Genomic DNA, 487,587 nt, shown 5'->3' on the forward strand with positions numbered 1-487,587 from the left:
TAAGTTTGTATAATTAGGACCCTCCAGTGCACCCTAACCCAGTCTCAGACTTCATAACTTCCTAGTACCAGATACAAGTTACATTCTATGTTGATTCCCAAGAATAATATGTAAACAGCCCTAAGGTACTGGCAAATGTCACTGTGACATTTAATCACTATTTACCTACAATCATTCTCCATATTGCTGAAAACTATGAGTACAGCACACGTGATGTTTAATTCCATGCCAAAGCTTCGGTTCCGATGTTCTGCTACACAGAGCCTGGAGGACGCTCGGTTGGACTTTGTCAGCTTTTCACCCTACTATGTTGTAAAGGGATTCAGCACATTTGATGAATGCTCAGTCTGGCTGTGAAGTGAAGTGTGAGTAGACCATCTTGGTTTCATATCCTGAGATTACTACCAGCTGTTCCACCCCTGGCCTCTATATGCAAGCAGGATTGGGGACCAGGTGATTGTCACAACTATTTCCCTCCTGTCTGCGCAATACTGTTTCCAGCTATTCCTTAACAATAATTTTCTGGAGGGGCCAATAATTGTACTCCTGAAGCTCGAGGGGTGGTATTGGCGTCTTCAACTTCACCCCTCATGTGGTAAACCTTGTCTCGCGCCTTTCAGCTTCTTGCATCAAAGAAGGTAATTCAAGTTTATGACTTTAAATTGGGTGTTGAATTATGCCTGTATATTTAGGTCAAAAGGTGCCGGTTTCACATCACTTCTGAACAAAACTCACTTCTCACTCACTGTACAAATCATGCACCTTTAACAAGGGCATAAATTAGGCAATATTCAGCCTTCCACCTGTCATAAGCTCCTTTTTTAAAAACTTGTGATGCAGTTGGAATATAAATCAGAAGACCGGCTAAAAATCTAAGAAACATAGAAAACCTACATCACAATACAGGCCGGCCCACAAAGTTGTGCCAAACATGTCCCTACCTTAGAAATTACTAGGCTTACCTATAGCCCTCTATTTTTCTAAGCTCCATGTACCTATTCAAAAGTCTCTTAAAAGACCCTATCGTATCCACCTCCACCACCGTTGCCAGAAGCCCATTCCACACACTCACCACTCTCTGCGTAAAAAACCCCTGACATCTCCTCTGTACCTGCTCCCCAGCACCTTAAACCTGTGTCCTCTTGTGGCAACCATTTCAGCCCTGGGAAAAAGCCTCTGACTATCCACACAATCAATGCCTCTCATTATCTTGTACACCTCTATCAGGTCACCCCTCATCCTAGGTCACTCCAAGGAGAAAGGGCAGAGTTCACTCAACCTATTTTCATAAGGCATGCTGCCCAATTCAGGCAGCATCCTTGTAAATCTCCTCTGCACCGTTTCTATGGTTTCCACATCCTTCCTGTAGTGAGGTGACCAGAACTGAACACAGTATTCCAAGTGGGGTCTGACCAGGGTCCTATATAGCTGCAAAATTACCTCTCAGCTCCTAAATTCAATTCCATGATTTATGAAGGCCAATACACCGTACGCCTTCTTAACCACAGAGTCAAACTGCACAGCTGCTTTGAGCATCCTATGGACTCGGATCCCAAGATCCCTCTGATCCTCCACACTGCCAAGAGTTTTACCATTAATACTATATTCTGCCATCATATTTGACCCACCTAAATGAACCACTTCACGCTTATCTGGGTTGAACTCCATCTGCCACTTCTCAGCCCAGTTTTGCATTGTATTAATGTCCTGCTGTAACCTTTGACAGCCCTCCCCACTATCCACAACACCTCCAACCTTTGTGTCATCAGCAAACTTACTAACCCATCCCTCCACTTCCTCATCCAGGTCATTTATAAAAATCACAAAGAGAAGGGGTCCCAGAACAGATCCCTGAGGCACTCCACTGGTGACCAACCTCCATGCAGAATATGACCCATCTACAACCACTCTTTACCTTCTGTGGGCAAGCCAGTTCTGGATCCACAAAGCAATGTCCCATTGGATTCCATGCCTCCTTACTTTCTCAATAAGCCTTGCATGAGGTACCTTATCAAATGCCTTCCTGAAATCCATACACACTACATCTACTGCTCTTCCTTCATCAATGTGTTTAGTCACATCCTCAAAAAAATCAATCAGGCTCGTAAGGCACGACCTGCCCTTGACAAAGCCATGCGGACTATTCCCAATCATATGTTCAAATGTTCATAAATCCTGCCTCTCAGGATCTTCTCCATCAACTTACCAACCACTGAGGTAAGTCTCACTGGTCTATAACTTCCTGGCTAACTCTACTCCCTTTCTTGAATAAAGGAACAACATCCGCAACCCTCCAATCCTCCGAAGCCTCTCCGGTCCCCATTGATGATGCAAAGATCATCGTCAGAGGCTCATCAATCTCCTCCCTCGCCTCCCACAGTAGCCTGGGGTACATCTCATCCGGTCCCCGTGACTTATCCAACTTGATGCTTTCCAAAAGCTCCAGCACATACCCTTTCTTAATATCTACATGCTCAAGCTTTTCAGTCTGCTGCAAGTCATCACTACAATCACCAAGATCCTTTTCCATAGTAAATACTGAAGTAAAGTATTCATTAAGTACCTCTGCTATTTCCTCTGGTTCCAAACACACTTTCCCACTGTCACAATTGATAAGTCCTATTCATTCACGTCTTATCCTCTTGTTCTTCACATACTTGTAGAATGCCTTGGGGTTTTCCTTAATCCTGCCCTCCAAGGCCTTCTCATGGCCCCTTCCAGCTCTCCTAATTTACCTTCTTAAGCTCCTTCCTATTAGTCTTATAATCTTCTAGATCTGTAACATTACCTAGCTCTCTGAACCTTTTGTAAGTTTTTCTTTTCTTCTTGACTAGATTTATTACAGCCTTTGTACACTATGGTTCCTGTACCCTACCATGACTTCCCAGTCTCATTGGAACGTACCTCTGCAGATCTCCACACAAATATCCCCTGAACATTTGCCACATTTCTTCCGTACTTTTCCCTGAGAATATCTTTTTCCAATTTAAGCTTCCAATTTCCTGCCTGATAGCCTCAGAATTCCCCTTACTCCAATTAAATGCTTTTCTCTCTTGTCTGTTCCTATCTCTCTCCAATGCTATTGTAAAGGATATAGAATTATGATCACTATCTCCAAAATGCTCTTCCACTGAGAGATCTGACATCTGACCAGGTTCATTTCCCAAGACCAAATCAGGTACAATCTCTCCTCTTGTGGGCTTATCTACATATTGTGTCAAGAAACCTTCCTGAACACACCTAACAAACTCCACCCTATCTAAACCCCTTGCTCTAGGGAGATGCCATGGATATTTGGGAAATTAAAATCTCCCAGCACAACAACTCTGTTATTATTACACCTTTCCAGGATCTGTTTCCCTATCTGCTCCTCGATATCCCTGTTACTATTGGGCAGCCTATAAAAAACACCCAGTAAAGTTATTGACCCCTTCCTGTTCCTAACCTCCACACACAGAGACTCTGTAGACAATCCCTCCATGGCGTCCACCTTTTCTGCAGCCGTGACACTATCTCTGATCAACAGTGCCATGCCCCTACCTCTTTTGCCTCCCTCCCTGTCCTTTCTGAAACATCTAAAATCTTGCACCAATACGAACATCTTTCCACCTTTTCCATTCCAGCTGTGTAAAGAAATCTACCCCAATAATATCACAAACCTGGACTGAACTATATTTGTATGCCCTGATATAATTATTCCCTGCTCTCGTATCCTGTTTTTAAGAAATGTAACACTCATTTTAATTCCTCATGTACAGTATTGTGTGGATTCACTAGGATCAAGGAGAAAAGGTATAGTGTGTAGCATAGGATACAGGAGGAAAGAGAAAGAACAGTGTCCTAAATCTTCAACCTATTATTGCCTGTCATTATTTGCAAAATGAATTGAAAGAATTTTCCCAGGTTAGGTGATGTGCTGGCAATTCTCTCTCAGTGAAATTTTACCCGTCAGGAAATTACCTGGCTTTATTCATGCACGATTCACCTTAGTACTCTTGTCATTTTCCTGGCAATATTCATGCACCAATTGATGTCATAAGTTGCACAACATATGCTTCCTCCTTTACTGACATAAACTGGATCTTTTCGTGTAGTTGAACTGCAGTTATCATATGACTAAGAATTTACCATGCTAATAAATTGGATTTGTGTCTATTAAAAGAGATATTGTTGACATCAGGACATTTAATTGGGCAGTTGTAGAACTGACTGTGGACGGCTCTGCCCCCTCCCAATGAACAAGTAGCTGCAGAGATACTCAGTACATGGAAGCCTCAATGTGGCATCACTGGCAGCAATGGCTGGGCTCACAGGGTTGGTGAGGTTCCTCAGGTCAGGAGGCAACAATGCGCCAATCTCCAGTGCGTCCTCAGAAACTCCACCCCCTACCTACATCTCCTTGGTAAACAGCATATTCACGTGACTGGGTTTCAAAAGCTGGCATGAATAAGATGAGTGGCATTCTATGAGATTAATTTCAGCCACGTTCTCACACTGGGTCATATCTCCCTGCGGCGGTCAAGGTGACATTGACTTTCAATTTCCTTGTCAGCAACTGCAGCTTACTCTATCATGTCCTTCAGCATCTCCTGCTTTGATGAAGACATTGGGAGTTGCTGACTTCACACATGTGCAGGCAGTCATTGACTACACTTATCTGCCCATAATGATTGCCACTGAAACATCAGAAACTGTTTCTACTATCCAAAGCGACACATATTGCTGGAACTCCAAACAACACATGCAAAATGCTGGAGGAACTCAGCAGGTCAGGCAGCACCATGGAAATGAAAAAAACAAAACGAATAAAATTCCTGAAGAAGGGGTTCAGCACAAAGCGTTGACTGGTTTATTGTTGCTTCTACTATCTATGATCAGGCTTTTGTAGACCATCAGATAATTTCCCAGCAGGTAATGTCATATTTTCAGGAAGCATACGTGATACATTCATCCTCAAGGAAATCAAATTGTCTGGCCTTTTCACTCCCAGCCAGGTCTGGAGGGATGGATAAGGACTACCTTCTGTGCTTCTGAATCCTCACACCAATCCTTAGTCTTATCACAGCCACAATATTGTGTCAGGAAGCCATTGACACAATAAATGCCATATGAATACGATCATTGTGTAAAATGTCTTTGGTCTTCAAAACTGATATCCAGTTGCTTGCATTAGACTCAGTTCTGGGAGGTTGTACCACTGACCAATCTGAAAGTGGCAACCAGTGCTGGATGAGGAACAGCACAAAGAATAGAGCCCAATAAAAATGAGGTAAAGGCTGAAGAGAAGCAGGAGAAAGAGGAGCAAGAGGACAAAGTGGGTTGCCAGTTTAAATCCAGATTAAATGTCATCAGCCACGTCTCTCAGCAGAGAAAATCAGAGCATTGACTGCATGGATGGGAAGGGAATCCCTGATACAGTGATACATCCCATGAGAAGTCTACTAAATTAAAGTCTATAATATAGACAAAGTGCCTGTTTCCAATCTTTAACACCCAACACAGTTCAGTTAGAAACAGAGTGTCCAGATGACATACAATAAATTCCTCACATCTTCTAGTGCAGGGTCCCCCATAGTGATTGTAATGAATCATTGAGTGAATCTCTGATTCATTTGGTCGCAGTAACTATTTTCCATGGTGCCCAGGTCAGGCAACATCTGTGAAGAGGAAAATGAAGTTAATATTTATCCCCCCTCCCCCTTTCCTTTCTCCCTAGGCCTCCTATCCCATGATCCTCTCATATCCCTTTTGCCAATCACCTGTCCAGCTCTTGGCTCCATCCCTCCCCCTCCTGTCTTCTCCTATCATTTTGGATCTCCCCCTCCCCCTTCCCTTTTCAAATCTCTTACTAGCTCTTCTTTCAGTTAGTCCTGACGAAGGGTCTCGGCCCGAAATGTCGACTGTACCTCTTCCTAGAGATGCTGCCTAGCCTGCTGCGTTCACCAGCAACTTTTATGTGTGTTAATATTTTGGATTCAGTTCTAGTGAAGGGTCATCGATCTAAAGTATAATGCTACAACTCTCTCCACAAACGTTCCCTGACCTCTGAACACATCCGCATTTTCTGTTGAAATATACTTATGCCTTATTGGGGTGGGGTGGAAGGGGGATAGAGGTGGCGTTGAGGGTGGAGGGCATCTCATTGAAACCTACTGGATACTGAAAAGCCTGGATAGAGTGAACACAGAGAGAATTTTCCATTAGTAAGAGAGTCTAGGATCCAAGTGCATTGTCTCAGAATAAAGGATCTCCCTTAAAACTGAGATGATGTGGAATTTCTTCAGACAGCACATCTGTGGAATTCATTGCCACTAATAGCTATGGGGCTAAATCCCTGGATATACTTAAGGCAGTGATCGATTGGTAAGGGGATTAAAGGTTTACATGGAGAAGATGGGAAGATGGGGTTTAAAAAATAACAGCCATGATTGAATGGTGGAGCAGATTCAATGAGCTGAATGGCCTAATTCTGTTCCTGTATCTTTTGGTCTTACTTGAATTAGAGGGGATTTTGTCACCTAGACCAACCCAACGCTCAGCACCTCCCAAGAAGACCTCCTCGTCCCCTGATGCACAGGACGTTCTTCCTGGTGTACATCTCATGTCAGACTTCTTTCACAAATCGTGGTGCTCTTATCCTCTTTCCTGCAGCCTCCATCTCCATCATCACCGCTAATGTGTTTAGAGCTGGAATGTGTTTGCTGCAAGCAGTGTGCATTTAAAGTTTCTTCCCATCTTTAAGTGCAGCAAATCATCAGCTGCTGGTTCAATTGAATCCGGACTAGTCAGGAACCATGTCAGTCCATTGTCCGTGCATGGATCCAAAATAATAATGTTTCAGGAATATACCTAGTCAATTTAATGATCTTTTTGTAGAGAAACCAATCATGGACTGATTCAGAACCGGAAAACGCCATTTGGTCCTATATTGACTATTAAACATCAATTTAGACTATTCCGACACGAATCATATTTTATTTTTCCCACATCTGGACTCTACTACTCACCAGCACACTGCGGACAATTTACAGCCGCCATTTAATTTACCATTTGGAGTGTCTTTGGGATATGGAAAGAAGCAAGTTCACCCAGAGGAAACACACACAATCACAGAGAGAATGGTAAAGTCAGTGTATCCAGCATCATGGGCTACTGTACTGCCCTTGTTAACACTTTATGTAACGTACCAACAAAAAAAAAGCCCAATTTCCAGAAAAAAAAGATCTTCATTACAATATCAATGTACTGTATGAATGAAATTTCCCAATGAGAAAATACTTCAAAATTCTGCGTAAAACAAGTATTATATTTATTAGTTTTAAACTGAACTGCATGACATTCTTTTTTTTTGCTCCAGAATACAACATTTTGTGTCTACAATATTTGATTCATCCAGTAACAAGAAATATGTTAATACATTAGGCATTGAACCTGTCTCATCATTGGAAACATCACAGTAAACTTGTTGTGTTACAATTTTTGGAGCAAATTTTGGGATTATCCTTTGTGAACTATTGTCTTGAAAAGGGGCAAAGACGTCACTTTCCTCCTGACTGTTTCTTGCAACAACCACCATGCTGCCAGCTAGTTATCAACTCAACAGTGTCCGATTTCATGAGCAGCAACACACGCGTGTGTCTGCACCCCTGAAAGAGGAGATGTGCGAGAGCAATAGCAGGTCCTAGCAGATGTTCTACAACTGGAGCTGATAGGGAACATTCCAGAAAGGCACAAGATATTTTATCTAACAGTGGGAAAAGCTTGTTAGCTTGTCAGTGTCAGGAGTCACATCAGAAGAACTTTGATGCATTGTCACAGAAGTTCAATAACCTCAGAAATAACTTTAAGATCACAAAATCCATCTTCAAATACAATGTATGTACCATTAACTGTATCATTAACTTTATTCAACACCCACCCAGAGAAACTCAGCAGGTCATGCAGTATCTATGGAGTAGAATAATCTTGTTCCTGATTTCTAGCATCAGCAGACTCTCTGGTATCTCACTAGCTTTATTGTCATTTATTTCACCACACCCTACCTATTACCTACCTTTGAAAAAAAAAATCACTTTAGGCTATGATTTATACAGAACATTCATATGCCATCCCTCACCTGCACGCACGTAGCAGTACTGAAAGCCCCACTTTGAAATTTGAACTTTGTCCACCTCATAAATCTGCTGTTTAACTCGGTTAGTATCATCTCCAAGTGTGAGGTGGACCCTGACACACATATTAAGTTCAAATTTAAGTTCAAGTTCGAGTTTAAGTTTGTGTTCAAGATTGTCATTCAACCATATGCAGGAATACAGCCAAAAAAAATAGTGTTCCTCAGTGGCCAAGGTGCAAACCACAGTACCAACAGTCATGCACAGCACAAGGCACATACAGCATATATAATTACAATAGCAGAAAAATATACAGTCATCAAAGTAATAATAATAAGTCCCAAGTCCCTGAGGGTCACGGTTTGTAGATAGATGGTGTTTGGGTCCTTGTCCTGAGGCCACATTTCTGCAAGAACAAGCATGCAACAGTTCTCATTATGCGCTAATGTAGTCAGAGGTGAATGCATTCCAGCTTGTCTTCAACAGATTGAACAATAGAGAGCAGCACCGATGGGAGGGGCCAACCCGAGCCCAGCAAGGACTCCAACATGTCCTCTGAGCCTCTGCTCTCTTCCGCACCACCTCCAACATCTCCTTCCTGGATGGCTGCAACAGGCGACCAGGTGGCATGAGGGCCTGGTCCTCAGAACAACCAAGGCCAAGCAGCTCCCCTTCACCAATGAACCAGTGAACTGGAATTGCAGTGCTCTACATTACCAGCGTCCAACAGGGTCTTACTCACACAAAAAAATGTCTAAAGCAATCATTTGCACTGTTTGTTACACCACGCATTGCCTCTAACATGGTGTAGCAGGCTGCAACACGGTATGCAACTAGTCTTGTTCCACCGCTATAAAGCAAATTGCTAGTGGGGTAAACCTGCAGTAATTGATATTATTAACATCCATTAGTGACTTGCAACTGTAAAAAATAGGTAAAGGGCAAACACTTGCACCTTTGATTGAGCCCAGACTGAGTGTGCTGCCATCTTAAAGAAGTCTCCCTCATGATATCAATATCAACACATCCAAACATGCATTTACATCTCACACACACACACACACACACACACACACCAATCTGCCAGATCTGGTGGCTAGTTACAGCAACATGCAGTAGAAAAGTGGTTTAGTTACTGAGCCAGCACCTTTAACCTTAAGGTTGATTCAAAAGTATCTTTACATCCTATTATGGAAGCTGGAGGATTTAAACTGAGAAAACTAAAACTTCTAAATGAATAGTTTGTCCCAGTAATGGCAGCCATGAAAATGCTGGACCAACGTACCATATAAAGACATCTGGCTCAGGGACATCCTTTAGAGAAGGAATACCATCAGCCTTACCTGATCTGGACCAGATGTAGCTCGAGACCTAGCAACGAAGGTGACCCTTAACACTCCTCTGAAATGGAAGCCACTTAGTTCAGAGTTCAACTTGGAATGGAGAATAAATGCCAGTGACATCCACATTCAGTGAATGATCAGGAATAAAAAAAAGCACAGTAACAAACCGCAAATTAGACAGTGATAGGAGGAGGAACATGCAGGGACACTGAAGCTATTTGCTGTTTTCCTGTTACCCTGGTTGGGGTCAGCTCATGCGAGTTAAATTCTCTTCACTGAACAAAATACTCTGTGTAAAATCACATTACTTAATGTTTATAGAACTCCAGCAAGAATATTTTTATTATAGCTTTAGGTTTATGGTAACCTTAAACCTAGTGGTAAGACCACAACGGCAATTACAAGTAGGTCAGATTTCACTGATATTTTTGCACCTGTGAGATATTTGAATGTCACATAAATTGTTTCACCTCTACACTTTTGAGTTCAAATATAATTAATCTAAAGCACTCAAATTTTGCATTGATATCCAAGTTAGTATATATTGTAATTTCTTCTATTTTTTAATGCTCTGAATTTTTTCAGACAAGATATAACATGCTTAAAAAATTTCCACTTGAGGTGACCCTGGGTTGCATCATAACTTGCAACACTAGGAATTAATATAAACATGAAGTGTATGAAAATTAAAGACAGCTGAACTCCTGAGCCAGACCCTGCAGCAATGTCTCATTAGTAATCTGACAAGTAATCTACCTTCATACAGGATATTACCCCAGCAATTCCTCCAGTACAATTTAGTAAGTCACTGTGTTAGCTCCTTTCTCAGCCTAAAATGGTACAAGTAGTGGTCTTTGTAGAAGGAAGTGGAAATACGATGAGCCGAATTCTCTTTGGACGATGGGGCTGTAGGCTGACTGTACTCACTTCCTGTATGTTCACCTCCATGGAATTCAGAGTCAGGAAGCAAGTACAACAGGTGACCAAAGCTCTCACAAAACTGCCAGCAATCAAATAGATTTCACCCTTGAACGTGATGCCGAGGGTAGGACATTGACATTTCCTTTCCAACTGTTCTCTGCTGAAAGCATATTGAGTTCTATGGGGCTGGAACCCAAGCATCCTGTCTGGGAGGGCCCAATGAACTTTGTAGGTTGGGATCTAATGCAGTTGTAAAGGCATTACAGTTCCAGCAAAGAGCAGTGGATCCCAGCAGAGATCAGTGGATGGTGATCAGTGATTCCATCAGACACCACCAGATGGATTTGAGGATTGCATTTGTTGGGCAGTTGTGACATCCTGCCCTCTCTGCTAACATGTGTAGCAGCATAGTAGCAGTCAATGTGGAAATTGAGAGTCACTAGAGTCACAGAACACTACAGCAGAGAAACAGGCTCTTTGCCCCATCCAGTCTGTGACAAATCATTAATCTGTCTTGTAATATCAACCTGCATCTGGAGCATAACCTTCTTACCACTTTCATCCTTGTACCTACCCAAATTTCTCTTAAATGTTGAAATCAACTCCACATCCACCACTTGACTGGCAGCTCGTTCCACACTCTCATTCTCCCTTTCCACCCTTAACGCATGACCTCTAGTTGTATTCTTACCCAGCCTCAATGGAAAAAGTTTGCTTGCATTTACTCTCTCTATACCCCTCATAATGTTATGTACCTCTATCAAATCTCCCCTCAATCTTTTATGTTCTAGGGAATAAAGTTGGAACCTATTCAACCTCTCCTTATAACTCAAGTCCTCAAATTCCAGCAGCATCTTTGTAAGTTTTCTCTGGACTTTTTCAATCTTACTTGCATCCTTCCCATAGGTAGGCGACCCAAACTGCACACAATATTCCAAATTAGGTCTCATCAATGTCTTATACAATTTCAGCATAACATTCCAACTCCTGCACTCAATACAATGAAGGCCATTGTGCCAAAAGCTATCTTTACAACCCTATCTACCTGTGACGCCGCGTTCAAGGAATTATGGATCTGTATTTACAGATTCCTCTGTTCTGCCACACTCCTCAGTCCTCTTTTGGTCACAGTTGAAGATGACCCTGGTTGGTCCTCCCAAAGTACAACTTTTCTGCGTTAAGTTCCATCTGCCATTTTTCAGCTGGTCCAGATCTCACTGCAAGCTTTGATAATCTTCCTTGCTATCCACTACACCCCCACTCTCGGTGTTATCTGCAAATATGTTGATCCAGTTAACCACATTATCATCCAGATCATTGATATAGATGACAGACAACAATGGACCCAGCACTGATCCCTGCGGCACTCCACTAGTCACAGGCCTCCAGTCAGAGAGGTAACCATCTATTACCACTCTCTGGCTTCTCCCACAAAGCCAATGTCTAATCCAATTTACTACCTCATCTTGGAGTCAAGTGACTGAATATTCTTGACCAACCTCCCATGGGGGACCTGCTAAAGTCCACATAGATAACATCCACTGTCTTGCCTTCATCATCTTTCCAGGTAACATCCTTGAAAGACTCTATAAGATTGGTTAGATATGACTCACCACACACAAAGCCATGTTGACTATTGTTAATTAGCCCCTGTCTATCCAAATACTTACATATCTGGTTCCTTAGAATACCTTTCAATAACCTTCCCACTACTGATGTCAATCTCACCAGTTTATAATTTCCTGACTTATTCTTAGAGCCTTTCTTAGACAATGGAACATCATCAGCTATTCTACACCCCTCCGGCATCTCACCTGTGGCTAAGGATGTTTTAAGTATTTCTACTTGGGCCACTGCAATTTCTGCACTACCCTCCCACATCCCCTTGTCAGGCCACGGGGATTTATCCACCCTAACTTGCCTCAAGTCAGCGAACACCTCCTCCTCTGTAATCTGTATAGGGTCAATAAACTCATTGCTGCATTTCCTCACATCTATAGTCTTTGCATCCATCTCCAGAGTAAATAGAGATACAAAAAACAAATCCATTTATTATCTCTCCCATCACTTTCAGCTCCATGCATACGGTGGATTACCACTCTGATCTTCCATGGAACCAATTTTGTCACTTGTTATCCCTTTGTTCTTAACATATTTGTAGAAGCCCTTAGGATTCTCCTTCACCTTGTCTGCTAGAGCAACCTCATGCCTTCTTTTAGCCCTCCTGATTTCTTTCATCCGTGTTCTCTTGCATTTTATACTTCCCAGGTCCTCATTTGTTCTTGCCTGCCAATACCTGCTATGCACCTCCTGCTTTTTCTTAACCAGGGCCTCAATATCTCTTGAACACCAAGGTATCGTAAACCTGCTATCCTTGCCTCTTATTCTGACAGGAACATACAGATTTTGTACTTTCAAAATTTCACTTTTGAAGGTTTCCCATATACTAAGTGTACATTTGCCAGAAAAAAAACCTATCCAAATCCACACTTGCTAGATCTTTTCAGATATCATGAGCATTGGCCTTTCTCCAACTTAGAATCTCAACCCAAGAACCTGACCTATCCTTCTTCATAATTACCTTGAAATTAATGACATTATGATCACTAGATGCAAAGTGTTCCCCTACACAAACTTCTGTCACCTGCCCTGCCACATTTAGTAATTGGAGATCTACTATCACACTTTCTCTAGAAGGGACTTCTCTGTATTGATTAAGGAAACTTTCCTGACCACTTTTGACAAACCCTTTTCCATCTAGCCCTTTTACAGTATGGACGTACTAGTCACTATGTGGTGGTAAGTTAAAAACACCTACTATAACAATCTTATGTTTCTTGCAACTGTTTGTGATCTCTCTACAAATTTGCTCCTCTAAATCCTACAGTCTATAATATAATCCTATTAACCTGTTCATACCCTTGTTATTCCTCAGTTCTACCCATAAAACCTGACTAGTGGAGCTCTCCTGTCTGTCCTGACTGGGCACTGCCATGATATTTTGCCTGACTAGTAATAGCACCCCTCCTCTTTTAATCCCTCCCACTCCATCAACAATGGAACCACAGAACATTGAGCTGCCAGTCCTGTTGCTCCTGCAACCAAGTCTCACTAATGGCTACAATATCATAATTCCATGTGCCGATCCATCCCCTAAGTTCATCTGCCAATCCTACAATACTTCTTGCCTTGAAATATATGCAGCTCAGAACGTTAGTCAAGCCATGCTCAACCTTTTGACAACATCTTTCTCCACAACCACTCCACAATGTGTTCTGACGTTCTGGTTCCCATCCCCTTGCAACCCTAGTTTAAATAACCTCCTCACCACCCCCTCCCCACCCCAAAACCCCGTGCAGCACTAGCAACTTTCCTGCTAGGTGATGAGACATGGGAACACTTCATATGTAGTGCTCTGAGCATTATCAATCAATCTCATCAATCGATCAATCTCTTTGACCCCCTACCATGGATGTATCGTGGTATTAGGAAAATGTTGGGAAACTACTTCTTCCCCCAGGCCATGCAACTACTCAGCTCCCGGCCACTACCCAGTTCTCACCATGTCTGAAGCACCATTAGCGTTATACTGTTCACTTTTTTAACGAGTGACATAAATGCACCTTATTATTTGTGGTAATATTACTTTATGTGTTATGTGTGAGTTATAAGTACTATGTTGTACACCTTGGTCCAGAGGAACATTGTTTCGTTTGGCGGTATACATGTATTTGCTTGAGTTGGCAATAAACCTGTTGAATTAGATCATTTCTAAAAAGACACTGAACCAGGCTTCTCATCATTAGAGGAAATTTCAGAACGACAGAGGCTGCTTTACCTCAAATTTCACTTTGAAGAATGGGTTGTTTTCAGTCTGTCCCAAGAGGAACAGTATAGCTAAATTTGACATCCCTAAGGAGATTTTAACTTATTTTGTACTGCAGAATGTTAACCTCTAATCTATTGCTCTGCACAAATTATTCTACCATCTCAAGACCCAGCAGTGCAGAGATCTTAATGTATCACCTAATAACATTAATCAATGTTACCTGAAAGGTTTCATCCTTCGTTTTCTTTGTTGGAAGAATGAAAAATCATAATCATGGAACTTCCTTGAAGACATACTTCAAGATGGCGTCAGCGAACAATGCGACCGATGGCAACGTTCTGTAGACAGTTTACAAAGCTACTTCTTCTGCTTCCTCTTCTTTCATCTATGGTTCTACTACCAAGCCACATGTGATTGGAACCTGTGATTTACATTTTAGTGGCGTGCTTTTGAGCCGATTGAGCAATCTGGTGCTTTGCTGGCTCCAAGGGAGTTCAGCGAGGTTTGGAGCGGAGTGTGCAGCCTGGAGGAGTGGAAGCCTGAAGACGGGGAAAGAGCCAGCAATCGGCTGCATTGCTTCTCTCTGAGTGAGGCATCGAGCAAGGCTGAAGCCAGCGAGGATGAGAGCAGAGGACGGGTGGGTATTCAGTGCCGTCTGCCTACTGTCTACTAGTCTTCCTCTCCCTTTCACTGGCTGCTGTCGGAGGAAAGTGCAGGAGTCTTGGGATCCACATTGCAAGGATTGATCTGGAAGACTGCAGACTCTATTTGAGAGACTTTGAGGTTCACGTTGCATGTGTTTTTTAGATTCTGATGATTCTTCTTTTTGCTGCTTTTGGGCGGTTTGATCGGGGCAATCGATGTGGGCTAGGGCACTTTGGCAAAGAGTGGCTGTGTGGCCTGCAGTGAGCTACTGTGTACATACATCTATTGATGCTTCTGAACACATCTTCAGTGATGTTCCTGGAATCATCGGGTGTTTCGGGTCTTTCAACATCATACAACCACCTCCAGGTGACCCAGCCGGGGCTGATCAGACCCCAGCTTGTGTCCAGATGGCTAGCTACTTATGACTCCATGGCTCCCCTCTTTTGAGCCACAGCCATCTTGAGGCCCTCTCTGCCGCATCAGTAGTACTGCGGATGGCTCTCCTCTTCCTCTCTCCCTTGATGCCCAAAATGCTGAAGGCCCTAACTAAAGAACGGGCTATGAATCCCCTACAACCAACCTCCACTGGGAGACACCTCGCTCTCCATCCAGCCTGCTGACAGTTGCTGACCAGTCCTGCCTACTTGGAGAGCTTCCTTTCTAAGGCCTCCTCCAAGCTATCTTCCCATGGGACTGTCAGCTCCAGCAGCACCACTTGCTTAGTAGACTTAGACACTAGGACAATGTCTGGTCGCAGGGGGGTAGCTGCGATATGGTTGGGGAACTTCAGCTGCCCTTCGAGGTCAACCAACAGCTGCCAGTCCCTTGCAGAGGTCAGAATGCCTGCAGATGTTCTTTTGGCAGGTATTGGCTGCTCCCCAGCTCTGACAAAGGCAATGGTCTGCTTGGAGGGTTGGGACCGCTTCGCCCACTCAACTCCTGCACTGACGGCTTCAGCGATGGTCTTCAGGACCTGATCATGCCTCCACCTGTACCGTCCCTCACCAAGTGCCCTTGCACAGCCACTGAGGACGTGCTCCAGGGTCACTCGCTTGGAGCACAGTGGGCATGCAGATGACTCTGCCTTGCCCCATGTGTGCAGGTTTGATGGGCTTGGAAGCACATCGTACACTGCCTGGATGAGAAATTGGATGCGGTGTGGTTCGGTTTTCCAAAGATCAGCCCAGGTCACTTTCCTCTCAGCTGCATTCTCCCATCTTGTCCAAGCTCCCTGTTGCTTCATTCCCACCGCCTTGCAGGCTCTCATCTCCTCCACTACTGTTCTCACCTCCCCCTGAACTAGACGACGCCTTTCCTTCCCTCTGGTGTCCATTTGGGGAGTTGAAAAGGATCCTAGCCCAGCTCGGCCTTGTGTGACCACTCCCACCAGCCTCCTGTGACGCAGCCTCGCCTCTGCCTCCTGAACAGCTTCCTCTGCCCTCCACTTCCTGCCAGTACTTACTGCTCTAGCCACCCTCCGGTCACTTGAGTTCCTATACTGTAGCACTTCTCTGGCTAGATACGTGGCACTGAAATGAATTAAACTGAATACAACTGGGCTCCTGGTTTGATGCTTAATATTCTATGTGTTGCTTTTTGCCATTTGAGCAATTTGTTCTTTTTCATGCATGGGGTGTTTGATAGTTTCTTGAATGGGTTCCATGGTGTTTCTTTATTTTGTGGTTGCCTGTGGGAGGACGAGTCTCATAGTTGTATCCTGTATGCATACTTCAATAGTAAATGTACTTTGAATCCTGGAGTCTTGACTCAATAGACTAAGAAGTGGTGCTGTAGAATTCAGTCCAGCCAAGACTGTGGACCCCAATGCAAGATACAGTGACAGCATCATTAACAAAGACAGTGGACACAAGGATGCAACAGCTTTGCCCACTCTGATTAAGACAATTCGCTCAAGGCATAAAATAATTAAATGGCGTAAAAGTTAACTGAAAACTTGAGCTTCCTTCTTACATTTTAGACTGGCATCAGAAGTAAGGAATTGCAAGAATCCATTATTAGGTAAGTAGTTAAAGGGATCCTGGGAAATAGCAACAAAATTGGATAAATTTATGAAAACATCCTTTGGAAATTTTGATGTTGCAGCTAGAGAATAGGAGTGAACTAACTGATGTGATGTATTGTACTTAGGAAGCCTATAATACGTTCCGGTGCTGTCATCGTTCAGAATGGTAGTTTAAATCAATAGCTCCTCCAGAAAAACACATATTTTGCCCCGTTAATCCATCAAATATAAGATCTTTCGAAAATATCTGAATTGATAAGGGGGGCAAGAATGGGAAGAAAGAATGGAGATAAAAAAGGCATCACTGCGGAGCCTATGGAAGAGAGAGGTGCAGCGTGCGGCTCTCCTACACGTGCGCGTAGTGGCGACGCTGGAGGCTGATTTATACTTGTGCATCAAGCTTGCGCTTTAGCCTACGCAAGTTGGCCACGTGCGTTGTGAGCATTTATACTTGTGCGTTGGTGTGTCTGCATCACTCTGCAATTTGGGCACGTCGCGCATGCGCACACACCTGCCCGTGCAAGGCTTCATGGTCATGGTAGTCTTTCTCGGGGTAAACAAGTTTAAAGCGAGCGTCTTTTTTCATAAAAGCGAAATGTGTCCTCCATAATTCCGGAGGTCTGTAAAGCTTTATGGAAAGCATTGCAGCCAGAGTTCCTTCCCTGACCTTCAGTCGCCCAATGGGAAGCTATTGCAGCATAGGAGAAAATGCGATGTTACCAAGCGGACCAATCACAGTTGTTGCGGTCTGCATTGTCGTGACGCGTAGTTACATTATGGGAGAGGTGCGCGTCAGGCTACGGCGTAGGGGTCCGTATAGGCACTGCGTAAAGTTCGCGGCTACGCCGTACCTGCGGCGTCAATTTGACGAAGAAGTATAAACCAGCCTTGATGCGGGGCCTCGTGAAGGCCAAGCGGCAAATATGATAAGGATTCTGGAAGAGATAAGGGAAGTTCTAAAAGATATAAAACAGCAACTCAATAATATAAAGTCAGAGCTTGCCAATGTCAATCAGAAAATAGCGGTGGCAGAGACTCGAATTGAGAAGGTGGAAGATCACGTGCAAAACGTGGAACAGATACCAAGTAAGACGATAAAAATATTAAATCAACAGGAAAGTAAATTGCTTGACCAGGAGGGAAGATCGCGATGGAAAAATATCAGGATTTATAATGTTCCCGAAGGAGTGGAGGGATTGTTGATGATAGACTTTGTAGACAAGCTGCTGCGGGACGCGCTGGAGATTCCCCCGACTATGGAGATTGAAATTGAGAGGACGCATTGTCCGCTCGTCCCGCGGCCCTCCGGAGACAGAGAAAGTAAGCCGTGCTCAGTAGTACTTAAATTCCTTCGATTCAAGAGCAAGGCAGAGATTCTACGAAGGGCCTGGGGTAAGAAGAGGGTTTTTTAGAACAGGAAGTTAATATACTTGGATCATGATTACCCCCAGCGGTCCTACAGAAACAGAAGGAATACTCCGAAGTGAAACGAATATTAAAGCAAGAAAAGATTAAATTCCAAACCCCGTACCCCGCTAAACTGAGGGTATTTTACCAAGAAGGGATACGACTATTTCAGACGGTGGAAGAGGCAACTACAGACATGAACAACAGAGGACTGCCCATTAGCGTGGTCAAACCAAAGGAAAGTCTGGCTGAGCAGTTAACCCGAATAGAAAGAGAACTGAGAAAGCAGGGACGGGACCAGGACAAGAGAAGGTTATTAGGAAGAGACTGTGAGTTCTCTGAAGACAGCCCTCACTTCCACCAGAAGACCCATAAGGTTTGGCTAACTTTAAAAGTGCTGATAAACTAAATGGAAGCAAAAATAGACGGTAATATACCTATCTTGAGAAATATGTATTATAATGTGGATTTTATATTACCCAATTTTTTAAAAATTATTCATTCATTCCTTTTTCCCCACCTAAATGAGAAGATATACATGGGAGGAATACACAAGGAAATCATTTCTGTTTAATGGGCATAGTTTTTTTTACTTACTTTTATAGGTACTGCTGCGGGGGCCACCAACTCACAGGTAGGAGGGGCTATCCCCCCGGCTAGAAGTTTTTTCTAGCACAACCCAGGGTCGTCTAGAGACCCTAGCCTTGGAATCACACCTTCGTTAGCTTTTTTAAAATTATTCGTTTTTATTGGTTCTTATTTGTTCAGGGAGTAGATCGATTAAGTAATCTTCTGAAAATTTCAATGATATACTAACAGATAAATACACATGGCTAATGACTAAGTAAAATTCATTTCTTTTAATGTCAATGGGCTGTTAAATCCAGTCAAGCACAGTAAAATTCTATCAAAAATGAAAAAGAACAAGCCCATGTAGTATATTTACAGGAAATTCACTTAAGTGATAATGAATATGGAAAATTAAAGAGAATGGGCTTCACTAATTTGTTTTTCTGCTCATATAAATCAGGACATAGAAGAGGAGTTGCTATTCTTATCTCAAGCAAGCTAAACTTTGAAAAAGTATTCGAAATAGGAGATAAGGAGGGCAGATATATTCTGGTAAGGGGGAATATAGATGGAGATCCAGTTACTTTATTGAATATATACGCACACACAGGAAGTGATATTAGTTTCTTGCAGAAAATTACTAATATTATAGTAACGAAAACAGAAGGTCTCTTGATATGTGGGAGAGTCTTAAATTTACAACTACAACCAAAGTTAGACTCTTCCAATAGAAAAACTGTCATGGTCCAGTCCGGTCCATCGACCCTTGCTCCAGGTTTTCCTGTCTACCCTGTGTCTGTTCTTATTGAGCTCTAGTTAAGGAAGCTGATGCTCGTTGGGGCTGGCTGCATAAATACCTTCAGAAACCAGGGCGTGGCTGCTGGATTGTTCTTGTCCTTACTCCTTGTATCCCTTCCTCTGCCTTCTGTTTCCTTGCCTGAAGCCTTGCCTTGTCTTGCCGGTAACTCTTGCCTCGCCTGAAGTTCTCGTTTCACCTTGCATTGACTGAAGCCTTGCCTGGTCTTGCTGGTAACTCTCACCTCGTCTCGCCTTCAGTCTTGTCCTGGAGCCACCCCGTACCTAGCTCCCTTCCTGTCCCTTGCCTCCGTCGGGTAAGTCAGGCTGTTTTGCCATTACCCTGTGGTTGGTTCTGTCCCTTCCTGTCCCTTGCCTCCGTTGGGTAAGCCAGGCTGTATTGCCGTTACCTACGGTTGGTTCTGTCCCTTCCCAACCCTTGCCTCCATCGGGTAAGCCAGGCTGTCTTGTCGTTACCTGTGGTTGGTTCTGTCCCTTCCTGTCCCTTGCCTCCATCGGGTGGTGAACCGTGCCCTGCCCAGAAGTAGCCTCCAGCCTCCAGTCTCCAGCCAAGCCTCTAGCCTCAAGCCTGAAGATTCCAGCCTCCTACCTCCTGCCAAGCCTTGCCTCTAGTCTCTGGCCTCTAGCCTCAAGCTTGAAGACTCCAGCCTCCTGCCTCCTTTCAAGCCTCGCCTCAAGTCTCTGGCCTCTAGCCTCAAGCCTCAAGTCTCCAGCCCCCTGCCTCCTGCCAAGCCTCGCCTCAAGTCTGTAGCCTCAAGCCTGAAGACTCCAGTCTCCTGCTTCCTGCCAAGCCTCGCCTCAAGTCTCTAAGACTCCAGCCTCATCCTGCCTGCCAGCCAAGCCTCGTCCTTGCCTAGTTCTGGGGTCCGAGCCAGAGGCAAGACCCAAGTACTGGGTCCTTGTCCAGTCTCTGGCTCGGAGTCCAAGCTCGGGCTCCTAGCTCTCTTGTCCAGTCCTGTTCCGGGTTCCCAGTTTTCATGTCCATGTCCTTGCCCTCACCCTGTATCCTAGTCCTGTCCCTAGTACTTCAGTGTCTGTGTCTTGCACTTGAGTCCGTTCCCAGCCACCGCCTTATGACAAAAACTTATGAAACAAAGTCCTTACATAAGAAAGTTAACACTCTTTTTGAGGATGTTGGTCTAATTGATACATGGAGGGATCTTTTCCCTGAGAGAAGATTACACCCATTATTCTGCTCTCCATTCCGTATATACAAGAATAGACTATTTCATAACATTTGGAAAAGATAGAGACAAAATAAACACCTGTGGGAGTGAGACAATAGATGTAAGTGACCAGCACCTATATATTTTTCTGTTGATTTTGACCTACAACCAAAGAATACTATTTGGAAACTACAGTTTATAAATTCCAGTCAACTCAATGATCCCTATTTTAAGGAATAAATTAAAAAAGAAATTAGTCTTTACTTAGGATTCAATGATAATGGAGCAGTTTCATCTCCCATTCTATGGGATACTCTGAAGGCTGTCTTAAGAGGGAAATTTATAGCGATATCTTCATATAAGAAAAAAAATAAGGAATAAAACATCAGAGGAATTACAAAATAAGCTGAAGGAACTAGAAAAAAACACAAATTGAGTTTGGCACAGGATACACTAGAGGAAATTTAAAAAATTAGGAACTAAATTAATAGTTCAGCTACACAAAAAATTAGAAAAACTTTAATGTTTCTGAAACAGAGACACTGTGAAAGTGGATCTAAATCTATGAAAATACTAGCGTGGAAACTGAAAAAAGAAAGATAGCAGAAAATACGATTCATAGAATTGGTATCCAAGAACAAAAGTGATAAAAAAAAATAAGCTAAGTGAAATTCAAGAAGCTTTTTAAATGTTTTACAAAACTCTGTATTCCAAAGTTCCAGGGGGAAGCATAACCCACATTGACACCTTCCTGAATTCTTTAGAGTTACCTACTTTAAGCAAAGAACAAAATAGAACCATGACTGCTGACATAACTGATGCTGAACTAAAAACTGCAATTAGTAGGCTTAAATTAAGCACGTCACCAGAATCAGATGGATATACGGCAGAGTGGTATAAGGAATTTAGAAATGAGTTAATTCCTGTTTTACTCCCCACACTGAACTGGGCTCTAAGAAAGGCGCAAATGCCACCCAACTGGAAGGAGGCGATAATCTCAGCTATACCGAAAGAAGGCAAGGATAAAATGGAATGCGGGTCATTTAGACCAATATCTGTTCTTAATGTGGATTATAGAATATTTACCTCCATCATGGCCAAACGATTAGAAGAGTTTCTACCCACACTGATACATAATGATCAGACAGGTTTCATACAAAACACCAAACACAAGACAATATACGAAGGACACTTCACATTATTGATCATATAGAAGAATGAAATTGAAGCAATAGTGATAAGCGTGGACACTGAAAAGGCATTTGATTTGGTTAATTGGAATTTTCTTTACAGAGTTTTATATAGATTATTGACACAATTATTAAAACTAACGGGCACTATACGACAAGCCTACTGCCAGGAATAAAATCAATGTATATTTATCTAATAGTTTTACCCTAGAAAGGGGCACGAGACAGGGTTGTGCATGGTTACCGCTACTCTTCGCATTATATCTGGAACCATTAGCTCAATACATCAGACAAAATGAAGATATCAGGGGAATTACTATTAAAGGGACAGAGCATAAATTGGCCTGTTATGCGGATGACATTTTGATCTATCTAGGGCAACCAACATACTCTTTACCTAAATTGATACAAATCCTTTGAACAATATGGCCAATTATCAGGATACAAGATCAACACAGATAAAACCCAACTACTTTCATATAACCAAAGCCCACCAAGAGAAATTGAAAGTAGATATCCTTGGGCATGGCAAACAGATTCCGTCAAATATTTGGGCATCATTATGCCAAAAGATTTGGCAAAATTAACAGAATGTAATTATCAGCCTATGTATATAAAAAAATTAGGGAAGATATAACAAGATGGAACCTAATTCCTTTTCTTGGTCTCAGTTCAAGGATTGAATCTACTAAAATGAATATACTGTCCAGACTACTCTATCTCTTTCAAAACCTACCAATAGAAATTAACCAAAATTAATTCAATGAATGGAACAAGATGCTATCAAGATACATATAGCAAGGTAAAAGGCCTAGGGTTTGTCTCAAAACCTTGCAATTAGCCAAGGAAAAGGGGGGATGGGGCCTACCTTCTCTTAGAGATTATTATTTTGCAGCACGGTTGAGAGCTGTTATATGCTGGTGCAACCCATCATATGGCGCTCAATGGAAAAACATTGAGGAGAGGATACTTTCCATCCCCATACAGGCAATTTTGGCTGATAACAACCTACAAAGTTACATAAATAATATTGACAACCCATGGGTAAAATGGACTCTTAAAATATGGAAAACTATTATAAAAGAATATAAACTAGAGAAAGATATTGCAATTCTTAGATGGTGTGCATATGACTCGGATTTTACGCCGAATAAACTGGATGCTAGATTTAAGGACTGGACAGCTAAAGGAATAACAGCTATTTGCAATATAATGAAAGAAGGAACATTGTTCAGTTTTGAAATGCTCAAAGAGAAACACTTATTAGAAAAACAAGACTTTTACCGGTATTTACAGATGTGACAGTATGTTGATAGACGGCTAAAAATGTAACCAAGGCAAGTACATGTCTGATAGAGCTATTTAGAAAAGCATATAATTCAGGCAATGGTAGCAGAATAGTTCCAAGCATGTATAAGGGTCTGTCAAATTTTAAAAAACATTCGACTTCATACATTAAAACAAAATGGGAGAAGGAAGGAGGGATAATAACATCTGAGGAAGACTGGACAATAATATGGAGGTATCAATGGAAGTGTACCAGTTCACAGAAATGGAGAGAGTTCGGGTGGAAAAACTTGATAAGATATTTTATTACACCCTCTCAGAAATCCCATTGAGATAGTAACCCCGCTGTTTGCTGGAGAAATTGTGGAAATCAAAATGCAAACCATTATCATATTTTCTGGGAATGCCCCATTATCAAAGACTATTGGAGTGGGATACATAATGCCCTGCAAGACATCTTTAAATGTGAAATACCCTTAGAGAGTAAGACAATATATTTTGGGTATATACCTCAAGAATGGTTGAAAAGAGATAAATATTTAATGAATGTACTGCTGGTGGCCAGTAAAAAAACCCTTAGCAGGAAATGGTAATCACAGGAGAGCCCAACTTTAAATGTATGGATGGAAATTACAATGGACATTTACAAAATGGAGAAGATAACAGCATCTGGTTAATCGTAAGTTGGAACAATTTTATCCATATTGGAAAAAATGGTTTAACTACATAACACCTCATAGGCCTGATTTTATTCTCACAAGTCAATGAATATGTTGTAAAAAAAAATCATTCCCTACTCTGTACATAGTTTTCTTCTTTCGATTGTTCTTTCTTACCTCTCCTTTCTATAAGTGTATACCTTATAAATATTATGTGGAGATTTGGGACAAATATGATTCTATGATATATCTGTACAGTATCTGAAATACATCTTATGGAAACGTTTGTTTGATGATGAAATTCAATAAAAAATAAATAACAAAAAAGGAAGCCTATAATAAGATACTGTACATTTGGATATTGTGCACTGTGCACTGTACTAGGGTTAATACACTGGAGATGAATGTGGATAGAAACTGAAAAACAAATAATTGAAAGGTCGTGACTAATAGGGTGCTACTGGGATTGGTAAGGGCTTCCCCCTTAAGCCATGAACACTAGTTCTAGTATCACCCAACCTCAGTGGAAAAGCCTGCCTGCATTTAGCCTGTCTATACCACTAATAATTTTGTATGTCTCTATCGAATCTCCCCTCATTCCCCTATGCTCTAAGGATTAAAATCTTAATGTATTCAACTTCTCCCTATAACTCAGGTTCTCCAGTCCTGGCAACATCCTTATAATTTTTTTTCTTCACTCTTTCAGTCTTATTTACATTTGTCCTGTAGGTACTGTAGGTGACCAGAACTGCACACAATACTCCAAATTAGGCTTTACAAATGTCTTATACAACTTCTACATAACTTCCCAACTCCTGTACTGAGTACTTTGATTTAATGAAGGCTAATGTTGTAAACACCCTCTTTACAATGCTATCTACCTGTAACATCACTTTCAGGAAATTAAAGAACTGTATTCCCAGATCAGTCTTTTCTACCACAGTCTACAGTGGCCTACCACCCACCGTGTACGCCCTACCCTGGTTTGCCCTCCCAAAGTGTAACACCCCCAACTTTGCTGACTATTTCTGTTTTTTATAATAATAATAATAATAATAGATTTATAGAGGACTTTTCATACGTACATACGTACATACATTATGGTCTTTTGTTCACAGATAGAGAATTGTTGCTAGTCCTCTTTCCAAAATTCTTCCGGCCATGGTTCTGGTCAGAAATGTAGATGCACATCATGGTGGCATCTCATTTAACCTGCTTGAGAAATTGACAGAAAACTCAACTGACAGGATAACCAGCCTCACACTCTCTGAAAACCAGATCCTCTCTGATTGCACAGTAATTGCAATTCTTGAGGGTGTGAAGCCTGTCACCCCATCAATGCGATTTCTGACCAATTCTCAGGTTGAATTAGAAGATCTTAACAAGGTGTTATTCACTTTGTTATTGCATTGGGTGGAACAAACTGTAACCTGATACCAGGTAGAGCTGCTTAAGATTGCAAAGAAACCTTAACGAGGTGTGTGAACTGCAGAAGAAACCTGCCTCTGCCCAAAATCCACAGAGCACTCACACCCTGTAAATGGCAACTATGAAGCAAGTTATAATAAAAAGTAAAATAAGTAGCACTTTTTTGATGATTTAAACATCAGCTGAAATCACAAGGACTATAATCCTTTTTCATCCTCCACCAGCTTTATGCCTTCCTGTCAGCAGTGGCAGCTCTGGTACGATCCAAAAAGTTTTACTACCTTGGATACCTCATCAGTAATGCTGGTTCAGTTTTTCGCCGTTAGCAACATCTGGCCTGCTAGGCTCTCACTCTATCCTCCAACCGCTTCAGAAGTCCTTACCTACCACCAAACAAGCCTCCATATCCAACACATCATTCTCTGTAAGTTCCGACATCTATAATAGGACCCTAACACGAAGGAGATCTTTCCCTCACATACCGTCCATCCCATTGGGATCACTCTCTACATGATTTCCTTGTACACTTGTCCCCCGCCACTGATCTCCCTCCTGAAGCAGTGGAGGCTACCTTAGTAAGTATAATTAAGACAAGGTTGGATAAATTTTTGCATAGTAGGGGAACTAAGGGTTATGGGGAAAAGGCAGGTAGGTGGAGATGAGTCCATGGCCAGACCAGCCATGATCTTATCGAAAGGCGGAGCAGTCTTATGGGCCAGATCGCCTACTCCTGCTCCTATTGCCTTTGTTCTTATGTTGACACTTATCCCTGAAAGTATGACAGGTGCTATCCCTACCCTTGCACCTCCCCTTTCAGCATCATCTGGGCTCCAAACAGTCCTTCCAGGTGAGGCAACACTTCACCTGCAAGTCTGTTGGGGTTGTCTATTGTAGCCAGTGCTTTCAGTGCACTCTCCTCCGCATTGATGAGGCCCAACGTAGACTGGGTGACCACCTTGTCAAGCACCTTTGCTCTGTCTGCCACAAAAGGTAGTGGCCAACCATTTCAATTTAACTTCACATTCCCATTCTACGGTGAGTTGGTGGTGAGGAAGAAATGCAATATTAGCATTCATTTCAAGAGGACTAGAATGTAAAAGCAAGGATGTAATGTCGAAACTTTATAAAGCACTGTTGAAGCCTCACTTGGAGTATAGTGAGCAGTTTAGGGCCGCTTATCTTAGAAAGGATGAGCTAAAACTGGAGAGGGTTCACAGGAGGTTCACAAAAATGATTCTAGGAGTGAACGGCTTGTCATATGAAGGACGTTTGATAGCTCTGGACCTGTTTTCACTGGAATTCAGAATGAGGGGTAACCTAACTGAAACCTATCAAGTGTTGAAAGGCCTCAATAGAGTGCAGATGGAGGGGATGTTTCCTATGATGAGAGAGACTAAGACCAGAGGACACAGCCTCAGAATAGAGAGGCATACTTTTAGAATAGAGATGAGGAGGAATTTATTTAGCCAGAGAGTGGTGATTCTATGGAGTTTATTGCCACAGGCAGCCATGGAGGCCAAGTTTTGATGAATATTTAAGGTAGAGATTAATAGCAAGAATCAGAAGACCTGGATGAACAATAAAATCTGGAACCTGCTGAGAGCCAGTTCAGAGGCATTTGGGTCAGGAGATGAAGAATGCTACAAGAGATGCAGTTATGATCTCTGGAAAGCTATCACGAGGGTGAAATGGAGATTCAGGATTAGACTGGAATCAACGAGTGATGCTCAGAAAATACTCTGCAGATGCTGGAGTCAAAGCAACGTGCACAACACACTGGAGGAACTCACCATGGAAACGAACAGTCAACGTTTTGGGCTGAGACCCTTCGTCAGGACTGAAGAGGGAAGGGGCAGAGGCCCTATAAAGAAGGTGGGGGAGGGTGGGAAGGAGAAGGCTGGAAGGTTCCAGGTGAAAAACCAGTAAGGGGAAAGATAAAGGGGTGGGGGAGGGGAAGCAGGGAGGGGATAGGCAGGAAAGGTGAAGAAGGAATAGGGGAAAGCACAATGGGTAGTAGAAGGAGGTGGAACCATCAGGGAGGTGATAGGCAGCTGGGGGAGGGGGCAGAGTGAAACTGGGATGCGGGAAGGGAGGGGGAGGGAATTACCGGAAGTTGCAGAATTCAATATTCATGCCAAGAGGCTGGAGACTACCCAGACGGTATATGAGGTGTTGCTCTTCTAACCTGAGTTTGGCCTCATCATGGCAGTAGAGGAGGCCATGTATGGACATATCCAAATGGGAATGTGAAGCAGAGTTGAAGTGGGTGGCAGCCGGGAGATCCTGTCTGTTGTGGCAGATGGAGCCGAGGTGCTTGACGAAGCGGTCCCCCAATCTGCATCGGGTCTCGCCGATGTAGAGGAGGCCGCATCGGGAGCACCGGATGCAATAGATGACCCCAACAGACTCACAAGTGAAGTGTTGCCTCACCTGGAAGGACTGTTTGGGGCCCTGAATGGTGGTGAGAGAGGAGGTGTAGCACTTACGCTTGCAGGGATAAGTGCCAGGCGGGAGATCCATGGGGAGGGACATGTGGACCAGGGAGTCGCGGAGGGAATGATTCCTGTGAAAAGTGAGAGGGGTAGAGAGAGAAAGATGTGCTTAGTGGTGGGTTCTGTTGGAGGTGGCGGAAGTTGCGGAGGATAATGTGCAGGATAACGAGTGATGCTCGACAGCTGTGGCAGGGTTTGAATGCCATAATCTCCAACAAAGCTAAATCTTGTGTCATAGGAAACAGCAGAGCTTCGCTTCCAGATGAGCTCAATGCCTTCTATGCTCACTTTGACCACCAGAACAGGAAGGAACCATCGCATACACCGATGTCTCCTGATAATCCTTTGGTCTCAGTATCTGAAGATAGTGTGCAGGCTGCCTTCAAGAGAGTGATTCCAAGGAATGTATCCATTCTGGATGGAGTACTTGGCCAAGTACTGAAGACCAGTGCCAGCCAGCTGACTGATGCAGTCACGGATATCTTCAACCTCTCGCTCCAGCAGTGTGTGGTACCCATCTGCTTCGAGTAGGCTTCAATTATACCAGTGCCCAAGAAGAGCGTGGTCATCTGTCTGAATGAATATGGCCCAGTGGCCCTTATATCCACAGTGAAGAGGTGTTTTAAGAGGCTGGTGTTGAAGCCTGTCTGGTGAGTTAGATTCATTCCAATTCACCTATCAAAACAACAGGCCTACAGCAGGTGCCATCTCGTTGGCTCTTCACACAACCCTGGAACATCTGGACAGCAAAGATGCATATGTCAGGATGCTCTTTATTGATTACAGCTTGGCATTTAACACAATCATTCTGTCAAAAGTAATCAGTAAATTCCATGTCCTGGGCTTCAATACCCCTTTGTGCAAATGGATCATGGACTTCCTCACTTGTAGAACCCAGTCAGTTCAGATTGGCTAAAACATCTCCTCCACAATCTCCATCAGCACAGGAGCACCCTGCTCTATTTAGCCCCCTGCTTTACTCACTTTACACCTATGACTGTGTGGCTAAGTACAGCTCCAACACTATATACAAGTTTGCTTACGACACCACTGTTGTGGACTGTATCAAAGCGGGTGATGAATCAGCATACAGGAGGGAGATTGTAAACTTGGCTGAGTGGTGTAATAACAACAACCTCTCACTCAATTTCATTAAGATCAATTTCATTAAGATCAAGGAACTGATTGTAGATTTCAGGAGAGGGAAACCAGAGGTCCATAAGCCTATAATCATCGGAGAATCAGAGGTGGAGAGAGTCAGTAACTTTAAATTCCTGGGTGTCACCGTCTCAGAGGACTTGTCCTGGACCCATCATATTAACATAATTGCAAAGAAAGTACAACAGTGCCTCAACTTCCTCAGGAGTCTGCGAAGATTTGTCATATCATCAAAAACCTTGGCAAACATATACAGATGTGTGGTGGAAAATGTGTGACTGGCTGCATTACGACCTGATACGAGAGCACCAATGCCTTTGAGTGAAAAATACTCCAAAATGCAGTGAATTCGGCCCAGAACATGACGGGTAAAACCTCCCAACCATTGAGCACATCTACACGAAATGTTGCCAGAGAAAAGCAGCATCCATCATCACAAGTCCTGACCGCCCAGGCCCTGCTGCCATCAGGTAGAAGGTACACAGGACTCGCACCACCAGCTTCAAGAACAGTTACTACCCCTCAACCATCAGGCTTTTGAACAAAAGGAGACAGCTACACTCATTTAAGGACTCTATTGCTATTGATTTATGTTTACACTTGCACAGCTTGTTTACAAATTACAGTTACTGTTCTATAGATTTTGTTAAGAATGCCTGCAGAAAAAGAATCTCAGGGTTATATGTGGTGACATGTATGTACTCTGATAATAAATTTGAATTGGAACTTTGATAGATTCTTGATGCTTTGATGTGGGGAGAAGGCAGGAGATTGGGGCTGAGAGAAATGACATAGCAGACTCAATGGACGAAATGGCCCAATTTTGCTCCTATATCTTATGGTCTTGTGATAAGGCCAGACTCAGGGTGGAGGACCAACACCTCAAATTCCATCTGAGTATCCTCAATCTGATGGCATGAGGTTCAATTTCACTAACTTCTGGTTAAGAAACTGAAGAGAATCGTGGGTACAGGCCAGCACATCAGAGGAACCAGACTCCCCTCCATGGACTCTGTCTATACTTCACACTTCCTCAAAGCAGCCAGCATAATCAAAGACCTGACAAAGGGACTCGGCCCAAGACATCAGCTCTTTCCTATAGATGTTTCCTGATTTGCTGAGTTCCTCCAGCATTTTGGGTGTGTTGCTCTGGATTTCCAACATCCACATATTTTCTTGTGTTTGTAATCAAAGACCCTCCTTGAACATACTGTCTTTCAGCACAAGAAGTTCTCCAGGTGCTGGAAATCTTCAGCAGCACACACACAAAATGCTGAAGGAACTCAGCATGCCAGGCAGCATTTATGGAAGGGAATAAACAGTCAACATATCTGGCCAAGGCCCTTCATCAGGACTGGAAAGGAAGGGGACAGAAACCAGAATGACGTGGGGGGAGGGGGTGGAGGAAGAGTGTGTGCATATGGTCAAAAAGTTTGAGAGCAGCAGAGATCGTGGGGGGAAGGGGCGGGGTGGAGAAGTGGAGCTGCTCCAGCATTTTGGATGTGTTGCACCCTTCTATTCTCCCTCTCCAATCGGGCAGAATATACAGAGGCCTGAAAGCATATACAACCAGGCTCAAGGACAGCTTCTATCCCACTGTTTTCAGAATCCTGAACAGTTCTGTTGTACAATAAAATGGACTCTTGGCCTCAATTTACCTTGTTATGATCTTGCACCTTATTGTTTACCTACACTGCTCTCTTTCGGTAGCTCTTACACTTTATTCTGCATTGTTATTATTTTACCTTGTTCTAGTGCAATATCTGTGGGCACGTGGCCAAGTGGTTAAGGCATTGGACTAGCAACCTGAAGGTCGTGAGTTCGAGCCCCAGCTGAGGCAATGTGGTGTGTCCTTGAGCAAGGCACTTAATCACACATTGCTCTGCGATGGCACTGGTACCAAGCTGTATGGGTCCTAATGCCCTTCCCTTGGACAACATCGGTGTCGTGGAGAGGGGAGATTTGCAGCATGGGCAACTGCTGGTCTTCCATACAACCTTGCCCAGGCCTGCACCCTCGAGAGTGAAGACTTTCCAGGCGCAGATCCATGGTCTCGCAAGACTAACGGATGCCTTTAAAGTGCAATGCACTGTGTAATTGTTCAACAGGCTTTTCACTCTATCTTGGTATATGTGACAATAATAAACCAATACCAATTACTCCCCACCACTTACCTTTTCAATTTCTTATTCTGGTTATCCACTTGCTCCTTCCCTACCCATCACCTCCCTCTAGTTACCCTTCTCCTTCCCTTTCTCCCATTGCCCATGGTCCTCTCCTATCAGATTCCTTCTTTTTCAGCCATTTACCTTTGCTACCCATCGCCTTTCATCTCCCAGTTTACTTCCTCCTCCACCTTCCCTCATACCTGGTCTGATCTATCACCTGCCATCTTGTACTCCTTACACTCTCTTTCCATTCCTGATGAAGGGTCTCAGCCCAAAAGGTCAGCTGTTTATTCTCCTTTATAGATGCTGCCTGACATGCTGAGTTTCTCCAGCATTGTGTGTATGTTCTTCATGTATTTCCTACAGGTGTGCATTTCATAGTTTTTACATTCCTTTGCTTTCTTCCTCTTCGCTTACTTGCTTTCCTGGAATTTATCATCCATTATTTATGTTCTCTCCCTAAGAAAATTTATAAATTGGTCAAATATAATCGCCCTTTTAAAAAATATGTTCACTGATTATACCTTGATTTTTTTCTAAGTGCCTTGCCATAACATTTTAAGAATACCTTGCAACATTTTCCCTATTCCCTGTTGGGTGCCATGGTACTATTACAGCCTTGGGTGTTCTGGAGTTCAGAGTTCAATTCCAGCACTGCCCTGTAAGGAGCCTCTGTACCTCCTCCTTGTGGAATGTGCGGGTTTTCCCCATGTGTTCTGGTTTCCTCCCACAGTCCAAAGGTGTAGCAGGTAGGTTAATTGGTCATTACAGATTATTCCATGATTAGATTATGGTTCATCAGGGTTGTGAGGGGTTACTGGGACAGTGCGGCTCGAAGGGCCCACTCTTCAGAATCAGGTTTATTATCGCCAGCATGTGGCGTGAAATTTGTTAACTTAGCAGCAGCAGTTCAATGCAATACATAATCTAACAAAGAGAGGAAAAAATATAATAATAATAAATAAAATAATGTTCAAAAACAGAAATACTGCATATTAAAAAAAAGTGAGGTAGTGTCCAAAGCTTCAAAGTCCATTTAGGAATTTGATGGCAGAGGGGAAGAAGCTGTTCTTGAATCGCTGAGCGTGTGCCTTCAGGCTTCTGTATCTCCTGCCTGATGCTAACAGTGAGAAAAGGGCATGCCCTGGGTGCTGGAGATCTTTAATAATGGACGCTGCCTTTCTGAGACACCGCTCCCTGAAGATGTCCTGGGTACTTTGTAGGCTAGTGCCCAAGATGGAGCTGACTAGATTTACATCATATTCTAGTCATTGACTCTTCATTGTATTGCTAAATGAAATAAAATAAAAATAAATATTACAGATGTTATTCCCTAACCCCTAATTTCCTATTTTCTGTCTACCTCTCTTCTTGAATAAATGAGTTCTATTTGCTATTTTCATTCTAACAGAACCTTCCCTGAATTTGGAGAATTTGGGAGCATTAAAAACAAAGGATGCTCCTTTTTTGCATGTCAGAATAAACTCAACCTGACCTGAATTATCTCACAAGCCACTTCTTTTGGGACCCTAGAACAAAGCCTAGTAAGACCCAAAGATTTAGCTAAACAGCTCCAATTATGATAACTTTTTCTGAATTACTCTCACCCCTTTAGTTCGTTTTCTGGGAAATCATTTGTATTCCTTATAGTAAAGACTGATGCAACATACCTGTTTAATTCATCTGCCATATCATTGTCATCTATTATTAACTTCACTGACTCATTTTCTGTGGAAACATGTTGCTAACTCCTTTCTCCATTTTCATTAATCATTAGTCATACAGTGTTGTTTGTTCTAACTTGTACCAAAACATTCTCCGAAATCTGATAGCAGCCACGTTATTGTCGTGTTATCATGACATTCTGACAATATGTTGCTTCTGATGTTTACCAGCCAACCTAGAGATCCAGAAAGTTCTTGAACCACAAACACAAATCACAATTTCATGCCGTTTGCTAGGATCTAAAGAACAATCCTCCATTTTATGTAATTTGTGTCAAAGATGGAAAAATATAAACAGGCTAATTAAACTTTGTTTAATGCACAAAATATCTATAAATAATTGAAATTTTAAAAAACTATTAAATCAGTGTTATTCACCTTAATTAACTGAGCCAAGATTTTACAAGTATACTGATTTCCTGCAGCATCAACTGAAGTTAATGTACAGCTGGGAAGGCTTCTCATCTTTTTAGCTAAAGTTGAGATTAATAAATTAATTCAGCATTATAGTTTTGAGTGATGTCAAAATGCTTTTGCCAAAAGTAACTTAAATAGGCATGGTAGAGGGAAAAAAAACATAATCTTAAATACCACTCACCTCTCCTGTTAGATTCCTTCTTCTTCAACCCAAGTCTACTTTTTACTCCATCCGCCCTACCCCAACTACCCACCTTCCCCCTCTCCTGGTTTCACCTATTACTTGCCATGTTGTGGTCCTTCCCCTGCTCCCACCTTCTTATTCTGGCTTCCTTCCTGCTTCCTTCCCAGTCCTGATGAAAGATCTCGGCCCAAAATGTTGATTGTTTATTCCACTCCATAGTTGCTGGGGACCCACTGAGTTCCTCCAGCATTTTGTGTGTGGTACACTGGATTTCCAGGACCTGCAGAATCTCCTGAGTTTATCAACAAGATTACCCATTTTTGCCCTGTGAAATGGATGGTGGTCCCCACCACTGAAAAGTATATGCTTAGAGATGATTAGCAAGGACAAGACTGGATTTTGATATCTTCTGTAGTTGAATAACTCTCAGCTCGAGATAAATTATCGTGGTGTAGTGACCCACTTTCTAGCACACACAAACCGGCTCACGAAACAGCGCGCACAGGCAGAAGGCCGGCCCCAAAAAAGGCGCCAGGCCATCTTCACCAGCAGGGGGAAAATCCCACGCACGGAAAGGGTCTGGGAATATGCATTCCCCACAGCAGTCCCGCCCCAGGGAGGGTGGGAACGGGAAGGCTTTAAAGCAGGCCGCGAAGTTTGAATAAATCTCTTTATCGCAACTCCAACTCACTGACTCCGTGTGGTTATTCTAGCGCTGTGTGTAGCACACCGCTACAGTGGCAGAATGCTCATCCATGTGCTTTGCAGCCCCTTCAAGAGGATAGAGTCAATAAAGGACTAAATGCAGTTGTGACACTTCTGCAACACATATTGAGAGAGAATCACTAATGGACTCAACAACACTCCATTTCCTCAGGAGGCTAAAGAAATTTGGCATGTTGCCATCAATTCTTACCAATTTTTATTGATGCAGCATAGAAAGCACTCTATCCAAATGATTCACAGCTTAGTATAGCAACAGGTTTGCCTATTATCACAAGAAACTGCAGAGAGTTATAGACATAACTCAGCCCATCACAGAAACCAGTCTCCCTTACATGGAGTCTACCTACAATTTTTGATGTACCAAGAATGAAAGTATTGAAGTGTTTCTTCAACAATTACTCCTATATATTTTCGGCCAATTATTCTTTGGGATCTGGACAGCACCGGTAAGGTCAGCATTTGTTTCCCATCCTTAAATGGCCTGGAGAAGTTGGTGGTAAGACACCTTCCTGAAACCCCTGCAATCTTCTGGTTAAGGCATTCTCAGAGTGCTGTTGAGGAGGGAATTCCAGGATTTAGACCCAATGACAATAGACAAAGACTGCAACAGATTTCCAAGTCAAGATGGTATACATCTTGGAGGTAAATCTGAAAGTGGTGAGATACCCACCCATTGATGCCTTTGTCTTTTGTGGCATTAGAATAGTTATCAGAGTAACCCGGAGTGGGCAATGACACATGCTGCAGTCACCGTGGACTGGTGGTGAAGGGAATGAATTTTAAGATGCTGGATTGAATGTTGATGAGTAGACTTATAACATGGATCCAGGGAATACCTGTTACTGTAGTACAAGGAAGTGAAAAGGTTCAAAAATGTTAGGGGTCAAATGTTGATACAGGTTTCTAAAGTTTTGCCATCTGCAATAGTTTACATATTATTAAAATCTTACATTTGGAATTCCATACAACCTCTTTCAACTTCGTGAAAATGCAATATTTTCCTATCCATCTTCTTCTATAATAATATAAATTAAAAATAGCATGTTATGGATCCTCATAGAGGGAGCAGATGTGGAGAAAATAAGTAATTTCAAGTTCCTGGGTGTCAAGATCTCTGAGGACCTAACCTGGTCCCAACTTATCAATGCAGTTATAAAGCGGCAAGACAGCGACTATACTTCAGTAGGAGTTTGAAGAGATCAGCATGTCAACAAAAACACTCAAAATCTTCTATTGTTGTACTGTGGAGAGCACTCTGACAGGCTGCATCACTGTCTGGTACGGAGGGGCTACTGCACAGGACTGAAAGAAGCTGAAGGTTGGAAATCTAGTCAGCTCCATCTTGGGCACTAGCCTACAAAGTACCCAGGGCATCTTTAGGGAGCGGTGTCTCAGAAAGGTAGCGTCCATTATTAAGGACCTCCAGCACCCAGGGCAAGCCCTTTTCTCACTGTTACCATCAGGTAAGAGATATAGAAGCCTGAAGGCACACACTCAGCGAATCAGGAACAGCTTCTTCCACTCTGCCATCCGATTCCTAAATGGATATTGAATCCTTGGACACCACCTCACATTTTTTAATATACAGTATTTCTGATTTTTGCACATTTTAAAAAATGTATTCAATATACATATACTGTAATTTATTTATTTATTATTATTTTTATTGATTTTATTTTCTCTTCTATATTATGTGTTGCATTGAACTGCTAGGGCTAACAAACTTCCAAGTCACTGAATATCCCTTGGAATACAGTTGTCAATCATCAAGAAATGGAAAGAATATGACACAGCTGTAAATCAGCTTAGAGCAGGCCGTCGTCAAAAACTGAGTAAACGTGCAAGAAGGCGACTAGTGAAGGAGACCTATCACAGTCTGGAGGAGTTACAAGCTTCAGTGGCTGAGATGGGAGAGACTGATCAACACTGGTGTACCTCAGGGGTGTGTGCTTAGCCCACTGCTCTACTCTCTGTATACACATGTCTGTGTGGTTAGGCATTGCTCAAGCACCTTCTACAAATTTCCTGATGATACAACCATTGTTGGCAGAATTTCAGGTGGTGACAAGAGGGCATACAGGAGTGAGATATGCCAACTAGTGGAGTGGTGCCGCAGCAACAACCTGGCACTCAACGTCAGTGAGACGAAAGAGCTGATTGTGGACTTCAGGAAGGGTAAGACAAAGGAACACATACCATTCCTCATAGAGGGATCAGAAGTGGAGAGAGTGAGCAGTTTCAAGTTCCTGGGTGTCAAGATCTCTGAGGATCTAACCTGGTCCCACCACATCAATGTAGTAATAAAGAAAGCAAGACAGCAGCTATATTTCATTAGGAGTTTAAAGAGATTTGGCATGTCTGAATGACTATCGACCTATGGCTCTGACATCAATTGCTATGAAGTGCTTCGAGAGATTGGTTATGGCACACATCAACCACAGCCTACCGGTCAACCTCGACGTTTTGCAATTCGCCCACCGGAGCAACAGGTCAACGTCAGATGCCATCTCTCTGGCCCTACATTCCTCCTTAGAACACCTGGAGAATAAAGACGCATACGTAAGCCTCCTTTTCATTGACTACAGCTCTGCCTTTAATACCATCATTCCAAATAAACTGATTTCTAAGCTCCGGAACCTGGGCCTTAGCATTCAGATCTGCAGCTGGATCTTCAACTTCCTCACAGACAGTACCCAGGCTGTAAAAATAGGGGACAAGCTCTCCTCTACAATCACTTTGAGCACCGGTGCCCCACAAGGCTGTGTACTCAGCCCCCTGGTGTACTCACTGTACACCCATGACTGTGTAGCAAAGTTTCCATCAAACTCAATATACAAGTTTACTGATGACACAACAATTGTAGGCCGTATCTCAGGTAATGATGAGTTTGAGTACAGAGGGGAAATTAAGAACCTGGTGGCATGGTGCGAAGACAATAACTTATCCCTCAACGTCAGTAAGACGAAGGAATTGGTTGTTGACTTCAGAACAAGTAGCGGACCGCACGACCCAATTTACATCAGTGATGCACAAGTGGAACAGGTCAAAAGCTCTAAGTTCCTCGAGGTCAATATCACAAATGACCTGACTTGGTCCAACCAAGCAGAGTTCACTGTCAAGAAGGCCCACTCGCGTCTTTACTTCCTGAGAAAACTATAGAAATTTGGCCTGTCCCCTAAAACCCTCACTAATTTTTATAGATGCACCGTAGAAAGCATTCTTCTCCGGTGCATCACAACCTGGTATGGAAGTTATCCTGTCCAAGACCGAAAGAAGCTGCAGAGGATCATGAACACAGCGCAGCACATCACACAAACCAATCTTCCGTCTGTGGACTCACTTTACACCGCACGCTGTCGGAGCAGTGCTGCCAGGATAATCAAGGACACGACCCACCCAGCCAACACACTCTTCGTCCCTCTTCCCTCCGGGAGAAGGCTCAGGAGCTTGAAGACTCGTACAGCCAGATTTGGGAACAGCTTCTTTCCAACTGTGATAAGACTGCTGAACGGATCCTGACCCGGATCTGGGCCGGACCTGCCTCTCGGTTTTTTTGCACTTACCTTACTTTCCATTTCTTTATTTTCTATTTATGAGTTATAATTTAAATTTTTAATATTTACTGATTTTTACTATTTTTAATATTTAATATTTGTAATCCAGGGAGTGGGAAGCGCAGAATCAAATATTGCTGTGATGATTTTACGTTCTACTACCAATTGTTTGGTGACAATAATGTATAAAGTATGAAGTGTCAACAAATACGTTCAAAAACTTCTCTTTCTGTACCGTGGAAAGCATTCTGACTGGCTGCATCACTGTCTGGTATGGGGTGGGGAGGGGTGGGGGAACGGGGCTACTGCACAGGACTGGAAGAAGCTGCAGAAGGCTGTAAATCTAGTCAGTTCCATATTGGGTACTAGCCTACAAAGTACCCAGGACATCTTCAGGGAGCAGTGTCTCAGAAAGGCAGCATCCATTATTAAGGACCTCCAACACCCAGGGCATGCCCTTTTCTCACTGTTACCATCAGGTAGGAGGTACAGAAGCCTGAAGGCACACACTCAGTGATTCAGAAACAGCTTCTTCCCCTCTGCCATCTGATTCCTAAATGGACAATGAACACAACCTCACTTTCTTAATATATATTATTTCTGTTTATGCATGATTTTTAATCTATTCAGTATACGTATACTGTAATTGATTTACTTATTTGTTTGTTTTTTATTTATTTATTCTAGATTGTTTATTGCATTGAACCACTGCTGCTAAGTTAACAAATTTCATGGCACATGCCGGTGATAATAAAGCTGATTCTGATTCTGATTATGGGTGTGTTTCTGATACAATTTTCTGATTATTTATTACCTTTCCTGTTACAAGGACGTGGCTGGGGATGAACCCACGTGAAGAACACGGGCACGGAGACAGGATAGTGAGGCGCTCATATAGCCGCAAACGTGGAACAGGTATCCAGGAGAGTCTTTACATGGAGACAAGGTTTACGCAGTTGATCCAGGGAATGGTGTGGATCTTAGAACTGACAGTCCTAAGGAATAAGGAAATGAGGTTTACACACACTAGAATTGACCAACGAACTGGCAAAGCATGGCTGTGATGCCAGAGTTCTTATCCTATGTTCGCTAATGGGAATCAGGTGTGCTGTAATTAATGAAACTAGCGATAATTGGGAATCAGCCGACAGGAATTAAGACACATCAATGAGATAATAGCAAGATGGGGAATTGCCAGACGGGACCATGACATTTCCCGAACAAACAAAACGTTTTGATCTGGTTTGGTTTTTACACTCTCCTCAAACTGCAATCACTTCCTACACTTACAACTTGGCCTCAGTCTTGTTTATAACATCAGAAACAGGGGTCAAGAAATAACACTCCATTTGCAAATCAATGCTTTCTGCAGAGGTGTGGACAAAATTAGCAAGGACAGAAAGCCACATATACAGTCCCTGGGAACTACAGAGGCAACACACACAAAATGCTGGAGGAACTCAGCAGGCCAGGCAGCATTTAGGAAAAGAGTACAGTCAACATCTCAGGCCAAAACCCTTCGGCAGGATTTTTAGCATCTGCAGATTTTCTCTTGTTTGAGTCTACAGTAGTATTTGTTCTGCATTTGAAAACATTATTTTCTCACTCTCATAAACAAAAGTGGTTCCCCAACTGTTACTACAAGTACACTAGTTTCAGTGAAATAATTCTCCGTTGGGCCTTTCATTTCATCTGTAGACTTGAGGATTTACATCTCCATGTTCTTTATCTATTTCCCATGAAATGCCAAGTGGAACAAACAGATGGGTATTGTAGATGGTGCTTCACATTTAAAGCAGATTTATATTTCTGTATCAAATCGATGCCGTGGGTACGGCGTCGCCGTGAGCCCTACGCGGATCCCTACGCATAGCCTGATGCACACCTCTCCCAAAATGTAACTACGCGTCGTGGCAACGTAGACCGCAACAACTGTGATTGGTCTGCTTGATAGCATCGCACTTCCTCGTACGCTGCAATAGCTTCCCATTGGGCGACTGAAGAGCAGGGAAGGAACTCTGGCTGCAATGCTTTCCATAAAGCTTTACAGACCTCCGAAATTATGGAGGACACATTTCACTTTTATGAAAAAAGACGCATGCTTTAAACTTGTTTACCCCGAGAAAGACTACCATGACCATGAAGCCTTGCTCGGGCAGGTGTGTGAGCATGCACAACGTGCCCAAATTGCAGACACACCAATGCGCAGGTATAAATGCTCGCCACTTGCGTAGGTTACAGCGTCCATTTGACGCAGAAGTATAAATCAGCCTTTAGTGTAAGTATCAGACATAATTACCGCCCTGCTGATTATTGCAGTGGGACTATTCATTATAAATAGTGTCAAGGGATCTGTCTATCAGTCTGCTGCTGCAAAACTTCTTCAAATTTAACTTTAAGTAGATTTTCTGACAGGCTGTGGGGGATTACAGTTTACTTTTGGTTCCTGTTCTTCACAGGTAGATAAGGTCGCAGAAAAAACTTTTGGCACATTGGTCTTCATAAATCAAAGTATTGAGAACAGGAGACGAGTGTTACGACATGTACCCAACTGCACCAGCTTCCAGCGTTAAGACGCCCTGACTCTCCGGGATACGGATAGTTGGCGCGGTCCCTTTAAGCGTTCCGGACCATTCCGGTACTTGGCTAATCATGTTCTGGGCGCTACGAATTGAGTAAAGGACATCTGAGCTGCTCAATCATAAGCCTAACTAGAAATATCATCTAGCGTTTTGTTTTTGCTCAGTTCTTGTTCCAACTTTATACCGTATTTCAATTCCAGCCTCGGATACGCCAGCACTGAGGTCCTAACCATTCTCGTCAAGGTCGCTCGTCACAGTACGATTGAGACAACATGGATGCCGCGGGGTATCAGAGTCTCTCGGCTGCTGTCACTACCCACAGCGAGAGGATTTCCAGACAGAACCTGGAGCTGCACGCCCTCCAGACCGCCAACCCCCAGCTGTCACAAGGAGGGTGCCGGAGTCGCTTGGGTGCGGCTGTCAGTCACTCTGTGGAGCCAGTACATCTTCCGACCCCGGAGAGATTCGATGGAGACCCAGATTTTTGCCGCGGCGTCCTCTCTCAAAGCTGATTGGCGTTCGAACGCCAGCCATCCCGGATCTCTTCGGAGCACAGAAAAGTGGCCTTCATGATCTCCCCTGACCTGGAGAGCTCTCGCCTGGGCCGCCACATATAGGCAATGAAGGTCAGAGACTTGCACCGATTCAGAGGAGTTCATGGACACCATGAGAATAGTATTTTATCATCCCACCGGTGCAAACAGAGCCTTAGACGTTATGATGAAGCTGCATCAGGGAGGACAGACACCAGCTGACAATGCTATTGAGTTCCAAACGTTGGCACAAGACAGTGGTTGGAATGGGGAAGCCTTGGCCACTAGGTACTGCCACGAACTCCGGGAAGAACTAAAGGATGCCTTTGCCTTCGGAGAGCAACAGGTCCTCCTCAACTAGTCCATCTGCCATAACAATCAAATCGTCTGGCAAAGCATAAGAGGGACTACATTATGAGGCCAAGGAGGGCTATCCTAAGCAATTCCACCCCCTGATCTCATATCAACACCAGCCCGTCTCTTGCTCAGGACTCTATTGAGCCCATGTAGCCAAGTTACACGAAGCTCGACACCAATGAGAGGTCTCTGCATCTGAATCAAGGCTGCTGCTATTTCCGCAGGGATGCAGGTCATCTGTGGGCCGAATGTCTGAAGCTGCAGCCACCTGGAGATCTGCTAAGACTGTCCAGTATCGGGAGGACTGTGACGGTATCAGCCACTACTCTCAATCCCACGTATTCTGGTTTCATGCTGAAGGCAGAGTTCACCGGGGGTAAAAACTTGTGGTAGGTGATGGCTTTTGTGGCAACAGGCAATTTTCTGGACTTGGGAACCACCTGCCTGCTGGACATACTGCTGCAAGAGTGGAGCCAGTCAATGCCCACAAACATCTAGGACAGCTGCCCGCTAGGTTCTGAGCAGATCCAGCAACAGACTGGTTTTGCAGATGAGGATAGGGGATCATGTGGAAGACTTTAGTTTCTAACATTATTGATTCTCCATTCATACTCCTGATCCTTGGGCACCCTTGGCTGTCCCAGCACAACCCATCAACGGACTGGAGGGAGGGGTGACCCATTGCTTGGTCCAGTTATGTTTGCTGCATGGCGTTCCGACCCCAGACTCTCCTGACATCAATGGCCAGCAAGGGGACAGACTACATTGAGTCACAATCAGAATCGGGTTTATTATCACCAGCATGTGTCATGAAATTTGTTAACTTAGCAGCAGCAGTACAATGCAATACATAATATAGAAAGAATAAATTGATTACAGTAAGTATGTATATAAAATAGATTACAAATAGTGCAAAACAGAAGTAGTGTGATTATATATATGTATGTTCATAGGTTCAATGTTCATTTTGGAATTGTATGGCAGAGGGGAAGAAGCTGTTCCTGAATCGTTGAGTATGTGCCTTCAGGCTTCTGTACCTCCTTCCCGATGGTAACAATGAGAAGAGGGCATGCCCTGGGTGATGGAGGTCTTTAATAATGGAAGGTGCTTTTCTGAGACACCGCTCCCTGAAGATGCCTTGGATACTATGGAGGCTAGTACCCAAGATGGAGCTGACTAATTTTACAGCCTTCTGTAGCTTCTTTTGGTCCTGGGTAGTAGCCCCCACCCCCAGGACCTCATACCAGATAGTGACATAGCCTGTCAGAATGCTCTCCAAGGTACATCTATAGAAGTTTTTGAGTGTTTTAGGTGACAAACCAAATCTCTCCAAACTCTTAATGAAATAAAGCCACCGTCTTGCCTTCTTTTAGCTGCATCAATATGTTGGGACCAGGTTAGATCCTCTGAGGTCTTACACTCAGGAAATTGCTCACTCTCCACTTCTGATCCCTCAAGGAGGATTGGTTTGTGTTCCCTCATCTTACCCTTCCTGAAGTCCACAGTCAACTCTTTTGTATTACTGACATTGAATGCAAGGTGGTTGCTGCGACACAACTCAACTAGCTGGTATATCTTGCTCCTGTACACCCTCTCATCTCCATCTGAGATTCTGCCAACAATGGTTGTCATCAGCATTTGAGTTGTACCTAGCCACACAGTCATGGGTATAGAGTAGTGGGCTAGTGGTGCGCCAGTGATGATCGTCAGCAAGGAGGTGTTATTTCATGAATGTGCACAGACTGTGATCTTCCAGTTAGGAGGTCGAGGATCCAAATGCAGAGAGAGGTACAGAGGCCCAGGTTCTATAGCTTTTCAATCAGGAATGTGGGAATGATGGTGTTAACTGATGAGCTATAGTCAATGAACAACATCTTGACATAGGTGTTTGTATATTCAGGTGGTCTAAGGTCATGTGAAGAGGCATTGAGATTGCATCTACTGCCGGCCTATTGTGGTGATAAGCAAATTGTTCCTTGCTGAGGCAGAAGTTGATTCTAGCCATGCCCGACCTCTCACATCACTGTAGATGTGAGTGCTACTGGGTGATAGTCATTAAGGCAGCTCACACTGCTCTTCTTAGCCGATGGTATAATTGTTGCCTTTTTGAATGAGGTGGGAACTTCCAACCATAGCAGTGAGAGATTGAAAATGTCCTTGAATACTCCTGCCAGTTGGTTGGCACAAGTTTTCAGAGACTTGCCAGGTACACCTACTTACGAGGGTTCACTCTCCTAAAAAAAAAGAAAGAAGCATCACGTCAGCCTTCAAGACAGAGACCACAGGGTCACTGGGAAGCAGGGATCTTCACAGAAGATCCCTTCCATAGAAGACATTGAGCTTATCTGGTAGTGAAGCATCATTGCCATTCATGATGTTGGGTTTCACTTTGTAGGAAATAATGTCCTGCAAATCCTGCTGGAGTTGACGTGCATCCACTGTTGCCTTCGACCTTGCCCATAATTGTCTTCACTTTTTTTAAATATAATTTTTATTGAGTTTTCAAAATGATTACATAGAATGATAATATCTACCCTCCCCCCTCCCCTTAACCCTTCCCCCCGATATATACCCCTACTTGAAAAAAAAAGAAAAAGAAAGAACTGCCTGGATATTGGAAAGTTTCCACCTGCTCCATGGGATTCAAAATAAATTTAGTATATTTATTTATTACTTTCCCCAAGGGACCAACATCTTTATCATCGGAGCAACTAAATATGCCATCCTATCTTTTGTAAATATGGGCGCCAAATGTTCAAAAATGTATCATATTTATCTCTTAAATTATAAGTAATTTTTTCGAGTGGAATACAACTAGAAATTTCATGATTCCAATGATCCATACTTAAATACGAATCCGATTTCCAGGTAACTGCTATAGCCTTCTTGGCTACTGCCAATGCAATTTTTATAAATTCTTTTTGATACTTATTCAGTTTAAGTTTTGGTTTTATCCCTTCAATATCACCTAATAGAGATAATATAGGGTTATGTGGAAGTTGAGTTCCAGTAATTTGTTTCAATAAAACTCTTAAATTTATCCAAAAAGGTTGAATTTTGGAACAAGACCAGATAGAATTTAAGAAAGTACCAATTTCTCGACTACACCAAAAGCATTGATCAGATAAGTTTGAATTTAATCTATTTATTTTTTGCGGTGTAATATATAATTGGTGTAAAGAATTATGTTGTACTAATCTAAGTCGAACGTTTATTGTATTTGTCATACTGTCAAGACACAGTCTTGACCAATTTGTTTCATCAATATTAATATTCAGATCTGTTTCCCATTTTTGTTTTGACTTGTGGATTCCTTGTTTAATTGTCTGTTTTTGAATCAAATTATACATAAAAGAAATAAATTTTTTAATTTTTCTTTTTTGAATTAAAATTTCAATTTCATTGAGTTTTGGCAAAAAATTTGTTTGACCCAGTTTGTCTTTTAAATAAGCCCTTAATTGAAGGTAACAAAAGAAAGTGTTATTTGATATTTTATATTTATTCATTAATTGTTCAAATGACATCAATATACCTCGTTCATAACAGTCTCCTATAGATCTAATCCCTTTTTGGGACCAATTATATAAAAGTTGATTATCCATTGTAAAAGGAATAAGTCAATTGCAATTTCAATTGGAAGAAGAGATTACAAAATTAGAAAAAGAATCTCAAAGACATACAACTGAAGAAAAACGAAGACAACTTGTCAATGAGAAGTTACAATATAATACGCTTCAGACATATAGAATGGAAAAAGCAATCATGAGAACTAAGCAAAGGTATTATGAGTTAGGTGAGAGAGCACACAAAATTCTTGCTTGGCAGTTGAAAATAGAACAGGCTTCCAAAACGATAAATGCAATTAGAACAAGTGCAAATAAAATTACTTATAAACCTTTAGAAATTAATGAAACCTTCAAAAGTTTCTATTCTGAATTATATCAATCAGAATCACAAAATGATGTTAATGAGATAGAAAGGTTTTTATCACAAGTAACTCTTCCAAAATTGAAATCGGAAGAACAGAAGGGATTAGATATGCCTTTTACATTAAAAGAGGTTGAAGAGGCTTTAGGATCACTTCAAAGTAATAAATCTTCAGGAGAGGATGGTTTTCCACCTGAATTTTATAAAAAGTTTAAAGATTTATTATTTCCTCCTTTTATGGAGTTAATACATCAAGCGGAATAAATACATAAACTCCCAGAATCTTTCTCAACAGCGATTGTAATAGTATTGCCAAAAAAAGATAGAAATCCTTTAAAACCAGCATCATATAGGCCTATTTCTTTGTTGAACACGGATTATAAAATAATAGCAAAAATTTTATCGAATAGATAATCTAAATATTTACCAAAATTAATACATATGGATCAAACAGGATTTATTAAAAATAGACAATTGTCAGATAATGTAACTCGGCTACTCAATATAATTCATTTGGCACAAAAAAGGGAGGAGATGAGTATAGTAGTAGCCTTGGATGCAGAAAAAGCATTTGATAGATTGGAATGGGATTTTTTATTTAAAGTATTAGAAAAATATGGGTTAGGAACACCTTTTATAAACTGGATTAAAACTTTAAATACTAACCCTAATGCTAAAGTAGTGACAAATAGTCAAATTTCAACACCATTCCAGCTAAAAAGGTCAACTGGACAAGGTTGTCCATTATCTTCCTAGAGATGCTGCCTGTCCTGCTGCCTTCACCAGCAACTTTTATGTGTGTTGCTTGAATTTCCTGCATCTGCAGAATTCCTGTTGTTTGCGTTGTCCATTATCACCTGCTTTATTTGTATTGGCGATAGAACCATTAGCAGAACTAATTAAAATTGATTCAGATATTAAGAGTTAATCAGGAGGAATATAAAATTAATCTGTTTGCTGATGATGTTTTGATTTACTTAACAAATCCACAGCATTTGTTATGTAAATTATCTTCTAGATTGGATGAATATGGGAAAGTATCAGGGTATAAAATAAATTGGGATAAAAGTTAGATTTTACCTCTTACTAAAGGAGACTATAGCCAATGTCAATTAGTAACCCAATTTAGATGGCCGGTAAATGGTATGAAGTATTTAAGTATAAGACTTGATAATGTTGTAAAGAATTTATATAAATTTAATTATTTACCACTATTGAAAAAAATTCAAGAAGATCTTGACAAATGGATGATACTACCAATAACAATAGTGGGTAGAGTCAATGTTGTAAAAATGAATATATTTCCTAGAATACCGTATTTGTTTCAAACATTACCAACACAATTGCCACAGAAATTTTTTCAGGAGTTAAATAAATGTGTGAGAAAATTTCTTTGGAAAGGTAAGATGTCAAGAATATCATTGGAAATATTGACATGGAAATTTGAGTTAGGAGGGTTACAACTTCCAAACTTTAAGAATTATTATAAAGCAAATCAACTTAGATTTATTGCATCTTTCTTTGACGAACGAAAACCAGCATGGATTAGAATAGAATTAGATAAGATAGGAGAAAATACACCTGAAGATTTTATATATAAATGGGAATCTAAATGGATACGGGAAAAGAAAGAACCTCCTATATTAAAACATTTGATTGATCTATGGAATAAGATAATGAAATAAAGAAATCTTTATTAGCAAGGAGAACTTTGATTCAAAATTGTCTTTTCACTCTTGAAATAGTCCTCCACAAGTCATACCTGGTTCCTTGTACAGAACTGAGTTGTCAAACCTGAATGTCACAGATCTAGCTCTCAGCAGACAATGACACTGCTGGTTCCTCCATGGCTTTTGGTTTGGGAATGTACAGTAAGTTTTCATCAGCACTCACTCATCCACACAGGTTTTAATGAAATCGGTAACAACTGCAGCATACTCACCCAGATTTCAAGCCGAATCCCTGAAATACAGTCCAGTCCATCAATTCAAAGCAGACCTGTTAAGAGTTCCTGTGTTTCCCTTGTCCATACCTTCTTGGTCCTCACTACTGGTGCTGCAGTCTTCAGCCTCGGCCTTTGCTCAGGGAGTAGAAGTTCAGCCAAGTGATCAGACTTTCTGAAGTGTGGGCATGGTTGATGATGGTGTAACAGTGGTCCAGTGTGTTGTTTCCTCTGGTACTACAAGTGATTTGTTGACATTAATTATTCAGTAACTTTTTCAAGGTGCCCTGGTTAAAATCCCCAAAAAATGATGGTGAAGGTGTCAGGGTGTGCTGTTTTTGGGCATGTTGATCCCGTTGCTCAGATCATCCAGAGCCTGTTTGACATTGGCCTGAGATGGAAGGTACACTGCTACCAAAATGATTGCAGAAATCTACTGCAGCAGGTAAACTGGACTGCACTTAATTGCGAGATATCCTGGTCTGGTGAGCAGAATTGAGACAACACTGATATATTTGTGCACTGAGAGGTGTTGATCATGAGGCATACACCTCCACCTCTGCCTTTGAGAGACTTGGCAGTGCTATCCTGACAGTGTATCGTGAACCTATCAATCTGAATCACTGTCCAGTAGGGAAAGCGTTAACCAAGACTTTGTGAAACAAAGAATGCAAGCAGTCTTAATGCCCCTCTGATATAGCAACCTAGCTCTGAAATCTTCGATTTTATTTACTAGAGACTGTAGTTTGCCAGCAAGACAGACAGTATTGAGAGTTGAAAACCCTGTTTTCTTAAACATACCTGGATCCCTAATCAGCAGCCATGTTTCCTACGAGGATGTTTCTTCCAACAAGAAGTTTGCCACAATTGGCATTTTTTTGGTCAGTTTTAAGCAGCAATAGTTTATTCAATCGCATCAAGACATCTTTATTAACTGTACAGACCTTGGAAGCAGCTGTGATTCTCAGCTATATCAGGCAGAAAAGGGAATATTTAATGGTATCCATCAATCTGTGCTGCACGAGATCGCTGTCTTCTAGGCACTCTGGTAGCCTGAGGTAACCTGAAGCATAAGGGATCTAGCCACCAAGTCCCGAATAAAGGGAAGAGTCCTAAACACAGAGCCTTGGAGCCTGTTCACGGGAGCGCATGGGCCATCTCTAACACCTCGTCATTGACGCCTGAGTTTAGTGAACCTAGGGAGGAGACTCAGAGGTCGCTGGAACCATCTAAGAAGCCTCAGGACTCCTCCTTGAAGGAGGGTTCAGACTGGTCGAAGATCCTTCCTGATGCAAGGATTTAGAAGAGGTATTCTGCAAGGGAAAGGCCATGACTCTTCTACCACACCGACCCTACGACTGTGCTATAGATCTTTTGTCTGGTGCTTGTCACCTGTGTGGTCGCTCTCAGGTCCAGAGTGAAGCGCAATGGAAGAATATATAAAGGAAGCTCTGGCTATGGGATTCATTCAGCCCTTCACCTCACCAGTTGGCGCAGGCTTCTTCTTCGTACAAAACAAGGATGGGAACATACCATTATGTATTGATTATAGAGGAATAAACCACAAATAATCAAGATTATCCCCTTCCACTCATGAATATTGCTTTTGAGATTCTCCAAGGGGCAAGAGTATTCACTAGGCTAGACCTAACAGAGAGCGTTCAATCTGATCCGTATAAAGGAGGGCGATGAGTGGAAAACTGCATTCACCACACTGACGGGGCACCACGAGTAGCTGGTTATTCCCTTCGGCCTTGCAAAGGCTCTGGCAGTTTTTCAGGCTTTTAGAAAGGACATGCCCTGGACATTCTCCATAAGTATGCCTTTCTCTACTTGGATGATGTCCTAATCTTCTCAAAGTCCATGGAGGAGCACATTGCTTATGTCAGAGACATTTCAAAGAGGCTTCTTGACCAAGGAGAAAACAGAATTTCACATGACAACCATTTCATTTTTTGGCTTTCATCATCTCCAATAGCAATCTCAAGATGAACTCTACAAAGACCCAGGCAGTCAGAGATTGGCTATAACCATTCAGTGACAAACAAATCCAGTGATTCCTAGGGTTTGCTATCTTCTACCAGAAGTTCATCAGGAACTTCAGCTTGGTGGCAACTCTGCTGTCGGCTCTAACCAAAAGGTCCACAGACCCCTTCATCTGGACTACCAAAGCAGAAGCTGCTTTTGCAGAGCTTAAACAGTGGTTCACATCCGCTCCCATCTTGGTTTCACCTAACCCGGACCTTCCCTTCAACATGGAGATGGATGCCTCGGAGACTGGAGTGCATACACTGCTGTCTCAACGGTCAACTTCAGACAGTAAACTGCACCTGCGTGCATTCTCAGGAGAGAGAAACTATGCGATCAGGAATCTGGAACTATTAACAGTTAAGTTGGTATTGGAGGAATGGCATCACTGGCTTGAGAAGGCCAAGAGACTGAATTCCAGACAGGCCTGATGGTCTCCTTTCTTCAACCATTTTAACTTTGTCCTGACCTATCAACTGGGGTCAAAGAATCAAAAACCAGATGTCTTGTCTCGTCGGTTTGACAAATCTGAAGGAGAGAGCAACTTACCACCATTTTGCCCCAAGCGAGGGTGATAGCGCCAATCCATTGGTGCTTCGAGCTTGTTCGCAAGGCCCAGGGACAAGGGGAGACTCCTAAAGATGGTCCTCTGGCTCGACTGTTTGTCCCAAGCTCCGTCAGGTCACAGATATTCAGGTGGGGATATTCATCGAGAATGACCACTCACCCAGGGATTGCCAGGATCCTCAAGTTCATCAAAAGAAGGCATTGGTGGCTGGATAGGCAAAAGAGATTTGACAATACATGTGAGGTGTTCAGCCGAAACAAGAAGCTCCACACCCAACCTCAAGGGCTTCTTCGTCCTCTATCTATTCCAGAGAGAACATGGGCACACATCTCCATGGACTTTGTCACATCTTCCACCTTCCAGGCGAAAGACCATCATGGTAATTGTCAATTGATTTTTCAAAGGCCTGCAGATTCATTGCCTTGAACAAGTTACCATCTGCGGGGGAAATGGTCGAAACTGTCCTAGACTAGGTCTTCAGAATCCATGGTTTTCAGAATGCTGGTGGACATAGTCACAGATCGCAGTCCTCAATTCGCATCACTGTTTTGACTATAAAAAGAATTCTGGATTCAGGAACTTTTTGGGGTGTTCAGCAGTTCGTCGTGGACTGGAAGGGATTTGGACATGAGGAATGGTGCCAGGTTCCTGAAATAGACACCTTTGATCCGGCTCTCATCCATGACTACTATCACCGTCTCTTTGGGAAGCCAGGCCCATCAGGAATTGTCCATAGGGGAGAGAGTCCTGTTTCAAAAGCACCCAACAGCATCAGCTTCTGGCTTTTAGATGCACCAACTCTCCGGAAAATGGATCGCAGGCGTGGCCCCTTTAAGGGTTCAGGCAGTCCCACTAATTGACATTCATGTTTTGAGCGCCAAGAATCAAGTATTTAAAGAGCACCTGAACTGAGGTTCTGTGCTCAATTCTAAGCCTCACTAGAGATATCACCTAGCATTTTGTTTTTCTCAGTTCTCATTCCAGCTTTATACCGTGTCTCAATTTCAGCCTCGGATATTCCAGCACTTGGGTCCAAAGCATCCTTGTCAAGGTCTCTCGTCACAATGGGATGTAATGTTGAAGTTGTATAAGACGTTGGTGAGGCCTAATTTGGAGTATTGTGTGCAGTTTTGGTCACCTACCTACATCATCATCATCAGGTGCTGTGCCCAGTTTGAGCTTTGACTGCTGTGGCCCACACACTCCTGTTTCGGGTCAAGTGGATCAACTCATTGGTATTCATTTCCAGTTCTCTGGCTGCTGTCTCCATCATTATTTGTCTTGTCTTCCTCTTGCTTTTTTCTCTTCAATCTTTCCCATAATTACTGTGCATTCTAACTCCTCTTTCCTAATCACATGTCCAATGAAGTTACGTTGCCTTTTCATCATGTCATATATTATTTCTCTTTTTGTTTGCTCTGTTCATGACATCCCCATTAGATATTCATTTCATCCATGATATTCTTTGCATTCTCCTCAAAAACCACATCTCTACTGCTTCAAGTCATTACCTCATGTTACTAGATACTGTCCAACATTCTGAGCCATATAACATAACTGGATAAACGTAACATTTCAGTAATCTGAGGCAGGTTGTCATGTCTTGTTTAGTGTTGGTCAGTATATTCTTCATTCTCAGAAAGGTGTCTTTTGCCATCCCTATTCTTCTTTTGATGTCCATGTTGCGCCTGCCATCTGATGTCACCCAGCTTCCTAAGTAGCAAAAGTTCTGTACTTGTTTTATGTCTTCCCCGTTTATCCTCAGCCTGCAGATAGGATTCTCCTACTTTTTGGATATCACCATACATTCTGTCTTTTTGCAATTGATAGAAAGACCCATTTTTGCATCTTTCTTCAACAACTATATCTATTAATTTTGTAGTTCTTCCTCCGTACTTGCAATTGACACAGTATCATCTACATATCTGAAATTATTGATGTTTTCACCGTCAACTTTGATTCCCAAGATGTCTCTTATTTTTTTTGTAATATTGTTTCACTGTACACATTAAATAAATCAGGGGAGAAAGCACCCTTGTCTAATGCCTCTCTTGATTTTCATAAACTAACTCACTTCTCCATCTATTCTTACAGCAGCAGTTTATTCCCAGTACAGATTTCTGATTAGGTGGAGGTCTTTTGGATCTAGATCTAGAGTTTTCTGTAATATTTCAAATAACTTATTGTGTTTCACTTTATCAAATGCTTTTATGTAGTCGATAAAACAAACAAATCTTTTTGCACTTGAATAGCTCATTCTGATAGTATCCTTAACATCAATATTGTGTTTCTTGTACCTTTGTCTTTCACAAAACCACTCTGTCTTCACCTGTTTCAGTTTGTATCTTACTTTTAGCTCTTGTCATCAAAATTCTTAGAAGTATCTTGGTGATGTGACTCATTAAACTTATGGTCCTATGTAATTCACATTCTATTGCTCCAGCTTTCTTAGGAAGAGTGATAAATACTGATTTTTTTTTCATCTCTTCTGGTATTATTCCAGGCTCTCATAAATATCATTGATTAAATCAGTAAGTTTTTCAATTCCATAATCTTCAAGGGTGATAATTTATTCCATTACTAATTCATCAGGACCTGCTGCCTTTCCTTTCTTCATCTTATTTATTGCATTACGAACTTCAGATTTTGTAAAAATTGTAAATTTTTGTCTTTAATTTTTTTTCTTTAATTAATTGCGGGTAGTCAAGGGATTGTTCAGGTTCTTGCTTCTTTAGTTTTTCAAGTTTTACTTTTACATGACATACTACTGAGTTATGGTCACTATTACAGTCTGCACCTGGATATGTTTTGCATTGAGTCACTGAGTTTCTAAATCTTTGGTTTATAGTAATAAAGTCAATTTGATTTCTGGTGTTATCACCTGGACTTTTCCAGATCCACAAGCATCTTGAATGGTTTTTAAAGTAGGTATTCATAATGACCTGATTATTCATCTGCACCATTCTACCCATTTCTCACCTCTTTCATTTCTTTCCCCTAGTCCAAATTTTCCTATGGTATTTCCATCAGCACCTTGCCCTACTTTAGCATTTAGATCTCCCATGACAATAACAATATCTTGAGATTTGCATCCATGCTTTGCTTGTTCAAGCTCTTCATAGAATTTATTTATATCCTCATTTGTTCCATCTGTTGTTGGTGCATATACCTGTATAATTGCTAAATCAAATGGTTGTCCTCTGAATCTAACAAGGAGCGCTCTTTCTGATATTGCCCAATGTCCTAAAACATTTTTTGCCATGTTTTCATCCTTAAGAATTCCTATTCCATTAGTATGGGATGTTCCACAAGGATAAATTAGTACTTTATTTCTATTCTGACATGTTCCAGCACCCATTCAATGAACTTCGCTAATTCCCATGATTTTAATCTTTAGTCTTTCCATTTCATTTATCACATTGTCCAATCTTCCTGCTTGATATAGGGTTCTTACATTCCAAGTGGCAATAATTTTCTTTTGTGTTACTTGAATTTTATGAGCAGTAGCTTGACGACGGTCGGGGATCCCCTGCTGCCCAGAATCAACCCTGCCGAGCAAAGCATCTTCAGAATTGTCTCGAAGATCCTCTTGACGCTGTTGTTGTGTGATACATTTTGTGAGTTTGGCCATGGTTTTCTTAGCAAATAGATTCTAGGAAACCTACTATCTAGCAACGGTGGTTTACTATTGTCTTCCGTTGGGCGAACTAAAGAAATCGCCAATTCTCTTCCCAAATGTTCATACTCCTATACTATAGCCATTGACATTTGAGGTCCTAGCTCATCCGCCTTCTCCGTCATAAGTTCAGTTTCTGAACCCGCCGGATCTGCCCTTGGCCTTCGCTCGTATCCTGAGCAGGAACCCTTGCAGGTGCTACCGTTCCGGGTCAGAGCGGCCCTGGGAGCAATGGATGACCAAGGGGTAACTCCACTTTCCCCAAAGCTCTGAAAGTCCCAAATCAGAGCCTCATCACCGGTTGCAGTTTAGAGTCATACCCAGGACACCACCTACCTACAGGAAAGATGTAAATAACATTGAAAGAGTACAGAGAAAATTTAAAAGGATATTGCTGGATCTGGAGGACCTGAGTTATAAGGAAAGATGTGAATAGGTTTGGACTTTACTCCTTGGAACATAGGAGATTGAGGTGAGATTTGATTGAGGTATACAAAATTATGAGGGGTATAGACAGAGTAAATGTAAGGAGGCTTTTTCCACTGAGGTTGTGTGGGACTACCACTAGAGCTCATCGGTTAAGGGTGAAAGGTGAAAAGTTTAAGGGGAGCATGATGAGAAACTTCTTCACTCAGAGGGCTATGAGAGTATGGAATGAGCTTTCAGCACAAGTGGTGCATGCAAGCATGATTTCAGCATTTAAGAGAAGTTTGGATAGGTACTTGGGTGGAAGGGGTCTGGAGAGCTATGGTCCCAGTGTAGATCGATGGGACCAGGCAGCTTAAATGGACAGAAGGGCCTGTTTCTGTGCTGTACTCTTCTATGACTATGGCTGTTGTTGTAAGGAATGTTGGCTGAGCAATATTTAAAGCAAAATTTCAAACTTTAAGGATAATTTAAAACTGGCCAACACCCTATAGGAAATGGATATATACAGCGGCATGCAAAAGTTTGGGCATCCCAGTCAAAATTTCTGTTACTGTGAATAGCTAAGCGAGTAAAAGATGACCTGATTTCCAAAAGGCATAAAGTTAAAGATGGCACATTTCTTCAATATTTTAAGCAAGATCACTTTTTTATTTCCATCTTTTACAGTTTCAAAATAACAAAAAAGGAAAAGGGCCCAAAGCAAAAGATTGGGCACCCTGCATGGTCAGTACTTAGGAACACCCCCTTTGGCAAGTATCGCAGCTTGTAAACGCTTTCTGTAGCCAGCTAAGAGTCTTTCAGTTCTTGTTTGGGGGATTTTTGCCCATTCTTCCTTGCAAAAGGCTTTTAGTTCTGTGAGATGCTTGGGCCATCTTGCATGCACTGCTCTTTTGAGGTCTATCCACAGATTCTCGATGATGTTTAGGTCAGGGGATTGTGAGGGCCATGGCAAAACCTTCAGCTAGCGCCTCTTGAGGTCGTCCATTGTGGATTTTGAGGTGTGTTTAGGATCATTATCCTGTTGTAGAAGCCATCCTCTTTTCATCTTTTCATCTTCAGCTTTTTTTTTTACAGACAGCGTGATGTTTGCTTCCAGAATTTGCTTGTATTTAATTGAACTCATTCTTCCCTCTACCAGTGAAATGTTCCCCGTGCCACTGGCTGCAACACAAGCCCAAAGCATGATCGATCCACCCCCGTGCTTAACAGTTGGAGAGGTGGTCTTTTCATGAAATTCTGCACCCTTTTTTCTCCAAATATACCTTTGCTCATTGCGGCCAAAAAGTTCTATTTTAACTTCATTAGTCCACAGGACTTGTTTCCAAAATGCATTAGGCTTGTTTAGATGTTCCTTTGAACTTTTTGAATAGAAGCATTTTGCAGGGATGAATGGGCAAAAATCCCCCAAACAAGAACTGAAAGACTCTTAGCTGGCTACAGAAAGCGTTTGCAAGCTGTGATACTTGCCAAAGGGAGTAATACTAAGTACTGAACATGCAGGGTGCCCAAACTTTTGCTTTGGGCCCTTTTCCTTTTTTGTTATTTTGAAACTGTAAAAGATGAAAATTTAAAAAAAAAGCAATCTTGCTTAAAATATTAAAGAAATGTGTCGTCTTTAACTTTATGCCTTTTGGAAATCAAGTTATCTTTTACTCGCGTAGTTATTCACAGTAACAGAAATTTTGACCAGGAGTGCCCAAGCTTTTGCATGCCACTGTATCTTACACTGGGAGAAGAATCTTTTTGTGTTCCATACAATAATTACATAAAAAAGTAGAAAATGCTGGAAATACTCAATGGGTCAGGCAGCATTTGAAACATAGAAATATAGAAAATAGGTGCAGGAGTAGGCCATTCGGCCCTTCAAGCCTGCACCGCCATTTATTATGATCATGGCTGATCATCCAACTCAGAACCCCGACCCAGCCTTCCCTCCATACCCCCTGATCCCCGTAGCCACAAGGGCCATATCTAACTCCCTCTTAAATATAGCCAATGAACTGGCCTCAACTGTTTCCTGTGGCAGAGAATTCCACAGATTCACCACTCTCTGTGTGAAGAAGTTTTTCCTAATCTTGGTCCTAAAAGACTTCCCCTTTATCCTCAAACTGTGACCCCTTGTTCTGGACTTCCCCAACATCGGGAACAATCTTCCTGCATCTAGCCTGTCCAATCCCTTTAGGATTTTATATGTTTCAATCAGATCCCCCCTCAATCTTCTAAATTCCAATGAGTACAAGCCCAGTTCATCCAGTCTTTCTTCATATGAAAGTTCTGCCATCCCAGGAATCAATCTGGTGAACCTTCTTTGTACTCCCTCTATGGCAAGGATGTCTTTCCTCAGATTAGGGGACCAAAACTGCACACAATACTCCAGGTGTGGTCTCACCAAGGCCTTGTACAACTGCAGTAGTACCTAAACAACAGGAATTCTGCAGATGCTGGAAATTCAAGCAACACACATCAAAGTTGCTGGTGAACGCAGCAGGCCAAGCAGCATCTATAGGAAGAGGCGCAGTCGACGTTTCAGGCCGAGACCCTCTCGGCCTGAAACGTCGACTGCGCCTCTTCCTATAGATGCTGCTTGGCCTGCTGCGTTCACCAGCAACTTTGATGTGTGTTGCAGTAGTACCTCCCTGCTCCTGTACTCGAATCCTCTCGCTATAAATGCCAGCATACCATTCGCCTTTTTCACCGCCTGCTGTACCTGCATGCCCACTTTCAATGACTGGTGTATAATGACACCCAGGTCTCATTGCACCTCCCCTTTTCCTAATCGGCCACCATTCAGATAATAATCTGTTTTCCTATTTTTGCCACCAAAGTGGATAACTTCACATTTATCCACATTAAATTGCATCTGCCATGAATTTGCCCACTCACCCAACCTATCCAAGTCACTCTGCATCCTCTTAGCATCCTCCTCACAGCTAACACTGCCACCCAGCTTCGTGTCATCCGCAAACTTGGAGATGCTGCATTTAATTCCCTCATCCAAGTCATTAATATATATTGTAAACAACTGGGGTCCCAGCACTGAGCCTTGCGGTACCCCACTAGTCACCGCAGGCCATTCTGAAAAGGTTCCGTTTATTCCCACTCTTTGCTTCCTGTCTGCTAACCAATTCTCCATCCACATCAATACCTTACCCCCAATACCGTGTGCTTTAAGTTTGCACACTAATCTCCTGTGTGGGACCTTGTCAAAAGCCTTTTGAAAATCCAAATATACCACATCCACTGGTTCTCCCCTATCCACTCTACTAGTTACATCCTCAAAAAATTCTATGAGATTCATCAGACATGATTTTCCTTTCACAAATCCATGCTGACTTTGTCCGATCATTTCACCGCTTTCCAAATGTGCTGTTATCACATCTTTGATAACTGACTCCAGCAGTTTCCCTACCACCAATGTTAGGCTAACCGGTCTATAATTCCCCGGTTTCTCTCTCCCTCCTTTTTTAAAAAGTGGGGTTACATTAGCCACCCTCCAATCCTCAGGAACTAGTCCAGAATCTAACGAGTTTTGAAAAATTATCACTAATGCATCCACTATTTCTTGGGCTACTTCCTTAAGCACTCTAGGATGCAGACCATCTGGCCCTGGGGATTTATCTGCCTTCAATCCCTTCAATTTACCTAACACCACTTCCCTACTAACATGTATTTCGCTCAGTTCCTCCATCTCACTGGACCCTCTGTCCCCTACTATTTCTGGAAGATTATTTATGTCCTCCTTAGTGAAGACAGGACCAAAGTAATTATTCAATTGGTCTGCCATGTCCTTACTCCCCATAATCAATTCACCTGTTTCTGTCTGTAGGGGACCTACATTTGTCTTTACCAGTCTTTTCCTTTTTACATATCTATAAAAGCTTTTACAGTCAGTTTTTATGTTCCCTGCCAGTTTTCTCTCATAATCTTTTTTCCCCTTCCTAATTAAGCCCTTTGTCCTCCTCTGCTGAACTCTGAATTTCTCCCAGTCCTCAGGTGAGCCACTTTCTTTGGCTAATTTGTATGCTTCTTCTTTGGAATTGACACTATCCCCAATTTCTCTTGTCAGCCACGGGTGCACTACCTTCCTTGATTTATTCTTTTGCCAAACTGGGATGAACAATTGTTGTAGTTCATCCATGCAACCTTTAAATGCTTGCCATTGCATATCCACCGTCAATCCTTTAAGTGTCATTTGCCAGTTTATCTTAGCTAATTCACGTCTCATACCTTCAAAGTTACCCCTCTTTAAGTTCAGAACCTTTGTTTCTGAATTAACTATGTCACTCTCCATCTTAATGAAGAATTCCACCATATTATGGTCACTCTTACCCAAGGGGCCTCTCACGACAAGATTGCTAATTAACCCTTCCTCATTGCTCAAAACCCAGTCCAGAATAGCCTGCTCTCTAGTTGGTTCCTCGACATGTGCTGAGAGAAACTAAATTACTGTTCTGTCCAGTGAACTTTCACCAGAAATAGGCACAGTTTAAAAAAAAACAAGTGTGCTTAGTCTTGCAGAAGAAAGAAAGGTGGAGGAAGCAAAAGGGTTATATGTGATGAGGTGAAGACCATATGAGAGTGAGTGCACAAGTGCTGGTGTGGATGGGTGAGGGAAGATGGTGAAGATTTGTTAGAAGGAGGGACAGAGGGAAAAATTAAATCTAGCTAGAACTGTGAGATATAGATGTTGTAAACCTGATGTTAAAGAGAATGCTGTAAATACACAGCAAGTCAGGCAGCATCTGTGGAGAATGATGGGAGAACTTTCAATAGCTAATTCTATAACAAACTAGAAGGGATGATTACATGAAACTGTTGCATTCAGTAATAACTCATGTAGGCTTTAATAAGCATGTATAGAAAATAAGATTGTCTCTCAAGTTTATGAGCAAAGGAATAAAGAAAAGAAAACAGGGTGTTCAGAATAAGGGGGAGGGAAATTAAAAGTAGCAGGTAATTGGAAACCCAATACCTCCGTTAAGTCTTGTGGAGTTAATAGTGTTAATGGAGTTGAGGTTTCCATGACATTGTGGGCTAAAGGGCCTATACTGTGCTGTACTGTTCAATATTCTATAGTCTCTGCTCTGTAAAGCACTCCCTCAGTGTAGAGGAAAGCATGTGATGTGCACCAGATGCAGGATAATATATTGGAAGAGATACAAGCGAAAACCTATTTCATCCAGATTGACTGTTGGGATCTCTGGATGGAGAGAGAGAGAGAGAGAGAGAGAGGAGGAGGTACATTATAGGGGGTAGTGTATTGAGTGTGAAAGCAAAGAGAAAAAAAAAGTAAGCCTATCCTTGCTTGTGTTGAATAAAGATGGGTCAGAGCAAAAATTTGCAAAATGTTAAATGTTTGAGAGTATTGTCTGCAATGGTAGAGGTGAAACCATGGTTAATAAAAAAGAAACCAAACTCAGAAGTGCTGGTAGAAGATGTTGTCATCATCAAAACAGATATGTTGGAGACAGAGTAACAGGGACAATAGAATACAGTTCTTATAGGAAGCAAGGTGGGTGTCTGCAATGAATGTTGGTAGCTAACCTGTTCCACAGATGGACAGAGAAAAGTTGGGAAAGCGAAGGGAAGAGTCAGAGATGCATCTTATGAAGGCAAGAGCAAGGTGGAACTTGGCAGCAAAAGTTGAGGCCCCACAGCAATTGCAGCTTGGGGAGTTCTGGATTTTACAGTTCAATCCCAGCGCCGTTCACCCAGTAATTCAACACACCACAGGCTCTCTCTCTCTCCATAATAAGAGGAAAAAGAGGTGTCCCCATTTCACAGTGAGAGGGGAGACATAACAAATAACTCGCTGATTTACGATGATAAAAGTCTGATGCGTCACTTTTACCAAGCTCTGCACCCAGAGAGCTGGCACCAAAGAGGCACAGCTCTCCGGACACACAACTCCTGGCAGCCAATCCGCTGCTCCCAATGTTCTCTGTTCTCCCACGACGCTTCAGTCAGGGCACCAGCCTGTGGTGTTTTGAATTACCAGGTGAACGGCGCTGGGATTGAACTGCAAACTCCAGAACTCCCCAAGCTGCAATTGCTGTGGGGCCTCAACTTTCGCTGCCAAGTCCCACTTTGCTCTTGCCTTCACAAGATTCATCTCTGACTCTTCCCTTCGCTTTCCCAACTTCTCTCTGTCCATCTCTGGAACAGGTTAGCTACCAACATTCATTGCACGTCCCAGAGCCATGAAATTCTGGAACCCTGAAGGTGCGTTAGTCTTCTAGGCTGCACCCTTGGGATATCAAAAAGCAGCCGGTCGTGAGGCCCTGAGAGCGGGTCCCATTCCCGCAAGGAACCGAAGACAGAGTGTAACTCCACGTCAGGGTCTTCAAAAGAAACTTGAAAAAGAAAAACAGAAATATCAAAGATAGGAATAGAGCTGTTTCCGAAGGTGCAAGCAAAGGAATCCCCATTTAGCAGCATCTTCACTTCGCTCCGCCTCCAATTTGTAAATCAAATGTTGAACTCATCTTTGAAAAATTGATAGGATCAAAATGAGCACTTCCCTTCTATGTTTAGCCTCAATATTTGCCAAATGGACTTTATCTGCTGTCAATAATTCACGGTACAGTGCAAATTCCCATTTGCTTCTGTCACCTATTAAAGAATATTGCTGTATATCAATACTAAGAACACATCATTTTATTAATTTACTTAATCAATATGCAGCTGAAAAGACCAGTATATACTCATCCATGTCCTTGGTAACATGGCAGTGAGCGACTTTCTTAAAACACTGCACCTCTTGGTGAAAACATTCCAACTGTCCCTACATTGTTCAGTGTAAGGCTAATGGCTGAAAACCCAATCGCAACAAAGGAATGGGAATTATTTTCTCAGTCCGGACGCTTCATGACTTGGACAGGAACTTGCTGACTGTGGCCCTTGTCCTTCTTTGTTGCAGAGGTTGTAGGGTTGAGAAGTGTTGCTGAGGAAGCCTGGATAAGTAACTGGATTTTGAGATGGCATGTAGCTGTCGTACTCTCATGATGTGGTGGTGATGGAGGGAATGAATGTTCAGGGTGCGGATGGGCATCTAATGAAATGGGCTGCTTTGCCTGCTTCATCAGCTGCAAATGTCTTTTTCAATATAGTCTCAAATCAAACACTTGAATAATTAGCATGCCGCTCACGGGCATAATGTAATATTAAAAATATCAGAACAATTGTACTGCTGAACAATAATGCATTTCATAATCTACTTTTGGCATTTAGATTTATTACATCCAGATATCATTAACTTACCTGCAATATTTATCAAAAATTACAGTTTCATGATCCAACAATATGTCTATGGGTTTATGAAGTAATATTATTCCACTTGCATTTTACTAACCTAACTACAAATTTAAATCAATATAAATTCTATAAACATAGAATAATTCATGTCACTCATTGCTTGGTGTACTACCATTGCTTCATTTCTACAGGATATAGTGCTATTCTGCAAACTTGTCAAATTATAAGTGAATGATTTTAGCTATCTTTGTTACCTTCATTATGGAGTATTTATAAATTAAGATTAAACCCTTCAGGGTTTTAAAATTCCTTATATATCTTAGATTACAGTTGTTTAAAATCCTCATTGACTTCTGTCCTCGGAGACAGATCATACATTACAATAAAATTTGTAGTTCGAAAATGCAATGTGTTAGTAATGAATAAAAGCCAAATGTCATTAAAATATATAGAATGATTTAAAACAGATTTAATGCAGAAATAAATTAGAAATAATGAAACTGAAGTGAAAAAGGAAAGCGGGTCAAGGTTACTTGACCCATTCAATAAAGGCAGTGCGATAACTAATTAAGGGGGAGCTGGGGTTGGATGTCTGGCAATACGGGTATTAAAGTATAAAAGAAAACTTGGCTCGATTTAGTAATATAGATTAATTCAGTTTTTTAGTGTTACAGGAAATAGATTCACTTTGGAAACACTCCAAGATCTGGCATAACCAAAGGAAATAAGAAAAATGAATTGAAATTTCTTGTAGAGTAGAAAAGAGCAGTTTACTGAAATGATCACTACAAGGAAATAAAATCAAAGGTCATATGGTTTCATATAAACACAGTAAGGGCAGAGAGCAAAACTATGGTAAAATACAGAGTATATATTTTTCTGAGTAGGTTATTTTATGAAGTCTATGACATTTACAAAATGTGGAACAAATATCAATTTCTATAGCGTCTGGTGATAAGGAGATCCCTAATCTCATTTTATATGAGCAGGATGTGTGATAGGAGTTGCATTTGTAATGTTATACTTACAGTTGGCAGCACTTGGTTTTAAACAATTGCCAGTAATAATCACTATCCATGTTTGATCGATAGCAATCTGCCTCAATTGGATGTCATTAACTGAGTAAGTCAGAAATGCCTTTAAGCAATAATTTTTTTGCCAGATCCTTAAAGTTACATTGTGGAGATAATTTTTATTTGAATTGCAGTTTGCAAATTGTACATAAAATATTATTACAATTTTGGTCATTGGGTTTGAAGATGAGTTTTCAGGATCAGCAACCTTTAAAGCACACACAAGAATCTAAAAATACTTGCCTCATTGGAACATTCCCTTATTTATTCCTCTTGTTATTTGTGATTCATTTTGTTTTAACTGAATATTGATGACACCATCAGGATCTAATTTTTGAAGAAACTAATTAGCTTGTTACATAAACAAGCTTAATGAGGGCGGAGGCATAATTAGTACATTCTAAAGGAAAGAGAACCTCAATTTTTGAAACTGTTTGCTTCATTCCATCCCACAGAAAATTTACTAATCTTTCCTTAAAGTTTCTTTATGCTAAGTGCTTCATTGACAGAGTATTATTCACATCTTCAAGTCATCACAAAATGCCTTAACAGGTGATGAATAACTGGTCACTGTTGTTACTTAGCACACAATGCATTTCCATATTCTTCAGCAAAAAGAATCTGCACTCTCATGTCCCTAGGTTCTTCAGACAGGATAGGACAATTTTTAATGGAAATCGTATCTGCCTACCTGGACTCCATTTTGTCACCCATAGTTCAGTCCTTCCCCACCTACATCCGGGATACATCCCATGCCCTCCACCTCTTCAATAACTTCCAGTTCCCCAGTCCCGACCGCTTCATTTTCACTATGGATGTCCAATCCTTATACACCTCCATTCCCCATCAAGAAGGCCTCAAAGCCCTCCACTACTTTCTGGACAATAGACCTCACCAGTTCCCCACCACCACTACCCTCCTCCAGTTGGCAGAACTGGTACTCACATTTAATAACTTCTCATTTGGCTCTTCCCACTTTCTTCAGACCAAGGGTGTAGCTATGGGAACCCGCATGGGCCCCAGCTATGCCTGCCTCTTCGCTGGCTATGTGGAACAGTCTATGCCCCAAACCTATTCTGGTACTGCTCCCCAACTTTTCCTTCACTACATTGGTGCTGCTTCCTGCACCCATGCTGAGCTCATCAATTTCATCGACTTTACTTCAAACTTCCACCCAGCCCTCAAATTCACTTGGTCTATCTCGGACACTTCTCTCCCCTTTCTCAATCTCTCGGTCTCCATCTCTGGAGACAGACTGTCCACTGACATCTTCTACAAGCCCACTGACTCTCATAACTACCTCGACTATACCTCTTCCCACCCCGCCACCTGCAAAAATGCCATTCCCTAGTCCCAGTTCCTCTGTCTCCGCCACATCTGCTCCCAGGATGAGGCTTTCCGTTCCAGGACATCTCAGATGTCTTCTTTCTTTAACAATTGTGGTTTACCTTCTGCTGTCATCAATGATGCCCTCACCTGCATCTCCTCCATTTCCTGCACTTTGGCCCTCACCCCATCCTCCCGCCACTACAACAAGGACAGAGTTCCCCTTGTCCTCACCTACCACCCCACCAGCCTCCGGATCCAGCACATTATCCTCCTCAACTTCCGCCACCTTCAATAGGACCCCACCATTAAGCACATCTTTCCCTCTCCACCCCTCTCCACTTTCCGCAGGGATCGGTCCCTCCTCGACTCCTTGATCCACATGTCCCTCCCCACAGATCTCCCACCCGGCACTTATCCCTGTAAGTGTAAGTGCTACACCTGTCCCTACACCTCCTCTCTTGCCACCATTCAGGGCCCCAAGCAGTCCTTCCAGGTGAGACAACAGTTCACTTGTGAGTCTGTTGGGGTCATCTATTGCATCTAGTGCTCCTGGTGCGGCCTCCTCTACATCGGTGAAACCCGACGCAGTGTGCGACCGCTTGGTCGAGCACCTCAGCTCCGTCCACCAAAACAGACAGGATCTCCCAGTAGCCACCCACTTCAACTCTGCTTCACATTCCCATTCGGATATGTCCATACATGGCCTCCTCTACTGCCATGATGAGGCTAAACTCAGGTTGGAGGAGCAACACCTCATATACCGTCTAGGTAGTCTCCAGCCCCTTGGTATGAACATAGAATTCTCCAACTTCTGGTAATTCCCTCCCCCTCCCTTCCCCTATCCCTATTTCACTCTGCCCCCTCCCCCAGCTGCCTATCACCTACCTCATGGTTCCACCTCCTTCTACTACCCATTGTGTTTTCCCCTATTCCTTCTTCACCTTTCCTGCCTATCACTTCCCTGCTTCCCCTTTTCCTCCCCCACCCCTTTATCTTTCCCCGTACTGGTATTTCACCTGGTACCTACCAGCCTTCTTCTTCCCACCCTCCACCACCTTCTTTATAGGGCCTCTGCCCCTTCCCTCTTCAGTCCTGACGAAGGGTTCTGGCCCGAAATGTTGACTGATCGTTTCCACGGATGCTGCCCGACCTGCTGAGTTTCTCCAGCGTGTTGCGAGTGTTGCTTTGACCCCAGCATCTGCAGAGTATTTTGTGTTTTTGATAGAAATTGATGTTCACTGTTAATCCAGGGTTCAGTAATACCTGCCTATCAGGGTAAGAGGAAAATATCCTTACAATACCTGGAGGATCTTATTTTCCTACCTTTGATAGAGCCTGGAGAAATGCCCATTGATGGATTCCAGCACTTGCAAGAAGCTATGTACATTTTGCAGTTTTTCAGGATCCATTACCTCCCTTTGCAAGGGTATCCAGCCACAGAAATGACATGAAATTGATTCATTAAGTCTATCTCAAGATGAAAAGCTTTAACCGAGAAGACAGATTAGAGTGACTACAGTTACTTTCATCTGATCAAAGGTGAAGATTTCGTAGAAGTACTTAAAATGACAAAAGAATTTTCTAATAAGAGTGAAAAGAGAGATTAGACTGACAGCAGTTACTTTCATTAGATCACTAGTGGAGATTTCATAGAAGTACTTAATATGACAAAATAATTTTCTAATAGGAAAAGTTAAGTTCTGCTCTGAGTCCACAATGTAATATCATTCCTAGAAAAGAGGAAGATCAAAGAGAAGTTTGTTAAGAAGGTGCAGGGTGTGCTTGTCTCCTGTAGTTGAGGGACAGAGTTATAGAGATGCAAGGTAGAGTTGCAGCTCTATAAAACTCTAGTCAGACAGCATGTTCAGAATTGTGTTCAGTTCTGGTTGCTTCATTACAGGAAGAATGTGGAAGCTTTGGAGAGGGTGCAGAAGAGAATTACCAGAATGCTGTTTGGATTAGAGAACATGTCTTGAGAGAAAGGGTTGAGTGAGCTAGGGCTTTGGAATGACAGAGGATGAGAGGCGCTTGGTAGAGTTGAATAAGATTATGAGAGGGAGAGATAAAGTGGACAGCCAGTGCCTTTTTCTCAGAATGGCAATGGCCAATACCAAAGGACATCTGTTCAAGGTGAGTGGAGGATAGTTTGGAGGAGCTGTCAGAGGTAGGTTTTTTACACAGGGACTGGTAGGTGCCTGAAACACACTTGGGGGGGGGTTGAAGTGGGTAGAAGATATTACTGTAAAGATATTTAAGAGATCCTTTGATAGGCACATAGATGTAAGAGAAATGGAGGGTGACAGTCTGCGTAGGAGGGAAAGGTTAGATTGATATTAGAGAAAGCTTATATAGCTCAGCACAACACTAGATGAGGAAGAACTGCAAAGGCTTTTAAATGAGAAATCTGAATGAGTATGTTTGACACAAACGAAAGGTAGGAAAGAAGGAACAGGTGAACAGCTCTTGCACAAATTCAGTACAGTATGAAGATCCCAAGAGACTCACCTCTGCTATAAAATTCAGTGCTCCCATGTCAATTCATTTTGTTCCCCTTCCCAGTTTAGCTTACCCCTTTCCTGAAAGTGGTTATGAATATTTAGCTATCATTCAGTATGTGCCTATCTTGTCTTACAGAGTGCTTAAATCAGCAATCTTCGTAAATGAGCATCACAGGCTACTGACTACAGCCATCCAAACAATTCAGGATCTATTCCTTAACTTTCCATGTAACATACTGTATTCAAAGCAACACACACAAAATGCTGAAGGATCTCAGCTGATCAGGCAGCATCTATGAAAATGAAAAAAACAGTTGACATTTCAGGCCAAGACCTTTCTTCAGAACAGAAAAGTAAGGGGGAAGATACTGGAATAACAAGGTTGAGGTAAGGAGTAGGGGACTAGCTGGTAGGTGATAGGTGAGGGCAGATGGGTGGGAAAGGTAAAGGGCTGGAGAAGAGGGATTTTGATAGGAGAGGAGAGTGGACCGCGGGAGAAGGGGAAAGGAGAAGAGGACCCAGGGGAAGTAATAGGCAATTGAGAAGAGATGAAAGGACAGTGTGAGGAATAGAAGAGGGGAGAAGGAGGAAAAAAAATTACCTGAACATATTCAAAACCTGCACCAGTGAAAGAACTGTGTTCAGGAATAAATCCCTTGACACATTTAACTGAGGAATTTACTTATGTACCTTCTTAAATGAAAATCATCCAAGTATGGAGCAATCTCTGATACAAAAACACATTGTTTGTTTATTGATTGGTAATAAAAGGCTTCAAATTTCCCAGTGTTGATACAGCCATTAGATTGAGCTAATCAATGGTGCTAAATGATGGCTCAGGAGGTTGGCTGTATACCTGTGGGCTCCCTTCCTGGTTTATTTAATCTATGTTTTCTTTCTGAGTCAGTTCTAGTCCACATGTTGTTGTTTACAGCATCATTACTTTTGGCAGCCTCTTTAATAATGAACTCTGAAACACCTGCCTCTGCTGCATTGTTCATTCTCATCAATCCACATCTCTTTGTATTAAGGACATTTACAATTTAATTGGGAGGTTCTGGCAGCTGTCATCAAGTAACAAGCAACTGCTGCTGCCTCTAATGAGTTCCAATATTATACAGATAATCAGTATTTGGGTACATTTGTATATATTCAATTAAATCCCAAAAGATAACAGATCATTTAACTGTGATTGACTTAAAATTTAGTATTGTAAGCATCTACAAATATTAGAGAAGACAAATTTAATTTCAGGCACCAAAAGGGAAATTAATAGATAAGCAGCTTTTCTCTCTCCAATAGTTCAAACATTATTTATTTCCATTTATACTATAATACCAGAAGGGATACAGATTAGGGAGTTGGTAGGGAACACAAATGCCTTTATTGTGTGCTATGGCTTACACTAATGGAGAATTTTAAAGGTGCCCATTTTTGGCCATTCCAGCTGGAACCTAATACATGAGATTGCATACAGAGAAAACAGTTGTCCAATGACTCCCACCCTTCCTCTACACCCTTAATATCTGTATCACTCTACCCCCACAATCCTGTGGTAACAACATCATCATATTATCCTGGATTAAGCCTAGAAGTGGTTTTGTAGAAGATGCAAGGTTATCCCACCAACTGCATACCAGTTTAGGGAAGGTTTAGAAGTTATTGAGCAAGAAATTATGGAGGAAGCTTTGAAACTGCAAGGATGATTGAATCTTGCAGTTGCAGTCTCATCGTCATCATCAGGTGCCATGCCCAGATTGAGCTTTGACTGCCATGGCCCACACACTCCTGTTACGGGTCAAGTGGATCAATTCATTGGTACTCATTTCAGTTCTCTGGCTGCTGTCTCCATCATCATTTGTCTTTGCCTTCCTCTTGCTTTCTTCCCTTCAATCTTTCCCATAATTACCATGCATTCTAACTCCTCTTTCCTAATCACATGTCCAATGAAGTTACATTGCCTTTTCATGATCTCATACATTATTTCTCTTTTTGTGCTTGCTCTGTTCATGACACCCTCGTTAGATATACGTTTTGTCCGTGATATTCTTTGCATCCTCCTCAAAAACCACATCTCTGCTGCTTCAATTTGTTTCCTCATGTTGCTAGATATTGTCCAACATTCTGATCCATATAACATAACTGGATAAACGTAACATTTCAATACTTTGCGGTGGGTTGTCATGCCTAGTTTAGTGTTGGTTATTATACTCTTCAATCTCGTAAAGGTGTCTTTTGTCATCCCTATTCTTCTTTTGATGTCCATGTCGCACCTGCCACCTGATGTCACCCAGCTTCCTAAGTAGCAAAGGTTTTGTACTTGTTTTATGTCTTTCCCGTTTATTTTCAGCCTGCAGATAGGATTCTCCTTCTAATGTTTTTTAAAAGGGCGTGAAAGCATTAGAGAGAGCCCAGAAAAGACATGAAATTTTTCCTGGAGTAAAGGTCGATGGTTACGAGGGCTGGAGAATTGTGGACTGTTTCCATTTGTGGAATAAAAGGCTGAGGGGAGATTAGACAGAAATATATGAAATGCCACTCCAATTGGTGGAAGGGTCCAGCTCCAGAGGTCACTGGTATAAAGTAAAAAGCAAGTGAATTCAGAGGAGAAAGTTTTCCTCACCCTAGAGACCCTAGAGAGGCTAGTCCTGTGCTCACCTCCGATCCCTGTTCAGATCAGCCCTCAGTCCCCTGCAGTTTGCCTACTAGGAGCACATTGGAGTTGATGATGCTGTCATCTATCTGCTAAATAGAGCCTACTCCCATTTGGATAAGCAGGGCAGCACTGTGAGGATCATGTTTTTTGATTTCTCAAGTGCCTTCAATACCATACAGTCCTTATTGCTGGGGGAAAGGTTCTATTCAATGCAGGTTGGCACTTTCATTTTATCCTAGATAATGGACTAACTGACTGGCAGACCACAGTTTGTGCAGCTTCAGAGCTGTGTGGGCTGGCTTCCCACTGTACATCCAAGTCATGTTCAGTTAAAACATTTATCAACATTCTTTCCAGTTGTAATACTCTGCATGCTCCTCTGACCATCAAATCTAATGTGAAAACAAGAAACAAACTGCAGATGCTGAAATAATGACTTAGTTTCACACTCCCCCTCTACCACCACTCTGCTCCGTCTAGCGGAATTAGTCCTTACTCTTAATAATTTCTCCTTTTGCTCCTCCCATTTCCTCCAAACTAAAGGTGTAGCTATGGGCACCCATATGGGTCCTAGCTATGCCTGCCTTTTTGTTGGGTTTGTGGAACAATCTATGTTCCGTGCCTATTCTGGTATCTGTCCCCCACTTTTCCTTCGCTATATCAACGACTGCATTGGTGCTGCTTCCTGCACGCATGCAGAACTCGTTGACTTTATTAACTTTGCCTCCAACTTTCACCCTGCCCTCAAGTTTACCTGGTCTATTTCCGACACCTCCCTCCCCTTTCTAGATCTTTCTGTCTCTGTCTCTGGAGACAGCTTATCCACTGATATCTACTATAAGCCTACTGACTCTCACAGCTATCTGGACTATTCCTCTTCTCACCCTGTCTCTTGCAAAAACGCCATCCCCTTCTCGCAATTCCTCCGTCTCCGCCGCATCTGCTCTCAGGATGAGGCTTTTCATTCTAGGACGAGGGAGATGTCTTCATTTTTTAAAGAAAGGGGCTTCCCTTCCTCCACTATCAACTCTGCTCTTAAACGCATCTCCTCCATTTCACGTACATCTGCTCTCACTCCATCCTCCCACCACCCCACTAGGAATAGGGTTCCCCTGGTCCTCACCTACCACCCCACCAGCCTCCGGGTCCAACATATTATTCTCCGTAACTTCCGCCACCTCCAACGGGATCCCACAACTAAGCACATCTTTCCCTCCCCCCTCTCTCTGCATTCCGCAGGGATCGCTCCCTACACAACTCCCTTGTCCATTCGTCCCCCCCATCCCTCCGCAATGATCTCCCTCCTGGCACTTATCCGTGTAAGCGGAACAAGTGCTACACATGCCCTTACACTTCCTCCCTTACCACCATTCAGGGCCCCAAACAGTCCTTCCAGGTGAGGCATCACTTCACCTGTGAGTCGACTGGGGTGATATACTGCGTCCGGTGCTCCCGATGTGGCCTTTTATATATTGGTGAGACCCGACGCAGACTGGGAGACCGCTTTGCTGAACATCTACGCTCTGTCCGCCAGAGAAAGCAGGATCTCCCAGTGGCCACACATTTTAATTCCACATCCCATTCCCATTCTGACATGTCTATCCACGGCCTCCTCTACTGTAAAGATGAAGCCACACTCAGGTTGGAGGAACAACACCTTATATTCCGTCTGGGTAGCCTCCAACCTGATGGCATGAACATTGACTTCTCTAACTTCCGCTAGGCCCCACCTCCCCCTCGTACCCCAGCTGTTACTGATTTTTATGCACACATTCTTTCTCTCACTCTCCTTTTTCTCCCTCTGTCCCTCGGAATATACCTCTTGCCCATCCTCTGGGTCACCCCCCCCCGTCTTTCTCCCTAGGCCTCCTGTCCCATGATCCTCTCGTATCCCCTTTTGCCTATCACCTGTCCAGCTCTTGGCTCTATCCCTCCCCCTCCTGTCTTCTCCTATCATTTTGCATCTCCCCCTCCCCCTCCAGCTTTCAAATCCCTTACTCACTCTTCCTTCAGTTAGTCCTGACGAAGGGTCTCGGCCTGAAACGTCGACTGCGCCTCTTCCTATAGATGCTGCTTGGCCTGCTGCGTTCACCAGCAACTTTGATGTATGTTGCTTGAATTTCCAGCATCTGCAGAATTCCTGTTGTTTTAGTTTCACACTATTCCTTTTGTTTGACAGCTCACACAACAAGCAATCTAAAAGTGTGTGAATGTTATTCCTTTTAGCCAATGCCTTTATACTGATGGTTATTCACTATTCTGGTCCCTGACTATATATACCAAATAAGTAATTCATGAAAATTGCTGAAGACATTGGATTAAACTGTCGAAGACATTGGATCAAACTGTCCCTTCAAAGTTCTTAAAATATTCCCTTGTGTCTCCTTAATATATTTTTGATCTAAGAGACTAAAAAAAGCACTGGTCTATTGTATGTTTCCAGCAGTAATACTAGTATTAGTACTTTCTTAATGCAGCTTGTGATGAAGTGTCTTCGACCCAAAATATTAGCTCTTTCTCTTCCCATAGATGCAATGTGACGAGCTAAGTATTTCCAGAATCTTCGGCTTTTATTTCAGTTTTCCAGCCACACCAGCTTCGTAATTCTCAAGATGTTTTGCCTTTCCCTTTTCAGGTACAGCCACATTGCTCCTTTCCCTGTTTTTCCTCATGTCTTTGATGAATTCATTTGGTCTCCAGGGTAAGTCATAGTTGACTCTATGACTTACCCTTGAGACCAAATGAATTCATAAGAACCATAGGGTGCCACACCACAGAGACAGGCCTTTCAGACCATTCAATCCAAGCTGACATAATCTTCTGCCTCGACCCATCCACCTGCACCCGGAATATATCTCTCCGAACCCCTCTCGTCCATGTACCTATCCAAACTTTTCTTCCGTGTGACAACTGAACCCGCATCTATGACTTCCACTGGCAGCTCGTTCCACACTCGCACTACCTTCTGAGTGAAGAAATTTCTCAGGTTCCCCTTGAATATTTTACCTTTCACCCTAAAATATGACTTCTAGTTCTAGTCTCACCCAACCTGAGGGAAAAAAGCCTGCATGCATTCACACTATCTATACCCCTCATAATTTTATATACCTCTATAACATCACTCCTCATTCTCTTTCATTCCAGGGATTAAAGTCCTAACCTATTTAACTTTTTCCGTGTAACTCTGGTCCTCAGTCACCCACAACATCCTTGTAAATTTTCTCTGCACTCTTTCAAGCTTATTGGTATCTTTGCTGTAGGTAGATGACCAGAACTGCACTCTATACTCCAAATTAGGCCTCACCAATGTCTTGTATAACTTCAAAATAAAACTCCAACACCTGTACTCAGTGCCCGGATTTATGAAAAACAATGTGATAAAAAGTTTCTTTACGACACTATCTAAATGTGACATCACTTTCAAGGAATTATGGAATGTATTCCCAGATCCCTTTGTTCTACCATGCATCTTAGTGCCCGACCATTCATTGTGTAAGTCTTACCCTGGCTGATCCTCCCAAAGTACAACACCTTATACCTGTCTGCATTAAATCCCATATGCCGTTTTCTTAGCTGTCAAAATCATGCTGCAAGCTTTCATAGCCTTCATTACAGTCCACTGTGACAAAATCTTGGTATCATCTGCATATCTGTTGATCCAGTCTATTACATTGTCATCTGAATCATTAATATAGATGATAATTAACAACAGACCCTACACCAGTCCCTGTGGCTCACCACTAGTCACAGGCCCCCGGTCTGAGTCTGAGAGACAAATATCTAGTACCACTCTCTGGATTCTCTCACAAACTCCATTGCACCTTTTAAATCCACCCCTCATCTTTTTTTCTCCAGTCCTGCTGAAGGGTCTCGGCCCGAAACATCGACTGTACGCTTTTCCATGGATGATGCCTGACCTGCTGAGTTCCTCCAGCATTTTATGTGTGTTGCTCAGCATTACATCCTTGCTTTTATATTCTAGTCCTCTCAAAATGAAAGCAAGCATTGCACTTGCTTTCCTTACCACTGACTCAACCTGCAAGATAACCTTGCGGGAATCCTGCACAAGGTCTCCCAAATCACTTTGCCCTTCTAATTTTTGAAATTTTTCTACATTTGAAAAGTATTCTACACCTTTATTCCTTCTACCAAAGTGTATGATCATGCACTTCACTACACTATCTGCAGATTCCCTGCATCCTAAACACTACCTGCCCCCCACCTATCTTTGGATCATCCACAACTTGGCCATAAACCGTCAATCCCTTCATCCAAATCATTGACATATAACATGAAAAGAAGGGGTCCCAATAATGACCCCTGTGGAAGACCGCTTGTCATGGGCAGCCAACCAAAATAGGCCCCCTTTATTCCAACTCTTAGGCTCCTGCCAGTCAGCTGATCTTTCATTCATGCTAGTATCTTTCCCATAATACCATGGGTTCTGTTCTTGTTAAGCAGCCTCATGTGCAGCACCTTGTCAAAGGCCTTCTGGATTTCCAAGTAAACAAAATCCAGTCACTCTCTTTTGTTAATCCTGTCTGTTACTTCCTCAAAGTGTTCCAGCAGCTTTGTCAAGCAAGATTTCACCTGAAGGAAATCATGCAGACTTTGGCTTATTTTATCATGTGCCTCCAAGTACCCTAAAACCACATCCTTAATAATGGACTCCAACATCTTCCCAACCACAGAAGTCAGGCTAGTTGGTCTATCATTTCCTTTCTTTTGCCTCCTTCCCTTCTTAAAGAGTAGAGTGAGAATTACAAACTTCCACTCCTCTAGAACCTTACCAATTTTTCAAAGATCATTACCAATGCCTTCACAATCTCTCCAGCCACCTCTTTCAACCCTGGGATGTAGTCCATCTGGTCCAGGTGACTTAACTACCCTCAATCTTTCTGCTTTCCAAACACCTTCTCCTTAGTAATAGCGACTATATTCGCTTCTGCCGCCTGACACTTGGATTTCTGCTATACTGCTAGTGTCTTCCACAGTTAAGACTCCATTATTTCCTTGTCCCCGATTACTACTTCTCCAGCATCATTTCCCATTGGTCTGATATCCTCTCTTTTGCTCTTTATATATCTGAAAATGTTTTGGTATCCACTTTGATATTACTAGCTAGCTTATCTTTATACTTCATCTTTTTGCTCCTTATTGCTTTTTTTTCATTGCCTTCTGTTGGTTTTTAAAAGCTTCCCAATCCTCTAACTTCCCACTAATTTTGCTGTGCCCTCTCTTGCTTTTATGCAGTCTTTGGCTTCCTTGCAGGCCTCAGTTGCCTTATCCTCCCTTTATGATACTTGTTCATCTTTGGGATGTATCTATACTGTGCCTTCTGAATTGCCCCCCAGAAACTCCAGCCACTGATTTACCATCATCCTGCTATTGAACTCTTCCCTTTCCAGTCAACTCTCCTCTCTCATGCCTCTGTAATTCCCTTTACTCCACTGTAATACTGATACATTTGAATTTCCTGATAAAGGCATGAAATGTTAACTGCTTTTTCCCTCCATAGATGCTGTCTGACCTGGTGAGTTCCTCCAGCATTTTGTGTACATTGCAAGGGAGAGAGGCTGAGTACAGGGCTACGGTAGGAAACTTTGTCACATGGTGCGAGCAGAATTACCTGCAGCTTAATGTGAAAAAGACTAAGGAGCTGGTGGTAGACCTGAGGAGAGCTAAGGTACTGGTGACCCCTGTTTCCATCCAGGGGGTCAGTGTGGACATGGTGGAGGATTACAGATACCTGGGGATATGAATTGACAATAAAATGGACTGGTCAAAGAACGCTGAGGCTGGCTACAAGAAGGGTCAGAGCCGTCTCTATTTCCTGAGGAGACTGAGGTCCTTTAACATCTGCGGGATGATGCTGAGGATGTTCTACGAGTCTGTGGTGGCCAGTGCGATCATGTTTGCTGTTGTGTGCTGGGGCAGCAGGCTGAGGGTAGCAGACACCAACAGAATCAACAAACTCATTCATAAGGCCAGTGATGTTGTGGGGATGGAACTGGACTCTCTGACGATGGCATCTGAAAAGAGGATGCTGTCCAAGTTGCATGCCATCTTGGACAATGTCTCCCATCCACTACATAATGTACTGGTTGGGCACAGGAGTACATTCAGCCAGAGACTCATTCCACCAAGATGCAACACAGAGTGTCATAGGAAGTCATTCTTGCCTGTGGCCATCAAACTTTATAACTCTTCCCTTGGAGGGTCAGACACTCTGAGCCAATAGGCTGGTCCTGGACTTATTTCCTGGCAATAATTTACATATTACTATTTAACTATTTATGGTCTTATTACTATTTATTATTTATGGTGCAACTGTAACGAAAACCAATTTCCCCCGGGATCAGTAAAGTATGACTATGACTATTATCATTTATCAAAGGCAATCAACATTCAATTAATAGTGGCTGATACAGCATGTCAGGTGCCTACCACATGATATACATTGTTGTTAAAAGATATCCAATAAACGGTGGGATAAAGATCAAAAATGCAAGGAATATTCTGCATGTTTTGCAGCATGTTTGGAGATAGAAACATAGTTTCTGATCAACAACTTCCTTCAATTTATACTGGAGATCTGCTAACTGCGGTCAGGAAATCGTCCAAAAATATTAGCAGTAATTCTCTCTAAATTTTTCCCATAAGTTTTCTGAGGAAAGAATCAGCACAACTGCTGTGAATAAAAACTTTCAGGAAGCTGCTGGAGGAGAGCAGGTGTGAAGTTGCAGGAATTGTTGTGAGATTACACCGACAGCTCCTTAGCCCCTTTGTAATACCATTCGCTTTCATCAGGCTTTCATAGGTGAGTTTCAAAGAAAGCAGCAAACCTGTATGCCGTGGGCTAAATCCCAAAACTTCTTCTCAATGAACAAATAATTTATTTAGATTACAAACCCATCTCTCCCACTGGAACTCCTCCATCATTGCCTGATGCGCTCAGTTAAATCTGGAAGTCATTCGGTTCGTGTTGCGTTTTCACCCCACCAATTGCTTTTTGTAGATTTATACCCCACACGCAGTAAAACCCACCAGCGTTCAGGTATTAACATTCCTCACAAAGTTCCAGCTGTGACCCAGCTATGTGACTGAAAGTTTGAGGATCTTTGCTTTTGTAATATATACCATTATTAATAAAGCCAAGAATTCCACATGCTTTTTTAGCCGTCTTTTCTATATGTCCTGCTGTTTTCAAAGATTTCTGTGCATATACCCCTAGGACTTTTTATTCCTTTGCCTTGTACTTTTAGCTGATATTTTTTCCTCTCATTTTTCTCATCAAGTACTGAATTATAGCACAAAAGGTAGTGCTGTTGCCCCACAGTAATCTAGTTTCAACCTTGACCTCCGTTGCTGCGTACACATGGTTTACATGTTTCCTTGTAACCATATAGGTTTCCTCTTGGTGCTCTGATTTCACCCCATAAAATGTACTGGTTGGTATTACTCAATGATAAATGGGCAGTCGGAGAAATAGGGGCAGTTAATGGCTATGCAAGAGAGACTTTCTCATTTGGAGACTTTCTTCCTTTGGAGATTGAGGAGGTTCATCTTGTTACCAAACACTCTATCTTCTACAGATGTACAAAGGATCCCCATTGGCTGCTTCATGGTCTGGTACAGCAGCTCAAATGCAGAGGGACATTGGACGCTATAGTGAGTGGTGGAACCTGCCCAAAACATTGTGGGCACGTCCCTCCCCACCATTGACAGTACCTACATGGCTTTAGTAAGATCTGTATTGGATTATGGAAATATAGTATATGGATCAGCAGCTAGGTCTCTTATAAGGAAACTGGATGTGATTCAGGCTCAGGCCTTGAGAGTGTGCAGTGGGGCTTTTAAAACGTCACCAGTGTCAGCACTACAGGTAGAAATGGGAATAATGCCTTTGGAACTAAGAAGGATGCAACTGATGGCAAACTACTGGGCTAACTTGCAGGGGCACAATGATTCTCACCCTACTAAAGGAGTGTTGCAGGAGTGCTGGGAAAATGGGAGGTTTCAGAGGGATACCATTAGTCGGGTAGGGAATGATATCGCGAAAGAATGTAGAGTGTTTGATCTGAGGATAAGTCCTTCAGTAGTTTATCCGGTTGTAGCTCCATGGAAGCTTGTATGGCCTGACATAGACTAGCATTTGTTAGAGGTAAAAAGGAAAGAAAGATATGAAACAGATTTGGTAAATGCATTTAACTGTCATGTGATGGAAAAGTATAGTGATTATACTCACATTTATACGGATGGTGCGAAGGAACCTGAAACAGGAGTGACAGGGTTTGGGGTGGTAATACCAGCAAAAGAAATTGGAATCAGCAGAAGAACATCTAATAAGTTAGGGGTGTTTACAGTGGAGATGCTGGCAGTGTTGGTTGCGTTGCAATGAGTGCAGAAAACCAGACAAGCCAAAGCATTGATATGTTTAGATTCATCCTCAGTTCTAGCAAGTTTAAGGTCTTTTCACACAAACAGTCGGCAAGATGTACTTTATGAAGTCCTTCAGTTAGTTATAAGAATTGCAAATCAGGGAGGTCAGGTAAAATTTCTATGGGTTCCAGCACATGTAGGGGTGAAGGGGAATGAGAGTGTGGATGAGTTGGCAAAGAGGGCGTTAAAGAAAGAAAATGTGGAAATGCACATTAATATCAGTAAAGCAGAGGTTAAGTGTGTAATCTGGGAAAAAGTCAACCGAATGTGGCAAGAAAGATGGGACATGGAGGGGAAAGGGAGGCATTTATATCAAATACAAAACAGTGTTGCAGTTACTAGGGTAGGCAATGGAAGCAGAAGAAAGGAAATTGTGTGGACTAGGTTAAGGCTGGGGCATTGTGCATTAAACAAAACATTGAAAATGATAGGGAAACACCAGACAGGATTGTGTGAGGAATGTCAGGAAGAGGAGTCAGTAGAACATGTAGTTCTGAGTTGCAGGAAGTATGGGATACAGAGAGAGATGATGAGAAATAAATTAAGGGAGTTGGGGATGCAGGAATTCACATTAAAAGGGTTGCTGGGCATGGGTGAGAGAGCACAAGTCCGGGTATTTTTAGCGTTTTTAAGGGGTACAGGGGTTTTTTTATAGAATATGACGAATAAACAGGAATAGGATACTAGGATGGTCAAAGATGGGAGGGTGAAGTGTAGGTTTGTAGATATGTGTGTGTGTGTGTGTGTGTGTGTGTGTGTGTGTGTGTGTGTGTGTGTGTGTGTGTGCGCACGCGCGCGCGATTGGGTGAAAGGATTTAGAATGTATGTCTAGTGCACATTCTGGAGCAGAGGGTGGCGGTAATGCACCATTAAGCTGGATGCCAACCGCCGTAAAACAAGATACAGACAGACAGACAGTACCTACACAAATTGTTGCTTCAAGAATGAAATCTATCACTAAAGTTCAAAGTAAATTCATTATCAAAGTACGTATATGTCACCATGAGGTTCATTTTCTTGCAGGTGTTGACAGAGGAAATAAATTAAGTACAACAGAATTTACTTAAAAAACTATACAAAAACAAAGACTGGCAAAAGAAGATGAACTGTGCAAATAAAATAAATAATGCTGAGAACCTGAGTTGTAAGGAGTCTGTCAGACGAGGAATCCATTCGGAGATGTGGTGCATGAAATCCACACCACTTCAAAAGCCTGATGGTTCGAGGGCAATAACGGTTTATGAACCTGATGGTGTGGGATGGAAAGCTTCTGTACCTCTGGTATTAGTGAGAAGATGACGTGGTCTGGATAGTGGACATCTTTGATGATAGGTGCTTCGCTCCGGTGGCAGTACTCCATATACTGTAAATGTATTCAATAGTGGTGAGGACTTTGCTTGGGGTGAACTGAGCTGTGTTTACCGCCTTCTGCTGCCCCTCTATTCCTGGGCATTGGTGTTTAACTAATTAAGGGCATGTCATCTTTTCACAGCCATCATCGGGCTGGAGGCACAGAAACCTGAAGTCCCACACCACCAGGTTCAAAAACGACTACTTTGGTTCTTGAACTAACTGGCAAACCCTAATCACTACGGTTTAGAAACACTATGAGCACTTTGATCATTTTTTACTGAAAGGAGCTTGTATTTTTTTTTGTTCTAATTGTTTTCTTTCTTGTAAAAATTGTGCATAATTTATGTTAATATCTTTCTTGTGAATATTGCTTATGACAACCTACAGGAATGGAAATTATGATAACACAGATGTGCATTGTTATAATCAATGAAGTCTGGGAGACAGCCCTCTTGTTATTTCCTTACTTACTTCAGTAACCTTGGTGTACCCCAGTCCATCTCACTCCATTTTGAAGCAAGAAAAATATTTTGCACCAATGAGAGGCAGTTCCAGCAAGCTGCTTAAGGACCGTTGCTTTAGCTGGTGTGCACCTGAAAAAACTGACTACACATGCATAGTGCGCCCCATAATCACAAACACATCTTATAAACGAGCCTGAAAGAGGCGTGAGGCCCCCAGCTTTCTTAAGCAATGGACTTAATGCTGGTTGCAGGCGGGCGCCCTGGATAATGGAATGCTATCTAGAGGGCCTGCACCCAACATAAACAGTGGTTTGTGCCGGTGAAAGGACAGACTTGTGTGCTTTGGCCAGCCAGACTACAAGTGGTTGATATTTCAGGCAGAATCCTTCCTGTAGCCCTTTCCATGTCAAAAATACATATTTTATAACAACAGAGTTAATTTTGGCCCATGAAATGCTTTTTGTTTCTCTAATGCCTTTCTGAAGGTTTTAAACAATCTTGAAAATGCTAGCATTGACTGGATATTTTTATGATAAGGTTCAGTTAAGTTTCCTCATTCTGACCAAAAGTGGTTTGTAAACCTTCTCTTGAATGATGTTCATCAGAATCAATTGGTTCTTAAGCAATTGCAGTTCTCTCCTGCTTTTCCAAAAGTACTTTAAACGATCCAACAGTGATTTTTTTTGTTTCAAACACTTTGTTTCAGGCAAGTGATGCTACTTAATTAACAACTGGCACAGTTATGCTCTGCATTCCTCAGAATATGATCAACAGTGTAGATGATCATAAATTTGTTTGCTGATATTTGACAAAGACCAAGTGTCTCGGCCTGAAACGTCGACTGCGCCTCTTCCTATAGATGCTGCCTGGCCTGCTGCGTTCACCAGCAACTTTGATGTGTGTTGCTAAAAAAATTACCTGTTGTTTTGCGTTTTTAAAAAAAATACCAATCTAGTTTTCATTTCTGGAAATCCTGCTGAAGAATCATTTTTGAATTTAAAGCATTTTTTAAAATTTAAAACCTGTTTATGAAAATCATACTATGGAGTAACTTGATTGTTTATGATAATGTTTATTGATGACTGAATAAATTGGAAAAGCAAAGTAATTTTTATTATTGCTATATTTGATATGTGTCTGGGATACATAATGGAACTGCATTTTATTTGATGGAAAATCCTGAGCTGCATAATTTATTCGTAGCATCAACAGAAGGACAGAAGCAGATGACAAGACAGGAACGTCAAGGCAGTAGAGAAAGCACTGAGAATGTACCTGAAGGTACAAAAAGGGTCCTTGGACTGTCAAAAGGAGGCAGTTAATCCCTGAAGAGTGGATGGGAGCTTTGTAAGTAGAGTGCTAGTCTCTCCCATATTCCACTTCTCTACAAGGCTTCCCTCCATTACGCAAACATCAGGAAATCTGCCCATGCTGGAAATTCAAGCAACACACATCAAAGTTGCTGGTGGAACGCAGCAGGCCAGGCAGCATCTATAGGAAGAGGTACAGTCAACATTTGGGCCGAGACCCTTTGTCAGGACTAACTGAAAGAAGAGATAGTAAGGCATCTGAACTTAGGAGGGGGAGGGAGAGATCCGAAATGATAGGAAAAGACAGGAGGGGGAGGGATGGAGCTAGGAGCTGGAAAGTTGATTGGCAAGAAGATACAAGGCTGGAGAAGGGAGAAGATCATGGGATGGGAGGCCTAGGGGGAGAAAAAGGGGAGGGGAGCATCAAAGGAAGATATAGTGAGAGAGACACGGGGAGAAAAAAGAGAGAGAAAGGAGAGAGAAAGAAAGGGGGGAAAATAAAGAATAATAAATAAATAAGGGATGGGTAAGAAGGGGAGGAGGGGCATTAACGGAAGTTTGAGAAGTCAATGTTCATGCCATTAGGTTGGAGGCTACCCAGGCGAAATATAAGGTGTTGTTCCTCCAACCTGAGTGTGGCTTCATCTTGACAGTAGAGGAGGCCATGGATGGACATATCAGAATGGGAATGGGACGTGGAATTGAAATGTGTGGCCACTGAGAGATCCCGCTTTCTCTGCTGGACAGAGCGTAGGTGTTCAGCGAAACGGTCTCCCAGTCTGCGTCGGGTCTCACCAATATATAGAAGGCCACACCAGGAGCACCGGACACAGTATATCACACCAGCTGACTCACAGGTGAAATGTCGCCTCACCTGGAAGGACTGTCTGGGACCCTGAATGGTGGTGAGGGAGGAAGTGTAAGGGCATGTGTAGCACTTGTTCCGCTTACAAGGATAAGTGCCAGGAGGGAGATCGGTGGGAAGGGTTTTCATTCCAGGACAAAAGAGATGTCTTCCTTCTTTAAAGAAAGGGGTTTCCCTTCCTCCACCATCAACTCTGCTCTCAAATACATTTCCCTCACATCTGCTCTCACCCCACTAGGGAAATGGTTCCCCTTGTCCTCACCTACCACCCCACCAGCCTTCGGGTCCAACTCCGTAACTTCCACTACCTCCAATGGGATCCCACCACCAAGCACATCTTTCCCTCCCCCACTCTTTCTGCTTTCTGCAGGGATCGCTCCCTACGCGACTCCCTTGTCCATTCATCATCCCCACCCCATCTCTACCCACCAATCTCCCTCCCGGTACTTATCCTTGTAAGCAGAACAAGTGCTACACATGCCCTTACACTTCCTCCCTCACCACCATTCAGGACCCCAGACAGTCCTTCCAGGTGAGGCGACACTTCACCTGTGAGTCAGCTGGTGTGAAATACTGCGTCCGGTGCTCTCGATGTGGCCTTCTATATATTGGTGAGACCCGACGCAGACTGGGAGACCGTTTCGCTGAACACCTATACTCTGTCTGCCAGAGAAAGCAGGATCTCCCAGTGGCCACACTTTCTAATTCCATGTCCCATTCCCATTCTGATATGTCTATCCACGGTCTCCTCTACTGTCAAGATGTAGCCACACTCAGGTTGGAGGAACAACACCTTATATTCCGTCTGGGTAGCTTCCAACCTGATGGCATGAACATTGACTTCTCTAACTTCCATTAATGCCCCCTCCTCCCCTTCTTACCCCATCCCTTATTTATTTATTTATTATTTTCCCCCCCCCCCTTCTTTCTCTCCCTTTTTTCTCCCTCTGTCCCTCTAACTATATCTTCCTCTGATGCTCCCCTCCCCCTTTCTTTCTCCCTAGGCCTCCCTAGGTGTCAGTACCAGGGTGCTCAAAGCCTATGCCCCTCAGCTATGTCGAGTACTTCGCCATGTATTCAACCTGAGCCAGAGGCTCTGGAGGGTTCCTGTGCTGTGGAAGACGTCCTGCCTCGTCCCTGTGCCGAAGATGCCGCACCCCAGCGGCCTCAATGACTACAGACTGGTGGCATTGACCTCCCACATCATGAAGACCCTGGAGAGACTTGTTCTGGAGCTGCTCCGGTCTATGGTCAGGCCAGACTTAGATCCCCTCCAGTTCACCGACCAGCCCCGACTAGGAGTTGAGGATGCCATCGTCTACCTGCTGAACCGTGTCTACGCCCACCTGGATAAGCCAGTGTGCACTGTGAGGGTCATGTTTTTTGACTTCTCCAGTGCGTTCAACACCATCCGCCCTGCTCTGCTGGGGGAGAAGCTGACAGCGATGCAGGTGGATGCTTCCCTGGTATCATGAATTCTTGATTACCTGACTGGCAGACCACAGTAGGTGTGCTTGCAACACTGTGTGTCCGACAGAGTGATCAGCAGCACTGGGGCTCCACAGGGGACTGTCTTGTCTCCCTTTCTCTTCACCATTTACACCTCGGACTTCAACTACTGCACAGAGTCTTGTCATCTTCAGAAGTTTTCGGATGACTCTGCCATAGTTGGATGCATCAGCAAGGGAGATGAGGCTGAGTACAGGGCTACGGTAGGAAACTTTGTCACATGGTGTGAGCAGTATTATCTGCAGCTTAATGTGAAAAAGACTAAGGAGCTGGTGGTAGACCTGAGGAGAGCTAAGGCACCGGTGACCCCTGTTTTCATCCAGGGGGTCAGTGTGGACATGGTGGAGGATTACAGATATCTGGGGATACGAATTGACAATAAACTGGACTGGTCAAAGAACACTGAGGCTGTCTACAAGAAGGGTCAGAGCCGTCTCTATTTCCTGAGGAGACTGAGGTCCTTTAACATCTGCCGGACGATGCTGAGGATGTTCTACGAGTCTGTGGTGGCCAGTGCGATCATGTTTGCTGTTGTGTGCTGGGGCAGCAGGCTGAGGGTAGCAGACACCAACGGAATCAACAAACTCATTCATAAGGCCAGTGATGTTGTGGGGATGGAACTGGACTCTCTGACGATGGCATCTGAAAAGAGGATGCTGTCCAAGTTGCATGCCATCTTGGACAATGTCTCCCATCCACTACATAATGTACTGGTTGGGCACAGGAGTACATTCAGCCAGAGACTCATTCCACCGAGATGCAACACAGAGTGTCATAGGAAGTCATTCCTGCCTGTGGCCATCAAACTTTACAACTCCTCCCTTGGAGGGTCAGACACCTTGAGCCAATAGGCTGGTCCTGGACTTATTTCTGGCATAATTTACATATTACTATTTAATTATTTATGGTTTTATTACTATTTATTATTTATGGTGCAACTGTAACAAAAACCAATTTCCCCCGGGATCAATAAAGTATGACTATGACTATGACTATCCCATGATCCTCTCCCTTCTCCAGCCTCATATCCCCTTTGCCAATCAACTTTCCAGCTCTTAGCTCCATCCCTCCCCCTCCTGTCTTTTCCCACCATTTCGGATCTCCCCCTCCCCCTCCCACTTCCAATTCTCTTACTATCTCTTCTCTCAGTTAGTCCTGATGAAGGGTCTCGGCCCAAAACGTCGACTGTACCTCTTCCTATAGATGCTGCCTGGCCTGCTGCGTTCCACCAGCATTTTGTGTGTGTTCCCTCCATTACTGGCAAATTCTGTTCTCCCAGTGCTCTGGCCAGTTCTGCCTCTTTTCTAGACCTACCTGACCATTTGATTACATTAGCTGACCTCATGGTACACATAAAAACCTGGATCACATTTCCCAATATCTGAGCACTCTTAATCAGATATCTATTTTTTCCAGGATCTAGGACTTGTTGTTTTTCTTCCAGAAAACCCTTGTTCAGAAATACAGTGCCTATAAAAGTATTTACCATCCCCCCCCCAGAAGTTTTCATGTTTTATTGTTTTACAGCATTGAATCACAGTGGATTTAATTTAGCTTTTTTGACACTGATCAACAGAAAAAGACTCTTTCGTGTCAAAGTGAAAACAGATCTCTGTGAAGTGATCTAAATTAATTAGAAATATAAAACACAAAGTAATCAATTCCATAAGTATTCACCCCCTTTAATATGATGCATCAAATCATCTCTTGTGCAGATGATTTTAGAAGTCACATAATTAGTTAAATAGAGACCTGTCCTTGGGGATCTGTGTGCAGTCAAGGTGTTTCAATTGATTGTAGTAAAAATACACCTGTATCTGGAAGGTCTAACCGCCAGTGAGTCAGTATCCTGGCAAAAATTGCACCATGAAGACAAAAGAGCACTCCAAGCAACTCCGCAAAAAGGTTATTGAAAAACACAAGTCAGGAGATGGCTACAAGAAAATTTCCAAGTCACTGAATATCCCTTGGAGTACAGTTAAGTCAATCATCAAAAAATGGAAAGAATATGAGGCAGCTGTAAATCAGCTTAGAGCAGGCCGTCATCAAAAACTGAGTAACCATGCAAGAAGGGGACGAGTGAGGGAAGTCACCAGGAGACGTATGACAACTCTGGAGGAGTTACAAGCTTCAGTGGCTGAGATGGGAGAGACTGAGCATATAACAACTGTTGCCTGAGTGCTTCACCAGTTGCAGCTTTTTGGGTGAATGGCAAAGAGAAAGCCACTGTTGAACAAAACTCACATGAAATCTCAGCTAGAGTTTGCCAGAAGGCATGTGGGAGACTCTGAAATCAGCTGGAAGAAGGTTCTATGGTTTGATGAAACCAAAATTGAGCTTTTTGGCCATCAGACTCAATGCTATGTTTGGCGTAAGCCGAACACCGCACATCATCAAAAACTTACCATCCTTACTGTGAATCATGGTGGTGAATGCATCATGCTGTGGGGATGCTTCACTGTAGCAGGCCCCAGAAGGTTTGTGATTTGGGAGAAGATTTGTTTTCCAGCAAGATAATAACCCAAGCATAAAGCCAAAGCTACATAGAAATTACTTCAAATTAACAAAGTTAATGTCCTGAAGTGGCCAAGTCAGAGTCCAGACCTCAATCCAATTGAGAATTTGAGAATGGACTTGAAAAGGCTATTCACTCATGATCCCCATGCATTCTGACAGAGCTTGAGAAGTTTTGTAAAGAGGAATGGGGAAAATTTGCAGTGTTTTGATGTGCAAAGCTGATACAGCCCTAACCACACAGACTCAGGCTGCAATTGCAGCCAAAAGTGCATCTACTGAATACCGACTTGAAGGGGTAAATACTTATGCAAATCAATTATCTTGTATTTTATATTTGTGATTAATTTAGACCACTTTGTAGAGGTCTGTTTTCACTTTGACATAAAAGAGTCTTTTTCTGTTGATCAGTGTCAAAAAAGCCAAATTAAATCCATTGTGATTCAATGTTGTAAAACAATAAAACACGAACACTTCCAAGAGGGGTGAATACTTTTTATAAGCACTGAAAAAGATTTTCCAGTCTTGATCAACACATACAAAATGCTGAAGGAACTCTGCAGATCAGGTAGCATCTATGGTGGGATCAAGCAGTCACATTTCAGGCTGAAACCCTTCATCAGGACTGGAAAGGAGGGTGGAAGAAGCCTGAATAAAAAGGTGGGGGAGGGGAAGGAGCACAAGCAGTCAGGAGGTAGGTGGGTAGGGGAGGGAAGATGAAGTGAGAAGCTGGGTGGTGACAGGTGAAAAAGGTAAAGGGCTGATAAAGAAGGAATCTGATAGGAGAGAGAGAAAAAGAGAGAAGGAGGAGGGGCACCAGAGGGAGGTGATTGGCATGTGAGGAAGAGGGCAGGGGGGAGTCAGAATGGGAAATGTAAAAAAGAGAAAAGTGGGAGGCAGGAGAAATGACCAAAGTTAGGGAAATCAATGTTCATGCCATCAGCCCGCAGGCTAGCTAGATGGAATATGAGGTGTTGCTTCAACCACAGAGTGGCCTGATCATGGCAGTAGAGGAGGCTGCGGACTGACACGTCAGAATAGGAATACTAAATGGGTGGCCAGCAGGGAATCCCACCTGTTGAGCAGGTATTTACCAAAGTGCCCAATGGCAGTCAACTCCAAAGAAATGGCAACAGCTAGGACAAAAAAGTATCAAAAGGCATTACTTAGGGTACAATCAGTTCTGAAAGGTGCAATCACCTTCATAAATGTTGCACTTGTGGAGAATGAGGCATCTGAGGACATCTCTTGCAGACACCAGCTATCACTGTGCCAGAGTCCTGGAGTCATCGAGTTATGGAGCAGACAAACAGGACCTTCAGCCTAACCGACCAAGAAGTCTTCCTCAGCTAGTCCCATTTTCTTGCTTTGTCCATATCCCTCTCAATCTTTCCTATCCAGGTACCTGTCCAAATTCATTGCAATTGTACTCACACTGACCATTTCCTCTAGCAGTTCACTAACGTCTGTATGAAAAATATGCTTCTCAGGTTTCCTTAAAATCTTTCACTTCTCAACTTAGTTATTTTTCTTCTAGTTTTAGAATCCACTATCCTAGAAAACTGATGGCAACAATTCACATTATCTATGCCCCCAACCTCCACAACGTCATCTCCCAGCTTTCTCTGCTTGAAGAGTAACTGCCTCAGCCTAACCAGTCACTCCTTATAACTCAAACCAAAATCAGCAAGACCCTTGAGAATCTTTTCTGCACCCTTCTTGGTGACCAGAAACGCACGTAAATTCCATGACATCTCACCATGTCTTGTACAGCTGTATCATGTCATCTCAACTCCTGTAATCAATGTCCCACCCAATGATAACAAGCATGCGAATACTTTTTCACCATCTTGTGTACCTGTATCACCATTTTCAGGGAACTATGTACTTGTACCCCCTAGGTCTCTCTGATCTACAACACTCCACAGGGTCTTGTTATTTACAACGTATTGTATGTCTTGCCCTGGTTTAACTCACCAAAATGTATCACTTTACACTTACCCAAGTAAAATTACATCTGGCATTCCTTGGCAACTGGTTACCAGCTGATCAAAGCTGATCTGTGGATAGTTGAACCGAATCTCCAGGCGTTTGTGAGATAATGACTGTAAGCGGGGCCTCTCCACTGGTTGTGTTAGATTTGAACACTAAGTGCTCAGGCAGCTTTATTGCATTCTAGTTCTCAAGTAAAATAGGGGGACAAAGTTTAACAGAGGGCTTGGGAAAACCAGTTTATTATGTTCATCTGCTGTTGTCTTGCTGTCAACATGAATGTGTTGCATTAGAACTGGAGTTCTTTGCTTCAAAACTATACTTGGCAATTATAATCTGCATGTCTATATGACATCGAACAAAGTCGTTTTGGCCACTCAAACCTATGCCAACTCAAGGAGAATTCCATTCCTCATTAATTTTCCCAGTAAACTATCAGGGTGTACCTTTAAATAAAAATTTTTTAAAAATCACATTCTCATCTGCAGATTTCCTCATGTTCTCATTAATTTCTCCCGGATTCAACCCCATACACCTGAATATTGGGGGTTATTAATAGTGACCAGTGTTTTTGGGGTGTAGAATGAAACAGAGCACTGGGAAGAAACCCACGTGGTCACAGGAAAAACATGCAAAACTCACACAGGCAACACCTGAGGTCTGGACTGAATCTGAGTTGCTGGACTGCTGTGGAGCAGCAGTTCTATCCTCCTCATCACTGTGCTGCACAATCTACCACGGTTTCAATTCCCATAATGTGTGTCTTCCCGTATAAAGCAGTCACATAAACTTGATGATGGTCTTCAAATAAATCTTTGTACATTCAATTACTGGAAACAGGAGGCTGCTCTCAAGGCAATGGATCAATGCACAGCCAAGCGTAGAACTGAACTGTACAAATCAGGATTGGATCAAATCCCTGGTCTGTAATGAGTAACCTGATAACTTGACCTCAAATCACATTAAAGAAAAGGGTATTACAGTTGGCCTCTTTATCTTCGGACCACAGAATGATTGAGAGAGAGAGAGAGAGAGAGAGAGAATGTGAGAGAGGGAAGAGAGAGATGGAGAGAGGGAAGAGAGAGATGGAGAGAGAAAGATTTTGCTTTGATGTCTGTAAAAAAGATCTGCAAGGAATATATAATTTTACTTGCAAAACATATTTACTTAGAGAGAAGATGATTATGAATTTCTAGGGTATTCTCCCCTTCTTCATTTGTTCTACAGACAGAATCCCAAGAAAAGCAGAACGAACAACCTGTTTTCAGACATTTTCACAGTCCCTCACAGGATGCTGCTGACTTGGCACCAGACAACATCTGTGAAAAACGAGTCCATTCAACAAGCATTGAGTTTTCTATCAATTCTTTCCTGTTTTTCTTCAATTAAGCTTATGTTGAAACACCGATGCAATGAATGGATTATAATACATCTCAACAAAATTTGTAAAAACAACTTATCAGAGTTGCAGTTTCTTAACTTCCAGTGAATCAATCTTAATAATTGATCTTGTTTGACTTCTTTTGCTAACGTAATCCATTTACTGCCCAATTTTCTTTAAGTAACTGTTCAGGACGAGTGAGACGTAAAATCCCCTTCCTACTAACAGCCAAGCATTTGGAAATTCAAATCTACAATAGCTTGGTTTTGAATCCGAAAATATAAGTAGATTGGAGAAGTAATATATTACTACATCCAAAGAGAAATTTTTGCAACAAATTCTTTAAAACCAATATATAAATCAAAATTCAGTTAAGTAAAATTGTTTTCTCAGCGTAATGCGTGGAAAAGTTAATCTGGCCCTCCATGCCAGGGGCTGTTGCAACCATTTAGAATGCTCTCCACGACACATCTGTAGAAATTTGCTGGAGTCTCTGGTGGCATGAGATCCTGGTTAAGGGGAAGAAGAAGGTGAATAGCAGGTATAGACAGGAAGGAGCAAATGAGGTACTTGTGGAGTAAAAGAAATATATGAGAACACTGAAGAAGGAAATTAGGAGGGCTAAAATAAGGCATGAGGTTGCTCTAGCAGACAAGGTGAAGAATAATCCCAACATCTTCTATAGTGGTGAATCTGTGGAACTCTTCGCCACACGCAAGTGTGGAGGCCAAGTCTTTATGTATATTTAAGGCAGAAGTTGATAGATTCTTGACTGACCAGGGCATGAAGGGATACAGGGAGAAAGCAGGAGATTGGGGCTGAGAGGAAAATTGCATCTGCCATGATGAAATGGTGGAGCTGACGCAATGGGCCAAAAGGCCTAATTCTGCTCCTACATTTTAGGCTGTTATGGTATATTAAAAGAAAAAGACTAGCAAGGGTTAAAATTTGCCCTCTTGATGATCAGTGTGACCATCTATGCAATGAGCCAAAAGAGATGGCGGAGATATTAAATGGATTTTTTACATCCACATTTATTCGGGTGATGGACACAGAGTGTAGAGAAGTGAGGCAAAACACCAGTGAGATCATGGTCTGTATACAGATTATAGAGGAGCAGATGTTTGCTGTCTTGATGCAAATTAGAGTGGGTAAATTCCAGGGCCTGACAAGGTGTTTCCTTAGAGCATGTGGGAGGTTAGTGCAGAAAGTGCAGGGGCCCTAGCTGAGATATTTAAAATGTTTTTAGCCACATGTCAGGTGGCAGAGAATTGGAGGATAGCTAATGTTCTTCCATTGTTTAAGAAAGGCTCTAAGAATAAGCCGGAAAATTATAGGCCGGTGAGCTTGACATCAGTAGTGGGCAAGTTATTGGTCAATGGGACTGGATATGTAAGTATTTACATAGACAGGGAATGATTAGGGATAGCTCCATAGCTTTGTGCATGTTAAGTTGTGTCTATACATTCTTATATAATTTTTTGTGGAAGTTACAAGGTAAGTTGATGAAGGCAAGACAGTGGTTATTGCCTACATAGACTTTAGCAAGGCCTTTGAGAAGGTCTTGCATGGGAGGTTGGTTAAGAAGGTTCAGTCGCTTGGCATTCAAGATGAGGTAAATTGGATTAGATATTGGCTATGTGGGACTAGCCAGAGGGTGGAAGTACAAACGTAGATGATTGCCTTTCTGACTGGAGGCCTGTGACTAGTGATGTTCCGCAGGGATTGGTGCTGAGTCCATTGTTATTGTCATCTGTATCAACAACCTGGATGATAATATAGTAAACTGAATCAGCAAATTTGCCAATGACATCAAGATATCACCAATATCTTGATAGGGGGCAGAGTGGACAAAGATGAAGACTATCAAAGCTTGCAACAGGATCGGGACCAGCTTGAAAAATTGGCTGAAAAATGGCAGATGGAATTTAAGAAAAACAAGTGTGAAGTGTTGCACTTTGGGAGACAAGCCAGAGTAGGACTTATACAGTGAGTGGTAGGCCTCCATGAAGTGCGGTAGAATAGAGGGATATAGAACAGATCCATAAATCCTTGAGAGTGGTGTCATCAGTAGTCAGGGTAATAAAAAGAGCTTTTGCACATTGGCCTTCATAAGTTAACTATTGAGTACAGAAGTTGGGATGTTATGTCGTATAAATTGGATAAGACATTGGTGAGGCCTAATTTGGAGTATTGTGTCCATTTCTGGTCACTTACCTACAGGACAGATGTTAATAAATTTGTAAGTCTTCTGAGAAAATTTACAAGGATGTTGCCAGGACGTGGGGACTTGAGTTATAGGAAAGGTTGAATAGGTTAGGATTTTATTCTCTGGAGTGTTTGAGAATGAGGGGAGATTTGGCAGAGATATACAAAATTAAGAGGGGTATAGATAGGGTAAATGCAAGCAGACTTTTTCCATGAGGTTGGGTGAGACTAGAGGTCATGGGTTAGGGGTGAAAGATGAAATGTTTAAGGGGAACGTGAGGGGGATCTTCTTCAGACAGATGGTAGTAGGAGTGTAGAATGAGCAGCCAGCGGAAGTGGAGGATGCAGGTTCGATTTCAGCAATTAAGAGAAATTTGGATAGGTACATGGATAGGAGGAGTATGGAGGTCTATGGTTTGGGTGCAGGAAAATAGGTCCAGGCAAATTATTAGACAATAGACAGTAGACAATAGACAATAGGTGCAGGAGTAGGCCATTCGGCCCTTCGAGCCAGCACCGCCATTCACTGTGATCATGGCTGATCATCCACAGTCAGTATCCAGTTCCTGCCTTATCCCCATAACCTTTGATTCCGCTATCTTTAAGAGATCTATCCATCTCTTTCTTGAAAGCATCCAGAGACTTGGCCTCCACAGCCTTCTGGGGGCAGAGCATTCCATATATCCACCACTCTCTGGGTGAAAAAGTTTTTTCTCAACTCCGTTCTAAATGTCCTACTCCTTATTCTTAAACTGTGGCCTTTGGTTCTGGACTCACCCATCAGCGGGAACATGCTTCCTGCCTCCAGCGTGTCCAATCCCATAATAATCTTATATGTTTCAATAAGATCCCCTCTCAGCCTTCTAAATTCCAGAGTATACAAGCCCAGTCGCTCCAATCTTTCGACATATGACAGTCCCGCCATCCCGGGAATTAACCTTGTGAACCTATGCTGCACTTCCCTCAACAGCAAGAATGTCCTTCCTCAAATTTGGAGACCAAAACTGCACACAGTACTCCAGGTGTGGTCTCACCAGGGCCCTGTACAGCTGCAGAAGGACCTCTTTGCTCTTATACTCAATCCCCCTTGTTATGAAGGCCAGCGTGCCATTAGCTTTCTTCACAGCCTACTGTACTTGCATGCTTGCTTTCAGTGACTGATGTACAAGAACACCTAGATCTCGTTGTACTTTCCCTTTTCCTAACTTGACTCCATTTAGATAATAATCTGCTTTCCTGTTCTTACCATCAAAGTGGATAACCTCACATTTATCCATATTAAACTGCATCTGCCATGCGTCTGCCCACTCACCCAGCCTGTCCAAGTCACCCTGCATTCTCATAACATTCTCCTCACATTTCACACTGCCACCCAGCTTTGTGTCATCGTTTGTGTGTCAAACCCAGCTTAGTTCAGCACCGACTAGATGGGCCAAAAGGCCTGCTTCTGTACTATGTTTTTCTATGACTCCATGACTCTACATACCAATTCTCCTCAACTTCTTCATGGCATGCCTTCTTCGTAATTGCTAATATATGTTGGGCCCAGGATGGACCTTCAGAGATGTTGACACTTAGAAATTCGAAACTACTCACCATTTACACTGCTGTCCCCTCAAAGAGGACTGGTGTTTGTTACCTCAACTTCCCCTTCCTGATGTCCACAATCAATTCCTTGATCTTACTGACATTTTGTGTGCAAGGTTATTATTGTGACACAACAACCTACCATCTCACTCCTGTATGCCTTCATGTCACCAGCTGATATTCTGCTGACAACTGTTGTGCCAACAGTGGATTTATAAAGTGTGTTTAAGCTGTGCCTTGCCACATAGTCATGGGTGTATAGACAGTAGAGCAGTGGGCTAAGCAGGCATTCTTCAGCTGTGCCTGTGTTGATTGTCAAACAAGGAGGAGATGTCATTTCCAATCTGCACTGATTGTGGTTTCAAGCGTCCAGTTGCAGAGGGAGGGAGGTATTGAGGGATGTACAACCAGGTACTTCTAGTCAGAAATTGAGCCTGACTAGATGGACTGCAATGGACTGCCATGCCATCGTGTCATTGCTATTGCATGTGGTACAATGGAAATGCCTCTCCTTCAGGCACTGCAAGACAGCAGCTCTACTAGCTGCACCATTCTTCTACCTTAATGACTATAGGTGTTCACATTCACCTAAGGAGCCACTAGGGACCACAGTTTAAGACCTCATTCACCTTCTATGGTGCAAAGCTCACTCAAAACTCAGCTTATTTGTGAGAATGGACTGAAAGGAGTCTTTGAAAAGGCCCTCAAACACAATTTTCTTTCTATCTTATTATCATAGAGTAATACAACACAGTATCAGACCCTTTGTTCTAAACCGACCTTATTGACCAAGATGCCCAAAAGACCAAGCCCAAATTGCTCAAATTTTGGCCCATATTCCCCTAAATCTTTCCTATCCACATACCTGTCCAAGTATCATTTTAATGTTGTTATGGTACTTGCCTCAACCTCTTCTACATATGCATCTCTCTCTAACTGAAGAAGCCGCCTCTGAGATCCCTTTTACATCTTTCTACTTTCACCTTAAACCTCTAGTCTTTGATTCCCTCATGCTGGGAAAACAAACTGTGAGCGTTCACTAAGGTGGCCATGCTTAGATGGCCTTTAAGGATCCCATTACCTTATTTAACGGGAGAGCTCACTGGCCAATGTTCCTTTGGAAACCAAATCTTTATTCACGACTGGTAGTTTAATTTATACATAATTACCCAGTGGTGTCAACGACTACTGTATCTCCTCCTGTCAATGGCCTCCAATATAATTCATTGTACATACAGCAAACAATAACTGATAACAGCTGGACAAAAGTAGAGCATTTTGGGTTTTGTTGTCATGCAAGGAATTGTAACCATATATGTCATGAAGTGAAGAAGCTGTGGTAGAAAGTAAAGCCATTAACATTCCTGAAAAAGGTATATGCATTTTTATACATCTGTGAAGTGACCGGTTTCCTTACATTTAGATAACTGTGTGTTAAAAAAGAGAACCTTTCAGCTGTCTGTTTCTCTGCCTGCCCCTGCATACTTTTGTTGCTTCATGTTTTATATACTTTTGCTGAGTACTATGCAAAAGGTCACTTCCAAAGCAAATGATCTGTAACAAAGGTTACTTACCAAGTTCATATGGATGACAGAACCACTTAATATTATTTACCTGGCTGCAGGAGACAGAGATAAGCTATTTTTGAGTGTTTTCTACATTAGAGCTCCAGCTAACAAGGCCCTTACAGCTTGGATTTGCCCTGCTAATCGATGAAAGACTGGAGACACACTTCTGAAGGAAAAGCACTTGAAGATGAATTATGCTGCAAACTGTAGCCAAGAATTTGCAGTTCTAAGGATAAGCATGACCTTTTCCCAGTTCTTCTCACTCTACTGAGGTGAAGGGAGATTATATGGTCTACTTATTTTAATATATAAGTTAAATGGTTTAGCATGAAGAGAATGCTGAAAGTGCCAAATATGGTATATAGGTTTCCAACAAACCACTTAGCAAAGCTTTGTTTAACTAACCTTCAATTGGCTACAGGCAGATATTACTGCTCTCTCTAGAGCCGCAAGGGATGTTGGTATCCATGTGATCTGCTGGCCTTGACTCAATAATGTAAGTGTATACAAGTCTGACAATTGTGTTGAATTATGGAAACAAGTTAGCTGTGTGTGAGTTTATGAAGGTAGTGGCCTTAAATTTTATCTAAGCCATGGAATTACAATTTTTCCCATGTCGGATGTCTTACAGGCATCCCATTTATTTGTTCTTTCAATTCAGGTTGTGCTTTGGACAATGTTCAGAATAGGGAAGGTGTATTCTGGTTTTGTGTCAGTCAGAAGTACTCACTCAAACAACAGAATTACAAAGGTATTAATGGATCCTTTATTTCATTACTCTGTGGGATCTTCTGCAAAATATCTACTACCCCGCCAACATTGTTAACATCAAGTTGCATTTGAACATCTTTGTTATGCTATTGACAGATGATAAAGACCCAGGAATTGATTGTGGGCTTCTGGAAGGAGAGGTTGAGGGAATGCACACCAGTCCTCATCGAGGGATCAGCAGTGGAAAGAGTGAGCAGCTTCAAGTTCTTGTGTGTCATCATCTCTGAGGATCTATCCTGAGCCTAACTTATTAACGCAATACGAAAAGGGCATGCCAGTGACTATATTTCATCAGGAATTTAAGGATATTTGGTATGTTCTACAGATGTACTATGGAGGCATCACTGTATGGTATGGAGGGGCCACTGCACCGGATTGGAAAAAACTGCAGATAGTGGTAAATTCAGCCAGCTCCATCATGGGAACTAGCTTCCCCACCATCGAGGACATCTTCAAAAAGTGATGCTTCAAAAACTTGGCATCCTTCATTAAGGATCCCCACCACCCAGGATGTGCCCTTTTCTCATTGCTACCAACAGAGAGGAGGTATAGGAGCCTGAAGACACACACTCAATATTTTAGGCTTGCACTTGCATGGCCACTAAGTTCTACTCCATGCTTAGTGTGATCAGTTTTTGAATATAGTCAGTTGCGTGTGTTTGTGTTCAAAAGACAATGATTTTTGTCACTGATATTTGGCAGGAAATAAGCAGAAAGATCATTCCGGACTATTTCACTCTCTGAAATGCCTGAAATGCCAGGGAGTTAAAGTGAATGATTTCACTACTTCAACAAGTTAGGAATTATGAAAGTATTGGCAATCGTCCTGAATTTTACAATGACAATGAAGATTTGTAGGATGTAATCATCTAAAACATTGCATGAAGGCAGTTCCTATCTGCACTGATTTTGTTCATTTACAAAAGAACATGGCAGATGAATACCTCCATCAACAAGTATTAGGAACTAATACGCAGTTTTACGGTGCTCTAATTTGTGTTCTAATTTCTTCTGCATTTTATTTAAATACATGCACTGCTACTCAGTTAAAAGGTAACTTGTCTTTTCTTTCATTTTAACTATTTCCATGAAACTTTGACTAATTGGGGCAGCAGCTTAACTGGGTCAAGGTGTACTTAATTGGTTGATGTCCCAATTAACTGGAATATACAGTATATATATATTTCTCATTATAATTCATATATCTTTTAATATATTGCATTGTACTGCTGCAGCAAAACAATAAATTTAATGACATATGCTGGTGGTAATAAACCTGATTCTGAACTAATCTTGCACAGAGTCAACATTCTACATCATCAAAGTGGCCAAGATAATCAAGGTCTCCCACCCTGGTCATTCTCTATTTCTCCCACTCCCACTGGCAGAAAATACAAAAGCTTAAGACAGCTTCTATCCCCTTGCAATAACATTTTTGAATGGATATGGTCTATGATAATATACTCTTGACCTGTCAGACTAACTCATCATGGACCTTGTGCCTTATTTGTCTATCTGTGCTGCACTTTCTCTACTCCTGTAACATTAAATTCTACATTCTTTTTTTATTTTGCACAACTTCAACGAGCCTATGTAGGAAATGGAAATGTGGGGACAAATCAGCATATAGGAGGAAAATTTAAAATCTGGTTGAGTACTGCCTCAGCAACAACTTCTCACTCAATGTCAGCAAAAGCAAAGAGCTGATTATTGACTACGGGAAGAAGTCGGAGGGCCATGATCCGACCCTCATTAGGGAACAGAGATGGAGAAGGTCAGCAGCTGTAAATTCCTTTGTGCTAACGTATCAGAGGTTCAGCCCTGGGACCAGCACAGTACAAAGAAGATGGCGCCCCTAATTTCTTAGAAGTTTGTATAGATTTGGCACATCACCAATTTTTTTTTAAAACCTTCTATAGATGCACTGTGGAGAATATCCTAACGGGATGCATCACAGCCTGGTACGGAAACACCAATGCCCAGGAATGGAATAGGCTGCAGAGGCTAATGGATACAACCCAATCCACCACAGGCAAAGCACTCCCCACTATTGAGTACATTTACTGGTACATGGAATGCCGCCACAGAAAGTAGCATCCATGATCAAAGACCTCTGTTATCAAGGCCATGCCCTCTTATCAATACCACCACCGGGCAGGAGGTACAGAAGTCTAAGGTCCCATGCCACCAGGTTCAAAAACAGTTACTGCCCTACAGCTCATTTAGGCTCCCGAACTGCCATGGATAACTTCATTCACCATTATTCTGAACTGATTCTACGACTTACAGACTCTTTACAACTCAGGTTCTCGGTATTTTTTATTAAAAGTTTGTTTTCTTTTGCACATTGGTTGTTTATAAGCCTTTGTTTATTTGTTTATGCATACGGTAGTTTTTCATAGAATTCTATTGCATTTCTTTTTCCTGTAAATGCCTGTAGAAAAGTGAATCTCAAGTTAGTGTATGGTAATATAAACATACTTTGATAATAAATTTACCTTGAACTTTGATTTGTCTGGATGCCATGAAAAGCTTTTCACTGTATCTCGGTATGTGACAATAATAAACCAAATAATCAAATCAAAATTTCACTGAAAAACTCTCAAGTTAAAATCGAAAGTTAAAACCTCTAAGGAAACTTTCTCAAGCCATTGCATACAATCTTGGATAAATAGATTGTCACTTATATGTCTCTGATGTTTGAAGTTCCTTGGGCCTTTACCAATCAAAATTGCGGACCGCATGGAATGGCACTGAGAGCCTTGAAATCTCTTTATTTGGAGTGTGCAGAAGCTCAAAATAAATATTGGAAGGAGTACACTAATTCACATGCCGCCCACTTGCCTGACTCATCAAACGTTTTCTTCCCCACACGCAGAAGATCCTTCATTTCCTCATCGGCTGCCTCAGAACCAGCGTAGAACGAAGTTACCTTCAGTCCAAGAGACTGCTCCAAAAGGTGAAATACTAAACCTTCAAAAATCAAGAAAATTATTTTGTCAAGTTAAAAATCCAGTAGAAAATTGAAAGATATATTTTATTGCCCTTTGAAATAATTTCTGCAAACACTACTTTTGTCAGACATCTGTAACTGATACTACACTTAGCTACACTATGCAAGCAACAACAACTATTAAGATCTGTACGGCTATATCCTGTTTAGAAAAAATCAAGTAACAATAATAGTCTTAGTCCTTCCCTTCACCTTCAGAGCCATGAATTTGAATTTGCCTCCGGGAACTAAGCAGCTCTCCTTACACTAATGGGTTTGTAAGGGTCAGAAGTGAAGTGATATCCTATTCATCCTGCCAAGTGCCAGACAGGATTCGCACTGGACTGTTTGCTAGCAGTGTTAGCTGTGCCAAGTTGCACATTCCAGTCTCAAAGATGTTCAATGATGTATAATTTATCTTCTTTGCTGTGGTTCGGGAGGAATAAGGGAGAGGACCAAACGGCATCTCAGTACAGTCTCTCATCCCTTTTGATTTCTATATAAACAGCTCTTTGAAATATGAAAATAAGGAGTTGATTGCAGTAACAAATCAAAATACTTTAAACACAGACAATGTTTGTGCTTCAAAACAAATGAGTTCATACACCAATGAGAAAAAAATTAGTCCACATCTAGAATACATTTAACAGCACAAAGTATTATGCCACAGCATGGGTAATTATTCTTTGCCCATCAAAGAACTTCTCTTGATGGGCAAAAACCATCAATAATTGGAATAACTGTGGAAGAGTATAACCAGGCAGAATTCAAGATCAGTATAGGATTATTAAAAAATACCTGTAAATCAAAAATGAATGTTGATATCAGCCTTTTCATCAGTGAATATAATCATGTCTTCCTCATGTGGCATTGACAATGGTAATCACTGAGAACCCACCATGGCAAGATTTACATTCAAATTCAAAATGAGCAGGTTTACACAACCTGTATGCAACTCTAAGCTAATTTGTACAACAAGAATATATCAGGTTTTGTTTGGATCCTTTGTTTTAGGCTTTATCTAAGTGAACCCTCTGTTAAAATTTAGGGAAGTAGCAGTAGGCAGAATATAATATTCTCAGATTTGTATCTTTCAGGTTTTATAATTCAGCAACAGACACAGCAGGCAGGAATAGCACATTACCAACAAATTTGTTACAACAGAGACTGGGAGAAAAAATTATAGTGGACAAGAGGTGTGGAATATTTAGTCAAGAGCAAGAAGGAAGCACGCTTAAGGTTTATGAAGCACAAATCAGAAAGGGCTCTTGGTAAAGTAGTCAGGATAGAGTTTACAATGGGATTTAGGAATGCTAACAAGCAGGATTAAGGAAAATCCCAAGATGTTCTATATGTGAAGAACAGGATGATGACTAGAGTGAAGGGAGCACAGAGATAAAGGGGGAAGCATGTGCCTGGATGCAAAGGAGGTACAGACATCCTTAATGAATACTTTTCTTTAGTGTTTACGAGGAAGAGGGACTTTGATAAATATAAACTTAGGGTAGAACAGGCTAATATGCAGGAGCATGTCAAAGTTAAGAAAAGTACAGTGTTGGAACTTCTGAAAAGCATCAGGATAGACAAATCACCAGGGCCAGATAGATATTCCCAAGGTTACTACAGAAATTGAGAGAAAAAACTGCTGGGGCATTAATAATGATCTTTGAATTTTCCCTTTTCACGGGAGTGGAGTAGTACCAAAGGTAACATAAATAAACCTGGGACTTATAGGTTACAACAAGATATAGACAGGATGCAGAACTGGACTGAGAAGTGGCAGATGGAGTTCAGTCCAGGAAAGTGTAAGATCAAACTTGAAGGTGGAGGTCAAGGTTAATTGCAGGATTCCTAGCAGTGCGGAGGAACAGAGGAAACGTGGGATCCATGACCATAGATCCCTCAACGATGGCATATGATGTACTGGCCCTCATTTGTTGGGGATTGAGTTCAAGAGTCATAAGGTAATGTCATAGCTCTAGTAAACTTTACTTAGTCCATGCTTGGAGTATTGTGTTCTGTTCTGGTCACCTCATTATCAGAAAGATGTGGAGGCTTTAGAGAAGGTGCAGCGGAGAGTTCTCAGGATGTTACCTGGATTAGATAATTTACCTTGTGAGAAAAGATTGAGCAAGCTAAGGAATTTCTCTTTGGAATGATGGAGAGTGAGAGGTGACTTTAAAAAGGTGCATAGGATATTGAAAAGCATATGGATTCAACAGCAGCACCTCGCATGGTGGAAATCACTTATACCAGAAGTCACCTGTTTAAGGTAAGTCTCTTTGATCTACTATCATTAGGAAGAAGGTACATGTGGTAAATCATATATATATATGTTGTAACTGGGTTACCTGTCTGGACACGCCCCTCTGCTGACTGCTCCTGTGGCTCCTCCCACAGACCCCTGAATAAAGGCGATTGTGCCATTGCTCCTCCCTCAGTCCAGGGCAGATACTCAGCATGGTCGAGGTCACATTTTACTGCTAATAAAAGCCTTTCAGTATTTACTCTACTTCTAGTCTTTTGGAGTAATTGATAGTGCATCAGTATAGAAGCATCGGGACTAGGACTGCCAAACTGGGGAACATCTCCTTCCCTCAAGCTGTGAGACCATATACTCTGCCACTACTGATGTCCCGTCACAACGACAGAGAGTTGTTTACCTGTGCTGCGCACGATATGCATTTTGAATTATATTTTATCAATTTATTTAGCGTAATATTTTGGTTTGTGTGCTGAGTGTGATATATGTTTTGTGGTTGCACCATGGTCCAGAGGAACATTGTTTCATTTGGTTGCACACATGTACAGTCAGATGACAATAAGTTGAACTTGAATTTGAGTGGAAGAATGTCCAGGGGAGACATCAGAGGTTGGTCTTCTAACACAGGGAATGTAGGTGTTTGGAGCATACAGCCAGGGCTGGTGGTAGAGGCTAATATAACAGGGATATTTAAGAGACTCAGGTAGGCGCGTGGACATAAGTGAAATGCAGGGTTATGGGCTGTGTGGGTGAGAAGTGTTATACAGTAGGTTTATATAGCACAACACAACTTTGTGAGCTGAAGGGTTCTTTGTGTGTGTGGTCCTATTCTTTGTTCAATATTCTATGTATCTTCTATTCCAACTATGCTGCTAGGCAGAGAAGATCTTATTTTTACCTAGGCAGAAGTTTGAGCATCTTTTTCTTCAAGTTTATTCCTCCCCACCCATCATTACCCAATCCCCTTACCTCACTCCTAACCTCCTCTATGAAAACTGCTGCTGGAAGTTCTCGAAAAGCTACATATGAATCAACAATAAATAAATCGATTTTCTTTCCAAATTACTATTCGGCATTGGCTAAACTCATTTTATCTCTAATGCCATTCTACCTGAGGCCAGCTGATATACCAGATTAGGGGCTTATTCGGTCTGAAGATCTGTATACTTCAACATCTGGCTAGAAACATTATACAATGCAGGCTAAGCACAGTTTTTACAGAACTTGAAGTGTGCAGGAAAATTCAGTAGTGCAAACTCAGAAACTCTTAAATCCAAACTGAATGCAGGAGAATAATGATGTCGTGAAACTTAGAGGTCCAAGTGAAGTTCATAATGATTGTGATATATTTGAAAGATCACGGTCAGATATATTATTATTAGAAGTTCCAGTAGATAATTACGTTTCGATGCACTGTACCTCAGGGTATGACACAATCTGGTTTTAATTATTAGAATATGACTAACTTAGGCAGGCACAGGTCAATCACACCAATGTCAGCATGTATTCTAAAGCCATTACTAGCTTCTTCTCTTCCGAACCAATATCCAGTGTGTTTCCTTGTCATATCATAGAGTGTAAAGGTAAAGCAAACAAGCCTTCAAAGAGCATGCATAGCTGTCAATCAGAACTTGCTGACTACTTTAAATTACGCTTAACTGATTCAGAGGAACAAAAGTGCCTGAGGTGCAGAAAAAGCTTTCAGTTACTGTATTTATTTAAATATGCTGGTAATCTCCGGTCTACCCTATACTATTTTCCTTTCATTCACTTGGAACATGATTGGGCAAATCATATGACCCGGTGTCAGAGGCTTCAGGTTTCAATCTGACTGCTGAGATTCTGCTTCCATGAGCTACAATGTCACCACAGCCCCTCACCCCTTATTCCTTTTTTGCTAAAAACAAAACTTCCAAATCACATGAATAATTTCCAAAATGGTATTCTTACAATACAAGTGTCCAGGGTAACCACATCATCAGTCAAAATCAACTTCAGTCATCACCCACTTGCACCAGTCTGACAATTTTAAATAAACCATTAAATGCAGAGAACTAATTTTTAAATTCGTAATCCACACAGAATCAACGTTGGCTTATTTAATAAAATCTAGGATTTATTTTTCATTTTATGTGTAGAGTTCCCAAATTAATTTGAAATTCTGAAGCCTGGTGGGTAATAATAAAAAGACAGAAAAGCCAAATTAAAAGGTCATATCAAAATATGAGCATCTCTATTTCTTTATGGCACTGATACTAATGTTTTCTTGCTATTTATCAAAAACATCAACAACTTTTGACTGTATACTTACTACTTTTCCATCCAATGTTTAAAAATTTGCTTAATAGGTTATTAGTTGTATAGGGCTAGTAATTATGTAGTATTTAAAGCTGAACGGGTGTGAAATAACAGCAAGTATAAATGGACGTGTTCATGTGACTTAATAGTTCATAATAAGTAGCACTGAATGGGAATAAATCTAAATACTTTTATGCAGAATACCAGAAGTTGCACTATAATAGGCAAAAGCTCTGCAATTTAATAACAAAACATTATGCCCACTGAGAAAATCCTCAAAGAATATTTTGTTCCTTTTTTCATCAATTTCACAGCTAATTATATTTGTTTCATTTAGAAACCCCCAGATTACTTACTAAAACTCAGCTTGAGGCATTGAAATTCTGTTTACATAACAAATAAAAGATAAAATATGGTCACTGACTTCTTTCATGTTCTCATGGGAAACACTTCTACAAATTATTGCAATGAAGGATAGAGTTTAATGCTTGTATTTGCTCGAAGGAGCTTCACCTGACCTTCCCATGCCTTTGGGGCAGGATCCTTTCATTTATTTACTGTATGATGGACTTCAACAAACCACTACAACCACCTCAGATCAATTCCCTGAAATGTACTTTAATTATTTAAAAGGAAGTGAAGTGAGCTTCTTCTTTGTATTAAAGAACCAATTCCTACCCCAAAGGAACCACATCAAATCATTGTTTAATCCTTATTACAGCCTTAGGCATCCCTTGGTACTACAGTGTTGTTTTAACTTCATTTTAATATTTACCAGCCAGTTAGATTACCAAAGCTTGTCTGCTTTAATAACATGTGATGTATGGGATACTTATATTAATCTCAACTAAATAAAAATGAACAAAACCTATCTTGGATTTGACTGAGTATTCCTTCCAAAATCAAAAAGCAACTAATAATGTTTTCTTAGCTTATTCAACTTACTGAAATCAGTCAGTAAGATGAATATTAAACCAGGGATTTAAACTATTCAGTTAAACATTTTGCACCTTAATGAAATGCTTTTAATTGTTTAAAGCAATTGTTTAGAATAATGAATCACTTTGAATTCATATGGGGAAAGAGGCCAATAGAAAGTATATTCATAATATAGTCAGGAACAAAGGAACCAATCAATACAATTAAAATGTTGAGATCTCTGCTTAATGTAAGCATCCTCACTTTCCACAAGTTCAGATGAATTCCCAAAGATGGACATTAGTGACAAGCTGAAAGTTGTATCTTCTCTACATTTCTTCCACACACTGATTTAAAGTGGTGGTGCAGTGTACCAGCAAGCTTCCTTCAAAATGGCAGCGGTGATTCATGGGCAGAACCTCAGGGATTAGAGAAAACAATACTTTTAATCACAATTTTGAAGAACAAAAACGAGGTAATAGTAAAAGTGTGACATATGTAACCACAAAATATCAAACGTCTGGAACAAGTCAATATCCTTCGTAAGAACATCTTTATATTGAGTTACTTGTCTCTGCAAAAATGTTCACTTGCTGAATGGTGAACTCAGTTGGTTTCATCTTCTCATAAATCTATGTGTTAACTTGCCATATCCCTCAAGCAAGGAGGGAAATTGAGACTTTCATTTGGATCAAGGCCAGATGGGTTTTCCTGTTTCACATTTAACATTTAACTATTAGATGTCAAATCAACAGTTGTGTTAGGTTCTTTGACATATTAGTGTTCAGACATATTAGGAACTAAGAGTGAAACAAATGCAATTATAAAAGAATAATTGTGATAAAACAATAGTCAAAAACCTCTTTTACATCAAGCATACAAAATGGACAAGTGAAAGAAAAACATGTTCTATTTAAATAACTTTTTCTAATAAAATCAAATGAAGAGCAATTCCAATTCAACCACACTCTTCCACACTTTTAGATTATTTTTTTTTTGTTGACAATGTTCCTACAATTTAAGAAAAAAAATACTTGCATCCATCTAGCATCTTAGTCAAATAAGTAGCTTTTGAATGGGTCAGAGTAACCATCAAACTCTAAAGCTATTGTTGTTTCGTGCATCCTATTTTTTTAACCATTTACCCTCCGATGCAAAACGATATTAACTATCAGAGTGATTTGGCATTAAGCTTATGCTTGGGCCTCTGATGGCGATGCTCTATCATTGGCAAAATAAAATTACATTTTCTTTTGATATTGATAATGTCTTTGCTTTAAATGTGGAAGACCCATTCTTTTGTCCAGAAGATCACCTGGAACTTGCCAAATGAAGATACACACACTGTATAACTTCATGTTTTTACATGACCTTCAAAGGCCATCCAGAATTACAACTGGAGTTTCAAAGCATAAACTGGAAATTATGAAAACATCCAAGAAAATGCAACAGTGATATCAAACAGAAGTCAACAGGAATGCAAAAATATGACTATCACAGATGTGCACCATTTATAAAAAGAAACAAAAGATCAAGATACCATATATCCTGCTCAGAAGCTCTTCGCAAATGAAAATTTTGAATGAAATCAGGCTACATTATTTTGAAAAAACTTGACATTATTGATATTCTTTGCCTCAAAAAGTCGACAAGGTAGTAGCAAAGACATTTTACAGCACACAACTTTGTTTAAATTATGTTAGCTTTCCATATTTTAACTAAATGAAATGTTACATAATGCAGGGATATATCCACATCTCAGATCCCTAATGGAAATAAATGTTTTCTCAGAAACTTTTATAACGAAATAAATCTACAAGAATTCAATTTTTTCTCCAAAAACTTTAATATCAAAACAATATTACTAGGCCCAGATCCCAGTTTCTCTCCTTTTTAATTTGTGAATTGTATTGAATTCTGTGAATAGGGCAAATTGAGGTTCATCTCGAATGTGTAACATGCCTTTTCTTTGAATATCTGCGATTGACCCCAGTCAGAGCTTGGGGAATATACAAACAAAAGGGCAGAGTAAATCAGGACTGTGACCGCAGCTGAACTGGACCAACGTCCTGAAACTCATCATGAATTCACCTAACTCTCATCCTTTTTTCAAATATATATTTAGTTTTGAGCTACAGTAATTGAAAGATTTTGAATAGTTACAAAACAAACTGAAGTGTCCCCAACATTTGATGAACTCCAAGATCCAAGCATGAAAATGTTCAAAACACAGCATTTAGTCAGCTCGATTATCGGCAATCATATAAAATATATGAACAACGCTTTAAAGCCCCTTCCAAACAAAATAAAATCCATCAAACAAAACATGCATGAAAGAACATAACTAGAGGAGAAAATTCTAATTTATTCTTTTTTCAATTGTTTAGTTGTATTATTGAAGTGTTGAATGCTGCAGGGGTAATTTCTAACGTGAGCCTTCTTAGTTATTTGCCTTATCTTTATTCTTAATTTTTGTGTGCCTTTTTTGTTGTTTCTTCCAAAAGGGTAATATGCAGGCTGAGTCAGTGGTGAGGAAGGCAATGCGATGTTAGTATTTATTTCAACAGGACTAGATTACAACAAGGATGTAATGTTGAGGCCTTATAAGGCACTGGTGAGGCCTCACTTGGAGTATTGTGTGCAGTTTTGGGCCCCTTATCTCAGAAAGGATGTGCTGACATTGGAGAGGGTTCAAAGGAGGTTCATGAAGATGATTTCAGGATAGAAAGGCTTATCATATGAGGAGTGTTTGTGGCTGTGGGGCCTGTGCTCACTGGAAATCAGAAGAATGAGGGTGACCTCATTGAAACCTATCAAATGTTGAAAGATCTTGATAGAGTGTATGTGGAGAGAATTTTTCCTTTCGTCGGGGAGTGTAAGATCAGAGGACACTGACTCAGAATAGAGGGGCACCCTCTTAGAAAGGAGATGGGGAGGAATTTCTTTAGCCAGAAGGTGGTGAATCTGTGTAATTCATTGCCACACGTGGCTGTGGAGGCCAAGTTATTGGATATATTTAAGGCAGAGGTTGATAGATTCTTATTAGTCAGGGCATGAAGGGATACGGGGAGATGGATAATGGATGATTCTTCAAAGATCTAATTATTTCAAAGGCTGTTTGGTGCCAAACAAGAGTTTGGGGCTGAGAGTGAAATGGATCATCCATGATGAAATGGTGGAGCAGATTCAATGGGCCGAGTGGCCTAATTCTACTCCTATATCCTATCATCTTAGATCACGTTCCCCCACATTATTCTCCAGCTGTTAACTTCTGTTCTACTGACTTAACATATATAAACCCTCTGTAGGCTTTTTGTATTCCCCTAATCTTCCGGCTTCATAACATCAGCAAATTTTGCAATGTACTTTGTCCCTTCATCCAAGTAATTTGTAGAGATAGTAGATGGTCGAAGCATCAGCATTAACCCCCATGACCTCCCACTAGTTACTGCGTCACAACCACGGATTTGGCAGTGCAACAGATACAACAATTGCACTCGTGAACATGCACATGTCAGCTAATTATTTCGTTGTGATAGTATTTAACTCCATTCATTCTGTCGTAGTATTTGTCAAGACTTGGACACAGCAATGCTTCGCTACTTGTTTTGCATTCTGCCTTGCCTGAGAAATCGGACTGTCGAGTCAACTGACTCTGAAGGATAGTGGTATTCGTTTTATTCTTAGTTGTTCTTTTCAGCCGCAGTGTAGGCTTTGTTTTCCATTTGAGAGTTTTAGCTAACGGTGCTGTTTGGCCTAGTGTTTATTGTTTTCTTTTCCCTTTAACACTGTTCACATTAAAGTCTGTGAACTGTCGACCCATTTCAGTGTCTCTCACTCCGCACTTGGGCCAGATCTGAACCCGGTGACGTACTGATCCACTTAAACCAAGTCTCTGCATTCTCAGTTGGATAATGGATGATTATTCAAAGATCTAAATGTTTCAAAGACTGTCTGGTGCCAAACAAATTGAATGGGGTTTGTCTGGGCATACTGACTGGTCAGTACACAGTGGGCAATAGACAGGTTATTTGAGGGTCACTGCTGGTGAATGCAGAGGTCCATGAAACCACTGTAGAGCAATGTCTTGGGCTAGAGGATAAGGTGAGGAGGGTTGTGGAGGACAGAGCGACACTATGAAAAATTGGTGGAGAACAGCTGGGTTTATCCTTCATGGATCACAGGAAAATGGATCAATAGGAGTAGGAATCGGGTGAAAAAGGAAAAGATGGGGTTAGATTTGGGAATTGGTGTGCAAAAGGCCCACACTGAAATGAACTGGACTGAGATCAGAAGAGAGATTAAGTTGGGATCAAGAAAAGAAGGGCCAAGCTAATCAGAATGATAGTGCAAACTGTGCAGATACTTCAATGCAGGTATTAAAGTTTTAAGCTCAAAGTATCTCTTCTGTGGTGAATTGGAAAGCTCTAAATTAATTAAGAAACACAATAAAAGACAAGAACCAGTTATGCATCATTCTTAAATGTTCATGATAGAATAAAAATAATTCTCACAGTTCTTAAACAAATGTAGCACGATGCAAAACTCCACAACAAACTTAGTAAGTGCTCACACTTTACCATGGGCCTATACTTCTCAATTTTCTCTGAAATGTCGATCCCAGCAAATTTGAAACTCAAAATTACCATGGCAGCTTTTGAATTCATAAGATCTTCATATTTTTTAATGATGGCTAATGGAATTTGAATTTGGAATTTGGGAATTGGCAATTTGAAGTACATATCATTTGAAATATCTGGAGTATATAAATAAAATATAATGTCATTGCAACTAGAGGAGAGGTGTAACATTTCCTTCAGAAGGCCCTGAACTTGGAGAGAACTTTCTGGGATGCCCCATGGAGGATTAAAGAATAATAAAGTTGAGAGATGGTGTATATTTTAAGAATTTCCAGCTTTTGGGGTTTTAACCAGTGAGGTTTCACCAGCCAGTCTCATGGTTAAGTCTGGGCTGCAAGTACATTTGAAATCATATGACACATTACTGTACTTGGGGCAGGGGATGGGGAGTCGGTTGATTTCTAGAAGTGAGATAAACAGATATTTTTAAGATCTTATCATTTCTAGAGAGGTAATTGAGGAAATACACTACTTGAGTTCATGCTGGAGAGGTCAGACATAACTCGACAGAACAGCTCCTCTAACTTTAGTTACATAAGAATACATTATCACATATTCACTTAAGGGTAGCTGTGCTTATTACTGCTAAAGCCTTTGTAACTTTGCAACTGGAAAGCCTCAGATCAAATATTAGAGATAAATGGTAAAACTGCAAAACTTGTCTTCATTCACACACATTTTCCTGTTGCTTTTGCTCACTCAGATTCTTCTGTACTCATTATAATTGACTCATGATCATGCGTTAGAGTTAAGATATAACGGATGATATATTTTGTCATTCTTGGATCTTGTGAGGTAATCCTTGTGCAGCGAACCAGCTGTGTAGAAACTTCATGAAGGAGGTTTTCAAAAATCTACGAAGTGTAAGGTAACAATCAACTGCCGAATAAAACTGTATAAGTTCTTGCAATTTGGAAGGAATTTAAATATTCAATTTTGGAATTGAAATGCTGATGATATGAAAATTGTAACTCAGCAAGAAATTAGCAAGTTGCACATTGTGGCCAAAATAGGTAAGTGCTCAAAGGTCATGACAGTATAACTTCCAGAAGCCAATATTTAGGAGAGAATGGATCAGCTCACACTGGCTTCAGTGAAGGTGCTCAGCAAAGACTTGGAGAAACTCATGTTAGTGTCTATAAAACAATAACGATCAATAAAAGTACATAGAATCACCAAAGTGGAGTTACTAAAGGGCAGCTGTCAATGTTGTGGTAATGACAAGGCTGCCCTCTTTTATTGTAAAATTGTTGCAGTTACTTTAAGCCTGCAGATTCTGGAAGTGAGGGTGAAAATAATTATTTTGTAATAGGTTCATCAGAAGTGAAACTTTTCAGAGCTTAAATAGAATGAATCTACAGTCATTAGTGTTGGAAAATAAGTTCATTATCTCTGTACCATGTTGGAAATCACCAAAACATCCCCACTCTGAGAGAGATAGATAGAGAAAGAGGGAAAGACAGACAGACAGACAGACAGAGAGAGAGACAAAGAAAAAGAGAAACAAACTGAGAGAGAGAGGGAGAAAGAGAAAGGGGCAGAGAGAGAGCAAGAAAAATACAGATGGGGGGGTGGGAGGGAGAGAGGACAGTAGGGAGAGAGGGAGAGAGGCAGGGAGGGAGGGAGAGGGAGGAAGGGAGAGAGAGGACGAGAAGGAGGGAAAGAAGATGAGCGAGGGAGGGAGGGAGAAAGTGGGAGAGAAGGAAAGAGGGAGACAGAGAGATCGATCACAAACAAGAAGCTATTTCCTAGACTTGAAACAGAGTGAGAGTTCTTCGATTTAAGAATAAACTGTGGGTTAGGAAAACGAACCATTCCCATCCACGGTACATAGGAGGATAAATAGAATGGACAAATAGGTAGTTCAGATAGATCATTCAACTTTCAAATTCCTGGGTGTCAAGATCTCTGAGGATCTAACCTGGACCCAACATACTGATGTAACTATAAATACGACAAGACAGCAGCTCCATTTCATTAGGAGTTTGAAGAGATTCAGTTTGTCAACTAAAACAGTCAAAACTTCTATAGATGGACCGTGGAGAGCAATCTGACAGGCTGTGTCACTGTCTGGTATTGGGGGGGGGGGGGTGGTGTGGAGTGGAAGGGGCGGCTGCTGCACAGGACTGAAAGAAGCTACAGAAAGTTGTAAAATTAGTCAGCTCCATCTTGGGTACTAGCCTATCCAAGATATCTTCAAGGAGCAGTGCCTCTGAAGGGTACAGAGGCCTGAAGGCATGTACTCAACGATTCAGGAACAGCCTTTTCCCCTCTGCCATATGATTCTTAAATGGGCATTGAACCCATGAACATTACCTCACTTTTAAAAAAATATATTTGTATATTAATTCTGTTTTTGCACTGTTTTAATCTATCCAATATACAATATATATACATATGACATTTATTTATTTATTTATTCTTTCTATGTTATTGTGTATTGCATTGTACTGCTGCTGCTAAGTTAGCAAATTTCATGACACATGCTGGTGATAATAAATCTGATTCTGATATTATAAATGACAGGAGAACAATAATGAGAAAGGATCTTGACTCATAAAATCAGTAGATAAACCCAGGTTGGATGAGGTAAGAAATAACAAAGAGATGACCTTGGTGAGTAGAATGACATATAAGGACTCCCCAAAAGACAGATTATTAATTGAGCATGAGAAATATACCAAATTTGATGGAAAAGTCCTGGGAAACTGATCAATATATAGACTGATCAAATCAAAGACACAAAGAATAAGTTCATGGAATACATCTGGCAAAGATACATTCAGGATAAATTCATGGAATACATTATATGTGATCACATGGAATGTAACCAGATTCATTAGCAATCTCATTGAAATTTAATTGTGTCGAAGAATGATGATAATATGCTAGAATGTTATGTTCAATTTCATAATGAACACTTTCAGTACCAAACAATGAAAATAAGACAACTAGAAATGAAGGATGAGTTTGCTAAACGTATGACAATAAAGAAGCAAAAGTTAATATTTTTTTAAATCTCACAATTCTCAGTGAATATATAACAATTAAGAATTTTATTCTATAGGAAAGGTGATGCGCCCATTTTGAAGCAAACAAGTTATAATAGCACTATACTGAAAGAAAAGACTTTATGAATTTGCAAAGAATGCTCAATAGGTCTTGAGATTGAGAAAATACAGTGGTAGAAACCAGGAAGGAACATAGAAAAGTAAAGCAGAGGAACAAGCCTTCTGGCCCACCATGATGCCCATTTAAACTGTGCATTGGCCTGCACATGCCCAATATCTTTCTACTCCCTTCCTACTCATGTGTCTATATAAATTCCTCCTGAATGTTGCTTGTGCACCTGCTTCTGCCACCTTCCTTTACAGTGCATTCCAAGCATCCACCGCTCTCTGTGCAGAAATCTTGCCATGTAAATCTCCTTTAAACCTTCAGCCTCTTGGCTTAAAGCTACGTCCTCTGTTATTTGACATTTCCATCCTGGGGAAATGACTCTGACTATCCACCAGTCTTGCTTCTCAGAATTTTATGTATCTCTATCAGGTCATCCATTAGCCTCCAATGCTCAGAGAAAACCTACCAAGTTTCTTCGATCTCTCCTTGGAACTAACCCATGTCCAGTTGGATCTCTTCTGTACCCTCCCCAAAGACAATGAGTTCTAGGACAGAAATGAGAGTGGATTTCTACACTTAAAATAGTCTGAAGGATTGGAATTTTCTATCCCAGCGCGTTGCAATGCTCATAAGTACGTATATTTAAGATGCTTTGAATAATGGAATCAGAATAAGAATCAGGTATATTATCACTGACGTATGTCATGAAACTTCCTCACATAAAAATGCAGTGTAAAAATAGAGCAAAATGTGAGAAGGTGTTCATGTGTTCATGGTCCATTCAGAATTCTGATGGCAGAGAGAAAGAGCTGGTTCTAAAACATTGAGTGTGCGCCTTCAGGCTCCTGTACTTCCTCCCTGATGCTAGCAATGAGGAAAGGGCACGTCCTGGATGGTGGGGGTCCTTAATGATGGATGCTGCCTTCTTGCAGCACTGCCCATTGAAAATGTCCTCCGTGGTGGGGAGACTAGTACCCAGGATGGAGATGGCTGAGGTTACAACTTTCTGCAGCATTTTTTGATCCTGTGCATTGGCACACCCTGTCAGACAATGATACAACCAGTCAGAATGCTCTCCAGAGTACTTCTATAGAAATTTTCTAGGGTCTTTGGTAACATACCAAATCCCCTAAAACTCCAAATAAAACATTGCCACTGGTGTGCCTTCTTAGTAATTGCATCATTATGTGGTGAATAAAGGGCTATGAAAACTTAGCAAGATATTGGAATTATAGTCAAAGAGAAAATCAGCCATTATATTATTGGATGTCTTATTCCTCCATCTATTCCTAATATCTTAAGCATTATGAATATTTATATAGTACAAGAGTTTGCTGGAAAACTTGTGACACTTATCTGTTGATCCACTTGTCGCTTTGAATGCCGATTGCTTCATAACATTCGTTATGTTTTATAATGATAAAACCAAAAAGGAATTAGTAGAAAAAGCTGAAAATTCAGGGAATATTAATTACAGGACCAATGTGCATGCAGAAGTCTGTGTCCTCAACAGTGAAGAGAATGTTCCAGAATGAGGTTCAGAGTAGAAGCATGTTGTACTCCAGCTGTACGTGGGCTGGAAAACAGCATGCAGCAGCTCTGTGATTGTCTACTGTATTTGCATCAGTAACTGCAGGGAAATCTCGGATAAGTTGAAAAGTCAGAAAGCAAAATATTGTATATGTTTGATTCTGAAAGATTAACTGCAGCCAGAGGGGACAAACCAGCGACTGCTCTGAACTGAAGAATATGAGGCCATTGAATAGCTTCAAGGGGTATTCCACTATAATTTCACTTACACAATAGTTCTGACATCTGGGAACAAATTTCTGCTGATGTTGGATGATTTTTGTCTGGTTTAGTACATCGAATAGCTTCAAGGAGTATTCTGCTTCGTGACTCTTCATGCCATAATTACCCAATTGTGTCCATCAAGTAAGATTCAAATACTGGGACAAACCAATTTTTTGAATAGGCCCTATGTTAAAAGTAAATCTTAATATAATCATGATTTTTAAAAAAAATTTGAACTATATGATCACGATGCCTACAAAACAATTCGATGTAATTTGGTCTTTCTCCATGAAAAATGCAAAGGAGCCCAATTTGCATTCTTACGCAAAAATTTTATGTCTATAAAACGTGTAGACTAGCTGAATTTCTAGCACATCTCTTTTTTAAACTGGTCATAGGTTAAGATGAATAAATTTTGACTCGCTCAGGGATCTAGTCTTTGCTCATTGCCAACAATGCAAAATACTTTCCACCCACCAATCAGCTTGCCCCTGTGTAGAAGAAGGCTTTCTTAAAGTCTGACCCCCTCCAGAGACGAGCAGTTGTTTGACTTGGTGATGAACTTATTTCAGTCCGCACACAGCTTCAAACAATGGACTCAATGTTCTACTTCTAAAGCATATGGAATTAAATGAAATGAAGATATTTTACCTTCTGTGCAATGGGTAAATGGACACAATTGGCACAAAAGCAGTTAATGCATTTTGAATAATCCCTTAAAAAGAACAACACAAGACAACATTAAGATTGGAATTAAAACTTTCAAGTTTAAGAAACAGAAATCTTGAACTCGGATTGATATGATTATGGATACGCCACCTGAGAATTGAAATGGCTCAGAGTAGGACTGTAAAACTGTACTAATATGGCAGTTGTTTGACTATTATTGAGGATATGATGATCAGCAAAGAAAATCTGAATCCTATCTTCTTGGAGGTTTACCAATAATTGGCTGAGTGCTTTGTGTAGAGTTCATGATGAGGACTGTTGCATGTGGTCTATGCAAAAATTGAGTTTAATTGACCAAATAGGCATGCCTTGTTCTACAAGTTCAGATGTTCTACAATTACTGAGCAGAGCATTTTGAAGTAAGGGACGTGTACAGCGAAGAATTTAAAGTCATTCCCTGGACTATACTTCATTTCAAATGTGTCCAGACTGCTCAGTATAAGTAACTCAAACTGTAGAAAATATGATTAGCATCGTTGATCAAATAGTAGTTATCTTTGTGAAAGAATGTAGCCGTATTCTAATTGAAGTTGTGCCAGAAAATCACATCTGTTTCTATAAAAGAAACAGGAACAAAATTAGACCTGTCTGCATCACAAGCCTGCTGCACCATTCATTGGGATCATAGTTGATCCAAACTTGGCCTCAACTCCACTTCCCCCAATCATTTTCCATCAAATATTATTAGTTTCTACCTTGAATATCTTCATTGTCTCTATCTCCACAGTTCTGCTGCATACACAATTTCAAAAACTGATAACTTTCTGAGAGAAGAAATTCTTTTGCATTTGTGTCTAAAATATGCAACTTGGTTGTTGCATCAATTTTAGGTTTAGTTGCTGAACATCATCATTTGAATTTTCCTGGAGATTTTTGCCAGTTTTGCACTAAGGCATTCAGTACACCTAGTTATTTTGAAGGAGTTTAAATGGACTCCACTCTGTCACTGACAGTGTTGCATGCCAGAAGATACATAAAGGTCCATTTCTGGATGCTGCAAGGACCAGCAGGAAGAGCCCATAAGTTCTGTTCTGCAGCAACTGGTGTTGTCCTTCCTGGTATGTCCTGTGCACATTCCCCTCAGCAACACCTGACAAGGTGCCCAGGATGCTAGTCCAATAGCGGACTTCATCTCCACATCATGTTTTGGACCCTAATCCATCAGTGTCAGCATTTATCTGGGTAGACATCAATGAGTTAGGTACACTCTTATTCAAATAAGGAAGTCCCAAAGTTTCTGACAGACTTTTGCCAGCAAGTTCACTGCTTTAATCCTCAGCTGGAATCTTCTAACAGAGAGTGTGAATGTGCTGGAACCCTTTAATATTTCCAGTGGTGAAACTGCTTACGGTTTGGCCTGACTGAGTTCTCTCATTCTGTACTCATTTGGAGAATACAAGAATAAGATACAAGTATAATTTTGTTAATTGCGATTTCCATAATATTTTTAATTTCTCAGAAAATGTTCTTAAATGAATTTAAGAACATTTCAAGGTCGAAGAGACAATTTTGAACAAGGTTGGAGGAGACATCAGATGCATGTCAACTCTGGCAGGGTTTGCAAGACATTACTTCCTACAAAGCGAAACCCAATAGCATGACTGGCAGTGATGCTTCACTACCAGATGAACTCAATGCTTTCTATGCCTGCTTTGAAAGGGAAAACACAACTACAGCTGTGAACATCCCTGCTGCACCTGATGACCCTGTGATCTCTGTCTCAGAGGCTGATGTTAGGCTCTTTAAAGAGAGTGAACCCTCGCAAGGCGCAAGGTCCAGATGGAGTACATGGTAAGGCTCTGAAAACCTGTGCCAACCAACTAGCGGGAGTATTCAAGGACACTTTCAACCTCTCACTGCTACGGGCGGAAGTTCCCACTTACTTCAAAAAGGCAACAAGTATAACAGTGCAAGATAATCCGGAGTCCTTGTGCCGGGTTCCCTAAAAGGTTAAATTGCAGGCTGAGTTAGAGATGAGGAAGGCAAATGCAATGTTAGCATTCGTTTCAAGAGGACGAGAATATAAAGGCAAGGATGTAATGTTGGAACTTCATAAAGCACTGATGAGGCCACACCTGGAGAATTATGAACAGTTTTGGGTCCCTTATCTTAGAAAGGATGTTCTGACACTGGAGAGGGCTTATGAAAATTCTGTGAGGATTGAATGGCTTGTCATATGAAGAGTGTTTGATGACTCTGGATTTGTACTCGCTGGAACTCAGAAGAATGAGCAGTGACCTAAATGAAACCTATTGATTGCTGAAAGGCCTTGATATAGTGAATGTGGAGAGGACATTTCCTATGGTGGGAGAGTCTAGGACCAGAGGACTTAGCCTCAGAATAGAAGGGTGCCCTTTTAGAACAGAGATGTGGAGGAATTTCTTTAGCCACAGAGTGATAAATCTGTGGAATTCGCTGCCACAGGCAGCTGTAGAGGCCAAGTTTATGTATATTTAAGGTAGAGGTTGATAGATTCTTGATTGGTCAGGGCATGAAGGATACAGGCAGATGGCAAGAAGCTGGGGCTGACAGGAAAAGTAGATCAGCCATGATGAAATGGCAGAGCAGACTTGATGGGCCAAATGGCCTAATTCTGTTCCTATACCTTCATAGCTTTATCATCTATTCCTCAGGAATCTTACCAACCTGTAAACCTAAATTTTACCTTTACAAGTTCAACAACAGTATTTTTTATAATTATTTTCCTTTGTGGAATGTAAATGTCAGCTTCTGAAGACAGCAGGGGTATTGAATTATTGGCAGACCTTTGCATTTATATGGGAAAGGAGTTAAGTTGTAATATTGAGTGACATTCTTGTTGAAACTTTCCATCTATAATATTCAATTATTCCACAGTGGAATGGGGACCAAAAGTGAAGAAAAATTGGAATGATTCTGCACTAGTGAAGTAAAATAATTGTAAGTTACACTTCAAAAATAAGTTGTGTTAAAGAGAGCACACTCCTGAGATGTACCATAAAGTTATTCTGAGGGAAAAATACTTTTCTACCATATAGAGAGATTGGAATCAGTCATGACCTGAAAGATGCTGCAGAGTGTGTTGAAGTCCTTAAAATGAACAAACTCAATAAATATATACCGTATATATATATTTAATTGTTTTGGGTTCTGTTGATTGCTTCTGGGAAATCCACTGGCAAGTAATTGGTACAAAGATCAAATTTTGAGTACTTTTAAGTCCAAACTAAATAAAATGAATCATGTCAGAAAAATAAAATTGTAAAAGAGAAATGATTGCTAGTTAGTCTTGCAAGACCATGGATCTGCGTCTGGAAAGTCTTCACTCTCTAGGGCACGGGCCTGGGCAGGGTTGTATGGAAGACAGGCCATTGCCATGCTGCAAATCTCCCCTCTCCACGACACCCATGTTGTCCAAGGGAAGGGCAAAGGCCGATACAGCTTGGCACCAGTGTCGTCGCAGAGCACTGTGTGGTTAAGTGCCTTGCTCAAGGACACAACACGCTGCCTTGTCTGGGGCTCAAACTCACAACCTTCAGGTCGCTAGTCCAATGCCTTAACCACTTGGCCACATGTTAGGACCAGGATAAAGAATAACTGGAGTTGCCTTTATACACACTCAGCTCTTATTTTATTTATTTACACACTTTTTTTTGTGATTTAGACCTAGTGGCAATGAAACAACTGCCATTCATTTCCAAGTTAGGATGGTGTGTAATTTGGAAGGGAACCTGCAGGTTGTGGTGTTTCCATCTGCATCCTATCCTTGTCCAGGTTGAGGTGCCACCAGAGCTGTCTTGGGACGTAACTGCAGCGCACTTTGGAGATGGCGTGGCTGCAACCACCATGTGACAGTCATGGAAAGAATGAGTGAACTATCGAGCTTCTTGAAAATAGGAGGAGCTGCTCTCAGCCAGGTAATTTCAGGATACAGTCACTGCCTGATGTACAAGTGCCTGACATAGGAAGGAGCTGCCTGTGTAGTTCTGGATTCTTTACTGGCACCACAAACATGAGAAAACCTGCAGATGCTGGAAACCCAAAGCAACACACACAAAATACTGAATGACGTCAGCAGGCCAGGTAGCATCTATGGAAAAGAGTAAATTGTTGACACTTTGGGCAAAGACCCTTCAGGGTCTCGGCCTGAAACATCGACTGTATACTCTTTTCCATCGATGCTGGATTCCATACTGGGTTGTGGGTCAGCCTCTGGCATCCATGCTGCTCTCCAGTGTTCGCTCCCGGAAAGACACGTGTTAGGTAACAGCTGCACTTGCACAAGATGGAGATCTCCTGTGGCTTGTTCTGGCAGAAATGTGGCTCCAGTACAACAGCCCATGCACCATCAATCTACAAGCCATTACACTCAAGGACTTGGGCAATTATATTATTATTACTTTATATTTTTCTTTTGCAACTGTATATTTTGATGTTATCATAATTATATGTGCTGTGTGTGACTGTTGTACCTTAGCTCTGGAGGAATACTGTTTTGTTTGGCTGTATTCCTGTGTATGATTGAATGACAATTAAACTTAAACTTGAACTAGAACTTGACTGATTTAGAAATAGTTGGAGAGATGCACCTTTTTGGCTTTAGTCATTCATAGACATTCAAACTGAAGTTTCAATAAATTGCGATTTTTAAAAAAAATTTAAAAAAACATTTTAACAGCTGAGTAAAGGCCAAGTTGTATCATGGTACACTTTGCTCTTCGATTTAACTGAAGGCACAGGTTAGTGATTTTGTGTGCTGATAGCAGGTAACTAAGCCCAGTCTTTGATGGCAGACCAACGATCCTAGGCACTAAAGGCAGATTCTCAGTGGGCACTGAGGATGAATAAGTATCCAGGAACTGAGGGTGGGTAGGTGACCCTGGGTTTGAGAGAACAGGTCAGTGAGGTGGGGCAATGATATATCAGAGACACCAGGTGAGAATACTGGGTCACTGACACCAGGAGTGGACATTAAGAACGTGAACCAACTTGCAAACAAATTGATTCTGAATGGGTTTCAGACACATAACTCATACATATATCAGGGTGTTTATGTATTCCATCACACTCCGAGATGTAGTGGCAGAAAGTCTTTGACATGTTCGGGGGTGAATCACTCATTGCTTGATACCCAGGCTGGGATGATTGATTTCCTTCTCTTATTCCAACTGTGATCCAAGCATAGCAGTGATTTCATTACCAGCAGTAGCATTCAATACCCCAAGTGCTATATGTGACATTCAAAAGCAGCAAATGGTTGCACAAAGAGAAGATGTAAAGAATAATTGCAAATATTATTGGTGGTTCTGCCTCCTTTCAAGCTGCCAAGCATTTTTTAAATCCCTGAGGCTGTGAAACCTGCTACATAAATACAGATTTTTCTATTCTTTCTTCCTTCCTTTTTAATACACTGACATTTTCATTACATTTACAGAAATGTTTCCTACAAATTTCAAGTTCTGATCTGCTTGTACAGAAATCAGATTTTGTGCAAGAGGAAAACTTTGAGCATGATTTATTATGCCCTTGATAGTGAAGCATATTTGATTGGACTTGTCTGAACATTCAACTTAAATTGAAAACTAGTAAAAGTATTGAAAATAATCCATCCCGATTAAATTCACCTTTCATAAAACCATGCACAAAATACATAAAGAAATTATGCTTTTCAGGAAATACACACTGTCTGGGTTACATTTGTATGCATCTTACACAAATAGTTCGAATTTTTTTCTTAGTTTATCTTCAAGTAGATACACGGTTGCTCAAAGGGACATAGACTGTTTTAAGTCTGCAGTAAGTATTATGCCAGTTTGGCAGAGGTGAGTGCTAAATCACAAATAGCAATGAATAGCACCCTTAATTCCCAGGGATCACCTGTACCCATCTACTTATCTAGTACAACACATACAAAATGCTGAAGGAACTCAGCAGGTCAGGCAGCATCTATGGAGACAGTCGATGTTTCAGGCTGAGATCCGTGACAAATAAGCTGCCTCCACTCCTGCAGCAAGTGGAAGTGGCATTGTGGCAACAAAAGTTAGGATTTCTTTCTTTCTTTTTAAATCTTTTTATTGAATAAGTATACAAAAAGGTAAGCCATATAGGCACTAATACACTGTTAGAATATAATAAAATTACAGGAGATATTAATACAGAAAAAAAAGTGATACAAACAATGTAATTTAAACATAACATACTAAGGTAACATAATAGTATACTAATTTTTATATATATATATCAATAGAGAAAAGGAAAAAACCCCCCCAAAAAAACCCACCGTGCAACTAACTAAAAGCAAAGCAAAGCAATGGGCTAACTTGGAACCAAGTAGAGTTAAAGAACTTAAAATCACGTCCTCAAACCCGACCTCCATTAAAAACAGTAAAAAAAAACAAGAAGGGTATATAAATATGGAGCAAAAAAGAGAAGAAAAGTTAGGATTAAAAGGAACAGATGTCACCACTTAGAAACCAAGGTGAGAAGGTTATGGAAGTGATGGCTTTAAGAAGTGAATATTCCAGAAAAGGAGAGCCAAAACTTTCTTGTACTCCTGGGCAGGGTTGGAAGGAATTAATCAAACTTTTGGAATCCACTTTTCCATGCTTTCAATTGACAGGAAAGGCACAAATGCTTTGCTGCTCAGGTCCTCAATTAAGATTGCAGATAGACCCAATGAGGCCATTCATTTCTAATTTGCATACTTAGTGGTGGATCCCACTGACCAGACATGTTGCTGACTAGTCAGCAGAGCAAATTCAAATTGAGGACAGTGGAACGGTGCCGGATAGAAATAGATAAATGCTTCAGATTTGACTTGAGTAAAAGCAACTCCTATAGTGTTAAAGGAATGAAGGATGAATACAAGATCATAGAAGTGGAGTTCATCTTGGCGATAGGAATGTATGAAACTGGGAACCAACTGACTCAGACAAATATCATGGATTCTTATGACAATGAGAAACCAGTAAGTTACAAACTCTTTCCTTGAAAATATTTGTTCAGATCTCTTATGACTACTACAATTAAATCTGTAGTATTCATAAGAGATGCAACTCTAATCCTTTACAGCATTTTTTCAATCATAATCACTTTTGGTTATGTTCCCAATCACCTTCTTTCTATGTGGATTCAATGTCAATTGACTAGTGGGAACTGTTTCCCACTATCTAACTCTGTCAATATCTTTCCCAATTTTAATTTGCCCTTATCAGATCATCCTCTTGTTTTTAAGGGGAACAACTTCAACTCCAACTGTTTGCACCTTCCATAAAGTGTGTGTATGGAACTGGACACATACTCCAGTTGTGACTGAAGCAATGCATTATTATGACTCTTTTCAAAGCACTGATAACCAAATAATACTCTTGCCTTTGAATTTTTTGATTACTTACAGATATGATCATTGAAGCTTAACAGATGTATTTTTCCAGATAAGGGTGTTTAATTATCGTATAAAAGCAGAGGAAATCATAGATGTCCACAGAGCCACATCTAAGCAATATTGTCATTCAGACTTTGGATCTATTTGCGTTGTTGGGTGACAGTGTCCATCAAAGCCATTAAAAATGTTTTGATTGGCTAGCCTCATCTGACAATTGATCCAATGGTTTCTTGGAATACTGTGGTTATTCAGACTTACTTATCTCATTGAAGGTGGGAAAGAATAGGATTTGTATTTTTTTGACAACGCACGAGAAAAATGAATTAAGTTTGATGCTCAGAATGAAATGATAATCTCATTTCCTCCTACCATAATTGTACAGTAAAATTAACAGCTGCATCAGTGTAGTTACAGCACTGTTTTGTCCATCTTAACCTGAATTTGTTTATAGTTCAGCATGCCTTCTGGAATGTCTAAGTTAGCAAAAGATGGAAAGACAGGGCACTAATGTGCCATGCAATTCCATCAAATTGTCTGGGAACTGTTCCAGAAATTTATAATTCATGTATAATAAGCAGACTGTTAATACAGAATTAAATTTGATAAAGCATATTTCGTTGGGGCCCATCTCATCTCACAATAATCTACAGAATGAAATCCATGGGGTCTAAGTTAAAATGCTACACCAGCATGTGTAGCAATTGAATAGAAACATTAACTCATTCAGAGTAAATGAGCTGAAAGGCTCCACACCAGCACATAACTCAATAGCCATTTCTATTTTCTTTTGAGTGATGCATTTGGACAAAGGTAATGACAGTGTAATTGTCCATAATTTTGGAGTAGGGAATATTTACATTTATTTGCTGTGCAGAAGGCTCTTCAACAGAAATTGCACTCGAAAGAAATTCAATTGCATATGAAATAGAAGAGAAAATGCAGGAAGTGCTGATCAGGTATCCTCCATGGAGAGAAACTGTTAATGTTTCTAGTTGATGACCTTTCATCAGAATTGGGGAAAATTAGGGGTAAAAATCGTTTTAAGTTGCAAAAAAAAAGCAGAGAGCAGAGAAGCAAAGGGAAAGCATGAGGTAGGGAGGCCTTAAACTAGAAGAAAGAAGGGGTGAAATTTATTGATTAACCAAAGACAGGTCCAGAAGTGGGACTGGTGTAAATTGTTGGAGACAGTGAAATCTGAAGTTACCAGACAAGAGAAAATAACCGTCGGTTGAAATATGAGATACATGGCTGGAAAGGCTGGTCAATTCAACAAACTGTTGAATTCAACAATTAATCCTCAAGGCTGCAATGTGCCAAGTCAGAGGATCAGATCTGATCCTTGTAGAGCTTCACTGGATCAGTGTAAGAGGCCAAAAACAGAGCAGAGAAGGCGGACACAGAATGAAAAATAACTTCCCTTAGGCCCTCTCTGCCCCTTCTCGTTTTCTTTCTAACTTTAATCTTTTTTTATAATCTCTAGCCTTTTAATCTGGTAAAAATGTTACTGAACTAAAATATTAAACCTGATTCTCTCTTTACAGATGCCGATGAGCACTTCTAGTAGTTCATGTTTTAGTTAGACTTCCAGCTTTGAAGTACTTTCCTTCTGATAGTGCAGAGTACAGTACAGACCAGGAACAGGCCCTTTGGCCCACAATGTTAAATTAGTAATCACATGCCCAATTAAACTAATCCCAATTGTCTGGATAAGGTCTACAGTCTTCAATTTCCTGCACATTCATGCACCAATCTAAAAGCCTCATGAGCACCACAATTATATTTGTCTCCACACCACTCCCAGCAGCGGATCACAGATACTCACCAATCTGTGTAAGAAAAACCTGTCCCACGCATCTCTCTTGAATTTATGCCCTCTCACCTTAAATTCATTCCTCTGGTACCAGACATTTAAACCCTGGGAAGAAAGCTACCAGCTATCTTGGCTATCTTTACCTCTCATAATCTAATAAACCTCTATCAGATCTTCCCTCAGCCTCTCCCACTTGAGAGAAAACAGTCCAAGTTTGTCCAAATCCTCCTCATAGCATATGCCCTCTAATCCAGGCAGCATCCTGGTAAACCTCTTCTGCACACTCTCCAAAACTTTTACATACTTCCCATAACAGAGTGACTAGAGCTGAATGCTATACTCTATATGTGGCCTAACTGGAGTTTTATATCGCCTCAGCAAAACATCCTGACTCTTTCCTTGCCCGATAAAGGAAAGCATGCATTCTTTACCATACTATCTACCCATATAGCCACTTTCAGCAAGCTGGGGGCTTGGACCCCAAAATTCTTATGCTCATCAACACTGTAAAGAATTCTAACTTTAACAGTGGGCTGTCTCTTTACATTTGATCTCCCAAAGTGCAATACATTTGGCTGGATTAAACTGCATCTGCCATTTCTCTCCTCATACTGCATCTGCTCAAGTCATGAATACTACAGAAGAAACACAGTCAGCTGGGTAGGTCTACTGGCAGAGATGTTTAAAAAGCTAACACTATTTGTATGAAATTAGATTACACAATGATTGAGTTTGGGAAATGCCTCAGTGAGTTGCTCCTCTTTATCTTTTAGGTGGTACACAATAAGAACTTGATGCAGCATTCTTGATGGGAAGGAATATTCATGGTGGGAGACTGGGTTCCAATCAAGCAAACTACTTCTTTCTGGATGATGTTAAGCTTTCTGACAATTGTTAGATCTACACTTTCCATAGTATAGTTTGCAGTCCTTTGCTATAGGGAAGTACAGTGCTCTGACCTACTATTACAAAAGGTACTTGTAGACAGTAGCTGACCCAATTACATTGGATGGTGCTCAAAGTCATTGGTAAAGAAATGCCAGACAGAAGCAGTGTTGACAATCCTTTCATCAATCTTGTGATAATTTTGAATAAATTGTTGGAAGTAGGCCAGAATGGAATCTTTTCCTCCATTTTATTATCCCTAGCAATTTTGTACTCTGAGTGGTAAATATGTCATAACTGCACAGAAGAATGTGATTATGCATGAAAAGGTGTAAAAATTGTTCAAAATGACGTTGCCTGGGTTGGAGAGCTTGATTATTCAGGAGACATAATTCGCTAGAGAGAAGGAGATCAAGAAGTGACACGAATGAGATAGATAAAATAATGTGAGACACAGATAAGATTGATTGTCAATGCCTGTGCACTATAATACAGGAGTCTAAAACAAAGTGGCATAAGAGGAAGGAGATTTAAAGGGGATCTGATGGATATAATTTTTACACAAAGAGTAGTTGGTAACTGCAGTGAGCTGCCAAAGGAGGAGGTGGAGGCAGGGACAGTAGGAACATTTAAGAGGCCTTGGACAGGTACTTGAATGAGTAGGACACAAAGAATATAGAATCAATAGGCAACTGCTGACAATAGCATAATGGTCAGCACAAATGTGATGGGCCAAAGGTCCTGTTTCAATGCTGTATAACTTTGTGACTTTATGCAGTAAGACTTCCTGAGCTGAAGCTTGCCTGTTCTAAAGCGGTTATCTTCAGCAGTACACCTGCTGGGTTCTACAGATGTCGCCAAATCCATTGCCCTCAGGCAGGGAGTTGAGATGCTGAACTGGACAGTACATTGGTGATAACTTCTGGAGCACAGCATCGTTCATGGCATTAAAACTTTTTCTTTTAATGCCATGAACCAATACCATTAAGCAAGGAGTCTGTGAACCCCAGATTGTCATCCCCTGCTCCAGAGGAAACGGAGTTGGTTCATTCACTCATCACTTCTTACTGAAGATATCTGTGAACATTTCACTCAAGTATTTCCTGAGAATGAGAGTGTTCAAGGATCTGCCCCCTCTCCTGTCGATTGAGCTTTTCACCATGTTCTACGTTTTGCAAGACTTTGATTGTGAGGCAGCAGCATATAGTCATCTATACTTATTACTGAAAAGGGGTTGGCTCCATAGTTTGTGAGTGTTGATGCAGTGAGGAATAGTCAGGCTATGAGGCTGCAGATTGTGGTGCCTCAGTCATGACCAATTCAATCCCAAAATGGTAATTGGGACTTTATATACCTATTGGAATGCAATTTGTACATTACAAAGACTCCCTCAAGAAGGATACTGGGGTCGGTTGTAACATAAATTACACACAAAGCAATTTTCAGTTGTTGTCACCCTATTTTTCCCCATTATAAATGCTGTCAACATTTTTACAAGGAATATGAATTAACGTATACGTACAATAAATGTGCATCACACACAAGCTTTCTACATATTAGCTTGGAATCAGTATTTAAATACCGATATATCCCTGTGTAACTGCCACCAAATTTCAAATTACTAAGGGCAGAATGGCCCACAGCTCACTAGGAGCTTATTAGCCAACTTTTTCCCAACTATGCTCTTAGGTGCAATTCTCAACAGGGATCCACGTGTGATATGCAAAACCATCGAACTTCTCCAGCAAAATCTGAACCATTTTAATTATTATACACCAACATACTCTGGAATTTTAAAATTGCAGCAGTAAAATTAAATATATATTTAGTCCTGTAAATATTTCCTTATCAGTTAAACTATACTTTCAGGTAATATTATGTTGAATAATTAGAATAGAAGAGAATACATTGAAATTAATAGAAAGCACTTGAAGTAAATTGATGTAAATGTAAGTCTGATTGCATATAAAAACCCAGATTTTGAGATAAACCACAAAAAGTAAAATAATCCAGAATAATATTGCATTCAAAAATCAGTTCATAATCAAGTATTATAAATTACTTCAGATAAACAAAAATACTAAGATATATCTAAAGACCAAGATTTTCATTTCACATCCCTTTCAGAACATCCCAAAGCACCTTATGGTCAATGAAGCATTTGTGAAGTAAATACATTTGCTGCTTTGTGGCAAACACAGCAGCCATTTTGTGCATCACAAGCTCAAACAAACAGCAACATGGAAAAGGTCAGATTATGCTTTGGAAGAGTTGATTTGGAGATAAACATGGGCTCTACCCCAATCTCTCCTCTGGGAATGACTTATGGACCTTCTATCAGTCTTATATAATGGGCAAGTTAGACAGTTCAGCTGAGAGATAGCCCCGCCATCAGCTATTCTTCAGTATTAAACGGAAGTCAGATCACAATATACCAACAACATTGCATTACACTGTAATTACAGTACAGGAACTTACACATATGTTTTAAAACATGATATGCAATTGAGTATTTTATAACATATTGTAAAAAAAATAATTTTTGTGTCCTTTATTTTCATATGATTTCTTATGTAGTTATCTGAAACTTATGAATTTGAAAGCATTTCTTTCTGTTTATGAGCAAATATCAGGTGCTTGGTTTTATCACCTTAAGAACAGTAACGTTGAATGCCAACTATTTTTGCATATTTAATTGTCCAATTCAAATGTTCATTTTTGAGCTATCATATTTTTATCATGTTCCCCAGGAACTCATTAGTATTTTTTTAAAGCACAGAAACTAATTGTAAGCCATTTCCAACATTATTCCTTGGAACAAATGCCCTTCGAGAGTAGAATGGGCTGGAGGCAAAGAATTTTGATTCAAGCTTTGGGTTACTGAATAAATAACAGAAAAAAAAACAAGAGATATAATACAGTAGGGGAATATGGGATTAATTTTGAAAATGCCTGATTAGTGCATTGCTACCCTCCAATAATTGCCTTTTGTTTTCCCTAGGCTTTTGGTTTATTAGAGTTTGGCATCTGTATTGGTCTGCAGACTCTGTCACTCAACACAAGCAGCTGGGTGGTGCTTGGAGAGAGCATTACTGGAATTCTTCCGGGATGCACTGTTAGACAAAGCAATATAGCAGGCATGCAAATCGCTTCTTCTTCTCGACCACTTACTTTTATTTAAATTCCCGATGAACTTTTTAATTTTGCGGCTCATACTATTAAAATTGGAGCGGCTGAATGAATTAACCTGCTTCTTTAAACACTGCAATTTTACAATAATACCTCTACACGTATCTGCAAGAATACAAAAAAAAATTATAGTATAACCACTATTTTTAGGAGAATACCTGCACATCTTGTGCATCTGCACAAAAGAGAAAAATGCATTGCAGTTAACTGTAAGCACAAGAGATTCTGCAGATGCTGGAAATCCAGAGCAACACACACACATTCCTGGTGGAACTTGGCAAGCCAGGCAGCATCTACAGAGGGGAATAAGTAGTCGATGTTTTGGGCTGAGACCCTTTGTCAAGACTGGAAAGGAAGGAAGGAAGAAACCGGACTAAGGAGGTGAGGCAAGTGATAGGTAAAATCAGGTGAAAATGGATGGGTAGTGGGAAGGGCTGAAGTAATTGGGAGGTGATAGGCAGAAGAGCTAAAGGGCTGAAGAAAGAGGAACCTGATAAGAGACGAGTGTGAACCACGGGAGAAGGGGCAAGAGGAGGTGATGGGCAGGTGAGGAGGAGAGAAGGGGTAAGTAGGAAGCCAGAATGGGGAATGGAAAAGGTGAGAAGAAGGAGGGGCAGATATTACCATAAGTTAGATAAATCAATGAATTAGATTGATTTCATTACTTCATGTACATGAAGAATAAAAATCTTTACATTACGTCTCTGTCTAAATGTGCAATGTGCAACTTATAGTAATTTATAATAAATAATATGTACAACAGAACAGTTAATATAACATAGAAATACAATGCATCAGCATGAATTAATCAGTCTGATGGCCTGGTGGAAGAAGCTGTCCTGGAGCCTGTTGGTCCCGGCTTTTATGCTGAGGTACTGTTTCCTGGATGGTAGCAGCTGAAACAGTTTGAGGTTGGGGTGACTCGGGTCCCCAATGATCCTACGGGCCCTTTTTACGCATCTGCCTCTGTAAATGTCCTGAATAGCGGGAAGTTCACATTTACAGATGCACTGGGCTGTCCGCACTACTCTCTGCAGAGTCCTGCGATCGAGGAGAGTACAGTTCCCATACCAGGCAGTGATGCAGCCAGTCAGGATGCTCTCAATTATGCCCCTGTGGAAAGTTCTTAGGATCTGAGGGCTCATACCAAACTTCTTCAACCGTCTGAGGTGAAAGAGGCACTGTTGTGCTTTGTTCACCACACAGCCGGTATGTACAGACCAGGTGAGATTCTTGGTGATGTGTATGCTGAGGCACTTAAAGCTGTTCACCCTTTCAACCCCAGATCCTTTGACGTCAATAGGGGTTAGCCTGTCTCCATTCCTCCTGTAGTCCACAACCAGCTCCTTTGTTTTTGCGACATTGAGGAAGAGGTTGTTTTCTTGACACGACTGTGTCAGGGTGATGACTTATTCTCTGTAGGCTGCCTGATTATTATTTGAGATTAGGCCCATCAATGTAGTAGTCCAGGATCCAGCAGGGTGAATGTTCATGCTTTCAGGTTGCAGGCCACCCAGAAAAATCACTAAGTATTGCTACACCGATCTGCGAGTGGCTTTATTGTGGCAGTAGAGGAGGCCATAGGCCGACATTAGAATGGGAATGGGAAGTAGAATTACATGCATGGCCGCAAGGAAATTCCACTTCTTGTGATAGATAGAGCAAAGGTGCTCGATGAAATAGTCCCCCAATTTACGAATGTTCTCATCGATGTAGAGGAGGCTGCACGAGGAACACCAAATACAGTAGATGATCTCAACAGACTTGCAGGTGAAGTGTCATCTCACCTGGAAGTACTAGTTAGGGACCTGGATGGTGGTGGTGGTGTTGGGGTGGGGGGGGGTGCAGGTGTAACACTTATTCCACGAGCAAGGTTAAGTGCCAGGAGGGAGATCAGTGGGGACTAACAAACGGATAAAGGAGTCGTGCAGACCAGAAGACACTGGAGCAGAATTAGGCCATTCAGTCCATTGAGTCTGCTCTGCCTTTCCATCTTGGCTGATCTATTACCCCTCTCATCCCCAATCTACTGCCTTCTCCCTGTAACCCTTGACGCCTGACTAATGAAGAATCTATTGATCTCCACTATAAATATACTCAATGGCTTGGCCTCCACAGCCATCTATGGTAATGAATTCCACAGATTCATTACCCTCTAACTAAGGAAATTCCTCCTCACCTCCGTTCTAAATGGACATCCCTCTATTCTGAGGCTGTGCTTTCTGGTCTTAGATTCACCCACTATAGGAAAAATCCTCTCCACATCCACTCTTTCTTGGCCTTTCAATATTCAATGGGTTTCAATGAGATTCCCCCCTCATTCTTTTAAACTCCAGTGAGTACAGACTCAGAGCCATCAAATGCTCCTCATACGATAACCTTTTCATTCTTAAAATTACTCATGTGAATCTCTTCTGGATCCTCTCCAATGCTAGCACATCTTTTCTTCACTAAGGGGCCCAAAACTGCTCACAATATTCCAAGTGCCATCTGACCATTGCCTTAGCATTACATCAATGTTCTTACATTCTTGTCCTCTTGAAATGGATTTACCTTCCTTACCATTGACTCAACCTGCAAGTTAACCCTTAGAGAATCCTGCACAAAAAAAATTCAATGTTCAAAATTCGAAGTACATTGATTATAAAAGTATGTGTACATTGTGCAGCCTTGATGGTTGTTTCCTTACAGGTAGCCATAAAACAAAGTAACCTCAAATAAACCAATTAAAAAAAAAGATCTCCAAACACTCAATGTGCAGAGAGAGAGAGAAAAAAACAAATTGTGCAAAAATGAAAGTAACCAAATAGCTTCAGAAATGAAATTTTACAAATGACACAAAGACTGGCAACATTGCAGCCACAGCAGGCCACAGCCTCAGTTCAGTGCAGAGCTGGGTAAACGTCACGGAGCAGTGAGAAGAGCCGGCTCTCTCCTTGCCTCCGATTCCAACACCCTGAACTTTACAATCTGGCCTAGCAGTTCAGTCAACCAGACATCAGGTCGTTCCTCATTCTCAGACCGCCCTGGGGCCTGAACACAGCTGCTACGATTTGGCCTGTCCTCAATCTTTCCAATTCGGCCCAGCACTCAAATTGGGACGTTCCTCACACTCAATGATGCCACGACTCTGCCTTGAGTCTGCTTTGACCCCACCTCCACCTTTGCTTGCTTTGTCCATGCCTCGCCTGCGCATCTGCCTCTGCCTTTGCTCATCTCTCCATTGTTTGTGTTGATCGTTATAAATAAACTGTTATAATAAGGTATTAAGAAGTTTTCTCTGTTTTGATTTTTACTGCCAATAAGCAGTCGCTGGGCATCACCATCTTAAACCAGAGTCCCTTTTCACCTCCGATTTTTGAACTTTCTCCCCGTTTAAAAACTAGTCTATGCCTTTATACCTTCTACCAAAGTGCATGTACCTCCCTACACTATATTCTATCTTCTTTGTCCATTTTCCCAACCTGTCCAAGTCGTTCTGCAGATTTTCTGCTTCATAAACACCACCTGTCCTCTGCCTACCTTTGTATTGTCTGCAAACTTGGGCACAATGCCATCAGTTCCATCATCCAAATCATTGACATGTAATGTGAAAAGAAGCATTCTCAATGCTGACACTGTCGAACATCACTAGTTACTGGCAGCCAACCAGAAAAGGCTCCCTTTATTCCTGCTCTTAGCCTCCTCCCAGTCAGCCAATCTTCTGTCCAGATTAGTATCTTTCCTGTAATACCATGAGCTCTTATATTGTTAAGCAGCTTCATGTGTGCCAGTGTGGAGTAGCATTTGCAATTTTCCAGTCCTCCAAAATGATTGCAGAATCTAGTTATTCCTGGAAGATCATTACTAATGTCTCCAGAATCTACTCAGCAATCTTTTTCAGAACCCTGGGGTGTAGTCCATTAGGTCCAAGCGGCATATCTACCTCCAGACCTTTCAGTTTCCAAACACCCTCTCCCTAGTAATAGCAACTGCACTCACTTCTGCCTCTTGACGCTCTCAAACTTTCAGCACACTACAAGTGTCTTTCATAGTAACAACTGATGCAAAACACTTTGTAACTTTGTCCCTCATTTCTTTGTCCCCCCCCCCCCATTACTACCTCCCCAGCATCATTTTCCAGTGGTCATCCTCACTTCTCTTCTACACTTTATATATCCAAAAAAAACTTTTGGTATCCTCTTTTATGTGATTGGCTAGCTTGCCTTAATATTTCATCTTTTCTCTACTTATGGTTTTTTCAGTTGCCTTCTGTTGGTTTTTAGAAAGCTTCCAAATCCTCAAACTTCCCACTAATTTTTGCTCTATGCTATCTCTGACTTCCCTTGTTAGCCATGGTTGCCCCATCACCCTTTCGAATGCTTCTTAATCTTTAGGATATATCTGTCTTGCATCTAACGAATTGTCTCCAGAAATTCCAGGAATTGCTGTTCTGCCGTCATCACTGCTGTAGAGCCCTTCCAATCAACTTTGGCCAGCTCCTCTCACATACCTCTGTAATTCCCTTCACTCCACTGTAACACTAATACTTCAGATTTTTATCTTCTCCCTCTCAAACTGCCGGGGGAATCCTATCATATTTTGATCACTGCATCCTAAGGATTCCTTTACCTTAAGCTCCCTAATCAAATCTGGTTCATTATGATGCACTAATGGGGGACAAGTAATTGAAGCATGAACTGAATAAGTATTTTGCATCAGTCTTCACTGTGAAAGACACTAGCAGTATGCCGGAAGTTCAAGAGTGTCAGTGGGCAGAAGTGAGTCAAGTTTCATTAGTAGGGAGAAAGTGCTTGCGAAACTGGAAGGACCGAAGATGGATATGTGACCTGAACCAAATGGTCTATACCCCAGGGTACTGAAAGAGCAGGTTGAAAAGGTAGTGGAGGCATTGGTTATGATCTTTCAATAATCAATAGATTCTGGCACATTTACAGAGGACTGGAAAATTGAAAATGTCATTCCACTCTTCAAGAATGGATGGGAGCAGAAGAAAGGAAATTATAGGCCATTTTAGTCAGACCTCAGTGGTTGGGAAGATATTGGAATCAATTGTTAAGGATATGGTTTCAGAGTAGTTGGAGGCACATGATAAAATAAGCTAAAATCAGCATGTGGCCAAGTTTGTGGATGATAAGGTGGAGAGGCAGGTAGTTTTGAGAAAGTAGTAAGGCTACAGAAGGACTTAGACAGATTAGGAGAATTAGCAAAAAAGCGGCAGATGGAATACAGTATCAGGAAGTATACAGTCAGGCACTTTGGTAGAAGAAATGAAAGCATATACTATTTTCTAAATAGTCAGGGCATGAAGGGATGCAGAGAGAAGGCAGGAGATTGGGGTTGAAAGGGAAATGGATCAGACACGATGAAATGGCAGAATAGACTCAATGGGTTAAATGTCCTAATTCTACTCCCATTTCTTGTGGTCTTATTACACCACACCCAAAAATTGCCTTTCCCCAAGTGAGCTCAACCACAAGCTGCTCTAAAAAGCCATCTCTTAGGCATTCTACAAATTCCCTCTCTAGGGATCCAGCACCAACCTAGTTTTCATAATCAATCTACATATTGAAATACCACATGACGATTGTAACATTACTCTTTTTTACATGCCTTTCTTAATGCCCATTGTAATTTGTATCCCACCTCCTGGCCACAGTTCGAGGGCCTGTATATACAGTAACACCCATCAGGTTCTTTTTACCCATGCAGTTTCTTAATTCTATCTACAAGAATTCTACATCTTCTGATCCTATGTCACCTCTTTCTAAGGACTTTTACTTCACTTTTTACCAACAGAGCAACCCAACCCTCTCTGCCTATGTGCCTGTCCTTTCAATACGAAGTGTGTCCTTGGATGTTATGCTCTCAACTATGATCATCTTTGAGCCACGACTCAGTGATGCCCCTGACATCATACCAGTCAAACTCTAACTGAGCTAGAAGATAATCTACCTTATTCCATATACTTGATGCATTCAGATATAACACCTTTGGTTCTATATTCATCATCCTTATTGATTTTGACCCCGGTTTCACTTCAACTCCTCCAACTGCAATATTGCCTTTTCATCTGCCTGTCCTTCCTCACAGTCTCTACTAGTATAGCAAATGCTCCATCCTCAGCCCTATCACTCCAGTTTCCATCCTCCTGCCAAATTAGTTTAAATCCTTTTCAATAGCTCGAGCAAACCTGTCTGCAAGGATATTGGTCCCCCTTGGGTTCAGGTGTAACCTATCCTTTTTGTACAGGTCACACTTTCCCAATGATCCAGAAATATGAGACACTGCCCCTGCCAACAATTCCTCAGCCACACATTCACCTGCAAAATCATTCTATTCTTACTCTCACTGATGCATGGCACAGGCAGCAATCTGGAGATTACTACCCTGAAAGTCCAGCTTTTCAGCTTTCTACCTAACTCCCAATAGTCTTTCTTTGGGACCTCCTCCCTTTTCCTACCTATGTTATCAGTACAGATATGTACCTCATCTTCCAGTTGCTCACCCTCCCCCTTAGGAATGTTGTGGACCTGATATGAGACAACCCTGACTTTGGCACATAGGAGGTAACATACCATCTGGGTGTCTTTATCAGATTCACAGAATTTCCTGTCTGGTCCTCTAACTATGGAACCCCCTATCACTATTGCACTCCTCTTCTCCCTCTGCCCTTCTGAGCCGCAGAGCCAGAGACCTGACTGCTGTGGCATTCCGCTGGTAGGCCGTCCTCGCCAATAGTATCCAAAGAGGAATGACCACAGGGGTACTTTGCACTGGCTGCCTATTCCCTTTCCTTCTGCAGCTCCTATCTATAACCTCCTCATTCTCACATATGAGCTGAAAGCCAACGAGCTGCAGTTATAATTTCTTAACACAGTCTCTAAGGAGATGCAGGTTGATGCACTATGCAGATGTAGTTATCAGGGAGACCAGAAGTCTCCCAGAGTTCACACACCTTACACAAAGAACATACCACTAACTGTGGACTCATTCTCAGTGCACTAGCCATGTACTAATGGAGAAAGAAAGAGAAAAAAATTCTAGAAACTTACTTAGAACGCTTTGTCCTGATTGCACAGGCCTCTTCTTGCTCTAGTCTGTTGAACCAAAAACTCCCACTAACCCTGGTCAGTTCTGACAATGGCTACTCTAATTACTCCTCTCTCCTTTTTATTGGCTGAAGTAAATCTCCCCCACCTTCTTACACTAACCCCTCATCTTTTTTTCTCCAGTCCTGATGAAGGGTCTCGGCCGAAAACGTCGACTGTAATCTTTTCCATAGATGCTGCCTGGCCTGCTGAGTTCCTCCAGCATTTTGTGCGTGTTGCTTGGATTTCCAGTGTCTGCAGATTTCCTCTTGTTCCCAACGAGATTTTTTCTCTTCAAGTGGCTCCCACTCTGCAACAATGTCCCTTGTTCACCCACTATTTCAAATCATAGAGCAGAAAGAGGAGACTGTGTGTGTGTGTGTGTGTGTGTGGCGGGGGTGGGGATGTGGAGTGAAAGATGCACTTAGTGGTAGGATCCTGTTGAAAATGGCTGACATTATGGAGAAGAATGAGTAGGATACGGAGACTCATGGGGTGGAGGTAAGGAGAAAGGGATGTTAATGAGGCATAAAGATGGATGAGGATGCATGTCAGGGAAATGGAGGAGACATTGATCGCAGAGGATGGGGAAACCCCATTATCTGAAGGAGGACATCTCAGATATTCTGGAATAGAAAGTCTCATTCTGAGAACAGATGTAGCTGAGATGGAGGAACAGAGAGAATGGAATAACATTTTTACAAGTGTCAAGGAGGGAAGGGATATAGTCAAGATAGCTGTGAGAGTCAGTAGGTTTGTAAAAGTTGTCAGTAGACAGTCTGCATTCAGAGATGGAGACAGTGAGATTGATAAAGTGGTGAGAGGTATCAGAGATGGACCAAGTAAATTTGAGGGCAGGGTGGAAGTACAGGCAATGTTGATGAAATTGATAAGCTCAGCATGGGTGCATAAAGCAGCACACATTCAGTCATCAATGTACTGCAGGAAGAGTTAGGGAGCATTACCAGAGTATGCTTGGAACATGGACAACAAAAAGGCAAGCATAGCTTGGGCCCATGTGAGTGCCCATGGCCACACCTGGGGTTTGGAGAAAGTGAAAGGAGCCAAAAGAGATATGTTGAGAGTGAGAACCAGTTCTGCCAGGAGGAGGAGGGTGGGAGTGAAGGGGAACTGGTTAGGTTCTCAGTGGTTATGGTTAACTGCATGACAATTTTTATTCCTTGTTTGCAGGCAGTAAATTTTGAAGGTTAATATAAAGTACTCATGTAGTAGCCCAACCATGAATTGTATCAACTTACTGTATAGTAATGCAGCAAGGTGTCCTAAGATACTTCTCAGGAATATTATCAAAGGGAACTTGATGCAAGGTTATTGGAGCAGATGACCAAAAGCTTGGTGAAGGAGTTTGGTTTTGGGATCTGATTACGGACTGAATTCCACAAAACCTACCAAAGATGGCAGCAGAGGAGTAGACTGTTAGCTGGGCATGTCTATGAGGGGTCTCACTGGTTCAAAGTCTCATGACTTCACTTCAAATATGAGAAAGAGAACAGTCTGAAAAATAGGGCTTGTACATGCAATCGGTGGGAAGTTTCATGAGAAAAGACTGGAATGGTTATGTTTGCATTTGTTAGAATTTAAAATAGTATGTGGGGATGTTTGAAACATGTAAAATAAGTCAAATCTTATGAATTATACAGGAGGAGTAGGATACAGACTGCCTCCTCTTGTAGGAGATTCTTCCTTCTCCATTTCTTTATCACTTTCACCAATCAACTTCCCAGCTCTTTACTTCATTCCTCCCCCTCTCCCAGTTTCACATATCACCTACCACTTTGTACTTCCTGAGGAGACTGAGGTCCTTTGGAGTATGCAGGCTTACTCCTTCATGTTCTGCCAGTCTGTTGACGCAGGAACAATCTCCTATGTGCTGGTGTGCTGGAGCAATGGCATCAACACCGGTGATGCCAATAGGCTCTATAAACAGATTAGAAAAGCTGGCTGTGTAACAGGAGTCAAACTGGACACACTGGAGGCTGTGGGAGAACAAAGGACTCTTCAGAATATCCAGGCAAGTCTGGACAATATTTCTCACCCTCTGTTGGCTGAACAGAAGAGCACTTTTAGTAATAGACAAAGGCAACTGCGCAGCTCCAAAGAGCGCTACATGAGGTCATTCTTACCCTCGGCCATTAGGCTCTACCAGAAGTCAACCTATAGCTGGGGAAGTGATGACCCCCTCCTGTTAGACTTTATTAATGTCTGTTTAGCTCTGTTTATTGCAGACTGTTTATCACCGTGCGCAATACTGCCTTCACATCTTATCTGGCCAATGTGAGTGAATGTGCACCGTTATTGTATAACATTACAGTAATTTTTGCACTACTATCTTATCAATGTGAACTTATAAATCTTGCACATCTTATTTTTAAGGTAACTTATTTTTTATTCTTCTTACTTATTTTCTAATATTTGATTATCTGTGCACTTGTAATGCTACTGGTTCACTGTAATTTCCTTCTGGATCAATAAAGTATATGTCTATCGATCTATCTTCTTCTTCCTCCCCTTCCCCCACCTTCTTACACTGACTTCTCTTCCTTTCAAATCCTGACGAAGGGTCTCAGCCCAAAATGTCAACTGTTTATTCCTTTTCAGCACTTGGTGTGTATTGCTTTAATTTCCAGCATCTGCAAATTTTATTTTGTATCTGATTCCTTTTTCTCAGTTCCTTCATCTCCATCACATCTATTCCCAGGATGAGGATTTCCTTTCTAGGACATCAGAGATGTCTTCCTTTTTCAAAGAATGGGGTTTCCCTTCCTCCACCATTGATGCTGCCCTGACTCGCATCTCCTCCGTTTCCCAGACATCTGCGCTCAGCATATCTCCCCGCCACCTTAAAGCGGATAGATTTCTCCTGTTCTCACCAAGCACCCCATGAGCCGGTTACATACAACACATTATTCTCTGCAATCTCCGCCATCTTCAGTGGAATCCCACCACCTCCACTCTCCACTTTCTGCCGGGGTCACTCCCTCCTTGATTTCTTTGTCCATTTGTCCCTCCCCACTAATCTCCCTCCTGGCAGATATCCCTGAAAGAGACGGAGATGCCACGCCTGCCCATTTACCTCCTCCCAAACGTCCATTCAGGGCCCCAAACAGTCCTTCCAGGTGAGCCAACACTTCAGCTGCGAATCTTTTGGGGTCATCTATTGTATCCAGTGCTCCTGACGTGGCCTCCTCTACATTGGTGAAACCTGACATAAATTTGGGGACCGCTTTGTTGAGCACCTCCACTCTACCCACCAAAAGCGAAATTTACCAGTGAGCAGCCATTTTAGTTCCTATTCCTGCCCCCATTTGACATGTCATTGCATGGCCTCCTCTTCTGCCATGAAGAGGCCACTCTCAGCGTGGAAGAGAAACACCTCATATTCTGTCTAGATAGCCTCCAATCTGATCGCATCAACATCGACTTCTCTTTCCAGTATTTTTTTTTCTTTTCTCCTCCCCCTTCCATCTTCTTCTATTCCCCACTCTGGCCTCTTACCTCTTCTCCTCACCTGCTTATCATCTATCCCTGGTGCCACTCTCTCTTCCCTTTCTCCCATGATCCACTCTTCTCTCCTATCAGGTTCTTTATTCTCCCGCCCTTTACCTCAACCTCCCACCTGGCTTTACCTGTCAACCGTTTAGCTTGTTGTCCTTCCCCCACCCTGCATCATTTATTCTGGCGTCTTCCCCCACTCTTTCCAGTCCTAATGAAGGGTGTCATCTCAAAATGTCAACTATTTATTCATTTCTGTAGATGCCAATTGACCTGCTGAGTTCCTCCAGCATTTTACGTGTGTTGGACTGGATTTCCAGCATCTGCAGAATCACTTGTGTGTATGGCTTACTTGCCTTCATTAGGTGGCGTGTCAGGAGAAGTCATGTTGCAGTTGTATATAAAAAAAATGATTAGGTCACAACAGAATAGAAGAGGCTTATCAGGATGTTGCCTGTATTCAAAGTATTAGCTATGAGAGGAGACGGGACAAATTTGGATTGTTTTCTCCAAACTGCTGGAAGTGAAGGGGAGACCTCCAAGAAGAAGAAAAAATCATGAGAGGCATAGATAGGATAGGTAGTCAGAGTCCTTTTCCCAGAGTAGAAATATTAAATACTAGAGGACATAGATTTGAGGTGATGGGGGGGGGGGGGAAGTTTCAAGAATTAGAAGGCTAATTGTTTTTATACACAGAGTGGTAGACACCTGGAATGTTCTGCAAAGGGAAATCATGGAAGCTGTACAACTAGTAAAGTTTAAGAGGCATTTAGAGAGGAGCATGAATGGGCAGGGAATGAGGGAATACCAACCATGTGCAGGTAAATGGGATTAGTTTGGATTGGCATTACAGACAGCATGGCTTAAAGGCCTATTCCTCTGCTGTACTCTCCTATGTTCTATGTCTTCTGTCTTGTATAGTCCTTCTTATACCTGACTTTACCTTAGTACCTTCAGTTCTTCACTGCCTGTGTTGGTGATGCCTCCCTCCCAGATGTGTTGAACAACGTCTATGCTCGTTTTGAGGCGGAAAATGACATGCTGACGAGGAAGACCACTCCTCCTCCCAATGACCAAGTGTTGTGTCTTACCTTGGCTGATGTGAGGAAAACTCTATGCAGGGTCAACCCACAGAAGGCTGCTGGACCAGACAATATTTGTGGCAGAGTGCTCAGAGGATGTGCAGACCAGCTGGCAGATGTTCTCACTGACATCTTCAACATCTCTCTGAGCAGCGCCGTCGTTCCTACGTGCTTCAAGGCCGCCACCATCGTCCCTGTGCCAAAGAAGTTTTCACTGTCCTGCCTCAACGACTACCGTCCCGTTGCACTCACATCCATCATCATGAAGTGTTTAGAGAGGCTCATCAAGAGAAACATCAAGACCCTGCTGCCCCCCTCACTGGACCCCCTGCAGTTCACGTACCGTCCCAACCGTTCAACAGACGACACCATTGCCATCACCCTCCACCTGGCCCTAACCCACCTGGACAAGAAAGACACGTACGTTTGAATGCTGTTCATAGACTTCAGTTCAGCATTCAACACAACCATTCCTCAGAAACTGATTGGAAAGCTGAGCCTACTGGGCCTGAACACCTCCCTCTGCAACTGGATCCTAGACTTCCTGACTGGGAGACCTCAGTCAGTCCAGATTTGAAGCAGCATCTCCAACACCATCACACTGAGCACGGGGGTACCCCAGGGCTGTGTGCTCAGTCCACTGCTGCTCACTCTGCTGACGCACGACTGTGCTGCAACACACAGCTCGAATCACATCATCAAGTTCGCCGATGACACGACCGTGGTGGGTCTCATTAGCAAGAATGATGAGTCAGCCTACAGAGAGGAGGTGCAGCGGCTAACCAACTGGTGCAGAGCCAACAACCTGTCTCTGAATGTGAACAAAACAAAAAAGATGGTTGTTGACTTCAGGAGAGCACAGAGCGACCACTCTCCGCTGAACATCGATGGCTGCTCCGTAGAGATCGTTAAGAGCACCAAATTTCTTGGTGTTCACCTGGCGGAGAATCTCACCTGGTCCCTCAACACCAGCTCCATTGCAAAGAAAGCCCAGCAGCATATCTACTTTCTGCAAAGGCTGAGAAAAGTCCATCTCCCAACCCCCATCCTCACCACATTCTACAGAGGTTGTATTGAGAGCATCCTGAGCAGCTGCATCACTGCCTGGATCAGAAATTGCACCATCTCGGACCGCAAGACCCCGCAGCGGATAGTGAAGTCAGCTGAAGGGATCATCGGGGTCTCTCTTCCTGCCATTGCAGACCACACCACACGCTGCATCTGCAAAGCAAACAGCATTGTGAAGGGCCCCACGCACCCCTCATACAAACTCTTCTCCCTCCTGCCATCCGGCAAAAGGTACCATTTGGGCTCTCACGACCAGACTGTGTAACAGTTTCTTCCCCCAAGCCATTAGACTCCTCAATTCCCAGAGTCTAGTCTGACACCAACCTACACACACACACACACACTCAACTGAACACCACTCCACTCCCTTTGCAATTTTTTGCTCATTTTTCTCAGTTCCTGCTAAAACATTGTTTACATTTACATCATTTATTATTATATTGTAATTTGTCCTTTACTGTGCTTATTGTCTTGTTTATTAATTATTGTACTGTCTTGCGCTGTTTTGTGCACTTTATGTAGTCCCGTATAGGTCTGAAGTCTAATGTAGTTTTGTGTTGTTTCATGTAGCACCAGGGTCCAGGAGGAACGTTGTCTCGTTTTTACTGTGTACTGTACCAGCAGTTATGGTTGAAATGACAATAAAGACGACTTGACTTGACTTGAATATATATCAAAACTAAAAGTACTTGCTGTTGAAGGTCGATTACTGGGTTTCCTACAATAGATAAACTAACAATATTTTTGACCAGCAGCCAATCCAGGTATCAGAAGTTTGGAGAGGAGAGGACTTCAATCAGGTCCACTGCCTAAGGATAAAAGGCAGGAGTGGGTTGTGGCAGCTTAACAGAGCTCTGACCAGCAACCAATCGGTGTTTGGGATTAATTAGTAAAAGCAAATTAAAGGACAGCAGAGGCAATCACAGCGGTCTTCATCTGAGTGGACATAATCGGATTGGTGGTCCTAAAGCTTTAGGTCTTTGAGGCTTCAGCGAAGCAAGGCTTCATTCAGAGAAAGCAAAGCTTAAGTTTTTTCATTCTCTTTTTTTACATCTGCTCAACTAGGACAGCAGAGATAACAGCAGGATAGTGCAATGCTCCATCTTGCAGGATGTGGGAAGACAGGGAGACCGCCAATGTCCCTGACAACTACAACAGTGAAAAGTGCATCCAGCTGCAGCTTCTACCAAACCACGTTAAGGAGTTGGAGCTGGAATTGGATGATCTCTGGAGCATTCAGGAGGCTGACAGGGTGGTAGACAGGACACATAGAGGGGTAGGACACATGGTGCAGGACACAGGAAACTGAGTGACAGCCAGGAAGGGGTTAAGGAGCCAGTGTGGAGTACTCCTGTGACCATTTCCCTCAACAACTGATAGATCACTTTGGATACTGTCAGGGGTGATGACCGAACCGAGGGAAGTCACAGTGATCGGCTCTCTGGCACAGTGTCTGTCTCTGTAATGCAGAGGGAAGGGAGTGGGGGAGAAGAGGCACGATGTGGTGATAGGGGATTCGTTAGTGAGGGGAACAGACAGTTAGCTCTGTAGGCGAGAAAGAGTTCTCGGACATCTTCAGAAGAATGAGGGGTGACCTCATTGAAACCTGTCGAATGGTGAGAGGCCTTGATAGAGTGGATGTGGAGAGGATGTTTTCCATGGTGGGAGAGTCTAAGACCAGAGGACACGGCCTCAGAAATGAGGGGCATCTTTTTAGAATGGAGATGAGGAGGAATTTCTTTAGCCGGAGAGTGATGAATATGCGGAATTCATTGCCACAGGCAGTTGTGGAGGCCAAGTCTTTATGTATATTTACAGCAGAGGTTGATAGATTCTTGGTTGATCATGAAAGGATACGGGGAGAAGGCAGGAGATTGGGGCTGAGAGGAAAATTGAATCAGCCATGATGAAAAGGTGGAGCAGACTCAATGGGCCAAATGGCCGAATTCTGCTCTGGTATCTTATGGTCTTAAGGTTGTTTTGATAGTCAGTTCCACAGCCTGCTCTGTTGCTTGCATTTCTCATAATTTACCAGGAGAATAGATGCTATGCACATCTCATTCTTTTCTAATTGGATTAGCTCTAATATTAAGCAGACTTCATTGTTTTTCCTATTGTTCCATTTTTCTTTTCTGTGAAAGACATCATTTTGTAGCTCAGCTGTGCTTTGTTGTTCTGACTGAGAATACTTGGCCTCCTTAGAGGAACAAAACTGTGATAAATGACTACTATTGCATCTGTAACAAGAATTTACCTCATATGTAGTCAGAATTGATGAACTTGTTGCAGGCAAAGAGCTTTTGCTGCTCCCTGTAACACAGGCCACTCATATTTGATTGCACTTCTAGGAATTCCTTGGCAAATTTGTTGGCATTTTTCCCTGGCACTTCCTTCAAGACTGCAATCTTCTGAAGCAGGTCAGATGTGAGATTGCCCACTTAACAATTTAGACAGAATCCATTGACATTTACGCCTCACACAAATACAACCCAAATTCAATAAAGGTACGATGTTTGGATAACCTTTCTATATAACAATGTACAAAGTAGTTGTTGCCCATTTCTTCTTTGCTTTCATTCCTTGTGCCAGACCTGTAATGGTCTGCTATTTGAAATTGTTGTGGATTTAAGCTATTTCCAATCTCTGCCTTACTTATGTAAATGGAATATCTTTGCCAATCTGTGGAACTACCAGATTTGTAAGTGTGTGAAAGGTTTCAAAGTAAATCTTCATCAATAAAAAATAAACTCTTTCACCAGCTTGGAGCAGTATTCACACCTTGAACATAATTGTCTGCATCAAGTGTACTGCTAGCTATTAAGAGCATTTACGAACCTCTCTCTGTCCACTATGAAATATATGCATACCGTTAGGCTGCCTGTCTTCACTTGTGGAATAAATTATCCCTATGAAACAATGTAAACTTAAATATTACATCAAGGAAAATTAAAGACCAAGATAATTTATCATTCCAATGTATACTAAGGAAGCAACAGTCAGAGTTTGTAGTCTGCAGCAGGCAAATACCAGATATTCTTTGCACTTCCACTTGTTTGTAGAGATTCAATGGGACTTTGCATTGATCATCACCTTTGACTTCCAATCTCTCACAATATTCCATTATTGTTTTGGCATCCATGCAGTTGCTTTTGGTAAGATGTATCCATTGGTCTCACAATTTGGTGTACAGGTGGCCAACATGTTTCCATCACTGTGTTTAACGTGCAAATTTGCACACGCTATATTGGAACCATATTGGATCTAATAATGACTGTACCGCTAGACTGGATAACAATGGTGCCACTAATGCCTAGTGTTCAAAATGAATACAGGATCAGTCATTTAGCACTGGAAAAGATCCAAGCACCTACCCTAGTTAAATGGATAAATATAGCAGCATGTTAGCTGATGCATGATTTCTACTGATCAAGAAGCAAAATACAAAACAGTAGATACAAATTTAATACGTTGGAGAACTCAACTGGTAAGGTAGCTGGCTATTGTAAAGATGCAACACAACCTTTGCCAGAACTTTAAATTCAAATTAACCATGAATTGTACTTGCTGTAACCCTTCAACTTTGGAGCTGAAAATATCTGGAACATTTCAGTGAATGTCGTGCATTTTTATTTAAGGGATGTCATGGAGAATGGAAGACAGACAGGGTGCATGGTTTCTCATAGTGAGCAGGGTGAAATTTATAAATGTCACCTACAGGTGCCATATGTCAGCCTAGATATGTACATGGGTTTGTAGGTGTGAGGGAGGAACGGGACATGTTTTGCTGTTGTCGTTTTGTTGCTTGTTGTGTCCTGTGTTGTTCTGCTGAGCATTGTGGGTACGAATATGTGGCAACACTTGCAGGCTGGTCCCCATGAAATCCTGGATGTGTTAGCTGTTAACGTAAGTTAGCAGCGTATTTCACTGTATGTTTCAATGTACATGTGATAAATAAATCTAAATCTGAATCTTGAATCTAGATATGCCATGGCCAGAAAATCTTCCACACGCTTTATGTCCAATCATTATGTGACCCTACACTATACCAGCAGCTGTCACATGCGTCATATACAGATCAGTGTCCACACCACATAGGAAGCATTACTGTGTGCCTGGGGCTATCTGATAACAACACAGGCCTGTCTTTGAACTGCACTTGCTTGACAGGACTGGCTGTCTAATAGGCAACAGTGAGGACACTGACAGAGTTGGATTTGTCCAGAGATAACATTAAGTTTATCTTCAACAGAGCCATAATTACTTCACAAGGAATTTGGAGAAGAGATGAGGATCCCTCGTTTGCAAGCCTTGCAAATGAGGACAATGCAGATAAAAGAAATGTCATGAAATCTGATACTAACATTGCCGCAGTTCTCCCTCTTTCTGCTGATACCGATAGCCTCAAGTTGCTGCTGACCAATACAACTTTGCTTACTTACAATGACACAATGAAGCCCTGCTAAACGTCAATATTCCCAAACAAATTTATCACAACCAGTCAAGCATCACAAATCAAATGCTCCTGTGCATTCCTTTAGTGTCTGTCTTTTGTATCCCTGTGCTGTGGTGCAGTATTTTCCCCATGGCTGTGTTATGGATATTGGATAACTGTTGAATCTCTGTGGAGGAGGGTACAGATAGCCTTGTTTCTCCTTACATAGACCTGGTTTCTGAGTGCACCCCCTCAGCATGAGTGGCAGCTGTCTGGCAAGGAAGACAAAGTAAGGAAACCCACAGAATGACAATCGTGGAGTAACACTTGTTGTCATTCCAAGAAAGGAAAGCAGATGTGTGTTCCATGGAGCCAGAAGAACATAAGAAACAGAAACAAGAATTGGTCATTCAGCTGCTTGGGCCTGCTTCACAATCCAATGACATCTGGTTGAGCAGATACTGGCTCATTGGTCTGTTTCTCATAACTACTGACAGCTGATAGACCAAAAATCCCTCCAACTTGGTCTTAAATATACTTGATAATTCAGCCTTTACAACTGAAGGAGCAGCAGAGAAACCTAAAGACTCATGACCCAGCAGACAGAAATACATCTTTGTTTCCTTTTGTGGACACACAAAACCAAATTCTGAATCTATGCCCTCAAATTGGAATCTCGCCCATTGAGGTGTCCTCAAATTGGAAACTCCTCCAATAAGGGAAAGATCCTCTCGGTATTTACATTGCCAAACCTGTTGGAATTTTACATCTCTCTCATACTTGAAAATCCAACGAGCAGAGGCCCATCCTGCTTGAACTTTCTTTTGAAGTCAGTCATTACAGGAATTACCTAATAAACTTTCTCTGAGCTGCCTCCAATCAAAGATTATACCTTCTTAATGAAGAAGACCAAACTGCATGCAGTACACTGGGTGTGGTCTCACTGATGCCCTGTACAGCTGTAGCAAAGGCCTTCCTAATTACTGCACCTGCAGTTTAACCTTTTGTGTTTCATGTACAGTGCAAGGAATGTAGAGCCCATTGTACAGGAGACAAGTCTCTTCAATCTTTTCTATTCTTTCAAACAAAGGAGATACTATCACATTTTCCTATATTACACTCCCAATGCTTGCCCACGTAATAAACCTATTTACATTTCTTCCACTGTTTCTTGCAAATTAGTTTGCAACCTATTTTTATTCAATAGGATCAGACCCTTTACCTAAGTTATGAACTTAGATTGCAATTATTTGAAGTTTTAGCACAGACCTTGTGGCTCCATAGTCAAGCTGAAAATGAACCATCAATCCTATCTCTCTTTTACAACACAGGCAAAATGCTGGAGGTACTCAGCACCTCAGGTATAATCAATGGAAAGGAGCAAACAGTTGACCTTTTTGGCCGAGACCCTTCATCAGGCGTCCTGGTAAAGTGTCTTGCCCCGAAACATCAACTGTCCTATTTTCAATAGACGCTGCCTGGCCTGCAGGGTTCCTCCAGCATTTTGTGTGTGTTGCTTGGATTTCCAGCAACTGCAGTCTTTCTCTTGTTTGTGTTTCTATCTCTGTTAATTAAGCAAGCTTCCATCAAATCATTGAGGGATATAGCACTGAAACAAGCCATAAGACCATAAGACAAAGGAGTAGAAGTCGGCCATTCAGCCCATCGAGTCTGCTCTGCCATTTTATCATGAGTTGATCCATTCTCCCATTTAGTCCCTCTCCCCCGCCTTCTCACCATAACCTTTGATGCCCTGGCTACTCAGTTACCTATCAATCTCTGCCTTAAATACACCCAATGACTTGGCCTCCACTGGTGCCCATGGCAACCAATTCCATAGATTCACCACCCTCTGGGTAAAAAAAATTTCTTCACATCTCTGTTCTGAATGGGTGCCCTTCAATCCTTAAGTCATCCCCTCTCGTACTAGCCTCCTCCATCATGGGAAACAACTTTGCCACATCCAGTCAGTCCATGCCTTTCAACATTCGAAATGTTTCTATGAGGTCCCCCCTCATTCCTCTAAACTCCAAGGAATACAGTCCAAGAGTGGACAAACGTTCTTCATACGTTACTCTCACTCCTAGAATCATTCTAGTGAATCTTCTCTGCACCCTCTCCAACGTCAGCACATCCTTTCTTAAATAAGGAGACCAAAATTGCCCACAGTGCTCCAAGTGAGGTCTCACCAGCGCCTTATAGAGCCTCAACATCACATCCCTGCTCCTATACTCTATTCCTCTAGAAATGAATACCAACATTGCATTCGCCTTCTTCACCACCGACTCAATCTGGAGGTTAACCCTAAGGGTATCCTGCACAAGGACTCCCAAGTCCCGTTGCATCTCAGAACTTTGAATTCTGTCCCCATTTAAATAATTGTCTGCCCGTTTATTTCTTCTGCCAAAGTGCATAACCATACACTTTCCAACATTGTATTTCATTTGCCATTTCTTTGCCTATTCTTCCAATCTATCCAAGTCTCTCTGCAGACTCTCTGTTTCCTCAGCACTACCAGCCCCTCCACCTACCTTCGTATCAGTCAGCAAACTTAGCCACAAAGCCATCTATTCCATAATCCAAATCGTTGATGTACAACATAAAAAGAAGCGGCCCCAACATGGACCCCTGTGGAACACCACTGGTAACCGGCAGCCAACCAGAATGGGATCCCTTTATTCCCACTCTCTGTTTCCTGCCAATCAGCCAACGCTCTATCCACGTATGCAACTTTCCCATAATTCCATGGGCTCTCATCTTGTTAAGTAGCCTCGTGTGTCACCTTGTCAAAGGCCTTCTGAAAATCCAAATGTACAACATCCACTGCATCTCCCTTGTCTAACCTACTTGTAATTTCCTCAAAAAATTGTAATAGGTTTGTCAGGCAGGATTTTCCTTTAAGGAATCCATGCTGAGTTCTGCCTATCTTGTCATATGCCTCCAGGTACTCCATAACCTCATCATTGACAATCGACTCCAATAACTTCCAACCACCGATGTCAAGCTAACAGGTCTATAATGTCCTTTTTGCTTCCTTGCCCCCTTCTTAAATAGCAGAGTGACACTTGCAATCATCCAGTCCTCCAGAACATCGCTAATGCCTCTGCAATCTCCACAGCTACTTCCTTCAAAACAGGAGGGTGCATTTCATCTGGTCCGGGAGATTTATTTACCTTTAGACTATTCAGCTTCCTGAGTATTTTCTCTGTCGTAATTGTGACCATGCACACTTCTCTTCCCTGCCACCCTCGAGTGTCCGGTATACTGCTGATGTCGTCCTCAGTGAACACCGATGCAAAATACTCGTTCAGTTCCTCCGCCATCTCCTTATCTCCCATTACAATTTCTCCAGCATCATTTTCTATCAGTCCCAAATCTACTCTCACCTGTCTTTTACTATTCATATACTTGAAAAAGCTTTTAGTATCCTCTTTGATATTATTTGCTAGCTTCTTTTCATAGTTCATCTTTTCCCTCTTAATGACCTTCTTAGTTTCCTTTTGTAAGCTTTTAAAAACTTCCCAATCCTCTGTCTTCCCACCAATTTTTGCTTCCTTGTATGCCCTCTCCTTTACTTTAACTTTGGCTTTGACTTCTCTTGTCAGCCACGGCTGCATCCTTTTTCCATTCAAAAATTTCTTCTTTTTTGAAATATACCCGTCTTGCACCTTCCTCACTTCTCGCATAAACTCCAGCCACTGCTGCTCTGCCGTCCTTCCCACCAGTGTCCCTTTCCGGTCAACTTTGGCCAGTCTGCCCCCTGAACCCACACAAACTTTTAACAACCCATTTACACTAATTCCATATTAAAAAATGACTCTCCATATTTGCAGCTCCTACTGATTCTACTACTCACTTGTACTCTATGGGCAATCCACAATGGCCAATTAATCTTCCAAATTGCATGCCTTTGGGATATGTATGGAAACCGAAGCAGCTAACGGAAATGCACACAGTCACTGGGAAAAAGTGTAAATTCCACTGAGGCAGCACCCAAGATCATAGTTGAACCTGGGGCTCCTGCACCATCTGACAGCTGTGCCACACTCTTCACATTAAAATATTACCTATCTCCATACCTTGTATGGTGATTTTCCAATGCACTGCTGACTTTCCAAGTCCAGTGACCTTTGAAAGATCAAGATTACTTCAGATACTTCTTTTAAGAGCTGAAGATGCATGCCGTCAGATCCAGTCACATCAACTCAAGAGAGTGACATCTCTGCAATCCTAGGTAACCAGTGCAGAGGTTAACTGATACAATGACACCCAAAGACTCTTTTCGGTATTGAAATCCAGAACCACAAAGGCAGAATGCTGAAACTGCAAAAAGTTTCAGCACATGTTATAGTATCCAAATGTTGTGTGAAAAGTCAATGCCACAATGGAAGCTGATACACAGCCATCAGATGCTGCATGACCTTTAAGTCTTTGTGTTCTAAAGGACTTGCTCATGTTTTGCCTGTCGGGGTTGATGGGTTGCAGTGTCTTCACAAGGACTGAAGCAAAGATGAAGCAGATGTTTGTATACCTCTTGGTCATGCATGAATCTATCCTCCTCCTACTGTTGACTGATGCAGGAAGTCCTCTGTAGCACTACCTTTACTTCCCAGGTATTGGCTGTGTTCAGAGTCTGGAGATTCTGAATAACAAAGGAAAATGCCGTTGCCCCTTTATTTACATCCTTTTCTCAGTCGTTTGGGAATGTGCAATAGAAATAATGTGGGAATGAGCATTAAGTTTAAATGTTATCTTCTCTATGGTCTCAGCTCCATCATTGGTTACAGTCTCTGCAATGCCCAGCCCAATGGTAGTGAATATTTTATCCTTCAAAGGGTTAAGGCACTGCAGCTAAACCTTTCATCAAATGTTTTGTTGCTGCCCCTGAATCACTTACTTATGCAAGGGGAATGGACATTGGTGATAAAGGGCAGTGTGGTCAAGTTATGTGCTTAGCACACTAGAAGAGACAGAAATGCATGTATGCTAACACAGATGTGGTACAGATCTCTGGGGAACTCCAAATGCCATGTGCGATCAGAGGATGCTCCCTTTACTCCATCTCTGTGCCTCATACTTCCCAACCCATATTATAAAGTTGTCTCCAATTCAATATCCTCTTATTATTTCTGATAATAACCTGTTACATGGACCATTATTAACAGAAACCATCCAAGCACACATCAGTCCAACATGTCAGTTACATCCAGTGTACTGCAAAAGAATAGGGCTATATGAACAGAAGGAAAGATCAATTAAGTTATGTGAAAAAGTAGCAGAAAGCACTAGAGGCAGATGATTGCAATTGAAAGCCACACAGAATGACAGACTGAAGAAGAAAATAAACAAAGCATGGAATAAAGGGGTGGAGTAAAAGGAAACAAAGAAATTATTAGAGATTTATTGTAGATGTTTCAATGAGCGATCCTAAAAGAAAAATCATCTATGAATCCCAAAGACTGTCCAGCCAATTTGGTGTCAGTACAAAAAAACGGTTCATTCTACAAATATTTCACTGAGGAATTGGAATTAAAAGGTGAAGATAGGCAATAGGTGTGCTTGACCTGTGGATTTCTTGCAATATTATTATGGGTAAAACAGGAAGGGAAGGTATGTAGGATCATGTGATTTGGCCATAATTATTCTTTTGAGAGAAGGATAAATCATTCTGGCAGTAGCAACAACCTGTAGCTGAGGTGGGTGGAGCCCTGATCTGAGGCACATCTGCTTCATTTCCTTCATCTTGGATTAGGACCCTGATAATTTATCTTCAAAGGATATTCATCAAACAGTCACTATGACCCCTCTAATTTAACCTCTTCTGAGCCGCTTGCCTTGTGGGGGTTGGGTATATGTTATTTTTATTCAATAATTTTCTACACCCTCCAAATTAAAATCAAGTCTTGTTTGTGGATTAAGAGAGGACGATTGCATTTCCTTTCTTCAATCTTCTTTCTGTACAGTTAGCTAATCTCCCTACACATCTGCTTCTTTAATTATTACATTGGAAGTTTACATTTATTTTATGATGTTACCTCTAACTTCACTTTCAAAGGAGAAAGTGTCATGTAATGTTAGACGAAGAATTTAATCATCTTTTGGAACCTGTACAGTATTGGCAGGGTCAGAACGTGTTGCCTACCCCTAATTGCTGATGAGAAGGTGGTGGAGAGATGCCTTCCTGAATCCCTGTAGTATTGGTGATGCTACTCCAAACGACTATTGCAGAGGATCTTTCAGAAGGTTGAATGAGCTGGATACTCTGAACTACTACAGTATGTTCCCGTAGGACTGCGAGCCTTGACCTACTTGCTGGGAGAGGAAATGTGTTTCAGAGATGAATATGGAGAATTCTTAGCAAGTGGCTTCAAAGCAATTTGTCAGTAATATTTACAGTGGACATATGTCAGTGATGGAAGAAATATATGTATACTGAGGTAGGTAAGTGGCCATTGGACTAGATAATGTGGCACTTCTCAAGTGTGGTTTAGTGTTGCATATGTCCAGATAAGTGGAGAGTATTGCATCATACTCCCAAAGTGCATTGTAGATGATGGAAGGCTTTGAAGACGATGGAGTCACTCTCTGCAGGACAGCTATCTTCCAATCTCTTCCTGTAGTAATGTCATTGTATTTGCTTCTTAATGGTGATCGAAGAATACTAATGCTGAGCGACTCAGTGGAAATGTCATTGAATACCAAAAGCAAGTGTCTATTACTAGAGATAGTGATTGTCTGGTACTTATATGAATGTTACTAGCCACTTACCATCTCCCATTCAAGTGCTGACTCATCTAAGAGGCGTTCGAGCCTGGACTGCTTTATTTACTGAGGAGTGGTGAATTGAGAGTAAAAATTGTGCAATTATCAATGAAAATCCCTATGTTTGATCCAATGATGGAAGGAAGTAAGTGAAGATGGTTAGGCCCAGGGCAATGCCCAGAAGAAATTCTGCAGTGATATACTGAGGCTGGGGTGTTTTGACCACATGAATTTCCTTTGTAAAAGGTAGCACTCCAGCCAATGGAGCATTTACATCTTTAATTTCCTCTAACTTCAGTTCCATCAAGACTTCTTGATGCATGTGCACTTAATCAAAGGCTGGCTTTTGACAGTGTAGTCACTTTCATCTCACCTCTGGTATTGAATTCTCTGGTCCATGTTAGGACTAAAGCTGTGAAGATGTCGGAAAGCAAGTTATTCTGGTGAAATCTAAGTTGAGCATCGGTGAGCAATTTTTTGGAGAACAATTGCCACTTGATAACATCTTCCAACACTTGCTGATGACTGAGAAAAGATTAATTGAGAAATAATTAGGCAGTTTGAATTTTTCATGCTTTTTGAGAACAGGACATACCTGATACCAGTGTTGAAACTATACAGGAACAATATGTATAGTTCTGTTTTCAGTACTACATTTAGGATGTAGTCCAGTCCTACAGTTACTTTCTGCATCCAGCACTCTCAGAAGCTTTCAATGTCATGTGGAGTGAATTGAATTGACTGTAAGCTTGTTTTTGTGATAGAAGGGATCTCAGGTGGAAGCTTAAATGTACCATGCACTCACTACTCCTCGCAGAACATGGCTGCAAATTCTTCAGCCTTATCATGAGAACTCACAGCCTGGGCTATACCATTGTTGAGGCCGGTGATTTTTTTGCAACTACCCTCTAATTCCTGAATTATCCACATTGAAGTCAATAATGCTGTCATCTATCTATTGAACAGCACCTCCTCCCATTTGGATAAGCAGGGCAGCACTGTGAGGATCATGTTTTTTGATTTCTCATGTGCCTTCAATACCATACAGTCCTCACTGCAGGGAGAAAGCTCCGTTCAATGCAGGTTGACACTTACTTTGTATCCTGGAATATGGACTACCTGACTAGCAGACCACAGTTTGTGGCTTCAGAGCTGTGTGGCAGACATGGCTATAAGCAGCACTGGGCCCCACAGGGGACTGCATTGGCTCCCTTCCTATTACATGGTATACCTCTGACTTTAGATACAACACTGAGTCATGTCATCTGCAGAAATTCTCTGATGACTCAGTAATAGTTGGGTGTATAAAGGGAGGATGGGAGGATGAATACAGGGCCCTGGTGGAGGACTTAGTCAAATGCTGGGAGCTGAATCATCTGCAGTTCAACATCACTAAGCCAAAGGAGATGATGATTGACTTTAGGAAGACTATGCCTGCACTGCTCCATTACTATTGGTGGTGAGGACGTGGATGTAATGAGTACCTACAAGTACCTGGGGATGCACTTGGATGACAGACTTGAGCTGAGCACCAACACAGAGGCTGTGTACAAGGAGGGCCAGAGTCGCCTCTATTTCCTGAGGAGACTGACGTCCTTTGGAGTATACAAGCCTCACCTTCACATGTTCTACCAGCCTATTGTTGCCAGAACAATCACCTATGCGGTGGTGTGCTGGGGCAATGGCATCAACATGGGTGATGCCAACAGGCTCAATAAACTGATTAGAAAGGCTGGCTCCATTATAGGAGTCAAACTGGACACTCTAGAGGCTGTAGTAGAACAAAGAACCCTACAGAAAATCCTGGCAATTCTGGGCAATGTTTCTCACCCTCTGCATGCCACTTTGGCTGAACAGAGGAGCACTTTTAGTAATACACTAAGACATCTGTGCTTCTCCAAAGAGCGCTATATGAAGTCATTTTTATCCTTGGCCATTAGGCTCTATAATGAGTCAACTTATAGCCAGGGAACTGAAGATCCCCTTCTGTTAGGCTGTTTGAGGTAACTTATTTTTTATTCTTTCTTACTCCTCTTCTAATATTTGTATACTCGTATATCTGTACACTTGTAATGCCACTGTGACTCTGTAAGTTCCTTAGGAATCAATAAAGTATCTATCTCTTTCTCTTTCAATCATTCACAATCAGAGGTGATTGAAATGCATGGATTCCTTAGCTGTCTACTCCATACAGTTTTGCTGTTTAGCTTCACCAAATTACTTCCACAATTAGGGTTCCTCTTCTGCACTCATCACAGCAGCAGTACTGATTGCTTGATTGTCATAATGGAATGCAAGATGTGCTGGGGCCAGAGGTTAGAGGCAGCAGTACCATGTATTTCTACTGCTGTTGATGGTCACAGCATCTCAAGGCTATTACTTCTGAGCTGCAACATGCTTTGAAACTATCCTATTTATCACAATTAGGACCTCAAAACACAACGGAAGATGCCATCAATGTGATGATGCACTTATTCCAGGCTAGGACCACAAAGTGTCACTTTGAGCAATATTACAGCAGGTCATGAAGTGCTGTAAATTTATTCTTTGTGTTGTTTTTTCCCACAGCCCCAACCTGGCAGCAATGTCCATAGTGATTTGGCCATCTTTTATCTCTATTGTTGCCACTAAGTCATCCTCAGGGACTGACATTAAAGTTCCCCACATCAAGTTCATTCTGTCATGGTGACCCTATGTGCCTCTTTCAAATGTTGTTCAACATGGCAAAGCATTGATTCATCAGTTGAGGTGGTTTGGCGTTTAATGATTAGGAGGTCTCTTTGCCCACGAGACAGCAGGGTGCCTAAATCCAAAAACTGAGAGATCAAACCCTACTAAAAGAGGCTGAATGAGCTCTGACAAATTTCTAGAAGGAGAAAACTGAAGGGAGACCTGATCATGTTTAAGATTATGAAAGACTTGGTTTGGGTGGATTTGGAGAGATGGGAGAGGATAGTGCAGGAGACAGTAAGAAAGATGATTACAAATATCAAATAGTGATATTGTTGAGTATAGAGGTGATCAAGAGGAAGCTTAATACGCAGGAAAAGGAAAAGGAAGTGGATATGTTGAGAATTAGATAAAGAGAGATAGATGTCTTCTGTGGAACTTAAGCAATATTAATGGGTCTGTTAAGCCTATTTTTGTGTCAATATTATACCTCAAATTATGAGAACTCTATTTTTATTGAAAATATAACTAATGAGTTGTCATATTAAAACTGTTACTATTTTTGTTCACTCTTAACACTTTAGCATCTGCTGTATCATCAAATACCAACCACCCTGGCATTGGATTGTAGTTTATCATCTTAGGCATTCCCTTGTGTTCAAAAATGACATTTTAATTTTGGTCATGTGGATTCTGAGGTAGGTATAAATGTCATAGTGTAAGTAGAAGACCTTTCCATGAGGGATGTGATGGCCAATTGGGTGTGACGATTGGTTAAATAGTGAAATGGTCCTCCCCTGACTAATGGTATTGAGATTCTTCACACACTTCTGAATGCAGTTTTTCTACTTGAAGTGGCCATGAGTTCCGAGAAACATTTCTTCTATCTGTCTGGTAATCACATCCCATGACAGAGATGGTATAGTGTCTGTTCCATGTCTGAGATTTCATGAAACAAATGCTGTGACCAACCCAGTGTAGCTGAAAGAGTGTGTAGACTAGGGCCTCAACATTGTTGATTTTCGACTGGGAGAAGTGAGAATCAGAAGCAGGGTTATTAATTACCGACATATGTCATGAAATTTGTTATTTTTGTGGCAGTGATATAGTGCAAGACAAAAAATACTATAAGTTATAATAAGCAAACAGTGTAAAAGAGGAATGTCATGGTAGTGTTCATGGACAGTGAACACCATGATGGTGGAGTGGAAGAAGTTGTTCTTAAAATATTGAGTGTGGGTTTTCTGGCTCCTATACCTCCTTATCCATAGTAGTAATGAGAACAAGGCATTGTCCCATATGGGGAGGGTCCTTAATGATGGATGCCACTTTCTTGAGGCATCTCCTTTTGAAGCTGTCGCTGATCATGAGGAGAGTTGTGCCTGCGATGGAGCTATCTGAGTTTATAACCCACTGCTGCCTCTTTCGATCCAGTGCACTACAGTCCTTTGAATTTATTCCTGGAAAAAAAATAGTTGGGAGTGTCAGGGACGGTATTTTGAACTGGCCAATTTCTGGAGATCATTTGATCTGAAAGCAGCAACTCTGTTACAGTGAGCCGAAACAACCAACACCTATTGATAGCTGACAACCAATCTCAGCCTGACGCTCACTGATTGACCATTGTTCCCATCAATGTCACAAATGTTCTTGGGTAAACCATTTAAACAGTCATGCTTGGGACATACTGTTGAGTTTTGAGATTGCTGTAGTTGTGTGGTTTGACTGAAAAAAGGTTCATTTTGTGTCCCGGCTTTGTTTTATCGCTTGGCTTCGGGTCTCATTAGTAGTTATTGGTGAGTGAACACAACAAGCTCCCACACCTGAACCTTGCTCAGCAGTAATCAGGTAGATTTACTTTTGTAGGAAACAGTGGCACAGAGAAGAGGCATTGCTTTTGCATGTAAAGGATAAAACTTTTCAAGACAAGGTACTGGGAACAACAAATGACCTGAGAAATCAATCATTACAAAAATAAGAACACACAAACATAAAAAATAGGGTCAGGAACTGTGTATTTGCCCCCGCAACCTGCTCTGCTATTCAACGAGATTGTGATAAGTCTTCTACTTCAACACTATTTACTGCCCCATTCCATATTTCTTTAATATCCAAAATCTATGTTAATTTTGATTTTGAATGCAATCAATGGCTGAGCTTTCACAACCCTCCAAAGAATTTATAAGTTCACAACTTTATAAAATAATATATTTCTTTGTATTTATTATAATCCCTAGTTCTGGACTCCTTGTCTATAATATCCTCCTTGTATTTACCATGTTGAACCAATCAGGAATTTTGTATGTGTCAATAAATTTAGTGTTATTTCTTCTATTCATAATCTACTCAATCTCTCCTTAAGGGACAAACACAGCATCACAGGAACTATTTTAGTGAATCTTTTCTTGCCACTACATTCACACTTGTAACGAACCTCTGTCTTACAGCAAATGCATGCTTCTTTCAAATAAGGAGACCAAAGTTGTTCATCATAATTTAGTTGTTCTCTCATCACAATCCTATATAATTGTCATAAGGAATCTTTATTCTTGCACTTAGATCCTCTTTCAATAAAGGTCTACATTCCTATAAGCCTGTTTCATATGTGTTCTGGCAGTATGATATTTTGGATTAAAGCCGACAAAATTGCTGGAATGGATCACTGATCTATTAATTCTACAATGGTGGTCCAGAAGTATTTTTACTTTCCCCACAAACAAATAAACAAAGTTATGGTTTGGAGTTCATCTGTATTTAAAAGTATTCATCCTTAACAGTTAAATCCTGCAGCAATATTTTACTCCAGGTACTACCTTGTGGATAAACTTGTTTTTTTTTTATAAGGTGTGTTATTCATTGATTTTAGAATAACTAAGATCTAAATGAAATTAGATTTCAAATAAATCAAATGATAAAAATTTCATATAAATCAAAGATTTAGATTCTAAAAAACTATTTTGGCAGTTATTGTATTGAAACGTGTTTACCTTAGAAAATGATCAGAATGCTGACTCTGAGTACTAAAGTTATATTTCTTTTTCAGTACAGCAAAGAAAGAAGATAAACTTCCTTGTAACTACTTCCCATTAGAAATAGGGCACATAATGAAAATTATGGACACAATTTTAACTAAAAATTTTCAAGAAATCTTTGCTATGTATTTAATCTATAACTGAACGTGATGTAGGTGATGCTTAGGCGCTGAAATAAGTTATAATTTTACAATCAGACGTGTTTAATAAGATAAAAATCTCTTGCTCTAAATTGATATGATGCAAAGAAATGTAAAATGTGATTCAAATCATAGCTGGGCAAGTTTTTTTCATGAAATAAACTTAAGTTTGAAAGAATGACTCCATGAATCTGTAAAGCACTGAACATCTACCAATTACATATCTCATCCATTGAGTGTGAAGAAAGAAAAAAAACTGCTAGAGCTACAAAAACTTGCACACAGTTGTCAATAAACTGGGAAACATCTTGAATCTGAAAAGCCCGTGAATAAGCAAACATTACACCTGGAGTCATGGAACTGATTTTGGTTACGTCAAAATAATTGTGATGTGCATAACAAACCAATCCAAGATATTCAGGAGAATACTGTTTCTTGAAACAGTTCAGTTTGCATTTAGCACACAGAACACCACAGAACAGTACAGGCCCTTCAGCCAGCAATTTTGTGCTGACCTTTTAACCTACTCTAAAATCACTCCTTCCATCTTACATACCCCTCCATTTTACCATCATCCATATGCCTATCTAAAAAAGCCCCTAATGTGTCTGTCTCTACACCACCCCTAGTAAAGCACCTCCACACATTCATCACACTCTGTGTGAAAAAACGTACCTTTCACATTCCCCATATACTTTCCTTCAATCACCTTAAAATTATGCTCTTTGTATTTACCAACTCCGCTCTGGGAATAAATTCTCTGGCTATCCACTTGAAATATGCCCCACTTATCATCTTGTACTCCTCTATCAAGTCACCTATTATCTTCCTTTGCTCCAAAGAGAAAAGCCCTAGTTTGCTCAACTTATCTTAATAATACATGCTCTCTAAACCAAGTTGCATCCAAGTAAATCCCCTCTACTCTGTCTCTACATCGCTCCTATATAGATAGATAGATAGATAGATATATAGTTTATTAATCCTGAGGGAAATTTGGTTTCGTTACAGCTGCACCAACCAAGAATAGAGCGTAAATATAGCAATACAAAAAACCCCAACAATCAAACAACAAAATGCAAAACTATGCCAGATGGAAAATAAGTCCCGGACCAGTCAACTGGCTCAGGGTGTCTGACCCTCCACAGGAGGAGCTGCACGTTCGATGGCCACAGGTAGGAACGACCTCCCGTGCCGCCAAGTGTTGTATCAACACCCTTCCTATAATGAGCCAACCAGAACTGAGCACAAATTTATAAATGTGGTCTGACCAGGTTTTTATAGAGCTGGAGCATTATCTCAGTGTTCTTGAACTCTATCCCCTGATTAATGAAGACCAGCACATCAAACATCATTAACCACCCTATCATTTGCATGGCAACTCTGATGGATCAATGCATGTACATACCAAAAGTTCTCTGTTCCTCCAGACTGCTAAAAATCCTGCCATTAGCCCTATATTCTGCCTTCAAATTTGACCTTGCAAAGGAAATCACCTCACACTTCTCTGGGTTGAATTGCATCTGCCATTTCTCAACCTGTCTCTGCATCCTGCATCCTGTCAATGTCCCGTTATAACCTACAGCTACCTTCTGCACCATCTACAACTCCACCCACCTTTGTATCATCTGCAAACCAACTAACCCACACTTCCTCTTCCTCATCCAAGACACTTATAAAAATCACAAACAGCAGGGGTCCCGTATCAGATCTCTGTGGGATCACTCCAGGAAGAATACGCTCCATTCACAACCACCCTCTGCCTTCTGTAGGCAAGCCAATTCTGAATCGACAGAGCCAAATTAATTGATTCTTGATCCAGCTTGGAGCAGCAGCAACAATTGGGTTGCATCTAAAAGTCTTTTATTGCCAAGCATCAATAAAGCAATAAGGATCTGGATGATTTATTTTGAGTGATTTTGAAATGTACCAAATTTCAGAAAAAAATTAGACAACAGCATCCCTTTGAAGTATCATAAATCACAAAGTTAGGTTCATAGATATGACTTTGTTAAGTTTGAACTTCTTTAAAAAAATAAATTCTAAATTTGGCAATAAAAATTCCCATGCAGAAGATTAGATGCATTTCTTAAGAGTGTACCGCTATCAATTTGGAATTGCTCAGAATCAATCCTGGAACTTACTAATTGGTAAATCCCAAAATAATTCAGTGGATGCTGCAGGCTTGTTCCAACCGGCAAATCATCATCATCATCAGGTGCCGTGCCCAGTTTGAGCTTTGACTGCCATGGCCCACAAACTCCTGTTTCAGGTCAAGTGATCAATTCATTGGCATTCATTTCCAGTTCTCTGGCTGCTGTCTCCATCATCATTTGTCTTTGCCTTCTTCTTGCTTTCTTCCCTTCAATCTTTCCCATAATTACTGTGCATTCTAACTCCTCTTTCCTAATCACACGCCCAATGAAGTTATGTTGCCTTTTCATGATCTCATACAGTGGCATGCAAAAGTTTGGGCACTCCTGGTCAAAATTTCTGTTACTGTGAATAGCTAAGCGAGTAAAAGATGAACTGATTTCCAAAAGGCATAAAGTTAAAGACAACGCATTTCTTTAATATTTTAAGCAAGAAAACTGTTTTATTTCCATCTTTAAAAACGCAAACAACAGGAATTCTGCAGATGCTGGAAATTTAAGCAACACACATCAAAGTTGCTGGTGAACGCAGCAGGCCAGGCAGCATCTCTAGGAAGAGGTACAGTCGACGTTTCAGGCCGAGACCTTCAGCTTGTGCCTCTTGAAGTAGTCCATTGTGGATTTTGAGGTATGTTTAGGATCATTATCCTGTTGGCTTTTTTTTTAAACAGACGGTGTGATGTTTGCTTCCAGAATTTGCTGGTATTTAATTGAATTCATTCTTCCCTCTACCAGTCAATGTTCCCAGTGCCACAGTCTGCAACACAAGCCCAAAGCATGATCGATCCACCCCCGTGCTTAACAGTTGGAGAGGTGCTCTTTTCATGAAATTCTGCACCCTTTTTTCTCCAAACATACCTTTGCTCATTGCGGCCAAACAGTTCTATTTTAACTTCATCAGTCCACAGGGCTTGCTTCCAAAATACATCAGGCTTGTTTAGATGTTCCTTTGAACCTTTTGAATGGAAATTTTGAATGACCATGCAGGGTGCCCAAATTTTTGCTTTAGACCCTTTTCCTTTTTTGTTATTTTGAAACTGTAAAAGATGGAAATAAAGAAGTTTTCTTGCTTAAAATATTAAAGAAATGTGTCGTCTTTAGCTTTATGCCTTTTCGAAATCAGTTTATCTTTTACTCGTGGAAGGGGGTTTTGACTTTTATGTTACTGCGGAGGCTAATTAAAATGGCGTCTTTGTTATGTTAATCTGGGGAATGCGGCTTTGTTGTGTTAAACGCTGAGAAAGTTTGCGCTAGCAGCTTGTTTTGGTATAGAGTGTGATAAGAAATATGTTATTAACCAATTGGGATAGTTGTTACGTTTTTGGTTTATTTGAAGATACTGTATGCGCGGGGTTTTGGGGCAGAAGGCGGGAGAGCAAGACAGAGGATGAACGAGGTGCTGTGATGTCCGCTAACGGGGTCGGACCCCGAGGAGGGCGTTCGGCGAGGAGAGGAGACGGAGACGGACTCGTGTGGAGCGTCTGGTCAACCACCGTTGTTGGTCCCAGGTGGCCGGTCGAGGTGGTCCGAGGGGTCGCAGGGTGAAGAAAGTGGTCCTTGAGCTCCAACTGTTTTGTGCACAAAGAGATTGAACTTTGATAAGTGTGGCGCCTTTTATTTTCCTTTTACATTTTATTCTCTCTTAATTATATAGTTCCAGTAATATCTATAAACTGTAAATCGTTTAATCGTATCTGGTGTATTGTCTGTTATTTGGGCGGGGTGGGGTACATCACACAGCATCCACACAAACAAATTACCCAGTTTGGCGGGGCTGAGGGCTGTTTCCCTAGACGACAGCGAGCCGAGCGACCCTGAGGGTGGCCAAGGGGGGGCTACACTCGCTTAGATATTCACAGTAACAGAAATTTTGACCGGGGTGCCCAAACTTTTGCATGCCACTGTACATTATTTCTCTTTTTGTGCTTGCTCTATTCATGACATCCTCGTTAGATATTCGTTTCGTCCATAATATTCTTTGCATCCTCCTCAAAAAGCACATCTCTGCTGCTTCAATTCGTTTCATGTTACTAGATATTGCCCAACATCCTAAGCCATATAACATAACTGGAAAAATGTAACATTTCAGTACTCTGAGGCGGGTTGTCATGCCTAGTTTAGTGTTGGTCAGTATATTCTTCATTCTCGTAAAGGTGTCTTTTGCCATCCCTATTCTATAACTGGCAAATAGGCAGTGTGCGGGCTGACACTTTACTATGACTAATTCCTCTTCAGTTGCCAAAAGCAAAGGGTACATTCTGCTTCTGAAATTCTGCAAAGTGTAAGAAAAATAAACACACTCAGTGAGGTGATGATACAATGTGAAATATAGTATAAAATATGCAATACATCCCACATCAAAAGGGAACAATTTTGAATTTCAGATGCTGCCATGAAAGTTGTGAGAAAAAGACACATCTAAGAAGTTGATCAAAGTCTTCCCTTTTTTTTTTACAAAACACGTATAAGATCCAAAGAGATACGGTTTCGTTCACGGTCAACCTCCATTACTTTAACTTCTACCCTTTCCCCGGGGCCAAGGCCTAGGCTTCGACGTCTTTTAGATGCAGGTAACTTAGCTGCTGTAATGTAGCGAATAGGGATCAGACCAGATCTACCGACACCAATGTCCACAAAGACCCCAAAAAGAGTAGCATTTTCCACTCTTCCAGTCAGAACAGTTCCATTTTTCAAGTCATCAATGGAGACAATGTTTCTTTTAAAATCATGTTGATCAAATCCTGTGCAGGAACATAAAGTAAGGCACATTAGCAACAATTTCAATACTTGCTCAATGTGTATATTGAGTTCACTATAAAAACAGAAAAGGAAAGGCTTGTCAAAATGGAATTTTTTTTTATAGGTTGATGGTTTTCTTGGCCAGTTTGCTCTTTAGGTGGTTACTATGTAAAAAAATGCAGTTTGTAAATCTCCATCTCCCTCAATACATACCCTGACACTGAATATTTAAACATTATGTACAAGCAAAGGGAAAAGGAAAGCACTCTGTAAATATATTTTACTGAGTTCTGATGTGTCACGAGTTGTCATTATATCACCGTGGTAAGTGAAATAGGTAAACTGGTAAATTGCTCTATTACTTCTACTGAGATTCGGTGAAAGACTTACCCTGCATCCTGTCCATACAGATTAATTCATTACAATGGTGCATTGAGGTAGTACAAGGGAAACCAATAATAGAATGCAGTATAAAGTGTACCAGTACAGAACGTGCACAGCAGGCAGACAGTAAGGTGTCAGGCACCATTCTACGTAGGTGTGCGGCCATGCAGAAACTTAAATGCTCCCGCGCACATAGCCTTTGTTCCCATGCAGCTGAAATTTTCTTAAACCCCTACACAGTTTTCAGGCCATATAAAGATTTCCTGCTCAGGTTGTTTCATGCAGCTGTGTGTAAAAAAAAAGAGTGAACATTGGAGCCAGTTTGTGATGTAGATTACGAGGTCAAGAGTCCATCTTATCATTCAGTAGTCTTGTTTAGAAGCTGTTCTTGAGTCTGGTGGTATAAGCCCACAGGTTTTTGAACCTTCTGCCTGTTGGGAAGGGGAGATGGGAGAATGTGTGGGGTGGATGGGATCTTTGATTACGCTGGCTGCTTTACCGAAGCAGCAAGAAGTGTAGACAGAGTCCATGGAGGAGAGGCTGAGCTTTGTCCACAACACTGCAGTTTCAAATTGTGATACATCCAGATAGGATGCATTCTATGCTGCACTGGTGAGGATCAAAGGGCACACGCCAAATTTCTATAGCATCCTGAGGAAGTGGAGGTGCTACTGAGCCTTCCTGGCCATGGAATCAATGTAGTCAGTGAAAGCATGAAATCATTTATATGGCAGAATGTGACATTTGTCCAGCTCAAGGGTAACGGACATACTACTATATCCACAAAATGCTGCAGGAACTCTGCAAGTCAGGCAGCATCTATGGAAAGGAGTAAACGGTTGATGTTTCGGACTGAGACCCTTCATGAGGAATGGGAAAAAAAAGATGAGAAGTCAGAGTAAGAAGGTGGGAGGATGGTGGGAAGAAGTACAAGATGGTAGGAGATAGGTGAAACTGGGAGAGGGGGAGGGGTGAAGTAAAGAGCTGGGAAGTTGATTGGTGAAAGACACAAAGGGCTGGAGGAAAGGGAATCTGAAAGTAGAATACCATGGATGAAAGGGAAGGAGGAAGAGCACAAGAGGGAGGTGATGGGCAGGGGTAAGGAGATCAGGTGAGAGAGTGAAACAGGAATGGAGATTGGTGAAGGGGGCAATTACCAGAATTTCTAGAATTCAATGTTCACGCCATCAGGTTGGAGACTACCCAGATGGAATAAAAGGTGTTGTTCCTCCAACCTGAGTGTGATCTCATTGCAGCAGTAGAGGAGACCACGGACTGACATGTTGGAATGGGAATGAAAAGCAGAATTGAAATGGATGGCTACAAGGACATGGGTTAAGGGTGAGGGGGGAAAAGTTTAAAGGGAACATTGGGGGGGCTTCTTCACACAGAGAGTGGTGGGAGTATGGAATGAGCTGCCAGACAAGGTGGTAAATGCAGTTTCTTTTTTAACATTTAAGAATAAATTGGACAGATACATGGATGGGAGGTGTATGTAGGGATATGGTCCGTGTGCAGGTCAGTGGGACTAGGCAGAAAATGGTTTGGCACAGCCAAGAAGGACCAAAGGGCCTGTTTCTGTGCTGTAGTTTCTATGGTTTCTATGGTAAGGAGATCCCACTTTTGTTGGGGGTGGAGCAAGGGTGCTTCGTGAAGTTGTCTCCCAATCTGCGTTGAGTATCACCAGACAAAACTGTTAGGTTACACTACACTGTACGTAAGCTCAAGAGATTCTGTAGATGTCGGAAATCCAGAGTGACAAACTCAAAGTGTTGGAGGAACTCAGCAAGTCAGGCAGGATCTCTGGAAAGGAATAAAGAGTCAACGTTTCAGGCCGAGGCCCTTCATCAGGACTAGAAAGGAAGGGGGCGGTAGAAGTCAGATTCAGAAAGTGGGAGGAGAGGAAGGACTACAAGCTGGAAAATGATAGATTAAAGAGGTAGAGGGCGGAAGAAAAAGGAATCTGAGGAGAGTGGACCATGGAAGAAAAGGGAGGAGGGGCCTGGTCAGGTGAGAAGGGGTAAAAGAGGAGCCCAAATGGGGAATGGAAGAAGTGAGGAGTAGAAATTATCTGAAGTTAGAGAAATCAGGATGGAGGCTAGCCAGAAGGAATATGAGATGTTGCTCCTCTTTCCCAAGAGTGGCCTCAGCATGGAAGTAGAGGTGGTCATGGACTGACATGTCAGAATGGGGATGAGAAGCAGGGTTAAAATAGGTGGATACGGGGAAAACTTGCCCTTTGTGGCAGACGAAATGAAGGTGCTTGTCGAAGTGGTCCCCTTCTCTACGTCACTTCTCACCAATGTAGAAGAGGCCACACCAGGATTACTGGATATAGTTGATCCCGACAGACCCACAGGTGAAGTGTTGTCTTACCTGAGAGGACAGTATTGGGCCCTGAATAGTGGTGAGGGAGAAAGTGCAGGGGCTGGACAGAAGTTATAGGTGTCTGTTAAACTGAAAGATCTGCTGCAGCAAAGAAGCAAAACATTCCTTGCATTATTCTTTGAGGAAAGGACACCACAGCTGTGAACTTATAGTACAGAGCAAATGGATAGAGTATCAGGCAGTTTGTTTTAATTATGCTGGCTGATGAACACATGTAGGTGAAGACCCCAGTGGCATGAACCCCCCCATATTTTGGATTTAGTTGTGCTATTTTAATTATTTGATTATATTTACTCAAGCCAGCAGATTTTGTTTAACATTTCGTTCCAAAGGTGGAGTTGCTTTAACACTCAAATATCATCCCACACAATATATTGAATCTACTCTTATGGCCTTTCAGTTAACAGTAGGAGCACTGCCAAAGAGATGAAGCAAAATATCAACTTGTTAAAAATTAATGTACAAGTATTCTTGCAGAAATTAGATATGGGAAGGAAGCACAAACGAAAGCAACTCACCAGCAATAGCTTAAAGATAACATGTTGCCCTCTGCAATCCAACCTGTGCTTCTTCTCATATCCTTGCATGAAATTACTCCACAATTAGTACTGATGTGCACTCAAAAAGAGATTGCCAAATAGCTTTGTTTCTGCTTTTGCAGAGCGTGAAAATATAGAGAATGGGAAAATACACATAATCATAGCACTTCAATTAATAAACTTTTGAAGATAGCACACAGTAATTTGGTGAGGTAAGGGAAGCTGGATTTAAAATCAAAGTAGCATTTGACTTAAGTCTAGCCTCCAGCAGCTCTGTTAAAACATCAATCGAAAACATACCAACACTTGGAGTAATATCTTGCATGAAGAACCATGGGTGTGATTGTTGGAGGGCAATCAACCCAACATCAGCACTTTATTGCAGGATTTCCTCAGGGCAGACTCCTAGTCCCAATCTACTATTTCACCACACATTCTCTGTCTATCATAAGATCAGAAGTGGGGTTGCTTGCCAATAATCACACATTTTATAATTTCGCAGAATATGATGTAGCCCATACATGCATGCAGCGAGCTCCAGACAACAGTCAAGCATGGGCTGACATTATTTTCATATCGCCACTGTGTCAGGCGATGATGATCTCAAGTAGGGGAGATCCTAGTCACTCCTTTGGGGCATTATACCAAATTATCCTCAGTGTCTTTGCTTTTACTTATGTGAATGAGTTAAAAGAATGAAAGCTGATTAATAATTTACAACTGGAAAAGCGCTTATACAAGACTGAACTTGGACAACCAGCTTTCTACTATCCAACCTGATAAGGTTCTCAGCAGTTAACTCTTTAAGAGTTGGTTTAGTGGACTGGTGGCTGAAGTCTATAGGCTTACAGTTTACAGATATGGATGAAAACTTAGATTTAGACACTCAGATATACATTCAGAGTCAGCAGACATAACTTTAAAATGCTGTAAACAACAAGGAACACAAGTTTTGGAAGGAAAACTGGACAGACAATGCAGGAACAAAGTGACTGCGATTTCTATATAGATCTCAATAATAAAAATAATAACTATTTATAGAGCACCTTCCATACATTAAGATGCAGGCTTAAATAGATTGTAAAGATAAATCAATATAGTAAAAAAAAGAGACAAATATTAAAAATAGTAAGACAAACATTATATAGAGCAAAATGCAATCAAATATACCAAATTATATAAATGTAATCAACCTCAACAGGTATTAAGTAATCCTACAATAAGGCCAAATTTAAAAAGTGGGTTTTCAGAAGTGTTTTGAAACTTTCCACAGTACTAGCCTGGCGTATATCAGTCGGAAGAGTATATGGTGCATAAGAGCAAAAGGCCACATCACCAGCTTTTATATGCTAGGTTCTAAGAACACTGAGCAAACCAGTATTTGCAGACTAAACATTACAATTAGGGATGTAAGGGGATAGACACTCCAAAATAAATGTCGGAGCTACATATTTTATATATATAAAATTAACAATATTTTAAATTTGATCCTAAAGGACACATGCAGCCAGTGTAATGATGCCAAAACCAGTGAGATGTGCTCAGATATTCTTTTTATTTGGTTAAGATTCTTGCTGCTGCATCTTGAACAAGCTGCAGCTGATTTATACCTTTCTTAAGCAGTCCTGAAATGACATAACAGTAGTCTAATCGGCTAAACACAAAAGTGTGTATCAATGTGACTGGACAAGCAGATGAAGCTTTTAGAAAAGTATGAATTGTTATAATTTGAGACAGTGACCACAAAAGCAAAGAAATAACGCAATAATTATGAACAGTTGGTTCGACCTCAGTGAAGAGTATTGTGCATTGCATTTCCAGAAGGCATTCAATAAGGTGCTGCACAAAAGATATCCATGAGATAAGGATGCATGGAGTTGAGGGTAATGTATTAGCATGGATAGAAGATTGATTGATTGAAGGCAGAAAGTTGGAATTAATGGGTGTTTCTCTGAATGGCAATCAGCTGTGAGTGGAGAGCTACAGGGGTCTGTGTTGGACTCACAACTGATCACGATAAACATTAATGTTTTCAGAACTAAGAGTAGCATATTAGAAACTTCTATGACACCAAACTGAATTGAAAAGCAAATTGTGCAGCAGATGCAGGGAGTCTGCAGAGAGATATTGATAGGTTAAGTTAGAGGGCAATGTTCTGGCAGATGGAGCATAATGCGGGTAAATGTGAAGTCACTCTGTAAGGAAAAATAGAAGATCAGATCATTATTTAAATAGTGAAAGACTGTAGCATGCTGTCATGCAAAGGGACTTGGGAGTGCTTGTGCATGAATTGCAGAAGGTTAGTTTGCAAGTGTAACAGGTTGTCATGAAGCCAAATAGAATGCAGGCCTTCATTACTAGAGAGATTGAATTTAACAGCAGGGAGCTTATGCTGCAACTGAACAGTGTACTGGTGAGGACACACCTGGAGTACTGCATGCAGTTTGAGAAAATATATTCTGGCTTTGGAAATGGTGCAGAGGAGGTTCACCAAATTGATTCTGGAGATGAGCGGGCTGGTTAGTCTTTGAGGAGAGATTAAGTTCCCTGGGACTGTAGTCACTGGAATTCAGAAAAATGCAAGCGGATCTTATTAAATCATAAAAATGATCAAAGAGGTAGATAAAATAGAGACAGGAAAGTTGCTTCAATTGGTAGTTGAGACTAGAACTAGGGGTCATAGCCTTCAGATTTGGGGGAGCAGATTTAGACAGAGATGGGAAGGAAATGCTTTTTCCAGAGAGTAATACTCTACCCAGCAAGCCAGTAAAAGCTATTTAATACATAGTTTGCATATTAGGGGAATTAAGAGTTATGGGGTAAAGGAAAGTTGGTGGAGTTGAGTCCACAGCCAGATCAGCGGTGACCTTATTGAAGAGTGGAGCAGACTCGAAAGGCCAGATGGCTTCCAGCTGCTCCTATTTCTTAAGTTCTGATGTTAGTCCTGGAAGCCGCATTTCATGAAAGATGTCAAGGCTTCAGAAAGAGTGTACTAGAATGGGGCCAGGGAAGATGAACTCGTTTCCTGGAAAACTAGAGAAGTAAGAATATATCGCTTACAATTACAGAAGGTTGAGAATATTTGAGTTTAAGAAGAGAAGAGTGAAGAGAAGATTGAAGCAAGGTTTTGAAGGTAAAACAGTCAGTAATCTAGATAATACAAATTTTAAAATGGCAAAAAGGTCAGGCAATTGTTGGGATGGCTGGGGAGAGGATGTAAATAAGTGGGAGAAGGACTTTTTTTTTAATTCATTTTTTAATATTTGGAATCTATAGACTCATAATAAAAGTGGTGTAAACAATTTCATAAATATCCTTCAAAAATTAAAATGTGCAGAGCATTTGAAGAATAGAGACATATGACGCTGAGAACATAGTTTAATTCCATTAAGGTCATTTCTCTTTCTCTTCGAAAAAGACCTTTAAATAAATCTAACAGCCTCTAAATGCAAAGAAATCAGCCGCAAAAGAAACACTATTACATTTTAAGATCCTGTCTCAGTTATTCCCGCAGATCAAGCATAAGGAAGAAAGTAGATGTTTAGGGGCAAATGTTGGAATTCAACAGAAATAGCATCAAATTGGTTTAAATCTCAAAATTAAACACAGTGTAATTATTACATTCATTCAGTGGCATTTAGAACCAAACTTAAGGATGGTGTAAAAATAATGTATCCTTTCCAGACAAAATTAAAACCTGATGAAGATATACAGAAGCCACACTCCAAAAGATCGTCAGAATTTCAGACAGGAAGTAATTTTTCTAAATAAAGGTGTATATTTAGCAAAGTATTTTTGCTACTTGTAATGAAAGAAATAAGGAATCCTTTCCCAAGATTAATTTGTTCCATTGTCTTCCTTGTACCTTTTTGCATTAAGCCACAGAGTAAGCCTTGTTCATTCTGACACAAGGTTAATACTGCTTGAGATGGATAAAAGGGGGAAACATACCTAGCAGATTGAGATTTAAAACCAAGAAACATTGTGTGACTATTAGCATCCATTATTAGCGATGCAAGCAGGCAATAGTGGTAAATTTGTGATTACAGCTTTTTCAAAAGATATCTTGATAATAATAAAGTAGGCGAATGAAATTTCCATGTCCTCCTTTGATCCTCACCAATTCTTATTTATGCACCATACAAAACATGTTAGCTAGATGAACCACAACATGGTATGGGAACTACCTATGACCACAAGAAACTACAGAGAGTTGTAGACACAGCTTAGAACATCACGGAAACCAGTCTCCTTCCATGGACTCTATCTATACTTTGCCAGCATAATCAAAAACCCTACTCACTCCGGATATGCTCTCTTCTCCTCCTTCCCATTGGACAGAGGACATAAGACTGAATCTTGTATCACCAGGCTCAATGACAGTTTCTCCGTGCTGTTATAAGGCTACTGGATGTTTCTCCAGTGTGATAAGATGAACTCCTGACCTTACAGTCCACCTTGTTACAACCTTGTGCCTTATTATCTACCTGAAATATACTTTGTGATTGTAAGACTTTATCATGCACTCTGTTATTGTTTTGCCTTGTATGACCCCAGTGCACCATTGTAATGAATTATCTGTATGGTTAGTATGCAAGACAATCTTGTTACTGTACCTTAGCACACTTGACAATAGTAAACCAAGTTACAAATTTAAATTTCCCAATTATTCTGCACCTCTATAAAAATTCAGATATTTACAAGTAGAAATAATTGCCATATTATTGGCTAACCCAAGACTGTTGCTGGAAGTCATTACCTGCTCTGATGTCATAGTCACGAGGCTGTTTCAATCCATCAATAATCATCTGGAGTGTTGGCACTGTTGTATCAAATTGTTGAGCTAAAGTATCGATTGAATTGCTTTTCAATGCTGTGTTCACACCGCTCTGCATAGCATGGCTTCCAATGTCAGATAAGTTCCCACCAATGAAGGACAAGAAGCTGGAATTGTCAAAAGGAAAGTAAGTAAACCATAATAAAATTGAATACCGATGTTGTAGAAAACCTGATGAAAGTGCTCAGCAATTTAGCAAAATGTATCCTTTCCAGTACAATTAAAGTTTTATGACAGCCAATCTGAGGATAAAAATGTCATATGATAGTCACCAAAAGAATTCTAAGTTAATATCTCACCTCACAAAATCAACTGTGAAAATAATCACTTACCTGAAAGAATTTAATAACACAATATACTTTATTTTAAAAATAGTCAATGATTATGAAATCAATGCAAGAAATAGTTAGCTGGATTAAAAGGCTGGACATAGAAACAGAAAATAACACTAAGTACAAATGCTCAGATCCATGACTATAAGATCTGAACCTTAACTTCCTAGTCTTCAAATATATTGTCTTATAGAGGTTTTTTTCCCCCCCTCTACGTACCCTCATTGTTGAATAATTTCTTTAGGTCTTGTGTTCTTTCCGTACAACCTACTGAATTTACATATGCACACCTATGTCTGTAATGTAAATGTACCTGACGGCACTCCTTTTCATTAACTTTTCAAACCTGATGTTCTGCACACTAAATCTTGCCTTGCTATTTGACTGCTACACCTGCATGTTGGTCTTTAGTGACAACAGGGATACCAGGGAACTTTGAACATCAACATATTCCAAATATCTCATCTTTTAAAAAGGTAAGCAGTAATTATCATTTTATTACCAGACAGCCTCATAATTTTCTAACATTATACTCTTTCTAGCATGCTGTTGTCCTTTCATTTAGCTGGTCTGTATCTCCATAACGCCTGAGCATTGTTCATATCCCACTTTGTTCTATGTTATAAGAAAATTTTGAAATGTGATTTTACTCATATAGACTATCAGTCCCAATTGCTGTAGAACATCATTAACCATAAATGGTTAAATATGAGAAGGAACCCACTATATTTTAACATATTAACTAACTCCCAACCCAAAGTACGATATGTATGTGCTCTAATTTATAAATTATGTCATGGGCTTGACTGACAGCCTTCAGAAAATCCAGAAGTACCACATCCTCTGGTTCTCCTCAACCATGTGTCTATATAAAATCTCAAGAAAATCCATTTAGTTAATCACTGACACTGCTCAGTCATTTCATTAATTTCTAATTTGATACAGCATCATGATTTCATTAATCTGATACAACATCAATTATTGCACATTCCAGTATTTTCCAAAAGTTATCATCAGGTTTACATGCAACTTTTCTCTTTCTCCATTTAAGAAACACATTTGGTAAACTTCCACCACAGGATCCATTGAGTATTTGTGGGATTTTGGGAGACTACAACCAAAACATCTATATTCCCCCATAGCTATTTCTTTCAAATTTGGAACGTGGATCAGATCCTTGAGATTTATCAGTTTACAAACTCATTAGCTTTTTGATTATTATTTCTTTACCTAATTTATTTTTACTGGACTTTTGGTTCTATAGCACACCACATAAACAGCAGTACCCTCATCAATCCTAGCTGCTACCTCTTCTGTACTTTTAAATAGATCTGTGCTCAGTTGCCTTAATTAATCAATTTTCTTCCAAGTGATTATTAATCAAATCACAGATCGATGTTTCTAAAAGCTTTCCCACAACTGAGGTTGTACACTAATCAAGTTTGCATGTTGATTTTATTATTAAAAATACCTAATATCATATATTTTCAAAGTTCAAAGCAAATTTATTGTCAAGGTACATATATGTCACTTTCGACAACCCTGAGATTCATTTTCTTGCAGGCATACTTAATAAGTATATAATCAAATAACAACCATAGCAGAATCAATGAAAGACCACCTGACTTTGGCATTCAACCAGACTGCAGAAGACAACAAACTGTGCACATAGAAAAGAAAGAAATAATAATAATAAATAAATAAGCAGTAAATATCAAGAACCTCAATTTCTCCACTTTGCAACCACAGTCAGTCCAGGATCTCCATCAGTGCAGGTGCATGACAAGGCTGTGTGCTTAGTCTCCTGCTCTACTCAGTTTACACTCAAGACCATGTGGCTATGCACAGCCCTAATGCCATATTCAAGTTTGCTGATGACACCACTGTTGTAGGCTGAATCAAAGGTGGTGATGAAACAGCATATAGGAGGGAGTTTGAAAATCTGGCTGAGATGTGCCGTAACAATAACCTCTTACTCAACGACAACAAGACCAAGGAACTGATTATTGACTTCAGGAGAAGGAAACCAGCGGTCCATGAGCCAGTCCTCATCGTAGGCTCAGAGGTGGAGAGGGTCAGTACCTTTAAATTCCTTGGTGTTATTATTTTGAAGGACCTTATGAAGAGAGCACGGCAGTGCCTCTACTTCTTTAGGAGTTTGCAAGGATTCCGCATGACATCTAAAACTTTAACAAACTTCTACAGATACGCAGCGGAGAGTACATTGACTGGCTGCATCACAGCTTGGTATGGAAACACCAATGCCCGTGATTGGGAAATTCTACAAAAAGTAGTGGATACGGCCCAGTCCATCACGGGTAAAGCCCTCCCCACCATCGAGCACATCTACATGTTATCACAGGAAAGCAGCATCCGACATCAGGGATCCCCAACACCCAGGACGTGCTCTCTTCTCACTGTTGCCATCAGAAGGGTGGTACAGGAGCCCCAGGACTCACACCACCAGGTTTATCAGCTGTTCTTACCCTTCAACCATCAGGCCCTTGACGCAAAGGCATAACTGTAATGTTCCCACAACCTAAGGGTTCATTTTCATGTTCATTTTCTAGTTATTGCTTATTTATTTATTACTATTATTTCTTTCTTTTTCTATTTGTACAGTTTGTTGTCTTTTGCACACTGGATGAATGCCCAAGTTGGTGCAGTCTTCAATTATTCTATTATGGTTATTATTCTACTATAGATTTATTGAGTATGCCTGCAGAAAAAGAATCTCAGAGTTATAAATGGTGACATAAATGTACTTTGATAATAATTTTACTTTTGAGTAACTGCAGGCACTGATTGACCCCACTAGCGTGATCCCTGTGACAGGTCAAAGCTGTCTGAACGATGAAGCACAAATAAACTGAAAAGCTATGAAACAAGTAATTTCTGAAAGAAAGAAATACTTAGCCAAAGATTATTTTGTAGTGCACTGTCTTCAATTCAATTAAATAAAAGCAAATTGATGAATATCTTAAGTGGTACAAGTTTACATTCTTTCTTTTCTGATAGCTTCACCACACATACAATGCTCAGATTCAAAGCTATCAAAAAAACAGCTTCAAGGGTCAGCTGGTCACCAGGAAAAGTATGAATAGCAATTAATTACTCTTCCTCTCCTTGTAAAGTGAATAGGAAAATGCTTCCCTACAAACATTTTGTTCCAAGTCAAATAAAAAATTCATTCATAAGCTAAAATCATAAAAAACATACATACTTGTGTTCTTCTGAACCACATTTCCATTAAACAAACAACTTTTTAGTCAATTGGAAGAGCTCTGCAGTGTAGTTGATTAACATTTTCACATTCAATGTCACCTGTCTTACCACAATAAATTTGCAGTCTTAGTGGACCAATGTCAACTACAAAAGCCTGAAACTCTAATGCCTTTACACCACTATTTTCCAATTCTTTTCAATGATTATTTAACTAAAATTTAGAAAAAAAACCTTCTCTAGAATGTTTTATGATATTTCTGTATCTGATTCCACCACATCAATTGAACAAGTAAAATATAATCTTAGCATATTAACTTATTTTACATGTTTCTCACAAAGGATAGCCTAATCTTAGATTGTTGCAAAAACAGCATTTCAGTCTTAAATGTTATCCATATAGCATACCCATTTTTCCAAGAAGGGCACATTCATGTTATTATCTCTTTAATTCAGAGGTTCCCAACCTGAGGTCCATAGACCCCCTCAGTTAATAATAGAAGTCCATGGTATAAGAAAGGTAAGGAGCCCCTGTTTTAATTAATCAATGTACTGAACAAATTGGAGACTTGTTATTTTAAAGTATTATTTCACCTAGACAACACAAACACCAATGTCAGGATGCTGTTCATCAACTATAGCTCAGCATTTAATACCATCATTCCCACAATCCTGATTGAGAATTTGCAGAACCTGGGCCTCTGAACCTCCCTCTGTAACTGGATCCTCGACTTCCTAACCGGAAGACCACATATGATAACACATATCTTCGATGATGATCAACACTGGTGCACCTCAGGGTGTGTGCTTAGCCCACTGCTCTACTCTCTGTATACATATGACTGTGTGGCCAGGCATAGCTCAAATACCATCTACAAATTTGCTGACAATACAACCATTGTTAGTAGAATCTCAGGTGGTGACGAGAGGGCGTACAGGAGTGAGATATGCCAACTAGTGGAATGGTGCCACAGCAACAACCTGGCACTCAACGTCAGTAAGACGAAAGAGCTGATTGTGGACTTCAGGAAGGGTAAGACGAAGGAACACATACCAATCCTCATAGAGGGATCAGAAGTAGAGAGTGAGCAGCTTCAAGTTCCTGGGTGTCAAATCTCTGGGGATCTAACCTAGTCCCAACATACTGATGTAGTCATAAAGAAGACAAGACAGTGGCTATACTATATTAGGAGTTTGAAGAGATTTGGCATGTCAACAAATACACTCAAAAACTTCTATAGTTGTACTGGGAGAGCATTCTGACAGACTGCATCACTGTCTGGTATGGAGGGGCTACTTCACAGGACTGAAAGAAGCTACAGATGGTTGTAAATCTTGTCAGCTCCATCTTGGGCACTGGCCTGCAAAGTACCCAGGACATCTTTAGGGAGCAGTGTCTCAGAAAGGCAGCATTCATTATTAAAGACCTCCAGCACCCAGGGCATGCCCTTTTCTCACTGTTACCATCAGGTAGGAGATACAGAAGCCTGAAGGCACACACTCAGCGATTCAGGAACAGCTTCTTCTCCTCTGCCATCCGATTTCTAAATGGAATTTTTTTAATACACAGTATTTCTGTTTTTGCACATTTTTAAATAATCTATTCAACATACGTAATTGATTTATTTGTTTATTATGTTTTATTTTATTTATTATTATTTTCTCTCTCTGCTAGATTATATATTGCATTGAACTGCTGCTGCTAAGTTAAAAAATTTCACGTTACATGCCGGTGATAATAAACTTGATTCTGATTATTTACAATGAAGACAATAATGACGTTTATTGTAATTGTTTAAAAGACTGTTTCAATGTGCAATTGAAAACAATACTCAAGCTGAAGACCAGATACCTCAGAAATGAGCATAAACCAGACATTTTAACTTCAGAAACAGTACGGTCACAGTTTGGAATGTCGTTATGATGTTTGTTTTTAAATTGCATTACCTAACTTCATACATCAAAGAGGCACCTATTGGTTAAGATTGCATTTAACTTTTAAATGTATACAATGTAATCCTCATGATTTAAAAATGACTTTAAATTCAAAAGAGTAAATTTAATAAAGATAACCCATCTAACAAAAATGCTTCAAAGATTTTCAACTGTAAAACTCAATCATCACATTTTGTTCTTTAAAATCAATCTTGATTCATGCCCAAGCTTCCTGGAAGCAAAAAGCAACAGAATAAATCTGATTACATGCTTAATGTACCACCTTCATTCAAATGAATGTGGGCAGAGGACACTCAGTACAAAAATCAATGGCTATCAACTTTCATCTGGGCTCCATGGAGCAACACTGTATCGATCCCTGGCTGAGGTCAATGTGCAGCGCAAGGCTGAATACACCACTTCATATATTTTCTGATTTTCTAAATTTTCTTCAAGGGTACAATTGAGTCATTGTAAAGATGCTGAAACTGATTAGAAAATAATGGATATAGAGCAGTGATTACATAAAGAATAATGTCATTGGGTGGTTCAAATTACATCTGAAATAGTAAAACCAGAGCTCTTGAATTATAACCATTATTTAAAACCCTGACAGCAGACTTTAGTCTGCATATTAGAGTCATACACTATGATTTTTACTTTTGTCCTTGCTAAGGCTTGACCATGCTGATAACTGGAACATATTTAAACCTTGGTGCAACCTATAGTTCTAATGGAAGAACTTCATTGTCAATTGTAACATGGGCAGATGAAGGTCAAAGCTCGCCGTGTTCTGCTTCAGTAATGTCAATTAACGGTCAAACCAAGAAGACAATGGCCATTACCTTAGGATTAAAACATATCTCATGAAGATTTCAGCTTAGCGTTCAAACTGGGTTGAAAATCTTTGAACATATATGACAATGATTCAATTTGATCCCAGGTTACTCAGAGGAAGTTACCATGATGATATAATCCACTGACATTTTTCTTTAAGGATGCAACTGAAAACCATTAAACCATTTTTTAAAATATTGTATTATGGATTTTAGCTGACAGATGAGCAAATAAAGAAAATGTTCTTCAGTTGCTCAGTGATGACATGCGTATTAAATGTAAGTCTGAAAGGTCTGAAAGTGATGTTTTCCGATGATCAACTATGAATTATTAGGGGGAAAAATCTAGGCAAAAGAAGTTCCAAGATACTTGTGTGACGGGGTCCTGAATTACCCCTATGAACTGTGCTTTCAAAAGAGAGTGAGTGAGTTGTGGAACACAGACACCTTGTTAAAAAGAGAGAGGCAAAGACTGCTCACAGTTTGTTTATACTTTCTACAAGGATGCTAACTGCTTGAAAATTCTTACAGAGAGAGAAGGGAGGAGCTACTTGAGAGACAGTTGGTGTTCAGCACGGTGAGATAAGTAGAAGATCAGATGATAGACCTGCAAACACATGGTTTTGGACTCTGAATGAGCTTTGTTGTGCCCACAGAAAAGATGGGTTTTGGAGGATCGATCAGTGGCTCTTGCAGTGTGAAAAGGGTGTGACTGGTGGGGAGTTATCTGTGTGCCCAACCCTCGCTTGTTTTGATAATTCCACCACAGAATGGTCCCCTTTGTTGTGTCAGTTGGTGACTTCCGTAGGAATTCAGAGGACAACAGGAAGATCGACGGCGTCAGCCACTTGAAGACTCAAATCTCTCCCTCTCTTTCTCTCTTCATCACTACTCAACTCAATACCACGAACTGAACTGAACTTTACTCATCGTAAGACTATCTATTTACCTCTAGACTTGAAGAAGCTTGGTTTTCATATATTTCCACACTTACATACATATATATATATAAAATCATTGCTAACCTATTTGATATATCTGCACTTATATTACTGTATTGTGTAGTTACTAATAAATACCATTAGTTAATAGCAATACTGGACTCCAAAGTGTTTTCCATTTCTGCTGGTTCTTTAACCCATCACTGGGTACATGACACTTAGCTGAATAATGCTCAAAGTTAAATCTTAACTTTTATTATTAATATAGTCTTAATATCAAAGATTTAACCTGCTATCTTTACTTCTGTGTCACGGAGAGTCACTGCTAACTGGCACAAAACTTTAAAACTCTAAAGAAGGTAATAACGGTACTTCATTAAGCACTGGTCAAAGGCTGCAAAATTATATCCGAACTTTTATGATTCAGATTGTAAAAGTGCAGAAGAGGTTTAACCTACTACATTTTTTTTTATATGCATTGCAAGGCTAACCTTGAACAGAGAGATCAGAAAGTCAGTTTGTCGTGATGCTATATGCTATTTTTTGAGAAATGCAAATGCAGAACCAGTTCCCAACGATCAAAAATGTATGAACTATGCCATATAGAAGTACTTTTTTTTTTTTACCTTTAATGACAACAGTATCATCATCCTAACAGGAAAATGATTTTGTTAACAGAATAATACTAATATACTAGCAACACACATCAAAATTGCTGGTGAACGCAGCAGGCCAGGCAGCATCTCTAGGAAGAGGTGCAGTCGACGTTTCAGGCCGAGACCCTTCGTCAGGACTAACTGAAGGAAGAGTGAGAGTTTGTTGTTTGTTGTTTGTGTTTTTAAATACTGATATACTGTCCAGCCATGAATTTCATTAAGTCTCAGGAGAAGTTAAATAGCTAAAGATTGAACAATTAAATTAAGTATTCCAAGAAACAGGACACTGACAATTAAGGAGGTAATCAAACTTTCAATGAGAATACATTACCACTGCAATCCCAATGATGAGTATCATCCCATAGTGCTATAAATTGAGGGATATCTGGGACATCATACTTCCCAGGATGCCTTTCCACCCAACAATTCCATTGCCTGCAATCCCATTCTTCCACTTACTTCATTGTAGCCTGCTTCCTTCTCAAAGGCCCATTAACTCCTCTCTGATTATTATCTAGAGTATATAGAGTATAGATAATTTAAAGTATCCAATTAAGCAACTGACCAGCAGATTGGGATATGGGAAGACAGCAGTACCTGGAAGAAACCCAAGAGGTTACATGGAGAACGGATGAATTTCACTAGCCACATCAGAGGTCAAGATTTGTCTTGGATCACTGGAGATGCGAGGCAACAGTATTACCTGTTGGACCACACATTTCCTTCAGAAATGTTGAAGGAAGTACAATATCTTCTAGATTGGGACGGTGCATGTTTGGGAGAGCAATATAAAGGTAATGGTCTTCACCATACATCCACTCTTGCACTTTACTTTCTGATACACTGCTGAAAAATTCATGAAGAATTACTATATTGTACCTGTGAAAAGAAGAAATTAAGCGCTGATGGTAGTAACTCGCACCAGTGGATGAGATGCCAAGGGAACTGCTTTTTCCGAGCTGATTACTTTGACTATCCAAGTCTTTTGGAGAATTACCCATCAAAGCAGATGAATAATCCACAAACATTGTTTATCAGACCATACGACAAAGAAGCAGAATTAGGCCTTTTGGCTCATTGAGTCTGGCTGATTTATTTTTCCTCTCAATCCCATCCTCTTGCCTCCACTCTATAACCTTTGCCACCATACTAATAAAGAACTTACCAACTTCTGTTTTAAATATACCCAATGACTTGGCCTTCACAACTGTCTGTGGCATTACATTCTACAGATTCACCACCCACTGGCTAAAGAAATTCCTACTCACCTCTAGTCGAAAGGGACATCTTATCCTGAAGCAGTGCCCTCTGGTCCTAGACTCTGCCATTACCGGAAACATCCTCTCCATTGGTAGGTTTCAATGAGATTCCTCTCCAGCACCCCCCGCCCCCCGACCATTTTCTAAACTCTAGTGAGTACAGGCCAAGAGGCATCAAACATTCGTCATGTGTTAACCCTTTCATTCCCAGGACCATTCTTTTGACCCTCCCCAATGCTAGTACATCTTTTCAGAGACATGGAGCCCTAAGATTCCCAGGAATCAATGAGAAACTGGGAGTCAGCCAGCCACGTCTTGCAAGTGCTGCAGCCATTTTGGGAATTCAGTACGGAACCTTTTGTTTAACCCAAACACAGCCTCTCGTATCCCTCTTGGGAGTCAGTGCAGGTATGCAGGAGGTCCACATGGATTCTTGGTCAGTAAGGGTCCCAGTACATTGATGGTGATGACATAGAAACATAGAAACATAGAAAATAGGTGCAGGAGTAGGCCATTCGGCCCTTCGAGCCTGCACCGCCATTTATTATGATCATGGCTGATCATCCAACTCAGAACCCAGCCTTCCCTCCATACCCCCTGACCCCTGTAGCCACAAGGGCCATATCTAACTTCCTTTTAAACATAGCTAATGAACTGGCCTCAACAGTTTGCTGTGGCAGAGAATTCCACAGATTCACCACTCTCTGTGTGAAGAAGTTTTTCCTAACCTCGGTCCTAAAAGGCTTCCCCTCTATCCTCAAACTGTGACCCCTCGTTCTAGACCTCCCCAACATCGGGAACAATCTTCCTGCATCTAGCCTGTCCAATCCCTTTAGGATCTTATACGTTTCAATCAGATCCCCCCTCAATCTTCTAAATTCCAACGAGTACAAGCCCAGTTCATCCAGTCTTTCTTCATATGAAAGACCTGCCATCCCAGGAATCAATCTGGTGAACCTTCTTTGTACTCCCTCTATGGCAAAGATGTCTTTCCTCAGATTAGGGGACCAAAACTGCACACAATACTCCAGGTGTGGTCTCACCAAGGCCTTGTACAACTGCAGTAGTACCTCCCTGCTCCTGTATTCGAATCCTCTCGCTATAAATGCCAGCATACCGTTCGCCTTTTTCACCGCCTGCTGTACCTGCATGCCCACTTTCAATGACTGGTGTATAATGACACCCAGGTCTCGTTGCACCTCCCCTTTTCCTAATCGGCCACCATTCAGATAATAATCTGTTTTCCTATTTTTGCCACCAAAGTGGATAACTTCACATTTATCCACATTAAATTGCATCTGCCATGAGTTTGCCCACTCACCCAACCTATCCAAGTCACCCTGCATCCTCTTAGCATCCTCCTCACTGCTAACACTGCCACCCAGCTTCGTGTCATCCGCAAACTTGGAGATGCTGCATTTAATTCCCTCATCCAAGTCATTAATATATATTGTAAACAACTGGGGTCCCAGCACTGAGCCTTGCGGTACCCCACTAGTCACCGCAGGCCATTCTGAAAAGGTCCCGTTTATTCCCACTCTTTGCTTCCTGTCTGCTAACCAATTCTCCACCCACACCAATACCTTACCCCCAATACCGTGTGCTTTAAGTTTGCACACTAATCTCCTATGTGGGACCTTGTCAAAAGCCTTTTGAAAATCCAAATATACCACATCCACTGGTTCTCCCCTATCCACTCTACTAGTTACATCCTCAAAAAATTCTATGATACAAATATCATAGAATGCCAGAAGTTGTTGGTGAAACTTTTAAGTAGCTCTTGTGTGATTGGTATTTGCCAATTATTAGGAAATATCTGGATCTTGGCACTTCCAGACATTAAATATTTGAACTTGAATTGCTAACAGCAATAAATAGATTCACTTTTGCACTTTAGAGTGAAGGACACTGATCAAACAGCTGAAGCCAAATGAGTTTATTTGCAGTGATACCTTGGGGGTCTGGGATAACTGGGTCCCAGCGAGCAAAACCAGTTTCCTGTATGTCATGCATGACGCTAGCCAATAGAGACCTTTACCCTTTTGTTTGTTCCCTCTTGTTCAAAATGCTTCCAATCCCATTATGCTGTATTATCAGACAACTAGCAGTATGCAGGGGGTTCCTCATTATCTGAAACACATGTTTGAAGATTGTGAATTTCTCACTCTCCCTTGTGTAGCATACTTAATATGCTTCCTGGATAACACTGGGCGGGCTGTATTAAGTAGTGATTTAGTGCACTTGTATAGTCACCAGACAATGTGAAGAATTTTTTACAACTTGAATTACTGCTTCATCTTTTCCAGTTTCAAAGATCAAGAGGTTGATTACGTATGAAATGTCAAATGCTCTGGTTCCAATGCCACATAAAATATTCCTTAGAAATTGGAATATGGCTACAGGCTGAGAAGTGGGAATCCACTGATCTGCTTCATTTCCTAGTTTCCCACCACAGAACTGTATTAATGTTCCTGAAAATAGCTATAAAGCTGATAAGTCACTTGAGAAGTACAAAATGAAAAATGACTTCAGGCAGTTCCTGACTGGTTCACATCAGCAGAAAATTGGGCAATTAAATGCCACAGAACAAATTCACAAGTGAGAAAATGAAACTAATAAAATTCTATTTGCTTTTATTAATTTTAAAAAGAGATATTAATATCCTGATTCCAAAACCATGCCTTAAGGTAGTAACATATACTTGGAAAATAAATGAGTGTTTTTCAAGAAAATTTTAAAAAAGTTTTTCTTAAATAACCCAGGAACTCCACTGTCACTTGTCATATTCACCAAGACTTTGCTCCTTCCTGGGCAGCACACAACAGAAATTGCCCCTAGCATCAACACAGTACATAATCACGCCTGCATTCCTGATCTATTCCCTATTTCACACAATGCTTAGAGAGATCTGCAAGTCTATCAATAACAGATATATCTTCATAACTTCTCTAATGAGGCTGGTAATCAGAATCCAAAATGAAATATGACGAACTGGCAGTGGTTTGTCTGATTTATGTCTACCATTTAACTACCAAGATGAAAATCTGTTGAAGTGTTTTGTTCTTCCTAGCATAAGATGCTACATATGGTAATTGCTTACAGTTAATAGCACTAGTGGAGATCAACTTTGGGGCTATAAACTTATTACTTCATACCATTCCCTCTCCAATTCCTATCACAAGCCAAATTTTCATGCTTGCATAAAACAAGTATTCCAAACACAACTCAGGTTTGAGTTGTAGAGACATTTATTAGACTGAACCTAACTGGAAAACATTGGTGATTCTGAAGCAAATGACAGGCATTTTCCCACATAAATATCCACAGCTTTGGGAGCTTCAGACGTGTATATCCTACTGCAGTCTCAGACTTGCAAACAGATACCAGTGTGTTGCCCTTAAGGCATTTATTTGACTTTGTTGGGTCTACGCTTTAAATGATTTGTTTGTAACTATTTTCTAGTTAAAGTTAAAGGTTGATGATTATGTTACAGTCTAACAAAGGTAAATTCATTGTCTACGGTATATCGCAGCATGCGATGACGTCACCTCTGGTTTCGCCGTCTCTTATGTGTAACCTCCAGTTCGGAGAAGGTGTGAAGGTGGGTGCCATGCGTGCAGCATCATCATGAAGAGCTCCGTGTCTACCCACAAAGAAACATTATAGAAGCAACACCTTTTCACCATACGATGTTAATGTGGAAGAGTGCACAGTAAATGGTCAACCTTACTACGAACGACTCTGTCTTCATTGGCTCTGGTTTAACTTGGTGTTTAGTCAGAGTTTCAACACACTGCACGAGAACACTACAACCAGCTTTCAAATCTGTTAACAAGCTCTTTCAGTGGACTCTTCCAATGGACTTCAGTGGTGGAGTATGATTTTGCTTAGTTTTCCAAACACTAGCCTGAGGAACTTGGTCAAGGATGCCCATGGCAAATTTTGGGCCAAAGTTTTGTTTCACATGTACGAGGGACATGAGACAAATATTTTACATGTCAATCGTTTTATACTGGAATCTTGGTGACAACTACAAACAATTCTCACAGGCAGTGTGGGGTACAGGAACGATGAGTTTGGTGGCAGTGGATGGGAGATCTCCTGAGTTAACGAGGTTGCTGGCAATGCTAGAGACAATGGCCTGGTTCTGTGCAAGTGGTAAGTAAGAGGAGGTGTTTCAGAGCTGCTATCTGGCCTCAACAAGATAGAGGTCAGTCTGGGAGACTACAATAGCACCACCCTTGTCAGCAGGTTTGATGAGGTTGGCATTGGTGCAGAGACTGTGGAAAGCAGTGCTTTCAGAGGGGTGAGATTAGAATAGGCGCGAGGAAAAGTAACGTCTTGCAGGCAGGTAAGAGATGAAAAGATGCAGAATGAGGAAGAAGGCCAGAGCAGGATGCACAAGAAGAAGAAGAAGAAGAAGAAGAAGAAGAAGAAGAAGGGTGGAATCGGGAAAATGGGTCAATGGTGGGGGGGTGGGGAATCCTTGTCAAAGAAGTAGTCTCGGTGACAGAAGAAGACCTTGGCATCATGGCATGCATGGAACTCAGTGAAGTATGGGTATAGGGAGTCAAATATAAGGCCCGTGCTGAGGAGAGATATTCTGCCTCAGAGAAGGGGAGGTCAGAAGGGATGGTGAAGGGATGGTGAAGACATGGTAAAGGGTGGAGTTGAGGGGCCAGAAGAGAGAGGGAGTTTGGAATGTTCAGAGAAATTGAGGTGGGAGGAAAATGGGGGCTCAGGAGAATGAAAGAGGGATGAGGGTTAGAAGAGATCCTGAGAGACTGGGGTGAGTAGAATAATAGAACACTACAGCACAGAAACAGGCTCTTCAACATATCTAGTCCATGCAGAACTATTAATTTATTGAGACCCATTGACCTGCACCCAGGCCATAGTCCTTCATACCCCTCCCAGCCAAATTTCTCTTAAGTGTTGAAATCGAACCCGCAACCACTTCACTGACAGCTCATTCCACAATTCCATCTTCAAATTCACACTCTGAGTGAAGAAGTTCCCATTCATATTCCACTTAAACACTTCATCTTTCACACTTAACCTATGACCTCCAGTTCCGGTCTACCCAGCCGAAGTGGAAAAAGCCTGTTTACATTTAGCCTTTTTCTACCCCTCATTATTTTGTATACCTCTATCAAATCTCTCCTCATTCTCCTATACTCCGGGAATAAAGCCCTAACATCACACAGATTCTCAGGTCCGGGCAACATCCTTGTAAATTTTCTCCATACTTTTCAATCTTATTGATATCTTGCCTGTAGGGAGGTGACCAGAACTATACACAATACTCCAAATTATTCCTCTGCAATGACTTGTACAAATTCAACATAACAACCCAACTCCTGTACTCAGTATTTTGATTTATGAGTGCAAATGTGTGTAAAGCTCTCTTCATGACCCTTTCTACATGTGACGCTACTTTCAAGGAGTTACAGATCTGTATTCACACATCCCTCTGTTCTACTGCACTCCTTGGTGCCCCACTGTTCACCATGTAAATCCTATTCTGAGTTGTCTCCCCAAAGCGCAACCCCTCACACTTGTCTGCTTTAAATTCCATCCACCACTTTTCAGCTCATTTTTCCCCACTGGTCCAGAACGGAGTGCAATCCTTGATAGCTTTCCTTGCTGTTAACTACAGCCCAAGCCCTAGTGTCATCTGTAAATTTTCTTATCCCATTTATGTTATCATCCAGATTGTTGATATAGATGACAAACAACAATGGACCAAGTACTGATCCCTGTGTAGCATGACTCTAGTCACAGGTCTCCAGCCAGACAGGCAACCATCTGCTAAAACTCACTGGCTTCTCCTGTGAAGCCAATATCTAATCCAAGCAACTGAACACTCTTGATTAACCTCCAATGCGGAACCTTGTCATTGGTTTTGCTAAAGTCCATGTAGACAACATCCACAGCCTTGGCCTCATCAATGTTCTAGGCAACTTCCTCGAAAAACTCTATAAGATTTGTTAGACACAACCTAACATGCACAAAGCCATGTTGACTATCCCTAATTAGTCCTTACCTATACAAATACTTATATATCTTGCCCCATTGAATACTTTCCAATAACTTAGCTACAACTGATGTCAGGCTCAGTGGCCTATTAAGTTCATCGCTTATTCTTACAGCCTTTTCTTAAACAAGGGGGTACAGAGAAGTCATGGAAGAAGAGAAGCAATTGGACCCAGCGGTAGAGAGAGAGGTCTCGCCCTGGAGGTGGCTGGGGTCGAGGCTAGAAAATGTCACTCAAAGCTGGTAAAAAAATGCTGCAACCAATTATTTGAAAAGCAATTGGGAAATTCGCTTTTCATATGAGAGAATTCAAATACTGTAGACAATACATCTTGGAAGGGTCTCAGCCCATAAAGTTAACTCTTTTAATCTTTTCCGTCGATGCTACCTGACCCACTGAGATCCCCCAACACTTTGTGTGTGTTTCTATGGATCTGCAGAATCTCTTATGTAAATACATCTTATATGGAGCCTTTGTCCAACTGCAATGGAGAACTGTGCACAGTTTTGGTTTGTAATTTGCCATCAGGAAGCAAGGCATTGGAGCAGTCCCTGGAACAATGGTCTTGATGTCTGAAGAAAGAGAGAGGAACTAGGCCTGCAGTTTATTCTCCAAAGTTTAGAACAGAAGAATGAGAGGTAATCTTTTTGAAACTTACAAATCCTGGAGTGCATTTTCCCTGGCTGAAGAGTTTTGGAATCAGGGCTGACAGTCTCAGAATAGGGAGCAGGCCCATTGAGACTGAATTAAAGATTATTTTCCATTCAGATAGTGGTAATTCTTTGGAATTGTGTAATCTGGATTGCTGTAGGTTGACAGTTATTGAGTTTTTACAAATGACATTTGAATATTGGAACGATGTAAAAAAATTGAGCATGAGGTAGGAGATCAGTCATGATATTGCTGAATGGTAGTGCAGGATAGATGAGCCAGATGGCCTACTCTTGCTCCTAATTCCAACATTCTTACAATAAACCATAAGACAGAGGAGCAGAATTAGGCCATTCAGCCCATTGAGTCTTCTCTGCCATTCCATCATGATTGATTTCTTATCTCTCTCAACCCCATTACTAATGCCTCTGCAATCCCTCAGTTATCACTTTTAGAACCTCTTTCAATTCTTGCAGCATTGACACATGATGGCAAATAACATGACCTCCTAACACTAGGACAAAGTTCTATTGGTTATGCTTGAAGTAATAAATTGGAATAGTGTGAGCTATTCTAGTTTAGTACTGCAATAATAAGCCAAGCAAAAACAAGTTGGTATCCTTTACTACTGTAGACTCCACTTGCAAAACGGAACCACTTTCATTTTTTGTATGTTGTAAGAGTTACAAATGATGGCTTATATTTTACTAGATTATTGGTGTGAACTTCATGAACCTGATCAAACCAAAGTTACCCTGGAGTTCAGAGCAAGATAGCTTCAGAATATACCTTTTCAATGATCCACATCTGACCTTTTCAAATGTGGAATTTAAATTGTTGGTTGTTTTCAAGCTGTCTTCTCTTTCAGCTGAATCTCTGGTTACTATTGCTGCAATTTAAGACAGAGAGGCTAAAATCAGATGTATCAGTATTACAGAGGAGTAAAGGGAATTATAGAGGCATGAGAGAGGAGCTGGCCGAAGTTTATTCAATAAACTTTATTGGAAGGGAACACTAGCTGGGATGATGGCAGGACAACAGTGGCTGGAGTTTCTGAGAACCATTCGAAAGCGCAGGATAGATCCCAAAGAAGTAGTAGTATTCTAAATGGAACATGAAGCAACGGTGACTGACAAGAAGAATCAAAGTCACAATAAAAGCTAAAAAAAAAGAGGGCATACAATATAGCTAAAATTCACGAGAAGACAGAATTATGAAGCTTTTAAAAACCAACAGAAGGCAACTAAAGAAGCAATAAGGAGAAAAAAGATGAAAGATGAAGGTAAGAGAGCTAACAACAAGCTAGCTCTGATCAGATGTATGCTATGTAAGGAGTTGGGATCAACATAAAGTACAGATAAACTTTTACATGCGACAGTATTGAGATTGGTTGGGAGAGAAAAGTATCTACTGGTAATGCTCTAAAGGATTTTGACTAATGCTATGAAATCGTAACAAAAGTAAAACGATGTATTTGATATGAAACAAAGCACGTTGTTTTGACCCTGCACAAGACCTGATTTGGATCATATTTAGAATACTGTATGCAGTTCCTTTCACCTCATACAGTGGATGATATTATGTTGTTGTTAAAAGTTCTGAAAATCAGTTTATCAGTCTAGTGGGATTAAAAAGCTGTCTATAATTGTGGAAGTGCCAGATCTTAGGGTGATATCATATATGCTGTTCATAATTTCTCAATTACAGCCAGTACTCCCTTACAGCTATTTGATGATGCAAGACTTCAACCTGAAATGTCCACAATTCCAACCACCCCACCCCCTCCCCAACCTACAGATGGTGCTTGACCTACCAAGTTCCTCCAGTAAATTGTTATTGATTCAGATTCCAATGTGTGCAGTCCCTAATGAAATGTATGCAGTAAAAAAAAAGAGCATACTTAACTAGATGTGATGTGCTTTAGTGTATGACAGCAGCCATACAAATGCAAGTTTTTAAACTTTCTTTTATTTGAAAATACCTTCCTAAGACAGTCGACTCACTATGAAAGCTACTACAAATATGAAACAGGGCCTTTCTGTAAATGGCACAGCATATATTCAAGGAAGAGAATATGCCATGAAGGTGCACATGAAAGGACAAAAACGTAGAAAAATTATATGAATCAAAAACCAATGTTTTTGATTCATTTACCAGGATTTTTACCACCATGCTTGTATTATTTAGCATAAATTGCATGCTCTTAAATTGCTTTTTCAAAATATTAGGAGTTGTCTTACTCCAGTCCCAGTGCGTCATTCTCTCTTACTGCATAATCATTCCCAGCAAAGCTATTTAAAAACTGAGGATATCAAGTTCATCACATTATTGCAATCTGATATGCCATTACATCTATACCCATTGCACCAAGAGAATTCATAATGATGCAACACAATCACTTTAAAAACAAAACATTTAAACCATAGCTTATGCTTTGTTTCATAGAATTTGTGATTGATCCATGCACAATACCAAGCCACAAAGTCAAACCAATAGCACGAACAAGCAGCATTTAAAAAGGTTATACTGAGTGCTCATCTTCCATTGTATTAAATTGTTCATTTTGACTGTGTGACTGAACCCTATTTGTACAAAATACATTACACAATTAGAATAATGCAGTGACCAAATTATATATGATCAGTTACATGACTTAAAAACTTAAAAATGTGTGGTGAAGAAAATGTAACAGCCATAAAGACTGTACTGTTATTAGGGTTGTTTATTACTTAATAAAAGTAGCTCCTTATTCACAGCACAGTATTTGTGAATAAATGTTCTAAATTTCTAAACTTTTCTAAATTTGTAACTAGTCTTGATTAGAAAACATATTAACACATGATAAAATACACCTTAAAGCATACAAAATCAATTTAGTCAGCAATAAACAATAACCAGTAATAGGGAGTCTCAATTTATAATACAATTTATAAGTAGCAATGAACCAACCATAAGTTCATATGACAATATGGGAGAAAATTCACTTAGTTACAAAAGATTGCGTAAATGTAATTAATTGTAGTCAAGTATGTGGTAACAAATTCACCATGATAATATTTCTACAGTATACCAGACACTTCACTGACTAAATCAGAATTTCCCTTATCATAGAGTACATTCTTTGAACAGTGGTTAAAAATAATTTGGTTAAAAACAAGCATGTTCAGTCACCCGATATCCTATAATTTCAGATCTTCTCTGTCCTAAAGAATTCACTGGAACCTTTTTTTTGAGATGCAGCACGGAATAGGCTCTTCCAGCTTTTTGAGCTGCACCGCCCAGCAACCCCCGACTTAACGCCAGCCGAATGACGGGACAATGTACAATGACCCATTCACCTACTAACCGGTACGTCTTTGGACTGTAGGAGGAAAGCAGAGCACCCAGAAAAAGCCCACACATTCCATGGGGAGGACATACAGACTCCTTACAGACGACGTCGGAACTGAATTCCGAACACCGACAACCTGAGCTGCAATAGCATGAGCTAACCGCTACACTACTGTGGCACCTGGGAATTAGCTGTTGCTAAAACTTCCATTATTAGGTGCAGGGTCTTTAGGCACCTGCACCTCCTCCCTGATATTGGTAACATGTCCCACATGAGGAGGATCTTTCATGATGGATACCGCCTTCTTGAAGCACTCTCTCCTGAAGGTGCCCTCTCTGGCTGGGAGGGTTGTGGCACTGACTGAGTCTACAACCATTTACAGCCTCTTTTGATCCTGTGCATTGTAGTGTACTTTCTGTGCTGTGTTGCAACCAATCAGAATGCTCTCCACTGTACATCTGTAGAAGTTTGCAAGAGACTTTGGTGACATACCAAATCTCCTTAAATTCCTAATGAAGCAGAGCTGCTGGCATGATTTCTTCATGATTGTATCAATATGTTGGGTCCAGGATAACAACAATAATTTAAAGTCCATTCATTCAACATCCTGGCTTTGTTATTTTAAACAGAATATTATGCTAATGGATTTCTTTAACATTTAATTGGCTCTCTATTAAATACATGCTATGAAAATTGTGATAACAAAGGAGATTTACAACTGTTATTTATCAACAAATCATTTGAACCTGATGTTATGCCTTAAAAGATACATATCTCATAACCAATTAAGTAGCAATATTTAATCTATATTATCCTATAAAAGCAGTATATTAAAATGTTAGCTGCAACATTTTGAAAACAAATTTTCACATTTATGAAATATGGAATAATTCTGCTTACAACTGAATTAAGTTTAATCAAGCGCTAAGCTCAGGGAGAGAAGCCTTCGTCCACTATTCCTTCAGTTGATAAGCAATCGGATTTAATAGAGAGAAAGTATTCATACCTCACATCTATGTAAACATTACCCTACTGGCAACCTATTACCTGGAATGCCTAACTGGAGTCTGAACTCTATGACCCTAATGCACAAAGAATATATCTCAAGCAAGTATGGTTTTCTACAATTTGTGCACAGCATCTTCCCAGCATTGTAGCAATGATTCTATATCCACCAGCACCCTCCAATAAGGAGTATTCTGACTTGATCTTTAAAAGCTGGGTGCCAAAATCATAGATGCTCCACTAAGAGCCAGCAGTTGCAAGATCTTGTATTACATCAGTGAAACAGGTTGCAAAGAAGCAAACTTTACAACATTGTTCTGGCAATTTTGCAGTTGAAAGTACAACAATGTTAAATTGACCAAGATGTTTCAAAATACAAATTAGGTATATTTTTCAATTACCTACTGAATATTGAATGTACTGGATGGAGTGAACGTGGAGAGAATGTTTCTAATAGTGGGAAACTCTAGGACCAGAGGGCACAGCCTGACAACAAAAGGACATCGCTTTAGAGCAAAAATGGGGAGGAATTTCTTTAGCCAGGGAGTGGTGAATCTGGGTAATTCATTACCACAGATGGCTGTGGAGACCAAGTTATATGGTATATTTGGAGCAGAATTTGATAGGTTCTTGATTAATCAGGAAACACATTCATGTTTATTATCACTGACATATGTCATGAAATTTGTTGTTTTGCTGCAGCAGTACACTGCCTGGCATAGGAACAACTGTAAGTTTAAAAAAATAATTCAGGCAAAAAAAGATGAATAATGAGGTGGTGTTCATGGACGAGCAAGGGGAATAACTTTTCTGAAAATGTGTGGGTCTTCAGGGCCCTGCACTTCCACACTGATGTTAGTAACACGAAGAGAGCATGTCCCGCATGGGGAAGATCTTTCATGATGGATATTGCCTTCATGAGGCACTCTCTCCTGAAGATGCGCTCAACAGTGGGAAGGATCATGCGTCTGCTGGAACTGGCTGAGTCTACAACCCTCTATAGCCTCTTTATTCAATATGTGCATTGGAGCATCCATACTGTGCTGTGATGGAACAAAGCACAATAGGTACAAAAGGTCAGCACGATGTTCTGAGTCAAAGGGCCTGCACTGTGCTGTACTGTTCTATATTCACTGCATTTTGGTCAGAGATTGACAGGTTCTTGATTGGCAAGAGGGTGAAGAGTCATGGAGAGAATGGAATTTCAGCTGCAACACACACAAAAAATGCTGGTGAATGCAGCAGGCCAGGCAGCATCTATAGGAAGAGGTACAGTCGATGTTTCGGGCCGGGACCCTTTGTCAGGATTAACTGAAAGAAGAGATTTGAAAGTGGGAGGGGGAGATCCGAAATGATAGGGGAAGACAGGAGGGGAGGGGCGGATCTAAGAGCTGGAAAGTAGATTGGCAAAAGGGATACTAGACTGGAGAAGGGAGAGGATCATGGGACGGGAAGCCTGGGGAAAGAGAGAAGTGGGGAGGGGAGCCTGGAGGGTGGAGAGCAGGCAAGGAGTTATAGTGAGAGGGACAGAGGGAGAAAAAAGAGAAAGAAAAAAAGGGGGAAAAATAAAAAATATATTAAATAAATAAGGGATGGGGTGTGAAGGGGAGGAGGGGCATTAACGGAAGATAGAGAAGTCAATATTCATGCCATCAGGTTGGAAGCTACCCAGACGGAATATAAGGTGTGCTCCCTCCAACCTGAGTGTGGCTTCATCTTTACAGTAGAGGAAACCGAAGCCTCTTTCAGCTGCAAGATTGGATTGAAGAAGTGATGGTGTTCTCCTTGGAATGAAAGAGGTTGACTGGGAAGTATAAGATGATGATGGTTATAATTAAGTTTAAGCTTACTGCCGCACCTCGCTATCAGTTGTGGGTAAGCGTGCCTGACGAGGGTCACCAGATGAAAAAAAATAGATGGTAAACCGTAACAGCACATTAGCGCAAGGGGTCTTATTTAGTGCCAGGTGGGAAAAAAAAGAGCAAAAGCTGCCGAAATGTTGTGAAGAAAAGAAGTATTTACAGACAGGCAGAGGCTTTTTCCACGATGCACTTTGTCTTTAACTTTCCAATATAACTATTCACCAATCGTCAAATCCAACCTTCACGCCTCTCTAGCAAAGCCAGAGTAAGCATTTAAATCTGCCTCCGACTAACCTAGAGGGGGAAGTTCTACTGTCAATTGGGGGCGGGGTGTGCACTAATCACGTGACCAGAGCATAATAATTAATTCAGATGAAAAATTGGAACATTTTAAACAGGAATTTTGACATCCTACAGTTTTATTCCATATCAAGGGCCTTAGTTAAATCCATAGACCAGTGTCCACATGTTCAGGTGAATATAAAAGAATTATGTCTCCCCACTAGTTGCTTGCTTAGGGTGTGGTGTGCCTGCTCCCACTAACCCAGGCATTACTTTAGGATGCCCCAAACTATCTCTCTGGTCTTTTGGGGACCATTCTGCTGTCTACAAACCGATGTAACAGTGTGAGTAAAAATAAATTGAACTGTTTGGAATGCCTGGGTCTAGAATCCTAATTTTTATGAGTTATAAACCAGTAGAGTACGTTAACTGAAGGGATTGTTTTCATTAGCCAAGCTAGTGATTGCTTTACTGTTGGGGTATGTAAATGGTGAACTCCCAAGAACTGCAGAATAGGGGGGCCAAGTGTGTGAACTACTAGGGAAACTAGACCAGGGACAGTACGAGGAGAAGTGACTAACCAGGCAAAGGGGCAAGGTTAGCGGGAGAATGAGCATTGCCAACCTGTTCTGTCACAATTACACACCCTTCGGTTAATGGTAGGACTCCAAGGCATAAAAAAGGTTGGGAACCCCTGGTTTTACATAATAAAAGGAAGGAAAGCAGATTATCTTAGCAGGTGTTTCAAAGTTTTGCAGAAACAGATTTAACATGAAGGACAAAAGATACTTGTAAATTGGGGAAAAATTCAATCACACAGATGGATACAGCCAAACGAAACATTGTAACCCTGGGGCCAAAGTGCAAAGCGCAATACCAACAGTTACTCACAGCACAAGGCACTCATAAGATAGCCGTAAAATACAGTCACACACAAAAAAATGCATTGTCCATCTCCCTGAATCCATGAATGCTATAGTAGTCTGCAGTCGAACACAATACATCACATCTTTTCCCAAGCAAACACTAGAGGGCAGCAACAACTCCAGCATGGAGAGCGCCACACTGCCTCTGGCACTCCAGCGGTGTGCACCCACTCTGATGTCTCTCTCCTTGATGGCTGCAAACAGGTGACACCAGGGTTTGACACCATGTCCTCACAATGACAGAGGACACAAGTCCATAAAATCAAAAGACCAGAAGACAAAGGAGCAGGATTAGACGATCTGGCCCATCAAGTCTGCTCCGCCATTCAATCATGGCTGCTCCAGATCTCTAACACAGTCTTCAAGGAGCTGCAGCCGGATGCACTTCATAACAAGTGTCACCAGCATGCGAACAACAGGAACTCTGCAGATGCTGGAAATTCAAGCAACACACATCAAAGTTGCTGGTAAAAGCAGCAGGCCAGGCAGCATCTGTAGGAAGAGGTGCAGTCGACGTTTCAGGCCGAGACCCTTCGTCAGGACTAACTGAAGGAAGAGTGAATAAGGGATTTGAAAGTTGGAGGGGGAGGGGGAGATCCAAAATGATAGGAGAAGACAGGAGGGGGAGGGATAGAGCCAAGAGCTGGACAGGTGATAGGCAAAAGGGGATACGAGAGGATCATGGGACAGGAGGTCTGGGAAGAAAGACAAGGGGGGGGGGACCCAGAGGATAGGCAAGAGGTATATTCAGAGGGACAGAGGGAGAAAAAGGAGAGTGAGAGAAAGAATGTGTGCATAAAAATAAGTAACAGATGGGGTACGAGGGGGAGGTGGAGCCTTAGCGGAAGTTAGAGAAGTCGATGTTCATGCCATCAGGTTATGCACACATTCTTTCTCTCACTCTCCTTTTTCTCCCTCTGTCCCTCTGAATATACCTCTTGCCCATCCTCTGGGTCCCCCCCCCCCCGTCTTTCTTCCCGGACCTCCTGTCCCATGATCCTCTCGTATCCCCTTTTGCCTATCACCTGTCCAGCTCTTGGCTCTATCCCTCCCCCTCCTGTCTTCTCCTATCAGTTTGGATCTCCCCCTCCCCCTCCAACTTTCAAATCCCTTACTCACTCTTCCTTCAGTTAGTCCTGACGAAGGGTCTCGGCCTGAAACGTCGACTGCACCTCTTCCTACAGATGCTGCCTGGCCTGCTGCGTTCACCAGCAACTTTGATGTGTGTCACCAGCATGCAGCTCCCTTGCCGTTCACCAATAAAACAGCGAATCAAGCTTACAGTTTCCTACATTACCAATATCCAATAGGTCTTGCAATCACAAGAAAAGTGACTAAGACAATTCCCTGCTATTGGATTTCACACCACTTTCGTGCACCAACACTTCTCTGATGCAGGCAGCAGTATGAACCGTATCAAGCCCAGCTCCCTTAGTTTCTTCGCCAAAGAGCAACTCTCTAATGGGGTAGATCTACAGTACTTTAGACCATAAGACACAGGAGCAGAATTAGGTCATTTGGCTCATCGAGTCTGTTCTGCCATTCAATCACGATTGATCCTTTTCTTTTCCTTCCTCAGTCCTCCCACTCTCTGCCCTTCTCCCTGTAACCGTTGATGCCCTGGCCAATCAAGAAACTATCAATCTTCGCCTTAAATACACCCAATGACATGGCCTCCACAGCTGCCTGTGGTAACAAATTCCACAAATTCACCACCCTCTGGCTAAAGAAATCTCTCCGCATCTCTGTTTTAAATGGACGCCCTTCTATCCTGAGGCTGTGCCCTCTTGCCATAGACTCCCGTACCATGGGAAACATCCTTTCCACATCTACTCTATTTATTTCTTCTACCAAAGTGCATCCCCATGCATTTTCCAACATTGTATTTCACTTGCCACTTTCTTGCCCATTCTCCTAATCTGTCTAAGTCCTTCTGCAGTCTTCCTGTTTTCTCAGCACTACCTGCTCCTCCATCAAACTTCGTAACATCTGCAAACCTGGCAATAAAACCATCTATTCCATCATCCACATCAACCTAAAAGAAGCGCCCCCAACACTGACCCCTGGAGAACACCACTAGTCACTGGCAACTAATCAGAAAATGATCCTTTTATTTCTACTCGCTGCCTCCTACCAATCAGCCAATGCTCGAAACATGCCAGTTAACTTTCTGGTAATACCATGGGCTCTTAACTTCGTAAGCACTTTGCCAAAGGCCTTCTGAAAATCCAAATATACAACATTCACTGCATCCCCTTTATCTATCCTATCTATAATCTCCTCAAAGAATTCTGACAGGTTTGCCAGGCAAGATTTTCCTTTAGGGAAACCATGCTGACTTTGTCCTATCTTGTCCCGTGTCACCAAGTACTCCAGAACCTCATCCTTAACAACTGACTCCAACATCTTCCCAACCACTGGTCAATAATTTCCTTTCTGTGGTCTCCCTCCTTTCGTAAAGAGTGGAGTGACAATTGCAATTTTTCAGTCCTCTGGAACCATGCCAATGAATCTGTTATTTAAATTATCAATATCCAGCAGGGTCTTGAGATTGTAATAATTACATTTAAAAGGACAATAACACCTTTGATTGGCCTTGCAGAAGTTGCTGTGTCTGAGTGTGCTGCCATCTTACAGGAAAGAGTTAAAGGGACATAGACCCACACAACAGGAATAAAGATTCTTTAACCCAATTAATCTATGCTGACAGTTTTGTTCACCCAGCCAATCTCAATTTAATGGTTCAGCCAATATTCCTCCAAGCTCCACCTGTCCAGGTACCTGTCCAAATACTTCTTAAATGCATGGACTTAACTCTCAGCTGAACAAAATTTGCCTCAGATTTTGTTTTTGTGCAATGTTTTCTTAACATGAATTTAGTTTCAATCTGTGAAATAGAGATATGGAGTAACATTTAATCAAATGCATGACGATGACAATTGCATTTTTGAACTATTAGCCGTTTGAAGTGAACTGCAAAAATCTGTAACAAGATTAACTTGAATTTATATAGCAACTTTTGCATCATAAAAACAAAATCTGAGACTAATTTTTTTTAGTTACGAGTTCATTCCACATCTGAATGGAATAACTTCAACAACAAAAAATTACTTCTTGTAATTCTCCCTAACTACTGCCTTTTCTGTTGCTGCTCCCTTAAGAATAGAAATACAAGAACCTTACAGATGACATAATAACAGCAATAAACACAAAATTTCCTGTTCTATTCAGGAGAGCAATTGATTTGATTTGCACTGTAACTACATTTATACCAAACAGATTTTGAAATATGTATCCAACAACTAAAAGCATTTATGTCATCGACATCATCTCACAAAACTCCCATAGACAACTGCATTTCCATGTGGTCATGCCACTGGGATAAAAGGAAGTACAAATATTATGTAATAAAAACAGAAAATACTATTAAATATTCAGCAGACCAGCAGCAAACTATGGGAAGAAAATATTAATCAACATTTCAAGTTATTGATCTTTCATCAGAATAGGGAAATAAAACTTCAACTTTTAAGAACCAGAAATGGGAACTTGGAATGAAAGATAAAGTTTGTGAATGGGGTCAAGATTAAGTGACAAAGGTTAATGGTGGAAGGCAGCATCCAAATATAGGCTGATGGGAAATTTAGATGGGAACAAATGAATCATTGAGTCCAGAAGGTTGTAATGGTTATAAGTGTAGCTTATTATTATGTGGAATTTCAGTGCAGCGTTGGAAGCTAAGCACTAAGAGTGGCAGTAGACAGAGGGTGTCGAGACATGAAGCTGTTACTACTAAATACAAGAGATTCTGCAGACGCTGGAAATCCACAGCAACACACACAAAATGCTAGAGGAGCTCAGCAATTCAGGCAACATTTATGGAAATGAATAAACAATCAACGTTTTAGGCTGAGACTCTTCAATAGGACTGGATAGGACAAGGGAAGATGCCAGAACATAAAGATGGGGGAGGAAAAACTGAATGGTGATAGGTGAAGCCTGGTGGGTGGGGGACGAGGGATGAAGCTGATTGGTGGAAATGGCAAAGGGCTGGAGAAGAAGGAATCTGATAGGAGAGGAGAGTGGATCATGGGAGAAAGAGAACGAAGGGGGGCATTAAGGGAAGGTGACAGGCAGGTAAGGAGAAGTGGGAAGAGGCCAGAGTGGTGAATAGAAAGAGAGAGAAGAGGGTGGGGAAAATTATCCGAAAGAGAAATTGATGTTCATAGCATCAGGTTGGAGGCTATTTGGGCGGTATATGAGGTCTTACTCCTCCACTCTGAGAGTGGCCACATCGTGGCAGAAAAGTTGACCATGGACTGATATGTCAGAACGGGAATGGGGATGCTACTAAACCTTTATTTTTACTCATTTGTAGAGCACACCTTCATCACAAGCAATGAATTTAATGTAGGAAACTAAAGTAGATACAAGTACGATGGAAATTATATTTTGAGGATTCGAAAAGGCTGGAAGCAGAGAAGGAAGGGGTGCCTGGTGTAACTGGAGGAGGTGCAAAGGTTGTCATGGTGAAATGGAAGAGCAAACATACAGAGAGGAAATGGCTTCAGACACACATGGGAATCCTTCCATTTGCACCTTCTCTCACAAGGTGCCCACCATCCAGCCTTGGAACTATTCTGTGCTCAGTGGAACTGTCTGTCCAGCTCCCATCAAGGAGGAGGCTACGCAGGATTCATGCCAGGAGACCAGACTGAAAAACAGTTACTTTCCCCAAGCAGTAAGTGTGATCAAAACCTCCATCCACTAATCCACTACTACTGCATCATTTCGTGTCAGTCACCTGATGTACAGACACTCCAGTGCCTAGTGTCACTTTAGGGACATACAATCAATCTATGGATATAAGCTATCTCACATATTTATATTTATTGATTTTTTTATTATTATGGTGTTCTTATTGTATTTATTCTTCTTTTTCTGCTGTATCAGATTTGGAGTAAAAATAATTTTGTTTTCCTTTACACTTATTGGCCAGAAATTACATTAAACAATCTTGAATCTTCATTGTTATTTGGTATAAATTCTGGAACTCCTTTCCAGCAGTGTGGAGGAACTTCACCTGAAGGCCAATAACAACTCAAGGTGGCTTTCTGGACTTCCTCAACACATACTCAAGGCTTATTAAGGTTGGGTTTGCTAGAACACCCACATTGTGAAAGGCAAAAATGTATTTGGTGATAACATCATGCTGCAGATGGAGGAATCGACAAGGAAAAATTGAGGAGAATGAGGGGAGATCTTAGAGAGATATATAAAATTATGACAGGTACAGAGAGAGTGAATACAAGCAGGCTTTTCTCCGGGTTGGGTGAGACTAGAACTAGAGGTTATAGTTTTAGGGTGAATGGTGAAATATTCAAGGGGAATCCGAGGGGGAACTACTTCACTGAGAGGTACTGAGAGTGTGGAATGAGCTGCCAGCAGAAATGGTAGATGCAGATTTAATTGCAATGTTAATGAGAAGTACCCTGAGACCTCATCCTTAATAATCGACTCCAATGTCTTCCCAGCCACTGAGGTCAGACTAACCGGCCTATAGTTTCCTTTCTTCTGCCTCTCTCCCTTCTTGAAGAGTGCAGGGACATGTGCAATTTTCCAGTCTTCAGGAACTAGTGATTGTTGAAAGATAATTTCTAATGCCCCTATGATCTCTTCAGCCATCTCTTTCAGAACTCCGAGGTGTACACCATCTAGTCCCGGTGACTTATCTACCTTCAGACTCTTCAGTTTCCCCACGAACCTTCTCCCTGGTGATGGTAATTTTCCTCACTTCATGCCCCCTGATAACTGAAACTTCCACCATACTGCTAGTGTCTTCCACAGTGAAGACTGATGCAAAGTACTTATTCAGTTCGTGCACTATTTGCTTGTCCTCTATTACTACCTCTCCTGCATCATTTTCCAGCGGTCTGATATCCACCCCACCCTCTCTTTACCACTTTATGTATCTTAAGATACTTTCAGCATCTTCTTTAATATTACTGGCCAGCTTACTTTTGTATTCCATCTTTACCTTCTTAATGACTTTTTTAGTTGTCTTCTGTTGTTTTTAAAAGCTTCCCAATCCTCTAACTTCCCAGTAATTTTCTCTATTATATGCCCTTTCTCTGGCTTCCCTTGTTAGCCACAGTCGTGTCATCATTCCTTTAGAATACCTTTTACTCTTTGGGATGTATTTCGCTGGACACATTTCTTGCAGTTGTGGTGGTCCGGGACACTGGAGCTGTTGCAACCCGCTTCTGCCTTTTATTCTTGGGACCTGCAAGAGGAACATTACTCTATCCTGCCTGACATCTCTACCGTCCTACCTAAGCAGATATAAAGAAAAAAAAAGCTTGAGCTTTTTTTTCCTTTGCTTTCTCTGAGTGAAGCTCCTCTTCGCTGAAGCCACGAAGAACTAAAGCCTTAAGATCACCACTCTGACTACATCCACTCAGATGACGACCTGTGCTTGCTCCTACCTTCCTTTAATTTGCTCTTATTAATCAATCCCAAACACCGAATGGCACTAGTCAACGTTCTATCATGCTGTTGCAACCCACTTCTGCCTTTTATCCTTGGGTGGTGGACATGATTGAAGTCTCCCCTCCTCTTAAAACTTCCAAACTTCTGAGAGAGAACTTCCGAGGCAAATGAGATGGAGAAATCAGGGAATACTTAATTGCTCCAGGGTATCCTGGATCAATTAAATCCTTGACCCCTGAGCCTTTTCATCACTTTTTAGCAAAGCACACCACTGGAATACAGTATATTGGAATATCTGTGAACCCTCCAGAACGAGGGGTCACAGTTTGAGGATAAAGAGGAAGCCCTTTAGGACCGAGATTAGGAAAAACTTCTTCACACAGAGAGCGGTGAATTTGTGGAATTCTCTGCCACAGGAAACAGTTGAGGCCAGTTCATTGGATATATTTTAAGAGAGAGTTAGATATGGCCCTCATGGCTAAAGGGATCAGGGGGTATGGAGGGAAGGCTGGTACAGGGTTCTGTGTTGGATGATCAGCCATGATCATACTGAATGGCGGTGCAGGCTCGAAGGGCCGAATGGCCTACTCCTGCACCTATTTTCTACATTTCTATCTGAATGAGTGTTGCCCACTCAACAATCCAGAAACTCATTAGCATCTTGAACAAAGTATCCTGCTCGATTGGCACATTAGTTACTTCTATAAACCTATATTCTCTCCATCCTTACACAGCACTTATCTTCTACAATGTACTGTTGAGTTACTTGGCTCAACTTTTCCAGCAGAATGTCCAACAACCTTGACTTACAAATGTTTTAGTGTTACATCAAACCAAATTTCTTGGTGTTCACCTGGCAGAGAATCTCACCTGCTCCCTCAACACCAGCTCCACAGCAAAGAAGGCCCAGCAGCGTCTCTACTTTCTGTGAAGGCTGATAAAAGTCCATCTCCCACCCCCCCCCATCCTCACCAAATTCTAGAGGTTGTATTGAGAGCATTCTGCGCAGCTGCATCACTGCCTGGTTCAGAAATTGCACCATCTCAGATCGCAAGACCCTGTAGCGGATAGCAAGGTCAGCTGAGAAGATCATCGGGATCTCTCTTCCTGCCATTACAGACATTTACACCACACACTGCATCCGTAAAGCAAACAGCATTATGAAGGACCCCACACACCCCTCATGCAAACTCTTCTCCCTCCTACCATCTGATAAAAGGTACCGAAGCATTTGGGCTCTCATGACCAGACTATGTAACAGTTTCTTCCCCCAAGTCAACAGACTCCTCAATACCCAGAGCCTGGACTGACACCAACCTACTGCCCTCTACTGTGCCTACTGTCTTGTTTATTATCTATTGTAATGCCTCCTCTGTTTTGTGCACTTTATGCAGTCCTGGGTAGGTCTGTATTCTTGAGTAGTTTTGTGTTGTATTTTTACGTAGTTCAGTGTAGTTTTTGTATTGTTCATGTAGCACCTGGTCCTGAAAAACGTCATCTCGTTTTTACTGCATACTGTACCAGCAGTTATGGTCGAAATGACAATAAAAGTGACTAGACTTGAGAACATAGAAGAGTACCTCAAAGGAACAGGCCATTTTGCCCTCAATATTGTGCTGAACAAGCTAAAAAGCAAATCAAAAACACCCGACCACTAATCCGTACTAACTACATCATGTCCTTATACCACCATCTTCCTTACATCTCTTAAAAGCCTCTAATGTATTTGCCTGTACCACCATACTAGGCAGTGCATTCCAAAGGTCCACATCTCTTTAAGTAAAAACCTTACCCCTCACATCCCCATTGAACCTCCCCCTCCCCCCCCCCCGTCATCTTCGACGCATGCCCTCTGGAATTTGACATTCCAACCCTGGGAAACAGATAGTCTCTGTCCACTCTACCTATGCCTCGCATAATCTTGTAAAACTCTATCAGATCTCCCCTCAGTCTCCAATGCTCCAGAGAAAACAACCCAAGTTTATCCAAGCAACACAAACAAAATGCTGGAGGAACTCAGGAGCCCAGGCAGCATCTATGGAAAACATGAGTCCTGATGAAGGGTCTTAGCCTGAAACATCGATAGATGCTGCAAGGCCTGCTGAGTTCCTCTGGCACTGTGTGTGTGTTGCTTGGATTTACAGCATTTCAATATATATTTATTTATTATTAAAGAATGTATAAATTATACACCTCGAAATATGTCTGCTTTTCTGCAACCACAAGGCAAGAAACTCAAATAACCCAAAAAAGACCAAAAACCAATGCTCAGAGAAAGAGAAGAGGGAAAAAAAACAGATCGTGCAAACAATAGAAGCAAGCCAACTGCATCCCAAACAAGACGAGTCTCAGATCCACACCCAGAGTAGCCAGAGTAGGCCCAAGCCAAGCCTCGATCCCCAATTTTCACATCAGCGGGACAGAAACACACAGCAGCCAGCTCAGTTCACAGCATTGACACCATGGAATAAAGAATGAATATTCACGGGAAAGCGAGCGAAAATCAGCCCCACTCTCGCCTCTGTATCCGACACTTGGGCTTCCAGCCTATCTGAGCCACCAGTTAAATAGTCCAAGCACCGAGTAGTGCCATGTTCCATGGTCCAGGTATGACCGGGTTGTCCCACTTGAAGCTGTTCTCAATCTCAACAAATCGGCTCGGCGCTTGGAGCCATCCAAGCTCGCACCCGGGTTAGGTGGATGAGCATCGAAACCCTTCCACATCGACTCTTCTCAAAATCGCTCACTCCATCTCCGGCAGCGATACCACCAACTCCGTCTGTAATCCCGGCTCAAACACAAAGACATTGCACCTTGGAATGCCCCAGCACATCAGCTCACCCCTGGAGCCAGCCCCATCTCTGCCTGCCTCCACACTCTCTGCAGCAATAGTTCACCACAATTTGTTTCATGAAAGATGTTATAAGTTTTTAGTTGATTCTCTTGTCTTAAGATTTACCAGCAAGCTGTTGCACATCTTTAGTAGTGTCATCTTAAACCGGAAACCTATAGATTTTCCCAAGTTTATCAAGCCCTTCCTAATGGTACATGCCCTCTAAAGCTGGTAAACCTCGTCTGCACCCTCTCCAAAGCCTCAACATCCTTTCTATAGTGGGGTGGCCAGAAATGGATGAAGAACCCAGACGTGGTCTAACTAGAGTTTTATTAAGGTGCAACATAATCTCCTGAGATTGATAAAAGCAAGTCTTTTTAGCCACTTTATCGACCTGTGTAGCCACTTTCAAGAAGCTATGAACTTGGATCCCAAGATCTCTCTGCTCAGCCACACTGTTAAGGAACTGCCTCCTTTTAATTGCCTTACCAAAGTGCAACACCTCACATTTATCTGAGTTAAACTCCATCTGCCATTTCTCAGCCCATATCTGCAACTGATCTATATTGTACACACTTTTCACAAGTCTACCAATCTTAGTATCATCTGCAAATTTACTAATCCACCCATCTACATTTTCACCAAGGTCATTTATATACATTATGAGCAACAGAAGTCCAAGCACAGATCCCTGCAGAATTCCAATAACTGCAGACCTCCGGCTCAGATGTCCCTTCAATCACTGCTCTGCCTTCTATGCACAATCCAGTTCTGAACCCGGACAGCAAATTCACCACAGATCCCATGAAACTAAATCTTCTGGATTAGCCTCACATGAAGGACTTTATCAAACACCTTAGTAAAATCCATGTAGATAATATCCACTGCCCTACCCTCATCAATCTCTCTCATCACCTCATCAAAAAAGTCAATCAAGTTGGTAAGGTACAACCTGCCACACACAAAGCCACGCTTTCTCTCCAAGACTATGGGTTTCAACATCGTCATATACCCTATCCCTAAGAATTTTCTCCAACAATTTCCCTACAACTGGTCTGTAGTTCCCAGGATTTCTCCTTGTTCCCTTTGGCTTTGTATCTAAAACATAGAATCATTTACCCTGAAGTGCAAAATTAAGGGTTTACTTGCATCTTCAGTCAAAATGGCGCATTCTAATTAATAGCCTAGATTTCCCAGTCAGCAAAGGACCACTTTTGCTCTCTCTTGATCCAAAAAACAAATTTACACATAGTTTGAAGCAGCTGCTCAAAGGTGTCTAAATGCTTGGTGGCAAAGTCAGAAGAAATAAAGTACTCAAGTACATAAGTACAACATTATATCTTGGAGTGAGACATACAGCAAAGGCCTTTGATGGCTGGCCAAGCCAATCTCATGGCTTTTCCAGCTGTCACATGGAACACAATTTTATTATCTATCAAAGAAAGCAATTTAAAAACAAAAATTAGCAGAGACGTTAAAAATATAAGCAAAAGGTTATAACAATTAAAATTAGATAAGAACAATAAAAATAAGTAAATTGCATTAAAATAATATGCAAGTGACAATGACATCAGGCAACATAATTAATTTATATTACTTATATCACCTCATTCAGTGATTAAAAATTCAGAGCTGGCAAATAACATTTGCAAGATGTCACCGTGCTACTAAATTATACCAAATTGCTCTTGGATCCTTATAATATTAACATAATTTAATTTAGTAATGGAAGGTTCTGCAAGATTTAAAAAATGTTTTTAAGGAACTCTCTTTTGTAGGAAAAATTGTCTGTGTGCTCTGATATTAAAAATGCAAAACAGTTTTAAAGGTATAATGCTGCTATGCAGGAAGGAAATTAATGCTCTTTAGCAGAAAGAGTAGAACCGAATCACAGTATAAAAATACAACATGAGTTCATGAGTAACATTTTCTAAAGGTTGTTGAGATTCTCCATCTGTTGTAATCCTTTGACTACCAGCCCAGGAATATTGTCTTTGTTTGTCTCATTATGTGGTTAAAGAGCTATATTTTAAAGAAAATAACATATGTGCAGCACCTGGACACTCAGGCATTTGCACTGAGTGTCTGAGTTGGAGTAAAAAAACCCTATTTCTCAGACTGTGTTCACATTACTGGTTGCATCATGGCCCGATATGGAAAAGCCTAACAAGAGAAAAATTTAATGCCATGCCCTTTCTTAAATTTCTGCAACAGGCCTGAATATTCACAATTACCTTCAATTTTCAGTTTGTCGTGAAGGATCTTTTGTTTCATGATCAGCATACCATTAAGTGGCATATGGTCACTCCAACACTGATGAATTCACTCTTTCAATACACCATCGAATCTTCATTTTTCACTTTATGCAGTGTTTTTCTGTTTTTCATTAATTTCTGTTCTGTTCATTACATATGAGCAGGGAGGTACTACTGCAGTTGTACAAGGCCTTGGTGAGACCACACCTGGAGTATTGTGTGCAGTTTTGGTCCCCTAATCTGAGGAAAGATATCCTTGCCATAGAGGGAGTACAAAGAAGGTTCACCAGATTGATTCCTGGGATGGCAGGACTTTCATATGAAGAAAGACTGGATGAACTGGGCTTGTACTCGTTGGAATTTAGAAGATTGAGGGGGGATCTGATTGAAACGTATAAAATCCTAAAGGGATTAGACAGGCTAGATGCAGGAAGATTGTTCCCGATGTTGGGGAAGTCCAGAACAAGGGGACACAGTTTGAGGATAAAGGGGAAGCGTTTTAGGACCGAGATTAGGAAAAACTTCTTCACACAGAGAGTGGTGAATCTGTGGAATTCTCTGCCAAAGGAAACAGTTGAGGCCAGTTCATTGGCTATATTTAAGAGGGAGTTAGAGATGGCCCTTGTGGCTACGGGGATCAGGGGGTATGGAGGGAAGGCTGGGGCGGGGTTCTGAGTTGGATGATCAGCCATGATCATAATAAATGGCGGTGCAGGCTCGAAGGGCCGAATGGCCTACTCCTGCACCTATTTTCTATGTTTCTATGTAAGAAGTGGTGGATATGGCCCTGTACATCACAGATAAAGCACTCCCCACCATTGAGCCCATCCACAAGAAGGGCTGTCTCAGAAAAGCAGCATCCTTCAACAGTCTCCACCACCCAGGCCATCCTCTCTTCTCACTGCCTTCCAGGAGGTGGTACAGGAGCCTCAGGACCCACACCACCAGGTTCAGGAACAGTTATTACTCCTCAACCATCAGGCTCCTGAACCAGAGGGGATAACTTAACTCAACCAAATACTAAACTGTTCCCACAACATAATGACTCAATTTTAAAGACTCTTCATCTTATGTTTCTGATATTCATTGCTTACTTATTTAGTTTGCTATTTGTTTTCCTTATTATATTTGCACAGTTATTTGTCTTTTCATTTTTTGTTAGTCATAGTCATACTTTATTGATCCCGAGGGAAATTGGTTTTCGTTACAGTTGCACCAACCAAGAATAGAGTATAAATATAGCAATATAAAACCATAAATAATTAAATAATAATATGTAAATTATGCCAGGAAATAAGTCCAGGACCAGCCTATTGGCTCAGGGTGTCTAACCCTCCAAGGGAGGAGTTGTAAAGTTTGATGGCCACAGGCAGGATTGACTTCCTATGACACTCAGTGTTGCATCTTGGTGGAATGAGTCTCTGGCTGAATGTACTCCTGTGCCCACCCAGTACATTATGTAGTGGATGGGAGACATTATCCAAGATGGCATTCAACTTGGACAGCACCCTCTTTTCAGACACCACCGTGAGAGAGTCCAGTTCCATCCCCACAACATCACTGGCCTTACAAATGAGTTTGTTGATTCTGGGGTGTCTGCTACCCTCAGCCTGCTGCCCCAGCACACAACAGCAAACATGATAGCACTGGACACCACAGACTTGTAGAACATCCTCAGCATCGTCCGACAGATGTTAAAGGACCTCAGTCTCCTCAGGAAATAGAGACGGCTTTGACCCTTCTTGTAGACAGCCCCAGTGTTCTTTGACCAGTCCAGTTTATTGTCAATTTGTATCCCCAGGTATTTGTAATCCTCCACCATGTCCACACTGACACCCTGGATGGAAACAGGGGTCACCGGTGCCTTAGCCCTTCTCAGGTCCACCACCAGCTCCTTAGTCTTTTTCACATTAAGCTGCAGATAATTCTGCTCACACCATGTGACAAAGTTTCCTACCGTTTCACAATGTAGCCGCTGTGTGTGATTTTGCATTGACCCTATTGCCTAAGACCATAAGACATAAGTGCAGAATTAGGTCATTCAGCCCATTAAGTCTGCTCTGCCATTCCAATATGGCTGATTTATATTCCTTCTCAACTCATTTCTTCTGTCTTCTCCTCGTAACTTCGGTCACTCTGGCGAATCCAGAACCTATTAACCTCTGCTTTAAACGTACCCAATGACTTGGCCTCTGCAGCCACTTGTGACAATCCACCACCCTCTGGCTAAAGAAATTCTTCATCTCTGTTCAAAATGGACATCCCTCTATTCTGAGGCTGTTCCCACATGTTCTAGACTCACCCACTACAGGAAACATCCTCTGCACATCAACACTATCTCGGCCTTTCAATGAAATCCCTCTGCATTCTCCTAAACTCTATCCAGTCAGTTCAGGTGCAAAGCCATCAAACGTGCCTCATGTGTTAACCCTTTCATTTCCTGAAATCATTCTCATGCATCTCCTCTGGACCCTCTCCAATGCCAGTACATTTTTCTTAGAGCACAGGCCCTAAACTACTCATGACACGCCTAGTGTACTCTGATCAATGCCTTATAAACCATCAGCATCCACATCCTTGCTTTTATATTCTAGTCCTCTTGAAATGAATGCTACTGTTGCATTTGTCTTCCTTACCACCGACTCAATCTGTAAGTTAATCTTTAAGTAATTCTGCACAAGACCTCCTAAATCCCTTTGCACCTCTAATTTCTGAATTTTCTCCCTGCTTAGAAAATACTCTATGCCTTTATTCCTTCTACCAAAGTGCATGCCCATACATTTCCCTGTACTGTATTCTATCTGCCACTTCTTTGCCCATTTTCTTCATCTGTTTAGGCCCTTCTGTGGACTGCCAACTCCTCAAAACTCCCTTCCTCTCCAGTTATCTTTGTATCATCCACAAACTTGGCCACAAAGCCATCAATTCCATCATCTAAATTAGTGACATACAGTGGTATGCAAAAGTTTGGGCACCCTGGTCAAAATTTCTGTTACTGTGAATAGCTAAGCGAGTAAAAGACGACCTGATCTCCAAAAGGCATGAAGTTAAAAATGACACATCTCTTTAATATTTTAAGCAAGAAAACTTTTTTATTTCCATCTTTTAGTTTCAAAATAACAAAAAAGGAAAAAGGGCCCGAAGCAAAAGTTTGGGCACCTTGCATGGTCAGTACATAGTAACACCCCCTTTGGCAAGTCTCACAGCTTGTAAACGCTTTCTGTAGCCAGCTAAGAGTCTTTCAATTCTTGTTTGGGGGATTTTCACTCATTCTTCCTTGCAAAAGGCTTCTAGTTCTGAGATTCTTGGGCCGTCTTGCATGAACTGCTCTTTTGAGGTCTATCCACAGATTCCTGATGATGTTTAGGTCAGGGGACTGTGAGAGCCATGGCAAAACCTTCAGCTTGCATCTCTTGAGGTAGTCCATTGTGGATTTTGAGGTGTGTTTAGGTTCATTATCCTGTTGTAGAAGCCATCCTCTTTTCATCTCAGTTTTTTTTTACAGACGGTGTGATGTTTGCTTCCAGAATTTGCTGGTATGAATTCATTCTTCCCTCTACCAGTGAAATGTTCCCCGTGCACTGGCTGCAACACTAGGCCAAAGCATGATTGATCCACCCCCGTGCTTAACAGTTGGAGAGGTGTTCTTATGAAATTCTGCACCCTTTTTTCTCCAAACATACCTTTGCACATTGCGGCCAAAAATTTCTATTCGAAAGGTTCAAAGGAACAGCTAAGCAACCCTGATGCATTTTGGAAATAAGTCCTGTGGACTGAAGTTAAAATAGAACTTTTTCGCCACAATGAGCAAAGGTATGTTTGGAGAAAAAAGGGTGCAGAATTTATGAAAAGAACCCCTCTCCAACTGTTAAGCAGGGGGCTGGATTGATCATGCTTTGGGCTTGTGTTGCAGCCAGTGGCACAGGGAACATTTACTGGTAGAGGGAAGAATGGATTCAATTAAATACCCGCAAATTCTGGAAGCAAACATCACACCGTCTATAAAAAAGCCGAAGATGAAAAAAGGTTGGCTTCTACAACAGGATAATGATCCTAAACACACCTCAAAATCCACAATGGACTACCTCAAGAGGCACAAGCTGAAGGTTTTGCCATGGCCCTCACAGTCCCCCGACCTAAACATCATCGAGAATCTGTGGATAGACCTCAAAAGAGCAGAGCATGCAAGACCACCCAAGAATCTCATAGAACTAGAAGCCTCTTGCGAGGAAATTGGGCAAAAATCCCCTAAACAAGAATTGAAAGACTCTTAGCTGGCTACAAAAAGTGTTTACAAGCTGTGATGCTGTGATGCTACGAGCTGGTGGTAGACCTGAGGAGAGCTAAGGTACCGGTGACCCCTGTTTCCATCCAGGGGGTCAGTGTGGACATGGTGCAGGATTACAAATACCTGGAGATACGAATTCACAATAAACTGGACTGGTCTAAGAACACTGAGGATGTCTACAAGAAAGGTCAGAGCCGTCTCTGTTTCCTGAGGAGACTGAGGTCCTTTAACATCTGCCGGACGATGCTGAGGATGTTCTACGAGTCTGTGGTGGCCAGTGCTATCATGTTTGCTGTTGTGTGCTGGGGCAGCATGCTGAGGGTAGCAGACACCAACAGAATCAACAAACTCATTCGTAAGGCCAGTGATGTTGTGGGGATGGAACTGGACTCTCTCACGGTGGTGTCTGAAAAGAGGATGCTGTCTAAGTTGCATGCCATCTTGGTCAATGTCTCCCATCCACTACATAATGTACTGGGTGGGCACAGGAGTACATTCAGCCAGAGACTCATTCCTCCGAGATGCAGCACTGAGCATCATAGGAAGTCATTCCTGCCTGTGGCCATCAAACTTTACAACTCCTCCCTTGGAGGGTCAGACACCCTGAGCAGATAGGCTGGTCCTGGACTTATTTCATAATCTACTGGCATAATTTACATATTACTATTTAACTATTTATGGTTCTATTACTATTTATTATTTATGGTGCAACTGTAATGAAAACCAATTTCCCCCAGGATCAATAAAGTATGACTATGACTATGATACTTGCCAAAGGGGGTGTTACTAAGTACTGCCATGGACGGTGCTCAAACTTTTGCTTCGGGATTTTTCCTTTTTTATTTTGAAACTGTAAAAGATGGAAATAAAGAAGTTTTCTTGCTTAAACTATTAAAGAAATGTGTCATCTCGGCCCGAAATGTCGACTGTACCTCTTCATAGAGATGCTGCCTGGCCTGCTGCGTTCACCAGCAACTTTGATGTGTATTGCTTGAATTTCCAGCATCTGCAGAATTCCTCGTGTTCATCTTTAACTTTATGCCTTTTGGAAATCAGTTCATCTTTTCCTCTCTTAGCTATTCGCAGTAACAGAAATTTTGACCAGGGGTGCCCAAACTTTTGCATGCCACTGTATAATGTGAAAAGAGTCGGTCCTAACACTGACCCCTGTAGAACACAAGTAGTCTTTGCCTCCTGCCAATCAGACAATCTTCTATTCATGCTAGTATCTTTCCTGTAGTACCACGAGCTCATAACTTGTTTAGCCATCTCGTGTGCGGTACCTTGACAAAGGTCTTCTGAAAATCCAAGTAAACACCATGCATTGACTCTCCTGTCTATGCTGCCTGTTACTTCCTCAAAGAATTTCAGGCATAATTTTTCCTTGTGTGCCTCCAAGTACCCTGAAATCTCATCCTTAATAATTGATTCCAACATCTTCCCTACCACTAAAGTCAGACTTACTGGCCTACATAATTTCCTTTCTTGTGCCTCCCTCCCTTCTTAAAGAGTGGAGTGACATTTATATTTGGTGACATATACAGAATGTACTTATATTTCCCTATGGACATATATGCCTGTAGTTTCCCTTTTAAGAATGTATTTTTGGGCTGACTGAATGATCTGGCATTGATCCTGAGTGATTCAGTGTGGAGCGCAACTATAGCCATCGCTGGGGTTGCACGCTGCGCCCATTCCTAAGGGTAGAACACAAACCTGTGGATGGCTCCATTTCTCCATGCCGATTAAAGCATTGAGCAAGACTTAAATTGACAAGAGCGGAAATTGTACTGGTGCTCAGTGCCATGTGCCTATATTTGACAGGTTTCTTTCCCGCTGCTGCTGATAGAAGGTACAGAAGCCTTGGGTCCCATGCTGCAAAGTTCGATCGCCTTGGTGGGTCACGGGTTGTGGCAGTGGAATCACTTTTGGCAGCGATTTGACGTTTAATGTCCACAGCACCGAATGCACTTTACTATTTGTGGGATTTGATCGAGTCACCTCGATTCACGAAAATGATTCCAGGGTTGAATGTCTTGTCGTATGAAGAATGTCTGATGGCTCTGGACTTGTATTCACTAAAATTCAGAAGAATGAGGGGTAACATCATTGAAATCTATTGAATGGTGAAAGGCCTTGATAGAGTGGATGTGGAGAGGATGTTTCCTATGGTGGGAGAGTCTAAGACCAGAGGACACAGCCTCAGAATAGAGGGGTATCCTTTTAGAACAGAGATGAGGAAGAAGTTCTTTAGCAAAAGACTGGTGACTCGGTGGAGTTCTTTGCCACAAACAGCTGTGGAGGCCAAGACTTTATGTATATTTAAGGTAGAAGTTGATAGATTCTTGATTGTTCAGGGCATGAAGGGATGCAGGAAAAGGCAGAAGGTTGGGGCTGAGAGGAAAATTGGATTAGCCATAAATGAATTGAGGACCAGACTCGATGAGCTAAATGGCCTAATTCTGCTCCAATATCTTTTGGTCTTCTCGCTTTATTGCACACAACTGGATCTGTAGCTGAGGCCTGCAGCTATCAACATACCGCTGAACTAACTGACTTGGCTCCTGGACTAGCTTCACTCACCTCGGCGGCTCATGGTTGTGGACTCACTTTTGGGGACTCTGCAGCTTGAAGTTTAATGTTCTGTGTGTTATCTGTTTGTTTTTTGTTATTTACACAATTTGTTCTTTATTTTTGCATGTTTGACGGCTGCACAAAGATGAATCTCAAGGTTGTGTACTGTGTACATACTTTGATACTAAATGCACTTTGAACTTTGATAAAAAATTTACTTTGAACTTTGAGGTGTTAACTCAATTGATTGATAGCCAATTAACATCTGTTGTCCTGCTCTGTTGGTGGCTTCAATTCACTTTAATTTCATTTACACACACACGTATGTAGATAATTTCTAGATAAACCATGATAACTATTGTTAGGATCCATAAATACTCGTATAATCTGATAAAGAGTGTTGCCTATTATCTCAAAATGTTTGCTACTACTACCAATGAGAATAGTAGATACTTTGGTCTCATTCAATAATGCTCTGAATGGATTTAAAACAACAAGCCTTATTTTTTTCTCATTATGTCATGCTCTTTACCATTTCATTCACAGATTGTGGACATCACTGGAAATGGCAGCATTTATTTTATACCCCCAATTACACTGAACCAAAGAGACAGCTAAGAGTCAGCCACATTAATAAGTTGAGAATGAGGTCAGAGCAGGCAAGGAGGACAGATTTTCTTCTATAAAAGACATTATTGAACTAAATACATTTTTACAATAATTTGGTATTTTCATGGTTAGCATTACTGAGAAAAGCTTTTATTTTCAATTTCAACCTTTTCTCATTGCTTGCATTTAAATCAGCCAGCTCCCATTTGGGGTATGAATTTATGTCTTTGGATAAATGCTTCAGAGCTCCTGCTATAAGCCCACTAAGTTAACTAGAACACTATTGTGTGCCATTAATATTTATATAAAATGGCAGGATGTTCTAAATAATCAGCGTTTTTGTACCGAGGATGGAAAAGAAAGAGTGCTTTCCTCCACAACTGCATCCAAGTCATGACACCAACCAGTGATCCTATATCAGAACTAGTATTAGTGAAGACCAGTGTTAAATAAAACTGTCTTCAGCCCAACACTTTTTCCAAAGCTTTCTCATAACAAAGTTGCTATCACCATAAATACACCTCTTGTGCGAATGGAGTTGATCCAGACTCAGAATCAGTTTTAATATAAATTACAACAAGAAATTACAAAGAGATTAAAAAAAAATAACGAGGTAGTGTATATGGGTTCATTGACCATTCAGAAATCTGATGGCGGTGGGAAAGATGCTCTTCCTAAAATGTTCAGCATGTGTCTACAGGCTCCTGTACCTCTTCCTTGATGGTAGCAATGAGAAGAGGGCATGTGCTGGGTGAAGAGGGTTCTTACTGATGAATGCCACTTTTTGAAGGCATCTTAGATGCTGGTGAGGTTAGTGCCCATGGAGCTGGCAGAGTTTGCAACTTCTTGCAGCTTTTCCTGGCCCTGTAGAAAACTGCTGGGAAACTGTTCAACCAATGTAGATTATACTCCAGAATCAATGTTATTCAAATGTCAGCAGTCAAGCTGCAATTTGCAGATGATGCTTGAACGCTTGCAATGATTGCTTATATGCCAAGCTCTCAGATATTGTCAACCTATTCATGCAAGCATATACGATGGGCCATATATTCAACATCTGCGACGCCTAGGCTCTCTCCCAATCTGATCCTTACATCCCCATCCACAATTTCCACACCGTCACCTGCCTCCAAACCCTGCGCATGCACACAAAACTGACTCTCCGACAATAAAAGTACACAGCAAGATAATGGGAAAGGGGATCACTACCCATAACCCAAACTTCCTCTCAGTGAAGGAAAACACTTGATAATAAAATTTACTATTGCCTTCAAAGTATCAGCACAGTCAATGGTCAAAAGGAGAAAAAAGAAAAGGGTATTTGAAAATTAAAACCACAGAGCCGGCACAAAAGTTCATGGTCCACTTGACAGCAGTGATTACAGCCCACCCATATGTTTGACAGACCTGGACTGTGTACAACTGGTGTCACAAGGTACTGGAAAAATTCCACTAATTGCAGAAGCCCCCAAATTCACTAGAAGGATAAGCAAACCAACATCAATAAGCTTTACTAGGTAAAAATCCCAGCACTGCGGTCCTGGTCACTATTTGGTTGCCGACAGTAGACAAGTCTCATTGTTTACACACCTAATGCTAGCCTTCTGCAAGAGATGCTCTATTCTGAGCTGTGTTGTTTGAGGACATTACCTGGCAGAATGAGACATGCGTGTTCAAACTGTCCTTTCTCGTTGACATCTGAAACTCTAGCCCAAAACTGGGATGGGTTTGAGAAATTCATGCCCACGCACCGGGAGCCCTATGTAAACAGTGTAAGGAGTATACTACCTCGTAACTACCTGCCCACCTGCCCCAAGTCTGGGAAACTGTGATCCCCTGACTGGCATTTGCTACCTCAAAACTGCATTTGAATAATTCACCTTCAATTTAAATCATAAAATATAACTAGGATAATCAGTAAGCTCCAAAATGCGGAATTTTAGGAGTTGCATGTGGGGGAGATAGGCTCATCAAAAGTTCAAGCAAAATCATCTGCACTATTATGAGGTATCAGTATGTAGCCAAATATTATTTTGCAACTTCTAAAAATATAAAATAGCTAACTTTTTTATTTATTACTTTGGCTTAAGTGAGAGAATGAAATGGAGAAATATTTCAATTGACATTTATGTGAGGAATCAGTCTAAGGTGCTGAGGTAGTTCACACGCACTGCTTGTGCTCTTACCTCATTGCTGTGTTATATGATTCAGGGTGGATACACGTCTGATCTAATGGATTTGGCTGTGCAGAGGAGCACTCTGTTTTCCCCTTCTTTTTGATAGATTTACCAACTGTTACTGCTTGACGTTCTGCAGTGCCATCAAACCGCTGCTGATTACTGCTGTAAACAAAGTAGAGGCAGTTTATGATTACACCTGCAAACTACGGCTCATAGTCATGCATTACTCCACCATTATATGACGCATCTATTTCAAAAATCAACATTTAAAATGAAGACAATTACAATGTTTATTTTCTGACATAGTCCTACTGCATTTCTGGTACAATCTATTTAATGGAAATGGATTTTAAACATTTTAACGTTACAGGACTTCTACATATCTTTACTTTTGGCTTTTTCTATATATTAAAAAACAAATCAAAAGAACTGCATTTACTTGGTAAAGTTCTTTATGTTTTCTGGATTAATTCGGATGAAACCAGCACATTGTTGAAAGGTTTTTGGGCCCAAGCCTTTGACATTTTTCAGCTGTTCTCGATTGATGAATGGTCCATTCTTCTCTCGCCACTCAATTATACTTTTTGCTTTACTGGCATTGAGTCCTGCAACATGCCTGGGAGAGAGAAGTTAATTATTCGATGTAATTGACTCAAGAGTATTTTGATCGATGTATTTTTCTTTCAATCACAAATGTTTTAAAGACAGCAATGTAACAATTGTTAGAAATGGAAGTACCTTTTTAGTTTCGTACCCTTGTACTGCTTAGAGGGGCAATGTTACCAAGATCAGCTGCTTGAAACCTAGCCAAATTAATTCATTCAACTGTAGAGTTTTCTAGCTTGGTGTGTGAAAATATGTGAAAGAATTTGAACTGAGATTAGATCAACCTTTGTGCTTCTTGTATTCATGTAACTGAGCTAGTTAAATGCTCAATGTTAGCTCCCATGAGATAAACACACAGCAATGCGGCCCAAGTTGTACTGCGGCAAACAGAAGGAAGTGTTGAGTATAAACTATTTAGAAGCTGCATTCTTCTAACATAGCAATTGAAATAAAATTTAATCTTGCTCATGCAGTGGGTGTTATTTAAATCTGTCAGTGGGAAGACAGGATTCAGTTCTGTTTTTAGAGAGTAAGGCAAATTGGGATTAGAGGTAACAATTTGATTTCAAACTAGTAGCACAACCATTTGATTTGAGTAAGATGTTCTCCTATGGAGATTCCTATTGGTGGGTCCTCAGGTGGCTGTAGAGGCTGATCTGGGAGCCATATATTCTGATGGAGCACGAACACGAGTAAGTGGTGGCTGTGGTTAATGGTTCGGTCCTTTGGTTGTGCGGTCTCTCCTTTCACAGCCAACACTTGTTCTCTGCAGCACAGCTAAGGTGCAGCGCAGCTCCCTCTTGAATCATTTCCTCCAGAGTACATTCTCTTCCCAGTTTTCAGATTTAATGTTGATGTTATCTTTGAAGCATTTTCTTTGCCCACAAAGGGCTTGCTGACCTTCCTTCAACTGGGAGGAAAGAATGTTTAGAGAGATGCGAGTTAGACATCCGAATGACGTGACCTATCCATCGGAATTGGTGTTGCTTTATCGTGGTGGAGATGCTGTTCATGTTGGCCTCCTCCAGTATGCTGGTGTTAGTGTGTCTGTCCTTCCAGCTGATCCTCAAAATCTTTTGTAAGGTTCTTTGGTGGTATTGTTGCAGGGCTTTCAGGTGTCTACTGTAGGTGGTCCATGACTTTAGCTCCATACAGTAATGTAGGAAGAACAACTGTTCTTTAGAGTAAAAGTTTTGTTTGGACTTACAGGCCATAGTCTTCAAAGACTTTTTCTTAATCTTGCTTAGGGTCCACTAACACTACCCAGGTGGTGGTTCATCTCTGAGCCGATGTCTGCTTTTGAGAAGAGAATGCTTCATAGGTAGGAAAAATGGTCTCCATATTGAAGGGCAGTATCAGCAACTTTTAATGGAGGACTGGATAAATGGCTGGTTGTGTGGTGGCTGATATAGGATCTAAGTCTTTTTTTATATTCAAAACAAGACCCATGTCCCTATATGCTTTGGAAGGACCTTCAGGATACATTGGAGGTCTTCTTCAGTGTGAGCTGTGATAGCGTTGTCATTCACATACTGAAGCACCATGATAGTGTTGGTGTTGACCCTGATCTTGGCCTTGGACAGGTTGAAGTTGAAAATCCTGTTGACTATTCGATACATGATTTGGAACCCAGGTGGCAGGTCTTGGCCAGTGAGGTGAAGGATGTCAGCAATAAAGATGACAAATAGAGAGTGGGTGCAACGATGCAGCCTGTTTGACTCCTGTCTTCAAAGTGAAGGGATCAGATTCGGAGCCACTATTGCTGAGTACTGTGGCTGACATGTCACCAGCCTGGCAGTATGTGGGTTTCCAAGGCTTTCTCAGTCCACCAAGAAATCTTTTGCTCCCTTACCCTTCATTGGACATTTGCTTTGGCTCTGGAGTAAGCTTCTCTTTTGGCCTTGCTGCCAATGTCACAATGCCAGGCATGAAAGACTTTCCTTTTCCTGGAGATGAGTTGTTCCCTCTTCATGTTATCATCATCAAGCCAATCCTGATGTTTTCAAGTCCTAATGGACTTGTACCCAAGGGTGTTTTTGCAGACATTGAGGATGATGAATTTAAGCAGACCCCAGAATTCTTCAATATCCTCCATATGTTCCTGTTGGAATTTTCCCCAAACTAGGGCAGAAGGTGCTGTTGCGTGGCAGTGTCAAGCAGGTTCTCAAGTTTTAGTCTTGGTCTCATACGTTTCTTATAAACCGTCTTCTTTTTCATTAATCTGATGGACATGGTGAAGTGGATAAGGTGATGATCTGTCCAGCAGTCATCTGTGCCAATTATGGCCCTTGTGGTATTCACATCATGGTGGTCCCTATCTCAGACAACGACATAGTCAATGAAACACCACTATTTAGATCAGGGATATCACCTTGAATTTGTTTTACTGGAGGAAGAGAATGTTAGCGATAAGATTGTGCTCAGCAGATATGATGAGAAACAGTATTTCATTTGAGTTGATGTTGCCAATGCCTTCCTTTCCTATGGTACTCTTGCAAAGTTTAAAGCCTCGACCGACCTTGGTATTTAAATCTCCTAAGACAGTGGTTCCCAACCACCGGTCCGTGGACTGGTACTGGGCCGCAAAGCATGTGCTACCGGGCACTGAGAAAACAATATGATTTGGCGATGTGAAACTATATGAGTCAGCTGCACCTTTCCTCATTCCCTGTCACGCAGTGTTGAACTTGAACACCACCACCCCTCCCCCCCACATCCCACCTGTCGGCCGGTCTGCAAGAATATTGTCAATATTAAACCGGTCCGCGGTGCAAAAAAGGTTGGGGACCCCTGTCCTAAGAGAATTAACTTATCTTCCCTTGGGGATGCTCCACAATGTTGCATCTCAGCAAGCACAGAAGGCCTTTCTTTCATATTCATGAGTCCAGAGTTGGTGCATAAGCACTTACAACAGTTGCCATCTGATTGTTAGCAAGCACCAAACAGATGTTGAGGTGTCCACTGATCCCCATGGGAAGTTTAGAGAGTTCACTGACAAGCAGTTCTTTATTGCAAACCGAACACCACAGATCTTGTGCTCGTTAGCTGCTTTCCCTTTCCAGAAGAAGGGTTAACCATCCTTCTCTTCCTTCTGTTGCCCTTTGTCGGCCAGGCATGTTGTTTCAGAAAGAGCAGCTAGTTCACTCTGGCATCTCCTCAGTTCTCTGGTGATGATCGCTGTTTTCCTCTTTGGTCCATTACTGGTTGCACTATCTATCAGAGTGCACACATTCCCGGCTCAAAAGGTCATGTTTCTTTTTTCTGACCACCCATGGTGATCCCTCTGGGCGTGGTAATACAGTCAGGAGGTTTTGAGGCAGGTTATTTTTAGGGCACCTTTTCGAGCCTCTTCCCCAAATGGGGTGAGCAGAGTGGGACCTAAATATGGCTGCTCAGTCGTGGGTGCAGCTGCCAAAGGGTTCCTTCTGCCTCAGTCCAAGAACCCAGAGACTGAATCAAACACCCACCACCCAATATGCCAGCTTGCGAATGGTAGCTTCCAGACCTCACTATCCTGCCCCCCAGCAAAACTAGTGGGTGTTTGTTAAGTCAAATTTATTTCACAGCAAGAATGATCAAAGTATCATTGAATTTCATGTTATTTTCAAAAGGGAGAACTGTGGAAGAGCTATAAAGGTTTAATTTTACATCAGATAGAGTCCTATCAATAAACTGACCATTCTGCAAATAAGTAACATCACAATTGGGCAGTAGGGGATGTTTGCTCAGGTAACAACCCAAGGGACATGAGGTATTTTTGTCAAACAAGGACAACTAAACATGAAAAAGAAAATGTACTTAAGTTCCCAAACTGGATACTTAGGGCACAATTATACCAAGTACAGTAAAAACTGGCAGATCAGGCAGTAAAATCTACAGAAAGAGGTGAATACAAACTTACAAGTAGTATCACAATTACATTAGGGTAAAACTGGTGCTGAGGATCAGTTTGATTCTCTTAAAAACGCAGATAATAGGCATATTGTAAAATTGCATTTCAAACACCGCAAAACTAAAAACTTGCATATGTCAAATAACAATAAAGAAAATAATGGCAATAAAGATAATCCTTCAGGACTATATTTGGAGTTAGTGAGTCATAGGCATTCTATGTTGGTGCCAGAAGTATGGCGACACTCAGCAGTTGCCCCGGCTTTGGACTGTGTTGGCCCTTGACGCAAAATGACACATTTTATTGAACATTTCAATTCTTCGATGTATATGTGACAAATAAGGCTAACCTTTAAATCTTTAAAAATCTTTCTCTAGCCCTCACACTTTATTTTGCATTGCTATTGTTTTACTTTGTTGTAACTCAATGCACTGTGTATGATTGGATCTGTATGAACAGCATACAAGACAATTTTTTCACTGTACCTCAGTACATGTGACAATTATAAACCAACACCAATGAATTCAATCAATCTACACTGTTGAGAAATTATATTAACTATTTATAATGAAGGACAAATAGTTCAAAAGTAATTGTGAATAGTTTTGTGATTTCATTATCTGATTCCTTGTTTTTAAATCATTTAGTTTCTATTGGTCTTGACCATTTTCTCCCAGCACTCAACATTTTGGGCAGAGACGCTTCATCAGGATGACATCTCAGCCTGAAATGTTGACCATTTACTCCTTTCCATAGATGCCACCTGGCCCGCTGAGCTCCTCCAGATAACTGTGTGTGTTGCTTAGATTTCCAGCATCTGCAGATTTTCTCTTGTTTGTTTCTCCCGGCACTAATGGATATACTCTATTCAATGCCAAGACCTTTTCTAGTATTCCTTCAGCTCAATATATTTTTGGCTATTCGTGTCATTCTTTTTTTAAAAAAACATAAAAACTTAACAGTAATCATAGTCACAACGAGTTTACAGATCCTTTAAAAGATCTGCATATTTAGCTAAAATTATCAATGATCTTTTAACAAAAAGTATCAACTAGTTATTATAACTATATAAATCATTTATCTAAAATTGGTTAATATAGGAAACACGTCACTTGACTGTTTTACATATTCTGTGGTGTGACTGATATAAATTCAGCACAAACTTTATTCGTCAGTTGAGGTTTGGCGATCTCACTCTATCAGTTTATTCTTGGTTTGACAAGAACTGAAAACACCGCCAATACAAACATAAGAAAGAAGAGATCATTTAGCCTACAAGACTCCTCCACAACACAATTTTATACTTTATACTTTATTCTCACGAAACAATTGATACTAGAACGTACAATCATCACAGCGATATTTGATTCTGCGCTTCCCACTCTCTGGACTACAAATATTAAATACAAAAAATATTAAAAATAGTAAAAATTAGTAAATATTAAAAAATTAAATTATAAGTCATAAATAGAAAATAGAAAAATGGGAAGTAAAGTAGTGCAAAAAAACTGAGAGGCAGGTCTGGATATTTGGAGGGTACGGCCCAGATCCGGGTCAGGATCCCTTCAGCAGTCTTATCACAGTTGGAAAGAAGCTGTTCCCAAATCTGGCCATACGAGTCTTCAAGCTCCTGGGCCTTCTCCCAGAGGGAAGAGGGACGAAAAGTGTATTGGCTGGGTGGGTCGCGTCCTTGATTATCCTGGCAGCACTGCTCCGACAGCGTGCGGTGTAAAGTGAGTCCACGGACGGAAGATTGGTTTGTATGATGTGCTGCACCATGTTCACGATCTTCTGTAGCTTCTTTTGGTCTTGGACAGAACAACTTCCATACCAGGTTGCGATGCACCCTAGAAGAATGCTTTCTATGGTGCATCTATAAAAATTAGTGATGGTCTTAGGGTACAGGCCAAATTTCTTTAGTTTTCTCAGGAAGTAAAGGTGCTGGTGGGCCTTCTTGGCAGTGAACTCTGCTTGGTTGGACCAAGTCAGGTCATTTAGTCCTTGCTGATGTTCTAGCATGTACATCTTCCCACCATATTCTCGTAGATTCCCATATTTAGAAAGCTACAGATCTCTGATGTAATATGTTCACAGATACTTTTCAAATATTTGCAATGTTTGAATGAAGTAATTTCTTTTCTTCTCTGACTGAGAAGGCCAAACACTTATTCTGAGACAAAGAGCCCCAATTCTTTTCTCCCCAGCAAAAGGAACTATATTCTAGACATCCAGCTTGCCAAGTCTCTGAACAATGCCATATGTTTCACTGAGAAAATTTTATTCATCTAACCTCACCAATCTCTCCTCATAAGACAATTATCCCATCCTAAGAATCAAATTAATGAACCATCTTTTGGATGCAAATACACTTTATTTTACATGCAGCTCTTAGCAGGGAGTTGCAGTGGAAAACTGAGAATAGCTTTCATTCTTGAGCTTGAGCCATGAACTACCTAAATACTCCAGAATCAGCAGTCTCTTGTGACTATAGTCAAATTATGATGTGATTACTTATGAAACATTATTCAAACTTCTAATATTTCTTAGTTTATGTCTGATGTTATAAATTTTCATATAAATTTAATATATTCTCACATTAATATATTCTCGCATTTTACTTTTTTTTTCAGCAAGCAACACCTGACAAAATTATGCAAATTTAGATTGAAGTCCTGAATATATTCAGTCAGATTTATATTGCATTGTAATTGCAAGAAATCACTGTGCTTAGTCAATTTAATTCCTTTTTATACTTTACATTTTACATCTATATGACCAAAAAATGTATTTATCTAAATAAAAGGCAAGAAACAGCAAAATAAAACAGCTTTAAAAAATACAAAAGCAAACTCCCAAAATATACGAAGTAGCTGCCTAGGCATTTAAGTTTGGTAAGAACAACATAATGAAAAAAAATGCAGGCAGCAGTCTGTTACTTTATCATTGTTCTAAATTAGAGGAGAAGATGGCAGCGCAACGCAGCATGCGCCGCCTCTCCGGTGATGAATATCTGTAATTTGTCAAGTAGCAGGCCGTGCACAATCCTGATTTGATGGAGGCAGACATAACAGCACGGAGGAACATCTGGTGAACCTTCTGAAATGCCTGCTTCGCTGCCACTGCTAGCTACTGTGTGATCCGAAATCTCCGGAGGGGAAGGCCCTGAATCCTCAGCTTTGCCTGTTGCTTGGCGGCCGGGACCGGGGTCGAAGCACTTGGCAGAGATGGTGCTTGGTGTCGGAGGGCTGGTCGGAGGCTCGAAGTTTTCGGACGGACTCAGAGTCGGACTGTGGTCGGGTTCTTCCAGGATGCTGCATCGGCAAGTTTGCGGCGCTGGAAGCTCATGGCAGGGAGAGTTTTTTCCTTCTACTGTCTGCGTGAGATGATGGACTATCGGGACTTTGAGACTTTTTTTTACCGTGCCCATGGTCTGCTCTTATCAAATTAAGGTATTGCTTTGCACTGTTGTAACTATATGTTATAATTATGTGGTTTTTGTCAGCTTTAGCCTTGGTCTGACTTGTGTTTCTGTGATATCATACTGGAGGAACATTGTATCATTTCTTAATGCATGCATTTCTAAATGAAAATAAATGAGTACTGAGTGTCCTCATAATCTTAAAAAAAAATTATACCCTTATAGGCACCCCTGCCCGTCTACATCTGCTCCTTTTTTCTTCCTAACCAGGGCTTCAATATCGCTTGAAAACCAAGGGTCCCTAAACATGTTTATCTTTACCTCTTTATCAGGCACATACAAGCTTTGTCCTCTCAAAGTTTCACTTCTGAAGGCCTCCCACTTACCAAATTACATCTTTGCCAGAAAACAGCCTGCCCCAATCCAGACCTGCAGATCATTTCTGATACCATCAAAGTTGGCCTTTCTCCAATTTAGAATCTCAAGCCGAGGACCAAGTCTATCCTTTTCCATAATTACCTTGAAACTAATGGCATTATGATCACCAGATGCAAAGTGTTCCTCTGCACAAACTTTTGTCACCTGCCTTGTCTCATTCCCTAATAGGGGATCAAATATTGCACACTCTCTCGTTGGGACTTACCGTCTTAAGTGTATAGAAAAGTACAGGACAGAAACAGGCCTTTCAGCCCATCTAATCTGTACTGGACCATTTAAACTGCCTACTCCCATCGACCTGCACCAGGTGTATAGCTCTCCACACCCCTACCATCCATGTATCTATCCAAACTTCTCTTAAACGGTGAAATCAGCCTTGCATACACCACTTGTGCGGCAACTTGTTCCACAATCTCACGACCTTCTGAGTGAAAAAGTTACCCCTCGTGTTTCTCTTAAACTTTCATTATAACTCAGTTCCTCCAGAGCAGGCAACATCCTTGTAAATTTTTTCTGTACTCTTTCAACCTTTTTTACATCCTTTCTGTAGTTAGGTGACTTAAACTGCACACAATACTCCAGATTAGGCCTCACCAATGTCTTCAACATAATAGCCCATCTCCTGTACTTTGACTTGTGAAGGCCAACATGCCAAAAGCTTTCTTTATGATCCTATCTACCTGAGATGCCACTTTCGCGACTTCCGGTAGCGCTCATGGAGTGAAGTCGCGTTCTTGACTCGCTCCATTACCTCTGAGTTTTTTTTCTTCTGATCAGCTATATTTTAAGTAACCATTAAGGCATCAACTTTTACAATACTTTGAATTAAATTGGGCTCTTCGATAACTGGATGCGTTTAAGATCTGCTATGTCTAAGAATGGGAAAAACGGGAAGGATGGCAAACCTCCGGTTAAACTGAAAGGTACCGATTTCCCTCCGACTGAACCACCAGTGACTTTGAAAGCTATATCGGAGCTAATTCGGGAGGAAATTTCAACTAGTTTCCAGAAAATTGCCGATTCAATTGAGAAGATACAAATATCTATTACGGAACATCGGTCGGCTATATCTGATCTTCAAAAATCCACGCAACAAAGTGAGCTCAAGATGGAGAAAATCGAAAAAACAATTAATGTAATGAAGAAGAAACTCGACTTTCTGACCTTTAAAAACTCTGACTTAGAATCTAGAATGTGACGGCAGAATCTTCGAATGATTGGGGTGCGTGAAGCTGTTGAATCCGATAACCCTACGAAGTATTTTTCTCAACTTTTAAAAGATGCATTTCCTACTGTATTTCCTGACCAACCACCGTTATTGGATCGTGTTCACAGAGTTCCATCATACTCACCTAGGTCAGATAGACCTCGACATGTTATTTTACGGTTTCATTACTTTCAAGACAAGGAGAAACTGTTTCGATTCGTTCGATCTAAGGGTTTCATTGATTTTCTGGATCTTAAATTCCGATTCGTGGAAGATTTCAGTAAACCAATCCGGGATCAACGGGTTCGTTACAGATCTGTGATGTCGGAACTCTACAAGATGGATTTAAGACCTGCACTTCTTTACCCTGCACGTCTAAGGATTCGTACGCCGGATGGAGCCCTCCGTTTTTTTGACTCTCCATCGGATGCCCAGAGTTATTTGGATCAATTTTCACCATCGACATCTTAATTGTAATTTTTTAACTATCTCCGCTGATCGGAGGCTGTGAATTTGTTGGTCTTAATTTTTTTTTGCCTTATATGGGCAGAAAAGTTTATTTTTGATTACTTAATATGGTTGCTAAACTTTCTTTTTAACTGCGTCATTTCTTTCTTTTTCCCAGGGGATTCTGGGTGGTTACTTCCTTATTGTCATCTTACGTATTTCCTTTGTGGCCTTAAATTTTGTAGTTTTTTTAAAATCTATTTTGTTTTGTAGGTTTTTATAACTAGTTTAGGTTAATAATCTTATTTCTTTTTTGTTGTTCTGCTTATTCATGGGTCTGGTGTTTATTGCGGTTTTATTTCATATATTTTCTGGCTTTTATTTTGGTATGTGTTTATTTTAATTGAGTTATCTTTTTTTATTCTTTTACTGTTTTATAATCAGCTGATCTTTTTTATATTTACACTTTTTTAGGGAGCGTATACCGGAAGTCATGGGGGTAGTTTTAGTGCTTGCTTCTTTCGGGCTGGTCTGCGTTAGACTTAGCTTTTGGGACATGGGTGCGGGGTGGTGGGAGGGGCTTCACTTTTTAGTTTCTTTCTTCTTGGGCTATATACATTATTGAAGTATGGGTTGCCTTCTTCTTCCCGGTGTCTCTTGTATGTTCTGTTCCCTTTCCAGGTTCGTGGGTCGAGCCTATCGTCAATCCTCCTTGTTGTGGGTTGACCTTAGGGTTTATGGAGTCTATTATTAATTTTGTCTCCTGGAATACTAATAGTCTTAATCATCCTATTAAAAGGAAAAAAGTTTTTAAAGTGTTCCGGAGACTTAAAGCACAAATTTTATTTTTACAAGAGACCCATGTGCGGAGGGGGGACAGACTACGTTTTTTTAAATTCTGGAAGGGACAACAGTTTCATTCGAACTCCAATGCTAAGATTCGAGGCGTCTCTATTTTTATAGACTCCTCGGTTACTTTTATACAACATGATATTATTTCTGATCCGAATGGTAGATTTCTATTGGTTAGTGGTTTACTATTTAATAAAAAAGTAGTTTTGGTTAATGTTTATGCTCCTAATATGGATTGTCCGGAATTTTATAAATCATTATTTAATCAGTTTCCGAATTTGAATGAGTTTTCATTGATCTGGGGCGGAGATCTTAATACCTGTTTGTCTCCAGCTTTGGACCGTTCGGCTCCTTTACGGACCTTACCTAATAAATCTGCAACTTTGATTAACTCATTTCTTTCTGATTCTGGGTCGACGGACATTTGGCGCTTTTTGCATCCTCAGGAAAAAGATTTTTCTTTTTTTTTCACATGTTCATCATTCTTATTCAAGAACTGATTATTTCTTTATTGATTCTCGTCTTATTCCCTCAGTGAGTAAATGTGATTATGATTCTATAACCATTTCGGATCATGCTCCACTTAAGCTTTCTATTAAAATTCTGGCCAATATACAAAATAATAGACAATGGCGTTTTAATTCGCTGTTGCTTCAGGACTCGGACTTTGTTAACTTTATGAATGAACAGATTGATCTTTTTTTTTACAATTAACTATACAGAGGATATTTCTGTTAACATTCTTTGGGATACTTTTAAAGCTTATATTCGTGGTCAGATTATCTCGTATTCTGCTGCTTTGAGGAAGAAGCAGAAGCAGCAGGAGTTGGTAATTGTGGACAAGATTAAGGAAATTGATAAGAAATATGTTATAGCTCCTTCTGAGGAGTTATATAAACAAAGAACTGAACTTCAAATGGAACACAGTTTATTACTCTCGTCCTCGATTGTAAACCAATTAAAGAAAACAAGACGTGAATTTTATGTACACAGTGACAAAATTGGTAAACTGTTGGCTAATCAATTGAAGTCTAATTATGCTAAATCTCAAATTAATCAGATTTATAACCAAAATGATCGACTAATATTTGACCATGTGGGGATTAATCAAACCTTCTGTGATTTTTACTCTTCCTTATATCAATCAGAGTCTCCTCGAGATTCTAAATATATGAATGATTTTTTAGATAATTTAGACTTCCCTGAGATTTCACAGGATATGGCTTCTATGTTAGATACTCCTATTACCATGGATGAGATTAAGAATGTTATTTTCTCTATGAATTTGGGGAAAGCTCCTGGCCCTGATGGGTTTACCGTAGAATTTTATAAATGTTTTGCTCCTTCATTAATCCCTTGGCTTTGTAGGGTTTTTAAGGCTTCATCGAAACTTGGTAAACTTCCTGAATCTTTTAATAGAGCGTCAATTTCTTTAATATTAAAGAAGGATAAAGATCCTGCTCAATGTACATCTTATAGACCAATATCTTTATTAAATGTTGATTCTAAAGTTTTTTCTAAGTTATTAGCAAATAGATTAGAAAAAGTACTTCCCTCTATTATTTCGGAAGACCAAACGGGTTTTATTAAAGGTTGTTACTCTTTTTATAATATTCGTACACTGTTAGATATCGTTTATACTCCCTCACAAAATGTTCCTGAGTGTGTTATCTCTCTAGATGCCGAGAAAGCTTTTGATAGAGTAGAATGGCCTTATTTATTTAAGGTGCTTGAAAGGTTTAATTTCAGCTTGAAATTTATATCCTGGATTAAACTCTTACATTATTCTCCTGTGGCCTCGGTCCGTACTAACTCTTTAAGTTCACCTTTTTTCTCTCTTTTTCGAGGTACTCGACAAGGCTGTCCTCTTAGTCCCTTATTATTTGATATTGCATTAGAACCTCTTGCAATTGCCATTCGGGAATCTCCAAATATTACTGGGATAACTCGGGGCTTAAAGTCCCATAAATTATCACTCTATGCTGATAATTTACTTTTATATATTTCTAATCCTCAAAAATCCATCCCGGCTGTTTTAGAGTTATTAGCACAATTTGGTCTTTTTTCAGGTTATAAATTAAATCTTAGTAAGAGTGAACTCTTTCCGATTAATAAACAACTTCCCTTATATTATAAATTTCCATTTAAATTGATTAATAATTATTTTTCATATCTTGGGATTAAAATTACTTGTAAATACAAAGATTTATTTAAGACTAACTTTTTACCATTAATAGACCATATTACTCAACTTTCATCTAAATGGCTTCCTTTATATTTAACTTTGATTGGTCGTATTAACGCAGTTAAGATGTTTTTTTGGCCAAAATTTTTATATATATTTCAGGCATTACCAATCTTTGTTCCAAAATCTTTTTTTGACAAAGTTGACTCTAAAATTTCTTCATTTATTTGGCAGAATAAAAACCCGAGACTGGGTAAAATACATCTACAGAAAGCTAAGAGAGATGGAGGTTTAGCATTACCTAACTTTAGATTTTATTATTGGGCAATTAATATTCGACATATGAAATTCTGGTTACTGGACCAGGATATACTATCTATTCCTAAATGGGTAGCATTGGAATTACAATCTGTTCAGGGTTTTACACTTGGCTCTATTTTAGGTTCCTCTCTTCCTTTTGATTGGAAACGCCCTAAACAGGTGTCTAACCCGATAGTTAAATATACCTTGCGTATTTGGTTTCAATTCAGAAAATTTTTTGATCTTAATCAATTTGGGTTAGCGATTCCTATTTTAGGTAACATATTTTTTCCTCCCTCTTTTACGGATCGTGCTTTTCAAATTTGGAAGACTAAGGGTATTTCACGGTTTTGGGATTTATTTTTAGATGGTTCCCTTATGTCTTTTGAACAATTATCTAATAAATATAATTTATCAAGAATACATTTTTTTAGATATTTACAAGTTAGAAATTTTCTAAGTACTATACTTTCTTCCTTTCCAATGCTCCCTCCTGCATACATTTTAGATACTATAATCAACCTTAATCCATGTCAGAAAGGTGCATTGGCTATGATTTATAATATTATTATGAAACTTAGGAAAGCTCCATTTGATAAGATTAGGGTAGATTGGGAACAGGAATTGGGGTTTACCATTTCTGTGGATGACTGGGGGCAGATTTTACAATTAGTCAATACTTCCTCTATCTGTGCTAAACATTCCCTAATTCAATTTAAAGTTGTTCATAGAGCACATATGTCCAAAGATAAGTTAGCGCGCTTTTATTCTCATATTAATCCTTTTTGTGATAGATGTCCGGGGCAGATAGCCTCTTTAACTCATATGTTTTGGTCTTGCCCTACTTTGGAAACTTTTTGGAGAGACATTTTTAATATTATCTCCAAGGTATTGAATATAGATATCTCTCCTCACCCTATTACTGCTATCTTTGGACTACCTAAAATTTCCAGTAATCTCTCCCCTTCAGCCCGTAGAATGATTGCATTTCTTACTTTAATGGCGAAAAGATGTATCTTACAACATTGGAAAGAGCTTAATGCTCCAACCACCTTTTTTTGGTTTTCTCAGACGATGTTATGCTTGAACTTGGAGAAAATTAGAAGCAATCTTTATGACTCCTCATTTAAATTTGAACAGACTTGGAGATCTTTTATTCAATATTTTCATTTAATGTAATATATACCCTTCTTGTTTTTTTCACTGTTTTTAATGGAGGTCGGGATTGAGGACGTGATTTTAAGTTTAACTCTGTTTGGTTTCAAGTTAGCCCATTGCTTTGCTTTGCTTTTAGTTAGTTGCACGGTGGGTTTTTTTTTGGGAGTTTTTTTTTTCTTTTTCTCCATTGATATATATATAAAATTAGTATACTATTATGTTACCTTGGTATGTTATGTTTAAATTACATTGTTTGTAGTATTTTTTTTGTATTGATATCTTCTGTAATTTTATTATATTCTAACAATGTATTAGTGTCTATATGGCTTACTTTTTTGTATACTTATTTAATAAAAAGATTTAAAAAGAAAGAGATGCCACTTTCAATGAGTTATGGACCTGTATCCCAGAACCCTTTGTTCTACTACACTCTTCAGTGCCCTAGTGTTCACTGTGTAAGACCTACCCTGGTTAGTCCTACCGAAATGCAACACTTCGCACTTGACTGCATTGAATTCCATCTGCCATTTTTCCAGATCCTATTGCAAGTCACAATAGCCTTCCTCACTTTCTACTATGCTCCCACTCTTTGCGTCAACCACAGATTTCCTGATCTAGTTAACCACATTATCATCCAGATTATTAGATGACAAACAATGATGGACTCAACACTGATCCCTGTGGCACACCAGTAGTCACAGGCCTCCAATCAGAGATGCAACCATCTACTACCACTCTCTGGTTTCTCCCACAAAGCTAATGCCTAATTCAATTTACTTCCTCACCTTGAATGCCAGGTGAATGCATTATCTACTGCCTTGTCATCATCAACTTTCCTGGTAACTTTGGGGTTCTAACGTTTTTTTTTACTTTCATCCATTCTTTGTGGTACTCCTGCTTTCGTGGACGTCTGAGAAGACCAAGAATTTCAGGTTGTATTTTGTATATTAAGTGGAACTATTGAACTTCCTCGAAAAACTATATGTAATTGGTTGGACATCACCTACCACGCACAAAGCTACGCCGACTATCCTTAATCAATCCATGTCAATCCACATACTTATATATCCGGTCGCTCAGAAGACCTTCCAATAACTTTCCCACTACTGATGTCAGGCTCACTTTGTGATCTAAAGTTGACATCTAAAGGCTGACATCTAAAGTTTTCTCTTTAATTTTTGAGCCTTTCTTGTCACCTGTCGCTAAGGATGATTTAAGGACTCCTATGTACTCATTAAGGAAGCTTTCTTGAACAAATTTGACAAACTCTATCCCATTTAGTTCATTTTCAGAATGGAAGTCCCAGTCAATATGTAGAAAGTTAAAATCACCTACTATAACAACATTTGTTTCTTGCAACAATCTGTGATCTCTCTATAAATTTTTTCCTCTAAATCTCATGGACTGTTGCGTGGTCTATAATATAGCCTCATTAACCTTTCTTATTCCTCATTTCCATCCATAAAGACTCAGTAGACAAGTTCTCCAGTCTGTTCTGAGCACTGTCATGACATTATACATGACTAGTAACACTATCCACCCCTATAATCTCTCCAGCTCTGTTGCAGCTACAACAGAACCCCAGAATATTCAGTTGCCAGTCCTGCCCCTCCTGCAATCAAGTCTCACTAACAGCTACAATATCATAATTCCATTTGTTGATCCATGCCCTAAGCTCATCTGCCTTTCCTACGATACGCAGATCAGATCTTTTTGATTCCTGATTTTGTATGAGTTTTGAATAACATCTGTCCCCAAAACCTCTCCACTACCTGTTCTGGCACTCTGGTATCCATCCCTTGCAACTCTATTTTAATCCCCCTCTCTGCAGCTCTAGCAAACATTCCTGCTACGATATTAGTCCCCCTCCAGTTGAGGAGCAAACTGTCTCTTCCATACAAGTCTCACTTTCCTTGGAAGAGAGCCCAAAGATCCAAAAACTTGACGCCTTCCCTCCTACACTAACCCTTTAGCCATGTATGACCTTCCTATTTCTGGCCTATCACGTGGCAGGGGTGGCAATCCTGAGATCACAACCCTGGCCATCCTGTCCTTTAACTTAGCACCTAAATCCCTGAACTCACTTTGCAGAGCCCCGTCACTCTTTCTACCTATGTCATATGGACCATAACTTCTGGCTGCTCACCCTCCTACTTAAGAATGCTATGAATTCAAGCTGTGATGTCACAGACCCTGGCACCCAGGAGGCAACACACCATCCGGGAATCTTATTCTCTTTGTGTTCCCTTAACACCACAGCTTGCCTGTTCTCTTCCACCACCCCGCACTTCCCCTTCTGAGTCACGGAGCCAGATTCAGTGCCAGAGACCTGACCACTGTGACTTTCACTGCTAGGTCATACCCTACCCTCCTCCCATAGTCATAGTCATACTTTATTGATCCCTGGGGAAATTGGTTTTCATTACAGTTGCACCATAAATAATTAAATAGTAATAAGACAATAAATAGTTAAATAGTAATATGTAAATTATGCCAGGAAATAAGTCCAGGACCAGCCTATTGGCTCAGGGTGTCTGACCCTCCAAGGGAGGAGTTGTAAAGTTTGATGGCCACAGGCAGGAATGACTTCCTATGACGCTCTGTGTTGTATCTCGGTGGAATGAGTCTCTGGCTGAATGTACTCCTGTGCCCAACCAGTACATTATGTAGTGGAAGGGAGGCATTGTCCAAGATGGCATGCAACTTGGACAGCATCTTCTTTTCAGACACCACCGTCAGAGAGTCCAGTTCCATCCCCAGTATCCAGTATCCAAAGTGATGTACCTGTTATAGAGGCGGATGGGCACAGGGGTATTCTGCACTGGCTCCTTAATCCCTTTCCCCTTCCAGACTGTCACCCAGTTTCCTGTGTCCTGCACCTTGGGTGTAACTACCTCTATATGTCCCACCTTTCACCCCCGCAACCTCCCGAATGATCCAGAGTTCAACCAGTTCCAGCTCCAACTCCTGAACACAGAGTGTCAGAAACTGCAGCTGGATGCACCTCTTGCAGATGAAGTCGTCAGGGACACTGGAGGTCTCCCTGCCTTCCCACATCCCGCAAGGAACATTTAACTATCCTTACTGACATCCCTATTGTTCTAACTGTTTCATAATATAAAGAAGGAAAACAATAAATAAATTGGAGAAAAATATCTACCTACAGGTTTCTCGACCTCTCTCACATAAGCCTCTCTGTGCTGAAGCCCTAAAGAGCTAAAGCATGAAATAACCACTCTAATATTACAACATTAAAAATGAAAAAAAGTACTTCTTCCCAAGCTAGTTCTACAATCAATAACCCAATACAGCTAATGATAAGTGTAAAAACATCCTTGATGGTGAAAATAAAGCTTTTAAATCAATGAATGCATGTTGACCTATGTAAACTTACTTAACAACTGAAAGGGACATAGGGAACAGAGAAAATTTGTAGAAAAGGAAACTGAAAATATTTTGTTCTTGTACACATATTTTTAATACCTTAATGGAGCTAAATAAATCATAGCATGTTTAAGTTGCAGTAACTTACTTTAATGACCCAAATTACAAATATTAAAAATACATTTACACATATGTATGTTTTAGTTCAAAGGCTGTGTGTTTAACAAAGTCTGTAATTCATAACTTGATAACATTTTGTTTAATGCTCTTCATCCAAGCTTTTCAAAGAAAGATTCTTAATACTATGTAGGTAAAGTGTTGCCTTAACTTGCCATTACCTTAAAGATGACAATCTGAAACAAGACCACAATGCACCAGCTGGGATTAAGTTAAGACACAGACTAAACAAGAGACACTGTGATCCATTGCCATGTTATTATTGCACTGGAAAAATAATCTCCCTACCTCATAAGGGTTTCTGAGGTGATGTTGATATCCACTCCCACAAAACTGACACATTCTTCAACCACACTGTCCAAGGTAGCTTTAAGCAAAGTTTGGGACACATCGTGCTGAAACCAAAGACCAGTCACTGCTTAGAACATTCGTGAAAAATATTTTAAATTATTCAAGTTTTACAATATACTACAACCAGATAAGATCACAGAATTATAATATTACCTTTCATTCACAGTCTTTCATTTCTAAGCCAGTATATTCTAATGAAGGCCCTGTGCCATTGGATATGCATAAAATCACCAATATAGAGTTTAGCTGTTCATTCACATTAACATATCAAAGTGAAGGATTACTGGCCGATCTCCAACATTTACAAATACCGTTGATGGTTTAGTTCTGATGACCATAATTCACAACATCTATTGTAAATATACTTCAAAGTGAGTTAGTTGCTTCAAAACATATATTATGAAATATCTGTAATTAGGCTTCCAATTCATATCTCTCCCAGCCATCTTACTGGTTCATTCATCGGTCTTGCCACACAGAAATTTAAATGATAGTATGGAAACTGTGTGATCCACACAACTCCGTTATTTTAGCAAACAGCTCCACTGATCCACATAATCCTTGATTGAATCTCCAGTTTCCTGCTTCATATCCTATCATAAGCCTTTTAGCCTTTCTTTTTACAATCATAGATTCCTCTCTTGTTTAGGTTTGTGTCCAACAAGACAGAAATATGCTTATCCAATTCCCCCTGTCCAATTACTCAACTCAGCATGCCATTCATTTCATCTGTCCTCACAAAACAGCTACTCACTTGGGTACAACTGCTACCGGTTATCTTTTGAGCCAAAATTTTCTCATTGGATATTTACAGAAATATATAGAATATATTAAATGCATTGGGCCACAAACGTGTGCATGTGTGTGGAGAAGGAAAGCACACATATGTTTTCAGAAACTCATTTAAATAATTAGATGTCAAAGCCTTGACTCATGTCCAGCAACAGAAAGTCCCTGAAAACCAGCATCTAATTCCCACAAAACCTGGCTGGTGGCGCGGCGGTGCAGTAACATCAGCACCGAACTCCAGAGCGAAGGTTCCCGAGTTCGAATCCAGTCGGGCCGCTCCCGGGCACGCTGTCCATCCATGCTGGGTTGAGTGTCGAGCTCGCAACTTGGCCTCATAAAAAAAAACACGGTGCTGTGAGAAGGACGTGGGGGACCACTCACAGAATCTTTCCTCCAAGACAACCACTTGAAAAGTGGTCGGCGAGGCTCTGGCAGAGTATGGCCCACACACACACAAAAAAAATTAATTCCCACAAAAATGAGAAAACAGGAAACAGTGGGATGGTTTGCACCAAACATACTGCTTAAACAGTGGAGCTTTTCTTTATGTTCTGCATCTATGAGACTGAGGTCCTTTGGAGAATGAAGGACTCTCCGTCACATGTTCTACCAGTCTGTTGCCACCAATAGAACCTTCTATGTGCTGGGGCAACGGCATCAACACGGGTGACGGCAACAGGCTCAATAAACTGATTAGAAAGGCTGGCTCTGTTATCGAAGTCAAACTGGACACAATGGAAGCTGTAGGAGAACAAAGGACCCTAGAAAATCCAAGCAATTCTGGATAATGTTTCTCACCCTCTGCATGTCACCTTGGCTGAACTGAGGAGCTCTTTTAGAAATAGACTAAGACAACTATGCTGCTCCAAAGAGCGCGCTATGAAGTCATTCTTACCCTCGGCCATTAGGCTCTATAATGAGTTAACCTATAGCTAGGGAAGTGATGACCTCCCTCCTGTTAGGTTGTTTGAGGTAACTTTTTTAAAATTATTTCTTACTTCTCTTCTCCGTGGCCAAGTGGTTAAGGCATTGGACTAGTGACCTGAAGGTCGTGAGTTCGAGCCCCAGCCAAGGCAACATGTTGTGTCCTTGAGCAAGGCACTTAATCACACATTGCTCTGCGATGACACTGGTGCCAAGCTGTATGGGTCCTAATGCCCTTCCCTTGGACAACACTGGTGTCGTGGAGAGGGGAAACTTGCAGCATGGGCAACTGCTGGTCTTCCATACAACCTTGCCCAGGCCTGTGCCCTGGAGAGTGAAGACTTTCGAGGCGCAGATCTATGGTCTCGTAAGACTAACAGATGCCTTTACTTTACTTCTCTTCTAATATTTGCATATCTCTGCACTTGTAATGCTACTGTGACACTGTAATTTCCTTTGGGATCAAAAAATTATCTATCCAATGCAGTAAGTGGTACGAGAAAGCACAATACTTTAATGAAAATACAAATTTTGTTCTGAAATGTAACTTAAAGGGATAGTTAGAGTTATAAGAATGGCCTTAAAAATTTCTGATCTCTGGGGTTTCATCCCAATGTACACCAAGGATCCGTCAAGGCAAACTGTTTCTGTAATAGTAATAACTGGATAAATTATAAACCCATAACATAATATCGAAAATGTTAGAAAATTGGTGTAATTGCATAGGTCTCATAGAGTAAAACTGCATTAATCTGGCATGCTTTGGGCACTAGAGATACTGGACTACCCAAATTTCTAGACTACTGTATGCTATTCCCATTAATCCTTGAACACACTATCAATGATAGTATAATAAATTTTCCAGTGAACACATTAAGCTTCAGGGAAGCAATGAAATGGACTTCACTGCGTTTCAAGCAAACACAGGAAAGAGGGCTCCAGTAAATTATAGGGAATGTGGGAAGAAAAACAGGTGTGTAAAAGGGAGCAAAGAAATAAGCAGCCATTGTACCAGTTGTTGAACTATTTGGATTTTCAAATAGATAGCAGATTAATGGAATTCTATTGTAGTAAAGAGCATACAGCTGATAAAATAGACCAAGCAAAAAGTGAAAGACATTCTTCCATAATCTCCTCAATTTCTTTTTAATCAAAATGAAATTTACTGTACAGTAAAGTTCACCATTTAAACAATTTTTAAAGTTATTTATTCATCTGTACATTTATACATTCACCTGTCAATTTAGAAAATCCCTCCAAAATTAGAGGTTTCCACAAAAAATCTTCAGGCACTGATGAAAGACCATTTTATTTCATGTTTATTCTTTTGATGATCATGTGGTTTCTTTAACTCTGGTTTTTATGTTGTTTAATCACATTTTATTTTAAATCAAAAGTTTGCTTGTTTTGTAACACAACGCCCTGTGAGAAATTATACACAATGGTTCTAGCTTTTACTTAAAAATCAGAATGGTTAAGTTAGATTTTTATTCTTTCACAACTTTCTGCTCAACTCATTTGAAAGCCATGACTCAAACTACAATACATTGGCGCAATAATAATAGCACTCTGTTAGTCATCCAAATTACCACAGTGGTTTGTACTAATGTAGTGAATAATACCGGGCAATTTAACATGAAGACATAATAACAAAGTCTAACTGTATTCCCACTCACAATTAACAACCAGAAACAGGAGTAATGTAGTGGAATACAAGATATTGCAATCAATATCTATAGTGAGCTGACTCTGTCCCATAGTAACCTTTTCTCCTGCTACTTTGGAGACTCTTGTTTCATTCTTCCAGTTTCTCTGTGACATCTGTTCTGATGATGCCATCATCAATATCAGTGCTTCTGATATATTTCTCTTTTCCTCAAATCTGTAATTTTCAGCATTTCTGTCCTCATCCCATTTCCTCCATCCCAGAGAGTTAAAAAAAGGTTCCTTTGCCTGCAGCTTACATCCAAAACTCCATCATAAACTAATGATCTACTGCTCTTTCTGTAACTTCTAGCAGAATGCCAACATCACGTGCATCCTCTTTTCCCTGCCAGACATTATGAAAGGACTCTAAAAATTCTTGAATCGCAGCTCACTTACTAGCCCTCTTTGGCCTTTTAGTTCTTTTCCTCACCTAAATAAATTTCAGTTGTGAAATATTTGCAATTTTTCAATTTATTACACAATGACGTAACATTTTTGAACAATCAAATGCATATTGAACAAGTTATTGAGAGAAACTTCTTGTGATTCTTCAGCTCGATTCTCCATCCCATTGCCTGTTCCAATGAGGCCCACGTTCAGCTCAGGGAACAAAGAGGAAAAAAGGCATTCTCAGTCAAGATCTTACTATTCCCACATACACTTCCTCTCGGACCATCTTGTTTGGCTATCAGCCTATTGTTCACACTACCATTAGCCTTTTTGTTTTTCCAGTCTTCTATCCAAACGGAGATTGATTTTAGTTCAGAGTAACACATGCTGAATTCTGGGGGATCTCAGCAGGTCAGGCCGCATCTATGAAGGGAATAAAAGTTGGTGTTTTGAGCTGAGAATCTTCATCACTCTTTTTCCACTCCATAGATGCTGCATGACCTGCTGAGTTCCTCCAGCATTTTGTGTGTATTACTTTGGATTTCCAGCATCTGCAGAATCTCTTCTGTTTATGATTTCTCGCTTTCAGTTCCCTCTTTTTTAGGTTTCTTAAAATTTGCAGGATTGCCAACTTTCCCAGTCTGAATGAAAGATCGCTGACTGGTAATATTAACCTTATTTTCCTCTCCCCCACAAATGCTGCACTATTTGCTGTGTAGTTCCAGCATTTTCTGTTTTTAAGACAAAAATACAAACAAAAGAACATAAGAAAAGAGGTTGAGCGAGATCTACCAGCAAGAAGGATGGTGGAAGGAAGGAATTGTAATGTTGAGCTGAAGAAGTCAACTATTCCTTTCACCCCACATATGTAGCTTGACCTTCTGAGATCCACTGTGTTCCAGCACCTGCAGTTCCTTGTCTCTCCATAAGAAAACAAGAGCAGGAGCCAACCACTTAGTCCCTTAAGCTGCTGGCCTCTCAATATGATCAGCATGATCTGCCCCAAAGTTCACTTGCTTTTCTCTGCCAGTTTCCCACAGGCCTCAATTCCCTTATCTTTCAAAAAATATATCTTTTCTTTTAAATATCCCAACAATCTTGTCTCCACAACCTCTGTGTTAGAGGATTCAGGGATTCACCGCCTCCTGCATAAAGAACTTGCTTCTTAATCATCTCAATGATTTGATTTTAGTTATTCATCTTATAATAGTATTTCTAGGAAGGCCAGTACTTTTTGTTCAACTTTGAAAAGTTGGTGAGCCATCTACTTGAACTGCTTCATGTGAAGATTATTCATCCGTGAGCCAGTCCTGATTAAGGGATCAGAGATGGGGAGGGTCAGTAACTTTAACTTCACTGCTGTTATCATTATAGAGGATCTGCTCTGGGAACAGCACGAAAGTGCCATTACAAAAAAGACACGGCAGAAGATTTGACATGACATCTAAAACTTTGACAAACTTCTATAGACGCACAGTGGAGAGCATCCTCACTGATGGCATCATGGCCTGATATGGAAACACCAATAGCCATGAATGAAAAAGCCTACAAAAAAAAGTAGTGGGTACAGCCCAGTGCATCACTGGAAAATCCCTCTCCACCACTGAGCACATCTAAAGGGAGTACTGCTACAAGAAAGCAGTATCCATCAAGGAGCGCGCCATCCAGGCCATGTTCTCTTCTCGCTGCGGCCATCAGGCAGGAGGTATAGGAACTGTAGGTCTCACAACACCAGGTTCAGGAACAGTTATTACCCTTTAACCATCATTTTCCTCAGCCAGCGTGGATAACATTATCCACTTCAACACTGAACTGATTCTACAACCTATGGACTCCCTTTCAAAGACTCTACAACTCAGGTTCTCAGTATTATTTATTTCCTTACCTATTTATTTATTTATTTGCATTTGCACATTTTTTTTGCACATTGGTCACTTATCAGTGTTTGTGTGTAATTTTTCATTGATTCTATAGTATTTCTTTGTTGTATAGAACATAGAATAGTACAGCACAGTACAGGCCCTTCAGCCCAAAACGTTGTGCTGACCCTCAAACCCTGCCTCCCATATAACCACCACCCCCACCATAAATTCCTCCATATACCTGTTTAGTAGTCTCTTAAATTTCACTAGTGTATCTGCCTCCACCACTGACTCAGGCAGTGCATTCCACGCACCAACCACTCTCTGAGTAAAAAACCTTCCTCTAACATCCCCTTTGAACTTCCCACCCCTTCCCTTAAAGCCATGACCTCTTGTATTGAGCAGTGGTGCCCTGGGGAAGAGGCGCTGGCTATCCACTCTATCTATTCCTCTTAATATCTTGTATACCTCTATCATGTCTCCTCTCATCCTCCTCCTCTCCAAAGAGTAAAGCCCAAGCTCCCTTAATCTCTGATTATAATCCATACTCTCTAAACCAGGCAGCATCCTGGTAAATCTTCTCTGTACCCTTTCCAATGCTTCCACATCTTTCCTATAGTGAGGCAACCAGAACTGGACACAGTACTCCAAGTGTGGCCTAACCAGAGTTTTATAGAGCTGCATCATTACCTCGCGACTCTTAAACTCTATAACTCAACTTATGAAAGCTAACACCCCATAAGCTTTCTTAACTACCCTCTCTACCTGTGAGGCAACTTTCAGGGATCTGCAGACATGTACCCCGAGATCCCTCTGCTCCCCCACACTACCAAGTATCCTGCCATTTACTTTGTACTCTGCCTTGGAGTTTGTCCTTCCAAAATGTACCACCTCACACTTTTCCAGGTTGAACTCCATCTGCCACTTCTCAGCCCAATTCTGCATCCTATCAATGTCTCTCTGCAATCTTTGACAATCCTCTACACTATCTACAACACCACCAACCTTTGTGTCATCTGCAAACTTGCCAACCCATCCTTCTACCCCCACATCCAGGTCGTTAATAAAAATCATGAAAAGTAGAGGTCCCAGAACTGATCCTTATAGGGACACCACTAGTTAAAACCCTCCAATCCAAATGTACTCCCTCCACCACGACCCACTGCCTTCTGCAGGCAAGCCAATTCTGAATCCACCTGGCCGAACTTCCCTGGATCCCATGCCTTCTGACTTTCTGAATAAGCCTACCGTGTGGAACCTTGTCAAATGCCTTACTAAAATCCATGTAGATCACATCCACTGACTACCCTCATCAATATGCCTGGTCACCTCCTCAAAGAACTCTATCAGGCTTGTTAGACACGATCTGCCCTTCACAAAGCCATGCTGACTGTCCCTGATCAGACCATGATTCTCTAAATGCCCAGAGATCCTATCTCTAAGAATCTTTTCCAACAGCTTTCCCACCACAGACGTAAGGCTCACTGGTCTATAATTACCCGGACTATCCTTATTACCTTTTTTGAACAAGGGGACAACATTCGCTTCCCTCCAGCCCTCCGGTATCATTCCCGTGGACAATGAGGACATAAAGATCCTAGCCAGAGGCTCAGCAATCTCTTCTCTCGCCTCGTGGAACAGCCTGGGGACTATTCCGTCAGGCTCCGGGGACTTATCCGTCCTAATGTATTTTAACAACTCCAACACCTCCTCTCCCTTAATATCAACATGCTCCAGAACATCAACCTCACTCATGTTGTCCTCACCGTCAAGTTCCCTCTCATTGGTGAATACCGAAGAGAAGTATTCATTGAGGATCTCTCAAGAAAATGAAATAGAATGCCTGCATGAAAATGAATCTCAGGGAGGTATATGGCAGCATATATGTACTTTGAATTAGTCCACAGTGTTATCAAACTGGATGTTCCAGGGTTTAAAACAAGTGATGATGAAAGAACAGCAACTATATCCAAGTCAAAACAGGAGCCTGCAAGTGCTGTTGTCTCTGGACACCTGCTAATCTTCTTCTCAGTGTTTGAGGCCACTGATTTGGGAGTTGTTTTCATAGTTTTTGAGACAAGTAACATTTGTATGCAGTGCACACTGCACTCACTGTGCTCAGGTGGTGAATGGAATGAATGCTTATGGAACTGATCGTTGGGCAATCTATTACAGCATTCCACTGAAAATGAATTTCCCCAGATACTCTCTTGTATTGCTTTCTCAGACATTACAAGGCTCTTGAAGTAATGGCAGGCAAAATGGAAAAAGCTACATTATGACAGACCATTGATTACACCTAGGCCCAAAATAATGGAAAAATTGTTGTAACCAGTAGGTCTGGCAGTATCTGTGTGAAAGGAAGAGACCTAGCGTTTTAAGTCCCTGAGTTTTTTCCACACATGGGACATCACTAATTAGTTGCAATCCAGGAAATATTTTAACTTCTCAGTGTTTCACATTTTCAAGAGTAAAAAGCCAGTAAGTGGGTGGATACTTTTCACACATTTTTAATGTTTGTTCTCTCTATTTGAAGACACCTCCCTGTAAAACACAGTTATTGCTTTTTAAGTTTACAATACATTCACTGATATCACTATTTTCTTCGAAAGGCTGTGTTGAACAAGGTTTTCCTAAAAAGGTTTCTAACTGCAATAGTGCATTGTTTTGACGGCATTCTTGCAAGAACCCTCTTTTTTTTAACTGTAACCTAGCTTTATTTTGGAAACATTACTTCATGAAGAAACAGATCCTATACAACAAAATGAAAGTGAACTGTTCACATTTTTTCTCCACACATTATAGTGCACGACTGATCTGCAGTATGTTTGTTTCCTGTCCAGCCTTTCAAGAGAAAGGGTGGAAAAATTACTTTGCTGTATATTCTCACTACAGCTGAACCAGATAAACAATGGGAGAAGTTTGGATCTAACACTACCACTATTTTTTCCCCATATTCATTAGTGGGGTGAGCCAAGTAATTTCACATCACCATCTTACAAGTAATTTTCTTAAACTCAAAATAATCTGCAGATGCTGGGATCAAAGCAACACTCACAACACGCTGGAGGAACTCAGCAGTTTGGGCAGCATTTCCGCAGATGCTACCCGACCTGCTAAGTAATTTTCTTTCCAGGAACTACCCAGGAACCGGCAATGTCTCCTTATACACCAGACCTATGGTTCTACCGATCATCTGTGTAGCTGAACTATCTTTTAGACTTCTTTGTTTTGCGATTTCTCTGTTGGTTTTCCCTGCAAAACCGACCACTTCAATGAATTCTGTGTTTGAATTGAATTTCCAGCTACCACAGAGCTAAGCAGCAGCAGTGTGAATTAACGCAATACTTTGCTGTCATTAACAACCTGATTAAGTTAACCTTTCCTCAAGGTTAGAGGAAATTTTGAACGAAGATTGAGTGACTCAGAGAAAATTTGGAATCAAGTTAACTCACCCCACCACCACTACCACCTCCACCACATAAAAAGCATTTAGTGTCACTTCTTGTCAATACAATCAGTCTATGTCAGTAACTGTTACTTGTACATTGTGTTTTATAGACCATAAGACAAAGGAGCAGAAGTCGACCATTCGGCCCATCGAGTCTGCTCCGTCATTTTATCATGAGCTGATCCATTCTCCCATTTAGTCCCACTCCCCTGCCTTCTCATCATAACCTTTGATGCCCTGGCTATTCAGATACCTATCAATCTCTGCCTTAAATACACCCAATGACTTGACCTCCACTGCCGCCCGTGGCACAAATTCCACAGATTCACCACCCTCTGGCTAAAAAAATTTCTTCGCATCTCTGTTCTGAATGGCCACCCTTCAATCCTTAAGTCATGCCCTCTTGTACTAGACTCCCCCGCCATGGGAAACAACTTTGCCACATCCACTCTGTCCATGCCTTTCAACATTCAAAATGTTTCTATGAGGTCCCCCCTCATTCTTCTAAACGCCAAAGAGTACAGCCTAAGAACGGTCAAACGTTCCTCATATGTTAACCCTCTCATTCCCAGAATCATTCTAGTGAATCTTCTCTGTACCCTCTCCAACATCAGCACATCTCTTCTTAAATAAGGAGACCAAAACTGCACACAGTACTCCAAGTGAGGTCTTACCAGTGCCTTATAGAGCCTCAACATCACATCCCTGCTCCTATACTCTATTCCTCTAGAAATGAATGCCAACATTGCATTCACCTTCTTCACCACCGACTCAACCTGGAGGTCAACCTTAAGGGTATCTTGCACGAAGACTCCCAAGTCCCGTTGCATCTCAGAACTTTGAATTCTCTCCCCATTTAAATAGTAGTCTGCCCGTTTATTTCTTCTACCAAAGTGCATAACCATACACTTTCCAACACTGTATTTCATTTGCCACTTCTTTGCCCATTCTCCCATCTATCCAAGTCTCGCTACAGACTCTCTGTTTCCTCAGCACTACCGGCCCCTCCACCTATCTTCGTATCATCAGCAAACTTAGCCACAAAGCTATCTATTCCATAATCCAAATCGTTGATGTACAATGTAAAAAGAAGCGGCCCCAACACGGACCCCTGTGGAACACCACTGGTAGCCGCAGCCAACCAGAATGGGATCCCTTTATTCACACTCTCTGTTTCCTGCCGATCAGCCAATGCTCTATCCACGTATGTAACTTTCCCGTAATTCCATGGGCTCTTATCTTGTTAAGTAGCCTCATGTGCAGCACCTTGTCAAAGGCCTTCTGAAAATCCAAATACACAACATCCACTGCATCTCCCTTGTCTAACCTACTTGTAATTTCCTCAAAAAATTGCAATAGGTTTGGCAGGCAGGATTTTCCTTTAAGGAAACCATGCTGAGTTCTGCCTATCTTGTCATATGCCTCCAGGTACTCCCTAACCTCATCCTTGACGATCGGCTCAAACTTCCTAACCACCGATGTCAAGCTAACAGGTCTATAATTTCCTTTTTGCTTCCTTGCCCCCTTCTTAAATAGCGGAGTGACATTTGTAATCTTCCAGTCCTCCAGAACCATGTCAGAATCTATAGGATTGCTTTTATATTTATATTTATTGTGGGTTTTTTTTTGGTTTTTACTATGTTCTTTATGTTTCTTCCTCCAAGAGGACCACAACCTTGTTGCAGGGCTTGGAGGTGCGCATGCCTCAATGAAATGGAGAGCTATGTTGGCTGGAGTCAGGCCTTGTGCTTTGACTCTTGGTAGCAACACCCATGCTGAACAGGTCAAAGGGTAGAGACCAGACAAGAGTGGTTGACCAGTCCTCCAGGTGCAGGGGTTCAGCTCAGGGCTAACAACCCTAAATGGTCAAGATAAATTGTTACGGAAACAGCAATAAAGAATCCTATATCTGTGTGCGACGGTATTCCTGAGTCTCCACCTTGGACTTGCACGGCTGACAGTGGTGAAAACCGAAAAGAAGCTACTGGCACGATGAAAGAAGCTCTGAACACCACCAAGACCAAGACCAAAATTGGTTTACAACTTGGCTCCGTACTGTCGAGGCAGAGATGAAGCATATATGGGGCACAATAGAGAAGATGGTCAAGGAGAAACAGAGATGGAGGGCCGTCGTTGCTGCCCTAAATGCCAGTGGTGTAACGGAGAGTAGTTATGTTTATTGTGTTTTGATCCAGAATAACAATCATTTCGTTCTCCTTTCAACTCGTGTATTGAAGAATGACAATAAACAATCTTGAATAAATTACGATTATTACCAAAACAATTGCACACAAGAATCATTTCAATATCACGGGCTTCATATTACATGACCCATTTTCCTCAGTCACCTCTATAATAAACCCTTAAGAATAATATGGTGTTCTCAGTGAGAAAGTTTTGGAGGGGTGGTCTTTCAGGCTGATATCATCATAAGTGCAAAGACAGGTCACGCAGTCTCCCACACATAAAGGATTTGCAGATTTTAAAAAACTGTTAAACTCTATGTGGAGTTCAGTATTAAGGATGAGCAGAGTTGACGGCAAGCATCAAAGCTGGATGCGCTGCGAAAAAAATAATTGAGCAATGGTTCGAATGATCAAGCCCATGGTCCAAACAGCCTGAGTAATGTACTCTCCTTCAACTTTAGTACATATTTCTTTGATACTATTACCATAAAAACTAAAACATTAATGTATTTGGGTTTAGTAATCTCACATTTAATATCAAAATAATAAGGAACTAGATGAAAACTTTCTTATGCCTGTGGGAGTTGTAAATTCAGTCTTTTTCTCACAAGCAACAGCACACTAACAAAAGTTTACAAGTGAGCTTAATTATATTTTAAACCTCTGACATATATTAGGGTGTTTCTATTAAATATCAAATTTTACATTTACTTTGCTGTGCAGATGCAAATTGTAATTTTACAACCTCATGTTATGACTGCATGGATTTAATGAATACTTTCCCTTGGGGATTCCAGGTACATTTATATGAGCTATGTAAACAGACGTTTCCATGCAACGTGGGTAGTGTTTATGACCCATTCTGTAATGAACACTGGCTGTTTACAAATTTTCAACAAAGTCTACAGATTAAACCATTGAGAATATATCTCCAAATATAAAGAAATAAATTGAAATGTTGCAGCTTAAATTTTCATTTGAGTTAAATCTAATATGCCATATTTTCATAAAATAACAATTTATGTTGGGTTCTTTATGGAATTCATTTTAGGGAACAGTACAAGTTGTGTTCTTTTATTGTGGGCTCAGTCAATCATCACCAACACTATGCAGAAATCTTGTGATTTTCTATGAATACTAAATCTTACTAGTATTCAAAGATTTCTGATTACCCATTGTAGTGCATAGTGGGAACTACAGTGTGCAACCTTCATTCTTCATGCTAACAGTTTTGGCCCTAAAACATTGCATGGTCAAGTCTCAGTTATTTCGGTAAGGTGTAAAATCAATGAATCACAAGTAGTGCACAGATAACTTCAGGCATTTTCTCATGTAATTTCTATTACACTGGAAGCGTTGTTCCAATCACACAAGAGGATACTGTGGTGATTAATTCTGAGTTTACAGCATTCTTTGTGAAGGAAGTGCTTTGGATCTGTTTTGCATCTCCCCTGAAGGTTGAGCCAAGATTAGAAACATGCCAAGCAAGAAATATTTAGAAGTCTCAAGTGAATGCAACTGATTGCCACTACATAGTTCTGCTCCCATCAAGAGCATTCCTACCAATAAGCAACCGGATGCCGATGGTTAAAAGTTCACACGGATAGTAGTTTTTGTACCTGCTCCTGAATTTAACATAGTGCACGAAGCAAATTCACCTGAGCGTGCTTACAGAAAAATGCAAAATATGATGACAAAGCACAGGTCACCTAAGAAACATCTTTACCAGTTCCCTTACAAAGTACTTCAGGAAATGATATAAAATTATTACACAGATAAAAGATAATATGACCCAACTAATCCACATTCCGCATGAGCTGCCTTCCACTCAATTTCAGCTAATCCTCTGCAATATCCTCCTGTTCCTCATTATACCCTTTACTCATATATAGTAATATACTAAATTATCTATATAAAACTTTGAGAGCATTCCTTTCATGTTACAATATTTCAAATATAAAATTAGTCATGTCAAACAACAGAAAGTCTGCAGATGCTAGAAATCGAAGCAACACACACAAAATGCTGGAGGAACTCAGCAAGCCATGCAGCATCTATGGAAAAGAGTAGAGTTGATGTTTTGGGCTGAAACCCTTAATCAGGACTGAAGAAAAAAAGATGAAGAGTCAAAGTTAGAAGGTGGGGGAAGGGGGAGGAAGAAACACAAGGTGATAGGTGAAACCAAGGGGGCGGAGGTGAGGTAAAGACCTGGTAAATTTATTGGTGAAAGAGATACAGGGCTGGAGGAGGGGGAATCTGATAGGAGAGGACTGAAAGCCATGGAAGATTGGGGAAGGAGTGCCAGAGGGAGGTGATGGGCAGGTAAGGAGGTAAGGAGGGAGAAGGATAAGGGGATGGGGAATGCTGAAGTGGGGAAGGGTTCATTACCAGAAGTTGGAGAAATCAATATTCTTGCCATCAAGTTGGAGGCTACCAGATGGAATATAACATGTTGCTCTTCCAACCTGTTTGTGGCCTCATTGCGACAGTAGAGACCACGGACTGCCATGTTGGAATGGGAATGGGAAATGGAATTAAAATGGATGGCCACTGGGAGATCTCAGTTTTTCTGGCGGATGGAGCGTAGGTGCTCAGAGAAGCTGTCTTCTATTCTACGTTCGGTCTCACTGATATACAGGAGGCCACACCGGAAGCACCAGATACAGTAGATGACCCCAACAGACTCACAGGTGAAGTGTCGCCTCATCTGGAAGGACTGTGTGGGGCCCTGAATAGTAGTGAGGAAGGTGGTGTAGAGGCAGGTGTAGCACTTGTTCCACTTGCAAGGATAGGAGGGAGATCAGTGGGGGGCGGGGGGGGCGGGAATGGACAACTGAGTCACATAGGGAGCAATCCCTGCGGACCTGCAAAATTTGCATTTCGTAAGTGTGAGGACTTTTGGAATCATGAGCACAACTGAACTTAGATTCAATAGTTCATTCACTCATGATTTTCTTTGTATTCGCTCACTGATCTCCATTATCCACTTAGTGGTACAAGTATTTCAGCCTGTCATCAGCAATTTGCTCAAAACAGCGACACATTGTCATTGTGCAGATTGGTGGAAACTGCTTTGAGACCATATAGCAGTGCAGATTTTAGAAATTTAGCATCTAATCTCAACTAATGGAAAAGCTACATTTTGGTACATAACCATTCTCTTGCATATACAGTGGCATGCAAAAGTTTGGGCACCCCGGTCAAAATTTCTGTTACTGTGAATAGTCAAGCGAGTAAAAGACGACCTGATCTCCAAAAGGCATAAAGTTAAAGATGGCACATTTCTTCAATATTTTAAGCAAGATCACTTTTTTATTTCCATCTTTTACAGTTTTAAAATAACAAAAAAGGAAAAGGGTCCGAAGCAAAAGTTTGGGCACCCTGCATGGTTAGTACTTAGTAACACCCCCTTTGGCAAGTATCACAGCTTGTAAACGCTTTCTGTAGCCAGCTAAGAGTCTTTCAATTCTTGTTTGGGGGATTTTCGCCCATTCTTCCTTGCAAAAGGCTTCTCGTTCTGTGAGATTCTTGGGCCGTCTTGCATGCACTGCTCTCTTGAGGTCTATCCACAGATTCTCGATGATGTTTAGGTCAGGGGACCGTGAGGGCCATGGCAAAACCTGCAGCTTGCGCCTCTTGAGGTAGTTCATTGTGGATTTTGAGGTGTGTTTAGGATCATTATCCTATTGTAGAAGCCATCGTCTTTTCATCTTCAGCTTTTTTACAGATGGTGCGATGTTTGCTTCCAGAATTTGCTGGTATTTAATTGAATTCATTCTTCCCTCTACCAGTGAAATGTTCCCCTTGCCACTGGCTGCAACACAAGCCCAAAGCATGATCGATCCACCTCCGTGCTTAACAGTTGGAGAGGTGTTCTTTTCATGAAATTCTGCACCCTTTTTCCTCCAAACATACATTTGCTCATTGCGGCCAAAAAGTTCTATTTTAACTTCATCAGTCCACTGGACTTGTTTCCAAAATGCATCAGGCTTGTTTAGAAGTTCCATTGCAAACCTCTGACAATGAATTTTGTGGTGAGGGCACAGGAAAGGTTTTCTTCTCATGACTCTTCCATGACAGTCATAATTGTGCAGGTGTTGCTGCACAGTAGAACAGTGCACCACCACTCCAGAGTCTGCTAAATCTTCCTGAAGGTCTTTTGCAGTCTAACAGGGGTTTTGATTTGCCTTTCTAGAAATCCAATGAGCTGTTCTCTCAGAAAGTTTTTTCGGTCTTCCAGACCTCAACTTGATCTCCATCGTTCCTGTTAACTGTCTTTTATTAATTACATTACGAACTGAAGAAATGGCTACCTGAAAACGCTTTGCTACCTTCTTATAGCCTTCTCCTGCTTAGTGGGCATCATTTATTTTAATTTTCAGAGTGCTAGGCAGCTGCTTAGAGGAGCCCATAGCTGCTGATTGTTGGGACAAGGTTTGAGGAGTCAGGGTATTTATAAAACTTTGAAATTTGCATCACCTGGCCTTTCCGAATGATGACTGTGAACAAGCCATAGCCCTCACAAACTAATTAAGGTCTGAGACCCTGGTAAAAGTTATCTCAGAGCTCAAAACTCTTGGGGTGCCCAAACTTTTGCATGGTGCTCCTTTCCTTTTTTTTTCACTCTAAAATTGTACAAAACAAAAATAATACACTAATCTTGCTTAAAATGTTGAAAAGAATATTTCATCTTTAACTTTATGACTTTTGTACATCAGTTCATCTTCTACTCACTTAACTATTCACAGTAACAGAAATTTTGACCATGGGTGCACAAACTTGCATGCCACTGTAATTATGTAATATGATAATGCAAATACAATGTCACAATTCTTCACAATGTTTCCCTCAACAATCAAGGCATATACATTTTAGTAGAAGTGCAAACATGCAGTTAGTAGCCACTTTATTATGTATATCTGCTCTTTAATGGAAATATCTTATCAGCCAATCATATGGCAGCAACTCAATGCATAAATGCATGTACACTTAGCCAAAATGTTAAATTGTTGATACCAAAAATCAGAATGGGGAAGAAATGTGATCTAAGTGACGTTGACCGTGGAATGATTGCTGGTGCTAGATGGGGTGGCTCGAGTATCTCAGAAACCGCCACTCTCCTGGGATCTTCAGACACAGCAGTTTCTAGAGTCTACAGAGAATGGTGCGTAAAGCAAAATAAAAATCCAGTTAGCGGCAGCTCTGTGGGCGAAAGTGTCTTGTTAATGAGAGGTCAGGGGACCATGGCGAGACTGGTTCAAGATGACTGGAAGGCAACAATAACTTAAATAACCACGCAATACAACAGTGGTGTGCTGAAGAGCATCTCTGCATGCACAACATGTCGAACCTTCAAGTGGGTGGGCTACAGCAGCAGAAGACCACACGGAGTTCCACTCCTGCACCTAATAAAGTGGCCACTGAGTGCATATGGAATAACAAATAGGTGTCTATATTTAAAATAAAATTAATTACAGACACATTATTGAAATTTACTTTCTTCTAGTGTCACCTTCTATCTTGCTTCAGGCAAAATGTTAAAAAGAAATCACTCAAATGACATCTTCACGCAAAACTAATGATTTAAAGAAAAGAATGCTTACTTTCCCATTCACTTGAGAACGTTCATCAAAGTTTGATTGGCATGCAACAGCACAAAAAGTCATTAAGGTTAGCAAGTGTTGAATGACCCATGAAAGACTAACGGCTGTGCGAAGAGGAAACCTTTGAAAAATACTGCACTCTACGCTTAGTGCCAGAACATGTCTAATTCTAAGATACACAAATAGCCATTTCTTTTACATTCACAACATTGAGTAAATACATATTTTTTGAATTTTGAACGCTGCATAATACTTACATATTTTAGGAGAAACAAAACTGAAAGAAAATAAACTACTGCCATCCCCTACCACACTAAATCCTAGGAGATTAGCCCTTCAAAAAATGAAAACACAGCACCATTGAAACCATGCATAGATTTTATGACATATTTCTATAAATGCACCTTTATTTCTGTCCATAAGCAGGATCGACCGTTTTATATGCCGTGTCGATTGCCTTTACTTATTTGGTTAATTCAATGCAATAACTACAATTTTGACAGAAATATTTTACCTCCTAAGTTCCTTTATATATTACCTTCCCATTGCTCACTCATTGAAGGCAATGAGCCCCTGAACTATATAAGCTAGGGTAACCATGTGCTTAATAGCTTTTGCATAGTTAACCTGACTAAGTAGCAAATGGAAATATACATTAGAACCTGGGAACAATTTTAATCCAAGTCAATGCAAGCATCACAATTAACTTCAATATCTCTTGACTGGGCAGGGAAACATCAAACAGAATTTTTGTTATAGAGTCTTACCGTATGGTTACCAAAATTCCTATTTGCCTATGTTTGGCCTAAGCATTTCCTATCCATGTACCTGATCAAGTACCTTTTGAATATTGCTAATGTACCTGTCTCAACCATGATCATAATCCACTTTTTCCTTCCACTAAGCTAACTTGCTAGAAGAGAATCAGTCATTGGTCACAGACTTGCCTAGTCCCAATCCTTCAACTTTCTGAGCACACGATGGAAATTTAAAGTGTTAAACAACTTAGCCTTTTTCACAATTGTATAGCAAAAGCAGTGAAACAGAAGATATTTGTGTGTTTCATTATTCATTTGCACAACAAATATAGGACCAGATTGACAATCCAAAAAAAGATCATTGATGTAAATGCTGTTTTAATTACACATAACTAGATAACAATATTTTACTCACAATTCTGAAAGCATAAGAGTAAAATTTATTTATAACCTTGTACTGTTCACAGTAGTACCAACAATAGCTATCCAAAAATACTTGCTTTTTAAAAATTCAGGAAATCATTACATTTAGTTTTATGTCCTATCTTGAAATCACATTAAGCCATCATCCCACAGTCGGGAAAAGGTCAGGTGTATATCAGAACATCACCCCATTGTTTATTTTAAAGTATTCAGTACTCTACAGATCTATTTAAGGCATAAGTATTGAAACAGTATAAATTTTCCACTGTCACCCTATCCCATGCATAGCTTTAACTTGTGTTATTTTGTTGTCTATGTTGGTAAAAGAAACATCACTGGTTCCAAACTAAACTGGTGAATGATCCATTTCATACATCTCTCCCTCATGTAACAACCACCACTGCCAATTTACAGATTATATTCTCTGAACATAGAGCATGAGAGGTTTAGAAGTAAATTCACGGAAAAGTCAGAGACCAAAAAATAAGCTTCCAAACAAACTACAAAACCTCAACACCTTACTCCAGTGGTGCACTCATAAACTTCTAAGTCTAAAAGGCAGCTGGGACATTCACTTTGGAAACTGATAGGACCCCTTTTCACAAAAAAACAGGACAGAGATCTCTCATTCTGCCCTGGTTACACCACGCACCCTTTATATTCCTCCCTTCGCATGCAGGACGTGTAACCAAAATGAGAGCACTAAAAGGGGTCATTACAACATAGAGAGAGAGACTGAGTGACACCCAGTGAGAGATGCAAGTCTGACAGTACTGTTGTGCCAGGAACCTGGCATGAATCCCTGACCTTTCAACAGCTGGAATGACAATACGATGCAAACCCCTGCCCTACTAGTTGATTCATGCTGCTGGGAAGACGGCTTGAATCGCTGCAGTCCATAGTAATTGTGCTTGGCTTGCTGTGGGGAAACTGTGAGCTGGGACAAAGAATGCGGCTGCTCAGTGCTAAGAGATGGGACTCTCTCTGAGAGAAGTGTTGGCAAGCCAACAGTCTCTCGTCTCAATTCCTGTTGGAAGTGATGGAAGCTCACGTCACCCCCGTGGTTGTACAGATCTCCCAGCCTGAGATTCTTTTCTTGGAACAATCTCAAAGGCCAGTGATTACCTACAGAGAACGTGCCTTCGAGAAGTGGGAAGTAACCAAACCCATGTGCTCTATCAAAACAAATCTGTTACCCCCGATTTTTTTTTTTGTAGATTGAGTGGAAGAAGTTGAAGAGTTATGTTGTATTTATCCAGTGGTACTCTGCTTTGCCCCCCATCTTTGAATGACGATCAACATCAAGGTGCTACAAATTACCTTTCTACTTCTTTAAGAGCCCAACACTACCGCAAAGCTCACACACCAGAGAACATGTACCTAATGCTACTGCAACTATGTGACTGGGGCCAATCATTCCTGTGCTTTGAGGCATACTGCAGAGCAGGTCTCTAACTTTCTATTGTGTTCTGCATCCTACATAATGTAGCAATAATGCAGGCTCAACACTCATCAAAATGCTGGAGGAGCTCAGCAGGTCAGGCAGCATCGATGGAAGGTAAAGGACAGTTCATGTTTTGGGTTTAGGGTCTTCACTTTCAGATGAAGGATCTTGAACTGAGATGAAAATTATCTATTTCCCTCCACAGATGCTGCTTGACCAGCTGATTTGTGCTTTGTTCTTGCGTTCCAGAGTCTGCTGTCTCCTGTGTCTTTAACTTTAGTTTAATTTTAATTTCACTATTGTAATTAATGGGGATATTCTGGAGCATAGGAAAATGAGGCGAGATTTGGTAGAGGTGTACAAAATTGTGAGGGTATAGATAGGATAAATGCAAACAGGTTTTTCAACTGAGATTGGGTGAGACTACAATGAGAGGTCAGAGGTTAAGTGTGAAAGCCGAAATTTTTCAGGGGAACATGAGGGGGAGCTTCTTCACTCAGAAGGTGGTGAGAGCACGGAACGAGTTGGCAGGGAAGTGGGTGCAGGTTTGATTTCAACATTTAAGAGACGTTTGGATAAGTATATAGATGGGAGTGGTACGAACGGCTACGGTGCTTCAGTTTCAATCAACAGTAACCCAATTCTTCTGCTCTGTATATCCACTGAATAAGGTGGTAAAGTAATCTACATGTATCATTATTATTCCACTCAACATCAGAGACAGCAGATTCCTTTCTCAATATTAATATTGCTGTTGCAATTGGCCATCCATTCATTAAATCAATATTTTGGTTTTAACTTAGCTGAGAAAAATATTTTGCTTTCTAATTTTTATCCTGTTGGTAATGTGATGATTAGTGACATACAGTCAAGCAGAACATATCCAAAAAAATTATGGGAAAACCTCAGAAAACGTTGAGAATTTCATTTTGACTTCTTAGGCATCATTTTTGTTAACCTTTTGCCTGGTTAACCTAACAGCATAGCAAATAAAAATATGCAATAGACATTGGGAATAGTGTTATGTAATCCATAGTCAAAGTTTACAGCTCCAGAAATTTGAAAACCTAGTTTGAACACTTCTCCACACCCAAAATAAAAAGATCAATCATTGGAATCAGTTCTAAAAAGATGCAATCCTGACTAATTCTAAAAATAATCATTTCTGAATAAAGTTAAAATATTTTATAAAGTTAAAATTAAAAAATACAAAGTGCACTTTGTCAAGAAGTAATCTGTAGTGCTAACACATAAAGCCCAGCTTTTGTTTTAGTACAGGAAGGAACTGATTATAACTATTCTTCCATGAGGAGACCTACAAATACTGGTAATCCATTTTAAATCTAGGCCACCTGCATGCTTTCAATTTTAGATGTAATGAAATCAAGCTAACTCAAGGCATGCCTCAAGATCTTCTTAATGTTACTTAAGTTCATAGGCAGATTACACACAATGCTGTCCTTTTATGAATTCATATTTGAAGGACTAAGTACCATAAGGTATCCTGAAATTGGTCTGAAATGACAGAAACAAATCTCAGTAAATAACTGATCCACATATCCAAAACACACACACACTCGAGGGGTGATTGATAAATTTGTGGCCTCAGGTAGAAGGAGTCAATTTTATAAAACCTAGCACATTTATTTTTCAACATAGCCCCCTCCTATATTTACACACTTAGTCCAGCGGTCGTGGAGCATACGGATCTTAGACCTCCAGAAAGTGTCCACAGCAGGGGTGATTGATAAGCTTGTGGTCTACGGTAGAAGGAGATGAGTTATACAGCTCTCGTTATATGCACATGCAGTTCAACTCTTTGAGTGATTATGCAGAAAGTTTGAAGTTAATAACATCTCTTTCTACCTTAGGCCACGAACTTATCAATCACCCCTGCCATGGACACTTTCTGGAGGTCCAAGATCCCTATGCTCTACGACCGCTGGACTAAGTGTGTAAATGTAGGAGGGGACTATGTTAAAAAATAAATGTGCTAGGTTTTATAAAATTGACTCCTTCTACCTTAAGCCACGAACTTATCAATCACCGTGTGTGTGTGTGTGTGTGTGTGTGTAATATATACATACATACACACACACACACACACACACACACATAATTTGTCATAGTAGCAGGTAAGAATATTTTAATATGGAATCCCATCTAGAGGTGCACAAATATGTAGAACATATAAGCCTCATCGTCCTGATTTACAACAGCATTCCAAGTGCCTTCAACTTTAATATACAGTGAGACTCATAAGTGTATTTCCTATAAACATACTTTCGCTTGTATAATCCTTTGCTTTTAAGGACAGCTAGCATTAAGGAATTTACATAAAGGCAGAAAGAGGCCGTAGGTATGGTTAAAAACATTTCGTTTCAGGATTTAGAAGAACGAACGAATGCAAAAAAAAAAAAAAAAGATGCTCTTGAAATTTAAAGGCTGCTATCTTAACTATTGGTGCAGAAGAGTGGGAGAAAGGACCAAGAGGAGCTTGGATAAAGTGGTGGGGTGGGGTGTCAACTGAGACTCCTAATATAAAGTGATGTGGCATAAAGATCTGTGGGACTCACATTTAACACCTCAAAACCCACAGAATTCAGAGCAGAAGGTCAGTTATCCCTGATCCTGAGGGAATAGCTAGGAGGAGGAATGAAAAAAAAAACTCAATAAAATGTGAGTGGAGAGATTAAAGCATTGACAAGGCTCTTGAAGGTGATAATGGAATTGGGAGGGCAAAGTATTTCATATTGCACAGAAATCAGAAGTAGCTGAAGACTGTTGTGGGTTACTCCAAAAAGAACACAAGGTGCGTAATAAATAAATGCGTTATTCGAGGGTTTTATAAGATAATGGAATAAACATTGATGTAATGTGATGTAACATGATGATGGACCAGGATTGAACTGGATAGCTCCATTCAGAGTATTTTGTTGTTTAAGGAAATGTGGTTATAACTGGGAATGCCACCATTTATTGCCCATCTCCATTTGCTGAGTTTATTACATTGGAGTCATATGTATAGCACACTGAGTGAGGATGCCAGATTTCAATGAGAAAGCTTTAGTGTTAACTCAGAAATTTAAGGACAATGTCAGATTGAAAGAAACAACATACAATAATAAAGGTTAATGACAGTGTCAGAGAATGGGAACATTTTACAAACTAACAAAAGATGACAGAGAGGGAGAAGATAGATGAGAGAAAGCTACAAAGGAGAATAAAAACAGACAAGAGGAAATCTGAAAATGTTGGAAACCCAGAGCAACTCACACAAAATGCTGGAGGAATTCAGCAGACTAGGCAGCATCTGTGGAAAAGAGTAAACCATCAACGTTTTGGGTCAAAAAGAACAGGCAAAAGGAGCTCCTAAAATCAAGAAGGATGAGTGCCACTAAACACAGGTTCCTCAGAGGATAAAATTGAGGAAATAAAGAAATGGAATAGATTTTGAACAAAGGTTTTGTACCTGCATTTGTGATAGAAGATAGCAACAGTACCCCAGTAAAGCATGTAAAAAAAAGGTAAAGGGTAACTCAAAACAATCACTATTGCTGGAAACAAGGTACCACTCAACTCAAGAGATTAAAGGCTGACAGGCTCCTTGGTTCTAAAAGCTGACCTCCGTGGTCTTAAAGTGGCTGTTGTGAAAATAGATACATTGCTCAAAAAATTTCAAAGTTTTATAAATTATGAAAAGATTCCAGTTGATTGGAAACTGTAAATATAATGCTGTTCATGAAGCCATAAGTTTATAAGCCACTTTGCCTATCATTGGTCATTTGGAAAATGCAAGAATCCAATCTTAGGGAAATCTTAGGAACATTTAGAAAATGTTAACGTGTTTTAGGTTTGGTTGAAATGGTTAAATTTCTTTGCCCTGGTTTCTACCTGGCAACTCTTGCTATGAATTAACGTTCTAACAAGGTTAGAAATAGACTCAGCTTTGGCAATACGTTCATTTGCATCACCTATCATGCTTTATACATGATTGGTGCTCAGCATCCTTGAAACTATACAAAAGTAACACAAACACAAAAAAATCTGCAGATGCTGGAAATCCAAAGCAATATACGCAAAATGCTGGAGGAACTCAGCAGCCCAGGCAGCATCTATGGAAAAGAGTAAACAGTCAATGTTTTGGGCTGAGACCCTTTATCAGCGCTGGAAAGAAAGGGGAGAAATCAGAGTAAGAATGTGGGGGAGGGGAGGAAGAAGTACAAGGTGGTAGGTGATAGGTGAAAATGGGAGGGGGAGGGGATGAAGTAAAGAACTGGGAAGTTGATTGGTGAACAAGATAAAGGTCTGGAGAAGGACAAATCTGATAGGAGAGGAGAGAAGACCAGGGAAGAAAGGGAAGGAGGAAGAGTACCAGAAGGAAGTGAGAAAGAGATAAGGTGAGAGGGTGAAATGGGAATGAGAAATTGTGAAAGAGAGGGGGAGGGGCATTTCCAGAAGTTTGAGAAACTGATGTTCATGCCATCAGGCTGGAGGCTACCCAGACGGAATATAAGGTGCTGTTCCTCCAACCTGAGTGTGGCTTCATTGCGACAATAGAGGAGGTCATGGATTGACATATCGGAATGGGAATGGGAAGTGGAATTAAAATGGGAGATCCCGCTTCTTCTGGCAGACAGAGCATAGGTGCTTGGCAAAGGTGTCTCCCAATCTACGTTGGGTCTCACCGATATAAAGGAGGCCACACCGGAGCACCGGATACAGTAAATGACCCCAACAGACTCGCAGGTGAAGTGTCGCCTCACCTGTGAGGACTCTTTGGGCCCTGAACGGTAGTGAGGGAGGAGGTTTAGGGGCAGGTATGGCACTTGTTCCGTTTACAAGGATAAGTAGAAGGAGGGAGATCAGTGAGGAGGGACAAATGGCCAAGGGAATCAAATAGGGAGTGATCCCTGAGGAAAGCAGAAGGTGGGGAAGAGGGAGAGATGTGTTTGGTGATGGGATCCTGCTGGAGATAGTGGGTTACAGAGAATTATGTGCTGGACGTGGAGGCTAGTGGGGTGGTAGGTGAGGACAAGAGGAACCCAATCTCTGGTGTGATGGCGGGGCGTGGGGAGGGGGATGAGGTATAGTCCAGGTAGATGTATGAATCTGTGGGTTTATAAAAGATATCGATATATATATATGTCTCTAGAGATGGAGACAGAAAGATCGCAAAGCGGGAGGAAGGTGTTGGAAATGAACCAAGTGGACCACAAGTAAAACAAAGTCTAATAGTTTAATCTGTTCACTAATGTCAAAACCTTTATTCAAAAGTAAAACAAAGTCTAATAGTTTAATCTGTTCACTAATGTCAAAACCTTTATTCAGTTTAATGGAAATTTGAGAGAAATATATAGAAAACAATCGAAACAATAAGTCACAAGTCATAATTCATTATCTGAATAAAATTAGGCTAACACCAGTGAGCATTGTTTATCTGTAAATGGAACATGCAACTTCAGGTCACAGGTCTAAATACCAATATTTATTGGTGAAGGCAAGTGAGGCAAATAACATGAGTCCTAAATCATTATTTAAAAAGGAAAATTGTGAATATGAAACACACTGACTAGAAATATAAAGCAAGTTAGCAGCATTCGGTACTTATGGTACAGTTAATATCTACGCTGAGTAATACTATTAAGTGACAATTTCTACCTGTCTTAAATTAATATCACTTTATTTTTATACAGTGATTTGTCATGTAGATTCACCTACGTGTAAACATCCCTTCCACATCCACTCTTGTCAAGATTGCATACAATCCTCTGTGTTTCCCCTCTCACTGATTTAAACTCAAGCAGATGCAAAGTCAGCCAGTCAACTTTTCCACACAAGACAGCCTGTCCAATGTAGGTACTAGACAAAAAACCTGCACTGAACTGCTTCCAGTGCACTTCTATCCTCCAGAAAAAGAAAGTAAACTGAACTTCCAGACATGAAAGAATTTGCATTAATATAACATCTTTCATGTCCAATGCAATATTTCTGAGCTGTGCTCATCATTATACAATGCATCTCTACCAGTCACAAAGAGATATACAGCACTGAAAGAGGTCCTTCAGCCCTTGGGTTCTATGCTGTCTCTCAAGCAACCTTGATTGCATTAACCCTACCCTAACTCATCTTATTTTCTGCATGTTCTCATCAGAACCCTCCCCCCCCCCACCCTGGACACTGACACACTGGGGTCGACTTACAGTGGTAAATTAACTAACTTGCACAATATTGGGATGTGGGAGGAGTACCTGAAGGAAACTCATGCAATCACGGGGAAAATGTGCAAACTCCTAACAACCAATTCCAGCAAACAGGATTAAAGGAAGGTTGATGGACTCATTAGGATACAGCAGCACTAACTGTGCCGCTGTGCCTTCTGAATAATTTGTTTCAATTATATTGATTAAGAGACACTAAAAATTGTTCTCTCTGATTCTTAAATCATGTCACTCCAGGAAAAATGCCAGCTACGAGGGTCAGCTTAGAATCCTGCAGCAGTGTATTAGGATTCGTTCTTCAATCAGCACGTAAGACCTCTTGTCTGGCACTTGTTACACCAAATGTCAGACGTTGCTGTGTAAAAATTAGATAATAACCAAGATTTCTCAGTGTGCACAATTTGCCCATTAATTTCCAACCAACCACATTATATAGTGACACACAGAAAATGCCGAAGGAACTCAACAAGTCAGGCAGCATCAAAGCAGGGGAATGTTTCAGGCAGAGACACATCATAGCGACTGGAAAGGAAAGGGTCAGAAGGCAGAATAAGAAAAGTGGGGGGAATACAGGCTTGCAGATGATCGCTGAAACCAGGTGAGAGAGAAAGTCGGGATGGGGGGAGGGAGGGTTGGGGCAGAAGGGAATGAAGTAAGAAGCTGGTGGGGACAGGTGACAGGGAGGTAATACACACTATACAGTATTGTTAACAAGCAGAATGCATCCATCATGCCACTTTATAATCCAAGTGTACAAATCAGGAGAATGTCAGCAACAGCCTTTTTGTAAATGTGCAAACTGTAATTGGGCAGATCTTCCAAAGAATAGCTCAGTATTTTACAAATTATAGACAAGCTCCACATTTGGTTTAGTATTGAGGGGGCACTGTATAGGAGTAGAAAGGAAAAGGGAAAATTGAGATATCTTTTAAAAATACTGCTTAGTGTTCCAATGCATATAAAGGATTGGAAAAGGACAAGAAATACAAGCATGGTGCAAACTGATCCTATAAGCAGAGCACTCTAATGAGAAAGACACTATGGTTGGCACACAAACACTTATTGCTCACAATGAAGCATGAAACACAGCAAACAAAAACAATTCAAATTCTTCATGGAGAGATAGATGTATAAACTTTATTTGTCACAGGTATATTGAAACGTATTGTGAAATCCATCATTGGCATCAACGACCAACTCAATCCGAGCTTGTGCTGGTGGCAGCCCGTTAAGTGTCACTATGCTTCCGGCAGCAGCACAGCATATCCACGTTAAATCCACAGTTTACTAACCTGTAACATCTTTGGAATGAGGGAGGAAACACATCCGATCACGGGGAGAAGGTACAGACAGCGGTGGGAATTTGACTCCAGTCGCTGGCTCTGTAAAGCACTACACTAGCTGCTATGCTATTGTGCCATCCTGAACCCTTTATTAGTAGCTAGGTCGATTTATTTGCCCACATTTTATACATACTGTATTTCAAAAAAATTGATTAGTTCATGTTTGCAGGAGTAATATACCATGATGCACAATGGTATTTTTATCTCAACCAAAAAATAGATGTTCATTTGTTGTTCACACAGCGAAACACTAAAAGCATTATTCAGATTGCAACTGCTATGCATTAGAAATGCCTCAAGCAATTTTCCTTATTGCTGACTTGCACCTTGTTTGTCTGTTGCATGGTGCTTTAAGTACTGGCAAGAATACTTGAAGCCCTGAATGTAAGCTCATGTGCCTTTACTGTTAGTTTCCACTTCCCTTTCCCAACTCCAGTAAAGTCTTCTAACCACATGAATAATGAATATTCAGAATTTTATTAGAGCTACCCAAGAACAATTTTCATGAGCTATGTCTTACACAGTTGGCGAACTCAAATATAATCAATTTTGTTATTTTTTTTCGGCAATCCTTTCACAAACAATCCTTCTGTTTAGTTTACATAAATGGTATAAGACACTTAAATATTGCAGAATATTCTTGCAGATGTTAAGTGATGAAAAACGTGTGCGCTCTGCAAAGGACATTGGAAACTCTGAACCAAAAAACCTTCTGAAATGATTTGCTTATCATAAATTCTGACTCATTCTTCTGGCATTGGAACATTTCAAAAACATGGTTTCTGATTTTTCTGTGATTACTGCTGTTTTAGTCATACTAGCACCAGGCAGTCCAACACTACAGCTTTCCTCTCACCTAATCAGTCAAAGCCTTCAATCGTTTTCATTTTGACCTGATCACAGGATACCACAATGTGCAGTATGTTCTTAACAGAGATCTCTTTATTCAAATTGTGCTTGAAGTGAACTCTGCACCTTCCAGTTTGGCAAGAAAAGTAAAGCTGTGTATAAAATAGAGTACATTTAAACCTTCTAATCAGGTTGCAGGAGTAATATACCATGAAGCCTTATGGCATTTCTATCTCAACCAAAAAATAGCTGACAAAAATGTTTAGATATATTAAAAGGCCGCACAAAGTCAGCAGGGATTCTAATTTGTAGGTAATTTGGCAGCCTATCCATGTGACAGGCCAACATGTGAAATTCTCATGCCAATAGTGTGTGTCTTGGCAACTGTGCACTTCATTTCTGATGCCTCTTGATTTATTTTTTCTTTAATTTCTACTCTATATGTTGTTTTTAAAACTAATACTCAACATGCTTGACGCAGAATTTGGAGCATACACACAAAATGCTCCCCTCTCTCAAGATTCTTACCCTTACACCTACTACACTTTGTACGTACTGCTTTTTTTGTTAAACAGCCTTGCTAATTATGAACTTTAAATTAATTGGCTTGTCCTGCATAATAAACTTGCATTTATATCTACATCAAATATATTTTCTGGAATTACTTATAGGAATTTCAAATGAAAAATAAAGTACAAGTAGGTAATACCAACAATTAGTGCAGTTCTGAATTCAGAGGCAGTGCAACAGGTCAGGATTATTTCAGGCATTAATCTGAAATAGATTTGTACATGGAAGGCAAAATCACCAGACACCAAAACAATTTCAAATATTCAAATTATATAAGTTTACAACAAGTTCCAATTTTATACAGTTTAAAAGAATCATGATACTTGGAAAGGATCATTCATGTTTTCATGAACAGGACTTAGTTACGTTGCAAATTAGAAACATGTTATATACAGTTTAACAAAAAGTTAAAAAAAACATGCAAAATATGCATAAAAAGATCAAGCTTTCTTTCAAATATATATATTTCGAACATTTACTTTTACTCCAATATTTTTTGAAGAAATGTGGTCAAGTCAAAGTAACAAAGTGGAGGCTCTGCAGCACCACCTGCTGTATGTTTGGGCTAAATGGCAAGGTCAGAACCCTTGGTTTGTTGAACTGTGGACCTACGTTTAAAAAAAAATGAGCCACTTAGGCTCTCACTTCTCAACCATCACTACTTTATAATTATTCATGTGTTCACCCAGGAATCTCTTAAATGTGATGAAGATTTCATCCTTCAACCCCATTCAGAAATTCCAGACCAGACAAACGCAAAATGCTGGAGGAACTCAGCAGGCCAGGCAGCATCTATGGAACAGTTGACGTTTCAAGCCGAGACCCTTCAGCAGGACAAATACAGAGACGATTTATTTTTTCCTCTTATAAATTAATCAGAGTCAGGTTTAATATCACCAGTATATGTTGCAAAATTTAATTTTGTGGCAGTACAATGCAATACATGATAAATATAGGACAAAAAACTGAATTACAGTAAGTATATAAATGTATATTAAATAATTGAGTTAAAATAAGTCGTGGAAAAACAGAAATAAATAAAAGAAATGTAGTTAGGTGTGTTCATGGGCTCAATGTCCACTTAGTAATCAGATGGCAGAGGGGAAGAAGCTGTTCCTGAATCACTGAGTATATGTGCCTTTTGTACTTCTTCCTGATGGTAACAATGAGAAGAGGGCAATTCCTGGATGGTGGGGGTCCTTAATGATGGACGCAGCTTTCCTGAGGCACCGCTCCTCAAAGGTGTCTTGGATACTACCATTCCACCAAATAGTCCACCATTAAGCAAAATCTATGCATCCATGTTATTTTTAAAAACGCAAACACCAGGAATTCTGCAGATGCTGGAAATTCAAGCAACACACTTCAAAGTTGCTGGTGAACGCAGCAGGCCAGGCAGCATCTCTAGGAAAAGGTACAGTCGACGTTTCGGGCCGAGACCCTTCGTCAGGACTACTTGGGTTAGTCCTGACGAGGGGTCTCGGCCCGAAACATCGACTGTACCTCTTCCTAGAGATGCTGCCTGGCCTGCTGCGTTCACCAGCAACTTTGATGTGTATTGCATCCATGTTATAATTGTTTCTTCTTTTGCACCTTCTCATCGTCTCATATTTAGTACAATTTTTAAATCTCCCTTCAGTCTCCTTTATTCCAAAGAAAACAACCAGAGCATCACAGTGTCTCCTAGTAACTCAACCTAACAATGTCCTTCCTCTTAATTCTCCTCTACATTCAGTATGGTGCTATCATATTCTTCATACAGCATGATAATTGTAACTGTATTTTAGAGCTGTGGCGTAACTTGTGTTTCATACAGTCATAGTATGAACTCACTACTCCTATATTTTATCTTAAAATTAAAACCACAAATCACATATCTTCTTAATTATCTGAGCTGCTAACTTCAGGGATATGTGGTCAGATACTCCAAGATCTCTCTGTTCTGCTATATGTTTTAGTATGCTACTGGGATAGATCGGCTGGCTGACCGGTGGCACAACAACAAGCTCACACTCAACATCAGCAAGACCAAGGAATTTATCATGGACTGCAGGAAAGGGAAGTCAAGAGAACACACTCCAGTCCTCATTTACGTGTCAGCAGCGGAAAGGATGAGCAGCTTCAAGTTAACTGGACATCAACATCTCAGAAGATCTATCCCGACCCTAACACACTGAAGCACCCATGAAGAAGAGTTGTCAGTGGCTCTACTTCATCAGGAGTTTGAGGATGCCAGGCATGTCACTAAAAGCTCTTGCAAATTTCTACATATATACAATAGAGAGCATTCTGACTAGTTGTATCACAACCTGGTAGAGAGGCCCTAACAGAGGCTCAAAGAGTTGAAGACTCAGCCAGCATCATCACTGACAAAACCCTCCCCCTCATTGAGGACATTTTCAAAAGGCAATGCTTCAAGATGGTAGCATCCATTATTAAGTACCCTCACAATCTAGAGCTGGGGTTCACAACCTTTCTTATGCCATGAACCAATACCATTAAGCAAGGGTCCATGGACCCCAGGTTGGGAACCCCTGATAAAGCAAGTCCTCTTCTCATTACTACCATTGTGGAGGAAGTACAGGAGCATGAAGAACACTGTTTGAGCAACAGTTTCTTCCCCTCTACCATCAGATTTCTGAATTGTTCATGAACACCACTGAGTTATTCTCCTTTTGCAGTACTTTTTTTGTAATTTATAGTAATTTTTATGTCTTTCACTGTACAGCAACCACAAAATAACAAATTTCTCAATGTGCATCAGTGATAATAGCACTGGTGAGTAATTTTCCATTTTCTGGTAAATTCTGTCACAGCCATTTTGAGATACGAGGCATTATTGTCCTAATTTATAACCCATTATGCTTTCACACTCGCAAACATTTAATCTTTTATAACTCAACAATTAATTTTAAAATTCAACATTAAAAGAAAATATGAAGTAATAACAGGAAGAAACAGCAGAGTGACTAGAATATATAAGCATGTCCCCACACAAATTTACTTGCATTGAAGTAAATGCTTGGAGAGAACAGGTAAAAATTTCAGTCCTATTGTCTCTCACATTCCAAAACTGCTTACTCCCGTCGACCTGCACCAGGATCACAGACTTCCATACCCCTACCATTCGTGTAGCTATCCAAACTTCTCTTAAATGTTGAAATCAGGTCTGCATGCACCAGTTGCTCTCACAACCCTCTTAGTGAAGCTTCCCCCTCATGTTCCCCTTGAACCTTTCACCTTTCATACTTACGCTATGGCCTCTGGCTGTAGTACCACCCTCCCTCAGTGGAAAAAGCCTGCTTGCATTTACTCTATCCATACCCCTCATAATAGCTCTATCAAATCTCTCCTCATTCTCCTACGTTCCAGAGAATAAAGTACTAACACATCCAACCTTTCCCTATAACTCAGATTCTCAGGACCCAGAAACATCCTTATAAATGTTCTCTGTACTCTTTCAACCTTATTTACATCTTTCCTGTAGGTAGGTGACCAAAACTGCACACAGTACTCCAAATTAGGCCTCACCAATGTCTAATACAACTTCAACATAATGTCCCATCTCCTGTACTCAATACAACAACGGACCCGGCACTGATCCCTGTGGAACTCCACTAATCACAGGCCTCCAGTCAAAGATGTAACTATCTACTACCACTCTCTGGCATTTCCCACAAAGGCAATAATTAATCCAATTTACTAACTCATCTTGAATGTCGACTAACTGTACCTTCTTGACCAACCTCCCATCTAGGACCTTGTCAAATGCCTTGACAACATCTACTACCTTGCCTTCGTCAACATTTCTTGTAACTTCCTCGAAAAACTCTACAAAATTGGTTACATATTTGGTGCAACACACATAAAAGTTGCTGCCTGGCCTGCTGCATTCACCAGCAACTTTTATGTGTGTTGCTCGAAATTCCAGCATCTGCAGAATTCCTCATGTTTACATTTTTGGTTACAGATTTGGGACAACTCCAAAAGAATAAAAAGTAACCGAGAAAATAGCTGGGATTCCCTTCATTTTCTTGGGACACTACACCACTTAACCGGGACAGGAAACTGCAACTGAGCAGTTTCCAACCAGCATCAGTCATGTGCACTCGTGCGGCTGTTAGACACCACAATGTGCTTAGTTTTTAAAAAGAGTTTGTTGGATGTGTTTGTACTCTAAGAGCAGTGACTTTTGTCATTGACAGTTGGTGAGAAGTAAGCAGTAAGACAAAACAGAACTGTTTCCCCCACTGTGGTTTCAAGCATTCAGGCTAGGAGATGCCAGAATGGCCAGGAATGAAAACGAAATTATCTCACTACTTCAGCAATTTAGGCACTACAAAGAATTTGAAGGTATTGACAACTGCCTTGAATGTTACAATGAAAACAAAGGTTTGGAGGATGCAATCATCATAAGGATTGTATGAAGGCAGTCTATTATCTACACTAGGTGTTTGTGCTAATTTTGCTCATTTACAGTCAATCAAAAGAACACAGCAGCATACACTGGATGAATTCCTCCATCAATAACTATTAGGAGATGGATACACAGTTTTATAGTGCTGTATTAATATGGGTAGAGTTTTAATTTATTCTGCACTTCATATAAATACACAATTTGTTACTCAGTTAAATGGTTCTTGTTTTTTTTCATACTTCTTAAACTATTTCCATGAAACTTCAGCTATTTGGGGCAGCCACTTAATTGGGCCAAAACGTACTGGTCCTGATGTGTCCCAATTAACTGGAATTCACTGTATATACTAGCTTCCTTAACACATTAACAAGGCAGCAATGAGACCATTAACTGGTCTCAACACCCAATTATTTACACATTCATCACTTACTACAGGTATCAATTGCAATGTGATGCTTCTAACATTTTTAGATGTTTTTTATCATGAAATCTTAAGTTCCTACCTTTAGCGATTGGGTTTAATGCCCTAAGCTGTTTCTCACTTCCTGTGGTTCGCCTTTGTCTCCATCTCTGATTTCCTATTCAACTTCTCCTCAACTACTGAGTCAGTATTACAGTTCCAGGAAGGTCACATAGTTACTTCCCTTCTTACTATATTTTAGCATCAACCATCCATACCAGGTACATTACATAACACCACATGTGCCCCTTTAAAGGAACTCAGATGACTCAAAAGCCAAACCAAATTTTAAATTTTAAAGCAATCCTTACACCTATCAAAACTGCAGAAAATGACTTGGATTTAAAAAAAAACATTCACATGCAACTTTTATTTGGATAGAACTTTAGAAATTTCTGCTTTCAAATATAATTGAAAGGCAATTTAGCAGAACCATGGCTTAGGAGATAAAGAATTGGAATTAGAGCACCATGAGCAATTTTGTGCACTGGTTCTATACAATCTGAATTCAAAACAAGGTATCAAAACTCCAGAAAGAAATATAAATCCTAGCACATATCACTGACTAAATTAGTTCGGCACAACACCGTGGACTGTATGACCTATGCTGCACTGTTCCACGTTTTATGTTCAATTAAATTCAAAGACTCAAAGTACAATTATTATCGAAGAATGTATAAATTATACAACCTTGAGATTTATTTGCTCACAGGTAGCAACAAAGCAAGAAATCCGAAAGAACCCAATTAAAGAAGAAAATAAAATGAAAGACCAACTCCTGATACACAAGAGAAAGGGGAAAGAAAAACACAAATCATACACACAATTGAAGTGCACAAACAACATTCCGTTCAGTTGAGTCCCCAGACCCGAACCCCAGAGTAGGCCCAAAGCCTCGCATTCAGTTCATCATCTTAGTGGGCATGCAGCATAGCAGTCAGGGCAATCTTAATAGCCTCAGCACCATGGAGACAGGAGTGACCATCGCGGACAGTGAGTGAAATTGGGGCTCGTCTCAGATTCTGACACCCTGCCTTTTCAGTCGATCTGTGCCAGCGTTTAAATTGACCACAGAACAGAACAGCGAAAGGCTCTGGCACCCTAGAGAGAAAAGTGAACATCATGGAGAGGGAGAAAAATCAGCTCTTGCCTCCAATCTTAGCCCGTGTTTAAATAGGGGATTGCACCTCGCACTAGGACCCGACTACCGCAAAGGGTTCAGGGCCTACACCACGCCGCCCAGCAACTCGGTCTGGGCCCAGATTTTGTCACCCAGAGCAATCCAACCAAATAAATATACTTTTACAAGCAGAGTGGAAACTGATGATGCTTAAACTTCCGATCTTGCAAACCCACATCATATCTAACATCAGGAGCAATGTAATGGAATATGGCCAACATTATCATTCCCACTCTGTGTTGCTGAACATACAATTAACAAAATGAACAACTTACACTTCACTACACTGTATTCACTTCAAGATCCTGTACTTTTTAACAATCTTAATTGTCACTAGGATCTTCATGTATATTTTTGTTTCTTTGGTAAAATTAAATCCATAATAGTACATTCTTACTTGTTCATAATTTTGGTATAGATTTCACTTTGTACTGTTACTATTTAATAGAATTAATGAATTTCACAAAATAAACTCAAATAATTAATGACAAACATTCTGATAACTTAATATCAAAACTTTGATGTTCATTTCCTAGGGTGATCATTACTCCTTTATCTGAGTCAGATCTTCCATTTCAATTTAATTTTAGTTCTTTATTTATGATGTGCAATTGTAATATAAAGTATCGTTGGTTCCAATGGTATTTTCCTTCGGTATTTTCCTTCAAGAGCCTAACCAAGTTACATTATCTTGCAAATCTTCTGCTGCATCTGTTTTACTTGATTACTCTTCCAATTTTCATGTCAATATTTTTGTGTCTATAGTTTTTCTTCCACAAGAACCACTCTGCTCGAGACTTTGCAAGGAAAATGAATAATAAGCAGGAAGTATAGGAAAGTGAAGGGTGAAGAAGAAACCCATGGGAGAAATGTGAAGTTTCCAAGAATATAATCTGATGCCTCTCTTGAAATCTGAACTCTGGACATCTGCTCTGCTTTACAGCAGGCTGTACATCAGCTCACACCTTCACGGCTGTGGTACACAAATGAGGTGGGCATGAAGAATCCTCAGTCTTTGGCTGCCGCAACAAAAAATAACTTGAACAGCTTTGTCAGTATTAGAGGGGTAGTCAGAGACATGTATCCAAAACCATTAAATGGATCTATATTGCATTCGCCATTGCATTTATTGCATTTTCAACCTAAAAGGCAGTAGTTTCAAAAACAACGGCAATCTCAAAAATTCTCCTTGAATTGAAAATATTAAAATTTAAAAACGTACTATACATTAATATTTACCGGGAAGCCCATGTGTTCATGGGCACTTATCTAAGGAAGTAAGCAGTATTACAAAGTCCATGGAGGTGAGGCTAGTTTCTATGATGTGCTGAGCTGTGTCTACAAGTCTGCAGTTTATTGAAGTGATGTACAGAGCAATTGTCACAACAAGCCGTTATGGATTGAGATAGATGCTCTTTATGGTGCATCAGTAAAAACTGGTCAGCATCGACAGGGACATGCCAAATTTCTTTAGCTTGCTGAGGGAGTATCGATTTTTTTTCAAGTATATAATTTTCCAAGTATCGATTGGCACCTCCCTAAAGCAAGGGGTTTAGATGGAGTGGAGTTTGTTAGGTATATTCAGGAAGGTTTCTTGACACAATATGTAGATAAGCCTACAAGAGGAGAGGCTGTACTTGATCTGGTATTGGGAAATGAACCTGGTCAGGTGTCAGATCTCTCAGTGGGAGAGCATTTTGGAGATAGTGATCGTAATTCTATATCCTTTACAATAGCATTAGAGAGAGATAGGAACAGACAAGTTAGGAAAGTGTTTAATTAGAGTAAGGGGAATTAGGCTATCAGGCAGGAAATTGGAAACAGATGTTCTCAGGGAACAATACGGAAGAAATGTGGTAAATGTTCAGGGAATATTTGTGTGGAGTTCTGTATAAGTACGTTCCAATGAGACAGGGAAGTTATGGTAGGGTACAGGAACCGTGGTGTACAAGGGCTGTAATAAATCTAGTCAAGAAGAAAAGAAAAGCTTACCAAAGGTTCAGAGAGCTAGGTAATGTTAGAGATCTAGAAGGTTATAAGGCTAATAGGAAGGAGCTTAAGAAGGAAATTAGGAGAGCCAGAAGGGGCCATGAGAAAGCCTTGGTGGGCAGGATTAAGGAAAACTCCAAGGCATTCTACAAGTATGTGAAGAGCAGGAGGATATGACGTAAAACAATAGGGCCTATCAAGTGTGACAGTGGGAAAGTGTGTATGGAACCGGAGGAAATAGCAGAGGTACTTAATAAATACTTTACTTCAGTATTCACTATGGAAAAGGATCTTGGTGATTGTAGTGATGACTTGCAGCAGACTGAAAAGCTTGATATTAAGAAAGAGGATGTGCTGGAGCTTTTGGAAAGCATCAAGTTGGATAAGTTGTCTGGACCGGATGAGATGTACCCCAGGCTACTGTGGAAGGCGAGGGAGGAGATTGCTGAGCCTCTGGTGATAATTCTTGCATCATCAATGGGGATGGGAGAGGTTCTGGAGGATTGGAGGGTTGCAGATGTTGTTCCTTTATTCAAGAAAGGGAGTAGAGATAGCCCAGGAAATTATAGGCCAATAAGTCTTACTTCAGTGGTTGTTAAGTTGATGGAGAAGATCCTGAGAGGCAGGATTTATGAACATTTGGAGAGGTATAATATGATTAGGAATAGTCAGCATGGCTTTGTCAAGGGCAGGTGATGCCTTACGAGCCTGATTGAATTTTTTGAGGATGTGACTAAATACATTGATGAAGGAAGTAGATGTAGTGTATATGGATTTCAGCAAGGCATTTGATAAGGTACCCCATGCAAGGATTATTGAGACAGTAAGGAGGCATGGGATCCAAAGGGACATTGCTTTGTGGATCCAGAACTGGCTTGCCCACAGAAGGCAAAGAGTGGTTGTAGACAGGTCATATTCTGCATGGAGGTTGGTCACCGGTGGAGTGCCTCAGGGATCTGTTCTGGGACCCTTACTCTTCGTGATTCTTACAAATGACCTGGATGAGGAAGTGGAGGGATGGGTTAGTAAGTTTGCTGATGACACAAAGGTTGGAGATGTTGTGAATAGTGTGGAGGGCTGTCAGAGGTTACAGCGGGACATTGATAGGATGCAAAACTGGGCTGAGAAGTGGCAGATGGAGTTCAACCCAGATCAGTGTGAGGTGGTTCATTTTGGTAGGTCAAATATGATGGCAGAATATAGTATTAATGGCAAGACTGTTGGCAGTGTGGAGGATCAGAGGGATCTTGGGGTCCAAGTCCATAGGACGCCCAAAGCAGCTGCGCAGGTTGACTCTATGGTTAAGAAGGCGTACAGTGTATTGGCCTTAAGCAATTGTGGAATTGAATTTAGGAGCGAAGAGGTAATGTTGCAGCTATATAGGACCCTGGTCAGACCCCACTTGGAGTACTGTGCTCAGTTCTGGTCACCTCACTACAGAAAAGATGTGGAAGCCATAGAAAGGGTGCAGAGGAGATTTACAAGGAAGTTGCCTGGATTGGGAAGCATGCCTTCTGAGAATAGGTTGAGTGAACTTGGCCTTTTTCTCCTTAGATTGACGGAGGATAGAGGTGTATAAGATGATGAGAGGCATTGATTGTGTGGATAGTCAGAAGTTTTTTCCCAGGGCTGAAATGGTTGCCACAAGAGGACACAGGTTTAAGGTGCTGGGAAGTAGGTACAGAGGAGATGTCAGGGGTAAGTTTTTTTTACTCAGAGTGGTGAGTGTGTGGAATGGGCTGCCGGCAACTGTGGTGGAGGCGGAAACAATAGGGTCTTTTAAGAGACTTTTGGATAGGTGCATGGAACTTAGAAAAAAAGAGAGCTATAGGTAAGCCTAATAATTTCTAAGGTAGGAACGTGTTCGGCACAACTTTGTGGGCTGAAGGGCCTGTATTGTGCTATAGGTTTTCTATGTTTCTATGTTTCTAAACTTGAAGCTCTCAACCCTCCCAACATTAACACCACTGATATGGACAGCAGCATGTTCACCACCCCCCTTCCTGAAGTCATTGACTAGCTCTTTTTATCTGCTGATATTGGAGGAAAGGTTGTTGTCTTGACAACATGTTACTAAGCTCTCTATCTCCTTCCTGTACTCTGACTTAACCTTATTTGAGATATGGCCCAAGTACATCTGGTTCACTCCTATTCGTTATGAAAGAAAATTTGTGACCCCAAACCAACTACATACAAAGATAACGTTATTGAGCGCTGAATACAGAAAAGGCTATGGGCTCGGGAAGCATTCTGACTGTGGTGGCGAGGCTGTAGATGGCAGGTATTAGCAGATGAAAAGTGGATGGTGGGCAAATAGAACTCGGTGGGAGAGGAAAATGGGACAAACACATCTTCCAAGGAGAATTAAAATGACACACAATCAGAAGACAATTCTGCTTGCATGTAATTTTAGTTCGAAGTTCAAAAAGTCAATTTATTATCAAAGTTTTTCTTTTTTTCTTTTTCTTCTCTGCGCCTTTTGGTGCGTCTATAAGCAACCTTGCCATTTCTTTTGCATATGCCTATTATTGACAAGGCCGAGTTGCTAGCTCGACGTTCAGCACAGCACGGATGTAAATGTGAAAGGAGCAGTTGGATTCGAAACCATGACCACACACCTCAAAGTCCGGTGCAGATACCACTACACCACCGGCTGATTACCAAAGTACATATATGTTAATATGTACTACCTTGAAATTCATTTTCTTGGAGACATTCACAGTAAAAAAAGAAATACAACAGAATCAATGAAAAACTACACGGATAAGTTGACAAACAGCTAATGTACAATAGAAAACACATTGCACAAATAAAAGAAATAAATAGGTAAATAGATAATATCGAGAACATGAGTTGTAACATCCTTGAGAGTGAGTCCAGAGATTGGGGAATCAGTTGAAGTGAGTGAAGTTATCTATTCTGGTTCAGAAGCTTGATGATTGAAGGGTCAAAAACTGTTCCTGAACCTGGCGGTGTGGGACCTGAGGTTCCTCTGCCTCTTCCTCCTTCTTTTTCCCGTAGTGGTCTGTGTGTCATCAGCCTCCTCCAGTAATACAGAGAAGTCAATGAATATTGAAACTTTGAAACATCTAATTTTCAACTGGCATAGATTACAAAGTAACGCTATCAACAGTAAATTTTCCTATTACAGGTAATCCAATCCCGCCACCCCCCCGGTCTTCAAACACTCACCTGTCTACCAAGTTTTTTTTCCTACCATTTCACCTTTCCCATCCCCTCATCCAACTTGCTTCCATCCGAACCTCATCTCACCCCCATCCAGTACCATACATCATTTATCAGTCCCTATCCCACGCCCCTTGTATTCCAATACACTGGCACACTTTCTATTTTTCTTCCAAAGGGAACAACATAATGTGACAAGGTTGATGAGTGGAATGTAAAATCTTTAAGCAGTACAAAATAACTTATGAACTTTAGTTATGTTGGAGGAACTCAGTGTTTCAGGCAGCATCGGTGGAGGGAAAAGAATAGGCAACATTTTTGGACTGAGTCCTGATTTTTACTAGTTTCTGGCAACTGCACTCTTGTGTCTTCAGGATATTTTGAAATTTGTTTTCTTTGTTATTGTCTGCAGTATGACTTTGTTACAATAATTGAAGTGTTTTTTTTACGAATATTTACTGGTTCAATGATAACAATTCTGAGTTCTTTTGAAAGTGAGCCAGAAATAGGAAGTAATCACTGCTTGGCAACAAGTTGCAATGAATTAATAAGTGACCTCCTATGCTTTTATCTCTATGTAGTTACTATTTTTATCCCATAATGATAAGTGATTCTTGAGAACAGAGATCAATCACAGTTAAAATGCAGGTCACAATTCCAAGTAAATAATCGTCAATGTTCATATAACACCAATCAAAACTGAAACTATTCAATTATTGCTTCCCCATTGGCCATTGTGGCTTTTGACAAGCAACCACAACTACACGAACGGATAGCCTAAAGTGGAATTCTGCAGGATACCTATACAAGATGGCTAACTGTCATATTTAACACCATGAAAATTATTTCAGTTTTCTTAACTCGGCAAGCGTCAGCTTCTGTACATCGTACAATGATAGAGATATCAGGGAAACATAATGTAAAATGTACATTTATTAATTATTCCCATATCTACAGAAATTCAACCGAAGACGTGGTTAAATTATTGAATCTGCGTTCCCAAATAAGTATTAATTTTTCCAAAGGTAAACAGCAATTAATATTATCTAGCCTACCTTGAATTATTTGTGGGTTTAGTGATTAACTACTGTTTCATAATTTCTGGTCAGTGAAGGACTATTTTGTTACCATCTGCCAATTTTGAGCAAATGGTACTTCAACTGCATGAAAGTTTGCTCCTTTGCGTGAAGATGATTTTTAAGAAATTAGTGTACATAAATAATCAAGACTGATTACTTCCATATCTGCAGTAGCTGAAGCATTTACTTAAAAATTCTTTGAGGGTCAAATTAATGTTAAAATTGTAACTTACTATAGATAGTATAGGAAAAAAGTGTTTACCTTACTACCTTCTGCAGGAATGTTTAGAATCCACAAAGCAGTTCTCTTTTTGTTTGTTTATTGAGATACAGCGCAGAATTGGCCATTCTAGCGATCTGAGCCATGCTGCCCAGCAATTCCCTGGTTTAACCCTACTCTAATCACAGGACAATTTACACTGACCAATTAACCTCCCAACCGCTACATCTTTGGACAATGGAAGGAAACTGGAGCACTCAGAGGAAATCCAAGAGTCACAGGGAGAATGTACAAACTCATCACAAGCAGCAGCAGGAATTGAACCCTGTACTGTAAAGTGTTGTGCTAACTACACTACCATGTCATTTTTTAAAAAAAAGTCTGTCCCGAGCCTTGTGGCCCATCAGGCTGGTGCTTATGCCGGTTTCTGTGGCGTGAAGTGACTGAGAGTACGAGACTCCACACCCCCGCCCCCCCCACTCAGGATAAGACGCCAGTCTATCACAAGGTTAACCCCCAGCATTTGCCGGTACCCATTTTCAACTGGGTGGACTGGAGCAGTGTGTGGTTAAGTGCCTTGCTCAAAGACACAACAAGCTGCCTTGGCCGAGACTCGAACCCACGACCTTCAGATCGTAAGCCCAACGCCCTATCCACTTGGTCACACATCATGCCATACTATACGGAAAATTCAAAAACTACTGAGTGGCAATTGGACGTAGGATAATTCATTCACTCCCAAGGAGGTCATCTCTACTTGTCGTCGGTCAGCACCATTCATCTCACATGACTACAGAGCACTGAAACACCCAAACGATCCCCAAACTGCAAATCACAGGCTCCAAAATTTCCTGAACCACATTCAAGATGAAAAACAAATGTAAAAAAGACACAAAAGAAGTCAAATATATGGTTTCATGGTCTATCTCAAAGATATCGACCATGGGAGCACTGTACGCAGGCACCACCTTGATGATTCACCTCAGCTTCCTCCTGCAATCCAGCATTCCCCAGTCAATTTGAATCAAACCACATTATTGCAAGGAATGACTGAGAGCACTAGATATAGAAAAGGTCACAGCACCAGACCTCCATCCAGCTGTAGAACTAAAGATCTGCACACCAAAGTAGTTGTACCTCAAGCAAAGATGTTTCAGTACGATTACAACATTGGTGTCCACACGACAATATGTATAATTGCCAAGATATGTGTTCACAAGAGGCAGAAAAAAATCCAAGCTAGAGAATTTTGGCCAACACGTACAAAATGCTGGAGGAACTCAGCAGGTCAGTCAGTTTCTATGGAAATGAATAAACAGTTGATATTTCAGGTCGAGATCCTTCATCAATTATATTTCAATCATCACCCAAATGATGGAAACATTGTCAAATATTATCAAGTGGCACTTACTCTTCAAAATCTTGCTCACCATTGCTCACTTTAAGTCTCACCAGGACTACGTGGCTTTAGACCTCATCACAGTCTTAATTTTCAAATGTATTAAATACTGACTTCTATTTAGTCTGGTGAGAGTAACTGCTCTTGACACCAACGTCAATAAGCATGAAGAGGAAAAACACTTTAAAGGATCAAGTCTTATTTCACACAAATGAAGATGGCTGCAGATGTTGGAAGCAATCATTCCTGCCCTTGGATATAACTGCAGGTATTTCTCAAAACAGTGTGCTTTAGAACCAACCATTTCCAACTGCTACAACAATTACTTTTCTTCCACCATAAGGCTAAAACAGGGTTTGTGCACTGATAGCTGTGCAACATCACACTCCTTTTTCAGTTTCTCAGTCAACGTAGCATCCTACACCTGCTTGTAGAAAGACTAGAGGACATTCAGGTATAGAGTAGTAAGTAGCATGTAATATTTGTGCCACATCAGTGTCATCAAATGGCCATCTCTGACAAGAAAGTCTATCCTTGATACTCAATAACATTACCATTATTGAGTCATCCACCTACTGGTCACCATTGAAAAGAAATGCAACTTGACTAACCACTTAAATTCACTGAATACAAGAGCAACTCGAGGACTAGGCAACCTCCTAAATGACACAGCTTACCAAGTCAGGAACATAATGGAATATTCTCCACAGCCCCAGCTAGTGCAACTCCAAATATTCTGTAGGAAATTAATAACATCAACTCAGCCTATGTGATTGGCACCTCATCCATCATGTTAAACAGCCATTCACTCCATCACCAGTGGACGATGTCTACAAAATGTGCTGTCCTCACAATGGTTGTATACCATAGAAACGTTGGAAGGATACTGGTCCTTCAGTATTGCTTGGTTTCCTGAATAGTGCTGTGTGAAGACTTTAATCAGATGGACTGCAGTAATTCAAGGCTCATCTTTACTTTATCCAGGACAACAGAGATGGGCATAAATGCCTGTCTGCTGAAGATGCCCAGATCCACAAAATAAATGAGCAGAAGGTACCTCCTCAAAATTACAAACATAACCACTGTTTTATCCAACTTAAGAATGCTTTCATTGATCAGGTATCCAAAGATATACTAAAATATTCTATAATAATGGTCTAGACTTTTCTCTTGAAAATACATCAGAAGTTAAGGCTAGTTAAAGTTTAGAATTTTCTAGAACTGTGACCTGATAACATTATAATGTAAAAATGAGGGAAGATGACAAGCAACCTCACAGCTTGTATAAATCACACTGAAGAATTCTGAATTTAGCAATGTGAGGAGTAAAGAGAAAGTGTATTTTAGAATGGGTGAATTCAATGACAAAGCAGAACTATAAAGGGAAAGAAATTGGATTACGAGAGAAAAGAACCAGTGCATCAAATTTACGAACTCTAATTAATGTGGACATGAGACTTCAAAGTTTCTAGAGTAACATTTTTGTGCTTGAAATATCTAGGTTTCATTTTGTGACAAGTTTAATTTGTGTAACTGCAAAGATTTCACAATGTTTAGTACATTTTCATTGTTAGCTAGACAATTTATACAAAGCAAAAAGTGAAATGTCGTACTTTTAACAAGTTATGTAGATATTGTGTGGACGGTACCATTATCATGGAAAAAGATGAGATTATGAACAGATGGACTGAGTATATTCAGGAATTGTTTGAAGACAATCGAGGCGACAAACCAGAAATTAAGAAAAACATTGAAGGTCCAAGTTTTCAAATCTGAAGTTCGTAATGCAATAAATAAGATGAAGAAAGGAAAGGCAGCAGGTCCTGATGAATTAGTAATAGAACAAATTATTGCCCTTGAAGATCATGGAATTGAAAAACTTGCTGATTTAATCAGTGACATTTATGAGACTGGAATAATACCAGAAGAGATGAAAAAAAAAATCAGCATTTATCACTCTTTCTAAGAAACCTGGAGCAATAGAATGTGAATTAAATAAGACCATAAGTTTAATGAGTCATATCACCAAAATACTTCTAAGAATTCTGATGACAAGAGCTGAAAGTAAGATACAAGCTGAAATAGGTAAAGGACAATGTGGTTTTGTGAAAGACAAAGGTACAAGAAACGCAATATTGATGTTAAGGATACTATCAGAACGAGCTAGTCAAGTGCAAAAAGATTTGTTTGTTTGTTTTATCGACTACACAAAAGCACTTGATAAAGTGAAGCACAATAAGCTATTTGAAATATTACAGAAAACTCTAGATCTAGATTCGAAAGACCTCCACCTAATCAGAAATCTGTTCTGGGAACAAACTGCCACTGTAAGAATAGATGGAGAAGTGAGTCAGTTTACAAAAATCAAGGGAGGTGTTAGACAAGGGTGTGTTTTCTCCCCTGATTTATTTAATGTGTACAGTGAAACAATATTACAAAAAATAAGAAACATCTTGGGAATCAAAGTTAGCGGTGAAAACATCGATAATTTCAGATATGCAGATGACACTGTGTTAATTGCAAGTACGGAGGAAGAACTACAAAACTTAATTGATATAGTTGTTGAAGAAAGTGCAAAAATGGGTTTATCTATCAATTGCAAAAAGACAGAATGTATGGTGATATCCGAAAAGAAGGAGAATCCTATCTGCCGGCTGAAAATAAACGGGAAAGACATAAAACAAATACAGAACTTTTGCTACTCAGGAAGCTGGGTGACATCAGATGGCCGGTGTGACTTGGACATCAAAAGAAGAATAGGGATGGCAAAAGACACCTTTACGAGAATGAAGAGTATACTAACCAATACTAAACTAGACATGACAACCCGGTTCAGAGTACTGAAATGTTACGTTTATCCAGTTATGTGGCTCAGAATGTTGGACAATACCTAGTAACACGAGGAAACGAATTGAAGCAGCAGAGATGTGGTTTTTGAGGAGGATGCAAAGAATATCATGGATGAAACGAATATCTAACGAGGATGTCATGAACACAGCAAACACAAAAAGAGAAATAATGTATGAGATCATGAAAAGGCAGCGTAACTTCATTGGACATGTGATTAGAAAAGAGGAGTTCGAATGCATGGTGATTATGGGAGAGATTGAAGGGAAGAAAGCAAGAGGAAGACAAAGACAAATGATGATGGAGACAGCAGCCAGAGAACTGGAAATGAATACCAATGAATTGATCCACTTGACCCAAAACAGGAGTATATGAGCCATGGCAGTCAAAGATCAAACTGGGCATGGCACCTGATGATGATGATGATGATAATGATGTAGATATTGGTAATTAGACAAGCAAACAACTTTCTAAATTAATGTATTGAAACTTATTTGCATAAACAATGAAAAGCAGTGAATAATCTTAATGTTATTTTAAAAGGGAAATTTGATTTGCAAAAATTTGCAAATTACTCACATGTAAAACAAGTGTTGTGTTTTCTCAGTGGTTTACAGGTGCATTACAAATGGTACCATGAGAAAGCTCTTAAAAAGTATGTTTGTTAATTATCTGTAAAAATTCGATTTGAACACATTTTGTAAATATAGAAATATTAATTAATTTAATTTGGCTTAACCTGTGGCAAAAGACATGCAGGTTTGTGCACTGTGAAAGTATGGACAGAATGGAGCTTTTATTCTTGACCATAGTACAATAGTTCAGACTCAGAATAATACAATAGCAAAGGCCATTCAGGGCATTTTACCTGAAATGGCTTTTCTTTTTTCATTCTACACTCCTGCTCCGTAGGTCTCATACTTTTCCCTTTCAAGGAAATATCGCATTTCAACTTTTGAAAGTGATTGAATCGATTACTTCATTGCAGATTCTAGCTGATAACCCAGGGTGTAATTTCTGCTGTGCTGATGTCTTTTAGCAATTGACTTAATTCTTATGCCTTGCCTCCCACACCTTCCTTTGCAATAAACTTTTAATATAGTCTCCATCAAAGCTTGTCTTTACGTTCTCTGTATGAAAATCACATTTTGTTTAATTCATCTGCACAAGCAATCTTTTGAAGAAAGAAAGATTAGCTTTATTTGTCACATGTATATTGAAACATACAATGAAACGACTTATTTACGTCAACGACCAATACAAATGGAGAATATACTGAGGGGAGCCTGCAAGCGTCACCATGCTTCCAGTGCCAACACAGCATGCCCCTAACCTGTAGATCTTTGGAATGCAGGAAAAAACCGGGGGCAGTTGGAGGAAATTCCTGGGGAGAATGTACAAACTTCTTATAGAAATTGAAACTTTATTCACCATATATATTTACACATATTAGGAATTTAGTGTGCCGTGGTGTGGTGACATGACATGCAACAAAAAACAACAATATTTAACAATTATAAAGAATAAAAAATAGTATAAAATAAGTTTAGAGATTAAAGTACAGATATGGAATGAAATGTGCAAAAATACATAATAATTAGCATATATTTAGCATTATAAAAAGGTATATAGTCAAGCTTATCTTGTAATTTAAACAAAAAGTATGATATATTTACATCTTTTAACATGGTGAAATGTTCCTAAAGAACTTAACAGGTATTGTCAAACAGAAAAAAAAATCACACCGAGCCATATAAAGAAGAATGAGTCCACGTGAAGGAGTCAAGAAAATAGTTCAAGCACTAGATTTTAAAAAGTTCTTAATAAGAAATATATGGATGGTGAAATGGAATGGAGAGAATTCCAGAATTTGGGGTGTAAACATCTGAAAGTTAAAATCGATTACAACCCATTTGTGGTTGAAAGTAGAGTAGTGTGTAGATCACAAGGATTGAGAGGCTGACAGAGGCTAAAGAGAAAAAGATGTGGGAGAACTTGTAGAGTTTTGTAAAACTGAGAATTTTAATGAGCATGGAGGTTATGAGTGCAAGGATTTGATGACAACTAAAATGCAACACAATAGGTAGATGTTGGCAGACAAGAGTTTCAACTAAGCAATGACAATACAGTACAAGACTCGGAAGGCAAACAGTATATTTGTCCTTCCTGCCAAGGGGTTGGAGTAAAAAATCTAGGCAGACTTGCCGAGATTATATAAGGCATTGCCAAGACAATATTCAGCGTATTACATACAGTTTTCATCTTCATACCTGAAGAAATAAGTATTGGTTTTGCAGTCAGCGTAGTGTTGATTCAAAGCTGCACCATTCCTACCATCTTCAAATTAAACATGTTGAAGTTCACAAGAGAGCTAAAAATGTGCTTGCTGATAAAGTGGCTTGGGAATTGTTCCATTTCTCCCATTCAGAAATTACTTTCATTATCTACAATCTTTGATCCTATATTTTGAGGTTACATCTGCAGGGAATTTTGGGGTAAAGATCAAATATCAGTAATGACAGTACACATTTTCTGATTTTAAATTACTGACCAAGCAAAAGCATAGGAAGAAAACATCATTTAAGTGGCAAATATCCTATTTCCTATTGTTAAAGACAGAAAGTTTCAATTATAGGGAATTGCAGCTTTGATTTCTCAAGTTTCAAGTATTCACAAGAGAACCCACATTAATTAGGATAATTGATTCAAACACAATTATTAAATATACAATTAACTAGTGCCTGATTTGGAAAACCTTTAATTGTCAGGTATGGCATTTAACATAAGTCAATAACATCAATGGGAGAAAAAATGCAGCTTGATCAAGAAACTGATTAATAAATTGTAAAATGTTCTATGGATTAAATTGCATAAAATAGTAAGATCTTCAGACATGAAAGAATTAGTGTTCAGAACATACAGTCAACAGTAATCCATGCATGTTTTAACTCCAAGTGGGAAACATGCATTTTCCCAGCAGCTAGTTTTAAAACATTTATTATATTTTCAGGAGAAAAACAAAGTGTCTAATCAATTAAAACATTATTGCGTGATTGCAAAGGTCATTTTCACATCATGGAACAGTGGGTGGTAATTTAGTAAACTGGAATTTTGTTTTGCTATTTGATAAGGGAACAAGATGAGAAGCACCAGAAGTAGGATTCTGCACAGCTGACTCGGATTATCATAGCATGTGCACAGTCATGCCAGAAGGGTAGCATTGCCAGGAAATTTAGCACTAACATGGAACTAAACCATCAATGATCAGTCCCTCTCTGTTTAAAGAGACAGGATTAAGGTTGTGGATTTAAAACAGAGTTGAAAGGATCTGTTCTCGAAGGTACTTCCTCAGAATAATATATAATTGATGAAATTTACAACAAGGTGTAAATACAACCACATCTGAAGCACAATCAATGATTAAAGACCTAGACTTAATGATTCAGGGACAGGTTCTTCCTCCTCACCATCAAAATTCTGAATGATCCATGAAACCATGTACACTACCTCATTTTTCCTTTTTTTTTTGCACTGATTATTTATTTATTATGTAATTGTAGGTTTTGTGTCTTTGCACTGTACTGCTGCTGCAAAAACATGTCAGATGAGAGTGATAATAATTCCAGTTCTGATTCAATGCGATCAAGTATATTGAATGAACCGAACACAGTCAAAAGTAGATATCTAGATACCATTCGACATCAGTTGTGCAGTTTAGCATATGTAATCTTGGGAAGAGTCTAATAGAACAATCCAGGATCATAAAGAGCTAAATATTACCCAGCCTGCTGGTAATATAATCTCTAAAATTTAAAACCAAAGATGTTATTTTATACTCACCATGAAGCATTAATTACATACTATGTTTTTGACTGGTTCAGTTTCATGATACAGCTGAAAAAAATTTGCACCTGGGTTCTATAGCTGTCATCAAAAGGAGAAAAACAAACTCTTCAGCAAAGACTGACAACTAACGTGTTTTTCTAATTCAAAATGGCAAGAGGAAGACAAAACACAAAAAAAGCAATTAAAGCAATCCAACCAAAGAGGAGATTCAGAGCATAACTTTCTTCTGCAGTACATTTGGAAACACATCAGAACTAGCCATGCAAAAAAATGCTGCCCGGCTACACTGTGTAGCTGTATTAAATTCAGGTGCAGGGTCCTGTTTAGGTTGGACAGATCCCAGCAACAGAACAAAGTCAGTCTGTCTCTGCTCCAAAACCAGATTCTACAAGTTAACAGCTTTTCATGAAAAGCTGCCATCAAAAAATGTCAATCAGGTCTTGCTGTAAGTAAGAACTTCTGCAGAAATAACTAGATGCAGGTTTGCAAAACACATTTCTTTTGGTAGTGCAAACACAGAAGGTGTTTGACAGGGACCTCTTTTGAGACTCAGCAATTAAATGAGAAACTTCTGTGATTCAGAGAAACGCAAAGCCTGTCAAGCTATTTTCTGATAGACAATACTTGTTTCACATCTTGCCTCTGGCCCCTTGTTATGTGTCACAACCTAACTTGTACCTCTCTATTTTATCAACATTTCTATAATTGTTATTTGGACCTTTCCTTCATTCATTCAAACTGCCAAGTATATTATCCAATCAAATGGTTACTCTTCCATCTAGCTCTATTTGTTGAAGTCAGAAATTACCACAATTACTCCTTACACTAATTTGTACTTTCCCAGGATGTCAAAACTCCCCTCAACATTCCTTTCCACTTGACAGTCTTCAAATTTAAAAATCCAAATAAATGTCAAAAAATCTCTATTTCCCATCTTTACCTTTTTATTTTTTAACTCCGGTGGGCAAGTTGTTCTGAATTCCTTGAACCATGCCTTCTTAGTAAGCTTTACTCCCATCTGCTCAGTATCACTATCTACGATGTGGAATAGGAGACTGAAGATGCTCACTCAACATTTGACGAACAGCTTCTTCCGCACCACCATCAGATTTCTGAACGTTACATGAACACTACCACATTATTTTGCTCTCTTTTAGCTCTAGTTATTTTTTAATAAATGTCTTACTGTAATTTATAGCAATTTTACATATTGCGACATACCGCTGCTACAAAGCAATAGATTTCACGACGAACAGTAGTGTCAGTGATAACAAATCTGATTCCTTCTTCTTAACCAAGCATGAAAAAACCTGACTTGGTTTCTGTAATTAATGACTGAACAAAACTGTAGCAATACATGAATTTAAAATGTTAATTATACAGAAAACAGATATTCTTTCAGAATTTTTTGCCTAAAAGGCGGATTTTACTCATGTCTTAAAAATGCACACCAGACACTGAGTAGATCTACAAATGTAAAGTACTCCAAATGCTGGTAAAATTAAGTAAAATCATGGCCTCAGACGGTCATTTTGTCCTTTCAATCATATCTGCCCTCAGCACCAACATATACACATTTGGCTCTTATGTTCCTGCACCCTCCGCTTTAGAACTTGTATCAAAAACTGTTTAACCCCATAGATCTTCTGGTTGTAATGAAATATATTCATTCAAAATGTTAACAGTGTCAATGCAAACACAAAAGACTGGGATCTAAAGCAAAGGAATTGCTGGGGGAACTCCATAGGTCAGGCAAGATCTGTGGAAGGAAGTACAGGTTAACATCTTGACCTAAAACATCAGACATTCTTTTGACTCCACAGATGCTGCTTGAATCACTGAGTTCCTCCAGCAGTTTAATTTCATTTTAATTAATTAATACTGTTTTATCTCCAAGCCAAGCGTTCCCAGCATCTTCAGCTTTAATTCCTGTAATAATTGATTATTTCTCCTATAATATTTCCAGAACTATTTTAAAGAATAATATGCCCCAAACCATATCACAAAACTAAGGAAACTAACTTGTATCTTTGTTCACATCTAAAAGCAATAGGACTATCAAGTGCTATCATCAAAAGCTGATAGAAGGCAATTCTTTCTCCTTTAACAGTGCAATAAGGTGGGTGTTTTTAGCATTAGCAACTTCAGAAAAAGATATTAATCCCGTATTTTTTACAAAATTATTAAATGAGAAACTCTTATTTATAGGCTGGTAAGATTGTAATTCTAGGCAATCACCAAGGTGTTAAATCCAGAAAGTTGTAAAGTATTCACTATTCTTTCGTAAGTAACTCACCTCTGAATTACAAAGCATACAATAAACTGCCTGCATTTACTATGTACACAAAGACAAGGAAAATTCATACATTCAACATTGAGTTAACATTACGTAGATTTAGATTTGTTGTACTCTATATGCATCTCTAATATATCCATAAATAAAGCCACAGATGCTGAAATTTGTAGTGATCTCTAAGGAGCAAGGAGTAAGCTAATTTATCTTTCCTCCTCCCACAGTGCAACTGCAGGTTTGATCATGGCCATGACCCTTGCTTCACTGACCAAAGTAAGGTCAACATCACATTCCCCATCCTCCTGGGAATAACAAACAAAGGGCAATGCTTCAAAATTCTATTATGGAGAGCAACATTTAAGGGTGTTACACAACTATATTTCTTAAGGCAAACAACTGATAGTGAAATCAATTTTCCTGCTGCATTAGGGAACAGAGGCACACAACATGATCAGTGGTATCCAATTATGCGGAAATCTGTACACTGCTTTGTAATTTTCATTGATGTATGATTGAGAGTGTGGATGACGTGGTCTGTTACCATCCACATTCCCCTCCACCCCAGGTCTATGATCACTCGACTTGATCATAACTAAGCACCCCAGTAGAGATGCATCCCCAATAGCTGTTTATCATGAGCCCATCCAGTCAATTCCCGGACCAGTCACAAAGTCTCAATTACTTCCCTAACCTTAATGCTCTGACCTTCCCTCTCCACTCCATCTTTTGGGAGCCTCCTTTTAAATGACTCCAATCTTACCCTAGGAACGCACATTCATAACCATCCTGCTCTGCTCATTCAGACAGCAGCAGATCGGCCTTTGTTTACGGTTAACATGCAAAGCCACCTCTATATACACACAACAGATAAGGCCTCACTTCAATAGGATATTTCACGGGCATGATACCCTTTGAAAGGATTATTTGCACTGCATCTATCACATTTAACATTGCTTGCCAGGTGTCAAAGGATTTCGAACTTCACTCTACCAGATGGATTTTTAATAGTGATTAGCTATCAATGGTGTCTTGTGCAAGAATGTATGCCAAAGGGAGCTTTCTGACAAATTCACAGGCCACACATTTAGTTCTAGTTTGAATGATTTATAATAATTATGTGCTTCATCCATCTACTTTATCTTGTTTAATATAAAGCAATCTATCCTACCATCTTACTAAATATCTCTTTAAAAAGATACTATATACTAGGAAGTTATTAAAATAAACGTACATTTTACAGACACATATTATTCTTTCCACAAAGGTTAAATCCTCTACGAATTACAGTTTATGGAAGAATCTTTCCTTAACCTACAGCTCAGAACTATGACCTCTTATGATAAGTTTGGCAGAAGCAAACTATAGGGCTAGGCGTAACATCTGGTTTGAGTTAGACCTCTTTTTAAAAAAATAGCCCGTTACTTGGGAAGCTGGTATTGAAACAGCTAAGTCTGTATGATTCCACTGGTTTCAACAGCGCACATAGAAAAAGCCAGAAAGAATGTCAATCACCAGAGAATTCTTGGTGGCCTCCACAGAACTGTAGATTGTGTGTGTATATGTGTGTTTTCTTTGCCAGAGATTATGCAGTTGTTTTTGTTCCCATTTCACAACTTCATTGTACAGCTGTTGTAGTTCTTTGAGAACTAGTGACAACGCCAATCTTCTCAAGATCACATTATTTTACCATAATTAAATAATGCCTCTGAAACTGCAATCTTATACTTACAACTGTTTGAGGCAGATAGATATTGTTTTGCAGCCAAAACACTAGCTGTATGATGTGTGTCCAAAACTATGTGTGATATTATATATAATACAGCGTATTAGAAATTCCACTTAAAAAACTGCAATACTATTATATTAATATAAAACATTTTGATAATAAATTGTTCAATTTAACATAAGTGTTTCAATAAAAACAATGTACTATCTCAAAAAATAAAAACAATTTTATTACTTTCAGAATATGATGCTTTTAAGAAGAATTTTCCCACTTTTTCAACAAATAAGTTTTGCAAAGGAGAACTTTCCCACTGCAGAGGAAAACAAACCATCTTTTAAAATTCAACTGTATTTCTTAGACATTATTACTGTACTGCCATCATTGTGAAATCCTTTTTATTACAGCACACACCATCTCAAAAACAAATATAGCCTATACTATCTCTAAAATAAATTAGATCCCCATTTTTCAAATAATAACTCCACAGGGAGATAAAGCTACACATTCCTAAAATCTGATTGAGGTTAATCCCGAATAAACTTGTGTGGTAATGAGAAAAAAATTTAAAAGACCAGGTCAGTCAAAGTGAGGTTATTTTAATTATCATGAAACTAATCAGAAAAAAAATGCAAGTTAAAATTTGATAAAAATTAAGAACCAATTCCTCAATAACGTTAGATATACTTAATTGAATGTAAACCCATACTTATAAGCATGAATCAGGTCTACAAAGTACAAAATTGATGTACTAGATGTAAGAGACACTGCAACTACACATGGTCAAAGTAAAATAATTCTCAGAGGCCAGGGCAATTTGCTTCAAGTTTCCTGATCACATATTTAAATGCAAGATCCCAAGGAATCAGTCACAAAGGCAAGGGTGATGAAGGAGAGTGAAGGGTAGTATAACAGCAGCAGTGTTTTTTTGAAGTGGTGGATGGATGAATGAGAAGAGTCGAACTGTTCTAAAACAATAAAATGAGTTTCAGCACAGGAAACTTAAGGACAGGAAAACATAATTAATGAATAATTAGAATTAATAATAGGCTGCCTCTGTGTTGGGGAGTACATACAACAGTATCAGAAGGACAGCAAACTCTAGTTCAGGCGCAGTCAGTGGTAAAGGGAGCATAAAAGATAATCGAAAGGCCAAAATCAAGCAAATTTTGAGTTTAAAATTGCAACCATGGCTTGGAAAAAATAAAGTACATACAGAAGAAATGAAGGTAGAAGTGGATGAGAGAATGTAAGTATTGCATGATATAGATTGTGAATAATTTCTAGATTGTTTCTTGTCCTTCTTGTATTCAAATTGCGAATACTTGGTATGGTGTTTCTCCATGCCTTCACCAGTTTAAATTCTTAGGAGTGTATCTATTCACCTCATGATCTACATTTGATTTGCTCAATTAATTTACGTGAAAATAAATTGATATTAAAGCTAGAAACCATCCAAAGGGCCAAGGATATTTTCTTCCACTTTGGAGGCAAATTCAGTGAAATACAGAGTTGCCTTATAGAACAAATTGCAGTACAGGCCCTTTGGTCCACAGACCTGTTCACTCATTCCAAGAGTAGTCTAACTGTTCCCCCCACATAGCCGTTCATCTTTTCTTTCATCCATATGCCCATCTGAGAGTCTTTTAAATGCCTCTAACGTACCTACCTCTATCACCACCCTTAGCAGTGCATTCCATGCACATCCTCTCTGTAAAAAAAACCTACCTCTGATTCCCCTCCCCTACACATTCCTCCAACCACATTAAAATTATGCCCTCTTATATTAGTCATTGCTGCCCTTGGAAAAAGGTATGATCTGTCCACTCTACCCATGCCTCTTATTATCTTATACATCTCTATCAAGTCACTTCTCATCCACCTTCGCTACAAAAAGAAAAGCTCTAGCTCGCAAAACCTTTCCACATATGATATGCTCTCTGATACAGGCAGCATCCTCGTAAATCTTCTATTCGCCCTCATTTAAAGCTTCCACATCCTTCCTATAATGAGGTGACCAGAAATGAACACAGTGATCTAACCAGTTTCATAAAGCTGCATCATTACCTTGTGGCTCTTAAACTCCACCACCCCACCCCCGATTAAAGAAGGCCAACACACCATACACCCTAACAACTTGCATGGTAACCTTGAGGGATCTATGATGTGGACCAGCAGATCCCTCTGTTGCTTGTTACACTGCTACGAGTCCTGCCATTAACCTTGTGCTGTGCCTTAAAGTTCATTCTTTCGAAGTGTATCACTTCACAGTTCTCCAGATTGAATGCCATCCTCCACTTCTCTCCCACAATATTTTCCTTTTCTTGCCTACATTTGCAAATGGCTTGGCCTTCTGCAATCATATTCAGTGTGACTACAGTGTGAAACCTGTGACAGATTTCCAGCAACAATGGGTCAAGTGGAAAAAAAAATTCACATCTTTCAAAATTTATCAGAACAGCCACTTGTTTTATTCCTATTTCTATAGTGGTCTCGCTATGACCATCAGGTAGGAGGTACAGAAGCCTTGGGTCCCAAGCCACAAGGGTCAGGAACAGCTATTACCATACAACCATCATGCTGGCCTGGAGAACTTAAATCATCACTACTCTCAATTGATTCTACGATCCACAGACTCACTTTTATGGAATCTTTACAACTCACGCTTTCAGTTTCTTGGTGTTTTTTTTACCTGCAAACTTTGGCATCTTTTGCTCATTAGTTGTTTATCAATCTTTGTCTATGTATAGTTTATGTATAAATTCTATTGTATTTGTTTCTTTTCTGTATATATCTGCAAGAAAAGGAATCTCAAGATATATAACATATGTATTTTTATAATTAACTTATTTTGAACATTTGAGATAAGAATTTGCACATTTCTAGTATTCTTGAATAATAGAATGTTGTTCATCTTTGCAGCAATAGTATGAAATATTAACCTATCCTCAACATATTTTGAATATATGGAACAAAAAAATGGAATATAAATGATGTCAAGCTCTTGTTAAAGTGATTAAGTTTAACAGGTGTAGATTCAGGGCTAAGCTTTTCCACGCCGTTTCTGCAGCACTTGCTTCAAAAATGCAGGAAACAGCACACATCCCAGTTTAATATCTGCCAATCAAGCATGACATTTGCCAACAAATGTTGCATTGCAGAACTCTACTTAAACCCTCTGGACCCACATCCTTTTACACAATTTTTATGATGCTGTTATTACAACCAGCAAATATGAAAACGAGAGCGTCAGAGCACAGTTTTAACATCAAAAAACACAGATTTAATATTATTCCTGTATAAATCACTGCTATTGGCCTTTCACTTCACCTAAGGTGGAAAGAGTATGCCAAAGGTTAACAGACAGGAAAATAGTATTCTCAATATTTCCACTCCGTACATCATTGCATTGCCATAACAAACCCATTTATATTCCAAACTATTGTAAGATTGATCAGTTGGCTGTACACCTTCTATAATTTGTTTTAAATTTTTAATTACTGGTTGTCCTTTTTCTACATGGATTGATTTATGACTGTGTACCAATACAGCAGATTCCAGTTAATTGGGCCATCGGTTACTCAGGGCAGCCACATATTTGCGACAACTCTTAAAGAATAAAAACTAATCAAGAAAGTGGAATTTGTTGCCAGATGCAGCTGTGGAAGCCAAGTCACTGGAAATATTTAAGGCAGAGATTGATAGATTCTTGATTAATCAGGGCATGAAGGGATACGGGGAGAAGGCAGGAGACTGGGGCTTAGAGCAAAAATGGGTCAGCCATGATAAAATTGAGCAGACTTAATGGCCAAAAGGCCTAATTCTATTCTTGGTTCTTATGGTCTTATTCCCTTTTGTGTATTTGAGACACAATGTCATTTAATTAGGATACGAAACTATTGCCGATCGATTTTTAACTAGCGTCTGTAATGTACACTTGTACGACCAAAAGACACTCATCGTCCTTTGAGCAAACAGTATTTAAACAGCGTTAGTTGCGTATGTTTGTCTTCAAAAAGCAGCAATTTTTGTCATTGGTAGTTGGCGAGAAATAAGCAGTAAGACAATTCAGAACTGTTTGGTTCAATGTGGTTTCAAGAATTCACGCTTGGTGATACCATAAATAGCCAGGAATAGAAATGAAATGATTTCACTACTTCAACAATTAGTTGAACTATGAAGAATTAAGGTATTTACAATCAACTTGACTGTTACAACTAAAATGAAGATTTGGTGGGGTGCAATCATCGACAGCATTGTATGAAGGCAGTCCATTATCAGAACTAGGTATCTGCACTGATTTTGTTCATTTATCGTCAAAAGAACATGATGTGGATGAATTCCTCCATCAATAAGTACAAGGAACTAATACACAGTTTTGTAGTACTGTAGTAATATTGGTGGTGTTCTAATTTGTTCTGTATATCATACAAGTACAAATTTGTTATTGAGCTTGCCTTTGTTTTAAACCTTTTAAACTAATTCCATGAAACTTCAGCTAATTGGGACACCTGCTTAATTGGGCCAAAATGTACTGGCCCTGATGTGTCCCATTAAATGGAATCCACTGTATTTTGAATCAAGGTAGTCTATATTTTTCTGATCACATTACTTTGTTAGTTGCAACTACTCACCACTGCTGCAAATAAAGTATTCCTTCCTACCAGTTGACATCATGTTCAAGGTGCTGAGTGTGGTTGTGTTCAATCTCACATGTAGAAGCATGGTAAAATTCCAACAATACGCTATCTGACTCATGGAAATCCCGGCGACTTTGTATCTGGCCCACCAGGTAATATTTGCCATGCTGCCTTTTAACTTTTCAAGATCCTGGTTCCAATGCTCCTTTCAGACTTTTCCGGACCTTGGCTCCTGCACTCACCTTCCCACTTGCCAGTGCCTCAATTCTAATTCACTGGGATCTAGGTTCTTGTGCTCCCAGGCAACTTGCAGATGCCCTACTTCCTACATTCCCTTTAAACTTACTGGGTTCACTAGGAATGCAGTGGAATAATTATTCATAATTGGCATATATATAATTATCTATAATTGAAATATACATAGAGACATCTGATTGGATTACTGCAAGCTCACTGGTATTACTCAACACCATTCAAGAAAAAGCAGTCCAATGTGCAAGACAGGGCTCTCTTCCATTAAGTACAACTCTACAGCAACAATTTCTACTTCTGTAGCACCTTTAACAAATAGCAAAGAGCACTAGCAGATATGTTTATTTAACATATTGAATCACTTATGATGATATTAAGGCAATAAACCAAAAGGCAATATCGGCATGTTTTGACCTGTGTGATACATTGGAATAACACACGAAGCTTAGTTCAAGACCATCTCCCTCCCTTATAACCAAAAACAAACTAGCAGCATCATGGACAAATTTATCATTGCAAAACTAACACAACAGATTTGATATTCTTATAGATTCATCCAGTCAAGTGAAAATCCTGCAATTCACTACTTACAAAAATTGCAATAAGACTAGCAAGTTTGGGGTAAGCACAGATAGGGAGCTTTGGATGCATTTAAAAACTAAAAATGTAAATTAACTCTATATCTTACTAATGTGAATATCAATGCAATATGAATAACTTCTACCAGTCCAACTTCAAAATTTATCAATGCTCGCAAATGTTCCATGACGTACAGAATGGCAAGGGTAGAAGCATTGATCTTGTATTTGAGAAATAAGTATTTTGCCTGTCGAAGCAACCCTGGCAAACTTCAGACAGTACCGAGGTGCACTGACAAGAGCATCGTATAAACAATTCAGATGCCAATGTTCAAATGCCAATGGATCTGGTGGGTATAAAGACAAATACAGTAAGTTCCCGGGTTAAGAATGTCCGGCTTACGGACAACTCGTACTTACGAATGGACTGCCATAAAGCCTATTATATTAAAACTGTGTGACGTTCATGAAAACATTGCGCAGCTTCAGCAGGTCGTCAGCTCGAGGAAGGAGAATACCGTCCGCCATTTTAAGTTGGATCACGTTGCCATTGACACTGTGTTGAGTGTGTAACTTTGTATTTGGCTTAAATTTTTCTCTTATTTACCCTTGTAACCATGCCTCCAAAGCGTAAATCCGACGCAAGTGCTGGTGATGCTTCAAAGAAAAGGAAAACGATCACGAATGAAAATAAAGTGAAAATAATAAAGCGATCAGAAAGAGGTGAAACGCCATTGGTCATTGGAAAAGCGTTAGGCTACAGTCGGTCAACGATCAGAACAATTTTAAAGGATAAAGTGAGAATAATTGAGCATGTGAAAGGCTCTGCACCGATGAAAGCTAGAATTATTACTAAGCAACGCAGTGGTTTAACTATTGACATGGAAAGGCTATTGATAATTTGGTCAGGCAATCAAAATCAGCAAAATATGCCTATTAGCCTTACTTTAGTGCAAGAAAAGGCTCGAAGCCTTTTCAATGATTTAAAAGCTGCATATACAGCAAGTGAAGGTGATGGTGATGAAGAATTTGTTGCGAATAGGGTTGGTTCAATCATTTTAACTGACGCTAAATAAGAACCGTATGTACCTGTTCCAACTTACCTACAAATTCGACTTAAAGACAGACTATTAAAGTTCTAATCAAAAAGGCGATTATAATTCCTTGTTACTATAATACCAAGATAAGTAATACAATTGTTTACTACTTTAAAAGGGAGATTTTGAAATTCTAATGCTTGTGCTTCTTAATTTATCGGAAAAAGCTCACTCTTATGTAGAGTAAGTTTGTATCCAGATAACTGACTAATTTTATTAAGAAGTGAAAACATCAAAGGTAAGGAGGTGGTCGGGTCTGATATATTAAAAAAAAGTAACAAATCATCGACGTATAGAGAGACTTTATGCTCAAGGCCGCCCCTCCAGATCCCAGTCAATTCAGTACAACTGCAAAACGCAATTGCCAATAGCTCAATAGCCAGATCAAATAGCAGAGGACTTAAAGGGCGTCCTTGCTGGGTGCCACGTTTAAGGTCAAACAGTTGGGATTGCTGAGAATTAGTCAAAAAAAACTTTAATAATTTTAATAATCTTTAAATTTTACAAAACAGAGTCTAGCACAGTGGTCACCTCTATGTCTCCAATTGGGCAAATTAATGTAATTAAAATGTACATTCTTCCTAAATTTTTATACTTATTTCAATCTTTACCTATATTTATTCCTAAAGTTTTTTTTGATTCTTTAGATTCTATTATCTCATCATACCCATGGAAGGGTAAACAGTCGAGACTTAATAAAGCTCATCTTCAAAAGCCTAAAAGAGAAGGTGGCTTGGCATTGCCTAGTTTTCATTCATATTATTGGGCAGCCAATATTCACAATATTATCTTTTGGTCCTACTTTTATAATCAGTCTATTTGTCCAACATGGGTGGCAATGAAATTGAATGCTTATCTATTCCAGCTTTACTTGGATTTATACTTCCTTGCCACTTGCCAAAATTTATTATTAATCCTGTAATCAGGCATACTCTGAGAATATGGGCTCAATTTAGAAAATATCATGGCCTTTATAGTTTTTCCCTTTCTAGTCCTATTCTATACAATCATGTATTTCAACCTTCTATGTAGGATTCCACATTCCAAGACTGGTGTAGGAGAGGTATTAGACGTTTTGAAGATCTTTTTACAGACAATCAGTTTGCAACTTTTGAGCAGTTGTCTACAAAGTTTAATTTACTGAATACTCATTTTTTTTTAGATATCTTCAAATTAGACATTTCATTAGCCCTTTAATACCACATTTTCCTGAACAACCTGATAAAAATGTTGTAGACTTGTTTCTTCAAATGAACCCCTTGGGTAAAGGTTTGATTTCTACTATTCATGTCAAATTTATGACTCTCAGACGAGCCCCTTGTGATAAAATTAAAACTGCTTGGGAGCTTGACTTAGGTTTTTCTTTGTCCAACAAGGTTTGGGATTCAATTCTTAAGTCAGTCAATTCAACTTCCTTATGTGCTCGTCATTGTCTTTTGTAGTTTAAAGTTGTCCACAGGGCTCATATGTCCAAAACCAAATTGGCGAAGTTTTACCTTGATATTAGTCCCTGGTGTGACAAATGCAAAGGAGGTGAGGCTTCCCTCATTCATATGTATTGGGCCTGTCCTTCTCTGGAAAAATTTTGGAAAGATGTTTTTTTAACTTTATCTTCCATATTAAATTGTCATTTGGAACCTGATCCTTTGATCGCTCTTTTCGGTATTTCTCAAGACTCTGACAAGCATTTGATCCCTGCTAAATGGTGAACATTGTCTTTTGCCTCTCTTTTAGCTAGACGCACAGTACTCCTTAAGTGGAGAGATGTTGTTCCCCCTACCCATGCTCAATGGCTTAGGGATATTATGTCTTGTTTAGATCTTGAAAAGATTTATTATTCACTTTTTAATTCAGACATAAAGTTCCATAAGGTGTGGGGACCTTCTCTTGAATATTTTCATAATTCTCACCTAGATTGACAGGTATTTTTTTTTCCTTCCCTTGATAGTCAGATCCTGCATTTCCAGCTTTCTTTGATTCTTTGATTAGGTAGCAGGCTGCTTTTTATTATTATTATTATTCATTTCTTTTTTTAATACAATATATAGCTCTGGGGTGATAAAAGTTTATCTCAAATGTCCTTTCAAATATTTATACTTACAATATAATGGTTGGCTCGGATCTGGATAGTGGGTGGGTTGGGTGCTTTCCTTTCTATTTTTCATTTTTAAAAAGGGTGACTTGCTCATTTGTCAAGATACGTATTATTGTTATTTTTGTCTGTATTGCAATCCTTCTATTTATACTATTGATTTTTTTTCTTCTATGCTGCAGTTTGTAGAAAATCATAAGTAAAATATTTAAAATAAATAAATAAAGACAGACTTAGGAACTGATCTCATTCATAACCCGGGGACTGCCTGCAAAGTTTTTTTTTACCTTGGGGGCTGGCACCAGAGAAATAAAAGACTACAAACGACAGTCTATAGTTAAAAACTCATTAATTCAAAGCAATATTCTTCAGAGCAAGGAGCCTGCCACTCTGATCTAGTCTTCAATCCAAAACATTCAAGCTATCTATACCTTCTGAAATAGCTCTATGAAGGCAGTTATTAAAAGAAACTACAAAAGTCAGCAATAATATTTTTTAAAAATGTTTTTCAAATCAAAAGGAGAGAAAATCATGATAAGTATCATCTCATGCTGACAATCTCCAATCCTGCTGCTTCCCAACGAAGCGCTAGATTTTGAAGTAAATTACCAGTCTGCTGACTTCACTATTTTACTTCCTTTGTTTAGCCTGAGGTAGGGAATACAGCACCAGATCCAGTTCTAAATTCCCTACCTGAGGCATATGGCAAAAGAGTTTAGAACATTATGTCTTTGACACTTAAACTAAAATCTCGACAACTACTTTCAGTTTGGTTGCAATATGTGACCAGAAAATCCTCCTGGAGTTTATACAGATTTATAATCTTTCAACAGAGAAAGAAAAAAAAACAAATCCTTGTGAATTTGAACAAACGCTTGTGAAAACACAAAAAAAGACTTAAGCTCCTGGGTCAAAGATCAAGATATTATTACGAGAGGAACTCCCACTCACAGGATCAGTGCAAGGTGACAGCTGCAGTTGATGATTGGAGCAAAATTAGAAATGTGAGATTGAAGGTCTACTATCAGGAAAAAAATATGTGATGTGAGACATTGGAATTTGCTAGGATCTTCTTAGTTCACTCATAAATGCCAACATTTCACACACCTCTTCAAATGCAGAAGTTACAATAAGCGCCACCATTTATTTCCCAGCTGCACTCTGCCACTGAGTCCTTTGTCCTCAGTGACCTGGGTTCGATTCTGACCTCCGGTGCTGCTTGTGTTGAATTTGCACCTGTTTCCACGTGGGTTTCATCTGAGAGATCCAGTTTCCTCCCACATCCCAAAGATTATCCCTAGGATGTAAGCTGCGATAGCTCATGAGAAAGTGAGAGAATAACAAACTTGCACTCAACATGAAAAAGACCAAGGAATTGATCGTGGGCTTCAGGAAGGGGCATTCAAGGGAACATATACCAGGCCTCATAAAGGGGTCAGCAGTAGAAAGTGTGAGCAGTTTCAGGTTCTGGGTGTCAACATCTCTGAAGATCTATCCTTGGCGCAACATATCCATGCAATTCTAAAGAAGGCATGCCAGCCGCTAAATTTCACGAAGAGTTTGAGATTTGGTATGTTACTAAAGACTACTGCATATTTCAACAGAAGGGAGAGAGCCCTCTGACTGGTTACATCACAACCTGCTATGGAGGTTCTAATGTATAGTATTGTAAGAGGCTGCAGAGGGATGTAGACTTAGCAAGTTCCATCACAGGCACAATCTTACCTGAGGATATCTTCAAAAGGTGGTGTTTCACAAAAGCAGCATCCATCATGAAGGACGCCTGCCACCCAGAACATATCCTCTGCTCATTGCTAAGCAGGAGGTACAGGAGCCTGAAGACACCCATTCACTGTTTTAGGAACAGTCTCTTCCCCTCCACCACCAGGAGGTGGCACGGTAGAATAGTTGTTAACACAACGCTTTACATTTCCAACCACTCAAGTTCAATTCCTGCCGCAGTCTGTAAAGAGTTTGTATATTCTCTCTGGGACTGCGTGGGTTTCTCCTGGGTGCTTCAATTTCCTTCTTTCCACTGTCCAAAGACGTACCAGTTGGCACATTAATTGGTCATTGTAAATTGTCCCTGATTTGACAAGGGTTAAGTGAGAGGCTGCTGGACAGTGCAGCTCAAATGGCCAGAAGCATCTATTCTGTGCAGTAACTCAATAAAGTTTGTGATTCTGAACAAAAAGAGGGATTAACATCGGATTAGTGTAAATAGTTGCTTGATTGTCAGTTGAGGCTCAGTAGCCTGAAGGGCTCTATCTCCCTATGACTAAAACCCAGCAGAAACGTGATGGTCTGAGATGTGTCTATTTTAATCCAAGGACTATTAGGAACAAAGTGGAAGAGCTCAGAGCGTGGATCAGTACTTGGAGCTCTGATGTTGTGGCCATTACAGAGACTTGGATGGCTCAGGGGCAGAAATGGTTACTTCAAGTGCCAGGCTTTAGATGTTTCAGAAAGGACAGGGAGGGAGGCAAAAGCGGTGGGGGCATGGCACTGTGATCAGAGATAGTGTCACGACTGCAGAAAAGGAGGAAGACATGGAGGGATTGTCTACGGAGTCTCTGTGGGTGGAAGTTAGGAACAGGAAGGGGTCAATAACCCTACTGGGTGTCTTTTTTATAGACAACCCAATAGCAACTGGTCATCGAGGAGAGATAGGGAGACAGATTCTGGAAAGGTGTAATTAATAACAGGGTTGTTGAGCATTTTGGAGATAGCGATCACAATTCTATCTCCTTTACCACAGCTTTGGAGAGGGATAGGGGCAGATAAGTTAGGAAAGTGTTTAATTGGAATAAGGGGAAATATGAGGCTATCAGGCAGGAACTTGGAAGCATAAATTGTAAACAGATTTTCTCAGGGAAACGTACGGAAGAAATGTGGCAAATGTTCAGGGGATATTTGCGTGGGGTTCTGCATAGCGTGGGGTTCTGCATAGCTACGTTCCAATGAGACAGGGAAAGGATGGTAGGGTACAGGAACTGTGATGTACAAAGGCTGTTGTAAATCCAGTCAAGAAGAAAAGAAAAGCTTACAAAAGGTTCAAAAAACTAGGTATGATAGAGATCTAGAAGATTATAAGGCTAGCAGGAAGGAGCTTAAGAATGAAATTAGGAGAGCCAGAAGGGGCCATGAGAAGGACTTGCCGGACAGGATTAAGGAAAACCCCAAGGCATTCTAGAAGTATGTGAAGAGCAAAGGATAAGAAGTGAGAGAATAAGACCAATCAAGTGTGACAGTGGAAAAGTGTGAATGGAACCGGAGGAGATAGCAGAGGTACTTAATGAACATGTTGCATCAGTATTCGCTACGGAAAAGGATCTTGGCGATTACAGGGATGACTTACAGCTGACCGAAAAGCTTGAGCATGTAGATATTAAGGAAGAGGATGTTCTGGAGCTTTTGGAAAGCATCAAGTTGGATATGTCACCAGGACCAGACGAGATGTACCGCAGGCTACTGTGGAAGGGGAGGGAGGAGATAGCTGAGCCTCTGGCGATGATCTTTGCATCATTAATGGGGATGGAAGAGGTTCCAGAGGATTCGATGTTTGTGGATGTTGTTCCCTTATTCAAGAAAGGGAGTAGAGATAGCCCAGGAAACAATAGACCAGTGAGTCTTACTTCAGTGGTTGGTAAGCGGATGGAGAAGATCCTGAGAGGCAGGATTTATGAACATTTGGAGAGGGATAAAATGATTAAGAATAGTCAGCATGGCTTTGCCAAAGGCAGGTCATGCCTTATGAGCTTGATTGAATTTTTTGACAATGTGACTTAACACATTGATGAAAGTACAGCAGTAGATGTAGTGTATATAGATTTCAGCAAGGCATTTGATAAGGCACCCCATGCACACCTTATTGAGAAAGTAAGGAGGCATGGGATCCAAGGGAACATTGCTTTGTGGATCCAGAACTGACTTGCTCACAGAAGACAGAGTGATTATAGACGGGTCATATTCTGCATGGAGGTCGGTGACCAGTGGTGTGCCTCAGGGATTTGTTCTGGGACCCCAACTCTTCATGAGTTTTATAAATGACCTGGTTGAGGAAGTGGAGGGATGGGTGAGTAAATTTGCTGATGACACAAATGCTGGGGGTATTGTAGATAGTGTGTAGGGCTGTCAGAGGTTACAGCAGGACACTGATAGGATGCAAAACTGGACTGAGAAGTGGCAGATGGAGTTCAAACCAGATAGGCGTTAGGTGGTTCATTTTGGTAGGTCAAAATATGATGGCAGAATATAGTATTAATGGTAAGACTCTTGGCAGTATGGAGGATCAGAGGGATCTTGGGGTCTGAGCCCATAGGACACTCAAAGCTGCTGCGCAGGTTGGCTCTGTAGTTAAGAAGGCATATGGTGCATTGACCTTCATCAATCGTGGGATTGAGTTTAGGAGCATAGAGGTAATGTTGCAACTATATAGGACGCTGGTCAGACCCCACTTGGAGTACTGTGCTCAGTTCTGGTCGCATCACTCCAGAAAGGATGTGGAAACCATAGAAAGGGTGCAGAGGAGATTTACAAGGATGTTGCCTGGATTGGGGAACATGCCTTATGAGAATACATTGAGTGAACACTGCCTTTTCTCCTTGGAGTGACGGAGGATGAGAGGTGACCTGATAGAGGTGTATAAGATGATGAGAGGCATTGATCATGTAGATAGTCAGAGGCTTTTTCCCAGGGCTGAAATGGTTAGCATGAAAGGGCACAGTTTTAAGGTGCTTGGAAACAGGTATAGAGGAGATGTCAGGGGTAAGTTTTTTTACGCAGAGAGTGGTGAATGCGTGGAATGGGCTGCTGGCGACGGTCGTGGAGGCGGAAACGATCTTTTAAGAGACTCCTGGATAGGTACATGGAGCTTGGAAAAATAGACGGCTATGGGTATCCCAAGGTAATTTCTAAGGTAAGGATATGTTCCACACAGCCTTGTTTGCCGAAGGGCTTGTATTGTGCTGTAGGTTTTCTATATCTCTATATTTTCACGCAAAGCTCTACAGTGGTTAATGGCTGCAGTTCACCATCACCTTCTCAAGGGCAACTGAGGTGGGCAATAAATGTCGGCCCTGCTAGTCACATCCAGATCTGAAAAATAATCAAGCTCTGGAGGCTTATACCTTAAATATGTTCAACAGATTGAAATATTTAACCATGAAGGAAATCAAGGACTTTGGGTCAGGGCAGGAGTTTACCGATGTTATTCTGACACGGGGGTGGCCATCTGCCCCACTGAGACCATACTTGCTCTCAGATAAATCCCATTTCAGTGTAGTCCTGGTTTACTCACCCTCACTTGCCCAACAACTCTCATTTGATTCTTTTGCCACGTGGCTACATTAAGGGATAACATACACTTGCTAATTAGCCTACCAGCTGCTCTTTACAATATAGAACATTACAGGACAGGAAGCAGGCCAGTTAACCCATAATGTAGCGCAGAACTAATTAAATTAGGAAGCAAATGCCCAACTAATCACTCCTACCTACACAATTTCCATGTCCTTCCATTTTGTGCACATTCATATGCCTATCCAAGAGTCTGTTGTATGTTTCCATCATATTTGCCTCCCCCACCAACCAAGAAACGCACTGCAAAAACCCAAAACTCTCCATGTGAAAACCTTGTCCCTTACATCTCCTTTGAACTTACACACTCTTATTTTAAATGCATGCCCTCTGGTATTAGATCTTTCAAACCTGGGAAAAGGATACTGGCTGTCTACGCCAATTATAAACTTGTAAGCCTCTATCAGAGCTCCCCTCAACCTCCACCACTCCAAAGGATGCAACCCAATTTTGTCCAACCTCCCCTTATCAATCATGCCCTCTGATCCAAGCTGGACCCTGATAAAGTTCTTCTGCAGCCTTACCAAAGCCCCTACATCTTTCCTATAATGGGGTGAGCAGAATTGAATACAATACTTCAGATGTCTCACTGAAGTTTCATAAAGATGCAACATGACTTTCCAACTCAAACTCATTTCCTCAACTAATAAAGACAAGTATGTCATACATCTTCTTTCTCACCCTATTAACCGCTTCAGGAACCCTAAGATCCCTCTAAGCATCAACACTGTCTCTTTGCATTTAATTTTCCAAAGTACAGCACTTCCCATTTGGCTGAGTTAAACATCATCTGCCATTACTCCACCTCTATCTGTAACCAATCTATATTCAGCTGTGTTCTTTGCCAATCTTCTATGCTATCCACATCATCATTAATTTATTATCATCTGCAAATTCACCAACCCAGCCATCTGTGCTTTCATCCAGTTTATACATATCAAAAACAGCAAATGTCCCAGTACAGATCCCAGCAGAGTATCATCAGCCAGAATAAGTCCCATTAACCACTACCTTCTTTTATGGGCAAGCCAATTCATCATGTATCCCATGCATCTTAATCTTTTGGTTAAGCCTCCCATGACAGACCTTGTCAAGTGCCTCTGTAAAATTCATGCAGACAATATTCACAGCTCTACCTTCAACAACTATTTGAAAAGCTCAATCCAGTTCGTAAAACGTGAGCTGGCCTGCACAAAGCCATGTTGTCCCTAATCAGGCCATGGTTTAGCAATTGCTCTTAAATGCTATCCCTAAGCATCTTCTCCAGCAACTCCCCTACCACTAACCAGTCTATAGTTTCCAGGATTTTCCTCATTTCGCTTTTTGAATAATGGAACAACATTAGCTACTCACCAGTACTCTGGGATCTCACCCGTGTCTGGACGAGGCATAAAAAAAATTGGTTAGGGTCCAGCAACAGCAATCTGGGCATTTGTCCACCTTAATGGTCTTTAGGTGACCCAACATTGCCTCTTTATGTTAAAAAGCCAAAGCAAATTCACATTTCCCTTCCTGTCCTCAGTGTCCTTTTCTTTGGTAAATACTTATGCAAAGTACACTTTCAGGTCCTCACCCACATCTTCAACCTCCAAGCACATGTTCCCTCTGTTATCCTTAAGTGGTCCTATCTGCTCCTGACTCATTTTCTTGCTCTTGCTTTTTTGTATAGCATGTCTTGAGATTCTCTTTAATCCAATTTACCAACAACTTTTCATGGCTCATCCTGGGCTTCCTAATTCCCTTCTTGGTCTTCTACAGTCTTGCTTGATTTTACCTTCCTAAATCTTTATAGTGTTTCTTTCTTCCTTCTTGACTAAGCTTACCACCTCTCTCCTTACCTTGCCATCATCACCCTTCCTTCTTACGGGAACAGTCTGAACTCTATAGCCGTGGAAGGAAACCAGTGCAACAAGCAAAACCAATGCAGACTGAGGAGAATGTGCAAACACCCCAGAGAAAACATCTGACATCAAGATCAAATCCAGATCCTTAACGCCGCACCACCATGCCACAGGTGCCAGGAAAATGGATTTGGGGAAAGTTGGATTGTGATATGAGGCAAACTCAAAGGGTTTCCTAAATCTATTCTTGTTAAAACAAAATTTAATCTTTAAAATTTCTTTCCCAGAACTGAAGCAGTTCAAGACGGTAACTAACTCATGATCACTGCCTTAGGAGCAATCTAAGATAGCTAATAAATGCCGGGCGGCTGGTGATGCCTGCATCTTATAAACTTATAATTGTGAAAAGGTTATTTTATTGCAATTTACACTTATGTAAGTTTGGCATGAAGCAGTATATCATCTTTGAATCCAAGATTTTCACTTCACAATCTTAATTTAGTTCAGTGATAAATGGACTTAAGATGCACGTTGTGGGTGATGGAGAAATGGAAGTAAATTTTCCAGATGGTTCAAACAAAAACCATCATGACTTGTCACGACGCAAGCAAATGGATATTTGAACAGCCTGCAGGAATTGAAACTTCAAAAGCCAGCAATACAAAAGCATGGCAATTCTGAATCTCAAGTTTCCAGAATTCTGAAAAGAAAAACAGGTGTCTTGAAGGTCTGGAAAAGAAATGAGAACCAGAATAGAAAACAAAGCCTGAAAGGCAAGATAGCCAAACTGGAGAAAGCACTGGATAGAAGGGCATTAAAATGGAACAACTTCCATGTTTATAGCACCTATCATAACTTCAAAACATCCCAATGAGATTTTACATCCAACTTACTGTAGTCCCTGCTGTAATATATGGAAACTATAAACACAAATGGATAATGACAAGATAAAATGTTTATTAGTAATACTGCTCAACTGCTAAACATTGGCCAGGATTGTGCTATTTGAAGAGAAGGGAAGTAGTAAAGGTCAGATCTTTCATGACATCTGAAATGATTAAACATCCTTTTTGAAAGAGGGTTCACCGAGTGGCACCTCAATATCTAACTGAGGTAGCAATTGAGATTAAGTACTCAATTTTCTGACAGCGGCAAGGGTGACACTTGGAGCAAGGCTTAAGAACTAAGACGCAAAAGAATTCAGGAAGTCCCAATCCAGCAGCCTGATGAAAGTTGAGGTATATACCTCCAAAGTACTTGATCTGGAACCTTTGGGACATTTAATGATATTTTACTCCATTGTAAAGTGACACTTAAAGCTATTTAAAGGAAAGGAAGGAAAAGGTTTATCATTTAAGTATCTATTCAAAGCCATTAACAATTTCGATGACAACAGACACCCCTTTCGTAGTGCTTTATCAAGCCTATACAAAGAGGAAGCACTGGGGAAATAAGATGAAAATGCAAGGCACTGTTATATTCTATGTTACTGGTGGTGAATAAGACGGGGCTCCGACCCAAAAATTAATGACTGCATTGGGTTGAGGTAGGGTGAGATGATAGTTTCCGGACAAGAGGTGTCTGGAAACATGAGTTAAAAGAGCAAAAGACATGACAGTAGATCAGTAATGTCAGACATTAAATTAAATACTTTATAAATCTCAGTGATATTATCAATAGCAAAACAAGTTTCAAAGGGATGGAGATACCACAGTGGTTAAAGAAATTAAGGATAGATTTAAACTGAAAGAAAAAGCACAAAAATTGTGAAGATAGACAACTGGAAAACACACTATAAGAGCTAAGAGCAAATACATTTTAGAACTCCTAGAGAGTACTTAAAACAAATACTTTAGAGGATGAGATGTGGGAATTAAAACTGGGAAATAGAGAAATGGCAGAGATTCTAAATAATTATTTTGAACTGGTAATGGGATTGTTCTGGTCACATAGACTGAAATACATCAAAAATCTTTTGCTTGCATGCCATCCAGAGACATTTCATGCACAAGTACTTTGAAGTAGCACATAGAGGAAAACAAAGCACAGGATGCAGAATTATAGTGCTAGTTACAGAGCAAGTAAAGTTCAGGTAGAAAAATAAAGTTCAAGGGATATGATGAGATAGATTAAAAGATCAGGAGTTCGTATACATGGTATAAGATGTCTATTCAAGAGTCCTATAACTCTGTCCTTGAGCCTGGTGGTACGTGCTCTCGAGGTTTTGTATCTTCTGTTCAATGGGAGAGGGAAGAAGAGAGAATAAACAGGGTGAGAGGGGTCCTTAACTATGTTGACTGCTTTCCTGAGGCAGCAAGCAGTGTAGACACCATCATGGAGGAAAGGCTATATTTCGTTGATCAAATTCAGTTCTGGTCACCTCCTTACACGAACGAACTGAAAGTATTTGTTATTGTGAGTAAAAAAAAATCTCCATGGGTTCGCAAGTCCCATTTGTTGGTATTGAAAGCTAATACATTGATCTATTTTCTCGCACCTTAAAAGATGTAGTAGCAAGAGAATGGATGCATTGTTTGTAATCTATGAAAATTCTTCAGATTCTGGAGAGCTCCCAAAGGATTAGAAAAACATAAATGTAAAGCCACAAATCCAGAAAGAAGGGAAATAGAAAGTAGGAAACCTTTAGTCACCTAGCCTAACATTTGTAAATGGAAAAATGCTGGCGTCCACTATAAAGGTAGTAACAGCAAGAGAATTTTAAAAAAAATCAAAATAATTTAGATTACAGTTTCATTAAAGAGAAATGACATTTTTGCTAGGATTCTTTAAGGATGTAACAATTATTGGGAACAAAAGGCTATCAGTAAGTGTAATGTAGCTGAAATTCTAAAAGGCATTTTGATAAGGTACCACACAAAAGTTACTGAACAAGATAAAAATGTATGATATATTCACATAGATGGGAAACTGCTTTACTAACAGAAAAGTGTTTGCGATAAATGGATCTTTTTCAGATAGATGAACTTTATTGATAACAAGAATGGTGCCACAGTGATTAGACCTGGGCCCTCACTATTTATTATCTACAATGATTACTTGGAGAAGGGACAAACTGTGGTACAAGCAAATTTGCTCAATTTAGAAAGATAGGTGCGTTAGTAAGTTGTGAATCAGGATAGCTTAGGTAAATGGTCAATCAACGCAACTTAATTCCTTGCCTCTGAAGTGCGTTTAAGGTACTTTTCACTAGGAAATCTCAATTCTATATTCTTAAATTGGGAGTGCTTCGTACTGAAAAACCAGCTCAAGAACTCGGCTGTATACCACTTGCTGACACTGAAAGCTTGAAATGAAACAGATTCACATGCAGACCACTGCAGATACTGAAAACCCAAAATAAAGACAGAAAGTACTTGACCAGTGCTGGCATTTTGTTTTTAGTTAAGTTCACAATTTTGATGTCATGAGATCACTTTTCCCCTTTGCACCCCTATCCAACCATGACAAAGAGATATCCTCTTCCTCCTCACATCACATCTTCATTTTTATTTTGCGTGCATGACTTTAACCACATAAAAGTTTTGCAAGTATGCCCCTACATTCACACTTTTTTTTAAAACAAATTATGCTGTTATTAAGCAAGCTTAAGAAGCCTCTAACCAAGGTTATATACTTACAACAAAACTTCAGGTGGGACACATTATCTAAAGAACATGACCATCTCTTGATGAAGAGAATGGGAGAAGCTGGGCAATGCATCTATTGAGTACAGCCATGGACTAGTTTCCCCAGTGAGAAATTAATATTAAGCTCAAACTCTAAATGCCAAATATACTGGGACCATAATAGATTGAGAGTGAGATCCAGTGGGTGCAATTTCTAATAAAGTAATGTAATCTCTACAACCATTGCAGACATCAGGAAAAATAAATAATTGACTAGCTTCTGAGATACCCTGCAGCTCCAAAATGCACATCAGAATCAGAATCGCTTTATTGCCCATATATGAAACAAACCAGAATTAACTGTGGTTCAGTGCCAAGCATAAAGCATAGGACATTTCCATAACAGACAACACAATAGGAACCAGCAACTTACAAGACAGTAATGCAAACAGCCATGAGCAATCAACCATGAGCTGAATAGTCAAATGAGCTAACTTTTATTTCTACAACAGCTTTTCCATATAATCTTCAAAGAAGCAGGAAAGCAAATAATTTGTGTAATGCAAAATGTACGCAATATAAAATACTGTACAAGTCATCGAGAACCTATTTTATGCTCTTCCCATTCCAATAAACTTCCCCCCCACCCCAAATTATACTCTTATCCACCCACTAGAGACAAATTACAGCTGCTCATTAACCTACCAACACTCATAACTTCGGATGCATAAGAAACAGAAGAATTGAGGAAAACATGAAATGCCTTGATGGAACTTGGATTGAACCTCGGTATGCTGGTACTGTGAGGAAGTAGGTCTAATGCTTACACCACCATAACATCCACTAAGTTCGTTATTCATGAGTACGGGCACCACTGATTAAATTACCATTTCCTGCCCATTCTTAATTACTTGGGAACAGAAAGGCTTGTGAGGCTAATTGAGAGGACTGTTAAGTATCAATCACGTTTCTAGAGCCCTGGGCAGGTAAGTAGGATATAGAGTGGATTCTGTTTAATTGGCACACATCAGGACTAAGACATTTTGGCCCAATTAGCCGAAGTTTCATGGAAATAGTTTAAAAACGTATAAAAAAGAAACTACTGGTTAACTGAGTAATAAATTATGCATTTCAAATGAAATACAGAACAAATTAGAACACTACCAATACTTCTACAGTGTTATAAAACTGTGTCTTAGTTCCTTATGGTTATCAATGGAAGAATTTATCACAGCAATGTTCCTTTGAATGACTGTAAGTGAACAAAATTAGTGCAGACACCCAGTGTAGTCAGACAAGGAACTGCATTCATTGCCTTCCTGCATGGTCAAAATAATAAAAAACAAAATGATCAAAAATCACTGCTTTTTGAATCAGAGTCCTTTGGCCCAAATGGATAACATAACACAAGCACACGCAAAAGACGCTACTTAAAATTTAATTGTTCTGTAATGTTTAACAGCCGTTTCTTGCATCTGCAAGCCTGAATGCTTCAAACCACAGCGAGCCAAACAGTTCTGAATTATCTTACTGCTTACTTCTTGTCAATTAAAGTGCCAAAAATTACAGCTTTTTGAAGACCAACACACACAACTGATACTATTTAAATCTGTTCAGCAACAGAAACATAGGAATCCTGACTATTTTGTCAATTAGTTTTTCCACTTTAAAAGTTGTCCTGAATAAGCCATGATTAACCGATGGCCCAATGAACCAGAAACTGCTGTATTTTCTTCTCTGAAAGTTGTTAGTGAATCAGCTGTTTTTTTAAACAACAATTCTGTTGCTTCATGATTACCCATTATATAAACTATTTCTAAAAAATCTAGTTTTATTCCTGAGTCATGATGAAGCGTCTTGGCCAGAAACATTTAACTGTTTATTCATTTCCACAGATGCTGCCTGACCTGCTGAGTTCTTCCAGCATTTAGTGTGTGTTGCTCTAGTTCTATTTAATCATCTGAATTAATTTTCTCACGACTGAACAAAGGATTCAGATTTAAATGCAAACTGCAGAAATGGATTACATTTTATATAAACAGCTACACCTACAAACCAGTCATTAAAATTGGCCCAAAATATCTCGGAAGCATCAGCTTGCCACTCCCTTACTCAATCTGAACTAATAATCTGCACTGTGACTATAAATAGCTGCCAACTATGTTTGCAAAGCCTCTGAAATGGACAACTTTCAAAACCCATTAAAATTAATCATTAATACGTCAATCATTAAAACTTGGGGAAAACTTAAGTTTAAAACACTTAAACGGCTACATTTAACTCAATTGAAATGTAATTAATGTTACATTTTATCCTCTTTCAAAATGAATAGTTGTATTTGGTAGAGATAAGTGAACAGAGCTATTGTTTGAGGTCAAAGATTTGGGTCTGCTGGACAGTCTTCAGCTTGAAAGGTTAAACCCTCGTTCCACAAATGCTGCCTGATCTGTTTGTGTTTCCAGAATTGTCTCTGTTAATTTTAGATTTCCAACACTATAGCGAGCAGAGATTCAACAGACAGATTTCCTATCACAATTCAAAGTTGCTGGTGAACGCAGCAGGCCAAGCAGCATCTATAGGAAGAGGCGCAGTCGACGTTTCAGGCCGAGACCCTTCGTCAGGACTAACTGAAGGAAGAGTGAGTAAGGGATTTGAAAGCTGGAGGGGGAGGGGGAGATGCAAAATGATAGGAGAAGACAGGAGGGGGAGGGATAGAGCCGAGAGCTGGACAGGTGACAGGCAGAAGGGGATACGAGAGGATCATGGGACAGGAGGTCCGGGAAGAAAGACGGGGGGGGGGGGGTGACCCAGAGGATGGGCAAGAGGTATATTCAGAGGGACAGAGAGAGAAAAAGGAGAGTGAGAGAAAGAATATGTGCATAAAAAAGAGTAACAGATGGGGTACGAGGGGGAGGTGGGGCCTAGCGGAAGTTAGAGAAGTCAATGTTCATGCCATCAGGTTGGAGGCTACCCATACGGAATATAAGGTGTTGTTCCTCCAACCTGAGTGTGGCTTCATCTTTACAGTAGAGGAGGCCGTGGATAGACATGTCAGAATGGGAATGGGATGTGGAATTAAAATGTGTGGCCACTGGGAGATCCTGCTTTCTCTGGCGGACAGAGCGTAGATGTTCAGCAAAGCGGTCTCCCAGTCTGCGTCGGGTCTCACCAATATATAAAAGGCCACATCGGGAGCACCGGACGCAGTATATCACCCCAGTCGACTCACAGGTGAAGTGATGCCTCACCTGGAAGGACTGTTTGGGGCCCTGAATGGTGGTAAGGGAGGAAGTGTAAGGGCATGTGTAGCACTTGTTCCGCTTACACGGATAAGTGCCAGGAGGGAGATCAGTGGGGAGGGATGGGGGGGACGAATGGACAAGGGAGTTGTGTAGGGAGCGATCCCTGCGGAATGCAGAGAGAGGCGGGGAGGGAAAGATATGCTTAGTGGTGGGATCCCGTTGGAGGTGGCGGAAGTTACGGAGAATAATATGTTGGACCCGGAGGCTGGTGGGGTGGTAGGTGAGGACCAGGGGAACCCTATTCCTAGTGGGGTGGTGGGAGGATGGAGTGAGAGCAGATGTACGTGAAATGGGGGAGATGCGTTTAAGAGCAGAGTTGATAGTGGAGGAAGGGAAGCCCCTTTCTTTAAAAAATGAAGACATCTCCCTCGTCCTAGAATGAAAAGCCTCATCCTGAGAGCAGATGCGGCGGAGACGGAGGAATTGCGAGAAGGGGATGGCGTTTTTGCAGGAGACAGGGTGAGAAGAGGAATAGTCCAGATAGCTGTGAGAGTCAGTAGGCTTATAGTAGACATCAGTGGATAAGCTGTCTCCAGAGACAGAGACAGAAAGATCTAGAAAGGGGAGGGAGGTGTCGGAAATGGACCAGGTAAACTTGAGGGCAGGGTGAAAGTTGGAGGCAAAGTTAATAAAGTCAACGAGTTCTGCATGCGTGCAGGAAGCAGCGCCAATGCAGTCGTCGATGTAGCGAAGGAAAAGTGGGGGACAGATACCAGAATAGGCACGGAACATAGATTGTTCCACAAACCCAACAAAAAGGCAGGCATAGCTAGGACCCATACGGGTGCCCATAGCTACACCTTTAGTTTGGAGGAAATGGGAGGAGCAAAAGGAGAAATTATTAAGAGTAAGGACTAATTCTGCTAGACGGAGCAGAGTGGTGGTAGAGGGGAACTGATTAGGTCTGGAATCCAAAAAGAAGCGTAGAGCTTTGGGACCGTCCTGATGGGGGATGGAAGTATATAGGGACTGGACATCCATGGTGAAAATAAAGCGGTGGGGGGCCAGGGAACTTAAAATCATCGAAAAGTTTAAGACATGACATAAATGTCACGAACATTTATGTTACGCTCTTAAACTTTTCGATGATTTTAAGTTCCCTGGCCCCCACCGCTTTATTTTCACCTTGGATGTCCAGTCCCTATATACTTCCATCCCCCATCAGGAAGGTCTCAAAGCTCTACGCTTCTTTTTGGATTCCAGACCTAATCAGTTCCCCTCTACCACCACTCTGCTCCGTCTAGCAGAATTAGTCCTTACTCTTAATAATTTCTCCTTTTGCTCCTCCCATTTCCTCCAAACTAAAGGTGTAGCTATGGGCACCCGTATGGGTCCTAGCTATGCCTGCCTTTTTGTTGGGTTTGTGGAACAATCTATGTTCCGTGCCTATTCTGGTATCTGTCCCCCACTTTTCCTTCGCTACATCGACGACTGCATTGGCGCTGCTTCCTGCACGCATGCAGAACTCGTTGACTTTATTAACTTTGCCTCCAACTTTCACCCTGCCCTCAAGTTTACCTGGTCCATTTCCGACACCTCCCTCCCCTTTCTAGATCTTTCTGTCTCTGTCTCTGGAGACAGCTTATCCACTGATGTCTACTATAAGCCTACTGACTCTCACAGCTATCTGGACTATTCCTCTTCTCACCCTGTCTCCTGCAAAAACGCCATCCCCTTCTCGCAATTCCTCCGTCTCCGCCGCATCTGCTCTCAGGATGAGGCTTTTCATTCTAGGACGAGGGAGATGTCTTCATTTTTTAAAGAAAGGGGCTTCCCTTCCTCCACTATCAACTCTGCTCTTAAACGCATCTCCCCCATTTCACGTACATCTGCTCTCACTCCATCCTCCCACCACCCCACTAGGAATAGGGTTCCCCTGGTCCTCACCTACCACCCCACCAGCCTCCGGGTCCAACATATTATTCTCCGTAACTTCCGCCACCTCCAACGGGATCCCACCACTAAGCATATCTTTCCCTCCCCGCCTCTCTCTGCATTCCGCAGGGATCGCTCCCTACACAACTCCCTTGTCCATTCGTCCCCCCCATCCCTCCCCACTGATCTCCCTCCTGGCACTTATCCGTGTAAGCGGAACAAGTGCTACACATGCCCTTACACTTCCTCCCTTACCACCATTCAGGGCCCCAAACAGTCCTTCCAGGTGAGGCATCACTTCACCTGTGAGTCGACTGGGGTGATATACTGCGTCCGGTGCTCCCGATGTGGCCTTTTATATATTGGTGAGACCCGACGCAGACTGGGAGACCGCTTTGCTGAACATCTACGCTCTGTCCGCCAGAGAAAGCAGGATCTCCCAGTGGCCACACATTTTAATTCCACATCCCATTCCCATTCTGACATGTCTATCCACGGCCTCCTCTACTGTAAAGATGAAGCCACACTCAGGTTGGAGGAACAACACCTTATATTCCGTATGGGTAGCCTCCAACCTGATGGCATGAACATTGACTTCTCTAACTTCCGCTAGGCCCCACCTCCCCCTCGTACCCCATCTGTTACTCTTTTTTATGCACACATTCTTTCTCTCACTCTCCTTTTTCTCCCTCTGTCCCTCTGAATATACCTCTTGCCCATCCTCTGGGTCACCCCCCCCCCGTCTTTCTTCCCGGACCTCCTGTCCCATGATCCTCTCGTATCCCCTTCTGCCGATCACCTGTCCAGCTCTCGGCTCCATCCCTCCCCCTCCTGTCTTCTCCTATCATTTTGCATCTCCCCCTCCCCCTCCAGCTTTCAAATCCCTTACTCACTCTTCCTTCAGTTAGTCCTGACGAAGGGTCTCGGCCTGAAACGTCGACTGCGCCTCTTCCTATAGATGCTGCTTGGCCTGCTGCGTTCACCAGCAACTTTGATGTATGTTGCTTGAATTTCCAGCATCTGCAGAATTCCTGTTGTTTCCTATCACAATTGTCAGGATACTGCAGGAAATTGGCACTCCACTGCGGGATATTGAGAAGTCCAATATCAAAATGCAGGGAGAATGGCAGCAATAAGAACTCCTCAGAATCTGGTGCTTTCACTTTTGTGCCTACATGCAGGGGCATCTGAACTTTTTGAGAGTTATATGGGGAAATGTCACTGAAGCAACTCAGGTAAACATGGGGCTTCACATATAATACTATTGTTTCATCCAAAAGGAGTGTCTAACCAATGATAGAAACCAATACACTATTCATTCTACTCGTTGGTCCTTAAAATAAATGAGATTATCTTAGACATCCTACAGCATTCGTTCAACATTTTACAAAATCAGATCAATGACAATATTAAAAGCTAGAACACACATGAACACAAATAGCAATAGAAATATCACCAAAAATAAAACAAATTAAATATAGTGATAATGACAGAAGCCCAGGACGTTTTTTTTATATGCACGGGATCAATATCCGGTACCAGTTTACACAAAGCACTGAAATATATCACTTAATAATGTGAAAAGGAACGGGCTACGAGGATCGTGTTACAGGTCCAATCTGATGGCTTTTAATAGACTGTAAAATCTAGCTGCAGCTATCCCTGAGAGTCTGGATCATTTATGATAAAACCTACTGAGCGGGACGAAAAAAAGCTTCAGAACATTTATTGGTCATTTGGTTGGCTGTGCAATTCTTATATAAAAAACTTGAAAACTGGCCGATGTTTAACTGCAATGCTATGTTTCAAAGTGCCCATTTCAGAACTGCAGTTGATGGTGAAGCACATTACCTTCACAAAATAAATCATACATGTCTTACCTGATACATTCCAACTCCTATGTGTTTTGGCTCAATTTTTACTAACTCAGCCAATGGATCCTGAACACGTCTTGCTATGGATACTAGAGAGGGAAAACAGACAAGAAACACAAGGCCATTGAAACATGCAACTTACTTAAGTCACAATTCACAATAAAATTTTTTTCTTCACTCTCTTCACATTTTTGTATTCATGGCAAAGTTAATGTTCATGAGTGCATTTGTAGAATGGAATTTTATGAAAATACTCTTTAATTAAGGATGCAGGAAGGAGATAAATTATGTTCTAATTTCAACAGCTAGCTTACTAAAATCACACTCTTAAGAGATAAATGCAGTCCGTTAAGTTACATTTTCCTGTTCTATTAATTTTTAGATACATATTCCAGTTAAATACAAATACCAATTATTCTTGCCCTGCCAGACCCCACGTGAAAATAAAGTCATTCCATTTCAGCAATTCCTTGTGGGAATAGATCCCAGCAGAACTTGGCAATACTGGAATGATGTGGAAGCGGGGGTACCAATAGAACACAGATGAAGACCATGAGAGGGAAAAAAACGATAAGACTCATAGAATCATACAAGACAATGGCACATAGATTTTATTCCGCTCACTGAACCTATGCTGGCAAAAAGATTGTAGGCTTATCCCATTGCCAGTTTTTGGTGTACGTCTAGGCAAGGTATGCTCATTCAGGTATCTGCTAAGTGTGGTGAAAGCTTCATCCTAGACATTCTTTCTATCAATTTCTTTGTTATCAAGGTCGTCTCTTTGGACAGAGATGAGGAGGTATTTCTTCAGCCAGAGGGTGGTGAATCTGTAGATTCATTGCTACTGACAGCCCTGGAAGCCAAGTCAGTGGTATATTTAAAGCGGAGATTGATATGTTCTTGATTAATAAGGGCATCTAAGGTTTCAGGGAGAAGTCAAATGGATGGGTTGAAATCAGCTGAGATCAGAGGGCGGAGCAGTCTTGATGGGCCAAATAGCATAATCCTGCGTTGATGCCTTATGATCTAATACACCCCCCCATAACCCTTCTACAAGTTAACTTGAATGTTGCTACTTTCTACTCGGAGAAATACATCCTATTTATTTTGTCTCACAAACAAGAGAAAATCTGCAAAAGCTGTAAATGCAAGCAACACACACAAAATGTTGGAGGAACTCAGCAGGCCAGGCAGTTTGTTTTTTTGGAAAAGAGTACAGTTAACGTTTCGAGCTGAGACCCTTCAGCAGGACTGTAGCAAAAAAAGATGAGGAGTAGGGTTAAAAGGTGGGGTGAGGGGGATAGAGAAACACAAAGTGATAGGTGAAACCAGGGAGGGGGAGGGGTGAAGTAAAGAGCTGGGAAATTGATTGGTGAAAGAGATACAGTGCTGGAGAAGGGAGGGTTCAAAAGGAGAGGACAGAAGGCTGTGGAAGAAAGAAAAGGCAGGAGGAGCACCAGAGGGAGGCAATGGGCAGGCAAGGAGTTAATGTAAAAGAGGGAAAACGGGATGGAGAATGGTGAAGGGGTGGGGGGCATTACCAGGAGTTCGAGGAATCGATGTTCATGCTGTCAAGTTAGAGGCTACACAAGACGGAATAAAAGGTGTTGTCTCTCCAACCCGAGTGTGGCCTCATCACGAAAGTGGAAGAGGCCATGGATAGACATATCGGAATGGGACTGGGAAGTGGAATTAAAATGGGTGGGACTGGGAAGTGGAATTAAAATGGGTGGGACTGGGAGATCCCACTTTTTCTGGCGGATGGAGCATAGGTGCTCAGCGAAGCGGCCTCCCAATCTACGGTGGGTCTCACTGATATACAAGAGGCCACACTGGGAGCACTGGACACAGTATGCAACCCCAACAGGCTCACAGGTGAAGTGTTGCCTTATCTGGAAGGATTGTTTGGGGCCCTGAAGTCAAGTCAAGTCAAGTCACTTTTTATTGTCATTTCAACCATAACTGCTGGTACAGAACACAGTAAAAATGAGACAACCGTTTCCAGGACCATGGTGCTACATGAAACAATACAAAAACTACACTGAACTACGTAAAAACAACACAAAAACTACACTAGACTACAGACCTATCCAGGACTGCATAAACTGCACAGAACAGTGCAGGCACTACAATAAATAATAAACAAGATAGTAGGCACAGTAGAGGGTATAGTACAGCAGTCCCTATCCACCGGGCCGCAAAGCATGTGCTACCGGGCCGTGAGGAAACGATAGGAGTCAGCTGCACCTTTCCTCATTCCCTGTCATGCACTCTTGAACTTGAACACAGGGTTGCCAACTGTCCCGTACTTGCCGGGACATCTGGTATATTGGGTTAAATTGGTTTGTCCCGTATTTCCCCCGCTAAGGTATAACGTTTTTATGAAACCTCTCGTGCCAAAATGGTGTAAAGCGCAGAAGCAATTACCATTAATTTATATAGGAAAAATTTTTGAGCGTTCCCAGACCCAAAAAATAACCTAACAAATCATACCAAATAACACATAAAACCAAAAATAAATAACATTAACATGTAGTAAAAGCAGGAATGATATGATAAATACACAGCCTATATAAAGTAGAAATAACGTATGTACAGCGTAGTCAGGAAGATGAAGGCAAAAGTGATTTGCGGGGAAAAAATTGGCATGTACGCGCATGCACACATCACATGTCCACATCACACATGCGCACATGGGTGCCCGCACAAGGCTTCATGGTCATGGTAGTCTTTCCTGGGGTAAAGTGTCCCGGAATTTGACTGCTACTTTTGTCCCTTATTTGGGAGTGAGAAAGCTGGCAACCCAAACTGTAAAAGACACGTTGAGGTGAGTTTAACCCTACTTCAACACTGCTTCCCCTCCCCCACCGGTCGGCCGGTCCGCAAGAATATTGTCAATATTAAACCGGTCCGCGGTGCAAAAATGGTTGAGGACCCCTGGTATAGTAGGTTGGTGTCAGGCCAGGCTCTGGGTATTGAGGAGTCTGATGGCTTGGGGGAAGAAACTGTTACATAGTCTGGTCATGAGAGCCCGAATGCTTCGGTGCCTTTTTCCAGATGGCAGGAGGGAGAAGAGTTTATATGAGGGGTGCGTGGGGTCCTTCATAATGCTGTTTGCTTTGCGGATGCAGCGTGTGGTGTAAATGTCTGTGATGGCAGGAAGAGAGACCCCGATGATCTTCTCAGCTGACCTCACTATCCACTGCAGAGCCTTGCGATCCGAGCAGTAAGGGAGGACGTCTCCTTCATTCTGGAAGGTAAAACCTCATCCTGAGAGCAGATGTGGCGGAAGGGAGGAATTGAGAGAAAGGGGTGGTATTTCTACAAGTAACAGAGTGGGAGGAGATATAGTCCAGATAGCTGTGAGATTCTGTGGGTTTATAATAGACACCTGTAGATACGCTGTCTCTAGAGACAGAGACAGAGAGATTGAGAAAGGGAAGGGAGGTGTCGTAAAAGGACCAGGTAAACTTGAGGGCGGAGTGGAAGTTGGAGGCAAATTAGATGAAATCTATGAGTTCTGCATGGGTGCAGGAAGCAGCACCAATGCTGTAATTGATGTAACATAGGAAAACTGCAGGTTGGCCACCAGTGTAGGCTTGGAACATAGACAGTTCCACGTAGCTGACAAACAGGCTGGCACAGCTGGGACCCATGCCTGTGGCTACACCTTTTGTTTGAAGGAAGTGGGAAGAGCCAAAGGAGAAATTATTAAGAGTGAGGACAAGCTCCACTAGGTGGAGCAGAGTGGTGGTGGAGGGGAAGTGGTTGGGTCTGCTGTCCAGAAAGAAACGGAGAGCTTTGAGGAACTTCCTGGTGGGGAATGGAGGTGTATTGGGACGGCACATCCTTAGTAAAAATAAGATGATGGGGGCCAGGGAACTTGAAATCATTGAAAAGATCCAGAGTGTGTGAAGTGTCATGAATGAAGCTAGGTAGGGACTGAACAAGAGGGGATAAAACAGAGTTGAGATATGAGATATGAGTTCAGTGGGGCAGGAACAAGCTGAAACAATGGACCTACCTGGACAAGTGGGTTTGTGGATCTTGGGTAGAAGGCAGAAATGGGAGGTGTGGGGTGCAGGAACTATAAGGTTGGTGGCAGTGGATGGGAGATCCCAGAGTTAATAAGGTTGGTGATGGTGTGAGAAACAATGGCCTTGTACTCCTTAGTGGAGACCTGCTCAAGGGGTAAGTAAAAGGAGGTGTCTGAGAGTTGTCGCTGGGCCTCAGCAAGGTAGAGATCTGTACGCCAGACTACTACAGCACCACCCCCCCCTTATCTGTGGGTTTGATGGTGAGGTTAGGATTGGTGTGGAGGGAGTGGAGAGCAGAGTGTTCGGAAGGAGTGAGATTGAAATTGGAGAGAGGAGTGTTGAAGTCAAGACAGTTGATGTCCCATCAGCAGTTGGCAATGAAAAGGCCCACAGCAGGCAAAAGGTAACAAGGAAGAGAAGGATTTGAGGACGGCAGAAGGAGACATGGGTGTTGGGTGTAGAGTCCTTGCCAAAGAAATAGGCTCGGAGACAGAGGCAGAAGAAGAGCCAAGCATCATGACGGGCGCGGATTGAGGTGTGGGAATAGGGTTGTCATGGCGTTGCAACTTCATTCACCTCAATTCTTCTTCACCTGAATTTTCTTATCCAAAGGTTTTTTGGAAGTCAAGAATGAGGCATAAAACTTGTTGCTTATGGCTGTTTTACAAGATGTTACAAAAATGTAAAATAGAAAAAAGGAGCCAAGAGAACGAACAAAAGATAAAGAAAAAAAGGTAGTCGTGGTCATCTTGTACTCAGAGTGGAGGAAAAAAATTCCAATGTTAACAATTAGTCTATAAAGTAGTCAGATTTAAGTAATGTGACACCTGCTATAGAAAACTAAGAAGCTTCTGGAAGAATACAGTAGCAACTGTACTGTAATTGCTGGAAAATTCACTAAAATACCAGTACATAGTTGATTATAAAAAAATACAAGCAAGCACAAGTTAAACTACAAGAAAAATGATAACTCTACATCCCAATCCAACAGAACTCTGACTAGACAGTCTCCTCACATAAATTAGAGGCAGATGATCTGCTTTGCTGAGACAAGCAGATGTTTGCACGCTAGGGTTAGAAGCACACTGGTGTTACTTCCAGCGTACTAACTGCTTTGGTTTTCTCTTTCCTGAAATCTATTAAGTATCCTTTGATCCTATGTGCCTTAATCATCTGCTCAGCCGACTTTGAGGGACCTTGTCAAGGATTTACTGAAGTCTATATAGACAACATCCACTGCCCTACTCTTTTCTTCAGCATAACCTTCCCCAATCTCATTTCTCCCCAGGTCCTTCTCCTTGGTGAATGTAGATGCAAAGTACTCATCAAGTATCTTGCCCACTTGCTAGGCAGAATTCCCCTGTTTTGTTCTTGAATTGTACAGGTATCCTCTGCTTTTCAAAAGTTCGCTTTACGCCACTTCGCTATTACGAAAGACCTACATTAGTACCTGTTTTCGCTAACCGAAATTAATCCGAAGAGGATTTTTGCTTTTATTGAAAAAGGCGAAAAGTGAAAATGGCGAAAAGTGAAAATGGCGCTCAGCATTTGTTTTGCAGCAAGCCGTTATAGAGGTAGCGTGCACCCTGAGCAGTAAAAGTGGCACTGCCATGCTCCTTTCTACGGAGCTGGTGGTAGACCTGAGGAGAGCTAAGGTACCGGTGACCCGTTTCCATCCAGGAGGTCAGTGTGGACATGGTGGAGGATTACAAATACCTGGGGATATGAATTGACAATAAACTGGACTGGTCTAAGAACACTGAGGCTGTCTACAAGAAGGGTCAGAGCCGTCTCTATTTCCTGAGGAGACTGAGCTCCTTTAAAATCTGCCGGATGATGCTGAGGATGCTCTACGAGTCTGTGGTGGCCAGTGCGATCATGTTTGCTATTGTGTGCTGGGGCAGCAGGCTGAGGGTGGCAGACACCAACAGAATCAACAAACTCATTCGTTAAAGCCAGTGATGTTGTGGGGATGGAACTGGACTCTCTGACGGTGGTGTCTGAAAAGAGGATGCTGTCTAAGTTGCATGCCATCTTGGTCAATGTCTCCCATCCACTACATAATGTACTGGGTGGACACAGGAGTACATTCAGCCAGAGACTCATTCCACTGAGATGCAACACAGAGCGTCATAGGAAGTCATTCCTGCCTGCGGCCATCAAACTTTACAACTCCTCCCTTGGAGGGTCAGACACCCTGAGCAGATAGGCTGGTCCTGGACTTATTTCATAATTTACTGGCATAATTTACATATTACTATTTAACTATTTATGGTTCTATTACTATTTATTATTTATGGAGCAACTGTAACGAAAACCAATTTCCCCCGGGATTAATAAAGTATGACTATGACTTTGACTTCCCTGGGAACTACACTCAGCATCTCAGCATCAAGCCGCCATAGCTTTGAACTGTGTCTGTGAGCATTTGTGCTTTATCTCGATTTATTTTGTGCATCCGTTAGCAAGATGTGTCCTAAGGTATCAGAAAAGCCCAAGAGAGCTCGTAAGGGTGTTCTGCTTAGCGTAAAACTGGACGTAATTAAGTGTTCCAATCATGGTGAACGAAATAAAGACATTGTGCGTGCGTTGAACTTGCCTGCGTCCACCATTTGTACTATTTACACGCAGAAAGAAAGAATCTTGAAAGCTGCCGACGTTACTATTGGCGTTAGTGACCTGCCTACCCTGATGGATTCAAACGATGATGAGATGTTAATAGATGACCACTCTTCCTCTCTCTCTCCTACACCTCAATCTCCTGTACCTCCCACCACCCCAACCTCCAACGACTCAGCTTAACACACCATCATCACCACCACCTCTCAACCTTCCAGTGTGCTCGCTGTCTTCCTGATTCTGGTAAGTGAAACTACACTGTACATACATTATTTCTACTTTATATAGGCTGTGTATTTATCATATCATTCCTGCTTTTACTAAACGTTAGTGTTACTTTAGGTTTTATGTGTTATTTGGTATGATTTGGTAGATTATTTTTTTTGGGTCTGGGAATGCTCAGAAATTTTTCCCATATAAATTAATGGTAATTGCTTCTTCGCTTTATGCCATTTCAGCTTACGAAAGGTTTCATAGGAATGCCCTACTTTCGGATAGCGGAGGAAACCTGTATTATCCTTTCAGGATCTGCGCCTTTTGTTTGCAATACAAAATACTTTTGGGACTTATCAATCCTACTCGCCAAAGCATTTCATGACCCTTTTTACTGCCTTGATTCCCTGAAGTACTTTCCTGCTTCCTTTATATTCCTCAGGGGCCGAGTTCGATCTCAGCTTCCTTAACCTTACATTTGTGTCTTTTATTTCATTGAATAATCACCTGAAAACAACCAACAATTAAACTAATGAAATATACACTATCCAGACACTAATGAATACCAGGACATATTTTATTATTACTTCTTATTACTTCTGACTTGAAAAACAATTTAAAAATATATTTTTCACTTTCTGTGAGCCAATCGGCTGGTCCTGGACTTATTTCCTGGCATAATTTACATATTATTATTTAACTATTTATGGTTTTATATTGCTATATTTATACTCTATTCTTGGTTGGTGCAACTGTAACAAAAACCAATTTCCCTCAGGATCAATAAAGTATGACTATGACTATGAAGTGTAATCGAGAGAAAGCCACAGTTAAAGAAAAAATACATTATCTTGAAGGGACTCTTGTGAAAGCCTCATTATTAGAGCAGATGCAAGAGATGGTAAGGAAGATTGAATCACAGAGTAAGATAGCACAGAAACAGTCTCTTTGGTTTATCTGGCCACCAGAGGATCCTCCTTGCTAGTCCCAGTTGCCTGCATTCGGCCCACAACCCTCCATGTACTTATCCAAATGCTTGTTAAATGTTGCAACCGTACCACTCCTCTCGCAGCTCATTCCAGATATACTAACCACTGTTTAAAGAATTTACCTCTCATGTCTCTTAAATTTCTTTCCTTTTATATCTAGCTTTGGGTTCCCCAACCTGGGGAAAAAGACTTTGACTGCTCACCATATCCATATCCCTCATGACTTCTTAAACTTCTACGAGGTCACCTCTGTTTCTCCTATGCTCCAAGGAATAAAGATCCAATGTGGCTAGCCTCTTCGTATAACTTAGGCCTTCTAGTTCTGGCACCATTCTCATAAATCTCTTCTGCACCCTCTCCAGTTTGACAAAGTCCTTCCTAGAACAGGATGACTAATACTGTACACAATACTCCCAAGTGCAATCTCACCATCGACTTAAATAACTGCAACATAATGTCCCTACTCCTAAACTTGATGCCCCAACTGAAGGCTAGCATGCACCATGCCTTCTACACCACTGGTCTAATTTTTTTTTTAAAATAGAGGTAGAGGAGAAGGGGTTGCAGCTGAAATACATGAGATGAGGGAGTTGATTGGCTTAGAATGAACACCATTAACTAAACCATCCTGAGATGGGGATGGAACTGATAAGACAAGGAAGAAATGCACCATGTGAATTCTAGACTAAGGCCAATCAGAAATAGATCAAAATGAACAGAACGTAAACTGCTGTTACTGGAAAGCCGATGTAAAAACAGACAATCCTCAAAACATTAAGCGTTTTTCTTGGAATTCCTCTGAGAGCTTGGAGTGCTTGTTTAATTCATTTGTGTTTTGAACATGTGAACAATATGATTTGCCTTTAGTACTGGGCCAAGTGCAATTAGAGATTTGATGTTGGGGACATTCACTTAGGAGAGGGTACTGAGTTGGTTTCATTTATGGATTTGAAGGATTTTACAGACAGATTGGATAGTAGTTCTTAGTATTTTTTAGTAAGTCTGCTGAAGGTAATGTATATCACTAAAGCATACTAGAGAACATATTGTCTATAAATTTTAGTAGCAAGGTTGAGGACTTATTCTTTGAACAATAGTTTCCTTAAACACCCAAAAGATCTGCTGGCAAAATGGAAATGATCTGTGCTTTAACTAAAGTGTGATGAATAAGCACATTTTCCAGATACTCACTATGTACCATTATTGTTGGAGATTCAGTGTATGGCAGTGCAGCAGACCAATTGAAGACTTAATTTACATATATTAGGCATAAGGTTGGTTGTCCGTCGATTCTGATGATGACAGTTTTGTTTGGGCAACTCATTTAATGTATGTTTGGAGGTGTCTGTAGAGGCCAATTCCTGAATGGCATCAATGTTCACAGTGAGGACAAGAGAATTGTCCTGATTCCATAGGCACGGCTGTTGCTACTGCTTTCCTCTTCTGTTGGGCTGTCTCCAGGGCCACATGACGCCCATCTTTTAAGCTGCTCTGAGCAGATTTAACCAAGGCGCACCCTGTCTCGTGCCCTATGTTTCAGATGCCGGGGAGCAAGCCAACTATAAACAATGTTCGCTTTCACACACTCTTTTTAAACTCTTACAAGGTCTAACATGGCTTCTCCTTCTGAGATAACTGGCCATAGAGCAGCTGCTAAGGGAATCTGGAGTCCTCTATGCATATAACATGTCTGGTCCAATGAAGTTGTGCTTTCAGGATCATGGCACCAATATTGGTAGACTTTGACCTATTAAGGACAAACAGGTTTGTGATACGGTCATTCCAGCAAACACCCATAATGGATCTCAGGCTGCGCATGTGGAAGAGCTACAGCAGTTTGAGTTGCCTCTTGTATATGATCCACATTTCACAACCATACAGAAGGCCAATGAGGACAATAGTCTTGTACCAGTTAATCTGCATGGACATCTGGATATTGTGCTGGCTTAGCACACATAATCACAGGCAGCCCAGGATTTGACAAGCCTTCCAAATCCTGGCATTGATTTCTTTATCCAACGAACCGTCCCAGGGGATGACACTGCCAAGAAACACATTTAAGGTGAGAAACAGACGTAAAAGTAGTAAAACAGATATTTTCGTGAGCTATCTGGAAGATGCTGACCGGGGCAGTATTGTACGTTGGCGCTGTCTTGATCATCTTGTGTATTACAACAGACACAAAAAGGATGTGAGGATCAATGGCACAGAAATGGCTTTGGTTTAGTTAGCCACTTGATGGCCAGAATGGATACGAAGGACTGAAGGTCCTGTTTCGATGCTCCATGACGGTGACTCAAATTTCAGAAAGCAGCAAAGTTTAAGAGATTCGCTACAATCCAAAATTCATGTTGAGTGCCCCAGGTCAATTTCTGCCTGCATCCCAGCTGTGTCCTTACTGCTCCAGAGTCTGAAGATCCACGTCACCAACGATTGTGCTGCTGCTCCTGAGGACTCTTCCTTCCTCCTGATCTTTGCAAGCGAAGAACCCGCCATCATCATCAATGTTGATATATGACATCCTTTGAGAACATCTTCAACAAATTTGCCCAATTTTCCCTGATGAAGGGTCTTGGTTCGAAATGTTAACTGCTGATTTGTTCCCACAGATGCTGTCTGATCTACTGAGTTCCTCCAGCACTTTCTGCAGAACCTCTTGTGTTTATGCCCACTATCAAAACTAGTTTGCAGTTACTTAGCCTAATCCTCCTGTCTTATTAAACAAAGGTGCCACGAGTAAACTTAGGCTACGTCCACACTATGCCGGATAATTTTGAAAATGCCGGTTTTGAGTAAAAACAACAGACGTCCACACTAAGCGTTTTTCAAAATATCTCCGTCCACATTAGACGGATATTTGGGCGAATCTCCTCCTACTGGGCATGCGTAGGGCACACAGAAAAGAAGTGAAGAGGAAACGATATACTTGGTGCGCGTTTGTCCAATTACAGAGTAGAAAAACTTAAAAGGACTTGCTCTTGGCTCTCGCGCAGGAGGACTTAAAACTAAAAAAAACAAATACTGGAGCGTATGGAGGCAACCGACGGGGGGTTCACGGACAGTATGACCCGGCTGACGACGAACATTGAAAAACTGACTAACTCTGTTGTATTAATAAAGCACCTTGTTAAATGTATAAAACGTCTGCATTGGTGTTATCTTGTATTTCCATACAATGTTACATTCGGCTGTTACACATCTATTGTCAGAGAAGTACTTGCATAAATAGGTGAACCACCTTCATTACAAGCAAGGACAGAAAACAGGGCAAAGTGAATATACTTATTTATTCAGTAAGCTATGGGTCAAAGTATTTGGTGAGTACATTTCTAACCCTCCTGGCTTCAGTGTTGTTGCCGTCTGTTCTGAAGTTGTTAGCTGGTTGCGTTCAAGAAAACAACGAAATGCCGTGCTGCGGCTATCTGTTCCAGCACGTCATGACAGCGTTTTTAAATAGTCAAAAAAGCTCACTTTACAATTTAACTCTCACGCCATTCACACCGACTGTGCCTTATAACAGCTTGCGCAATACCAAGCAGAAGCAGAAAAAGCATTGTTGTTGTGGTGTTGTCATGACAGCCTGTTTAAATCTCTCCGGTTACCCCATACACACTACAACGGATATTAGGCGTTTTCAGATTTATTCACTCTGGAGATCGTTTCTGAAAATCTCTGTTTTCGGGGGATGAAAACGCCGTTTCAGTGTGGACAGAAGGTCAAAACGAAGAAAAAAAGCTTTGTTTTCAAAATTATCCGGCGTAGTGTGGAGGTACCCTTAACGCCCTTCAGCATTATGCCTCAGTGAAAAAAGCTTTGGAAAATGTGCAATTTTTCTCCCTTGGTCCTTTTCATAGAGTGGGATAGATTTTTAACTGGATGAAGTAATGCATCCACTTCTAAAGACATTTGCCCTATATTTGTCATTACCAATACTTCATATTCCTCTACATAAAGCCCAGCGCATCAGTGAATGTGAACTTTCCTCTATTCAGAACATTTAGAGCACCAGGTGCGTAAAAAGGGCCTGGAGGATCATCGGGACTCCAGCCAGCCCAACCACAAACTGATTCAGCTGTACTGTCTGGCAAATGGAACCGCAGCATTAAAGCCAGGACCAACAGGCTCTAGGACAGCTTCTTTCACCAGGCCATCAGAATTATCAATACTCATTGATCTGATTGCGTATCTGACTGTACATAACACGTATACAAAACAATTATGTATACAATTTTAGTGTTTGGACAATACTCTCCTACATCCCCCCTCTTTATTCCTTGTACATTGCAATGGAGAGGCAACAGAAAAGATTTTTACTCCCTTGGATGTAAGAAATAAACTAAATAAATAAATAATACTTGCGCCATCTTCTTCTATTTTACAGACAAATTCAACGTCTTCATTCGGAAACTTTTATGTCATCAATCACCACGTTAGGGGCGCATATTATCTTGGAAGTTCCCTGTCCCTTTAAATATTTATAACACAATGCAGTACTTTCTTCAATTTTGTTTATCGTTATTTTTACATGTACTTCTCAATTTCCTTTTCAATTTTGCCCACAGCTCATTTCATTCTTCTAGCCCTGCTGTTCCGTTGGTATCTGTTCTAAACTTCACTTACTCTTAGACCTTCATTTTCCTCGACATCCACAGTGGGTCTAGAATTGGAATATATATTTATTCTCAACTTGCACTACCTCCTCCTTGCAAACCTCCTTTGCTCTCAGATTTACTTTCAAGTAGCTATTTCCAAACCTTTTGTTTAAGATTATATCTATGACTATTAAAATTGGCATCACCCCAATTTAGATTTTTTTTTTTACACACAGTTTATCTTTGTTCTTTTCCATAACCATGGTAAATCAAACTGAATTATGACCACCACCGCCCGTGTTCCACTGCCAACTTTTCCCGTTGTCCAAATTCACTTCCCAAAACTAAGTCTAGTACTGCTCTTTCTCACATTGGACTTGTTGGCTAAGAGCTGAATAAAGGAAAAAAAAGTTTCCTTAAATGCATTTCAAGGATTGTGCTTCTTTCTGTACATATATTTCACTGATACTATTCTAGTTACTCGAAAGTTGATTTAATGATCATGATCATTGCTTGTTATATCAATACTTGCTCTTCTATCTTCCTAATAATCAGGGACCCCAGAATATTTGTCTAGCAATATGGCAGTCCCCTTTATCTGTTTCTAAATCCAATTCATATTGCCTCATTTATTTACCTTATGTTTCATTAACATAAACTGTTACACCCCCACACGTTACCCTTGTCAATTTCACCTGAAAGACACTCAGCTGCCACCTCTGCTCACTTATAGGGTTCGGTCATTCGACTGGATTTGTGGCTGGGGAATGAGGTATGGAGATGGAGGGGAGGAGTTGTGATACTAGAGCAAAGTCCACATTGTGAATTTCCATAATGCTAAGCCGTGCCATCTGCTTGGCATTATGAAAATTCATGTAACAAGAAATGTAATTTGAAAACAAAAATCACTTTTGTCCCCATATATGAATTATTATTTCATATCCTGAGTTTTTAGGTAATGAATTGGAAATTTCATCAGGGAAAATCTCTGTTATTTGAACAGCCAATTGGACAACCTGCTGAGAAGCTCAGCACCATCGAAGACATTTCTGTTTGTTACCAGAATGCAGTATGTACCATCTACAACAAGCTACTCCGGCAGAATCTCTCAAGACCATAGAGGAGAACAAGAACAGCAGACACAAAGGAACACTACTGCCCACACACGCCCCATCTAAACTGTACACCATCCTGATTTGGAAAAATAATACTGGGCCTTCCTAGTTACTGGAACTACCAACCCAAGAGCATTATGGGAGGACATTCATCAGAAAGACTGCAGCAGTTCAAGGCCACAGCTCACTACTGCCTTCTCAAGACCAGAATATTATGAGACACAGCAGCAGAATTAAGCCACTAGGCCTATTGAGTATGCACTGCCACTCCATCATTACTGATTCATTCTCCCAGTCAAAAGTTAATTTTATTATTGAAGTATGTATGCGAAATACAACTCTTGAGATTTGCCTTCTCCAGATAGCCATACAGAAAACCATAGCATTTGTTGAGAGAAAGACATCAATTCCCCCACAGGAAAAGAAAAAGAAACAATAACTTGCAAACCCTAAACCCCTCCAACCACTCTTTCACACAAAAACTAACAGATCACCCAAACCCACAGACTGCCCATCGGCAACAAGAATGGGCAACAACATGAAAAAAAAGAGCTGCAAGAGCCCATTATAAACTACAGTCTAATCCACAGTCAGACCATTCTCGTGCCTTCTCCCCAAAACTTCTGACATGCTGACTAATCAAGAACCTATCAACCTCTGTTTTAGATATACCCAAAGACTTGCCCTCCACAGTCGCCTATGGCAATCAATTCCACAGATTCACCACTCTCTGGCTAGGGAAATTCCTCCTCATCTCAGTTCTAAATGAATGCCCCACTATTCTGAGTCTCTGCCCTCTGATCCTAGGCTCAACCACTATAGTAAACTTCCATTTTATCTAGGCCTTTCAATATTCGATAGACTTCAATGAGACTCCCCCTTATTCTTCTAAACTCCAGTGAGTACAGGGCCACCCAAGCCATCAAATGCACCACATATGTTAGCTCCTTTATTCCTGGAATCATTCTCATGAACCTCCCCTGGACCCTCTCCAATGCCAGCACATCTTTTCTTGCATAAGTGGCCAAAAATTGCTCACAATACTCCAAATGCAGTATGACCAATGCCTTACAAAGCCTCAGCATTACATCTGTGCTTTTATGTTCTATTCATTTCAAAATGAATGCTAACATTACATTTGCCTGATTTCAATCCTGGAAATGAAAAGCAATAAAGCATGGGGAAAATGTGCTTTCCTTACCAGCAATCCCGGAAAATGAACTGAAATACTTGTAGAAAATACACTCTCTGCAATATAATCCTTATATTTAAATAGGTTCTGATAATGTCACTGGCAGGAATGTCCATGGTCTTTATATAGACTTTGAGAAGGGAACTGATGAGGTTCAGCAGAAAAGAATAAATATGAAAGTGCATGGGATTACATAGAACCCTCTTGGCATGAATCAGTTATTCATTAGAAAGTAGATGAGAAAGGTTTAACATCAAAAAGGTTAGTCTTTGACTGACGGGATGTGACATCTGATGCAAGGCAGGAATTCATACTCAGACATTATCATAAATATTTATGAACTCAATGAATGAATAGGCAGTCGTGTATCCAAGGTTGCAGAAGACATTGCCTCAGGGAGCATTATATATTATCTGATTGGGAGTGGTTACAAAGGAACTGTGCATAACTGTTGCACAAAGGAAGATGGTGATAATTGTTGGAGACTGTGGACTCTAAGCATGCACCTATGTGCCATTTGCCTTCCTGATTGCTTGCTGCTCCTGCTTGTTCAATTATCTGTGTTCAAGGATGTCTCTGAACATCAATAATTTCATCCAATTGCCATCACTTTAAAATATTCCACTTCTTTTTTACTTTCCACACCAAAATAGATTACCTCATATCCATCTCCCATTCCTTAAACTTGACTGTAGCACACCGAGTCTTGCTTCAGCAAATAAATCTTGGAAATGTAACATTTGGTCCCCTAAAGCCAAATTGGTATTATAGATTATAAACAGCTGTAGTCCTCCACTAGCCATTGTCTGCTAAACCCAAGAAAGGATCTTTGCGTTCTATATCTACCTAATTCTAAATCAAGCCAGTACATTATACCCAATTCCTTGTATTATAGTATTCCAGTTCAGATGCAGGCTCTCAAACCAAAATATTGGCTGCCTATTTCCTTCTACAGATGCTACTGAATTCCTCCAGAAATAAGTTTCTTGCTTCAGATCCCAGCAATTTTGTCTCATGTGCCTCCTTGCATTCTAATCTTGCTGACCAAACTACTTCGTGGAAAATTATCAAAAGCCTTCAGGAAATCTAAACATACCACGTAAATATTTATCCTCAAAGAACTCCAAACTATTAGTCCAACGTGATTATCTTTTCATAAATTTGTGGTGACTGTTCAAACTTTTCTGAGTGCTCTGTTATTACATTCCACATCATAAATTCTATTAATTTCCTTCAAAATAATGTTAGCTTATAAGGTCAGTATTTCTACTTTCTCCTTTGCTCCTTTTGGAAATAGTGGACTCACATTTGCTACAGGAACATCCAGAATCTATTGAATTTTGAAAGATGGTAACAACCCATGCATCCACTCTCTCCATTACCGCTTTCAAACTTCTGGATGTGGACCATTAAATCCTTTGGATTTTTTAGCTTTTCACCTCACCTATTCTTTAATACTAGTTTCCATTAAATCCTCATTTTGTCTGGATCATTAGTATTCTCATATTTCTGACAGGTTTTTTGTCTTCTTCTAAAAAGACAAATACAGCATATATCTTTAATTTACATACATCAAAGTTGCTGGTGAACGCAGCAGGCCAAGCAGCATCTATAGGAAGAGGCGCAGTCGACGTTTCAGGCCGAGACCCTTCGTCAGGACTAACTGAAGGAAGAGTGAGTAAGGGATTTGAAAGCTGGAGGAGGAGGGGGAGATGCAAAATGATAGGAGAAGACAGGAGGGGGAGGGATAGAGCCGAGAGCTGGACAGGTGATAAGCAAAAGGGGATACGAGAGGATCATGGGACAGGAGGTCCGGGAAGAAAGACGGGGGGGGGGGGTGACCCAGAGGATGGGCAAGAGATATATTCAGAGGGACAGAGGGAGAAAAAGGAGAGTGAGAGAAAGAATGTGTGCATAAAAATGAGTAACAGATGGGGTACGAGGGGGAGGTGGGGCCTAGCGGAAGTTAGAGAAGTCAATGTTCATGCCATCAGGTTGGAGGCTACCCAGACGGAATATAAGGTGTTGTTCCTCCAACCTGAGTGCGGCTTCATCTCCACAGTAGAGGAGGCCGTGGATAGACACGCCAGAATGGGAACGGGATGCGGAATCAAAATGTGTGGCCACTGGGAGATCCTGCTTTCTCTGGCGGACAGAGCGTAGATGTTCAGCAAAGCGGTCTCCCAGTCTGCGTCGGGTCTCACCAATATATAAAAGGCCACATCGGGAGCACCGGACGCAGTATATCACCCCAGTCGACTCACAGGTGAAGTGATGCCTCACCTGCAAGGACTGTTTGGGGCCCTGAATGGTGGTAAGGGAGGAAGTGTAAGGGCATGTGTAGCACTTGTTCCGCTTACACGGATAAGTGCCGGGAGGGAGATCAGTGGGGAGGGATGGGGGGGACGAATGGACAAGGGAGTTGTGTAGGGAGCGATCCCTGCGGAATGCAGAGGGGGGGGGAGGGAAAGATGTGCTTAGTGGTGGGATCCCGTTGGAGGTGGCGGAAGTTACGGAGAATAATATGTTGGACCCGGAGGCTGGTGGGGTGGTAGGTGAGGACCAGGGGAACCCTATTCCTAGTGGGGTGGTGGGAGGATGGAGTGAGAGCAGATGTACGTGAAATGGAGGAGATGCGTTTATTCTGGCGTGTCTATCCACGGCCTCCTCTACTGTGGAGATGAAGCTGCACTCAGGTTGGAGGAACAACACCTTATATTCCGTCTGGGTAGCCTCCAACCTGATGGCGTGAACATTGACTTCTCTAACTTCCGCTGGGCCCCGCCTCCCCCTCGTGCCCCAGCTGTTGCTCGTTTTTATGCACACATTCTTTCTCTCACCCTCCTTTTTCTCCCTCTGTCCCTCTGAGTATGCCTCTTGCCCATCCTCTGGGTTAACCCCCCCCCCCGTCTTTCTCCCTGGGCCTCCTGTCCCATGGTCCTCTCGTATCCCCTTTTGCCTATCACCTGTCCAGCTCTCGGCTCTATCCCTCCCCCTCCTGTCTTCTCCTATCATTTTGCATCTCCCCCTCCCCCTCCAGCTTTCAAATCCCTTACTCACTCTTCCTTCAGTTAGTCCTGACGAAGGGTCTCGGCCTGAAACGTCGACTGCGCCTCTTCCTATAGATGCTGCTTGGCCTGCTGCGTTCACCAGCAACTTTGATGTATGTTGCTTGAATTTCCAGCATCTGCAGAATTCCTGTTGTTTATATCTTTAATTTCCCTGCTTTTCCTTATCCAAATTTATAAATGGTCCAATCTCTGATTGTAAGGCAGCAAGCTCCACATGTTTTGTTTAATGTGGGGAGGCTGGTGCATAGGCACCCACCACATGATGCAAAATGTCCAGGGACCCTTCTCCAATGCACCCTTCACTGCTGTTGTGATATGTCATCAGCTTCTCCCTGCTGTACTGTTGAGGTCTTGGTTGAATTGCTCTTTGTTTGGAAATTCCACCCCCCACCCCCCCCCCCACCATACCGCCATGGATGACATCACTAATTTTCAAAACATCAATTTTTGTGTCATCTGGAGATTGACTAATTCTCCCTTCTACTTTCTCATCAAAGCCATTTTTTAAAAAAATCACAAAGAGCAGAGTTCCAGAATGGATTCACATGGAATACCGCCAAGTCACTGACCTCCAGGCAATAATATTTGGATTTTCATTCAAGCTTTTTAATCCATTTTATATGCACACTGCCTCATGTAGCCATATCAAAGTCAAGTGAAAACTTAACAAATTTTTACCTATTGAATTTTATTTTTTCAAAAATTAAACTAAATGCTATGATTGCCATTGTTCAACTACTAAGAGGAGGAGTGCATATGCGTCTGTGTTATTTGTGTGTGAGTGTGCACAATAGTGGGAGAGAGATGAGAGTGCAAGCTGTAAGGATAATGCAGATTTTCCAAGCTTGATTTACACAAGGTTCAGTAAATGAGTTAATGCAAAGCAAATGTGGTTCCTTCAGGTTGTCATAGCTGGGACAGGTAGTGGCGATAAGCTCCCACTTATCTATTAAATGCCCCCAATCGCGTACAACTCAAATAGCCTCTGACAACCAAGTCCAGCTCCTGATCTTCATGTGTGGCTTAAGCCCAGTGGAACCATTTCTATTGACAGAGGAGGGGCAAAGGTGGGTTACTGGCACCTTAAAACCATTGCTTTGGGCAGATGGGGCTCATCAGCCATGGTTAGCAGTTCATTCATGAGAAGGAAAATTCTGATCTCAAACCTCCACTGCCTTGCAGCTATACTCACTCATGAGGAAGGCATCTGAGCTCAAGTCCCCAAGGCAACCCTACATTGAGTTCAACGTTGACTGTCAACGCCTGTGACACTGCTAGTGCCAAATGTTATCTGTCTCTGCCGTTCCTTTGGATTCATCAGCTGCGTGAAGGGGGCAGCTGGGTTGCAATATCCACCCCAACAATGGAGGGCTTCAGTCACAGCAGATGAATAAAGGAGATAAATGTAAGCTTATCAACTTTGATTCTACAATCAAAGTTGAGTTTTCTGATTGGAGATAGAGGAAAAAGGAATGGTGCATCGAGACCTGGGTGCCCTTGTTCACCAATCATTGAAAGCATGCATTTAGTTGCAGCAATCAACCAGGAAGGCAAATGAAATGTCAGCCTTTATTGCAAGGGGATTTGAGTACAGGAGATAAGGACATGCAGTTGCCTGCACAGTTTTGGTCTCTTAATCTGAGGAAGGAAGTTTCTGCAATGAAGGCAGAGTGACAAAGGTTGATACTTCTGATTCGTAGGGTGGTAGGATTGACATACAAGTAATGATGGGCTGTTTGGGTCTATTTACTAGAGTATAGAAGATCCCATATAAACCTCAAAAATTCCAACAAGATAACAAAAACTGTTTTGATGACTTTTTTCAGCTTCCAGATTTTTTTCATGTAGAAGATACTTCATCACAATAGTTGGAATAAGCTTAGAAGAGAATTTCACAGAATTAGAATTGAAAGGCAATTCTAAGGCAGAGCTAAGGTAGGGAACACAAGGATGCAAGTTATGTTATACACAGTTGCTGAAGGATGCATTAACATGGATGAGGATTTTGAAATCAAAGTTCAAAGTAAATTTATTATCAGAGTACAGATATGTCACTGCACACAACCCTGGGATTCATTTCCTGCGGGCATACTCAGCCAATCTATAAAATAGGAATTATAACTGGAACAATGAAAGATCAAGCAAAGTGCAAAAGACAGTGAATTGTACAAATGCAAATATAAATAAATGGTAATAATTAACAAAAATACTTAAAATAAAGGCAGCTCAGAAAATTCAGAAATATGTTTGTGGACATGGTCAAGAATAATTAGTAGCCAAGAGAAAAGAGAGTATACAAAGATTCTGTCAAATGGATTTTTAGAGAAACCAATCCAGGTAAAAATCAGTTCAGCAGCAGGGGGATTGCAGCCCAGAGAGATATGACAGATAGTTATAGTTAGAAAGAGCAAATAACAAATCTTAGCAAAATTAAATACAGAATTTATAGATTAAGATTAATGGATTGAAGTAGCCAATAACAGCAAAAAGAGAATTGAATAAGAGGTGCAAATTCAGCATTTCCGGCACAAGACATATGGAACACCTCTGACTTTAATGATATTGATCCAGATAAATTCTCGCTAATCCCCATATTTACAATTGACATAAAATCCAAAAGAAAAGGAACAGCTGAATAAAGCATTCCGGGATGTGCATTGCTGTACCATGGACATGCATGTTGAAATAGATGCCATAATTACAAATAATAATAATGTTGGTCAACATTTAGATGAAACAGTGAAAAGGTGGTGTCTGTCAACAAATGCCAGAAAATATTTCTGGATATGGACTGGCTATTTTAGGAATGAAACCATTGTTAAAGAGGTGGTTAACTTTGCGGGAAGGGATGTACTGATGATAAGCAGTCTATTGTTTTGTCTAGCAAAGATTCTTCCAAGTAATTTCAAGGCACTGATCCAAATCCATAATTTAAATAAGATTCATAAACTGTTCTGACAGTTTTGAACATCTGCTGAACCCCCTTGGCTGGATTTCTACCTTATAACTCATTTTCCAGTTTCCACTTCTCTTTTATAGAAATAATTTTGATTATTTTACTGCTAGGTGAATCTGTGGAAATACTGATATGTTTTTATTGTTCAATCATTGACCAAATTATATTAGGATATAGTAACAAATCGGAAAAATTAGTACACACACCTGGCAGCCAGCCATAATGTCATTCATGAACAGAAAGGGCAAGAGACATACATACATACAAAAGCTTTTTTTTTGCCAACACAGGAACACAATCTCTAAGGAAATAAGAAAATATGTGTTGGCATTGGAGAAGGTAGAGAGGAGGTTCACAAAAACGATTCCAGGAATGAGAGGGTTAACATATGAGGAGCATTTGATGGCTCTGGGCCTGTATTCAGTAGAGTTTAGAAGAATGAGGAGCGATCTCAGTGAAACCTATTGAACATTGAAAGGCCTAGATAAAATGGGAGAGCCTAGGCACAGCTTCAGAATGGACAGACTTCCATTTTGAGTAGAAATGAGGAGGAATTCCTTTGCCAGAGGGTAGTACGTCTGTAGAATTCATTTCCACAGACGGCTGCGGAGGCAAATCATTGGATCTATTTAAAGTGGAGTTTCTCGATTAGCCAGGATATCAAAGGTTATGGGAAGAAGGCAGGTGAAAGTAGTTGAGTAGGATAATAAATCAGAATCAGATTTATTATCACCGACATGTGATATGAAATTTGTTAACTTAGCAGCAGCAGTTCAATGCAATACATAATCTAGCAGAGAGAGAGAAAAATAATAATAAAAAATAAACAAGTATCAAATCATCCATGATGGAATGACTCCTATCTTATGGTTTTATGATAATGATTGTGATTCATCTTTTAAATAAAACACTCTTCATAGTGTTAGCTGCTTTTACTCAGTAAGTCTTGTTTGCAATACATATTACAAAGAACCATTCAATATATCAAGAAATTAGGCTGGTTGTTAGATCACATCATTATTATGTCCCCTCAATCTTTGTATCAAACTAATACATTAATATTTATTTATATTCAGGCTGGTGGAACAGAAGGTTAGAGATATCTGATAAGGCAGACAACTAATAATAATGGTCATCTAGTGATGAAAAAAACATAGAAGGGAGAAAATACTCGCCTTATTTAGGCAAGGCAGCATCTGTAGTAGTAAAAAAAATTAAAATGACTTCAAATAAAGGTGAGATAGCACTAAATTATCATGTGCTAACTTTGAAGAAATGAACAGGTGAGATTGTAAAGCTTTAAATATGATTAACTCTCTATTTGATTTAATCAGAATTGGAATATTTCACAAACATATTTGATTGCTTAAGTAATTGTGCAATGCATATTCACGTAAAGCTACTCATGGTGACGAGCCAGCCCTTGACTGAACAGCCATCTGCACTAACCTGATACAGAAATGGAGAGCTGACCAAGGAGATCTTTTGTGCCCAAGATTCTGTTTGTAGATTTGGATTAAGCTGCTACTAGGCTTCAGGTGGCAGTTACTGAGGCCCAGCTCTCAGAAGAACTTAATGGCCTTCTAACAGTTTGCTACTGTTTTAATGCCAGAAACATTTATCAATAGCTCAAATTAATTTAATATAAAAAATAAAATATTAAAATATATTTACCCACTTTGACTTCTGCTTTTCAGTGCTTTAACACAGAATTCAAGACGTGCTGACCAGCAAAAAAGGGATAACTGGTGTTGAAACTACCATCCATAAACAGGCACAATCAGCCAAATACTTCTATGGCCAAGGTCCTTCAGAAAAATTGCTTCTTTTTTAGAAAACTATAATGAAATATTTCACTTTCTGGATGTAGCGGGTACTCAAAGAGCAACATCTTCATCTGTTATACCACAGATACACCCAACAGAACACTGAAGCAATAAATAGTCAATTTCTAATAACAGAGCAACCTATTTTTAGCTATTTGATATGCATGACTGGCTGCATCACTGTCTGGTATGGAGGGAGGGGGGAATACTGCATAGGACCGAAAGAAGCTGCAGATGGTTGTAAATTTAGTCAGCTCCATCTTGGGTACCAGCCTACAAAGTACCCAGGACATCTTCAAGGACTGGTGGCTCAGAAAGGCAGCATCCATTGTTAAGGATCTCCAGCACCCAGGGCATGCCCTTTTCTCAGTGTTACCATCAGGTAGGAGATACAGAAGCCTGAAGGCACACACTTAGCGATTCAGGAACAGCTTCTTCCCCTCTGCCACCCGATTCCTAAATGGACACTGAACCCTTGGACACCTCACTTTTTTAAAATATATAGTATTTTTGTTTTTTTACACAATTTTTAATCTATTCAATATACCGTATACTGTATAAAGTATACCGAATAAAATTTACTTTTTTTTTCTCTTCAAGATTATGTATTGCATTGAACTGCTGCTGTCACATTCTAGTGATAATAAACCTGATTCTGATGATCATTTAACTCTGTATAGTCAAAAGGAAACAGAAAACAATGTTGAAAACTGAAAAAAATACAAAAGAGTGGGAATATTTTCTTGCAATAGTACACTATTTTATAAGAATATGGATATTCTAAACAAAATAAGGCAATGATGTAAAAGTCCAGCAGAAAATATGACACCTTTATTTTATCTAAGTACACTCACTTAACTACAAGATGAAAGTAAATCTCAAGAAAGATTTGAATGAAAGCAACCTTTAGCTTACTGGCCTCACTGTTTTCCAGCACGTTAGAACACACTTCAGTCAAACAGAATATGTACTTCCACTCTTTTAAACTCATTGTAAAAGGCCAACATGAGTCGGTTTTTAAACACCATCCTAATCTTCATTAAGAATATATTTCAGGAAATTAAGGCGAATGTCAAATTGAGCTAAAAGCCATACAACATTGCTAAAGGGAGTGGTGAGATACAGATTTGAGACCATTTTAGAATGTGACACAGAAAAGAGGATGGAAAAAGAGAGCAAGTTAAAAAGTAATAAAAATCCAGTAGTCTTAGATGTTTACAAAAGCATAGCTAAAGTAAATTTTACCCCAAGTGCACTGCAGACAAATTTACTGATAATATAATGATAAGCAGGTTGGCAAGTTATGAGGAAAGCGTAAGGACTCCGCAAAAGGATATAGATAAACAAGTGGGTAAAAACAGATCGAGTGCAGATCTCCAGAAAAGAAGGAAGATAATTAATGCCTTCAGAGGGATGAGGGTGAATAAATCCGCTGCATTGGATGCAAAGGAAGAGATTGTTGGGTTTTGGCTGAGATTTTAAGTCTTCAGTGGTCACTGTGTTCTTCCATCGTCAACGTTGATGAGGACCTCAACACCATTATGATGGTGTCAAGACTAGCGTGTGATTTGGATTTAAGTGAGGGAGAGTTGCGCAGTGTCAGCCTCACTCTCTCTTCCCAATTCCCATCTGGTTCCAGTGGCATCTGGTACGAGACGGCTAGAGATGGGACTAGGCGCAGTGGATGACCAGCATGTCTTCTGTGTCTTGTCCTGCTCTACACGTTCCACGACGCTTGCAGAGACTCCCTCCTTGACCGTTGGACCTTCCATTGGTCTCGTCCGCTCAATATGCCGGAGTCTGACTTCACATGCTGGGATAGATAACTCCCGATCTCACCGAGGGTTTGAGACCCATTGGCTACCCTCACCTGGTTTAGCCAGCTTGTCGAAGCCGTTGCCCGGGGTGTGGCCGCTTTCGCATGCAAACAGCTAAAATAGAAGTAAGGTACAGGAGGACAGAAAATGTACCACCCCCCCCCTTCAAGAAAGGCAGCAGGGAAAAGCCTAATAACAATAGAGCTGTAAGCCTTACACCAGTGGTAGGAAGTTATGAGAAAAAAAATCTGAGGGACAGAATTAATGATCATTTGAAAGGCATGAACTATTCAAAGGCAGCCATCAAGAGAAACTTTATTTATTTATAGATACAGAGTATCCAGCCCAACAAGCTGCACCACATGTTTAACCCTGGCCTAAGTATAGGACTATTTACAATGACCTATTAACCTATTATCTCTGGACTGTGTGAGGAAGCTGGAGCACCCAGTGAATACCCATGCACTCATGGGAAGAACGAACAAATTTCTTACAGATGGCACCAGAACTGAACTCTGAACTCCAGTGCCCCAAGTTTTAATAGCATTGCTCAAATTGCTACCCTACTGTGAGAGGCAACAAATACATCAATGAGGGAAGCACAACAGATGAAATTTACATGGACTTTAGTAAGACTTTTGCGTGGTTCAAAAGATTAGGGCCATAGGATCCAGGAACTTTTGCCAAACTGCATCTAAAAATGGATTGGCAGCCCTCTCAGCCCCTATGAATGGTCTCAGCCAAAAATGTCGACTGTTCACTCTTTTGCTGCCTGACCTGCTGAGTTCATCCAGCATTTTGTGTGTGCTGCTTTGGATTCCAATAGGAGATTCATGATAGAGGATTAGTTTTGTAAATGGATGCATTTGTCTAACAGAGTCTCACATCATCAGTGGTAAGACTCTTGCTGTTTGAATATACACAAATGTTTTTGTTGTGAATGTGAAAGGCCAAACAGTAAATTCATGGGAGATATGAAGGTTGGTGGAAATATTGATAATATGTAAGTTTTAAGCTCCAGAGGGATATCAATGTGTTGGTGAACTTGGCTGAAAAATAGCACAGTTCAGCAAGGGGTACATTTTGAGAGTACTAATGAGGCTTGGATATACATCGCAGATGGTTTGACGTTAGGATACAGAAAGGAAGAGAGGGGCCTTCCTGTACAAATCCATAGATACATGAAGGTGGTAGAAGAGGCACATAACATGAATAGGAACGTGTAAGGGATACTGACCTTCAACAGCAAGTGCAACAAAAACAGAAGTAGGAACATTATGGTACAACATCGGTCAGATCTCAGCTGGAGTACTGTATGCACTTCTAGTCATGATGTCCTCCAAAGGATGTGAGAGAACTGAAGAGCATGCAAAGGACCTTCACCGATATATTGTCTGGGATGGAGCGTTCACATATCAACAGAAACTGAAAAAAATAAGTTTGTTTTCTGTGGAATGGAGTAGTTAAGAGTGGACATGATTGAGGTTTTGAAAATATTGAAGGGTATAAATAGGGGAGACTCCAGGAAACTTTTACGATTACTGTACAATTCACAGACTCAATGACATTGAGGAAACAATCATTATCTCTATAAGTATGATGGATGATCAGTCTCCAAACCACTTGTGCCGAATAGCTCCATGCAATGAGCTACCTTAGTCGTTTACACAGCTGTATCTTGTGGTTTAAAAATCAATAACGTTTTAAGTTTCAATTCATATAATTGAAGTAATTGTTACCTAATATAATTTCCTATTAGGCATTTAAATGCTTTAATGTGTTTAGTGATGTGTAATAATATTTTTAAAAAATTACAGGGCATTTTACGTTTATTTGGGATGCACAGGGTAAAAAGGAGAGGGTCTTCATTGTAACAATATTTTTGTTAACTGTGGGATGGTCAGTAAGGCAGGCTTGTGCATACAAAGCAGGAGAGCTAGCAAGCAGTAACAGTAAGTAATTAGGAACACTAATGGAATGGTCACTTTTATTGAAAGGGATACACAATATAAAAGGAGGGAGACTTTAATGCACAGCGTTGATGAGAAATTCGATGAAGCTCTTTTGCACCATCTGGTGTGCTGCGGGTAGTTTTGGTCTCCATATTTTAGGGAAGATACAATACTGTAGATAGTACAAAGGTGGATCATCAAGTTGATTCCTGGAAAGGAAGGAATGACATACTGTATCTAGTGAGTTCAGCAGATGAAGCTCATTGGGCAGGGTCAGAAAAATGAGAAGCAATCTTCTTGAAACATATAAGAATCTATGGGGGAGTGACAGGTGGTCTGTCTGGAACCAGGAAGCAGTGTTTAAAACGAGGCACACAGTGATACACACTTCAACTACAAGATTATGGAAAAGTCCAACTGAGAACAGGATGAAATCAGCCATGATCCTACAGCAGGCTTGAGGGGCCAGCTGGCTTACATTCCTGTTTACTATACATCCTCTGACATGCATGCACTTTGGAAGCAGAAATAAATGTGCGTACTATTATCTAAATGGGGAGAAAATCAAAAAATCTGAGATGCAAAAGGGCTTGGGAGTCCTTGTGCAGAACAGCCTGAAGGTTAACTTGCAGGTTGAGTCGGTGGTGAGGAAGGCAAGTGCCATGTTAGCATTCATTTCAAGAGGTCTAGAATACAAGAGCAAGGATGTAATGCTGAGGCTTTATAAGGCACTGGTCAGGCCTCACCTTGAGTGTTGTGAACAGTTTTGGGCCCCTCATCTTAGAAAAGATGTGCTGGCATTGGAGAGGGTGCAGAGGAGGTTCACAAGGATGATTCCAGAAATGAAAGGGTTATCATACGAGGAACATTTGATGGCTCTGGGTCTGTACTTGCTGGAATTCAGAAGGATGAGGGGGGGATCTCACTGCAACCTTTCAAATGTTTAAAGGCCTAGACGGAGTAGATGTGGAAGGGATGTTTCCCATGGTGGGAGAGTCTAGGACAAGACAGCACAACCTCAGGATAGACAGTGCCCTTTCAAAACAGAAATGTGGAGAAATTTCTTCAGCAATAGGGTGGTGAATTTGTGGAATTTGTTGCCACATGCAGCTGTGGAAGCCAGGTCATTGAGTTCATTTAAGGCAGAGATTGATAGGTTCTTGATTGGACGTGGCATCAAGGGTTACAGGGAGAAGGCCAGGAACTGGGGTTTAGGAGGAGGAAAAAAAAGGATCAGCCATGATTGAATAGCAGAGCAGACTTGATATACTTACTTTACACTTTATTGTCGCCAAACAATTGATACTAGAACGTACAATCATCATAGTGATATTTGATTCTGCACTTCCCGCTCCCTGGATTACAAATCGATAGTAAATATTAAAAATTTAAATTATAAATCATAAATAGAAAATAGAAAAATGGCAAGTAAGGTAGTGCAAAAAAACTGAGATGCAGGTCCGGATATTTGGAGGGTACGGCCCAGATCCGGGTCAGGATCCGTTCAGCAGTCTTATCACAGTTGGAAAGAAGCTGTTCCCAAATCTGGCCGTACGAGTCTTCAAGCTCCTGAGCCTTCGCCCAGAGGGAAGAGGGACGAAAAGTGTGTTGGCTGGGTGGGTCGTGTCCTTGATTATCCTGGCAGCACTGCTCCGACAGCGTGAGGTGTAAAGTGAGTCCAAGGACGCCAATGGCCTAATTCTGTTCCTTTGTCTTATGGTCTAAACTTTCTAAAGCTATTAATGGACCTCCTGTTAGTTCCCTTCAAAGCCTTCATGCACAATCCCAACATTCAATAAAATTTGATTTTAATTAAATTGCTCACAAAATGGTTCCCCTTCTATGTTATCATGCACTGACAATACTAATACATACAATTAAATTCAAGTTTAATTGTCATTCAACCATACATGGATACCTCTGAATAAAGCCAAATGAAACAGTGTTACTCCGGGGCCAAGGTGCAAAACACAGCACTAACAATCATCCACAGCACAAGGCATGTATAGCATATATACAACAGCATTAAAATACCGTCACACAGAAATAAAACAAGCCCCTGAGTCCATGAATGCAGTCTGCAGTCAAAGACAGTATAGCCTGCCTTCTGCCAAGCAAGCACTGGAGGACAGCACTGACCCTGAAGCCTCTCTCCTGGACAGCCACAAAAAGGTGACACTGTGGCCCAAGACCTACAACTCCTCCACCACTGCAGAGCACACATCGGAGAGCTGTAAAACAGTCACACAGAAATGAACACAGTCCAAAGCCCTGAGTCCATGAACACCACAGCAGTCTGTAGCTGAACACAACCAAGTGCACACAGAGGGCAGCTCCAACAACTCCAGCACCGACTCCGATGCCCCCCTTCGGGACAGCTCAAACAGTATTTTCTCATTCTTTTCTGAAACATGAGGACTTGACAACATAGGGACTATGATGTAAATACTGAGGAAGGTTGGCAAAGGCTACAGCAGACTACAGGTCAGATGGAGGGACAGATTAATTTAATCCTGACAAGTACAAGGCGATGTATTTTGGAGTAGGACATATACAGTAAAATGTTGATGAACTAGATTGTTGTTGAACTGACAGATCTTGAGTATCACGTCATGGTTCCCTAAAAGCGGCAACACAGGTTGATGGGGTGATGAAGATGGCATGGGACAAATGTCATACATTAGAGCAAAGAATACAAAGGTCAGGAGGTTATGTTACAACCTTACAAAACACTTGTTAGGAACAAGAGAGAATCTGCAGATGCTGAAAATCCGAGCAACGCACACAAAACGCTGGAGGAACTCAACAGGCCAAGCAGCATCTATGGAAAAAAGTACAATCAATGTTTCGAGCCAAAACCCTTCAACAGGACACTTGTTAGACTACATAATGTAGACCTGCCCGCTGTACTAAAGGAATGATATGATTGTTTTGGAGAGAATGCAGAGGAGATTCACAATTTGGATTGGGGAGAGATTGGAGATACTGGACAGGCTGGGTTTGCTTTCCCTGGAGCAAATGTGGCTGAGGAGTGACCCAATAAAAGAATATAAAAGGTTAAGTATATATATAGTCAGAAGCTATCTCATTATAGTGGCACCAATAACAAGAGGCATTTTGACAGGCACTTATACAGGCAAGGCCAAGTGGATACAGACCTAATGCAGACAAATGGGATTATTGCAGATGAGCAAGGTTTGGAACGGATGTGGTGGTCAAAGAGCACAACTCTATGACTCTTTTTTTCCAATTAGATTCAATTACAGTTGTACCTATAATCAAACATTATATTAAATGGATTTAAACCAAGAGTAAATTTTTATATTGGTTCTGAGCTGTTTACCGACTCACAGAAGATAGCAGTGAATTGGCAAGTATGATAATAAGCGGAGAATTACTTTTTTTGACCACGTAGTTCACCTACCAAATTAAAACGACTAAACAACTTCCACCAGTTATAAACCTAATTCATTTTATTCATGTGACCAAAAATCATGATTTGTCATTCAATGCTATTCTAATTTATCCACTTTCTTGCTGTTCTTTTCCAAAACTACACACTTGGGAGGTGGGGTGCAGCTATAGTGACGCATTGGAAAATATATACCAAAGTCAACAATTAAAATGGTTGTGCTTCCCTCCAGCCAATTACAAACCATGCAATTAAAATAAAAACCATAAATTTATTGATAAAAATTATAACCTCCACAGCAATACATTCTATTTTTCATCACAGTAGCTAGCTATATGCCTGTCATAGCTTACAGCTAGTGATCCTTCAATCTACTACTACTGTCATTTGCATAACTATAGATGACCCAAGTGTCCTGCAAAATAGAAGTAAATGCATCAAAGAAAAACCTGGTTTATAATGGATTCAAATAAAAACTATAGATTACCAAATGATTATTTTTGAAAGCCTATTCAATTGTTCTAAGTCTTTTATTTGTCTGTAGGAAAATCATTTATTGTGTCAATATTTTTCAATAAAAGGAGGCTATATTCTAACATATTTACATATTTACCATTGATCTCAAACAACATGAGGTTAGGGTTTTTTGCACACAGCACAAAGTCAAGTCCCACTCAGGATGGAGTCAAATTCCTTTCAGGAGTGTGGGAATGAAAGAGGGAGATTTGAAAATCACAGCAGAGTTTGAAGATGTTTAATAGTTACCTGCATTTAAGAGGCCACCTATCAATTCATCATTGTTCCAGATATTTTAATAATGTAAAAACATAGTTTCTAAACTGAGGCAAAATTTAAAATTCAAGGTGCAAAGGGACTTTGGGAGTCCTCTTGCAGGATTCTCTAAAGGTTAACTTGAAGGTTGAGCCAGTAGTGAGGAAGACAAATGCAATGTTAGCATTCATTTTGTGAGAATTTTTTCTTTTAGCCACTGAGGGTGTTGAATCTGTGGAATTCATTGCCACAGGTGGCTGTGGTGGCCAGGTCACCAGGTTTATTTAAGGCAGAGGTTGATAGATTTTTGATAAGTCAGGGCACGAAAAGTTACATGGAGACGGCAGGAGAATGAGAGGGAAATGGATCAGCCAATATCAAATGGTGGAGTAGAATCGATGGGCTGAATAGCTTAATCCTGCTCCTAGATTTTATAGCCTTATTAACTACTGTGAAAAGTCCATACACTGCCTTTCTTTAAATGAGCATTATGCACACATTGTACTACAAAAGAAATTATTAGCTTGGAAATCTTTTCAGCACCAAGAATTATTTCATTGCGTATTCTGGGAAAAAAGAAACAAAATTGCTACTGAAGACATAATCTAATTTTAAAAATAAAGAATGGAATCAGTTCTTCCTGCTTGACTCACGGTGTATGCTGCCACCTTGTGTACCAGTGTCACTTGGGTGAAAGTATTCAACTGAATATTCTGTCGTCAGCTCACGGGAGGTGTAAATATGAAGGTTTGTGGAGAAATGTCAAAGCATATTCTTATTCTGCTTCCTATTAGTGCCTATATGCCAGTCAATGGGGAAAGCCTGACATAATAAATATGATACAGTAGATCCTAGTTAATTGAGCCATCCATTAATTGCGGTAGCCACTTATTTGGGACAACTCTTAGAGAACAAAAACTAATTGAGAAAGTAGCTGAAGTTCCCTTTGTTTATTTGGGACACTCTGCTGCTTAATTGGGACAGGAGAATGTTGCTGAACAGTTTCTAACTAGGGTCAGTCATGTGACTGTTTGACACTACACCGTGCTCAGAATGAACAGTTTTTAATTAGCGTCAGTTGTGTAAGTTTGTGTTCAAAAAGAAGAGATTTTTTTCACTGGTAGTTGGTGAGGAATGAGAACCAAGACAATTCAGAACTGCTCTGCTCACTGCAGTTTCAAGCACTGAAGCTTAGAGATGCCCGAAACAGCCAGGAGTGAAAATGAAACAATTTCACTACTTCAACAAATAGGAACTACGAAGAAATTGAAGGCAGCAGCAATCATCGTATACGTCACAATGAAAATGAAGATTTGCAGGATGCAATCATCACAGGCACTTATGAAGGTAGTCCATTATTTGCAATAGGTGTTTGTGCTGATTTTGTTCATTCACAGTCAATCAAAAGAACACGGCAGCGTACCGTCGATAACTAATATGAGCTAATACCCAGTTTTATAGTACTGCAGTAATATTTGTAGTGTTCTAATTTGCTCTGTATTTTATTTAAATACATAGTTTGTTACTCAGATAAACTATAGTTTGTCTTTTTTTTTATACCTTTTAAACTATTTCCATGGAACTTCAGATAATTGGGGCTGCCACTTAGTTGGGCCATAATGTACTGGTCTAAATATATCCCAATTGATCAGAATCCACTGTACTTGGTATTCAGCCTACCATTCAGGTATTGAACTGATCTTGCAATGCATGTTATTTTGTGATGCAAATATGTGCAAACAAAATGAGAAGTATAGATACAACGATACAACGTAAATCATAATAAAAACAGACAGATAGGCTACGATAATTTCCTGCAAGGACTGTTAGATGTTGTCTAGATTTTCTTGGAAGTGTTTATTTTCATGCAACTTTTCATTATTTTACTAATGAACACTGATTTTAAAAATGCACATTGTCAACGTCAAGCCATTATGTACTGTATCTATTGTAATTTAGTATTGATCCAGATTGAGACCACCTTGCTACTGTTTTGCCCGCACATGAATTACGGTTAAAATTTACCAAAATAAAGATTCCAGTGAATAATGATACATTGAATTCAAACACTATTCTTTCACATCTGCATCCTAAATTAAAATTATTTTTCTAGAAAAATAATAATTCTCTTTTAGTAGTTCTGAGCACACCACTGGAGGAATCAATTGACAAGAAGGATGTCTAATCTGCGTATGATTTGCCTCTGAAAAAATCATTTCAACATGTTTGATTCAGTCATGGTGAACTGGATGCCAAACTCTTTTATATAGTAACTGACTACCTCAAGGAATACATTTGGGAGAAACTGTGAAAGATTGCTCAAGTTCCACTGCCCACAAAAATTCATTTTCAGCTAATATATGCTCCGTAGCAGCAAACAAGCCACTTTGCAAACAAATGGGTCTGCACAAGAACCAGTCTTAGATAAGACCAATCTAACTGGGCTGTGGTATTATCCCAATAATTCTCCCAGTGTTTCCCTCGATGCAATTTTGCACTTCACATGCAATTAACTGTAAAAGCAAGGTTTCCTGCCAACCCACTGTCCTTTGAGTGTAAAGGTTTGTGATTGTATAAAATTTTGTGATCATACTCGGGAAAATATGGGCCATTTCCCAGACCTTTGGAATCCACTGACAAACAATAATATTTGTGACTTGCTTCTACCATTTTACAGGACTACAGAACATTTTACAGGTTGGGAAGAAATTTGTCTATGTTCAGAAATATCTTAAACTTCCCCAAATGTAGCATACAATTTTAAAAATATCAGATATTTAGACGATGCTCCAAGGCAATCATTCCATGTACTGAGAACCTCATTGTTCGAAAACTTTCTTGTACCCCTCCTGAATTTATCCATTATAGCCTCTGTTCACTCCTCAGTTATTTTACTTTGATCTACAACACCTGAACGTTTCACCATCATTCTATCTGTAACACTAAGATTAACTTGTTTATCCTCACCGACACAAACTTCATAAACAAAACACAACACAAAATCTTCCATTTTATTTATTCCCTTCCCACCACTGAGGGACCTAAACTTTCAATTCTTTCACTTTATATAGTATATTCAGTGCTCACAATGTGTATGCTCTATAAAAGAGAAATCAAACAGAGATTCAGTAAGCACTTTGCAAAACATCTCAATTCAGTCCACCATGCTAATATTGACCTTCCAGTTGCCTGTCATTTTAATTATCCTAGTCTGACTTCTATGTTTTTCAATAAAATCCAATCTAGCTCAAGGAGCTATGTTAATTCTCTTAATTTACACTTCGAACTTAACCCTTAATTCTATAATCTAAGATAACCAGCCTTTGTCTTTGTATCGTAACTCGTCAGTTCTGACAAGTGGTCAGTGATCTGAAGTCTTTACCCAGTTTCTCTCTCTACACGTGCTCACCCAACCCATTATATATTTCCAAAAATATCAAAAAAAAGACCCCACAGGATAAAATGTTAAAACCCCTCATGCCAATGGGTCATGAGCACTTGCTCAAGACTGCCTTGATGTTGGGAGTAACACAGGGTTGACATGCAGGGGTTTTCAAGTGTGTACCCTCCTTCCTCGAAGGATTAGCCGACTACATCTCTGGAGGGCTCAACGATGACTCCTGGTGTCCCAGAGTCACCCTCTCCCCTGTTGTGTCTTCCCACTCTCTTGATGCAATCTTGAAGCCCAAGAGAGGTCAGTGTTATATTGTGTCTCATTAAATTATTTTTAAAAATATCTTTGACATGAAACATTAATTCTGTTTCTCTTTCCATAGGTAGTCCTTGAGCTGCTAAATGTTCCTACCATTTTGTGCAGACTTCCATTTTCTAAACATTTCTTCAATTTTTTAACTCAGGCATTTGATACATAAGGTACGTATGAGTGAATGGATGATCAGGCAAAACATTAGGAATCAAATTGACTGCTTTTTCCATTTACTTCTATATAACATAGGTATCTGTGGCAAGTCATATATTTATTGCCAAGCATTAATTATCATAGAACATGGAGCAGTTCAGCATATTACAGGCCCTACGGCCCACGACACTGTTCCAACCTATATAAACACCATCCCTCCTCCACAGCCCATAACCCTCCACTTTTCTTACATCCATCTGCTCATCTAACAAGTCCCTTAACTGTCACTAATGTATCAGCCTCTACCACCACATGCGTTCTACGCACCTACCGCTCTGTATAAAAATGCTACCTCAGACGTAAAACTTTCTTCTTAAACACCTGTCTTCTGGTACTGGCCATTGTTGCCCTGGGAAAAATGTCATAGAGTCACAGAAAAGTATGGCACAGAAACAGGCCCATCTAGTCCATGTCAAAACAATTTAAATTGCCTACTCTCATCGACCTACACCAGGACCATAGCCCTCCATACCCCCTACTATTCATGTACCTATCCAAACTTTACTTAAACTTTGAAATCAAGTTTGCATGCACCACTTACGCTGGCAGCTCATTCCACACTCTCGTGACCCGCTGAGTGAAGTTTTCTGTCATGTTCCTCGTAAACTTTTCAGCTTTCACCCTTAACCTATGACCTCTCATTGTAGTCCCATCCAACTTCAGTGGAAAAAGCCTGCTTGCATTTACCCTATCTATACCCCTCATAATTTTGTATACCTCTAACAAATCTCTTCTCAATCTTCTATGTTCTAACTCCTAACCTACTCAATCTTTCCTTATAACTCAGGTCCTCTAGGCCCAGCAAACATACTTGCAAATTTTCTCTGTACTCTTTTGATAGAACTTGTCATATTAGGCAAGAACCCAAGATTGGCAGTTTATAAAAGGGCATAGATACTACAGATTCTGCATTTTTTTTTTAAAGTTTTGACTATAGGTTAACCATTTAATTCTATAATTTGCTTTAAAGACTTTTGAGTTAGCTTCAGAACCAGCTGACAATGAACTCGAAGCTTTTGGACCACAGCACATTTCTCAGCAGATGAAATGAAGTCAAACAGGGCAAGTTTGCTTCTTTTGTAATGTCATCAATGCTGTTACAGCAAAGAATACCTAAAATATTTTGAGATCCTTTGTTAATGATCCCAGTTATGAAGATTATTCTCTTGAGGCAGCTGGAGAAGCAGTAAAAACAAAAATACATGGGCATTTTATTTGATTCCTCCCATGTAGCCTCAGAATAAATGTAGTTTGGCTGCCATCTGTATCACGACAAATGGGGCACAGTGTGGGGAAGATCTGAAAAATACATCAGAAGTATGACTGCAAATATGAAGTCATAGCAATCAAGTCTTCGAACTTAAAAAGGATTTCCAAACACAAGCACATTTATATTTTCTTGGGTCCTTAATAAAATATTAGGTTAGTACCCAGTTATAAAATCTGGTTCTCATTCATTACATGCTATAAAATGAGATGCAGAACATTTTTATAACTTCAAAATATGAGCTCTGGGTCAATGAACTTCCGACTGTTTTGTGATATTTATTGGGCCATATGTTTAACACCCCAGATTCACTTTAACAATGTTAAAAAATGCATAAAACTTCTTTCTACATTATCTACAAAAGGTCCACATAAAATACCAATTCATTAGTGCCATGCAATTTTCAAACTTTGGACGGCTACTTGAGATATCAGTTCTACTGAATCTTTGTAAATGAACAAATATTCAGTAAATTCACTGGAGGTTTTGGTCTCTTATTCACATCCCCAAATTTCTAAACTCCTAAGTAATGGTCAGTTAGCTTTCAATGATATATATCATATTAACAGTCTACTGCAGCAGTTAAGTATCTTATCCAAGTTTCCCTAAGGCAATCAACAAGTTCATATATATTTGAATAGCGTGTGATCATTAGCTTTCAGAAAGATGCTCTTTAAACATATTATTCAGTAAATTAAAAGCAATATACCTTTTTAATAGCCCATCAAAAGTTGGCTATGAGGCTTAAATGAAACTGCTAATTTATATCCAGAATACTAAAAGAGAAATCTTTGTAATTTCTCCCATTATTAAATTGTCCTCATAATCAATTCTGATCACTTCTCCAAGTACATTAATTTGTACAAATAATAAACTGAAATTTCAGTCCTCAATCAGCATCTAGGACACACTGCTTGGGAAATCAGAGCAATGAATTCTAGTCAAAATCCTAAGGGATAGTTTTGTATTAGTCGTGAGGCATTAACATTTTAAACCAAAGATCCTTGAAGGAATGTTAGTAGAATTAAAATGCCAATTCTGAGGACACAACATAAATGTACCATTAATAAGTCTACACCAATCTGGCTACAGTACAAGTAGAAATTACTTAGGTTCCAAATCAAGATCAATAATCCAGTACATCAAATGTATTTCATTCCAATGTGTAATCAACTTCAAACACAAACTGCTTTAAAAAGAACCATTCTTAATTGCCACTATGGAAGGAGTTACGAATAAACCGCATTGGTATATTTGGAATCACATCTAAATGTGACCAGGTAAGGATGACAAATCCCTTCTCCATTAGTGACCAGGTAGGCTTTTAATAACAATTCAATAATTTCAGAGTGTTATGTGATTTTTGTTGAAAACTCCAGATTTCAGCTGCTCTGGTGAGATTGCAGTTATCTTTCTGGAACAATGGTTCAAAATCCTGAGTGCTATTCAATTAACTATTCTGTTATATGCAGTGATTTGCTGTCCTTGTTAGGTTACTGAAGGCCATATGTTGTAGAAATCACAATTTTAAAATGTGCTTACAATAAACCTTGAACAAATGATCAAAGTGCTTTGAAACCCTCAGCCAGTTTTGTGTGCATAATACTTGGGAAAGGCTACCACTGTCACTTCTATGATGTGAGATTCCTTTTGCCACTGGCCTATAAATTACACCATGAACTATGTCATTTCACATAAGATAGCTGTCTGCTCTGTAAGTATCTCTCAATGAAATTGTGATTCTAGTAGAAGATAGATGCAAGTCCTTATCTTGAAAAATCAAACAGTCATAACTACCATCATAAGCTTTGTTAGATGAAACAAGTAATTCAACATTCACAGAGAACGATATAAGGATCAGGAACTGATGAAACACAATACCTTTATTTGTGATTGCATCTTATAAAGCTTATTTTAACTCAGAAAATATTTTTAAAACTTAAAATAAGTCCTAAAATGTAAATAGATCTTCATCAAATGTGTCTCAAAATATTTTGACATATATAATCACTTTAAGTTCAATAAATTTCTCTAACATAAAGTCCAACATGGGATAAATATTGCAAACAGTATGTTGGTAATTAATGACTTTATATTATCTAACGACAGCTGAGAAGATTGTAATTGTAAAAAGTGGTGCTGAATAAATGTTTCATTCTCTTAAAAGAAAAGTGACCTTTTCCTTTATGTTGCTAAAAGCTAGCAATGCTCTTTTAGGTTTAAGGTTAAGGTAGACAACATCTTAAATTGACATTGTGGCAAAATTCCCACACACCTAGTTTGTTAAATGCTTTTCTTTCCTTAAGAAACAGTCAGAAGGAATTATGCTTCCTCTGAGCCTTACTTCTACTCACACTAAGTACCATTACAGCCGTGACTGTGCACCTATTTTCATGACACATCCTCTAGGGTTTGACCTCACTGATATTACGGCTTCAAATTCATAACACGGGAAGCCAGAAGGCATTTCACAAAGGCAAAGTGTAAGCAGCTTGCTCCAGTTTAAGTGTAAATTAATCCAATGTATTATGGCCTGTGGAGAAATGACAGGCAGATGGGAGTTGACAATACTTCACAATGTGACCTTTTGCTTTACGGCGCCCTTTCGGGGATCCTCCTTCAAGCAGTGCTGTCTAAGACAGACTAGCAATTGGTCAGAAAAATCTTTATTTTTAGTTACAACAATCAAATATGTCTCAACTTGAAAAGTAGAAATTTCCACTTAAAATAACTTTACATTAAGAAACTCAAAAACTTGCCCATGACTTAAGATAATATCTCTATTAACTTAAAAGCAAATGCTAAACATTTTTGTATTAACTCATTTTTCAGCAAATTAAGGGGCAAATATTCATTCTTAGTCTGTTGGCATCACAGAAATGCATTTTAAAAGCAGTAATACCATATGATACACTGACTCAATAATAAAGGACAAATTTTGTTCCCATGCCATTTCTCTGTGTAATTCTGAACACTGCATAAAATCTTGAAAAGGCTATAATACACATCTTAAGTGCTAACAGAAAAAATACTTTACATACAAATATTTATATGGAAACAAAAATATTTAAAAGTGTCTGATTAAATAATTACTTGAAGAAACAAATCTAGCTTACAGTGATGTTAGAAAGTTTGTGAACCCTGTAGAATTCTCTCTATTTCTGCATAAATATGTCCTAAAATGTGATTAAATCTTCACACGTCCTAAAACTAGATAAAGAGAACGCAATTAAATAAATAACACAAAAAACATGATAGTTGTTCATTTATTCATTGAGAAAATGATCCAATATTACATGTATTTGTTGGAAAAAGTAAATGAATCTCAGGGGTAATGCCTTCTACAAAAGCTATTTGGAGTCAGGTGTTCCTATCAATGAGAAGAGATTGGAAGTGTGGGTTGTAGAGGCCCTATAAAAAAGACACACAAAGTCAGATTACTGACTGTGTACACACATCTATTGATGCTTCTCGACACATCTTCAGTGATGTTCCTGGAATCATCGGGTGTTTCGGGTCTTTCAACATCATACAACCTCCTCCAGGTGACCCAGCCGGGGCTGATCAGACCCCAGCTTGCGTCCAGATGGCTAGCTACTTATGACTCCATGGCTCCCCTCTTTTGAGCCACAGCCATCTTGAGGCCCTCTCTGCCGCATCTTCTTCCTCTCTCCCTCGATGCCCAAAATGCTGAAGGCTCTAACTAAAGAATGGGCTACGAATCCCCTACAACCAACCTCCACTGGGAGACACCTCGCTCTCCATCCAGCCTGCTGACAGTTGCTGACCAGTCCTGCGTACTTGGAGAGCTTCCTTTCAAAGGCCTCCTCCAAGCTATCTTCCCATGGGACTGTCAGCTCCAGCAGCACCACTTGCTTAGTAGACTCAGACACTAGGACAATGTCTGGTCGCAGGGTGGTGGCTGCAATATGGTTGGGGAACTTCAGCTGCCCTTCGAGGTCCACCAACAGCTGCCAGTCCCTTGCAGAGGTCAGAATGCCTGCAGATGTTCTTTTGGCAGGTATAGGCTGTTCCCCAGCTCTGACAAAGGCAATGGTCTGCTTGGAGGGTCGGGAAATGATGCTCTTCTCAAGAAACATCTGTTTATGTGCACCATGCCTCGATCAAAACAACTTTCAGAGGATCTTAGAAGAATTGTAGAGATGCATGAAGTTGGAAAAGGCTACAACAGCATTCCTAAAGACCTGAGTGTTCATCAGTCCACACTAAGAGAAATTGTCTACAAATGGAGGAAACTCAGTACTGTTGCTACTCTCCCTCAGAGTGGGCATCCTGCAAAGATCACACCAAGAGTAAAATGTTGAGTGCTGAAGGTGGTGAAAAAGGACCCAAGGGTAACAGCAAAAGACCTGCAGTAATCTCTAGAACTTGCTAAAGTCTCTGTTCATGTGTCCACTGTCAGAAGAACACTGAACAAGAAGGCTGTTCATGGAAGGACATCATGGAGGAAACCGCTGTTCTCCAAAACAAAAATTGCTGCATGTCTCAAGTTTGCAAAAGACTTTGTACAATGCTCCTGGGACAATGTCGCGTGGACAGACGAGACAAAAGCTGAGCTTTTTGGCAGAAATGCACACCGCTACGTTTGGAGGAAAAAGGGTACTGCACACCAACGCCAAAGCCTCATCCCAACTGTGAAGCATGGTAGAAGGAGCCTCATGGTTTGGGGCTGCTTTGCTGCCTCAGAGCCTGGACAGCTTGCAATCATTGAGGGAACAATGAATTCAAAATGGTATCAAGACATTTTACAGGAAAATGTTAAGGTAGCAGTCCTTCACCTGAAGCTTAATAGAAATTGGATAATACAATCAGACAATGATCCAAGAGTAAATCAACAACAGAATGGTTTAAAAAGAAGAAAATTTGTATTTTGGAATTGCCAAGTCAAAGTCTGAACTTGATCCTATAGAACGTGTTGTGGAAGGACCTGAAACAAGCAGTTCATGATAGGAACCCCACTAACATCCCAGAGTTGAAGCAATTCAACTTGGAGGAGTGCCCTAAAACTCCTCCAAGCCGATAAGCAGGACTGATTAGCAGTGACTGGAAATGTTTGGTTGAAGTTATAGCTGTACAGGAAGGGGGGTCACACCAGTTACAGAAAGCAATGATTCACATACTTTTTCCAACAAATACATGTAATATTGGATCATTTTTCTCAATAAATAAATGAACAAGTATAATGTTTTTGTGTTATTTATTTAATTCGGTTCTCTTTATCTAGTTTTACGACTTGCATGAAGATCTGCTCACATTTTAGGTCATATTCATGCAGAAATAGAGAAGACTCTACAGGGTTCATAAACTTTCTAACACTACTGCATACTGTGCAGTTACAAATTGGGATACTGTAAGCTTCCCACAAAATGAAAGATAATACCTGCAGGTAAGGGTATGGTTAGCACAAGATGTACGTATATTTGGTAAGTACTAAGACAAATTTATACAATCTAGAACGAAGAAGCTGCCTATCCATTTTCTGTATGATTTCTGTAAGATCCCTAGCACAGCATATTGGGATGCATGTAATTACATTTTTTTCTGTTAATTCACATGTGGGCATCAGCAAGAACAGGAAACCATAATTACAGTGTTTCATTTCCATCCCAGTCACTAATTGAAAATTTGATTGGGAAAATATTCATCCAACTAAAATGTGACTACAGCACAGAAAAACAATTTTCGCAATGAAATCACATCCAAATAGTTAAAATTTTTTACAAATTTGACTCAAAAGGTATATCAAAATGAAGGTGCTTTAATTGTATTAAGTGGCAAATATATTAGTAGTCAAAATCAGTGAATATTTCTGATCTTGTTTTACATCCCAATGGTTAATGGAAAATATTGTGGTGGTCCAATGATCAACTGTATGATTGGTTAGGCTCTAAGTTAATGATAAAGGTAACTTCAGTGCAATATTGAAATGATGTAATGAAGTATTTAGAATAGTTACAAAATATCCTAAAGATTACAATTTAAAATGAAGTAAAGCAACATATACAATATTCATAATAGATCATGAATAAACCAAGTAGAATGAAGGATTAAAATAGGCCAGAATAAATTTAAGTGTATACTCTTAGCAAGATGTTAATACTGTATTCCCTCAATAGTTCAAAGGAATGGAGCCACTGAGGTACTGAGAAGGAAAGCCTGGACAATCAGTCAGGTTTAGTAAAAGGAAAATGAAGACATGATTTGCTATTCTCAATTACTTTTCAGTGAGTCCTGATAAAACTGCACATCAGCATGAAGGATTTGAATAAAATGCCAACTCAGAAAACTGTACTGAGAAAATTCAATTACTGGAAATGTAGTTTTGCTAGTAAATTTTTGAAGGAGGGAAACAGTGCACCCCTTGTTTAGATTAAATTGGAATTTTGGCTTTTGATTTGTGTCAGCAATGTGATACAAATTATATTTAAATAAAGCCAGCAATCTAAATGTTTAATTAGCTAAATGTAGACTTTTACACAAATGAATTGGAATTTAGCTCACCTGCACTTCTGAGATTTGGATCCAGATTGGGCATCTCTTTTGCAGCCTCTGGGCTAACACTATATATGGAGGCACCAGCTTCATTGGTAATACTGTAAAAGTTATTTTTAAAAAAGATTTTAATAAACATGAAGATTGCTTAGAACATGGAACAATATAGCACATTACAGCACCTTTGGCCTGCAAAGTTGCATTGATCAATGTAAACCAACTGCATGATCAATCTAAAACTTCCCTTTTATAGAGCCCAGAACCCCTCATTTTTCTTCCTTCCATGTGCCTATTCAAGAGACTCTTAAATGTTCTCTTTTACCCCCAGCAGTGCATTGCAGACACCCACCACTCTGTGTAAACAACCTACCTCTGACATCTCCTCTAAACTTCCCTCCACTCTCCTTAAACAAGTGTCCTCTGATATTAGCCATTGTCACCTGGGAAAAAGGTGTTCGCTGTCCACTCTATCTATGCCTCTCATAATATCATACACCTCTATCAATCCGATCACCTCTCAACAATCCAAAGAGAAAAGCCCTAGCTCACTTGATCTTTCCTCATAAAAGATATTCTCTAGTCCAGACGGTATCTTGACAAATCTCCTCTGCATCCCCTCTAAAGTTTTCATATCCTTCCTATAACGAGGTGAACAGAACTGAGCACAGTACTCTAAGGTGTGATCTAGCCAGTTTTATAGAGCTGCAACATTGCCTCGTTGTTCTAAACCATGGAATGCTTCTGTGCTAAGAACACTCACTCCACCCTGGAACACAAGACATGACTCACCCTTACTAGCTCCAGTAGTGAAAACAAGGTTTTGGTCATCTTGTGAATACTGTATCAGCATTAGGCAGGTGTAGTGGTGTCTGAGAACTCTCATTGTGCTGCTCAGTTCACAATAAATAAAAATTCCATAGATTCACTTTCCCTTAATTTCCAAAGTAAACAATGAACTGTCTACGTGGCCCTCTTAAGACCATAAGACATAGGAGCAGGATTCAGCCATTCAGCCCATCGAGTCTGCTCCACCATTCCATCATAACTGACCTCAGATCCCACTCCACCCCATACACCTGCCTTTCGGGCATATCCTTTCATGCCCTGACTGATCAGGAAACTATCAATTTCTGCTTTAAATGTACCCACAGACTTGGCCTCCACCACCGTCTATGCCAGAGCATTCCAAAGATTCACCACTCCCTGGCTAAACAAAAAAATCCTCCTTCGCTCTGTTCTAAAAAGTCACCCCTCAATTTTGAGGCTTGTGCCCTCTGGTTCTGGATACCCCCAAAACAGGAAACATCCTTTCCACATCCACCTTATCTACTCCTTTCAACATCCGGTAGATTTCAATGAGATCCCCCCACATTCTTCTAAGTTCCAGTGAGTACAAGCCCAAAGCTGGCATATGCACCTTGCATGTTAACTCCTTCATTCCCAGAATCATCCTCGTGGATCTCCTCTGGACCCTCCAATGATAACACAACCTTTCTGAGATATGGGGCCCAATACCATTGGGAATACTGCAAGTGCGGCATGTAGTCTTAAGGGCCTACACACAACTAAGTTGACCATTTTCCCCTGCAATACCATTAATGGAAATGCTGATATTTCAGTGCATAAATGCACCAAGTACCATAGCAGTGATGTGTGGGAGCCAACAATGTCCTGGTACACTATCAAGATACAAACACTTTGGCTTAAAGCACTGGGCATTGTTTGGGTTTGTAATGTGAAACAGCAATTTCAGAAGAAAATTAAGTGAGGAAAATTAAATAACTTGCTTCCAACCTTGCCCCTGCAATTGCTTTTATAAATGATTGGTCATTGGTACATTCCAATGAATGGATCAGAACAATATTTTTAAAAAGAACTTTAACACACATCGCAAGTTGATGAAGATATAAATTAATAAAAAGAAACACTTCGTAAATGTTTTTTATTTACTTCAACACAAATCTAAAATAAAAATAACATCAGATTTGAAAACAAAACCTGGAAAGGATTAAGTTTTAAATGCAATCCATCTTAAGATGTCCATTTTGTTCCAAGTCTTAAATACTTTACACTCTGCTGAGCCCTCGGGGTAGGGGGAGGGAAGGAGGAATGGAATGAGAGAGAAGGAAAGACAGAGGGGAAGGGAGAGAGGGAGGGAAGTGACCACGCAAGAAAGAGAGCAATATCTTTACTACGTCCCCTATTTACTATTATGACTTGTCATTTTAACCTGCGTTTGCTCAGCATTTCAGTCTTAAAAAGAAACACGCATTGTTATATTATTGTGACACTCTTGCCACCTAGTGGCCATGAAGTTCAGCTGCTAAGTTGATATCTAATACCGTAATTTTATTTCTATTATTTAGTAAATCAGATAAACTATCAGAATCAGGTTTAATTATCACTGGCATATGGTGTGAAATGCTGTTTTGCAGCAGTTGTACATTGTAATACATAACAAAAAACTATCGATTACAATAAAATTTTATAAAAATTAAACAAGTAGTGAAAGAAATAAGAAGTCAAAGGAAAACAAAATGAGGTAGTGCATATGAATTCAACGTGCATTCAGAAACCTGATGGTGGTAGGGAAGAAGCTGTTACTAAAACATTGAGTGCATGTCTTCAGGGTCCTGTACCTCCTCCTCAATGGTAGCAATAAAAAGAGGGCATCTTCTGGGTGATGGGGGTCCTTAACGATGGTTCCCACCTTCTGAATAACTTTTTAACCTAGTGCCCAAAAAGTTTGCAACTTCTGCAGCTTTTTCCCATCCTGTGCAGTGGCCCCTCCGTTACAGACAGTGATACAACCAGTTAGAATGCTCTCCATGGTACATCTGAAGAAGTTTGCCACTGTCTTTGTTGACATACCAATTCTCCTCAAACTGTTAATTAAATACAGCAGCTGTTGTGACTTCTTTGTAATTGCATCGACATGTTGAACCTAAAATAGATCTTCAGAGCTGCTGACACCCTGGAACTTGAAATTGCTCACCCTTTCTACTGTTGATCTCGCGATGAGGATTGCTGTGTGTTTCGCTGACTTTGCCTCCCTGAAGTTCCTTGGTCTTACTGACGTTAAATGCACAATTGTTGCTGCAAAACCACTCAATCAGCTGATCAAGCTCGCTCCTGTATGCATCCTAATCACCATCTGATATTCTACCAATAATAGCTGTGTCATTTGCAAATTTATAGATGATGTTAAGTTGTGCTTAACTACACAGTCGGGGTGTACAGAGAATAGAGCAGTGGGCTAAGCACATATCCTTGACGTGTGCAAGTGTTGATTGTCATTAAGGGGACGTTATTTCCCATCTCCACTGACTGTGGTCTCCCGATGAGGAAGCCAAGGATCCAGTTGCAGAGGGAGGTATAAAGGCCCAGGCACTGATTGGAGTTTGTTAGATTAGTACTGTGAGTATGACGATGTTGAACAGCAGCATGACCTAAGTATTGCTATCACCCAGGTGATCGAAGGCTGAGTGGACAGTGCATCTGCTGTGGACCTATTGTGGCAGTATTGTGGTCCAAGTGCTTGCTTAGGTAGGTGTTGATTCTGGCCATGACAACCTCTCAAAGGTCCTCATCACCAACAATGTCAAGGTCTGATTAAAACTAAAGATATATTTTGGTTAATTGTATTACAAAAACATTTAAGAATAAACACTTTAAGAACTGGCATAAGACCATAAGATATAGAAGCAGAATTAGGCCATTTGGGCCATTGACTGTACTTCACCATTTCATCATGGCTGATCCAATTTTCCTCTCAGCCCCAGACCCCTGGCTTCTCCCTGTATCCCTTCATGGCCTGACTAATCAAGAATCTATCAACCTCTGCCTTAAATATACATGAAGACTTGGCCTCCACAGCAGTCTGTGGAAAAGAATTCCACAGATTCAGCAGTCTCTGGCTAAAGTTCCTCCCGATCTCTGTTCTAAAAGGATGACCCTCTGGTCCTAAACTCTCCCATCACAGGAAACATCCTCTCCCCATCTACTCCATCAAGGCCTCTCACCATTCAATAAATTTCAATGAGGTCACCCCTCATTGCAATACTTTCCATTGTTTTTCTGTTTTAATCTTAGAAATGTATTTATAATTATTACTTGTGAAATAATTCTTGAGATTTAATGATCTACAAAGTATTTTGCTATCACAAAATTTGTATGCCCCAATTAAGACAATAAGACATAAGAGCAGAAATAGACCATTCAATCCATTGAGTCTGCTCTGCAATTCCATCATGACTGATTTATTACCCCCCTCAACTCTATTCTCCTGCTTTCTCTCCATAACCTATGACACCCTGACTAATCAAAAACCTATCAACTTCTACTTTAAATGTATCAAATGACTTATGTCATTGACAGCATCTGTGTTCCTCCACAGCCTTCTGTGGCAATGAATTCCACAGACTCACTACGCTCCAACTAAATAAATTCCTCCTCATCTGCTCTAAATGGGCATCCTTCTATTCTGAGGCTGCGCCCACTGGTCCAAGACTCACTCACAATATGAAACATTCACTCTCCATATCCACTTTATCCTGACCTTTCGATATTCAATAGGTTGCAATGAGATGCCCCCTCATTTGTCTAAACTCCAGCGAGTGCAGACACACAGTTATCAAAAGCTCCTCAATCGTAAATCCTTTCATTCCTGGAAACATTGTTGTGAACCTCCTCTAGACCCTCTCCAATGCCAGCAAATCTTTTTGTAGATAAGGGCCCAAAACTTCTCGCAATACTCTGATAATAGCTTACTCATAGTGCAAAGGGACTCTCCCAAGTCCATTTGCACCTCTGAACACTGAATTTTCTCCCCGTTTAGAAAATAGTCCATGCCTTTATTCCTTCTTCCAAAGTGCGTGACCATACACTTCCCTGCACTGCATTTCAGCTGCCACTTCTTTGACCATTTTCCTAATCTGTCCAAGTCCTTCTGCAGAGTCCCTGCTTCCTCAACATAATCTGCTCCTCCACCTATCTTCATATTATCCCCAAACTCGGCAACAAAGCTACCAATTCCATCATGCAAATTATTAACATATAACATAAAAAATGGTCCCAACACTGACCCAAGCAGAGCACCAACAGTCACCACCTGGCAACCAGAAAAGGCCCTCTCTATTCCCACTTTTTGCCTCCTGCCAACCAGGCACTACTTTATCCATGCTAGAATCTTCCCTGTAAGACCATGGGCCCTATCTTGTTAAGCGGCCTTGTGTGCTGCACCTTGTCAAAGGCCTTCTGGAAATCCAAGTATACATCGACTGACTCTCCTTTGTCGATCCTGCTTGTTATTTCCTCAAAAAATTCCAACAGATTTGTGAGGCAAGATTTCCCCTTAGGAAATCATGCTAAATTAGGCCTATTTTATCATGTGCCTCCACGTATTCCAAAACCTCATCCTTAATGGATTCCAGCATCTTCCCAACTACTGAAGTCAGGCTAATGGGCTTAAAATTTCTTCTGATTCCCTCTCTTTTTAAAGAGTGAAGTAACGTTTACAATTTCCTCCAGAACTGATATGCTTCAGTGCTATTTGAAAAAACTTATTCCAAGGAAATTCAACAGTATAAATTGGAAGTTCTTCATTAAAAAGTATTCTGATATCTAATAGTCTGGAGAAAAGCAAGCCATATTATGCAGTTAAACTACTTATAAACAAAATCATTAAAAAAAGTTAGATGCAGCTTAATATTTTCAGTATAAGTTATCCCCTATCAATTAAATGAAAGGTTCTATTAGCTTAATCAGGTGATCCAAAAAACAAAGAGCCAGAGCTATATAGCACAGAAAAAGCCCATTGTACTGACTTGTTCAAGGTGAATTAAGGTACTTTCCTGAGCTTGTCCTACTTGCCTGCATTGGGCTATAATGCCATTGAACCTGTCCAAGCACCTTTTAAATGTATATTGTATTTGCCTCTGCCACTTTACTTCATTTACCCTGTGTGGAAACCTATTGCTTAAATGCTCTTTATTTTTTTCTCTCACTTAAAACTATGCCATCTAGTTTTAGGCACCCTCCTGTTGGAAAGACGGTAACCCATTTGCCTTATTCATGCCCTTTCATAGGGTCACTTCTCATCTTCCTTTGCTCCAGTCCCAACCTAACATGTTTTTCCTTATAATTCAAGCCCTCCAATCCTACTAACATTTTTATTAATCTTTTCTGCACCATCTCTGCATATCCTTCCTTCAATATGGCGACCAGAACTGCACACAGTTCTTACCAATGTCTTGAACAGCTGTAATGTGACATGCCAAACCCCTGTACTCAATACTCCGTCTGATACAAGCATGCTCCACAACTTCTTCATCACCTTGTCTGCTGTGTCGCCACTTATATCTTTCTCACTAGATCTCTCCGTTCTGCAGTACTCCCTAGTGCCCTGTCATTTACTATTATGTTCTGCCCAGGTTTGATTTCCCATAAATGCAATATTTCACACTTGTCTGAGTTAAGTGCCGTCTGCCATTCCTTTATCCACATTTCCTGTTGATCTAAGTCCTGTTGTAACCTTACAATGTCCACCACATCAACAATTTTGCGATTATTCACAAACTTGCTAATTAGGTCACCTTCATTTGCAAAATCATTCATATATATAATAAGCAACACGGTACACTGCACCAATCTCAGTGGCACAACTTTAGTTACAGGGCTCCAGTTTGAAAAACAATCTCCCACCACAATCCACCGATTCCATCTTCCAGGCCAATTTTGTATCCAGTTGTCTGGATCACCTTGGATCCCATGTGATCTCTTTCCAGACCAGCCTACCATGTGGGACCGCGTCAAAACATTTGCTGAAGTCCATGTCGGTAACACCTTCTGCCCTGCCCTCCATCAATCCTCTTGGTTCCATCCTTTCCCACCACTGAGGTTATGCTCATCATTTCCTTAAAGACACAAAATTAGCCACCTCTCCAGTTGTCCTCACCTGTGGCTAATGAGGTAGAAAAATCTCTGCCTGCAATTTCTTCTCTAGCTTCCAACATGTCCACAAGGATTTACCCATCGTAATGCACCTCAAGACTACCAACACATACTCTTATAATATCGATATGTTTCTGGACATATTTCCCAAGCTTTCCTGACCTTTTCCACAGTAAATACAAATGAGAAGACATCAGCCACCTCACTTTCCTCCACACATGGAAGACCACACCAATCCTTATGGGGACCTATTCTCTCTCTCATTACACTTCTGCTCTTCATATACTTAGATATCTTTTAGGATTCTCTTTTACCTTATCTGTCAAGGATAACTCATGTTCCCTTCTTTCCTTCCTGATTTCTTCTTAAGTACACTCCTACATCCCTTATAACCCTCAAGAGATTCATTTGATTACGACTGCCTATACCTGACAAATGCCTCTTTTTCTCTGACCAGTGTTCCCTGATCCTAACCAGCTTTAGCCTTCATTCCAACAGGGATATGCTGTCCCTGCTCGCTCCCTATCTCACATTTAAAAGCCTCACATTTGGTGGATGTCCCTTTACCTGCTAACAGCCTTTACCAATTAACCTCTGCAAGTTCCTGTCGAATGCTCTCAAAATCAGCCTGGTCCTGGTTAGGAACTTCAACTTTTGCATCAGTGCTATCTTTGTCCATATTTATTTCAAAGCTAATAGAATTATAGAGGCTGGTCCCAAAGTGCTCCCCCACTTGCCCGGCCCCACTTCCCAAGAAGAGGTTCAACTTGTGTTGCACTATTACAATTAAGTTATGTATACAGATTGATCCATGTAAATCCTAACACGATTTTTGTCTCAGAAGGGTGACACAACTATAAAGAGTAATTTCACAGTTCACACTTAGTCTTTACTCTGACAAGTCAGAAGGGTGAAAGATACAAAAAACAAATCTGAGCCATGAAAGTTTTATCGCTGGGTTTCATGACTACAAAGTAAATGGATGCACTAAAAGGCAACTCCAGTGGTAGACTAATGTAGCAAACAGTCTATTGGAGCAAATAAACTGACAGCATCATTGACAGCTCAAATCTGTAACAATGGGAAATTTCACGAATCCAGTGAATGTGCTGTTGATGGAGTCACGTCAAGCTTGCGCAAAGTTGAAAAGACATTCTTTTGACCATGTCAGAACACAGTGTGGTTCATATTATAAAGTTCAATCAGGCACTACAACCGCAATGACGCATTGTATTAACAGGACCTCTCCTAACAAAGCCAGTGGTCTGGCCTCAGACATAGTCTGCCCATAGCTTTTGTGTCAGCACATAAAAGTCATCTGTAAGAGAATTTGTAAGTACAGTTTACTGGAAAATATCTACTGATACCTGCATATAAGAATGCAGTTAGAGAGAAAAATCATTAGCAAATTACAATGGGAAGCAGATGCTTCCTGACTGAAAAGATGCAGGTGATGACAGAACTCCAAAGGCACAATACAGTTGCTCTTAATCACACCACAGTTTTGTTTCTCAATTCTGATGCTAAATCTAGTCACACCCGAAACCAAGCTGAAACTCTTTGCAAACAGATTTTCCCCAACACCACACATCCCTTGCTTTAAATTGAGTGAAGTAATAATGCCCATTTTCAAACACTCACTTTCAAGAAGCACGAATGGGTTTTAAGAGTTTTATACAACACTATGCCTGTTATCTACGTTTGTAGTTATAAGGGTATTGTAACTTTTTTTTAATGCCTTATAATAGTTGAATTACACACTCTCAGTCATTCAGTTGTTTACATCAAGTGCTTGAATGTTTTATTTTATTATTTTCTTTTTCGAGCCACCCCAGCCAGCAACACCCCAATTTAATCCTAGCCTAATCATGGGACAATTTACAATGACCAATTAACCTACCAACCAGTACATCTTTGCAATGTGAGGGGAAACCAGAGCACCCAGAGGAAACCCATGCAGTCACGGGGAGAATGCACAAGCTCCTGAAGGTAACAGCAGGAAATGAACCCAGTATAAAAGCATCCTGCTATCCATGCCGCCCCAGTATGTGTTTTGTCAGCTTTACGTTCACAGAGTTACATATCGACTGACAATTACTTACAATTCAGTGTGATGAATGTAATTCCTTTTTGTTCCAGACTCCAAATCTGTTGAAATGAACGTCTCTAGCAGTAAATTGCTGATACAGAGAAAGTTTACTTCCAAGAAATCAGGTCTTGTTATTCAAAAAGCAATATTTTATAATTAAAGTGATTTAATGTGTTAAAACTGGAACATTTCCATTGTAATCAAATGGTGTGTATGCAATATATTAAATTAAAATACAGATTTGAACAGGAGTTTCACTACAACAACCTTTGTTTTAAAATTTCATGTAACACAAATGTGAAAAATCAAAGTTTAGACCATTAGTAAGTTACATTTATAGATTCTTGGAGCATAATGGAAGGAGGAGATGAGCACAGGTATGATATTTAAAATGCTGCTCAACGGTGAAATCAAACAACATAACATAGAATTAAATGGCTAATTAAAATCTGCATTAAGTAAAACAACTGATTACATAGAAATTGCCAAAAATAGCTACTTTCAGGCTTTATGAAGACTTATGCCACAAAACTTGAAATTAATTTTCAGTGGACTCCCAGTTAAATGGGCCATCAGTTAATCAGGGTAGCTGTTTATTTCGGACACCTCCTAAAGAATAAAAAATAATTGAGAAAATAGCGATGATTCCCTTTGCTCATTTGGGACACTATGCTGTGTCTTTCGTTGGGGCAAAAGACTGTTACCAGTTTCTAACTAGCATCAGCCACAATTAGTTATAAGAACATGGCAGATGAATTCCTCTCTCAATAATTATTAGGAACGAATATAATTTTATTGTATATAGAGGAAACAATTTTAAAAAACTTTTCTTTAATATTGCAATCTTTCTTCTGACTTGTTCAATTATATTAAACTCAGTTTTCTATGTTTCTATGTAACTCAACTTTCAATTTACCCATTTTATATTGCCAAAAGTGCTCTCTGTACATGTATGCTCTTCAAATTTATAACATTTTGCCATATGGTGGTGATAAGAAATTTCCTTTACTTGCCAAATTATTTCAAATGGCTGTCAAAGTATGAACTTTGACTTACTTTATACTCAAGTCTTGTGAATGAAGATTTCCAGATTCTGCTAATCCATAATCACAATACACACAAGATGCAAGATCTATATCTATCAAAGTATTGTACACATACAAGAACATCCAGTAAGATTTGATCTGTTGGCTAAACTACATTCATAACCATGCAATATTTATTGTTATAGACTTCACAAAAATGAGGTACACAGGATTTTTTTCAAAGATATACACAGTACTCTTACTGCTCATTTCAAGGTTCATATTCTAAGGACATTCGCCTGACTTAACTTTAACCACTTAATTACTGCAAGCATTTTTAAATTTTGAAAACGAAAAAAGACCTGCAGCTATAAAGGAACTCAAATGTTTTGTAATTAATAAATTACTTTAGAAGTAGAGTTAATTGTGTTTTGACATTTTTTTTTGGAATAAATCTTAGCCAGAACATCAGAAAAAAATCCCCACTTTCCTTCAAAGAGTGCCACCTTTGATATTCACCTGAATAGACAGATGGAACCTTGGTTTAACATCTCTTCAGAGAATTGTACTGCAATGTCAACCTCGATTACATGCAGAATAAAACCATGACACAGCCTTCTGACAAAAAGGAGTTCCGTTACTGAGACTAGCTGATACTTAGAGGAATAAAATGCTGAGTTTTGATAGCACTAAAACTTTAAGGTATAAAAGACACAGTGAATATAATTAGTCTATCATTTTTTTGAGTTTCATGAACAGTTTACTTTAGAACAGATGAGTCAAATGACCATGCGGATGGAAAGGCATGAGAGATGAAAACAGGGAAAATAGTGTCTTGCCTCCATTTCCTTCTCATCCAAATAAGTACAATATCAAGCATTATATACAATGTGTATTGCCTTCAGTTCTGCTGATTGTAATTTTTGTTTGTTTCTATATCAAATTCCATGATGTAATCAAAAATATGTAGTCCCCTTTCTAGACTGCTGACAGAAGTATTACTAACCTATAAAAATCTGGGCAAAACACTCAGCATAAACAACGCTGCAGTAGGATATTGAAACATGTATTAAAGATTGATTTGAATGCTCAAAACATGCAACTTCTAATTCTAACTTCTAATACGTTTGGATTTAAATGTCTAATTCAGCAGCCGGGGCAATTAGTAATTGAGGAACAGGATTAGGACAATCATTGAAATGATGCTATTCTGTCAGTCACTTAGATCCTCTGTAAATCTGAACTTTAGTAGGATTTAACTGTTCGCACAATATTAATTGATAACCTGATATACAAGTAATTTATCTTAATTTTAAATACTCCCTAAATAGTCTATCACTATCATTTAATGTACCATTTGCTTCTAACCTTCATACCTGCCATTATTGCAGTGAATATGAGTAATTCCTTCCCTTTTAAGGTTTGAAACAAAGCAAAATCAAAGCCCAGACAACACTGCATCAAGATTGTACACAATTTGATGGTACATGCTATTTCTGCAATAAGACTAATATTCCATTCACGAGGAAATCTGCAGATGCTGGAAATTCAAGCAACACATGCAAAAAGCTGGTGGAATGCAGCAGGCCAGGCAGCATCTATAGGAAGAAGTACAGTCAACATTTCGGGCCGAGACTCTTTGTCTGGACGGACAAAGGGTCTCGGCCCGAAACGTCGACTATACTTCTTCCTATAGATGCTGCCTGGCCTGCTGCGTTCCACCAACATTTTGTTTGTGTTGCTAATATTCCATTAGCCTCTTTGATTAATTTATTAAGTTTGTGATTTGTTAATATTAATTTCCTTGCTGCCTCACGCTTCTTGTATGGTTCCAGTGGAGCCTGATAGAATCAAACTGCAGTCAAGGAAAAACTTACTGCAAATATATTTCCTGAAAAGTAAATATGATATTCTCTCACACTGCTAACAAACACTTGCATCTCAAATACTGTATGTAGTTAAAAGGCAGCTCTGAGATAAAGTCTTAATTATGTTTCCAATTCTCAATTCATTCTTGCTTCCAATCTAAAGAATGGCTTAATACATTCAGTCAACATACATGACAAATACAGCCACAACGTACAAGAAAACAAAAATGTTTTTATTGTTATTTAAATGGCCAGTAAGTGTAGAACACCTTACAAATGATCAGTAAGATTCTACCTGGGGAGAAACGTGGTACTAAACACTTATCAAACTCTTGAACGGACTTCTTATACAATAAAATAAACTCTAAACCTCACAATATACTTTATGATCTTGTACTTTATTGTTTCCCTGCACGACACAATCTCTGTAGCTTTTACGCTTTATTCTGTATTGTTACTGTTTTGCCTTGTTCTACCTCATGCAGAGAGACATTGATAGGATGCAGAAGTGGGCTGAGAAGTGGCAGATGGAGTTCAACCCGAAGAAGTGTGAGGTGGTACACTTTGGAAGGACAAACTCCAAGGCAGAGTACAAAGTAAATGGCAGGATACTTGGTAGTCTGGAGGAGCAGAGGGATCTGGGATTACATGTCCACAGATCCCTGAAAGTTGCCTCACAGGTAGATAGGGCAGGCTCAAAGGGCCGAATGGTCTACTTCTGCACCTATTGTCTATTAAGAAAGCTTATGGGGTGTTGGCTTTCATAAGTCGAGGGATAGAGTTTAAGAGTTGCGATGTAATGATGCAGCTCTAAAAAACTGTGGTTAGGCCACACTTGGAGTACTGTGTCCAGTTCTGGTCACCACACTATAGGAAGAATGTGGAAGCATTGGAAAGGGTACAGAGGAGATTTACCAGGATGCTGCCTGGTTTAGAGAGTATGCATTATGATCAGAGATTAAGGGAGCTAGGGCTTTACTCTTTGGAGAGAAGGAGGATGAGAGGAGACATGATAGAGGTGTACAAGATAACAAGAGGAATAGATAGAGTGGATAGCCAGTGCCTCTTCCCCAGGGCACCACTACTCAATACAAGAGGACATGGCTTTAAGGTAAGGGGTGGAAAGTTCAAGGGGGATATTAGAGGAAGGTTTTTTACTCAGAGAGTGGTTGGTGTGTGGAATGCACTGCCTGAGGCAGATACGCTTGTGTAGTTTAAGAGACTACTAGACAGGTATATGGAGGAATTTAAGGTGGGGGGGTTATATGGGAGGCAGGGTTTGAGGGTCGGCACAACATTGTGGGCCGAAGGTCCTGTAATGTGCTGTACTTTTCACTGTTCTATGTTATGCACTGTAGAATGATTTGATCTCAATGCACAGTATATAAGGCAAGCTTTTCAATGTATTTTGCTACATGTGATAATAATAAACCAATACTAATACCAGTACCACCTGAGATTGTGATAATGTAAGGATTCATCAAAACTGTTTTCGGTGAAACCATTCTGAGAACAATTGTCTGGTAGCTAGCCTCCTGCAAAATTTCCTATGGCACAAAGTAACTTTCAATACTAAAAAGACAAGAAAATCTACAGATGCTGGAAATCCAAGCAACACACACAAACTGCTGGAGGAACTCAGCAGGTCAGACAGCATCTGTGGAAAAGAGTAAACACTCAACGATTTGGGCTGAGACACTTCATCAGGACTGGAAAAAAAGATGAGAAGTTAGAGCAAGGCAGGGGGGTGGGGGGGGTGGAAGAGGAGGTGACAGGCGATAGGTGATCGGTGAAACTGGGAGTGGGGTGTGAAGTAAAGAACTGGGTAGTTGATTGTGAAAGTGATAAAGGGCTGGAGAAGGGGGAATCTAATAGGAGAGGTTAGAAGACCATAGAAGAAAGGGAAGGGTAGGAGCACCTGAGGGAGACGATGACAGATAAGGAGGTGAGACAAGAAACAGGGAACAGGAGCAAGGTGGAAGGGGTGGGTGGGGGGCAATTATCGTAAGTTCGAGAAATAAATGTTCATGCCATCAGATTGGAGACTACCCAGACAGAATATAGGGTGTTGCTACTCCAACCCGAGTGTGGCCTCATCGTGACAGTACAGGAGGTCATGGATGTACTTGTTGGAATGGGAAGTGGAATGAAAATGGATGGCCACTGGGAGACCCTGCTTTTGCTGGCAGTGGTGCTCAGCAAAGCAGTCTCCTAAACAACATTGGTTCTCACTGATATATAGGAGGCCACACTGGGAGCACCGGATACAGTAGATGACCCCAACAGATTCACAAGTGTCGTCTCACCTGTAAAGACTGTTTGGGACCCTGAATGGTAGTGAGAGAGGAGGTGTAGGGGCAGGTGTAGCACTTGCTCCACTTGCAAGGATAAGCAAGAGATCAGTGGGGAGGGACGGAATGGACAAGGAAGTCACATATGGAGCGATCCCTGTGAAAAGCAGCAAGTGGTGAGGGAGAGGGAAAGAAGTGCTTGGTGGTGGGATCTTGTTGGAAATGACAGAAGTTACAGAGAATTATGTGCTGGACACAGAGGCTGGTGGGGTGGTAGATGAGGAGAAGAGGAACCCTATCCTAGCTGGGGTGGCGGGAGGATGGGGTGAAGGCAGACGTGCACAAAATGGAAGAGATGCAGGTGAGGGCAGCGTTGATGATGGAGGAAGGGAAGCCCCTTTCTTTGAAGGAGGAGGACATCTCCTTAGTTCTGGAATGAAAAGCTTCATGCTCAGAGCAGAAGCGGCGGAGATGGAGGAACTGAGAGGAGTAGATGACACTTTTACATGTGGCAGGGTGGAAAGAGGTGTAGTCCAGGTAGCTGTGAGAATCAGTGGGTTTATAAAAGATATCAGTACGTAAGCTGTCTCCAGAAATAGAGATATAGAGATTAAGAAGGGGGAGGGAGGTGTTGGAAACAAACCATGTAAATTTGAGGCCAGGGTGGTGTGGGAGGCAAAGTTGCTGAAGTTGACGAGCTCAGCATGGGTGCAGGAAGCAGTACCAATGCAGTCGTTGATGTAGTGTAGGAAAAGCTGGGGAGTGAAACCGGTGTAGGCTTGGAACATAAGACTGTACTATGTAAATATCACAGCCCTTTACATCCAACCACTGGCACAAATGCAATATAAAGAGATTTATGATAAGTAAGGCAACATGAAAGAATCATTCTCATCTCCCATTGCACCTCTTCAAATCTTTTCTCATGAATTAATGCTGAACTCACTCTGAAGCATGTCCTTAAGCATGAGGACCAAAAGTTTCACCAACGTTAATTTAGCTTCTTAAAACAATGTAGACTGAATCTAATCGCACGGATGATTGTGCGATTCTTGAGGATGATATTGTTTGGGTTTTTCTCCTGTGCTATGACCATTAATGATGAAATATAACATTCTGCCAACAACAGAGATCAGACGAACTACTCTATATTTCCCTAGTTTTTTTTTCTCCATCTTCTTTAAAGGATAGTGCAGTTGTTACCTTCCTATCTGTTGGGGGCCATTTCAAAATCTGTAGAGTTTTGGAAGATCATCAGTACAACGTTCATTATTTCAACAGCAACCTCTTTAAGAACATCAAGGATGCAGACTCAGGATCAGCAGATTTGCCTGGTTTTAATCTGTAGTGCTTTCTTCAGTGATATTGATGGCTAAGCTTTGAATGCCAGGAGACCTTTGGCTCCTTTCCATTTCTGTTAAACTCATTACATCTTCTGCAGTGAAAATACATACAAAATAGTTGTCCAATACCTGAACCATACTTCACGACCCATAATAATTTCTACTGTCTATAGACATATATTTGGAATGTGCTGCCAGGGGAGGTGGTTGAAACGGATACAACAGCAACATTTAAGACGTATTTGGTCAGGCACATTAACAGGCTACGGAAGGATATGGACAATGTTTAGATTGGATAGATGGAATTAGTTTACATTATCATGACAGTGCAGACCTGGTGAAACAAAGGACCTGTTCCCATGCTGAGTCTATTCAGTTTTATGTGTCTTATGAAGCAACCTTCATACTTGCTACTCTTCTTAACATTTGCAGCCATTTTCAATCTAATGAGATCAGTTCATACAGCATAGAAACAGGCCCTTCACCACACCATCGTAGTAATCTCATTTACCCACCTGACCCCTGACCCATAGCCTTCAATGCCATGGTGATCCAATTCCTTATCTAGCTACTTAATTTTTATGTTCAACATCTGACTCCCAAAAGAGATAATCCAGCAATATCGTTTTCTTCCCCTTGTACTCGCCTTGCCACACCTTGAAACAAAGTCCTTTTTCCCTGCACCTTTCTTTAAACCAGTTTGATCCACTGGAACATATGACTAATTGCACCTGACTCAAATATCAACTCAGAAATTATCGAATTTTCTTGACAACATAAAAGGTTTTTCAGACCATGCAGGTACACAGACTGATCTCATTTCGTCAAAGGACTGTGAAAATAACTGAGAGGATCATAGGGTCTCCCTACCAACCACTGGGGACATTTATCAGGAGCACTGCATATCCAGGGCCCTTAATATTATTAAGGACCCTCTTTGACTTTCTATCATCAGGCAGGAGACTACGATGCATAAAAACAAGAATGGTCAGGATGGTAAATAGTTTCTTCCCTCAGGCCATTAGGCTTCTGAACTCTGCTACACTGCATTCGAAGTGTTACTGGTTAATCTGTTTCTGACCTTACAACATTTGATTTATGCACTTTAGTTTGTTATTTATGCATGATTCAACTGTAAACTTTATCCTTACTTTCATTAAGCTATTGTGTGTTATGTGCATTATGTGTACCACTGTGCTTTACACCCTGGCTCAGAGATATGTTGTTTTGTTTCTATATACATAAAAACAAGAGAGCTGGTTGTGGATTACAGGAGGAATGGAGATGGGCTAACCACAATTGACATCAGTGGATCTGGGCTTGAGAGGGTAAACAGCTTTAAGTGCCTCTTTCACCTCAGACGGTTGAGGAAGTTTGGTATGGGCCCCAAATCCTAAGAACTTTCTACAGGGGCACAATTGAGAGCATCCTGACTGCTGCATCACTGCCTGGTATGGGAACTGTACCTCCCTTAAACGCAGGGTTCTGTAGAGAGTGGTGCCCAGCGCATCTGTAGTTGCGAACTTCCCATGATTCAGGACATTTACAAATATAGATATGTAAAAAGGGCCTGAAGGATCATTGGGGACCCGAGTCACCCCAATCACAAACTGTTCCACCTGCTACCATCTGGGAAACGGTACCGCAGCATAAAAGCCAGGACCAACAGGCTCCGGGACAGCTTCTTCCACCAGGCCATCAAACTGATGAACTCATGCTGATTTGAGTGTATTTCTATGTTACATTGACTGCTCTATTTATTATAAATTATTATGATTGCACAATGCACATTTAGACAGAGACGTAATGTAAAAATTTTTACTCATGTATTTGAAGGATAAAGTCAATTCAATCCATTCTATTGTTATATACATTATATACTTTTTTTTATAGGCATCCGTTAGTCTCATGAGACCATGGATTTGCGCCTTGGAAGGTTTCCAGGGCGCAGGGGCAAGGTTGTATGGAAGATCAGCAGTTGCCCAATCTGCAAGTCTCCCCTCTTCACGCCACCGATGTTGTCCAAGGGAAGGGCATTAGGACCCATACAGCTCAGCACCGGTGTCATTGCAGAGCAATGTGTGGTTAAGTGCCTTGCTCAAGGACACACACGCTGCCTCAGCCAAGGCTCAGACTAGCGACCTTCAGATCACTAGACGAACACCTTAACCACTTGGCCACGCGCCAACACATTATATACTTATACATAGTTAAATGACAATAAACTTGACATGACCAATTTTCCCTGCAGTTTACTCTCCCCAAGATTCTACAATCTGCTTACATTGGGTGTGTGGGGGGTGGGTATATACAATGATCAATTAACCTATCAATCAGCACTTTTAGAACACAGGAGAAATCTGCAGTATGAGGGGTATGAAAACACAGTCACCTACGATGCAAACTTCACTCAAACAGCACCAGAGGTCAGGACTAAACATGAGTCATTGGAGCTCTGATGCAACAGCTCAATGAGATTTGCCATGATGTTCTGTAGATTAATCCCGTCTCCAGCTGCTCAAAGTCTCTAAGCACACAGTTAATCCTATTTCTGCCCATGTTACTGTCTCCTACATAGATGATAATCCTTCCCCTCAAAGTACTTTGTGCCCTGGGAAGATGTTCTTAACTTGGGCACAAGGGCAAACCAGCTTACAATACTCCTGCTGATAGTTGGACTGAACAGTAACGATGACTACACTCATTACAAAATCTGAAGCTCTGCATCACTTCTTGCCTGTCCCCATAACGACCTGGCGCACAGCCACGTTGTCCCTACCCTGCCCACTTGCAATCCAAGCTGCTACCTAACTGAAGAGACATTATCGCCTCTTGGATCAAAATGACCAGGTAACTCTATCCATCACTAATACAATGCAAGTCTACAACTTAGTCTACTGCTCAGCAACTTTGAGCCAAAATTCCTCAATTTGTAGATACTTACTCCAGATGTGGCTGCTGGAGATTTCTTTAGCATCTATTAACTCCCACATGCTGGAGTTATAACACATCACCTCGACAGCTATTAATTTCAAGCCTCGTTTTATACATTGTCCATTGAGAATTCTCATCTAGATAGTTAATTTTTAGCTAACTAGATTCTCCACTGAAAGCCAGTAGGTTTATTACTATTATATGGCACCCACAGTCAGCTGTAAGGTTAATTTTTGTGTGAAACAAAAAAGCATAAAGATGTTTTAATGTCTCCCTGAAGCTTTCATAAACTTCCTATTAACACAAAGCAGAACTCCAAATTACTCATTTTCAGTCCCTACTTCACCAAATTGCCGTGTTTGATAGGAATAGATTAACAGGAAAATTAGTAGGGAACTGGGATCTGTAGTTAAAGATATATTCTGTGCAAACAGTCTAATGCACAGTAGGTATTCATTAAATACAGTATAACCATTCCATTTGGCTTTAAAACACAAAGAGAGAGTTCAACGTTCTAATTATTCTTCAGTAAAAGTATTTCTCCCAAGTAGGCAGCATTCCAGACTGCTGGTTGCCACTTTCCAAATTCAAGATACTGTATACTACATGAAGGCACTTGTTAAAACCAGAAAGTCAGAAAAGGTCCTCTATGGGCATACAGAGTCAAACTGGAAAGATAAATATATACAACATTAGAATAAATTCAGAGGCTATGAAGCTGGATTTTAAATGATTCAACACTCTAACCTACAATTACGAAAGTCTCCACCATCCTCTATCGAGATAAAGTAAGCATTTCAACCACTAACTGCATCAACACTTAAAAAATCAAAACTCCTCTCTGAACAAGTCCCTTATACATAGAAACATAGAAAAACATAGAAAATAGGTGCAGGAGTAGGCCATTCGGCCCTTCGAGCCTGCACCGCCATTTATTATGATCATGGCTGATCATCCAACTCAGAACCCCGCACCAGCCTTCCCTCCATAGCCCCTGATCCCCGTAGACACAAGGGCCATATCTAACTCCCTCTTAAATATAGCCAATGAACTGGCCTCAACAGTTTCCTGTGGCAGAGAATTCCACAGATTCACCACTCTCTGTGTGAAGAAGTTTTTCCTAATCTCGGTCCTAAAAGGCTTCCCCTCTATCCTCAAACTGTGACCCCTCGTTCTGGACTTCCCCAACATCGGAAACAATCTTCCTGCATCTAGCCTGTCCAATCCCTTTAGGATCTTATACGTTTCAATCGGATCCCCCCTCAATCTTCTAAATTCCAACGAGTACAAGCCCAATTCATCCAGTCTTTCTTCATATGAAAGTCCTGCCATCCGAGGAATCAATCTGGTGAACCTTCTTTGTACTCCCTCTATGGCAAAGATGTCTTTCCTCAGATTAGGGGACCAAAACTGCACACAATACTCCAGGTGTGGTCTCACCAAGGCCTTGTACAACTGCAGTAGTACCTCCCTGCTCCTGTATTCGAATCCTCTCGCTATAAATGCCAGCATACCGTTCGCCTTTTTCACCGCCTGCTGTACCTGCATGCCCACTTTCAATGACTGGTGTATAATGACACCCAGGTCTCGTTGCACCTCCCCTTTTCCTAATCGGCCACCATTCAGATAATAATCTGTTTTCCTATTTTTGCCACCAAAGTGGATAACTTCACATTTATCCACATTAAATTGCATCTGCCATGAATTTGCCCACTCACCCAACCTATCCAAGTCACCCTGCACGTTTCCCCTAATGGCAGGAAGACGTTCTTCCTGTTGGTGTGTTTTGCCCTTCTGCATTACAAATGTTACTTCATTTATGTTCCTGGGTTGGCCTGACTTAAAAGTTACCAGTATGTCCCCGTGAGATTAGGAAAGGTTAACAAACATAAAATAAAAGTAACTGAGAAACCAACAACTAGATTGCATAAGATGAAAAATATATTCAATCAAGTTAAATAGTAACTCATAAGAACAAGTAAGTCTAATTACTGTGAAGTAAATTAAATAGAAGGCAAGTAGAGAGGATATGAAGAGATACTTCAAGTGGAAAGTAAAACAGTGGTTTATGAGGTTAGTTGCAAGTACTGGATCAAATAATCAGAGCATGCTTTGAAAATCAGAAAATGTGTAGTGCGCATTTCCTACTTTATTCCCACTTTGGGAGTTCTGTGCTGGTTAAATCAGTGCCTGTGAACAATTTCAATTCCCAGGGACCACAGGTGTTTTAACTCAGAGGAAGTTGTTTTCTGTGTCACCCTCTTGCTCTCCATGCTGTGAATGGACTTGTTGTGATCATCTGTTCACTATTATTTAGGATTGTGGTGGTGTCAGCAAACAATTCACTCACTGTAGGTTACAAAGAACCTACTGAATTGTCTGTTTCTGCGCTTACTTTGTAAGTAATTGTCAAACAATGCGGAGGTTTGTTATTATTCTCTTCTAATGCACTGACTGACCTAAGTGCTTAGCATTTTTCCAAGTTTTGTTCAGATATCTATCGTCTGCAGTATTTTATGTTTTTTTCCCTCGATGCTCCAATGGTAGTTCTCATTGATTTAGATAAAGCTGATGTACAACCGCATATTATCTATTTCTCATTCACACCCTTTAACCTTACATACTGTTTGGGTCAAATTTGGCCCGTTTTGACATTTGACAGCAGCAAAAACACCCTAAATATCGTTCTTTTAAGCTGAAATTTGATTACTTTTCCTAAAATGACCCAAAATGCACAAAAATGAAAAAAATTTTGGCTTTAAAAAAATGGCATTTGAGGTGTTTTTACTGCTGTCAAATGTCAAAACGGGTCAAATTTGACCCGAACAATATGTAAGGGTTAACAGAAAATTATGCAGTACAAAGATGCTCTCTGACTTAAGCATGTAACTCGGTTTTGGTGCAGAGCTGGGAAAGGATTATCTCCAGTCAAAGAAACCCTCTTTTAGACTGGAAACACATTCAGATTAATCAGTCATCAAATTGGTCCGCTAGAAAATTCTCTATATCAATGATGCAGGAGACTCATGGCCTTACAGTACTTAAAGAAAATTTGGAAAATGGCAAGGTATTCTTTGAGAACTTTATACTTTATCAAGTTTTTAAGAATGGAGCTGCTGTTTGTAAAAGGCAATGAAAACAGAAAAGACACAAACATAAATCTAGCTGGACACAACACTGGACTGCCTCCAAGCCAATCTGAAATCCCAGTTTAAATAAATTGCTATAAACTGAATAAAAAATTAAATTTTCCAGTTTCCCAGTCATGTTGCATTTCACTGAATTCTAGACATGACCTGACCTCCAAAGCTGATTGTAGCATATGGCTTCACCAAATACTGTTCTCTCTCAGCTCTACAGGTTTGGTGCATCTTAAGCGCGATGGTGTGCTCTCTCATTCAGCCTTGTTTACTAAGGATTGGAAAGTTTTGCTGGTTCACTACATTTATGTTACTAAGTCCAGCTGGCTCCTTTATCCAAATTCTTTTACAATTCTGACACAAGAATAAACAAGGCACGAATACTCAGAGCCAGCTCAGGAACTATTGTTTCCTGAAATCCATTTGTTAAAACAAAGTGCTGGTGTAAAACTATGTTTAGATTTATACCATTACATTTCAACTATTTTTAATTTGAACCAAAATGCATTCATTTTATATGAGCTTCTGACTGGATAGAACTAGCTTAAATGCTGAAATGATATGTTTAAAATTTGTTTTGTCTTGTTGAGGGAGATTGCAAGTTTATTATAATAATTATCAGCATTAAGAGTATAGGCTTTAAAATTGTTAGCATCAGAAAAAGTGCATTACTCAGTCTGTGTTAGGATCTTTTTTTTTGAGGCTCCCTTCATCCCTCATTCTGCCCTCAACATTTCACCTCCAATCACATGATGACTTACTAGACAAGAGACACACCCAAGAGCTTTGGGTGTGAAAAAGACCTTTGAGTGTTCTTGTGCCTCGTGCTTCAGAACTTGGCATTACCAGATCCTCAAAGTAAAGATTCTGGCCTCAAAGTATCAGCATTGGCTAAGTAATATGTCTTTCTGATGGGACGGAAGAGATAACGAGAGAGACAGCAAGAGAGAGAGAGAAAGCGCGTGCGAGAGAGAGAGAGGCAAAGACAAACAGACAGACAGAGGCCGGTGGAGGCAGGGGGGGCAGAGGTACGGGGGGGGGCCAGAGGGGGTGCACACGGACAGTAGGGGAGGGGGGAAAGAGGGGCAGACAGAGAGAGGGACACGGAGAGACAGAGATATAGATAGAAAGAAAGAGAGAGGGGGTCAAGGAGGGAGTGGAAGGAAGACAGGAGAGGGTTGTTCCGAGCAGACAGGCAGGAGAAAGTTAAGGTCTGACAAAGGAATATTGCCGATATTGTGAATCATTTACTCAAAGCTACACTGATCAGCTTGACCTAACTTGTTTTGTACAGAGCTAGAAAATTACATAAATAGATCCCAATTTCATTAAATTTTGACTTTTCACCATTGTAACTGTTAAGATTTCAGTGCTACTTTTGGTTGTGCTATCATGAAACAATCTCTTATTATTAGTTCCTTTGGTGTAAATTTCTTCCAACCAAAAGCTTGTAGCTATAATTTCCATTCCTGCCATAACTTGCTAGACTATTCCTACTAGCCTACTCATCGTGATCCCCATGAGCTGAAATATAGCAACACGCAACCATAGTAAATGGCCTGAAAAATTGATAGTCATGCTATTTTTGTTAACTTTAAAGGCACATGCTGCCCATAATACACACGACAAGCATGTTTGAAAATGCCTATTGTATATAAATGAATTCAAACATTTATTGTCATTTCAAATGCACTGAATATTAACACAATCCAATTGCCATTACACAACTTTCTAACCTTTACTTCATTAATACAACAAACAATACTTCAATGACAACACAATGAGTGTATTCATTCAACTGAGAAGCCAGCCTTCAGAAAATCCATCAAGGAATGAACGATCATATTTCTCTCATCATCCTGTCTGAAACTGATGACATTTTTTGTTGAGAAAGGGGTCCAAATGGCAGGTGTCAAAAAGGTTTAACTTCACACATGCAGCTAGAAGGCACAAGAACAGACATCAGCGTGTGGCAATGTCAGAGCTACACTCTAGCTGCTATAAGAGTGCATATCTGAAAAGAGCAAACCTCATAATCTGTTACATCAATCTGGTGCCAGATGTTATTATCAGAACAAAGCTGGTACTGTGGATTCATCCCCAGGAGAAATGCACATTCCAAGTCACCAAAAAGTAGCAGAGACAAAGTATGACACCTTTGGAGCCTTGAGGTGAAGGCTGTTTGCACGGACCTTTGCGGTTAATCTCAATCGGCTCTTAAAAAAAAAGTGCCCTGTCAAGAGATCTACAAGAAATATATTAGGTTAAAAATATCAACTGAATAATTTGGTTGAAAGCAAGACAAACAAGCGATTTAATGAACCTAGAATTGATCATGGTTTTAATCAGTACTGAACTGCAAAAATGGTGAATTATCAACATCAGGTTATACTCAGTAGTAAGTTTAGACAATAAAAATAGCTTTCCTTTAATGAGGTACAATAATAGAGAAGAAACAAGGTTAGAAGAGGAAATAAGGACAGAGGAAGGAGTGCACAGAGGAAGGGAAGCTGTTTATGGTGGGGGGTGGGTAAGCTGGGTAGGGGAAAAGGAGGCTGTACATGGGGGGGGGCGGTGGGGTTTAGAGAAGTAGTCGGAGAAGTTTCCAGAGGGAAGGGTAGGAGAGTGGTGTGGAGAGGCTATGAGGCAACATGACTATGTTGTAAGGAAAAAAGACTCACATGAATAATAAATAAATATGAGTAAGAGAATGGATGTGCAATATGGTGCAGCATCTCAAAGCAGCAGGAGAGGCTCAAGTCTGGCCTCTGGTGCGTTCTGTTCAGAGTTTGCACACTTTCTGTGACCGCATGGGTTTCCTCCCACCTTCCTAACATGTGCCGATAGATTAATCAGCTACTACAAATATCCTAACAACTGAAGCACGACAGCAAAGAATTGGGAGTTCACTTGGGCTAATCAACTTAGAATGCATAATATCACGTTTGCTATTACATGGTATCCATCCCATACTATTCCCTGTATTTCAACTGCACCCTGTCTCATGAACCAATAATGTTCAATGAAAAATTAACTCTTATTTGAAACCAAACATCTTTCAAACTTATCCTCTTTCTCCCCACTTAATTTTCATTTCAGTTCGCTTTGTGCAATTTGATATTTAATTTACCATTTTACTACCTCATTTAGCCTCTGTACTATTTATTATCAATTCTTTAATCTGGTTGATGAAAAACATGCATCAGCTCTGTCCAGAGCATCAAATTTTCTGCAATGTGCGCTCTGCCAAAATGCCTCTCTATCCACATTAGGTTTTAGTACAAAATAGCACATCAGCTCTAAGTATCCATGGGTACAATTAAGAAAATAATGCCACCACTTTATAATTTATGGAATGTAGGCTTCAATGGCAGAACACGCATTTGCTGCCTGTCTCTAATTACTATTGCATAACTGGTACAAGATGCTTTGACTCTATGAGCCCTTCTGAAGATACTTCCACAACACTGTTGGAAAGGGAGTTCCAGGATTTTAGCCAGCAACAATAAAGGCATGGTCAAAATAGTGTACAAATTTAAGGAGATGTGCAAATGTTAAGTAAACAGCCTTTGCCTGTGTATTGTTTAGGTCATGCTGCATTAGCTGCTTCTTTATCAGATGACTCGAAAAGTGAACACTGTTTCAACTTCTTTAAACTTCCCTGCCAAAAGCAAATCCAGTCCTTGACGTTGCACATGTTTAAAAGCCATTCAGTTCTAGATATTAAAGCTGTTCATGTCAAAAACAAATTTGTTGCACAGAAAATAAAAACAACACCAGCATAAAGTACATCCATGTACTTCACCAAAATCATTTGGAAACAGGGTTAGTGAGTTAAGATTTTTGGTTTCATTTTGAATCAACAACTGAGTAATAGAGAAACAAAAAATCTCTGATGAAAATATGATTCAAGTTATAAAGCTAAAAATTTGTTTTCGTGTTGTTAAATAACGTTGACAGTTCAAGGGTAAAAAAAAAAGGCATCCGTTAGTCTTGCGAGACAATGGATCTGCGCCTGGAAAGTCTGGGCAAGGTTGTATGGAACACCAGCAGTTGCCTATGCTGCAAGTCTCCCCTCTCCATGACACCAATGTTGTCCAAGGGAAGGGCATTAGGACCCATACAGTTTGGCACTAGTGTCGTCGCAATATGTGATTAAGTATCTTGCTCAAGGACACAACACGTTGCCACGGCTGGGGCTCGAACTCACAACCTTCAGGTCGCTAGTCCAAAGCCTTATCCACTTGGCCACGTGCCCACTATGCATGGGTACTTCATTTATAAAATCAAAACAAACTCTTGAATCCAGTCTGAATAAACAGTTATTATTGTGTGGAACAAATGAAACATTTAAATACTGAAAAGAAAATCCTGAATTAAACCAGATTTAAGACATTTGTTTTAAAAACTGTATACTCCTTCACATGCACGATGCATTGGATTTGCATTGTCGCAACCAAGAGTGACAGATGATTAGATAATGTCCGGATACAAGTATTTCATTCTTTCTGCTTGTTGCCTCAGGTTGAATTATGTAGGTCTAAACCTTAAACCATTCAACCTCATCTTTATTGTAATCAAGCCGCAGTGGCCTGTCAGTATCATCTCTTCTGATACAAATATAGGTGCAAATATGTCTCACACTTGCAAGTTAAGTGACAGGTTTTTACAAAATCAAAGGGACCTATTTTGTACACTAGCAATACAGTACTACCATCTTTAGATACACATGGCATGTCTGCTTTTGTAATCCTTCTTATATTTGAGTAGTCAAACAGCAGTTCTTGAAGTTTTTTAATGCCCTATAATTAGAGACATTGAAAATTAGTTCCAGTATTATACTAAGGATTCCTCTTTCTCAAATGTTAACTGACTCAGAAATATTTTGCAAGGAATATACTTGAATTCTAGAACTGCTCTGACTCATCATACCACAATGCCATCAGCAATTTAACAAATGCAACACTAGTTATAAATATGCCCTTAATTTATACAGCATAATGTATTTTATCGTGACCAATTTAAATTTGACCAAGGTTGCAAAGCTACATAGATTACCGGCAACATTTGTGATCAATTCTTTTTGTGAAAGGATGCAAAACAGCCGAATCATTTGACAGACAACTTTTAATACCAAGGGAATCACATCAGCCACTTCCTAATATAAAAAAGGCTTTCATGTTGATTCTCTTTTGTGTACTTCTTTCATGGTACATTAATAAAAATAAAGGCAGCTCAGAGTAATCCAAGTCCCAAGGACACATCTAAAGTTACAGCACTACAGGTACCTGATGAAATACATATTGATGCTGTTTGAATAGAAAATGAATGCCATTAGTCCAATGTGCCAATCAGGTAAATAATATGGGTGTCGCTGAACTACTTTCATTTCTGCAACCAGACCTGTTGTTGCACAATCCCTTGTCCTTGAAGGTTAATTATCAAAATGTGCAGCTCAGTACTAACCATACCTACCAAGCAGTGATGCAGAAGCAAAAAGGCAAATGTAACATTAGTATAAGGGTGTAGTCATATAAAACAGGTATTTAAAAAGAAGCCAGTTAAAATGGGTTGCCAGGGAATTTGATGCCATAATTTAGGTGCATCGAGATGAGGTGATAGAGATGAAAGCATGTGGATTATCATGGAGTTACGTAAAAGGTTTCCAGATTTAATTGAGAACTACCATTATAAATTTCACTTGAATTATAATCTAAGTACTGTTCCTTTTATTTTGACAAATATGTCAGTTTACTTTTTCTAAACTGGTTATTGACTTCAGGAGGAGGAAACCAGAGATCCACAAGCCAGTCCTCATCCATGGATCAGAGGTGGAGAGAATCAACAACTTTAAATTCTTCGGCATTACCATTTCAGAGGACCTATACTGGACCAAGAGCATAACTGCAATTACAAAGAAAGCACGGCAACACCTCTACTTCCTAAGAAGTTTGCAAAGACTCTAAAATTTTGAAAACTTCAGTAGATGTGTGGTGGAGTGTATATTGACTGGTTGCATCACAGTCCATCATGGATAAAACCCTCGCCACCACTGAGCACATCTACACCGAGCACTGTCACAGGAAAGCAGCACTCAGTATCAGGGACCCATGCCAGGCAGGTCTACCCTCTTCTTGCTACTGCTACCAGGAAGGTAGTGCAGGAGCCTCAGGACTCACACCACCAGGTTCAGGAACAGTTGTTATCTGGCTCTTGAACCAGTGGAACAACTTTAACTTCTGTATTTGCACAGTTTGTCTTTTAAAACATTGATTGCTTGTCTGTCTTGATGGGTGCAGTCTTTCATTGATTCTAATAGGGTTCCTGGATTTACTGAGGATGCTCAGGGAAAACGAATCTCAGGGCTGTATATGGTGACATATATTTACTTTGACAATAAATTCACTTTGACTGCCTTTAACTCATGTGCTTAAATCTATTAACAGTACTATATTTAACAAGTGTCAAACAGGAAATAAAAATTAAATCATTGTGCAGGAAGAGAAATAAAGACTGAGACATACCAATGGGATAAATGGAGACATTTAAATGAAAACACAGAACCATAAAATATCTCTCTGTCAGCTCCATATTTAACTATGTATTGTGCAGATGCCAGAAGTTGCTATGAACTTTACCCACTAACTCTAGCAAAAAAATTCAGTTATCAGTTGAGCAAAATGCATGCCTTTGATTTGTTTTTTTTATTTATTAGCTACTCTCAATGTCTTCAGCAAAAGGAGCTTCCGATATAAAATCAAGAAACAATTTTTGGCAGAATAATCTTATCAAACACAATGTCGTATGAACAACAAGGAGCTTATAAGACAATGTTAATGACAAGAATCAAACTTAGTAACTGCACTTCACAGTAATATCCAGGAGACAAAAAAAAAATCAAGACTGACATAATTCAACTTCCCCTTCCTTACCTGAGAAAAGCAGAACAATTCTAAAGTATAGCCTGAAGTTCAGTTAATAAAAGCAATGGATGCAGGACAGAGGACAGCTGAAGATGGGATAATGACAGTTTTGGATGGAAGCACATTTAGCAGTGGCACTGAAAGAATGAAAACAGCTCCAAATTAAAAAAAAAAGGTCAATGAGGTAACACGTTTGAAATGGGGGAAAATAAAACCCAAGCACAAGTGCTTTCTCCACATAGCTGGATTTTTTTTCCAGCAAAGTACAATTCAAAAATATGACAAACATGATTTATGACTTTTAAAATTGCTGCTAGAATGAAGTGTGCATCATAATTGTAGCAATTGTATCCTGGATAATAACTGGCAGACTAGAGTTTGTGTGGCTTCAGAGCTGTGTGTCAGACATGGCTACAAGCAGCACTGCGGCCCCACAGGGATTACTTTGGCACCCTTCCTGTTTACCCTGTTTCCCTCAGACTTTAGATACAACACTCAATCATGTCTTCTGCAGAAATTCTCTGATGACTCAGCAATAGTTGGGTGTATAAAGGGAGGACAGGAGGATGAATACAGGGTCCTGGTAGAGGACTTTATCAAATTATGAAAGCTGAATCATCTGCAGCTCAACATCAGGAAGACAAAGGAAATGGTGGTGGACTTTAGGAAGACAAAGCCTGTATTATTCCCTGTTACTATTGATGGTGAGGACATGGATGTGGTGAGGACCTACAAGTACATGGAGGTGCACTGGATGACAGACTTGAGTGCAGCACTAACACAGAGGCTGTGTACAAGAACAACCAGAGTCACCTCTACTTCCTGAGGAGACTGAGGTCCTTTGGAGTAGGCAGGCCTCTCTACCAGTGTTCTACCAGTCTTTTGTCACCAGTACAATCTTCTACGCGCTAGTGTGCTGGGGCAATGGCATCAACACGGGTGATGCCAACAGATCAATAAACTGATTAGAAAGGCTGGTTCTGTTATTGGAGCCAACCTGGACACACTGGAGGCTGTGGTAGAACAAAGGACCCTACGGAAAATCCTAGCAATTCTGGACAATGTTTCACACCCTCTGCATGCCACCTTGGCCGAGAAGAGGAGCACTTTTAGTAACAGACGAAGACAACCATGGTGCTCCTAACAGTATCAATTAAGGTCATTCTTGCCCTCAGCCATTAGGCTCTATAATGAGTCAACCTACAGCCAGGGATATAATGACCTCCCCCCACCCACACTCCTGTTAGACTGTTGAAGTAACTTATTTTTTATTCTTTCTACTTCTCTTCTAATATTTATAACTGTGCACCTGTAATGTTACTGTGCCACTGTAATTTCCATCAGGATTAATTAAAGAATCTATTTATCTATCTGATTTTTTTAACATGTGGCAAGGACCAGAAACAAAGAAATCACATCCTAAGGATAACTTGAAATTTTGGGGTGAACTTTTATTAAAAAAATACCTGCTGTTGTCTTGTGGACCAGAGAGAGACCAAACTGCAGAAACATAACATTCACAAAGAGTAATTGGGGTAAAAATATTTAAATCTTGTCTGTCGATTATTGTGCCTGAATAACTATCGTTTTCAATATACACCCCTTGTTTCACTGAAGTTCATTCCTCTAATCTAGATTTCTTGTTGGCTCAGTTCATGGAATCTACTGCTAAGATAAGTGAGTCTAAGATTTGGGATTAGTTGGATAGATGGCAAGCTCTGGAAGTAACCAAAATAGAGGTCAGAGGTTATCTTGCATACAGGGACCACAAGTCCAGAAACAGCTAAGGAAGTGGTCAGGTCCTGCCCCACCGAACTCATGTCTGCATACCTCAACAGTGTTTTACCCCCCCTTGTTCAATCCCTTCCTACCTATGTTCGTGACACTTCTCACGCTCTGAAATTTTTTGATGATTTTAAGTTCCCTGGCCCCCACCACTTTATTTTCACCATGGATGTCCAGTCCCTATATACTTCCATACCACACAAGGAAGGTCTCAAAGCTCTCTGCTTCTTTTTGGATTCTGGACCTAACCAGTTCCTCATTACCTCCACTCTGCTCCATCTCGCGGAATTAGTCCTTACTCTTAATAATTTCTCCTTTAGCTCCTCCCACTTCCTCCAAACTAAAGGTGTAGCCATGGGCACCCGTATGGGTCCCAGCTATGCCTGCCTTTTTGTTGGCTTTGTGGAACAATCCATATTCCAAACCTATACTGGTATCTGTCCCCCACTTTTCCTTCACTACATCCACGACTGCATTGGCGCTGCTTCCTGCACGCATGCTGAGCTCATTGACTTCATTAACTTTGCCTCCAACTTTCACCCTGCCCTCAAGTTTACCTGGTCCATTTCTGACACCTCCCTCCCCTTTCTTGATCTTTCTGTCTCTATCTCTGGAGACAGCTTATCAACTGATGTCTACTATAAGCCTACGGACTCACAGCTATCTGGACTATTCCTCTTCTCACCCTGTCTCTTGCAAAAATGCCATCCCCTTCTCGCAATTCCTCCGTCTCCGCCGCATCTGCTCTCAGGATGAGGCTTTTCATTCCAGGACAAAGGAGATGTCTTCCTTTTTTAAAGAAAGGGGCTTCCCTTCCTCCACCATCAACTCTGCTCTCAAACGCATCTCTCCCATTTCACGCATATCTGATCTCACCCCATCCTCCCACCACCCCACTAGGAATAGGGTTCCCCGTGTCCTCACCTACCACCCTACCAGCCTCCAGGTCCAACATATAATTCTTTGTAACTTCTGCCACCTCCAACGGGATCCCACCACTAAGAACATCTTTCCCTCCCCACCCACTCTGCTTTCCGCAGGGATCGCTCCCTACGCGACTCCCTTGTCCATTCGTCCCCCCCATCCCTCCGGGCATTTATCCTTGTAAGCGGAACAAGTGCTACACATGCCCTTACACTTCCTCCCTCACTACCCTTCAAGGCCACAGACAGTCCTTCCAGGTGAGGCGACACTTCACTTGTGAGTCGACTGGGGTGATATACTGCGTCTGGTGTTGCCGATGCGGCCCTCTATATATTGGCGAAACCCAATGCAGACTGGAAGACTGTTTCGCTGAACACCTATGCTCTGTCTGCCAGAGAAAGCAGGATCACCCAGTGGCCACACATTTTAATTCCACATCCCATTCCCATTCTGATATGTCTATCCACGGCCTCCTTGACTGTAAAGATGAAGCCACACTCAGGTTGGAGGAACAACACCTTATATTCCGTCTGGGTAGCCTCCAACCTTATAGCATGAACATTGGCTTCTCTAACTTCCGTTAATGCCCCACCTCCCCCTCATACCCCTTCCGTTAGTTATTATTTTATATATTCTTTTTCTCCCTCTGTCCCTCTCACTATACTCCTTGCCCACCCTCTGGGCTTACCCCCCCCCGACTTCTTTCTCTCTAGGCCTCTCGTCCCATGACCCTCTCATATCCCTTTTCCCAATCAACTGTCCAGCTCTTGGCTCCATCCCTCCCCCTCCTGTCTTCTCCTATCATTTCAGATCTCCCCCTCCCACTTTCAAATCTCTTACTAGCTCTTCTTTCAGTTAGCCCTGACGAAGGGTCTCGGCCCGAAACGTCGACTGTACCTCTTCCTAGAGATGCTGCCTGACCTGCTGCGTTCACCAGCAACTTTGATGAGGGTCTCCATGAGCGGAGCAGATGGATGAGGGTCTCCATGAGCGGGGCGGATGGATGAGGGTCTCCATGAGCGAGGCGGATGGATGAGGGTCTCCATGAGCGGGGCGGATGGATGAGGGTCTCCATGAGCGGGGCGGATGGATGAGGGTCTCCATGAGCGGGGCGGATGGATGAGGGTCTCCATGAGCGGGGCGGATGGATGAGGGTCTCCATGAGCGGGGCGGATGATCAAACGCGGTGTTAGTGCTCTGATATTATGAAATCTTTACTTTCCAGGGCATTGAAATTTAGATTCTAATTGCATTTACTAAGTAATCTGCACTTTGTCTATGCAGTTATAAGACACTTTCAAAATGATTTTTCTTAAATTTGGATTAAAGTGCGTAGGAAAAAACACCAGAAGGCTATGGAGACAAATGATCTATGAAATTTGAGCTCCAACATTTTGAAACTTCAGAAACAGATCTGGACTTTCTAGGCTAGTTAAAATACCATAGTTCATAACATAAGAGATATTAAATTGTAACCAAAGAAAGCTTAAATCTGTAGGAACATCAGAAATTTGTAATTTTACTATGCACTGTGCGACTGTAGACTTAGAAACATTAAAAACACTCATAGTTGACTGTGATAAATAAATAAGTGCAGACATATGAAGTGTACACTTTTAAACAGGTATGGATCAGGTAACAATAAAATATGCAGCATTGCTACTGAATGCGTACCAGGTTTGTTCAATTCCTAAAACAAAGAGCACATATTTCTTAACTTCAATTCTAACTAGGATATGAAGATGTTTTAAACTGCGCATTTTCAAGAGTTCTACACCCATTTAGAACCCATTATTAGTTTTACCTAATGAAAACAATGAATCCATATGCTTATGTGAGACATCTGCTTCAGTTAAAATACATCACACTCTTGGCTTGAACAGATCAAGTTAATAGAAAACAGTCAAAATCTGTATCAGTGCTGGCAATGGATAAAGATTTGTTGCAAAAAATCCTCATGACATTGGGTTGGGCAAAAGCCCAACACAAATTTCAGCCAGTTACAAAGGGTTCAGAAGAGAAATAATGGAAAAAAAAACCTTATGTTATTAATGTTGGACTGAGAAACATAAAAACCAGTGACACCATAAGGCACAGCAAAAAATACTTACTTCTCATTTAAGATTAATGTCAAATAAAAGTCCAGATGGTATTTATAAACATAAATTATTAGTTTTTACTTTAATAATTGGTTGCAATAAGTCTTTTTAAAATTTTTTCTCATGTTTTCCTAGTTTGATTCAGCTTTTGCTTTTTTTTAAACATATTATGTCAGCAATATTTATACCTGCTGCCAACTTATGTAAGCTACACAACGTAAAAGCAGAACTAAAACAGAGGGAGCAAAGAAAAACTAAAACAATAAGGTTTAAACAAAGTGAAGCATTTCTTCTTTGGTAAGATTAAAATGAAATAAAAGCAATGTGCTGGATAAGGTACTGATGTATAACCTGAAACGTTGACGTTATTTTGCTCTCCACAGATGCTGCTGAAATCAGCCAATCACTTGCAGAATTGTGTTTTTTATTTCAGCTTTCCAGCGTCTGCAGTTACTGGATCTTTGAATAAAGTGCATCAACTAAAAATACTGAATAGGAATCGAGCTCTTCCACAACCAGGATTACAACTTTTAACTATTTTTAGAACACAAACTTTTGAGAGAAGAGTCCCAAACTGAAACGTGGAAAAAAGAGAAAGAAATATATGTTGGGAGAACTTAAAAATGATAGCATACTTAAGCAACAATTCAAAACAGCTGTAGAAGAACACCTCAACTAAAATGAAACAACACCTATTTGGAACAGACTTAAATGTGCTATGCAGCAATCAACAGAGGAGATAATCCCAGTACAAGAAATCCAACACACCAAGGGGTGGATAACCCAAGAAATTCTAGATCTGATGGAACAAAGGTGGTTAGTGAAGAATAATGAAGTGCAATACAGAGAGCTAGACAGTCAGATCAGACAATTGTGCAATATTGCAAAGGAAGAATGTCTGAATCAAAAATGCAATGAAGCAGAAGGCCATATTAACAACAGCAAAGAAATGCACAAGAAACTTAAGGAAATTACTGGAATTAAGAAAACCTCCTCTACAGGATGCATAAGATCAGGAGACGGATTCAGACTAACAGATCCAGATAAAGTATGTGAGAGGTGGATTCAGTATATAGAGCAGCTTTTTGAAGATAATAGAGGGAAACCCCCAGATATTAAACACTGTAATTCTGGCCCACCTATTACCAACGAAATTACCAACTAAAGCAATGAAAAGCATGAAACATGGTAAAGCCACTAGACCTGATGAAATTTCAGTGGAAATGATACAAACCCTAGAAGATCTGGGCATAGGTAGTCTTTTTGAACTGTTTAATGGCATATATGAGTCTGGTGTATTGCCTGACGATCTCTTGAAATCAGTATTTATAACTCTGCCAAAAATTCCTGGAACTATTGACTGCGAAAATTATAGAACAATCAGTCTTATGAGTCACATAATAAAGATTTTGTTGAGAATTGTTCTGAGTTGAATTAAAAACAAGTTGAGGCCAGAAACTTCTAAACTGCAATATGGGTTTATTGAGGATAGAGGAACTAGGAACACAATTTTCATACTATGAATATTTTCAGAAAGGGCAATTGAATATCAAAATGATGTCTTTTTATGTTTTATTGATTTCACTAAAGCATCCAACAAAGTACAACCGGAAAAAGTTATTTCAAATTCTTGCTAAACTAAACATTGACGGAAGGGACCAACAACTGTTTCAAAATTTATATTGGAATCAAACGGCGGCGGTAAAAATTGATGATAGTATAAGCAGTTGGGCTAAAATTCAAAGAGGAGTTAGACAGGGATGCGTTTCCTCACCGGAATTATTTAATATCTATAGTGAAATGATTCTCAGAGAAATAGAAGAAATTGGAGGTGTTAACATCAACAATATAAGATATGCAGACAATGCCACCCTAAAAGCAAGTGCTGCAGAAGACCTACAAATCCTCCTAGACAAAGTAGTACAAATGAGTGCAGATTTTGGTCTAACCATCAACTGTAAAAAAAAATGTATGGTAATATCAAACAGCAGGATACTCCCAATTGCCAATTGTACATCAGTAACCAAGAGATTGAACAAAAGACCAGCTTTAATTACCTTGGTAGTTTTACATCACAAGATGCTAGAGGTAAAGTAGAAATAAAAAGAATTGCCATTGCCAAAACCAACTTCCAAAAAATGAAATCCATTTTTACCAACAGACACATTTCTATGACAAAAAGGCTTAGGCTACTAAAATGTTACATCTGGCTAATCTTGCTGTATGCTTCCGCAACAAACTATAACACCAGAAATCCAAAGGAACTTAGAAGCAACAGAAATGTGGTTTCTTAGAAAAATGCTGAAAATATCATATAGAGATAGGGTAACTAATGAGACAGTACTCCAGCGTGCCCATACAAAAAGATCTTTAATGAGAACTTAAATTCCTGGGCCATGTCAGCAGAAAGGGAGAAATAGAATGCCTTATGCCTAGGAAACGCGGAAGAGGAAGGCAAAGAAGAAAATATATGGACACTGTGAAAGAACTAACAGATCTAAGTGTGCGAGATATCATTCACGCTGCAAGGGATCATTCGATGTGGTGTGCCATGATCGCCCAAGCGTGTAACGCGCAAGGCACATGAAGTGGAAGTCATCCCAAATCAGCAGCATTTTATTAATAAGTTTAATGCTTAACAGTTTTATTATTATTGAATATAAAAATATCTAAAATTTTCACTGACAAACAATTCTGGAGAACCAAATAACCACAGAAAAACTGCCTCAATGAAATTCTCAACACACCAGGTAATGTTTTTGAGATGTGGCCCATCTTAACCAATGCCTCAGGCCTACAACTGAAAAACAAATCCTCATCCATCCCTGTCCACCTCCCAGAACAATCTACACAGCTCTCTTGATAAAGTGCTCAAATTCCAAAAAATAACATCCTTCAAAGCTAGAACATAGAACAGTACAGCCCAGTACAGGTCCTTCAGCCCAAAATGTTGTGCTGACCCATTTTAATCTACTCCACAATCAAACTGTTAGAACAGAGAACATAGAACAGTACAGCACAGGCCCTTCGGCCCACAATGTTGTGCCGACCCTTAAACCCTGCCTCCCATATAACACCCAACCTTACATTCCTCCATATAACTGTCTAGCAGTCTCATAAATTTCACTAGTATATCTGCCTCCACCACTGACTCAGGCAGTGCATTCCACGCACCAACCACTCTCTGAGTTAAAAAAACCTTCCTCGAATAACCCCCTTGAACTTCCCACCCCTTACCTTAAAGCCATGTCCCCTTGTATTGAGCAGTGGTGCCCTGGGGAAGAGGCGCTGGCTATCCACTCTATCTATTCCTCTTAATATCATGTATACCTCTATCATGTCTCCCCTCAACCTCCTTCTCTCCAGAGAGTAAAGCCCTAGCTCCCTTAATCTCTGATCATAATCCATACTCTCTAAACCAGGCAGCATCCTGGTAAATCTCCTCTGTATCCTTTCCAATGCTTCCACATCCTTCCTATAGTGAGGTAACCAGAACTGGACACAGTACTCCCAAGTGTGGCCTAACCAGAGTTTTACAGAGCTGCATCATTACCCCGCGACTCTTAAACTCTATCCCTCGACTTATGAAAGCTACCACCCCATAAGCTTTCTTAACTTCCCTATCTACCTGTGAGGCAACTTTCAGGGATCTGTGGACATGTACCCTCAGATCTCTCTGCTCCTCCACACTTCCAAGTATCCTGCCATTTACTTTGTACTCTGCCTTGGAGTTTGTCCTTCCAAAGGGTACCACCTCACACTTCTCCGGGTTGAACTCCATCTGCCACTTCTCAGACCACTTCTGCATCCTATCAATGTCTCTCTGCAATCTTTGGCAATCCTCTACACTATCCACAACACCACCAACCTTTGTGTCGTCTGCAAACTTGACAACCCACCCATATGCCCACGTAAGACTTCTACAACGTCCCTATTGCATGAGCCTCTAACACCACCAGTGTCTTCGAGGCTCCTGCCAATCTCTATGTAAAAAATCCACCTCTGACATCGCCGCAAAACCACCCTTCACTCACCTTAAATGGACATCTCCGGTATTCGCTAGTACTGTGCCGGGAAAAATTGTGCTGTCCATTCTATCTTTGCCTCTCATAATCTTATTCAATTCTATCAAGTTGCCTCTCATTCTTCTTTGCTCTAAAGAGAAAAGTCTGCGTTTGTTCCACTTTTCCCTCATGAGGCATGTTCTCTCATCCAGGCAGCATCCTAGTAAATCTCCTCCGCACTTCTCCTTTAATAAGGTGACCAGGACTGAACACTAATATTACCTTTATTCACATTCTCCTGCTTACCCGACACTGCTGGATCCCCATTCATCAATGCCTACCATTTAGAATTCGCTTTTTTTATACAAAAACCTGTTAATGGGCACTCTCCTATTTTGTAATCTCTTCATGTCTGTGTAGTGTTTCACCGAGACATGGTTACATGAGCAAATTCCGGATTCCAACACCACTGTGAATGGGATTTCAATGATACAAGCAGACAGAGTTCATCTACAGTGCAGTAAGAGGAAGGGAGGTGGGCTTGCTATGCTTGTGAACAACAGATGGTGTAATCCCAATCAAAGAATGAATCTGCAGTCTGGACCAACAGCTTGCTGGAAGTTTGTGTCCATTTTATCCACCACATGAGTTCAGCCATGCCATATTGCTCGTTGTCTACATTACGCCTTCCCAACACAGTACTGATGTTGCGTGCAGTATCATACACACTGCCATCACGAGATTCCAAACTCAACACCCCAATGCATTCAATGCAGTGTTGGAGGACTTCAATCATGTTTCTCTCTCAACAACCCTATATACCTTCCATCAGTTCGTCAAGTGTCATACAAGAGAAAATAAAACACTGGATCTCTTGAATGCAAATGTTAAACATGCACACAGCTCCACAGCTCTCCCCCACTTGGAAGATCAGATCACAATATGGTTGGGTTGTACAAGCCCAAAGTGCAGCAACAGCTAGCTACTCCTAAGATAGTAAAGAAATGGTCTCCAGAAGCCATCAAGGCCTTGAAGGGCTGCATTGAGGTTACTGACTGGAATATGCTTTGTGAACCAAATGGGGAGGACATTGACAGACTTACTGATTGCATCACTAGCTACATGAACTTCTGTGTGGACACTGTAATACCATCTAGGACTGTTCACTGCTCCCCTAACAACAAACCATGGGTCACCAGTGATTTAAAGGCTCTTCACAACCACAAAAGGAGGGTCTTTAGATCAAGAGACGGGGAGGAATTGAAATATGTGCTGAGAGAGCTAAAGGAGATCAAAGTGTCTAAAGAGGAAGGAGAGAGCTGGAGAACAAGTTTGGGCAGAGTAGCACACAAGAAGAATATCACTAGATTCAATCAGCTTAGCTATAGAGCCTCAAATGCAGCCATAAATAGGCTAATGACTTAAACCAATTCTTCAATAAATTTGAGAATTGCCCTCTTGTTCACAGCTCCCTTAGCACCAGCGCCTCCCCTCTTCCCACCCCCCTCCAATTCAACACATGGATGAGCAACACAAGCTATCACTGTCTACATTGCCTCCTTGCCCTGCACCTACCCTCCACATGACAACCGCAATCATCCCGATCTTCATCTCCCCCAGCCCCCACCTTCCACCAACTCCTCTGTCATCATGGACTCATCTTCACTATTGAGCAGGTGAGAAGGGCTCTGGAGAAACCCCAAAAGGACATAGCATTGAAACCAGGTGATGTGAACCCCAAGGTCCTGAAGGAGTGTGCTGAGCAGCTGTGTGGAGTTCTCCGGCACATTTTCAGTCTGGGTCTCAGCCTGGAAAGGGTTTCGACTGTGTGGAAAACACCATGTGTGGTCCTGGTACCCAAGAATGGCCTAAAGTCTTGAATGGCTACTGTCTAGTGGGCCTGAGCTCACACATCATGAAGACCCTGGAGAGACTGGTCCTGGCTCACCACCAACCCCTGGTCAGATCAGCCCTCGAGCCCCTGCAGCTTGCCTACCAGGAGCACAATGAAGTCAACAATGCTGTCATCTACCTGCTGAAAAGAGCCTACTCCCATTTGGATAAGCTGGGCAGCACTGTGAGGATCATGTCTTTTAATTTCTCAAGTGCCTTCAATACCATACAACCCTCATTGCTAAGAGGAAAAGCTCCGCTCAATGCAGGTTGGCACTTCCATTGTAACCTGGATAATGGACTACCTGACTGGCAACCCACAGTTTGTGCGGCTTCAGGGGCCCCAAAAGGGACTGTATTGGCTTCTTTCCTGTTTACCCTGTGTATCTCGAACTTTAAATACAACACTAAGTCATGCATTTGCAGAAATTCTCTGATGATTCAGCACTAGTTGGGTGTATAAAGGGAGGACAGGAGGATGAATACAGGGCCCTGGTGGAGGACTTTATCAAATTATGCAAGCTGAATCATCTGCAGCTCAACATCAGTAAGACAAGGGAGATGGTGATAGACTTTCGGAAGACTAAACCTGCACTGCTCCCTGTTACTATTGATGGTGAGGACGTGAATGTGGTGAGGACCTACAAGTATCTGGGGGTGCATCTGGATGACAGACATGAGTGCAGCACCAACATAGGAGCTGTGTACAAGAAGGGCCAGAGTCACCTCTACTTCCTGAAGAGAATGACGTCCTTTGGAGTATGCAGGCCTCTCCTTCACAAGCTCTACCAGTGTGTTGTCGCCAGTACAATCATCTATGTGGTGGTGTGCTGGGGCAATGGTATCAACACGGGTAATGTCAACAGGATCAATAAACTAATTAGAAAGGCTGGTTCTGTTATAGGAGTCAAACTGGACACTCTGGAGGCTGTGGTAGAACAAAGGCCCCTACGGAAAATCCTGGCAATTCTGGACAATATTTCGCACCCTCTGCATGCCAGCTTGGTTGAACAGAGGAGCACTTTTAGTGATAGACTAAGATAACTGCGCTGCTTCGAAGAAGTCATTCTTACCCTCGGCCATTAGGCTCCACAATGAGTCAACCTACATGTAGCCAGAAAAGTGATGACCTCCTGTTAGACTGTTTGAAGCAACTTATTTTTTTAATTCTTTCTTACTTCTCTTCTAATATTTGTATATTTGTTTATCTGTGCACTTGTAATTCTTCGATTACATGGTAACGTCCTTTGGAATCAGTAAAGTATCTATCTTTCTATCTCTTCCATGTACTATGGATTATTAAACTAATCCCTCATACATTTCTTTGCACATACTTTTGTGAACGTGCATTTTGATCTCTAAGGCTTACGCTTTGTAATTTTGCTCTTTAATCTTTACATATTTACTCTTTGATCAAACTTAATAATTCTCCTCATATTTCCTATAGTGTGGTGTTCAATTTTTTTTATTGATCATGTTTTCATTTGCATCTACATTACAGGTATTACACAATAATAAAATATATTTGTTTATAAAACAAAATGAAAATTTGATTACTGTACTTAATGTTTATAGCTTTCCACATGGATGTGCTCTTGATTGCCATTCTATTATTTTCAAGCTTGCAAGTTTTAAGGTATACTGTGGCATAAGGCTTCACACAAAGCATATGACAGAAACCCATATTTCCATTTATATACGCTGTAGCTAGTTGAACTGCTAGCTTTAACAGCCAGCTGGAAAGAACAATCTCAAAACATTTCTGTCATCTGTGATCAATTTTCTTAAAGTGAATTATCTAACACTTCCAGTCTGAAATAGCATTAATGTCTCTAATTAAAATTCCTGATTTGTTTGCAACCTCATGCTAATAGAGTTCTTAAAGCCAAATTATGAATTGATTTTTTTTTAAATCAGAAGTTATATTATCAACAGGGCCTACTTAAAACATGCATTTTGCTTTTCATTTACTTTATTTGTAGATCTTGTCACTAACTTTTACTTTGAATAAAACACTTCAGTTGGGCAAAAGTACAAAGATCATTGCAAAAAGAGAGTACAGAAAGGATTCACTAGGATTGAAGGCTTCAGTTTTAGAGAGAGATTTGATTGGGCGAGTTTGTTCTCCCTGGAGTACAGAAGACTGTGGGATAACTTGATAGAGGTATATAAAATTATAAGAAGCATAGAAAGATAAATTGAACCTTTTTCCTAAGGTAGTGCTATCAAAAACACGAGGGAATAGGTTCAAGGTGCCCTTTTTTATTCAAAGGGTGGCTAATATCTGGAAATCAGTGCCAGAGAAACTGGTGGAGTCAGATGCAATCAGTATCTTTAAGAGACAATTAAACAGGAACTTGAATGGGTAAGGGATTGAAGTGTATAGGCCAGTGGTCCCCAACCACCGGGCCGCAAAGCATGTGCTACCAGGCCGTGAGGAAACAATATGAGTCAGCTGCACCTTTCCTCATTCCCTGTCACGCACTGTTGAACTTGAACATAGGGTTGCCAACTGTCCCGTATTTGTCGGGACATCCCGTTTATCGGGCTAAATTGGTTTGTCCCATACAGGACCACTTTTGTCCCGTATTTCCCCCGCTAAGGCAGAGCGTTCCTATGAAACCTTTTGCGCCGAAATGGCGTAAAGCGCAGAAGCAATTACCACTAACTTATATGGGAAAAATTTTTGAGCGTTCCCAGACCCAAAAAAAACCTAACAAATCATACCAAATAACACATAAAACAGAAAATAAATAACACTAACATATAGTAAAAGCAGGAATGATACGATAAATACACAGCCTATATAAAGTAGAAATAATGTATGTACAGTATAGTCGGGAAGATGAAGGCAAAACCGATTTGTGGGGGCAAAAAATCGGCACGTACGCACATGTGCACATTACATGCGCACGTCAGTCGTGTGCACACAGGTGCCCGTGCAAGGCGTCATGGTCATGGTAGTCTTTCCTGAGGTAAAGTGTCCCGGATTTTGACTGCTACTTTTGTCCCTTATTTGGGAGTGAGAAAGTTGGCAACCCTAACTGTAAAAGATATGTTGAGGTGAGTTTAACCCTACCTTTGTGTTGGGCACGTGGCCAAGTGGTTAAGGCGTTCGTCTAGTTATCTCAAGGTCGCTGGTTCGAGCCTCAGCTGTGGCAGCCTGTTTGTTCCCTTGAGCAAGGCACTAAACCACACATTGCTCTAGTGTCTGTGTGAGGAGTGGCGCCCCACACAGACTTCCAATCTGCGCCTTGTAAGGCATGAAAATGCCCGACGCAGGCCTCTCATGGTCTGAGTCAACATTCCCTCCCTCTCCCCCTTCCCTCCCTCCCTCCCTAACTCAACTTGAACACATATCGCCCCACCCCCCACCCCGGTCGGCCAGTCCGCAAGAATATTGTCAATATTAAAACGGTCTGCGGTGCAAAAAGGGTTGGGGACCCCTGGTATAGGCAAAAGGGAATTAATGTTGTCAACAGGCAAATGTAGATGTAACATGGGCTCAGTACGCCGAAGGGCGTGTTTTTGTGCTGTCCAACACTATGATTCGATTATGAAGAAGAAAACTGAAGAGGACTTACCAATAGAAAACATCTAGAGGAGCAAAATACTTCCGGTTAATTAAGTCAGCAAAGAAAGACTCTGTTTCCCGGCAGGCAGTTCCATTTCCAATAACTATGGTTGAACAACTTCAGAAAGGAAGAAAAACAAAGTTCCATTTAGAAAATAAATTAAAATAATAAAGGAAAATCTTTTGAAATTTACTTGAGAAAATAAATTCCAAACATCTGCCTGCAAAGATACATAGCAGAAAGTTTGCTTTACTTTTCCAGTCATCTGGTTGACCATTCACATACCTTTCATTTTCCCACTATGCTTAAATTCCAATTTTGTGGCTATAATTTGAGATTGCATTTTCTTTTCTCAAGTAAAAGCAGGTCATCAAAGACATTTTTACCCTTTGTTTTAAAATATTAAGCTTAAATTTTTATTATCACCTATCACTGTCACCCCACTCTTAGAATTTAGCTCATTAATCCATGTTTAGATTTGTCCCGTGCTGAGGTCTCAAGGTCTGTGCATTGGTAAACAGGTTATCAGTGAGTAAAAGGCATTACTGATGACAGCTTCCCAGATTTACTCTGCAAAAATTTTAAAGTACTTCAGCGTTTGGTAAAAAAAAGTACACAATCAGGTGTCACAAACACAGATGAAAGATATAACTGTTGTACCTGTATTTATGAAGTAGATGCTTTAACTTTTCAGCTGCATTCTGTGCTCCTTGACCAAATATGTATAATACATCAGTATGAAGGATCTGGCCTAGAGCAAAAGCATGAGGGTTAACATGAGATCAAATCACATAGGGAACAGGATCACACTTATTTTCAAATATAACTTCAGAATCAAACATAACTTCAGAATCCTCCATGACAAAATTCCCTTAAGCTAACAGGTTTTAAATTTTGAACAAGCTCTTATTAAAATCCAATATTAAGTGCTTGATACCTTACGCCTACACCTTAAATTTGTAAGGATTTTGGCATGTTCCCATCGACCCTTACCAATTTTTTTTGATGTGCCTTAACAAGCATCCTATCTGGATGCATACAGCTTTGTATAGCAACAGCTTTGCACATGCTCGCAAGAAACTACTGAGTTGTGTATACAGCTCAGCATAACACAGAAGCCAGCCTCCCCTGCCTCAGTAAAGCAACCAGCAGAATCAAAGACCTCACCCAGCACAAAAATTCTAACATCTCCCTCCTCGAAGAAGCAGAAGATACAAAAGCCAGGCCCAAGGGTGCAATCTCACTGGCTCTTCACTCGTCCTTCGACCACCTGGACAACATCTACGTCAAGCTGCTGATTATTGATTACAGTTCAGCACTCAACACCATCATCCCTTCAGTACTAATCAATAAGCTTCAAAACCTGGGCCTCTGTCCTTCCCTCTGCAATTGGATCCTTGACATCCTCATCAGGAGATGACAGTCAGTTCGGATCATAAATAATATCTCCTCACTGACAGTCACCACCGGCGCACCTCAAGGATGGATGCCTAGCCCACTGTTCTACCCTCTCTACACTCACGACTGTGTAGCTATGCACAGTGCAAATGAGATCTATAATTAACCAATAACACAAATGTTGTTGTCAGAATCTCCGATGGTGACAAGAAGGTGTACAGAGTGAGATATATCGGCTGGTTGAGTGATGTCAGAACAATAATCTTGTACTTAACATCAGTAGCACCAAGGAATTGAGGAAGGGGAAGTCGAGGGAACACACTCCAATCCTCATCAAGGGATCAGCAGTGGAAAGGGTGAACAGTTTCAAGTTCCAGGGTGTCAACATCTCCGAGGATCTATCCTGGGCCCAACATATTGTTGCACCAAAGTCTCCAGAAAATTGTACCGTAGAGAGGATTCTGACTGGTTGCATCACTGTCTGGTGTGGAGAAGCCGTTGCACAGGATGGAATAAAGCTGCAGGAAATTGTAAACTCAGCAAACTCCATCACAGCACTAGTTTCCCCACCACTGAGGACACTTTCAAAAGGGCAATGTCTTTAAAAGGCTGCATCCATCATTAAGGACCCCAATCACCCAGAACATGCTTTTAATAAGAGGAGGTACAGGATCCTGAAGATGCACACTCAATGATTTCAGAATAGCTCCTTCCCCTCCACCGTCAGCTTTCTGAATGGACAAGAAATCCCTGAATAACACCTCACCATTTTGCTCTTTTATTATATTATAATTTATAATAATATTTAATGTATTGCACTGTACTGCTGCTGCAAAAACAAAGTTCACTGCATCGTCGTCGTCGTGGCTATCCCTCGAGGTCAAGGATGATGGACTTCATTCTGTTGATCAAGTGGCCCACAGAGGGAAGACACCTATGTGTGTATTCCTTTAACGTGTACTTGATGTTGCACCCCAAGAAGCACACGATACTTCACAAATCAACTAACTGATTCCAATGGCATGGAAACCACGACGATTGGAGCTGATGGATTTGTTGCAGCCTTCATCCGCCTTCACAGCCGTTGAGTTCGAAGTAACTTCATCCGCCTGTTCCACCGCTGAGGTCTTGGTTGGATTGTTCTTTGTCGGGGACCTCACCCTCGACCTTACCGCCATGGGTGACTCTACCAGGAGCATAGCTCCAGATGGCATCGCTCGTGGGATCTCAGGACCACACAAGCTTCTCCACCGTGACAAGGTGACAATCCACGGATACATCAGTGATAACAAACCTGATTCTGAAGGACAGCTTCTACTCACTGTTAGAAGATTGTTGAATGGTGTTTTAATATGATAAAATTGTCCCTTGATCTCATAATCTACCTCATTATAATCTTACACCACAATATTTACCAGCACTGAACTTTCTCTGTAGTTGTGTCCTCTTATTCTCTTATCTTGTTCTACCTCAGTGTACTGTGGAATGATTTGAGCTATATGAACAATATGCAAGGCAAGCTTTTCACTCCACCTCAGTACATGTGATAATAATGAACCAATTCCAAACTACTGCATCATCAAATTATACATCAAACAAAACATGCAAGCAGCATTACTGGGCATGCAATAGAACTCAAAATAATAATATTTAAAATATTTTTATACTATCCAAAATATTACAAACATTTTATCTCAATAACTCCATCTGGGTGCAGAAATTATTTTGCATGCATTTTGCATCAATATCTCACAAGCTGATAAAAACTACATTTTTGTTGTGTGATAATGGCTGACGGAACAAATTCCCATTCTTTGAACAAGGCCACTGAATCTTTAGCTTACAATTTGCTTTATTGCCTCAAGCAGTAGAATATCAATCCAGATCATGCACTCAAGTCCAAGCACGCTGTTATAAAGAACATGCACGTAGGAGCTTATGTACCAGCATTCATACTCAATGGAACAGCTCATACAATTTAATAGGTAATCCCATGAAATTTAGAAGCTTGGCAGCAAAAATAAACTTTTTAAACACCTACATTAAATGTCCCTGCCTCGGCTGTCCAATCGTTCCTCTACAGACATGTGGACCTGTATATCAGCTGGCACTGCAGCTTACAAAAACTTTGTCATAACCTTGCTGTGCAGCTTTTCTTTAATTTGACCCACACATTCCCTCTTTTCTGAAAACACTCCCTCACAGACATTAACCCATACCACTTCTTTTATAGTTTTTTCTCTGAGAATCATTTGATTTCACGTCTCAATCTAGTCCTGTTGTGAGCCAAAAAGCACCAATATTGTGCATGTTCTCATGTGATGGAGATAAATTCCTAGGAATCAATAATCTTTTGTGGTATATTTCAGCTTTATCATTAGTATCACAAAATACTATTTCTCTTTGAAAAATTACAGAACACATCACTGAACTTTAGCCATCAATTTAATTTAAGAAATATAAACACAGTTGTAAATTATCCATTAATTGAATTGGTTAAGTAACATAGATTTTAACAGCAACTTTAACTTTTCCATCCCCAAGGAAGCAAGAAATAACAGAACTGCTGCCCAGATTTGATAATTGAGACATCATTTCATAGCTGACTGAAGACTTTCTGGAAACCAGAATTCATACGACTTATTTCTGATGCTACACTCATTTCCTTTATCTTTCACTTTTGCCCTCACTTTTCATGCCTGGAGGGCTTCTTAGTCTGCACAAATAACATATTTCCACCCCTCCACCCTGTTACTTATGATATCAAGTGTTGCACTGCAACCTGTCAGTGCTAATGTTCTGCTATCTCTTCAACTAAAATGCCTGACTTCTGAAAAGTCTTCCACTAATTGCTCCAGCTATCGTTTTGCTAACCTTCAAGGTAACAAACAATATGCTGGAGGAAATATGCAAGTCGAGCAGCATCTGTGGAGGGAAAAGAAATAATATTTTCCGTCGACTCGCAGAGTTCCTGCAGCAGATTGATTGTAGCTTCAAATTGCAGTATCTGCAGTCTCGTGTGTCACCTTTAAGAAAAAATGATTTATTTGGTTAATTCACATAAAATGATCTTAGCAAGAGCATCTAAGGTGTACTTGAATGACAATCATGAGCAATATGAATTCAAAATGCATTTTACATTGGGATGAACATTTACAAGTTGATTATGTATCATGATCCCAGTACTATACATTTGACTTCAAACTGCATCTGAAAGCTCTGTAAAATACAACTTCAATTTAGGAAGTTGATCATCCCCCATCAGGAAGGTCATTCCGGACCTGACCAGTTCCCCTCTACCACCACTCTGCTCCGTCCAGCGGAATTAGTCTTTACTCTTAATAATTTCTCCGTTGGCTCCTCCCACTTCCTCCAAACTGAAGGTGTAGCCATGGACACCCGTATGGGTCCCAGCTATGCCTGCCTTTTTGTTGGCTTTGTGGAACAATCTATGTTCCAAACCTATTCTGGTATCTGTCCCCCACTTTTCCTTCACTACATCGATGACTGCATTGGCGCTGCTTCCTGCACACATGCTGAGCTCGTTGATTTCATTAACTTTGCCTCCAACTTTCACTCTGCCCTCAAGTTTACCTGGTCCATTTCCGACACCTCCCTCCCCTTTCTAGATCTTTCTGTCTCTATCTCTGGAGACCGCTTATCTGCTGAGGTCTACTATAAGCCTACTGACTCTCACAGCTATCTGGACTATTCCTCTTCTCATCCTGTCTCTTGCAAAAATGCCACCCCTTCTCACAATTCCTCCATCTCCGCTGCATCTGCTCTCAGGATGAGGCTTTTCATTCCAGGACGAAGGAGACATCCTCCTTTTTTAAAGAAAGGGGCTTCCCTTCCTCCACCAAAAACTCTGCTCTCAAATGCAACTCCCCTATTTCATGCACATCTGCTCTCAATCCATCCTCCCGCCACCCCACTAGGAATAGAGTTCCACTTGTCCTCACCTACCACCCCACCAGCCTTCGGGTCCAACATATAATTCTCCGTAACTTCCGCCCCCACCACTAAGCATTTCTTTCCCTAACCCCCTCTCTCTGCTTTCCACAGGGATCACTCCCTACACGACTCCCTTGTCTATTCATCCCCTCCATCCCTTTCCACCGACCTCCCTCCTGGCACTTATCCTTGTAAGCAGGACAAGTGCTACACATGCCCTTACACTTCCTCCCTCACTACCACTCAGGGCCCCAGACAATCCTTCCAGGTGAGGCAACTCCTCACCTGTGAGTCGGCTGGGGTGACATACTGCGTCCGGTGCTCCCAATGCGGCCTTCTATATATTGGCGAGATCCAACGCAGACTGGGAGATCGTTACACCGAACACCTACACTCTGTCCGCCAGAGAAAGCAGGATCTCCCAGCGGCCACACATTTTATTTCCACGTCCCATTCCCATTCTGATATGTCTATCCACGGCCTCCTCTACTGTAAAGATGAAGCCACACTCAGGTTGGAGGAACAACAGCTTGTATTCCATCTGGGTAGCCTCCAACCTGATGGCATGAACATTGACTTCTCTAACTTCCGCTAATGCCCCACCTCCCCCTCGTACCCCATCCGTTATTTATTTAAATACACACATTCTTTTTTACTCTTTCTCCCTTTTCTCCCTCTGTCCCTCTCACTATTCCCCTTGCCCATCCTCTGGGCTTCCCCCGCTCCCCCTTTTCTTTCTCCCTAGGCCTCCTGTCCCATGATCCTCTCATATCCCTTTTGCCAATCACCTGTCCAGCTCTTCGCTCCATCCCTCCTCCTCCTGTCTTCTGCTATCTCCCCCTCCCCCTCTCAAATCTCTTACTATCTCTTCTTTCAGTTAGTCCTGACGAAGGGTCTCAGCCCGAAACGTCGACTGTACCTCTTCCTAGAGATGCTGTCTGGTCTGCTGCGTTCACCAGCAACTTTGATGTGTGTTGCTTCAATTTAGGCACATCTTTGCTACTTGTAACATTGACATTGCAATAAAAAAAAATCACATTTTGGCACAAGAAATTCAGCACTAAATTAGTTATGAATTTGGCTGAGCCGTTATTCTTGCATACACAATGTATTAAGCGTCATTCATGAAGAAAATTTAATGTGTGTAATATTTAAACAATGAAAAAGTCAAAAACTTTTGAGAGAGTTGAGTGGGATAAAGTCACAGATAACATTCTCAGAATATTCCTTTAGAAAAAAAAGTGAATAAACTGGATATTTAAGCATCAATTCTACTTTATAATTTCATAAACAATATTGTTTTCCATGGATTAATTTGCATATTCAACAAGGATCAAAGTTCCAATTTTTATATAAACATTCCCCGATAATTCTTTAGCAATCTTGAAGTTTACACCATCCAGACTTTAATATTCTATATTTACATAAACAAAACCTTAACAAATAGTCCAGTTCAAAAATTATCAGCAATGATTAAATACAAATTTTAAAATGCATTCTCTTTGCAATGCTAATAAATTACAAAGATATAAATTTAGAGGAGAACGATTATCAAGTTAATATAACGTTTTCTACCCAAAGATTAACAGACAAATATACTGATTTGAGAGGTCCTGAGCTACATGTTACAGAGATTCCCAATCCTTGCTGTTAATTGGTCTCAGTGAGGGTGGTAATGTAGTAGCAGCTGTTTTCTATTCAACACATTTATACCCTGACAGAGACTATCCAAACAGTGTGCAATAAATTAAAATTGCACTTTATGGCCTGCAAACCCACAGTGCGATTATTTCTGTGCATTTTGTTACACCATGTGTACCATAACATTTTAACAATGGAAAATTAAATATTAAACTTTAGCAACCTACTTTAAAACTGTACAAAATACATTCATATAGTCAGAGTTAGTGTACGTCTCCAAAGAAAAAAAGATTTTGTACTTACTGGTGGCAGAAATGATTGATAGCTTACAGCCGTGCCTAAAGCCAGGATCAATTCCCATCAGAACCCGGCCACGAACAGGATTAATCAAAAGAAGCTGTCGAAGGTTTCTCCCAAACATTGCAATTGATTCTTTCTCAGCATTTGAAGTCAAAAGGGACCTTGAAAGAAATAAAAATTGAAATATTAACTCCATTAGCAAATTAAACAAATAAAATGTTCAAGCAAAATACAAACCTCATATCAACATAACGTTAGTATTTCTTTTCTATCCAGAGTCCATAAAATGTCAAGTGAGAACATTTTCAGAAGTGTAAAATTATAATACAAAAAATCTTAATTTATATAAAAATGTAAAATATGATATATTTAATATATTAAAATATGAAAACAAGCTCTGTTGAAAATAAATCCTCCTGAAGGGACTCGGCCCGAAACGTCGACTGCACTCTTCTCCACAGATGCTGCCTGGCCTGCTGAGTTCCTCTAGCATTTTGTCTGTGTTGCTTGGATTTCCAGTAACTACAGATTTTCGCATGTTTTCAAAACAAGCTCTTTGACAGTTTGAAGAATAAAGGCAATAAGCTGGTCAATTAATATGAAGTACTTTGAAGAATCTTGAATATCATGGGTTCTGATCAGTAACTTTGTGGTTAGGCTTCTAAATTTGGTTGCAGTATGCTCAAGGTGTACACCAGGTATGTTACATTATTTACAACAAGCAAGTTACCCATCATTGCCTCATATTAAGGTTTTCAACGGTGAACCAATAATTTGTAACAATTAAAATACTTGGTTAAGTATTGTTCCAGACATCATATTCATACAAAACTGATAAATTGGTTCATTACTGTTGCATGCAACATCCATACAGATTATTTCATTACATAGGTCATTGAGGTACAGTCGGCTCTCCTTATCCGCGAGTTCCGCATGCGCAAATTCAACCAACCACGAATTGAGAAAACCCAGAAGTGCTCTCGCAGCACTTGCTGTTCGAGCTTGGACAGACTTATTTTTCTTGTCATTATTCCCTAAGCAATGCAGTATAACAACTATCTTACATAGCATTTCCATTGTATTAGATATTAAAAGTAATCTAGAGATGATTTAAAGTATATGGGAGGATATGCGCAGGGTATCGTGGATCGGGATCGAAAAAAAATCCGTAAGTTCTCTTACTAAGTAAGTCGGAACAGGTACATACGGTATTATTTAGCGACAGTTAGTCAAACGTTTGTCTCAGTATATAGTATATATTTTACCTTTCTATGCATATAAAACACTTAAAAAAACGTACGTTTCAGCGCCGGGCTTGGGAACAGAAGTTCCCAAGTTCGATCCAGTGACAGACCGCTCCCGAACGCGCTCTCCATCCGTGCTGGATTGATGTGGAGGATCAAAAACACAAAACCCCAAAACCTAATAGTTAAGCCACTGCATTGCTTAGTAGTAATTGTAGCTCTCATCGGGGCAGGGCCTTTCTCACTTTATCCTTTAAAATTGTTCCGATCGTTGACCAACTGTAGCCTAACGCTTTTCCAATGACCGATGGCGTTTCACCTCTTTCCGCTCACTTATTATTTCCACTTTATTTTCAATCGTGATCGTGATTATTTTCGTGAACAGAAACACTGCGGATTCAGAGCTCCGCCGCCGGGTCCTAATGTCCATCGCACTGAGACAGGTTGAATGAGGTCTGGAGTTCTGCTGGGTCCTAAGGTCCACTGTATTGAAACAGGTTGAATAAGGGACTTGAGCATCCACGTTTTTTGGTATCCGCGAGGGATCCCGGAACCAATCCCTCGCAGATGAGGACGGCCGACTGTACTACAAGCAGGGGTCCCCAACCTTTATCGCACTGCGGACCGGTTTAATATTGACAATATTCTTGCGGACCAGCCGACCCGTGGGGGGAAGGGTTGCCGACGGAACAAGAGTAGCAGTCAAATACGTTGTGTTTACCCCGAGAAAGACTACAATGACCATGAGGCCATGCGCGGCCACCAGTGCGCATGCGCATACATGTAACATGCCGAATTTTCTCTACAAATCGTTTTTGGCGATTCTGTCGGGGGGGGGCGGTGTTAATCACAACCGGAATATAGGCAATAAATTGCTAATACACTCAATTTCATTTTTAAAAGGGTTTATCTAACGAATTTCATATTAAACACACAGCACATATTTTCCTCGCATGAATATAGAGATGTCAATTAACAGGGGAGGACAGGGGAGCTTGAAGTAAGTGTTGAACGAACTTCCAGTAGAAGTGGTAGAGGCAGGTTCGATATTATCATTTAAAGAAAAATCGGATAGGTATATGGACAGGAAAGGAATGGAGAGTTATGGGCTGAGTGCAGATCGGCGGGACTAGGTGAGAGTAGCGTTCGGCACGGACTAGAAGGGCCGAGATGGCCTGTTTCCGTGCTGTAATCGTTATATAGTTATATAAGTAAGTCAATAGCATCGTAACATTTTAAGTGACGTTTGGACATTAAACACACAGCACATATTTTCCCCGTATGAACATATAAAATCATTGCAACACACCAATATTGTTGAATCAGTGGGAGCCCTGGGCTTGTTTTCCTGCAATGAGACGGTGCCATCGAGGGGTGATGGGAGACGGCGATACTCGAACAGGATTCCTTATGTCCAGTCTATTCCGCAATTTAGTTTTCGTTGCATTCATTGCAGAGATATGTTGGAAATGGAAGCAACATTTTCAGTGCTTTCGTGGCTATCTCAGGATATTCAGCCTTGACTTTGATCCAGAATGCCGGCAGAGATATTATGTCAAACATACTTTTCAGCCCGTTGTCATTTGCAAGCTCGAGGAGTTGATCTCCTTCCCGCACTGACGTGGATGATGCGCGGGTAATAACCTTGCATGCGTTCAAGCTCAACAGTGGCCGTGACAGGGAATGAGGAAAGGTGCAGCTGACTTATATCGCCAAATCATATCGTTTCCTCACGACTCGGAACCAGTCCGCGGCCTGGTGGTTGGGGACCGCTGTACTACAGGAAATGCAATAACAGAATTCAGAATGAAGTGTTACAGACACACAGAAAGTGCAGTGCAAGCAGGCATGAAGGTCCAAGGCCATAACAAGATAGATTGTGAGGTCAAGAGTTGCTGTCAGGCTTTTGTATCTGCTGCCTAACTGGGGCTTGGGGTGGGGGGGGGGGTAGAGAGAAGAGAAGAAACAATGTCAAGAATGGATAAGGCATCAGGAAGTGTGCAGAGTCTATGGAGGGTGGCTGGTTTCTGTGATGTGCTGACCTGCATCCTCTAATCTGCAGTGTCCTGTATTCACGGACAGAGCAAAATGACATACCAAGCCATGACATTTTCTACAGTGCATCAGTAAAAATATGGTGTGTATCAAAGGATATATCCCAAATTTCTTTTGACTTCTGAGGGAGTCAACGTGTTGTTAAGTTCTCTTGGCCATGGCATCGATGTACTTGGACGAGGACAGTTCACTGGTGATGCTCACTTCTTGACACTTGAAGCTTTCAACCCTCTCAACATCAGCACCTTTGTAGGGGTAGGGAAATGGTATCCATTGTTTTTCGGCTGTAAGTAAATGACAGTGAGTCAAAGTTGTCTGGGAGGCTGAAGTTGATATGTGCTATGACCAGCCTCTCAAAATCCTTCACGAAGTTGAATGTAAGAGCCACTGGGCAATTATCACTAAAGTAAGTTACCTTATTTTTTTAAATGTAGCAGGGTAACAGAGGTATTCTTAAAGTAGTTGGGAAACTCAGCCTGATGTAGGAAAAGGTTAAAAATGTCTTGACCTATCCCCACCAGCTAATGTGCAAAGGATCTGAGGACACGTCTGGAACACCATCCAGGGCAAGTGCTTTCCACAGTTTTATTCTCTCAAAGACTGTTCTGATGACTGCAACAGTGACTTTGTAAGGAGCCATGGAAGAGTATAAACAAAACAGCTGGTTTGTTTGCCAGGACTTTCAGAATAGAATAAAAAGGTTCAGTGCAATTCAGTATAATTTCTAATATTCTGCAAAACAGTGAAAATGTGCAATGTCATTATAAGCCTGGCTTCACTTTCAAAATTCAGTTTTCATTTTACAAACCAGCCCTAACCTTGTCAACAAGATCAATTTCCACTTCAACTTCTAATAGATTAAATCTAAGTGATGGGTAAGTATTGTTCATATGGTTGAACAGATATGTAGGTGCTAATATGTGAAAACTTTTTTTGACCCAAAAATGATAGGTTTAATTGGTGGACCACCTGACATTTCCCTGGTTCCAGGAAGTTAAATGAAGATCAGGGTTCAAGCCACTGACCAGCTGCAATACTCACCCATCATTTAGGTTTAACCTTTTAGAAGCTGAAGGAGAGATTGATCTTGTTGAAAAGATTAGAGCTGGTTTTCTGCCCATCAAATGCAACACCATACATTGAGTCTCGGTGAAAAGTCGCGTTGGACTCTGACGTTTTAATCCAAGGTTCTTTCAGAAGTCAGGAAAGAGACGTATTATTAAACATTAATACAACAACGATTAGAGTTAAAAATGGGCAGTGATAGAGGTCTACTAGTTGAAGAGAGGGAGAATAAAAAGATCCAAGGTGGTGCTGTCTTGTGGTGCAACTCTTTTTACACTACATAGATAATTTCATTCTTGGTCATTATTTTACTTCAATCTTAATCTGTATGTACTTCTCATTACTTGACCATGATCTCAAAGTATTAACAGATTGCAGCCAAAATGTCAATAAGCTGTCCTGCAACCCAAATTTGATCTTTTTTTCCCACACATTCTGCAACCTTTGCACATATTCAAGTTTTCTCACGCAATCTACTGGCTTGCACAAATTTAACTCCTTTTTAAATCTGTGCTCCACTGCCTGTACAATTGATTTTTTTGACATTCGACTAGCTTGCATGTAGCTCTACCAGCTTGCGTTTCTTTTTTACAGATTTGCTTTCTTTTCAAAATAGCAATGCAGAATTCCTCAATCCTAATTTCTATCCAATGATATTGAAGCCAGAACTAGTTTTTCCCTCTGACAAATTGGAACAAAGGAAATTCTTACGGCTTTTGTTGTGCTCTAAAAATTTCACTTTGTCTGCAACTGTTCTGAATGCTTAAACTTCACAATATCCTGCCGCTGATTATGCCAATTGTTGGATTCTTATGTTGTAATGCAAGGTTCTTACAGGAGTCAGGAAAGAGGCACAATTCTTGCTGCTTCACTATCGTTTTATCAAGTTTTAATGGAACAAAGAGAGAGCTGAAAACAGATCTATTGGTTGAAGAGAGGGAGAGTCAAAAGATCTAAGATGCAGATGGTACGGCCTTGAGGTGCAGCTCGTTTTATACTACATAGATAACTCCATTCAGATTCATAGATGAGAGTTAACTAATTAGAAATCCTTTATTCAAATAATGCAGTTCCAAGAGAAGCTTCCAGATTTAAACCAATATAATCACAAGGAAGCATATTAAACTGTTCCATGCATATAAGTAATTAAATAAAATACACATAGACAATTAATTCTTAGCTGCAAAGAAAATAATTAAAAAGTTAGATCCAACTGCAGTTACGGTCAATGCTTCTTTTCCTCACTCCACGGCAACTTCTACTGGAAGGCACATGGGTACAAGTTGCAACCCACTTGGGAGCCCTACTCACACTAAAGCCATTACCGTTGCAATTCGAAGCTACTACCTAAAAGATTAGCCTTGATTCAGCTCCTTGTGACAGAAGGCAAATTAACTGAAAAGATTTCGAAAATATTTTTACCGGAACTCTCTGCATAGAAGTGGATAAATGAGTCGCTTATATGAATCTTCAGCAGAATCCTTCAAGAGCTTCATCAATTCAGGCTTTGCAAAACCGTGAGGTCTCCATCTAGAATAGAATTCAAACAAATTTAATAAAGTTTTTCTTTTAGAAGACAAGCTAGGAAGATTGATAAACTTATATGTAGAAATTGCTGACAGTCCTCTCTCTGATCCATAGAGGGTACCTTGACTGTCAGCAATCTCTATCATATATTCTAAATAAGACAAAAGCAAAAAAAAATGATAATTGTTCCAAACTTAGTTCCTTCACCCAAATAAAGAATGAGTATTAGATTATGGAAGAGATACAATATATGGTAAGCATGGCATACGGAGAAGTGCAAATTAGAGTTTCTTCTCTGATTGTGATTTTCCTTGTGCCTTTGTTGGATCAATGGTAAACTAACTTTTTAGGTACTGGTTGCCTTCTGGCATCCTCGTAGTCACATGAACAATTAAAGCAAAGTCAGGATGTTTTGTAATTTTCATCCAGTGATTCTTATGATCTTGCGTAAATTCACTAATGATGACATCATATAGTCATAAATGCCTTCTCCACAGTACCAAAATGTTAAGATGCTTATTTGTTTTACTAGTTCTTTTGTCGATTGAAATCAGGTTTGTTACAAAGGAACACTGGAGCTTAAATATAACACACAGAATGAAATTTGATCAGGAAAATAGGATAATAATTTTTGTAATTGTAAAATGTCCTTAAGAACTCTGTGCTCTCAATTAAGTTAAATGTGCACATGACTTTTACTGGAAGTTTAAATAAGTGCAGCTCGTGTTTGAAAAAGCTTGCACTTAAATCTGCAAAAGTATCCATGAAAGCAACATAATGCATTGCTGAATGTCTTTTTAACAATCTGCATTTGATTTAACATTTTGAACACATATCAATAGATTAAAAGAAAACATCTACTATATGTACTAATGCAATCTGTATACCACATTGACAATTTGGCTGCATAAACCCACAAAGTTATCTTTTACAATTACTGTATAATGTCATCTTCATCAACTAAAAGTGCAAGACACATTCCCACAGCTCAATAGGCAAAGAAAATCTAAAGACAAGTCAGTCTGCACAACTAGTGTCTACTATATGCAGATGGTCTAAACGGGTCAGGTATCCTCATACTTAAAATGACATCCTACCCAGAGTGCTGTGGGAGTCTGACAAAGAGGACAACTTAAGAGATAAATAATTACAATGGGATAGTTATACAAAATAAGGTTTAATATTAAGCTGTATGACTATGGAGACAGACCTTTCATTGATGCACCATCCACAGAACATAATTTTAACTCTGTCAGGAACATTGACCTTCACTGTCAGAATCTTCAATTTTTCCCCTCGGTTAATGGCCAGAATCTGGGTGCAAACATAAATAGCATAGACAGGTGACACATGAAATATCCAAAAGACAAACTTATCAAGTCTCCTTATATATATGCACACATTTGATGTATTATGGTAAATCATACTGCATATAATCAATGAAGAAAGTCAATTTCATTTAAAGTTAAAATGGAGAAATACACAGTGGAAATTGATATGGCAAGATAACAAATAAAGAAAGGATGAACCAAGTGGGTGTATGTTGTCAGCAAAACACAAATGGATATTGCACAACCTTTCCCGAAATTCTATCACCTTCCATCCTTGTACAATAACGTGTAATTTACTGCCCAAAAACCAATGTTTTGCTTTCAATTGGAAAAAAACAATTAAAATGCCATTTTGAACCAAACAGCAAGATAAACCATATGATGGCACCAATCATTTATCCGCAAGTAACACAAACTTCTTAAATCTTCCATCTTATTATCCGTCAATACTTTTTAAATAATTCAGCAAAGTTGTACTAAATTATTTAATTCTGAAAGCATCACATTTTTCCACAAAAATGCAAATTTGTTCCTATACATGTTACCCAACTGTATAATTTGCATGTTTTGCATAATCTGTAATGTATAATTTTATTTAGAAATTATAGGAAAATTGGTACAAATTATAATATATAATTTTCATGCATAATTTATATTTTTCTTGTGAATGTTGTCTATCTGATGCCATGTGCTCGTGAATCTGCTGCATTAATGTTATTTTGCACCTATGCATACATGTATTGTGCATATGACAATAAACTCCACTTCAAACTTCAAAAAGAATATGGAGAGATGGCAAGGAACAAGGACTAAAGAAGCGTAGTCCTTTAAGAAAAAGAGAAGAATTTACTAGATTGAATCGATGTACGTATACCATGAGACCCAAAAGCAATGGATAAGCAAGATGATGTGAGTGAGGATAAGGCCTTGAATTTTGGATGGGCTCTGTACCTAGGCATCAGATTGGTCAAGTTAACGATTATTTCAGCAGAAAATGAGTCATACCAAGAGCAGAAAGAAGAACATGGGTCTGTACAATGCACTCATAAAGGAGAATGTGCCATACTACTTCATGTGATTGTTACAAATATTGGCAGAAGACAGAAGGTTGGCCAAAGATGTAGACTGCTTTAGAGGAAAGGAGAGACAGAGAGATAAAGAGGAATATGGAGAGAATCCCATGTGTAGAGCCACTACAGCTGAAGATATTCACTAATGGCTGAGAAATTAAATTTGAAAATGATTAAATTGCCGGAATTAAACAAGAGCAGATATTTCAGAGGGTTGCCAGAGATCAAAGAGAAAGAAATGAAAGAGGCCACGGAAGAATTTAAATCAAAGATATAAAATCTATGTCCAGATGGAGGGTCTTGACAGGAAACACTAAGTATCCTCTTTGCCTCCACAGGTGCTTCCTGACCCACTGAGATTTTAAAGAAGCTTGTCTTTATGCACACTGACCTGACATCTGCATTCGTTTGTGTCCCCATGTTAAAAATCAAAGCATTAATTTGAAAAAGCAATATACAGCCTGTAAAGTACTATTTTGACTGATTCTTGATTCTCAGCAATCAATCTCAAGCCTTTAGGGTTATGGCTCAACAGTAAGAATTCACAAGACCTCAGTTATCTTTTTTTTATTGGACAGGGATTTCCTGATCTCCAAGACCTTTTATTCCCCCTCCCTCAACCATCCTCTGATCCCTCCACCAATTTATTGTTTAACTATGAATGCTACTTACTCATCTGTTTGGTAAGAAAAATAGAAGCTTACAATTCTCCTTAATCAAGTCACAAATACACCTTAACCAAACCTGCTACCAAGCTAGATTATCCATTACTTTTTCTTGATTAGACTTCTCCAGCCCCAAACAACATCTTATACATTCTCTCTAGATCTTTTTTTAGCCTAGTACATCCTAACTGTTTTATGGTGATTCAATCTCTGCATGGTAGTCTAGCTGCCGTATTGCATATTTTCAGCATAATCTTGCAACTCTCATACTGCAACCCTCAACTTAAAAAAAGGAAGGATCCCAAGTACTTTCTGAACAATTAATTTGTCTATCCAAAGATATTACAAGCCTGCTAATCCTTTGGCACCATGAGTGTGACTGGTGTTACAAGAACAGGACTTGATTTTTAATTAATTTGTTAGAAGGCATTATTGAAAAGCCTGGAATATAATGCTCATCACCTCCAAAGGTAGATGAGAAACACCTATTTGAACTTCTGCAATTCTTCTGGTAAAAGCACCTCCACTGTGCTGTTGGGATGGTAGTTCATTGAACCAAACCCAAAGGTGACAAAAGAATAGAAATATACTTCCAAATCTGGCAGACTTGGATGGGGAACCATGCAAATATATCCTTTCGATAGTAAAGATTGCAGGTCTGGTAGGTTCCATTGACTGAGCTTTCATGAGAACTTGCAATTCATTTTGTAATGATGCATACTTGATTTATGATGCACTCCTTGTGAAGGGAGTGAACCTTCCAGTTGTGGATGCAATATCAATCAAGCTACCTGAACCAGGGGTGGGGGTGTTAGAAATGCAGACTGGTGTATTGTTACAGCCATCTCTAGGAGGGCTGGGATGTACACTACCCGACTTATCCCTTGAAAATACTAGAAAGGCTTAGGGGAGAGCAGGAAGAAACTCTCATGGCAGGATATGAACAGATGAACTCTGAACTATTCTTATAGTTGCAATACATGTCATCCCCTATGTTGTGACAGCCAAGATGTGCCCTTACTGAATTCACAAATGATTACCCAAAAATTTGAAACCTGGAATAAAATTCACTCTCATGGAATTTATATGAAAAAGTAAATAAATAAACACAAAATTAATTACTTTTCTACTGATGTTTTCTGACTCATGCACAGAGTTGCAGCCTTGGGCTATGGAAAGTTGCAAAACAGATTCTAGGAATGCAAAGCTCCCATTATACAGCAGTTGCCTCAATTTAGGTGACTGGTACAGTTAGATTTCTGGTCAGTTATAATCAACGAACATTAATAAAAAGCTGCTGTACACCAAGTTAGGCTCTTTTCCTCCTTTGTTTTTTCAGTTCTGAAGAGGTCATTAGATTAAAACTTCCACAGATGTTGCCTTAACTGTTGAGTAGTTCCTGTATTTTTGTTTGTTTCAGATTTTTAGCCCCCTGCAGTATTTCGCAGGTAGCCTTGTCCAATTCCAGACAAGAAGGATGGATCCAAAATTAAAGAATAGGGTTTGTGATGATCATAAATGATGGATTCAGTTTTTCTTAAATTAAGTAGGATGAAATCTCTACTGATTTAGTACAGCACGTTGAATGAACACTTCAGCAATTTAGAGATGGTAGAAGAATCAAGAGAGGGATTAGTGAGGAAAGTAGGGGGCATCAAATTTTACTGCATATTTTTGGATAATGCTGTTAGTGAGCAGAATACAGTAGAGAAATGGGGAAACAAATGAGAACTATTTGGAGACACCAAAGCTAACAAGTGTGGGTATGCAAAGAGAAGCCTGCAATGCATCTTCCTCTGGATAAGACAACAGACTAGATTGGAATGTGAGCTCAGTTTCACTCTTCCTGAGTGACAGCAAGGAAGAGGATGACGTACTTATTTGTTTCAAAAGATACTGACAAAATGCAATGGAGAAGGAGGAGGAATAAACTACCTTGCTCACAACATCATTAATAAACACATCACTTAGGATGTCATTAGTAACTCTGATGAGAATTGTTTTGGAACTGAAGTGATACAGACCTAGGTTGGAAAGATTCAAACAACCAGCTCTGGCTAAGTTTACACAAAGAAGTGAAAATAAAACACACTAAATGACAAATATTTTTAACCAGTTATTTTAAAGCCAAGGAAAACAGCAATGCACATAAAATAATTCATCCCGATCATTCATTCAGAGAAGGTAGTGGACATAAATATAACAGGTCATAACCTTTATTTCAGGGCTCTGTTACGAACTTCAAAAAAAGAGTAAACAAAATATTATTAAAAACAAATAGCAAAATATTTTTTTTTAATTTTAACAACAGTAGGAAGAAAATATTTCAGTAAGGAAACCTTTACAGCTGATAACTTCATCCCACACCGTACACTCAACCTACGGCCCGTAGAATGCGCGACCTACTGCACGCTCTCCACGGTCCTCAACTAGACAGTGGCTACTGTGACAAGACTGGTAAATTTCATTCGTGAGAGTTCCAGTCTGCAACATCGCCTTTTCAGAGCATTGCTGGAGGAAATGTCAGCGGAACACAAAGATCTTTTTACTACATAACGATGTTCGCTGGCTGAGCAAAGGCCGTGTGTTGGAGAGGGTGTGCGACCTGCGTGATGAGCTTGTGTCATTTTTATCCAGCCTGCAGAGCCAAAAGCCCAAGGATTTAAGAGGTTTTTAAGTGACAACAAGGTGATGGCACATGTTCTTTTTTTGTGTGACATCATGTCTCATCTAAATCAACTTAATCTGCAATTACAAGGCAACAACCACACTGTTGCGGACATATACAAGGCGATTGAAGCTTTCTGGTCAAAGCTGAACCTTTTGGAGAGAGACATTCACAGGAGAAAGTTGTACTTTCCACGTCTGCGGGAGCATTGCGAGAAGAACGAAATGCAGGAGGATCCAGTGATGAAGGATTTTGTGGCGAGCCTGGCAGAAAACTTCAGGGAACGATTTGAAAGCTCCCCTAAACTCTCAGGTGACATCCTCCTCTTCCTGAGACAGCCATTCTCCATTTCAGCTGACTGCCAGTGCACTGCAGAGGCCAAAAGGCTGTTGCCTTCCATAGATGAGGCAACTTTTCAGATGGAGGTCTTGGAAATGGGAGCATCTGATTTGCTCAAAGCACAACACATGGACATTGGGGTGAATGACTTTTGGATCAACATGGCTCCCCAAGCTCAATTCAAAGACAGGAGAGCTATTGCAATGCTCCTACTCACACTGTTCCCCTCCACATACATATGTGAGTCATTGTTTTCTTCAATGAACTCTATCAAGAACCAGGACAGAAACAGACTCTCCAATGCACATCTTGGCCAGTGCCTCAGGATTGCCACAACAGAATACAGGCCCGACATCAGAAGGGTTGCCTCATCCCGTCACTGTCACTTCTCTCACTGATTGGTGAGTGAATCAATTTATTTTTGTCCATTTGTCAATCTTATTGTGGTATAATAATATTACAACAACAATAATACTGATAATTTCATTTTTGCCGCCCTTCATACTTCAAATGCTACATAGCTTAATTAAAAAGAACAAATAGATTAAATGAGAGAGCAGAAACAGTGGAAAAGGCAGTACTACTAAAACTCTGTGTAGAAGAGAAGTGGTGTGTGTGTGTGTGTGTGTGTGTGTGTGTGTGTGTGTGTGTTTTAAGTCCCAGATGAGTTCTCAATGTGACAGCTGACAGTTGTGTAGCTACAGTCATAACTAAACGGTTGGTTTTCGACTTATTTTGTTGCAAGAGTGCCAGTGCATTTTTCTTTCTTGTGTGACCCACAACTCAAGCTTTCAGAATCCCAGGCCTAATTTACTACTACTACTACTACTACTACTAATAATAATAATAATAAAAATAATAATAATAATGGTAATAGCAGCAACAACGTCTGCCCATAAAACAACTTACTGGCGCAATGGAAAAAAAATCCCTGGACATTTTGGCCCTTGGCTTGGCATGCTTGACATAATTTGGCCCTTATGGAAAACTAATTGGGGAACCCTGATATAGAACCTTACAATGTCATCAACCCATTGGAGAACAGAATGTTCACATTTAAATAATCAAAGATCAAGTCTACTACAAATCCAGAGATATGTAGAGCTTTCTTTTGGCTAATTTAGATTTTAAAAACTGGTTTACAAAATTATGATTTTGTGAAATAGAACAAAGCTTCTGGATGCTTTCAGCACCAAAGATGAGATTCCATCAGAAGATAATCTGACACACAAAGGCTTTCTTCCCAACTTAACAACTGAATTTTACATGACAAGTGTCTCTTGCTACAATTGCTGAGACAAGTCCTAAAATGTCATCAGAAACTCCACAGCAGTTGCTGATCATTTCTGAAAAATTGATATCAATTGTATTCATACATGAGGGTGTTGGCAGCTGCCTCAGGGAGGACCATACTGAGGGCAAGAGAACACTTCATAAACTTCTACAGTCCACTTTAATTAGGATCAAGTAATATTTTAGTTTTGGCAGTACTCCCAGGATAAATACAGGCCATACAGCTTTAAAAAAAGCAACTTTAAAATATTTTAAATGAAAAAACATGCATAAAGCAGGTCTAAACAACTGTCTGTGCTGTTAAATGTAATTATTTCATTAAATGCTGCTTTTATTTGACAAAGTGCACAATAATTCCATTCCTGACCATACAAAATGATACATATTAAATCAATCTGCATATATAATATTTCGCATGAACTGCTTCTACATAGCCTGGCTATTTAACATAACATATCAAACTAACTATTTGATGAGTCACACATAGGAAACAATTATTTCCCTATGTGGACTTCTGCTGCAAATTACTAAAACCTTTATCCTTGAATTGGCTTTGAAGCCAAGCAAATACATCTCACTGTTAACAAGTTTCAGTAATCCTCTTCATAGCAAGTAACTCTACCTACCGCAGATGTGCGAAGAGTTCTACTTAATTTTCACTTGTTTGCAAAATTGCATACCATATGGAAGAACAGAATCTTAACCTGTCACATGAAACTGACAGTATGTCTCACTGCAAATACTTTGCATCCTATGATGAACTTTTGAAGTATAATCATCATCTTGAAGCAGAAGTTATGACAGTTTTAACATAGCCAGTTCCCATAATAAATGTGATAATTACTAAGTTATATATTGGGGATGTTGACTGAATGTCTTGCAATTTAATGCTTAGGCAAAGAAAGTTAAATTAATTTGCATTTACAGAATTTTCAAATTCAAACTATCAAATAACATGCACAAACCAACAAGTGATGAATACCTCTTGTTCCTTTTCAAAACAATTTGCTTTTTTTAAACTTTTCACAGGCATATTTAGCATTTACTTTCCATTTTTATAACTTCCTCCTCAAAAATCTGGCAAGTTAGTCAACATCAGTGATGCCGTCAGTGAACTAAAAGATGCTATTAGAATTGCGCTTGGCCACAGAGTCGTGGGTATAAAGGGAGTAGAGCATGGAGTTAAGCGCACAGCCTTGAGGTGCACTTGCATAAATGGTCAGTGAAGAGAAGGTGTTGTTACTGATCTGTACAGATTGATGTCTGTCAAAGATTCAGATGCAAACGTGAGGCACAAAGGACAATAATTTGCCCGTCACCACAACGGGACAACAGCAGCTGCTATTTCATTCATTCTCCACTCAAATCTGGACCATCTGCACATCAGTACTACACATGTTAGGCTGCTGTTCATTAACCACAGTTCGGTGTTCAATACTGTCATTCTTGCCAAACTTACACTGAGCTTCAAGACCTGGGCTTCTATAACTCCCTTCACAATCATAGCTTGGACTTCCTCACTTACACTGTTGAAAGTATCTCGATTGGTTGCATCATAGCCTGGTACGGCAATTTCAAAGCAGTGGAATGCGAGAGGCTGCTGAGAGGTATGGCCACAACCCAGAACATCATAAACACAGCTGTGGCCAGCAACTACAGGAGGAGGTGCAGAAGCCTGAAGTCCCACACCAACAAGTTCAAGAACAGCTATTTTCCTACAACTATCAAGTTCTTTAACCTATCTTTCACAAGCCTAAACCCAACTCAGCAATGTTAAAGTTCAAGTTTATTGTCATTCAACCATACACATTTCTATAGCTAGCCAAAACAACGTCCCTCATGGACAAAGGTGCAAAACACAGTACAGTATAACTATCAGATTGAACACAAAATATTAACACAATAATATTAACAGATAAATAAGTATTTGCAGATATACTAGTTGATATAAAGCGCAAATGTGATAGTTAAATGTACAATAGTAAACTACTACTGGCATTGTTATAAATAATGTGTACTTGCACTAACGTGGACTTATCAGCTGTCTGTTTTTCACACTAAAGTTTTATTTCTGCATAATTTTTCCACTGTTTGTGTGATTTTTATGTGTGGCTTATTTGTTGTACATTCATGCCTGTAATGATGTTGAAAGGTTGTACCTTACTGTACATACGCACATGACAATAAACTCGACATGGTCTGGAGTCACACATAACCCATACTTAAATAAAGATGGTAGACTTTCTTCACTAAAGGCGAAGGAATTAGATGAGTTTTTACAAGTTATTCTTTTATAAGTTGTAAGTTGAATACCCCTAGGATATTTTCCATCTACTTGAGGGTAAATGGACCTTGAATTAATGTTTCATCTTTAGACACAGGAACGGAAGTAGACCATTCAGCCCATCAAATCTGTTCCGCCATTTCATCATGGCTGATCCCAAATCTCATTCAACCCCATACACCTACCCTCTCACCATATCCTTTGATGCCCCAACCAATCAGCAACCTATCAACTTCCACTTTAAATATACCCAAGGACTTGGTCTCCACCGCAGTCTGTGGCAGAACATTCCATAGATTCACCACTCTTTGGTGAAAAAAAATTCCTTCTTACTTGTGTTCTAAAAGTTTGCTCCTCAAGTTTGAGGTTGTGCCCTCTAGTTCTGGATAACCCCACCATAGCAAACATCCTCTCCATATCCACCTTATCTAGTCCTTTCAACATCTGGTAAGTTTCAATGAGATCCCCACACATTCTTCTAAATTCCAGTGAGTACAGGCCGAAAGCTGCCAAACGCTCCTCATATACTAAACCCTTCATTCTCGGTATCACCCTTGTGAACCTCAAATCTTTCTGAGAGCTTTGAAATATAATAGCGTGCAATGAAGTATCATCCTTTATGTTTTTGAAGAAGCCTCTGGAGTGTGTAAATTCTACTCATATAGCCCAGCAAGAGTGCTGACAATATAGATAATCTGAAAATAGCACCGGTGTTGATACAATTCAAAATTCTTTCTTGCATGGATTAACACAATACTATGTAAGTTTAAAATTAACACATTATTTTACACATTTTTAATTTTTACTTTACATAAAAACAAAAAATATTGCAATTCATCCTTTTGTATAGTAATCAATTGCGTAAGGGTGGCCTTGAATGGAATTGTTACCCTCCAGTTGTTTCAACTACTATAAATGCTAGATTTTTCTATTTGATGTCAAAGTTATATACTTGATTTTGGGTTCAGAGGACCAAACCCATCAGTTCATTTTGCTGCTGGACTTCCTCGGAGAACACTTCGAGAAGCTGCATGGCCAAAATTAAGGCTGAAGATTAGGTTAACAATTTTGGATTAGAGATCTAAACTCAGTTCACTAAAAGTGCAGTGAAATAGGTAATTCTATGCAAAAAACAATAAAATTGAATAATCAAATGCAGAAAATTACATTCATACTGGCCTTCATAAGGAGAGGGATTGAATAAAAAGAGGTGGAAATCATGTGAAAGCTCAACAAAATTGTGGTTAGACATATGTGGTATTGTGTACTACTCTGCACCACACCTTCCAAGGTCTATATATGGATATAGATCTGGAAGAATGTGGTACATATTAACAAAGTGTTACTAGGGCAACAGACAACAGAATTTTTGAGGAAGGATTTAAAGCAAGCATGTCTATCTAAAATAAAGCAACAAAAATGAAGTCATCAATTTAACCTTAAGGTAAGAGATTTGAGAGGGAGAAGCACAAGTCACATGTATCAGTATCTCAATGGAATAAAGGGAATTACAGAGGCATGAGAAAGGAGCTTGCCCAGGTGGATTGGAGGAGGATACTGGTAGGGATGCTGAGCAAAGGTGGCTGAAGTTTCTGGGAATAGTTCACAAGGCACAGTATAGAAATGTTCCACAGAAGCAGTTCTCAAATGACAGGGCTAGGCAACTGTGGCTGACAAGGGAAGTCAAAGACCTTAGAAAAGCTATGGAAAGGGCATATAAGGTAGCAAACATGAGTGGGAAGTTGGATGTTTGGGAAGCTTTTAAAATCCAACAAAAGTCAACAAAAAAAGCTGTAAGAAGGAAAAGATTAAATATGAGGGTAAACTAATAACAATAATATAAAGCAGGATACTAAAAGTTTTTTTCAGTTATGTAGAGTAAAAGGGAGGTGAGAGTTGATATTGGTCCACTGGAAAATGATGCTGGTGAGGTAGTAATGAGGAACAAAGAAATGGCAGGTGAACTTAATTGGTACTTTGCATCTGTCTTCACTGTGGAAGACACTAGCAGTGTGCCAAAGGTCCATGAATGTCAGGGAGCAGGAGAGAGTTGGACAAGTCACCTGGACCAGATGGACTACATCCCAGAGTCCTGAGAGAGGTTGCTGAAGAGATAACGGATGCATTGGTCATGATCTTTCAAGAATCACTAGATTCTGGCATGGACCCAGAGGATGAAGATTGCAAATGTCAGTCCACTCTTTAAGAAGGGAGGAAGGCAAAAGAAAGGAAATTATAGACCAGTTAGCCCAACCTCCATGGTTGGGAATGTGTTGGGAGTCTATTATTAAGGATGAGGTTTCGGGGTACTTAGAGACTAATGATAAAATAAGTCAAAGTCAGCATGGCTTCTGTATAGGGAAATCTTACCTGACAAATCTCTTAGAGTTCTTTGAGGAAGTAACAAGCAGGGTGGACAAAGGAGAGGCAGTGGATGTCATGTACAGGTGTCCCCCGCTTTTCAAACGTTCGCTTTATGAAACCTCACTGTTACGAAAGACCGACATTAGTTACCTGTTTTCGCTAACAGAAGGTGTTTTCACTGTTACGAAAAAAGGCAGCGCGCCCCCGAGCAGCCACTCTCCCCCGGATTTGGAACTGCATTCTAGCCGGCATTACTTAAACACGTACCTGTGAGTAGCCATTAGCAAGATGAGTTCTAAGGTATCGGAAAAGCCTGAAAGAGCTCATAACGGTGTTATCGTAAAACTAGACATAATTAAGCATTTCGATCATGGTGAACGAAGTAAGGACAACGTGAGTTTCGCTTGTGGAAGCTGACTAAGATGATGTTGAAGAGGTTTTGGCATCTCATGACTAAGAACTGATAGATGAAGGGCTGATACAATTGGAAGAGGAAAGGATAACAATCAAAACTGAATACAGTAGCAAATGGACCAAAAGTGAAATCGTCCAGGAACTGAACGTGAAGCAACTGCGTGAGATTTTCACTGCAATGATAAAGTACGACTTTAATTTTGAAAGGGTACGTCGGTTTAGGGCATATTTGCAGGATGGTTTGAGTCCTTACAAAGAACTGTATGATCTAAAAATGCACAAGGCTAAGCAGTCAAGTAAGCCTTCCACATCAACCACAGCAGACAACGAACCTCGACCTTCGACATCAAGGCAGGCAGACATAGAAGAAGATGACCTGCCTGTCCTGATGGAAACAGACGATGGGATGACACCCCAACCCCCGGGCCGCGAACAGATACCGATCCGCGAAGAATGCAGCGGTAGCCGGGACGCACCCAACACATCTTTAAGAAAAAAAGCCGAAATAAACAAGCTAATTAATTAGGTGCCACTCGGTACGTGAATGTCAACCCAGATCAGAGGCGATTGCCAATTGCATCACCTCTGATCTGGGCCAACATTTACGTGCCGGCTGCACCTAATTAGTTAGCTTGTTTATTTCGGCTTTTTTTCTTAAAGATGTGCTGGGTGCGTCCCAGCTACCGCTGTACCACTGCATTTTTCGCAGATCGGTATCGGTTCACTGCCTGGAGGGTGGGGGCCACTGCACCACCCCAACCTCCGACGACTCAGCCTAACACACCATCACCAATATGCTTGATGTCTTCCCGATTTCCGTAAGTGATACTACACTGTACATACATTATTTCTACTTTATATAGGCTGTGTATTTTTACATGTTATTTGGTATGATTTGGCAGCTTCATAGCTTAAAGGCTACTGGAGAGAGTGTTTCTGCCGAGAGCGCTTGCACCGTGTTTTTGCCGACGGCGCTTGCGTGAGATTTTCGCTACGGAGAGCAGTGCAGGCAGTGATTGTAGAAAAGTATTTCTACTTTATATAGGCTGTGTATTCATCATCTCATTCCTGCTTTTACTATATGTTACTGTTATTTTAGGTTTTATGTGTTATTTGTTATAGTCATAGTCATACTTTATTCATCCCAGGGGGAAATTCGTTTTCGTTACAGTTGCACCATAAATAATAAATAGTAATAGAACCATAAATAGTTAAATAGTAATCTGTAAATTATGCCAGTAAATTATGAAATAAGTCCAGGACCAGCCTATCGGCACAGGGTGTCTGACCCTCCAATGGAGGAGTTGTAAAGTTTGATGGCCACAGGCAGGAATGACTTCCTATGACGCTCTGTGTTGCATCTTGGAGGAATGAGTCTCTGGCTGAATGTACTCCTGTGCCCAACCAGTACATTATGTAGTGGATGGGAGACATTGACCAAGATGGTATGCAACTTAGACAGCATCCTCTTTTCAGACACCACCGTGAGAGAGTCCAGTTCCATCCCAACATCACTGGCCTTACGGATGAGTTTGTTGATTCTGCTGGTGTCTGCTACCCTCAGCCTGCTGCCCCAGCACACAACAACAAACATGATAGCACTGGCCACCACAGACTCATAGAACATCCTCATTTGGCATGATTTGGTAGGTTATTTTTGGGTCTGCTAACGCTCACAAAATTTTCCCATATAAACTAATGGTCATTGTTTCTTCACTTTACCACATTCTGGCTTACGAACTGTTTCATAGGAATGCTCTACCTTCAGATGGCAGGGGAAACCTGTACTTGGATTTTCAGGCAGTGTTTGACAAGGTGCCACATGAGACTGCTAAACAAGATAAAATCCTATGACATTACAGGAAAGATACTGGCATAGACAGAGGAATGGCTGACAGACAGGAGGCAGTGAGCGGGAATAAAGGGGGCCTTTTCTGGTTGGTTGCCAGTGACTAGTGGTGTTCCTCAGGGGTCAGTATTGGGACCGCTGCTTTTCACGTTGTTTGTCAATGATTTGGATAATGGAATTGATGACTTTGTGGCAAAGTTTGTGGATGATACGAAGATAGATGGAGGGGTAGGTAGTGCTGAGGAAGAAATGCTATTGCAACAGGACTTAGACAAATTGGAAGAATGGGCAAAAAAGTGACAGATGTAATAGTGTTGGAGAATGTATGCTTATGCATTTTTATAAAAGGAACAAGAGTGAGGACTATTATCAAAATGGGGAGAAGATTCAAACATCAGAGGTGCAAAAGGACTTGGGAGTTCTCGTGTAAGTCTCCCAGAAGGTTAACTTACAGGTTGAGTCTGTGGTAAAGAAGGCAAATGCAATGTTAGCATTTATTTCAAGGGGAATAGAACATAAGAGCAAGGAAATAATGGTGAGCACAAACAAGAGAATATCTGCAGATGCTGGAAATCCAAGCAACGACAAAAGGCTGGAGGAACTGGGGAGGAACACTATGCCATCTACTCCTCATCTTCTTTTTCCTCCAGTCCTGCTGAAGGGTGTCGGCCCAAAACATTGACTGTACTTTTTCCATAGATGCTGCCTGACCTGCTCAGTTCTTCTAGCATTTTTCGTGTGTGTTGCTGAGATAATGGTGAGGATTTATAAGACACTAGTCATGTCACATTTGGAGTATTGTCAACAGTTTTAGGCCCCATATCTCAGAAAGGATGTGTTGCCATTGGAGAGAGTCCAGAAGAGGTTCACAAGGATGATTCCAGGAATTAAGGGGTTAACATATGAGAAGTGTTTGCAGCTTGGGGCCAAACTCACTGGAATTTCGAGGAATGTATGGAGATCTCATTGAAACCTACTGAATGTTAAAAGCACCAGATAGAGTGGATGTGGAGAGGATGTTTCCTATAGTGGGGGTATCCAGAACTACAGGGCACAACCTCAAAATTGAGGGGCAAACTTTAAGAACAGAGCTAAGGAGGAATGTTTTTAGCCCGAGAGTGGCAAATCAGTGGAATACTCTGCCACAGACTGTGGTGGACGCCAAGTCTGTAGGTATATTTGAAGCAGAGTTAGATAGTTTCCTGATTGGTCAGGGCATCAAAGGATATGGCAATTAGGCAGGTGCATGGGGTTGAGTGAGATCCGGAATCAGCCATGATGGAATGGCGAGGCAGACTCAATGGCTGAATCGCCTAATTCTGCTCCTATGTCTTGTAGAACGATCAACCTAACTTGTTTTGTATTTTAAGAGTAATTAGCTAGGAAGATACACAATTTTTTTCTCGTTGTTGGGGAGTCTAGGACAAGAGGGTGCAACACAGATCCTCACAGAATATCATGAGAATTCAAGCTGATTATAAACCCATGACCCCACAGTTTTTTGTTGATTAACTTTAATGGATGAAATTAAGTTTTAGTCAAGTCTGTATGTGAAATTTATCGAAGGCTTTCTGCAAGCAGACAATGATGCAACTAATTTTTTAAGACCATAAGACACAGGAGCAAGAGCCTAATCAAGAGCCAATCAACCTCTGTTTTAAATATACTCAATGACTTGGCCTCCACAGCCATCTATGGCAACTAATTCAACATATTCACTATCCACTGGTTAAAGAAATTCCTTCTTCCCCACTGTTCTGAACAGACACCCCTCTATTCTAAAGCTGTATCCTCTGCTCCTAGACTCACCCACTGTTGACAGAATTGATGGCTTTGTGGCTAAGTTTGCAGGCGATACAAAGATAGGGCAGGTAGTTTTGAGAAAGCAGAGAGACCACAGAAGGACTTAGATAGATTATCAGAATCAGATTTATTATCACCATGATGTGACATGAAATTTGTTAACTTAGCAGCAGCAGTTCAATGCAATACATAATTTAGAAGAGAAAAACAAAATAATAATAAATAGAATAAAAAATAATAAACAAGTAAAGCAATTACAGTATTCATATATTAAGTAAATTAAAAACTTGCAAGGAGAATGGGTGAAGAAGTGGCTTATAAAATACAGTGTTAGGAAATGTATGGTCATTCACTTTGGTAAAAGAAATAAAAGGGTAGACTAGTTTCTATATGGAGAAAACATTGAAAAATCTAAGGAAAAAAGGGACTTGGAAGTCCTTGTGCAGTATTCCCTAAAGGTTAACTTGCAGGACGAGTTGGTGGTGAGGAAGCAAATGCGGTGTCAGCATTCATTTCAAGAGGACAAGAGTATAAAACAAGAACATAATGTTGAAGCTTTGTAAAGCACTGGTGTGGCCTCACTCAGAGTACTGTGAGTAGTTTTGGGACTTATATCTTAGAAAGGATAAGCTAACATTGGAGAGGGTTTAAAGGACGCTAGCAAAAATGATTCTGGGATTGAAAGGCTTATCATTTGAGGAGCTTTTGATAGCTCTGGGTCTCTGTACAGCAGAATTCAGAAGAATGAGGGAAGACCTTATTAAAGCCTATCAAATTGTTGAAAGGCCACAATAGAGTGGATATGAAGAGGATGTTTCCCATGGAGGAGAGTTTAAGACCAGAGGACACAGCCTCAGAATAGAAGACATCCTTTTAGAATGGAGAAAAGGAGGAATTTCTTCAGCCACAGAGTGGTGAATCTGTGGAATTCATTGCCACAGTTGGTTGTGGAGGCCAAGACATTGGGTATACTTAAGGCAGAAGTTGATAGATTCTTGATTAGACAGGGCATGAAGGAGATTGGGGCTGAGAGAGAAAATTGATCAGCCATGATGAAATGGCAGAACAGATTCAATGGGCCAAATGGCCTAACTCTGCTCCTATATCTTACGGCCTACAGAAAACATCCTCTCCACATCCACTCTATCCGGGCATTTCAATATTCAATAGGTTTCAATAAGATTCCCCCCTCATTTTTCTAAACTCAAGCAATTGCAGGCCTGTGCCTCGTACATTAACCCCTTCATTCCCAGAATCATTCTTGTGGATGTCCCTTGGACCCTCTCCAATGCCAGCGGAACTTCTCTTAGATGAGGAGCCAAACATTGCTCACAATACTCCAGTGAGGTCTGACCAATGCTTTATAAACCCTCAGCATTACACCCCTGATCTGATACTCCAGTCCACTCGAAATGAACATTGTATTTGTCTTCCTCATCTCCAACTCAGTCTGCAAGTTAGCCAAGGGAATCATGCATAAGGACTCGCAAGTCCCTTTGCACCTCTGATTTCTGAATTTTCTCCCCATTTAAACAATAGTCTATGCTTTTATTCCTTCTACCAAAGGTGCATGACCATTCAATCCCCTACACTACATTCCATCTGTCACTTCTTTTGACCAGTTCTGTAATCTGTCTGTGCCTTTCTGCAGACCTCCTGCTTCCTCAACAGTAACTGTACCTCCACCTATCATTGTATCGTCTGCAAACTTGGCCACAAAGCCTTCGATTTCTTCATCCAAATCACTGCCATAACGCGAACAGAAGTGGTCCCAACAATGACTGCTGCAGAACACCACCAGTCACCAGCAGCCAGCCAGAAAATGTTCCCGTTATATCTGCTCTTTGCCTCCTGCCAGTCAGCTAATCTTCTATCAATTCTAGTACCTTTCCCATAATACCATGGGCTCCTTTCCTGTTAAGCCGCCTCACGTGCGGCACCTTTCAAAGGTCTTCTGAAAATCCAAATAAACAATATCCACAGACTCTCCTTTGCCTATCCTGCTTGTTAGTTCCTCAAAGAATTCCAAAATATTTGTCAGGCAAGATATTCCACTATACTGATTTTGGCCTATTTAGTCACGTGCCTCCAAGTATCTCAAAACCTCATCCAACATCTTGTCAACCACTGAAGTCAGGTTAACTTGCCTATTATTTCCTTTCTTCTGCCCCCCTCCCTTCTTAGAAGAGCAGAGTAACATGTGCAATTTTCCACTCCTCCAGAACCATTCCAGAATCTAGTGATTTTTCAAAAATCCTTACTAATGATTCCACAAGCTCCTCAGCTACCTCTTTCAGAACCCTGGGGTGTAGTCCATCTAGTCCAGGTGACGTATATACCTTCAGACCTTACAGCTTCCCAAGCACCTTCTCCTTATTAATAGCAACTACACTATCTTCTGCCTCCTGACTCTTTCGAATTTCTGACATACTGCAAGCATCTTCCACAGTGAAGATTGACAGAAAATACTTAAGTTTATCCTCCATTTCTTTTTCTCCTATTACTATCTTTCCAGCATCATTTTCAAGAGGTTTGCTAATTACTCTCACTTCTGTTTTACTCTCTATATATCTGAAAAACTTCTGGTATTCTCCTTTATATTATTGGCTATCTTACCCTCATATTTCATCTTTTCTCTCCTTATAGCTTTTTTAGTTGCCTTCAGCAGGTTTTTGAAAGTTTCCTATTCCTAACTTCCCACTAATTTTTGCTATATTATATGCCCTCCCTTTTCCTTTTATGCTGTCTTTGAATTCCCTTGGCAACTATAGTTGCCTCATCCTCCCTTTCAAATACTTTTTATCATGTGTAACTTTCCAGTCCTCTAGGGCCATTACAGAATCTAGTGATTCTTGAAAGATCATTATGAATACCTTGAGGGTGTAGTCCATCTGGTCCAGGAGACTTATCTACCTTCAGAACTTTCAGCTTCCCAAATACCACCTTAGTAATAGCAACTACACTCACTTCTGCCCCCTCACACCCTTGAACTTCCAGCATACTGCTAGTGTCTTCCACACTGATGTAAAATACTTAAGTTTGTCCCTTATTACCTCTCCAGTGTCATTTTCCAGCAGTCCAATATCCTATCTCACCTCTCTTTTACTCTTTATATATCTGAAAAACTTTTGGTATCCTTTAATATTTTTGGCTAGCTTACCTTCATATTTCACCTCGTCTCTCCTCATTGTTTTTTTTTTGGTTGCCTTTTATTGGTCTTTAAAAGCTTCCCAATCCTCCAACTTCCCACTAATTTTTGCTATATTATATGTCCTCCCTTGCTTTTATGCTGCATTTGACTTCCTTTGTCAGCCATGGTTTTTATCTTCCCTTTAGAATACTTCTTTATCTTTGGAATGTATCTGTCCTGCACCTTCTGCATTGCTCCCAGTAATTCAGTCAGTAGTTCTGCCATCATCTCTGCTGGGGTCCCCATCCAATCAACTTGGCCAGCTCCTCTTTCATGCTTCTAATTTCCTTTACTCCACTGTAATACTGATAAATCTGACTTCAGCTTCTCCTCTCAAACCGCAGTGTGAATTCTATCATATTATGATCATTGCCTCCTGAGGATTCCTTTAAGCTTCCAGATCAAATGTGGTTCATTGCACATCACCTAATCTGGAATAGCATATCCCCTAGTGGACTGAACCACAAGCTGCTCTAAAAAGGCATCTCTTAGGCACTCTACAAAGTCCTTCTCTTGGGATCCAGCACCATGCTGATTTCCCCAATCTACCCGCATATTGAAATCCCCCAGGGCTATCATATCATTGCCCTTTCTAATGCCTTTTCTATTTCCCATTGTAATTTGTATTCCACATCCTGGCTACTATTTGGATGCCTGTACATAGCTCCCATCAGGGACTTTTTCACCTTTGAAGTTTCTTAACTCTACCCACAAGGATCATACATCTTCCAATCCTGTGTCACTTCTTTTAATTTTTTAATCAACAGTGCCACCTCACAGCCTCTGCAAACCTGCCCATCCTTTTGGTACAATGAATATCCCTAGATGTTAAGGTTCCAACGATCATCTTCCAGTCACAGCTCAGTGATGACCACTATGTCATACTTGCCGATCTCTAACTGTGCTACAAGATGATCTACCTTATTGGGTGTACTGTGTGCATTCAAATATATAGCCTTCAGTCCTGTATTCATCACCCTTTTCGATTTTGCCCCCATGTTACTTTTCAATTCGATCCCACTGACTGCAATTTTGCCTGATCAACTGCCTGTCCTTCATCACAGTCTCACTATACACTGCATCCACTTGTATACCCATTGCCCCATCCTCACCCCATCACTCTGATTCCCATCCCCCTGTCACTTGTATACCCACTGCCCCATCCATCAATCTGATTCCCATTCCCCTGCCACTTGTATACCCGCTGCCCCATCACTCTGATTCCCATCCCCCTGTCACTTGTATACCCGCTGCCCCATCCATCAATCTGATTCCCATTCCCCTGCCACTTGTATACCCGCTGCCCTAGCACTCTGATTCCCATCCCCCTGCAACTTGTATACCCACTGCCCCATCCATCACTGATTCCCATCCCCCTGCCACTTGTATACCCGCTGCCTCATCACTCTGATTCCCATCCCCCTGCCACTTGTATACCCCGCTGCCCCATCACTCTGGTTCCCATCCCTCTGCCAACTTGTATACCCGCTGCCCCATCCATCACTCTGATTCCCATCCCCCTGCCACTTGTATACCCACTGCCCCATCACTCTGGTTCCCATCCCTCTGCCAACTTGTATACCCGCTGCCCCATCCATCACTCTGATTCCCATCCCCCTGCCACTTGTATACCCCGCTGCCCCATCACTCTGGTTCCCATCCCTCTGCCAAATTGTATACCCGCTGCCCCATCACTCTGATTCCCATCCCCCTGCCAACTTGGTTGAAACCCTTCCCAACAGTTCTAGCAAACCTGCCCATAAGGATAATGGATCCCCCAGAAACAGGAGTAACCTGTCCTTTTTGTACAAGTCATAAATTCCGCAGATAAGATCGCAATAATTCAGGAATCTGAAATCCTGCTCCCTACATCAGTTCTTTGGTTATGCATTCATCTGCCTAGTCATCCTATTTTTACCCCCACTAGCTCGTGGCACAGACAGCAATCCAGAGATAACTACCCTGGAGGATGCTTTTCAGCTTTTCATCTAACTCCCAATATTCTCTCTTCAGGATCTTCTTCCTTTCCTACCTATGTCATTGGCACCAATATGTATCATGACTTCTAGCTGCTCACCCTCTTTCTTCAGAATGCTGTGGGCCCAATCTGAGACATTCCTGGTCCAGACACCTGGGAGGCAACATACCATATAGACGCCTTTTTTACATCCACAGAATCTCCTGTCCTCTCCGATAACTATGGAATCCCCTATCACTATTGCACTCCTCTTCTCTCCCCCTTCCCTACAGTGTCAGGGACCCAGTCACCGCAGCTTCCCCTTCATAGGTCGTATTTAGAGTGGCATACTTATTATTGAGGGGAACCGCCACAGCGGTACTCTGCATTTACTGCCTATTCCCTTTCCCTCTCCTGACAGTCACCCACGTACCTAGCTCCTGTAACTTAGTGGTGACTGCCTCTCTGTAGCTCCTATCACTCCATTCTCCCGTATGAACTGAAGGCCATCAAGCTACGTTCCTTAACATGGTCTCTAAGGAGACGCAGCTCGATGCACTTCATGCAGATGTAGTTATCAGGGAGACTGGAGGTCCCCCAGAGTTTCCACATCTCACACAAAAAACATACCTCTAACTCTGGACCCATTCTACTAGCTATTAATACATAGCTAGTGTGCTGAAAAGGGAACAAAAAACTTACTAGAAACTTACTTAGAACCTCTCCTTGTGCTTTCCCAAGACTGTTTAAACAAAGCCTCCCACTCTAACATTGGCCTACTCCAACAGTAGCTGCTCGACTTACACCTCCCTTCTCTTATTGTCTCAAATAAAGCTCACTCCCAATGAAATATGTTCTTTTCAAATGCCGCCTGCCTTGCAACTATGTTTCTCTCTCACTCACTACTTCAAATTAAATCTTCGCAACACAAGATTCTTGCAGTGTATAGACAAAATGGTTGAATGCAATTGGGATACAAATCTGTCATCCTTTCACTGAAGAGTAACATGCTCAAGGACCCAAATGGTCTGTTCCGATGTTCCATCATAATACACTCGAATAAAATAAGAACAGATTTTTCAAATTCCCATTAGAGGGAACTGCAAGAGGTAGCAAATGACATCTAAGTTAATATGAAAATTGTCAATAGTGATTTTTCTTTTAAAAACATATAAACTACATGTTTAGATTTTTTAATGTGACAGAGAATTTAAAACAGAATGAAACATTTAAAATGCTTTCACTATCATTCTGTACTTGTAAATTTGATATTTAGCCGTGTTTATTATGCAAATCTATCCTCCACAGATGTGCAATGATTTTTGCATGATCTTTATTCTGCCAGAACAATGATCACATTGCAGAAATGGAGAATCTTACATTAAGAGGTAAAGTTTACAGTGTATACCATCCTGAAACAATCACAATTATTGCTGGTTATTATATTGCTTTTTTGCAAAGAGAGTAAAGGCAATGAAAGCTCTTTTCTGCCTATGAACAGAACTGCAAAATTCAAAAAAATCAAGTACTTAATAACTGGCATAGATTGTGAATCTAAGAACAATGAAACTTAAATTTCTCAGAACATTTCTTTTACTTGTTAGATGAGGAAAATTCTGTCACAACAGCACACTGTGTGTCATTAAGACATCTTTAATTCAATTATAAGCAAACTCAGACATGTCACATATGTTAAACGCAATTGTTTTACATGGCTGCAAGGCACGCGACTGATTTGCGGACATCAGCGTCACCATTCCAGTGACAGAAATGGCATGACATTTTATGGAACAAAAAAGTAACAAAAGCAGTTATGTGCATCATAGTTAAGTGAATAGAACAGAAAGTACAGCATACTGCCAAAGTAGATGTTTCTCCTGCTAAGTATGTGGAAAATAAAAGTGACAAAATTCATTGTTTATTCTCACAGAATATTCAAAGGGCATTTGGTACTGGACCATGCAACAATGCTGTTAACCCCACAAATAAACGTTCAGCACAATGCTGAAAACAGTCCAAATATTAACTAAAGTCAATATTGAATGACCAATGAAGTCATTTCTAAAGTTAAAATAATTCAACATTACCTTACAGATAAAATGTAATTTCACTGTAAGACAATCAGAACTCTCTTTGGTAATCAAAAATGTGGAAAATTTACACATCACACCATGTACCAAAGTGAATCCAGAAGCAAAATCAGAACTGTACAAGTGAATGAGGCCAGACCATCCTCAACCATTTGTTCTCAATCCAAAATGGGCCAAGTGTAAATGGAAGTTAATTCCTGTAGTTATAAATAAGTTTTCAGCTTCCATTAACCTCCAAATGTGATTGCATTTTTTAAATACACAGATGGTTGGATGAACGGTAATTCTTTAACACTAGAAGAAGAGCTTAGTATTGAAACACCCATCCATGTCTTTATCAAATCCAAACTCAAGTATTCAAATGCTCTCTTGGCTAGTTTCCTAACCCCTGAAAGTATCAATTCATCTAAATATTTATGTCTACAAATACCCTGTACAATTCTATTTACCGATATTGCAAATCCTACATAAGCTCAGCAAACTCTTTGTTGTCTTGCCCACCCTATCGATTTACTTTCTCCTGCCTTACAGCACATCTCTTACAAAAACTCAGGACTCCAGTCCATCCTCCATCTTCACTGCACTACTCATTTCTCACAATAATACACATCCCTACCATGCCTTTAGTTGTCTAAAAATTGCAGTCTCAAAATCCAACTTCAAAATCTACCTTTAAGTATTACACCTCCGTGCTATATCTGAAAAGCTTTTTCCTGTGGTAAAGAAGGTTCTATTTAAAATCATATTGCTTTTTTTTTTTACAAAATATACCGGATACCAAATGAGGTTTTGCCTTCAGAGATAAATATGACGGCGGTTATGCGCATCCAAGTACATCAACTTACATTTCATCCACTAAATTTCTGTGTAACTACTATGTTGCAACTAAACAGAAGGTGTGTATTTGTTTGCACGAATGAACATACTTTCCCACTAAAACCCCTATCCACTGCATGAGTTAGAGACTAATGATGTGTCTGGGCCTGTATTTGATGGAGTTCAGATGGAAGGGGAGTGAATCGCATTGAAATCTACTGAATACTGATAGGCCTGGTATGGAATAGACATGCAGAGTAAGCTCATTAGTATAAGTCTAAAGGACTTAAAGGATGAAGATGAGGAGGGTTTTCTTCAGCTATATGTGGTGAAACTATGGAATCATTATCACAAAAGGCCGTGGAGGCCAAAACACCAGGTTTATTGAAAGCAGAGACTGATTGATAATGGAAGTTATGAGTTACAAGAATGCAAGAGAATGGTGTTGAAAAAAATTAGCCATGATTGAAGACTGGAGAAAACATGATGGGCTGAATAGTCAGTTGCACCTATATTTGATTACGATGGTCTGATGGCAGATCCCTCCATTCTCTGCATATTCATATGCCTACATAAGAACCTCTTAAACACCTCTATCACGCCGCTCCACTATCACTATCCTTAGCAGTGCCTTCAAAGCACCCTCCACTTTCAAAAAAAACATTGTCCCATACTTCTCCTTTGAACCTACCTTCTTTCACCTTAAATGCATGCGCTCTAGTATAAGGCATTTCGACCCTGAGAAAAAGATACCTGCTTTCTACCCATCTGTGCCTTTCATAATTTGATAGTTTTCTATCAGGTCTTCCCTCAGCCTCCACTGCTCCAGAGAGAGAAAAAAACAAGTTTCTCCAACATCTCCTTTTACTGTCCACCTACTAATCTAGGCAGCATCCTGGTAAACCTCTTCTGCACACTCCCCAAGCCTCAATATCTTTCCTTTAATGGAGCAACCATCACTGAGAACAATACTCCAGTGCAGCGTAATGTGCGTGTTATAAAAATGCAACACTTTTTCACTCATGAACTCAGTGCCATTGCTAATAAATAAAGGCAGACATGTCACATGCTACAAGTTCATAGTATTACAGGAAAGATTCTAGCATGGACAAAGCAGTGGCTGATTGGCAGGTGGCAAGGAATGAGAAGAAACGGAGCCTTTTCTGATTGGCTGCCAGGGACTAGTGGTGTTCCACAGGGGTCTGTGTTGGGACCAATTCTTTTTACGTTGGATGTCAATGATTTGGATGATGAAATTGATGGGTTTGTTGCTAAGATTGCAGATGATATGAAGATATGGTATGCTGGGAATTGTATGGGCTTGCTCTTTGGCAGAAGCAATGAAAGAGTAGAGAAGAGCAAAAACAAAAAACTGAGTCGCCAAAGGGACTTGGTAGTCCTTGTGCAGGATTCCCAAAAGTTAATTTGCAGGTTGAGTCTGTGGTGAAGAAGACAAATGTAGTGTTAGCATTCATTTCAGGAGGACTGGAATATAAAAGTAAGGATATAATGTTGAGACTTTATAAAGCACTGGTGAGGCCTCACTTGGAATACTATATTGTGAACAGTTTTGGACCCCTTATCTTAGAATGGGTGTGCTGAAACTGGAGATGGTTCAAAGGAGGTTCACAAAAATGATTACAGGATTTAATGGCTTGCTATATGAAGTGTGTTTGATGACTCTGGGCCAGCATTTGCTGGAATTCAGATGAATGAGTGGTGACCTCATTGAAACCTATCAAATGGTGGAAGGCTTTGATAGAGTGGATGCAGAGAGGATGTTTCCTATGGTGGGAGAGTCTGACCAGAGGACACAGTCTTAAATTAGAGGGCTATCCTTTAAGAATGGGGATGAAAAGACATTTCTTTAGCCAGAGTGGTGAATCTATGGAATTCTTTGCCAGATTCAGCTGTGGAGGCCAAGTCTTTATGTATATTTCAGACAGAGGTCGATAGGTTCTTGATTGGTCAGGGCATGAAGGGATACAGGGAGATGGCAGGAGATTAGGACCGACAGGGAAATTGGATCAGCCATGATGAAGTAGCAGAGAAGACTTAATAAGCCTAATTCTGCTCCTATATCTTACGGTCATGTTCCTTCTTTACTACCCTATCAACTTGAACAGCCACTTTCAGAGAGCTATGGATTTGGACTCCAAGACCTTTCTGTACTGATGTAGTAATAGATTTTTCTGAAGTTAAAAAGCTTCTACTCTCTTCAAAAGTCTTAACAATCTTTAACATATTTCTCTTACCTGGTGATGATGTATATTTCCAATACTACTGCTGAAGTTGTGATACAGACGGAACTTCTCAGTATCTTTTTTGTTTCCATCTTTCTCTTTTGCAGTTGCTTTAGTCAAAGTTGACTGAATAAAAACAGTATTTGGTTCACACCTACAAACACAGGTCAAAGTATCAATATCAATTTGCATTATCGACTTGCATATCCCCATTATTTAGAAGATAGGTGGCATATGCAACAGAGTTTTAAATCAAACTACTTATCCAAAATTCACAACTTAAGATTCACGTTCACACCCAATTCAAAGCCTAGTCTGCAAAAATTTTCTAAAACCTAAAAGTTACATCATAGAAACAAACCACTATGCCTAAAAAGATCATATCAGTAAATTTGCAACTGAATGAAACTAATTTTATCTGGACTTACAAACTAGCTAAAAGATATACCATGTTGTACCTGTCTAAGGGGGAGATAAAGATAAGGGAGTAGTGGTGGGGGTGGGGGGGGGGAGAAGGAGGAGCACTGGGCAGCAAGCAGGGCAGCAAAGGGATTACGGGCTTAAATTACTTATAATCACCTGATCCTCAATTTCTCATAATTAATGATCACAAAATCACCTCATCTCCTACTAACCCACCGTTCTCTTAAACTTAGCATGAAGTACATTATAGTTGTTGTACAGCAATGTGTCACTTCTGTATTTGGCATATCATGAGAAATCTGCACTGAAGAAATTGTGCTATCTCTGGGCCTGGCCCGCGCATTATTGCCATTCACTACCGTAGTAGAGTGTTAGCTGGTACAAAAATGAAAGCGATTTTGCTCAGCAACAACTCTGCTCAAAGACAAATCGATGAAATGTCTGGGAATGTGGAATAGACATTGTTCAACATACTTAGAACAACAGAATTTGCTCTGCAGTTGGATGAGTCAACTCTGCCAGGCCGGGAGTCTTCGCTTCTTGGTTATAGTTGCTTCATGAAAGATGAAAGTGTGGTTCATCAAGTGTTGTTATTTGCAAAGGAACTAGATACAGATACGAAGGAGCAGTCAATACTTCAAGTTGTTGAGCAAATTTTCAAAGAGAAGGACATTCTGCTCACCAACATTCTTGTTTGTGCAACAGGGTACCATCAATGAAAGGACAGCACCATGGCGTTACTACTTTCTCAAAAGAAAGCCGTACCCAACATACTTACCTAACATACTGTATAATTCATAGACAATATCTTGTCTCAAAAGACCAAGTGATTGGTTGCACAAGTCATTAAATACTGTTATCATGGCAGTAAATAAAATCAAGTCCCAGCCCTCAATTCTCGACTATTACGAGTGCTTTCTATTGGGAATGATGAACAGTTTGAACGGTCGCTGTTGCACACAAAAGTCAGATGGCTCTCAAAAGGAAACTACCCGAGACACTTTTAAGAGCTTTTTGAAACAGTGAAAAAATTCTTTAAGGACTCAAAGGCTTCATTCGATAATCAACGCAAGAGTATTGACATTGCTTGTTTGCCAGAATTATTTGCAAAGTTTAGTGCAAATCGATCTTTAATTGCAAGGAAATAAAGTGAATATTATCAAAGTCATATCAGTCATCTCTACATTTCTGTCCAAGTTAACCTTATTTAAAGTGCAACATTTGCCATCTCGACCTTTTCCAATTTCTGGACCTCTCTGAGTTGGAAAAGAAAGAATAACAGATAATGATCTTCAATCATACTGTGTCCATCTGGATGAGCTGCATAAAGACATGTCAGAGAAATTTCTGGATCTTCTTTCAATCAAAACTAGATTGGATAAATCCATTTCCGAACACGTAATGAGGAATTAACAGGAAGGATGGAGGAAGAACTGATCTCACTGCAAAAAGACTGAGCTGAAGCAGAGATTCAAAAAAATCATATCAAGACTTCTGTTTGCAGGAAGTTATCCGGCACTGTGGAAAAAGGTCAAGACATCCTTCATTGTCTTTCCAATATCATATTTAGTGAGCACTGTTTCAGTGCAACTTCTTTCAAGGCACAAAACAAACTGCAAAATACTGAATGTGGGGATCGGAAATTTCTTCTGAGTGACATTCAGCCTGATGTTGAGAAGCTGATATCACTGTATCAAGCTCATCCATTTCATTGAAAGGGAAAAAGCAATGAAGACATAAATAGTTGGGACTATTAATGTACACTCAAAAATTGTTGATGAAAATAATTTTTACTGTAATGAAAGAAATAATTTTATTAGATTTAAATAGATTTGAATCATTTTTCCAATTATTTGTCACTGCTTTGAATTTGCAGTTCCTATTTTCTTTCACTGTGCATCATAAATCAAAATTCTTTATAGTTTTTATGTAATAGCCAGAGAGTGGTGTGGTAGCCAAGGAGGCGGTCATCAAATAAAATCTGGGAACCACTGGCCTGGACATTTCTTGAATGCTGTCTGCAACTCTACTTCCACAAGTCTCAGGCAGTCTATTTCAGTCTAATCTCTGGGTGAAAAAGGTTCTTCTCAGATCTTCTCTAAATCTCGTACCCCCTACCATAAGTCACTGCCCTCAAGTTTTATCAAGCTCTGACGCGGGTAAATGTTTCATGCAGTCTTCCCTATCTATATCCTTCATTATTCGATATACCTCTTAACATCCTCCACTATAGGAAAAGCAGTCTAGTCTATCCAGTTTCCCTTCAAGTCTGAAATGCTTCATCCCAGGCAACATTCTGGTGAATCTCCTCTGCACCCTCTCCAGTACCTTTGCAACTTTCCAATAGTAAAGTGACCTGGAATGCACTCAGTACTCCATGTGAGGTCTGAGCAATGTGTTATAAGGTTTGAGCATACCTCCCTGTTCTTGTGTTCAATGTTCTGACTAATCAAGCCCAGTATGCCATGTAACTTTCTAACCACATTATGTACCTGTGCTGATATCTTCAAAGATATTTAAAATTATACAGAAAGATACCTCTGCTGCTTAATACTCCTTTGAACCCACCATTCAGATTGTATATCCTAGCTTCATTAGTACTCCTAAACTGCACCACCTCACATTTATCTACATTAAACTCCATCTGCCATAAACTACAATGTAGTAAAAGTGCATTAATGCACAGAAAATAAATAAATGCAGCTGAGATTTGTAGTTGGGAGTTTTAATGCTAAAAGCAACATGTGCTGTGAAAAATATGTCTTAGGCATAGCTTCCCTCCTGACACCTGATGAAAAGAGTATGTGTCAGTTCAAGTAAACATTAATTCTTCCCTTAGATCATCTCCCTTTATCAGAGTTTTCCCCTTGAAAAGAGCCCGTACCCCTTGGGCTTTGATTTAAAAAATATGCTTAATGTTGTTTTCAGTTCATGTTTTTTTTGTGGCTAATGGTTCAGTTATTTTTCAAAAGAAAATAAAACCAACACATGATAAAATAAATCGACTTAAAAATAAAACTGACATTTTAGGCAGAATGCTCAAGTCGAAGAGCAGCTCTGCCAGAAATGTGAAGTAGATTGCTGACATGCCGTCACAGTCGAGAAACTGAACTGCTGAAGAAAAACTTTCCTTCCATTCCTTCACATTTCACACACCAAACAAATGCAACAGCTTCCCAATTAGGCACTTAAAGCATTAAGAATAATATAATAAAATGCAAGTGTAACCCACTCCAATTAACCTGATACAGATCTCTTGATGTCTCAATCTACCTTGTATAGCAAAGATAAATCCTCGATCTCTCAATTTACCTTGTCATTGCCCTTGCACCTTAATTGTTGACCTGCACTAGACATTCTCAGTAACTTTAACACTATATTCTACATTGCTATTTTTCCTTTAGTACTATCTTGATGTAGTTATGTATGAAATAATTTAGTTGGATAGAATGCAATATTTTTCCACTGTATCTTGACACATATGACAACAATAAACTAATTATAAATTAATAGGCACAAGAGGACTGGCAATTATTTGCACTGGATCTCCAAATTCAACACTCAGGCTTGATGTTTCAATCTGACCTATTTCCCTTGATACTTGGGGGCAGAGCTACAATGGTGCTTGACAGCGACTTCTTCGAGCCCATCTGCGAAAACAACTTAATTTCTAGTTTTAATGTCTTTGTTTTCGAGGGGAATGGGGTTCTGTTGAAGACCCTGACCTACAGCTATACTCCAACTTTGGGTGTGCAGCCATTTTTCGATATCCCAAGGGCACGACCCAGAAGACTAGCGGCCTTCAGTGTTCTGAGGCTAAGCACAGGTCCAATGCCACTGATGACTAAAGGTGGTGACTGATCAGCATTTAGGAGGGAGATTGAAAATCTGGCTGAGTGGGGCCACAACAACCTCTTTCTTTCTCACTGTCAGCAAGACCAAGGGGTTAATTATTGATTTCAGCACGAAGAACCCGGAGACAGACCTCATCGGGAAATCAGAGGTGGGGAGGTCACCACATTTAAATTCTTCAGTGTTATAATTTCAGAGAATCTGTCCTGGGCCCAGCAATTACAAAAAAGAAAGCATGGCAGTGTCTCTACTTTCTTAGAAGTTTATGAAGATTCAGCATATCATCTAAAACTTTGACCAATTGCGACAGATGTGCAGTGTAGAGCATATTGACTGGTTGCAATCATGGCTTGGTATGGAAACACCAATCCCTTGAATGGAAATGCTTACACAATGTAGTGGATGCAGCCCAATCCATCCCAGGTAAAGCCCACCCTGCAATTGAACACACCTACACAGAGGCCTGCCGCAGGAAAGCAGCATCTATCAAGGACCTCCACCATTCAGGACATGCTCTCTTCTCACTGTTACCATCAGGAAGGAGGTAATGGAGCTTCAGGACCCACACTCACCAGGTACAGGAACAGTTATTAACCCCCAACCATCAGGCTCTTGAACCAGACAGAATAACTTTGCTCAACTTCATTTGCCCCATCACTAAACTATTAACACAAACTATGGACTCATATTCAGGGACTCTTCATCTCATGTTTTCAACATTTCTTATTTATCATTATTTCTTTTTTTACTTTTTGTATTTGCACAGTGTGGTTGTCTGTCCATCCTGCTGGGTGTGATCTTTCATTGGTTCTATCATGTTTCATGTATTTGCTGTGATTACCCACAAGAAAATGAATCTCATGTTGTATATAGTGACATACATGTTCTTGGATAATAATTTTACTTTGAACTTTGAAATACCCCTGCAAAAGATGCTGCAGGCTGAGGACCAGAAAATGAGACTGGTGTATATAGGTACTGGATGGCTTGAATGGACAGAGGGGGCTAATGAGCTTCTTTCCATACTATACGGTTCTGAGTAACAAAAGTGAAAACAATTGGACTCATTCAAGAATCTATAACTCAGAATTTATTCTCCAATTCTGAAGGATAAATGGCCTAAAAGGTTAGTTAAATCTCTTTCTCTCTGCTAAACTGCTGCCTGTATACTTTAAACATTTTTGATTTTAATCCATTCAATAGTTTGAAATAAGTATCTTTTTTTGGAATATGATTTTTCTCTTGCTAACTTCACAATATCGGACAGCCAGAATAAATGAATAGTATGGAACAATGCAAACAAAACCAAATTGAAAAGACCCAGAAAGGGATTGCTAATCTAGTTTTCTTTTATTTTGAATACTACATTAAAAATGCTATGTTCATGAGAGGGTTTGATTGCAGCAAACAAAACACATAAGCAAACAGCAAGCATCTCCCTCACTCAACCAGCTAAAATTGTTTTGACCAGAGATAATCATTAAGCTGTTTCTGATGAAAGGTGTTTGATCGGAAACATTAACTCTTGTTTCTTTCCACTGATTTTAATTGTCTCTCTGAGCGTATCCAGCATTTTATATTTTTATTGCTATGGTCTCCACTGCTGACTTGTACTGAATCACAATATGCATTAAGGAACTGGACTGTCATAGGTACAGAACGCCAGCTGAAGTGATAGATAAATCTGTGTTTAGTGACTCAGAATGACATGAATAGTACCATGACATACTTCGTCTCTAAGATTGAACCCAGGTTTCCACATTTCAATCACTTAGTATGTTATTTCAGAGCTGCTGCCATCTCTAAGATCTTATGAAAACCACCCAGACTAAAGCCTTTAGAAAGATGATAATACTAATTTACACAAACTACATCTGTTCAAAATAACTAATTCTTCATACAAGTGATGTGCATAGTTACACAAACTCCAAGAGTAAATGCTGCTAGGCTATCTTTAGCCATAATTTGAAGTATCGAGTGAGAGGGAAGAGCCACTTGTTCTTTTCAAGGCAAGAGCCATTTGAAAAGAACAAGTCTTGTCAAGAGTATGTCACAAATTGAAGCAGCGAAGAAGAGAAAGAGAGTGACCTCATTGTAAGGTGGGAGCTATTTGAAAAGAACAAGTTTCATCAGGAGTGAGTTCCTCTTGAAACAATAAAAGAGGAGGTGAAGGTGGAACCACCATTGTTGGAGTGGACTCATGTTAAGAGTGGGAGGCTTTGGCAAGCTCAAGTGGAGGTGCTAAGTTTGTTACACATAACTTTTTTCTCTTCTTTTTTGTTGTCTATCAGTACATTGCTACTGCACTGAGAATGGGTCCTGAGTTAGTGGTAATTTTTTTTTCCCCAGAGGGATGTGGGAACTCTGGAAGATCTCGTCTTCCTGGAAATTATATCTGCACAAAATGCATCAAGCTGTAGCTAAAATAGAGACCCTCAAGCTGCAGGAGGCAGGTGTCTGGGTGACTGTCAGGAGAGGGAAAGGGAATATGCAGCCAAAGCTGAATACCTCTCTGGCCTTTCCCCTCAATACAAGTATATCACTTTGGATATTGTTGGAGGAGGAAATGACCTACTGGGGAAATCTGTAGTGACCAGAGCAATGAGTCTGGCTCTTTGGTTCAGAAGGGAAGTTTTGGGGGGGTAGGGGGGGAGAGGAGTGCAGGAGTGATAGAGGATACCATAGCTAGAGGAGCAAACCGAAGATTCTGTGGACATGAAAGACACCTGGATGGAATGTTGCCTCTTAAATGCCAGGGTTAGGGATGTCTCAGATCAAGTCCCCAGTGTTTTAAAGGGGGAGGGAGCCGGCTAAAGTTAATTGGAAGGGGACGTTAGCAGGGATGACAGCAGAACAGCAATGTCTGGAGTTTCTGGGGGCAATTTGGAAGTCCCAGGATAGATACACCACAAAAATGAAGAAGTATCCTAAAGGGAAAATAAAGTAACCTTGGCTGACAAGGGAAGTCAAAGACACCATAAAAACAAAAGAGAGGGCATATAATATAGCAAAAATTAGTAGGAAGTTCAAGGATTGGGAAACTTTTTAAAACTAACAGAAGGCAAGTAAAAAAGCCAAAAGGAGAGAAAAGATGAAATGCGAAAGTAAACTGGCTAATGATATAAAAAAAAGGATACTAAAACATTTTTCAGATATATAAAGAGTAAAAGCAAGGAGATAATGGATATCTGACTGCGGGAAAATGACGCAGGATAGATAGTAATGGCAGACAAAGTTATGGTGGGTGAACTTATTAAGTATCTCGCATCTGTCTTCATCGTGGAGGACACTGTCAGTAGGAAGGCAGATAAGTCACCTGAACCAGACAGACGACACCCCGGGTTCTCAAAGAGATAGATGAAGAGATTGTGGAGGCATTATTATGATCTTTCAAGAATCTCTAGATTCTGGAATGGTTCTGGAAGACTGGACAATTGCAAATGTCACTCCACTCTTTAAGGGAGGTAGAAGAGGAAATTATAGGCAAGTTGTTCAGTGGTTGAGAAGATATCAGAGTCCATTATTAAGGATGACGTTTCAGGGTACATGGAGGCACGTGATAAAATATGCCAAAGTCAGCATTTTTTCCTTAAATGGAAATCTTGCCAGACAAATCTGTTGGGATTCTTTGAGGAAATAACAGGCAGGATAGATGAAGGAGAATCAGTGGATATTGTTTACTTGGATTTTCACAAGGCCTTTGACAAGGTGCCACACATATGGCTGCTTAACAGGATAAAAGCCCACAGACAATTGGCTGACTGGCAGGAGGCAGAGTAGGAATAAAGGGCACCTTTTGCAGTTGGCTGCCGGTGACTAGTAGGTTCAGTGTTAGAACCACTTCGTTTCATGGTATCCTGCTCCTATATCTTAGAGACTTCTGGTCTACATTTCAATAATTTGGATGAAAGAATTGATGGCTTTGTGGCCAAGTTTGTGGACGACAGGAACGTAGGTGGAGCGGCAGGTAGTGTTGAAGAAGCCAGAACTCTGCAGAATGACCAAGACAGAATGGGATAACGGGCAAAGAAGTGGCAGATGGAATATAGTGTAGGGAAGTATATGGTTATGCACTTTGGGAGAAAATATAACTGCATAAACTATTTTCTAAACAGGGAGAAAATTCAATAATCAGAGATGCAGAGGGACTTGAGAGTCCTTGTGCAGGATTCTCTAAAGGTCATCTTGCAGGTTGTACTGTCGGTAAGGAAGGAAAATAGGCTGGTCCTGGACTTATTTCATAATTTACATATTACTATTTAACTATTATGGTTCTATTACTATTTATTATTTATGGTGCAACTGTAACGAAAACCAATTTCCCCCGGGATCAATAAAGTATGACTATGACTATAAATGCAATGTTCACGTCATTTCGAAAGGACTAGAATATAACAGCAGGAATGTAATACTGAGGCTTTATCAGGTATTGGTCAGACTGCACTTGGGAGTATTGTGATCAGTTTTGTGCCCCTTATCTATGAAAAGATGTGCTACCATTGGAGAAGTCCAGAGGAGGTTCACATGAATGATTCCAGGAATGAAAGGGTTAGCATATGGCGTAATGAGGAGTGTTTGATGGCTTTGGGCCTGTATTCGCTACAGTTTAGAAGAATGAGGAGAGATCTCATTGAAACCTGTCAAATATTGAACAGCTTAAAAAAGAGCAGATGCGGGGTGGATGCTTCCTGTACTGAGTGATTCTAGGACCTGAGGGCACAGCTTCAGAATAGAGGCACCTCCATTTAAAACAGAGATGAGGAAGAAATTAGAAGGGCTGTGAATCTGTGGAATTCATTGCCATAGGTGGCTATGGAGGCCAAGTCACTGAATATACTTAAAGCAGAGGTTGACAGGTTCTTGATTGGTTAGGATGTCAAAGGTTACAAAGAGAAGGATGGTGAATGGGATTGAGATGAATAATAAATCAGCAACGATGGAATGGCAGAGCAGACTCGATGGGCCAAATGGCTTAATTCTGCTCCTATGTCTTATGGTCTTATATGACACTGCATCCAAAACAGATTCAGAAGGCACGACTTTGTGGATCTGTCATTCGAGAAGAGACAGGGTTGATGAGACCTCCTATCACTGTAACTTAAAATGAGAAAAGATCTCTTTGAAATGTATATAATTTAACAAAGGATTTGATAATGTCAACAATCTTGACTTATAGTCACTAACTAGTAGTTTTACACTTTATTCTGCATTGTTACTCTGTACCTTATTCTAACTTAATGCACTGTACAATATTATTAGTATAAACAGTATGGATGTCAAGCTTTTCAGTGTATCTTGGTACATGTGACAATTGTAAAATACCAAACTGTATTACTATACCAACCTGCTTTTCATTTATGAAAGACTTTTCGCTTCATTAATTGCTACGTTTTCTTTACCTAGTGCACAAATCATCCAATGATTGTATGAAGGTTTGTGAATACTTACAGTCTCCGGATATGGTCCAATGTATCCCTGTCTTTAGACATCATATCCGCTAAAATGTGTTGTATTCCTGTCGCTATTTCTGTCATACTTGAAAGGCCTGGAAATATTCAAGCAAACATTTTAAGCATCCTTTGAGGTTCATTTTCATTCTTTTAATGTTCCTGTGCACCAAATGACACTTGTTCTTCTCGTGCCTTATTTATTTATCATTTATTTATTTTTGCAGAGTTTGTTGTCTTTTGCACACCAGTTGAATGGCAAGTTGGTGTGGTCTTTCAGTGATTTTAATATGGTTATACTTTATTTTGGATTGTGCCTGCAAGAACATGAATCTGAGGGAACACCTTCAGTGTTGTATTCTATGTACATTGATAATCAACTTACTTTGAGCTCAGATAATTATTCAACCGGAGGCAAAAACAGTCAACATTGCAGAAGGCTCACCAGCAGTGCCATCTACAGTATAACATACAGCCAATATACACACTCAAAGCTGACTGGAAAGTGGCTAGATTTTATAGGTGATGGAATAGTTTATGCAGGTCAGAGGATAATTATGGGTAGAAGGCAGAAGAACTGATTAAAAGATCAGTCATAAATCAGTCATGATGGAATGGCAGAGCAGACTCAATGGCAGAATGACCTCATCGTTATGGCCTTATGATAAATAAAACTGTTTGAAAAAATAGGAGAGACAAAGGGAAATTCAACAATTCTACTCAAGTTTTTTGAGGCTATAACACAAGGAGGAATATGGTGTATTTTGATTTTCACACCTTTGATATAGCGGTGAAGGGGGTTTAGTGCGCAAACTTCAAGTACTTGGGCTGGCAAGCAGTGACAAGTGGGTTTCTGCAGGAGCCAATGTTGCAGTCCAAATATTCAGAATATACAGTACTATGGAAAAGTCTTAGGCACATATATATAGCTAGTGTGATTATAGCTAGTGATTATTCTGATATAGCTCTCTATTGTGGACTGAGGGTGGGAAGAGGGCAGGGGGAGGGGAATCATGGATGGGAAAAGTGGGGCGGGGGGGCGAAGAGAGGAGGGAGCGGAAGCACCAGAGAGATATTCTGTAATGATCAATAAACCAATTGTTTGGAATCAAATTAACTTGCCTATTGTCTTAGGGCTGGTGTGCCTGCACCCACGCCACCCCCAGCCCTGACACTCCCCCTCTGCCACCTGCCCCACTCCCTTCCCATGATGCCCCAGTATAACCATTCCCAACATTCTTTGTTCCCGCCAGATTTACAAACTCGCTCTCCACTCCACATTGACAAATACAGTATTCTGCAAAAGTCTTAAGCACTCTAGTAGTTATATATAGGAACCTAAGACTTTTGCACAGGACTGCATGTCAATGATTTGGATGAGGAACTGAACCAATGGCTCTAAGTGTGCCTACTATAGAAAAATGAGTGGAATTGAGTTGTGAGGAGAATGCAGAGTCCATCCTATCTGTTATTTCCTCAAAGAATTCCAACAGATTCGTCAGTAAAGATTTCCCCTTGAGGAAACTATGATTACTTCCTTAATGTTTCACAAATAGATAAAAACTTTTGTCCTTAGTTGTGTGCTAGACTATTAGCAACACAAATATTCCCCTCGTATTTCCCTATAAAATGTCATATCATACTTAAAACGGCCTACTTTTATCAGTGCATGAACTGGATTTGTTGTCATAGATTGCCCCCTAAAGCACTTCAAGAGCAACTACATATAAAAATTTAATGAATTTAAAATAGACACCAAAATCACTTATCCACAAAATTAAAACCTCAGTTTTGTCAACAGTGGTAACATAAAAACTCAATAAATTAAAGAAAGCAGGGGCACACAGTCTATCAAACATCCTCTTTGATTCATCAAGATCTCAATGGAACAGGTTTTCCCAATCTGGGGTCCACGGACTCCTCGGTTAATGGCAGGAGTCCATGGCATAAAAAAGTTTGGGAACTCCTGTGCCAGAATTATAACACAAACCTGCACTGTACCATAGCCCTTAATTCTCTGAATGCTCAAAAAATTGTAATCTCATTCAATCTGCAGCCTTCAGGTTAGATGTTGCCAAAGAATTATGATCATACACCTAAGAAAAAGAAAATCACCTCATCCTAAAGGTGCAATTACATAAACTGGATGTAACTGAAGACAGAATATGGTATTTCTTAAAACCACTTTTAAAGTTTACTTTTACAGTCAGTTTAGTGATTGCATGCGTGTATCTAAACCGGGGTCGGCAACCTCTTTGCCTCTGTGGGCTGGATCGCATATGAATGAGCAGGCAGTGGGCTAGATAAATGCCATAAAAAAACTTGAAATATGGGAATTATCCACTTAAATACATCTAGTTATGTTTTGCCTCAAATTAATGAATAACACATGCTAGAAAATCATTTGTGCTTAAGGTTGCCCACCCGTGATCTAAACAGAACTATTCCGAAGTTTCTTTTGATCCATATGCTACTGCAATTTTCAGATACAATCAAAACAAAAAAAAGCTGTAACATAAACTCTGATGTAATATTACCATCTGTGGATGTAATGACAACTGCAATATAATTTGATACAATTAGCTGTGATGAATTAAGTGTGTTTTAACATAGTATAATCATGACATAATTCCAACATCCTTGGCTTTGAAAGTTGTATGTATATAAATAGTTTCCTCGGTATCCTATCAAGTCCAGAATTTTATCTTTCTAATATAGTTTGATATCTTAGTTTATCATATTTTCATTACTTCCTAATTTGCAATTTTTTGAGAAATTTGCAAATTGGAATAACTACTTTAAGTTTGGTAACAACTGTTTGCTAAATCCCACAGATTGCATACAGATGACATCATTCTGCATCCAAGACAGGAAAGAGAAAGAACATAGAGCCAGCTTAGTCTCTGAGACAGATTTCCTCAAGAATTACAGGTGCTCCCCAGGTTCCAGCAGGGTTCCATTCCTGTGAACTGTTTGTAGCCTGAACAGTTCTCAAGTCAGAAATGCAACTCTGAACTCAGTTCTCAGATGGCAAAAGATGCCTGTAACATCTCTGCAGCTAGTAAATCCATTCCACCAATCAGCCTAACACTCATTCACGTGAATGCGCTACACACAAGTTGGGCATTCACAAGCTGGACAGGACAGGGAGTAAACAGTATCATCTTTTTGTTGGGAATGGAAATGTAGGACATTTGGAATTACAAAAACAACAACCTATTTAGAATTCCCAACTGATGAGCAATGGGAAACATCTTTAATACTTAATAAAAATGTGGAATAAACAATGTAAAAGGAACTGTACTAGAACTGCACCTTACACTATCTCTCAAATTCCCTGAAATTCTTTCATATATATTTTATCTTGTATGTATTAGTTATGTAGGCAATTTAGCAACCAAAACAAGTTTTCAAAAATAACAATTAAGTGAATGAAGCAGTTTAGTCCTCAATCATGGGAAGTACACACTGCTCTTTAAATACTATAATTCTTAAGATTCCAATAATTCTCTTAGGAATTATATTAATCTCATCTAAGAAAAACATGTGGAAGCCAAGTGACAAATTAAGGACAAGCAAAAAGAATTTGTAGGAACTGAATTTTTTTTATTAAAATCAAACTAATAATGCATCAAGGCCTCCCTGCAACAATATAACAGTCTTCCTTGCAGTTAAATCCGAGACTTATACCAGCTGCACAAAAATACACTACATTTAACAGCATAAATCCATTCAGATCTTGTTTTTTTTTTGTTTCTTTGTGTTGCATTTCCCATGTGATAATTAACTTTTCTGCACCCATGTTGGAAATTGGCCCTGTAATTTCAGTTTGAAGTACATAAATTACCATGCTCCAATTTTTTCACCTATTCCACACTACCTCTGAAATTTTTTATCTCATCATTAACATGAATAAAAATCAAGGAGTTAAATGATACTTTAAAATACTGCACCTAGCCTAATTATCCCATCACTGCATGAAAGGTACATTTTCTTGACATGCTACACTTTGAGGGAAATCATCCAGCATACTAAAATGATTTCATCATATAACAGTATTTACATAGTTAAATACAAATGACTTATCTGCTTCAGTGACAAAAGTAAGAACACTGAAATAAGACTGTTAGACAATTAATTCTGTGACCTTTCACATTTTCTTCTACTGACCCACAAGGAGGATAAAATAAAGTACAATAAAACCTGAATCTGAAGTTGACAACTTACCTTCTACATTTGATTTTATATAATTACTTAGGTTAAATCTTCCCGGACATTCAATCAATAGATTTGCTGCAGGTTCTAGGCCAAGTTGACGGGCCTTCTGAGCCTTAGTCTTTGTGCTTCCACTTTTATAAGGAGCAAACTGAAAACAGTCAAGGAAATATTTAGAAAAAGATAACAGTTTACCAAGTGTGAAAATTATAATAATTTCATTGTACTCCATTTTGCAATATCAAATATAAATAGGGAACTCAATAAAATAGAAATTGCTGGGAATTTTCAAATCAGACAGAATCTAAAAAAAGATTGAACATTTCAGATTGATGAGCCTTCATCAAAGCTGTGAAAAGTTTAAAATAAACAAGTTGCCAGAAAAGAGGGGAGAGTTAAGGAGAATAAAGGTATTTCTGTGACAGATGGGAACCAGGAGAAAATAATTGAAACAAACTGCAGGGGAACTAGAAGAGACTACGTGGTTCCTCTCTCTCCTTTTCACCTTCCTTTACCATCCAGGGACATGAACACTTTCCAGGTGAAACACCAACTTACTTGAATTCCTTTCAGTTTGAAACACTATATTCAGTGCTCCTCCTATGGTCTTCTCTACAATGATGAAATTAAACAAAGACTGGGTGACCACTCTATTAAAGAGCCAGGGTAACCCCAAACTTCCAGTTTCATGTCCACATTAATTTGCTAAATTAGTCCCTCTCCAACTAGTACTTCCTGCACTGAAAAGTACACATATTACTTTTTGGACTAACAATGAGTTCAATGCTATGATCACTACAGCCTTGTATTTCACATTTCCAGGATTCAGCTTCTATTTCTCCCTTTCTCTGATAATTTCAGATTCACTTCTCTACTACTTCGACCTCACTAACTTTATCATTTGCTTAGCTCAATAGTCTTTACCATCCTCTCTCAACAGGTTCCAATGCTACTTTTGATATTCATTCTCTCTTGCTCTCTCTCTACCCTATCACAGACTTTCCCCATGATTCTTTCCACCCTCTCTCTGCAACTTAAAACATGATTCATTTCTACATTTTCCTTGTTCTTGTCTGAAGTTATTTGCCCAAAATGTCAACAATTTCTCTCTCTCTGCTTGGAAGATTGGCTCTTTTTGTGCAAGTCAGATAACTTGACCCGGTTTCCTTTACCGGTGGCAGTAGTGGAGTTTGAAGTGAACCTTAATCAAGTTCAAACAGTAAATTAATCAGTCCTGACGAATGGTCTCAGCCCATAACACCAACTGTTTACCCTTTTCCACAGATGCTGCCTGGCCTATTCAGTTCCTCCAGCATTTTGTGTGTGTTTAATTAAACTCAATTAAGTATAATGATCGACTACTTAAAATTAAAATAGTCAAGGAAGTAATGCAAATTATATTGTAATATAGAAAGCAAGGTACTGGGATAAAATATTACAAAAGTTGCTAATGAGGGACAAGAGAACCAGATTCAATTCCTGGAGAAATTGTCAGGAGCAATAAACGGAATTGATACCAATGATCAATGAAATGAGAATATGCCTTTCAGGCATATCAGACTTCATGGGTTCGGAAACAAAACTCAGTTTCTGTACCAGTGCATATTTATGTTGTTAGAAGTGAGTGTTATGCAACTAATGTTAATCTAAAGCAAGTGTAAAAAAAAACAAGGTTGATTAAAATAAGTTTTATTCCTGTCATACCCCATAGGACATTCACAATTTTCAATAGGGACAAATTGTGCATCACCATGTCTGCCTGTCTACACTTAGCATTTTTAGATACGGAAGCTGAAGTGGAATGTTTCTCTTTCCTGCATGCTGTCTGACCTGATGAGTGTCACAGCATTTTCTTACTTAATTTCAGATTTCTAGAAACTGAGGTTTTTACTTAATTGTACCAAGCAGGTTCACTGCTGAAGTTATGAAGTGGTTGTAAATATAATTCAAATAGATTTGAATAAAAAGAAAATGTAAAACACAAACAAAATTCAAATAAAATATTACCTACATCTACCTATTACCCAGGGCAACCATTCAAGTGAATAGGATCACCAATCTATCTACCAGCTAGCCAGCGCTGACTTATGGTCCATCTAGTCCCTCTCCCCAGTATGCAAGAAATCAGCTGCTAGACAATGGCAAAACTAGATCAGACTTGGAGGTCAGGCATGCTACCATCTGGCTTGCAAGTCATTGTGGTCTTCCACAGTTGGCCAAGTGTGTATAGAAGTCTGAAATAAGCAGTTACAAACAGCTGACAGGCAGCAATGGCCTACGTTAACTGCTGGTCAGTTTGATTTGAGCTTTGGGCTTTCAGTGGGTGTAACTAATGTAGCGAAAACCCAGTGAATGATCTTCATATGCATGACTTTCCTTCATTTTCCAAGGCCCAATTTTACAGTGACGGTAATCTGCAACATGGATTATCTACCTGGATTTTTATTTGTTGTTACATTTACAAAGCTCATAAGAAAATACTTTATATTTTACACACTATAAGCATGACATTTGCTCACATCATAAGCAAATAAATTACATTCCCATTACTTTTTACTTCCTTCAAGATTATTAAATTAATTTGTTTTCAAATGTGAAATTAAAAAAGGAATTTTTCTACTAACCACATGTTCGATTTCTTCAACTGTCCTGCAGTTCAACAATGTCGTTTTTATGGAAGGTGTAAGTTTATCTTGTTTTGCTATTTTCTGTATAGCTGAGTGAGCTTTCTTAATGACAAGCCTAAAGGAAGCAAAATAAAGACCAATATGAAATGAGGTTTGCAATAATTTATAGTAAGTGTGGTCTAATTAATTCCCTCCCAACAAGTGACATCAAGCAAACATACTTTGCCCGTGGAGTACATGAGAATTGTCATGAATGTGAAAACTCTTAAACGTTGAAGAATTTCAGTCTGCGTTGGCAAAAGACCAATGTGGTAAAAAAAAATAAAACTCTCCCTATCTAACAACTACTGAAGATGATTATTAAAATACCACAAAGTGCTTAGTTATTATAATGTAGTCTGCATAGAAAGTCACTTGCGCCAATCTGAGAGTCGGTTAACAGAAAGGATATAGCTTCCTTAGCAAAGCAGTCATTAACTTAAGGCACAGATGAACTGCACAAGGATGAGGTGGCCTGAGAAAAAAATTGGATCCAAAGTGATGGCTTTGTACAACTTACCACCTGAACAAGTAGGGAAGGCAGAACTTATAATACAAGGTATACACTGAAGATGGATCCAAGCCTCAGCTGAAACAGTATTGTTTCTCGTTTGTTCACTTTAACAGAAAAATGTAACCTAATATATAGAAACATAGAAAACTTACAGCACAATACAGACCCTTCAGCCCACAAAGCTGTGCTAAACATGTGCTTACCTTAGAAATTACCTAGGATTACTGATAGCCCTCTATTTTTCAAAGCTGCATGTACCTATCCAGGAGTCTCTTTAAAGACCCTATCATATCTGCCTCCACCACCGTCGCCAGCAGCCCATTCCACGCACTCTGCGTAAAAAACTTATCCCTGACATCTCCTCTGTACCTACTTCCAAGCACCTTAAAACTGTGCCTTCTCGTGCTAGCTATTTCGGCCCTGGGAAAAAGCCTCTGACTATCCACACTATCAAAGCTTCTCTTCATTTTGTCCACCTCTATCAGGTCACCTCTCATCCTCCATCACTCCAAGGAGAAAAGGCAGAGTTCACTCAACCTGTTCTCATGAGGCATGCTCCCCAATACAGGCAACATCCTTGTAAATCTCCTCTGCACCCTTTCTATGGTTTCCACATCCTTCTTGTAGTGAGGCAACCAGAACTGAGCACAGTACTCCAACTGGGGTCTGACCAGGGTCTTATATATTTGCAATATTACCTCTCGGCTCTAAACTCAATCCCACAATTGATGAAGGTCAATGCACTGTATGCCTTCTTAACCACAGAGTCAACTTGTGCAGCAGCTTTGAGTGTCCTATGGACTCAGACCCCAAGATCCCTCTGATCCTCCACACTGCCAAGAGTCTTACCATTAATACTATATTCTGCCATCATATTTGACTTACCAAAATGAACCACCTCACACTTATCTGGGTTGAACTCCATCTGCCACTTCTCAGCCCAGTTTTGCGTCCTATCAGTGTCCCGCTGTAACCTCTGACAGCCCTCCACACTATCCACAACATCCCCAACCATTGTGTCATCAGCAAATTTACTAACCCAGGTATATGTTTTATATCTGGAAGCTCTTTAATAATAATGTGATAATAAATAATATCTCTATAGATTTTAAGGGCAGCATGATAGAGTAGCAGCTGGCTTAAAGCTATTACAAAACTAGCAACCAGGGTTCAATTCTGCCGTTGTGTGTAAGGAGTTTGTACATTTTAAGGAGTTTGTACATTTCTCCCCATGATCGTGCGAGTTTCCTCTGGGTGCTCTGGTTTCCTGCCACATTTGAGAGATGTACAGATAGATAGGTTAATTGGTCACATGGGTAGTTGGGTGGCGTAGGCTTGGAAGGCAAGGGCCTGTTACCATTCTGGATCTCTAGATAAAATAAGAAACTTCCCATAGATAGAAAACAAGACTTATAAAATTTTACAGAAAATAACATAATTTTTTTTTGTAGTACTCACATCAGTTCTTCAAATGTTTGTTGAACTTCTCGTAGAGTATCAGCATCCATGTTATTGGTAAGTTCCTTTCGATAACGAGCAATAAATGGAATGGTGTTTTCTTCTTTGAAGAGTTGAATGAGGTTTGCACAAGCCCAAGCCTCTGTATTGGTCCGTTCAGACAGAACCTAAAAACACAGTATGTTACGGTACAGTCCAATATGTTATCACAGTAAATTTTTCATGCAAATGCTCGTGGGAAGTCAGAGAAGTTCCCAGTAAATAAAAAGGACAAAGATGACTGCCAGTGGTTAACTAACTGGACGAGAAACCTAGGGAATGGTTTAAGTCCAAGAGACCTCATCACAGAGCTGAACTCCAGAAGCAAGCTGGGACTCACTGTTTTAGATTATCAAAATAAGAGGCCCAGATAAAACTGAAGTCGAAGCACATAAAGAAAACACTACATTGGCTGTGGTCATTAATCTCAGAATGATAAATGGCTGTGGTTGTTGCAGACCAATGACCTCAGTCCCAGGACATCACTGCAGGATTTCCTAAGGGCAGTGCCCTTGGGCCAACCATTGTCAGCTGCTTCAACACCTTCCTTCCTTCAGGTCAGATGTGGGAATGTTCACTGATGATTGCTAAGTGTTCAGTTCTATTTGCAACACCTCAGCAAATGAAGCAGCCCATACCTGTATGCAGTAAGACCCAGACAAGATTTCGGTACAAAGTGGCAAAAAGCATTCATGCCACAGAAGTGTCCGGCAATAACCATCTCCAACAAGGGAGATTGTAATAACTGACCCTTGGTGTTTAATGGTCATACCTTCACCAAGTCTCCATAATCACCATTGGCCAAATACTGGACCAAAGAAATAAACAACACAGATATAAAAGCGATTGGAGTCTGTGAGTCACCATGTGGCAAGTGACCGACACTCAGTGACCACCTCATGAAGTACCTCCTGTACGTAATAAAGTGGCCACTGAGTGTATTTCGTGGTCTTCTGCTACTGTAGCCTAACTGCTTCAAGGTTTGACGAGTTCTGCATTCAGAGATATTCCTCTGCGCAGCACTGTTGTAAAACATGGTTATTGGAGTTTCTGCAACCTTCCTGTCAGCTCGAACCAGTCTGACCATTCTCCTCTAACCTGTTATTATCAAGGCATTTTCTCCAACAGAAGTGTCGCTTACTGGATGCTTTCCACACCATTTTCTGTCGGTTCTGGAGACTGTAATGCGTGAAAATACCAAGAGATCATAAGATTCTGAGATACCCAAACAACCCTATCTGGCACCAACAATCATTCCACAGTCAAAGTCACTTAGATCACATTTCTTCCCTATTCAGATGTTTGGTCTGAACAACCAACTGAACCTCTTGACCGTGTCTGCATGGTTTTATGCATTGAGTTGTTGCCACATGATTGGCTAATTAGATATTTACATTATTGAGCAGGTGTACTAGTGTAACTAATAAAGTGGTCACTGAGTGTACATCCAAAATGCTCCAAGACCTTTTCATCATATACAAAACACAAATCATTTACTTGGGTGAATAGCACTTGATAAGCATCCTAACAACCACTTCCTCCACTACCATTGTAGTGTGGCTTCAGTGTGAATTAATACAAAAAGCAAAGCAGTGACTCCAAAACCAAGACGGACAAGTCGCAACATTGTCTACTGGCTCCTCTCGAAGCCGCACACCATCAAGACTTGGAAGCATATTGTTTGTTCTCTGTTGTTGCTGGGTCTAAATCACAGCAATTCCTGCCTACCACCATGGTGGAAGCACTTTCACTGTGGTGATTCAAGAGGCCATTCACCAACACCTTGAAAGGAACAGCTGCAGATAGGCAATAAATGCTGGTTATGTCCAGATCCAGAAAATGAACAAAAAAAGATGATATTGCAACTTAAAAATACTTAACAAAAATTTTACCACCTTTATTGCCAATCTCCACTTTTCTTCCAGCATCTACAGAATCAAATGATTCTGAATATATCACTGAAATATTCAGTGGTTAACCCGACCAGACATTATCAATTTTGTGACAATGAATATCATGACTTCTATGCTGAGCCTTTATAAGGCACCGGTCAGGCTGCACTTGCCAGAGTATTATCAACAGTTTTGGGCCCCATGTTTCAGGAAGGATGTGTTGTCATAGGAGAGAGTCCAGAGGAGGTTCACGAAAATGATTCTGGGAATGAAAGGGTCAACATATGAGGAGCATTTGGCGGATCTGGGCTTGTACTCACTGGAATTTAGAAGAATGCAGGGGGATCTTAATGAAACCTACCAAATGTTGAAAGCACTAGATATGCTGGATGTGGAGAGGATGTTTCCTACAGTGAGGGTACCCAGAACCAGAGGGCACATCTTCAAAATTGAGGAGCCATCTTTTAGAACAGAGGTAAGGCGGAATTTTTTTTTTAGACAGAGAGCAGTGAATCTGTGGAATTCTCTGCCACAGACTGCAGTAAAGGCCAAGTCCGTGGGGCATATTTCAGGCGGAAGCTGATAGTTGCTTGATTGGTCAGGGCATCAAAGGATATGACAAGAAGGCAGGTGTATGGGATTGAGTGGGATCCAGGATCAGCCATGATGGAATGGCAGAGCAGACTCGATGGGCTGAATGGCCTAATTCTGCTCCTATGTCTTATGGTCTTATCGACAGACCACAGTCAGTACATATCAGTAATAACACCTCCTCCAACAGGCGCACCTAAAGGATGCATGCTTAGCCCACTGCCCAACTCTCTCTATACTCATGATTTTGTGGCTAGGCACAACTCAATCACTGTCTGTACATTTGCCAATGACACGGCTAGTAGAATCTCAGATGGCAATGAAGATGCATATAGATGCAAGATGGATTGGCTGGTTAAGTGGTGTCACAACAACAACCATGCATTCAATGACAGGAATCGATTATGGCCTTCAGGAAGAGCAATTAGGAGAATACACACCAAATCCTCATTGAGGGATCAACAGTAGTAAAGTTTCAAGCTTCAAGTTACTGAACATCAGCATGTGAGGGGATCCATCCCGGACCCAGTAGATTGATGCAATCATGAAGGTATGGAACTGGCTCTGCTTCATTCGGAGTTCATGGATATTTGGCCTGCCACCAAAGACTCGAGCAATTTCTTACAGATGTACGAGGGAGAGCATCCTGACTAGTTGGATCACACCTGGTTCTGATGCACAGGATCAAAAAAGGCTGCAAAGGGTTGTAGACTCAGCCAGCTCCATCATAGACAGAATCTTTGAGACATCTTCAAAAGGCAGTGCTCCAGGAAGGCAACATTCATTATTGGGGATGCTCACCATCCGGGACATGCCTTCTTCTTGTTCTACCATCAGGAAAAATGTATAATCCTCTGAAGACTCACACTCAATGATTCAGAAACAGCAGCTTCTTCTCTACCATCAGATTTCTGAACAGTCCATGAACTAATGAACACTTCCACCAGTCCTCTTTTGCACTATTTTATTCTTTATTGCAGTATGTCTTGCACTATACTGCTGCCACAAGGTAACAACATGTGTCAGTAACAATAAACAACACCACGGTGGTTGGCCTGATCAGAGGGGATGAGGAGATGGCCTACAGGGACGAGGTCCAGCACCTGGCTGCGTGGTGTGCCAACAACAACCTGGCCCTTAACTCCCAGAAGACCAAGGCGATCATCGTGGACTTCAGGCATGCTAGGAGCCACACTCACGTCTCCATCTATATCAACGGAGCTGTATTGGAGCGTGTATCAAGCTTCAAATTCCTTGGTGTCCACATTTCCGATGATCTCACCTGGTCCCTGAGCTCCTCCATCCTGATCAAAAAGGCGCAACAGTGCCTTTAATTCCTGCGGAGCATGAAGAAAACTCACCTCTGTCCCAGGATACTGACGGACTTTTACCGCTGTACCATTGAGAGCATACTCACCAACTGCATCTCAGTGTAGTATGGCAATTGTCCCGTATCGGACCACAAAGCACTCCAGCATGTGGTGAAAACTGCCCAGCGTTTTATCGGCACCCAATTGCCCACCATTGAGAACATCTACCATAAACGCTGCCTGGGCAGGGCAAAAACCATTATCAAGGATACATCTCACCCTAACCATGGACTATTTACTCTCCTCCCTTCCGGTAGGCGCTACAGGAGCCTCCGCTCCCACACCAGCAGGCACAGGAAGAGCTTCTTCCCTGAGGCTGTGATGCTGCTGAACCTCACATCACAGCGCTAAGCAGCATTGCATCCGTATTGTATTGTATCAGTACTTTTATATTTGTGTGCTGTAGCACTTACTTTTTATTCACAGTTATTTTGTAAATAACACTATTCTTTGCATTTCTGGTTAGATGCTAACTGCATTTCATTGGCTTTGTATCCGTACTCAGCACAATGACAATAAAGTTGAATCTAATCTAATCTAATCTAAAACCAGAGTCTGATTAGAGATAAAATGGGGAGTCACTACTATTGCAAAGTAAATATAATCAAATTTACAACAAAAAATCCCTTGCCAAAACAGCAATCGTGTATAATATAACTAAGCAGTGAAGTGTACATACCTGGATTATATTCCAGTTCATTTGCAGCTCCCCAATCTCTACACTTCCTCGTTGGAATTTTACGGGTTTCCCTTCAGGGTTCTTCTCAGTCTTCTGCTTCTTTAAAACAGGCTCATCCCATGTAAAACTTATATCTTCTTCCTTGATTTCATTCAAATGCGTGCTAGTAGACGGCTGTTCAACTTTAACATGGCAGTGTTCAATTTCTTTCTTTACTTGTATTGGAATTTGTTGAGCATCTCCCTTTTGTTTTAGGTTTCCTAAGTCCTGTTTACTTTGTGAAGGCAATACATCTTCATTACTGTTCACAATTGGAAATTTTTCCTGTCAGATAAATAACATTTCATGAGTCATACACAAAAGAAGATCATGTTTTTTTTTTAATTCAATCTAGTCTATTACCAATACTTTGAGCTCAAATTGAATAAAATTACAATTCACTTTCACCATGCGTTTGGTTGAACATTAAAGGAGCAGATGACTTTGTACTACTTTATTTAACCCATTGCAAGCTCTGTCTTTTGAGGGTACCAAAGACTTAGCTGATCAAAGAGTTCCAATCACCATTTCATTTTTTACCCTTGTACCCACCATTCACTTGTAATCACATTCAACTATGGTGGAAAGAGAGATTACCAACACCATCTCCAAATATTCCCACTCAGTTTCTGTACAAACCTTTTGAACAGTGATTGTTAGGTAAACTAGATGAGGGAATCAGACAATTTTCTTTTCTTAAACTAGGGTACCATCTGTAACCAGCAAAACTCTGGACTAACTAGAAATTAAATCAGCATTTCTTTATGTCATAACTGTGTTACAGCAAGCATTGGGAATGTTATCACAACTGTATTACTAAGACATCCATCAAACCTGCACGATGTGACAATTTGGCAGATGTACAAAAATGTAAAGTCAACACTCCCATTTGTTTTCATCAATGACTCAGGCTAACAACAATAAAGATTTAGAAAGTTTATTATTAACTTTTCTGTGATAATGATTTGTGGCAGGGTATGCCAGCAATTCTTATGCATGAACAAATTAGTTAGCTGACTGGTGTAACATGCCTTGTGTGTACATACAGGTCCTTAAGAACATTACTTCTTAAAAAGTAGTCAACTAAATGCTCATCTTTTCTAGTTTTCTTCATCAAATTTTCAACTTATAGTACTGGACGATATAAACTCGAGGATCAGTGAAATGTGTGTGCCATATTAAAAGAAGGTAAATCAGATCCCAAGTTTGTAAAGTAGACTCCCAATTTCAATAAAAATGACGATGTTTTACATCGTAGCAGATGCTAAAACCTTAAAAGAAATAAACAACAAACATAGTAAGAATATAGATAATTTCAGTAAATATTTATTGAGTCTAGGCATTCTTACGCACCAAATCCTCAGTACCTACTGATTTATTAAATGCTAATAACTTTTGCGGTCAGTATTGGGATCAGGATCACCAAGAGTGAATAAGGGTCAGGTGTGTAGTGACAGCAGGATTCTAAGCGTGAGGCACATGTGAGAGTGGTGCCATGAACCAGACCGGGGCCTGGGTGTGGATCCAGAGCCACGAGCTAGAGTGTGTAGGGACGACCTACCAGGGACAAGTTGCAGTGGTTGCGTCTCTGGCACCGAGACTGGACCCTCTACTCAGAAGGGAAGGAGGGAAAAGAGGAGAGCGGTAATGATAGGGGATTCGATAGTTAGGGGGCAGATAAGAGGTTCTGTGGGAGAGATCGAGAATCTCGGATGGTCTGTTGCCTCCCTGGTGCCAGGGTTCGCGATATCTTGGATCGAGTTCTCTGTATTCTCAGGAGAGAGGGGGAGCAGCCAGATGTCGTGAACCATGTCGGGACCAATGGCGTGGATAGGAAGGAGGAGGAGGTCCTGCAAAGAGAATTTAGGGAGTTAGGTGCAAAGTTGAAGGACAGGACCTCCAGGGTTGCAATCTCAGGATTGCTACCCGTGCCACGTGCTAGTGAGGCAAGATAATGTGTGCACACATTATAGGAAGATAATGCAGCTAAATACATGGCTAAGGAGTTGGTGCAGGAGGGAGGGCTTCATGTTTCTGGACAATTGGGCCTTGTTCCAGGGAAGCTGGGACCTGTTCCGATGGGATGGGTTGCACCTGAACTGGAAGGGGACTAACATCCTCGCAAGAAGGTTTGCTCGTGCTGCTCCGGGGGTGGTGGGGGGGGCGGGGTTAAACTGGACTTGCAGGGGGAGGGGAACCAGAGTGTTAGAGCAAAGTGAGGTGGAGGAGGATAAAGGTCATCCAAGAACTGCAAGTATAGTGCATGGAGTAAAGCCAGATCTAACATATAAAGAGGCTTTGAGGAAAGAGAAGCAGAATAAAGGGTGTAAAGGTAGTAAGGCAGAAGGGCTAAAATGCGTGTACTTCAATGCAAGAAGCATCAGGAACAAAAGTGATGAACTGAGAGCTAGTGTAGTGGCCATTACGGAGACTTGGCTGGCACCAGGGCAGCAATGGATTCTCAATATTCCTGGATTTCAGTGCTTTAAAAATGGATAGAGAGGGGACAAAAGGGGAGGAAGGTTGGCATTACTGGTCAGGGATACTATTACAGCTACAGAAAGGGTGGGTAATATAGCAGGATCCTCTTTTGAGTCAGTATGGGTAGAAGTCAGGAACAGGAAGGGAGCAGTTACTCTATTAGGGGTATTCTATAGGCCCCCTGGTAGCAGCAGAGATACCGAGGAGCAGATTGGGAGGCAGATTTTGGAAAGATGCAAAAATAACAGGGTTATTATCATGGGTGACTTTAACTTCCCTAATATTGATTGGCACCTGATTAGTTCCAATGGTTTGGACAGGGCAGAGTTTGTTAAGTGTGTCCAGGACAGATTTCTGTCACAGTATGTTGACAGGCTGACTAGGGGGAATGCCATACTAGATCCAGTATTAGATAACAAACCGGGTCAGGTCACAGATCTCTCCATGGGTGAGCATCTGGGGGACAGTGACCACCGCTCCCTGTCCTTTAACATTATCATGGAAAAGGATAGAATCAGAGAGGACAGGAAAATTTTTATTTGGGGAAGGGCAAATTATGAGGCTATAAGGCTAGAACTTGCGGGTGTGAATTGGGATGATGTTTTTGCAGGGAAATGTACTATGGACATGTGGTCGATGTTTAGGGATCTCTTGCAGGATGTTAGGGATAAATTTGTCCAGGTGAGGAAGATAAAGAATGGTAGGGTGAAGGAACCATGGGTGACAAGTGAGGTGGAAAATCTAGTCAGGAGGAAGAAGGCAGCATACATGAGGTTTAGGAAGCACGGATCAGATGGGTCTATTGAGAAATATAGAGAAGTAAGAAAGGAGCTTAAGAAGGGGCTGAGGAGAGCAAGAAGGGAGCATGAGAAGGCCTTGGCAAGTAGGGTAAAGGAAAACCCCAAAGCATTCTTCAATTATGTGAAGAACAAAAGGATGACAGGAGTGAGGATAGGACCGATTAGAGATAAAGATGGGAAGATGTGCCTGGAGGCTGTGGAAGTGAGCGAGGTCCTCTTCGGTATTCACCAATGAGAGGGAACTTGATGACGGTGAGGACAATATGAGTAAGGCTGATGTTCTGGAGCATGTTGATATTAAGGGAGAGAAGGTGTTGGAGTTGTTAAAATACATTAGGACGGATAAGTCCCTGGGGCCTGACGGAATATTCCCCAGGCTGCTCCATGAGGCGAGAGAAGAGATTGCTGAGCCTCTGGCTAGGATCTTTATGTCCTCGTTGTCTATGGGAATGGTACCGGAGGATTGGAGGGAGGCGAATGTTGTCCCCCTGTTCAAAAAAGGTAGTAGGGATAGTCCGGGTAATTATAGACCAGTGAGCCTTACGTCTGTGGTGGGAAAGCTGTTGGAAAAGATTCTTAAGAGATAGGATCTATGAGCATTTAGAGAATCGTGGTCTGATCAGGGACAGTCAGCATGGCTTTGTGAAGGGCAGATCGTGTCTAACAAGCCTGATAGAGTTCTTTGAGGAGGTGACCAGGCATATAGAGGAGGGTAGTGCAGTGAATGTGATCTACATGGATTTTAGTAAGGCATTTGACAAGGTTCCACACGGTAGGCTTATTCAGAAAGTCATAAGGCATGGGATCCAGGGCTGTTTGGCCAGGTGGATTCAGATTTGGCTTGCCTGCAGAAAGCAGAGGGTCATGGTGGAGGGAGTACATTCGGATTGGAAGGTTGTGACTAGAGGTGTCCTACAACGATCGATTCTGGTACCTCTGCTTTTCGTGATTTTTATTAACGACCTGGATGTTGGGGTAGAAGGGTGGGTTGGCAAGTTTGCAGACGACACAAAGGTTGGTGGTGTTGTGGACAGTGTAAAGGATTGTCGAAGATTGCAGAGAGACATTGATAGGATGCAGAAGTGGTCTGAGAAGTGGCAGATGGAGTTCAACCCGGAGAAGTGTGAAGTGGTACACTTTGGAAGGACAAACTCCAAGACAGAGTACAAAGTAAGTGGCAGGATACTTGGAAGTGTGGACGAGTAGAGGGATCTGGGGGAACATGTCCACAGATCCCTGAAAATTGCCTCACAGGTAGATAGGGCAGTTAAGAAAGCTTATGGAGTGTTGGCTTTCATAAGTCGAGGGATAGAGTTTAAGAGTCTCGGGGTAATGATGCAGCTCTATAAAACTCTGGTTAGGCCACACCTGGAGTACTGTGTCCAGTCACAGCACGCTGGAGGAACTCAGCAGGTCGGGCAGCATCAGTGAAAACGATGAGTCGACGTTTCGGGCCGGAACCCTTCGTCAGGACTGAAGAAAGAAGGAGGGGGAAGGATTTGAAGAATGTTTGTAGGTTCAGTTGAAAAATCAGTAATTTGAAAGACAAAGAGGTGGGGGAGGGGAAGTAGGGACGCCATAGGCAGAAAAACAATGGGCAGTAGAAGGAGGAGGAGGAACCATGAGGGAGGTGATAGGCAGCTGGGGGAGGGGGCAGAGTGAAATAGGGATAGAGGAAGGGAGGGGGAGGGAATTACCGGAAGTTGGAAAATTCTTTATTCATACCAAGGGGCTGGAGACCACCTAGATGGTATATGAGGTGTTGCTCCTCCAACCTGAGTTTAGCCTCATCACGGCAGTAGAGGAGATGTCCACTGACATGTTCTACAAGCCCACTGACTCTCATAACTACCTCAACTATACCTCTTCCCACCCCGCCACATGCAAAAATGTCATTCCCTATTCCCAGTTCGTCCGTCTCCGCCGCATCTGCTCCCAGGATGAGGCTTTCCGTTCCAGGACATCTCAAATATCCTCTTTCTTTAAGGATCGTGGTTTCCCTTCTACTGTCATCAATGATGCCCTCAACCGCATCTCCTCCATTTCCCGCACTTCGGCCCTCACCCCATCCTCCCGCAACCACAACAGGGACAGAGTTCCCCTTGTCCTCACCTGCCACCCCACCAGCCTCCAGATCCAGCACATCATCCTCCGCAACTTCCGTCACCTTCAACAGGACCCGACCACTAAGCACATCTTTCCCTCTCCACCCCTCTCCGCTTTCCGCAGGGATTGGTCTCTCTGCGACTCCCTTATCCGCACGTCCATCCCCACGGATCTCCCACATGGCAATAATCCCTGTAAGCGTAAGTGCTACACCTGTCCCTACACCTCCTCTCTTGCCACCATTCAGGGCCCCAAACAGTCCTTCCAGGTGAGACAATACTTCACTTGTGAGTCTGTTGGGATCATCTATTGCATCTGGTGCTTCCGGTGCGGCCTCCTCTACATTGGTGAAACCCGGCGCAGATTGGGGGACCGCTTCGTCGAGCACCTCCGCTCCGTCCGCCACAACAGACAGGATCTTCCGGTAGCCACCCACTTCAACTCTGCTTCCCCTTCCCATTCAGATATGTTCATACATGGCCTCCTCTACTGCTATGATGAGGCTAAACTCAGGTTGGAGGAGCAACACCTCATATACCGTCTAGGTAGTCTCCAGCCCCTTGGTATGAACATAGAATTCTCCAACTTCTGGTAATTCCCTCCCCTTCCCTTCCTCTATCCCTATTTCACTCTGCCCCCTCCCCCAGCTGCCTATCACCTCCCTCATTGTTCCGCCTCCTTCTACTACCCATTGTTTTCCTGCCTATGACGTCCCTACTTCCCCTCCCCCACCCCTTTGTCTTTCAAATTACTGGTTTTTCAACTGAACCTACAAGCATTCTTCAAATCCTTCCCCCTCCTTCTTTCTTCAGTCCTGACGAAGGGTTCCGGCCCGAAACGTCGACTCATCGTTTTCACTGATGCTGCCCAACCTGCCGAGTTCCTCCAGCGTGCTGTGAGTGCTGCTTTGATCCCAGCATCTGCAAATTATTTTGTGTGTACTGGGTCCAGTTCTGGTCACCTCACTATAGGAAGGATGTGGAACCATTGGAAAGGGTACAGAGGAGATTTACCAGGATGCTGCCTGGTTTAGAGAGTATGCATTATGATCAGAGATTAAGGGAGCTAGGGCTTTACTCTTTGGAGAGAAGGAGGATGAGAGGAGACATGATAGAGGTGTACAAGATAATAAGAGGAATAGATAGAGTGGATAGCCAGCGCCTCTTCCCCAGGACACTACTGCTCAATACAAGGGGACATGGCTTTAAGGTAGGGGTGGGAAGTTCAAGGGGGATATTAGAGGAAGGTTTTTTACTCAGAGAGTGGTTGGTGCGTGGAATACACTGCCTGAGTCAGTGGTGGAGGTAGATATACCAGTGAAATTTAAGAGACTACTAGACAGGTATATGGAGTAATTTAAGGTAGGCGGGGTTATATGAGAGGCAGGGTTTAAGAGTCGGCACAACATTGTGGGCCGAAAGGCCTGTACTGTGCTGTACTGTTCTATGTTCTGTGTTCTATGTTCTTACCACCCCATTGACAATGTATTAGTGTACCACAATTACATCTAATGATTAGCCTGTTGCTTTTGTCAACCTTGACAGAAAATAACTTTCGCACCATAATATTCTGGTCCACATGAGGTTTCTCCCTTGTTTTCTTTCTGGTCGTTTTAACGGCTGTTTTGCTGGTAGATTTTTTCACTGTTGCCTTTTTGGTTGCAGTACTTTCTTGTTCGGACTTTATTTTCTTTCTTGCAGTCACTGTTTTCCCTGCAATAACTTTTTTGGACTTTTTTGCTACTGTAGTTTTTGGCACCCATTCTTCCTCAGAATCAGGATCAGAAGCTCTATATGATAAAAACATATGTGATTAAAGGAATTAGATTCAAGTAGAAGAATATTTTCCATTTGACACAATAATCGGGGGAAAAAATTGGAAATGCTCTGCAAGTTAGGACAATGAACCTGTGCAAAAGAAACTCCTCTAATACATAAAGTTCTCATGGGGCAAAGAGAAGCAAAAGGCTCTCCATGCTCCCATAATCGGACACTCTTTTAGTAGTTGGAATGAAGAAATGTGGCTTGCACGGTTGGAAATTAATATAAATAATGCAATCAACCGCAGGGTCTTCCAGCCTGGGATCCAAGGACTCCCCGGTTAACGGTAGATGTCCATCTCATAAAAAAGGTTGGAAAACCCTGCACTACAGTGTTTCTTTTCTAAAGAAAAGTAAATTAAGTCTATTAAAAAAAATTAAATACTTCAGTATTGCAACAAAGATAATAAAAAAAAGTTCCTCATCTCACTCCACTGATTGCGCAGCACAGGTAAACGGTACAGTCAACAGCTCACTGTCCTAGTGACAAAACCTCAGTGATGGCAGGTAGTCACGAGTCTCAGAATAAGCTGTTACCCGGCCTGGCGGTCCTAGTCCTGATGCTCCTGTACCTCCTTCCTAATGGTAGTGGGTCAAAGAGATTGTGGGATGGGTGGTAGGGATCCACAACAAATGTCACCAATAGGGCAAGGAGGAAGACCGCCGTGATCCTCTCATCGGTTTTAATATCCTTTGTAGGGTTTTACAGTCCAATGTCTTGCAGCTTACGTACCACACAATGGTACAGCCAGACAATTACTCTCAATAGTGCTCTTGTAGTCATAGTCATACTTTATCGATCCCGAGGGAAATTGGTCTTTGTTACAGTTGCACCATAAATAATTAAATAGTAATAAAACCATAAATAATTAATAGTAATATGTAAATTATGCCAGGAAATAAGTCCAGGACCAGCCTGTTGGCTCAGGGTGTCTGACCTTCCAAGGGAGGAATTATAAAGTTTGATGGCCACAGGCAGGAATGACTTCCTATGACGCTCAGTGTTGCATCTCGGTGGAATGAGTCTCTGGCTGAATGTACTCCTGTGCCCACTCAGTACATTATGTAGTGGATGGGAGACATTGTCCAAGATGGCATGCAACTTGGACAGCATCCTCTTTTCAGACACCACCGTCAGAGAGTCTAGTTCCATCCCCACAACATCACTGGCCTTACGAATGAGTTTGTTGATTCTGTTGGTGTCTGCTACCCTCAGCCTGCTGCTCCAGCACACAACAACAAACATGATTGCACTGGCCACCACAGACTCGTAGAACGTCCTCAGTATCCTCCGACAGATGTTAAAGGACCTCAGTCTCCTCAGGAAATAGAGACGGCTCTGACCCTTCTTGTAGACAGCCTCAGTGTTCTTTGACCAGTCCAGTTTATTGTCAATTGTTAGAATGCAGGCAGGGAGCCTTGCACCCCCCAACTCCCCTCAGAAACTGTACATGCTGCAGTGCCTTCTTGACTAGTGCGAAGGTGTTGTGGGTCCAGGTGAGATAGTCCGTTATGTGCACACCAAGGGACTTGGTGCTCTTTACTCCTTCCGTGGCCGAGCCATTGATGTGTAATGAACAGTGGTCACCCTGTGCCTTCCTGAAGTCCACAATCACCTCTCTTGTCTTGACCACGTTGAGACTCAGGATGTTGTTCTTTGACAAGCCTCTCTATCTCCATCCTGTCTGCTGACACACAACTGTTGTGTCATCAACAAACTTGATGCAGTTTGAGCTGGATCTGGTAGTGCAATCATGAGTCAGCAGCAAACTTGTAAATAAGTGTAATCTACTTAATAAATAAAACAAAATAAGCCAATATATTTGAAGGTACCCAGTATTTCAAATGCATCAGAAGGAAAGGAGAATAATATTCACTACAACTTAAAATATCAAACATGTTGAAGAAATGAACTTACAAATCCAGAAATGAGTCTTCTTTTTCTTCTTCTTCTTCTTCTTCAGAAAATGGTCTTTTTTGACTGGTTGTTGACATCTGTAAATTAATTTGAATCAGTGTAATTTATCGAAAAAAATAAGTTTATAATAATCAAACGAGACTGCTATCTAACCAACCAGCACCAAAGATATTCTTGTCAATTGTCTGATACGAATTTAACCATGAAACTTCCATATTAAAGTTACACAGGCAGAGCAGGAAACTGCCTGACAATAATATAAGCAATAGCATTGTCATTCTAATCATTGTTCAGACTTTCAGCAAATCATTTTAATGTGCACAAACTATTTTCTAATTTTAACAGACTGACAATTACTAGCATTATTTGTAGTTCTTTCATCTTTTATTAGTGTGCCTGATGTGAGAGGCAGTGATGTAAATATTCTACATTCTCATGAATTCTATTGTCTTTCTTTGATGTGACTGCTTGTAAGAAAATGAACCTCAAAATTGAATATGGTATACTTACTTGGATAATAAACAAATTTTGAACTTTTGAACATTACTCTCAATGCCAAAAATAATATGATGTATCAGACTTGCAAATTTATCATACCTGTAGATAAAGCAATTATGCTACTCATTATTACGTTGTTTCTCATATTCACCTTCTGCTTAGAACATTTTAATAGAATATTAAATTTTTACCATTTTTATTACTTAAAAATTATAATGCCTAAAATGTTACGTACCATGCATTACTGTTGAAGTCAACGTATTTCAATGTCTTCTGTAAAGAAAAATATTAAACATACATGTAAATAACTCATGAATTTTTATTCTGAACATTCAATACAAGAAAAAAACAAATAAAAATTCCATTCCAATAGCGTGCCATTTCATGCCTTTTCTTGTATTTAATGAATGGCTTAATATGTTGTTTCCGAACTTGCTGTTCATACAAACAATCTAGCAGTCATACAAAGTAAGCATAGAATAGACTATATAATAGCATTTCTGATTATTATTACAAGACATATTTGGCATTACATAAACACGAGGAAATCTGCAGATGCTGGAAATTCAAGCAACACACACAAAATGCTGGTGGAACACAGCAGGCCAGGCAGCATCTATAGGAAGAAGTACAGTCCATGTTTTGGGCTGAAACCCTTCATCAGGACTAACTGAAAGAAGAGATAGTAAGAGATTACTATCTCTTCTTTCAGTTAGTCCTGACGAAGGGTCTCAGCCCGAAACGTCGACTGTACTTCTTCCTATAGATGCTGCCTGACCTTTGGCATTACATGGTGTTTTTTGCCATTACTGTGACCCATTTTGAAAATAGTTTGGAACAGGACAATTTAAAATTCTGTGCAACTTTTTCTGTAGTTTTTTTTTCAAGATTATAACCTGTCTGTCAAGAAACATTAGAAGTTGGAACAGGATACAATAGCTCTTAAAAAAAAAGGTTAAACCTCCACAACTGCAACCCAAAAGACAACTAATTTGGCAGCTCTCTCAAAGTTGAACACAAACAGTCCACAACAACTTGCACATATATCAAGGAGAAATAAATAAGAGCTGAACTTAATTGAAATTTTGTGATTATAATAAATCTGAAAAATATACTATTTCTAATACTAAATTGCCATTTTCTCCCAATTTTGCATTCTGTGTTTTAATACAATTTCATAAATTTGGTCTCAAATTTTTGCAATGTTTTCAGTGTTGTCTGCCATTTTTAAAGTACGTCAATTACACATCATGTAACAGATTCACTGCAAACACTTGCATGATATCAGTGTATGCCTGAATGCATTATACCATATGAAGACATGACATTCTAAATCTACGATGTTCACACCAAGGGCACAGGCTAGCTCTCTGTGTATGTCTATGATTCATCCGTGCAGAAACTGCATCTACTGTAAGTCCATCATTATAACTATGCATTCGACATTTAGAACCATGCCCATTTCAACTGTAGTTAAATTTAGTACAAACATAAATCATACATGCCAATCTAGAAAATTGGTAGGCTAACTCGCAGTTTCACAAAAATCCTGAAAATCTGTACATACATATCTCCAACACTCCTTTATCCTTTCCATCCCCTAATGGGGGGGAAGTCAATAGCACATGCAAAAGGCATTAGGTGCAACATCACAACTAAATGTAACTACATTCTGGGAGGGCCTAACACAACAAATTACCAATGCCATTTTGACAGGTTTTTCCTATCGGAAAGCTGGAGGTTTGCCTTGAATTTGTGGTGTTACCAATATATAAAATTGTCTCAAAGTGCTTCTTAGAGGGCATTAAAAGTCAACATTTGGTATAGTGCTATTAGAATGTGTTTAAAGAAGTAGGTTTCAAAGATCATCTTGAAGGAGAGGAATGTTGACTTGCACATTGACGCATCATAGGTACTTCTACTAGAAGCAGACTGTCTTGTCAAGCAATGCATTGCAAGTAACTGGAAGCAAGGGATAGTAATATCCAAAAAAGATGTAAGATTCCACATTTTTCAAGGTCCTTAATAACACTGATATGGTTGCATATAACCCTGTCCAGTATTCTGCATTCTGTTATAGTTTTTTCCTTGTACTGCCTCATGGTACTTAAGTTTTGAAATTATCTATATGGATATCTTACAATACTATGCTGGCCAGTTGCATGCCATCCTGACCAATGTCTCCCATCCACTACATAATGTACTGGGTGGGCAGAGGAGTACATTCAGCCAGAGACTCATTCCACCGAGATGCAACACTGAGCATCATAGGAAGTCATTCCTGCCTGTGGCTATCAAACTTTACATCTCCTCTCTTGAAGGGTTAGACACCCTGAGCCAATAGGCTGGTCCTGGACTTATTTCCTGGCATCATTTACATATTACTATTTAACTATTTATGGTTTTATTACTATTTATTATTTATGGTGCAACTGTAACGAAAACCAATTTGCCCCAGCATCAATAAAGTATGACTATGACTATGTTTTCACTGTATCTTGGTCCATGTCACAATAAACCAATACCAATAATCAAATGGCAAATAATAATATTTTTGATTAATATAGTGCATTCAATATACCAACATGGTGTGAACTACAAAGAGGACCATGTCTTATAGCAGCCTAATTAAAGAGGCAGAGAAGTAATACCGTTTTGGAAGCAATTTCCTGAGTCTAAAGTCTTAGCACTTGAGGGAATAAGGGGCAACTGAAACACAGAGCAATGAAGAGGTCAGTATTGAACAGCAGATATGTGAAGCATAGTAGGATTCAAAAATCCAGAGATCGAATCAGACGAGGCCTGGAAGTAATTGAAAATAAAGGTGAGGATTTTAATTTTGGAACAATGCTTAAATATTAACAAATGTTGGAAAACAAAGCTGTTATGTGAAGACATCCACCTGTGCAGCAAGCACTGAACTGCAACTATACAGATTTTTTTAACACAGCACAAGATTTCAAGGAATTAATCAAGAACAAATCCATAAAAGCAAGCAACACACATAGAAGTTGCTGGTGAACGCAGCAGGCCAGGCAGCATCTCAAGGAAGAGGAACAGTCGACGTTCCGGGCCGAGACCCTTTGTCCTGACGAAGGGTCTCGGCCCGAAATGTTGACTGTACCTCTTCCTAGAGATACTGTCTGGCCTGCTGCGTTCACCAGCAACTTTTCTGTGTGTTGCTTAAAATTCCAGCATCTGCAGATTTCCTCATGTTTCCATAAAAGCAAGTACTGGGAGATTGTAAAACTAAAAACTTGTACATAAAGGAAGTGTAAAATATACAGAAGCAAGAAAAAAAACAGCAGCATGTTTCACCACATCATCAATCTAAAATAGTTTTTTCTAGAGACATTGCCTGATCTGCTATTTCCAATATTCTCTGGTTTTACTTCAGATTATTAGTATTTTTGAATTTCACAGGGGCCAAGTTTTACAGAGCAAATTCCAAAGTTTTAGAAGCAGAGGGCATGCATACTGATGGATTAAAACAGGGTGTGCTAGAAGTCACTATTGAAAGGAGTTTAGAGATTTCAAAAGCTTTTAAGAGTGGATCAGGTGACAACAGTAGGAAAGGCAGGGACTGGAAAACAAATATGATAATTACTCACTGTCTATGAAAATGCACAGGCATAATAGATCAAGGTTGTTTCTTACTGATGGAATAGATACAGCCAGAAGTTTACATCAAAATCAAACATCATACATAAGTTAAGAACACTGGTATTCAGTTTCAAATATTTCTCAGGAACATAAAAAAGTGGATAAAGGGAATGCAGGTTGTGGCAGGAATGAAAGCAAATGCTTCATTCGTGCTGCGCATCATGTGTAAGATTTTTGTTTTGCCTGCCGTCAATGGGTGTAAAGAGTGGATTCCAGCAAGTTGGTTCACATCGGGACCAGTACATTTTGGCCTAATTAGGCAGCTGCCCCAATTAGCCAGATTCATGGAAATAGTTTAAAAAGTATATAAAAAAGACAATCTATCATTTAACTGAGTAAAGAATTATGCATTTAAATGAAAAACAGAACAAATTAGAACACTATCAATACTACTACAGTATTATAAAACTGTGTATTAGCTCCTAATAGTTATCGACAGAGGAATACATCTTATGTACACTGCAGGGTTCTTTTGATTGACTGTAAATGAACAAAATCAGCACAGTCTGAGGAAGCCAGTCCATTATTCTAGTGTAGATAATGGAATGCCTTCATATAACCCTTTTGATGATTGCATCCTCCAAATCTTAATTTTCATTTAAACTTTCAAGATGATTTTTGATAACTTCAAATTCTTTGTAGTTCTTAAATTATTGAAGTAGTGAAATCATTTAATTTTCACTCCAGGCCTTTTCTGACATCTGCAAGCCTGAATGCTTGTAAAGGTCGTGAGCAAAACAGTTCTGAATTTTATTAATTTATTTCTCACGAACTATCAGTGACAAAAAAAAACACTCTTTTTTGAATGTAAACAAGCACAAACCTGCTCGCTCTGAGCATGGTGTAGTGTCTAGCAATTACGTTCTTCTATTAAGCAGTACAGTATTCCAAGTTAAGAAGGGGATCCGTCTATTTTCTCAATTAGTTTTTGGTCTTTAAGAAATGTCTTAAAAAAAGTGGCTGGCCCGATGTCCCAATTAACTGGAATCCACTGTAAATGTATTTAATAGCAAGCAGGTGTTATCTTAAAGAAATTGAATGCTTTACTTATCAGCACATGCCGTTTCTCTATTGGTTTATCGTAAAATTAGCTCTTTATGCAACCCTTTAGGAACCAGTAATTGAGAGTCGTTGCGGTATCTTTAAATAATAGCGGCAGTGATCAATTCACCCCGAATAAATTTCTAAATGATATAACAGAATGAAAGCGGTTGGTAACTCAGCCGCAGATTTACAGCATCAGAGAAATGCAACAGGTTGTGGATGACTTCTGCTAAGGATGGGCTCACACCAGCATTCCCTCCACCGAGCCCACAAAGCAAACCCGACCGTGTTCTGCCTTCTTTCTCTAGATGCTATCGGTTAGTGGAGGAATTGGCAGCACATTATAAATTTACCGAGTTTTCACCACTACACAATCTGATGAACACAATCCGCCTCCACGTCCCAAGACCGGCACGGTTCCTTCACTAAAAGGCTCCCCGCTTCCGCCAGCTGAAAGCTCCCGTTGATCATTCAAACCGAGGGGCGTTAATTATTGTTCGTAAGCATAGTTCTCACTTTGTCAACATAGTACACTTTCAATGATTATTTGCCATGAATAATAAAATGCCGTTCATTCCAGGCACACCTAAAATAATACAAAATATATTTGCTTCCCTGCCCGAACCTGCAAAGCGTCCCGTGCGCCTTTCTCTGAGAAGTCCGCATGCGCACTAGTAGAAAGTTTATTGGCTGTGTGCATGTCGGTGTTCACCAATGGCTCTTCACCAATATCAATCGTCTTTCACTCCCACAAAGAGACAAATTGGTGGGAGATGAAGTTTTAATCAGAACGAGAAATAAATAAAATTTGATTCATACTCAAGTAGGATTGCAATATACCTTTTTGTGTCAACTGCTCAGTTTCTATCACTCAGCCGAAAGCTCTAATGATTACTGGTGCTTTATTATGGCACTTACGTCTTTCGTGGTGAAATGCTTAGATGTCACTGACATATGACATGATTTTTATTTTTCGGCAACAGTACAGTGCAAGACATAAAAATATTATAAATTACAAAGTAAGTGGTACAAAGTCGTTGAGTGTAAGTCTTCAGGCTTCTGTACCTCCTCACCACTGGTAGTATCCAGAGACTATGTCCCAAATGGCGAGGATCCTTAATGATGAATGCTGCCTTTTGAAGATGTCCTCAATGGTTGGGAGGGTTGTGACTGGTGGAGCTGGCTGAGTTTACAGTCTCTTGCATTGGAGCTTCCATAAGTGGCAGTGCTACAACCAGTCAGAATTCTCTCTTCCATACATCTGTAGAAGTTTGCAAGGGAATTCAATAACATATCAAATCTCCTCAAACTCTAATGAAGTCGAGCCAAAGCAGAGCCTGAGATGTTGATGCCCAATAACTCAATACTGCTCACTATTTTCACAAATGTCTTCAATGTCTCTCCATGGTCATCCATCTGGGATGAGGACACAATACCCTGCTTCTCTACATTAAGGGATGTGGAGGCTTAGTTATTGAAAGATCACTAGATAATAGGAGCATCAAGGAGAATAAGGAAAGGTTAGGAAAGTAGTGTTGGATCAAATGGCTGAACGGCCTATTTCTGCATCCGTACAGTATGTTCTACTGTCTATCCATCCATAGACAGATCATCATAATCATACTAGTAACAAGTTTTCTCCTGGTGACTTACCTGTGAACCTATCTTTGGATTTCCCCTCACTCACCACCCCTCCCCCCTCCACCATGAACACTCCCTCCCAGTTTTGTAGTTTAGCTTCTTAGAAAGATCAAATGAAAATGGTGTTAGTTCTATTTATCAGTTGATTGTACTGTGTCAACTGCTTTAAATGCCCTAGTTTGCCTAAATATTGTTGCTTCTCAAATAATGTATCATTTCTTAATGCATGCATTACTAAATGACAATAAAAAAGGACTACGTGTATTCATAATCATATAAAATAATGTAGACTTTTTTATCCAATAGATATTGAAATGACCATAGATAATGTATTTTCCCATTCCATAACTTCATCACATAGCCACATATTTCATTGATAGATTGGGTCACACAGTATAGACATCGGTCTTTTGGCCCACCACATCAAAGCCAATCATCCAAGTCCCCATCTGTACTTATCCCATTAACCAGCAGTTGGTCTATAACCCCAAATGCCAAGGCAAATCAAGAGCTTGTCCAGATACGATAAGAGCACTTGACATCACCACCCCATTCAGGAAACGTGCTCCAGATTTCAACTATCTCTGGGTAAAAAAGTTCTTTACTGCATTTCTTATCACTTGCCCTAAATCTATGTTCTCTAATTTTATGAACCTCTGAAAAAGGAAAAAAAAATCTTTTGTATACCTTAGAATTTTTTTACATCTCTTTCAGTGTTCCCTCAGATTCTGCTGTTCCTGGGAAAACAAATCCCACCTTATCCAGCCACCCTATCTCACAAATGAAATACTTCATTATAAGGAACATCTTGTTGAATCTCTTCTGCAATCTCCTGTACAATCATCAAAGTTCAAAAATAATCTATTATATGTCATCATATACTACCCTGAGATTCATTTTCTTGTGGACATTCACACTAAGTGAAAGATACACAATGGAACCAATGAAAAACTATGCACACACAAAGATGGACAATCAACCAAACTGCAAATGCAAAAAGAAAAAGAAGTAATAATAATAATAAGTAATAATAAATATTGAGAACATGGGTTGCAGAGTCCTTGATTGAAAGTTAGTCCATAGGTTGTGTAATCAGTTCACTTTTGAGGTGAGTGAGGTTTTCCACTCTGTTTCAGGACCCTGATGGTTGGTGGGCAATAACTATTCCTGAATCTGGTGGTGTGGGATCTAAGGCTCCTATACCTCCTTCCTGAGGGCAGCAGCAAGAAGAGAGCATGTCCTGGATGGTGGAGGTCCTAAATGATGAAACCATGTTCTTTCTCTTGTGTGGAGACTAGAACTGTAATGATATTCGAGCTGTGGTATAGCGTAAGCTGTAATAAAGACTGCCTGTTTTCCTATATCCTGAGTAATGAAAGAAATCACTTCTTCTGCTTTCTTCATACCTTATAAACTTGTACTGCCATCTTCAAGGGTCCTCAGATACTTAATACTCACTTAGGCCTGACTATTCAATGTGCACATCCTGTTCTGATCAGGCCTCTAAACTGCATTACATTATTTCTCACAGTATTAAATTTCATGGAGTCAAAGAGCATATAAACAGGCCCTTTGACCCAACTGGTCCTCGTGGACTAAGATTCTCATCCAAGCTATTCCCATTTATTCATGTTTGACCCATATTCCTCTAAACCTTTCCTATCCATGCATTTTTTCATTTGCTATTGCTCTGCCCATCTTACCAACTAATCGATCTCATTCTGTAGCCTCAGAGTATCCTCTATCAGCAACATTAGCAATGCTGTACCACCAGCATTGATGGCCAAATTGTTACACCACTGGTCATATAGAAGATGCAAGGTGGCGTCAGTGAGCCACGGTGATGCTGTGCCGGCTACGTACATATAATATGCTTGACAAATCAAAAACAATACACCATCATCACTCTCCGCCTCCTATACCAAGTTAACTTTGGATAAAATTTGACAACTTGCCATGTATCCCATGTGGAATCTTAGCAAAAGTCACAATGATGTCCATGCAGACTACATCAGCTGCACTGCTGTCATGAATACATTTTGTTACTCATTTGAAAAATTAAATCAAATCAACACTGTTTTTAACTTCCACATAATTGAAGATGAGCTACATTGTTCAAAGAGTCATATAGCATGGATACAGCCCCTTTGGCCTGTTGAATCCATGCTAACCACTAAGGATCCCATTTTACATTGATCCTAATTTAGTTTTCCCATATTCACATAAACTGTCCCCAGATTCTACCTCTCACTTGCACAGTAGGGACAATTTACTATGATCAACCAATCAACTAACAAGTGTCTTTGGAACATAGGAGGAAATCAGAGTACCCTAATGAAACCCATGTACCCCCAGAGATTGCCTAAGCAGCTGCTGTGCGGAGAACTGTGTCAGGGCAAGCGCTCAGGTGGGGGGGCAGAAGAAACGTTACAAAGACTGCCTCAAAGCATCCCTCAAAGGCCTGGGTGTCGACATCAACACGTGGGAGACGCTTGCCCTCGACCGTCCAGCTTCGCGCAGCAAGATCACCACAGGAGCCCGTGCAGCTGAAGTCAGGCGCATCATCGAGGCGCAACGAAAGCGTGCTGTGCGCAAGGCCCGAGCAGCATCCACTACCACGACAGCACCCACCCACTTGTGTCCCACATGTGGGAGAGCCTTCAGGGCCCGGACTGGCCTCATCAGTCACCTCCGGACCCACAGCCACCAATCTCCCATTTGACTTTGAAGCCATGGTCATCTTCGACTACGAAGGACGAACAACAACAACAACAACAACAACCCCCAGAGAGAATAAGGAAACTCCACATAATCCACACCAGTGATTAGAAACGTAGAAACATAGAAAATAGGTGCAGGAGCAGGCCATTTGGCCCTTTGAGCCTGCACTGCCATTCAGTATGATCATGGCTGATCATCCAACTCAGAACTGTGTACCTGCCTTCTCTCCATACTTTATACTTTATTGTTGCCTCTACCCGCTGATCCCTTTAGCCACAAGGGCCATATCTAACTCCCTCTTAAATATAGCCAGTGAACTGGCCTCAACTGTTTCCTGTGGCAGAGAATTCCACAGATTCGCCACTCTTTGTGTGAAGAAGTTTTTCCTCATCTCAGTCCTAAAAGGCTTCCCCTTTATCCTCAAACTGTGACCCCTCGTTCTGGACTTCCCCAACATCAGGAACAATCTTTCTGCATCTAGCCTGTCCAATTCGTTTAGAATTTTATAAGTTTCAATAAGATCCTCCCTCAATCTTCTAAATTCCAGAGAGTATCAGCCTAGTCGATCCAGCCTTTCATCATATGAAAGTCCTGCCATCCCAGGAATCAATCTGGTGAACCTTCTTTGTACTCCCTCTATGGCAAAAATGTCTTTCCTCAGATTAGGGGACCAAAACTGCACACAATATTCCAGGTGTGGTCTCACCAAGGCCTTGTACAACTGCAATAGTACCTCCCTGCTCCTGTACTCGAATCCTCTTGTTATGAATGCCAGCATACCATTTGCTTTTTTCACCACCTGCTGTACCTGCATACCCACTTTCAATGACTGGTGTACAATGACACCCAGGTCTCGTTGCACCTCCCCTTTTCCTAATCGGCCACCATTCAGATAATAATCTGTTTTCCTGTTCTTGCCACCAAAGTGGATAACCTCACATTTATCCACATTAAATTGCATCTGCCATGAATTTGCCAACTCACTTAACCTATCTAAGTCACCCTGCATCCTCTTAGCATCCTCCTCACAGCTAACACTGCCGTCCAGCTTCGTGTCATCCACAAACTCAGAGATGTTGCATTTAATTCCCTCGTCTAAGTCATTAATATATATTGTAAACAACTGGGGTCCCAGCACTGAGCCTTGCGGTACCCCATTAGTCACTGCCTGCCATTCTGAAAAGGTCCCGTTCATTCCCACTCTTTGCTTCCTATCTGCCAACAAATTCTCTATCCACATCAATACCATACCCCCAATACCGTATGCTTTCAGTTTGCACACTAACCTCCTGTGTGGGACCTTGTCAAAAGCCTTTTGAAAATCCAAATATACCACATCCACTGGTTCTCCCCTATCCACTCTATTAGTTACATCCTCAAAAAATTCTATGATTCATCAGACATGATTTTCCTTTCACAAATCCATGATGACATTGTCCGATGATTTCACCGCTTTCCAAATGTGCTGTTATTATATCTTTGATAACTGTCTCTAGCATTTTCCCCACCACCGATGTCAGGCTTACTGGTCTATAATTCCCCAGTTTCTCTCTCCCTCCTTTTTTAAAAAGCAGGGTTACATTAGCCACCCTCCAATCCTCAGGAACTAATACAGAATCTAAACGAGTTTTGAAAAATTATCACTAATGCATCCACTATTTCTTGGGCTACTTCCTTATGCACTCTGGGATGCAGACCATCTGGCCCTGGGGATTTATCTGCCTTTAATCCCTTCAATTTACCTAACACCACTTCCCTACTAACATGTATTTCCCTCAGTTCCTCCATCTCACTGGACCCTCAGTCCCCTACTATTTCCGGAAGATTATTTATGTCCTCTTTGGTGAAGACAGAACCAAAGTAGTTATTCAATTGGTCTGCCATGTCCTTGTTCCCCATGATCAATTCACCTGTTTCTGACTGTAAGGGATCTACATTTGTCTTAACCAATCTTTTTCTTTTCACGTATCTATAAAAGCTTTTACAGTCAGTTCTTATGTTCCCTGCCAGCTTTCTCTCATAATCTTTTTTCCCTTTCCTAATTAAGCCCTTTGTCCTCCTCTGCTGGACTCTGAATTTCTCCCAGTCCTCAGGTATGCTGCCTTTTCTGGTTAACTTGTATGTTTCTTCTTTGGAATTGATACTATCCCTAATTTCCCTTGTCAGCCACGGGTGCACTACCTTCCCTGGTTTATTCTTTTGCCAGACTGGGATGAACAATTGTTGTAGTTCATCCATGCGATCTTTAAATGCTTGACATTGCATATCCACCATCAAGCCTTTAAGTATCATTTGCCAGTCTATCTTTGCTAATTCACATCTCATACCTTCAAAGTTACCCTTCTTTAAGTTCAGAACTTTTGTTTCTGAATTAACTATATCACTCTCCATCTTAATGAAGAATTCCACCATATTATGGTCACTCTTACCCAAGGGACCTCGCACAACAAGATTGCTAACTAACCCTTCCTCATTGCTCAATACCCAATCTAGAATGGCCTGCTCTCTAGTTGGTTCCTTGACATGTTGGTTGAGAAAACCATCCCGCATACATTCCAAGAAATCCTCTTCCTCAGCACCCTTACCAATTTGGTTCACCCAATCTATATGTAGATTGAAGTCACCCATTATAAATGCTGTTCCTTTATTGCACGCATTTCTAATTTTCTGTTTAATGCCATCCCCAACCTCACTACTACTGTTAGGTGACCTGTACACAACTCCCACCAGCGTTTTCTGCCCCTTAGTGTTACGCAGCTCTACCCATATCGATTCCACATCCTCCCAGCTAATGTCCTTCCTTTCTATTGCGTTAATCTCCTCTCTAACCAGCAATGCCACCCCACCTCCTTTTCTTTCATGTCTATCCCTCCTGAATATTAAATATCCCTGAATATTGAGCTTTCATCCTTGGTCACCCTGGTGCCATGTCTCTGTGATCCCAACTATATCATATCTGCACATTCAATTCATCCACCTTGTTATGAATGCTCCTTGCATTGACACACAATGCCTTCAGGCTTGCTTTTACAACACTCTTAGCCCTTATACAATTATGTTGAAAAGTGGCCCTTTTTGATTTTTGCACTGGATTTGCCAGCCTGCCACTTTTAATTTTCACCTTGCTACTTTTTGCTTCTATCCTCATTTTACACCCCTCTGTCTCTTTGCACTTGTTCCCATCCTCCTGCCACATTAGTTTAAATACTCCTGAACAACAGTAGCAAACGCTCCCCCGAGGATATTGGTTCCAGTCCAGCCCAGGTGCAGACCGTCCTGTTTGTACCAGTCCCACCTCCTCCAGAATTGGTTCCAATGCCCCAGAAATTTGAATCCCTCCCCCTTGCACCATTTTTCAAGCCATGTATTCATCTGAAATATCCTCCTATTTCTACTCTGACTAGCACGATTCCCATATGATTGGGATTGAACCCGATTTTGTGGAAATCTGAGGCAACCACCCTACTTGTTGTGCTACTGTGTTAAATAGTCTTTGATATAACACTTGACTATTCTCCCCAAACAACAGAATGGGATGGCACACATTGTGATTGAGAAGGAAGGCTGTGAAATATTAGACATAATTAATTGAGAACAAATTACTTATGTCTTTAGTATTTTTAAAATAGATGAAGGAGCTGGCCAGGACAAAGTGTGATTTCATGGCTATCTAAAAGGAACATATAAGACAAAATCATACAGCAAGTAGTTAAGGTTTGTAATGCACTGTCAAGTGTCATAACAGGGGCACATTTAACAATTCAGCAGACATTATCTGGATCTAGTAGCTTTTATGATTGAACAATTTGATCTTTTGAAACACAATTCTTTTATCATTTTTATTGCCACATCAACCTCATGACCTCAGATAATGATGTATTGATTTTACTGGGATATGCGATCAGTATACAGGAGATAGAAAATAGGTAATACATTCAGAAAGATGCAGTGTTACCAATAGCCAGTTTCTCATTATAATAAGATTTTGAGGTAGTTTTGCCACAGCTCGCTGCCTGTCCTACTACAATGCAGTTTTGGCAAAAATCCCAGTCCATTTGAAGTTTAATTGTTTTAGTAACTTTGTTTATGTTAACTTTTAAGACTGCTTTCAAAACAGCATAAGATGAATTATAATAGTTTTTGTTACATATGTATGATAAAGCCAGTTGTGTAGGGTTTTAAGATGTTACCCCATTGACAAAATGCCTTTTATTAAACATATCTATGACTGCAATTACTTCTGTTGTCAGAGATATACTGAGTGACATATGAAATACAGAACTCATTGTCATAACTCTATTTACTTCTATTTTCAATAGTTCCTCACAAACCTGCCCTATCATTTCCAGGACAAGTTTTATTTGAATGGCATCGCCTGCAAGGTGCCCTCAGTCACACATCACTCTGACTTGGGAACATCCTGTTTTCCCTTCAGTGTCACTAGGTCTAGGTACTGCAGGATCAACAGCAGCACCAAAGGAAACAACGTTAACACAAGGACAGTAGTGGTTCAGGAAGGCAATTACCCACCATCTTCTCAAATATGTTTATGAATATTTATTAACTGCTACACTGTCCAGCAACATCTGCATGCAGTAAATAAACTTCAAATGATTACTATGTTCATGATTTATATAATGCATCAGGATATCATGTAAACTAGCATAAGAAATATGACTCTCTAAACCATTTAAGTGTTGTATTGGAAAGTGTATTAATCTAGCCTTTGGGAACTTTCCCACAGTATGAGGAATTAATATAAAACCCTCTAAGAATTTCTTGTTTTGTAATTTATTTTTTATTGAAGTTCATCATCAAACAAAACTTTCCATGGGATGTATTTCAGATACTGTACATATATATCACATAATCATATTTGTCACAAATCTCCACACAATATTTATCTGAAGTATACACTTATAGAAAGGAGAGGAAAGAAAGAACAATCAACAGCAGAAAACTTTGTACAAAGTAGGGAGTCATCTTTTTTTTTACAGCATATTCATTGACTTGTGAGAATAAAATCAGGCCTATGAGGTGTTATGTAGTTAAACAATTTATTCCAGTTTGAATAAAATTGTTCCTACTTATGATTAACAGATGCTATTATCTTCTCCATTTTGTAAATGTCCATTGTAATTTCCATCCATACATTTAAAGTTGGGCTCTCCTGTAATAATCATTTCCTTCTAAGGGTCTTTTTACCAGCCACCAGCAGTACATTCATTAAATATTTATCTCTTTTCAACCATTCTTGAGGTATATACCCGAAATATATGGTCTTACTCTCTAAGGGTATTTCACATTTAAAGATGTCTCGTAGGGCATTATGTATCCCACTCCAATAGTCTTTGATAACGGGGCATTCCCAGAAAATATGATAATGGGTTGCATTTTGGTTACCACAATTTCTCCATCAAACAGGGAGGTTACTATCATAATGGGATTTCTGAGAGGGTGTAATAAAATATCTTATCAAGTTTTTCCACCCGAACTCTCTCCATTTCTGTGAACTGGTACACTTCCATTGATACCTCCATATTATTGTCCAGTCTTCCTCAGTTAGTATTATCCCTCCTTCCTTCTCACATTTTGTTTTAATGTATGAAGTCGAATCTGTTTTAAGATTTGACAAACCTTTATACATGCTTGAAATTATTCTACTACCGTTTTCTGAATTATATGTTGTTGTAAATAGCTCTATCAGACATGTACTTGCCTTGGTTACATTTTTAACTGTCCTAGTAACATATTGTTGCATCTATAAATATCGATAAAAGTCTTGTTTTTCTAATAAGTGTTTCTCTTTGAGCATTTCAAAACTGAACAGTGCTCCTTCTTTCATTATATTGCAAATAGCTGTTATTCCTTTAGCTGTCCAGTCCTTAAATCTAGCATCCAGTTTGTCCGGTGCAAAATCTGAGTCAAATGCACACCATTTAAGAATTGCAATGTCTCTCTCTAGTTTATATTCTTTTATAATAGTTTTCCATATTTTAAAAGTCCATTTCACCCATGGGTTATCAGTAGTATTTACGTAACTTAGTAGGTTGTTATCAGCTAAAATTGCCTGTATGGGGATGGAAAGTATCCTCTCCTCAATGTTTTTCCAATGAGTGTCATATGATGGGTTGCACCAGCATATCACAGCTCTCAACTGTGCTGCAAAATAATAATCTCTAAAAGAAGGTAGGTCCCATCCCCCCTTTTCCTTGGCTAATTGCAAAGTTTTGAGATGAATTCTAGGTCTATTCCAATTAACCAAATCAAATGCCTTTTCAGCATCCACACTTCCCACTATTGCTTCAATTACATTTTTTTTATATGGTCCATAATGTGAAGTGTCCTTCGTTTATTGTCTTGTGTTTGGCATTGTTGTATAAAACCTGTCTAATCATTATGTATCGGTTTGGGTAGAAACTCTTCTAATCGTTTGGCCATGATGGAGGCAAATATCCACATTAAGAACAGATATTGGTCTAAATGACCCACATTCCATTTTATCCTTGCCTTCTTTCGGTATAGCTGAGATTATCGCCTCCTTCCAGCTGGGTGGCATTTGTGCCTTTCTTAGGGCCCAGTTCAGTGTGGGGAGTAAAACAGGAATTAACTCATTTCTAAATTCCTTATACCACTCTGCCGTATATCCATCTGATTCTGGTGACTTGCTTAATTTAAGCCTACTAATAGCAGTTTTTAGTTCAGCTTCAGTTATGTCAGCAGTCATCGTTCTATTTTGTTCTTTGCTTAAAGTGGGTAACTCTAAAGAATTCAGGAAGGTGTCAATTTGGGTTATGCTTTCCCCAGGAGCTTTGGAATATAGGGTTTTGCAAAACATTTCAAAAGCTTCTTGAATTTCACTTAGCTCATTTTTTATCACTTTTGTTCTTGGATCCCTAATTCTATGAATTGTATTTTTTGCTATCTTTCTTTTTCAGTTTCCATGCCAGTATTTTCATAGATTTAGATCCACTTTCAGAGTGCCTCTATTTCAAAAACATTACATTTTTTCTAATTTCTTGTGTAGCCAAACTATCAATTTCATTCCTAATTTTTAAAATTTCCTCCAGTGTATTCTGTGCTAAACTCAATTTGTGTTTTTTCTAGTTCCTTCAGCTTATTTTGTAATTCCTCTAATGTTTTATTCCTTATTTTTCTCTCATGTGAAGATATCGCTATAATTTTCCCTCCAAAGAGAGCTTTCATACTATCCCATAGAATGGGAGGTGAAACCTCTCCATTATCACTGAATTCTAAGTAAAGACCAATTTCTTTTTTAATTTGTTCCTTAAAATAGGAATCATTGAGTAGACTTGAATTTAGTTTCCAAATAGTATTCATTGGTTGTAGGTAAAAATCAACAGATAAATACATAGGTGCATAGTCACTTACATCTATTGTCCCAATTCCACAGGTGTTTATTTTGTCTTTATCTTTTCCAAATGTTATGAAATAGTCTATTCTTGTATATACGGAATGGGGGGCAGAATAATGAGTGTAATCCCTTTTATCAGGGAAAAGATCCCTCCCTATATCAGTTAGACCAACACCCTCAAAAAGAGTGTTAACTTTCTCATGTAAAAACTTTGTTTCTTAAGTTTTTCTATTGGAAGAGTCTAACTTTGGTTGTAATTGTAAATTTAAGTCTCCCCCACATATCAAGAGACCTTCTGTTTCCGTTACCATAATATTAGTAATTTTCTGGAAGAAACTAATGTCACTTCCTGGGGGTGCGTATATAGTCATAGTCATAGTTTATTGATCCTGGGGGAAATTGGTTTTCGTTACAGTTCCTCCATAAATAATTAAATAATAATAAAACCATAAATAATTAAATAATAGTATGTAAATTATGCCAGGAAATAAGTCCAGGACCGGCCTATTGGCTCAGACTGTCTGACCCTCCAAGGGAGGAGTTGTAAAGTTTGATGGCCACAGGCAGGAATGACTTCCTATGACGCTCTGTGTTGCATCTCGGTGGAATGAGTCTCTAGCTGAATGCACTCCTGTGCCCACCCAGTCCATTATGTAGTGGATGGGAGACATTGTCCAAGATGGCATGCAACTTGGACAGCATCCTCTTTTCACACACCACCGTCAGAGAGTCGAGTTCCATCCCCACAACATCACTTGCCTTACGAATGAGTTTGTTGATTCTGTTGGTGTCTGCTACCCTCAGCCTGCTGCCCTAGCACACAACAGCAAACATGATCGCACTGACCACAACAGACTCATAGAACATCCTCAGCATCGTCCGGCAGATGTTAAAGGACCTCAGTCTCCTCAGGAAATAGGGACGGCTCTGACCCTTCTTGTAGACAGCCTCAGTGTTCTTTGACCAGTCCAGTTTATTGTCAATTCGTATCCCCAGGTATTTGTAATCCTCCACCATGTCCACACTGACCCCCTGGATGGAAACATATGGAAACAGGGGTTACCGATACCTTAGCTCTCCTCAGGTCTACCACCAGCTCCTTAGTCTTTTTCACATTAAGCTGCTCACACCATGTGACAAAGTTTCCTACTGTAGCTCTGTACTCAGCCTCATCTCCCTTGCTGATGCATCCGACTATGGCAGAGTCATCCGAAAACTTCTGAAGATGACAAGACTCTGTGCAGTAGTTGAAGTCCGAGGTGTAAATGCTGAAGAGAAAGGGAGACAAGACAGTCCCCTGTGGAGCCCCAGCGCTGCTGATCACTCTGTCGGACACACAGTGTTGCAAGCACACGTACTGTGGTCTGCCAGTCAGGTAATCAAGAATCCATGACACCAGGGAAGCATCCACCTGCATCGTTGTCAGCTTCTTCCCCAGCAGAGCAGGGCGGATGGTATTGAACGCACTGGAGAAGTCAAAAAACATGACCCTCACAGTGCTCGCTGGCTTGTCCAGATGGGCGTAGACATGGTTCAGCAGGTAGATGATGGCATCCTCAACTCCTAGTCGGGGCTGGTAGGTGAACTGGAGGGG

The 487,587-nt window shown here is 40.5% G+C and overlaps 1 protein-coding gene across 3 annotated transcripts; it reads right to left on the minus strand.

Moving 5' to 3' along the window:
• Positions 1 to 155,140: 155,140 nt before the first annotated feature.
• Positions 155,141 to 474,906, minus strand: srbd1 (S1 RNA binding domain 1). Of its 3 annotated transcripts, none has more exons than XM_063055672.1 (22): positions 474,882 to 474,906; positions 469,785 to 469,822; positions 469,052 to 469,128; positions 466,875 to 467,103; positions 459,889 to 460,212; positions 455,318 to 455,484; positions 453,304 to 453,421; positions 450,692 to 450,830; positions 446,466 to 446,562; positions 436,755 to 436,896; positions 411,577 to 411,680; positions 410,262 to 410,369; positions 404,479 to 404,636; positions 397,843 to 397,933; positions 397,192 to 397,299; positions 354,348 to 354,439; positions 312,084 to 312,166; positions 232,321 to 232,427; positions 214,408 to 214,584; positions 213,975 to 214,127; positions 169,388 to 169,572; positions 155,141 to 161,319 (listed from the first exon to the last, which is right to left on the minus strand). In XM_063055672.1, the coding sequence occupies exons 2-22, from the start codon at positions 469,785 to 469,787 to the stop codon at positions 161,030 to 161,032; spliced, it is 2,952 nt and encodes a 983-aa protein (XP_062911742.1). In that variant the 5' UTR covers positions 469,788 to 469,822; positions 474,882 to 474,906; the 3' UTR covers positions 155,141 to 161,029. The 3 variants fall into 3 exon arrangements, with proteins under 3 accessions (XP_062911742.1, XP_062911740.1, XP_062911741.1); XM_063055670.1 differs by having other exon boundaries at positions 213,975 to 214,130; XM_063055671.1 differs by lacking the exon at positions 474,882 to 474,906 and adding an exon at positions 474,610 to 474,871 and having other exon boundaries at positions 213,975 to 214,130.
• Positions 474,907 to 487,587: the final 12,681 nt, after the last annotated feature.

Source organism: Mobula hypostoma, chromosome 8, assembly GCF_963921235.1.
Source record: "Mobula hypostoma chromosome 8, sMobHyp1.1, whole genome shotgun sequence".
Taxonomy (NCBI): Eukaryota; Metazoa; Chordata; class Chondrichthyes; order Myliobatiformes; family Myliobatidae; genus Mobula; species Mobula hypostoma.

What these genes read in the sequence shown, in the direction of transcription:
- srbd1 (XM_063055670.1), bottom strand. An exon ending in TATAAAATCAAATGTAGAAG is followed by an intron (nt 446,563 to 450,691) that starts GTAAGTTGTCAA and finishes GAATATTTCCAG; the next exon opens with GCCTTTCAAGTATGACAGAA. An exon ending in TAGGAGTTGGAATGTATCAG is followed by an intron (nt 232,428 to 312,083) that starts GTAAGACATGTA and finishes CTTTGGTTTCAG; the next exon opens with CACGATGTGTCCCAAACTTT.